The sequence below is a fragment of the Plodia interpunctella genome, chromosome Z, assembly GCF_027563975.2.
Source record: "Plodia interpunctella isolate USDA-ARS_2022_Savannah chromosome Z, ilPloInte3.2, whole genome shotgun sequence".
In the NCBI taxonomy this organism is placed as follows: Eukaryota; Metazoa; Arthropoda; class Insecta; order Lepidoptera; family Pyralidae; genus Plodia; species Plodia interpunctella.
This window is the reverse complement of record NC_071324.2, coordinates 3,800,813-4,352,296: the sequence shown is the minus strand read 5'-3', so window position 1 is coordinate 4,352,296 and position 551,484 is coordinate 3,800,813. Positions and strand designations below refer to the sequence as shown.

At 34.8% G+C, this 551,484-nt stretch overlaps 17 protein-coding genes and 5 long non-coding RNA genes across 40 annotated transcripts; 12 read left to right on the top strand and 10 right to left on the bottom strand.

Annotated features, from left to right (window-relative positions):
• Positions 1 to 2,418: 2,418 nt before the first annotated feature.
• On the top strand, positions 2,419 to 6,681 carry LOC128682841 (lysophospholipid acyltransferase 5-like). The gene is made up of 4 exons (XM_053767770.2): positions 2,419 to 2,535; positions 3,210 to 3,932; positions 4,438 to 4,572; positions 6,053 to 6,681. The coding sequence occupies exons 2-4, from the start codon at positions 3,215 to 3,217 to the stop codon at positions 6,664 to 6,666; spliced, it is 1,467 nt and encodes a 488-aa protein (XP_053623745.1). The 5' UTR covers positions 2,419 to 2,535; positions 3,210 to 3,214; the 3' UTR covers positions 6,667 to 6,681.
• Positions 6,682 to 10,764: 4,083 nt separating this feature from the next.
• LOC128682840 (uncharacterized) lies at positions 10,765 to 16,531 on the bottom strand. The gene is made up of 4 exons (XR_010370319.1): positions 15,960 to 16,531; positions 15,374 to 15,493; positions 14,595 to 14,741; positions 10,765 to 13,258 (listed from the first exon to the last, which is right to left on the bottom strand). It is a non-coding gene; the product is annotated as an uncharacterized LOC128682840 (long non-coding RNA).
• A 5,693-nt stretch (positions 16,532 to 22,224) lies between these two features.
• On the top strand, positions 22,225 to 26,488 carry LOC128683178 (lysophospholipid acyltransferase 5-like). The gene is made up of 4 exons (XM_053768488.2): positions 22,225 to 22,341; positions 23,021 to 23,743; positions 24,249 to 24,383; positions 25,860 to 26,488. The coding sequence occupies exons 2-4, from the start codon at positions 23,026 to 23,028 to the stop codon at positions 26,471 to 26,473; spliced, it is 1,467 nt and encodes a 488-aa protein (XP_053624463.1). The 5' UTR covers positions 22,225 to 22,341; positions 23,021 to 23,025; the 3' UTR covers positions 26,474 to 26,488.
• Positions 26,489 to 30,571: 4,083 nt separating this feature from the next.
• Positions 30,572 to 39,254, bottom strand: LOC128682938 (uncharacterized). Its single transcript, XR_010370330.1, has 4 exons — positions 39,240 to 39,254; positions 37,068 to 38,045; positions 36,482 to 36,601; positions 30,572 to 35,840 (listed from the first exon to the last, which is right to left on the bottom strand). It is a non-coding gene; the product is annotated as an uncharacterized LOC128682938 (long non-coding RNA).
• A 5,880-nt stretch (positions 39,255 to 45,134) lies between these two features.
• On the top strand, positions 45,135 to 51,237 carry LOC128683175 (lysophospholipid acyltransferase 5-like). Its single transcript, XM_053768487.1, has 4 exons — positions 45,135 to 45,283; positions 45,963 to 46,685; positions 47,191 to 47,325; positions 48,806 to 51,237. Exons 2-4 carry the CDS (start codon positions 45,968 to 45,970, stop codon positions 49,417 to 49,419), a joined length of 1,467 nt encoding a protein of 488 aa, XP_053624462.1. The 5' UTR covers positions 45,135 to 45,283; positions 45,963 to 45,967; the 3' UTR covers positions 49,420 to 51,237.
• A 7,140-nt stretch (positions 51,238 to 58,377) lies between these two features.
• LOC128683201 (alpha-enolase-like) lies at positions 58,378 to 67,711 on the bottom strand. Its single transcript, XM_053768547.2, has 4 exons — positions 67,122 to 67,711; positions 65,061 to 65,283; positions 63,744 to 63,833; positions 58,378 to 60,185 (listed from the first exon to the last, which is right to left on the bottom strand). Exons 1-4 carry the CDS (start codon positions 67,307 to 67,309, stop codon positions 58,902 to 58,904), a joined length of 1,785 nt encoding a protein of 594 aa, XP_053624522.1. The 5' UTR covers positions 67,310 to 67,711; the 3' UTR covers positions 58,378 to 58,901.
• A 2,353-nt stretch (positions 67,712 to 70,064) lies between these two features.
• On the top strand, positions 70,065 to 76,274 carry Dpck (Dephospho-CoA kinase). The gene is made up of 4 exons (XM_053767931.2): positions 70,065 to 70,591; positions 72,491 to 72,782; positions 73,112 to 73,315; positions 74,036 to 76,274. The coding sequence occupies exons 1-4, from the start codon at positions 70,480 to 70,482 to the stop codon at positions 74,124 to 74,126; spliced, it is 699 nt and encodes a 232-aa protein (XP_053623906.1). The 5' UTR covers positions 70,065 to 70,479; the 3' UTR covers positions 74,127 to 76,274.
• LOC128682912 (uncharacterized) lies at positions 76,264 to 77,944 on the bottom strand. Its single transcript, XR_010370327.1, has 3 exons — positions 77,797 to 77,944; positions 77,469 to 77,546; positions 76,264 to 77,014 (listed from the first exon to the last, which is right to left on the bottom strand). It is a non-coding gene; the product is annotated as an uncharacterized LOC128682912 (long non-coding RNA).
• A 1,208-nt stretch (positions 77,945 to 79,152) lies between these two features.
• On the top strand, positions 79,153 to 93,169 carry Atg9 (Autophagy-related 9). Its single transcript, XM_053767930.1, has 14 exons — positions 79,153 to 79,658; positions 81,021 to 81,291; positions 82,220 to 82,340; positions 82,774 to 82,898; positions 83,260 to 83,387; positions 83,965 to 84,149; positions 84,488 to 84,666; positions 85,043 to 85,174; positions 85,437 to 85,608; positions 86,485 to 86,631; positions 86,840 to 87,070; positions 87,619 to 87,726; positions 88,115 to 88,321; positions 88,764 to 93,169. The coding sequence occupies exons 1-14, from the start codon at positions 79,487 to 79,489 to the stop codon at positions 88,866 to 88,868; spliced, it is 2,283 nt and encodes a 760-aa protein (XP_053623905.1). The 5' UTR covers positions 79,153 to 79,486; the 3' UTR covers positions 88,869 to 93,169.
• A 9,523-nt stretch (positions 93,170 to 102,692) lies between these two features.
• On the top strand, positions 102,693 to 132,889 carry LOC128683066 (mucin-5AC-like). 2 transcript variants are annotated; one of them, XM_053768281.2, is made up of 11 exons: positions 102,693 to 102,816; positions 102,954 to 103,043; positions 125,312 to 126,274; positions 126,409 to 126,582; positions 126,702 to 127,342; positions 128,063 to 128,163; positions 129,247 to 129,356; positions 129,522 to 129,647; positions 130,880 to 131,048; positions 131,386 to 131,544; positions 131,778 to 132,889. In XM_053768281.2, exons 2-11 carry the CDS (start codon positions 103,024 to 103,026, stop codon positions 131,988 to 131,990), a joined length of 2,676 nt encoding a protein of 891 aa, XP_053624256.1. In that variant the 5' UTR covers positions 102,693 to 102,816; positions 102,954 to 103,023; the 3' UTR covers positions 131,991 to 132,889. The 2 variants fall into 2 exon arrangements, with proteins under 2 accessions (XP_053624256.1, XP_053624257.1); XM_053768282.1 differs by having other exon boundaries at positions 102,698 to 102,735.
• A 1,328-nt stretch (positions 132,890 to 134,217) lies between these two features.
• Positions 134,218 to 141,175, top strand: LOC128682979 (uncharacterized protein). The gene is made up of 8 exons (XM_053768075.1): positions 134,218 to 134,350; positions 135,486 to 135,627; positions 137,069 to 137,220; positions 138,194 to 138,413; positions 138,985 to 139,117; positions 139,767 to 139,882; positions 140,149 to 140,251; positions 140,926 to 141,175. Exons 1-8 carry the CDS (start codon positions 134,244 to 134,246, stop codon positions 141,048 to 141,050), a joined length of 1,098 nt encoding a protein of 365 aa, XP_053624050.1. The 5' UTR covers positions 134,218 to 134,243; the 3' UTR covers positions 141,051 to 141,175.
• Positions 141,176 to 142,452: 1,277 nt separating this feature from the next.
• On the bottom strand, positions 142,453 to 160,136 carry LOC128682980 (uncharacterized protein). Its single transcript, XM_053768076.2, has 6 exons — positions 159,983 to 160,136; positions 148,486 to 148,633; positions 145,363 to 145,537; positions 144,077 to 144,166; positions 143,732 to 143,830; positions 142,453 to 143,207 (listed from the first exon to the last, which is right to left on the bottom strand). Exons 1-6 carry the CDS (start codon positions 159,997 to 159,999, stop codon positions 143,101 to 143,103), a joined length of 636 nt encoding a protein of 211 aa, XP_053624051.1. The 5' UTR covers positions 160,000 to 160,136; the 3' UTR covers positions 142,453 to 143,100.
• Positions 155,636 to 157,277, top strand: LOC128682982 (uncharacterized). The gene is made up of 2 exons (XR_008406233.2): positions 155,636 to 155,822; positions 156,119 to 157,277. It is a non-coding gene; the product is annotated as an uncharacterized LOC128682982 (long non-coding RNA).
• Positions 160,137 to 164,397: 4,261 nt separating the features above from the next.
• LOC128683140 (prostatic acid phosphatase-like) lies at positions 164,398 to 171,286 on the top strand. Of its 2 annotated transcripts, none has more exons than XM_053768418.2 (8): positions 164,398 to 164,866; positions 165,209 to 165,302; positions 166,164 to 166,362; positions 167,046 to 167,201; positions 167,402 to 167,652; positions 168,137 to 168,306; positions 168,488 to 168,583; positions 169,729 to 169,833. In XM_053768418.2, exons 1-7 carry the CDS (start codon positions 164,636 to 164,638, stop codon positions 168,563 to 168,565), a joined length of 1,179 nt encoding a protein of 392 aa, XP_053624393.1. In that variant the 5' UTR covers positions 164,398 to 164,635; the 3' UTR covers positions 168,566 to 168,583; positions 169,729 to 169,833. The 2 variants fall into 2 exon arrangements, with proteins under 2 accessions (XP_053624393.1, XP_053624392.1); XM_053768417.2 differs by lacking the exon at positions 168,488 to 168,583 and adding an exon at positions 170,407 to 171,286 and having other exon boundaries at positions 164,401 to 164,866; positions 169,729 to 169,832.
• Positions 171,287 to 172,257: 971 nt separating this feature from the next.
• On the top strand, positions 172,258 to 247,157 carry LOC128682795 (uncharacterized). Of its 4 annotated transcripts, XM_053767650.2 has the most exons (16): positions 172,258 to 172,464; positions 182,201 to 183,404; positions 183,750 to 183,963; positions 187,474 to 187,587; positions 189,047 to 189,159; positions 189,884 to 190,045; positions 190,390 to 190,521; positions 207,105 to 207,138; positions 224,890 to 225,032; positions 226,073 to 226,121; positions 236,283 to 236,420; positions 240,359 to 240,511; positions 241,175 to 241,353; positions 241,865 to 242,068; positions 243,738 to 243,884; positions 244,238 to 247,157. In XM_053767650.2, the coding sequence occupies exons 2-16, from the start codon at positions 182,436 to 182,438 to the stop codon at positions 244,478 to 244,480; spliced, it is 2,994 nt and encodes a 997-aa protein (XP_053623625.1). In that variant the 5' UTR covers positions 172,258 to 172,464; positions 182,201 to 182,435; the 3' UTR covers positions 244,481 to 247,157. The 4 variants fall into 4 exon arrangements, with proteins under 4 accessions (XP_053623625.1, XP_053623627.1, XP_053623628.1 ...); XM_053767653.1 differs by lacking the exons at positions 172,258 to 172,464; positions 182,201 to 183,404; positions 183,750 to 183,963; ... (3 more) ...; positions 190,390 to 190,521; positions 207,105 to 207,138 and adding exons at positions 212,331 to 212,451; positions 212,872 to 212,955; positions 216,140 to 217,094; XM_053767652.1 differs by lacking the exons at positions 172,258 to 172,464; positions 182,201 to 183,404; positions 183,750 to 183,963; ... (3 more) ...; positions 190,390 to 190,521; positions 207,105 to 207,138 and adding exons at positions 212,322 to 212,451; positions 216,140 to 217,094.
• A 524-nt stretch (positions 247,158 to 247,681) lies between these two features.
• Positions 247,682 to 347,108, bottom strand: LOC128683127 (uncharacterized protein). 2 transcript variants are annotated; one of them, XM_053768399.1, is made up of 19 exons: positions 347,007 to 347,108; positions 315,954 to 316,010; positions 314,400 to 314,541; positions 309,301 to 309,454; positions 308,586 to 308,713; positions 303,229 to 303,331; positions 294,634 to 294,842; positions 292,580 to 292,751; positions 282,645 to 282,828; positions 282,144 to 282,268; positions 272,553 to 272,707; positions 262,851 to 262,912; positions 262,623 to 262,723; positions 259,760 to 259,900; positions 258,396 to 258,564; positions 258,036 to 258,163; positions 257,665 to 257,869; positions 256,173 to 256,289; positions 247,682 to 255,763 (listed from the first exon to the last, which is right to left on the bottom strand). In XM_053768399.1, exons 2-19 carry the CDS (start codon positions 315,959 to 315,961, stop codon positions 255,670 to 255,672), a joined length of 2,397 nt encoding a protein of 798 aa, XP_053624374.1. In that variant the 5' UTR covers positions 315,962 to 316,010; positions 347,007 to 347,108; the 3' UTR covers positions 247,682 to 255,669. The 2 variants fall into 2 exon arrangements, with proteins under 2 accessions (XP_053624374.1, XP_053624373.1); XM_053768398.2 differs by having other exon boundaries at positions 347,013 to 347,107.
• Positions 347,109 to 380,435: 33,327 nt separating this feature from the next.
• LOC128683035 (uncharacterized) lies at positions 380,436 to 390,073 on the bottom strand. Its single transcript, XM_053768208.1, has 3 exons — positions 390,045 to 390,073; positions 381,940 to 382,116; positions 380,436 to 381,603 (listed from the first exon to the last, which is right to left on the bottom strand). Exons 2-3 carry the CDS (start codon positions 382,095 to 382,097, stop codon positions 380,730 to 380,732), a joined length of 1,032 nt encoding a protein of 343 aa, XP_053624183.1. The 5' UTR covers positions 382,098 to 382,116; positions 390,045 to 390,073; the 3' UTR covers positions 380,436 to 380,729.
• A 16,748-nt stretch (positions 390,074 to 406,821) lies between these two features.
• On the bottom strand, positions 406,822 to 414,643 carry zld (zelda). The gene has a single exon (XM_053768402.2). The coding sequence runs from the start codon at positions 413,944 to 413,946 to the stop codon at positions 410,746 to 410,748; it is 3,201 nt and encodes a 1,066-aa protein (XP_053624377.1). The 5' UTR covers positions 413,947 to 414,643; the 3' UTR covers positions 406,822 to 410,745.
• Positions 414,644 to 428,375: 13,732 nt separating this feature from the next.
• On the bottom strand, positions 428,376 to 524,270 carry Nca (Neurocalcin). The gene is made up of 5 exons (XM_053768155.1): positions 524,096 to 524,270; positions 441,057 to 441,208; positions 440,467 to 440,585; positions 439,834 to 440,022; positions 428,376 to 438,790 (listed from the first exon to the last, which is right to left on the bottom strand). The coding sequence occupies exons 2-5, from the start codon at positions 441,124 to 441,126 to the stop codon at positions 438,596 to 438,598; spliced, it is 573 nt and encodes a 190-aa protein (XP_053624130.1). The 5' UTR covers positions 441,127 to 441,208; positions 524,096 to 524,270; the 3' UTR covers positions 428,376 to 438,595.
• LOC128683013 (uncharacterized protein) lies at positions 441,610 to 524,071 on the bottom strand. Of its 5 annotated transcripts, none has more exons than XM_053768150.1 (5): positions 523,682 to 524,071; positions 452,658 to 452,776; positions 451,166 to 451,309; positions 450,811 to 450,939; positions 441,610 to 448,317 (listed from the first exon to the last, which is right to left on the bottom strand). In XM_053768150.1, the coding sequence occupies exons 1-5, from the start codon at positions 523,701 to 523,703 to the stop codon at positions 448,141 to 448,143; spliced, it is 591 nt and encodes a 196-aa protein (XP_053624125.1). In that variant the 5' UTR covers positions 523,704 to 524,071; the 3' UTR covers positions 441,610 to 448,140. The 5 variants fall into 5 exon arrangements, with proteins under 5 accessions (XP_053624125.1, XP_053624128.1, XP_053624129.1 ...); XM_053768153.2 differs by lacking the exon at positions 523,682 to 524,071 and adding an exon at positions 488,719 to 488,944; XM_053768154.2 differs by lacking the exon at positions 523,682 to 524,071 and adding an exon at positions 488,805 to 488,932.
• On the top strand, positions 460,777 to 492,237 carry LOC128683016 (uncharacterized). Of its 9 annotated transcripts, none has more exons than XR_008406244.1 (8): positions 460,777 to 461,032; positions 461,219 to 462,834; positions 463,504 to 463,642; positions 463,892 to 463,980; positions 464,442 to 464,787; positions 472,981 to 473,044; positions 475,119 to 475,242; positions 490,723 to 492,237. It is a non-coding gene; the product is annotated as an uncharacterized LOC128683016 (long non-coding RNA). The 9 variants fall into 9 exon arrangements; XR_008406243.1 differs by having other exon boundaries at positions 463,892 to 464,038; XR_008406237.1 differs by lacking the exon at positions 463,504 to 463,642.
• A 2,351-nt stretch (positions 524,271 to 526,621) lies between the features above and the next one.
• Positions 526,622 to 548,115, top strand: Ack-like (Activated Cdc42 kinase-like). The gene is made up of 26 exons (XM_064437018.1): positions 526,622 to 526,864; positions 526,963 to 527,041; positions 529,437 to 529,617; positions 530,015 to 530,188; positions 530,589 to 530,738; positions 531,275 to 531,423; positions 531,773 to 531,913; positions 534,435 to 534,594; positions 535,297 to 535,428; positions 536,437 to 536,534; positions 536,801 to 536,894; positions 538,533 to 538,754; positions 539,254 to 539,422; positions 539,505 to 539,587; positions 539,990 to 540,088; positions 540,692 to 540,757; positions 540,855 to 540,938; positions 542,658 to 542,695; positions 543,028 to 543,153; positions 543,847 to 543,977; positions 544,692 to 544,747; positions 545,555 to 545,748; positions 546,047 to 546,101; positions 546,482 to 546,839; positions 547,154 to 547,272; positions 547,882 to 548,115. Exons 1-26 carry the CDS (start codon positions 526,861 to 526,863, stop codon positions 548,113 to 548,115), a joined length of 3,396 nt encoding a protein of 1,131 aa, XP_064293088.1. The 5' UTR covers positions 526,622 to 526,860.
• Positions 548,116 to 551,484: the final 3,369 nt, after the last annotated feature.

The window sequence follows — 551,484 nt, the reverse complement described above, 5'->3', positions numbered from 1 at the left end:
CATGGGACAGCCATCGCGTAGCTCAACCATAATAGAGGGAACCTCACGACCCGGCCCACGACGCCACCACCAGATTGACCATTTGAGTGAGCATGACACACTCGATTCCTATGACTTCATAATTACAATTCTTATTCGTCGAAATAGAAGTATAATTCAGACACTTGAAGATCACAAATCACGTACATGTTTTACAAATTTTTAAATGCCATACGAATTATTATAACAAAAATAAAAATTATGAATAAAAAACAGTAAAATAAAAATTAGGAGATCATGTGTGGAGTGGCAAAGTTGTCGGGAGGATCCAAGCGTTTTTATCAGTCAAATAGGCGTTAATTGTGTAATACGCTTTATCCATTAAATTTTTCTTAACATAAGTTTTAAAAATTTTCATTGGCAGATTAATAGCCTCTGCAGGGAGTTTATTGAATAATTTTACACTTTGACCCACGAAAGACCGCCGAACCTTTTTAAGCCTGAATCTGTTCATACAAAGTTTGTGCTTATTTCTAGTGTTTTACACTACACTATTTACTTCGTTTAATTTTTTATATAAATGTAAATTTGATTTGACAAAAATAAGCACATCAAAGATATACTGACATACAACAGTGAAGATGTTAATTGATTTGAAGAGTTCTTGAAGAGAATCTCGAGGTAACGAACAAACGAACAAACGAACAAACGAACAAACGAACAAACGAACAAACGAACAAACGAACAAACGAACAAACGAACAAACGAACAAACGAACAAACGAACAAACGAACAAACGAACAAACGAACAAACGAACAAACGAACAAACGAACAAACGAACAAACGAACAAACGAACAAACGAACAAACGAACAAACGAACAAACGAACAAACGAACAAACGAACAAACGAACAAACGAACAAACGAACAAACGAACAAACGAACAAACGAACAAACGAACAAACGAACAAACGAACAAACGAACAAACGAACAAACGAACAAACGAACAAACGAACAAACGAACAAACGAACAAACGAACAAACGAACAAACGAACAAACGAACAAACGAACAAACGAACAAACGAACAAACGAACAAACGAACAAACGAACAAACGAACAAACGAACAAACGAACAAACGAACAAACGAACAAACGAACAAACGAACAAACGAACAAACGAACAAACGAACAAACGAACAAACGAACAAACGAACAAACGAACAAACGAACAAACGAACAAACGAACAAACGAACAAACGAACAAACGAACAAACGAACAAACGAACAAACGAACAAACGAACAAACGAACAAACGAACAAACGAACAAACGAACAAACGAACAAACGAACAAACGAACAAACGAACAAACGAACAAACGAACAAACGAACAAACGAACAAACGAACAAACGAACAAACGAACAAACGAACAAACGAACAAACGAACAAACGAACAAACGAACAAACGAACAAACGAACAAACGAACAAACGAACAAACGAACAAACGAACAAACGAACAAACGAACAAACGAACAAACGAACAAACGAACAAACGAACAAACGAACAAACGAACAAACGAACAAACGAACAAACGAACAAACGAACAAACGAACAAACGAACAAACGAACAAACGAACAAACGAACAAACGAACAAACGAACAAACGAACAAACGAACAAACGAACAAACGAACAAACGAACAAACGAACAAACGAACAAACGAACAAACGAACAAACGAACAAACGAACAAACGAACAAACGAACAAACGAACAAACGAACAAACGAACAAACGAACAAACGAACAAACGAACAAACGAACAAACGAACAAACGAACAAACGAACAAACGAACAAACGAACAAACGAACAAACGAACAAACGAACAAACGAACAAACGAACAAACGAACAAACGAACAAACGAACAAACGAACAAACGAACAAACGAACAAACGAACAAACGAACAAACGAACAAACGAACAAACGAACAAACGAACAAACAAACAGGCTTTTTTTAAAAATTCCTATTCTATTACTGAATCTCTATCGATCTCCATTTTTTTAAATTTAAATATCTTCAATGTACAAACAGTTTTTTTTACTGTTTTATTATATGTATTGATGTTTGTAAATCTGTGGATTATGATTATTTAAGTACGTAAATCAAGCATGCAAAACATCACTACCTGTACCTAATTATAGGTACAATACATGGATTTAGTACTAATTTTAAATCCAATCCATTAAATTACTTACTTTAAATCTAGAGTACAATAAGCGCAATATAAGCGCATACTCTTGGCCATACAATCCTTCTAGAGATCTATTTTGAAATTTGATACCCTAGTCACCTCACTTTTCCTGGTCTTTGACAGATCTCTTTGCCTTTCCACGTGGTTATAAACGAAACAAAAATGACCATAGATAGAAGGGCCCCGCGCTTTGACTTGAAATTTGTCAGGCAACGGTTAAGACTTTCATTCTGTCTGATCTTATAGTGGCTGCCGGACGTGTCGAGAATCGTAAGAAACAAGTGTTGAAAATAATCCAGGTATTTATCTACTTATTTACAAAAGTAATAGAATAAGTACGTGAAAAGGCCCAGAAATCTTTATTTATATAAATATACATGCTAAATAGTGGGTTTTGGTAATAATATTAACGAGGTTTTATTTTTTAACTACCTTCATTATTTATTAAAAAAGTTTTTAAGTAAGAATAGTTTTAGTTTCCTGCTTAATTTATTTATCATTTTGGTATTGGAATTGAAAATTGGTTGTTGAATTCGACCCTCGTCATAAAAGTCGTTACATAAAAGGCCAGGAAATCATTAATTATCTATTAAATAATGGTGGGTTCAACCATAAGATTAAACCTAACAAAGGTATTTTTTACCTACCAACAAAAGTAATTGCAAATGAATATTTCAATTTTAAGGTAGCATTGAAAGTAACGATAACGAAACTGAAAGATAATTCTTAAGATGATCATTTTAATGATCCCCATAAACTATCACTGAACCAATATATACCTTACTAATTTTATAATGCGAAAGTTTGTGACGATGTGTGTGTGTGTGTATGTATGTTTGTTACTCTTTCACGCAATATCTACTGGACTGATTGTTATGAAATTTGGTACATGGGTAGAATATTATTTGGAAATTCCCGAAATTCCCACAGGAGCGAGAGGAGGATAGTAACCAATATTTTTCATTTATTACAGGGAAAATGATCGGGATACTGCTTAATGTGTTAGAGTGGATAGGACTCAGCCCTCTCTCCTATATTGCTGGACTTATTGGCAGCACTGAACCTGCACTGAAGCTTTTGTTATCAATATTACTAGCTTATCCCTACGCATGGATGTATCACAAGTATTACTGGCACTCAGACAGGAAGTCTGTCAGAAATAACCTGTACTTTATCGTCGTGGGCCTTGATTTGGCATTCTACAATTTTGGAATATCCCTATATCATAATATTATACCTGTTGTTGTGTTGTACCTAACGACACAGATATCCGAGGATGGCAAGATTAATGCGATAATAACATTTGTATTCAACTTAACCTATCTAATAGTGGGTTACATAGTAACAGAATCTGAAGATTACGATATCACTTGGACCATGCCTCATTGTGTACTAACGTTGAAACTAATCGCATTATCATTTGATTTGTGGGATGGTCAATTGCTTCTTAAAAGAGAGAAGTTGTCTGCAAATGCTCAAGAGACGGCTTTAGTGACACCCCCTACTTTCATGGAGCTCCTCGGTTTCGTTTACTTCCCGGCTTGTTTCTTGGTTGGCCCAATCTTCTCATTTCAACGTTATAAAAAATACATTGAAGGGAAGTTCCCCTTGGAATCTGAAGCCGACGAATGCCAAAAGCAAGGAATGATTAAATTGATTCAAGGAGCTCTGTATTTGGTGGCGTTCCAAATTGGAGGTGAGTGGACAAGATATTATTATTCATATGTTTACTAACAATCCTTTTCACCTTCCAGTTGGGTATTTCGTTTTCTAGAATGTTGTGGACATTCCATACCATCGCTGCATATGTATATCCAACCCCCTTATTTTTCATTATGGGCTAAAAAGTGATAGAGATTTTTTTTTTGAGAAGGTAAATTATTGTAATTACGTCGTATCCTATATTTGATGTACATATCTATATTATGCTGTACTACATAAAGGATACTTTTTTATTATTATTTACTTAAAATTTTGTTGACATTTAAATTGTATAGTTTTCTTTTGTTGGTTTCATGTCCTAACTCCCATTGATAGGTCTACCTACTCTAAGTTATTATCTACAATAAAATTATTCATGTTAAGGTAACATTGTAGCACGAATTTCCTCCACTGAGAACTTTCAAGTTCTAGATAGTGTATAAAATATACATAGCTCGTATAGACATAAGAAGCTCATTGTATTTTTGGTTTTGTTTCAGGAAGCGTGTTCAGTATGAAGTATATGCTGTCAGACGAGTTTTCGGAAAATTCCTTCTTCTACAAACATATGTACTGCGGACTTTGGGCCCATTTTGCACTGTACAAATATATTGCATGCTGGTTACTGACAGAAGGTAAGTCTTTTTATCAATAATTCATTGTACATCCGATAAAAAGTCATATCAATATTCATTCATGAGGAACGATATAATTCTAGAATTGTCATAAAAAATATGTATATAGCTGCATACAATATATATCTCTCTCATTTCGCGTTTTCACGGTTTCATTTGGGGCTGTGACGCCGCGAAGCCCGACGTAGTAAGTAGGTATCCTAGCTTAATTCGAATTTTATTTTCGAAAATTATTTTAAGTTGATGAGTTTGTTTTTCTTTATGTTTATATTTCCTCGTTACGCAGTGTAATATCCTGTAAATTAGTTTTTTTTTTCAAAAATGTCATTTTTGATACAAGCTTTTATTGTTGTCAGATCTTATTTCGTTCAATGCGTGACAAAAAATCACGTCCATGCAGTAAACCATTGAGTTCCCTTGTCGGGAACCGTTCCTCGGTGCACCATCATGACATGATTACCATAATATTTCATTATCATTGCTTCACCTTAATCTTGTAACTATGTCTCGGTCTCGGTGGAATCTTGCAACTTAATTTTTGAAGCAGATATATTCAACTGATTGAACTGAAATTTTGTACACATGCTTGGTTTGGATGACAATGCCTTATTGTGATAAGCATGACATAATGGTGCACCGACGAACGGTTCCCAACGAGGGAACTCGACGGTTGGCACCCAGATGTGCACCCAGGAACGGCTCCAGACGTTGGAACTCCTCACCGGTACGGTTTACTGCACGGTCATGATCTTTTGTCACACATTGAATGCAATAAGATCCCCCTAACAACAATGATAATAAATTTTTGTAAAAGACTTCTAGCCTTATCCCGCGGCTTCGCCGGCGGGAATTTCCCACAGGAACAGTTATTTTTCCGGGAAGAAATACTTTTCTTCATTTGTAGTAATAACAAGGACATTATGCTAAACTCCCTTCACTCATACACTGTAGAGGACGTCATTGTACGAATACATTAAAATAAAACATACAGTCATGCAGTCGTATGTTTATAATAATCACGCCACATTCGTCTATAATATATGACAACTATGAACACTTTGAAATGATAAGCTAATATGAAATCATAAGGGTATAGAATTTTAAAACTAATTATAAGCAATATACCACTACAATATTCTGCCTCACTTTCCAGCCACTAAACTGGCCATTCAAATGTGTTATTGGCAGCGCAGTATAAATACCCTGCCGAGCCACAGAATGTAATTTCGTAGCTCTAAGCCTAAAAGTTACTTAAACACAGCAACATAAAAATAAATTTAGTGGTGGATTTTTATTAATTTAATAATACATATCTACTTATTCCAATTAGATTACTGCCAAAAATTTAACCCATTGTGAATATGTCTTGTAAATTATTGATATATATTGTAAGGAGAGTAACGATTGAACAAGTAACTACTTTGTTCATTCAACTGACATATACATCTACATACTGCAATATGATTATTTTGTTTGACAGCCGCCTGCATCAGGTTCGGGCTATCGTATAATGGAATGGAGATACCTGCCGGCGGCCTGTTGCCTATATCCAAATGGGACGGATGCAACAACATCAAACTTCTACGATTCGAAGGTGTCACCAAATTTCAGCACTATATTGACACCTTCAATTGCAATACTAATCATTTCGCCGCAGAATACATTTACAAGAGACTTAAGTTCCTAGGCGACAGGAACCTAAGCCAACTTTTAACTCTTCTCTTCCTTGCAATCTGGCATGGCATAAGGTCAGGTTATTATGTAACATTTTTTAACGAATTCATAATAATTTACATGGAAAAGGAATTAGAATCTATACTTAAAAAAACGATAATATATGAAAAAATGTGGTCAAATGTATTCATTAAGTATTTGATGTACATTTTTCTCAAAATGTACACAATTATATTCATGGGCTGGAGTCTTGTACCTTTCGATGTTAAGGTGTATTCGAAGTGGTTGAATGTGTATTCTAGCCTATATTTTTCAGGATTTTTGCTGTTTTTGCCTTGGGCTTTCGTTTATAAACCTCTCCTGATAAAAGCCATTCACTATTATCGCATTAAGCGAGAAGCAGCAGAAAAAATAGATTGAGGTTAACTATGAGAAAACTAATTGGCACTTTTGAAATATATTTTATTTTTAGTTCCTAGAGATTGCTAGTGTTAGTCTACTTGTAATCATTTTCGAACCAATTTCATTGTTATTGTTTGTTAATTTAATTGGCAACGTTATACTTCCAAAACTTAAAGTAGGTACCTAGATGTTTTGTAATAATAAATTTTGGAATAAAATTCCCCTTAATGTGTGATATCTGTCTGGTAATTGGGTATTGGTTGCCTCTTTAAATTTCCAATAATATTTGCATATATTTCCAGTCTTATTCCACGTCTTGCTTCTGCTATTCCTGTTTCTAAACAAATAATGTATTTTGTTGGGACTCCATCATTGTGGAACCGATTCTTATATATATTCATGTACACCTGTCTGAAAATATACATTGGAATCTTGTACTTAAATACAAATATGAGTCTCGTAAAGTTGCAAAATAACATATTGTTGCAAAGAGTTCAAATCACATAAGAGAAGAGTCTCGATTTCCCGTTTCCTGCTATGATTTCCGCAACGGTTTATGTCTCATAATATTAAAAATATATATATTATGAGACATAGATGTTTAGAGCGTCTTGGCGCAAAATGGTCTTTTTCTCACAATGTCCATTTCTCTTAATGTCCTTTTCTCAAAATGTCCATAATAAAAAAACTTTTTTAATCAGTTGCTTATCTAAAATTATCATCAAAAACACGCAAGGACATTTTGTCAATTTTTCAAAAAATCCCCTTCGCAAGGAATCGTCTGGGTATTTTTGTAATAAGCTCCATATTTTTATGCATATATTAGATAAAACATTCAATAATAAACCTAAATTGTGACTATGAGGGGAGCTTGTAGATTTGTTTTTCCATTTGATAAACTTACGGCTTATATGCAAATATTTTGTCTTGTAAATTAATTATTTTTAAAGAGAAAATGCATAATAAATTGTGGAACGATTTCATTCTATATTTTTTATGCTGTGACTGGCTTAAGGCCTGTTTTTATTTTTATTTTATTTGGGAAACATACAATGTTGTGAGCAGGTAGGAAAACATTTTGCAAACATAATATCTATACCTTACATATTGTTAAATATAAAACAAAGTCCTCAGCCGCGTCTGTCTGTCCGCGATAAACTCAAAAACTACGGAGCGGATTTTCATGCGGTTTTCACCAATAGATTGTGTGATTCTTGAGGAAGGTTTAGGTGAATAATTTATTATGTTTTACCCGAGCGAAGTCGGGACGTGCGGCGTTTATAATAATTTACATTTGTTTCAAATTATTTATTTAAAAAATATGAGCATGAAATTTAAATTAATAAACCGTTCTCTTGTTTTTTTTTAGAAAATAGAAATACTGCTTACGTTACGATCAAACATTATCAATATACTCAAAATTAATAGAAATGAGTTATAATGAGGCGTTGTGCGTAACGCTTAACGACTTGTTAAAGTAATAATGTGTTAAAAATTAATTAATTTAAATCCTTTTGTAATGGTTATATGTGATATGTTTAACGTGTCTGTTTCAATGTACGTATTCTTTATTTACGTTTATTATTAAGTAGATCGTATTAGTGCGAGGGGATAATTTAAGTGTGCGCACATTAGATCATCTTTAATAGTATTTTCTTATGCCAAATTATTCAATTTATTTAGAGAATTAAATTTAATCATCTTTATAAAATTCTTATAATATATTTACTATAATTTAATTTTATTAAAATGACAATGTAAGATTTAATGAATTTAAATAGCAGAGGTTTTACCTAATTACTGGAATAAACTTTGCAATATATTATTATTTTTATTAAGTACATTTTTTATTTCATGCATCTTGCGTCTTGCTTGCGCATAACCAACCCGACGGCACCAGTGGTTCAATATGAACTCAAGGGTGAGAGACCAGCGAGAACTACGATTTAACCTAATACTTACCGATAAGTTTTTATCAGTAAGTGTTAAATTAAAATCAATCAAATCTCAGATGAGGAGAATAACTGACAAAGTGGCATGGCCATTAGTTTACTAGCTGATGCCTGCGACTTCCTTCGCGTGGCCGAACAATTTTTGGTAATGAGTCAAAATTATTAGAGAAATTTAATTGTACAGACAAATGTAACGATACCTATACATACAGAAGATGCTAATCAGACTGAAATAAGTATATTTTGTATAGTTTAGCTGAACTATTATGACTTTTCTTCAGGTGTTCCAGATCTTCGGTTTTTATATCTCAACAGAAAATGCTCATCAGTCTGACCAATTTTTGTTAAGGCGTCGTTTCTATATTTCCTATAGTTTAGCTGGACCCTCATGGGACTGCATCAGGTGTTCTAGATCTTCGATCTTTATACCTCAACAGAAAATGCTCATCAGACTGAACATATTTTGTTAAGTCGTCATTTCTATATTTCCTATAGTTTAGCTGGACCATAATAATAATAATTTGTCTTTATTCATGTGACTTAAATAACAGTTATACAATCTATAGATCTAAATTAAGTTTTTTTTTCAGGCTGAATAACTTTTGTTAAGCGTCATTTCAATATTTCCTATAGGTGTACCATCATTGGTCTCCATCAGGTGTTCCACTTTTCAATATATATTTTATACCCTATTATATAATTTATAACCTATATGTTGCCCAGGCTTAATAGCCATGTAACGAAAAAGTTTCATTTAAATCCGTCCAGTAGTTCCGAAGATCAGCGTGTACAAAGAGTCAGACAGGTTTTTTTTTTTTTTCAAATTCTTACTCTGTTGATGTGAGTATCGTCGACTTTATTTTTATGTAAGTTTATTCAAAGTACAGGATTTCTTTTCTACTGTTTTATTATATGTACTAGCTTTAGCTCGCGGCTTCGCCCGAGTGAATTTAATAGTAAAATCTCGGTCATTCTGATGAGTACTTTGTTTACCAATTTTCAGCCTTTTATCTTGAAAATTGTATTTACCTACGTCCCATAAAATCTTTGAAGTTTAATTTTCAAAAAAATCTGAAACACGTATTTATTAATTTGTTGTATACAACTAAAATCCATATTTTCAAGTCACTACAACGGTGTAGAACTTTCATATAAAAGTATTTCAATGGAATTTCCAAAGATCCTCTCTTAGTGCTCACCTACACTCCCCAAGGAACCTTCATGCCAAATTCCAGCTTCCTACGCCCAGTAGTTTCGGCTGTGTTTTCAGTCAGCTAACCTAACTAAGCTAACCTCTGGACTGATTTTGATGAAATTTGGTAGGTTTGCATACAGGGTGACTATACATTGGCAATATTTTGTCTATATGCTCTGTCCATGATTCTGAACAACTTTTAGTATTGGAGTAACTGCGAAATCCCGAAAAAATATCAGCTCTATACAAAGTTAAATACTTAAGTTGTGGAAAATCTATGGATCAGCTAATTTATTTTTTCGCTATTTTGAGGTTGCTGCCATACGAAAATGCCAATGTATAAGAAATCATCCTGTATAAGTAGTAAGATTATTTAACGGTTTCCCATCAGGTGTTCCAGTTTTCAATATCATTTATTTATACCCTATAAGTTGCCTAGGTTTAATAGGTATATAACAAAGTTTCAGGTATAGACAAGGCAAGTATTAGGTATATAACAAAGTTTCATTCGAATTCGTCCAAAAGTTCCGGAGAGTACAGACAAACAGACAAATTTTTTTTTCAGATTCTTACTTTATTAATATCACTCTATCGCCTAATTTTGTTTTTGTTATATAGCTTTTAATCCTGGGCAACATATACGGTTTTTACGTTTTTATGCATTTTACGTAATTTTGCTTTTATGGCATTTTTTTGTTGAGATATAAAAATCGAAGATCTAGAACACCTGATTCAGTCTCCAGGGTGACCTTCAGGCCTTTTTATATCGGTCACCGAAGGATTATAAAAGCGGGAGTGGGACACGTAGCGGGAAATGGGATGGAGCACGTTGTGGGAAAATACATGGGACAATTTGTAGGAAACGGGACAGGATAAGTTTCGGAACGAGTGTATAAATGACGGCTCGAGGTGCAGTGGACTGTAATTTATTGTATTTATTTCGGAGCCGGTTAAATAAATATGCCGAGATTACTTGGGAGAACTTTTTATTGGCAATGGAGACAAAAAGGAAGAGAGCATTATTTTTAATGTGAGCGTAAATGTTGCTATAGTAAAAAAAATAAAAATATAATTTAGTGTTGGGATTTCCAACATGCTGCCCGGCAAACGAAGTGTTTGTAGGACAAAGCGCAGCAAACATTAAATGAATAATTTGAACAACATGCATGCTCACTTTACAATATTTATTAAAGATTATGTGATACATATGCACAATTAAATTATCTAACTAAAAGTTATTGAATATCAATCTTATTTTGACACTGCAAAATACTTAACATATTGACTATCAGTATAAAAATAAAAACTACTTGTTTATAACAAAAAAAAAACAAATAAATAAACTATGAGGTTGTCATACGTATACCTAACTATGAACACTGCCTATTTATAGAGGATAAATTTATTAACAATAAGATGGGTAAAACACTAATTTTTGTTATGGAGCGCTTGTGAGTGTTCCGAGTTGGAGTCACTACTTCAACAACTCTAACCTTATTGTCTGTCCCAGGAAAGACCTGTGTGACTCTGGCCATCGGCCAAAACATAGGTGACGTGTTGTCTTCTCTTAAAATTACTAATGAACCTACTTTTACATTAACATGAGAATCTCTCCATTTTGGGCGTGACTGCAACATATTTAAATAATTTTTACTCCAGATTCTCCAAAAGGAGTTTCTAATGCAAGTGCATTGTGTCCAAAATTTTAAATTATCATTTGAAATCGTTACATTGGGTTCTGGATAGCTGTTTAAAGCATCTCCTATTATAAAATGACCCGGTGTGAGATACAAAAAATCATTTATATCTGCTGACAATGGCATGAGTGGTCTACTATTTAACATGGCTTCTATTTGACATAGTACAGTATTTAATTCTTCATATGTTAATAAGATTTTTTGAACCACTCTTTTCAGATGGAACTTCATACTTTTCACGCCGGATTCTGCCAAACCTGCGAATGTAGGCGAGTAACAAGGCAGGAAATGGAAAGATATGTTATTTTGCGATGAAAAAGTATGAATTTCCTTCTGAGAATCTTTACAATTTTTTAACTTATATAAATCATTTAACTGTCTACTTGCAGATTTAAAAGTTGACGCATTATCACTGTAAATGTCAGTGGGTAAACCTCTGCGTGCAATAAACCTTTTCAAACAGGCTAGAAATGTTTCTGTTCTTAAATCAGATGCTAATTCTAAATGTATTGCCTTAGTGGCAAAGCATACAAATACACACACGTAAGCTTTAGTTTCTAGGGCTTTTCTTAGTCTAGATTGCTTTATCATAATCGGGCCAGCAAAATCTAACCCAACTTTTTGGAATACTCTGCATACATTTACTCGATCGTGAGGCAACGAACCCATCAATTGCCTTGCAGCATTGGCCTTTAATTTAAAACATACAATACACTTATGTATAACCTTTTTAATCTGTCTGATGCCATGTACAATCCAAAATCTTTGATTTATTGTTGACAGAAGTAACCTAGGTCCTGCATGGAGACATTTTAAATGTTCACTTTGAATAATCAAATCTGTTATGCGAGAATTCTTAGGCAAAACAACCGGGTGTTTTTGAGAATATGGAATAGAAGCATTCTTTAAACGGCCACCTACTCTCAACAGACCTCTGTCATCAATAAATGGACACAATGGCTTTAAATCACCCTTAACAATTTCATTCTTACATTTTAAACTACAGATATCATTTTTTAAATGACTTTGTTGTTCATACTTAATAATTAAAAATAAAGAATCACTTAATTCCTTACTTGTTAAATAGCTTAACCTATTTTTGACCACCTTAGGCTTTGCATTCTCAACAAAACGTAGTATGTAGGCTAATACGCGTTGCATTTTATTGATATTAGAATATTTATAAAGAAAATCTAAACATAATACTTGTTCGTTTGAAACAGTACAAAACAATGCATGAGAGAACGCAGGGCTGTCCAGTGAAGTAGGATGCGGCTCAGACCAGTTTTCTGATTTATAATCGCAAGTGTTTATAGCACTTGAACCTCGCCACCACAACGGATGACTTGACAACTCACCTGGCATTAAGCCTCTGCTTAGACAGTCTGCAGGATTTTCATCAGAACTAATGTAAGACCAAGTATATGAGGAAGTGAGTTGTGAAATTACCTTTACTCTGTTTGCCACATATGTGTCTAGCTTATTTACATTAGTTTGAATCCATGCTAATACAATCTGGGAATCTGAATACAAGATAATGTCATCAATTTTTAATTTGAGTTTCAAAATATCATACACTCTAGCGGCTAGCTTTGCAAGCAATAATGCCGCGTTAAGTTCGAGTCTTGGTATAGTAAGGGCTTGCTTTAATGGATTCACACGCGACTTTGAACAGAGTAAAGAAACTTTCACATTACCTGAGTCATCGGTGACCCTCAAGTAAATGCAGCAACCATAGGCTGTAGAACTCGCAGCATCAGCAAAACCTATTATATGAACAGAATAAGCGTTGTTTAAATGAATGTAGCGTGGTGTTGCAACTGGTGTCATAGATAGCAAACTTTTGTAAAATTCACACCATGCGCTAAGTAAATCGCCGGTGGGTTCTTCATCCCAGCCGACTTGTGCATGCCATAGCCTTTGCATAATGACCTTAGCTTTTACTACCACGGGTCCAGCAAAACCCAAGGGATCGTAAAAACTTCCAATAAAACTTAATATATCACGTTTGGAAGCGGGCATGACAGAGTCCTTGTTAGGGCATGAAAGCATAAAAGAATCTGTGTTTACATTATATTTGACTCCTAGAGTTTTTAAAGAAACATTATTTTTCTCCAAATCAACATCATCAAAATGCTGAAACGGTTTTGGGATACTTTCTAGCAGTTGTGGATAATTTGAGTACCACTTGTGTAAATAAAATCCACCAATTTCTAAAAGACTGCATAGTTGCTTCTTAGACTCAACTAATAACTGTGGGCTACTTTGAGAAACAAGTGCATCATCTACATACATAGAATTTTCAATGATGAATGCGGCTAAAGGAAAATCTTTTTTATATCTATTTGCCAGTTCTTTTAAACATCGTGTAGCCAGATATGAAGAGCTTTTAAGACCATACGTTACGGTATTTAATTGTATACATTTTATATCTTCCTTGGGGGTGTCCCTCCAAAGGATATTTTGTAATGATCTATACTTTGGATCTAATGAAATTTGTCTGAACATACTTTTGATATCAGATATAAAAATGTATTTGTCAACTCTAAACAACAGCAAGACATCTACTAAATCTTTTTGGACTACAGGGCCATTTAATTGCAAATCATTCAGTGACACCTTATTACTTGTTTTCATTGAGCCATTGAAAACTACACGACATTTTGTAGATTTTTTGTCAAGCCTGAGAACAGGATGATGTGGCATGAAATACACAGGATCAGTAGAAAGGTCATATTGACTGATATTGATGATTGTGCCATGACCTTGTTGTATGTAGTCATGTATGAATTCACTATAAAGCTTGAAAAGATAGGAATCCTTTTGAAGCCTAGCTTCCAAATTATAAAACCTTTTTAAAGCTAAATTAAAAGAATGACCAAGTGTTTGATTGACAGACTCTAACGGTAACTTAAGAGGTAAGGCAACTTGAAACTTATTGGTTTTAGTGTCTAAAGTTACAGTATCACAAAATAATTTCTCACAAGCTTGATGTTCAGGTAAACTTTCAGTAAAAAACTCAGGAACACTCTCAGTTTTCCAAAATTGAGTGAGAGTTTCATTTAAGGAGTCATCACATTTGTTGCAAAATAAAGAAGTTACCGGATGTGCATGCAAAGCAGAAGGAAGTGATCCTGCTACAACATAACCAAATTGAGTGCGAAAAACTGGTAGCGAAACAGATGTGCTCGGTGTGCCTGCATCCTGCACTAAGCGGTGGACATCATGACGCTCAGGCGGTAGCAGCACCTGGAAGAACACATCAGCACCCAGTAAAATATGTATCACACTTGGTATGTTGAAATCTTTATCTGCAAGAGGGGTATTCAAAGGTAAAGTAATATTTTCTAAATTGATTTTAGTTTGCGGCAACTTTGTAGTAATTTTATCCAATTTAAAACATGTGACTGGAATGCTGAAGTCGCTAGTGAGAGAATGCAACTTAATATCAACACATTCACTTATTTGACTAGTTGTGTTGCCAATGCCTATGATTGGAGCCTGTATTTTCTTGGTGTTTAATTTTAATAAATCAGCAAGGTCACTTGTGACAAATGATACTTGTGAACCACTGTCTAAAATTGCTTTGGCATGGTAAATCGTGCCGTTGCTCGCTACAACCTTTACTCGAGCTGTAGGCAAGAGTACCTGCTCAGAACCAGATTTTAACAACAATGTCACCGGTGACTGAGCATTGTCTTGGTGTATCAAGCTATTGTGCCTTTGCTTGCAACTGTCACATTTAAAGAAAAATCTGCATTTATTGCTATGACTGTTGAGGCATATTTGGCAAAGTTTATTATCAGTAACAAACTTTAATCGGTCCGCAGCTGATTTAAGCTTGAACTGTGGACAAACAAATAATTTGTGAGCTGACTTACATAGTATGCAGACTTGAGGTGAAGACGGCTTCTTCATCATAGTTACCGTGTGTACGACCTTCGGGCTTGTAGAAGGGTGTACTTGTCGCTCTGCATTCTCTAATGCAAGTGCTCTATTATCTAAAAAGTTCAATAAGCAATTGATAGTTGGCTTATCATTAGACCTTAACAATTGAAATTCTCGGCTGCAAATAACATCTAATTTCCTTGTAAGGATGCAAAGAATAAGTGGATCCCAACTGGCAACGTTGTGGCCTAAATTGTTCAATGCAGCTAATTGCTGTTTAATAACAGACAGAAATTGACGTATATTTGTTGCAGTAGATTTACATAATGGTTGTAAATCTAGTAGAATAGAGATGTGGTCATTTGTAATTTTATAAGTGTTATTGTACTGTATCATTAAGAATATTTTTAGCTTGTATATAACTATCAGAAACCAGAGGCAAATTTTTTACAAGATCTAGAGGTTCACCTTGTAGGAAACTACGTAAATAGAATAGTTTCTGTACACCTTCTAATGAATTATCTTTATCAATTAATGCATCAAACAGGTTAATAAAAGGTTTGAAGTCAGAGTACTTGCCTGTAAATGTTGGTACACTTATTTGAGGCAATTTGTGCCTTGAAGGCGGCTGCGCTGAAGGGCGAGTGGCGCTATTGACCATAAGCTTTTTAATTAATGTAATCACTTCAAGGAATTTGCTTTCCACATCGCCAGAATCACCGGCTTTGGGGTCTGTTGCGCAAATTTCTAAATTAATTTCATCGAATTTTTCAAATGTAGCCCGTAAGCGTTCCTCCCTGATAAGTAGGGCTTCACGGTCCCGGTCAACATTTTCAATATCGTTAAAATAATTATAATGTTTTGTTAACGCAGCACGCTTTCTTTGGAGCGCTTTAACATTTGCGGCCATAGAAGACGCAGACGCCATAGTTGTCATATTGGATTCCATTGTTTCACATCTATCGGAATCGGTTTCCGACATTTTTAGACTGAAGTACTATACTATACAATGTTTTCACTTATAGTCAAATAAAAACTTGCGAACAGAAATTAACTAAAAACTAAAAAGGTATTTTTCGTCGAAGAGACGCAAACGGAAGCAAAACAAAATGTCACCACGGTCGGTACAGGGAAGTGGCGCGGCGTGATGCTGATGGCGTCGTCGTTGTCGATAAAGCAGCAAGGCGGCGGGCTAACTTGATTGGCCAATAGGAGGGCAGCCTGCGGCGCGCGAAGATTGGCAAATGAAAAGGCGGCAATTTTGTTGACTTGATTGACGATATTATCTTGAATGATTCTATAGGTTTCTATTTTGAATTGTTGAATGATCGGTAGAACTTGTGCTCAACTATTGGTCTCTTGTCCTGTTGCGGCGAATTTTCTTGGCTCCTCGGTGAAAATTGTCGGCTGGTGACTTGGCGTTTATGGCGGGATACCAATACTGCATACAAATCCTTCCTGCTCAATTTTCACTTTGATTGAAGTAGACCTCGGCTCCTTTCTAAGGACCATGTATAAATGACGGCTCGTGGTGCAGTGGACTGTAATTTATTGTATTTATTTCGGAGCCGGTTAAATAAATATGCCGAGATTACTTGGGAGAACTTTTTATTGGCAATGGAGACAAAAAGGAAGAGAGCATTATTTTTAATGTGAGCGTAAATGTTGCTATAGTAAAAAAAATAAAAATATAATTTAGTGTTGGGATTTCCAACAACGAGACACGTAGCTGGAACGGGGAATTTAACTATAGATGACAAAATGTCAAAAATACGAATTTGAATCATAGTCTTCTATACTTATAATAAAACTGTAACTGGACTATGTCTGTACATAGGAGATATTTACGAAAAAAATCGAGGGGACTATTTAGGGTCACTAGAAGCCAAAACAAGTTTTTTTAGATTTTTGGTCTGTCTTTCTGTATGTTTGAACGCGCATCACACAAAATCTACTGAACAGATTTGAATGAAATTCGGCACAGAGATAGAGTATGATCTGGATTAGAATATAGGCTTTTTGTCCCGAAATTCTATACCGAAAGGGGAGAAATAAGGAGGATTGCCTGCGGAAACAATAAAACTCCTCTGTTTTTGAACAGGTGAATTGTCAGGTTTACCTTTGGAACTCCGAGCCTCCTCTAGCGTCTCCAGAACATCGGCCCTGATTGTTAAAAAGGTTAAGAAAATATCTAAGGCTGGTGGCTCACTACGATTGTTACGATGCTCCACCCATTCTCTATTTGTGGTAATGTCTAATTTAGCAGACATCATGTGAATGATGAGTGTGTCCTAGTGCTGAGTGACTGATCAAGCATGGATAAAGCTCGTAAATTTTTATTTGTAATATCTAAAATATAACGCAAAGCCCGACTCTTTTTGCAAAGAGCTTGCATTAAATAGAGCTTGCACATGGTTGTTGACAAGCAAGCGTTTGTTATCATACCTCTTGCAAAGCAGGTCCCAAGCAGAGGCATAATTGGCCTTGAAGTCCAAGCTTTTAATGACTAAAAGTGCGCTTCTATGGAGACAAGCGCGCAGGTAGTGAAACTTATTGATACTGTCTATGCTGTCGCTAGAGTGAATGATCGATATGAATGTATCTCTAAATTCTAGCCACTCCTGATAGTCGCCATCAAAGGTAGGTAGATTAATTTTTGGAAGCCTTAGAAAATTATTGTGTTTGTGTGTGTGTGCATCATGAGAGCTTACCTCAGCACTATGCATGCAAGTGTTAGACGACAACGCCGATGACACGGAGTCACACAGCGCCTTGGCCGAGCCGACGGCGGCACAAAAGTGGCTCTAGAACGCTTATTGTTCCTTATACCGGGATTCCCGGTCAACGGAAAGCACCTCAATCTCCCTCTGAAGCACATCGAAATCGGATTATAATACCTTTATTTTTTCTAATCGATTTTTAAGTTCGTTTAAGACGATTGGGTTTTGTACAGAAGTATTATTTAATAAATTTATGTAATTACAAAATGTTGTTAATTTACTTTTAAATGTTAATATAATTTACTTTTAAATGTTAATATAATTTACTTTTAGATGTTAATATAATTTACTTTTAAATGTTAATATAACTCTTTTTTAACTAGCTGTGCGATTTTCACGTACATCATTATGTCAATAAAATTAAGTAAAGTTTAAATTTTATTGGAAGAAAAGTAGGTTGGAAAAATAATCTAAATAGGGAAATAAATATTTTAAAATTGAAACTGGAATAAAAAACCTGTGAAAAACAAATATGAACGGAACGATACGTGAATTTGCTCCGATGTTACGTCAGGCGCGCTGCTACGTAGATATTACCGTCGAAGTCGGATGACTATCGACCTATAAGGATAAAAAATATTTTTTATTATTGTTATAATTTTTAATTCACTTCGCGTTGCCGATGCGATGAATCCGCTTTGGACTCGTTGAAACCATCAAAGAATACGATGAGGATGCTGGACAGTAGGAACTTGATGACTATTGGTGACCGCCCAAATTCCTTTGTTCTTGCGAAGAAGGACCATATGTTGCGACAGGTGCCCGTATACTGTACATACAGAGGAATCCCTAACGCGATGATATAAAGGAAACTTCGGTAATGGACTGTATATGGTAATTATTAATGATAAAATACAAAGGTTCGTATTCGGACGGTTAAATCGAACGCGGTACGTATCGCTCGCTTGTATGTCACTTGAATGCGACGTGTGATGTGCGGCACGCGGGGGGGTCTGCGCTCGCGGCCTGTAGTCGATGGTTCACCGTGTTGCCATCAACAAGCTGGTCGGTTAGAGTTTCTTCATGAGGTGTTCAAATTCAAATTCAAATCATTTATTCAGAAATTAGACCTTCACAGGCACTTTTTCTCGTCAATCTTTATATTTATAGTTATTTCTCACAAGCTACAAACTACTGGTATTTCGGAACGACCACTGCTGAGAAGAAATGCCGAAAGAAACTCATTTGAACAGTGTTGGTCCCTATCATGCCAGATCGGCTTACCATTATTGTTTCTTACAATGTTTTTTTTTTTCTTTCTAATAATATATAAAAGTACATAATGTACATAGTCAAAAGGTATATCAAAACAGGTTATGATTGTGATCCGAGTGCTGATTATAATATATATACATATATATATATATATATATATATATATATCGATGTGAAACACAATTAACTTACATGGAAATATATGAGAAACGAGATGACCAGTTCCCTCTGGCAGCACCCGTTCACGAGTTGACGCATGGGACAGCCATCGCGTAGCTCAACCATAATAGAGGGAACCTCACGACCCGGCCCACGACGCCACCACCAGATTGACCATTTGAGTGAGCATGACACACTCGATTCCTATGACTTCATAATTACAATTCTTATTCGTCGAAATAGAAGTATAATTCAGACACTTGAAGATCACAAATCACGTACATGTTTTACAAATTTTTAAATGCCATACGAATTATTATAACAAAAATAAAAATTATGAATAAAAAACAGTAAAATAAAAATTAGGAGATCATGTGTGGAGTGGCAAAGTTGTCGGGAGGATCCAAGCGTTTTTATCAGTCAAATAGGCGTTAATTGTGTAATACGCTTTATCCATTAAATTTTTCTTAACATAAGTTTTAAAAATTTTCATTGGCAGATTAATAGCCTCTGCAGGGAGTTTATTGAATAATTTTACACTTTGACCCACGAAAGACCGCCGAACCTTTTTAAGCCTGAATCTGTTCATACAAAGTTTGTGCTTATTTCTAGTGTTTTACACTACACTATTTACTTCGTTTAATTTTTTATATAAATGTAAATTTGATTTGACAAAAATAAGCACATCAAAGATATACTGACATACAACAGTGAAGATGTTAATTGATTTGAAGAGTTCTTGAAGAGAATCTCGAGGTAACGAACAAACGAACAAACGAACAAACGAACAAACGAACAAACGAACAAACGAACAAACGAACAAACGAACAAACGAACAAACGAACAAACGAACAAACGAACAAACGAACAAACGAACAAACGAACAAACGAACAAACGAACAAACGAACAAACGAACAAACGAACAAACGAACAAACGAACAAACGAACAAACGAACAAACGAACAAACGAACAAACGAACAAACGAACAAACGAACAAACGAACAAACGAACAAACGAACAAACGAACAAACGAACAAACGAACAAACGAACAAACGAACAAACGAACAAACGAACAAACGAACAAACGAACAAACGAACAAACGAACAAACGAACAAACGAACAAACGAACAAACGAACAAACGAACAAACGAACAAACGAACAAACGAACAAACGAACAAACGAACAAACGAACAAACGAACAAACGAACAAACGAACAAACGAACAAACGAACAAACGAACAAACGAACAAACGAACAAACGAACAAACGAACAAACGAACAAACGAACAAACGAACAAACGAACAAACGAACAAACGAACAAACGAACAAACGAACAAACGAACAAACGAACAAACGAACAAACGAACAAACGAACAAACGAACAAACGAACAAACGAACAAACGAACAAACGAACAAACGAACAAACGAACAAACGAACAAACGAACAAACGAACAAACGAACAAACGAACAAACGAACAAACGAACAAACGAACAAACGAACAAACGAACAAACGAACAAACGAACAAACGAACAAACGAACAAACGAACAAACGAACAAACGAACAAACGAACAAACGAACAAACGAACAAACGAACAAACGAACAAACGAACAAACGAACAAACGAACAAACGAACAAACGAACAAACGAACAAACGAACAAACGAACAAACGAACAAACGAACAAACGAACAAACGAACAAACGAACAAACGAACAAACGAACAAACGAACAAACGAACAAACGAACAAACGAACAAACGAACAAACGAACAAACGAACAAACGAACAAACGAACAAACGAACAAACGAACAAACGAACAAACGAACAAACGAACAAACGAACAAACGAACAAACGAACAAACGAACAAACGAACAAACGAACAAACGAACAAACGAACAAACGAACAAACGAACAAACGAACAAACGAACAAACGAACAAACGAACAAACGAACAAACGAACAAACGAACAAACGAACAAACGAACAAACGAACAAACGAACAAACGAACAAACGAACAAACGAACAAACGAACAAACGAACAAACGAACAAACGAACAAACGAACAAACGAACAAACGAACAAACGAACAAACGAACAAACGAACAAACGAACAAACGAACAAACGAACAAACGAACAAACGAACAAACGAACAAACGAACAAACGAACAAACGAACAAACGAACAAACGAACAAACGAACAAACGAACAAACGAACAAACGAACAAACGAACAAACGAACAAACAAACAGGCTTTTTTTAAAAATTCCTATTCTATTACTGAATCTCTATCGATCTCCATTTTTTTAAATTTAAATATCTTCAATGTACAAACAGTTTTTTTTACTGTTTTATTATATGTATTGATGTTTGTAAATCTGTGGATTATGATTATTTAAGTACGTAAATCAAGCATGCAAAACATCACTACCTGTACCTAATTATAGGTACAATACATGGATTTAGTACTAATTTTAAATCCAATCCATTAAATTACTTACTTTAAATCTAGAGTACAATAAGCGCAATATAAGCGCATACTCTTGGCCATACAATCCTTCTAGAGATCTATTTTGAAATTTGATACCCTAGTCACCTCACTTTTCCTGGTCTTTGACAGATCTCTTTGCCTTTCCACGTGGTTATAAACGAAACAAAAATGACCATAGATAGAAGGGCCCCGCGCTTTGACTTGAAATTTGTCAGGCAACGGTTAAGACTTTCATTCTGTCTGATCTTATAGTGGCTGCCGGACGTGTCGAGAATCGTAAGAAACAAGTGTTGAAAATAATCCAGGTATTTATCTACTTATTTACAAAAGTAATAGAATAAGTACGTGAAAAGGCCCAGAAATCTTTATTTATATAAATATACATGCTAAATAGTGGGTTTTGGTAATAATATTAACGAGGTTTTATTTTTTAACTACCTTCATTATTTATTAAAAAAGTTTTTAAGTAAGAATAGTTTTAGTTTCCTGCTTAATTTATTTATCATTTTGGTATTGGAATTGAAAATTGGTTGTTGAATTCGACCCTCGTCATAAAAGTCGTTACATAAAAGGCCAGGAAATCATTAATTATCTATTAAATACTTAAATGGTGGGTTCAACCATAAGATTAAACCTAACAAAGGTATTTTTTACCTACCAACAAAAGTAATTGCAAATGAATATTTCAATTTTAAGGTAGCATTGAAAGTAACGATAACGAAACTGAAAGATAATTCTTAAGATGATCATTTTAATGATCCCCATAAACTATCACTGAACCAATATATACCTTACTAATTTTATAATGCGAAAGTTTGTGACGATGTGTGTGTGTGTGTATGTATGTTTGTTACTCTTTCACGCAATATCTACTGGACTGATTGTTATGAAATTTGGTACATGGGTAGAATATTATTTGGAAATTCCCGAAATTCCCACAGGAGCGAGAGGAGGATAGTAACCAATATTTTTCATTTATTACAGGGAAAATGATCGGGATACTGCTTAATGTGTTAGAGTGGATAGGACTCAGCCCTCTCTCCTATATTGCTGGACTTATTGGCAGCACTGAACCTGCACTGAAGCTTTTGTTATCAATATTACTAGCTTATCCCTACGCATGGATGTATCACAAGTATTACTGGCACTCAGACAGGAAGTCTGTCAGAAATAACCTGTACTTTATCGTCGTGGGCCTTGATTTGGCATTCTACAATTTTGGAATATCCCTATATCATAATATTATACCTGTTGTTGTGTTGTACCTAACGACACAGATATCCGAGGATGGCAAGATTAATGCGATAATAACATTTGTATTCAACTTAACCTATCTAATAGTGGGTTACATAGTAACAGAATCTGAAGATTACGATATCACTTGGACCATGCCTCATTGTGTACTAACGTTGAAACTAATCGCATTATCATTTGATTTGTGGGATGGTCAATTGCTTCTTAAAAGAGAGAAGTTGTCTGCAAATGCTCAAGAGACGGCTTTAGTGACACCCCCTACTTTCATGGAGCTCCTCGGTTTCGTTTACTTCCCGGCTTGTTTCTTGGTTGGCCCAATCTTCTCATTTCAACGTTATAAAAAATACATTGAAGGGAAGTTCCCCTTGGAATCTGAAGCCGACGAATGCCAAAAGCAAGGAATGATTAAATTGATTCAAGGAGCTCTGTATTTGGTGGCGTTCCAAATTGGAGGTGAGTGGACAAGATATTATTATTCATATGTTTACTAACAATCCTTTTCACCTTCCAGTTGGGTATTTCGTTTTCTAGAATGTTGTGGACATTCCATACCATCGCTGCATATGTATATCCAACCCCCTTATTTTTCATTATGGGCTAAAAAGTGATAGAGATTTTTTTTTTGAGAAGGTAAATTATTGTAATTACGTCGTATCCTATATTTGATGTACATATCTATATTATGCTGTACTACATAAAGGATACTTTTTTATTATTATTTACTTAAAATTTTGTTGACATTTAAATTGTATAGTTTTCTTTTGTTGGTTTCATGTCCTAACTCCCATTGATAGGTCTACCTACTCTAAGTTATTATCTACAATAAAATTATTCATGTTAAGGTAACATTGTAGCACGAATTTCCTCCACTGAGAACTTTCAAGTTCTAGATAGTGTATAAAATATACATAGCTCGTATAGACATAAGAAGCTCATTGTATTTTTGGTTTTGTTTCAGGAAGCGTGTTCAGTATGAAGTATATGCTGTCAGACGAGTTTTCGGAAAATTCCTTCTTCTACAAACATATGTACTGCGGACTTTGGGCCCATTTTGCACTGTACAAATATATTGCATGCTGGTTACTGACAGAAGGTAAGTCTTTTTATCAATAATTCATTGTACATCCGATAAAAAGTCATATCAATATTCATTCATGAGGAACGATATAATTCTAGAATTGTCATAAAAAATATGTATATAGCTGCATACAATATATATCTCTCTCATTTCGCGTTTTCACGGTTTCATTTGGGGCTGTGACGCCGCGAAGCCCGACGTAGTAAGTAGGTATCCTAGCTTAATTCGAATTTTATTTTCGAAAATTATTTTAAGTTGATGAGTTTGTTTTTCTTTATGTTTATATTTCCTCGTTACGCAGTGTAATATCCTGTAAATTAGTTTTTTTTTTCAAAAATGTCATTTTTGATACAAGCTTTTATTGTTGTCAGATCTTATTTCGTTCAATGCGTGACAAAAAATCACGTCCATGCAGTAAACCATTGAGTTCCCTTGTCGGGAACCGTTCCTCGGTGCACCATCATGACATGATTACCATAATATTTCATTATCATTGCTTCACCTTAATCTTGTAACTATGTCTCGGTCTCGGTGGAATCTTGATAATTTTTGAAGCAGATATATTCAACTGATTGAACTGAAATTTTGTACACATGCTTGGTTTGGATGACAATGCCTTATTGTGATAAGCATGACATAATGGTGCACCGACGAACGGTTCCCAACGAGGGAACTCGACGGTTGGCACCCAGATGTGCACCCAGGAACGGCTCCAGACGTTGGAACTCCTCACCGGTACGGTTTACTGCACGGTCATGATCTTTTGTCACACATTGAATGCAATAAGATCCCCCTAACAACAATGATAATAAATTTTTGTAAAAGACTTCTAGCCTTATCCCGCGGCTTCGCCGGCGGGAATTTCCCACAGGAACAGTTATTTTTCCGGGAAGAAATACTTTTCTTCATTTGTAGTAATAACAAGGACATTATGCTAAACTCCCTTCACTCATACACTGTAGAGGACGTCATTGTACGAATACATTAAAATAAAACATACAGTCATGCAGTCGTATGTTTATAATAATCACGCCACATTCGTCTATAATATATGACAACTATGAACACTTTGAAATGATAAGCTAATATGAAATCATAAGGGTATAGAATTTTAAAACTAATTATAAGCAATATACCACTACAATATTCTGCCTCACTTTCCAGCCACTAAACTGGCCATTCAAATGTGTTATTGGCAGCGCAGTATAAATACCCTGCCGAGCCACAGAATGTAATTTCGTAGCTCTAAGCCTAAAAGTTACTTAAACACAGCAACATAAAAATAAATTTAGTGGTGGATTTTTATTAATTTAATAATACATATCTACTTATTCCAATTAGATTACTGCCAAAAATTTAACCCATTGTGAATATGTCTTGTAAATTATTGATATATATTGTAAGGAGAGTAACGATTGAACAAGTAACTACTTTGTTCATTCAACTGACATATACATCTACATACTGCAATATGATTATTTTGTTTGACAGCCGCCTGCATCAGGTTCGGGCTATCGTATAATGGAATGGAGATACCTGCCGGCGGCCTGTTGCCTATATCCAAATGGGACGGATGCAACAACATCAAACTTCTACGATTCGAAGGTGTCACCAAATTTCAGCACTATATTGACACCTTCAATTGCAATACTAATCATTTCGCCGCAGAATACATTTACAAGAGACTTAAGTTCCTAGGCGACAGGAACCTAAGCCAACTTTTAACTCTTCTCTTCCTTGCAATCTGGCATGGCATAAGGTCAGGTTATTATGTAACATTTTTTAACGAATTCATAATAATTTACATGGAAAAGGAATTAGAATCTATACTTAAAAAAACGATAATATATGAAAAAATGTGGTCAAATGTATTCATTAAGTATTTGATGTACATTTTTCTCAAAATGTACACAATTATATTCATGGGCTGGAGTCTTGTACCTTTCGATGTTAAGGTGTATTCGAAGTGGTTGAATGTGTATTCTAGCCTATATTTTTCAGGATTTTTGCTGTTTTTGCCTTGGGCTTTCGTTTATAAACCTCTCCTGATAAAAGCCATTCACTATTATCGCATTAAGCGAGAAGCAGCAGAAAAAATAGATTGAGGTTAACTATGAGAAAACTAATTGGCACTTTTGAAATATATTTTATTTTTAGTTCCTAGAGATTGCTAGTGTTAGTCTACTTGTAATCATTTTCGAACCAATTTCATTGTTATTGTTTGTTAATTTAATTGGCAACGTTATACTTCCAAAACTTAAAGTAGGTACCTAGATGTTTTGTAATAATAAATTTTGGAATAAAATTCCCCTTAATGTGTGATATCTGTCTGGTAATTGGGTATTGGTTGCCTCTTTAAATTTCCAATAATATTTGCATATATTTCCAGTCTTATTCCACGTCTTGCTTCTGCTATTCCTGTTTCTAAACAAATAATGTATTTTGTTGGGACTCCATCATTGTGGAACCGATTCTTATATATATTCATGTACACCTGTCTGAAAATATACATTGGAATCTTGTACTTAAATACAAATATGAGTCTCGTAAAGTTGCAAAATAACATATTGTTGCAAAGAGTTCAAATCACATAAGAGAAGAGTCTCGATTTCCCGTTTCCTGCTATGATTTCCGCAACGGTTTATGTCTCATAATATTAAAAATATATATATTATGAGACATAGATGTTTAGAGCGTCTTGGCGCAAAATGGTCTTTTTCTCACAATGTCCATTTCTCTTAATGTCCTTTTCTCAAAATGTCCATAATAAAAAAACTTTTTTAATCAGTTGCTTATCTAAAATTATCATCAAAAACACGCAAGGACATTTTGTCAATTTTTCAAAAAATCCCCTTCGCAAGGAATCGTCTGGGTATTTTTGTAATAAGCTCCATATTTTTATGCATATATTAGATAAAACATTCAATAATAAACCTAAATTGTGACTATGAGGGGAGCTTGTAGATTTGTTTTTCCATTTGATAAACTTACGGCTTATATGCAAATATTTTGTCTTGTAAATTAATTATTTTTAAAGAGAAAATGCATAATAAATTGTGGAACGATTTCATTCTATATTTTTTATGCTGTGACTGGCTTAAGGCCTGTTTTTATTTTTATTTTATTTGGGAAACATACAATGTTGTGAGCAGGTAGGAAAACATTTTGCAAACATAATATCTATACCTTACATATTGTTAAATATAAAACAAAGTCCTCAGCCGCGTCTGTCTGTCCGCGATAAACTCAAAAACTACGGAGCGGATTTTCATGCGGTTTTCACCAATAGATTGTGTGATTCTTGAGGAAGGTTTAGGTGAATAATTTATTATGTTTTACCCGAGCGAAGTCGGGACGTGCGGCGTTTATAATAATTTACATTTGTTTCAAATTATTTATTTAAAAAATATGAGCATGAAATTTAAATTAATAAACCGTTCTCTTGTTTTTTTTTAGAAAATAGAAATACTGCTTACGTTACGATCAAACATTATCAATATACTCAAAATTAATAGAAATGAGTTATAATGAGGCGTTGTGCGTAACGCTTAACGACTTGTTAAAGTAATAATGTGTTAAAAATTAATTAATTTAAATCCTTTTGTAATGGTTATATGTGATATGTTTAACGTGTCTGTTTCAATGTACGTATTCTTTATTTACGTTTATTATTAAGTAGATCGTATTAGTGCGAGGGGATAATTTAAGTGTGCGCACATTAGATCATCTTTAATAGTATTTTCTTATGCCAAATTATTCAATTTATTTAGAGAATTAAATTTAATCATCTTTATAAAATTCTTATAATATATTTACTATAATTTAATTTTATTAAAATGACAATGTAAGATTTAATGAATTTAAATAGCAGAGGTTTTACCTAATTACTGGAATAAACTTTGCAATATATTATTATTTTTATTAAGTACATTTTTTATTTCATGCATCTTGCGTCTTGCTTGCGCATAACCAACCCGACGGCACCAGTGGTTCAATATGAACTCAAGGGTGAGAGACTAGCGAGAACTACGATTTAACCTAATACTTACCGATAAGTTTTTATCAGTAAGTGTTAAATTAAAATCAATCAAATCTCAGATGAGGAGAATAACTGACAAAGTGGCATGGCCATTAGTTTACTAGCTGATGCCTGCGACTTCCTTCGCGTGGCCGAACAATTTTTGGTAATGAGTCAAAATTATTAGAGAAATTTAATTGTACAGACAAATGTAACGATACCTATACATACAGAAGATGCTAATCAGACTGAAATAAGTATATTTTGTATAGTTTAGCTGAACTATTATGACTTTTCTTCAGGTGTTCCAGATCTTCGGTTTTTATATCTCAACAGAAAATGCTCATCAGTCTGACCAATTTTTGTTAAGGCGTCGTTTCTATATTTCTTATAGTTTAGCTGGACCCTCATGGGACTGCATCAGGTGTTCTAGATCTTCGATCTTTATACCTCAACAGAAAATGCTCATCAGACTGAACATATTTTGTTAAGTCGTCATTTCTATATTTCCTATAGTTTAGCTGGACCATAATAATAATAATTTGTCTTTATTCATGTGACTTAAATAACAGTTATACAATCTATAGATCTAAATTAAGTTTTTTTTTCAGGCTGAATAACTTTTGTTAAGCGTCATTTCAATATTTCCTATAGGTGTACCATCATTGGTCTCCATCAGGTGTTCCACTTTTCAATATATATTTTATACCCTATTATATAATTTATAACCTATATGTTGCCCAGGCTTAATAGCCATGTAACGAAAAAGTTTCATTTAAATCCGTCCAGTAGTTCCGAAGATCAGCGTGTACAAAGAGTCAGACAGGTTTTTTTTTTTTTTCAAATTCTTACTCTGTTGATGTGAGTATCGTCGACTTTATTTTTATGTAAGTTTATTCAAAGTACAGGATTTCTTTTCTACTGTTTTATTATATGTACTAGCTTTAGCTCGCGGCTTCGCCCGAGTGAATTTAATAGTAAAATCTCGGTCATTCTGATGAGTACTTTGTTTACCAATTTTCAGCCTTTTATCTTGAAAATTGTATTTACCTACGTCCCATAAAATCTTTGAAGTTTAATTTTCAAAAAAATCTGAAACACGTATTTATTAATTTGTTGTATACAACTAAAATCCATATTTTCAAGTCACTACAACGGTGTAGAACTTTCATATAAAAGTATTTCAATGGAATTTCCAAAGATCCTCTCTTAGGGCTCACCTACACTCCCCAAGGAACCTTCATGCCAAATTCCAGCTTCCTACGCCCAGTAGTTTCGGCTGTGTTTTCAGTCAGCTAACCTAACTAAGCTAACCTCTGGACTGATTTTGATGAAATTTGGTAGGTTTGCATACAGGGTGACTATACATTGGCAATATTTTGTCTATATGCTCTGTCCATGATTCTGAACAACTTTTAGTATTGGAGTAACTGCGAAATCCCGAAAAAATATCAGCTCTATACAAAGTTAAATACTTAAGTTGTGGAAAATCTATGGATCAGCTAATTTATTTTTTCGCTATTTTGAGGTTGCTGCCATACGAAAATGCCAATGTATAAGAAATCATCCTGTATAAGTAGTAAGATTATTTAACGGTTTCCCATCAGGTGTTCCAGTTTTCAATATCATTTATTTATACCCTATAAGTTGCCTAGGTTTAATAGGTATATAACAAAGTTTCAGGTATAGACAAGGCAAGTATTAGGTATATAACAAAGTTTCATTCGAATTCGTCCAAAAGTTCCGGAGAGTACAGACAAACAGACAAATTTTTTTTTCAGATTCTTACTTTATTAATATCACTCTATCGCCTAATTTTGTTTTTGTTATATAGCTTTTAATCCTGGGCAACATATACGGTTTTTACGTTTTTATGCATTTTACGTAATTTTGCTTTTATGGCATTTTTTTGTTGAGATATAAAAATCGAAGATCTAGAACACCTGATTCAGTCTCCAGGGTGACCTTCAGGCCTTTTTATATCGGTCACCGAAGGATTATAAAAGCGGGAGTGGGACACGTAGCGGGAAATGGGATGGAGCACGTTGTGGGAAAATACATGGGACAATTTGTAGGAAACGGGACAGGATAAGTTTCGGAACGAGTGTATAAATGACGGCTCGAGGTGCAGTGGACTGTAATTTATTGTATTTATTTCGGAGCCGGTTAAATAAATATGCCGAGATTACTTGGGAGAACTTTTTATTGGCAATGGAGACAAAAAGGAAGAGAGCATTATTTTTAATGTGAGCGTAAATGTTGCTATAGTAAAAAAAATAAAAATATAATTTAGTGTTGGGATTTCCAACATGCTGCCCGGCAAACGAAGTGTTTGTAGGACAAAGCGCAGCAAACATTAAATGAATAATTTGAACAACATGCATGCTCACTTTACAATATTTATTAAAGATTATGTGATACATATGCACAATTAAATTATCTAACTAAAAGTTATTGAATATCAATCTTATTTTGACACTGCAAAATACTTAACATATTGACTATCAGTATAAAAATAAAAACTACTTGTTTATAACAAAAAAAAAACAAATAAATAAACTATGAGGTTGTCATACGTATACCTAACTATGAACACTGCCTATTTATAGAGGATAAATTTATTAACAATAAGATGGGTAAAACACTAATTTTTGTTATGGAGCGCTTGTGAGTGTTCCGAGTTGGAGTCACTACTTCAACAACTCTAACCTTATTGTCTGTCCCAGGAAAGACCTGTGTGACTCTGGCCATCGGCCAAAACATAGGTGACGTGTTGTCTTCTCTTAAAATTACTAATGAACCTACTTTTACATTAACATGAGAATCTCTCCATTTTGGGCGTGACTGCAACATATTTAAATAATTTTTACTCCAGATTCTCCAAAAGGAGTTTCTAATGCAAGTGCATTGTGTCCAAAATTTTAAATTATCATTTGAAATCGTTACATTGGGTTCTGGATAGCTGTTTAAAGCATCTCCTATTATAAAATGACCCGGTGTGAGATACAAAAAATCATTTATATCTGCTGACAATGGCATGAGTGGTCTACTATTTAACATGGCTTCTATTTGACATAGTACAGTATTTAATTCTTCATATGTTAATAAGATTTTTTGAACCACTCTTTTCAGATGGAACTTCATACTTTTCACGCCGGATTCTGCCAAACCTGCGAATGTAGGCGAGTAACAAGGCAGGAAATGGAAAGATATGTTATTTTGCGATGAAAAAGTATGAATTTCCTTCTGAGAATCTTTACAATTTTTTAACTTATATAAATCATTTAACTGTCTACTTGCAGATTTAAAAGTTGACGCATTATCACTGTAAATGTCAGTGGGTAAACCTCTGCGTGCAATAAACCTTTTCAAACAGGCTAGAAATGTTTCTGTTCTTAAATCAGATGCTAATTCTAAATGTATTGCCTTAGTGGCAAAGCATACAAATACACACACGTAAGCTTTAGTTTCTAGGGCTTTTCTTAGTCTAGATTGCTTTATCATAATCGGGCCAGCAAAATCTAACCCAACTTTTTGGAATACTCTGCATACATTTACTCGATCGTGAGGCAACGAACCCATCAATTGCCTTGCAGCATTGGCCTTTAATTTAAAACATACAATACACTTATGTATAACCTTTTTAATCTGTCTGATGCCATGTACAATCCAAAATCTTTGATTTATTGTTGACAGAAGTAACCTAGGTCCTGCATAGAGACATTTTAAATGTTCACTTTGAATAATCAAATCTGTTATGCGAGAATTCTTAGGCAAAACAACCGGGTGTTTTTGAGAATATGGAATAGAAGCATTCTTTAAACGGCCACCTACTCTCAACAGACCTCTGTCATCAATAAATGGACACAATGGCTTTAAATCACCCTTAACAATTTCATTCTTACATTTTAAACTACAGATATCATTTTTTAAATGACTTTGTTGTTCATACTTAATAATTAAAAATAAAGAATCACTTAATTCCTTACTTGTTAAATAGCTTAACCTATTTTTGACCACCTTAGGCTTTGCATTCTCAACAAAACGTAGTATGTAGGCTAATACGCGTTGCATTTTATTGATATTAGAATATTTATAAAGAAAATCTAAACATAATACTTGTTCGTTTGAAACAGTACAAAACAATGCATGAGAGAACGCAGGGCTGTCCAGTGAAGTAGGATGCGGCTCAGACCAGTTTTCTGATTTATAATCGCAAGTGTTTATAGCACTTGAACCTCGCCACCACAACGGATGACTTGACAACTCACCTGGCATTAAGCCTCTGCTTAGACAGTCTGCAGGATTTTCATCAGAACTAATGTAAGACCAAGTATATGAGGAAGTGAGTTGTGAAATTACCTTTACTCTGTTTGCCACATATGTGTCTAGCTTATTTACATTAGTTTGAATCCATGCTAATACAATCTGGGAATCTGAATACAAGATAATGTCATCAATTTTTAATTTGAGTTTCAAAATATCATACACTCTAGCGGCTAGCTTTGCAAGCAATAATGCCGCGTTAAGTTCGAGTCTTGGTACATAGGCTGCTATTTATGTATCCGGAATAACAAAATTAAACAAACATATATTATTACATATGGCTTTATTGTTTCTCGAAGTATTCTCCGCGATGATCTATGCACTTCTGCATACGATGAAACCAATTTTCAAAGCACTTTTTCCATTCTGATTGAGGTATGTCCAAAACGTGTGTTTTGAACGCATCAACGGCCTCTTCGCGGCTCGAAAAACGTTGACCACGTAATTTATTTTTAATGTTTGGAAATAAATAAAAATCATTGGGTGCCAGGTCGGGGCTGTACGGCGGATGACCCGTCAATTCAATCTTTTGACCCTCCAAAAAATTATTTGTTTCAGCCGACTTGTGGCAGCTAGCATTGTCGTGATGAAGTATGATTCTGCGTTGTGGGTTGTTCTTTCGTATTTTTTCAAAGACTTCTGGCAAACAAATGGTGGTGTACCATTCAGAATTAACCGTCCTACTATTCTCTAGTGGCACTGTAGCTACATGTCCGTTGATACCAAAAAAACAAGCGACCATTTGCTTTAAAGTGCTTCTCGCACGAACAACTTTTGTTGGATTCGGTTCATCTTGAAAGACCCACACCGTTGACTGCTGTTTAGTTTCAGGGTCATAAGCATAGATCCAGGTTTCGTCACCTGTGTAGATATTATAAACAGCTTTTGACGTGCCACGGTTGTATTTTTTTATCATTTTCTTACACCAGTCGACACGAGCCTGTTTTTGATCTACGCTCAAGTTGTGCGGAATCCAACGCGAACAAATTTTTTTAACAATTAAATGTTCGTGTAATATCGCGTGTATACTCGTCATACTAATGCCCAGAGACGCCTCTATCTCGCGGTATGTAACATGACGATCTTGCATTACTAATTGTCGTACAGCATCAATATTTTGTTGTACCACTACCGATTTAGGACGACCCTCCTTAATTTCATCCGTGAGCATAGACCGTCCACGTTGAAATTCCTTAAACCAATAATACACAGTGGTTTTCGATGGTGCTTCATCTCCAAAAGTTAGAATCAGTTGTTCGATGCACTGTTTTTGAGTTAATCCACGCCGAAAATCATAATAAATCATCGCGCGAAAATGTTCACGAGTTAAATCCATGGCAATGAAGACAAGCTATTTTCAAAATTGGCGCCAATTGAAAAAAACAAATGACAGGGACATGAAAAATATTTATTATCTAGCCGAAGAGTTCTATTTTCAAATGTTGTAATTACTTTTTAAATATTCTAGAATTATTGGCCAGTTCCGGATACATAAATAGCAGCCCTCGTATAGTAAGGGCTTGCTTTAATGGATTCACACGCGACTTTGAACAGAGTAAAGAAACTTTCACATTACCTGAGTCATCGGTGACCCTCAAGTAAATGCAGCAACCATAGGCTGTAGAACTCGCAGCATCAGCAAAACCTATTATATGAACAGAATAAGCGTTGTTTAAATGAATGTAGCGTGGTGTTGCAACTGGTGTCATAGATAGCAAACTTTTGTAAAATTCACACCATGCGCTAAGTAAATCGCCGGTGGGTTCTTCATCCCAGCCGACTTGTGCATGCCATAGCCTTTGCATAATGACCTTAGCTTTTACTACCACGGGTCCAGCAAAACCCAAGGGATCGTAAAAACTTCCAATAAAACTTAATATATCACGTTTGGAAGCGGGCATGACAGAGTCCTTGTTAGGGCATGAAAGCATAAAAGAATCTGTGTTTACATTATATTTGACTCCTAGAGTTTTTAAAGAAACATTATTTTTCTCCAAATCAACATCATCAAAATGCTGAAACGGTTTTGGGATACTTTCTAGCAGTTGTGGATAATTTGAGTACCACTTGTGTAAATAAAATCCACCAATTTCTAAAAGACTGCATAGTTGCTTCTTAGACTCAACTAATAACTGTGGGCTACTTTGAGAAACAAGTGCATCATCTACATACATAGAATTTTCAATGATGAATGCGGCTAAAGGAAAATCTTTTTTATATCTATTTGCCAGTTCTTTTAAACATCGTGTAGCCAGATATGAAGAGCTTTTAAGACCATACGTTACGGTATTTAATTGTATACATTTTATATCTTCCTTGGGGGTGTCCCTCCAAAGGATATTTTGTAATGATCTATACTTTGGATCTAATGAAATTTGTCTGAACATACTTTTGATATCAGATATAAAAATGTATTTGTCAACTCTAAACAACAGCAAGACATCTACTAAATCTTTTTGGACTACAGGGCCATTTAATTGCAAATCATTCAGTGACACCTTATTACTTGTTTTCATTGAGCCATTGAAAACTACACGACATTTTGTAGATTTTTTGTCAAGCCTGAGAACAGGATGATGTGGCATGAAATACACAGGATCAGTAGAAAGGTCATATTGACTGATATTGATGATTGTGCCATGACCTTGTTGTATGTAGTCATGTATGAATTCACTATAAAGCTTGAAAAGATAGGAATCCTTTTGAAGCCTAGCTTCCAAATTATAAAACCTTTTTAAAGCTAAATTAAAAGAATGACCAAGTGTTTGATTGACAGACTCTAACGGTAACTTAAGAGGTAAGGCAACTTGAAACTTATTGGTTTTAGTGTCTAAAGTTACAGTATCACAAAATAATTTCTCACAAGCTTGATGTTCAGGTAAACTTTCAGTAAAAAACTCAGGAACACTCTCAGTTTTCCAAAATTGAGTGAGAGTTTCATTTAAGGAGTCATCACATTTGTTGCAAAATAAAGAAGTTACCGGATGTGCATGCAAAGCAGAAGGAAGTGATCCTGCTACAACATAACCAAATTGAGTGCGAAAAACTGGTAGCGAAACAGATGTGCTCGGTGTGCCTGCATCCTGCACTAAGCGGTGGACATCATGACGCTCAGGCGGTAGCAGCACCTGGAAGAACACATCAGCACCCAGTAAAATATGTATCACACTTGGTATGTTGAAATCTTTATCTGCAAGAGGGGTATTCAAAGGTAAAGTAATATTTTCTAAATTGATTTTAGCGTTTATTGTTTGCGGCAACTTTGTAGTAATTTTATCCAATTTAAAACATGTGACTGGAATGCTGAAGTCGCTAGTGAGAGAATGCAACTTAATATCAACACATTCACTTATTTGACTAGTTGTGTTGCCAATGCCTATGATTGGAGCCTGTATTTTCTTGGTGTTTAATTTTAATAAATCAGCAAGGTCACTTGTGACAAATGATACTTGTGAACCACTGTCTAAAATTGCTTTGGCATGGTAAATCGTGCCGTTGCTCGCTACAACCTTTACTCGAGCTGTAGGCAAGAGTACCTGCTCAGAACCAGATTTTAACAACAATGTCACCGGTGACTGAGCATTGTCTTGGTGTATCAAGCTATTGTGCCTTTGCTTGCAACTGTCACATTTAAAGAAAAATCTGCATTTATTGCTATGACTGTTGAGGCATATTTGGCAAAGTTTATTATCAGTAACAAACTTTAATCGGTCCGCAGCTGATTTAAGCTTGAACTGTGGACAAACAAATAATTTGTGAGCTGACTTACATAGTATGCAGACTTGAGGTGAAGACGGCTTCTTCATCATAGTTACCGTGTGTACGACCTTCGGGCTTGTAGAAGGGTGTACTTGTCGCTCTGCATTCTCTAATGCAAGTGCTCTATTATCTAAAAAGTTCAATAAGCAATTGATAGTTGGCTTATCATTAGACCTTAACAATTGAAATTCTCGGCTGCAAATAACATCTAATTTCCTTGTAAGGATGCAAAGAATAAGTGGATCCCAACTGGCAACGTTGTGGCCTAAATTGTTCAATGCAGCTAATTGCTGTTTAATAACAGACAGAAATTGACGTATATTTGTTGCAGTAGATTTACATAATGGTTGTAAATCTAGTAGAATAGAGATGTGGTCATTTGTAATTTTATAAGTGTTATTGTACTGTATCATTAAGAATATTTTTAGCTTGTATATAACTATCAGAAACCAGAGGCAAATTTTTTACAAGATCTAGAGGTTCACCTTGTAGGAAACTACGTAAATAGAATAGTTTCTGTACACCTTCTAATGAATTATCTTTATCAATTAATGCATCAAACAGGTTAATAAAAGGTTTGAAGTCAGAGTACTTGCCTGTAAATGTTGGTACACTTATTTGAGGCAATTTGTGCCTTGAAGGCGGCTGCGCTGAAGGGCGAGTGGCGCTATTGACCATAAGCTTTTTAATTAATGTAATCACTTCAAGGAATTTGCTTTCCACATCGCCAGAATCACCGGCTTTGGGGTCTGTTGCGCAAATTTCTAAATTAATTTCATCGAATTTTTCAAATGTAGCCCGTAAGCGTTCCTCCCTGATAAGTAGGGCTTCACGGTCCCGGTCAACATTTTCAATATCGTTAAAATAATTATAATGTTTTGTTAACGCAGCACGCTTTCTTTGGAGCGCTTTAACATTTGCGGCCATAGAAGACGCAGACGCCATAGTTGTCATATTGGATTCCATTGTTTCACATCTATCGGAATCGGTTTCCGACATTTTTAGACTGAAGTACTATACTATACAATGTTTTCACTTATAGTCAAATAAAAACTTGCGAACAGAAATTAACTAAAAACTAAAAAGGTATTTTTCGTCGAAGAGACGCAAACGGAAGCAAAACAAAATGTCACCACGGTCGGTACAGGGAAGTGGCGCGGCGTGATGCTGATGGCGTCGTCGTTGTCGATAAAGCAGCAAGGCGGCGGGCTAACTTGATTGGCCAATAGGAGGGCAGCCTGCGGCGCGCGAAGATTGGCTTGGCAACAACGCGGGAAATGAAAAGGCGGCAATTTTGTTGACTTGATTGACGATATTATCTTGAATGATTCTATAGGTTTCTATTTTGAATTGTTGAATGATCGGTAGAACTTGTGCTCAACTATTGGTCTCTTGTCCTGTTGCGGCGAATTTTCTTGGCTCCTCGGTGAAAATTGTCGGCTGGTGACTTGGCGTTTATGGCGGGATACCAATACTGCATACAAATCCTTCCTGCTCAATTTTCACTTTGATTGAAGTAGACCTCGGCTCCTTTCTAAGGACCATGTATAAATGACGGCTCGTGGTGCAGTGGACTGTAATTTATTGTATTTATTTCGGAGCCGGTTAAATAAATATGCCGAGATTACTTGGGAGAACTTTTTATTGGCAATGGAGACAAAAAGGAAGAGAGCATTATTTTTAATGTGAGCGTAAATGTTGCTATAGTAAAAAAAATAAAAATATAATTTAGTGTTGGGATTTCCAACAACGAGACACGTAGCTGGAACGGGGAATTTAACTATAGATGACAAAATGTCAAAAATACGAATTTGAATCATAGTCTTCTATACTTATAATAAAACTGTAACTGGACTATGTCTGTACATAGGAGATATTTACGAAAAAAATCGAGGGGACTATTTAGGGTCACTAGAAGCCAAAACAAGTTTTTTTAGATTTTTGGTCTGTCTTTCTGTATGTTTGAACGCGCATCACACAAAATCTACTGAACAGATTTGAATGAAATTCGGCACAGAGATAGAGTATGATCTGGATTAGAATATAGGCTTTTTGTCCCGAAATTCTATACCGAAAGGGGAGAAATAAGGAGGATTGCCTGCGGAGAAATAAGGAGGATTGCCTGCGGAAACAATAAAACTCCTCTGTTTTTGAACAGGTGAATTGTCAGGTTTACCTTTGGAACTCCGAGCCTCCTCTAGCGTCTCCAGAACATCGGCCCTGATTGTTAAAAAGGTTAAGAAAATATCTAAGGCTGGTGGCTCACTACGATTGTTACGATGCTCCACCCATTCTCTATTTGTGGTAATGTCTAATTTAGCAGACATCATGTGAATGATGAGTGTGTCCTAGTGCTGAGTGACTGATCAAGCATGGATAAAGCTCGTAAATTTTTATTTGTAATATCTAAAATATAACGCAAAGCCCGACTCTTTTTGCAAAGAGCTTGCATTAAATAGAGCTTGCACATGGTTGTTGACAAGCAAGCGTTTGTTATCATACCTCTTGCAAAGCAGGTCCCAAGCAGAGGCATAATTGGCCTTGAAGTCCAAGCTTTTAATGACTAAAAGTGCGCTTCTATGGAGACAAGCGCGCAGGTAGTGAAACTTATTGATACTGTCTATGCTGTCGCTAGAGTGAATGATCGATATGAATGTATCTCTAAATTCTAGCCACTCCTGATAGTCGCCATCAAAGGTAGGTAGATTAATTTTTGGAAGCCTTAGAAAATTATTGTGTTTGTGTGTGTGTGCATCATGAGAGCTTACCTCAGCACTATGCATGCAAGTGTTAGACGACAACGCCGATGACACGGAGTCACACAGCGCCTTGGCCGAGCCGACGGCGGCACAAAAGTGGCTCTAGAACGCTTATTGTTCCTTATACCGGGATTCCCGGTCAACGGAAAGCACCTCAATCTCCCTCTGAAGCACATCGAAATCGGATTATAATACCTTTATTTTTTCTAATCGATTTTTAAGTTCGTTTAAGACGATTGGGTTTTGTACAGAAGTATTATTTAATAAATTTATGTAATTACAAAATGTTGTTAATTTACTTTTAAATGTTAATATAATTTACTTTTAAATGTTAATATAATTTACTTTTAGATGTTAATATAATTTACTTTTAAATGTTAATATAACTCTTTTTTAACTAGCTGTGCGATTTTCACGTACATCATTATGTCAATAAAATTAAGTAAAGTTTAAATTTTATTGGAAGAAAACTAGGTTGGAAAAATAATCTAAATAGGGAAATAAATATTTTAAAATTGAAACTGGAATAAAAAACCTGTGAAAAACAAATATGAACGGAACGATACGTGAATTTGCTCCGATGTTACGTCAGGCGCGCTGCTACGTAGATATTACCGTCGAAGTCGGATGACTATCGACCTATAAGGATAAAAAATATTTTTTATTATTGTTATAATTTTTAATTCACTTCGCGTTGCCGATGCGATGAATCCGCTTTGGACTCGTTGAAACCATCAAAGAATACGATGAGGATGCTGGACAGTAGGAACTTGATGACTATTGGTGACCGCCCAAATTCCTTTGTTCTTGCGAAGAAGGACCATATGTTGCGACAGGTGCCCGTATACTGTACATACAGAGGAATCCCTAACGCGATGATATAAAGGAAACTTCGGTAATGGACTGTATATGGTAATTATTAATGATAAAATACAAAGGTTCGTATTCGGACGGTTAAATCGAACGCGGTACGTATCGCTCGCTTGTATGTCACTTGAATGCGACGTGTGATGTGCGGCACGCGGGGGGGTCTGCGCTCGCGGCCTGTAGTCGATGGTTCACCGTGTTGCCATCAACAAGCTGGTCGGTTAGAGTTTCTTCATGAGGTGTTCAAATTCAAATTCAAATCATTTATTCAGAAATTAGACCTTCACAGGCACTTTTTCTCGTCAATCTTTATATTTATAGTTATTTCTCACAAGCTACAAACTACTGGTATTTCGGAACGACCACTGCTGAGAAGAAATGCCGAAAGAAACTCATTTGAACAGTGTTGGTCCCTATCATGCCAGATCGGCTTACCATTATTGTTTCTTACAATGTTTTTTTTTTTCTTTCTAATAATATATAAAAGTACATAATGTACATAGTCAAAAGGTATATCAAAACAGGTTATGATTGTGATCCGAGTGCTGATTATAATATATATACATATATATATATATATATATATATATATATATATATATATCGATGTGAAACACAATTAACTTACATGGAAATATATGAGAAACGAGATGACCAGTTCCCTCTGGCAGCACCCGTTCACGAGTTGACGCATGGGACAGCCATCGCGTAGCTCAACCATAATAGAGGGAACCTCACGACCCGGCCCACGACGCCACCACCAGATTGACCATTTGAGTGAGCATGACACACTCGATTCCTATGACTTCATAATTACAATTCTTATTCGTCGAAATAGAAGTATAATTCAGACACTTGAAGATCACAAATCACGTACATGTTTTACAAATTTTTAAATGCCATACGAATTATTATAACAAAAATAAAAATTATGAATAAAAAACAGTAAAATAAAAATTAGGAGATCATGTGTGGAGTGGCAAAGTTGTCGGGAGGATCCAAGCGTTTTTATCAGTCAAATAGGCGTTAATTGTGTAATACGCTTTATCCATTAAATTTTTCTTAACATAAGTTTTAAAAATTTTCATTGGCAGATTAATAGCCTCTGCAGGGAGTTTATTGAATAATTTTACACTTTGACCCACGAAAGACCGCCGAACCTTTTTAAGCCTGAATCTGTTCATACAAAGTTTGTGCTTATTTCTAGTGTTTTACACTACACTATTTACTTCGTTTAATTTTTTATATAAATGTAAATTTGATTTGACAAAAATAAGCACATCAAAGATATACTGACATACAACAGTGAAGATGTTAATTGATTTGAAGAGTTCTTGAAGAGAATCTCGAGGTAACGAACAAACGAACAAACGAACAAACGAACAAACGAACAAACGAACAAACGAACAAACGAACAAACGAACAAACGAACAAACGAACAAACGAACAAACGAACAAACGAACAAACGAACAAACGAACAAACGAACAAACGAACAAACGAACAAACGAACAAACGAACAAACGAACAAACGAACAAACGAACAAACGAACAAACGAACAAACGAACAAACGAACAAACGAACAAACGAACAAACGAACAAACGAACAAACGAACAAACGAACAAACGAACAAACGAACAAACGAACAAACGAACAAACGAACAAACGAACAAACGAACAAACGAACAAACGAACAAACGAACAAACGAACAAACGAACAAACGAACAAACGAACAAACGAACAAACGAACAAACGAACAAACGAACAAACGAACAAACGAACAAACGAACAAACGAACAAACGAACAAACGAACAAACGAACAAACGAACAAACGAACAAACGAACAAACGAACAAACGAACAAACGAACAAACGAACAAACGAACAAACGAACAAACGAACAAACGAACAAACGAACAAACGAACAAACGAACAAACGAACAAACGAACAAACGAACAAACGAACAAACGAACAAACGAACAAACGAACAAACGAACAAACGAACAAACGAACAAACGAACAAACGAACAAACGAACAAACGAACAAACGAACAAACGAACAAACGAACAAACGAACAAACGAACAAACGAACAAACGAACAAACGAACAAACGAACAAACGAACAAACGAACAAACGAACAAACGAACAAACGAACAAACGAACAAACGAACAAACGAACAAACGAACAAACGAACAAACGAACAAACGAACAAACGAACAAACGAACAAACGAACAAACGAACAAACGAACAAACGAACAAACGAACAAACGAACAAACGAACAAACGAACAAACGAACAAACGAACAAACGAACAAACGAACAAACGAACAAACGAACAAACGAACAAACGAACAAACGAACAAACGAACAAACGAACAAACGAACAAACGAACAAACGAACAAACGAACAAACGAACAAACGAACAAACGAACAAACGAACAAACGAACAAACGAACAAACGAACAAACGAACAAACGAACAAACGAACAAACGAACAAACGAACAAACGAACAAACGAACAAACGAACAAACGAACAAACGAACAAACGAACAAACGAACAAACGAACAAACGAACAAACGAACAAACGAACAAACGAACAAACGAACAAACGAACAAACGAACAAACGAACAAACGAACAAACGAACAAACGAACAAACGAACAAACGAACAAACGAACAAACGAACAAACGAACAAACGAACAAACGAACAAACGAACAAACGAACAAACGAACAAACGAACAAACGAACAAACGAACAAACGAACAAACGAACAAACGAACAAACGAACAAACGAACAAACGAACAAACGAACAAACGAACAAACGAACAAACGAACAAACGAACAAACGAACAAACGAACAAACGAACAAACGAACAAACGAACAAACGAACAAACGAACAAACGAACAAACGAACAAACGAACAAACGAACAAACGAACAAACGAACAAACGAACAAACGAACAAACGAACAAACGAACAAACGAACAAACGAACAAACGAACAAACGAACAAACGAACAAACGAACAAACGAACAAACGAACAAACGAACAAACGAACAAACGAACAAACGAACAAACGAACAAACGAACAAACGAACAAACGAACAAACGAACAAACGAACAAACGAACAAACGAACAAACGAACAAACGAACAAACGAACAAACGAACAAACGAACAAACGAACAAACGAACAAACGAACAAACGAACAAACGAACAAACGAACAAACGAACAAACGAACAAACGAACAAACGAACAAACGAACAAACGAACAAACGAACAAACGAACAAACGAACAAACGAACAAACGAACAAACGAACAAACGAACAAACGAACAAACGAACAAACGAACAAACGAACAAACGAACAAACGAACAAACGAACAAACGAACAAACGAACAAACGAACAAACGAACAAACGAACAAACGAACAAACGAACAAACGAACAAACGAACAAACGAACAAACGAACAAACGAACAAACGAACAAACGAACAAACGAACAAACGAACAAACGAACAAACGAACAAACGAACAAACGAACAAACGAACAAACGAACAAACGAACAAACGAACAAACGAACAAACGAACAAACGAACAAACGAACAAACGAACAAACGAACAAACGAACAAACGAACAAACGAACAAACGAACAAACGAACAAACGAACAAACGAACAAACGAACAAACGAACAAACGAACAAACGAACAAACGAACAAACGAACAAACGAACAAACGAACAAACGAACAAACGAACAAACGAACAAACGAACAAACGAACAAACGAACAAACGAACAAACGAACAAACGAACAAACGAACAAACGAACAAACGAACAAACGAACAAACGAACAAACGAACAAACGAACAAACGAACAAACGAACAAACGAACAAACGAACAAACGAACAAACGAACAAACGAACAAACGAACAAACGAACAAACGAACAAACGAACAAACGAACAAACGAACAAACGAACAAACGAACAAACGAACAAACGAACAAACGAACAAACGAACAAACGAACAAACGAACAAACGAACAAACGAACAAACGAACAAACGAACAAACGAACAAACGAACAAACGAACAAACGAACAAACGAACAAACGAACAAACGAACAAACGAACAAACGAACAAACGAACAAACGAACAAACGAACAAACGAACAAACGAACAAACGAACAAACGAACAAACGAACAAACGAACAAACGAACAAACGAACAAACGAACAAACGAACAAACGAACAAACGAACAAACGAACAAACGAACAAACGAACAAACGAACAAACGAACAAACGAACAAACGAACAAACGAACAAACGAACAAACGAACAAACGAACAAACGAACAAACGAACAAACGAACAAACGAACAAACGAACAAACGAACAAACGAACAAACGAACAAACGAACAAACGAACAAACGAACAAACGAACAAACGAACAAACGAACAAACGAACAAACGAACAAACGAACAAACGAACAAACGAACAAACGAACAAACGAACAAACGAACAAACGAACAAACGAACAAACGAACAAACGAACAAACGAACAAACGAACAAACGAACAAACGAACAAACGAACAAACGAACAAACGAACAAACAAACAGGCTTTTTTTTAAAATTCCTATTCTATTACTGAATCTCTATCGATCTCCATTTTTTTAAATTTAAATATCTTCAATGTACAAACAGTTTTTTTTACTGTTTTATTATATGTATTGATGTTTGTAAATCTGTGGATTATGATTATTTAAGTACGTAAATCAAGCATGCAAAACATCACTACCTGTACCTAATTATAGGTACAATACATGGATTTAGTACTAATTTTAAATCCAATCCATTAAATTACTTACTTTAAATCTAGAGTACAATAAGCGCAATATAAGCGCATACTCTTGGCCATACAATCCTTCTAGAGATCTATTTTGAAATTTGATACCCTAGTCACCTCACTTTTCCTGGTCTTTGACAGATCTCTTTGCCTTTCCACGTGGTTATAAACGAAACAAAAATGACCATAGATAGAAGGGCCCCGCGCTTTGACTTGAAATTTGTCAGGCAACGGTTAAGACTTTCATTCTGTCTGATCTTATAGTGGCTGCCGGACGTGTCGAGAATCGTAAGAAACAAGTGTTGAAAATAATCCAGGTATTTATCTACTTATTTACAAAAGTAATAGAATAAGTACGTGAAAAGGCCCAGAAATCTTTATTTATATAAATATACATGCTAAATAGTGGGTTTTGGTAATAATATTAACGAGGTTTTATTTTTTAACTACCTTCATTATTTATTAAAAAAGTTTTTAAGTAAGAATAGTTTTAGTTTCCTGCTTAATTTATTTATCATTTTGGTATTGGAATTGAAAATTGGTTGTTGAATTCGACCCTCGTCATAAAAGTCGTTACATAAAAGGCCAGGAAATCATTAATTATCTATTAAATACTTAAATGGTGGGTTCAACCATAAGATTAAACCTAACAAAGGTATTTTTTACCTACCAACAAAAGTAATTGCAAATGAATATTTCAATTTTAAGGTAGCATTGAAAGTAACGATAACGAAACTGAAAGATAATTCTTAAGATGATCATTTTAATGATCCCCATAAACTATCACTGAACCAATATATACCTTACTAATTTTATAATGCGAAAGTTTGTGACGATGTGTGTGTGTGTGTATGTATGTTTGTTACTCTTTCACGCAATATCTACTGGACTGATTGTTATGAAATTTGGTACATGGGTAGAATATTATTTGGAAATTCCCGAAATTCCCACAGGAGCGAGAGGAGGATAGTAACCAATATTTTTCATTTATTACAGGGAAAATGATCGGGATACTGCTTAATGTGTTAGAGTGGATAGGACTCAGCCCTCTCCCCTATATTGCTGGACTTATTGGCAGCACTGAACCTGCACTGAAGCTTTTGTTATCAATATTACTAGCTTATCCCTACGCATGGATGTATCACAAGTATTACTGGCACTCAGACAGGAAGTCTGTCAGAAATAACCTGTACTTTATCGTCGTGGGCCTTGATTTGGCATTCTACAATTTTGGAATATCCCTATATCATAATATTATACCTGTTGTTGTGTTGTACCTAACGACACAGATATCCGAGGATGGCAAGATTAATGCGATAATAACATTTGTATTCAACTTAACCTATCTAATAGTGGGTTACATAGTAACAGAATCTGAAGATTACGATATCACTTGGACCATGCCTCATTGTGTACTAACGTTGAAACTAATCGCATTATCATTTGATTTGTGGGATGGTCAATTGCTTCTTAAAAGAGAGAAGTTGTCTGCAAATGCTCAAGAGACGGCTTTAGTGACACCCCCTACTTTCATGGAGCTCCTCGGTTTCGTTTACTTCCCGGCTTGTTTCTTGGTTGGCCCAATCTTCTCATTTCAACGTTATAAAAAATACATTGAAGGGAAGTTCCCCTTGGAATCTGAAGCCGACGAATGCCAAAAGCAAGGAATGATTAAATTGATTCAAGGAGCTCTGTATTTGGTGGCGTTCCAAATTGGAGGTGAGTGGACAAGATATTATTATTCATATGTTTACTAACAATCCTTTTCACCTTCCAGTTGGGTATTTCGTTTTCTAGAATGTTGTGGACATTCCATACCATCGCTGCATATGTATATCCAACCCCCTTATTTTTCATTATGGGCTAAAAAGTGATAGAGATTTTTTTTTTGAGAAGGTAAATTATTGTAATTACGTCGTATCCTATATTTGATGTACATATCTATATTATGCTGTACTACATAAAGGATACTTTTTTATTATTATTTACTTAAAATTTTGTTGACATTTAAATTGTATAGTTTTCTTTTGTTGGTTTCATGTCCTAACTCCCATTGATAGGTCTACCTACTCTAAGTTATTATCTACAATAAAATTATTCATGTTAAGGTAACATTGTAGCACGAATTTCCTCCACTGAGAACTTTCAAGTTCTAGATAGTGTATAAAATATACATAGCTCGTATAGACATAAGAAGCTCATTGTATTTTTGGTTTTGTTTCAGGAAGCGTGTTCAGTATGAAGTATATGCTGTCAGACGAGTTTTCGGAAAATTCCTTCTTCTACAAACATATGTACTGCGGACTTTGGGCCCATTTTGCACTGTACAAATATATTGCATGCTGGTTACTGACAGAAGGTAAGTCTTTTTATCAATAATTCATTGTACATCCGATAAAAAGTCATATCAATATTCATTCATGAGGAACGATATAATTCTAGAATTGTCATAAAAAATATGTATATAGCTGCATACAATATATATCTCTCTCATTTCGCGTTTTCACGGTTTCATTTGGGGCTGTGACGCCGCGAAGCCCGACGTAGTAAGTAGGTATCCTAGCTTAATTCGAATTTTATTTTCGAAAATTATTTTAAGTTGATGAGTTTGTTTTTCTTTATGTTTATATTTCCTCGTTACGCAGTGTAATATCCTGTAAATTAGTTTTTTTTTTCAAAAATGTCATTTTTGATACAAGCTTTTATTGTTGTCAGATCTTATTTCGTTCAATGCGTGACAAAAAATCACGTCCATGCAGTAAACCATTGAGTTCCCTTGTCGGGAACCGTTCCTCGGTGCACCATCATGACATGATTACCATAATATTTCATTATCATTGCTTCACCTTAATCTTGTAACTATGTCTCGGTCTCGGTGGAATCTTGCAACTTAATTTTTGAAGCAGATATATTCAACTGATTGAACTGAAATTTTGTACACATGCTTGGTTTGGATGACAATGCCTTATTGTGATAAGCATGACATAATGGTGCACCGACGAACGGTTCCCAACGAGGGAACTCGACGGTTGGCACCCAGATGTGCACCCAGGAACGGCTCCAGACGTTGGAACTCCTCACCGGTACGGTTTACTGCACGGTCATGATCTTTTGTCACACATTGAATGCAATAAGATCCCCCTAACAACAATGATAATAAATTTTTGTAAAAGACTTCTAGCCTTATCCCGCGGCTTCGCCGGCGGGAATTTCCCACAGGAACAGTTATTTTTCCGGGAAGAAATACTTTTCTTCATTTGTAGTAATAACAAGGACATTATGCTAAACTCCCTTCACTCATACACTGTAGAGGACGTCATTGTACGAATACATTAAAATAAAACATACAGTCATGCAGTCGTATGTTTATAATAATCACGCCACATTCGTCTATAATATATGACAACTATGAACACTTTGAAATGATAAGCTAATATGAAATCATAAGGGTATAGAATTTTAAAACTAATTATAAGCAATATACCACTACAATATTCTGCCTCACTTTCCAGCCACTAAACTGGCCATTCAAATGTGTTATTGGCAGCGCAGTATAAATACCCTGCCGAGCCACAGAATGTAATTTCGTAGCTCTAAGCCTAAAAGTTACTTAAACACAGCAACATAAAAATAAATTTAGTGGTGGATTTTTATTAATTTAATAATACATATCTACTTATTCCAATTAGATTACTGCCAAAAATTTAACCCATTGTGAATATGTCTTGTAAATTATTGATATATATTGTAAGGAGAGTAACGATTGAACAAGTAACTACTTTGTTCATTCAACTGACATATACATCTACATACTGCAATATGATTATTTTGTTTGACAGCCGCCTGCATCAGGTTCGGGCTATCGTATAATGGAATGGAGATACCTGCCGGCGGCCTGTTGCCTATATCCAAATGGGACGGATGCAACAACATCAAACTTCTACGATTCGAAGGTGTCACCAAATTTCAGCACTATATTGACACCTTCAATTGCAATACTAATCATTTCGCCGCAGAATACATTTACAAGAGACTTAAGTTCCTAGGCGACAGGAACCTAAGCCAACTTTTAACTCTTCTCTTCCTTGCAATCTGGCATGGCATAAGGTCAGGTTATTATGTAACATTTTTTAACGAATTCATAATAATTTACATGGAAAAGGAATTAGAATCTATACTTAAAAAAACGATAATATATGAAAAAATGTGGTCAAATGTATTCATTAAGTATTTGATGTACATTTTTCTCAAAATGTACACAATTATATTCATGGGCTGGAGTCTTGTACCTTTCGATGTTAAGGTGTATTCGAAGTGGTTGAATGTGTATTCTAGCCTATATTTTTCAGGATTTTTGCTGTTTTTGCCTTGGGCTTTCGTTTATAAACCTCTCCTGATAAAAGCCATTCACTATTATCGCATTAAGCGAGAAGCAGCAGAAAAAATAGATTGAGGTTAACTATGAGAAAACTAATTGGCACTTTTGAAATATATTTTATTTTTAGTTCCTAGAGATTGCTAGTGTTAGTCTACTTGTAATCATTTTCGAACCAATTTCATTGTTATTGTTTGTTAATTTAATTGGCAACGTTATACTTCCAAAACTTAAAGTAGGTACCTAGATGTTTTGTAATAATAAATTTTGGAATAAAATTCCCCTTAATGTGTGATATCTGTCTGGTAATTGGGTATTGGTTGCCTCTTTAAATTTCCAATAATATTTGCATATATTTCCAGTCTTATTCCACGTCTTGCTTCTGCTATTCCTGTTTCTAAACAAATAATGTATTTTGTTGGGACTCCATCATTGTGGAACCGATTCTTATATATATTCATGTACACCTGTCTGAAAATATACATTGGAATCTTGTACTTAAATACAAATATGAGTCTCGTAAAGTTGCAAAATAACATATTGTTGCAAAGAGTTCAAATCACATAAGAGAAGAGTCTCGATTTCCCGTTTCCTGCTATGATTTCCGCAACGGTTTATGTCTCATAATATTAAAAATATATATATTATGAGACATAGATGTTTAGAGCGTCTTGGCGCAAAATGGTCTTTTTCTCACAATGTCCATTTCTCTTAATGTCCTTTTCTCAAAATGTCCATAATAAAAAAACTTTTTTAATCAGTTGCTTATCTAAAATTATCATCAAAAACACGCAAGGACATTTTGTCAATTTTTCAAAAAATCCCCTTCGCAAGGAATCGTCTGGGTATTTTTGTAATAAGCTCCATATTTTTATGCATATTAGATAAAACATTCAATAATAAACCTAAATTGTGACTATGAGGGGAGCTTGTAGATTTGTTTTTCCATTTGATAAACTTACGGCTTATATGCAAATATTTTGTCTTGTAAATTAATTATTTTTAAAGAGAAAATGCATAATAAATTGTGGAACGATTTCATTCTATATTTTTTATGCTGTGACTGGCTTAAGGCCTGTTTTTATTTTTATTTTATTTGGGAAACATACAATGTTGTGAGCAGGTAGGAAAACATTTTGCAAACATAATATTTATACCTTACATATTGTTAAATATAAAACAAAGTCCTCAGCCGCGTCTGTCTGTCCGCGATAAACTCAAAAACTACGGAGCGGATTTTCATGCGGTTTTCACCAATAGATTGTGTGATTCTTGAGGAAGGTTTAGGTGAATAATTTATTATGTTTTACCCGAGCGAAGTCGGGACGTGCGGCGTTTATAATAATTTACATTTGTTTCAAATTATTTATTTAAAAAATATGAGCATGAAATTTAAATTAATAAACCGTTCTCTTGTTTTTTTTTAGAAAATAGAAATACTGCTTACGTTACGATCAAACATTATCAATATACTCAAAATTAATAGAAATGAGTTATAATGAGGCGTTGTGCGTAACGCTTAACGACTTGTTAAAGTAATAATGTGTTAAAAATTAATTAATTTAAATCCTTTTGTAATGGTTATATGTGATATGTTTAACGTGTCTGTTTCAATGTACGTATTCTTTATTTACGTTTATTATTAAGTAGATCGTATTAGTGCGAGGGGATAATTTAAGTGTGCGCACATTAGATCATCTTTAATAGTATTTTCTTATGCCAAATTATTCAATTTATTTAGAGAATTAAATTTAATCATCTTTATAAAATTCTTATAATATATTTACTATAATTTAATTTTATTAAAATGACAATGTAAGATTTAATGAATTTAAATAGCAGAGGTTTTACCTAATTACTGGAATAAACTTTGCAATATATTATTATTTTTATTAAGTACATTTTTTATTTCATGCATCTTGCGTCTTGCTTGCGCATAACCAACCCGACGGCACCAGTGGTTCAATATGAACTCAAGGGTGAGAGACCAGCGAGAACTACGATTTAACCTAATACTTACCGATAAGTTTTTATCAGTAAGTGTTAAATTAAAATCAATCAAATCTCAGATGAGGAGAATAACTGACAAAGTGGCATGGCCATTAGTTTACTAGCTGATGCCTGCGACTTCCTTCGCGTGGCCGAACAGTTTTTGGTAATGAGTCAAAATTATTAGAGAAATTTAATTGTACGAGTAACGATACCTATACATACGTATATTATGACTTTTCTTCAGGTGTTCCAGATGTTTTTATATCTCAACAGAACATGCTTTCAATATTTCCTATAGTTAGGTGTACCATCATTGGTATCTATTCAAAATAATTTATACCCTTATGTTGCCCAGGCTTAATAGCTAAATAACAAAGAAGTTTCATTTAAATCCGTCCATTAGTTCCGAAGATCAGGGTGTACAAAGAGAGACAGATTTTTTTTTTCAAATTCTTACTCTGTTGCTGTGACTATCGTCTAATTTTATTTTTTGTAAGTTTGTTCAAAGTACAGGATTTTTTTTCTACTGTTTTATTATATGTATTAGCTTTTGCCCGCGGTTTCACCCGCGTGAATTTCATAGTAAAATCTCGGTCATTCTGATGAAGAGTACTTTGTTTACCAATTTTCAGCGTTTTATCTTAAAAGAAAGAAAGAAAACATTTATTTGCCAAAAACATGAGTACAAATAGACAAATTGATGTCAAAATGAATTAGACCTACACGTTTTACCGAATATAGGTATGCAAATATAAATAAATAAAGAGGAGCATGCGATCCACTACAAATCCAGAACAAAAAAATAATTATAATGTATACTAGCCCTAAATTCTATTCGAGTCTATAATTAAAGAAATCATTTAAAGTATAATAACATTTATCAGTTAATAAAGACTTGAGGTGCTCTTTAAATAGATTTAAATTTAAGCTTTTATATTGATTTGGAATTTTGTTGTAAATTTTCGGTGCCATACATACTATGCTATTACCGAGTAAAGCAGTATTTGATGGGTGCATGCATAATCGATAGATATCTCGATGATTCCTCAATACAACGTCAGCTAGACGAGGGAATAAATGAGCATTGGTTTTCACAAATGTTGCTTCCTCAAGTATGTAAAATGACGGAAGTGTAAGAATTTTGTGTTCTTTAAAAAACGGCTGACAACTATCAGTGCTTTGGAGTCTAAACATTGCGCGAATACAGCGTTTTTGCATTTTAAAAGCTATATCCTTATCCGTCGAATTGCCCCGAAAAATTATTCCATATCTAAGTATTGATTCCACTAAACCATGATAAGCTGTAAGAAGCGCTTTTATGTTTAATTCAATTGAGAGTTTAAATAGTACAAACGCCGAACTACTAAGTCTTTTAGTAAGACCATCTATATGGGGTTTCCAGTTTAATTTAGAATCTATAGTTAGCCCTAGAAATTTTGTTGAATCAACTTCTTTCAACACATGGCCTTGATATTCTATAAATGAATCTTTATATTCTTTGAATAAATTCTTTATATCTCTGAAAATTGTATTACCTATACGTCCCATACAAACTTTTACCCCCCTTTTAATGGGATTGAGGGTTAATTTTCAAAAAAAACTGAAACACGTATTTATTAATTTGTTGTAAACAACTAAAAAAACCTACACTCCCCCAGGAACCTTCATGCCAAATTTCAGCTTCCTACGCCCAGTAGTTTCGACTGTACCTTAGTTTGAAATATATTGATTTACCTATTTTATCTGTCTGATCCGCTTTCAGGGCTAACCTAACTAAGCTAACCTCTGGACCGATTTTGATGAAATTTGGTAGGTTTGCATACAGGGTGACTTTTTATACATTGGCAATATTTTGTCTATATGCTCTGTCCATGATTCTGAACAACTTTTAGTATTGGAGTAACTGCGAAATCCCGAAAAAATATCAGCTCTATACAAAGTTAAATACTTAAGTTGTGGAAAATCTATGGATCAGCTAATTTATTTTTTCGCTATTTCGAGGTTGCTGCCATACGAAAATGTAGTGCCAATGTATAAGAAATCAGTAGTTAGATTATTTAACGGTTATCCATCAGGTGTTCCAGTTTTCAATATCATTTATTTATACCCTATAAGTTAATTTACCCTATAACTTAATAGCTATATAACAAGTTTTATTCGAATCCGTTTAACAACAAAATTAGACGATAGAGTGATAGAAATAAAGTAAGAATTGAAAAAAAAAATTGTTTGTCTGTATGTCTGTTTGTACATGCTAATCTCCGGAACTACTGGACGAATTCGAATGAAACTTTTTTGTTATATAGCTTTTAATCCTGGGCAACATATAGGGTGTAAATGATTTTGATAACTGGAACACTTGATGGAGAACTACGATGGCCCAGCTAAACTATAGGAAATATAAAAATGACGCCTTAACAAAAGTTGATGAGCCTGATGAGCATTTTCTGTTGAGGTATAAACTCGAAAATCTGGAACACCTGATGTAGACCCATAATGGTACAGCTAAACTATAGGATATATAGAAATGACGACTTAACAAAAATGTTCGCTCTGATGAGCATTTTCTGTTAAGGTATAAAGATCGAAGATCTAGAACACCTGATGCAGTCCCATGATGGTCCAGCTAAACTATAGGAAATATAGAAACGACGACTTAACAAAAAATTAAATTATAGTAATAAATAAATTTTACCAGTCTTAGAATACGTGATAAAAGAATAACTGAAATTTTATTGCGATTCCTTTTAAGAACTGAAATACACGCGTGCGAAGCAGCGGGATAAAAGCTAGTAATTTAATATTTTCTTGATTAAAAATATTATTATTATGAGGTTTCGGCCAAAATTCACGAATCATAGTTTCGGTCGGACATAAAACTGCTAGTATTTTGTGTTTGTCTCCATTTGATTCAAAAACTATAAGTTTAGACACAGTAAGTTTATAAACCCTGTCTGTATTATTACATACCCGACCCAAGGTAAAGTAGACCGCATGTCAGGTTATCCTAATGGTCTCCTAAACCGCAGTAATACTAGTGAATTTGCAATGAATCTGAAGAGGTTGATGTGCTGTCGACTGTACACGTGACGCAAATACAAGAGGCGGCGTGGGAACATACACCTGCGACCAACCGCTGCCCGCCCTGTGTATTGATCGATTGCCGCCCTAGTTATATCTCCTCAGAGTACCACTGTTGCCTGCATCCTGGCACTTCACATTGACACTGGTGGAAACTGTTTCTGGACACTTGTTAGATGACGGCTCGATAGCTTATCGATACCTACTATTCTACTTACCCTCCATTTCGGTTCGGTTTCGTAAATATAGAAAAACTGTGCGGCGGCGCATCTTCATAGCTAGCACCTTAGCTTAGAAAGTTAAATTCAAATTTAAGTTTTTATTTGGACCCTCCACTGCACAAAAAAATGTACACAAACAATGTACATTTATAGTAAGGACCAAACACTGCGGCGCGGCGCATCTTCGTAGCTCAGCAGCTTATAGTTTGTCCCGGGTCTCGCTGTCAGCACCCTGGTGTCGACAGCGGATGTCGTACGAAGCGATTACCTATGAGATAACAGCCTATCCTTTATATTTTTAGTTTTGAATTTATAGGTACTTCTTCTAGCTTATCTACTAGCTTAACAGTTTCTGAATAAAATTTGTATAATGATCTCTAATAAAAAATAATAATATCCACTAGATAGGTACATTCTATCGACTATTTTGTGACTAGGTGTTAGAAATATGTTTTTTTAAGAAAGGGACATTTTGAGGCGAATATTATAGTTTCATACATAATTTGTTGGTTTGACGCAAAATGAACATTACACAAAGCGCGCCTTGCTCAAAATTTGAACTTTTTAAAATTAGCAAATGGTGCGCTTCCCACAATGTTCACTTCGCAAAATGTTAACATTTTTATTTACCTACTTTATAATCAAAGGTACATACCTATATACAATAGTTAAATGCCAATTTAATGATGCCATGAAACGTGGTTTCGTCGCCCCTTGGGAAATAAGACATCTGGCTAATGCGGTGGAGTCGCCAAGCTTTCAATGTAGGCACCCATCCTTAAGTATATTTACATATCTGTCTACCTACCTAGGTAGGTAGGCTATCAATCGATAGTATGGTAACGGTCCGTTCAATACACAGAAGTTGGAAAATTTTGTACTACTACTATTTTTAGTATTTTGGTTAGGTAGGTAGTTAAACTTTCACCTCCAATCACATCATGCTTGGAGAATGTTTATTTAAAAAATGCCTATGCGGCATCGGGTCTTGACTATTCTATTTCCAAATTGGAGATAGCTTGAGTTGTTCCGAAGACTATCCCCACACAAAAGACACACGCACTAGTTCTGTCGGTAGGTATGTTATCGATGTATCTTGCCGGCTCCAGTATCGTGGAAAGGTTCGCAACTTTGACGGATCAGCATACATAGCTGATTTTTCATTGCGGTAAATAAAAACACTCATACAAACTAAGCATTGTTCATGAATTCAGGTCGGGGTTCGATGATAGTTTGGACTGTGGAGTTAAATGAGATAATATTTATGCTTAAGAGGTTACGATTGAACGGTTCAAGACTACATGTAGCATCATTCAAATCACTATAATAAATCCGAAAGTCTTTCTGTTTGTCATTTTTTCATAGGTACACCGCTGGATCGAATTTGATAAAATTAATTTAGAATATATATAGTAAAATACCCAAGTTTAAACATACCCTACTTTTTTCGTGTACAAATACGTTAATTAATAAGTCTGGTTATTATCACTTACTTCATAAATTACTATCCCTGGGTAAAGAAAAAGATTAAAAACGGTGTCGTTTTCTTTTATTCTTATTTTATATTAAGTATTCTTCACTAAGACTAGAATAAATATTTACCTACTTACTACAACAAAACTGGGATTACATATACATTGAGATCAATAAAAATACCTAGCTAAATGTGTGGTTTGGTCTCTTTATCTCAACTCCTCCTTTTCGATGACGTTGTCAGAATTGGCGAAAATCCTAGGGTCCTCGGGTACCCAGATCTTGGCATGCAAGGTGCTGCCCGGTGGACGCTCGCCTCGCCGGGACCATGACAGGGAGTGTGTTTGGAAGTTGCTGCCTGAAACAAATTGTTGTTGTTTATTAGTTATTTAAAATCGAAAAGGGTGGCGATGGTCATTAACAGAGGCCTATAAGCAGCGGGAAAAAGAATTCAATGATGATGATAATAAGTCATTTTACAACTTTGGTCAATTTAGCACCTTAGTCATCGCAGTAATATGTCATGACATGTACATGACCCTAAAGCTGCTGATGAGCATTTCCTATTAAATTATTAAAGCCGAGATATTAAGACGAGTTTCTCACTGGGAGTGGTGCCGGTGAAACTGTACTTGTCCCGCGTATACCGCTCATTGTGGCTGATTTTATGTGGCTTTCTACAAGTTGAGCAACTCTTCAGGTCTCTTTATATTGGCGCCCGAAGGAAAGAACTACAAGAAGAACTTTTTTTATCTCTCTAATGACTTTGACTCCTCAAAAATTGTTCGGCTACGCGAACGAAGTCGCAGACGACAGCTAGTTATCTCAACATGTTTACATTATTTTCATTTGAAAACAGAAATAAATAAATCTTTTCTAAGTACACTGAGGTACCAAACAATAATTTAATACTTCTGCCTTCGTAACCCAGTAACGTCAGAAAATCATAAAATTGACTAAGCTAAGATTTATTAAATCCATTTCCGCGATTTTAGTACACAGGACATTAAATATTTTAGGGCTACTGCACTTAATTGTCGCATGATACCCTAAGCGGCCATCAACATACTTTATTTATCAGCAATTAAAGCGTAAAGCGCCCTATAGGGCCCGGAACTATTTTGCGGTGCAGTATCGGACTATCGAAGTGTTATTCTTTTATTTAAGGGGTGCAACCCTATGCACGTGTTCGCAGTTACGGCCCTCGTCCGGGGGCCGACCTCGACCTGTGCCGCTTACTTTTTTATCATATTTTTAAATCTATTTTAATAATTAGAATCCTCGAGTTTAAAAACATTGACCCACGAGTTAAATTATAAAATAAATTCAGCTATGACTTTATCTCATTACTAGCCGCTCGCCCCGCGGCTTCGTTCGGAATAAACTATAATAAAAAGTAGCCCATGTCACACCGGAAGGTTTCGCCTATCTCTGTGCCAAATTTTTATCAAAATCGGTCCAGTAGTTTTTGACTTTATTCATTACAAACAAAAATACAAATACTTTCTCCTAATAATATTAATATTGACTAGGCCTTCCTATCACAGATGTGGTCCTAATAAGCATTACACGAGAAGGTTTATATAAGACGTATATTACGTATTCTCATTTTATTCATTGAAATGTTAGTATAATAGTTATTATACCAATAAAATTACACGAAAAGTTACTCTTATATACTTTTAGTTGTATACCTATTTATTATCTTCAGGCGTCACTGTGCTCAAACTATGGAATTTCGGAAACCATCAGTTATTAGTTTACAAGTTCCACTTGATTCTTGAGTGAAAATTAGTTTCGTTCATCTATTATTATTTTGTGTTTATTTCTTGCATCCCTTTATTTTACACCTATCTAACGCCCTGTATGACACAAAGATTGACTGTTTAGATAATGCATAGAAAATAGGATTAAGCCGCATTAAGTTCAACCATTGTGCTATTAGATACCTATCTGTATTTAGTAAGAGGAAGACAAAATAAAAATATTAAAAACCGGTAAAATAAAACATAAAATTAGTTAAGTTTTTCGATTATCAAATAAGAACTAGTGATGCATAGTACATATACGTACCAATATGTAACGTCCCAAAAGCACTACAAAAGAACGAGAAGATCGAGACAATTTATGGTCGATTTTTAAAACTTAAATTTTATTGTTACTACCCAATAACTATTCCGATGAAATAACAAATACAGGTAAATTACGGATAATTTACCTGTACCGGTGGTATGTATCATATTCTTCCGCTGCATATAATTTTTTGTAAAAATGGGGGTGTTTTTAATTGCATACATTAAAATCATATATTTTAATTACAGTTTAGCGACACCACATCGGCACAACTAGCATTTCCTGTCATTACCCCACCCGGCATACACGCCTCAATGTACCTAGGTACATAGACTTATTCTCTTTAGCAGACGCCCGATTTTATTACAAGAGGAACACTATCGAACACCTGATATTACTGCTGCATGCATTACATAGGTACTCAATATTAACTTGCAAGATGGTCTGTGCTTTGCAGCAACTTGTAAAAATGTAGATTTATTGCACGAACGTCTGGCGAACGCCATATTAAGGTCACATACATTGAATTTAAAATTGAATGTGGGTATAATTGGATATGTTTTTAAAATGGTGGCTCCGCCGCACGCCGCAAAGGACGACATGATTTTTAGCCATTCAAAAAGAGCCAGCAATAAAATATACCCATTCAATTAAATTAAAACAACAGGTTTAGTTAAAGACATCGTTATTTAAGTAGCTACTTGCAGATTTTTAAAAGTGCTATGGCAGTTGCCCTCTGTAATTTTTTCCAGCATACTTGGCCAGAGCACCTAACTCTTCTTCTATTCTCAGGATATGGTTGTACTTCCCGACTCTCTCTCCGCGGACTGGTGCACCACATTTGATCTGGCCCGCAGACAACCCCACCACGAGATCAGCTAAAAATAAATCTTCAGTATCACCCCAACGATCTATCACTATAATTCCAAAGTTATTAGCCTTTATCAATTTATACGCTTCTAAAAGTTCGGATACGGTTCCGGCTTGATTTATTCTCAAGGCAATTGTGTTGCCTGCCTTCTTTTCAATAGCCAAACCAACTCTTCTTAAATTAGTCTGAGTGGAATCATTATTTACAAGCTGATTAGGTGTCCGGACGGTCAACGTCGTCCACGCCGCCCAGTCGTCGAATTCAAAGGCGTCTTCGACAGAGCACATGGGAAATTCCTTCATATTATCCAGGTATACCTCGGCGAGCTTGTCAGAAGACATGTATTCTTGTGGATTTGAATGTGGGTTTTTAAATTCTAGATCGTAAGCACCGTCTTTATACATGTCAGTGGCTGCAGCGTTTATAGCGATTTCGGCTTTTCCGACGAATCCACATTGTTTGATGGCATCCGTGAGGAATAAGAGCGCCTCGCGATGGCTCTGCAGAGGTACTGAAAATCCGCCTGAATCGCTAACATAAGTGTACTCAAAAGAATACTTCGATCTTATTACATTTTTGACATAATTGTATATTTCAATTCCAATACGCATGGCTTCCGAAAAGGTGGCGGCTCCGGTTGGCATTATCATATATTCTTGAAAAGGTAAGCCGTTGGAAGATAGGATACCGCCTGTCAAGATTGTGAAATGTGGCACGGGCAAGATGATGCTGGTGACGCCCGCCAAGTCTGAGATGTGTCTGTACAGCGGTACGCCTTTCTTAGCAGCTCCCGCCTTCGCCACCACCAGCGACACACATAGGATCGCGTTGGCTCCTAGCCTCGACTTAGTCTCGGTACCATCCAGGGCGATCATGAACTGGTCGATCTCCTTTTGCATGGTAACTTCCAGATTCATTTTGATTAGTTCCGGGGCAATGATGGTATTAATATTTTTTACAGCGTTGTTGACGCCCATGCCGCTGAATTCGCTAGGGTTGTTGTCCCGGAGCTGCGTGGCCTCCGTCAGCTTTTTAAAGTCTGTGTTGGGAACTCCGATGCGGAACAGGCCGAGCTCCGTCACCATGTCCACTTCCACCGTCGGCCTGCCGGTGGCGTCGAATATTTGACGAGCAAGCAATATCTTGATTGGCATCGTGGTAACTAAATGTTAAAAAAATAACTATTCTTGGACTACAAATTAATAGTTACTTCAAATAATATTTCAAATTAAAGAAAAAAATTACAATAAGTATAATCGACAACTAATCTGAAAGACACGAATATGACAAGACAATGACAGACAAGAAAACACGTGGTACATTAATACTTTTTAAAGTAAAAAAATATAATCCTTCGACTAAAACAAAATTTTAAACAAACAATTATGTAAGTAAATAATTACCGGGTTACCTGGCTAATAAAATTGAATATCCGGCCAAGTGCATGTTGGAACACGCACAGTCTAAGGTTCCGTACTTTACTACAACAAAGTTTTAGTAAACTACGGAAAGTTTCGTACAGTAGTTGTTCGAAGACACAGTTGTTCGAAGTTTTATAGTAGAATACAGTTGGTCGATTATTACTCGTAAAGTATAGTTTTCCTTCTAGTAGTGATACTCGGGTCTATAATATCTTTTAACAGTGAAAAAAACAAACATACTCGTACCTATGTTCAAAAGATTTATGCTTATCAAATCTAAAATATTGTACTTCCCGTATGGTTTGTATGGTTTACACAGTAGGTGTACGAGTCCCAACTCGCGCTTGCCCGTTTTTCCAACGGTCAAGTGAAAATGTAGTGCACTACCTAAACTTGCTTAAAAATAAAAAGTAAACAAGTGCTGCGCCGCACGTGCGCGATAATCCATATGTAAATCCTACATTACATTTCGATAAAGTGTTTTTTATTAATTGAAAAAGAGATTATCTTCAAGCACTCCAATAACATAGAGGGCTTTTTATCAGAGTCGGTCGCCCGTCGCCCCATATACACATAATAATAGGGTAATATTACCTACTAGATATCCTAGATACCCACGTAAATATAAAATGGTGAACTTATTAATCGTAAAATCAACATCTATAGGTACATGTATAATTACTTCCCTATACTTACATGTAGTTAGTTGTACGAACATGTTTCTTTTTTTAAAAGGTCTAATTTTATTGTTAAATAACAAGTTAAGTTAAGGTAGTTTACAAAAAAAAATGCCATAAGTATAGTTAGTTATCTAAGTTATACAATACTTTGTATACTGCATTTGTTAATGAAACGACACCTAAATGATTTTACACACATGGTCATTTCAATGGGGTGGTGTTAATAGATTTCTAATACACTCCCCTAGACTCGAGGGGTGATCTCTCAATTTGCCACGGCACGATTTGCAAACAGCGCCAAGTGCTAGTGCCGGATTTACCGCGACAATTTTTACATCAAGACCTAACTGCTTAATTTCTAGGGCGTCCATAGCTTTCGCCCTAAAAATAAACTCATTCCCGCCAACAAGCATCTTTCTATTAAAAATTATAAGGCATCTATGTGTTGTGCCACCTAAAATACACATATTCGCACTAACTAACGCGCACCCAGTTTTCACATGTTGTGCGATGAAATATTACACAAACTTTTATAAACCCGTGGCTTCCTATTGAATTCTGCGCCCCGGGCTAATGCCCACCCCTTAGGTACGCCACTACAGCGAGGGCCCCATGTTTACACTCCATCATCGAATGCGAGACGGTTTACACTGAGCGCATTACACAGAGGGTATGAAAATTAGTGCTATTAAAAGTAACTGAATGATGAATAAAATTGTATATTTTCGATGGCATCGTAGTCTCGTTTAGAATTGATTATTATAAGCAAGAACCTACTTATATGTTTGAAAAAACTATAATTCACAATATTAGGTATCTTCCTTTGATTTTGTCCTTTGAATTGATACTTATCCTCGTTTTAACTTATAAATTGCCAAGGTTATAGCCATCGGATAGACGCGTGAATGCTTGCATCTTGATAACTTTTTTCAAATATCCCCAAATGTAATATGAGGGAGTTTTTCAGTGATTAAAATGTATTGGACAGTCTACCAGTTACACTACGTAGTGAAATAAGTTCTGAGATTTCAATTTCTGAATTCAAATACTAAACTAGACAGGTTTAGAAAGGGCCCCGCTAGAAGTGTGCGCAAATCCTATGCAAACCTCCCTATATAAACGTTTGCGACGAATTGAAAACTACCACCTTTCTTTGAAAATGGGATTCATTGTCCTCCCGGGCCACGATATGAGAGAAACAATAATTAAGGACGTAAACGAAATAAATTGGACATTGCAGTTAGATCCCACGGGATAGTGCGGGGCATCACGCGAGGTGTGGGAAAGTGGGATGGGAACCAATGTTATGATGACACCTGGACCGCATCCGATAATGGCCTGTGAATTCATTGTTTTTTTCTTTTTTGGTGGTCTATATGTGCATTGCATGCTACTTTGAAATTCATCATCGTTACTGCATCAGGGTGATGTGTTGGACCCATTGATCAATAGGTAAGAAAGGAAAATACAGTTACAGCGTAGGTAGGTACCTACTAAATGCACAGCATGTGCATGGCAGTCATAATATTTTATTTTTTACCTATATATTTATTCTATCTATGGGCCTCATACTGGCCTAATTTAATTTGTCGTGTATGTGACGTATTTACTAAAAATCTTCAATCTATCAAAAAATTTAACTGATTTCTTTGTCACTTATAATCATGAAATAATAACAATTTCCATTCAAGAAGTAGGTACCACGTGCCTTACTTTATTGTTTCACGATTTTAAGTGACATGGGAGTCGGTCCATTTATTTTGAAAATAATAATATTTTTAGTGTAGGTAGGTACTTAGGTAACGTTAAGTAAGTAATATTTTTGTTTCTACGTGATGGTTGGGTTGACCGCCCGCGAGCTAATGTTAACCATAAAATATAATTAGATATATCTATAACGTATATATTTTGCTCCCTTGAAACTAGTACAAGTATACAAAAGAAACAAAAATGCTTGTAACGCTGCCATTTCGTATTTAAATTTCACTGCCAATGTTGCAAGTCCGCCCTAAGCAAGCGGCACTTGTGTATTAAACATCAAACAATATGTCGTAATGAGTTGCATTTGATGCACTTATTGCAGTGGATCGATTGACAAAAGGTGCACAAACAAATTGGGATCGGCATGGGGGTGCCGCGACCCCGGCGGCGCCGGCGGCGCCTTGCACGGCACTGCCATATGTTCCAATTTCAAATCTATGGCGGGAAGTTTGTTACCTAAATTCCAATTTATATTCACAATAGATTTAGAAGAGTTCTAATCTCTGATATACCATACATACAGTGACATAGTTGCATGCTTACGTATAAAATTGTGGGTAAGACCAATTTGTATCTCCGTCGCGAAGTCCATGCATGCGCAACTTTACACACGATATGGAGTTGAGTTCTAAAATAATTTTAACGTGTCTGTGTATTTGTATGTCTCTCGATGTCAGAGAGAAGAGCAAAATGGAGCCAAATGTTGATGTAGTATTTTTTGTTTTAAAAGGAAAGATCGATAGTGTTATATTAAACGTACGATTTGATAATGTACTTATTTAAATTTAGCCGAGTCGATAAGCTAAGAAGAATAAATGATTGACCTACCTCTGATGATGACCTTCTTGTGCTCATCTCTGTTGTGGGAGCTGATGACTCCAGTCAACAATGTCTCCGATGCACTCCTGTCCGCTCGGACCTGGGACAATTTTGACTTTAATCACATCGCCTTAACAAGTAATTACACATTTTTTCGCCACAACACGCGTCGCTGCGGTGTGTCATTCTAATTGATGTGTGTTGCTTCAATAAGGATTAATTAGGACGACCTCGGTGGCGCAGTGGTAAAGTTCTTGCCACTGGACCGAGAGGTCCCGGGTTCGATCCCCGGTCGGGTCATAATGGAAAATGATCTTTTTCTGATTGGCCCGGGTCTTGGATGTTTATCTATATATGTATTTGTTATAAAATATATAGTATCGTTGAGTTAGTATCCCATAACACAAGTCTCGAACTTACTTTGGGGCTAGCTCAATCTGTGTGATTTGTCCTAATATATTTATTTATTTATTTATTTAATAAGTATTCGCCCCAGTGGACTGAAATATTTCGCCACAGCGTGCGACGCTGTGGCGTCATTCGACACCACCTATGGAACCCTTAGCACATTAGGTACATGCTAACCTACTTGAATTTCATAGGTTAGAAAATTTAAATATAAACAAACAAAAGCTGCTCATATTGTCTAATTCATGGAATTAGTAATTTCAGGTCTAATTACACTGTTGCGCCGGTTTGGCTTTCAAACTACATCAAGATGATTTTGCTAAAAATAATATAATCTATTCTCGGCCTTGAAAAAAAATTAAGAAATTTTTATTAAGTTTAGCTACCACGGCTTCGCCCGTGTTTAATTCGTGCGTCTGCTCGTAACTCATTATTCTCAACATCTCTGGGATGAAATTAAATCCGTACAAGATTTTAAGTTAAACCAGTGGTAATGGTAATACGTAAAATGGTATGGAAATATTGTAAAATGTGTGGTAATCTACCATAGAATTAGTATTACTCATTCCATGGGTTACCTACTAACGAACGGATTCGCTTAGAAGCTAAATGTTGTAGATGACAATCATTTCTCGTATGGAAAATTATTCGATTTAAATATAATTAAATTAAGATTATGACATATTTATAAATCTAACATGCGTGTAAGCCCACCAGTAAACATTTTATTTTCGATGAGGGTAGTTTAAAAACCTTAGACCAGTCAACTTTAAACTGCGCACGATAAAGCAAGTTCGCTATTTTACCTAATCGGCGACGGGGCGGCGCGTATAGGTTAAAATTAACATCGAAATTGAATGGTTAAACGGAGGCTTAGTTTTGATGATTTAACTTCTGGTTAATCTATGCTATTACTAACCAGTTCACCCAAAAAGCTGATATAGCCAATGGCCAACTTCAAGGTGTCGACTTTGGACAGTCGTTTCTCGTATGGCAGAGTAGGAATGTGCGCGCGCAGGCCTTCGAACGCGTCGTTGATGGACTGCATCCGGCGTCGCTCGCGCAGGTTCGCCGCTTGCCGCTGTTGGATCTGCTGTTGCGGGCAGCGCGACCGCTTCTTGTGGAATCGACGACAGTCCGACCTAAATATAATAATCATTCTACAGATACTATCAGCTTTCAGCAGTAGTTTCCTAAGAAATTCTGCTTTTACTGGGGAGCGTCCCTCTAATCTCACAAGATTAGTCGCAAAAAAATCAAATACAATCAGCAGTACATTTCTACACAACAGTTACAAGGTAGTTTCTAGGTTGAGGTCCTACTGAAGCGGTGGTGGTCAGTGGTGATGATGCCTGTGATCGAAATGTCCCTGGTTCAAATGTTGAATGTTGCAGTTGAGGTACACCAACCTAACTCGTGAGGTTATGAGGAGCAGTTTACATCGACCACTTCGTAAATAAATATAATAGGTATTATATTTCTAATATTATAATTCTACTGAACTAAATAGTGTAGAAAATAATATTAGGTATATTTGTTTCTTATTACAAAATGAACGTTTTGTAACCTGCAATTAGATAAAACGTTTTTAAGCAATAATACGTATAAAGAAAGGTAATTATTAATTTGGTACCTATGCCATTTTAAAATTTGGTTATAAAAAAAAGGCAACCTAATAATTATTTGGGTAGCAAATAACATTTTGGTAGGCAATAAAATAATTCGGGCGGCAATTCTTGTTAAATAATTATTCTAATGGCCAGCAATTTAAATATAAGCAGGTCAGCAAAATAATTATTCGGTCAACAAGTTGGTTTGGTCAGCAGAGTACATCAGTAACACCGTTGGGGTTTATTGGGTTCCTTTGGGTCCTGATTATAATGATGTCGGTTATGATGATGATGCAGGGTACCTACTATGTTCAGGACAATAATCTACATCTTATAGACCTAGATAATCACGTAAGATGTACTACTTACTTTTTAATATGTATTAAAACCCTGATTGACCAATAGTGAAGATAGTTTATCTTCTAACCTAATTATCAACAAGGTATTTCATTCTAAACCCTCTCGTACAACATCATAGATGCTAAAAAGAAAAGATCTCAGGCCTAGAAGGCCTAAAAATAAGACGAATCTATCTATTTATACCCAGTCAGCGTCGGAGACTTCAAGGTGTTCAAATATCTTAGTTTGCTCGTATTGTTTGCTAAGAAAAAAATTAAAAAGTAATGCTGACTGCTTATTGCTCAGACACTTGTATTCGAAAACCAATGTGATGATTGTAATTCTAACGTAGGTATATCAAATTCAATAAATATCATTTTGATGCTGACTGTGTGTACAAGTGCACCTGCACTTTTACACACAGTCTTCACAACACAAGTTTATTATTTTACCTGGGAATCGATTTTCATTCAACCGAACTTTATTTCATAAATTTCTTTGGAAATAATTGTTCAATTCCAGATTTGCAAATTTTAAATTAAAATAATAAAAGAAAAATTACGATCGATCGACGCATTTGACGGAACTTTTTCTATTGCTTTTTGTAAACGCAAAAACTCACAGTTTTTGCGTAAAACGCATAAACGTTTTAAAAAAATCTTACAAAATATACAGGCTTCAGCTGTCAAATAAATCATCGCTTTGTGTGCTGTTTGAATAATGTAATACATTCGCAACATGCAAATAAATTGTAGGTGTTAACTGTGTTTTTATTTTTTACACTATATAAATTATACTCATGTAAATATTTATAGTTCTATAATTAGTTTATTACAGAACTATAAATAAAGACTCGATGAAAATCATAGCGTGCCAATGAATGATGATAAAGTTATCATAAAATAAAAACTGTTGATAACCATACTTATGTATGCAAGAGGAGATCCATCGCTAGTAAATTACAAAAAAAGTCGTAGGGAAATTGTGTATTGTATGTACCAATTTTTTTCCAATTCTATATTTGCACTTACCTCTTTCTTGGCGTAGACAGATTTTCCTGGTCGCTGGCATAAAGACTCCCGTCGGACATGGAGGAATCATCGTAGAGGAACATGTCTGAGCTGTGCGCAGATGACGATGGCGAGTTGGTTATGGTCAAGGGCACCACCACGTTTTCCAAAGGCGAACACCTCACACCATTATTCTCCATGTTATACATTGCCACCACTTAAAAACGCGTCATATTACAGTCGATTTATTTTATCATATATTTTTTTAGGTGCTCCCTCTAGGGTAGTTTCGCGTGCTCTGCCGTTGAGGGTTGGTTTAGTTCGGAGGATTGATAACGAAACTCCGCCCCGTCCGGTATCCCTCCGCCCATTTAGCAGCCAGTGTTAGCTGAGCCTCCACTTGTCGAAGCAGAGCTTCGCAATTGTTTTAATAATATAAACGATATAAGGGCCAAGTGGTTCAGAGAAATGGTTTGGGAAATGTCGTATTGATGCATTTAGCCTCGACTCTTTGTGTTTTTTGGTGTTAGGAAATTGTAGGTCGACGCGATAGCGACGCATTAAAATTTATTTAAAATGTATGAGATTAGACAGAACATTTCTTCATTGAAGCTGTTACAGAGGAATCATAAACTAGATATTTAAAAAATGAGCGCAAAGGCGGATCTCAAATGCAATTTCTTGCAGTCGATCTTTAGGTAAAAAAGAAAAAGAAGTGAACTAGGTAGGTATTCATTCATATTCATTTATTTGCCAACTAAGTGTACATATTGAGTACATTTGATAAATTAAACATAAATCCTACTAATACTAGTTGTTCGCCGCGAACTTAGACCTCGCGAACACATTTTTTTTTACAAAATTAGTCGTTTTTGAATATTTCAAAACAACTGAACCGATTTTGATGCCCCACAAACTAAAAAAATATATTGGCATATCCTACATACCGTTTAAATTCCATCAAAATCGAACCAACTACCTACCTACCTGTTTAGTATTTTACTTTTGCTCAGATACCTAAATGTCGTTTAAATTAAGTTACATTGATCTACGTGTTATATTTGGCTCCATAGTTATGTACCTATGTACGTACATCAAACTTAAAATAACATTTACTAATATAACTAAGTCTGTGTAGGTTAAATGCTCTAAGGTATAAATACACACCTTTCTAGATTTCCTAATCGAGGGTAGTGTAAAGAATATCAATCAACGACAAAATAAGTAGAAGTTGTATGAGATTACGAATAACGACAAAATGGCAGACAAACGTGAACCTATTATCTATGGATATCGTAGGTAGGTATATTATCTGATACGCTATCTCTCTCTCTCTCTCTCATCTGAGCGTTTTCCCGGTTTCTTCTGCAGCCATTGAGCGTTGCATAGTCCAGGGTCCGCTTTTCTATTTTTAGGTGTCGCAAGAAGTTGTTCAAGAGGCAACCCAGGGCGGGAATGGCATAGTCAGACATTTTTCCCTACGTATCTACGTAATGTTCCGGTCTATGATGTATATTCTTTGATGTATATATGATATATATCCTATATATGATGATAGCATGCAGTTATATTTGTGGCGTTGCGCTTGTCTTGCATAGACCGGAACATTACGTAGATATATTGAATATATATGATGATAGCATGCAGTTGTATTTGTGTGTTTTTTAGTAAATTCATGGCTGAATATATTATATTCAGCCACAGCTTCCACTCACTGCTTGTCCTTCTTCTCTTCTAGCTTAGTATTGCGCTATGTGATCTAACATCTTATTACATCTTCGACATGACGTCAATAAATATCGACGTTTGGTATAACGATCAAGTATGACGCTCATAAATACGATGTACCTACCCACAGACATTTGATAAATTAAATGTCTGTGGATGTACCTAAATAACTATGAGTTACAGCTACCTATAATTTAAATTTTGCACACATTTTTTATCCCCAAATTCCTACAGGAGCGAAGCCCCGGGGCGCAGTTGGTCATTCATAATTATCCCTAAACGGTAGGAATGTGGGTAGTTTCACGATTGAATAAAGTCAGTCTATCCCACGAGTTAGTGTTGTAAATATCACAGACGATACAAACTACTTAACTCGGTGCAGTAGGTAGGATTAAAAAATTCCAAAATTTAAAAAGTGAAGATTTCCATGTCAATTTCTGACAGCTGTTGTAGTAGGGATGTCCCTTGTCCAATGCATTACAATAAGGTATGTTGAAACATCGATCATTATTTTATACAAAAATTTGATATTAAATATTATTGTGATGGACAATCTGGTCAATTTTTATATAAAATGGTTATTATATTTAGATCTTAATATTAATACATTGGCCAATGCCAATCCAAATATAGATAAACATGATATCGTATAAGTCATCAGTACTACAGTAAAATTCGTTTAGTGTTCGATATTCGGTGTATTTTCCATATTTGTATTCGGCCGAATTATTCGGTTTGGTGCCGAATATATATTCTATTTGAGTAATTATATTTTCTTGGTTACTCGTTCTTCGTTTTGTCAATTCCCATTTCGTCGCACTCGATCGTTTACGCCTATTCATATTGCAAACATCAATATTTCTGAAATAATAACCACCTTTGATTTTTTATTTGTAACGATGTGCGATGTTTGATAGCAAAATGATAGCAGTGTGTACGTGGTGGTGGGCGATGAACACGGAAGTGGTGAAGTAGGGTTCGCTCGTTACTCGTTATGTAGATAGCAACGACACCTAGCGTATTGTTAGAACCTGTTTACGCAGCAAAACAATAAAATAGTTAACCGAATAATTTCTTCTTGGGAATGCGGGCTCCAGTATTATTTTATTGTAAGCTATCGCTATACTTCTGAATATTTTGATTGTTAGCGTACTACCTATCGATAGTCGCCTATCGATTGAGCTATTGACATCGCTACATTGACAGAGTCAGATGACGACATTGACGACGATGACACTAATGACATGACAGCCAGTTTAAGCAAAGCAAACTGCTTTTCTTGAAACCATAGAAAACTTGAAACCAAAATTAAACTTATTTCCTAATTCATCTTAAGCTTCTAACAATTTGCATTCTATATAAATTTCATTTGTCACTAGATATTAGATAACACTAGGCAGTTACAAAGAAATGACATCAAAAACTGAAGAATCAGTATGAAGATAATTTGTCCTTAGGTCTCACTCAACACACCTTGACTTGGACCTTGTACCCTAATAAGCAAATGAAAATTAGAAAATCACAATCGTCGAGAAAGAAATGTGTGTAAACATCATGTACTAAACTAGCACAAACTGATTTAGTTTGCTAGAATAACATTAAATGTGAATTTCGTTTCGGTCCGGACAAAGTACGCCCTTGGTTTGCCAGAATGTTCATTGTGGGGTTGACTGGTGGACTAGCTACTGGAAAAAGTACTGTTCTTTCAATATTTCGTGAAAATGGTATTGCTGTCATAGACGCCGATGAAGTGGCAAGAAAAGGTAACTATGGTTTTATTCTTATATTAATTTGTGGTGTTATGAGTATTTGTTAAACCATGTTTAAGACAATGAATTATTGATGAGAGGATGATCTGACACCATTATTTAATGGTAATTAAGCCTCCTTGGTAATATAATGATTTGTGTTATCTTTATCATCCATAATATTTCTCATTGCCAGGTGAAAGCTTTCTTTGGATGCAAATACTTATGAACTTATGAAGTTTGAAAAGATGGCATATTAATAAAATAAGATAAACCTTACTGTAAGCTATAGTATATTTCTGTGTATCATTCTGTCAATGACACATTTTGTAAAGTGCAATAGTGAAAAAAAAACATACATTAAACTATACTTTATCTTTTTGGTGAATAACAGGGCAAGTAATTAAAGGCTGAACTATAACATTTACATTTACTATAACCATGCAACATTAGATATAGATGCATCAGCTGCAAAAACCTCACAAGCATTTCAGTAAATTCATTAATTTCATACAATACTAGCTGCGCCCCGGGGTTTCGCTCCCGTGAGAATTTTGGGATAAAAATACCTTATGTGTTATTCCAGGTTATTTTCTACCCATGTACCAAATTTCATAACAATCGGTCTGGTACATAAAGTGTGAAGTGGTAACAAACAAACTTACTTTCGTATTTATATTTTTGGTTGTGATTTATTATGCTTTGCAAATGTTTTGGATATAATGGCGGTTTCAACTGCAATGCATTTCATATTTTTGCTGAGCGAAATAGCAGATTTAAAATTTTCAAAGATTTCCAGAATGTTTTGTTTATTATGTCATGATTATGTGTAATTGTATATTGCAAAATATTTCATAAATGTTTTGAGGCAAACTGTCTAATTGCTGAATCTATGAACTTTTCTCCCAAGTCCAGTATAATAGACTTGGTTTGATTGATTATTTTATGTTCTACATGATCTATCTGTATCAATAATCCTTAGACATTATAAAGAGAATTGCAACTGTCTTGTCAGTTAATGTGGTATACTGGATTGTTTGTTTGATATTAATTAGTCTCTCTAATCCCTGTCTCACTTTCATGCTAAACATCTGGGGAGATTTTGTTGAATTTCAAATAGATAAGAGTTAATTACCTGATGTCAAACGTAGGATACCGCAGGTGGACTTGGGGGCAAGGGCTAGTTATATTAATTCTTTAGATTAGATTCTTTAGATTTAGGATTCTTTAGATTAGGTTTAAAATTAGGTTTAACTGGTCAAATAAAGAATGAATTATCTTTGCTCTTATGAGAATTTCTCAATTCTTGACAACCCTCATTGTATATCTCTCTTGTTTGTGCGATTTCTTGGTCTTTTCTCTATATATTTATATTTTATCTATATTTCACATTAATATACAAGTTTACACAGCACTACCTATAAATGCATTTATCACAACATAGTATAAAACAATGTCGCTTTCCGCTGTCTGTCCCTATGTATGCTTAGATCTTCAAAACTACGCAATGGATTTTGTTGCGGGTTTTATTAATAGATTAATTATTGATATAATAATTCCAAAGAAAGGTTTATATATATTGTAACATGCATAATATTGCACCCATGTGAAGCTAGGTCGGGTCGCTAATTAATGATACATAACTATTACACACAAGTAGTGCATAAACATACAAGAACTGCTTGTTTACAATCTATTATGGTCTTATATAATCCTTCTTTTCCTTACATATTATAAAACAAAGTCCTCTGCCGCTTCTGTCTATTTCTTTGTGATAAACTTAAAAAATACTGCACGGATTTTCATGTGCTTTTCATCAATAGATAGTGTGATACTTGAGAAAGGATTAGGTGTGTAATTTATCATGTTCGCCAGCCGGTCGCTAGTAAAACATAAAATGTTTTAATGTTTCAGTGCTAGAGCCCGGCACGAAAGGGTGGATAGAACTTAGACAGTTTTTCGGAGATGAAGTGCTATCCTCTGATGGAAAGGTAAATCGAGCTCGACTGGGGGAGATAATATTCGACGACATTGAAAAGAGAAGAAAGTTAAATGCTATCACTCACCCTAGGATACAAAGTGCTATGATGAAAATGGCAATTTCATATTTTTTTTCCGGCCACAAATACATTGTGATGGAAGTGCCACTATTGTTTGAAACGGGGAAGATGTTGACCTTTATGCACAAAATTATTACTGTTGTGTGGTATGTAATTTTTAGAAATCATCAGTTCGTTCTCATTTCAATCTCTTCAATATGCGATGTTTGATGCTATTATTTTCCTGGTAATTAGATTTCCTGATTATCCTGAAAAAATCTATATTTATAATCTGTTTTTTTTTGTCGTAATGTGTGTAATCGTATTAATGTTATTAACGATAAAATATGTCGATACCGCTTTGCAATTAAATTCAATAGTTCTCCAATATATTAGCTGTGTGTGGTCTATAATAAAGTTGGTTCTCTTGAGACTACTCACATAACATGAGATAACTCGTACCTAGCAATTAATATCTTTTTTAAAATAATTTCAGTGAAGATCACCAACAGCTGGAGAGGCTATGTAAACGCAGCGACTTCTCAGAAGTGGTGGCCAGGAAGAGGATAAATACTCAAATGCCGCTCGAACACAAAGTCGCCAAGTCCCACTTCGTCATAGACAATTCCGGTGACTTTTCTAATACGAGGCAACAGACAGAAAGTATAATTAGAACTCTTCGAAGGTCCAAGTTCACATGGTACGTAACTTAGAGATTTGTAATATTTTCATGATATATGTACTTTGCTGGCCCTAAGTTGATGTCTGTATCCGATACCAGAGAGCACTAGAGTCTTCTATTCTGCTCAATGTTTGCTGGTTCACCAGCAAAATATTATTTAGGCATTGTACTAATTTAAGTATGTCTTAAACAGATTTTTGTGTAGTTAACACAAAAATCTGTTTATTTATCCTTATTTCGCAGTGAAACAGGGCTTTGGAATGAGGTGATTTGTTAAGTAAGCATATTTGGATAACTGGAGATTATTACGAATATAATAAATTACTATCAATTTACTAATTTGACATTAAAGCTGTATCAATACATTACACATACTTAGTTTATTACATAGGATGGAACAACACAAAATAAACGATATCCTTATCGATATCCTTAGTACTTACCTAATTAGTAATAATGACAATATCGAGATTTATGTTTGTTTTACACAATCTGTGTCTGCATATACTCAAAATCAAATCAAACAAATAATTTATTCAGAAATGAGACGTTTAGAGGCATATAACATCATATAACATCTGTACAGAATATAACATTATACGTGTAAACTACTGTAGAATATAACATTATACGTGAAGTAGAATATAACATTATACGTGAAAAATCACGTATAATGTTATATTCTGTACAGATATAGTTTTATTATTTAGTTAGGTACAATGTTCACTTTTGTTGCAGGTACTTCAGAGTGATATTTTTTATCACGCTTTTGTCAGTACTCTTTGGGATAGCACATATAACGAGCAATTTTGTTTTAGACGGAAATTGATAATCAGAAATTAATAATATTAATAATAATAATTAATTACTATAAGCCGCAGTTCATCACATTTTCAAAGTTTTTGTTTTTAAAAGCAAAATGTAACCAAAAATTCTCAAAATCTTGCCTCGTGAAGTTAGTTATTGATATTGTCTATTCAATGCAGCTGAGCGATTTAATATTAAGGCGGCTTTTGCATTTATAAAAAAATTGATATGACCGTCTCCGTCTACGTGGAATAGTGATCATAACGGCCGCCCTTGCTCGCCCGCTCTCTGGAGGTCCTGGTTTCGATTCCCAACGCCATCCATCGGATCCTTGATACAACTTGGTACTTTGTGTGGATCATTGAGTGTGCCCATTTATTTATTTAATTGATATACCACGAAATAATTATTTTCAAACATCAAGTTTCAGATAGGAGTATGAAAGTTGAATTCAATCGTTTAGTTTTGACTAAATCTACATTCTGGTCACGGGAATACGTCCGTACATCAGTACATTACGTAATAACTCCTTGTGTATAATGTAGTGTCTTGTTTTTATTGTAGTTTTAATTACTACTCGTGATATTCAAAGCAATACCAAGCCTTATGCTATTGCTCAAAGGTAGTAAGATAATATATAAATATATAATTAAGGGTATAAATATGGGAATACTAAGTCGTGAACATAGGCTACAAGTTTTTAAGTACCTATATTAACTATAAAGTTATCCATGTATGTGATTTTTATGAAAATATATTGTAAAAATATTTAATTTCAGTTATAATTTTATAATATTTACTTAAATTTGTATATTTTAGAAACACGTGTAACATCTTATAATTATGATTTACATAGTTTGGCTAATCTAGCGCTATTTAAATAAATAATCGGGAGCGTCAATATCAAATTGATACATTGGTAATGTATATACCGATAAAAATGAAGTCATGTATGTTAATAATGTTATTAGAACATTTTATTGCCAGAAGTGGCTGCAGTTTGAAGTATCGATATATAATAATTACTTTAATTATAAATTAGATTTTTTATTGATATTACCAAAGGAAAGTGTATTTTAGCAGTACAGTCAGCCGCACGTCAACTTACCTTTAACGTCTATGCTGTGGTAATAACGGAGAATTTGCAATGAATTTGTATAGGTTGATGTGCTGTCGACTGTATACTTCATGTCAGTTTATTTAAAAATACCCAATAAGTATAATTCTTTTGGAAGGGAAATTTACGCGGGCGATCCGCGGGCAATATTTAATTTAAAGAATACTTATAACTTTTAAAGGTTGCATACTAAATTAATTTTCCTAGTCCTATCATCTGGCAAATAGGGTTTAGAATTGACATAAAATTTATCAATATGGTTTTTGTTTATATCATAATTTTCTTGGCCTGCAGTCATAAGTGCGTTTTCTATAGTTTTAGTGCTTATTATAAAAATATCTATTAATCAAGTACTATCCTAATTTTAACTAACGCGAAGTTTAAATTTTGAATTTTTACTACTATATAGCTATACTCTATACGGTGTTGCTGACAAATCGTTGACTAAATATTTTCAACTTATTTATGTTGTTTTGTAAGAAAAAGTTAATAATATAATAGTATATTATCCATAATCGTGGAATTAGTAGAGTACTTACTAAATCCATGTCCGTAATACACTCATATTTAAGAAATACTGCGTCACGTTTATGACATTTGATAATTTACTATAATTGTAAGTTATTACCGTCTGTCTATAAGTGTAGTAAACGGAATTTTGACGTAGTATATATAAGTATACTTTTGGTCATTGCAATACAATATTCAAGATTAGCCATTTGGATACAGCTGCCTTATTTATGTTTTCTACTTTTCTACTCCTTATAGACAGACAATTATATCGTAGCAAGCAATAAAGTAGCACAATAATAAAGATATTAATAAGCTGTAGTTATTTAAGTCCTCTAAAAAGCATTAAAAATAATAGTCACGAATAGTCTTACATATAAACGCGTCTTTTATATACTGAAGTTTTAGGTAAACACAAAAAATGTCCCAATAAAAATGGATGTGATGGACGTGTTTCTCACACGTCAACTGTAAAGAAGAACAATTTGTATAAGATTGTTAAAAACAAAAATATCGTTCAAATAAAATACTATTGAATATTCATATGGACAACTTTATTATACTGGGAAAGTTGATGTCATGGAGGGAACTTAGTATTTAAGGGCCTGTTTCACTGCTTGCTGATAAACTATCCGATAACCTAAATATAACATCACACAGATAGCGTTAAAATTGTAGCTCACAAGTGTTTGATAGGGTTTACGGCTAATCACATCAGAAGTTTATCTGTCAGGTTATAAAATTATATTTTCTAAAAGTGGTGAAACAGGCCCTTAGTGTTATAATATGTGATATTGAATTGAACGCCTACCAGATCTGAATATCACACTTAAGCTTTCGTCGTCTGTTTTAACGCCAATATATTAACAGTCTTTTTTCTATTCCTAAGACTTGGTCGCTTCAATTTAGTGGTATTTATATCAATTTTGTTTTTATACTGTTTTTCTGGTTGCTTACTGTCAACAAGCTGATTGGATTGTCTAAGAGCACCATGTGGTTTAGACGCTTGATTTCTAAAATAAGCTTTATTTTCCGTTTCCTGTTCTTGGCTTTGTACGTTTGGCGAGTGAGAAGTGGACGTATATTTGACCTCATGGACTGTGGAATCCGCACCTATTGACCCCGTCTGCCCTTCTTGCACATCTTGCGTTTCATGTGTTGATGTAGAAACTTTTGTAGATGCAGCATATACAGTTGCAGAGTTAGACTGCTCGTGTTTATGATGTTTCGGAGGATGAAAGATTTCTTTTATTGGATCATACGAGTTCGATCCAAACAAAGGTCTGAAAGGAATTTCAATTTGTATTATTACTATTTTGCATGTCTGTGATTAAAATTTGTTGGAAACGTATGGACGTGCAAATTGGGGAAGAAAAAGTAGGAAAGGGAACGCCGGGCGCCGACGCTTAAAATAGGAACCGGAAAAACGGGCATATGAGAGCGAGTTATCTAAGTGGAATGTAACTTGTACCTTATTGAGTTTAATGATGCGAAGGCGGCCTACTATTAAATTGGGAATTTTGTTCGTACTGGGGAGTCTACTGGGATCGAAGTACTCACTGGCCTCACCTACTAGTCAGACTAGTAAGTCTAACGGGAATTCTCTGTAGTTCTAGTCATACTACCCGCCAGGGTTAGGACTACTGGGGCCGTGTTTTTCGACAATATTTCAGAACGTGATAAGTACTAGACATGATGGAGTATATGATCATATAGAGTGTTCATGTTCATACTTACGGTTTGTAATCATTTTCTTTATAATACCTAGTCAAATCTTCCTCTTCTATTTCATTACCTTGGGCATGAGTGCCATAGCTGAAACGAAACACTTATAATTAGCCAATGTATGTTTCAAAGAGCGCGTCACTTTATAAAACACTAGCTTTTGCCCGCGGCTTCGCCGCGATAAGTAAAAGTACCCTATGTTCTTTTCCATACTTCAAACTACATGTAGGTACTTATGCAAAACTTCATGACGATTGGTTGAGTAGGTAAAACGTGAAGAGGTAAAAATCAAATTTACTTTCCCATTTATAATATTAGTTAGGATTAGGATTGTACTTACACTAAAATCGTAAGTAAGCTTATGACTGAACAAACGTATGAAAACATTACAAATGCTTTATGTTACACGAATTGCTATACAACTCATTTTATGCTTATAGGTGTGCAATAAACAGGAAAATAAAGTTTTCATTGCCATAGTATTTACTTATTTTATCTTGCGCAATCACATATTTCCAATTTTCGCAAAATATCATGATGATCCAATAGCGTAGTGCAGCTAAGGTAAAAGCCCAAACTGGTGCGAGAATAATATCATCTGGGTGTCCGGTTTCGGCCGTCTACCTCACGTCGACCTCTTTGAGAATGCTGTTGTTGCATATATTTTGTCACGGCTTATACAACATCTACTGGAACATGAAGTGGTCGAAATCTAGGGCAGGCGGTAAACACGCACAAAGTTGTACCTATTAGGTAGATAGTTATATAAATATCCATTCTGTAGATGGGATTCCATTATTTCAAAATTTTGGGAGTTCCTAGAATCCTTGATGCTATGTAACATTACAGGTACAATAATAACGTCGTAAGTTTTATATTGAAACTTTTTTATTACAAATTACAAAAAAAAGAATATAAACCTCATCTAGTGCTTGACGGCGGCGGTTCATCTTAGCGCAGCGAACTTTATGAGAGAGAATAATTTATTGTCCCAAAGATTTTGTATAAGGGGTTAATTTGTCCACTTGTCCACGTACTTTCTCTCTCTCTCTATCATCTGACCTTTTCCCGGTTAAGTAGGTACTTCATAGAAATCATATTTAATCATTAAAATGTATAATGCACCTTTAGATTAGTACAGTACTAAAGGTAAAGTAAGAAGGTGAAGTAAAAGAGTAAGTAACCTATTGCAATGTAAAAGAATCGAAGGTGTTTTTTGTAACCAATCAGTTACAAAAGAAAATTCATATATTGAAATCGCCAACGGTAATCATGTGGCATGAGTATGATTCGAACCTATGATCTTTCCAACATCGCCATCAAAGGCAGGCGTCTATTATTAGACTTTAGATTATCACCACTACTTCATCAAAGGGCTTATGGCCATGGAATGCGAGTACCTACTCATGACTCATGCACAAACCATTTAGGGTCATGTCTACTAGCTTGTACCTAATCTTTCTTTGCAAAAAGATAAAATAACGTAGATTATGGATATACGGGATATCTTCTTTAGAGCACAGATATTAGAACATTACACTGAAGGTTTAAATAAATTAGACTGTATTAGCGTTAGTGGCGCCCTCATGTTTCTGTTCTGAGGTCTTACATAAAGTGACGAGGGCAACTGGCAACACCGTAAAAATTCTATAATGGCAATTACGGCATGACATGAAATGGAAAAGGAAAACGAAACGCAGCTGTCATTCGTCGTTGGTGGTTTATTTTCGTCGTCGAAGTCGAAGTGTACAATCAATCTTCAATCTGTAGTCTTACAAAATTCTTTGTATCCTTGAAACTAATATTATTGTTTTTATTTAATGTTATAACATCGGATTTTATATCAAAATAATTCACAAAACAGAAAACTAGGAAACAAAAATATTCCTTTGTGTTTACCAAGAAACTTCAATTAAAAGTGTTTTGCTGCGTTTTCGAGGCAAAATCAAGAATGTACGGATACCTAATGACCTATATGGTATAATTGAGACGTAGAAATCAAAATTAGTAGTTAGGACAACATATTTAAGATGGCTCTTTACGGCAGAAGAGATGTTACGTACAGTGCTCTTAACAACGAACTAACTCCACCTCTGGCGAACTTGGCAGAGTCCTCGGCAGCAGCTCCTACACTCATCACCTTGGATCACGAACATGAAGATACCACCAACGTCATCATACACAAAGTGCCCAAAAATAAAGGTATTTATTTACTATGTTTCCTTTCCTTTGTTTCCATAGAACAAGCAAACAATAAAAAATACCACATGAGCACAGGGATACTGAAAAATTTACCATGACTATAAAAATAACACATGGCTTTTTTCTTTGTGCCATTAATTTTTAAACTATAATTAGTTTTATAATAAAAGTTTTTAACATTTTTAAAATAGTTTTAGCAACTGAAATTGATGATAGAAGTTTGGTACTCTTGTCAATTCAGTTTGTTTGGTCAAATAGTCATGCATGTATTGTTATGGTGAAACATGAAACATTATCATTTTTTCAGCTTGTGTACCATATTAAAAAAATGCATAAATTTTAATAAATAATATTTTTACTTATTCAATATTATAATAGAAGTAGAGCAGAGATTTAAATTTTATCCTTTTTTTTGTACTATTTGGCATGTGGTGTTTTTAGGCAAGCATTAGTGGTAACTAATGCATCCATGCAAGTTAAGCTTGCATGGATATTATAAGTTTGCAGTGGTTTCAATAGACCCACTAGTTGGTTCAACAGGTTTCAACTTGTTGCATAGTCCAATAGATTTAAGGGTGATGCCTTCTAATATAAATATGCATATCATTTTTACATACATATGCTGATAGGTTGTATTTTACATACATATGTGATTGTAGAAGAGTAACCTTCTATTGATGGTTTCTTTGTTTCTATTGATTAGTAATCTCTTGTTTCTATTACTATGAATATCAGGGTAAAAAGGGATGGATAGTCCTTTACATACTGTGCCATCAGTACATAAGCAGGAAAAGTCAAAAAGAAGAATATCCAAGCCTTCTACCCAAAATGTCTCATGGCCTCCAGCATAATAGCCAGTGTCCCAGACCAGGCACCAGTTGCTGCACATCATCAACAATTTGCAGCACTCTCTGGTCCATTTCCACCATTGTTCCAGTGGCATCTGTCATCTGTCATGTTTTTATCTCTACTCGTCTCGTCTTCGCATGTACCTACTGTGAAACCTGGAGTGCAAAGTAAAAAATAAACCTTAAATTGTGAAGATTTGACTGTGATTTTTCATCTGGTGTTTCCTATGAGGTGCCAGGGCTGTGTCCCTAAGTTGTTTAATGCAATATCCACAATAGTATGTGAAGGGGTCCTATTCTACAGCACCTCATTATTTTATCTCTATTGAAACATTGTAATTGTGGCTCTTTTGTTGTTTATATGTGTACTCAATAGTTGAGAGGCATTAATTTGGCTATGTGTTAAATATTGCAATTACTAGTGGATCCTATTATCTATGGAAAGGTTAGAAATGAAATGCTCAACAGCTTTTTAAAAAGGTTAAAGTTAACCTTATTTATTTTATTGTTACAGGAGGATGGACACACATCGACGATCTAGACTCATTTTTTACAAGGATGTACAGATATTATATCCGTGGAGGCTTTTATCCAATGATAATGTCAGATTTATTCTCATTGTTACAGTTTATATTTATTGTATGGTTTTCTACATTTTTAGTACACTGTGTGAACTATCCATTGCTGTTTAGAAATGTACCACTGGAAGATCCTACGGCAAAATTAACTTTTCATGATGTGATATATCCGAGTTCTCAATGTGTGAGAAGTATATCATGGCAGTGGTAAGTATAAGTATAAACATGTTATTGCAAAATATTTAAGGCCTGATATACTAGCTGCTAGAAAAACTTGCCAGATGTGATTGGCCCCTAAGACCTAAACAACTATTGTGAAACAATTTTTAACACTATCTGAATGATATGTTATTTCTATATTATATTAGGCTATCAGCTTTATTAGCTAATGGTAAAACAGGTCCATAGTCTATAAATATTCGTAGGCCTGTGGATTAACTTAGAAAATGAATCTTTTCAAATTAATGTGGGTGGGTCAGGGTAAATTTAATGTTTCCTGTTATTATAAAATTAGATTTCTATTTCTGTTTGTAAAGAATAAACTCGCCAAACATTTTGATGAAATTTGGCACAGACATTAACCCCCACTTCAGGTGCAAAATAGACTAGAGAAGTAGAGATATATAATAAAAAACTGAATAAAATAAATACTAGAAGTAATAATAAAAGATTTGCTCTTAATAAGAATCATTTTAATAATTGTATTTTGCTAATGTTAAAAAGTTATTTCAAAAATGTAAGTATTCTTCATTAAAAATGTAAAAACTGTTTTGAAGAAGAAACCCCTTTGCAAAGCCAAGCTTAATGTAGGCCTAAATCATAACTTGTAAAATTAAAAACTTGTTTTATATTTGTGGACATGACAGCTGACACTGTTATTAGACACAATATATAAAGCTCCCATTCAATAGTTTGTAATTTAAATAATAACTTAGAAATATGAATCACATTGTATATAAAAAAAAACTGTAATGCATTTCTCATGTTATAATGCAACTAATAGGTCCTTTTTTTCTATAAGACCAATATTTTCGTGGGGACTTTTTGAGGGTTTTGCGGAGCACTTTTTGGGGACCGCTTTTTTACTCTTAAGTTATTTTTTTCTAATAATATTCATCGATATTTTTTCTTTTAGGTGGTGTCTTATAGTATTATGTGGAGTTATTTGGTTGATGAGATTAGCTGTTTCATTATACAATTTAATACACGCATATGACACAAAATTATTTTATAATAATGCACTTAAGATAAAAGAGGTAAATATATTTTCTGGTTATTTGTTTTTCCTAGGCGTCGATAGATGACATATGGTAGGTTATAAAATGAGCTTCTTGTTACTTGACTTTTTTCTCAACTTTTTGAAATGGTTTATGTCTGTCCACTTCGATTTAATAAGTAAATAAAATTGGGTGTTAAATATGTAAATCTAATTCATAAATTGCAAGTTATTCCATACTATTCCTTACTTATTAAGATTCTAAATGTGAATGTGTGTTTGTTTTTGCTTACTTTAGTTTAATGTGATTTTGTATGTGGAGATAAATGGAAAGAGTATAGAGGATGGACTGCTTTACGCCGCGTGCGGGGCCACTGGTAATAGCTAGTTTTATAATTCTAACTAGTCTTACATAAGGTGCATAGATGTGAAATGAATTAATTCAGCCAATAATTGAACATTGTTTATTTCAGAGTGATTTAGCTTGGGTCAATTGGTCAACGATACAAGATAAAGTGAGAGAAGCGCAGCCCGAACATCACATGTGCGTCCATAAACAAGAAATCAACGAATTAGATATATATCATAGAATACTCAGGTTGTTGCTGCTTACTTACTACATTAAACAAACATAAATATTACTAATATTGTTCATCAAAACAAAAATGTCATCAACAGTTTACTTACACGAAAATAATTGTCATGCGTTTCAATGCGTCAATTTCCGTTTTATTAGGTACCAAGACTGGCACTACCGGTAAATTCAAGAGAAATTTTCACTACCATTCTTGTTTCGCCAGAGAAATCTTGATTCATGGACAATGCTAGCTTGTAAAACGAGTCTTTCAGGCTTTCATTCAATGTTTTTCAAATATCTCACGATGTATAGATTTTTGTCTATACGTTTGATGAACTATTTTCTCCCAATTAAAAACTGATGTGTAATTTTTTATTTGCAGGTTTGATAATTATATGGTAGCTATGGTGAACAAGAATTTACTACCACTACAAATAGGTGTGCCTTGTGTTGGTGATTTTCACTATTTATCCAGAGGATTAAAATGGAATTTAGAATTTTTATTATTTAGTGAGTATTTTTGCAGTATTGTTTTCTATTAATGTCACGTTTTCCTTTCCGATTTGTGGCAAATCATGTTGAATATAGACTAATGAAAATTTGGTTTGATCACACTCCATTTATTTTGTTTGCCTCTCCCCGGGATAATGTAGTCAATTATTAGTGCAGCATTTTAATATAAATTAAGCAGAATTAGATAGATTGAAACTAAAATAAATAATCTTAAATCAGAAATATGGAAAAGTAGTGTATTGTACTTTTGCAAAGCTTTAAGTACATTGTACATACAGAAAGTAACATATTCTAGTTGAATTAGTAGATTCTAGTTAATTGATTAATTCAACCAAATATTTATAGACTATTCAAAAGTAAAACATTTATTAAACTCAAAAGCAAAAAATCTAATGAAAATTATATTGCTGAAAAAAAAAGTCATGTGAGACTGTGTATTGTCAAAATCAAAGCATTATAGGCAATTTCAATCTTTCAGAATTTCAAGCAATCTCTTCATAGACAATTTCAATTTAAAAAAAATGTAATTTTATATTATTACTAATTTGTCAACAATTTTTCCATCTTCTTGCAGCTAGTCCGTGGAGTCCGTGGGAGAACTGTTGGCAGTTGCGCGAGTGCTACAAGGAGCACTCGAAGCGGATGGCGCTGGCGAGGCAGCTGGAGAAGCAGATTCTGATGATGGCCGTCATCAACCTGCTGCTGGCGCCGCTCATACAGGCCTGGCAGATTTTGTACTTCTTCTTCAACTACGCCGAGGTAACGCGACAATTTGTGCCTAAAATTTACCAAAATGAGGCAATTATGTATTTACGATAATGTTTTCTTTTCATTAGATATTTCGTTTGGTTTTAATAAATCCATTCTTTTGTTTATTTGTGGTAAAATAAATGTAAATGAAAAACATACATTTCAATAGCTTAACAAAGTTTTAGTATTGTTATCTCTGTCTGATATCTGTTATATCTTCCTAATTCCACACTGCAATACTAATATTATAAATGAAAAAAAAATCGGTCAATTTGTTTGTGCTGTTTATTAATCAATAAGATTTGTAATCTCGTGCAATAAAATTAAAAAATAATAATATTATGCAGTTAATAAAACGTTCGCCCGGTTCGCTGGGGCTCCGCACTTGGTCCGTGTACGCGCGCGTGACGCTGCGGCACTTCAACGAGCTGGAGCACGAGCTGCGCGACCGCCTCAACCGCGCGCACAAGCCCGCCACCAAATACCTCGCCAGCTTCACCTCGCCCAGCACCACCGTCATCGCCAAGTGAGTCCCCTCTCACACTAGCTGCATGTAGGCATCTCGCCAACTTCACCTCGCTCTACACCATAGACATCGCCAATTGTGTCTTCTCTCACACTAGCTGCATGTCTTCACCGCATCGTCCTCGCTACCAAACAAGTTTACAGGCTTGCAGCCCACCACGTGGTAAGTGGTCAGTGCAGTCTATTGACGCCTGCAACACTAGTCGATGATCATCAACGAAACGCAAACATTGTATTCTAACATTGACATTGATGAAAAAAATATATATATACCACTCTTTTTATTTGTAATCGCATTTTTTATCAATAATCAATTCTCGCAATAATATAATTGGAAAGAGAACGCAACAGTGGTATAAAATTAAAATTGTACGCAGGAACGTGCTATTCGTGTCGGCGAGCGTGCTGGGTGTGCTTGTGATGCTGTCGGTGTACGATGAAGACGTGCTAACGGTGGAGCACGCGCTCACAGTCATCACGCTGTTGGGTTGCGTGGCAGCTGGCGCCAGGTATGTCCTTACTTATTATAAAACAAAGTCATCTGCCGCGTCTGTCTCTCTGTTCGCAATTAGCACAAAAACTACTGCACGGATTTCTCTATATCAATAAATTAATAATAGTATCTAAAAAATCTTTGTATCTAGTTCAGCACAATTTCCCGTGATATCTTTTTCAGTACGCTATTGATCAAAAGAAAATAATAAATGAGATTTCAGAAAACCAAATTTAAGCTGGTTATATCGCCCTTCCAGTACCTGTTGTTATGTCCAGGGCATTGATAGGCGAAGAAGAGCGCCTAGCGGGGAGCGCGGGGCCGGCGCGGGGCGAGGAACTGTTCGTGCAAGTGCTGGGTCACGTCCACTACCTGCCCGCGGCGTGGCGCGGCCGGGCCCACACCAAGAATGTGGCCGCTTTGTTCCAGCAGCTGTTCCAGTTTAGAGCGGTAACTATCATCTTCCACTAGCCCTGTGGTTAGCTTATGACAGGCTATTCACACACCTGCCGCAGGGGCAATATAGGGTCTAAAGAAGGAAATGCACGTATTTACTAGAAGAGGAAGATCGTCCTACATCTCTTTCTTTTAAATACCTGCATCCCTATCTGTAGTCCCTTAATCAAAGCGTGTGTAGCCGGTCTAAGCAGGAAAACAGACCTTGGACTTCGATGCTCAATGGTGGCGGAAGAAATCGGAATATCCCTAGGCTGAGAGTGAGGCACTATTCGTATTAACACGGCTGGCGTATTAGCTTTCCTGGAAGTCGTTAACAACTTTAACCGTCGTTAATAAATTAATGAATAGTCGTTTTCATGAAACAATATATACATGTATTCAATATGCACTAGTTCGTGCAAGTGTTGGGTACGTCCACTACCTGCCAGCGACGTGGCCGGGCCCATACTGAATGATAGCTAATGATATGAATGATAAACCCATAAAATGTGCGGCTTTATACCAGCAGCTGTTTCAGTTTAAAACGGTAAGTGTTATCTTAAGCGGGCCCTGTTGTTAACTCTATCTCCTTCACTCTCTTCACTATCTTCTCAACTGTTAAGCATCAGAGCCCAGAATCCGCTTTCCTACATTTTCTTTTCCACTTATCATGGTTTTCGGCGTCCGTTACGCGTGTCAATAGTCTGACAACTAGCAGACTATTGACACGCGTTCATCGTTGACGACATTAAACTAGCGGTTCTTGGGTTAGCCCTTACTATCGGGGCCAGGGAAACGGCAAACGTTTGTTTAATTTAGTTAACACCAAGTGTTGCCAACTTATTTATTATCCACGTTTTTAATCTGTTTATATTGTTGCTTCGCTAGGCATACATCCTGTTCGAGTTGCTGAGCCCGATTCTCTGCCCGTACGTGTTGCTGCGCTTGCGCTCGCGCGCGCTGGACATCGTCGACTTCTACCGCAACTTCACCGTCAGCGTGGTCGGCATCGGCGACGTCTGCTCCTTCGCGCAGGTCTGTTGTTTGTCACTTATTTATATATACTTTCATAATAAAGATTAGCCATGGTGCCAAATATTCGTATTTGGATAAAGATTAATTACTGATTAAGAGAAATTTACTTTGCAAAAAGATAATATTTGTAAATTCATTTCATCATATTATAAGTCAAAACTATACATCCATCACAAGTACAGCACACGTAAAAAATGTATTGTGACAGTTGGACATCCGTCGTCACGGGCACCCCGACTGGCAAGCGCCGGGCAAGTTCGGCAAGCCCAAAGCTGCCAACACGCAGTACAATCAGGGCGAGGGAGGCAAGACAGAGTTGTCTCTGGTGGCGTTCTCCTGCAGACACCCCGGTTGGCAGCCTTCTGAGCCCGCGCAGAGGCAATTCCTTAGGTCTCTCAGACAGAGCATGCATCACGCTATACCCACCAATACTGCGCTGGTAAGTCTTCCTACTCTCTCTCTCTCTTTTTTACATCTCCAGTTTCTGTGATGCGGTGAAGTAAAATTTGAAGACTCGACTGCAATACCGGCTCCTTTGCATTGCATTGCCGAATGCATGAACATTGTAGTTTGTATGAGTTCTTTCATATAGCCGGCATAATATTACTACTGACCGCCGACTGTGATATACAATTTGTCGGTTTAGTTAACGCTAGACGTGGCCGCCAAACAAAACGACAGGGTTAATCCTATCCTATTATTCAGGGTTGTTTAGGGTGTTGTTTTCTACATAGGCTACAAAAGATGTTAAAAGCCATTACTGGCCACATAGTTCAGCAACAAAGCAGCTACAAACACACTGTCGAAAAAATATCATTAAAAAATAATGCTGTTCTAAAATGTCCAATATATACTAAAGTCGCCGATCCTCCGACATTTTATCGACATAATTTTGATTTCATATAAGTCAAAGTCGCCTAGTCGTATCGGCGAGCGATGTCGACAGTGGTATGTATTGAGCTTAAATAACATAAAATGTCTTCCCAGAACAAAACGATGCTGGGCTCGTACATCCAACAAAGTATCTTCGGCGCCAACACGCCGCTGCCGGCCGTGCTGTCCTACTACCAACAGAGACCCACTTACAAACTACCCGTAAGTATTACTTTTTCTTGTATTATAATTTAGTTGTTCTTAAAAATTGTTCGATGCACCAAGTAAAAGTTTGTAGAAGAGTGTCCACGACATGCTTCGTCAACAACAGTATAGAAATGTATCCTCTACAAGATTTTCCGAAATATACAACAAAGGATGCGGTTTCTATTACATATGCTTTATTATTGTTTAATTTATGCTTGTATTTAATTGAGAAAATGAAAAAAGTATAATTCGACGTTGAAGCACCAATATCTTTTAACATTCACCCCAGAAATTCGCTTGATACAATATCGAATTTCTATTACTTTGAATTTAATGGCATTGTTAAATTTTGTTGAATCCATCATAAAAAAATTAATCCCGTTATAAAAAATGTACAAAACAGGATATGGACGAGACGAGCGATGAGGAAGAAGCTCCCGAAGCGGGTCCGGCGCAGTCAGGCAGCCGTTCTCAGACCGGGTCCGGTTTGGCCGGCGTTGGCTCGGAACTCGGCGCCAGTGTGTTCGGTCTCGAGACACGCGCGGACACGGAGGACACTAGGGACATGTCTGTCAGCACTCTGCATCTTTACGACTTGCATCTCTCACAGGTAAAGCCACAGAATTTGACAGTAGGAACCCAGTAAATAGGTCGGTCGGGTGTGGGTGAGGCCATTTTACGAGTCATATCTTCTTATGTATATTTTTTTTTAGATAGGCATATTTTCTCAGGAGTACCGAAATGCAAGTAGTTTGTAAAATAGGACAAAGTCATTTTATTAAATGTTTTATTTGATCAACACGTTTACTGCTAATTTTACAAAACGTCCCCAGTAACGGCGAAACATATAAATAAAAGCCATTAATGGTAATACTTTATTTCTGGCATGACATGATATAAATAGCCGATTGACTGATTTCTTCTCAGCAGAGGTCTCAGCACTAGTTTTTTACGTAAACCATGACGGCAAAACACCGTCGACTGGAACTCAATTCGTCGTCCAAACTTTATAACTCATTCGTCGTCCATAATTTGAATAAAATATATTACAGGCGAGTCAAAACGTGTCGGCATGTTGCACGAACAACTGCAGCGAACGTCGGCAGGAGAGCCGCTGGGGCAGCGGCGAGCAGACGCCCCTCCTTCACCGCCCATAACACTGGGGTTGCGCCACCAATCGCGCCCCCCATCACACGAAACCTAACCCCATTTGGGTATAGCACTGTATTACTCCAATGAGAGCTATCATCTCTTCGCTTCTCTAGTTGGCGCCTTTGGTGAGTGAGTTCCAGTTGGACATTTAACCCCTCACGTGTCTTAGGTATTAAAGCAGTACTGGAACGCGTCAAGAGTTAATAGTTCAATTTTGCTTGGACTTAGAACCTACTCTACACCAGCGCCCCTACCGGCGAGTCCAATCGCGATAACTCATTGACTCAGACATTTTTGGCCGATGTTTTTAATTTCTGTTTTGATGTTTTCTGTTTTTTTATTTCATGTCGTCGTTACGGTTGCAGTATGTAAATTCGTATAGTTCTCATAAACAAATCAAAACTGAGTTCCTCAGATCGGAAGTACTGATGCAATAGGGTGTACTATTTCGCTCATTAGATGGCACTACTGGTCTAGGTGGTAGGTCTTATTAAATCGCTGAAATTAAAGGAAAAACACTAATGCACGTGTTCATATTAACACAAACGATTTAATTTGCTTTTGACGTGACCTTTTACTAAATCAGTGTAGTGCAGTGAAGTTTGTGACAGTTTAAAAAAGTCTTTTTGTTATAATGAAACAAAAAACATCGGTTGAGAACATCTACCTAGGAAAATTAGTTAATTAGTAAATGTATAAAAGGACTACATAAATGATATACGAAACTTATGTACAATTTTTATAACGTTAGAATGTTTTATTCATACCAATAATATATATGATATAAAATTAAACAATAGTGCTTTATATTAACTGATGTCACACATGGCTCGGTATTTCTATGGGCAAAGTGTGCACTCCAGTTGGGTCTATCACGGTCATTTTAGACGATAACGTATATTGATGTCGAGTCTTATATATAAAGTTATACTGTATGATAAACAATTTCAAATATTTTTATTGATTTAATAAACAGTTTTGGTACGGTTCAGAAATTAAATTTGAATTAATATTTTGTTGACTTTTTGCACAATCGTGTAACAAAAGTTTTTACATGTGTTTTTATTGACTAAGAATTAAATCTCACTGTACTCATGATTACCACCATCGTAGCGCTAAGTCCGGGAGTCATAACGTCGGTTACTGACAATGTCTTAATGTACCGACCGGGCGAGGACCTAGTAACTTGCAACATAGATTTTTCTGATACCTAGTGCAGGCACCAGATCTCCACAATGACTTAGTCCAGTTTGTAATTCTTTTTTATTAACATGAGTGTAATGTTTTGATGAACCAACTTATTATCTCGACCTCTAGTACCAGCGCTTAAAAACACGCTCGCTAAGCTCGCTTCTTAGCATCGCTCGTTAGCAAAATGTGGCTGCTAAAATGATAGACCCAATTGAGTACCTATACCAATGTGTAGTTTCTGCTAACTTTAATATCACACCACTACAGCAGTTCTTATTTACACGTAATAAGAACAACAATTGAAACGAGACATTGATTTAACTTCAGCAGAATCGGCACCTTGGATAGGGCGCCTTTTAACAAAATTTGTTCAATATTACTGCTATTTCTTTATATTATAAAAGATATAGTAGATATAAGACAAATAATTAGGACAAGTGGCAGCACTTAGCCATTATGGAAGAGAAACGTTTTGTGGTCGCTTCAAAACTGATGATATTAAACTAAACCGAATTGACAATACTGTTTTCACAAAATAAGTCTTTGGCCATAAACAATATGCGAGTCTTGACAGTTTTTTATTCAGATGCAGCGTATATTATGCGAGGAAAATGTCTACACACAGAATAGATTATCATTTTAACCTTCAAGCGTTCCTACGACAAATTGCTTATAGCGCGGGCTGCATATTAAATTAAAAAAATAAATGGGATTCGAAATAAACAATAGATAGAGAAAACTATAGACTTTCGTTTCACTCATACATGAAAGAGAAATGCGTATTAGAAATAAACGAGAAGGAACGGGAGAGAACGCCTATATCTTTTGTCCCTCACCATGTGCACAGTTTCACAACGCGTACCATGCTTCTCTGTATGAGGTAAGCGGAGAAGTTATATAGTAATATTCTACCTCATTTGGCTTTGCCAGCACGTTGCGTCTTAGCCTAGTTTAGTCGTTTTCTTTGTCTTCGACGTCGACGCAAGGGTAATTTATGTATTTTGTCGTATACGCAAATTAGGCGGTTAATAGGTTAATCTTATTAGTCATCATTACTCTTTTTAATAACCCATTTCTGATGGAGCAGCCGCAAATTTTGGTTTCCTATAATAGCGTTGTGATCTTCCATAATAGACTTACTTACTGGGAAAACATACAGTGTAAAAGGGGTAAGCAAACATCATAATTTAACGTCATTTTAATTGATTCAATGTCTTCATAACGTAGTTTACAATGTTTTACTTCTCATTATATATATATATATATATATATACATAGGGAATGATTTTTAACTAAGAGTTCCAATTAATATATTGTTTGTGAAAGAAAAAGATATATGATTTCACTTTTTGTAAAATAGTCTATTGCCGTTGGTTTCTGTGATCACTGATCACTGTTATAGCTTGTATATGTTGATATGGCGCGCTCCACTATCGCAACTCAAAAGCCAAATTATATTGCTATAGGCTTTTCAAATTAGGTGCATTATCTGTGCCGACTTTTTATATGTAGTCGAAAAATGTTATTAAAATGACGTCATGTTTCAATAGCCTATATTACTATAGCGATTTTGACACAGTTGCGTGGTATCTATCATTGGTTGTAGAGGAAACCAAAGTTTGCAGGCCTTTTTTATATTTACATAAAGTTCTATTGCTGCAATAATATTTTATATATTTTATTAACTAGAATAAGCCCTAGGGAATGTCTAGCGCCTGAATATTCAAATGTAATTTTAAACAAAGTTTTTGAGTGATGTACGGGCACGGAAAACGAAAATATATAGAAGATGTTATATATATAGAAGGGTTAAATGTAATAATACGTGTTATTCTTATGGCCATTCACTCTCGAAATAATCCCTTTCTTGTCGTATATTATTCGACTTTCTGTGGAACAGGACGGTCGTTTGTATGAAATTACTTTTGAACAATCAGGCGTTGGACTCTATCTCGAAACAGTTCATTAAACAATGTGATTTAAATATAACATTAAGGCGGCAATTTTACATAAAATCCACATGTAAAAATGTTTTTGATGTTTAGAATAAGGCACGGGTTTTTTTTTCTGGAAACTGCCCCGTATTTGTAAGGTGCTAGTTCATTTACTAGAAGCTCACTGCATTCTAAGGCAATAATAATATAACATTAGATATTTGTTTACGGGAATACGTTATGTATTGTATTGTGTAGCCATCGCTAGTGACTGTCGACTTACTGAAAGTGGTTTGTTGAAGTGGATTTGTTCTACTTACGACTTAATATTACTGCTAAGGTCTTTACACACTGCCCGTATTTTACGCAGCGACGATTAGTTACATTTTACACAATTACACCCATACAGTTTTTTCGTCTAGATCTGGAAAAAAAAATATCAAATCAAATCTGACATAATTTCTATTGTTGGGATTTTTCAACCACGGCAACCTTTTTTGTTTAGGTACTTATCTTGTTAGGTCTTATTAATGAAACTACATTTTAAAAACAATGTGTTTGCATGTTTCAAATTAATTGTGTAATTTATGGTTTACTATAGTACTATAGTATGCTTTACTATAGTAATGTGCAACGAAGTGTATATTTCAATAAAAAATATTAAGTTACGATTGTGTAGATTTACATAAATACCTAAACAAATTTGGTATAAAGTTACCGGCCATATCAAATTTCAGCACCAACACATACGGTTGATCGCTGTGTTCGCCGTTGGCTAACGATTTGGGACATCCATTCAGATGTCAAATTGTGACAGTTGTCTGTTCCTAGCGTCTTATTAGCGCATCTGGTGGGAGAAATCCAGAAAACCAATATTGTGATTCTTTAGGCTTTGATCATTAATCGGAATACTATTTGTTCAAACTGGCACACGTTGTTATATAACTCGTATATATAAAAGTATACATAACAAAAATGGGCTGCCTTAGATATAGAAGCGTATTATCAATCACGGTTAGATATAATTAGGTAATTTAGGTTAATACAAAAAAGAAGAAAAATTAAAAAAAAAAGACTCCGGCTGGTACTGGAGAAAAGAAATAGCCTCCGAGTGGCCGAAGAGATTTCTTTGAAATATTATCATTGCAAGCGCCTTAATACAATCGGTTCCTTGTATATGACCCATATATTGTACATATACTATATATATATATATATATATATATATATATATATATATATATATATATATATATATATATTATATATATATATATATATATATATATATATATATATATATATAGTATATGTAAAAAATTCTTCAACCCGCGAATAAATATATGCGATATATTTATTCGCGGGTTGAAGAATATTTTAACAAGTGTTAATATATTTTTTCAAAATAGTTTTTATTGCTTCATACAAATGTCTTATGAAAAACAGAAATAGTTGTAGTATTCTAAACAGAGATGGGTTACGCAGTATTTTCTCCCGGCGTACATCCACCTGAGATTACAAAGGAACTCGAGTACAAGATAAGAAAAACGCTATTATGTAATATTTCATATTTATTACATCAATGTGTACAATGTGTTAAATCATAATCGGCAGCAGAAAATGCGGGTTCATTTTATAACAACACTATAACAACTATGTTAATATGTGGTTGAGTGAATTCGAACCAATTTTATATAAACGAGATGTCGTAATCAATAATAACAATCACATTTGTAAGTAAAATAAATTAGATTTAAATTATACAATATGTCCCAATTAAACATATTGTCTGTGTTACGGCTAAACAATTTAGGTTCACTCGGCTAAACCTGGGTGTTGCCGCATTTCGGCGTAACATATTCAAAACCGAGATAAATATTAAATATGATAACTGAACAGATTACATTTTTTCCTATAGCGCTAGATGTATTTCAGTTAATACGTACAGAAGCAATTCTGGAGTAGAAAATAAAAGTTATAAATCATGGAGTGAAAGCGAAGAAGTTAAAAAATGAATGCTTTAAATAAACCAATGGATAACGTTCGCAGTAACCTTAAGTAACTTGGTATTTTTTTATAGAGCAAATAAAATAAAATGTATCTTTGCAAATATATATGATATCGTTCGTGTATAAGCTTTGAAATTCACTTTGTTTTAATGTAAAAAGACCGTCCATTAATAAGTTCAGTGAGACTTTGTAAATAAAGGACGGTTTTCTAAACACGCCTTTCACTCATCAAAAATGGCGCATGGCAAAGATGACGATTTTCCTCCTGCCAAATGTTAATTCTCCGATTGGAAATATGATTATATTATATATATAATTAAGTTCTAAATTAATATGATATTTACATTTACCGATTAAGAATGTGGATAATAATTACACGTAAATGAAGACGAATGTTACTTCTAGGGCCGCCGACATTGTGAAAGGTCTAATTTAAAACAAAATGTTGATGTTCCGCATAATACGAACGTCTAAATTTGATTGTAAAATGCACCTTTCACAAATGCATAATCAGAGAAATATTATAAATATTTGGCGTTAGCTCCCATTGCTATATATAATCTATATAGATCGCTTTATTTATTTTGCATCACAAGTATTTATTATTACTACCGCGTATTTGTAGACAAATCTTTGCAGGAGTCATTGTAAAGATGGCTTCAAGATTGGGGACATTATCTTATCATTGTAACATTATTTCTTTTTATTCAATCACAAGCTCTCGTTCTATATCTGTCGCGAATTCGCGCCATAAGTCTGTTTGAAGCATAATTTAATGTATCCAATCAAATTAAATAGCTTTAAGAGCATTATAATCAATTTTTATATTTTTATAAATAAATATCGTATAGGTCACATAAATATATTACCAGTAATGTACTAAATATCTAATAGTTAGCTAGCATGCACTATTTACAATAGACGTTATATATTACAGCTATAGTTACAGTTGTTCCTTGTTCCCAAATGTACAGTTAAAACTAAATCATAATCGGCCTGTTTTACACTGTTAAAAGTTATAGTAAAAGAAATTTGAATGTTATAGTGAAAAAATATATAAAACTAAACATGTATAAACCAAACATGTATAAACCAAACAAAGATATATATATATATATTTGGCTTTATATTTACTTTGTTGTTGGAAGTTACTCAAATCCAGATATCTTTTGGACCAAATTTTCGCTCTTTTCCGAGTGTATTATAACTAACGCCTTTGGGTTAAATGTCGATAATTATCAATTAACCGCAAAACTTTAATTCTCGATACATTTATATGTATAATGAATAAAGGCGCAAGGGTTTGCTCACTTTGTGAAATCATACGACTAATTAAACATGTGGTAATTGATATATTACTCGTATTTCTACGTATCGTTCAAAAAGTTTTTGTAACTTGAACCGTTAGTAAGTCGTTTAAAAAAATTTAATACGATTTAAATTTTTGGTTTGTTTCATTTTCCAACTGCATTTGTTATTTAGTGTATTTTGTATTTAAACATTTTAATATTAACATAAGGGATTACCAAGAATAAGAACTATTAGTACTAACATCATTACGAAATGTGTCTATTTGGTTTATAACTGATAATGGCGCCAAACATTACAATTTAATGTGATATTCGCATAAAGGTTAAAATTAATTGTTTTTGCATCTATATTCGATAAATAACATAGAAATATAGAAATCTGCCTGTTAAAAGTTGACTAATGATAGTTTTCCAAGCCACATTTCAGCTCATTTAACAAAAAGTGCAAAAATATTAACGTTGGAAAATTAAATGTAACCAAAAATTATTGATTTGGTGAAATTGACAGTATTGACAGATATAAAATCAATCTATCTTTAATACTGTTCAATGATTCTTTGCTGTGTTAAAGATTGTGGTATAAATTGGTTATTTAAATATATTGACAATTTCTGCAATGTGTTATGATAAAATAATAACCGAAATACATTATGAATCGTTTAAGTATTATTAACTCGTCCATACTAACTTAGTCCATACTTACAATATTTTCACATTAACCATCGGATAAAGGCCGATCTCAGTATACAAGAAAAACAAAAAAGTAAACTATATATTTTTGTACATGCTGTTATGACGCAGAAAAATAATATGTTCTAGTTATTACACATTTAGAAATATATTTAGCTACTTATTATACATTCAAAACGTGTACTAAAATATGGCCGTATAAATTATATAATATAAAATTGTTATTCTGCTTTTATGGCTGTAAACGATAAGCTGCTTGGTACGTAGAATATCATGTAACTTTTATCTGAATATTCCTAAATATCATGTAGTTTAGAATCTAATCAGAATCATTATGAGTTACGGAGTAGAAAGAGACGAGAGTCGCGAGACTTGATAGTTGGACTGGTTAAATTCTATCGTAGTCGTTAAACTATATTCACATTTATTATATTCTTATGTACATTTATTATATCATATTTCATACTACTTATCAAAATAATAGTACATATTCAATATTTAATTCCTCTATATGTGTATCAATGATTAAAACAGTTAAAAATAAAACTGAAAAAAGGTATATATTATTCTGGCTTATTAAGAAGCTGTAGAAATTGTCATTGTGTGGTTTTATTTACTACTAGCTTTTCCCCGCGTGAATTTCAGACATGATTTTCATATAGTGTTTCAGTCTGGGGTTGATTTTTGAAAAAGTAATGTAGCCTATGTTTATTCGGGGTTCATTAACTGGTTTAGTCTCGTAAAGTTTAAGTTGTAATGTTATATTACAACTTAAACTTTACGAGACTAAATATGGTTGCAAAAAGTTCAAATCTCATATGACCCAAGTATCTAAACTTCCACCTTTATAATGTCAAGAAGAAGGTCTTCAACGTAATTTAATCAAAAAACCAAATCAAAAGGTTTTTATCCTAAATTGGATGTATGTTACTTTTTTTTTGAAAGTATCTTTGTGTAATTTTTTATGAAAAACGACAAAGTGCAGCCATATTTTGCAACTTGAATTTTTCGAGACTAAAGAGCCTGAAGATATGACGAAATAGGAAATATATTTAGTGGTCCAGTTTTCCTTTTGAGATACAAAATCTTAGAAACATATCATTTACGTAAAAATATATACATTTACGTAGATATTTATTTACATTGAACGTAAAATATAAATAATTTTGTTATTGCGCGATAAACATGTTATTTATGTAACAAATGCTTTTCAACAATTAATCGATACTATGTACAAAATATATAACTGTAAAGGGCTGTAACTTAGAAGTGCATTTTAATTGGTGGGATAGATATCATATTGTTTTTATATATGTATATAAATATAAAATACGTTTTTATATAAAACCTATAGAGGCTACAGTTTTTAATACATTAAATTTAAATTTGACTTCAAAATTTTATTCCATTATATAATCGTCCTCCAATTCGGAAATTATAGTGCGTATTGGCTGTAAAATGTATGTCTATTGTAAAAGTAATTTTAACTGTAAAATGTGTGTGTGTTTATTTGTGTGTGTGTGTATGTATGTAAGGAAATTAAGCGTAAACATACAACATTGACATTTGAATATACACCAAGATGCTTCCTGAAGATTACCATTTCAAATATTTATAAAAGATAGCTGCATAGCCAATATCTTAGCATTATAAATATATATGCACAAATATGATACTCGTTGAGGATTCATCGTTGATATATGCATATAACGCTAATAGTACTATCAAATTCATTTATATATTTTTATAGCGTAACAGAGAGAAGAAAACTATTACTGTACATAGTCATGTAGTTGTGCCTACATTGATTAAAATATCATTTTACAAAAGATCTGCCAAACGGGTTTTTAAAATATCTTTGTCTTTTATTGTACTCTATTAGTCTAGTTCTCAAGTTTCAATATGTATTGTGATAGTCAAGTCTGGACATCTATATCTAGTCTTTTAAGGAGCTAAAGACACGCTGTACTTTGTATTAAATTCACGTATGAAACTAATATATATTTATTGCTTTTGGTTTGTAATAACTAACAAACTTAATTATGTGATAGCAATAACTGTAAAAACTACTTGTAAACAATATTATTACTGAAATTGTATTATTGATTCTCGGGATTACGATGCTTATCCGTTTTGATCTTAGGTCGTTTTTCGCGTTTCGGGACAAAGCGAAGCATTAAAGCCAATGATACGGCATTCTTAGTTATGATGTATCTATATGTTGTCTTGTCGTGTGTTCAAATATCTAAAGTGCCATGTACTTGAGTAGAGGCACTCTTGCTTTCGTGTTATTTTGATTAGACTGTAAACATTGTGGAATAAGGTTAAAAAAAATATAACGAAAAATTGATTTACATTTTCGCGCGCACTTTCTAAGTCGTAAGCATCAATCAAACTTCTAATGTGTTTTGTATGGTGCGCTCGAAGATGTAAAAGTAAAATATTTTCGCCTTAAATGGACCAGTCAACCATTGCTGATATAGGACAGATCTGGAAGTTGAAAGCGGTTGATACATACCAATGTAACACGCTGATTTTTATACAATATTTAATTTTTTTACAACATCGTCAAAGTTAACAGAGTTTTATTTATTTCAGTTAATTTAATTCGAAATGAAGTTAAAAATCTGTAATATTTTCCTGATCAGAGTATAATTTTTCTTATATTTTGATCTGAACAAATATTTAAAAAATTTAAATAAAAACTAAATGTCAAATAAATAACTCATCTGAATATTGTTTAATATTTAGACATAAATTTGTATTGAATTGTAAAAATAATTTTCTACAAATAAATATAAAATTAAAATGTTTTTTAAAAGTCTGCATTATATGCGCACACATTATAAGCAAGGGACTTCAAAAATAGCTTTTACCGGTTTCGGTAGGTAGATAGATACCGAGTGGTTTGTGTACACGGAAATGAACAATATTTTTGTATTCTACTGGAGACGACTTGTAATACTTTTCTGTGTATGTTTTTCATTGTCTTAGTTTCACCATTAATCAAAATTGTAAATATTAGTTCAATTTATTAATAAGAATTCGGAAGTAAGAGTTTTGTGATATCATTATATTTTTGTCTGCACATGTTACACGTAAGTTTAGAATATTTTCGAGTTAGTTTGAAATCGGGCGGAATAAAAATTGATTCTATGTTGTGATTGTGTTTCGGAGTGAGGGGTCCCAACCCCCTCATTATCAAATATACGCCTCATTTTATGCATTGTAAATAAAAGTATCAAAAATACCTTTGAGTTTTCTTTGTCGCCCATTCGTAACCACGCCACTTTGGCTATTTAAATGTAATTTACTAATTACAAGATATTTAATGGTGCAATGGTCCATTGCAATAGTTTGGTTAATTTTAATTATAATCTAATTAATTATGATAGAAGCTGAAATAGAAGCGAATTGAGATATATTATTTTAAATGAAGAAATAAAGTCAAATTCAATAAATAATGTCTTGGATAAATCGGTAACATAAAAAAGATAATCTACGAGTATTAGTTGAAATTCAAGTTATTCGACAACATGCAAAAAATTTGCGGTTTCATCTTATTTTTGAGCATTACAAAATAATTACTGAAACGATGTAAATGCTTATTTTCTTATAAAAAATAAAACAAAACTGATATGCTCATTGGACCGTCTTGATGGTAGAAGAAGTCCTTTGGGATACATTTGAGGTAAACGCTTAAGCCAGAGACTCCTTCTCTAATATGTATTACTATTTGTTTGAAATAATTTTATTGCACATAACAAAATACAAGAAATTAGAATATCAATATATTTTTTTTTATCTTTTTGTAGCTTTCAAAAAGCCTTCCCTAATTTTCCACGCGTTCATGGCTTTGGATTTCTCCTGACATTTCTTGTCGAACCTGATGGGACGTGGTCACACAGATGTGGGTGTCGTGTCGCCGAACCTGAATGAATATTTATTTTCATTAGCCATTTCCACGAATCCAATGTCTTAAACTTTAACTATGAAATGATTTTGCAAACAGTATGGAGAGCGTCATGCAAATACTGATCATCATTATCATTTTTGATGATTTCACAAAGAGGACACGGACGCGCATTGCGTCGTCCTTGACTTTGTGTGGAATTTGGTAAAACCTGAGATTTTAGAGCAGACAATAACAGCTAGATCTACAATTTTTATTTTATTAGTTGTGTGGTTTACGAGATTCGATCCTGATCAGGTTAGAAAATGATCATTAGGTCTTGAATATTTATTTATGTCTCTATTTTGTCTTTATTTATTTGTGAATCATACTTATATCTTATCATGTTATCTTCCTGCTTAATAGAGTAATTCAATGAGATTCAACCATAGGGTTCAACTGACTAGGCATAGTTTAACGCTATTTCACCTCTCAATGAAGAATAAGATATCCACTCACTCATCCATGCTGCGGTGATAGGGGCGAATTTAGTTTGCAACTAATTTTAACTGCACTAGTACGAGTAGCTTTAAATGTCTGTATCGCGTAACCACACGTACAACGTCTGAACGCATAGTGTAGCTTTAAATCGCACCTCTAGGACGGGTGGTACCTATATGTCGTCCTCCATCTGCAGCGGAAACGCGCGATCAAATCTCTTTCCGGTGATTGAGCTAGTGTACCTGTCTACTAAATGAGCCTCATTGTCTCAATTGTAGCCCTACATGACCTACGGAGTGACTGAAATCTCTTGATCGTTTAGAAAATAATTTCACAGGAGATGCTCATTCACAGTTTACTTACAGCCGGTTGAGCCACTAATATAAGTCTGTAAGTTGAACACTTCTCTCGCCCAGCCAAAAAATACTTACTGAACGTGATGCCTTTTTCATATAAACTTGCGCTCTTTATCTATCTTTTAATATGTTTATGACGAAGAAGACCTTTGTCCCATGGATCATTCTCGTGAGACTTTTTCTCAGTAGTTCCATTGACTTTGAAGCGTCAATGGAACTACTGAGAAAAAAAATCTCACTTGTTCCATGGAACTATTTGCCAGAGGAACTACTGAGAAAGATCCTGTCCCATACCAACATAGTATACATAGTTCAGTCACGCTCTTTCACGTTGACATCCGTCAACGGATCAACACAGAAGAACATAGAAATTTTAAGTTTCGACTTATGTACACCAACGTACGTCAATGCCAAACCATGGAATTAGTAGTAATGGTCAAAAGCAACGGAACACGTCGGAGCTGCAGCTTACTGGACCACGACTCAGCAACGAACCACTACTTAGCAATGGGCCGAGGCTCTAATTCAACTGTGCCTAGTGCGCTAGGGATATCAGGCCCACAGGCGAAGAGTGAGTTTTGCATAAAACAAAATATAAATAATTAAGTTTATTCTTGAAAATGATAATGATTTTACTCTCAATGCTGGTTCTATCTCATACTACGTCCACGGAAGGATTTGGAGCGTCCCTTTCTAGGTCGGGAGCCACACGCCAAAGTTCTTCGGTATAGGAACACTGAATCATTAGCTTTCGTTATGAAAATAATCTAAGTAGTTGCCTATGTATAATAATTACTTCAGCTTTCTGTTTAGAAAGCATCAGCGATGATGATGTTACAAGTGTTAGATGATCTTGATGAATGAAATACCATTTTAAATTAGGTACTTCTTTAAAAACTATATCATTAACAGTTTCATAATTTTAACACTCATAACCACAGACTTATATATTAACCTCCTCATATTTTGTTATTAAAATTGATGTTTGTCAATCACACATTTTTAACGTTTCAAGTTTAATTATGAGCCGTTTGTTTGACGTATTCAGCGAGGATAGGCACTTACATAAGTTATTTAGTAAAAATATTATTATAAGTAGTCATAAAGTTACGTGAAAATATTAGTTAACTGAAGTTTAGAATTTCACTACAAGTCTTGTTTGTTTGTTGGTAATAACTTTATCCTTACATATTACAAAAGGAAGTCCCCATGTTGAGTCTATATGAACGCGATAAACTCTAAAACTTTTTTACGGATTACACCAATAGATAGCGTTATTCCTGAAAAGGGCTTAGGTGTATCATTTATTATGATTTTTCCCGAGTGAAACCGGGATGGGCTGCTAGTTGTATATGAATTAAAATAAACTCAATATATTTTCAAAAAACATTATAGAAATGGTATCAGCGATATCTAAGTGAGGTGCCTAAATATTTCAAAATCAAAAATCATTGCTAATACTTTAATGACAATTAAAAATGGTACATCACATATGTAGTTAACAAGGCTAATCAATTAAGTAACACAAAATTATCATGTTTTGTCATTAAATTACTTTTATATTTTATGGTGTAAAAATGGTTTCCTATTGTTCTACCCACTTCTACCTAATGATTGAGCGCGTTGAGGTCTTTCATACGGTGCCTGGCCTGCCTGCTGAATATTTGTTTTTCTAACTCTCATACATTGTCTGTGAGGATTTAGGTATGACATAATTATAATGACAAAAGGTTAAGTTTATATTATGTAATATCAACGAACATTTTATATGAATAAATGATGAATCTATCGTATTAGATATTGGTGATACTTTGAGCATGAAGGGCTTGTGTTTTGCGAACGAAACAGGATGTTTTGGACGTGGTTCACGAGGGTGTGCTGGTGGTGAGCGCTGGCGGCGGGTGGGCACGCGGCTATAAGTAAGAGGTGCGCGCGCGCCGGCGAGGTTAGTCGCCGAACCGCCGCGCGACGCCTGCGGTGCAGCACTTGGTGCGTCCCCCCACGCGTACGAGCCTTTCTCACACCATCGCTGGCGATCCGCGCTTGCGCAACACAGTTCAAAACCAAAAGGTCGTCGCTATTGGCATTTAAGCGCTCTCTGACATTAGCGTTGCATTTAAATGTGCGATGCAGCTTCCTCGTTGAGCTTCACTGTCGCAACTCGAGTTTGGGAAAGGCGCGTGTGCTGACGTGAGTCTCTGTTGCAGCGACCGCCCGAGCTCCGGGCAGGCTTCTCTCCGCACCGCGCCGCATCGCACTGCTTCCAGCGCCGCCAACATGACCGCCAGGATTGCGATGTAAGTCCTCAATTTTATTTTATTTACAGATATATCTCTTAATGTAGGTATATCACTATGGATATATTGTATAAATTTTGTCACTGTTATCGAGTAACTTTCTAATAACGAGTAATAGTTATGTGCGTATATCACAAGAGAACCTGTCGGACATTGTAGCTTTCATCAACGGTTTGCATAAGTGAACGAGCAGGTAATTTACGTCACAATTCGCTTCGGGATGTTAGAGACATTTTATTAATGAGACATCGAAAATTTGATCTGAATTGTCGTGTGGAAATCAAGTTTTCATTGCTCAACGACAGGCCGCCATCACGAATGAGGGCGCGTATTTCTCAATGAAGGCTGCGAAACATTGCTTTTAAAATATGCACGACTTAGTGCGCGGGCGCATTGTCCCGTGCCGCCCGCCCTTTGGCCTCCGCCCTAACCTTCATCGCATATTACTCGAAAAAAATCATATTTTTATTATCATTATAACATTGTTCTTGTTGGTGGAGTAACTAAAGTCACTCGATGTTATCGATTTGAGTCACACGACAGACACATATTAATTTATTTTAGTATCATTTATTTATTCAGCATTGTAGTTTTGTTAGTGAAAACAGTTGACATACAAAGTCTTCATAGAAAACAGAACTTTGCACAACCGCACTGCAATTTCGCGGTGTCAAAGGCTCACTTAGGAGCTTTTCTCTTTGTGACGGCAACCTCGGCGCACCGCATGATATCCACCAAACCATTGTACGCAAACACATCGCAAGTTGTTTTCAATTATACCTATCTCTATTTTTGTATATCTTTGATGTACCCGTAACCTTTTCTATTTTATATATCTTTTTTAAGCTCTAACTCCCAAAGAAAACTCCCTTTCGTTCAAGTTGTCTGCTGATGTACTATTTGACATTACTCATTGCATTTGAGTATATAATTGGTCTACTCATTTACTAACTAGTTAGTTAGCCCTTATTCGGAATTACAAGAATTAATTAAATTGTATTTCTTACTTTATTTAAGAATACACTACAAATCCCTATCTTACGGCAAAAGAGTGGAAACCTTATTTATTTCCCGTGAAAACGTCACACGCGGATGATTTAAAATTCAAAGTACATTTAAATGAAGTCATAAAGAAAAGCTGTGTCAAAGCTCTCTCTCTTATTACGCCACTTGTTGAGTGTGTACGGATGTGCATAACAACGTACACAATCACAGATCCACGATAATGTGGGGTAACTGAAAAAGTGTATAAAATCCAATAAAATTCTTAGTAACGAAAAATGTGTGCCAAGATCAAAAAATTGCATAAATACATACAAATATAGATCACTGTCGTAACGTAATATAATGTATGCATCTCATAATAAGTTTAATGGCGCTTAGTATTTCTTGAAATGAGAATTTAATTAATTAGATTTTTGTTCCAAATTAAAAAACTGCTATTTACCGTAAGGTTTTGTTATAAATATTACGTGATTGAATAGATACTTCTTCAACAAATATTTATTGAAGGATTTTGCAAGGAAGTTTTTCAATTCTTCGAAAATATAAAAAAGGTCGACGAACAGAAGATCAATTTGGGTTTTTACAACTTATATAGAAATGTGGACTGACCTTGTAATATAAAAGCAATTTTATCCTATGTACTATTCAACTTTTTCACACTTTATAAAAGACCAAATTTTAAGTCAGGAATAGACTCGACCTTGCTCTCTAAATGTCACATATTTATTTATTGTCTAATAAATAGTACAAAATACGTAATAAAATACAAATATGCCTAAGCACCTACTTCCAATAACCCTTGCTTTATATTTAAATCGCTGTCCAAGTTACATTGTGTATATTTATTCCCAAAATAATTTTGACATGAAGGTTGGCTGGTCGTACGTTGCCCTCGCCATACCACAAGATTCGGACATTTTTTTTAATCAGAATTGATTAGGGGTGGTTAGGCCGTCAGATTTTTAAATACCTTTTTTGTTTTCTGAGTTTATATCTGGAACTTTATTTTCAACACTGCGGTCGTTACTTTTTGTGACTGCATATTTTGTGTTCCCACAACAGCATCCTGTAAGTGTTTTAATACTAAATAAGGGATCTGGTAATTGGTAATAAAACACCATACTCATGAATATTAAGTTAAATTACTTTATAATAAATTGTAGAATGTAGCTTTATAAATCTGTTGCAATAAATAATTTTGTTTCGTATAAAATAGCGCAATACCTGCTCTCACATAAATATGCATTGCTTTAGTTAGTTAGTACTTACTACAATGAGTGTCAAATCAAAGCATATTCAGAATTAGAGATTCATAGTCACTTACGTCAAAGTTTAAAGTCTTTATTAATGTATGTTTTATCGAGCGTCGTAGAAGAAAAAGAGGCCTTTGCCCAACACTGGGACATACATAGATATTTAAATAAATACAAACTATTTTTTTCACAAGAAGATACAAACTAACAACGTTTCGAAATGACCACTGCTGTGAAGAAATGCCGATTTAATCATCTGTCAGTTTGTCGAATGATTTATATAGTTATACGACTTTAGGCCGCATGCATTAGCTTCTAGACAATCCTTAGGTTATATTTAAATATTAGTATTGCAAAAAATTTTTTGCATAGATACTCTATTATATAATGTTCTGCAATGGCTTGAGACACGTATTACCGTTAACATACGCTTTCGCTTTATTTAAATACATTATTTTATATTATCTATAATATATATATATATATATAAATAATAGTAAAATTGCGACCTCCTTATATAGTCATGTTCTTCATAGTCGTATTCTATTACGTGGAATATACTCATACAAGAAAAATTATGTTTTATTTTAAGTTACAAATTCGGAGGTTGGTCCATCGGAAATTTTCCCCACACATCTTTTTATACTTTTTTTTTTCAAATCCATTTTAGGTATATAAATTAAGGAAGTGTAATGTGTGACGTATACCAGGGGTCACTCGCTCAAAAATGTTGATTTACAACATTTTATACTTACTTGCGAAAGTCATTATACATTGTTACAATTCATGTAAGCCTAAATGCTATTTAATGACAGCTGAAATTACCTAGTTAATGATTTATAATTAGATGTGTATTGTTTGAAACTTGTTGTTCACTCGTATAACAGACTCGAAACAAACTATTTTCTTTTCCTAAAAAGATAAAACGACTCTGGAATAGTTTATAGTGCTATTGTTTCACTTTTCCGTACGATAAATAACGTTTGGTCGACGGTTACGAAATCTGTTTCGATTAAGAATACTAATCGCGCGTAGTCAGACATTTCTCCATGATACAGATTTTCGATACGTAAAGGAATGTGTGAAAAGAAAGTCGATTATGGACGGACTGTCATGCATAATTCCGTTGCGTCTATGCGTAAACACACCTAGTCCACAGAATATAAATTATAATACTGTTTAATAAACAATAACCATAAACATAATTTATTTTTATTGTGGTATACATATGTTTCTTTGTTACCTCTTTACGCTTTATCTGTTCGACTTTTCTTCTCGAAGGACATATAGGGTACTTTCATCCCGGAAAAAATTAAGGTTCTCGTAGAAAATTAACGCAAATACGGGCAAAGCCGCGGGAAATGGCTAGTATGACATAAATATTATATTAAGTTATTACCTTCCGTATGATTTTCAGTAGGCACTTCCATGTTTTATCATCGCCTTACAACGACATCGCCAAGTAACCTCTTAACCTGCGTTTTGTTGAAATATATAAATTTTGTACTGGAGAAGTTGCATACTTACGTACGTAATGTGTATATAGTAAATACTCTTAAAAAGAAAACAATTTTAGAGATTAGTAGAATCATTCCGATTTCTGCTACAACCATCGTTATTTAATTTTATATTTATAATATTTTATTCATACACGTTAAGTTTGAATGATAATGCATTATAATATTATAAGTATATGACCGGATGATACATCCAGGATTGGCTTCCAACTAAGAAATTAGTAACATGGTAAAAACCGAATTGGACTTTTAAATCTCTTTCACGTATGTCCATTATCTTTCTGAGGACAATAAAAGCTTGTATCAAAAATGAAATATTTGTAAAATACATAAAATTTATGCTTATTATTTTGTGTATATACTAGCGGGCCGTCCCGGCGTCACTCGGGTAAAAACATAATAAATTATACACCTAAACCTTTCTCAGAAATCACACTATCTATTGGTGAAAACCGCATGAAAATCCGTACAGTAGTTTTTGAGTTTATCGCGAACAGACAGACAGACAATCAGACGAGGCAGAGGGCTTTATTTTATAATATGTAAGGATGAATGTGGATGTTTCTGCGTGTGTCTAGATGACGTGAATGTCGTCAGTCGACCTCAGGCCAGTTGGATAACTATACACAAATATTACAAGCTAGAAAACCATATTGACAACGATTTCATTATGGCAAATGTCTAGGCGTAGGCTGTTTGTTTGTTAGTGGTTTTCACTCAGTCAGTTCTAGCGATTATCGAATATTTTTCTTTGTAATATTGTTCAAGACACTATACTTTTTTATACACAGAGTGATGTTGAGTGGTCACCACAGCCTATCAACGCGTGCAACACTAGAAGTGTCACACGGGCGTTACCCAGTTTGTGACTTAGGATTTTTTGCCACAGTACTCTGTAATAAGGCTGTTGGCAATTGTATTCGTGGCATTCAAACAAGATCGTTTTGAAAAGCTAATCTAAATTTAATATTTTTAGTTGATTTATAACTTCCAGTGTTAATGTTATTTGCTTTAGCAGCGTCAATCAATTACATGCTGAATACATTGATCAAAGTCTGTTATCCCACTAACGTTATAAATGCGAAATGTTGGATGTATGTGAGGATGTGTTATACAATCAACAGTGAAATTTGTTAGTTTGTTACACGAATAGAACACTTATATACTAGCAATCAGGTTACGTTTTGACGCAGTCCCGAGAGCAACTAGTCGATAATAAAAAAAATGGCTTTCTCTCTCAGAGTCCTGTGCCGCTTATGTCTGTCTATTCGCGATAAACTAGCCGATTTAATGCAGTTTAGCTAAAAGATAGTATTCCTATTTTTACCTGAGCGAAGTCGGGACGGCCTGCTAGTGAAACATACACGTATTGGTTGCTTCCTGGCAAGCCCAGATTGTCAGTGGCAGCGGACGTCCCGACCAGGGTCAGTTTTTCCGGATCCCAGTGTTGTAACACAATTGTAACTGCCAGACATTTACATGATAATAACACAAAAGTTATATGAATAAAAATTAATTTCGCATGAACAAATGACGACGCCTCCATTGCCAGTAGTCCTACTGAGTACTCTTACTAGTTCAACTACCGGGAATTTTCTTTCCTATCATCTTTAGATTACTGAGACAATTGGGTTCGATTATTTTCTTAGTCTGTTTTTGGTCGTGTCTATTTTTTACATTTTGAAAATTTAAAATATTTGTGAAGTTACATTTCGATTTTTTTAAGATTGCACTTAGTCTTTCTATCAGAGTATAGATAGAAACAAACAGACAAATTGAGCTTTCTCTAATATTAATGCTAATAAACATCCGCAGCTTACAGCTTTAGCTCTATCCGGTGCGGCATTGGACAGTGGTCCCCCGTAAGCTCGCTCGTCTTCATTCGACCTTCACTTTCGCTTTTAAGCTCGCACAGCGCCCGCTCGTGCAATGTGCTCGTACAAGCTTACGTCACACAATGCAGACGAAAGCTTCATATAAACCTTTTATTTAAAGTTATGCATAATATAGTACTTCACTGAGCATTATTTTACAGCTATATACCCATTATTGCATTTAATTGAGTAATTAAATCTGCATTTTAGATAAAGTAAGGTAAAATACAATACGATGTTACTTTGTATCTTAGTTTAAACTATAACAACTATATTAAACTAAAATACAAAAAACATTGTACATTGTACTCAAACGATTTATGAAGTTTAAAAAAGGAAAATATGCATATCGATAAAGGATATTGAGTATCGGAAACGAATTGATCGAGAATCGAGACGGATGCCGACAACAGAAATATTGCATTGGCAAAGTCTGTATTGAATATACTGAAATTCAAATTCAAATTCAAATTAATATGTCAATTAATGGTTAATAATAGATTTAAATATTTTATGATGTTTATTCTTACCTTTATACCTTTAGAGATTAGAGCTGAAAAAAATGCTCCAGGGTACGACTATGTCGGTTATTCGAAAATTCAGTGTCAAACTTCGGTCTTAAGACCCAGAATATTTCTAGACAAGTACTTACATGAAGAAGACACCTTTGTATCAGCTATTGACTTATTACAATAATCGACCCGTGAATGTGGTTTAGCGGACATGTGGCCAGCAGTTTTGTATTGACTGGTATCAGATTCCTGACATGTTGCATCCGGTGACTTTCGCCAGCCTCTTGTGATGATAATGAACTTTACGTAACTGCCGGCGCATGATCGAATTCTAGCCGAAAACTCGCATTGTTACGAACCCAAAAATTTTAAGAGAAAAAATATTATATTATTCGATGAGTTCTGCGATACTTTATTAAAAAACATAAGTACATCAATACCCTATCGTATCTATCTCATCAACCTTTGTAAATTTATCTATAACCTTTTGGTCTAATTCAGATTGAGTAGGTACCTAAGGAAGTAAAAGTAAAATATAAATTTATGGTCTTTTTACTAATTCAAATGATTTATTAATTCAAATTAAAACTGAATTAATAAATCTTAAAAACCATAGATTAAAACTCAAATGTGTTTTCGAGTTACCACTAGATAGCTATTTCTACTCCACTTGCGACATTTTCTACGCACAAGCGTGTCAATTACCATAAAACTATTGAAGCAAAGAGTAGCAATAAATAATAATAATAATAATTGACCATTGATAAAAATTGCGTATCAAGTTTGCAATTGGCTCGGAGTGTCCAGTCGGAGGTAGGACAGCTTTCTAACTGGAGGCGCTGCGTGTCAAGGTTGCCGGCAGGTCACGACCTACCCGCAGTGCCACTAATCCTTCCACTCTTACGCAACTCTCCTCATTGTCTCGCCAACATTCCACCACTGGCTCCGAGAAGGCGCGCACACTCAATAAAACTTTTACTTTCTGTCCAAGGGTCGTTATTGTGCCAATATGAGGAGATAGTGAACTTGCGAGTTGCAGAGACAAGCTCCAAACTTTGCGTCCTCTTTGGATAAGACTGTTGCGTGCATCGTGGGCTGGACTGAGTTGTGTTGAAAGTCTAGATATAGATAACTTAGATTAGGAAACCGGAACATTGACTTTTAAGTAGGTATTTAATACAAATTCCATCGACAGCCGTTAGTAGGTTCCCTTTTTAAAGAAAAATGGCCACAATTAGTTGTTGCCTAAAGTAATGCATAAAGCATTTGGGTCCTGTGGAAATTTTGACGCAACATCCAGCAACAATTACGGGTAGTTTCAGTCCATTTGGGCTCGTAGCGGAAAATTGGCGGAGCACTTTTCTCGGGCGCGGCCGGGTTGCAGCGACCTAGCGATAGCATCGCCGTGTTGCAAGCCGCTGCAACCTCACCGCGCCAACAATGTCGTCGACCCACCGATTGTTCATTTGCCAGTATTCCAAATATATTGCTGGTGGAATACAAGGGACAATATCACATGAATGTTTTAGTTATTGTCATGCTGTGTCTATACTCTGCAAAGTAAATCCTATGAAGTAAATTCTAGGTGTGGTCGACGCATTGAACATGTTTTATTGTTTATTAATGGTCATAGATTTATAGCAAATGATTATGGTCGTGATTAATATTATAAAGTCGTGATTTTATGAGCCATTTATGACAATGATAGGCATGTGAAGAGACCGGTTGAATGGTCGCAGCGAAAGGGAAGTCATGCCATATTGACGGAGAAAATAATAAATTGTCTGTTCGTGAGCCACCGCAGTTTTTGTAGGATAATGAGAAATGTTACCTCATGTGTATTGCACGTAGAAAGTGGACTAGTGTGCACAAACACACGCCCATGCAACTTCAGGCGCCAATCAGGTGACAAAATTGGAACAACAACCGTTGTAATTATAGGTAGTAACTGGTTTTGAATATTCTATTCTCTGGAAACCAGACTCATATTTTATTAATTCCTATTAAGTTATTCAAATTACATATATTTGGATCAAATTTCTACACAACCAAAAAAGTAATGAATATTTCTGTGTGATATGTTGTTGAATAAAAATACGGACGTACTGTCAGATAGCTCGTTATGTTAAAGAATTAATTAAACTTTTCCACAACAAATGCTAAGCGCCAAACCTGGAGGTCGTGACCAGTCGTCTCTGCTCGCCGCCCATCTCGGCACAATCTTGTATCTCACACACGTGACATTTTAATTCGGTGTCCTTTACAGCTCGTTTGACTGGTTATTTAAAATTTTATAGTCGCTCATCAACTTCTCTAATGTTGTTAAAAATGTTAAGCAAATGCGGTTTGATGCGCCCAGCATTTAAATACACCGCATTTTTCTGAATACCTAATGCAAATTATTATTGCGAGTAAAAAGCTAGTTAGATTAGGATTTACCATGACATAGATCCCCTCATCTATGATGAATAGTTATATTTTCATCGTTACCTTCACAGTACACTCCACATTAGTGGACAGTGGATTCCAATACTTTTGAAAACGCAACTAACTTATTAGTTTTTAATTTTGCAAAGTGCACGAAGTGAGCAATCCCAGTTTCATCAGTGTCCGGAGCCTGCTGCGAGAAGGCGGATCATAATAAATTGACATTGGACGAAAGTTGCATCAGTCGGGCTGGGCCCTCCAACATAATCGGATATTTATGTGCGTTTTGTAAGAATCACTCTCGACCAGTTTCACTTTCCTGCTGGCGACCTTTCGAAGAATGTAGTGAGATAATCGATGAATAAAACATACTTAGTTGTTTTGTTACGCTGTTATAGATTACAGAATAACCTTTATTGCGTTGTTGTGACACGCGGAGTGATGCATGTCGCAGCGGTAGGGTATTTCGGTGTGAGGAATATACAATATCTTGTGTTTTCTAGCAGATGTGATGTTACCAGAAACTTTGGATTTCATAAATTAATTTAGTTTTTTTTCTCTTCAAATATGATGGAGTCGTGTAGAATTTTGAATGTATTAACATTATGTGGAGAGGTTTCTGGAACTGGATTTTAGAACTTGTAAAGAAGAATGAATAGGTACCTAATTTTAACTAAAATGTAAGTGTTAAAATGTGACATGTGTATACTTCCCGTTTACGAAACACGTTTCGCGCAGCATTGTGGTAAAAGTTGTTTTTCTGCTCGGGGAAGCGTAGCTTCGCCACCGCGATGGGAACCTTGGCAGTTTAAGCACTAAAAGTTTTTTTGGCAATTTATTATTTAGACTATTATTATAGATTATTAAGATCTTTACTAATCGTCCAAGACCTTTGATTGCAAACTAAACCCGGTGCACTATCTATCGACCTTTCACACTCATTTTGAAATTGGAATGGTATCATCATCGTCAATTCGGCTATCTCTCACATAGAATAACAATATATATATATATATATATATATATATATATATATATATATATATATATATATATACATACAGGGGTCTCTCCTTACGATTTCCTCGCTTAAAGGCATGGACCACATTAGAGGTGTACTTAGTTGTTCGATAAATAACTCTCTGAACCATGTACCAAGTACAGTCTGTTGACTGTACTTGGTACACGGTTGTTGGTCTGTTGACTGTACTGTTGTACATCAAGTTGCCATGTGTTTATAATAGCAACATTTGCATTTAATATGTATGAGCAGATGTTGCATTCTATTGTACTAGTTGGTTACAGAGAATAGATGTTTTTTTTAAATTTAAATATTATCAAATAGCCTAATATCTTACAATGCAAGATTGTTTTACTCATTAGATATATTATAACTAATTCATCTAATTATATTACTAAAAGAGGTGGTTAAGTGAAAGGAAATGCAAAAAAAAATGCTGCATTCCTTTATAAATAGAATTAAGTTAACATTTGCGATCTACATAATCGAAGGTCGCGTGCGCAGGTTTCTAATAGCTGCTGTAAAGTCAGGTTTCTAATAGTTTGTTTCCTATCAATTTTTCTGAACAAGAACATATTTTTTGACGATGATAATTTATTGGATTACTATCGGCCCGTCCTGGCTTCGCTTGGGTAAAACCATAATATATTATACACCGAGATTTTCATCGGGAATCACACTATCTATTGGTGAAAACCGTGCAAAAATCCGTCTGGTAGTTTTTAGGTTTATCGCGTTCATATAGACAGATAGACGCAACGCGGGGGGCTTTTGTCATAGCACCTAATTTATGTTCAACTAAGAATGTTCACAGATTCCAATTTCCTCTTACGCAGCCCCTGTTAAATAAGATCACCTCGTTCACATAATTAAGTACGACGTTTTATGATCGAGTCTACGGAATACCGGATCTCATATTATATCAATTATGAGATTTTCTGATTGTTTACTTAGATACAGTCACTTACTATACGATACGTAACTGCGGTGAAAATTTTTGTCTCATAATTAGGTAATTTTCGAAGTTCCTTCTACCTATTCTATCGAACATAATCATGTGATTTTTAATAACAACATTAAACAAGAGTTACACGTCTTTTCTCTTACGGGGTGAACAGACCCAAAAGGGCTAGCACAACTAACGGAAATATTGTGGTAAAATAACGAGCTGCAGTTATATAAGATTTTTTTTAAAAACAAACACAAAGAGCAAATTGTTCATTTAAAAAAAATCGTTCCTTGGTATGCAATTTTGGGAAATGTCTTCCTCTCTCAAGTACCTAACGGACATAAATTGGAAATTTTTGGGGCAATGACTCTTCAACATTGTCGAACATTGAACGGGTACCCAGGTCACATCAGTGAAGGACAGCCAAATGATAACAAAGAAAGCTAAATACATAATTTTGTGCAAGAAAGAAAAGAAAATAGCTTAAATGTTATTTTCGAGTTCTTCGATATTTCCTGTAACTGAAACAGGAGTAAAAAATACAAAGTGTACATTATTTTTCACACACATTAACAATAATTAATTTACAAAATATAACAAAAATCAGTCTAAAGTGTCACCCCGAATCGTATGCAGCTCAAAGGCCATAGTACAAATCGTATAAGAAAATGAAGTTTCGGTAGATACTTTCCTTATTTATATACCTACGTCATGTTCTCAAAATATACAGATTTTGTTAGAAAACCAATCTTTTTATATTTATTGGTGACCCTTATTCAGTCACGATTCACGAGTCACTCGCAACAAGTTTGTATAGTTAGTATTCAGAAGGAGTGGCCAATATTTCTGTGTCGTCGACGCGGCGACTCATCCGCGACCGTGCGCGTGCGTTGAATGCTCTGCACATTCCAAGCTCATAACCATCATTACATTAATTTTGTAACAACTTCTTGTTTTTTTATATATTTTATTTAATTACTCTACACGATTACTTACTGTGCTTAGTGTCCCAATTTATCCAAACCTAGTTGCTTTTCTTTTCTACAAAAATTTATTCATTTTAAACACTTTTACGTCAATAATATGATCTATGAGCTTCTCTCATTAATCTGCGAGTGTTCTCGGTTATTTTTCCACTTCTCGGTCAATTCAATGATCTATGGTTTTACAGCCGGCGGCTTGTCTGGCGTCATTCCTCTTTGGGAATGTTGTTGTCTTTGCTGTCGTGGCCTTGGACTGTCCACGTGATTTATGAAGTACAAACGACAATACGACACAGAGGTTGTCCTTTTATATGGTCAATATTTATGTGAAATAAATTGCAATGAGTTATTGCAAATATTTATAGAATTACTATCACGACCAGCCGTGGCCTTCTCATACACGTATGCCTCGAAAGCAAGGGCCAAGAATGTTTCCTGCATTACATATAAGTATGTATTTTGCAATAAGTGGTTTTAGGAAGTTGCCTTTTTTTCTTATTTACATTTTTATTTGTTCGCCAAATACCGATGGTTATCTACCAAATCGAGCATCAATGTCATAATATATTTCTCACATGTTGAATCTGTTAGTGTTCTGCCGCGTATGTATATACGAGATAAATTGGAAAACTACTGGACGAATTTTCATGCAAGGACGAATGTTCCTGAGGAAGTTTTAAGTGTATAATTCATTATGGTTTATGCAGGCTAAGCCGAGACGGGCCGCTAATATAGTAACAAGAGTAATTAGGAGAAAATGTGAAGAAAAAAATCAATATAGTGTATAGCATTTTTCATAGTTCCCACGAGAAAACAGTTTTCACGTTGACAAAGCCGCAAATAAATATAAATATTTATTCTATGAACATGCGATTGAAAAACAATAGATGGATTTATTATCGATGATAATGCCATTACGGTACCAGAGTTCGACAACCGAAGTCCCAAGCATATTGCGTTCACGTACCAATTAACAAGCACCGTGACTGAAATATCGAGTGGAGCCAGGGACGCAGGTAAGTGACCGTAGGCCTGGGTGCAAAAACGATTTGGGGCCACATAATAACTTAATTTTATTATATGGAATAATGAGTAGGTAACCGAGGATAGGTGATGGTGCAAAAAGATCTACCCACCTGAAATTAACTGTTTTAAGTTTTAGTGGGCGACGAATAGAATGTTAGGTGGTTAGGGTCAGAGCAGAGGGCCCCTGATTTTGGAACTCGGGCCCCCGGCACTGCCTAACCTTCCGGTAGCTACGCCTCTGCAGCGTTTTCGGAATGTGTTATCGTTTGATCGGAGTTATCGTGATGGAACGTGCCTCGTAATTCTGCAGTACGGTGGTATCGCGTGCGACCTGCTTGTCTCAGGATTTTTATGACAGAAGAAAGTTTGGTCGGATCGGCGATGGACTTTAGATGAACAATCGTATTTAAGTTATGTCAAAAATACGCTTTTTATTTAAGAAACTATAATAATAATAATAAATAAACCATTTATTTATTATTAACTATGAGCGATATGTGAGCGCATACAAAAAGTCTTTTAAACTTATATTCTGGCTGAATGTATAAATGTTTTATATACAAAAAATTATTTGCCAATAAATTCTTTATTTATTTTTTTATATTTGCATGATCAGAGGAGGCTCTCACCCATTGACTGTTTCTACTTTAGGAGCCCAGGGTCAGCTTCCTTGTCACTGGCACTTCTTTGCCTTTTGGCCAGGACCTGACGTGCGTGATCGGCAAAATCAGACATTTGTTTTTAATGTAATTTTCCGGATATATATGACGCTTTTTAATAGATAGTTATATATTCGAGTAGTCAGGTACTTTATAATATAACCTGTTTAATGAAGTCAATTTGTGTAGTGAAATAATAGTGTAGTGAAATAGCTTAAAACTTATTTCATTAGAACAGTTTATGCATTATAAACCCCTCTTTAAGTATATTTTTAATACGGATAATTATTACTTTGTTGTTGCAAGTTAGTAGATTAAATAAATATGTCCCTATTATTTGCTTGTACAACGCCTCGTGAAATTATGAAACTTATGAAACTTTTCGCTTTTATTTATTATTATGTCTTACGCTTGATCAAGAGTTTCGAGAATCAGTTCAATGGAAAATTCTCACGTATAAAAATGCGTTAGTTATGCTCTACTATTGTCTATTATCTAATGTAAACAGCGGCTGATTTTGAAACGTTTTAAATGTTAATAATTTATCTATATTGTTCCGTGCTCAAGGTAAATATTTTTGTTTTGTAAACCACAAAAAGTTACACAAGCTTAAAGTCGATTGTTCGCGTGTTCTCACAATAGCCTAACGAGGTGCTCGTTCGTTGATTACACTGTTATACTGTATAGTACTCCTTAATATACTGTACTACAGTTGTCAGTTGGGGTAGTGTAAGCTCGTAAACTCCTATATTTTCTCTTGCCGATGTTATTCATTAGTTCGTTGCGTTGCACAGTGCTCAACGCCCACCCATAATTTCTAATGATTGATAACTGCTTAAATGACAAGTTTAGACTTTGACGTGCGCGGTAAACTGTGAATGAAATATTAAATAAGCAATAGAGAATGTGACACAATTTGGAATAAAAATATGGCACTAGATTCATGGTAAAAATATTTATACCATAATAATATTAATACAAAATACAATTTTCTTTTCAGAATATTGCACGGGTTCGATTTTTTAAATTTTCATGTTAATCATTCACATGGACACTACACAATTCTACACTAATACTATAGAATACGTGCTTGTGTGTAGGAGATAATTTAGGAACTGTTCAATCAAATATCTAAACACCTGTAGGAAACTGCATTATTCTATGTTTAATGACATGGGGGTATGTTTTATTTAGGAGTCAGGATGCAGCTATATTTAATCATAAAAAGTTTAATTGATATAAAAGTGAAGCAGGTCGCGAGCCCTTATAGGACAGTTTACCGGAATGCTCCAAAATGGCTGTTGCATGACTGTTATAATATTCGTTTACGACTCGAATCGAAAGTAGTGCTAAAAACGCTAAACGTATCCCTTTCGATTTCGTTCACTCTCGCTTTCGGAGTCATCTCATCACTGATCTCGTGACGGCGTGAGATAACGTACCTACCATACCAGCCACTTTTGGTTTCGTTTGTATAAATATAAAAATCTAATCTAAAAATCTAATCTAATTTATGGTGTTCACACAAACCAGATAGGAACTGACAGATTTTTTTATTAGCGACAATGGTTAGGTACCTCTAGACTTGACAAAAATTATATGAATCACCCAATCTTTCGGGAATTATAGGCATTTTAGAATTGGCAGGCAACTATAGATTGTAAAATAGAACAAAGAACTTAATCACAAAATGTTCTGTTTGTATGTTGTTGTCTTGTATCTACACTATATGGATGATTTTTGACCCGTCAATTAGGTACTTTTAGAATATATCCGGTATCTAGCGAGAATAAAACGTCATTTTCTGAGATACTAGTACAAACAGAAATAGGAATAGGTAATTGATTACGCGCACATATTTGTCCCGTACATTCACCAGTGACCCTGGGCTGCTGGCGGCCAGACCTTGCATCAGGACGGCGATCGTCAGCTCGCCTCTATGATAAAATGGTCAGTGCAGTTGACACTTCGCTTGCAATGCACTTTCAACTCCATTTTTTTGTATTTTATCTATCCTTTTGCCATTTTTTTTACGCGCCTACATTAGTTTTATGCGTTTATTAGTTTTGCCCATAATCTTGCCCATCTGCTGAAATTGAGTTTCAGGAAATATCTTAGTGGCCCCTAATAGTCCTCAAATCGTTTCGACTGCGCGTTGTCTGTCAGTCACACACCGAAAGTGATTTATCAAGACATTTTGTGACGTATTTCATCTCAATTACGAACCGGTATCCAACCTATTCTAATAGAAATAGTACGTGCACATTTAGTTGGCAACACTACTCAATGAAACTTAATTAATAAACAAGATTCGAGGAAATGTTACTCATAGTATCACGGCATTGAACCTTGACGAAACTTTTCAAAATGAAGGTCCGTAGGTTTAATGCCCAACAGCAGGTTTTCCCTCGTGTGTCATTTACGGTACAGTTTTCAAGGATCAATTAGTCATGGTTCTGTAATGTAATTATTTTTTCAAGGCACTTTCCTTATTTCTATTTTAATTTAACATATATTTGGCTGGGGTATAGTTACAGCAGAATATGGTTCTAAAAAGGTTTTGATTTTACGACGAGGAATCCTAGAAACCTCGCAATTTCGGTCACTATTGATTTCGTGACTTCGTTTACATTTTTCGTTTGAAATACTCCAAATACTTGCCTCAAATCGCCGACGTTTAATGTGTAATTGTACCTATTTGTTCCTATACGCAAAATACGCTTGCGCCACTCAAATTTTAGTTAACCGTTTCTCAACAATATTTTGTATTTAGTAACCTTGAACGTTGCTTATCAAATTAAAATTGCTCTTTCTAATAAAGAACTCAATGTCTTTGATTCGTGACTGTTTGCAATATATCCGAATTAATTTACACAGAAAATCAGCATAAAACTAAGTAACTTAATTAACACATATTTTCTTGAGAAAGGCAAAAATAAATATAATAAGTATTTATTATATTTTGATTTTAAAATGTAATATTACTATATATTATTTTCGTAAAACATTTCATTGTTACAAAAACTTATTTCCTATAAAGTACTTCTTCATTTTCATAAAATTTTCGCTCTTGTCGTACCTGGTTGGAGCAGTGTCATTCTCGGCTTTAACACGACATGCCTGACTATTCTCTTACTTATTTTTCCTAGATCTCCTGTCGTATCAACTGACCAGTCATTTTTACCATCCTATTTTAAGCTTCGCTTAGGAATCTCCTTTTTTACCCACTCAACATGTAAATATAGTTAGCAAGAGACAATAGTTAGACGAGCGTTTAGCACACGTGTGTTAATGAAGTAGATAGGTATAACTGAGCAATGTATAATGAGAGCCAGCTAGTTACGTAACAGCAGCGTCCGAATAGAGAAATTATGGATCCGGTTTTCTCTGTCGTTGTTTGTTTAAGAGTTAGAGGTTACATTGATTGAACTTGTTGGGTGCGCGTGCGTCAAGTGTCAAAGTGATCGGCGTGCTTTTTAAAAGATTTATTAGGTATTTAGCTGTATAATGCGGAACTTTTTAGATTCCATTATTATTGCCCAAATAGGCGATGCTTTTGGGAGAATGTCTATTTATTGCTTAGGGCTCTTCTTCTTATTTGAAGGTTTTACAGGTTGGTTCCTCAGCCAGCGTCCTAGCTCCTCCGCTTTCCTTCGCACAATATTTGATATCCTTAATTATCACATACTAGGCACGCATTTACACGCGTATCTATATACATTTTAAGACTTTTTATCCCTTCTTATTTCAATTAGGTACCGATAGGTATATACATCTAAGCTATTTGTTACATCTGTTATTTGGCATTCATAGAAAATGTCTCCGGTCATGAAGACAGAGAGGTTTTCTTACGCAACCAGTATTGCCACAATGCATTTCTGCATATAACATGATGTTCGATAATTTCTGCATTCTGCAACTCCTAGTTATGATTGCTAATGTGTTAGGTGTGAAGATTTAGGCGTGAAGATTCTCAAAGTCTTAGTTTATTTTTACCATGTCAACTTTCCACTAAGACTTTAGACAAAAACAATATTGACTATTGCAAAACTGACCCTATTTCACTAATAAATGTGATCGTGTTGAGAAGTTAAACATGATATAACAAGTAAAAACAAACATTTTATTAAAAGCTTATAATACCTATAGCTATTTATATATATATACCGAGAGCTATTTAGTTAATTAACAATTTTGATAACATTTTATGATGTAATTGCATACAGACAAGACAATGCTCACAGGTCGCCGATTCGCGTGTACATAAAGAAAGAGGCACAGTCAGTCTGTACGTGTGGGAATTGTGAGTGGTCCTTGACCTACAACAGTGGTCCCACGAGACAATCGCTGGACCATAAAGAGGCGACCTCGCGGCGCAGCTTTTCCAATATAACCAGTTTTCTTAGGCATTCCGGACATCCGGCGTTTTAATTAAAGTTCCAATATAATATAAACTTATATAACTATATACTTGCCAATGGGCTGTCGCAGACAGTGCGAAGTGGATAAGAAAATGTAGGAAAGAGGAAAGCTAATGAAGAAGCCGGAAAAATGCTGTGATAAAAGTAAGATGAATTTGAAGCGCGTTAAAACTTAAATTAAATTTTAAATTTTAAAATAATATACGAGGTGTATACAGAGAATGACAATATGTTGAGATAAATTTTCTTAATACCGACTTAAAGTTTCGTCTTTCTACATAGAAAGAGAAATAATCTTAGAAAAGAGAAGACACAAGATAATATTGAGAGTTGTAGAAGCAGAGTCAAATGCTTTGAACTTACATAAAAAATCATTTTGGACGGAGGGAGGCCTATGCCCAGAAGAGGGTCACAGAGGGCTGCAGATGATGATGATGTTGATGATAAAATTGACTTTATTTCACAGTCACAAATTGTTTGATAGTTCTATATGAGAGATTGGGACATTGGTATTTGTAGCTATTAGAAAGACCATACTAATAATAATTCTTCACTTCTGAATAGAATATTTAAGAACTTAATAAAATCGTTCCTAAACATTACGCACAATCGAGCTCAAAAAAAAAATAAAGCGTGAAGTTGCCGCGAATCGTTTATCTTTTATTCTTTCATAATAATAAAATCGTAAGTAAAAGTGACAATGGCCAACATTGTTCAATGTTATCTCTCTGTCTATCTAAGATCTCGTTTTCATGGTCGGTCGTTCCTATCCTTAACTGTGACATAACAATGCAATGCTCGGAAAAAGCGTCTCAGAGTTAAGAGGTTTCGGATTTATCTTTTGCCCAACTGGACACATGGAAATATTTTTCCGGGATTAACATACCTTGTAAAATTATTGTTCGTTGTATTTTATATGATTATAAAAATATCACTTGCCAGTTATTGCCGTACCTATCCAAATTGAAAACAAAAAGGGGGGGTTGTTGCTCAGCAGTGGAAAATAGAACCATAATGAACAGAACAAGCGGCCTTACCATAATAAATTATAAGTACACCAAAACCTTCCTCGGGAGTCACACTATCTTTTTAAAAAACCCGCATCAAAATCCGTTATGCGTAGTTTTGAAGTTCTAAGCATACACAGGGACAGCAGCGGGAAGCAACTTTCATTACAATACTATATACGCGTTATTTCACCTTCAACAGTAGATACAGCTGAAATCACACTGTGTCAAGAGTCTAAAGCTACTAGTATAATTAGTGCTACCGCAGTAGGCCAACGTTGGTGTAACATTCCGAGTATTTAGACCTCCACAATAAATGTTTATATCTACGTAATCTGCAATAATATTTCATTTACTACTTACCTTGCAACAATAAATTAATTAGGCAGGCATTACGATGTTGACTCGGCCAATTATGCGGTATGATTTAATAATGAGAAATGGGATGTGTATGTTTTTGTAGTTATATTATGGAACCTATCGAAGTATCAATATAAGGATCAATATACTTACTATTTATGATAAAATTAAATGCCGAATAATTGTGCGACTTTTGTAGTGTGTATTATCCTTTTCCATACATATTATAAAGCAAAGTCCTTAGCGCGTCTGTCTATTCATAATTAATTTACAGCACAGATTTTCATACGGTTTTCATCAATGAAGATTTAGATGTATAATTTATTATATTTTTACCCGAACGAAGCCGAGACGGGCCGCTAGTTAACACTATTTAAAACAGTCTTATTAAAAATTTGTCCATAACTTTAGTCTCCGTGAAGAAAACGCAATGACAGAGGTACCTAATTGATGCAACACAGCGAAAGCTAGAGGCACGTACTGGGCCCAAGTCTTAAAGACAAATGTCTGGGCGTTTTCCTGGGCCCCGAGTACGTGATGCGGAGGAAGCGCCGGTTGTCGAACCCAGATGCAATCTACCTTTAGTCAGTTCACATTTGGCGAGCCGATTAGCGAACAAGTTACTAACTAAAACGTCATTATTGCCACAAGCATTTATTGTCGGCAGAGAGATATTGTTTCATTCAACGCGGGAAAAAATGTTGAAGAGCTCTCTCTTTTGGAGCAGATCCTGGTTGCACCATCAGATTATGATTATCATAATAATGCAATGTCAACTTGCGGGATTTGATTACAGACAAACATCAGCAGGCCTGCCATCAACTTTTACAGAACGATTCCAAAGCAATCGCATTTATACTAAAAATTAAGTCGATAGTACGAATTTGCGATGCAGTTCAGTTTAGGTCGTAAAGTGGATCGCGTTAAGAGATGATGGTAAGCCCGCAGTACTTCTTTCGCGACATCGTACCTAGCTTTGTTGGTAACTACTGCTTCGTAATTTATGCTTTACTTATATTTTTAAATTATTTTTATGACGAAGGTAACATAAAATGTTATAATGAAACGAAAATATTTACTATAATTAATCATTACGAACATTTTGAATCAGCGCAATGCCTCGAAAGTAGTAAAATCCTGCACTGGACCATTGTAAACTGGGCTTTAAGTTGCAAGCACGCACTGTGCTTTATTACGCGTTTGGAGCTGTACGACGTGATTCTGATGAATGTTGCAATATCTTGCATCTTCATCGCACATTCATTAATTTTTTGTTTATTCCACATTCAAAATTTGAAAGATAAAATTTATTTTTTTAATACGATCATTAGGTGTATGACTAGTAACATTACTTTTAGCCATACCCTGTTATTAATTATACTAAGTAACTACCTACATACTTACGTATTAAAAATTAAAACTAGGTATGTGATACCCGTGTGAATATGCCAAAAAAGTAATTGATTTTCTTCGTTGAAACACGAAAAAAGCAATTTCACGCACAAAAAGTTGAAAGTATCTGGGTAATAAAATACTTATATATGCAACCGTTGGTCATTGAGCCTAACAAAATATTTTTTAATGATCGATACGTCGTCGACAGTATAAAAATAGGAACCTTATAGAGAGTTATAGTGAGTGAATTTATATATATTAAATATATAAATTCACTCACTAACCGAAATGAATAGAGCACGATCTTGATAAGAGTATGCTTTTTCTATTATCTTTTTTAAAGGTATTTTTGATCAAAATATTACATTTTTATTACAAAATATTTTAATGTTTTTCATAATTTTGATTTCTTTATACCTTTATAAATAGTTTTATATAAAACGTGTATAAATTTTTATTAATTACATGGCAAAAAAGAACTTCTAAAATACTTGGATAATTCGATGTTCATCCTCTTAACTATATTCTTATATTCAAAAATACACAACGATTTGCAAAAATATTTAATAATGACAGGAATGGCTTCTAGGGTCGTTAAGTAAATTGAACAGAGACAATAACTTATTTCGCCTACTTTACAGAGCTTGGCGTCCTTTAGCCTATTTGCATCAATAGGTCATATCACTAAAGACCAGTGTACAATGATCTTCTTTAGTTCCCGTATTGTTGCAATCGACGTATCTGACTAAGTTGGTCAGTCGTCCACTACCCCGCTCATATAGCCTTGTTGGCCACACGACCTTACGACTAGTGAAATTAGATCAGTATAAGTAAGAACACTGAACAGTGTTACTTTTCTGTGCAATATTATAACTTGGAATATTGATGATTGAAAGTAATGAAGTCTTCATCAGTTTCAGGCCTTTCGGCCGTGAATTATTGATGCTTTCTTCTGAGCAGCTATATCTTTTTATGATTTTTATAAAACCTATAAAATGCATTTTATTATCCGAACTTGATAGGCAAGTCAGTCGAAGTTATTCTCCAACAATGTGTCTTAGTATTGCGCATTCTAGTGGTCGTGCGAGAAATTGTACGGAAGCTTCTGTTGCGAGTGACAAATGGTTTATACTCAACAGCGATATGAATCATACTGAGTGTTTATACTAATCGTTGTAAAACTGCTAGTAGGTATAAAACTGCTAGTTTTGGAAACAGCACAAGTCGACAGGAGTAATATAGTTATCACAGAGTGACTATGCTCATTAAATTGAGGTGAAGATGATTCTAAACAAAATTGACAGTAAGAGTAGGTTTACAGGCGAAAGTGATCGTCATGTGTTGCTTCATCGAAGTGCATTTGTGGAATTAGAACGCTAAGACACCCACGCTCTGATTTTCGTCGCCAATTTCTCACGACCACATCATATTAACTGTTGCAATAAACATTACTTGTTTTGCAGTCATCTAGTTGGATTTCACACGACTTCTTTGAACCGGTGCAATTCTGTCGAACGTATCGATAGGTCTATGCAAATTTTATTCAGGTTACAAAGCCAATGGCAAAAACAGAGTACTTGCATAAATTAAAACTTATAGCGACGGTACTGTCACTATCTTGCATTACATTTATGCTAATCTTGATACCTACATTTAGTAACGTAAGAATGCAGTGATGAAATTTACACAATAGATGAGTCAGAGTTCCTTACTCTGCTTGGAGATCGCAGGATTGTAGGCGCAGCAGGCAGCTGTTGTCTTGCTGACTCACGGAGCACTGACTCTTGGCACAGCTATGAAACCAACTTTCATAACGCAATATCTACATAGTGATCAACATCTCGTTTTCTTTGTTACAGATGTATATTTGCCTGCTTCTATCTGGCGCATGCCGAAGTCGATATCATCACAGAGCCGCAGGCCGGGCAAGAATATGTTCTAGTTAGTTCAGGTCAGCAAACTCCGATTAGAAATTTCGAATCATCACATAAGATTCCCGATAAACATCCTCATCACAGATATTTCAAGCCCGAAGATGGAAATGATAAAATTACCAAGAAAATACATAGCGGCAAAGTTAAAAATCCATCAGAAGGAATTGTTTCTATCGAAGAAGATAAAAAGACGTTGTTTAAAAAGGGCTTAAGAGGAAAGACTCCTGAATCTGTAGAAATTGACCTTCCAGTATCTAAATTAGAGGGAATTAAAATAAACGATGCCGCTAAAAATGCTGATACCAACCCTAATCTAGACGTTGATTTAGAAGCTATGTCTGAATCAGGCAAGCTTACTAGTGTTTCTGGTACAACTACACAGAAACCCGTTTTGACTACTACTAGAACTGATACGACAAAAACCTATGATTATATTCCGATCAACTTTGACTCAATCGATGATATAAACACTGGCCTTTTATCATCTAATGTACAATTAGAGGCAGCTGGCTCTGAGCAACAAAACTCAAGAATTCAAATCAAAAAAGGCCCAAATGGTCAAGATTATGAATATGAATACATTTACTACTATTACGATGAAGAAGAAGGCGGAAAGAAAGATAAGGATTCAAAAGTTAAAAGCACTACCACATTAGCCCCAGCAAACCACAACTCACATGATGGTCCACAAAAAGTTGAAACAGATAACCAAATAGGTAAAGACAGTAAGAGCAAGAGCAAGTACAGTACTATTGATAGATCAGGAACAACAACAACGACTCCTGCTACATCCGAACAGAACGAGGTACTTCCAACAGGAGGTAGAAGTCGTCAAAGAAGCCGCAATGTGGCGCCTGCTCCAGTTGAAGAACAAGTCGAAGAAGACAGGTAATATATATAACTAATAAATAAAGTAGTTTTTACTTATATACCTATTACCTGTTTGCATAAATGTAAGAATTGTCTTGGGTTAGATTATAATTGTATTACTTGAAGAAAGTCTCCTTATATTTTCAATATAGGTTACCATCGAGCACTCGTTTCCCACCCCGTGGTCGCAATCTCGCATCCGCCACAACCACTGCTGCCACAGAGCCCACGACTGAAGTGGTGAGACAACGAGGACGTCCGCAAATTGACAACATTGCTGATGAATCTATTGGTCAAACTAGGAGCAGGACACGTGCCCATATCAGGTAAAATTCCACATAGTTATCTTTGATATGACAATCGACATACGACGATAAAAATAGTAATTTTAACCGTTCAATATAATCAATCAATTAATTTAACTAATGTATTTGGATGATTTCAGACGTCCGAGTTCCGAATTGGTCGACTTAGATAGTTTTAAAACAGGAGAATTACCCTCTCAGTACAAAGAGCCTCCATCGAGATATTCCTCAGAAAGTAAAACTACTACTGAAATCCCTGAACCATTGCCTACAGCCAAAGAACCAACTCATGCCAAAGATTCTCTGAGAGAAGGTCATAGTTTGTCTGGAGGTATAAGGTTCCAAGAGATTACTGATGATTCTAAACTTCCGTCTGATTACAAGCAGACGACAACTTACGAGCAAGACACAACAGAATATACAACGATGACTGCTATGGAAAAGGTGGCGTTGGATCTCTACGCTTACTTAGCGGGTGAAAACCTGAATAATGAGATTAATCCTACGAGTGACGGTTTGGTTGATGGGACGACGACCGACGAAGATTCGTGGACGACGGAGGCGATGAGCACAACAGAGGAATATACCACGCCAACTACAACTACTACGACAACCACAACGACCACAACCACTCCAGCGCCCACTACGACAACTACCACGACCACTCCTGCGCCCGTCACTCGTCCCTCTCGGTTCAAGGGAAGACCGGGAGCACGCGCCAAGGTGTCTTCTACTTCAGCAGCTACTGAAGCGCCACAGGAGACTTCTACCAGAGCACGAGGTAAATCTATCACACTACACTCATATCATTTCTAACATTCGAGGATATCCTTTTAAAATAAACGATTTCCTAGTTTAACTGCGTGACAGACTGGGTGTGCTGGCGAAAGCGAATGTTTTTATTGTTTTGTGGCTTGGCGATTGTTGTTGCGAAATTCTTTCTTTATGATTGTCTTAGCTGCGAGTGTTTGCTTGTCAGCATGTGTATCTAAATTTATTTATACATACCTAATACGAAATATTTTGTGTGTAAGGAATTGTTTACATGACAGTAAAGTGAAGAAATACGGAATACATTTGTGTAACGTATAATAGAGACGACACTATTAGTTATCGTTCGATCTTTGCTACATTTCTGACCGAATATAATTTTAATTAAAATTGATCTTAGCTTTGATAAAAGTAAAATTCATACATATATGAAAATTGACAATAATCTGTATAAGATTATAGCTATTTAATTACTTAAAAGATTTCTATAAGTAAGAAAATAAACAACAAAAATGTATTATTTTATCAAGGTTGCTAAATTAATACAAACTTACGTGTTGTTTCCTTAACATTTAAAAGTATTTTCATTATGTTAATCCATAAATTTAATCCAGATTCTCACCAAGATATTTCATAATTTGCTGAAAAATATGTGATATTGCCTTTACCTATGTGCTGTACAACTTTATCGTAAGTATGGGCAATAACATAACATACCGTTTGTTCGTAGGTCGGTTCAGCAAGCCTGGCGGAGTGCGAAGGACCACAGCCGCCGCCGACGTGTCCACCGCTTCTTCAGCACCTCTGGAGAAGGCAGTCACTCAACCAAAGGTATGTAGTATGTACTGTATACACATCTTTAAATACACGGTGATTTTTATACGTTGGTATTCTTTGTAGACAACATCATGTACGTAATAGTATTATGGACTGTATGCGTAGACATACGTGCTCAGTCCATGATACTGATGGTATGGGAGCAATCACAAAATCGCGAAAACAAAGTGAGCTTTTTCATACAAAATTAAATACCTAACTTGATAAAATTTATCAGCTTGGTTTTTTTTGCGATTTCGGAAGTATATGTTTAAAATTTATTGACCACTCTGAAGCGACTTGTTGAATGCATTGCGATTGTGTGTTTATATACCTACATGTTCCTTTTTTCTCCCCACTATTTCCAATGAGCCAGGTTCTTAATATGCCACTTATGTTGAATTTGAAATCTATACTTGAAATACCTATGTACGGAATATCTATGTATTCCTGTTTCAGTTTCAGCCATTTAAAGTCATCTGTTTCAAAAATGATGAATGAATTAAAAATATAGTGCCTACATTTATTGGAAAAGACACGCCCTTGCCTAACAACTTATTAATCTTCAAAAAGCGCCTACATATTTTATTTATTTCCTTTCTTCTTCCCTCGGCGAAATGTTAGTCTTGCTTTCTCTCTTAATACGACGTAGATTTATCATATTTTTCTTGTAATTTTTTTCCCATGTGGAATCCCATTTCATTCTTATGGAATATTAATACGTTTCATTTATTTCATTTTGATATACATGTCACATGCATAGATTTTAAGACAAATTTAAATATTGAAAATAAACCAGATTTTCTATTTTGAGTTTCCCATCATCATTTAATTTTATTTTTCTTTGCAAATTGACATCATCTCCGTTCTTCGCCCGTTCGGCGCATTTTAAATAGGAGCGTGGTAAATAGGAATATGAATAGTAATAACCGTATTTTTGCCATTTTGAGCGCAACTTATTGGTTGAATCTCGAATGATATCAAAAGTCATTCAAAGCGCCAACATCATTAAACGTTCATTCACTCGTGCGCACGAGGAGTGTTGGCATTATCCCAGTGAATTACAGTTATTTCAACGTACTTCCTGTATTGTTTCAGGCATTCGGTCGTCGCGGGCTGTTCGGAGGCCGCACTCGACCGAGTTCGACAACAGCTGCGCCTGCGCAGGAAGAAGCCAGTGGAGCCAGTGAAGCTGCTCCCGCGCCAAGGTTCGCACACTTCTGTACTCATTTGAAAATTTTATCTTAATTATTTAATTAATTTCTTATTAAATTAATTAATAATGGTAATATCCGAAATGACCAAAACATTAGGCACTGTTCTGATACTGATAGGCTTTTGATTTACTTAAAATGTTTGCTGTGCAATTTCAGGGTCCGTCCCCGTCCAGGCCTGAGACGGCCGTTCACCTCCACCACGGCCGCGCCGGCCGCCAGCGAGGACGATACGGCTGTCGGAGACACAGCTGAGACTACGCCTGTACCGGCTAGGACTATTGGGTATTAATCCATGTAAACTTATACACGAACTATGTTGAGGATATGAGAATTTTATATTTGTGGTCCCACCAATTTTGTTCTACCGGCCTCATAGTTTGTGTTCAACTACGACGGTCCTCAGATTTTATTCTGCTCTACACTTCCCCTCATCGATATACAAAAAATCTAATTGGCAATAATTAATTGCATATCACAACACAACCATATCGAAAGCTTTATTCGAAAGCTCCAAGTTGCATTTAATTCGAAAATTGGGAGAAATTGAAAAGCAATTACTCTTACGTACATCGCGTTTTCTAACTTTCTGTTTACTATTCCATCGGTTTTCATACCACAATTTACCATGTCTATATCAAGTATTTACACGACATTTTTTTCATGTCTGTATTATATAATAAATATTCAAATTAGGACAAAAATAGGGTTTGTAGCATGACGACAACAACTGTAACATCTGTAACATGAGACAGCATGGATGAAACCCATGCTGACACTCCGAGCCATCACTCTCCTGCCGGATTCGGGAGTCTAGTACTCGTATACGCTCAAAGAGCTTAAATTATGTAGGTACCTAATCTGTCTATGTGCCAAAGTAGCTTGGTTATTAACCATAATGACTATATAAATGCACATCTACATATCATTGTTGAAATGAATTAATTTTCCGCATACTAAAGTAAAAAATGTGGGTGAATTATCACAAAAAGTATTTACAAGTTTAATCTTTACGGTTGATGTAATTTATATACAAAAACAGTTCGTTTCATAAACTGCGCTAGTGTGATTTATAAATATATATATTGTGTGTCATATCGCATGACCGAATGATAGTTAAACAAATTAACCAACTTTTTTATATTCAAGGAACCTAAAGTACTTGTTACATTTCCTGAACTTTTAACTGGAAATGCAAAAAATAAAGCGAATATTATAATCTTTGAAGCATTGGTGGTCCAATGGCTGGTTACCGAAAGGTCCCAAGTTCGAATCCTACTCGTGAGTTTGTATACCAATCTGAGTCACCACGTCAATCGTTACCATCAACCATCACTTGCTTCCGGTCAAAGAAAACATCACGAGGAAACCATTACTCTAGATAATTTATCATCCACACACCATCAATGGCAGTCCACTCCATTAATATTGCCAAGAAAGTCGTTGTGTGTATTTCTTGCCACGTAATAACGACGACCCTTAGCCGTGAGGACTACAACTGTAAGGATTTTTTACAGGCGTCCAAGACCGAATCTGAGACCAGCTTCGTTGCGTCCCGGCGCCCGACTGAACCTCCGCGCCAATCCACGCCTGCGCCCTGGAGCGCCGGTCACCGAGGCTGCCTCCGAAGCACCCGCCGAGACCTCCGCCCCCGAAGCTGTGGCCGCCACTGATGCTGAAGCTGAGGTTATCAGATTCTCTCTCTATTTAATCCTTGCGTGTTCCATGTTGCATTCAGGGCTGTAACGCCCTGTGATGAAGCCAATAGTCATAGTAATTAAACCTACAATTTTGAAGATCGTTTGTGATTTTACAATCGGCCGTCTGCCCTCTCCTTGGGAATACTATTGTTAACTGCCAAGACTATTGTATGTCTTAGTCGCCTTATACGACATGCATCAGTGCAGCATGCAGTGATAATATTCTACCTATTCTAGTCCTTTTGTTCCACGTTGACTTACTTGATATATTTAATATCGTGTGAGATCTCATCACCACGTTAACCGATGATGTTGACCGGCAGGGATCATCTCCGACGCCTGCGCCTGAGCAGCCAGTACGCGGCGGCGTACGTTTGCGGAACCGTCTGCAAGTGGCGCCCTCTCCCAAACCTCGCATCACGCAGCCGCCCCCCTCCCGCCGTCCCAACCCACTCATCAAGAGGAAGCTAGCTACCACTGAGGTAAGTAATTTAATTGGTATGAAGGGTTTTCCAGTAATTACAAAATTTGGAATCCTTGTTCTTCTTATAAAATCTTATAAAGTAAAATACGATCGAAAGATTTTAAATCCACGTTGTCTTTTTACAGCATTTTAAGTACACCGATTCCTGATTAGAACGCAATACAAATTGATCAATATTTAGTGCCAAAGACGAACTAGAATCAACACCATTTATTTATATCTTGTCCTTAGGCGACAACAGAAGCTGTCAAGAAGTCATCAACGGAGACGACGGAAGACAGCACGAGCGCAGAGAAGACCGAGACAGAAGAGACGGAGGCCCAACCAGCGGAGACGACGCCAGCACCACCTCTGCGAGGCCTTGACGCCCTCATTGCCCGGAGACGCGCCGCCGGCGGCATCGGATCCCGCCCCGTGCGGCCCGCAAGAGGCGCTCCCAAATAAACTTTAGCCTAACTCGTACTGCTTAAAAGTCAGTGACATCTCACTGAACACACCACAGTTATAATAATTCGCTATTCCTCGCACTCCAACTTTGAAACAGAACCAATTAGGGTTAGACCGCACTGATCATTGATCAACATAAGCGAAAATAATAAATATGGCACCTGATCCAATTATTATTATACATAACGAGAGTGCCAGAAAGCGGAGGTAGCAAAGAAACTTGTCTCGCAACGTTCGGTGCAGATGCTCATTATTTTTTAGTCAATTTACTCTCCAAACTGCCTAGATATAGTGCCTATTGTATAATTTTATACCTTTTCGAGATTTATCAGTAGTTTCGTAGCTGTCAAATTTTTTAATATCTACGATTTACCTACTTACATTTCCTAATTTTTCTTAAACGTTTTTTAATGTAAACTTGGACTTCTGATTGATGATTTGTATGTAAATATTAGCATGTTAATGAAATATTTCCTTGACATACGTATTTCATGGATTCTGGATTGGGTTCCAAAGATGACAGCACACCCCATGTCGTTTTCTCTCAAAGTTTCACTACAAACTTTGTCCAAAAGTCTTATTGTGACTAGATACAATATTAGGTCCCGATTTTCCTCAAACTATTGGACCACTTTCTCTCTTCTTAATTTAAAATTATTATAAAACGTTTGGTATATTTAATTTTAGTGTAAAACTTATTCAAATCTCAACAAAATTATACTCATTCTCATAATTTATTATGTTAAGTGAAACCTGTTAGGGATAAGCGAAGTCGTAACGTAAATAGTTCCATCACCAACAAATGACTTGGTCTGCTGAAGCACTGATCGCTAGTGCCATCGTGATATGTTTATATCTTTCTTAAGTGTGATAATAAAGTTAATATTAAGATATAATTAGTTGTTTATTTCTAAAACCCTAGTAGTATCTAAAGAAGTCGAACACCGCAAAGTTTTCCTTATCATCGTCACACAACCGCACTGCTGAGTACCACATTAGTAAGGTAGGTACTTTGATCTCATTTCAATATACCTAATATTGAAATGTGATCAAAGTACCTTCGGCCACAAAATAGAGAGCAAATGTCCTACTATTACTAACATCAATCGTATCGAGTTTGGACATTTTTCTTATGATAAAAATGAGAAAACGAATCACATAATACGTAAAGCTATACTAAAATTATAAATATGAAAGTCTGTTTGTCCATCTGTTTTTCTGTTTGTTCCGCTTTCACGGCTAAACCGTTTGACCTATTCTGATGATATTCGGTATGCATATAATTAGATTATAGGCTCCCGTTCAAACAGGATACTTCAAAAATCAACCCCAAACGACTATAATGGTGGGTGAAATTTTGTGTTCCACTTTGGCAGAGAAATACCCTTTCACCGAGATATAATGTAGGTACAACTTAACGTACTATAAATTCAGTGCAGCTTTAGATTAAAAAATCGCGCAGCTTGTTAGCAGCGTTATGTAGTTGACATGTTATTGTTACGTATTTACATAATTACATTGACCCTCTAACCGATAAAATGATGCAAACACCCGAGTCTCACAAATATAGTTCATTTGAATTTAAAATTACTTAATTAAATGATGAAACAGAAAGTGTTAAAATAAAGTAATGTGTAGCCTAGAATGTAAAAAAATAACTTGATGTTAATAAAAATAAGTACGGCTTTTAATCCTTATTGTAATCTATACCTATCTAGTGATGCAAATACATATTCATTTTTAATAAATCAATAAACATTCAACAAGATTGTAATAGCTGACGAAATGTAGTCAACGCACATCACGTCTCATTGCGAGCTCATGTAGGGGAAACGACTATTTGTATAAAACAAAACCTGGATTAAACATAGTCACGATTAAAAAGTTTCAATAAAATAATCTTTCACCAATACCTACAGATAGAATAGTGATAGATGTATTATGTCGATAAACTATTTTGTATAAATATATAGGTACTTATATATGTGCTATTATTCATTGTTATCCGCGCAGGTCATTCAACACAACCTGTTAAATTAATTAAGATTTTTTTTATATCAGTGAGAGAACCTTGTTAATTAGTTAGATAATAATATCTAAAATATCAATCCCATGAAAGTACATTATAAAATGATTTTTCATTTATATTTCACAATCACCTAGATTAGAAATAAATAAATTATGCAAACATCAAGTTGTATCTAGCGATATTTCATATTAGTGATCATTGGTGTGCAATGATAAGCGTACATGTACCGGTTCAATTGGGCATCACGATATTATACCAGTCTCACTCAAGTCATTGAGGCGCTCAGACGCACAGACACATCTTTTTTCGTACACAGACTGTACAGACTGTAAGTAATTCTTTTTTATTTTATACCAAACTATTCGTTTGTGCTATTTTGTCTATAGTCTGTACTGACATTGGATTAGGTTCAGGGTCACAAGATTGTTAACACGTATTTTTTAAACAGTTTTTTTTAAATTAAATACTTAATGAATGCATAGGTACTTATACAATAACATGTTTTGGAAAGCTAGCGAAAATCGAAATATTGTTATAGCTAGTTATTGCAATTTGTCGGTTTTAAAATAACAAACACAATGTTGAAATGCAAACATACATCAGTGCCATAATATAGATATAACACAGCGTACCAGTTACCAGGCAAACCGGTATCATGATCCAGAATCTTTGAAGGAACCTGTACTTGTCACAGACTATACAAAAATTAACTATGTGCCAGTTAGTCAGCGATTGTATATATTTTGTATAGGTAACATAAATTTACCTACTTTTATATACTTACGTAAAAATATTTAACGAGTAACGTAAAGTTAGAAGTGTATATAACTGTTCCTTTTTTAGAGAGGAAAACTTTTTAATAATCATAAAGTATATATATAATCATAATGTATATAAATTAAAATAATCATAAAGTACTTAGGTAGGTAGTATAATTATGTATAGTAAGTAGTAACACAGGTAGAAGGCTCCATGTTGATGATAATGATATAAAAAAATCTAAACCTATACCTTACTATACAATTTCTTAAAATGACTTGTAGTTATGGCTTTAGCTATTTTTATCATTTATCATTATTATAGACAGACAAATTTATCTGATCATTCAACTCTCTGTAAAAGTGTAATTGTTTCAAATGTATGAGCTAACGGTTCTGTACCTCAAATTCATACAGAAATATGATGTCAAGTACACCGGTCGAATATAGTTTCTTTCAACAGTGAAAAATTAGCTATACTATACCGATTTTATATTGATTTTTATTGTTATTTGAAAATTAATTACATTCTGGGTATTTTAATAATATTTTACTATCTTGTAGTAACTATCTTGTAGTAATCTACAAGATAGTAAAATATTATTAAAATACCCTAAAATACTAATGTATTTTTAGAAGAATAATAGCTGTCATCACATCACGGCCCTCAAACCATACCTAATAATTTTCATACCACCTTCACAGTGTAACCATGGGTTTGGATATCAAATCAGTGTTGGTGGCTGACGGCGTGGGGGCCAACTGCACTGAGATCCTGCAGTCACATGGCATCGCAGTCACCAACAGGCCAAAAATCTCCAGAGAGGAACTCCTCAGGGAAATACCAGTAAGTAGCAGATAAACCCAAAAAGTGCTAGCTGGAAGTCAACAAAGAGGGCAGGCGTAAAAATGATCTGATGACTAAGGATGAAAAAATCATGCTAAGTAGAAAATTAAACGTAAGAAAGAGCTATGAATTTGTGTCAGAAAGAAATTGGGAAACAGGTAGATTCTACATTAATACAATACTATAATATAATTAGCGGCCCTTCCCGACTTTGCTCTATAGTATATCATAATAAATTACATGCTTAAACCTTGCAGAAATCACACATCTATGGGTGTAACGTATAAAAATCCTTCCGGTAGTTTTTGAGTTAATCTCGTTCATACTGACAGACGCGACAGGGGGACTTCCATTTATAACATGTAAGGAAGAAGGTTCTTTAATAAGGTCTATTTAATTTAGACGTAAGACCGTAACAAATATATTAAAAAGATCGAACACATGATCCTAAAAATAAATACAGATGCACATATTTCCCTAAAGTAAATAAATTATGAACCTAATCTTATCAGCTGTAAGCTGCGGTGATGTAATTTTTATCTGTTACTATGTCGATGCCAGATGTTTTCTATCGTAAATTACTACAAAAATAATAATAATAAAATTCTTAGGATATACCATGAAGTTGTAGATGAGGATGGAGCCAGTACTCTCAAGAACTTTTTTATTTAAAGTACATTTATTGCTATCCTTTTTATCTGTAGTCCAACCTCTCCTTCTCGCGTGAAAAGTATAACGGTAATTACAAATTTATACCCTATGTATAAGAAGAGGTCAGGCTACCGATAAAAGGGATATCAATATAGTACCTTACATCAAAAAGTACTTGCGGTAACTGGCTCTAGTATTATCTATAGCTTCAAAGGATATGCCTAAATATGACTTCTTTGAGTACGAGAATATAGCAACCAGTATCGACATGTCAAGTTACATCGATAGAATTTTGGAGGATAGCATACAATGAATTTGTGTAAAAATTTTGCCATTATTAACGCAGCTCCAAAATATTCACAATGTTTATTCAGTACAATAATGAGACGAGTGGCACTTTGTATGCTTGTGTGTATGTTGCTTGCGTATGTAGATACTTACAATAACACCCAGTTAAGACAGCTGTTTGTTGTCATATTCTTTCGTAACCTGCATAAGATTATATGAGAAGATTGCTGCAAGCAGACCTATAAAATTAAATATTATTTATATATATTATATATTTAATAATAAGTTATAATATATTTATAATATTATAACTTATTATATTTAATATGTTACGTGCTGCTGTAACCACGGTCTATCTATATGTATATCCTTCCAGACTATTTGTCCAACGTCATATCCAACTATATCATCTGAAAAAGTTTATACTTTGGTACAATATTTAATACTATTCTATGTCCAGTGTTATCTAAAACGTTTTTTCTTTTTTTTCTTGATGCTTCAGAACTACGAAGCTCTGGTTGTGCGATCAGCCTCACAGGTGACCAAGGAAGTGCTGGACGCCGGCGTTAAGTTGAAGGTGGTGGGCCGCGCCGGCGCTGGAGTCGACAACATTGACGTAGGGGTCGCGGGGAAAAAGGGCATCGGTGTTATCAAGTGAGTGGTTTTCATTCTCTTTATATAGTAGGTGCGATATGTGCCTTAGATCCAAAATTTACGAATTCTGGAACAAATAGTATATTACTCAAGCGCGCGCGAATATTCTAGATCTTTAGAGAACCCTTTTGTTGTTGAGCATTTGACAAAGCCTTAAATTGAATCTTGCGAAATTATACTTGCATTTAACCTCGACTATAGAAGGACCTTTTGCTTTGAAAACTAGCAGTCGTTTTAAATTGAGGACGTTTTGCTCTCAGAGCATTATATATTGCAGTCGATGTGCACCCAAGGACGTTTAGCTTCCAAAACCTCCTGATCCGTAAAGAATAAGTATTTTGTATTGATTTGGTTTTGCAGCAGATGCATATCAAGGTTAGTAGGTTGTAAGACAACTAGGGGACACATCCCATATAGCCTAGTAATATGAAATAAAAGGAAACCGGTTCCTTTGAGCTCATACAAAAGTTGGAACGCCTTATTATTACTTTAATGTTCATGTTTATTATTACTTAAGTCCGTAATAAAATAACTACAGATATAAGTTCATTGCATCCTTATCACTGTGTTGTTTATTACTTATTTGTTGACACAAATCTTATTTACTTTTTGATAAGAAATGAAGTCGTTTACAGATTACACTAAGTATTCATATACCTATCACGTACATTTTAAAAAATGCCAAACCCTTTACATCCCCATGCAATACCTAGTACCTAGTTTCTTCTATAATATTGAACTCGCTAAAATATTTATTGCCGACTATGCTGCCTAAGTGAATATAAAACAAATGTAAAAATAAGTTAAATTCAAATCTACGACGAGCAGTGTCCTATAATAGATTCAGAGTTTTGTCAAAAAAAAAAAACTTTATTACATATAATAAGTTGTACCATGATTTAAAAATATTATGTGAAAGGTGCTTATGAAGGTCTAATAATAAGCTGGTTTTGAAAGGAACGTTTCATTGCAGTGCACCGGGAGCAAACGCGATGAGTGCGTGCGAGCTTACGTGCGGTCTGGCCATGGCGCTGGCGAGGTACGTGGCGCCAGCCGCCGCCAGCATGAAAGACGGTCGCTGGGACCGTTCCAAGTTCACTGGCACAGAGCTCTACGGCAAGACCCTGGCTATCATAGGCCTGGGCAGGGTCGGCAGGGAGGTCGCCGTTAGAATGAACGCTTTTGGAATGAAGGTACGTGATACGTCATGTTTTTACGCTTGCAACCGATATCGTCTGGCGATTGACAGTGTTCTGATCTGTCTCCAAGATGTTATGCCTGAAATCGTCAAAAGGATTTATTTTAAAATACTTACTTTGTTTTGTAATAATTAGCAAATGTTTTTAATAGCAAAGCGAACGGATTATTTAAAGTGGGTATGTTGTGTAGTGTAGCGATGATAAGGAGCTATATATCTTTGGCATTTGTTACAAAACTTGCGAATAATAAATTATTATGGGAAAGAATAGATAAATCTATTATGCGAAACAGAAGGAAAACAATCTTTCTCCGTTATTTTTTTCTATTCCATGGTACAAAGTGTTTTATAATTTATTGCCTTGTGATGGCATAGGAAAATACCAAAGCTAATTAATTGTTGATAATAATTGATCATCATCATCTTAACCCTGCAGCTGAGCGTAACCTCCCATCTTATTCGCCATCTTTCTCAGTGTCATGTCTCAATCATTTATTTTCATCGGCTGTATGAATTATTTTATTTCTGATATTCGATTAAAATATTACATAGATTCTTTCTTTCAGATCCTGGGTTTCGATCCGTTCGTTTCAGCAGAACAGTGTAAGGAATTCTTTGCCACGAAGTTGGAGCTCGATGAAATCTGGCCCTTAGCGGACTACATTACCCTTCATACTCCATTGATCGAATCTACGAGAAGTAAGTTCGGCTTACTAAAAAAATATTTGATTTTTAAAAGGCAAACATGTGCACGTAAATAGTGCCTGTGCAGGGCATATTTCTGAATAAATGTTTTCACTTTGGAGACTTTGGCATGAACTTTATTTTTAAGTTTCATGCAATTTTGACCCAAAACAAAATTTAAATTAAGTTAGAATGGAGCAGAAACGGTTCTTCTGTTCATAGAAATGAATACAACTGTAGTTAAAATAAATAAATTTAATCTTTAGTATTTTTCACGGAATAATAAACCCATATTTTTCCTGTTTATACTACCTCACAACATGTTTTGAATGAGTTTATCAATTTAAATCTTTATCAAACCGACTATCAATTTAATGTTGTTTAGATATGCTTGTTGATTTATATTCTGTACTAAGGAAAATTAGTACTATTTGAACTCCAACTAATATTATAAATATGAAAGTAAGTTTGTCTGGTACCTCTTCGCGCTTTGTCTACTCAACCAATCTTCTTGAAATTTTGCGTACATGTAGTGTTAAGTACCTAACGGAGAAGGACATAGGGATTTAACAAAAAAAATGCTCCTACGGGAAATAAACGCGGGCGGAGCTTTGGGCGAAATCTAGTCATTAATTAGAATATATAGGTATTTTTTGTTCTACAGATCTTATAAATGCCGATGTCCTAAAGCGCTGTAGGAAAGGCGTGAAGATCATCAATGTAGGTCGAGGAGGCCTCATCAACGAGAAGGACTTGCTTGAAGCTCTCAATTCAGGACATGTAAGTGAAAAATGATTTTACAGACATATACATTTCAATTTTATTTATTTGTACGGATTCTATGGTGAATGAGTTCCCGTGTCTTCTTCATAGTCGTATTTCCTCACGGCTCAGGATCGTGGTCATTACGTGGAATGAAATACACACAATAACTTTCTTGGCACTATTCATGAAGTGGTTTGCCATTGCATTCATTTGCATTATTATTGAATTTGTTGATTTCGTGAGAATAATTATATTGTAACATTGTTTGTATTCGTTATCAGGTCGGCGGTGCAGCGCTGGACGTCTTCGAGCAGGAGCCCCCCACAGACCCCCTGACCTTGGAGGTCATCAAACACCCGGGTGTGCTGGCCACACCTCACTTGGGTAAGTAGAATGCTGGCCCGCTTTCTCTTTTAAAAATCGAATATTTTTTTAATTTTGTCGTAGATTCTATCAATGGAGTATGGAGGGTATAATGAAGTCAGCTAAGGGGCAGATTTCATTGAATTCCTACTTCGTGGATACTTAACTTTCAGAACGTTTTATTTACAAGTTTGGTAATGAAAAGTTCCGCTATCCTCAAAATTCATTATCAAGTATTTTCCCCACAATTACGAATTTTAACTTCTTCTCTATATTTAAACGTAGGTGCGTTTCGAAGAATGAAATTTTAAAATTTTTAGTATTCCTCGGAGCGCAATTTTTTGGTGCGGTTCGAAGAACAATTTTGGTGCGCATCGACGGGTGTGCTCAAACAAAGTACGCTTCGAGGAATACCTTTTACCATCATTTCTTAACGTGATCCACTCTGCGACCAAAATTTATCTGCATCGCAAATTGGTCCATCGAGTTTATTTTTAGTATGAAGACGATTAATTTTAGGATAAATGGAATCATTCCATAAAAGTTCATGGTAGGCCTGCTGTTAATTAAACAGACATGTATTATTATTTGCGAGCTACGCTATACGCTACTATTTATATATGTATGTGCACTTCTAATATTAACGTTGGCATGCGTTGCAGAAAAAATATATAATCCATGTAATTATTGCTCAGGTGCATCCACCAAAGAGGCTCAAGTCAGAGTGGGACAGGAGATAGCCGAACAGCTGGTGAACCTGGTCAAACCAGGCACCTACATAACCCCCCTTGCCGAGGTCACCAGGGTCCTTAAGAAGTAATCGTGATAACGTTCCTTTCAACACAAACATTTTTCTTCTCACATCACGTAGTCAAGGTTCCACCTTGTCAAAAGTCATTTTAATTGTTAAGTCATATTTAAGTGTTTATAAAGTAAAGAACTTTATCGTGTGGTTTTATTTATTTTACGATTTAGAGAGAGAAACTGATGGTGCCCAGAGTTGGTGTTTGACAGATACAAAATCTCATCCCTAGGGGGGTGAATTGATAGTCAATAATAACGCACCTTTACAAGGGTGCATCTACAAAAATTAACGAATGTTTGAATGTATTAAATTAAAGTAGACGACGACGATCCTTTTGATGAATGCCAACGACAAAGCATAGCGCGTTTTAAAATTTAACAACGCCATCTATTGAGGGCAGGACGAAGTTCAACCCTACTGCAGAGACTATGGCAGAGACGAGTATTATGAATATTTATTATGATACTTATCTATATAGTTGTTTTTTGCAATGTCATTTGTGGCACCCTATGGAGGCTGATTTGCAATAAATTTGGTAGAAACAGAAATCATTACATTGTTGTTGATCCACTTAGTATAATGGAAAACCTGGTTTAAACTACGGGTAAGAATAAAATCGTGCAGATAGATTTGAAGAATGATTACCTTCTGATTTGCAGTTTATTTACAAAGCTACATAAAGTGTAAGTGTAAGTGTGTGTGTGTAAGTGTCGTTATAGTTTAAAATATACGACCTCTTGATAAATGTATGTATCTACTTATTATGAGTGGTATTTACCGGTCTAGCTAGTTATTTAAATTATTCAAGGCTATTATTATACACGTGTTTTATATGTATAACTGTTCACCAATTGTATTTTTTTAATATTATTAAATCAATCTAATTAGAGTATTGATTGAATTTTCTGTTAGACAGATTGAATTTTCCAGGAAACAATTCTTCCCGGCAGCGGCAGCGGCGCGGCAGTTTATTCCTAAAAACCTCTGAAGAATATTTAAAATTTGGATTTTGGGCTTTTTGTTCAGAAAATTCAAATATAACTATTTTATTCTCTTTCTCGTCGCAGTGCGTAGCAATTACTCTATTTTACATGTCATAGCCAAAAGGTTCGGTTTCCAACTTTTATTTCTCCATATCATACGGTATTCTGTAATTATTATTGAAGGCGTTTCATGTTATTGAACAAAAATATACCATTGATGCCGGCTATACATTACGGTGAAAAAGCACTATCGCCGAACTGCTTAAATTCAAAAAGATGCGCGAATGCATGAACATTGCATAGTTTGTCTGAGAGCTTTAATTTACCGCAATGAAAAACCAGAAATGTATGGCGAATCCATAAAAGTTAAGCAAATTGTATCGCGTTAATGTATAGCCGCCATGTCGGCCGGTTTTTTTCAATAAAACTCGTGATAGTATAAAATTATTTATTAAAAATACTTATAAGTATAATTTACACATAGTACAAAAGTTATCTAATTTATCAGGAGATGATTCTGAATGAGACCAGGATCGATGGCAGTGTACAGATGTACTCGAAGGATAGGCAAGTTGGGATTTAGATCCAGTTGTGGGTCCACATATATTTATAGGGTTTTGAAAAAGTACGTAGAAATAATTTTATATGTAAACTGATGGTTGGTAAACTTATTAGCCCGGTCGCTGTTGTTTAATCAATTTAAATTAAAAATAAACAATTTAAAAAAAAAAAAGATTTTTCCTAATCGTCTATCTATAAAAGCCCAGCCTCGTTTCAAAAGGCTCAAAAGGATGTTATGTAAGCTGTACTGGCTTACCAAAATACCTTTGGCAGTTAATTTACTGTCAGAACTTCTCTTTATATGCACATTTTTACGAGAGATGAAAATATTGTACAATTTAATCATTTTTTACGGATCCAAAGATTTATAAAGGTAATCAATTAAAAACAATTTACAAACAGCGAATCGCGTTCTGTCGCGTTGAAATTTCTTAAAATACTTAAGTATAAGTTAAAAGTCAAAACCCTTTCGGAACAGCGGGACCACTGACTGGAACAGTCTCAGGGAGAAATTAAGTGAGCTAGTTGCCACCTCGCCTGACAAATGTCCTTCCGGTCCTGGATGGGGCAGGGGCGGCGGCCTCGTTCTGCTCCTCGGGCTCCGCTTCAGGGACTGATCTGGCCGCGGCTGGTAGGACATATTTATAAGTACACTAGCGACACATTCATAAGGATGAAAATTTATGTAAATTTAAATATTTTTCGAGATATTTTCCTTCCAGTGAACACTAGCGTTATAAGGTATGCTATGCGTAGACACGCGGAATGATAAGAGGTGGAGGCGAACTTATTTAGATGTCTTATATTTAAAGATGCATTCACACCAAGCCACCGAGTGCACATTTTAAACTACCTGACTATCCAACTAATGGTTGGGCAAGGCCCGATTGATAGACCATCGGAGTGAGGATAAAGTGAGCATTCGCTCGTTTGGTTTAACGTGAGAAAATGCCCTCATCTCATCCATCCAACCACGTGATGCCAGACAAGTATGTGGAAATCAAACCCACCAAAACCACTCGGTATAGACGTCTACCACTTATGCGGCACCGTGTCAATTGGCAGAGGAAGAAAGGGTTTCGTTGGCCATGTATTCGATATAAATAATCGGTAAAATATTAATGTAAACTTGAAAGCCTTTATTTTACTCACGTCTTCCGAACCGTGACCTGCTGGGCTTGGAGCTAGAGGCGGCTGGTGACTCCTCATTGTTGCTATCACGCGCAGGCGCTCTGTTGAACTGTTTCTTACCTAGACACAAAATATAGCTCAATTAATATCGAGTTGATTTTCAACTGTATACCTAACTACTCGTAAGTAATTAACGCTGAATCGGGAAATGTTTGTTGCTCAATAATTATTGTGTAATAAACTCTGAATCAGTAAAATAATTCGGTGTCCATGTTCCGGCTTATATTTGCATGTAGGTATAATGAAATAAATTATCAAGATTTTATCAGTCACATGAAAAGTGAAACTATTTGTAGAAGTACTCACTATAGCTGGACTTGGAAGGTGCCTCCGACACGATGTCCTGAGAGGAGGCGGCGGCCGAGGAAGCGTGGTTGCTTTGACCGTGGAGTTTAGCTGAAACATTAATTAGCAAATTTGTTTTAAAATGGCGACGATAAAGAATCCATTAGTACACACAGTTTCACATCTATTAATAAAACCTCTTAAGAATCCGCTCCAGAACGAGATAGTGGGATAATCTAGGCATGAAAGATAGTTCGGAGGAATCGTGAGTTGGCCTGAAAGAAATGACGAAACTGAAGAGAGGATATTGTCCAAAATAAAAGAAAGATCGTAGAAAAATGCTCCCATAGTAGGTATCTACGAAGTATATTCGAGAGAACTTCAGGGAAGTCGTGAATACAGAGAGGCCGTGGCCAATAGACAGTAGTGAAACATAAAGGGCTGCCGATGCTGTAGATGTGGAAAATAGAGATCGCCTAGTCCCTGTAGGAACGGAGTAGGAAAGGGAATATAAAAGGAACGGATTTTTACTCACATATAAAGTTGTAGGCAAAAACTAGTATAGATATAAAATGAGAGAGAGGGTATGTGATATAGTCATAGCAACTAGATACCGAGTTAGTAACTGGTCACTGTCAATTAAAATTCCTGCAAGAATTTATTTAGCCAATTTGCGCGATGTTTCGACAAGTTCATTAATCAAGACAACATTCCATTCCGCGTTAACTAATTTGACGTAATAAATATTACGATTATATCGCAATGTCATATAATTTGTATATTTTGGCTTAGTAGCTCAATTATGAAGAAATTATCCTACTTTTAGTCGTATAACAACTATAATATAGTAAAAAATTTAAGCAATATAAATATATTGCTTAAATTTTTTACTACCCCTCTCGGTAAAATATTATGAAAACTGGCGTGGATTTAATGATTTTATCACTACTTAAAAAATATTTATCCATTAAAGTATTATGATTATATAAACTAGCGGAATGTCCCGGCTTCGCTCGTGTAAAAAACATAAAACATAATAAATACACCTAAACTTTCCCCAGGAATCACACTGTCTATTGGTGAAAACCCCATATATATCCGTGTAGTAGTTTTGAGTTTTTGAGTTTGTCGCGAACAGACAAACAGGCGCGGCAGTGATGGTTTTATGCTATTGTTAGTCAACCTATCGTAAAAGCTCAGCTGAATCTTCATTTGATGCAATAACCTGGTCCGCCGGGCTCCAGCTCCAGGACCTCTATAGTAGATGGACATCGCGTCTGTAGTAGTGTCTTAATATTTTAATTTACCTTCAGCAGCCTGTGCCCTCCTCCTCTTGAGAGTCTCGAGCAGGTCGGTGTTGCTTCGGAAGGGCCTGACTCCTCCGGCCACTAGCTTCTTGCCCTCCGTGGAAGATGGCGGCGTCTCCGTCGACGGCTCCTGGTTCTCGCCTTCTGCAGGGTAGTCCTCGTCGTATTCCGCTTCCTGGACCAAAAATTACAATGGTTAAAAATAAAAATCTGTATTTTTTTAGTTTTATTCCAAAATTGCTACAGAAAATCCCCGGGTATTATCTGGTAAATCAGGTAAATCTGGTATACAGGGTGGCTTTTTGAATACCTTCCAATTTTTCTCATTTTGTTAGATGATGGAAGAGATGAGTGATCCAAAGATATTTTTAGGAAGAAAGACTATTTTTTTGGCTCGGCCATATGATTAGACTGACTATAGAAAGTAGAATTTGTATCCTATTTCACGACATATTTTTTGAAGCTGCTGTAGATGAATATCTACAGCTGCTACATTAGCTATTATTCTGAGCATACATACGAATACAGCTGCTCAATTAACAAATTTTCACTGTTTAATATTTTACTATATGGGATAACCTTATGGTGATCTTATATTTTTTCTATAGCAATGTATATTGTATGGCTATGGAATAAGGCACAAAACTTTTCAATGCAACAATAACGCTTTGAGAAATTTGAAAAAACTTGAACCCTTTATATTTTCCTTGATCGAGCATTAACCTGAAAGTCGATGACTCCTGTACAAAGGCACCATACATTAGTATTTATTTTACATAGTGGGTAGAAATTGAGGAAAGGAAGGTCTCAGAAAGGCCACCCGCGAAGGTGACCCGATGAGCCGGCCTGCCTTGAGCCAAATGTTACATGTCATTAGCGAAACCCAACATTGAATACGATTAACATCTTATTCATCGACATTGATTTGGCGTTTGTCATCACATTATTTCATAATTTACCTATCACCAACTTTGACCGCTATATGGACGCGTGAATTGTGATTTCGTACAATGTATAGAACTCTTCCTGCTTGTAGATTACAAGCAATGAATTATATTGTGCTTCTTTTCAAAATTTTGGGCTAAGTACTTGTAGAGATAGAGGGGTGAGTTTTCAATGTATGTAAAGACTTACAAGTACTTAGCCCATGAATAACATCAAAACTGCTTACTTTTAATAATAAAACTGCATTTATGATCCTCATTACACACTAAGGTTGCAAAACTTTTTTACATTTCCTGATTCACCCCCCGAAGATAATCTTTACATTTGTACTTTAGTGTAAAGTTGGTGCATTTTGATACCTATGCCACCGCTTCACAATAGTTAATTCGGCGCAGAAGAAGTCTCGGGTAAAAGCTACTCCAGATAAAAGTGTGAAATGTGTCTGTTTGTATACAATATTCTGTATAATGTATACAAACAATAGTTACAATGTGTTTGGGCTAGTGTTGCCTATTATATTACAATCGGTATGCGCCGTAACCGCCCCGTGTCGACGACTTTCACAATACGCACCATTATGAAATGTAGAAAATTGTTTAGCACATTACAGATTTGCATATCAAAAGTGGTATTAACATATTTTTTTGTTTCGGTGATACTATCGAGTACTTACGTAATATAATCAATTAAGTCAATAAGTTTTTCTGGAAGCTGGGGAGCTACTATGAAGCAAAAATCAGTCATTCACATTGAGTCCACACAGCGACATTCCATGAGACAGCATGTGGACGTTGTGACGTGCTACGTGTTTAAATATGTTTCGTGAAGCCCTACGGCTTCAGGGTTTTCCACAAAGCTATCCCCAATGATCCATGTTATATACTACTTAGGATTAAAATCCTGGGTCCTACAGAGTTGATGCGTTAAGAAGAAATACATTACCTTAAACAAATTAAATATAATCCTATTGTATTTTGACAAATATAATGTGCAATGGCTTTATATAACGAAATTTCCACGGAAGCGGAGCCACAGGCACATCTTTACGTATTATAAAACAAAGCTCCTCTGCCGCATCTGTCTATCTGTTGACGATAGGTAAACTTGAAAACGACTATACTTTACGCAAATAGATACTGTGAATCCTCAGGAAAGTTTAGGTGTCATGTTTTTACCCGAGCGAAGCCGTAACGGGCCACTAGTTTAGTATAAAATACAGTTTTAGAAAATGTATGAACTTACTTTGCTAAATATTTAATACTCACAGATACAGAGAACCACGTGGTCTAAATGTTACGATTACGATACTAGGTGCAGTTCCCGGTTTCTTACAACTGGTTAGTTAAAATGTTGTACCATGCGAAAGTAGGATAAGCAAGTTTTGGAAATTCTAGCTAGATTACTAGGCATATGCCATTAGATTACACAACGACTTCTAGGGACTTATTTTAGTGATCTGTAAAAAGATTAATAACGGTCGGACATTTTTTTTTTGTTTTATTATAAATGCCAGACATTGATTTTTTATTAGACTATATATATATATATATATTTCCTTAGACTGTTCAAATAATTATATTTAATTTTTTGTAAGTATATAATAAGTAGGTATAGTTCAATGCATTTATCTACGGCATTCATTTTTCATACGGCTTTCGCCAATACTCCGAATGATTAATTGAAGACGATTTAGAAGTAATAGTTATATAACTATAACAATAATTGGTTAGTTCAATCAATGTCATCTCATTATATAAAACTCTGTAAATACAAAGGATATATTCAAGAAAATTCGCTTATGTTTGAAATATATTATGTTCGATATATAATATAGTCTTTTTTCCACCTCATTTCCGCATGTTCTTGGTTCACCGCTATAAACGCGAAGCCCGGGCAATGTAAAAAATAACCTTAATATTTTAAATCTTTACTCTTATCGTCTACTTAAAACAAATAAACTTCTTATATGTCTGGTTCAGTAACTGTGAAAGAGCCAAAGACTCGGTTGTGATTTTAAAACCGGCTTGCTTGGCAACACCTCTCCGTGAGAATGCTATTGTTGCCTAGACTATATGTCCCTTAGTCGAGTCGCACAACACCAACGGAAGGATATGTAGTGGTCCTTATATAGGGCGTAACCTCGTAACCTCATTTCATTAAATTATAATATCTCTTCACCTGTGGTGGTTCCGTAGTAGTGGTGGTGGTCTGCTTGCCCTTAGGCAGCCCCCGTTTGAGCAGGCCCCTGGGGGGAACCGCCCTGCCCTCGCCGTCCTCCTGGGGCCGCGCGCTCACTTGCATCACGACACATGCTGCTAGAACAATCCTGGAATAAACACAACCGCTTATTAGCAGTTCGACGGTTAAATATTTTAAGAGGCATCGATCGCGGGAATCTCATCATTTTGACTAATTCTCTCTTGCTCTTTCTCTCATATAAACGTCGGAGAAGAACATCGGGCCCAGGGTCGGTTTTCCTACCTTGTCTCCCCCACTTCACACGGTCTCTAACGAATCTTGCAACTTTTCTACCGATTGAGCTGTAATTTTGTACACACGTTTAGTTTGGATGACGATCTGATGGTGCACCCAGTACAAATACAGTACCCAGTAAAACATTTATCTATGCTGACCATGGAATTAGTAGGTACTCCGTACAACGTACTTGCTAAATCTATGATGCTGACGGATGATCTGTCTTTATATTGAACTAGCGTTCTGTCCCGGTTTCGCTCTTAAAACCATAATAAAATATACACCTATAATTATAAAATCTAAGCCTTCCTCTGGATCCCACTATATCTTTTGGTGAAAACCGTATAAAATCCGTCCAGTATGTAGTACTTATTTTGAGTTTTTAATGTTCATACACATATTATAACTTTTATATTATGAAAGAACAAGTAAATAGTCTTAAAATAATTATTATGTAAATAGTTAAAAACGCTATATCGCCACCTAGTATTAGCTAAGTAAATAAATTATGGGCATAGCATAATATTAGTGGACCAGATTACAAATGTCAGACATAAGTACGGTAGTTGCTACGCGACAATCACTTGTTAAGACTTTGCCCGCGGCATCACTCACGTAGGTAATAATACTGTTTGTTGTATATGTGTGTCTTTGATGGATGAGAAAAAGTATTAAAATCTTGGGCTCAATAGTTCTATCGCTGAGGAAGAACACAGGAAATCATTAAAATGAAAGAGTCAGTCAAGATGAAAAGGAATAAACGTTTACGATTGTAATACGAGTACTTATAAGATTATATAGGTACTTATTTCTTTTCATAAATGTAAGGTTTCTTATGACGATCGATAAAAGTTGATACTTGAGTCATGAAAGGGTATGAACAAGTTAATAAACAGTAAATAAACTCACTTTCGCATTCCATAACTTGTAAATGATGTAAACATATGACGACTTTGAATCAGTCATGTTTTTCGAAGAACTGGATTACTTATTCGGTAAAAGCCCAAGGGGTGACAAATAAACAACTATTACAATGTACTTGATACGTATGTGTATCAAGAAGTAAATATATGTATCTGTTTTATTATTAAATAGATGTTGCCCGGAGCTTCACTTCCGTGGGAATTTTGAGATAAAATATAGCCTATAGCAAACTTGGATAATTTACCTTTCTAATGGTGAAAGACATTTTGAAATCGGTTCGGTAGTTTCGGAGATTACCCGCTTCAAACATACAAACACACAAACGCTTACCTCTTTATATGTATACTTAGTATAGATTAAAAAACATAATTCGAGCAATGCAGCCAGTAATATACCATTTTAAAATAGTTTTATGACCTACGATTGTTACTTGCTGCTTACTGGAGAAAAGGCTGTGGTGAAGTAATTGTGCCGCTTCTTCGTCACCTGCGCTTTGGAAGTCGGCAGTCGACTTAATTTATAATTAGGTATAATTTTTGTCATGTCCATATAACATGTATGTCATCCGAACGGGTAAAATCATTTGGAGTCGAATAATTAGAAATATTTAAATAATTCGATACGTGCTGAGGAAATTTAGTTGATGTTTATAAAAATATTCTGTATAGCTGTTACAGAGGTAAGCAGTCTCATAATAACAATGTAGGTCAAAATTCAATGGCATCAAAATGCCAATCGATATGTCGAGGTCAATAGTGGCCGCTGACATTCGTTACATATTATTAAACAAAATCCTCTGCCCTGTCTGTTTACGATAAACTCAAAAAGTACAGTATGGATTTTCATGCGATTTTCGCAGAATATGATTATGACCTGAGGAATGCATGTTTTTACGCGAGCAAAGCCGAGACGGGCCTAGCGGCATTTTTTAAAATATTATAACATTTATTTATTTATATATCAAACTTACATCAATCATTACAAGATAATCCTGATACAGAATCACATCCAATGGACATAATTTGCTATGTAGATGAATAAATCGACGAAAACCTTTTTGTACCTTTAGATGATAAACTAATCTATTGCGATGAAACTCTAATAGGATAGGTATAAGGTTACGAAACATTGTCCTGTACGTAATTATATAGTTGAGATGCCCCAAAACAATAAAACGTATAGAATAAAAGGTACTTATGACTGGACTTTTGCAGGCGACCGTACTGGTTTCCAAAGACTTTGTTTTTAACTTTTTGGGTAGTTTTTTTATTTTTGTAAACATACACCGTGAAAGGAATTTGGACCGTCTAACCCAGCTTTGTAAAGGTCACCTTGTCAGGCTAGCCTGTCGATAGTTGAATAACAAGACTGGCAGGGTCACGTGGTCGGGTCAAATGGAAAACCAGCTCTTCCGTATCCGCTTCCGATTCGACGCAACTGCCTTGCTTCGCTTTCTCACACATACTTATACATATACTATAAGGTTATAAAAGAAACTAAATAATTGTTAAACTTTCAACTTCTAATAACTTTAATTAAACCGAAAAAAAAAACAAAAGCTGCACGTGCTGAATGACGCCATATTTATTTTGGTGACTCTTATTAGAGTCGTAGTGGGAAAAGAAATTAAATTAAATTTAAATTACCTGTCTGATTTTACGTCAGCCTCCTTCAAAGAGCTAGCTTACAATAAGCCAACTATTGATGCTAGTTCAATAAATGATCAATCAATTAATGGCTTAGGCGTTCAATGGAATACCGGCATTTAATGACCGGGCTAACTAAATGGCTAATGGCCGATTAAACAGATGACTTCGCTGCGACAGATATACTAAGTAGTATGAAGCGATACCTTGGGTAAATCCTTTATGCGAAGCTCCAAGTTAATATTAACACTTCTAAAAAGTAATCGACAATCGCGAGCCCCCTTTTTAAATCCAAGGTGTACCGTATCTTACCACTTCGTATGTAACTATATTTTGATACACCTGTATGCTTACTATATGTAATGATATTCCTGTGGTCATGTCCATTTAATAAAATACTGTCTACTTATTTAGTTAGCTGTTGTATGCGGCATCCCCCGCTGCAAAATGTACCTTACTTATGTCACTCTCCCATCTGTCATTTACATCACACAATTACATCAAATGAGTAGGTAGTTAGGTAGCAATTTTAATTATTTGGAGATAATTGCAACATTAACAGAAACACAGTAGCTGCAGCGGAGAGTACCTGTCTTTAAACTGATTTTAATTGCCTAATACATAATGTAAATTAGTATATGACGAATAGTACCGTTTAGCTGAGTTACAATCATCCTGTCGATTTCAAATATCAATATGGGTTAAACAGGAGCAATTGAGGAAATCTTGTGCATTAGAAATCATAGTATGTATTGTCTATCATATCACGTCGTTGGTAAAAGCACAACTTTCTATATAAACTACTCCGCGTGGCTGCTCTGAATGTGTAATTGTAACCTCAAATCACGTCAAGGTCAGTCAGTCGTGGTAAAACCAGAAGTGGTAAAATGGGAGCCGACCTTGCCGTGCAATGCGGCAGTGCTCCGATCGAATCAGAAATATCGCATTTTCAATATATTTTCGCCTAAAATAATAAGTGAAAAGAGGAATGGGTAATTAAATGTGTTTGTAGAAACAAAAGTTTGAAAACAAAATTCTAGTTAAGTATTATTAAAAAGTTGAAAAATAAAACAGCAACCTGTGTAAGAAGATCTAGGTAGAAAATAATGCATAGAAACGACCGAAAAATAAAAATTATCAAATCTGTGATCTAACCAAACATCGATTGCGAATAAAGCAATTTTTACTTTTTTGTTGACCTATGACTTCCAACACTCATTATTTTACTTCAGCCACAGCTAAAAGATTACATAATTAAATTCTCACAACCTATATAATTTGTAGACAACAAAGACCATAGACAAGGCACTGATTCTATCGCGATAAGAAGTAAAAGCATCGGATGTTCCCACAAGACAGCGTTAAGTAACAGATGCGAATATTATACCTAAATAAAAAAAAATGCGTTTTTTTAAATTCTGTGTCGATACTTATAATTTTGACATTACGCAAGATGACTGTGGTAAAGCAAACAAAATATTGTTGAAGTATTACTGTCTGCGTGCTGTTCATGAATCCATCCGTGTTATAGACAAATGTCAATCGCCTGATTGTGCAACGGTGTTTTATTACCAAACATCTAAATGGTCGCTGCGTTATGAGAAAGTTTTGTATTTTTATATACGTACAGTCAAGTCAACAGCACATCAATCTAACTCAATTTATTACAAACTCATGGTATTTATGCCCTTGTTATAATCAGGGCATAAAGATCTAGGCAGGGTAACTTGTCATGCGGTCGACTGTACTCTAGTCCTGCGAGTTTTGCCGTTGTTTTTCGACCGTTTTACATTGCCATATTTGCTATTAGACCCAAGGCTGTACGAAATGGAAAAGAAAAGGAAAGCGGCTCTGAATAGAACATTTCCATTCGCAAGGGCAGCGATATGGTATCGCGAGGGGCCCTTCTAAATCTATGGTTTTTCTAATAAACTGAGAAAATAAATACCTACTAGGTTAGGTATCTATTGTATAACATCTGAAAGTAAAGGTACTGAGTTTCACATCCATTACAAAAATTTATTATGTTGTTATGCATTGTAAGAATGCAATAACATCGATAGGTATACGTGTCAGGAAGTCTTAGTTACTACCTAAAGAACATCTGTATAGTTGACATCAACTATTGAAAATTTAAATAGAAGTATCGTTTAAAAATTGGAACATTTTCTTAGCATCAATAAGCTTAGCAGCAATAAATAGAATTTAAAATTAACCTTGACCGTTACTATTCACTGCGCTTATATAACTTGACCTTTAACCTATCTCTGCGCGTATTCAGGATACGTAGTACCTAGTAGACAAACAAGTTAGATGTATAATGTTAATCGATGTTTTATATGTATTTATAAGTAGATACACGTAGTATGTATTTACGGGTACATTTACGGCGCGGGTTCCTAGGTTATTGATTGGTAGAGGATAATCCTTTTGCAATCTTTTCTACAATATTCCATAAACTTGTGTTTCGTTTTTAATGATATTTTGAACTTCAAGTTTGAAGCTGTACTTTGTAGTAATTAAACAAAAAATGATGTAACTACCGAATTCTCAGTGTTATTCTATTGGAATCAGAGAAGCAATGCAATGAACGAATTAAAATAATATTTCAATTATTTCATTCAGTGAAATATAAATTTTTCAAGTTAAAAAAAGACTTGTCCGCCGACATGCAGGCGGGTTTTTCCTTGTAGTGTAACGACTGTCGATACTTTCAAAATCCAGAAATTACCACTAAACCTGCAGATAAGTAAGTACATATTGGTCACATTAAAATTTCCGACCTTTTTTCCGGTTATAAACATGTCCGCTTGCCAAAAATGGCGACAATTATAACTAGGTATTTTCAATAATCGAGGGTACTTGTGTTATGATTAAACAAAAATTAAACAATCCAATGGTGTGTACCCCAGATCCAGTTTATTCGTAACTACATTTTCATATCAATAATAGATAGCAATAATAACCGAAACAAATTTCTAAATAAGTTACACAACTACTAAAAACTTCTTGATGTAATCAAAATTTGTAAATCGATGATTATTTTTAAACAAAATTATAGAATAGATTATGAAGATGAGACCAGCCCTTGTATATGCCACTGAAAAGGGGCCGGTGGTCGAGTGGCACAAAAGGCAGTTGCAAGTTACGGAGATGACAAGGCTCCGTTGGATGTGTAGTGTCTTCTGGAGAATCGCGCATTCGCGGCATCTTTATGTCCATGATATGTCACGGACTAACTCCAGGAGTACCGCCTGCACCGGTCGCAATGTCTTACGTAGACCGGCAAATTACGCAAGGAACAAAGGTGTTGTCGCTCCAGCCTGACTCTGCCAGAAGGAACTCAAGAAACAAACCTAAGAAATGCTGGCTTGATGTCGTCAAGGATGATATGCGTGACAATGGTCTGATAATTAGGGATGACAGCGAAGAGGGAAAACAGTCTCTGGGCTCCGACGCCGCTCAGCGGCTCGGAAGCAACCGGAAATATGCTTCAGTGACGGAGATTTTCAAGAATATATATATTTGTAATAAAAAATGAAATATAATTTTAAACTAAAAAGAACTCAATATACTCGTATATAATTTTCTGAATTCAACTTTTTTTTTTTCATAGACTTTTAGCATTTTGTGCTTCACAATGGTTGATTGTTAGATATTGCTTTTAGAATTAAATCCACCTTTTTTACTTTTACTAATAGTATTTTGCGTAATAAAGTTTATTTAAACAATTCACTATAAAATATGACTATGAAAGACGAATGAAACGAGCCCAAACTCAATGGGGTTGCGTCGTTTAATTACGGAGTTCCTATGGCCACCTTCCAGATCCATGATCAGATCAGCTCTATGTCATAATAATATTGTATTGTCATCCGATTTATACATGCATGCAAAATTCCAACTCAATCGGAAACCGGGATGTGTATCAAATTTAACTTGCAAGATTTGATTAGCGACAGACAACCGCACAGGTGATAAGCTTTGTAATATTTTGTCTACTAACAAAATCAGTTACAACAAAAACTACCTGCACTAGAAGACATATTTTCCAAATTAAACTAAAGCTGCCTCTCAGCAGTAGGGGGAAATTGAAATGTGTTCACCCTTCACTAGATGGCACTGTACAAAATTAAAACGCGCTATGGACTGACGACGGAATTCTCCTAAATACTCCGAATAGCGTTGAATGCGTTGCGTTATACTACTGGCAATTTAATTTTGTCAGCTACTATTATATTTAAATTTTTGAAGGTGCACCTTCAGTGATGCACCAATATAGGGGAGACCGGGGATGGTTGACTATAGGGGTAGGTAGACTAATCGTCGAAAACACTCCGGCATCACGTGTTTCGTGACCTTCAATCAGGCGCAAGGAACGAGCCCTGTGCCCCGCTCATTCGTACGAAGTGCCGTGTAGCCGACGCGCGTCGTTTTTGTTTGGTGCGGAGATAACGAATTTTGACCTACGTAAGTATTATTTTCCTACTATACACTTTTTGTTGTCACGTGTATAAATACGTTGTGAAGTTTATTGTTCCTATTTCACAGATAGTTTTAAGGATATCTCTTTTCGATACATAGATTTATTTTCTGTTAAGCATGTTTGTTTAGAATATATATGCGATCAAAATCTAAAATGGCGTCTGGGGCTGATTGACTAGTTTTCTTTGGGGCTGGTAGACTAATAAGTCAACCAACCCCTATATACCTAACAGATAACAAATTCATTATGTGTTGATTTTGTATGTTTTATTTTGTTACAGAAAATGAGAACATATAAGAGAAAATCAACGAGATCCGATGTACCCCAAAATATAGTGGAAAGAGCTTGCCATAATGTGTGTCCAAAGTAAAACAAAACCAAGAAAGCTCTGCCTGCTACCATTGAAAATATACAGTTTGGTTTTATAATATCCGGTATATCACCACTCAATGAAAACATATTTCCCGAATCGGAGTTTAGTGGAGCTTATGTGATGGATAGGCCAGTGCCAGTATCACAAGATGTTGCTGGTTCTTCGACGGCTAGGATGAACATAAATCCGAACGTAAATGCTATACCATCAGTGCCAGAATAGAATATCGACAGTGCAGGGTCTTCCAGAGCTGAACATTTGATCACCCTTCCAAATTCTGCTGTATATATATTCAATAATATGGTTATCATTGTCAACACTTCTGATCATCATAATGAAATTACTGCAGAAGAACCAATTGTTTCAAGCGAATCGACTACTGCTTTGCCATTACGCTCAAGATCTGCTAGTACTAATTGCGAATCACCTTCAATTCTTGAACAGCATGAGTCAGGAGAAGAGCTCAGTATACAAACAGCCGAAAGTGAATATCAATTGGAAAAACACCAAAGAGTGACTCCACCGCCTTCAACTTCTGATACCCCTTTTACTTCTTTTATTCATCCAACAGACATAATGCCCTTTCCGAAAGCTCTAACTTGTTTAGAAAATCGAAGAAATATACGCAAACGTAAAAGAAAAACTTATGGAATTAAAACAGAAACAATCGTGTACAGAATATTTGAAGAAGAAAAAAACTGAAAAACTTACATCTAAAAGTCAGGAAAAGGGGAAAGGAAAATGTAAAGGGAAGGTTAAGGTTAAGGGAAAAGGTAAGAACGGCATCAGAGGAGCTAAAAATAAAGATAATGATGCAGCAGCTTATTCAGATGAAAGTGATGATGATGACACGATTTGTATAGAATGCACTGATTCTGTTAGTCTGCCTGGTGAAGAATGGATTCAGTCAAAACACTGAATCTATTCTTTTCCCATTCAATATGTGCAAAAGGCAATTTAATGTTTTATGAGTGCAAAAATAGATGATAAGTTAATTTATGTTCTTAATTGTTGTAAAAAATAAGAAGTATTCGTCTTTATTAAAGAGGGATAATATGATTATTAATTTTGTTATTTTATTTTCTAAATTAGATTTCTCTAATTTGTTTTGATAAATCTTCATCGTCAGCACCATAGGTCAACTTACCCCCTTAATGTGGTCAACATACCCCGTGTTTGGGGTAGATAGACTAACGGTAAGGGCTCTTAAAAAATCTATAAATTTACAATTAAATAATAATATATGTTAATGAAATAAACTTTTTTAGTTAGAAGAATATATAATTAATCATGTGAGTCAATATTTTGGTATGTTTATCTTAAAACTCCAAAATTATTAAGGTTCAAACATAAAACTAGTCAACCATCCCCGGTCTCCCCTAACTCATGAATAGAATAATGTATATTTGCAAAAACACAAGCATATATACAAGTGTATAGTAAGAATATAACAATGTACTTAATGCTTGCTTATGTTAAACAAGAATAAAATACAGAGAAAATATGCGTCCCAAATGTATGACGAATAAATGTCAGTATAATGTTTCGCGACGTTTTTGGCATCACGGACATAATCAACAATGACCATTATCTACAGTTATACATGTATCTGTATCGGATATAATTTAATGCTCATGTATTGTGATTAGTACTCATGATTTTGAACTATCGACAGTGGTGCACGTTGACGTCAATAAATATATTTTTAATAACTATTAAAAGTATATATATTGACGTCACCGTGGTGCACTGTCGATAATTCAAAATCCAGAAATATTAAGTTTACAGTCATTTGTCATATCAAAATTTCCGACCTCAGCACAACTTTCTTCCGGTTGTAAACATGTGTCCACTTGCCAAAAATGGCGAAATAATTATATGTAGTTCCAATAATCAAGGTGATTTATAATATATAATTAAAATAAAACGAAGTAATTCTTACAATATGACTCAAATACGTAATTATTGGTTACATGCATAAATCGAATTATGGAAAATAAGGTTCCTTTTTATTTGTCTGTGACAAATTATTCTTCAAAAACTGGTGGGGAGGTAGGCAGGTATGTCTTTTCCAGACATGTAATCATGAAGAGCCTTTAATGTTAGAATACGGAAACTCTCATGTCTATACGCATACGTACCAACATGAATGATGATAAAGACGTAACACTCCATTTTTAAGGCAATCGTATTAAAACCTGACTAGCGTACCTGAGTAGCTTGTAAAGGTCATAAAACAGAACTACAAAAAAAGTAACCATATAAGTACTTTGGAGCATTTTTTTTTCATAAAATGCAATACGTGCAGCAGGTAACTTTAGATAATTGTTACTAAACTATAATAAAATATATTAATATTGAATTGTATGAATGTATCCCCATTTAAATAAGAAAATTTTGATATATTTTTCAAGTTAAGAAATTCCGCCGTGTGATTGCGAAAAAATTAACTTGCAAACACTTGCAAAATGCTTGTCTTCTGTCTGATCGTCCGATAAACTTTGACTTCTCTAAATGTCGGATTCAAATATGCCTATTGTTATTTGCAAATTTCATAAATGTTTACGTGGTGCAATGGCTGAGCAGAAAGGGCAGGCTTCGTCGGATAGACGATGAGCTTACGACTTACGAGTTTGCATAACGATTTTAATTGTACCTACACTTTTCGAACAAACGTGTCACTTGAAATCTACTTGAAATTCTTATCGTGTTAGATAGATCCAGGTATTTAGAACAAAAAGGAGAACAGAAAGGAAATCGAAGTCAGCAAGTCATTGGGCTAATTTTTGCTCCATGACGATTAAAAATGTTGTATTCAGCTAAATAAGTATAATTAAGTAAGTGACATTTCGCAAGGCCGTAAATTTTACGACGTGTAATCCGCGATGGCGAATTCACTATTTTAACTTTTTAGCAGTTTTTGTACCTAAAAACAAAAGTGAAAAAACTTCATTAATTCTTGTTTGAAACGAACATTATAACATGTTCATTGTAACAAGACAGCAAATGTTAGCCATGAAAGTTCATGAAACTAGTTAATAAGTTTTTAATTCGAGTAGACACTCCCTTGGCAGTTCGTGCGAAGCTGTACCTATTCATTCATCCTACATAACTTACATTGCCTAATCGTAGGTCGCGGGCTAACTTTCAACATGGGACCGATGTTTGCCGACCGGTTCTTTTGAAAATTAATTGGTGTATTACACTGGGTCAAACCATTCTATAATGAGGTTTATAAGTCAACAAATTATGAAATCCGTATTAGAGAAAATATGAACGTTTCTGTTATAGTAACTTAATTAGCCTGTTATATTTCTAAATGTAGTGTAGGCGGGGCGGGAAAACGAAACATGCTTGACCCAGTCATAGACTGCAATATCTGCATCTAGGAAAGTTATACTATTCTCAGTCTTGACGATAATGTACTATGCAGTACCTATAATATTAAAAACGGACGTTTATAAAGTTCAGTTTCTCTTAAGTTCACTTGAAACCACAAAGTATCAATTTCATAAGTTAGATTGTAAGGTACAAATTCATCTAAATTACCTATAAAACTAAATCGCTATGCGAAAATAATTAAAATTGACACTTATCGAGTCATAAAGACTTAACTTCGAAAGGTTATTGTTTAGTACCTAAGTGATTAATATGCCTGAATGAAATATTTCTCGTTTTAAAATATTAATTTTGTTAAGAAAAAGAAAAACGAAGATTAATTAAAGAATCGCAAATGCAATCGCAGAGCAGAACTTGAAAAAATAAACTTACAGTGGAAGGATCTTCATGTTTGTATGTTGTGTCGGTGTGACAGAAGCTCTGTCCTTTCTCCTCGATGCGGGTGCGCACAGGTGTTAAGTGAACGAGGGCCACGCCAGGTCTGACTGGGCTCGCGGCTTGGCTGAAGTGACGGCAGCGACCTGGGCCCGCCTCGACCGCCACTAGCCTAATTTATATTCGGCACCGACCGCGCTGCGCCCGCGCCGGATCCTGTTGCGGTGACGTAGCATCCGTGACGAGGTTCCAAATTTGGTGGAAATCTGCCTCGTTTATCGTCGTTGCCTTGATAGAAAGTCGCGATAGATTTAAATCGATTTGCTGGTGAAATAACCTAATTAAGCACCAAACTGATTTTAATACCTCTAGGTACTTACACTAAGGGCTGTAAATCTTCTCAATGATACTATAAATAGCACCGCCGTATTTTTATAGATAGGTCAGTACTGCAGTTCTTAGATAAATATGGATTAATATTCACTAGTCAAAATATAATCCAGGTTCAAAAATAATAAGCTTCCCTAGGTATAGATTTAGGGCTATTGGGATCAGTAGCCAAATAACCAATAACGAATGTTATGTTCATCATATATCTGTCTGCTCCGTCCGTCCGAATATCACAAGCCACTTTATTCCTGTAAGAAAAAAACTTTATACTGTTACCACCTAGGTACCTAACAGTATAAAGTTTTATTCTTTCTTTCTAATCATCCTAATTCTAGGCTCTGATTTAACCTGAAAGACAAACATACTTTCACATTTACTTATATTACTAAGTATAAATTAGAGATAATTCAATAGCACAAATAGTAAATGATACCTATGTATATAGGCATGTAAGCATCTTATAAGTGACAGGACACATTATCTTGAGGTCATAGGTGAGGCGAGGAATCATCGGCATGTTATGTAATTCAAATTAGAATGTTACATTGGCGACGAATTCGATTTTATAATGTGTTAGATCACACACCTGATTTTTTGTTATATCTTAAAAAATACAATGGTATTTTTAACAAATACCTACCCTGGTTTTAACTGCCCACCGTAAGGTTATAAGTATTACGTGTTTGTATATCTGTATGTCTGCTGTGAACGTATTTATCTAGTGCTTCTATATTGTAGATACTGCTGACCTATCCCAGTAGGGTTAATCGCGTATTAGCTATGATTTAATGTTTCTATATTTTTGACCTAACTTGTATCGAAATGCGTGGTAGGTATAATATTTTTCTGCAAATAAAAATTGCAAATGTACGCCTTTACAAAAAAAAATACAAATGAATAACCAATTTCGGGGCGGTGAGAAAACTCGAATCTGATTGGCGTCATTTCTAAATAAATCCAACCAAAATGAAAAAGTGCTCCAAATGTAAACGTGTAGGTAATAGGTATATGTTTATGCCTAAACGGAAAAAACGAGCAACAGGACAACATAATATGAATATTATTGCACGTGGTCCCAAACATTGCTATGGAAATTTCCAATATTGTTATGTTGGTACCTATTCACTTATATTTAACCAGTCATGTGTTTATATTTTTTAATGTTTTATTTAATGTACCATATACCTACCTGCTAAGTTGTGTCGAAATAATAGAAGCAACAAAGTTATATGATTGGTATATAGATACTTACTAGCTTTTTGTAAATCATGGAATCATGACGTCACTAAATGATTTACCATAGCTATAGATGTATGTTTATATATGTCGTAAGTTTATACAAACTTTTAATCAACTTGGTGTGGATGACAATACATTATAGTACAATGCATTGTAGTAACGGCTCCCAATAAGGGAACTCCTCAACGGTTTACTGCACGGACAAGATTTTGTGTCACGCTTTCAAAAAAATCTCTAATAAAAGCTTGTGCCAAAAATATATTTTTTGTAAAAATCTATTTTTTGTCTAGAGCCCTATTTACCGTCTCACTGCTGGACAGACTGAGCTTCTTCGTCATTTAACTCTTTCAACAGCCTCCTCCAACGTACTATTTTCCAAATAGTCAAATCAAATTATTTTTTTCTTGTGACTTCACAATGTTGGAAATCGAAAAACATTCCTAATATAAATATATTTTAGTATTATCTACTTATTAGGTAACTAGTTGTATTTGCATTTGTGCTTAGTAAAACTAATAAAATGAAATGGACTAAGTACTTAATTGGGTTTTGAAAATTGCATCCGTATGAGGGTGAAATTCTATTTCAATTCACCGTTTGGTCATTTGAGAAAATATTTATTATAAGCTTCTAGAAATGCCAAATATTCTGAGCATATCCTAGATACCTTAGATATCGCTAAGTTTGATTCAAATCTAGAGAGGTGGCGGCGACCTTGATCAGGTATACTATACCTGCCATGATTGAGCAGACATGTGTATACAATATCTTGTGCTTATAATTACCTAAGTATCTATACAAACTCGTCATTTTACAAGCTTTTGTACGTATCATGTATGAGGAGGGTAAATATATATCCGTTCAGGTAGAATCTCCCAATTTTTAAGGTTTGGATGACAACTACATTAACTACTATGATATGCCCCATTTGATAGTGCACCTAGGATTGGCTCCCTACCAGGGAATTACTCAACGGTACGTGGCTTTAGTTTAGATGGCAATGCATTATTATGATAAGCAAGACGTGGACCAGGATTGGCTTCCCAATAGGAAAGTATTCAACGGTTTCAACACCACGGACATTACTTTTTGTTACGCGTTGATTGCTCAGTGCAGGCGCAGAGTAAGAGGCGGGTGGTTAGCTCTTGTGCTTGCTGCTCGCCCAGGTCGGGGCCGAAAGGCCAGCCAGGGGGGCGTCGCGGTGAAATGCCTAGCGACCCCGTGACGTCCCCCATAACGACAGCGTGGAAACGCCCCGGGGGTTTAGTAGGTAGGCTGGGCCGACTAGCGGCCCAGGAGTCCCACACTCAGTGCGTAACAAACATTCCCCTGGGTAAACAAAAAAAAAAAGGTTGATAATTCAGTACTCTGAGGTTGAATTTGAATGGGACAAGATCTCTCTGTTTTTTAAAAACTTATTGCCCGTTATTACCTATATTCCAAGTATTTACTATGAAAATTATTCTTACTTATAAAAATATATCTCAACTTTACATTCAATTTAAGAAATATTTTGACATTAAACCAGATTATGAATACAAACCAAGTCAGAATGCTAGGAATTCAGCTAATTAAATGTAGAATTTTATGACGAAATAATCACCTCAGCGATTACGCTTGTGCTTACATTTTAGCAATTAATTATAAATTATGTCAAATACTTACAATAACGCCACCCCGCGCACGGTTTCGTCTGCCTATAACACATTTATGCCGCAAAGATCAGATACCTTGGCAGGTACCTGATCTTTGCCATGACTCCAATGTATGCATCATACGACATACAGAAACCACCAAACTCCACCTACTTGGTTTCTTAAGATATACCTACTTATCTGACGTCTCCTTTCTCGTCCCCCTAACCTCGACCAGCTGCAAAAGCGTCTGTCAATCTCCAGCCTAACTTCTAAGAAACCATGTGTGAAATTGTGTCTGCCTGCCTGTCAGTCTCTTACGCTTTTGTATGTAATTTGATATGTTACTCCTAAACCTCGAAGTGCCGCTAGACCTAAGTCTAGGTCTATCCAGATTAATGTGTGGATGAAAGATGATCAGAATTGATTAAAGACAGAGCTACTACAATGTTAGGAAGGAAAGAGGGATTAAAATTGACCGAATGTCATTAAGTATACGAGTAGAATCAAGAATGTTATAAAGGGCGGTGTGCTATGCTGAAGGAAATAAATGTAGGTACCATACAAATACTTAATACCGCCCCTGTATTAAATACCTACTACCATCCAACTACCTCATCTCACAGCGAATTTCAATGTTTCCTACATTCATCAGTTCAGTCGTACCGTAGGCATAGTGCTTATTTACGTGACCGCAGAGGATGGATTGTGAGACAAAAGGAAGAATTTGCTAGTTTTTTTTTCAGCAAGAGAAACAAGGCAACTAAGATTTTACAGGACAACATTTAAGTGCTATCCACACATTTCCGGGTTGAACAACAGTTGAATTTAACTTCCAACTTTTAAAAATTCGGTTTCGCAGCTTGATTGTTCTTTAGATTCATGTCATAACTGCTAACGACATCTGTGTTTTGACCGTGTAGAGTTTATTATTCCGTGGTTTTGGCCATAGAATTCGTTTGCCCTATAGTTTGCGTAACCACCTTACCCTTGTGACTTTAAAAATTTGTTATATTTCTATTCTCAAACCCTTGGTACTTATTTAACTATATAATAAAGAGCTGTACAAAACTGTAAGGATATCGGAGCCCTACCTGGCAACAATTTGGCTTCGCTGTCAATGCCATAACCGTCATGCTGTCTAATCGGTATTCCATTCCGAACGAAATTTCAAATTAAATCAAACAAACCCACCAACATACTCGGCACGGCACTCATCTCTCTCTTTCAAGAAATCGACCTGAAATTGTAAAGTTCTTTGTGTGTCTACAGTATGGAGAGAAAACTTTATTGTGAGGGAAATAATGGCATTGAACTGTAATAATTCCTAAACGTTGTTTATTCAGTGTATCTTGCCGGCTGATTATTAGATAACCAAAATTAGAAAATGATACTATTATTAGTTTTCACGGCATTATTTTTTTCTACGTGTAATGGAGATAGTAACGTGCAATATGCCGCTGTTATTTATCGACACGGAGACCGGACCCCGGTGTCTTTTTATCCTACAGATCCCTATCAAAACGAGTCTTTGTGGCCCGTAAAACTCGGCGAACTGACGAATATTGGCAAAAGACAACACTTTGCTTTGGGTCAATGGCTTCGCAAACGTTATTCGGTAAGATAATGTTTCAATATTCAGATTTTTTAAGGCGCTTTGCGTGGCGTGTTGCGAGTCATCTTAGAAATTCATATAGATGCTGTGATTTAGAGCCCATTCTCATTTTATTAATATACTGATGTAAAATATATATCTCAACAATTTTTCTAACTGCATGATCAGTATAATACTTTACCTGGTGAGTGAGATTTCTAGATTTTATTTCCTTTTAGAAACCAACCTAATTGCAAAATATCAAGTCAATGCTTAAATTACTTAGTTGTAATAGGGCTGTGCCAGTGCAAAACATGGAAAAGTAAAAAAATGTGTGATGAAATCATAAGCCTGAATTTTTTGCAGCATTTGTTGTCAAGTGAATTTGAACCTTCAGAAATATATGTCAGATCCACTGATGTTGACCGAACCCTCATGTCAGCACAATCCAATTTGGCAGGTAATAAAAATAAACTATAAGCATCTATAATAATAATTAATTTTTTAATATGGAATTTGCCTTTTGATATTGTTTATATGTTTATAGTAGATTGTAAATGCTGAGTGGTTTTAATATTTCTACATGTAGCTTTGTTACTGAACATATTTTTTTAACAGGAATTGTTGAGTTTCATCAATATTCAAATAAAGTAGAATGGTATCCCAAAGTGTTGCCCTATTTTTGGAGGCATTTTAAGATTATTTCCAAACAAATTGTATTTATTTTCACAAGCAAATTTTCTGATATCGATACAACTGTGTTATAGTATAAAAATGTACTGCAAGTATATTTGTTGTACTTTTGTCCTTGGATATCTAAATTGAGTATTTACTTGACTTGTTGTTGATATAGTTGATATGAGAAAATATCATGCATCCTAATATGTTTGTTTTAAATCAAACTGTCTGTATCTTGATCATGCTGACTCATTTGTTAGTTCGTATTACATATTCTGAGTAAAATTAATTAAGATTCTGAAATCATAACATATCCATAAAAAGCGCATAGTAGGAACAGTTAATTTGAAGCTCTTATTGCCTTCACTTATCATAAGCAATGCTGTTGTTATTTTAGACAAATATATGTATCAGGACCGAAAAGTTTGCCTTATGATAACTCTACTCTCTTTCATCCTCATGTCGCCCGATTTCATTCGCAGCTGTGAAGCCTCGGGTTTAGCAGAAAATAAGCCTTATGAAAATGTGGTTGAAAAATGGAGGTTATGGAATGGTCCAATTCTAGGGCTGAAACCACTGGCCTACCTATATAGTATAGCTTTAATGAATTGTGTCCATTGATTATAACATTTTATTTTTCTAGGTATGTACCCACCATCAGGGAATTCTGTATGGAACCAGAATTTAATGTGGCAACCATTGCCTGTGCACACAGAGCCAGAGAAGGAGGACAAACTATTGGCAATGAAGAAGCATTGTCCCAAGTACAACATAGCTCTGGACCAGTATGTGCATTCCAGAGAATATAAAACTAGGCTCAACAAATATCAAAACCTTATGAAGTAAGTCTGTTTGGTTCAAAATTTCTACAGCTTTCTATAAAACTAACATAAAAATACCATTATCTGATTCATGCTAAATCCAATTAAGGATATTTATAAGTAAATCTTTAATCAAAAAACAATCCTGAAAGGTTTACATTTATTCAAACTTTATTTACCAAGATGGGTTGGATGGTTATCATTATAGGTATTCTATATCAGTTCGCCTTTGGTAAAACCTTTGGTTATTATGAATGTATGAAGAAAGAAATAGTACTGATATTTATAGGTATGTATATAAATAGGTTAAAATAACACACATAGGTGGATTAAGAATAAACATTCTTAATTCACCTATGTGTCTGTTTAAGTAAGTTTAAATATACTCAATTGTATTTGTTTCTTCATACGTTCATTGCTATAATCATACATAATAATAATAAATAGATAAATACTGTCATAAATAGCGATGAACTAATGAAAAAACAAATAGAACTGAGTATATTTAAACCTACTTAAACAGACACATAGGTGAATTAAGAATGTTTTTTCTTAATCCAGCTGTGTCTGTTAAACCTATTTATACATATATACCTAAATATACTCAGTGCTATTTGTCTCTTCATACGTTCATCGCTAGATAAATTCATAAATAGATAAATTCTGTAATGTTACATTGTTCATAAGTGTATCTTTCATTTCAGTTATTTAACTGCTTACACTGGATCGAAAGTGACTGATTATAATGACATAAATAATATTTACGACCTACTGTATATTGAGAGTTTGTACAATTTCACATTGCCGAACTGGACGCGAGAGGTATATCCTGATAAGCTAGTGGAACCATCTGGTTACAGGTAAAGACACATACATAAATTTAGTTACAATACCTCTAATTAAATGTTGAAACTGATGTGTTGAAACTAGTCCAATCATGGTTATTATTGGACTAGTTTCAAAACCTTATATTTTTATCTTTGTTCTGCGCCATTTCTTGCCATTCCACTTTTTGGTGCACATGGCATAACAAGCAACAATTACAAGTTCTTGTTTGTAGCTTCACCACTGACACCGGTACTCCGACCCTCGCCCGTCTGAAGGTTGGCCCTCTCCTCCAGCACATTACCACACAAATGGCCAATAAGGTGGCTTTCGGCAAGGGCAAGAGAAACAAGACAGATATCAATGTGGCTATATTCAGTGGCCACGACATCACTGTGGCCAATGTACTGCATTCCTTGGGTCTCTACAATGGAATCTCACCGGTTTATACATCCACAGTCTTTTTAGAGCTATTGTATGCCAATGGTAATTCATTTTTTGGTTATAGATTACATATTGATTGTGTAACGGCTAAAGCCCGAAATGCGGCTAGATCTAGGTGCATCCAGTCCCTGATGGTTATTATATTCTTAGATGTAGCCTGCTTATAATCGGATAGAGGTTTTATAATTTATAATACTGGCAGCAGGCCAAACCTAGATGTAGACGTACTTGGGGATTTAGCCGTAACATATGACATAATTCATAATAATGACATAATATGACAGGATTCAATCCGGGAAATGTGTACCTAAAATTTGATTTTAAAGTCTGAATAAAGAACATTTTATATTTATTATTTTTTAAAGTACTAAAATGCGAAATACTCATAAAGAAAAGCCTTAAGACTGGTTAATGAGAGGACATAATATTAATACCAAATTCTGGATTGGTTCAAAATGCTATAAAATTTAGGTTAAGAAAATTTACATATGTATTTGTCCTGACCGCAACCATCTTTATGTTACAGATACAGCTGCTACACCCCTAATAAGGATCTCATACAGGAATTCTACAGATATTGTGGAGCCCAACATATTGACCATACCAAAGTGTGGTCAGTTATGCCCTCTGGAACGCTTCATAGCGTTGTATGAGAACCTCATCACAGTTGACTGGAACTATGAATGCCAAAAACAGGTATACCCATTTGTTTAGTTAGAAAAAAAAGTAAATAATCTTGACATATCTACCTACCTACTACCTAAAGAAACGCCACTAGCCTATATCTTCTACCAATTTTCTTCGAGGTTCTCGATTTTGTTAAATCATAATCGTTACTCGATTGTTGTTGCACGATATCTTCTCCAACTAATTTCAGGGTCAGGATTTCGGCACTGAGCCGCACAAAACATACTCCGCCCAAAATATGTTACTGTTAAGACCCGAAGACTGCTAAATCCTGAGATATAGTAAAGTGAGTCGAGAAATATAGGGATTTAAAAATCGACAACAATTTTTCCAATAGTCAGCGGCTGGATTTTACCAGTGATTTTGTAAATATTAATTTTGAAATAGTAAAATTGACACATAGTAACCACTTAGGACTGGTTCGTTTTGCGACATTTACCTTTAGATAAATGTATCATGTAACTGGTAGTAATAAAATACGATCTTAGATTATTTCGGATTTTTACAATCTTTTGTTGGTAAACCTTAGGTCGTAGTAGAAGTTCGAGTTCAATATTGTAGTACGGGTTTCTCGGCTCTTTTTATTTCTAGCTTTTGTCCGTCCTGTCTGTTATCCAGTCGTTCAATTGTTTCACATTATTATGATTCAGATGGTGCCCTCAGGATCGGCTCTCAACAAAGGAACTCCTTAATGGTTAACTGCATAAGTTTCAATAAATTTTATTTGTTTTGTAATAGTTGTATAATTCTTATGTACAGAAATATTTTTGTGTATTGTATTTATATTTGTATAAAAAGTACTCCTCTGTTTTTTTCAGTTTAAACTAACATTGGGTACTTTTCAGAAAGTTACACAATATTTTGGTTTCATTTTTGTATTCTGCATTTATTAAGTTGTTTCGTATCAATTGATATAGTTTTTTTTCTCTCATTAACATTATACAGTAGTTCAGCATTAATGTAATAATTCCTATCGTAGTTACATAATCGTTTTATTTCATTATTATCGACCGATTCAGCTGTGCAAATGAACAATGCAAGCACTACTGTTTGTCAAAAAATTGATTTGACGACCTATTTGCCTACTTGATAGTATAAAAAAAGACCTTTGTACCAAAGTCTCCCTAACTCTTTTTGGCCATATTTTTCTTTGAAATGTATCCACTAGAGTGTATAAAGAGTAAGAATATATTATATTGCGGGACGACTACACACAAGGGCCTTATAAATCCATATCCATACTAATATTATGAAGAGGAAAGATTTGTATTTTTCTATATAAAAAATTACTGGGCAAATTTTGATGGAATTTGGCACAGATATAGGCGAAACCTTCAGAGGTGACAAAAGCTACTTTTTATGGTTTTACCCGAGCAAAGCCGTGGCGAAACGCTAGTGTCAATATAATTTTATTTACTATTCTATTTCCAGTACCCCGCTCTGCTTACAACGTCCGTGTTCTTCTGTTTCGGAGTGTTTGTCATGATCTACGTCGTGTACCAGCTGCATTTCTACAGGTTTTACCGCCAATACAGGTTTGGATCGATGTTTAACTTATTTTCCTTCAAAATTATGATAACTAAGGTTATAGAATTTCATGATTTCATATTTTATCTTTCGTTTCGCTCATACAAGAGAAATGCGTATTAGATTTTTAAACACGAGATGAAACAGGACAGAGCGCTTTATCTTTTGTCCCTCATCGTGTGGCCGGTTTCACAACGCCCAATCTGTCGCTTTGTTTGAAATGGGCCTAGAAGTATTGAAATGTTCTATTACATCTAGCTACACTACGTCGTTAATTTTCCTTATGTAAGTGCCGGATAAAGGTGTAGCTTAGCGATGTACCGCCGAGAAATTATCTTTTCTAAGAAATTTCCTCCTTTAAGAATTCCTGCAGATTTCCAAGTTTAACTCTCATCGGAATTTTCGCACGAACGATCTGTATAAAATTCTCGGGTATTTCCGAGAATGTTTCCGTGCTTTCACGAAAATTTCGAGCACGGTGATATGCATACAAGCTCCCATAGCGATCCCCACCGTGTAAACCATGGCTTTTAGCACGTGTAAAAGCTTCCTAATAACACTTAAAATATGTTTACTTTTCAGGCCAGATGTAGATATACGATACACAAGTGTGGACACAGCGACCACATCAAAATTATCGCCTTCATAATTATATAAATACCGGAGACTTCGTGTTCTTACTTCAACGAAAATAGAATTACTCTTATTATCATTTGTAGTAATTAATATCTACCGTCACTCTTGGCTGCGTTGTATATTGTAGTTAAACAACGTAAAATACGTAAAAGCACAAGTATTAATACTTTAAAAATAAACATTTATAAAAATGTATTGTGCATTTTGGAGGTACATTTAGTGTAATGAATAGGTCTGTTTATCTAGTTCATAGCTTTATCTACTACTCGCGTAATATTGATGAGTAGGCACTTGAACTTGATCTATTGATAGGTGTTCAATTGTTATGGATATTTTATTTGTATATTATTAAATGAATAACCAACGAGGTTGACCTCGTTGCAGCATTTTTCTGAATGTTTATAAAAAATACATTTAAGATTTTCAATAACTTTTAAGATAAGGTAATTACAGGAAATATTTAGATCGATTAAATTGGGACCAACATGGTGGCATCCGCTATCAAAGAAATTAAATCGTCCAAATCGGTCCCAAGGAGGTACGTGTCACGTATTTTATATATTATGTGATGTATATACGAATAAAGTCGAATTTATCCATTCATACCTCATCTTTTTAGTCCCTTGTATGTGTACTGATTTTAATAACGTTTTTCTCAACTTAGTCTACACTATTCTATGAAAATAGGAATTAAAATAATTGTTGTATTTAGATCACTTTGAGACTTTCGAGGCTAGAAATGTTTATAGGTACATTTTTAAATAATTATCTCCATTTTTTGGTAAATTGATTTACACAAATAAATGACTACTTTAACATTGTTTAATTTTGTTTTACTTAAAATGTCCTTACCTACGGATAGAATACAAAAAACGAACGAACGTTCATTGTTGGTTAATACTTTGTTTTCCCTCTGTTATTTGTGTTTCTGGCCCAAGAATATCTTATATGTTCGTGAGAATTTCGGGATAAAAAGTACCCATGTGTTATTCCAGGTTATTTTCTACCCGTGCACCAAATTTCATAACAATCGGTCTAGTAGATATGCGTGAAGAGGTAACAAACTTATTTTCGCATTTATAAGTTGGGATTTAGTGGTATGAGATATTGAGTCACAAATATGTTATAGCTGCTTTTGCTGATGAATATTTTAAGATACCAAAATTCTCATAGGCATATTATACGAGTGGCAGGTCAACAGAAATACAACGCCATCTGTCGGAACTATCGTTCTAAAATTAGGCAATCAGAATGTCATCTACAGATGGCGCTACCTACGCTACGATTTGTTTTGATTGGCCATGGCATGGACCATAGATATATTATTATTTATTTATGGCAACTCTACGTAAGCTAGGGATGCTGAAGATTAATTATTCTAAGTAATATCGATTTAGTTTAATTGACCCAAAATTTGTGTAAAATTTAATTATTATTTACTTCAAAGTAACGTACTGCGGGTACTGGCATTTCTGTAAATATATGATATACATATTTTTTGTAAGTACTTATTTAGTTATATTCTAATTTTGATTGTGTTTCTTTAGGTCCATGTGGTGTTACATAAGTACCTACATAAATTTGTTTTTATAATAATATGACAGTTATTGTATATTAATTTCCCATGGGACTCTAATGGACGTAAAGTTTATTCAGAAGTGATTATAAAAAAGGTTAAACTACTATTACGGTAAATTTAAATTAATATATATGTCAATATTTTATGTATTTGTTCGATTGAAATAATTATTGATAGATATTATTATCGATACATAACACACACTACAACACTAATTGTCAACAATTGTCAATTGAATTGCATTGAAGTGTAATATTATTTGGACAATTTTATATCAGAATTGTTAAAAAATTGTGTTACATAAATTTTTGTGATGATTTGTGAGTTATTACGTGAAATAATTGTTTTGAAAATGAGTGTTAAAGTGGATTCTGATTAAAACTGTGTCAAGATCATCGAATATTATTGATGTGTTTACGGTTACGGTTTGTTCAATAATTTATTTGGTCACGTCTCCTTCGCACAATCTTATAATAGTAATACCTAAATGCGTCCCGCTGTATCTAGTAATGTGGTGAAAATAGTCTTTTTCACGTTCCATTAAATCACGAATTGCAAATACAACTGTTGAGAGTGTAGAAGGTACCAAGTCTAAAATAATATGGTGTCATATAAACCTAATTTTAATGAACCATATTTGTAGATACACCTACCTGTTCACATAGATTTCGTGGATTTAATATTTGGCACAAGTCATATCAACCCACTAGCATTGATTCAACAGCTGTTTTTCTTTGTTATATTTTTCATGACTACCCACATTTACCTGTTGTCTTAAATGTACATAATTACAACATAAATAATTGTTGTTGTTAAGCTTTTTCGATTTTGAATTGTATCATAAATTAAAGTTACTTTTTTGCAGTCATCAGTATTGCTGCATGACTATTATAATTCTCCTGGACTATATTGTTTTTTCCTTATTGAAGTCCCCGTTACTAATAGTTTATTGGATGTTAACCAGAACTTACAACCCAGTGATCCATATAAGAAAGCTAGTATGTTACTTCTTCATGATTTATTTACACAACATGTCTTTTTGAAATTACCAGATTTAGTTAGATGTGTGGAGTAGGACATAGGGCATTTATTATATATAGGTACATATAATAGATAGGTATATTTTAGAGGTACAATTCCTATGAAAAAATAGTGAATGTCAATAGTTAACTATTATAATAGTGTAAATGCACTAGTTGCCAATCAAATTTTGAAGGGATAAATGTAAATGCTTTAAAACCCCACTATTTGATCTCAAAACTTCTCTTTACTCACAACGTAAAGATTTGTACATTATATATGCTACATAGCAATAGCAGTTTTTGTGTTCTTCTTTTTAGTTATTTATTATTTTACATTACCCATTTGCCAGATAATATTTTGTCAGTAATTCCCGAAGACATTACTAGTAGAGCTACACAGTCATGCCTGTGAAGAAAATAATGTTTGTTGTCTTTTAGAGTTGTAACTATGGAGTGCCAGACAACATTATATTGTACTGGAGACGAAAATATGTAAAGTCATCTGGATCTTAAACTCTTAAGTCATGTGACTGCAACATCTATGACTAACTCTTGAGGCATTGTTGTGTAATACTAATAGCTAATAGCTAGCTAGCAACAGGTAGGGGACCTGTTGCTAGCTTTGTGTCATTAGATTATGGGTGGTTCCACAGGTTTCTTTGTCAGCTCTTAGTTCTTAATTTAATTTTCTACACAGTATGAGCTATTAAATACACTTTGTGTTTTTTAGTTAATATAAATAGTTTGGCTCAAACATTATTATTACATTTAATTTTACCTATATGGATTCTATATATAGAATGTCAAATTATGGTAAAAATGTGAATAGCTTTCCTCTTTGATCTTGTGGCTTTATGAATCTTAGAATGAATGATTTCTCTCACTCATATTTTTGTGTTCCCCATTCAAGCATAGGGTCACTGTGAACAATAAATGTTGAAATTTTACAGATTCAGTTTTATGACTGGCCATTAACCATCTGATATTTTTGAAAATTAGTTCTTTGGGAATACAGAGTATTCTCTGTATTTGGGAATAAGGAAATATCCTTAAAGTAAAAGAAAACGTTAGAAGTAAACCCATCTCAGGAATAAGCAATAAGGAAATATCCTTATTGCTTATTCGTGAGATGGGTTTATCTAATATTTTTCTAATTTCTTCTCAAAATGTACAGAACAAAGCCACCAAATGTTTTTATTAGTTAACTAAGATGAGATTTTTAAAATCGTACGATTTAGTTATATTCATCTATCAGCTCTATCAAAAGATCAATGTTCGAAAAATGATAAAAAATACTACATTGTCTCATTTTCTATGTCATTATTGCATATCAGAGAGCTCTAATTGCAACTTGCAACCCAAATTAACTTGAGTGAGGTCATGGATGTATTCATATGATTAGTTTCATATATGTATCTTATAACTCTAAAGAAAATATACCCGGAGGCCAATTGTAAAGTCACAGCTAAATCTTGAAAATTTTAAGGTCAATTTTTACTGCTCACACAGTCTCTACACGACCGGGAACATAACATGCAGAGCTAGATTAAAATAAAATTAAAATAATATAGAAAATATTCTGATCTATCTGAAAATAATGAATTTTGTAATATTTCTTTGAGCTTGTTGTGCGCGAGTATTGTAACGTAGCTAGCACATCTAATAGATAAAGTCAATTGCGTGCCGCGTTGGTCGCGTGAGCGATATGGGACTGCGTTTAGGAGCGGATCCGCGTCATTTAGACTAACCAGCTAGTTATTAGGGTCTATTCACATTGACGCTGAGCGCATTGTTGTTTACTACACCATATTCAATGCATCCCAAACCATATCTTTATTTATCACAGGAATTGTGCGGTTTTGTCTTATTTATTGTTCAATAATAACATTTCATTAATATAATAGTAGGCCATACTGATATTTTTGTTACTTTAAATAATATTTATTGTAAATGCGCTATGTCTGATAGTATTTTTGTAAATTCTGTTAAATGTAATCTAAGTCCAGGACTCCGTATTATGAATAACCGGTAAAAATATGTAAATCAATACATGCACTAGTTTTTGAGTTTAGGCGAACAGACAGACGCGGCATTTTATAATTTGTAAGGATAAAGATGTATTGTTACAAAATTTCTCTTCAGCTTTTGCCAATGTAAAGAGTGCCTTACTAACAGTGAATAGTGTCTATCTATGAGGTGGCGCGGGAACACGCGCGTGACATCATCGCTTGAACTATCTATCGAACCCTGCTTGTAATGCTATGTCCAGTCCACATCGAGCTAATGAACAAGTGGTTGTATACCTTTAATTGTAGGATTTCACTAAAAAAAAGAAATCATGAACTATGATTGCCACGTAAACTCCGCTAGGTATGACTATTCAATGCGCCTACCCATAAGGTCGCGGTCACACAATGAGGGATATAATATATTAAGGCTTCACTGTCAGTCTTTTCATGTGACCACGTCTGTTTCTATTCTTGTATGAGTGAAATGGAAGAATATAAGTTGTTATTTCTATCTACGGATTTTTAATGAGAATGAAACACATCAAATCAAGTACTTATATTTATTTATTAAGTAATACACAGGTATAAACGGTATATTAAACATGGTGTGTGTCACTGTGACTTTTCTGTAATAAGTATTATTGATAAATAAATGGAATCAATTTTAAAATCCGAATACGATAATATACTATTAAACACAAAACAGAAAGGTAACCACCTAGTTATCCCAAATAATTTGTCGTCAAAGTCACAGTGTTAAGAAATTGGCTACTTCACTGTGCCACCTGCTGATCCACCAGTGTGGATATGCGTTAGGTGAACCTTTATGACTGTGCTTGTTTAGTCTCTAATACATTTACGTATTTAATATATTACGTTATGTACGTCGTTACCTATATCACAGTCGTTCGATTTATCGCCCTTCATGTAGGCACAAATAGCAACATTATGGCTGGATTAATTTAATATTAAATTGTATTTTATTTGCCATCTCAGTATTTCTCGGATTTTGGTATCCTACAAAGTCCTCTGCCGCGTCTGTCTGTCTGTTCGCGATAAACTCAAAAACGATTGCAAGGATTTTCATGCGGTTTTCACTAATAGATAGTGATTCCTGAGGAAGGTTTAGATGTATAATTCATTATGTTTTTAGCCGAGTGAAGCCGGGACGGGCTGCTAATTCGTAATAATTTATCAATTCTTTAGGACATCGAGAGTAGGGTTTAACATTATCATAATTTGGTACTTACAAATGTAATGTTAATTAATATGTATTACTACGTGTTATTATTAAGTACTTTAATAATTTATTCTATCTATCATTATTACTATAAAACCATCACCGCCCTCCGCGTCTGTATGTTTCTAAGCTTTCTTCTTTAAACGTGGTTTAAAAAAAGAAAGCGGATTTTGTCAATTTTCCTCAAAGCTTTATTTACCCTACATACATAAATGACTCTGCGCGAAGCCGGCCCAGATCGCTAGTATAGAATAATTGTAGCATTATTTTATACCTTTACTTTTTTCTTTGAATTGTATTGGCTTGTATTGGTACTTGTATTGGCTACGCTAGTAATTTTGTAGATAGTGAATCTTATCTACGAAAATAGGTACGCACAATCGCTTAAAATTACTCCGCTTATTTGAATAGATCTATAAATCTATCTATTTAATCATGTATGGAAAACTTCGATGTCATATATACTACGATTGGTGTTACCAAGAGGCAGAACCACGTAGGAACAGTGCTTGGATCACACATTGTCCTGTTTCTGACTAATTATGGTAAGCCCTTCTGGCATGAAAGGGGCAAATACTTGAGGGGTCGACTGGTTGTAACCAAATGTAAGTTATTCAATATAAATATTTTCATTTTCAATACAGTCTCTTTCGGTATTCTCAAGGTCTGTTCAACAGTGATCGTTCCTCCACGCACATCCAAATTATTTTCAAAATAACATTCGCGAAAATAATTTGGTGCGAATACTAGTACCTATTTGTGTTCAGAGTTCGATTTTTTTCACTAGATTTATGACTATGGCTAAAGGAACGGTTTATTTGGCTATGTTTTTTTTCTTATGGTACCGGACAATTGGCCACGTTGCCTCCTATGGTAGGTGGTACCGCGGTGGCCATAGCAACAATTACATAACAAACAAGCGCTAAATGACCTTGATTGTTTTAGACCTCGGAGCCACTACACGTGAATATTTGATGGGAATTGATCGGCTCCACACTATCGGCAAACTTTGACAGATTCGGTATACAATGCTGATGTTCATGCATTCGCGTCGGCATATAGGTATCAGAGTTGGATAGTGTGGAGCCAACATAGGATTTGTATGCTTTAGCTACTATTCTGATGAAAGCCACTGAACCTCTTCAGTGGCTTTCATCAGAATTTACTTCACTTGTACAACTAAAATTCTTTATCATCATGGCTGAGGGTCGTGACCACCATTAGCTGTCTCTCTGTCCACATACTTTGATATTTCAATTAGATTTGTTTGAATAGATATAGTGTGAAAAAGTAACAATTTATAGTATTATAGTTAGATAATTATATTATCATTTTAGGATATCAATTGACTAACGATACATGTCTTTCGAATCAAAAACTACTAGCTATTCTTACTCTCCGTAATCTAAAAATAACTATTTCACTATTCTTATTGTCCCTAATTACAGCCAAGTAATTTATTCTGCACACATTCGGCCTTTTCATACCATACGAATAGTAAAGTTGAAAGATAATTAGGCACTTCCTTATCAATTTTAGATTTAGCAATGTGATAACATAGTATCGTTTAAACACACATTAGTCTGTGAATCACTTGGGTAAGCCAGTTTATGTAAGATGTTGTAGTCAGATTTTTAGTCTTTCCTTGTAACATTAATGAAAAAAAAGCCGCATCCCAGGTATTTTGTTGAGATAAAAAGGTGCTATTTCAGATTCTATCCGTATACTAAATTACATCGAATTTATTCCATTAGATTTGAGATTAACAAGCTTCCTAACCGACTCAATCACACACTTTAAATATTTCGCATTTATAATATTAGTACGATTGATACCATGTGACATACGACAAGCTGACTGCCTCACTCCGCGACTTCAATGTCAGGACACTTATTAGATTGATTGACTGAACAACCATAAATACCCCGTGGCATTTTAATGACCGAACAATCAAAACATTGTAAATGAAGACGCTAGCAAACAGCAACTTACAACAAAAATAACTTTGCTCGACACTAATCACGGCTTAAGAATTTAAAGTTTAATTATGTTATAATTGCTTTCTACTTAAGCGTTTAAAATTACTTGAAATGTCGTTTTTGAGCTAAGCGCGAAGCAACACTTTTTTAAATCTTTATTCATATCTATGTATGCGCCATGGGCGTCTCCTTTTCATTGTACAATGAATCCATTCCACTCATAAGGATTTCATTAATTAATTCTATAATTTAATGCTAATTAGGTGTGTATGTATTAATCTAGTTACCACGCTATCGATAAATTGCTGTGATATAATGATGATAACACTAAAAGTCGGTCAGCCAGAAGATCACTGCGTACAAAAGCTATTTATATCCTGTTGTAGCTTCACATCTTGAAGGAGAGAACTTGTTCAATATTTTGAATATATCACGATCAATTTTTGTCGCGCGTTGTCTCTCTGACGAGAATTGAAGATTGTCAAAAATTATTTATTATTTGTAAAAAACAAGTTTATTCTACGAGTCCTAGCGAGGCACGCGATTTTTCGCCATTATATCTTGATAACTATTATGAAGATGAGACATTTTGATTAACAATATTCCTACATTACATTTCTTAGTGGTTAAGAAGTTATTGTTCTATGCGTTGCGGTCCACATTTAACGATATCACCACTATTTTTAGATTTGTTTTGGCAATAACAAAGCTCGTTTATGATGTCGGAATTTAAGAATTTTGTTTGCGAACTTTTAAAATAAGATAAATATGGAAATGTACAGTAAACAAAACACGACTTAGCGCAATTTATTGCTAATTCGCTGCTATTATCGCCTCAGAGAAGTCGTGCAGTGTAGCTTGATTTGACATTGACTGAACGAAACTTGGACGAAAGGTAAAGATATAAATATATGTTCCACGTGTAAATAGACCTTATTGTCGATATTGAAATCAGAAACTATTAAGAAAAATACATACAAAATACTTACTCTTAAAAGTCGGGCTAGCTCCTCAGTATAACAATCTAAAGGAAAATCTTGAGCAGTTACAGTACAGACAGAATAAATGGAAATACAATTATTTAATATTTTCCTTTATACTACATATATTAAAACTGTAAGTAGGCTATGTCTGTATAGGAGATAATAATGAAAAATAATTATGGGGGATTACGCGCGATACTTTCCTTATAGAACCAGAGTTATTGACAATAATAAGTTATGGGCGGACGTATGAAGTATGCGCGGGCGAAGACGCGGGCAAAACATTGCTTATTATAAAGTCAGCATTAGATTATTTTAATGCACTGAATACGTAATCTAGGTACTTGTAGTATGCACAATAGATTATTTATTAGTTTTAAATTAATTATTGTTTGGTTGCATCGCATTGCGTTCTTGAATAAATTAGATGATATAACGATTTATTTGTTGTTGTGGTCGTGTAGTGTTGTGTTATCCTAGACCTTGATGCTACTTAACTGTTGCCTCGAATACACCTAATATTAGAATGCGAAAGTGATTATGTTTGTTTATTATACGTTTGTGATCACGCCATATATACTCGTTTTGTTGAAATTTTGAATATATATTTATGTGTATGGAGGAAGATATACGGAGTACCATTCTTTCCGAAATAAAACCCTTTATAGGGTTATGGGAAGCAGTGAGAATCAAGTATTAACTTTATGGGATATATATAGTAAACAATTTACATGATGGCTTTACTTATTACTATCTTATAACTGTCTTTATTTATAACTCAGATGACCAGCTGTGCGCACATACTTTTTTAAAAATTATTTTGATGTGATGAGCCAATAGAACGATTTTAATTTACCTGCCCGGTTGGAGCCGAGATGTGATGAGTGCACAACAGTTTTAAAAACAATGAAATCGACCAGGCATTATTATAATGTTCGTTACATATGAGGTAAGCTGGTCCTTTTGCACAGTGCGTTTGATCGTAATGGGCAGAAAAATTAAAACCAGTTTTTAATTGACCTTGCATTTTGATGGCATTGGTTAGATTAGGGTGCGAGACGCGATTGCCGAACCATAATGTTACCAAAACAAGAACAGAATTTGCCTCAATTTTTTAGTAGATTTAGATTTTTAGTAGTAGGCAAATTTGGTGTAGGTATCTGCTAAGAGAGGATTTTTGGAAATTTTATCCCTAAAGGGCTGAACTAGTGGCTGCTAGCCCAGGGCTGCTCACAACAACTGAAATACATCATCACTGAAAATGTTGACTGTCTGTCTATACGGTTACGGTTTATTGTATACAGCCTGGTCCATCTGTCAGATGGGCAGACGAACGGACAGCGCTTCAATGATGGGACATATTGTTAGAAGCGCGACGAAACACATACAATGGAACGACAACATGCGATAAAATAACTGATATTATACTTTGATTAGAAAGAAAATTAACGCAGGCAAGCAACGGGAAATAGGTAGTTAAGAATTAAGCCCTATTTATTACTTAGTCTATAATATATTGTACCATATATGTGTACATAGAGATCTACGTATGCGCGGATAATAAGCTATATTAACTTCAAAAATTATTAGTTCAAGTAGTTTAAAGAAAAAGTTTCTTTTTTTTCTTATTCATTTATTTAAAACTTAGCACCTTGTAAACCAGTTTTAATGGCCTAAGGAGTCTGACCTGTATATTTAAATCACTTAATATAATTCACAGCATATAATTTAATGTAATTTATATTGCAGTGACAGTGTATGCAGCTGTTTAACTGTGCCGGTGCCCTAGATATTAGTATTCATGAGATTTTATCTAGTTTTGCAGTTTTACTAAATTGAAGCAAAATTTTCTTTTTTTATTATTACAATTGCTATTTGGTCTGTTTTTGCCATTTTTATTCCAAAGTTTGCCTGGTTTGTGACTCTAGTCGATTTTGTTTCCGAATTCTTTGATTGAGTTTCAGTTTCATTGAAACTGGCAATAAATGTGGTGTTAATATGCCACATTTATATTTTTAATTTTCATTGGATTGGATTAGTATGCAGAGACTATTAGTTTCCTAAGAGATACAGGCCTGTTTCTACTACTACTAATAAATATCAGAGGGTTGTCAATAATGATGTTGATGAATAGAAAAGAATTTTCATTTGCTATAATCCTGATAAATTTCAGTTACCTACACCCTATAACATCATCACTATCTTTGTACATGCTCGCCGGATATTAGTGCGCAGTACAATGTACATGAAAGGTTCATTGAATGAGATTAAAAATCTTATACTAAAACGAACCCTCGCGTGTAGAGATGGGCATCTACCCGGTAAAACTTGGGTAAATACCCATTTATCTATAGTCGCGTGCTTTTGGTCTAAAGACTATAACGCAAGGTATGCCGCATTCGTTCCCGCTTTGATCTCGCGAGGCAATTTTGCGATTCCGCAAATTGCATTGACGCAAAAAGTGCTATGTGTAAGCGTCATTTATAACTGGCCTTGAGCTGTTGTATTTGCATTCATTAATATCATCTGAACTAGTTGCAACAACATAACTGTACTGTAACCTATGATGATTGATCTGTTCTTCGCTCGTTTGTTATTGAACAGATCATAACTCAATGTTTAGAGATATTATTATCATTCTACTGATATAGATACATATTTGTCCATATATACTCAATACAGTCGCAGGATAGTATAAATTTTCCTGAAGTAATATAATATTATTGTTATACTATAGTAAGGTTTTAACTTTTAAGGTTTGTTCATGTCATTGTTGCTGGATCAATGCAGTGTTATTATTAATTGTTCATTCGACAACATGAATAAAGTGCGAAAATCTAAATGTTTTCCCATTATGTAATTTAAGTAGGTTTAAACGATTCTATATGTGTTGGAGAACGTAACCACAAATTTCGATATGATTTTCAGATTCGTAAAATGCTCGCTGGAAATAGTTTACGATCAAAAAGCATTGCCATGGCATGTGTTCGGTGACGAGAGCCAAGAAACTTGCTACGATATTACTTAATCTATAACTTAAACAAAAAAAAATATATCATGTGACTTTATGTGATAATAACTGTATAGTAACTTAGTGCCTTAATTTTGCCGCTGTAAAAGTGAAATTAGTTTTGGCTAAAATAATAAGAGCACATGCTGTTCAATGGATACCGATACGAAAACAGAAACGAATGTTAAAGTTAAGAAGAGCGGACGCAAAAATGAAAAGAAGAAAAAAACTGTAATCTTGAGTACCAACATCACAAGCACTGACGTTACCAACACCGATACCACAACTACTGATATCACATTAGAAGAAGTTTGCCAAAAGATGAATAAGCTTACCGATGAAGAAGGGCCTGGTTCTGCGAGTTCTACGGATAGTGAGGATTTGGTAAATGCAATCAATTACAATACAATTACATCACTAGCTGCCCTCAAAGATATTATTCAGGGTGACAATGACGACACACCCGAGACTGATAGTTTTTTCCAACACTATTTTATGAATCACTGTAACAATCTTTCTAGTAGGAATGCAGTTACTCTTAATCCCCCATTCCCTTTTGCGGAACGACGACGGCTGTCTCAGTGCCGAGAAGAAGACGAGGATGATGAGAAAAAAGAGATCGATCCTCCAACTTCGCTAGTGTCCTTGGAAGCTTGCGTCGAAATCGACTCTAATCATAGCACCTTAACAAAGAATCGCAACTTAAGTGACAATACGACTGAGCAAGCAGAGTCGACTGAAGATGAACTTGACGAGTCTACGGTACATGGGTCGGGAATAGTCGAAGGCCAAAATGCGCCCAAAAGAACGGTCATGGGTGCTAAACATAAGTTTCTTGTCACGACGGCAGAGCCTTCTCCGCCTGTCCCCAGCACGGCGCCCGGTGCGCCGGTGGAAAAAGTTTTACGTACCCAAGCTCATAATGCTCATACTGTACATTTTGGGACCAAGGGTGCAGAAGAACAAAGACCGAGTGTACGGTCAATTTTTCTAGCACAGAATCTCCACCGAGATAAAAACTATTTTGATAGTAGTTTAATAGAAATTAGGTCTAAGGTAGATGGAGATTGCAGATCTGCTAATTCAGAAGACATTTGGGTTAAACGAACAGACGAAAAAAATGTAAGTATTTTTTTAGTAAGTCTAATCCCTTTGCAAGGTAATTTACAATATATTAAATGTTAATAAAAGTAAAGCATCTAAATCGTTACATTAATGAATCAACCAATTCATTCGTTGTCATGTTCCTATTCATAATACATTTTTAAAAGTTATATTTAATATTTCGAGATGTTTTTATTAGTTTAATGGATATCTTTAAAACGTTTCCTTACATTCCTTATTATTTATTAAAATGCCTAAATTTTAATTAAATAATTAATAATAATTGTAAAAAAATGTCTAAATTTTAATTATTTAATTAAAATTTAGGCATTTGAATAAATAATTTTCTTTTGTATTTTCCAGTTGCCAACGAAAGCGACTCCAACTCCAGCAGAAAGGACCGTCGCGAAGGAAGATAATGCTTCTACAAAGGACACTGGACAAGAGCGAACCCGTTCAGGCACATGGGGATCACAAACGAATCGAAAAGAAATCGAAGCGGTGAAGAAAACTACGCCTCGAAGTAAACAAAAGCAGGTGCGCCAGAGCAGTGAACCTGATCGCAGGCAAAAGAGAGGTATGTATCCTTTGTTTTTTATTACGACCTTCATATCACTCCCACTTGTTTCTATAGAGTTGACATTTTTCACGTGGCTTTAGTTTCAATGTCAACGCATTATTTATGATAAGCATGACCTGTGCCAATGAGGGAACTCCTCATAAATTAATGCACCGACGTTAAACTTTAGTCATGCATTTAATACTTTTATGATTTTTCCAAGCGGCGATATAATTTATGCCAAAAACTTGAATTTATTCTTGTGGTGTGTTAAATTATGTCATAGTAATCTCCCAAGCCGAAATGGTTCCACTCCATCTTATCCCACCGAGTCGAAATTTGATATGATATCGTTTCAGTACCATTGTAATGACAATGCAGTTTTATGGTTAGAATGATTTTTGTATGGACTTTAGTGCCATTATGTGACTCGAGTTGCTTTGTTCCGTAGTACACCAGTTTCTTAATTTAGTCAATTATTTTTTATTAACATGGTATTATTAAAATCACAATTAATTTTAAAAGTGTGTTGAAAGTTTTCTATCACAATTAGTGTTTTTGAGTTGAATAGTAAATAATTCTCAAATCATCCAAGATACAGCAATGTAGGGTACGTAGAAAAGTAAGGTTTGTTAGGGTATCTCATTGTTCTGACAGGATTTTTTATGGGAAGATTTCTACTTTCAACCTCGCAAATTTTTACACATAGTATATAAATATAGTTTTACTATCGGCGAAGAGTGCAGAGCCCTCAATGTTTGCCAGATAGTTTGTTAGCAGGTATTTGAGTGTTGTTCGGTCTACTGGCGCGGTGCCAGCAATTCTCAGGTCTATGGGTCAACTCGGGCGCAGAAGCGCGTAAACACTTCTTCGCCTATACTTTAAAATATTTTTTACATTTGTTTGGCCCCTCCCTCCTCTGCGGGATCTTTTGTATATATTGCTACATATGTATATGATAAAATTATACATATTATATTTACTGTGATAATTTCGAAGCATTATTTAATAGGTTCTCTAGAAAGAAAATGAACCGTAGGTGCCTCTTTAAAATATGAATGTAGATTAGCCACGAAAACGTAATATCTTTACACTTATTGTATTGTAGTTGTAGGGCTAATTGTAGTGTGTAACTAATTATGTACGGTTTCGAGGTGTAGTGCAAAGTATTCGTTTATTAGCGAAGCGGCTCAGTACATGGGCATGATTCATCTTACGATTTATGTGGCTCGTCCGAAGTAGTTGAATGTTTAAAATAATAATCTATTAGCAATATATTTATAACTAGCCCGTTCCGACTCCGCACGGGTAAAACACAATAAATTATACACCTAAACATTCATCAGCAATAACACTATCTATTGGTGAAAACCATATGAAAATACGTGCAGTAGTTTTGTATTTATCACGAATAGACAAACAGACGCGACAGAGGACTTTGTTTTATAATATATAAGGATTGGCAATATATTTATAATGGTAATTTGGCATATGTTTATTTTGTAAATGTAAGTAATATGAAAATATTAGGTTTTTAAGTTCAATTAGGTGCAATGTATTGCAGATTAAATACCCTAGATTCCATCTAGAGTTTATCCGTTAGTTAGATTTTTTTAAGTATTTTTATAAACAATTTCTCACACTGTTCCGCGGATATCACTGGATAAAATTTGTTAAAAATATTCAGTACATGCTTGAAAAAGTACAAGCGTCTATCCTAGGATTTATTGATTCTTAGAAATTCTTAAACATCACAAAATATATTCGCACATTCTAATCAAGATTATGATAAATTAGCTATCAACCGCGGCTCCACCGACGTGTGAATCTCTGTACGCTTTAGTAATCTTGAAACATACATACATGTATGTACTGTGCCATATCGAAATTTCAAGAACGGTTGAGTAGACACAGCTTGGAAAGGTAACAAACAAATACACACGAAAGTTGCTAATGTAACTAACATTTTGCTCACAAATTATTTAGCAAATTATACGAATTGTGACAGTTGCGAGTGTCATAGACCATATTGCACATTTCAATTGAGGCTTTGTCCTCTCGTTTTCATCAAATTTGTTTATTTTACTTTGAGAAAAAATCTATTTGTTCGGTATCATAATTTTTGCTTTTTACGTTTCATGCTAAGATAAATTTTTATTTGACATTAAAATTCGACCACATACTTATCTAGTCTTATATATACATATAACAATTTTTGTTATCTACATAGATTGGTCTAACCAACAATAACCTAAAAAAGCTGAAAACGATGTTTTAGCAACCCCAAAACGAACAAAATTCCATAGCGAAAAGTGACGATATTAGCCGACCCCTATTTCACGAGTCTGCGCACTAGGACTAAACGGGAACATCTAGCACTAGATGGCACTGAAGCTTTGTGAAACTCGCTATGGTTTGGTTTTCGTTTCTGTATAAGTACTCTGAGAGATATCGACGATGTTAGGAAATGAGAGCACTGCGTGTTTGATCCTACGCTCCCCGTACCCACCTTGGGGAAGACACTTGACGCTTGTGTACCCACTGCAAGCTCGTGTCTCATCTTTTCTGTGTCCATGGCTAAAACCATGGGCCAAAAATATAGAAAAATCTGCACAGAAAATATCTGTGAAGATATCATAGATATTTTCTGTCGCATCATCTCATCATAATGTTCAGACGATATTGCGTTGTTGGGTTAATATCCGTCTTCATGTCTCGATATGGCTAGTTCACTTGTATGAGTAAATCGCAGTTCTTCATTGGATCGACTTCGAATAAAGGTGTAGAGTGAAATTAACATTTTCTTTCTTAAAATTATATTTATTACCGATGCCACGACCTCCTTTCGGACAGCCATTACCTGTTTACGTCAAATACTATATAAAGCACAGTTTAATAAGACATAACAGTTGACCAACGGCTTGATTTGCCGAGACAGCCGCCAGCCTCTACGCTGACACTGCAATAGCATTCTATGGCAATAATACATATAAATAAATAAATATATTAGGACAAATCACAAACATTTAGCTCGCCTCAAAGTAAGTTCGAGACTTGTGTTATGGGATACTAACTCAACGATACTATATTTTATAACAAATATTTAAATAGGTAAACGTCCAAGACCTGGGCCAATCAGAAAAATATAATTTTCCATCATGACCCAACCGGGATCTAACCCGGGACCTCTCGGTTCAGAGGCAAGCGCTTTACCAGTGCGCCACCGAGGTCGTAATATTAATAGGTAGGCCCATTCCCACATCTGATAGTAGTTCCATATATTTACTTAACTTTTAAGATGTGGGAATGGGCACATATCTTAGTCAGTAATGGCACATCCATGACAATAATTGCTTTTTATTTTCGAAATTAGTATGGAACGTCGGGAGCGACCTGTTTGCACCTCTCAGGCTCACTTCACTCATTCACTGTTATCTCCTATAGAGGTGTTTGGCAAATGACTATACCGTAATTTACCGTAGGCTGTGATTAAAGTGTGTATTCTGTCATATTGGTCGTACGTTTCAGAACAACGCTTGGATGCAGCTATCACGCGCAGCACGCAGTCGGTCGGGGAGCGCAAGCGGCGAGGCTCGGCGGACGATGGCCAACCGCACCCCATGTACCAACAAACTATTCACGGTGAGCATTGTCTCAGTAAACTTAGTTCTTTTAAACGAACCTTAGTACTACTATGTTGACTTGATATTGCAGAACGCAAACCGTGAAGCTCGGCGGACGATGACAAACCGCACCCCATGTAGCAAAGAGTTTATTTGCGGGCAGAAACTTCAAAAGCATATATTATGGCAAACATCGCGCCCCCTGATCAGACTATTTCCGCCCACTTAGGGCACAGTCGAGAGGGCCACAGATGATTATGACCAAGCGTAGCTCTTCTCACAAATCTACCCTCTCGTCCATGACTGTATCGTATAGGAAAGGCCCATATATTTTAAGATAATTAACAGTAATATTTCAACGATGCCACTTAATTATATTGTATTAATTGGTCACTTATTTATTCACGACGTAAGTCTAGGTACGACCGCGATAACGTTCGAGTGGTGTGCAGTTTAAAGCTATCGTAATATTTTCTTATGAAAACAGGCACGATAATATATCAATAAGTACTAATATTATAAAGAGAGAAGATTTGTGTTTTTTTTTATTTAATGGATGAACTCAAAAACTACTGGGCCGTTTTTGATGAAATTTGGCACAGAGATAGATGAAACCTTCTGGAGTGACATAGGCAACTTTATTATTATGGTTTTACCCAAGCGGAGCCGGGACAGACCTCTAGTATGTCATAAACTGATATCAGTTCTTTTTATTCATTATATAATTTAGTAAACATGTGTAGGTACATAACAGGCATATGTTGCATAGATATAGAAGTCCGTTCACTACATCTGCTGATCATTCAACAGCTTACCTACTTTAGTGCCTTAACTGTTCCACTTGTGCCATGGCTAACGACACAGCATCAAAATTGGCCACATACTGGTCTCAAATTATATAAATCACCATGACGACTCGAAAAGAAAAAGTCCATATCAACATTTAGCACACCGCTAGATCCAGAAAGTTCCTTAGAAACTAAACGCTTAGAGTCGCAAATATCAAAAAAGTAGGTAATGTATATCGAGAGACAAGCCGAGGAATAGTCTGACGAACTGTCGGCCTTCGATATGGCAACAACTGGGGAGGGATAGTGGTAGAAAACAGAAAAGGGAGTTTTCGCCCAGCAGTGGATCCTGATAGTTGGTATTTAAAAAATGAACAGAGCCAACAACAATTACTCCTTTGTCACTGCGTAAGGTATGAAATATATAAGGGAATATTTCGAACCCTTTCATGTTTCAATATATGTTTATGATTACAATGTCTTACATTTTTATACTTTAAATGTTTATAGTAAAAATCGCGAGGTTTTGGAACATAGTTACTTAATGATTTGTATGAAAACTCCTGCGTTGTTATTTAAAAAGTTGATAATAGTAATATAGTACCATAATGTCTAAGGTTGTAATTCCGTTATAAACTCCATTAATAATATTGTTTTTTGGTTGTTCCATAAAAAACGTTTTCCGTTCAGGTACAAGCGGGGTAAGCAGAAGGCCTGCGCTCTTCGATATATTCAAGTCCCGACCGCGTGGAGATGTTAAGAAGCAACCGTCCATCATGAAGCAAGTGAAAGCTGCAGTCCAGGTAAATATCTTTATCTCATCTTCGTGTCTTTTCTTATCCTTTCTCGGCAGTGATGGTGCGAATCAATCTTAAATTTTTAATGATTGCGCTGCGATTTTACGACAAGCTGCCTGCCTGACGCTAACTCTCTATAGGACTGCTGTAGTTGTCTATTACCTGTCTATACAGGTGATAGACAACTACAGCAGTCTTATATAGCCGTATAGCCTATGGTTTACAAGCTATAAACTAATTATGAAATATTAAAATCAGTGGTCGAAAGGTCTTAGCAGCCACTAGTTTATATACCTTGATATTTTTCTTCACGGCGCTGTTTTTTGCGGATGCCATGATAGAAAGTAAATGGTGATCGTAGGACAATCGGTAGAAGCCGTGGAGATATTCCGCCGGTGCTCAACTCTGATCTAAAATGTAGTTTCAAATAGATCCAGCGCGGTCCGCCTATCTTATCCGTAACTAAGTTTGATAGACTCGAAGTTAACGTGTTTTCCTGTTCACGTGCGAGTTTAGGTTATTAGTTCTCCACTGCTCATAGGAACCAAATTTCGGTTTCCTACGTTGAATCGTTAAGGAGCCGTGTTGTATGTCTGTCACTTAGCCAGTGACGTAAATTTATTTATATATTGATGATATTAAATAAATCAAACAACAAAAAATATAATCAGCTCTTTAAACTTGTAAACATGTAATACTGACCAACTAGCTCATGTAATTTTTCTTTCAGAGCATGACGAAATCGAATTCAATGGGTCGAGAGGCGGCGAAGCCCGAGCCAGTGAAGGCCGAAGCTTCGAAGACTGAAGCCGGCAGTTCGGGTAGTACCGGGGCAGCTGCCCCTAAGACTAAGGACGGATCTGCGCATCCGCATCCGGGGAGTGATACTAGAGTAAGTACTAACACCCGACCGATGTTACGGACACTCCGTTAGCCCTTATGACACGTAAACAATCCTCACAGTTTGTTTTGTTAAATTTTGTTGAAAATAAATCAAATATTAGATCAAAACTGATCTCTAACTCTTTTGAACCACATGTTCTTTTTTCTAAACTAAAACATTTATTAACTTATAATCTTAATTTTGCTCTTTACCAATCATTTTCAACCCAACCAGAGTGCAGTTTTACCCACAATGTTTTCATTATGGGTCAAAGAGTGTAAATAAAGGTTACAAGAAAAAAAGTTCATAACGAATTTATGGTCATTTTTTAATATTCACATTGTCTCCGGCAGTACTACCACACTGTGACGGCATCAGCGTCTCGCAGACCAAGTGCCATGGCTAAAGTGATGGAGATGTTCCGTGGTCGAGCTTCTATTCCTGGCCAGAGCGTGCCGCTTGAGGACGCTGAGAAGAGACGAGCGGTAAGTCATTCTTTCTCTTATTTTTTCATATTCGCGAACGTTTATAATAATATATGTAAGTAACTCTATTTTTTTTTGAAGTGGTGGTTTAATGTTAAGGCGCCTCCTTGTGAACCACGGTCTCAGGTTTGAATCTTACTCGGGTCACATGAGTTTGCATACCAATCTGACTCATATATAGTTGTTTTTATCGACCACCATCGACTTGCTTACGATGTAGGAAAACATCGTGAGGAAACCTGCAATTTGGTTGATTGTCAACTTGTGTGTGCAATAGAGAAGGCCCTCTATTAATAGTGCCAAGAAAGTCGTGTGTGTTTCATTCTACGTAATGACCACGAAACTCAGCCCTAAGGAATGTGACTATGAAGAGATGTAATTCTTTACGGTGTTTATTTATTTAGGTATTTTACTTGATGTTTCTCTTTGTATTCACATTGCACGTTTACCTTATAATGGCGATGGCAACCCTGACATAAAATCTCGTTAGGTTTTTAACTAGAGTTAGAAAAATTAATTGCTAAAAATCGCTACAGTTTCTTTACTAGTACAAATTGATATCAGTAACCCCGTATGGGTTACTGGTATCAAACGCAAAACATCCTAAAGACTACTTGGATACATCAAAACAAGCAACTTTTATTATACGACTTTTCGTCATTCGCATTTTTCTTTTCATATAAAAAAAATCTAATTTGCGATTCTACATATCTTAACTCTAGGCAGTACAGTAGCGATACACACTTGTTTTTTTTTTATTGTCGGATTTGAAGGTATTACGTGCGTTATGATAGATGTCTGGCCTGTCTAATTGACTTGATGACAATGTGTATACATAATATGTATATTATGCGTGCCGTATTGGTGTTTGTCTGTATACGATTTCCTTGTGTTGACTAATTCGAGTGTTTTGAAAACTATAACTGATGGCTATATAATCCATTTTCGGAAGTCATTATGCTCTTTTTGTAATTTCCTAGGTTCTGATCTAAATTGTTGTCTCATACATTCATATACACCATTTTATTTATATTAATGAGTTTATATAAGTGAGTATTAAATTCCGAGATTATTGGGAAACACAAGAAATTAAAATAATAAGGAAATTATTTATGTATTATTAATTTAACAGTAAAATTATTTTGTTTGAAAAATGGATGCTAGTTCCAATTTCAAATTTTGGGTGTGATCACCTAAAATTGCTTTATTAGTTTAGTAGCAAATCCTTTCTTTGTGTTATATTGTAAGTGATATTAATTTGTTTTACATTTCTCATATTCGGTAAGTAGGTCCTTATTACCCCCAATTGGGGCTTGTAGGAGACCAATAAGCGCTCTAGGGTGATGATGTAGCTAGAAAAGCCCTAGGACGGTAAGTAATTAAAAAAACACACACTCTTCCAAAAAGTTCGCGTACATCCTCTAACCATCATACTGGCAATAGACATCATCTATTCAGCCCAATGACCAAAAAGGTCGCTTCGCTATTCAGCCTTGTCTTCGTATGAATATAATAGTTATCAATTTTAAATAGGTTAGGTATCGAAACTTTCACTTGAAATATTGCTTGTTTTTTGGGATTGTTTTTATAATTACGTGCTAATTAGGAAAAAACAGTTCTTGTAATGCCGGTTTATTTTCTACTTACCTCACAATCGAAATGTAAAGCAGAGTAGTTAGCTCGGGTGTAAGCATTAATATTTTTTAATTAGTGGTAACATAAGAACATCGCGTATGATAGTAAAACACTGCCAGACGTCGCCAATTTTACATCGGGATTTGGAATTGAAAGCTGTCCATGCCAAAGCGCAAATTGAAATAGAAGCTGCACAATCGGAGGCGGAGGCCAAAGCAGATGCAGCTCAAGCCAAAGCAGTGGTGAAAATGGAAGCGACTCAGGCAAGGGCAAAAATACAGTCCGATCTTTTAGAAAAAACAAAATAACTTGATCTAATCAAATTAGAGAAGTGCTCATTCGGGATCTGCAATATCTATCTATTCTGAACAAAGTAAAAAATTGGCTGGATGCGAACGCAGGCCATAAGAGCGCAGGTCATCAAAGCATAGGCCAAGCGAGCAAAAGACATAGTAGCGTTGGTCATGCCCTACCGCCGGCATCTGTTGTTAGCATAGAGCAGACACCATTTGTTTATAATAGTGTTATTAAGTGCAAAGGGAGCGATATACAACATCCAGTCCAGGCGCTTCGAGGTGCCATTGCCACTTCTTCACAAAAGGTTAATAACAAAGAAATGCTAACCAGATTAGCAACCTCGAAAGATCTCACATTATTTTTTGGCGACCCATTAGAGTGGCTAAGTTTTAAGAAAGCTTTCGAAGAGTCGATTCAACAGATGAGAACTTGTGGCACTTACGTAAGTCTCTTCGAGGGGAAGCCAAGGAAGCGGTTGCATCTATGCTGATATGGGGTACTTTTTACCTGCTCAGCAGGCGTGCGGGCTGTCCACATCGAGGTTGTTCCTTCGTTGACAGCAGACTCGCTTATAATGGTCTTGAAGAGGATGGCTGCCTGTAAAGGTTGGCCTCAGATTTTAATGTCGGTCAATGGGACCAGATACAGAGCTGAAGGCATCAATCAAGTCTGCACTGGCCCTTAATACAAATGTTACGTGAAAGTTCATTTGTCCAGCTAGCCCGCACATGGGAGAGGCTGATACGTAGTGTCAAGACTTCGTTCGTTGAAGTTTATACTCAAAGAAAGAGTAGAGTAAAGAGTACTTACAGAAGTCGAAAATATCATTAATAGCCGTGACTTCTTTGACACACGTGTCAGTCGATCCAAGCAGTGAGGAGGCTCTGACCACAAACCATTTTCTATTAGGTTGTTCATCTAATTTGCCCATACCCTTATTACGACGGGGATCTGTACCTCAGGCGTCAGTGGCGAATTTCTCAACGCTTAACTGATCTGTTCAGGCAGCGTTGAGTCAGAAGAGGTATTGCCAGTCCTTATTCCCCGTAGCAAGTGGTCACAGGAAGGATTGCATCATAAGGTAGGCGAAAGTGTTCTGACGGTCGAATCAGAGTGGTCGATGTCAAAACTAGTGTGGGTGTGACGAAGCGACCTGTCATTAGGGTGGCTTCGCTTGCCAACCTTGAGTGTCGCACTGGCAACACTTGGGGGAAAGTGTTGACGATGGCCACACTAATATAAAAAGTCTTAAAGGTTTTTAACTAGAGTTTTTAAAAATACGATTATTGAAAAATAAATTACTAAAAATTGGTGCCGTTTCTTTACTCGCGTAAATACTGGATCTATATATATATATATATATATATATATATATATATATATATATATATATATATATATATATATATATACCGTTCCGCCATCTAGTGGCAAGTAGTCGCATACTCATATAGTGATTTCGATCCGCTCAATAAATGACACTGAGCCTGACACTGGCCTAATGAAAGTCGTATTTGACGGTTTTTGTTTCAATATTATCACATGAATTATCATCGTTTTATATACTCGTATTCTTTCAAACAATTTGGTTATCTAACCAAACTGTTTGATAGCTAATGTGTTTCTTCGTAGTAAACACCATATTTGATGGTGCTATGCTAATGACTCCATTTAAGACAGCTGTCATCCTTCACACGTCGCACATGTTTATGTGGTAAACAACTTGGTTTATTTTGAGAATGTCGCGACTATGTTTTATCAATAAACGGCGACTGATCAACAGTTCTGACCTAGGTTCATTACGATATGCCCATATCAGTGACCCTCAGATGCTCGCACTCTGTACCTAAACTGTTTTACCTAAAGGATAATCTGGCACTGTCAATAAAAGTCCCTGCGATATGTTGGTCTTAGGTATGCTATGACTCACTTTCGGGGATATTTTAAATGAAAAACAAAACCTTATCGAATTCAAAACAAAAATCCATCCATCATGTTTCGGAATCACGGTCGTCCTTCTTTTGTTATCACTGATTAACGCGTTCCGATTTTTATTTCAGCCGATGTGTCGTGCACACACATGTTTGTCGTCATGTCATGTTAATGTGTATGTAGTTCTATTGTACGTATTGCATGAAGGATAATGAGGTGCGACCACCCACGACAGCCGGCGGTCTGTCTGCCATCGAGGCTAAACGAATAGACACTACAAGTAGGTTTAACAATGTTATGGTCAGCAAAATCACGCTGTGATTTGTGATATCGGAATCCACTTAGTCGGTAATTCCAATAATCCATCCTACATTTTTATACATATTTAAACTTGTCAAAGATTAACGCTTTCTGAAAACATCCTTCTATTTATAGATTTTTACGTGCTTAATTACATTTTTTCGTTGTCAGTTACATTTGATTTTGGGCGGATAATGTATTAAGCAAGTGATTTTTGTAGTATTACCGACTGATTATATTACCGATAGTATTACCGATCTCTACGTACTGATAAGTTAAATAGTAACCAGAACCCTACGTATCTAACAAGCATTTCGTTGGTTTTGTCCTTCATAAAATAATTTTAACTGAACAGTGTTCTTGGTAAATAAACAGCCTAAATTAGCCTTAATCGAAATATGTTATATATATCGATTAAATTGTAATTTCTTTGAATCTGTAATCATCATGGGAAAATGTTAAAAACTTAAGATTTTTGCAAGATTTATCCATTTGATTGGCAACACCGATTCCATATTTTCTATTGCGTTGCAGAGTTGTATTTACAGCCGCGCATTATGGGTATACAGAAACTGCGCATATGTATTTATGATTAAAAGCTTGACAGAGCTAGATTGCGTTCTTTGTTCCATTGTCCAATGTCGTAATATCAGAGAATCGGGCGGCACTGTCGGCGCCGGCGCATCTCCCGCTTCCCAGTTCCGCAGCGGAACACAAGAGTTGCCGATATCGACACCCACAAACACTGCGTTGCATAACAAAACGTCTCGTGACAGATACGTTATCGCTCAGTACTTTCAGAGATGCCTCCGAGGTACAACATCGCCGTTCTAACTGAAATGTGTGACCACAGCTGACACTTGCTTTAAAAAATGTGTAGTTCCATGTGACAGTGTCGCCAGAAATGGCAAATTATTTCCGGTGGAAAAAGGGCAAAAGGGACGAGGACGTGCTTTATTCAGATAAACCTCGCAGTAGGTCTCTAGACCCTCGCTCGTTAGAGTTAAGTGGCATACGATTGGTGGCGCAGTACCACCAACATCAACAAAACCAGTCGAATCAGGTAAATGAGAGAAATTGATATTTTTAACCTTGAATAGGCTTATTTAATAAGGTGCTTATGTCGATTACGTCAGTTAATGCGTAGGAGTCTTGTATTGTAACACATAAATAGGTAATATTTTAATTTATAACGATGTATAAATTGTATTTTTTCGTTTAGACTTAACGTAAACAATGGGTTTTAATATTAATATTGTTTGTAACTATGGAATAAATTATTAGAATGAGAATTAAAGTATTTTTTTATAATTTTCTTTTGGATTAATATATTTTAAATAGTAATTTATTCTTATGACGTACATTAAAAACATGTACATTATAAAATCTTTTAAATTTCACTAGCGGCTATTGGTGAAAACTTATTGCGAACAAATGGACAGACTAATGACTAAATCCTTTGCCGCGTATAACATATAATACTTACGAATTATAAAGGTTTTATAATTCGTAAGTATTTATATGTTAGATTGTATTCTGTTAATTTACAATACGTACAAGTTCTGCAAACCTGACCATTAAATACCACCATACCCTTAATTATACAAAGTATATTTTGAATTTTAATGTGCAACGAAGTGAAAACATATTCTAAATTTACGTAATGAGTGTAACATGTAGTGTCTCAAAAACAGGTTAGTATGCCACATGGCAGTGGCTGGTCCAAAGCGCGCCACGGCCTGTGCCCACATATTGTGCTATTGGGTTACACCAACTTGTATGAGGCTAGAGTTCTTTCGTGCAATTTTCAAGTCTGGACGGCTTAAGTCTTCTCTATGGCTTTATTCTGCTAAAAATTCTGAACGGCTCATGTCTACTCTATGGCTTAAAACATTAATAATCTATATTATTTTATTAAACACAATCTTGCGTTTCCAAATCGGTATTTTCCACATACAATATTAACATCATAAATAGTATCTGTACCTTTTTGTTCCGATCCACATTTCCAGTAACAGAACTGTTTTAAATTTGAAGTCCTTAATGTAGGGATTATTTAGGATTTATTTATTCTAAGAGTATTATCTTAATATTATAATGGTCTAATACAGAGTTGACATTTAAAAGATGAAGTCAAAGATTTTTTTTGTGAATGATTGTTTATTTAAATAGACATACTGCGAAACTTTGGAAGGGTTTTAGAAAACATTACATTTACTTCCCTGGGGGCTACGAACAGAGAATCGAGAATGGTACTCCCGTTTGTCACAGTCATTTACGGGATAATGTATTTCATTTCGATTATTCCCCAACAGAGGGCCGTGAGTTCGGATTTGACGTGGCCATTTTTTTCTGTCAACGTAGTTCCAACCAATTTTGATCCAAATTTTATTTGTCTCAAACAATTTACCTAAATGCATAGCAAAGTAATTTAAAACGTGACTTAATTAAGAGTTTTCTTACCAATTCTATGTCAGAAGATAATATTTATTCAATTTATAATTATTTGTAATCCGGACCCGCAAAGATAAGTACACAAAGTAGCCATACGATGTATCATGACCGTGATGACTGATTGTCACTGCATACATTCGTAATCGTAGCGTCATATAAATCACTACATGGTATAAAACAAAATCTAATCAAATCTAAATATGGTTCGACCCGAGCGAAGCCGGGGCGAGCCAATAGTACATCAAATATTGTTCCTAGTTTTACGACTTTACTTTAAAACTACCAGCCCGTCCCGGCTTTGCTCGGGTAAAACCACGGGTAAACATATATTTATGACAAGGGCTGTAAGGCAACAATTACAGCCCGAGATATTTAGTCCGAGGGTGCAATTGAAGCTTACACCCGAGCTAACTACTCTGCTTTACATCTCGATTGTGAGGTAAGTAGAAAAAAAACCGGCATTACAAGAATTGTTTTTTCCTAATTAGCACGTAATTATACAAAACAAACAATATTTAAAGTAAAAGTTGTTTATTCCTGCCTTTTTTCATTAAAAAGAACCAAGTAAAGAACTTTAATTATTTTTTTTCAATAACGAAATTGAGCTTCGTCATTCGATATTTAAAAATGATGACTATTATACTCATACGAAGAAATAGCGAAGCAACCTCGTTGGTCATTGGGCTGAATCAAAGATTTTGGATAAGGGGCTGAATGCATTGTCTATTGCCAGTATGATGGTTAGATGTACGCGAACTTTTTGAAAGATCACTCTTTCAAAAAGTTCGCGTACATCTATTTTTTAGTATATTTTTAGTATTTTTTAAATTACTTACCGCCCTAGGGGTTTTCTAGCTACATATTATTACCATAGAGCGCTTATTGGTCACCTACAAGCCCCATTTTAGGGGTAATAAGGACCTATTTATCCAATATGAGAGATATAGACCGGCTTTACATGTACTGTTTACCACCTATATTGCTTTTCCCAAATGTGACATTCACGGGTCAAACAATGTTACCAGACAAAGAATATGTAAGATTATTTCCATGTATCTGTCTGTGTTCAGGGATGTTTTAAATTAGTTGCACCGGCCGCGAAGTTCGATTGCGTAGGTCGATCATTTGAACCACTTGGAGTCCAGCGGATTTTGATGTGGCTTTTATTGTCATTGTGGCCTTTTTTCAGTAGTCTAATGTGTCAGAAGCGGTGGCGGTGTAACGGTCAAGATGCCCGACTTTGGATTAAAAGGTCCCAGGTTCGAATCCTACTCGTGCAACATGTATTTTTTTTAGTTTGTATACCAACCTGACCCATGTATAGTAGTTTTCATCGACGACCACTTGCTTCCGGTGAAGGAAAACATCGTGAGAAAACCTGCACACTGGTTGATTATTAACTTGTGTGTGAAATGGAGAAGGCAATGGCAAACCACTCCATTAATAATTCCGAGAAAGTTGTTGTATGTGTTTAATACCAGGCAAAGACCACGACCCCTCAGACTTAAGGAATACGACTATGAAGAAGAATTATGTGTCAAACTAGCAGACTGCTAGAATGAAGCCAGCTCTCAATAGGTTACTAATATTTTGATAGTTTTCGTCACATTGTTTTCCGATGTCACTTTTTATACACAGCGACACCGTTGCATGTCATGTGTGTAAAATTTTCCTACAACCGACACCTTGTATGACCTATGTATTTTGGAGTTTAACATGTGGATTTAAGAAATACTCGTGTCTAGCAAGACTTCTCCCTTTTTCTGTTCTTTTTTTTTGCCTAAATAGATTTCGAATGAAACTTAATTTTTATAGAACAAAGAACAAAAGACTGTCGGTAGTGAAAGATTATCTATTATGAATATCTTTTTGTATAGTTTATGGTAATACTTATCTATTTTGTAATTCTACGTAGAGAAACGATTAAGGACTTTGTAAGTTTTATGGGATGTAACATTATTGATTCCAATTTTGGTAGTCTGTTCAAGTATCTCTGTTATTATGTTTTAATGTGCTAATATAAAGAAGCCGTGTAATAACAACAAAGAGTCATTGCTACTGAGTCGAGATTTAGATTGATAGCTCGACCTTCAAGCTCCTTATCACTGTATGGTCGGCAAAATAATTGTAGACTTCATACACTGAACAAGATGTTTTTAAAATTTAAAACATACATAATTTCATTCAACGTACTCAACGTAGTCTTCACTGAAGTCAAACTACGAGTTATTAAATTTAAATTCATCTATTTTTTGTAGTTTTGAACACACCTGAAGACTATGTATTCTTAACTACTTAAGAAGTTCTTGAATTTTGTTATGTAACAGAATAGGGTAGATGACGATTTTGTATTTTGATGACTATTCAGTTCGAAGGCCCTTATAATATTAGAAACACCTGTATAAATATTACTGTGATAATCACAATACTTTCAAAGATATGACAAAAATAAAATCACACATTTTTGATCTCGACCAAACTTTCCATACTAAATGATACACTATCGTAACGTCACAATTGAGTAATATCTTAGCGAAAAGAGCTATGTTTGTTCGACAGCTACCTTTAATATTACGTTTATGCTGAAGACTTAATAAAATTTGTTTTAGATTTTTTTGTCTTTTATGATGTTTATTTTTATAATGTTATTATTTTTTTAATCGGACTTTCCAAAAACTTCAAATATTCGTAGCCATAGATTGAGCCAGATTAGGCGTACTGTATTATGTGAAAACACTTTGACACTGTTTTTACGAATGCATGACTAAACTGTTACGTGGTTAAGTCAATATTGTCCTAGGCTATATACATCTACACATGCATTCCTACTGAAGCTAATATAAATACGTGTTTTATCTCAAGTTCATTAATATAATTTGCTAATAATAAATAAATAGGTAAATAGATTTTTAATCATCTTAATGGTTACCTAGTTCCTGTTAGAATTACTATATTGAAACAAAACCTTGCTAACAAAAAAATATTTTCATACAGCATAGGTTCTCCTGTCCTCCAAACTAATGTACGCAACATTTTAAGTCATAAAACGTAATGACAGACGAACTCACTTTCGCTATTATTAGTTTGTGTTGGAATAAGAATGCAGTGGACGGTGTTAAATATTATATAAACCGCATTCAATTTCTCACGATAAGTAATTCGTACATAGTCAATAATATTTACATAACAATTGTTAAGTCGAGACACACTTTATATGAACAAACATACAGATCAGAAATAAATTTGTACATACATTATAGAATATACATTTCATTTTACGTTTCAAGTTTCCCTCGGCAAACTTTGGAAACTTTGAATACAAGTAACTTGTTCTTGACTGAAATAACTGAAGTTATCGTGCCTCAAACGTACGAGGGGAGGTCAATAAGTTCGCGGAATGGAGGGGTTGGTGGGGGTAGGTTCACTCGTCCAGGTAGTTACTAGTTGAGCACCTCATTAAGAGTATATATATCAAGTTTGAACGTAATCGGGTCATTAACTTTTGTTTTATCGACCTGTAAACAACTGAATCGGGAAGAAATCAGCCAGTATGGAGAAACACCGCGCCGTTATTAAGTTCCTTACCAAGCAAGGAAAATCCGCTCAGATTATTTTTCAAGAGCTGTTGGCTGTTTACGGGGACTCTGCCCCTGGAAAAACGATGGTTTACAAGTGGCATGGTCTTTTCAAACAAGGAAGAGAGTCCATTGAAGATGACCCACGCTCCGGACTGCCAATTGAGGCCACCACTTCGGAAATCGTCGAAAAAGTAGAAAAACTTGTATTGGAAGATGCCCGGTTGAAGAAGAAGCAGCTTGCAGCAATAATTGGAGTATCCGAAACCAGTATTTTGAATATTCTACATGATCATCTTGGCATGACTAAGGTCAGTGCAAGATGGGTTCCGAGAATGCTCACGCCACTTCAAAAACGTGAACGTGTCGAGTGTTCTCGTCAGTTTTTGGAGCTCTGTGGAGAGAGAAAGGAAGAAATTATGGCCCGGATTGTTACTGGTGATGAAACCTGGGTTCACTATGAACCTGAGTCGAAGCAAGAGTCGATGCAGTGGCATAAAAAAGGCACACCTCCTCCAAAGAAGTACAAAGTGACACAATCGGCTGGCGACTGTCTTTTGGGATACAGAAGGCATTTTATTGATCGATTACAAAGAACGTGGTGTGACTATAACGGGACAGTACTACGCTTCTTTACTGGAAAGATTAAAAGAAGCTATTAAGGAAAAAAGAAGAGGAAAGTTGTCAAAAGGTGTGCTCCTTCTGCACGACAACGCACCCGTTCACACGTGCCATGTTGTGACGGCTGCCATTCACCGATGCGACTTCGAACAATTGAACCACCCACCCTACAGTCCAGACCTGGCACCCAGTGACTATTATCTATTTCCAAAAATGAAAAAAGAGCTGCGTGGAAAGAAATTTGGCGACGATGAAGAAGTGAAGTCGGCAATTTCGTCCTATTTTGACACCAAAGATAAATCATTTTTTTTCGATGGTATAAATAAGTTATTTGAGAGATCTGAAAAATGTATTAGAGTTAAGGGAGAATATATTGAAAAGGAAAAATAGTTTGGTGTTTAATTTCAACCCGCTTCCCCCTTATTCCGCGAACTTTTTGACCTCCCCTCGTATGTTTGAAGTTGGACCTTACCATATTTAGAAATTAATATAAACACATTTCTCTAACTCCACTCACACGACTCCTCCGCATGTTCCCAGCTTCTTTCGGGGCAGTGAAGCCGTGAAGCCGTAAGAGATAACTTTATAATATTGAAGATTCGGCTGTGATTTTACAAAAATCCTTGAGAATGCTATTGTTGCCAAATTACCTAGGCTATGTGTTTTTTAGTCGCCTCGTGCGACACCCACGGGAGTATATGGAGTGGTTCTTTTCTATGACTAGTAAGGAACGACACGCTACTACATGCTTTTTTGTAGCGGAATCTGGGGTCCGATTCACACGCAATTTCATGTCATCAATTTTCATGTTTTATCCAAATTAACAATCGAAAAAGTTCGATGGATTTCGATCCATAACCAAGAAAAAAATACAATCGATAAAACGCCGATGCGTGTGATAGAACTTTATCGATTGTGATTTTTTGTGAATGCAGAAACTTTGTAAAGCCTTTAAAAATATTGGGTGCGCTGTAATGCTTCCTTGTAAAAAAAACAAATATCAAATGTCGCTTCATCCTAAACTGCTTGTTCAATAATCAGGTTATACAATATGTAATAGATATTCAAATTTATAACCTGTACGTGACAATATTGTATTGGCAATGGTAGCCACCTTCATAGCTAGATAATAATGTACTAAAGAATACATTATCTTATCTCTCTGCATACTCTCAGTAATTTGGTAGAAAGAATTTCCTTGTATTCCCATGGGGAAAAAACTCATACGTATCGGATCGTAGCAGACTTTAGATATAGTATACTATAGCTAAAGTAGCTGCAGTATAATCACTGATATGCTAGCAGCTATGTCAAAATATAGTAAAGCTATATACAAATGGTTCGTGAATGACTATTTCGATATTTAAAATTTAACGTGAAATTTTTGGAATCGAAAACTTATTTTTTGTATTTATCAGTTAACTTTCGATTGAGCTGAAGATAGGGTAGGGACACTTCAGATCCTTTTGTGTCAAAAAAAGGCTTGTAGTATGTATTAAATTAATTACGAGAAATGGCATTGATTAGGCGTGTGGTTTTTATTCTCCATATCCTCCCGTGTATGTCCTGTGAGGCGATTAAGTGATGCACTGCATAGCCATGACAGCTAATTGTAAAGCTGAATATTAATTACAGCCGAATCTTCAAAATTCAGTTTTTTTTTTAATTACTGAAATGCAACCGGGAATACGTGAAGATGAGCGAGAATATAATACAGTCCAATATACGTAATAAGACATTATATTATACATGGGTTCTGTTTATACTGGCCTGTTGTTTAAAGTTAAAAAAATTTATGCGGTTAGTACGTCTATTGAAAAGTAAGTCTACCTACTGAGTGTGTGCTAGAGTGAGACTGGGTATATGTCAAAATTCTGCCGTACAATTGACAATTCACAGCTGTATAGGAATGCAGCGGTGCACTAACAGGCTAGACAGAGAAAACTAGAGTACGTCTTATTTTTTGTATAGCTCATACAAGAAAGAGATATACATATTTGAAATACAAACACGAGAACAAACGGGACAGAGCGCTATTCGATATACCCTGTGAACTATTTCATAGCATATTATTGTTTTGTCAGTGTTGCCATTCAGAAAATAAAATACAAATATCCAGATCTCGGCGTTCGATAATAAGCTTATTTTCCAACTACCGACATTAAAAAATGGATTATGTCAGTTGTGTCATTAGTTACACAATCATTACAGTGTTCATGAGTTTTTGAAATTGTTTATATAAGTACCTATGGGTAACGTTCAAAACGGCTTTACCGAAAGTAATACTCAAAACGGTTTTATATATTTCAAAGATAAGCCTTTGGTGAGTTAAATATATTCATAACATTCATAAACGTCATAATTAATTATGACGTTTATATATTGATATCGACGGTTGCAAATTGGACTATTTTTAATAAACACAAATAAATAATAATACACTATTTAAATAAATATACGTAATTTCGGGTAATTAAAATAAATATTGGGACTAATCGCACGGGTTTTATTATATCCAAATTAATTTTAATTAAGTTTGAATCTTGTGGGATAATTTGGTTAATTAACTCAACAATACCTATTATATTTTAAAGGCCCTTAACTAATTTTGTTATAGGGCGCCTTTATTATTACACAAAACATATCGTGTTTTTAAAGCACATTTAACACATATTTACATACAAATATGAAGTACACGTTCAAGTTAGGCATTGACAAGTCTTCAAAATATCCCAAACGCTGACTCCCTCACCTTGTTTTGCATATCTGAAATCATATAAGTCAAGGACGCTCTTCGGTATAATATTTGACAATCGATACATATGTGCATAATTTTAACTGTTTCTGTCGATAAGGTCTAGTTTACACGAGTTTAGTTTGTTTCTAAATAGTCATATATGGAAATATCAATAAATAGAAGTTCAAGATTTAAAAAGTTAAAGCCTACTTTGATTTACTCTTTAAATATGGTCTGTGATCTATAGGATATATGAATAGGACCACATCCTATCCACATCATTTTGTTTCATTGTGTTTCAGATTGATAGGTTGTATATAGGTACTGTATTGTTTGTATACATACCAGCTTTATACCATTTTGCAAAGTACACCGAATGGGAAAGTAGACACCCGACTAAAACAGACCGAAGGTGCGGGAAGAATTGAGCATGATAACACATGAGAGGATAACACATTTGAGCTTATTTTCCTGATTTCTTCCTTAGCTGTTGAGCGTCGAAGCCCAGGATCCGCTTTCCTTCTTTATCGTCTTCATTTTGAAATTAAAACTGAACGAAGGCAATGACCGTTATGAAATGATGACATAGGTGTGTGAAATCCACCTGAAACGCAAATGCTGATAGCATCTCTTAAATCGCTCAGGTAGCTTAAGGTTGTCACCTTTTATTAGAGTAAAATTGTATTTTAGGATTCCGTACCCATACAAATAATTTACGTTAAAAATCTATATTTTTATTATTTGTAAAAATAATATGGTACGGAACAATAAATATGGGTACGGAACAATCAATTAGGACATACATGCAGTTACCTATTTTACCTGTAACTGTATGCGTGTCCTAATTGAATATTCTTTTCAATTTTTATAAATATGTTTGTAATTTTAAGCACCGCCTACTTATCTGATTATATATTATAATTTTTTTAACTGTTCCGTCCCACTGCTGGGCATAGTCTACCCCTAGTCTTTCCAAGTTGTTCTATTCGATGCCAAATCCAACCGTTCCTTCTTAAAGCATTGCAGGTCATCACTGCGACGCTTCCTTGGTCTGCCACGTTTTCCCTTTCCGTATCTAGGTCTCCAGTATGTAGCTAAAATGGCTCAACGTTCTACCTGCATGCGGCAAACATGACCCGCTCAGTTCCACTTTAACGTCGCGGACTTGAATCGCACGCCAACGATTCCAGTTTTGGATAGGATAATGATTCGGATTTTGTCCAGTCTTGTAACACACGTGGCACACTGCGCTCCATTGCTCTTTGGCAAATCTTGAGCTTGGACTTTTGCTTCTCAGTGAGTGACCAAGTCTGAGCGGCTTAAGTTAGGATAGGCAAGATGCACATGTCAAATACTATACAATAAGTAATTCAAATAAAATCATAAGAAATAACAAAAAATAGAATAAATAAATTAGTAAAATACTAGAAGTATATATAGATGGGTTGGCAACCCTAACTAGCAATGACCTGAAAGTGTCTTATTACATTCAGATGACTCAGCATATATTAATACCATTAAAATTAACCATATCATATGTACAAGGTAGGAATTTCATTGCCTTTTCGGTTCACTGTGGTAACAGACCTAAAGGATCGGATATTAAATATGTGGCATAAATAGTTTTTACAACCTTTTATTTAGTTTCATCTGTCCCGTCTGTAAATCCAATATTGCAAGTTAAATATAACTGAAACTTGTCCTACAGAGTTGAAATTTTTAACATCACTTAAATTTTTTTAATAATTTTAAATTATAATTGACGATGATGTACTCAGGCAGAATCGGCTCCCAAATAGGGATCTCAACGGTTTACTGCGCGTACACGATCTCTATGACGACAATAAAAGTTTGTCAAAAATGTAATTATGCTCGTCTAGATAGATTCGTGCCATTTTAAGCCGATACTAAAAATAAAGTAGGTACGTTCCTAATAGCGGAAGATGCCCGGATTATCATTTTAAATGGATCTTTGCAAAGATTCATTTAAAATGGTAACCCGTAAAATAATACATTGCAATGTATACGGCACGGATGTTTCTCTGTGTGGCGATTTTACATAATAAAATAAAATGTTATATCGATGGAAATTAGTGAGTATTTAACTACTGAACTGTGCACTAAGACTTCCGAGATTATTTATAACAAGTTTATTTGTTAGACAAATTAAAAAATCCCGACTTTCATTTCGCTATAACTTTTTAACGGCTGAACCGATTTTGATCAAACATATCTAAGAACCACCGCATAAAAATTTGCTATCAAATAAAAAAACCGAATCCAAATCGGTTCACTCGTTGATGAGCTACGGTGCCACGTACACAGACAGACACTTGTCTGTCTGTCTGTGTACGTGGCACCGTAGCTCATCAAACGTAACACCCTCTTTTTGCGTCGAGGGTTAAAAACGGCAAAAATTACGCTTGTATGGGAGACCCCATAAATATTTATTTTATTTTATTTTTTTAATTTATGGAAACGATGTCGTTGACCGATCTTTGCCTTTCAAAAAGACAAAAGGCCTTTTGTTTTGTTTTCATTTATGCATAATTTGTTGTGTTAGATTAGAATTCACTCATTCAGTTAAATTAGGGTCAAATTTTAGTATCTACCACATAACACAATTTTACATATCTACACTACACTAGTTGTTAAACCAAAAATATGGCTTATATAAGCTGTATATTATCAAGTTTGGAAAAACCTGTGACAGGCATCACAAGCAAATATAAATTAGGCGAATGCCACTGTATGTATTTATAAGAATCTCTTAAAAGTAAAATAATTAATACTACATGCCAACACTAGGCCGCGCGATAAGCCAGTCATATTTCCTCTATCATTAAATTTTAACTCTACTTCCCAATGGAATAAGCATAAACTATTTAACTTTAAATCTTGATAGTCAACAAATAAGCTTTGTTTTCGTGTGTATAGATAGGCAAAGAATGTATTAAAACTGGCATTATGATCAGATACTCTTTTCCGAATATTGTCACAATTTTAAATTGGTTTATTTTTTATTTTTACAGAGAACCCAGCAGCAACACTTCGGCAAGAACTTAGGTAAGAAATATTTTATACATAATTATTTCTAAAGTTCGCTAACTACATTCTTGAACCTGCAACCTAAGTCTAATAAGTGGTTTAAGTAATTATTCTAAATAGTACAAATATTATAAACGCCGAACTACTAAGTCTTTTACTAAGACCATCTATATGGGGTTTCCAGTTTAATTTAGAATCTATAGTTAGCCCTAGAAATTTTGTTGAATCAACTTCTTTCAACACATGGCCTTGATATTGTATTTTATAATTTTCCGTATCAAGCGGTCTCTAAATATGTTAATAACAGTAATAAATGGGATACAACGAGGTAAGGTATGGACGAGAAGTTATTGTAATGGTTGAGGAGTTCTTGAAGTGAGTTGAGTCGTTGGGAATCGATCAAGGGCCATGCATAATAAAATATTGTATTGGAGTCACGAGAAACATTTCAGCTCAATTGAACAACGTAAAGTAGGTCAAATCTAGCCCGCAAGCTGAAATTAAAAAAAAAATTGAAGAAAATGGAATAGCTGTGTAGCTCTCGCACGCCTGGAATTTCAAGAAATCAGAGGGCGGAGAGGAGAGGGAGGGATTGCATTTTCACTTCTATCGAATCGATTCGAAGTTTGACCCAGCGAACCAATAACATTGCAGTGTGGTTGTCGCTGCGTTACAATGACGCAATGTGATTGGTTCGCTGTGTCTATTTCGAAACGATTCGATGGTCAGAAGTAAAAATGCAAACCCGCACTTCGCCCACTGTACACTTATTTTTTCGGAGTAAGTAAGTCCCTATTTCCCAATGGGATAAGCATAAACTATTTAACTTTTTGTCTACGGGAATGATAAAAGGAACCACAAAACAAACAGTCAATGTTGTCTGTATGTAGAATTGTAGACGATACTGGCTTTTCATTAAAAAAAAACTGCAGCTTCAGCATAAAAAAAAGTATAATTTACTTTGTCATATGTAACAAGCAAGTATAATTAAAAAAATAACTTAACACGTGTTCAACACGAGAAGATTCACAGTCATGTGACCCACCAGGCCACCACCTATTCCTAGGTGCTTGTTCACGTAGCTACGCGCGGGCGCGGGGTCTGGTCTGTATGGAATACGAACTTGTCGGCTAAAGTTAAATAAGGCCACTCGTAGTATATATATGTTGGCGTATACATATAACTTTTTTATTTCTTGCTACAAATTGAGTATATTAAGTTTAACATAACATTGTGTCCAGCTGCGGTGTAGTGTACCATGTAAAGGCCAGAACTCAGTGGTGATGATACTGGATAAGCAAATCAAGGACCTATGGATCTACAGTAGGAGCAAAAATTGCGGAGACGTAGTCTGATAAAGAGAAAACAATGAACGACTGTCCGATGGACACAAAAACCAAAACGAGCTCACACCGCAGACAAATTGTGAAAAGACTTCGTCTGCTTGCCTGACGTCAACTCTTCTTAGGAATGCTAGGTTGTTTCCTATCAGCTGTGTGTCCCTTAATCGTAGTAAGTCGTACGATATTCAAGGGAAGATATGGACTGGCCCTTATTCCAAAGCATTGCAGAATCACTGTATTTATCATAGAGAAATTGATATGACGCCGGAGAGGAGTTTTATATCTTAATATTTTCCTTATTTTCAAGAGAAATATATCTTTCTATTAAGAATTTAGGTATATTTGGGATGGGATTATAGTGTTTTTTCCTTAAACCCGAGGATAAATTGAATTACGTTATGTCACTTAAAGAATTACGTTATGTCACTTAAAGAAATTGAATGTATATTTTATAATCACTAGCTACGCCCCGGGGCTTCACTCCCGTCGGAATTTCGTGATAAAAGTACTCTATGTGTTATTGCAGGTTATATTCTACCCATACAGCAAATTTCATGATAATGCGTTCGCAAGAGTGTGACTTTCGCATTTATATTATTAGTAGGATAAGCGAATGTGCAGCGCCTAGACAATTTAGTTTTCGGTGCCATAGTGTTTGTAACTATATTTTTGTTAAATAAATAAAATAAATAATCATTATTTATTTCCAAAATATTATAGTAATTCACATAGAAGGTCATACAGTCATAGGTTGGTTTTGAGGTTTTGTTATTGGGCATGATTAAGTATAAAAAACTGGCCTTTTGCGTGTTACATCATGCGGATATACGTTACATAAACATTAAATACAATTTGTGTTTGTATGTTTGTAATTAAATTAGTTTCTGTCAAATGCTCAAAAGTTTTGTCAAAAGGTTTATGGCTTGTAGATATGTGATGAATAAAACACATACACATACTTACCAGGAAATTTTAAATGCTTACTTAGAAAATATTAGGTCATTACATATGAAATTAGCGTTTGGTATAGGAGGAACAAAAAGTCGAATAATTTTTAATATAATATATTTATTTAATCAAACTAAGAATGAAGCCATTGCGTTGAGCGTTTCCGATTATCGTAGAGAATCCTTTTTTCATCACAGGTAATGATTTGATTTTAAAACCCTTCATTATTGTGCCGGTTAAGTAATGTAACGCAGCAGTCGGCACGCGTTTGCCGGTTTGCTTCACTCAATTCGTGAGGTTTCAAGTTTCTTAATCTTCCCAATTTGCTTCAAGTGGATTAAAATAGTTTTATCACTAAGACCGAAGCCTGAAGCTAACTCGAACGTGATTTGCGATGGATTCGCTTCCACAATAGCCTTCAATTCTTCATTATCAACTAGGGTCACCGGCCGTCCACGGGACTTGTTCTGCAGGTCGAAATTTCTAGAACGAAAACGTTGGAACCAAAAACGCACTGTGTTTTCTTTTGCGACACGACCGCCATACACATAATTAAACCTTCGAGCCGTTTTCGCAGCATTGGCGCCACGGTGGAACTCGTACTCGTAAATAATGCGATATTTCAAGTTTACCATTTTGTAAACTGAGTGACGCAAACAGAAAAATCAGTAGAAAAAAAACAAATAGAATGACGGTTAACGAAACACAAATACATGTGTAAATAGCTGTATAAATTTGAATTTGGAATTTCTAATTAAAGAGGAGAAATTTGTGATTAAAGTGGCTAGTACAACAAAACGCAAATTTCATATGTAAGGACCTAATATTATATACTCTTACCGGAATGGGTAAGAGTATACATGGAAACATTCCTCTAATCCAAATTCTTGGTATTTTTAGACTTTGAGACAAAAATTGATTCCGCAGCTGCATAATCTACAAATCAACTAGGGACAAAAATACATTTTTTGAATGTATGTTTGTACGCAATAACTTTCGAACCGTCGGTCTGATTTTGATAAAATTTAAAAGGTGTCTAAAATAGAATTTTTAAGTTCGTAGGGCATCAAAATCGGTTACTTACCGACTGACTTAACCGATTTTGTTTTTGTTTGTGTTCGCGAGGTCTTAAGTTCTCGGCGAACTATATACTGTTGAATCAATATGTGAATCTATTTTTACTTATTTCTATATTCAAAACGTATTGCTGTTTGAAATCCAACCAATGTCTGGCTGACACAACGTCTTTACCCTTCCCCAGGGCCCTAACCTACTTACCATACGTGGCTCTTTCTATTTTTTTAAAACTAGTTGTTCGCCGCGAACTTAGACCTCGAGAAGAATACCGTCTTTCCTTTTGAGGAATGGAATTTTAAAAACAAATCCTTTTTTTCCTAATCTTTTTATACACTTCTTCCTTTTTTGTGTTATTGTTTTGATTAAATCTGAATGAGGATTAATTTAGTTTAATCATGTCAGTGTTTTCACATGAACATTTGATAAATTAGTCTTTGTGTAAACAAACTCACTTTTGCAATATTCTTTGTGATCATATTCTCCTTGAATTATTTTTAGATTGTGTGCGTTTTCTACTGATATGTAATGTGACTGAATAAACCAAAGGAAACAATAATATTATTCAACAAAAACATTTTAATCGGTTAATATTTCTAATAATTTGAAAGTGAACACGTTTTACTGCTAAACTTCTGAGAATGTTTTAATTGAATTTATAACTAGTTGTTTTCCGCGAACTTAGACCTCGCGAACACAATAAATTTTTACAAAATTGTGAATATTTCAAAAACGACAGAACTGGTTTTGTCCCACGAACTTAAAAAATCTATTTGCATACCCTACATACTTTTTAAATTCTCTGAAAATCGGACCAACGATTCGAAAGTTATCGCGTTACAAGCATACATACACAAAAAATGTATTTTTGCTCCAAGTACAATGTTAGAACTCGCTCGCTCCGCTCTCTCGGTCATTTATAATTGTTCATTTATCACATTCGATTTTGGTTATAAAGATGTTGTTAGCTTTAACTGAAAAAGATCGGTGTTGTGTATCGTAAATTAGTGTAGGGCCCTGCGGTACAGCTGCAACTCGGGTCCGGGTCGCTATTGTGTGTCCATATTCCCAAATAATAGGGACAGTATGTTGTTTGGTTCACAGGGCCGCAAGATACAGTCTCGTCTGAATTTACATGATTGGTCGCTTCACGGTTCTCTTGTTATTTCATTATAGTATACCTCAGACCTAACAGATTACCTAATTGTATCAATCAGACGAGCGCGACGCGTACCGTTTCCTCTGAATACTCCCTGCTCAATGTGCTCATAGAATAATGACGTCACACAAACGTCACATTAAAGTAAAGTGCATTCAAGTGCATTACAGTGACAAAGAGCTCGAAAATATATATTTTTTTAATTTGATTTATTACAATATGCACATTTTTATTTACCTATGCCTTATAGCCAACTAAGGGGCTTGTTCCGGCTTTGCTCCGCTAAAACCATAATAAGTTATACTCATAATACTTCCTAAGGGAGCATAGTCTATTTAAAAAATCAGCTTCAAAATCCGTTGCGTATTTTTAAAGATCTAAGCATACACAGAACAGACAGACATTTGTTTTATACTATGTAATGATAACGATGATTACTACAATTTCTGATTTCATATTTATTTCTGCATTCTCGACGTATTTTTAACTTACGAATACGACTGTTTGTCTGAGGAGGATCTCCCTTTGAAAGCGTACTCTATAATGCTAGTCATCCGTGGCGGGCCGCCACGCGGTCCCAACAGCGTCGTCGGGCCGACATCGGCGCGTTCCGAATCGCACCTCTCTTGATAGGCACTACTGCCCTCTCATTCCCACTCTTTTTGCTTATTTCACTAAGTTAGTATTCCTACGACAGCCGCGCGTGAGTGACGCGTCGCGCGTTGCGTGCACAAAATATTAATACGATGGACTGTGAATTACATACAATGCACACGAGTGATATCATGCGTTAAGAGACTGATTGAGGTGGTCTAGTCTAATTTAAGATGCTTTCTTAGCGAATCTCGGTCGCGGCATCGCGGATAAGTGTTTTTGTTTTGGTGTCAGAGGCACATGGCGCGGTGCACGTAACTCTACGTGTATTCGGTACTAAGCGCAGTGCGACACATAGTAAACAAATCTGACAATAGAAAACCACGTGGTTCTAATATTACCCTTATTGCCAAAATGACACAGAAACATTAAAATTTACTAATTGATCCGCCAAACAAACTGTTGGTGCATAGGTATAATAATTGTCACTCTGTCATTCCTAACTTGTTTACGTCTCTAGCGAAACAGGTTTTCATCTAAGAATATGACTGATCAAGTTAACTTTATAATAATGTTAACAGATGTAAATAATGAATATTAACATTAAATAGTATACTTATTTTATATTTCTAGCATTCTCTGTCAAAGTGACATAATAAATAGATGAAAATATATCTATATTGTATTCGACAATTATGATTCTACTTGTTTGAGAAGGTAAGGATGTCGCATTTTCAACAAAACGTACAAATTAGTATATTTTATAAAAATATTTCGATTGAATCCTTGGTAGATTCCATGCCATTTGTATTCACGACTTTTATAGACCTTAATTATTCAATTCATTAGATGATAAGATTAATGGATGTGACAAGAATCAGAAGATCTATTTCACTATTAAGCAATTGTATTTATTTGTATAACTCCGTTGAAAGTTGTTTTTCTAAAAATTATCAAAAATTACATCGTTATCTTATCGATATAGCAAAATTGTATGATATAAATACAAATGAGAAAATAATTACTGTGCGTAAATCAAGCAAAAATTTTGGATTTGAGAAAAATTCGGCTAATCGCCTCCTACTTGCACTTATTATTTAGTAAAAACTATGTATTTTTATCGAAAAAAGATAAATTATATGCGCACTTAATCATTTGACTGATCACTTTATCAATAAAATGGTACATATATCTTACTTAATCCCAATATTTTATTAAGTAAGTTTGTTTATTTGTTACCTTCTCGCTTTATCTGCCTTACCAAATCTTCATATTTTGCTTAAGTAGTTTGAAGTTTCTTTTCACCCGGGAATAATAACTTGAAGCGGTTTAAAACTAGTTCTTAACTAAGTTTAAGTTTTAACATTTTGATAATAAAGTTATAGAAATAAATCTTCATTGGCCGAAACATAGTACGATGTGACATGAGGAGATGTAGGTAGCACACTGATTTGAATAATAGTACCGTAATTGGATTAGGTTTTATATAAATATGAATAACAGTAAAAGTATAACAAACAGTTTATAACTTTGAACCCTATTTTTTTGTAATACCTAGCAAAATTACGATGGTAATTTTGCTAGGTATATATACGATAGAAGATATATATATACGACAGCATAGGTTTTGTAAATTGAATCTTTACTTTATATATTTACAAACAAAAATCAATTTCTTATTTATTAACTACCTATTGATTTTACTAGCTAGACCGTAAATCAATCATGGATACTTTAAGTGTGCTTCACCGTTTATTTTCTTCATAGAATCAGTAGTATTGGTAAAAACTAAAATTAGCAAGTTTCTGGTTTGCAAATTATGGTATTAGTACATCGATTCGTATTATATAACGAATCGATTTGTACCTATATACCTACTAATTTGCATAATTAATTAGAATTGTAGAACGGATGTAACTACGATTTATTTAGCTTACAATAGAATGTGACCGGCGAGTGACATTGCTTTTACTGGTTAATGTGTGACTAAATCGAAAATAAATGAATTTGTTCTAAAGACAAAATGGAAAGGGGCAACTTTTTGCGACCTTCTTGAAGTCTACCAGAATAATAATTTTTGCGTAGTTACGAATGCGTTGGAAAATAACAATAACCCATTACCATTGATGTCATTTCGATTGAAATAAAATAAAGAAATTCTTTTATTTACTTTAGTTCATGTTTCGGATATATTTCAAACATATTCCCATTTCGTTTAGCAAATACTAAAGGAAAGAGAATATTTATTTTATTCGATGCACTCGCTGACTAAAGTAATGGCTTAGTTTGACGTCAGGCAGGCGGCTGGATGTAGAATTACAGCCGAATTTTTATATACTAAGTTTGATTGTTTATGCTGACCTCGGGGTCGGGGCTTGGCAGGTTCACAGGCCAGAATGTGGACGTGAGAAGGGAACACGTGGGGTTGAAATGAAAAGAGATGATTTTATCATAATAACAAATCTATATAAAATTTCGAGCTAACTGACGCGAAAAAGTGAAATTCGTGATATTCGTTCCCTAATGTGTTGAAATAATTTTAAAGACAAGTAAAACATACAAGAAACTTTTCCCGAGGATGATGAAGTCGCGGGTTACTTACTTGCAGGTCAATTTTTAAAATAAATTTTAAATAAAACAAGCTTTACTAAAATATACGTAGTATCGATAGTATCGATAAGATGGTGTGCCGAAATACTTAGATGTAAGATAACAGTGAGTGGGGATTTTGTAAGAGTCGAGTGGATAATTTTTTATGACATGTCTTTATTATCTCTAATGATAGAGATATCCTTGTGGTTCCCTGGCGTAACTGCATTTAAGTCAAGACGGAATATTTCATTGTTCTATGCCCAAGTTGACTATTTATTTTGTTGTTTTATTTTTTATCATTAATTTTGTTCATAAAATTAACGTATTATTTTCATATATAATTTTATTCATTAATGCATTCATAAAATAAACTTATTACCTTTAAATACCCGTCGGTGTATATTCGACCTTAGAAAACTGTAAATAGACTGTTATGATTTCACGGTTTCTTCGGTATTATAAATAAATGTTTCTTGGTACGAATCGCGTCTTTGATGCCAATAATCTCATCACATCAAAAATAAATCGAAATTCTTAACAAATTGTTGAGTATTAGTAAGTACTATAATTAGACAGTGTTAAATTTGTACCTCTTTAACATCATATGGTGTAAGCTTTTGAGTAAATATGTACTCCCAAATTAAATGCATTGCAGCCAATGCATGCGTTAACAAGCCATAAGCATATGTAGCACACATGCCCACACACCATCAAGGTGACCCCATGTGCGCATGCGTCCAGCTCCCCATCATTTTTTGTGTCTCACTCCCAAGGCCAGATGCGGGTCCCGAGTCCCAAACCCCGACGCTTCCCTAAATAGGGCAGTGTCCTTGAACGATTCGAGTTCGAATCAGTTTAGCCGCCGCCGCCAATGTAATCATTATATTATGTAGGTATAGTATAAAACAAAGTCCTGCTGTCCGTATATATGTTTAGATCTTTCAAACTACATAACGAATTTTGATGCAATTTTTTTAATAGATAGTGTAATTCCTTAGGAAGGTTTAAGTGTATAAATTTATTATGGTTTTACACGAGCGAACCCGGGCAGGGCCGCAATTTTTAAATAAAGGAACTCGTCATTATAATTTCAACTTTATTGACTATGCTGATTGAATATTTATTCGAAATGACGTTATTGTTTTGGTGTTGCTAGGTCAATATCCTCAGTTATCGGTGTAAATGTGCTTAAGAACTAAACAACGACATTATAATACGTCGTCATAAAGATACGCCACTCGACATTATGCACTTTCTGTTATGTCAGACCGAGATTCGAACAGTGTAAATAAAACTAGTTTTCGTTTAGGTGGAAAATGTAGTTATTAATTAATTTATAAAAAGACTGACTGCACAAATTATCAAAATGCACGGGCTATCACAGTTTCTGCACAAACATCATTCGCGGGAATCCACACCGCCGCTAGAAAAAGAGGATAGCACAGAGAGCTGGTATACTTCGCTAAGTTCCAATGATTCCCGGAACACTATTCATAATGAGGAGAGACTCGCCAGACCCATTCCTATTACACAAAGAGGGTCCTACGGACAGCGAAGTCTGCGAGGGCCGTCTTCTGGAAGCCCCTTCGAGTGTGCATCCAGCCCTCGCGATCGCTACCCCAACTTCGCGAGCTACTTCCGTGAAGTAATGGAAGGGAAAGGGTCACCAACTCAACAAAACTACTACACCCATCATCCTGATACCAGGAGACGAAGTGATTGTGACCGATATCAGACCGGCGTCAATTCCTACCAAACACCAAGGCAAGATTATCGTCATTTCATGTCACCTCTTTATAATGACGCGATGGATGATATACAAGAGAACGAATACAGCAAATGCGAGCGCTACGGCGAAATCACAAGTGCCAAAACGAATCATCCTTACAAAAGCAGATTTGATAATAAGAGTTTTGCTCAAAAACTGACAGATAATGCCACTGCTAATACCAAAGAACATTTACATGAAAGGAGAGGGTCGGGGTCAAGTTCGAGTGGCCATAGACACAAGCACTCGATACAAGAGTTAATTAGGACATTTGGGAAGAAAGTGGGTCACTGGCGGCATGACTCGAACGAAGGCAGACGAGGCTCCGTGGCTGCGCCCCCTGTGGCTGCTAATGATTCTAAAACGACTGACAGTGACGAGTTCCGATCTAGGTCCAAGTCTTTAGATGGTGATCATTTACACAAAGTATTAAGAAGACCGCTTTTGGAGGATTGCGGCGCCACCTACCAAATTTTCGAAGCCATACTTAAAGAAGGTAAATTCTTCACCAATCAATTAGTTTATTCCAATTAATAATAATCATCGTCACCATCATGCGATCATCGGCCATGTTTTCTGGTACAAATGGCTTTTTAGATCCTTTGCAATCCTGCATGTTGCATCATTATAATTAATAATGATACAATTAGAACGACATGATAAAGTCCAAGAATATCCATTGAATTAGGCTACCATTCGCCACTTGGAAATAATAAAGTAAAAATATAGAAAATAACTCTATCAATTCCATCTTTTGAAAAGTAAAATAAAGTGATCAAGAACGTATCTCTATTTATTTATTTATTTATTTTTATTTGATAGTGTTAAGTATGTTCGAAGATTTGGGAAAAGTCCTGATGTCGTTGTTCTTGTTTATAAAAACATCGACATGATCGAGATCGAGATTCTGTATATCAATCACAAAACATCCAAAATAGATGAATCCTTACTACACTTGCCTTGGTAACAATATTTTCTAGTTGATACATCGTTTGCACGACGATATCCTCAGTAAACAGTTTAGTTTATATAATCTCGGACTGTGTGCCTCTCGACGCGAGGACGATCATAAGTTACATAGAGACATCTCCACTTTAATTTCCGATATGCTTGGAGGTCGCACGTTGGCGATGTTGGCGCATGCATGACTTCCGTCTTGACTCGTTTTTCCAGTTTACGAGTATAATTTTTTTAGATTCTTGTATATGTTATATATATTATTAAACGTTATCCTGTAGCTAGATTATATTACGCACGCAATATGTACATTCTCTTCGATTGTTACATGTTTTTGACGCATATACGAACCAACTGATATGACAACGGAAATAAATTTTAATTGTTATATATTGAAAGTAAATAAAGTAGAGGGATTAAAATATACGAATAAAAAAAGACGTAATAATTGAATATTGAATCCTGATATTATCATTCGACGAGTAGTTAAATAATCTTATTTAATCCCTACTAATGCGCTTATGGCCGGCATTTAATTAAACTTTTAAATTAACCTGCGATCGGTACTCAACATTTTAGTAATACTCTTAGTACTATATGCATTTTAGTTGTGTCATTAGGAATACATATCTGGGATGGCATAAGTAGTTGTGCTTACCTGTTTGGTCCATTAGGAAAACACGTATGCTGGTAAATATTATGTCTGCGGAGCTGATAGACATCATTCACAAGTAGGGTTGACGTTAGGCGGTCGTTTCTAAAATCACTGCCGAATTTTCAAAATTTTAAGGTTATTTTTACGCTGATCGCGGGCTTCGCAGCGTCACAGCTCCGAACGCAACTGGGAACAGGCGGAGATGAGGGAGAGTACATATTATATCGATGTCCCATAGACCTCAACTCAGTTACTTATATCATAGTAAAAATATTTCATCTAAGAAAATCCCAGGCCAAATTTAATACATCCAATTTTCTTCTTGAGTTAACTTTGTTAACCGAATCTTACCTATCGTCAAAAAATAATTCAATAACTGACAGCAACACGTGGAGCGTAAAGATTGAAGACCCAATATAGTTCCTATTTTGGATTCGTTTAGTTCTTGGCATTGCGTCTGAGTTTATTTTGAATTCACCGCGCGCGCAACCCATTTGTTGTTGTCTGTTGCAGATGACTATGTCACACGGACATTTCATTATTGTAGATTCATCATATACATATTTTAATGCGAGTATTCGTTTATTACATTCATTTATACCGTGGTATGTACTTGGTCCCGTTAGCTAGGAAAATCATAGCCGAATTATCTAAATTAAAAGTTTATTTTTTGTGCATCAGTCATAGCTTCAAAGGAAACTGAGTGAGAGGTAAATATAGTTTTGTTTCTATATCGCTTTTATTTTTATTTATTGGTCGAAAGTAAAAATACGAACGAGTAAATAAATCTCTTTGATATCATTTTCAAACATTATTGTTTGAAAATGATATTATTATTGTTTTAGTTAGGATTATTTCTTGAATTTCTATGATTTGTGTCGGAAGATGAAACGATGATATTTAGCTTTTAACACGTCAAGTAAATAAATATGTTATAAATAAACACTTGGTGATGTTCGTCCACGAAATATAAGTACAAGAAATACTCAGTAGGTTTTGATAATTTGTTTTCCTTTCAAAATAGACAAAATTCGATAGTGTTGCTGAATGATGGCTCGTTAGTCAACTCATTCCAACGTGATTCCATGAACGACGATTCCATGAAACTAAACGTCTTGTTATATATGCCACTGGATCATGTATGCATGTTCGTTGATTTGAACATAGTGACTTAACCCGTTATGACTTAGTAATGTCAACGTCATCACATTCCAAGTGTTCACTTTTCATTCCAAGTGTTCACTTTTAATTCATATTCCAGTTTATCTTCAAGTCATCTTAGATTTTTTTACTAGGGCAGCCATTGAGCATCGAAGCCCTGGATCAGCTTTCGTACTTTTTAGTCTCCACTTCGCACGGGGGTCGCAGTATGTTCTAGTTTATGTCATTTTTTAATTCTTCAGTTCATAATGGGTTAATTTTATCAACGGAGTCTAGTCGGAGCTACGTACCAAACCTACTGACACTGAGGATTAGGACTGGCTGTAAACTGTATAGATCCAAATGTTTGGTAATTTAATCTATTTATTTATCGCTCATAAATCAATATAAAATCTAAATTATGTATTATGTTAATTAAATCGTTAGCGGCGCAGAAAAGAATGACATTACGCTGACTACGCCTGAGCAACTTGCAAACTTTGATTAAGTATATCTATGTTTAATAATCTAAATAAAACATTCTACAATAACAACAGCAATGCGTTCACATTGGCGATAACCTTGCTGTCGCTATCACGCCGCGCGATTCTATCTGGAATTCGTCTGCTATTTAGCGAACCGCACTTGTTTTCATCTCCGGTAGTTAAATTGGTTCTTTTTTACAAAACATAATTTCACACTATATTTAATTGTCGCCAGAGATTTCATGAAACGCGTAACAAAAAAAAATATTTTTCGTCCGTATATCGGTTTGTACGTGCAGTAAAACGTTGAGGAATTCCCTAGTTGAGAGCCGTTTCTGGTCTGTCAGGTTTTGTTAAGTACAATAATGCATTGGCGTTGGAACTAAAATTAGATCCGTCTAATGACAAGTTTGTATCAGAAGTGACTTTCGTATATATTCCGTGGTATGTTATAATAATATAAGCATAGGCGATGAGATGCTTGCTATGTAGTATCGATCGCAAATATCGACAGAACTGTGTGAGCTTATCAATTTGCATATATTCGCAGCACACACGTATAGTTAACTTTTATTTGTTATTGATAGAAGTCAAATAGATATATTTTATAAATATAAGATTTTGTATATATTTTCCCTTGTCCCTCTGATCACTATACTAATATATTTTATCGGGAGCCAATTGGAGATGCAAACCAGATACGCTTGCCATAACAATGCAATATTCTTCGCAAATTAGTGAACTCGTATTTCGTATGTGAAATTCATCTGCATAACCATTGAAAGATGAAAATTGAAATGCCATTAAAACATGCTGTAAAAAAGCACAAGTCTCGCAGCTCAGTTTTTCTTCTGTAAAATCCGCCCGTGAGAGGTCCGGTCTTGTGAGATCCTTGTAATACCAAGTCGGTTAATTTATTTAGTCCCTAATTAAGGGACCTTCTGTCTTACATAAGTTATTATCATATCAATATTAAAAATCTTTTACGTTTTAAATAAATAGATCGACTTGGCCATCACATGAAAACACAATGTATCTTACAAGTAATACATATTATATTAGATTGTTTAGTCTATGGTGCCCCATGCGATTGAAACTCTCGTCTCCAAAACGGCTCATCGCATGACATTATGAATTCCAACCTATATTTATATGGGATAAGTTATTCATGCAGTTGGTGTATCTAGAAAACTGGACCGAAATTACAAAATATTTAGGTTTTCCCTTGATGTAGACACTAAACACTAGTCGTATCTAAATTTTAAGTTTCTAGAAGTGTCTTGGACTTTTGATGATGGTCAGTCAGTCAGTGAATGAAAAACAACACAGTTATTGAAAATTCAGGCTTCCTGTTTTATTCACAACGAAATTGGCCTGAATTGCTTCGAGAAAAGGATGGTATGGCCGCGGCCATACCGGTTTTTTGGCTCGACTTGGCGGAGGCACTGCCATGCGCCCAGATCATAATTATACTTGCAGATGTATATGATTAGCAATGCACCACTAGTCTAGCTACCGAGGATAATTAAGAGCGAAGCGGGGAAGAAAAAGTAGGCAAGCGAATCTTGGGCTCCGACGGTTAAAGGACGAGGAGGAAATCGGGGAAACGCTTACATAAGATAAGTCTGACGCCGTATAGGTTGTCTTGTAAGTAGAAGGGCGCACTCACATGAATTAGTGCATTTACTATGCATTTCCTCTTCCATTTCCTTTTCCTGTGGGACGAGATCTTTATTGTTCCTTTGATATAGTTATTTCCGAATGCACAGCATCTAGACTACTTAAGCCTAACGTAAAATTAGAATTATAAATGTGTAACTGTTGCAATGTTTGGATTTTTTGATGGCGTTTGTTACTTTTGCAGATTGGAAAAATTAGCTTTATTCATCTAATACTTTTTTCGTATATATAACTACAATTGTAAACTTGGCGATGTTCACTATATAAATTCGGATATTTTAATGGAAGTCAATACGTTTCCGCTGTTTTTCATAAGTTAACTTTCAGTTGATAAAAGGCATCAAGTATTGAAAAAACTTAAAGATACTAGCTTGATACAAATGTTATGGAGGATGATGCGTGTCAATGGTTTGACTACTAACGATGCAAAGATTGAGCTAAGTGGAAAAGAAAGAATATTAAAGCGGAAACCGATGAGTAACTGATAAAGCGCGTTGAAATTATTGCATTCGCACGTAGAGTGAACCTACCCAAAGTAATTTCAAATTATCGCCGTAAAGATCCATGCAGGGAAACTTGATGAAGGTGAAATATTTAGCCAGAGTGCGTCGCCGCTGTTGATTAAAGACATATTTAAAAATCGGCAATATCAATTTGGAATCTGGACTTGGAAACGTATTGACGAATTCCTAATATTCCTATCTCGTAGACTGATTTATTATTAAGTATCTAACAAATGTTGGCCATATTGCGTTTTATTTACATTAGTCGATTTATTGCCCACTTATTCTCTATGTTATCTAATTGAATCATGAGTTTATTTACTGACCGGCGATAGATAACACCCACATCGATTTATTATCAATAGGATTATTTTATTTTCGGGGGTCTTACAGTGAATTATAGAATGAAGTATACATTTCAGTTTCAATATATAAATCTATGTTAATGGCAAGACTCCGCATTATATAGGAGGTTGCTTTCCAAAGATGGTTGATGTCAGGAGGCGATCAAATATATATAATCACATCCGAATCTTCAAAAAAAAATTATTCGATTTATTATCGGTTTATTATCAATTATGTACTACTTATTTCTCAAAAAGCTACGAACTGCAATAATACGCGGCCACCAATTTGCCGATAAACTTCATTTAAATAATGTTATCCCAATCGTGCTAAAAAGGCTTACCATTATTGTTTTTCATATATATATTTCTAGTAATATAACAAAGACATGGCCAATTAGAAAACAAAAACAAATTATGATAGTGATTGAGTGCTGATATGATAAAGAAAAATGGACGTGAAACAAGATTAACCAGCAGCACCCGTTCACAAGTTGACATCGGTGTCAGCCATCGCGAAGCTCAACCATATTAGAGAGAACTAGGCGACCCGGTTCACAAGACCACCATCAATTTGACCATTTGAGTGAGCATGATATACCTACTCGATCCCCGTGTCCGTATGAAATACTGACAGTAATCCGTAATAATAACTGACAGTAACAGACTGGGATTAATAAAATAATACGAACGAATAGCTCAAATATATTGTATTTTTAAAATTGCGATTCAAAATCTGGAATAACGAATAAAATTTTCATCACGAAATTGCAATTGCCTTCATCGGAATTCCGTAATTATGGCTCGAATAAAATTTCATTTATGATTGTTTACTATAACATGTAGCATATTTTAAAAACTAATTTCAAATATAATTAGCTGAAAACTCAATTAGACAAGCAGATAGAGATACAGACTGACCGACAACAAAGTGGTCCTATTAGGGTTCCGTTTTTACCTTTTGAGACACGGAATCTAAAAGTAAATGAGATCCTAAAAAGTCTTGAGATACTATCGAGTAGATGGAAATTTAATTATGGCGCTATGACTTAACTAGATCAGTATGTTCGCTCGCCGTTAACTCGATAGGCGGAAGTTAAGAAAATATTGAATTTTTATATTACTTCACTATAAAGCTTTTGCACGCTGCTCCGCTCGCGGGATTTTCCCTCGCGAGCTAATATTTTTCCGGGATGAAATGATGTTATAATAATATGAAAAAGTTCTGGAATTGGGCGGGAATTGAACCCACACCCTTCTCTATCCGGATAGCAGAAATTTTCATTTTATTATTATTTTTAAGATTAAGTTATAAGTATATGTGACATGTGTAACAAATCCATTTAAATGAAATGTGCCACACAGCGCCATCATTTTTTTTTTCTACTATTCAAACACTTATTGAAATATATACCTAAAAATGTGTTTTCTTTAATAATGCATAGATTAGGAGTAACCTTTAGGCGATTTTGAATAGTGCAAAAATTCATCGAAAGGATGGTTAGTCTAATTAGAGCAATTAATTGCATACGGTTCATGCCCCACTGCTCCGGGCCAATTAAGTAGTGTTTGGCTAACGAAGTTTTAAGTTTTCGTTTTGACGGCGTCAACCGCAGTTTACAGAGCGATTTATATATAATCTACTAGCGTTTTATCCGCTATTTCGTCGAGCGTATAATAGTTACTTCTGACAGCATAATTAATTTCTGTGATTTATGTGTTTAGAAGAACAAATATTTTCGTTTCACAGATAGACAAAAATTCTAAAAGAAATTGTTCTCCCATAATAAATTTTCTTTAATATCTCTTATGTTCAGACATATAGATAGCCTACTTACAGTTTTTTATATGTATGTATAGATAACCATATGTATGTGCGTTATTTCGACATCAAATAATTTTATCTTCTAATCGGAAAAATTCTAGCTACAAATCTGGATCAGCGTCATTCAATTGAATCCTTTCGAGAAAGCTTTATTTCTGAGAAACTATAACAGCTTTAAATATAGATCTATATGTAGTTCTTTAAATTTGTCATATAAATATTTGTCTATTAAACACAAGAACACAACTGTAGCTGTTTATATATCTTGTTATGTCAGTGACTGGTAGTCGTATTTATTATTTTTAACCCTTGAGTTCAGGCGAATGAATTAACACTAATAACGAACACAAAAGACGTTTTCTGATTATGTTTCTATAAGGATCTCATGGATATTGGACTAGAACTCAAATTTTATTTGATTTTTCGATTTTTGTAAATGCCATTGGTTCTCGGAGCGTTTCGAACGCTGCGGCCGCGCTGTCATTACAATTTTTTAAATGTTAACAAAGACATGAATTATGTATAGAAGGAAGAAATCATTGCCAAAATCAAACATTCATTGATTTTGGAAGTAAAGTACCTGTACTTCCAAAATCAATGAAACTAGTATCTCTTATTAAATATGAGAAAGGAATCGCTTCAGACTACGACCCGCCACAGGTAACACGTATGTATTTTAATGTGTGATTTTTTTATGCGCAGGAGCAAGTCTACGTCGGACAGCATCACAGGAGGCCGAGCGCCGGCGTTCATCTCTCGACCATATTCCCACGATCCGGCACCGCGCCTCCGACGCCTTCCTCGACCCCCACCATGCTGCGATACTCTTTAGAGACTCTAGAGGGGTATGCTTTTTTACTTAAATTATTTATCCTTACATATTATAAAACAAACTGTCTCGTCTCAACCTCAAAATACTGCACGGGTTTTTATGCGTTTTGTCCATAAGGTGTTACCAATAGGTGTATATATTATATTACCCGATCGAAACCGAGACGGGCCACTTGTAAATAAATACTTTATAAGATTTTCCTTCAGCACATCTTTTGCACAATTATCTGTGAAATAGTAAACCTTAGTTATGCAATTTCTACCCGGAATTTCCGTTCGGATTCCGGTTACGTGATCTCAGAAGATCGATACTCGTATGAGCGCGTCTGCTGATATGTACACTGTACACGGCTTTATTAATTGCTTTGCTTTGACACACAAAGACCTTTGTTGTGGCTATAAGGCATTAATTTGTCCATATTAATCACTGCCCAGTCTAACACCACAATGCATAGCTGCGTACTAAAGCCGTATATAGTAATACATACTATGGCCGTACATTATTCTTGGCAGAATTCATTGTAATTGTGGAAAGGTTGTAACGCATGTTTTCTGCCCTATATTATTCTAGGGCGGAAACCACACGGTCATATATCATCCGGTGGATGTCGTACGCGGTGACTAATGAGGACAAGAAAAGCGTTGAGAGATGATAGGCGATCAGTGCGTTCCCAAAGATGGTCGAACTCAAGCAGGCGGCCTGTCTTAAAATTACATCTGTATCGCGCATCATTTCGTGTTATTTCAATCAATAACACGAGATGATGAAAGAGAGATTTTGTGAATAGTTTAGGAATGAATTGCGCAGAAAATGTAGGTACACTTTTAACCACCAGTCCAATTAGAAATTTCTTAATCAAAGTGCAATGAATAAAATTATAATTTGTAATTTTATTCACTTTCATTACTCCGTGGAGTGTCGTTTATGTATGTCACAATAATAAAAATACGAAATTGACTGTATACAAATAAAGTTTCATGTAGTTGTACGTATTAGTCTTATTAACATTTAGATATTTTTTAAATCTATTAATTATATAATTGTTTGTTTCAGCTACCTGTAGCAGACCCGTTCTTAGAAAAAGTTAATTTGTCCGATTTAGGTAAGTAATTTTTTTTACCATTTAGTTATAGCATATAATTTTTTATACTATTATCCGCCTTATACCAGTTTATGTGGGGTAGGTACAACATATCAGTCTCCTCCACTTTTCCCTATGTGATGTTAACGGATCAGTTAAAATACTTCCCTTTTAGCTATATCCCTAGTACCGATTTCGCAAGATTGTGTTTGTTCCCGACCAATCATAATATTTTCGAGTGTGTTATTACTGGAAAACGGAAACTGGAAAATCGTAGGACATCCGGCAGTTAGATGGGTCGACGATGTAAAGGAAATTGCTGGCAACAACTGGATGGCGATGGGCCAGGACAGAGAGGGTTGGCGGAGATGGAAGGAGGCCTATGCCCTGCAGTGGGTCACGGAGGGCTGCAGGTGAAGTGTTATTACTAAAAACTGATGATCTGATTTATTCAATTTGCCTAAAGGCATCTGAGATGACTTTTACCTACCTACCACCTACTTACCTAAACGTGGGAAATAGTCGCATATACACTAGTGAACTTGAGTGTGTCTTACTTCACCATGAAGCAAGTGGTCTATGAAAACTACGAGTATTATACATGAGTCAGATTGGTATGCAAACTCATGTGGCACCAGTAGGATTCGAACCTGGGACGTTTGAAATACTGGCGGACTGTTTTAACCACCGCTTCTTGTTCTTGAAAATTGTTCTTGTTAATGAAAGTAGTATTCCGTTTATCGTCCGATTGGTATGTAAACGATTCAATAAAACTCAATGTGTCGCCAAAATAGATTAAATAAATAAATAAGCGATATATGTAGTGTTCAATATTCAATATTTTCATTACATTCTTACATTCCTTCGGACTCCCTACAACATTATTTTAAACTGCTGCTGCTGTTACTGGGTAATATAAAAAGATATTATAGATATTTAGCGTTTAAAAGATATGCGATCCTTGCCTTATTTTTTCCCTTGCGCCTCAGTGGAACTTTGTTGTAAAATTTTACGAAACTAAAATTTTACAACAAAGTACAAAGTAACTTCAGGTCTTCGAAGGGGCAGCCGCCCGGAGGCAAGACATCACCTAATCAAATTTTTGCTAACCTTTATAAAGTAAAAACATATCATAAATTGCTTTCTTCATTTCGCCGTAGTCGCATAAAAAATAATTGAACTCCAACATCCGATATTTTCCTCTTTGAGACGGCTTCACGGAAATCGATTCATCTTATCAAACTGATAACAAAGTTAGCCCATGAAGATCATCTTCTCGCTTCTCTTGTTTTGCGTCGAATCTATTCCGTTCTTGTAAGGCAAATACCTCTACGGGAAACGGCAGCTATATACAGAGTGTTGCGATTAAGTAAAAAACGTATGTAATTTACTAAGTTAGCATACTAGTTACTGCCCGCAGCTATGTGTGCAGGTTTTATTCACCATTGTACGATTAAACTACTTACCAAACGTAATTTGCTACAGTTAGTGCGCTTTAACGACCTATTCTATATTAATACTATACTATTATTCAAGTGAGATTGTATTTTTTAAGGCAAAAATTGAACAATTAGATATTTAACAACGATTAGAAAAGAAAATGTCGACACTGAACCTATAAAATATACCATAATAATTTAGCATTTTATCTCGAAGTTATAAAATATCGTGTTGACTTTACGAATGCCTACTCTATGGTCGCGATAAACGCATTTTATCGGTTCTCTATGCGTTTAATTTTTATTGTGATAATAGTCGTGGTTACCGAGTCAGCGTGCTTTGGCGTGACATCTTTGTTTCCTTTTTTTAGTTTTTTTGGTATATTTGAGTTTATGATGAGAGATAATAACCGTAGACAAAACTTGTTAGTTTTTGAAGGTAAGCCAATTAGAGTATGACATTGTGAACACTATCATGGTTTTCTGATATGCGAAATTGCTGTTTATGCTATAACGGGAACACGATAATCTATTCGACACAGTCTTCGCTTGTTTTCTGCCTTATACGGGCATATAGATTTTTAAGTGTTCAGTCGGAACTACTGTAGTAGTCTCCAACGTTTGATATGATATTCATATGAATATTTAATTAGTACCAATTGGAAAAGTGCTATTATATGAAAAATAAAGAATATGTTTTTACTAACAAATAAATTTATCATGTCATTATCATCAATTTTTAGTCAGACTCCACCTTCATAAGATTATTTGTACTAAAAAATTATCACTTAGCTGGCTATATTTACCGTGTTTACCATTAAAATTTACATACACTTTTATGTATATCGCCTTTGTTTGAATCAGCGTTCCGTTATTTTTCCTATAGGTAAACGAACTTAATAGGCCTTCTCAACGCAAACTGCGTCTCCAGACAAACGATATGCGCCATTAATTCTTTTATATACAAGAAAAATAAATGTTTTATTGAAAATGATACATAGTATACGGCGAAGTATAGGAAATAACCGATACGTTCCATATGCTTTGTTCTCACTTTTCGCTATACGAGTACATTATTCTTCCAAGTGGTTTCAGGAGATTTATTGGATTGATTGTGATGTAAATTATCGATACTAACTACAGTATTGCGGTTAGGTGTGTTTTCGACCTGTCAAAGGGTAGTCAGAGAATATCCGCCGGGTATTGTACCTACCCCGTGGACATTTTCTGTTTACATTCCGGGGCTAGCGTTGTTATAAAATAAGCATAATCTTAAATTTATCACACTAAAATAAATCTCTGAAATAAAATAATCTCTTAAAATACTTATTTACAACATATTTTGAAAAAAAAAAAACGTTTTTTTTCAGTTTCTGCAACCGCTTTTTTTGTTTATTAGGAGGAACCTGATTCAAAAATGTTACGATATAATAAATATGTATCTATGCCATTTTTATACTTGTCCAGCTACTTATTGGGCCTTTTTCGGGAACTTATTAATAACTTTCGTCCGACGCCCGCCGCTAGCCTTTGACCCAAATTAGGACTACCCCCTCTCACCCCCTTTTGTTGTATATTTAACATATACCTACTGTGTTCATTAAGCAATTTTTCAATGGATTTTGTAACAGTTTTTTTACGTTTTACATACTGTGATATGTATGCGTCACACTTTATATTTATTTCTCACAAGCTACAAACTACTAGCATTTCGGAACGACCACTGCTGAGAAGAAATGCCGAAAGAAACTCATTTGAACAGTGTTGGTCCCTATCATGCCAGATCTGCTTACCATTATTACCATATTGCCATACTATTAAGTCACACGCACAAACAATCCTTTTTGATTTTCATCTTATAAAGTTCATCCATATCTTCGTGAAAGAAGATATTGATATACAACACAATTATAACACTGGTATCAGATTTTATTCAAATCGCTAAAAGGCATCTAATATGACTTTTACGACTACCTAACCTACATCTATTGAGTAAAAAAAAAATAGTAGTCGCATACACGTTACTACGATACGTAAATCCAATTAACCTCCAATAACTACAAACATAACGTTTCAAATCTACAATGTAAGTAATCCACGAACCAGCTTGAAAACTTTTTAATAACAACCTGCGTTCTCTCGTAGCATTTTTCAATTGTTTTGGTCGGCGCTCTATTTTACCCTGTTATTTTTTTATGATGAAATACCAGCGCCGTGCTGCTTGCATGTCACGTCCAATCCCATAAAAGTTAATACATTCTATAAGCTGAAGTATGTTTTGTCTCTTTCTATCAATGGCAAATATTATAAAGTGCAATGGTGACAAAACCTATTTTAGCATAAAGTAAAGTAAAGGTTTCGTTTATTGGATAGCTCGTGTTGAGATGTTTCAACATCCCAATATTGTCCCAATTGTACTAACATTTTTGGGATTAAATTAAGGTGCAAACCCATGTCTACTTACGTGTACCTACGTACTATGCTTTATTTGTTTAGTTATGTCTGATGAATTTGTTATCTTACGAAAAATGAAACCGATATATCACTCTTCAAGTAAATAAATAACCTTTATACTATTACTTCACACATTCACTGTATTTGAAATGATAGCAACTTTGACGTCATTCGTGCAAACGGTGTCGTTGAAATGTTAAAAGAGTCGGAACCGATTTTAAAATTTTCTTCGCTAATAATTTAGCGTGAACGTTTCTGACATGTAGTTTCATTTATTTAATTAACAAACAGTGTAAAGAGATCAACGCACGGACTGCTTTTCCGCACAATAAGACGCGAGACCGCTATAGTTATCTAAAATTAGGTTATGGGAGAATAGGGAGAAGGGAGCTGCGCTAATTTTATATTATACCTTCACAATTTCTTTGATGAAGCTGAACTTTTAATACATTGTTTATTCTTATTTATGATCAAAGGTTGTTGTTTTTTTTTCTTAGATATAATTACGACGTATACATTCGATGCAATTATTTACAGAGTCTGAATTTCCACCATTCACTCGTTAATATCATATCAGTATAAATATCTTTTTGAATTGAGGACATCATAAGGTTGTATAATTTTATTTTACATATCGGATTTATTGGAAATAAATTTTAAAGTTTGTTTTCATAAAAATAAAGCTATTTACTCTAGATATTTTCTGCGAAATCCATTACACCGTCTTTATCGATAAAAACATTTGTGCCGTCTATAACTTTTAGTGAAGTGAAAAAATACTTATTGGGATTATGTCAGGTTTCGGGGTTCTGTTGATATATATAAGCAATGTTCTTGTTAATTGTATTATCTTGTGTATAAGAGGACTACATATTGAAGATGTTTAGAAATTTTGTAAGGATATTGTCATAAATCATGACATTATAATAATGAACGAATGAATATTAATGAAGTTAGCCCAAGTTAAAATCTCTTTACTTGTAGAAATCACTAGATTCAATCAGCTGAGAACACATGTGGTCGTCCAAATCAAAAGGGACTTTATGGCGGCTAGCACTTAGGTCTTTATTGCCGTTGTTCCAATACAAAACAACGGCAATATTTTCACACACATATTTTCTTGTGACTATCATCGAGTATCTTGATGATTTTCATTGATTGTACTACAAAGATTCTGTTACCATACCATACTGGTATGATGGTGATAGAGAAGGAAGGATTTAAACGATTATGACGATTTTCCTATATTTGAGAAGATGATAGTCCATTCTGGTATGACATCCTCCTATGCTGTATCGTGGGCGTGGGCTGTCCGCGGCAGACGGCCAAGCGATGGCGCTGGCGTTACGGCAGCGGTGTCAAGTTCGGCGCAGCTCGCGAGCGGTGCGGCGGTGGTCTTATAATTAGCAGTGAGCCGTAGGTGGCGGGCCGCACTGACCGCGGCGGGCGATGCGCCGCCCCGTGCATGCTGCGTCTACACTACTTCTCGGACAACCCAGCTCTCGCCACCGGCGACGACGAAGAGTCCGTCTACTCTATCGACCTCATCAAGGAGTTCGAAGACGTCGGCCGCGCCTGGAAAGCGTTCCTTGCTGACTGGCTGCTCAAAGGTGTTGAAGCCGTTTGTTTATGTCACCCACGCTTGTTATTGTTTTTCTAATGACGCTCGCATGCGGAAAGTGAGGTTGTTCACAATCGCAATCAGTTTATGTGAAACCAATGAGGTGTAATGGGTGCATAAAGTGGAACCTATCACTCGGAACGTAATCGATAATCTTATAATTCACATGATAATGACAACGGTTTTTACACTGAATTATGCTTTACGCGAAGGACCGTTATTTGTGAAGTGTATGCGATAAATCATTTGTTGGAGAATAGTCTGCACGTACGTAGAAGATATTTGAAGAGAAAATATACTTTACAGACCGGAAGATTGGATGTAATCAACAGAGGGTTGTCGATTGTCAAAACTTTCAAAGACTAAAAGTTTGTCAGACCCCAATTATTGCACTGTGGAATAACTGAAGATGTGTTGATACAGTAAGAAGTCTTTGGCTGATAGTAGTGCATATTTTAACGTAGTTCCTGACGTGGTCGAGGTTTGTCGTGACGTCATCGATTGGCCTCCACGCGTGTGTATGTGCTGGTAGTCTTCTAAATACACGGTGTACTCACACACTGCAAACACGGTATATGTTTCATATTGCATTGTTGCGACTCCGTTAGATCTTGTCGCGTATTTTATTGTTCCTTTGCGGCTATGATCGGCAGTTTTATATTTTACTGGAAGATTTCAAATCCAAGGAATAGTTCTTTGTTGCAAATTGAATTTCGAACAACAGTATTCGGCATCAGCCCGTATTTTGAAAAATTCACATTCTTTTAAAGTTCCAAGTAGGTACTTTTTTCTGGGACGCAAGGTCCTTCTCCATACTCGTAAATATGCATGCTAAATTTCAAGTATATTAGTTTGGTGAGGAGATGAAAAACAAAGATAAATGTTTTGAATTTGGTCCTTTTCTTAATTTATTTATTTCTTGTTTGTATTTATTACAAAACATGTATAAAATTGTTGATATAATTTTCATGTTATTATCTTCCTTCCATAACACGATCCATGTATCTCTTTATTACGTTTATCTACGTTCCCTGTATAAACTTTCGCTCTCTGTCAGTAGACGAGCCAATTAGAAACAATCATGTATTAACACAGGTTAGTCATTGCGTTTTATCTGGGATGCTTATTCCAGCAAGTGATCCGACTGGATAATAACGTTTTTGTTCGTAAACAAACACGTTTACAAGAATTTTTCGTGCTCGGGACCCAGGATGGAATTCGGAATGTATTCATAAACTAGGTACCTTACCATGCTGGTTGCGCTCGTGGTGAAAAAATAAACTTTTAAATTTTGATTATTTGGTTGTTATTTTAACGTTTGCCTGACTTCAATCCTATCTACAAATGTTGTTGTCGCCTATCAACTTTCAAGGCTTTTTATTCCCTAGTCGTACGACATCCACTAGAGGCTTTGGAGTGGTCTTATCCCACGGCGGGATCAGACGCCGCAAATTACTGTGCTTATCTTTAAGTGAATGTTGGCCTTCTCTTAAAATCTCATTAAAGTTTTTAAGAATGTTAGGATGCGAGGCTAATGAACGTAATTAACCAACGGTCATTTGGACCTCAAGGTTGCAGTGCACGTTATAACGTTTATTATACACTCACATGGTCATTCATAACGTATGCATTTCCATGGCCTTATTAGTGAATGTTAAGATTTTAATTGCACATTACCTACATCGGCTTCCGCTAAAGGTGTATTTACAACAACTGAGCGAATCCTCACTATTTTCCCACTTTGGTGTCCAGCCAATGGAGCCTGTGGCCTTAAGTAAATCGGTCTTAAGAAAATCGAGATTAGTATTGTTAAATTGCCCTTTCTGCTATGTAAATTATAAAAGTGGAAGTAGGTGAAGTCCATGCTAATGCTTCATGTCTCGTGCAGAAAAAGAGAAATGAAAGAGAGAGAGGGTACAATTTTGTTTTTATTGCTATAGGAATTGTCAATAGCTTTTCATAGTTTGAAAACTCGATAATATGCAACCGCACGGGATTTTAGGACTGTACAGAAATGATCCTGGGGTATATTATCCCTTACATTGTATTTATTCGAGTTGTAATGAGTTGATAAAATTGAATAGGTTAATAACACAGTTGGACTACCACACGACATAAATGTCACTGTTGAGTTTATACTGACAGGAACTGACAGGTTCATTACCGTGATTGACATCGCACGCCGGAATGCCACTGGGACGAAGTATCTATTTTCTTTGGACAAAAACATTAAAAATGATCCTTGGTCTTAATTTGGTCTCGATATTTTACTTGGTACAATTTCCATTGACAAATTCAAAATATTTGCTAGTTTTAATTTAATTATAATTAGTTACTATATATTGTCTATGATTTATGTTATTATCTGAAACAAACTGAATGGTAAATAGAAACAATTGAAATATGCGCTTTGAAATATGCTAAGTAATTGAGTGTATAAGTGAATTGAGCCCACAGTTCCATTAAATTAACCAAATTGTGTTTGTACAGTACGTTTACCTATAAAGTCAGCATGACAAGATACTTAAATTTAAAGAATCAATTTATAGAAAGAACCTCAATCAAACTATCTTCAACAAATTGTGTAAGCTAAGCAGAATGAAGCGAAAATCCAACCAGGGTCAACATTAAATAGATTGCAAACGACTTAGCTGTATATATTCGCTTTGAATTTTTTATATTATGATCAAATACTGCAAATAGCTCTAAGTGTTTGTTTGCTTGCTTTATTTTTGAAAACATATCTAGTGGTAGGTACAAAATTTAAAATCTACTATAGTGACACATATGTGGAACGAACTAGAACTCCGTGTTACGTGATACCAGCAGGCAGTCAACCGGTAACGCGCCACGGCCAAGGTTCCATTTCGTACGTTGCATGCAACTCGCATTTTGCAGAGAATAGCCATGGGCTGGATGTATTATATAGATCTGTGAATACCCAAAATTTGCATAATATCACTTAAACGAAAGGCTTACTTCTTTTTAATTTGGATTAAAAAAATCGAATGCCTTGCGTTTAAGACAGAAATCAGCATTATAATCGGTTGCTATTATTTCATTTAATTAACACGGGACCTTGTATGGCACACACAAATAGAGACTTTAATTTTCAATTAATAACAACAACGTTGCAGCGTGCCCACGAAATTCCAAACAAACAAAAAGCAATTCAATGTTAATTCGGCTGCGTCTTTTCATATAAATTATAGTCTGATAGGATATTGGAAATCGATATTTTCAGGAAAACTTAATTAGTATCGTGGACGGAACGTGCTTAAACATTTATGAGCTAACCTGTATAAGCTAATTGCACGGGAAGGGAACACAGCTCCAGATATTAATGATATTTAAATGAACTTTTAAAAAAACACTGTTATAAGACGCAATTGCCCGCTTACAGGCATTCAGGCAGTCAGTCCCATTGCAAAAATCTTGTTTTTAATTGTCTAACAGTAGATATTTATTTTCACTTTCTTTATTTAGAAATATATAAAACAGTCAACTAATGAAAAAAGCTCATTCGTAAATACAGTATACAGACTGATTGATTTGAATATCAAAGAAAAGACGTACCGCCGTTACTTAATATTTGCATAGAAGTTCTTTATGTGGATATCTCCCGCTATAACTATATAACTCACAAAACAACATATTTGTTTAACAAAGTGTGTGCAACGAAAGATATATAGGTACTATCCATTCTCATGTTTGACTTGTTTAATTGTAAATTGAGATCCTGTGTCAAGTTCCAGCGAACTGCTGCAATAATCCCTCAAATCGAGACTGTAATATAAACCGATTTATTAATTGAATCTCGTTATAAGAGGAATTTGTGTTTTCATAGCAATGGTATAATTACCGGTTACTTAGTATGTGTACGATAACAACAACTTAAAAACTATCGCGAGTTAAAGCCAGTGGCGATTCGCGCAACTACTTTCCGTATAGACGTTCTTTTACGCCAACCTTCTCTGTCTCTGGTCATTCCATCCCCAGTGTTGCCTGCTACATGATTTGGCTGCCGTTATTGCTGCCATAAGTTATATGCCCTCTGAAGCCGGCAATAGACTATTGGTAAACAGTTTGCCGTATTTGATTACTTTCATTCGATTTGGCATCTGCTTAAGTTTGGCGATAGTGTGTAGGAGCCATGAAACCAGTATTCAGTAACCAGTAAACAGGAATTCAAACCCAGACTTCCGATTCGATAAGACCACCATATGAGACCGCTCATACCACCTCTAACTGAATGTTGATATCAATGACACCCAGCGTCATAATATATTCAATATCAACAAAGAATCTGAGAAAATATTTACATTTTAATGTTTTATTTAATACTTATGAATGAGGAATTTATATTACAAAATTTAGAACTTGATTATTATGTAGCCATTGTATCAGCTAGCATTGAACCTTGAACGAATATTGTAATCGTTTTTGTATATTTAGTTAACAAAAGAACTACAGTCTATGTAAAGTTCTCGCTCTTAATTCAGAGCAGTACTGTTTAAAATCGATTAGCTTAGCGATAGGTTCACTTTATTTACCTACTTGCAAGTCCGGCCATTTTGGTTTTTTGGTCAGTGAGTCAAACAAGACTCATGCTCAATATTGTATAGGTTATATTTTAGTAATTAATGTTTTAAACAATGCCTGTTTCAGAAGAGGATGAGTCGCAGATCTTCGTGAAGTTCTTCAAGTTCCACAAGTGTTACGATTTGATTCCCACGTCTGCTAAACTCGTGGTCTTCGACACGCAACTACTCGTGAAGAAGGCGTTCTTTGCACTCGTTTACAATGGTTAGTATTTTTTTTTAAATTAACTATTTATTACACTATTACTAAAGGCTCGACGTTTTGCTTTTTTGAAGTGCGCGAATGTTTTATTGTTTTTTTTTTTTTTTTTATTTGTATTGTGCGTGGAACATATTTAAAGGCTGTATAATGTAGTATCAATCTTTACATAACGGTGATGCTAAATGCACTCGGTTTGAAAAGAATCAATTTGTGTCATTATCGGCTTATTGTTAAGATGATGATTTTATTGTGAAATTATGTATTTTATTTTCAAGTGCTAAGATTATTTGTACTTATCGAGGTTTAATTATATTATTTGTATTGCCTTGCTTACAATGTGCAAAAAATTACCAATGTTTCTTTATAAATTCGTTTATATGTTCATTGAAAAATGGCATAAGGTATGATATGCTGAGAAGGATGATTGAAGATGATTTCTATTATGTAAAGTGATATTAATTTAATCGTTATGTTTAATTTATATCGTTTTGTTTTTATCAAGCTAAGGATAAATAGGATCTGATCTGCATCAACATTTGTTGCAAACCAAAAATTGAACTCCTTCATATTTGTGTTTGAAAAGATAATATTATGTCGATAAAATTTTATTATATTCTATAATTAATAATCAAATTCAAGCGTTGATTTTGCAAAGCGAATTGTTGACATGGCGAATGTACTATTATAAAAGTGTAACTGAATAAACTCAAGACTGTGAAGATTGGTCTAAACCAATGTTAAGGTGGGGAAATTAATTTCCCGACCTTCACACTAGCGTGAAAATCGGGAAAATTCCCAGCCTTAATACTGGTGTATGTTTGTACTGTGCTGCGGCGTCGCGAAGTTTTAGTAAGAATTTATCACATAACACTCATATAATTATATGATTTTTTAATACAGCCGTGGTCGGAACAACGGAACCTTCCTAAGAAACAATACGGCCCATGGATATTAAGGTGTATATCGTTCTGAGTTTATATACAAACTAATATTACAGTCATTTTAAAGAGAACTTCAGCTGCTGAAACTGCCTGTCTATTACTAAATAAATAATGTTATCGGAAATTCCCATACACGGAGAAGCTCATACATAAAATAAATAAATTTTTTTTTTCGTAGAAAATTAACACCGTGGCACAGCCGTGGGCTTATAAGCTAGTGAGTTGTACATATATTATTGAAACAAAAATAAATATAATTTTAGATAGGTATAAAATATAACTGTTTAAGTTCGTTCTAAGTTAACAATGAATCGTTTATGTTTTAGACAAAATTATTCTTATACGTTGAAAATGTATGCGTCAGTTGCTGACTGATGAAAAGGCATATTTTTAGAAACAACTCATTATAATCTGTATTTCATAATATACAGTCTCTTGCGAGTGTGGAACGTATTGTTTCTTGCGAAGGGGTGTCTTTTATACGACACACTCGTAATTTCATTTATTTTAAGTTGGTACATGACCAGTTATTTGATAGCGGAGACTGTAAAAATCGAGTTAGACGGTTTAAAAGGAGGGCGAGAGACAAAAGAGTGGAAATGTTACTGGAATTCATATTGACGAGAGTTCAGCCCGTGCAAAAGGTCTGACACAACTAGGAATGGCGAAGAGGCGTAGAGAAAAATAAAAACTAGGAAAGAGGACCCTGGGCTCCGACGCTCAATTTTAAATTCTATTTTAATTTCAATATTATTAGGTATATCGTGGCAATATTACGTGATTGTAAAATTGATCGCGTAACTACATTCATGAGAATGACTTTAGCCTGTCCGGAGACCCGAAAGCGAACTCCCCGTGAGCAAATCGGCGTGGCATATCTGTCATTTGGTAAAGGAAAATAAACTTCCGAAATTTCACTAGAATTAGAACAAATTTTCAATATTTCAATGAATTGAATTTTCAATTTAAATATGAATTGAAACACAAAACGAGATTATCAGGGATAAATTAAAATATATTTTGTTTCACTTATCTCCACTTTCAAATAACTTGTTTTATCTGAAAATATTTTATTTCATCATTGTCATGTCCTACAGTTTTAGTTTAGTTTATTTTTTTTTTATTTTTATTAGATAAATAGACGAGTTTATACCTTCACTAAATGTTACAAGGGTTAATAGAAGATCAACCTTTGCCATGATGAAATAAGGGAATATCATTTGCCGCGCTTTGGTAGACTGTCATCGTCATAATCTCGTAATACGCTGTTTACATTTTATTTTATTAGATAATTCCATAATTCCCATATCGGAAATTCCCTATTTTCATATTAAAATCAAACTGGCCAGTAATAAAATAAAAACTAAATTATTTACTTATCGCTATGGGGTTTTCCGAGTTTCTTCCCAAAAAGTCTGACACAAACCCAACGAATGAAAAGATAGGTTTGCGGCTGACTTTTTGAAAAAAAAAATTGGAGCAAATCCATTCTTGTTTACTTCTTGTTATTGAACTGTGCTATACTTATAAATAGCAGGATCAACAAACCATTATACGCGGTTAGAGAAGGCACAGTTACCGTATTACTTGTACTATTCACAAAATGTTAATGTGAAACTGTGAGCCAACAACAGTGAGCCACCTGTCCAAAGTGCGCAGATGTGTACATTTTCATGTAAATGGCGTGATGATGATGATTTATTGTGTTGTTTTTTTCATCTGTTAACTCGTAGTCATCTCTTGTCTTAAGTTTAACAGATTGCTGAAACTATATAGTTACAGCAATCAAATAGGTATATACCTATCTGATTCCTTAAGGGAGCCTTAATTTCAGTGACGACCCATTTCCAGCTTTCCTAAAAGTAAAAGTTAAAAATTATACGTAAACATTCCACAAGCTATGTAATAATATGTGAAAGTTTAGATGTGTGTGACTATGTTTGTTGCCGCAAAATCTTCTGTTCGGATTTCGATTAAATTTGATATTTTCATCTAAACTGGCGTAGCACATATGGTACTTATTATTCCGAAACTTACACGGGAGTGAAACGCAGTTAGTCTATATTATGTAGTGATTTTTATTCTGGCATGTAAGATTTGCTTACTCATTAAGTTCAGAGAAATATAAACTTGACACTAGTGTCAAGCAGCCATGGTAAGGCATATTATAATATGCCTTATCATGGCATAGTTATATGGTGACATATGATGAGGTTCCCTGTTCAACATTAATTCCTATAGATGTGACCCTAATATGGCTCACTATAAATATGTTCTTAGTCTTTTATTTTCTCCATACTTATAGGTACAAAACCTTGTTTTACCTAGTTTTTATTAGATACTTACTTGCGGCTGCTTGCGGCTCCGTCGGCTGCAAAAGTGTGTGTTCTTCATACATACTTGCAACTGGTTTTCTTGGAAGAAATATTCTAAATATTTTTTTGTGCTCACGCCATATCAACAACCACACTGCAAAATGTACTTCTATTTAACGGTTTTTCTATGATATATCAGTCAGTTAGTAGACGTACAATGTCTGACAGAAACAGTGAGCCAAGGAGCGAAGAAAATTTAGAGATTTACTTTCATTGTGAAGTACGCACGCGCGTTGGTTTCCGCGTCATTCCGTAGCTGTGGTGCAATATAAAAGATAGCAACGAATAACAACCTGTTCCTTTTCTTTGCAGTCGGTTAAAAATTCCTTGTCAACTGAATAGTAAAAACATTAATCCCAAAGTAGATACCTATCTAGTAGACGACCGGTCGTAAACCACGGACCAATCTTTAAATGTTTAGCCTTTCTTTTCATACTGGTTCTCTGGTCTTCGAGGTGTCACAGTAGAGAATGTAACCGGTAATACCCTCAGATAAAAGAGATAGGTACAATACAATTTATTGCACGAAAGAAAAGTACAGAAAAGGCACCAACAAAATTAAAAAAAGACACAGAATTGTACGTTTCGCTAAAGTATAGTATAAGCTGTATAAATTTGTTTGCAGGCGTCCGCGCGGCACCCCTATGGGACTCGCAGCGGCAGAAGTTCGTTGGCATGCTCACGATCACAGACTTCATCAAGATCCTTCAGATGTACTACACGAGCCCTGACGTCGCCATGGAGGAGTTGGAGGAGCACCGCCTTGAGACATGGCGACGTAAGTTCACGACATCTGTTTGGCCATTAGACCAGAGGCGTTAGGCGGATTTGCATTCATCGATTCAAAGTGAGACGCAACGAACCAATCACATTGCGCCATTATGACGCAACGATAACCACACTGCAATGTGATTGGTTCGTTGCGTCTCACTTCGAATCAGTTCGATGGTGAGAAGTGAAATACAAACCCGCACTTCGCACACAGCTCACCGTAGCGTGATAACGTAACAGCCCTTCACTCTTTTTGCTCTGCATAAGAAACTAATAATATCGGAAATATGTAATGCGACATTTGTTTTTAGTTTAATACTCATGTAATTTCTTATTATTGAAGCTTTATTGCACGTTAATAACATTTATAAAATTACAAATATTTAATGGTAAAAGCAACGGTGAACGATGGAGGAGGCCATTGCGCCGTGACCTTCGAGCCTTGCCCCATTGTTCAGTTGTGCTCCGTTACGAAGACGCAGCACATTGTAGTTCCGTTGTTTTCTATAGGTTTTTTTATGTCGACACTTCATACAATTTCTGCACTGTTCTGTTTTGTCTGCCGACGACGAGGCGCGACTGAGCAATGGTGCATGGATTTCCTGTAATGATAGCTGTAAGTTTGACACATACATTTTTATTTATTATTATTAATTTATTCAAATTACAGAGGTCCTGAAGGGCTCAGTGATGCCGCTGGTGTGCATCGGGCCGGACTCGTCGTTGTTCGACGCGATCCGGATGCTCATCACCAACCGCATCCACAGGCTGCCGGTCATCGACCCCGACACCGGCAACGTGCTATACATACTAACACACAAGAGGATACTGCGCTTCCTGTTCCTATATGTAAGTACTACCTGCGCCCTTGGACTTTGCTCCCGTGGGAATTTCGGGATAAAAAGTACCCTGTGTTATTCCAGGTTATATTCTACCCGTGTATCAAATTTCATAACAATCCGTCCAGTAGATTTTGCGTGAAAGAGTGAAACACATGCATCCTCACAAACTTTCACATTTATAATATTAGTACGATTAACTAATTTTGAAATTCAAAATGATTTCGTCATCAAATATCTCTAATATTATAATAAAGGATGATGACTCTTTGAATATATTAAAAGCTTGTATCAATAATTGGTCTAGTGCGTGTCGGGCCAATGTTTGAGTTCCGAAGGTCCTACACATGTGTTTATACTAAAAGAAACATTTATATTTACTTCCAAATGTACATAAATATATATTTTAAATGTTTGTTCCTAAACTTTAAATTATCTATCTAATACTCATTAACGTGTAAAGCCTTTATAGCAAGTGATAATTGAAATAAAAGTGACGTGATGTTCAATGATTTTTACAGATAAACGAGCTGCCAAAGCCGTCGTACCTGCAATGCAAGTTACGAGAGGTCCGCATTGGGACCCTCAGTGACATCGAGACCGCCACAGAAGAGACCTCAATCATAGAGGCGCTCCGCAAGTTCGTCAACCGCAGGGTCTCCGCGCTCCCGCTTGTGGACTCCGAGGGACGCCTCAAGGACATATACGCCAAGTTTGATGTCATTGTGAGTATAATCCTAGCTTGTTGTGTACGTAGTGTATACGTTTACTCTAGTGACCAAAAGACCCGTATAAGTGCACGGCGAAAAATGACGATAACAGCCGACCCAAAACTTTTCACGCGCCTGAGCCCTAGGGCGCATTCCTCGCTACCTTTTTGTGGGTTTAGCGTGAGAAGCTATGCCGTAGTAGTAATCTACAAGAAAGGCGCTTGAATGATTTTTGTGCCAAATAAATAAATTATATAGAGAAATGTGGCTTGTGGTTCCACCCTAAAATAAGACTCATTCCATATCCTCCCGGGAATGTCGGTCGGCCCACTAAGCCCTTGTGATCTTGGGAACTGATGGGTAACATAACAATTACAACATAAGTATTCCCAAGGAGAGTTTATGTCAAGCAGGCGGCTGCTTGTAAAATCTCTGCCGAATCTTCAAATTTTTTAGGTTATTTTTGACGCTGACTATAATTGGGGTATAAAAAATACGAGATTATTCAATTCATTCTTAAAACTTTCATAAGTAAACATTGTTATAAATAAAACGGTGTGTGACTAAGAAACTTTTGACATTACAGCCGTTTTTTAAATTACACAAAAAACAAATTTTTCTTTTGTAATTACGTTTTTCGAGTGATTGCTTAGTTTTAATTTTTTGCATAAATACGGAAAAATTCTGATTCGGTCATTAGGTCACTAGAGTAAACGAGATACTCTAGTGACCTAAAGACCCGAATTCGAAGTGCGCGGCGAAATGTGACGATAATTGGCGACACCAAACACGCGCCTGCGCCCTAGGGCTGCAGTGGCCGTTATAATTCACTTCGCCAGATGGCGTTGATGCAAATTTAAAACGCGCTATGGTTTGACTCATGATTCGAAGAAGTCGTACAAAATCGAGAAATCAAAATCGAAAAAGAATCGGACATGAGATCTCTTTGTGAGCTGTAACATCCTATTCTTCTATAATCAAACACAAATGGGCGTTTCTCAGAGCGTTTCCACCGCTGCGGGCGCGCTGCCCTTACTTTTTTTTAACAAAGACAAGAATTAGTTTTACTATCTTAAAATTATTATTTTTATTCTGTACTGCGGTAATATTAATTTTATGAACGATTGACAGCGCGGCCGCAGTGGTCGAAACTCAGTTTCAGTTCCTGCTCGAAAATTCTCAAAATTCTAAAACATTGGTAGGTTGTAAACTACCACCTACCTACCAAAAAACCTCCACAAATGTATACCAGTGGACCTAGTACCATCGTGCCCTTTTCTGACGTGCAGCTGGGTCTCTGAGTGGATTTTTTGGTTCGTAAGGAATGTTAGTGATGAATATGCATTTGAAGAAACTGAACAAAGAAGTACATTATAAAATATTATATGCCTTTTAATTTTGAAAAAAAAAAGTGTTGAGACGAAAATAAATTATACTTAACTAGAGTTTATGTATTAAGTGTTCTTATTTTACACGCCACAATTGTTACTAACATATTGAAATCTTTGGTCATCTGAATATTTTTATTTATATTATAATTACCCGTCTGAAAATGAGTTAGATATTATCTATCTCCTATGATTTAATAGTTATTTAACATATATTCAGGCGATTAGGTATGTTGAACTGCATTCTCAGCTTTTCGTATCTATAAGTCAAATTATAATAATACGTCTATTTTCAGAATTTGGCGGCGGAGAAGACGTACAACAATCTGGATGTTTCGCTGAAGACTGCCAACGAGCACCGCAACGATTGGTTCGAGGGCGTTCAGAAATGTACCTTGGACGAGACCCTGTTCGATGTCATGGAGAGAATCGTCAGAGCTGAGGTAAATTTCTTATTTATTCCTTATCTCACACACTCCATTCGCTTTCGTATATTTCGCAGTGAGACCAACGAATTATAACGCGCTGTGGTTGGCAGGGTTGAATATTTGGCTAGTGTTGTATATAGACGCGCGTCCGCCACCTTTATTGTTGTAGGCAACCATATGTCGCGGTGACCACTTATCATTTCGTGGGCCGAATGCCTGTTTGCGTGCTTAGTGTCATATTCTTTTATGTTTGTATTAGTTCTCAGGTCCCACTGCTGGGCAAATACCTCCCCTCTTTGTTTCCAACCACTTCTATTTCTCGCCAGTTGTACTAGAAATATTATTATTTATTTTGATGTGCATTCCAGGTCCATCGTCTAGTGGTCGTCGATGAAGAGGACAAAGTCATAGGCATAATATCATTGTCGGATCTGCTCATGTACCTCGTACTGCGGCCGACGGGGGAGTGCGGGGGCGCTAGTCTCCGCAACGAGCACTGCTCTATTGAGGAGAAGGACGAGAGTCCACCCGATGCGGAGGCAGAGGCCGAGGCCGAGGCCGCAGCCGCAGCCCCGGTGGACGACCACCCGGAAATAACTGTGACACCCTGAAGTGACGTTGAAAGTGGAGTTGTTAGGCTCATGTCGATACTTGAGGAATAAGTCGAACAAATTAATGTTTGCGATTCAGTTATTTTTAGGGAATATCGTGCAATTTGCAGATGGCGACACCAGCGCATGTGGTATACAAACCATCCTGGTGTAAAAATATGGTCATTGGTCTTGCTTTGGAAGACCTGTCAGTTTGAATTTCCAAATACGCTATGTACATTTTAGTTCTAGTGCCGCACTCTAGCGTGATAATATCGCAGTAATATTCCACATATTTACGACCTATTGTTTTTAGGATTTCGTATTTTCATGTATGTTTGTTGATACGGGTATTCAGACGGGCTACTATAGCTTGGATAGTTTGAAATGACTCTCGCCACTACAACACTTTACGCATACCAAATATTTTCTTTAATACCTACAGTGCGACTGTAGCACGCGTCATTTTAAAATAGACAAGCAATCGATAACAGTAGACTTGTAACATGAAGTTCGTTTGAAGTAAATGATTCTATGTCTAATTCAATAAATAATCTTAATTTGTGTGAGTAGTAGCTTTTAGCTGTTATATATAGCGACATATTGATGTATAAAATAAGTACTTAATTTAAAATATAAATCCAACATTATCATCGAATAATACACAAATAATATAAGTTACCACCATTTTTTATCTGCAATAAATTTTATAAAATTCCACGGATTATGCCCTAGAAGGAAAGCTTATACACATCAAGCAGTTGTGACCTTATGACCAACGTTAGCTACAAATGCGGTAGTTTTTTTTCTGCTGGCAGATATTTTTTTATACACAGGAAATATCGTGATAGTATATGGGGATGTTTCCATCTTGGGGACATAATTTACTATTTTGCATTTTCTTCTGAACTGTTGCATTTTTGCTACACAAAAAAAATGTGCATCTACAGTGAAGAGGTACAATATTTTCAGAACACAAATTTCGGTGTATGACTCTCATTGTTAAAAACTCCAAATATGTCGTGAATATAAGTATTAAATACCACGTGGTATTCCGGGATTTTTATTCTGTAAAAATAATATCTATATGTTACCGCTAAACCGTTAAACCCTAAAGTGCGGCTACATACAGATTAGATTTTGTCATTTTCATGTTTTACTATTTTATAATGTTTAATGCGATATTATTGTCATAATAACAGTTTTTGATATTTCGAATAAATCTGATTTAATTTGCTGTCAAATAGCATTGCGATTGTCAATACATTTGATGATATAATTTTCTAATGAATCTGTGGTCCTCAGGTGTCACACCATAGCCTAACTTCGCTCCACATTAGGTTAGTTAGATTTAGCTGGCGTTCTGAGCGTTACTATTTTCTGGAGACGGTTGTGATGTAAGGTCAAAATTGTGAATGATTTTGATAATGTTTTTCGATTCCACTTTTTATATATTTATATGCATATTCCAATTTGATTGTATAGTAACTGTAGTTCAGTTAAACTTGTTGTATAATATTTCTTCCGACGCTACCTCGGTAGGTGACGGCGAAATAAAATTATGTGGGCTGCGCTCAAAATAGGCCGTACATATGTATACGTACTGAGATTGAATATAATAAAATTTATTATTCGTTTTTTTTTTGTGATAAAAAATTCGCTTTAATATGGGTTTGAAAAATTTTGTTCAAAATCGTTAATTATTAATATACTTTTGCCGGCACCTACAAAATCTTCTTGCAAGGGGGAGGTTTCGGAATCTTTATACTAGTAGGTACCTAAGTAGAGACATTGTCTTCATTAACATTAGAATTACGAATGCGAATACTTTTATTGTGTAATTCGAAAGGTATACGTGAACACTTATCATTATTTTTTTTTACTAATTCGTGTACAATCGAAGCATTGAATCGTCTGTTGATACAAATCGCCAAATTGATTAGATTAGTATTGAATAACGGTTTATCCAAAATAAAATGGTTCATTATCTAATAAATGCTCATAAAAACAAATGCTCTCGTGACAATGTCACGTGCAAATAACTAAAATATCAAGATTTAATGTAACACGTTGTAAATAACTCGTCGCCAAATGTGAACTGAACAGGATGATGTTTTTGATATTTGACAAACTTTGTGGATTAAGTAAAACAAAATATCATCAGCCAAAATTTATGGATATAAATAACCTGACTAATGTATAAACTCGCATAAAAAGCATTATGCGAGTGTGTCCTCATCAAAAGCAAAAAAAAACTATATACACGTATAATGTCAATTTTATAATTATTACGTCAATTATTATGGGTACTCTTTTTTGTGTGTAATAATTTAGTTTCACAGCTCTAGAGCAACATTGAAGTACCTACCTAACCTATACTATTATCTAAAACAAGTTTGTTGAATAATTTAAACTTCATCCTTGAATTTTAGGCCAAGGCTCACGTATTCCACAAGTATTATTATACATTGTGTTATTAATTTATAAATAGAATAACTAATAACTATTCATTAGTTATAAATGTTGTATTAATAATACCCAATAAAATTTATAATGTACTCTGTATAACGAAGATTATTGAATCGGGAATGTAATTGTAAACCCAGAAGAAATAGTTCTAATGACAGATAACCTGTCTTGTAGTAAAAATTAATAGACGCACATACAACGTAAACTTGAATAAAACTTGGTTCCGTTATTTGAGTCTTTTATTTTACACTAGCGGCCCGATTCGGCTTCGTGCCGTTGAAATCACAATAAATTATACACCTAATCATTCCTCGGGAATCGCACTATCTACTAAAAAACCCGCATCAAAATCAGTTGCGTAGTTTTAAAGATTTAAGCATTCATAGAGAGAAACAGCGCGAAGCGACTGTTAAATAGTCTATGGGTCAGAGGCTATGGGCTGCGGTGGCTGCTAACCGTCTGGCAAACCACATGGTTTGCCAGACGGTTAGCATAGTCAGAAAACGAGCATGTGCTCGTTTTCCGACTATGCTTAAAATACAAAGTTTTAATGTTACAATTGTTTCGTTAACATTTTAGTAAGCACAGGCCATGTTTATTATTTAACGGGGACGAAGCCCCTGAACTCCTTATAGATTTAAACTCTCCTTATAAATTTATTCATTATTCGTATATGTACTTACTTCCTTCAACTGTACAAAATTACTCACGTGAAAGGAACAATTTAGGGTTTTACAAATAAAACTGCACATCAATTTGTTAAACATTCTATTACAGTTTGGTTAAACTTACGCTAAAATCGTTTACATATCACAAAAAATGTGTTCCGAATCGCAGAGGCTACGTCGAATAGCAAATTCCTTTGGTCCAAAAGTGAGACACCATAAGGCCTCGCTACATACAAGCCTCAACATTATATTATTGTAACAAAATTATTGCTTAGTATATACTATTATAAAAAATTCAAAGAAATATCCTTGGAATATCGATCGAAATTTTTAGGGTAGGCTTTTATAAAAAAGTGATTTCAAACTTTTGCTATACTTAGAAAAAAAAAACTTAGTAGGTATTAAATTTAGTAATGTCAAATCACTTTAATTAGGCAGTTAGATTAATTTAGTGATATTTTATCATTAATCAATAAATTAATCTGTTTTAATTTTCGTTATTGCATTGTCTGTAGCTATGCACCAAAAAGCGCGCTTGGATTCTTGTGTTTTTTGTATTGCGAAATCAATTTTTGCTTTGTTCTATTAAAAAGTCTGTAATCAGATCACGAGTCATCAAAAGCATACACCTACATTAACCTTTCCCGTAGTGAGGTGAGCCCATCTCGCCCTTGTCTCCTGTCCCACACCTAGACAACGTACTCACACAGGTACATTGCCTCCACATCTCGCCGCACTACTCTCTATCTCATTTTAACAATGGCGACACTAATGCTATTTCAACTTCGAATACATACAGCACACATATACACTTACATCCCAGCAAAAGCACAAAATTAGGTTTATCACAATCACATTGCTTTTTCGATCTCTTCATTACTTCTCGTCAATACACTCGGTCCCAGCTTTGAAGACTGGGACTACTCAATGAACATACAACATCACACAATGCGCACCGCCTCTACAATTCGGAACTTACAATAGAGATAGCCAATAAATAACACAGATATTCCTAATAATAGGTATCTATAGAAGATACATGCATATACTATGAAATCTAAATAACAGGACGCACTTCATTGTTTTGCTTTCAGTATGATTTTAATTGTCCAAATATTGCACTCGTTTAAGTATTATGTCACATAGGTATTATGTCACAGCCCACTCGTTAAAATCGTCTAGTGGCACTAGTTCGGTTAACCAATCTATTTCGACGCACTAGACATACAAATACCATTCAATACCAATAAGCATTAGACTAGCAATAGTTCGATCGAAACAAATGAAACTTTTTGGCTTTTTTACTTATTGATATTATTTTTCTTTGCGTAAATAACATGAAAACGTCGTTGAAATTTTGTTGTTTTAACTATCACGTTGATGCACCTTTAGAAAGCATGAAGTTTGGTGTTATGAAATGGTTAGTAGCTGCGTAGATCAGCTTCAACTTTTAGAATTTGTTGGCTGCGACTGCGACAGAAGTCCAAAAGTACATTGTTTCTGCAAAACATGAAAGGGCGCCCTATGTCCGTTTTGACAGCTCTTTACGATTTTTTATGGCAATCAAGTACTATCTCTTATGATACCTTTCGTGAACTAGTGGTAATATGTATGGTAATGTCTATGGTATACTATATTTTCGACGATATAAGGCAGATTTTTTATATTTATACCAGTGTTTTTTTAAATAAAAAAATCACTGGTATTCACTGGAAAATTGACACTGCTGTTCGGAAATTGACGGGATCCGCCGTTGCTAGTATTTTTATTATTATTTGTGAATCTGTATATTTTCTTATGCATTAAAGTAATTTCAAAATCAATCCTTTACGCCAAGGTTCAGGTGGAATAACTAAAAAATCACAACAGTCTTTATGTACTTCGAAATTGATTGTTTTAGATCCGGCTTGAAGGCCCAATTTGTTGATGATACATCTTACTCCTACTTGGGAAACTCCACTAATTAACGAAGGCTATCATCGTTCCCTCTACACATAGACTATGGAACTTTAGGTATATGGTAGACATGGTGAGGACGATAGGTAGTAATTACCACAGTAATCGCTATTATTTTTACTATTAAGATTTATGAATAGGGAGCATTGTCGCCTTACTTTGGTTCTAGATCTAAAAAAGATCACTAACTTTAGCGCAGAAACGCAAATACAAAATTATTCATGTCAAAAGCAATGCCATCTGAAACTTGGTTGTTTTATATACTTTTTAAATTTAGGTATGTGTATTTTAAACAGGCGACAAGATTCCCAATATATGACAGACAATTAATGGTAAGCCGATCTGGCATGATAGGGACCAACACTGTTCAAATGAGTTTCTTTCGGCATTTCTTCTCAGCAGTGGTCGTTCCGAAATGCCAGTAGTTTGTAGCTTGTGAGAAATAACTATAAATATAAAAATTGACGAGAAAAAGTGCCTGTGAAGGTCTAATTTCTGAATAAATTATTTGAATTTGAACATGCACAAATTTTCTTTCTATCGTTAAGGTTAACGTATTTGTTCATAAATAAAAACGTTATAACGGATTACTGGAAATAGCACTTCTCTTTTTACTCGTCTCTCTTTCTTTCTCTTTATTAGAAGAGGAGACGGACATCTGTTCCCAGGCTTTCTATCTTTAGCCCACTTCACTATCACTTAAAAATTAATCTTATGACTGTAAACTTAAGGCTGGTTTCAGTGTGCGATTTTTTGTAGTGTTCCATAAGGATAAAAGGGTTACAAATCTGTTTTACAAATACGGTTACTATAACGATATTATAGAATTTTCGTACTCGGTCTAATAAAGACTACCTTTTTAGATTTCATTTCTGTTAATCTTCAATATATTCTACGGTTTTTCCAATGGGGTATTTCCTGTCTTTGAATTATAACTGTCAAAAGGGACAAGATCTCGAAGGATACATAAAACAATTATATAGATAAGTCTTGATTAATACATCTTTATTACGTCTTATCTCAAAACCCACAGATTATTTATTATTTAGTTACTAACACTTAAGCATTAAACATGTTCTTCTTACGTTCATTAATATTGGAATTGAATAAACTAATATTTTTTTCGAACTTAAACATTGGCATATATATATATATATGTATATAAATATGTAAACGAGTAGATGTCATATATTCAACAAAGGATAAACAGAGCCTCGTTGGTATAACACTAAGTATAATCCCATAGGTAATCCCACATTTCAATAAAATATTATGCAAAAACTATTCTCATAAAATAACACACTTTCTCCTAGAAATAAGTCTGCTATTGCGCATTATTTTTACTTTTATATATGTATAATGTGTATAAATTTATGTATAAAAAACATTACAAATAAACAAACGCTGTGAAATTTTCCAGAATCATCTTGTCTAATGTTTCTAAGTAAACATAACAATTTCCTAAAATAAGTATGATTTGATTTAACTGTCATAAATTACTTATAGTATTTTATTTCCCATTTCAGATACGGTTATTTTTCTGTAAATCCCGATTTGTTTTTTCATTTTCTATCTATCGAATTTCTATATATTGATAATAGATCTAAAATTTGTTTCAAATTTTTGTAAATATATTTAAATAAGTATGAAAATTAATTTATGTATGATTCTTTTTTATATTGTTTTTATTGATATAATTTGCAGTAAATATAGTTTTAAAACTTGAATAATGTCCATCCTTAAAATATCGTCATAGTTCATTATTTATTTGTTTTTTAATTTATTTATTTATTGTTAACACAAGCTCGTTCAAAAAAATAATAAGATACGTGTCTTTTAATAATTACTTAGATAATGATGTATATATAGGTATAAATCGTATATAAATATGTATTCATGTAGGCTTAGTAATGTTAAATCAACACAAGTATTGTAGGGTAAAAAGTTGTTTAAATTATAACAAATTTATTATAAATGAAAAATATGTAAAGTACACATACTATACAGGTATCAAAGTTGTCACTACTTTCAGTAAGAAAATTTAGGTCAAACGTCAGCATTTTTCTTACATATTAAGATTCCATATACGCTAAGATAGAACAACATTTTAAATAGGCTTAATAATAGTTCATAACAATAAAACATTAACTTTCTACATTGAGAAATCAGCTCAGCTATAGGATGAACTAAAATGCTGCATCGGACTGTTAAACAGACTTAATTTTTAGATAAAACTCGACAATATTGTCTTTATAAAATTGTTTATATTTATGTAATTAATTCATTTCTCCTAACGCAGAGCGTTTTTGAAATGTTTTAATTTTTTATATAGTTTCAGATATTTTATTCATCTTAATTTTTTTAGTTTCTCTTTAAAAATGATTGTATACATTTCAATACCATGATTTAGGTTTCGATTGGTTTATCCAAACGAAGTTCGATTAAATACTCTTTAGTAAAATTAAGTAATATTGGAAATTTTGCTTTAAAAATTTTTGATGACTTCAATTGAGGCAAGTTTTTTCGTAATCCGATAAGATTTCTTCTGAAAGGCCTACAACGATTTCTTAGTAATTTAAACAACAATAACATTTTACCAATAAGGCCTATTCATTATTAATATATTTATTAACCTTACATATTCATTTCATAAAATGTGGTGTATCAGTTTAGGTCACTCAAAAAGGACTGTAAGATACATAATCCTTTTTGTTGTTTTTTAATCATTATTTAGGGCCAACTTTAAAAGCCGAAACAATATTATACAGAGATGGCCCTGTAATGTATAGCAAGCAATATACAGTACACTGATTGCTTGTACATTTTAAATAATGTTATATTTTTTTATTATTTATAACTTGTTCTTACAAACTTACTTAATTTCCGCTTTTTTAATAATTCATTTTGGTTACATTTCATAGAGAAGCGTTTTCATATTATCCGATACACAAGACTGAAAAAAAAATGTATGCGGGATGTATGTAATTGTAATGTAATTTAACTACTAATATTTCCTAAATTACGAAAGTAATCCCGTAAAGGTACAATATCTGTGCGAAGGGAATGGCGCGTTTTTAGTCGGGTAAGCTGACGGCTGTACTGGAGTCGTGTATGTTTTAAACTTTGAACTCAAATTGGAGCATCTATCAAGAACACCGGATAATGTGATAATGCTGCGGGTTTATAATATATCGTCCAACGTCTTACTATCTAAACTAAAAAATAATATTTTCATTGTAACTTCTTGTTTAGATATAACTAATCGAAATTAGTGTCTATATGTAGAAAATACTTAACCAAATGAAGAGTCTTAAAAAAATGTATATTAGAGAAGAAATATGAAGTAAGTATAGTTCAGTATTACATAAAATATCACATCAATTAGAATATCTTATGAGAATAATATCATAAACATTAACAAAACGCAAATTAAACAAAACAGTTCCAAGCACAATTAGTTTTAAGATTAGAGAATCATCGCTAAAATGTATAACACATATTTCTTGTAAATCACTATTATTATTAGTTTATTTTATGGTGAATATAACATGTTGGAAATATTCATGGCCCAATAAAATTATGTCCAACGGGGTCAGTACCGTAGCTCTGTATCTCTGACAAGCTTTCAATTAACGATTCAGGGGCCAATGAAATTAACAAGTTCATACTTAGGAAGACTAGACTCGGTGATAGTGTTGTTTGAGTTTACAATAAATAGGTATCTTTTGAAATCTTGGAGATAAAAAATATTGATAATATTATTGTATTGGTGACTGTACACTTTTATTTTTGTTTAAAATAGGTACCCCATTAATACACGATATGCATTGTTTTTATATGCGTTTGTCTTAAAATAAATATTAAAATTCTAAATCTAATTATTGTTCAACAGATTTATTCTATAAAGATGACAAAAGAAAGGTTTTAAAAAAATATACTTAATGAATTTCTAGCTAGGTATTCCTTTTATAATATGCTTTAGGCCTTAAAGAGAATAAGTAGATGAAACATGAAAATAATATTTGACCGTCGTACGAATTATCTATTTAAAAAAATCAGTAAAGAAAAATTTTGAAAATATTTCCATTAGTTCCAATAATGAAAAGGGCCAGAAACATGACCAAGGTTTGTCTTACAGCTATGTTATATGTTGTAGAACATCAATATTTTCCTGAAACGTTAAACTACTAAATCTTAATCATTAAATCTACGTATCGAATGTATAACGTGAGAGATGTTCTCAAACGGTGTTGGAAATACTAAACTCATTAGTTAGTTGGATCGCGAGCCTGCGAGGCAGGCCCGGCTAACCTAGATTAATATTTTTTTAGTTATAGAATACATATTTTTATATTATTCATGTGTACTTCATGGCGCTCAAAAGTCAATATTATAATTTTGACGTTTTAATGGAATAATGTTATGTATTCTAATAAATATTACAACAGATTACACAATACTTATTCTTATTAGATATTAAATTATCTACCGAACAATTCAATATATTGACGTAAATTCAACTATTTCGTAACTGAAACAAAAGTAAACTTTTAACGGGAAACAACAAACATTACATGAAATATAGATATAGATATTATAAGCACGTTTAGCTTACAATTGCAAAGTCAATAGAATTTTAAAACAGAGGCACAGAAATGAAGAAAATTTAGTCTTTATTTAATTTATTGTAAGTAGTCAGTTTAGAGAATTCTCTTGATATGTTTTTTAGATAAAAGTCGAATTTTGAGCCTTTGATATAAAAAAATAAACAACAAATAATTTTGTGCTGAATGGTTGGTATAAAAGTTAGGTAGGTGTATATATATATAAAGCACCAACCATTTAGATTTTAATTGGTTAAATATCTAATTTTTGTCAAAATTTTCGCCCTCGTGAAGCGTCCATGGACGCTGCTCTCGTCGAATTGTTTCCTAGCTACGAATCTTATCACGTATCATCCAAAAATAAATCGTCATTCACATTCTTTCAACAAATCCAAGCCAACCTAGACACTACTCATTTAAATGATTTTTTTTTATAATTTGTGCCAATTGTCTTCATCGCGCTTAGTAAGTTATTCATAGTCATTTTGAAATGTTTAAGAGGAGTAAGGTTTGAGATATTTTTTTTTTTAGTTTTTTACTATTTTGTGGTCTGAGAAATTAATCGTACTTTTTTTTGTTTTTTTTTTAACATTTTGTATTTCATTTATAACGTCTACTACGCTTCATTTTTTCTTACGAGTCCCATTAACTTGTAAATAACTTCACAATACTCATTGTTGAATTTGTAATAAAATAAATATAATAATAGTTCAAACTTGGATATTGAGAAAACATTATTTTACAACGAAAAAAAATTCCTTAAAAGCCAACTTTTTGTAGCTCTAAAATTATAAAAAGACGTGATACGATTGTTTACATTCATTTGTTGTAGACTTGTAAGAACAAACGGAGTTTACATCTAATTGTAAATATGTTTATTGATCAAAATGTAAACGGCAAATTTCATGAATCACCTACTGTCACTACACATTTAAACATTAAATATTGATTATAAGATATAGGTACGGTTTTCAGAAATCTACACGCACAAATGATGAGTACTGAAATAAGATTTCATAAGTACTTTAATTGTACTACTCACTAGTATGTAATGAAATTATACTTTGAGATGATGCTGTTCACAAACAGGAAATACTTATGCACGAAATTGAAATCTCACATGTTTAAATATACCTGTAAAATAGTGAATTAAAATGATATTGATATAAACAGTTGAAATTTAAGGGACCATCGTAATGTATAAGGAAACTGACTAAAGACTGATATGAACTCACAAAATACTCCTTTTTTGGGCAATCGTGTAAAAATATGTGCATGGTATTCCCTTTCGTTATTATAATTTTATAAAAGTACGATGTTATACCTACCTAAAAAATGTTGGGCATTCCATTAAAAATTAAAAACTAAGATCAGAAGTTTACGATTATAAATAACTAAAAATACCTAAATATATAATAAGAAGTAGATTTCTGAATAATACCGGTCACAAGTGGACTCGTGTGTTATGGATCTTTGGATCTTCATTGATCTCAGTATGGTTTGACTCAGGTGTTTAGTTCCTCCAGGAGTCAAAAGTGGAGTCAGGGTAGGCCCATGGGGGTCGGCGGCTGGTGTGGGAGGTGGTGCGGTTGGTCCTTTCGTTGTAGCTGTAAAATAATGTATTTTTAAAACAATATACAGGGCTACTGGTAACGGATAACCTTCCAAAGGCACATAAGATACATAGAGACTAACTAATCTTTTGTTATATGACTTTTGTCTAAACATACATTCGATTCCGTTACTAAATGCTACTGTACTGACTCGTGTTGCTTGGCTATAACATAGAGTTAAGATGTGTAGAATCAGAATCGCAAATTAGATTGTTATATATATATATATAAAACTTCGAATCACGAAATGTCGTAGAATAAAAGTTGCTTGTTTTGATGTACCCAAGTAGTCTTTAGGAGGTTTTGCGTTTGATAAGTACCAGTAACCCTGTATAAGGAGCGGGATGTCTGAGGGTAAACAAATCAGCTGCCAGACGGCACCGAGTCGGTGTGAATGACATACCGGGTCTCCACCTGGGAGTAGTAGGGGGTAGCGATGGTGCCGCTGATGACGCGGCTGCCGGAAGGCACCGGGTGCAGTTCAGTCTCGTGCCAGGCCAGGAGCGGGTCAGTTCCGTAACTATTCATAATACACATGCAGTAAATACCAATAAAAGTCTATACAAGATTACAGGTAAAGTTATAACATATAACATTAAAAAACGACATGCACCTTTTCCAATATTTATATATTATATAAATTATCTTTCTTTTCTTGAACTTTATTTATTTTCAAGTTGCCAATCTGGTTGCTCTTCGGCCATTTCTTTTTTATTTCTATGCTCACAAATAACTGTGACTAAGTAGTTTTACTTCCGAAAAACGGAATTCAAAATTAGTAGCGATCGACCTCTTCAGCTCACGTTTTGTTCAACCGTTGAACTAGTGAGATAATATCTGTTTGAGAGATACGATGCCACAAAAAGAGATAACGACCAGACACATTGTTCTATTACATTCTCTGTTTACGGCACTCAATCAAAATTCACAGCAAATTCAATTCAATTCGGCAAAATCAACAGTGTAATTGAATTTCAGGAAATCACACCTCTTCCAAATTATTTCGTGGAGTCAGCTCCGTACGAATATTGTCAGTAATTGAATTATACATTTAGACGCTTTATATTAATTATGCGATTGGAAAGTGTCTTCTGAATGTAACTCTAATGTGTCCTATTACCATATAATATTATCAATTAAATAATCCTTGGGCACGGCAGTGCCCCTGTCAAGTCGAGCAAAAATAATCAATTTTACAAAATAATAAAACATGACTGGCGCATGCCGTCTCCTATCTTATCTCCTATCAGTTTGATTTCATTTTCACAATTTTTTATAAAAATACATGGTACAACATAAAAATTGTATACATGCTCAGAAGATGGTACGGAATAACTTTTCGTATGAAAGCAACCTTGAAATCGCGAATAAAAATCAGCTGATCGATATATTTTAACAACTTAGCTATTTATTTTTGTGATCACACAGCATTCCTTTTTATGAGCAGTCATGTAAAATTAATATAGAACAAATTTGATGTCAGATCAACGGCCCAAAGGGACCAGAATAAAATTAAATAATTATCGATATATTAGAAATTTAATTAGACATTAGACAGGTACATGTCCTTTCAAAATTGGTCTTACGTAAAGGTCACTGAGCACTACATCCTATACTATCTACATCCTCAAAAGGTAAAATCTTTAAAAGGTCATTTACCTGTAGTGTCACGTTAAAAAAAAGTCTTAGGGCCTGTTTCACTGGTAGGTGATAAAATATCTGATTGTCTTTAAATAACATATCGAAAAGATAGCATAGAAAATTATGTGTCACAAGCGTTGCATAGGCTGAGTGGAAAATTACATCGAGCAGATTTATATATTCATATCAGATGACAACATGATATTTTAACAGAATGTGGTGGTGAAACAGTCCCTTGTAAGAAACAAACTCACTCAAAGTTGCCATACAGTCCACCGTTGTTGCCATCTCCCTCGAAAATGTTGCGGTCGCCAGTGGGTCGTGACGGCTGTGGGTCCGGAGGGGGGAGCGTGGTGCGTTCGAGAACGTTAGGCCTGGGGGGTGTCGGCGGCGGGGGCAATGGCGGGTGGGTCTCCAAGGTCGAGTTCCTAATGCCGTATTTGAAGTACATCACCAGGCCTGAAAAAAAATTTACATTTACCTCTGCTACCAAACCGCTGATGAGATGAACAGCTGGTTAAGTGACTTCTCAAATAAAAAAAATATTAAATTATAATCGGTTCATTCGTTTCGGTGTTTCGATGACTCAATTACGTCAAACTTATAACGGGCAAGCAAGCCTTACCAAAAGTCATCCAAATGGTGAAGCGGACCAGAGTCAACACGGAGAGGTTCAAGATCAGGTAGATATTGACCAGAATAGCGGTGGAGGGCACAAAGGGCACGCCGGGTGTTGCATATATCAGATTTTGGCTGAAAGTGTGGAACAATTTATAATTCAACAACGAAAAGTACAAGAGTATGAACACGAACACTTTACTATCATCCAAAGCAAACTCGTATTCATGTTATTTATTCGCCAACCAATAATATAATCTCAAAGAGGGTTCAATCACAGAATCTTCGAAATTAGCATGATACAAACTCATGGGGTACAATTTGAATTCGCACGACCTCCTCTTCTGAGCCATAGTAAAAGACTCACCGATTTTGTGGTTTCCTAGAGATGAGGAGCAGAATGAAGATCACAATGATGAAGAGCAACGTCATCATAACCCTGTTGAAGATCGAGCCTGGGGTACCGTAAGCCGCGATCAGGTCGAAGGTAACCACAATCACGTACATCACGCCGACTGCCTTGATCACGAAATAACCTGAGTGGTAAACAAATTAACTGTTGTATCTGTCACGTGGATTGTATCTTATCCTGTGGTACTAGCACATACATGAAGTATGACTGGCATAGGATGGTCATTGTGTAGTAGGTACTTCAATTAATATATAAAAAATATGTTGAAATCTGAAAATATCGTTTTCCATTTTGATATAGCCGGGTTTCGAACCCAGAACCTTGTAATCTAATATTTTGCGATTAAAGGAGCCTGATAACTACTCCACAAGAGCGTGATAGATGTTGGTAAACAAAACATACCTATTTCAATCAGGGTGAGTAAATAGAAATGAATGACTATAGCCATGGTTTATTGATATAGGTACATTTACAATTAATTTGTAACAACCTTCTACCGATACATATTTAATCAGTAGGTATATAGGATATACTATGATAGGTACATTTATGTTCACAGGAAATGGCATTGCTAGATATACGATAACTGTGTTAAAGTTTCGCCACAAAAGAAGACAATTTTCATAAAAACTCTTCTCCGAAGTGAAAGACACATTCTAAATTACTGGGTGTAGAAATCTTCGGTGTGTAGGTTCCTAGGATAGTATAGTGGACCAATAAATAGGGGATTTTCAAAATTTTGACAAAGAAGGGAATTGTTACGCGCGTAAGTACTCGCGAGCAAAAGCCTATAGCATACAATAAATCATAATATAAATATATATTTAGGTACATAGAAAAAAATACATGAAGTTTACTTTCGCCAGGCGTGGTAACAACATTCTATTCATAAATCTGTAGAACATAGTAGACATGACAATTGTATAAACAAGTTTGGAAAATTAATAAACGGGAGCACCTTAAATTGATCGAACACAATCACAAGCCTGACATCAGTATTGAGTTCAGAAGCTCAATACACAACGCTTAGATTTGATTAAATGCGTACTTAATCAATCCCTTTTGAAATTTCCTTAGCACTTTCGCGGACAACCGACTGCTATAGCAGTTAAGTACAACAATTTATTTTGTGTCTCGTCGAGTGTCCGCGTAAGTGTTAACCCGTCGATCGCGCAGAATAGTGACACAATAGATAAAAATAGACGCCGCTGTAAGGTAGACGAATACGTTTGAAAACGTCTGATGAACTGAAGCAAATGGATAATTCAGCGAATAGTAGTTTAACTTTGAATAGGGAAGCAAACCCTGGTTTAACTCACCAGTTTGTTCAGTGGGGGGTCCGGGGTCGACCCAGGGGAAGAGGCCGGGGCACATATAAGACCTGGCCTGGACCTGCCTGTAGACGGCGTCACAGAAGCGGGTACACATGGTGTTACTCCCGGACCCGCCGGGAACAGCGCCTGCACACACGCACACATAACGTGTGTTTAGTCAAAAAGGTAATAAAAAAGTACGTAACGTGTCAATTTGTCACATTAGTTTTAATTAAATAAATCATGATACAAGTCATGCCACGAGAAATTTGTAATAGGTACTTGTAAAAGGTTTTAAGCGTCATTGTAATTACTTTAAGACAATTGTAACGCACTTGGCTAGGTTAGGTTATAAAAAATATTAGAAATAATTATGAGTAACTTTACATTAAATTTCCATGTCTTCATATTCATAAAAAAGTCTATAAGTACTGAGTAAGTATTATTTTAACTTTCATTTCATCTCGCTTTTAATTTTACATTGAAAGAATTGATTTTTTTGTAAATAGCAAAAACAGAACGCTCGTATTAAATGTTGGGGTGTCGAGTTTAGCATCGCGTCTTGCGTAGCGTCCGGCGTCTGGCGTCCGGTTCCAAACTGACTGACGATGGGTCTTCAAGGACTTGGTGCTGGCGGGCGAATAGTGTCACCACAGATTATGTCATCAACACATTTTCTAAAATGGTAATAAGAAAGTGTGTGGGTGACAATATTCTTTGATTGACACATTGTTATCTTCGCTCTTCGTCTTCTTCTACGTCTTGAAAAGTCTTGTTTTCAGCTGAACTAATGTGTATTGAATATTCATTTTATGCGAAATAAAAAACAAAAACCTTTAAAGAGTAGATAAATTATTTCACTCCCTATAGAATTATGAGAGCAATGCCTATTGCACCGTGTTCCGTCGTTTTCTGTACGTTTGGACGATGACGTACATCGGAAATTTATACAATTCCTACGTTGTTCTGCGTTAATCTGTCGGCGGGCTTCAACTTGTAGGAGCGCAAGGAGCAATGGGGCTCTTACACAAGACACAGTATTCTTCTTTACATACAGCTATTAACAAATCCCATTCAAGGGCAACTTCTCGCTTCTTTCTTGGCTATATTTTGTCTTAATCTCCCAGTTGATTGCAGTCTTCTCTAACGGGCGAAGTTTAGTCACCAAAGATTATGTTATCAATTCACCGGCTGTGATATGTACAGAGCCAAGTAAAAGATGACAATAATCTCTCATAACTATTCTTATTTTCTTATTAAAAAGGTTTTGTTTCGATCAGTTCAAGTTACTGTATATTGAGTAAAAAATATCAAAAACGACTTCTAAAGAGGAGAGAAATACAATCATTTCACTCCTTATAGAAGTAATACTCAAGATACAGTATTTTCATTTTATTACATAGCAATAATACTGAAACAAATCCTTTTTACAGTGTACCCACATAGATTTTCAATATTATGTTTGTACAGACAATCGCATATCATAACCCGTGCATAGAACAACGGGGTAACAGAGGCGAGTTCGAACATAATTTCGTTAGCTTGATGTGTAATTGGCTGTACATTTGGACATGTATATGTTATGGCTAAATTCCGAAGTGCGGCTACACCTAGTATTAGCTGGACAGACCTAGGGGTGTGCTTATGTTCGACTAGACCTAGATTCAGCTTCGTTGGCTAAACCTGTAATGACTGTAACATTGAAGACCGCTGCACCAAGGTCTAGCCGGCTAAACTTATAGGTGTAGCCGCGCTTCAGGGTTATAGCATATAAAAACTTTGATGGCTAGGCTAAATGACGGTAGAAAGAAGCCCAAGCAAGAGTGGGGAAATCTGTAGTATCCAGTAACTTAACCAATATAACGATACATCAGAATCCTAAGTAGGATTGTATAATAAAGATGTGTAATGTCTATATACAAATATTTCGTTTGAAATCTGTCTGGGTGTGAAGCCTTTGTTATTTTTAATGAGGGTGGTGTGTCTAATTGTAAACTTAAACCTACACGGAGTATCTGAATACAATTTAACAAATATTTTGTAGCTAAATTAATTCCATATATATTATAGAGTTCATTTTGTAAAGGTGTAAGAAAAATTTTTTTTTTCTTTATGTAAGTCAAGGAAACCTCTCAAAAGAAAACATAATGAAATTCTCAAGAAAGTAATTTTTAGTAGTCCTCACTTAACGAATAAAGGGCACTTTGAGCTTGTACTTTTATGTGGTGTTTGAACCTTGACAGCAGTTAAGTTGGTCACAGTATAATGTACTTATAAAAATAATACAAAAAATTGCTTATTGGAATTAAAAAATAGAAATAATGGTTTTAACAAGTAATTTTTTTCTGTAGTTTTAAATTAACTACTATGCAACGTAATAGTTGATGCGAATTTAAACAAAGGTTCGGTTGCATCAGACAATTTTTATGTTGTCTTTGCCTGCGCAGAAAAGCGCACAATACGCCATTTTATCTAAACGACAGGTTAAATTTAAAGTCAAAATTGACGTCAATACGTGGAATGAACACATACAAAAAACTATCTTGGCACTATTAATGGAGTGCTTTCCCATTACCTTCTCCATTTCAAGTTCTATATATATGTGAAATATAAATATATAATATATAAATATATAATATATAAATATATTAGGACAAATTACACGTATACATATGTAGATAAACATCCAAGACCCGAGTCAATCAGAAAAAGATCATTTTCCATCATGACCCGACCGGGGATCGAACCCGGGACCTCTCGGTTCAGAGGCACTTTACCACTGCGCCACCGAGGTCGTCACTCGTCTATTGGGTGTAACTATTTCGTCGTCGAAATAGTTACACCTATTGGATATTTAAGAGAAACTTACCATAGAACTTGTTTTCAGCGTTATTGTCGATCAGGAAAGCGTCATCACGTCCATATTCCTCGCTCTCATCACCAGCAACACTTTCGTCAGAGTCGGGAGAGCTGCAACAGACTAGCGCTTAACATGGGTTGCGAAGGGAAAGAGGGCGGCCGGCCTTTCGCACAATATGGCACAAATACAAACAGACAAACACTAGATATTCGCAATGCAATCGCTTGCTTCCCTTACCTTCTAGTGACGCGACGGACCATCACGTGTTGGCTTGTGGACGGCAAGACCGCTGCAGTACGCTGCAATGTTAAATCACAATTTTAGTTTTATCTATAGCATAGTGGGTAAACGAGCTTGTTTGATACTGAGAAATCACCATAGCGTACCGATGTGTTGCTATTTAGTTTTATTTAGGTTTACTGAGTTTGTTTGTTTGTAAACTCTTTATTGCAATAGTCGTACAAAAGTGGACTTATCCCAATTCCCAGATAGGTATTTCTTCCAGTCAACCAAGTTTTGAAAGGAAATAATTTAATTCACAAAGTAAGGTAGCGGAAACGTGCATTTCAAGAAAATAGAAGTACACGAAACATCAAGCAATATAAAAACAAGGAATTACTTTATTATTTTATTTTGTTTTAGTTATAAGTACTTAATGTTCTACTTTTGTTCCTAAATACAAATAACTGTTAAAATTACTCACAATAACTGCACTTATCATCAATTACCGCGAAATGAGTATTCCGTGTTGATGTTTCATTTTGAATAGCATTAATGTTCTTCGCGAAAAAAAATTCTCTCCGAAGGAATGTCAATTTCAGCCAAATAATAGTTAAGACTTGAAAACACCGAATAAAGAAAAAGGTTTAAGATTTTCTTAAAATGTTAAAAATGTGAGGGGTTCTGGTGAACCCAAGACACAGGTTTTAGCCTAGTTTTGGGCTCCCACAAATTATTATTGGTTATTTATATACATCGTTGTGTACTTGTGGAGCTAACTAAATATTACTTGTATTGTGTTGTAAATAATAAAGTTTGCATGTAATAAATATTTAGTTCATATGTAATCTGCAGTTTTTTTTCTTTTTCTATAGTCTATTATGTAGTTCCAATATACCTAGAAAGGGCGCTAAACTATAAACTGCATTGAAGAAAAAAACATTTTTTGGTAAGTATTTTAACCTATAGTTTTCCCAGGTATATATATGTTTTAATGTTTACACAAAATATATGAAACTGTGGAATTAAATTACATATATACATATAATAAAATTGCAAGTGGGCTATGTTAATTTGTACATAGGATATATTAAAGAAAAATAAGTATCTCTATGTTGTATAAACATGATGCGGTTATTCAGCTGTACAGGGAATAGTGTAAATTAAAATCTGGTTAAGGTTTCATCGCGATACGTTGCTTAGAACTTTTTATTTATTTTGATAATAATAAGTTATGAAGTCAACGCGGGCGAAGCCGCGGGCAAGAACTAGTGTATAATATTCACTTATAGGTGGCATCGGGATACAAAGATCTGAAAGATCTAGAAGCTACAATAATCTAGACTAGCGAGTGCTGGCTCAGAATGAAACACAATGGAGAACTTTGGTAACAATCAGTGGTTATTACTTATCTGCTTTAGGTCGCTGAGTCACCAATTTTAATAAAATACGCACATAAAAAATAATAAAATACTACAAATTTAATAAAATCTGACCGTTTTCCCTGTTTCTTACTCAACTGTTGAGTGTTAGAGCTCAGAGACAGCTTTGAATCAATCCATAATATGTTTGTCAGAAATAGGCACAATATACAGATAACTGTACAATATACTGATGAATTCACTTCGCACGGTCGCCGGCATCCCTAATTGTCAGATCTTCAGTACGCATATCAAGCAAATACAATACAGAAGCGTAAGCCAACGTATGCAAACACGATATTACGTACCTACCTAAGTATCTTTCAACAATAATGTTATACAAACATAGAGCCCAACAAATGGTACCTGTAAGACAGAAGGTCAATCAGCAAGAAAGAAAATCAGTAAGAATTAATATCATAGGTAGGTGAGACCCAGGCATCCAAAATGTAGCATTTTTATTCGCCTTTTCAGTTGTTTCTGGACTTCGTTAATCTTGAGCTGACGCGAAGAATGTCACCAAAGATTATGTTATCAATCCGCTTTCTCAAATGGTGATGAGAAACGCGAGTGATGACAATAATCTCTGATAACACATCTTTGGCTACAATGAAAAGTTTTATTACTAAGTTAATTAATAAATGAGAAAAGCAGGTATCGATCATTGTCTTCAAGAAGCCGTCGAAAACCATTCTTTCTTCTTGTTTGGCGTGCGAGAAGTGTGCCAAAGGTGTATGTCATTCACTCACAGTCCCATTGGAAATGGGACTGTGTAGTGACGACAATAACCTCTGATCATACTTTGAGGCAGGGGTCTTCATGTCTTCCGTCCTTTCTTTGCTTTTTCGTTCATTCCAGTCTTCTTGCTTCATGTTGGCGTGCGAGGAGTGTACCAAAGGGTTATGTCATACACACACAGTCCCACTGGAAATGGGACTATGCTGTGATGACAATAACCTCTGAGCACACTTTGAGGCAGAGGTTTTAATATCTTCAAACCTTTCTTTGCTTTTTCGTTCATTCCAGTCTTCTTACTTCATGTTGGCGTACGAGGAGTGTGCCAAAGGGTTATGTCATACACGCACAGTCCCATTGGAAATGGGAGTGTGTTGTGATGACAATAACCTCTGAGCACACTTAGAGGCAGAGGTCTTAATGTCTTCAAACCTTACTTCGCTTTTTCGTTCATTCCAGTCTTCTTACTTCATGTTGGCGTGCGAGGAGTGTGCCAAAGGGTTATGTCATACACGCACAATCCCAATGGAAATGGGAGTGTGTTGTGATGACAATAACCACTGAGCACACTTTTAGGTAGAGGTCTTCATTTCTTCAGTCCTTTCTTGACTTTTTCATACAATTCGGACATCTTTCTTCTGGCTGGAGCGAGAAGAGTGTCACAAAAGATTATATCATAAGTCCGCTTTTTCAATGGAAATGAAAAAGCGTGAACATGATAATAATCTCTGATAACACATTTTAGGCTGGAATTTTTAATTCATAAAAAGGTTTTATTAACATTATTATTATAATCAACCATTTACCGCAAGTAACGAGGGTTCTGTGTTTTTTAGATACCCGAAATAGGTATACATATATTTATTTATTTATATATATATTGTATACATTTATTTATCTCCTTTTATAGTTTTATCAACAACTCAATATTCTCAGTACTAAATTTTCTATTTACATATGTGTAAGTATAAATACTAATAAAAATTATTTTACAGTTAATATAAATTAATTTCGTTTTGGCTTCAGCGTACAAAAAAGAATCTCATAATAATAAAAATTCTTTAAATCTAAATTATGAGAGTAACATTATAAATATCAAGGACAATTTCAGATTTGAATAAAATGAATGCAATTCAAGTTAGCTAGTAAACATAAATACATGTAAACATAAATATAAACATGATTCAAAGTAAAGGAGCCTGGGAGACGAGTAAAATAGCGGGCGAATTCTTATTAAATTTTGACGAACCTTATTGCATATTTTTCTGATGATATGTTCAATATTATCGAAGCGAAGAACAAAGAAACGAAGCCGATATATATATGTAAATCTGCTTTTGCTTCATCAACGTAGTAATTCATTCTGAAATATACCTATTTATATTTGTTTTAAATGTACTTTATTGATATGATTTATAATTTCATTACGAGAATTTAATTGATGAATACAAAAATGTGGTTTTTGGTAGACTCCATTTTGAGTATGAGGTACTTAATTAATAGATCATGTAATAGATAACAAAATAGGTTTCAGTCAATGCTGCGGTTGAAAAGCCACACAGCCATCAAATTACTGATTGCAATCAATTCGAACATGTGAATGAATTTGGTTTAATCAAAGTAGATTTCTACATTCACAAGCTACACAAAATAATTCAAATTCACCCCTATTACCTCGCATAAAGTTACACGATACCTATGTTAAAATAAATTCAGCCAAAAAGTTACGTTATTTCGTAGTTGAAAGCGGTTAGCCATTGGCAATTGGCACAAATGTTGAATATTTAGTGAACGAATTCTTAAGTGTCTTTGATAACAATGCAACAGGTTGCCTTGCGACTGGACTTACAGATATATCCAACCCTACTCACTAAAGTAAGTTTTATCCGCCCTTGGCAGTACTTAACAGAACTTCAGATAAAATGCTATTAAGTGAACCGAATTTAATTAATATATAATTCCTACAATTTATAGTTTTAGATTAATTTTATTTTTTTATTTGGTCAAGGGCACTGTCCCGGATAGGCAGGGGCGTGGGTTCAATTCCCGCTCGATTCTAGATTTTTTTTCATCTCATTATTATTTTAAAAAATAAGTTAAAAAGCATGTGTGACATGAATAACAAATCCATTTAAATTTATTTTGTTCTTAGTACGAGTTTAATTATAATAAATTTTTAATTTTGTATAAATTAATATGCAGTTTACTCAATGCCTATACTTTTGATATGCCATAGTCCAGTGTGAGAATTATAATTGAACCAGTAGTTCATTTATAATATTTAACAGTAACCACTAGATACCAATAATCCTGATAAAGGGTGTCAATATGAAATTGGAAAACATCAGATGGTTAATAATGTTAATTTCAATAAGCAAATAATGTTTTATTTAAAAACTGTATTAATATTTAATTAATAATAATATTAATGAGGATAAATTGCTTACTTGGTCTAACAACTAAAAAGAAGAACGGTCTTCTTCTTCCACCACTTCGCACGGGCGAAGTGGTGAAAAAAATAGAAGCATAGTGGACCCTGGGCTCCAACGCTCCATGGCCGCGGGAGAAACAGGGAAACGCAGAGATTACTGAGAATTCAGAAAAACTAACTGGTCTGGGCATTATCACTGACAAGTTAGAGAAAGACAACAATATTCCTAAGCGCAATAAGAAAATAATCTATCCATTTCAGCTTTTTATGAAAATGTTCCGCTTTTATACTACTTTTCCAGATTTAATGAAATATAGTAAATTAATTCCATTATTCAAAAAAGGTGAAAAATCTGAGCCTAGCAATTACAGACCAATTTCCATATTACCCGTATTAAGCAAGGTATTTGAAAAGATAATGCTCAATCAAATGCTACATCATTTTAAGACCCATAATCTTTTCCACGGCCATCAATATGGCTTCACTGCCGGAAAAAGTACAACTGACGCGGGAGTGGCTCTTGTCAGTCATATTTACAACGCGTGGGAGAATTCACAGGATGCCATCGGAGTATTTTGTGATCTTTCCAAAGCATTTGATTGTGTAGATCATGAAACACTTTTGCGAAAGCTTAGTCAGTACGGTTTTGATTCTAAATCAATTGAGCTAATAGCTTCTTACTTAAAAGATAGGTTACAAACTGTTGATATTAATAACGTTAAATCAAATGGTTGTAATGTAAAAATTGGCGTCCCACAAGGCTCAATTCTAGGACCATTTCTCTTCTTAGTTTACGTCAATGATCTGCCATACATGGTAGAAAAGCGGGCTGACATCGTGCTGTTTGCTGATGATACGTCATTAATCTTTAAAGTAGACCGCCATAGCGAAGACGTTGATGATGTAAATCGTATTTTGTCTACCATTTCAAATTGGTTTTCTGCTAATAACTTATTGCTGAATGCAAATAAAACCCAATGCATTAAATTTACACTTCCCAATGTTAGGCAGGCTCACGTCGACGTGACTCTGAATGGAGAAAGCTTAGATTTTGTACTAAACACCAAATTCTTAGGAATTACCCTTGATTCCAAATTGCAATGGGATGCTCATATTAATGGCCTATCTAAAAAGCTTAGTTCCGCGGCATTCGCAGTTTGGAGAATCAGACAACTGACGGACGTGGCGACTGCTAGATTAGTTTACTTTAGTTATTTTCATAGCTTAATGTCCTATGGGATACTACTTTAGGGGAGTGCTAGCACCATTAACACTATTTTCATTTTACAAAAAGAGCAATACGTGCTATATACGTGGTTTGAAGAGAAGGGATTCCCTTAGAGATTTTTTTAAAGATATTAATATTTTAACTTTATCTTCTCAATACATATTTGACAACATTATGCATGTCCGGAAAAATTTAAACTTATTTAAAAAAGTTGGTGATTACACTGATAGAGCCTTACGTAATAAAGATAAATTGTCTGTCCCCGGGCATCGGTTGGCCAAAGTTAGAACGTCTTTTGTTGGGAACTGTATCCGTTTTTATAACAAATTGCCTAAATGGATTCTTGATTTGCCGGACAAAAAATTTAGAAATTATATAAAAGAAGTACTTTGTAAAAAGGCATATTACAAGTCTGACGATTATGTGGATGACAATAATGTTTGGCCCAAGCATGGTGCAGTATCCTCATAACATATGTAATTGGTTTATGATATTATTACGTACGTGTTGTACATTTAGCTTTTTATTTTATAAATATATGTATATTTTGTGAGACAATTTTCAATAATTTTATTGGAAATTCAACTTTTATTTTATTTATTCATTCAAATTTTGACATTTTTAATAATGATGTAAATTCGTCCTCCTAATTTTTAATATATGTATAAGACCTATATTTGTTAATTGACGTCCTTGGAGAAAAGGCTGCGGTGAAGCTTGTTGCGCCGCTTCTTCTTCACCTGCGCTTTGGAAGCCGGCAGTAGACTTAGTTTAAGTAATTGTTGACGTCAATAAGTGATGTATATCATCCTAAATTGAATAAAGAATTTTGAATTTGAATTTATAGAAAAAAATACGTAGGCAAAGTTGCGGGCAAAAGCTAGTGTAAATTATATTGGTGAGAATTTCAAGATACAATACAGTGCACATGATAATATTTTATCCATATTATATCACGATAACATACGCGTCTCCGTTCATATCGCTCAAACGACGTATCGAATTTAGTAACTAATCGGCATGTCGAGTGACATGCATGACACTAATTTTAGGCCACGGAATCCGAAATTACAAAGCAAAAAGAAATACATTACACTGATATAGATTTACCATATAGCATTACCTATTTTAAAATACAACGTATTTTTTTATTTCACTAAATAAAATTCACATTTAAGAAAGACAGGAATGTTTTGATGAGTCCTTGTACTTGGTATTTTAATTGAAGCTCATGTTTTCGGAACACCCTTAACGTCGTTAACCTAGGACGTCAGGTGCGACAAATATTGACACATTGCACCCTGTTTATATTAGGTTATATTAGGTCAAATAGCCAATTTAATTTTGATTTGTTGCCTGCAGCGGTTTGTGTAAAGCCATTGATTTGAGCTGACCTAGCGCCGCCGGCCGTGTGATGTAGTCGAATGAACTTCTGCTCTCAATTGATATTCTCACCTAATCGTAATAAATTTTGATGACAAATGTAACTAATTTAGTTAATATTTTTATATTAATTAAATATTTTTTGTTCTTACTCATAAAACTAATCATAGCCAAAAATATTTTTTTTGGCTATAATTAGTGTAGATGTTATAATAGTGTAGATGTGGCGGGACTTGTGCCTTATAGAGCTGTGCATCAAGTGTTGTGGACTGTACTACCGCTTTGTACTCCCGACTATACCAAACTTTTAGAAGCCAAGTTGGCTTTACTGTGATATATTTAGTTGGTTTATAAATTAAATTAGTGCTCTTAATGCCCAAGTTATTGAAGAAAAGTCAATTTTTAACAATTTTCAAAACTAAAATTTAAAGAACACAATTTATTTAGTCCGTTCGATAAATTTGATTGGTTTTTGTAATATTTAAGTTACATTTTATTGTTTCTCTGTATTATATTTAAAGTTTGTTTCCCAAATAATAAAAAATATATTTATTTATAAGTAAGTTCAAATAACATCAAACGGACAATAAAAAAATAAAACATTTTTTTTCTGTAAGTTAACTTACAGAAAAAAACATAGATAAAATAAATTATGTATTTCTTACCTAACAGATCGAAATAGATTTTATTATGTCAGTTAGAAAAGCAATTAAAGATGATACAAAGCGGAAAACGCCTGTGTAACATCTATTTAAATATTTAGGCACGATTCAACGCCAATGCCGAGTTTTCCGAGCGACTGAAGCCCCACTGGGCTGTGTATGGCTTGTTTATGTGTGATTCTACCTTTATTGAACATTCTGCCGTCAGTTGTATGTGAGATAGTACCCTTATTGTACATTCTGCCGTCACTTATGTGTGTGACTACGAACTTCTCTCAGGTATTCATGGGACGTAACAAATATGCTGCAGTCGTATTGAATGTAACAATTTATTTTAGTTGTAACAATATAGAAACCCCTTTTGGGGTTTTCGCTTATTGTTATTTATATCCATGACATGGTTTACATGATCATTTATAATAATACATTACTAGTGCATTGAAAACGTCGTTTCTATTTTCAATTTTATGTCATGTAATTTTCAGTTATATGACATTGTATGTAATGTTAATTATTGTATGAAAAACAACGTCACGTCCACAATGAATAAAATATATATGTATAGGCCTATATGAAACAAAAATATTGTGTAATACAATAAATATGGGAATGTTTCTGACTGTCAGAATATTCTAACATTTGGAGTGCATGGTCTGAAAGTTAAAATTACTTGCCTTCCTCGTATGTTAGATACCTAATATGTCAAAACTACAGCTCACAATTAATTAGTTAATAGTCATTAATTAATTAATTTTGAGCTGTAGTTTTGATATATTAGGTATCTAACAGCTACAGCTCAAAATTAATTAGTTAATGACTAAATTGCAAAGTGATTTACTTGGAACGTGCACTGGCTGCTGCACAGACCGAAAAGACCGCATGTGAGCGAAATTAGTTGTTGGTCCTTTCAGGCAAAATACAAAACGTCCTTTCTGGCAAAATAGAAAATTAAATATGGTATATGAAAAATAATAATTCTAGAAACACTGTCAAATACGTAGTATTTACTGTATGCATGTACTGTATTTATAGAACAAAATACTTAGATATTTACTGGGGCAAAATTCGACTTAGCTTGTTTAATGTGTCTACCTCTGGGTAAATTCTTGATGGAAAAAATTCTATTAGATAATACCAATATGATGTATACGGCGTTATTAGTTAAAAGTACGTGAATTTCAATTCACGTAAAAAAAATTCATTTTTTTCTCGCGATAGATTAACTTTCACATATAACCTACGTCGTATAGGTTGATTTGCGGCCGCATCCGCTGACTGAGTTCACCGTTAGTGTATTTTGTTTTTATTTTATTCTACCATAATACAATATAGAACAAATTTAACATATTTGGCTGAAATAGCAAATCCACATTTAAAAATTACGAACGAAACAATATTAATTGTGAACGAAGCCGCGTAACTTCTAGTATTACAGTAAAACCTTTTTTATAGGATTACGTGTAACGGTCGTCTTGTCTTTTTAATAGGTGTTAACTCGTCTGACACCTAAGTAATTATGCAATTAGAATAACTATGTTACTTAAAGGGGGATAAAAAGAAATCTCGTAGGTACATACTTACAACAAAAATATATAAAACGCATATACCATTAACTAGGTAGGTTTAGATCCTTTCCGATATCAAGTATTGTCGCGTTTCTGGATCTGTAGGTCCGTTCTAAGAAGTACCTACTCATGTTTTTGTAACACCCTCAATGCATCATATCAAGGGAGACTTGATGATATGCTTTTCAGGTACTTTGTCACCAGACGTCTCCGGAACTATGTCACTATAGTAATAAAATAAATGTATCCTTAAAGTTATAAGATACTACTGTGTATATAAATAAAGTTGACTTACGGTAAAGGAGGTCTCACGGTTGGCAGAGGCCGTTCCCTCAGGGTCGACGGGCGTCCTCAGACTCTGCGGAAGCAGCTCGATCAGGTTGGTGGAATGAGGCTGGTAGCGTAGCACCAGCACGCAGGTGGACACTAGGGTGTACGCCAGCAGGGTACCTGCCCGAAACCCAATTTTTAGAACACGTTCCCACTAGAGTTAAAGAACAGCAGATGTTGGCATTTTTGAAATGTTTTCGATTCATGTGACAATCCAATCCAGTATTTTGTGTGGTTCAGTATACTTTCACGTAATCAAAACCATTTTTAATATATTATATTCGTTGGATAGTAGGATGCAACAAAATAAAATACTACCTATTTGTTCTTATAATATTATTGCTGTTTTCCTAAAAATCTAGAAATATGATCGTCAGTAACTGTGTTTGCAAAGGAGGTGATTTATAGTATTAAAAATAGTGATAAATATTTTACGACGAAATTGCCAAACGTAAGGAAGGTAAATCTACATCTTTCCAAATTTATTATTATATCATAACATCAAAAGTAAGTTAAATACCTAATTATTGACCTGAGATTTCAATAATCCGAATTTTGCATTGCATTTTTCACAAACAATACAATGTATGAATTTCCACCACAGAATTTGCTTTCGCAACATATTTGCGAAATACCATGGTAAATTTCCACATCTTAAATGTCAATTTATTGGAAAGAATTTCATGGCAAAATAATAAACATTATTCCAGAAATTGTTGTAGAAAAGGTAGTCATATCACGAGTAGAGCCAATCTGATGAAAAGGTTAATAATTTTCACTAAAAACGCCTTCCATTAATTGACTTTTCAGAACACGTTCATGCACTACAACTTAACGCTGGAGCGGCTATTTCACTTTACTAATTGAACAAAGTATAATTACTTGTAGTACCACCATATTTGAGGGTTCAACGCTCATGGTATAAGTGACAAAAGTTTACCTACCCCTTCTGTACCCGTATCTACTGAACATTTCAAATAAATGCAATGTAGTTTTTTTTAAATATCTACATCATGTCCCACAATTGGGCAGAAGCTTCCCCACTCTCTTACCATGTATTCCTGTTTTTAGTCTTTTGCATCCATTGCGACATCCAGCAGGCCATCAACTTTTACAGAGCGATTTCAATGCAACTCAATTCAATTTAGGAACGTAATATGAATCGCATTCATACAAAAAATTAAGTCGATGGTACGATTTTGCGATGCAGGTCAGTTTAGGTCGTAAAGTGCATCGCGTTAAGAGATGATGGTAAGCCCACAGGGCTGCCTCATTTTATGCGTCTGTCAGTAGGTATTTAGGTGGTAAGAATTTGAGCAGAATGCATACGACAAAATTGACCCGCCCAGTTCCATTTTAGCCAAACCACCGCACCGGTTCTCCGACATTTATAAGTTTCGTAGATACTGAATCTCAATGATCGACTTAAGATTTACGATGGACTGATGTTGCCCTATATTCTCAGACAATCTGGGACACAATATGTATCGGGTTAGCATTGTTTTCGATTGTATCTATGAAATTTCATTCTTATCAAATAATCCCGCCCGCCCCGGGTTCGCTCGTTTAAAAACATAATAAATTATACACCTAAACCTTCCTCAGGAACCACATTATCTATTGGTGAAAACCGCATGGAAATCCGTGCAGATTAAATCCAGATATATGAGATTATGTATTAGGAGCATTTGTAGAAGTCATACGCTGAAATAATGCTGCTATATCAATTCACGATGATTCAATGTTGGTTGGAAAGTCTGTTCATTGTCGACTAAACATAGCTTTCTTTACGAATAGATGGCTTGAATGTGACGTAACATTTGATATCATTTGGAAATTATATCATGATTTGATATAATTTAAGATATTTCATAGAAACGTTATTATTATTACAGTGTCTGATTCACTAATGTTTCTATGAATGTAAGGTTCTTCAAATAGTCTTCAAAATAAAAATTGTTATTAGATGATGCGATGGGAATATAACATTCCGTTTATATAAATATTTTTTTCTGTAACTCAAACACTTCATTAAAAGTGTATACCATAAAATTTCCGAATGTCTTGTGAAAAACTGGGACTTTTATATAATTATTATTATTTAATTTTTTTGATTTATATATACTTACTTAGTTAATTAAAAGTTTTATAAACTTAGTATAAGTAATAAATTACTTATCTAGTTAAAAGTTTAGGTTCCTTTATATAATATAATACCTATATATACCAGTATTTCTTTTATAATTAGTATATTTTATACCTATTGTGTCCACGAGAACAACTGCCGATAAACTCTTTCACGGTTGGGCAGGTTATGTCAATCTGTAATGTACTGTTTTGTTCATTAAAATAATAATAAAAAAAGAACATCAGAAGTGGCACGTCTTAATTATTTACGAGTTTTTAAATAAAACACCGTTAAACAAAGCAGGCAACAAGTGAAAGATCAAATAACTTTTGAAATATTCAAATTTCTATTTTCGATTTAGCATTAACAATACTTTCGCGTACTTGTTGCACAAAGAATTCAATTTAAGAGCAGAGATTCGTGTCGAGGTGGTATCAATCGAAACAGGATCCGTCTCAGATCGCCTTCGACATTTGCCTCCGTCCGGAAATTTACTGCCAGCCCGAGACTTCCAATATGTCGTCTCTGTGTAGTCTGAGCAATATCTTGTTGTTTTAAGATTATGTCAGCTCCACACTGTCGCCGGCTCAGTCACATGCCGATGCGAATGAACTTTTAACCGCAATGAGAAAAAAGCAATGTATACCGAATTCGCCTAGTTTGGCAAACTGTTCGACGTCAGTGTGGAGCTGGCATTAGGTAAATCTAAACACATTGTTGAGGTTAATACCTATCTAGGTATTGTCAATAAAAATGACACGTCATTAACCCACATGTGAACACATAATTCATAAATCATGTAATGTTTTTAAACTTTTGAGCTTTGAACACATAATTACATATGAACAGAACTATCATCAATCAGGAAAATATAGAAATAGTTCATTGCATATAGGTCTCTTAGTATCTTAAGTCGGAAAACCAAACAACATCGAGCTGGTATTGTTATAAGTTTCTCAGTGCAGACTGGGGCAGCTTCACCTCATTACCGAGCGTCCTAGGTGAACGTGGAACGCGACAAGGCTGCGTCATGAGGTGGACTGTGTGTATTACACGTTGTCGACGAGATCGCACATGCAGCGTTGTGTCACTCATTTAGGACGTCGGATTAGTCAAACATTTCGTCAATATGAACTTATCTTCAACTTTGTTGGTTCCTGAGTTCGACAGATACAAGATCGGTAACTGTTCCAACTATAATATCTAAACTAGAATGTAATATCTAGACTTACTGGCAAGTTAAACTATTAATATTTGCTTGGATGGAAATTATTTGTTGCAAATTCAATGTTGATTGAGCTTGCAGCAAATCAGCAGCTTAATCAATACGTTAGGGTTGTATGGACAGAATAAACATACACGTAAAGAGTTTCCCAAAGAAGATAGTGTCGAGTGAAATAGCAGCAAATATATATAATAGAACAGAGAAAGAGAAAATATAAGTTACGAGAAGCAGAAAATACAAGTTACTAGCGGTTCGCCCCGTCTTCGCTCGGATAAAACCATAATGAAAAGTAGCCTATGTCACTCCTGAATGTTTCGCTTATCTCTGTACCAAATTTCATTAAAATCGGCCCAGTAGTTTTTGAGTTTATTCATTCCAAAAAAATATACAAATCTTTCCTCTTTATATTATCAGTATGGATAAGCTGCACGGCGATCACTCAGAGCTTGGTTCATTAAAATATGAGTGGTTGGGTAAACTGTAGTGTTTATAACTTTTTTTCATTTACTTACTTTTTCATTTCTCTAACTTACTCATTCCATTCAACTCTGTCTCTGATGCAATCCATCCACGTCTACTTACTTCGATTTTCTTCTATTCTTGATAGGTTTGACTTTCGGGCTAACACTATCCGTGTATATTAATCACTATAATATACTCATTTATCTGTGAGATATTATAACTATTAATTTTGGCGTATATATTAAAATATAAAATAGGGAAAAAGAAGTCAATAGATAAAGTTTTAATTAATCAAATTTTACATTTTATATTACTTGTGTACAGTCTCGGACATAAAAACCTACTAACAAACTATCTGACTGGCAGTACCTGCAAACAAATCGCTCATCGATTTAGAAAGTTATGAAAATCCCACCTCAACCCAATATGTTTTTATTCAGTGAGATTTTATTGAAATTCAACTCAATTTTTATTGAAAAGCGATGATAAAAAATAGGAATATTTTTTAGTGCTCTTCCGAGGGATATTAAAAACGGACGCTTTTCAATTCTAAGAATTTCTTACGGGACACTTTATTATCGAACTTGTTGACCTGTGTACAAGCTCGATTCGTAGCGTTGATCGATCATAATTATATTAAGTTTGTAGTCTTGTTATTCGTTTCATCGCAGAACCGCTGAAGTGGAAAATCTGCGTCGCTGAACATAAGATGAATCGCGTTATTATTAAACGCGAAGAGGGAAGGTAATTCATGTTCTATTAGCATTAGTACTGCAAGGAAAAATTATCTTATTCTGTTATATAACTAAAAACGAAAAATACTTATTCATTCATTAATCACGAAATCTCATAAACTTCAAAGCCAATCAAGATGAAATTTAGAAGGAAGGTAGATTATGACTAGGAAATGTCCGCTAAATAAGGATGTTGGAAATTGGAAATTTAGGAGTTGCAATTTTGTACGAACTTAACGATGACATTTAAGATTAGGCAATATGAAATTTGTTATTAGTAATTATTAATTATAAATATCTTATTCGGAATAGGAATCGGAGTCAACGTGTGTGTTCAACCGGGTGTTTATTTTTGCAATCACCATGACACTACACCACGTTGATAAAGTTGCGCTTACAACTTTCTTCTTCTTGTTCCTCTGTGGCAGAACTTATTTAATTCGCCTAAAGGTATTTGATATGACTTATTTTGGCTTTATCGATAGCAAGTGGCATAAACTACTGTACTTAGTCAAATTGTTATTCAAGCTCATTTGACACGAGCAGGATTCTAAACCGGGCTTAAAATCAAATTACTGATGTAGTGATTAATAATGGCGTCCATTCGGAGAAAATTACATGACGTATTTTACATAATAATAATAGGACCATGCGCGCCAATTAGCATTGATAGTATATCAAAAAGCTGACGTTAATCAGAAATCGCACGAGCACAATGCAAATTAAATTTTATTTCAAACATACATTACTATATTTTGCTTGGTTTATATCATATATATTGAATCAGAAATAGTATGATATAATTTAAGCATAGTTTCTGTTAGGATACATACATAATTATTTATTCAAACTGTACTTACTAAGATGATACAATGAGTCTGTCCATGTTGACTTACGAGATCGTATCATCTTCAAGAAATTTAAAATTATCTAAGTATATTATGTGTGCAAATCCCCTGCATATAATAATGACAATGACCTGTCCAGGTCATTGTCATTCATGAAAATTACTAAGGACTAATAATAAGGACAATAATCATTAGTTCCATTTACTATACAAGTTGGTACTTTTGTTTTGCTTCCGTCCCCCTTTTAACTCATACGAAGAAGTTAAATCGTATATCAATCTATATGTATTAATTACTCTGGGGACTTACTATCATCTCTTAACGCGATCTACTTTACAAACTATAAATCGTACCATCGATTTAATTTTTACTACGAATGCGATTCATTTTAGGTTTCTAAATAGAACGGAGTTGCATTGGAATCGTTCCGTAAAAGCTGATGGTAAGCCCCCTGATTATGGCGCTGGAATCTGGGTAGTGTACTACAATAATTGATATTAAATCTGGAGTTTAGGTACATTTAATTTGTTTTGACGCGTCCGATATAACAGTGACAAGGGTCTGATGGTGTCGGCTGGCGAGTCCATTTGTTATTGCTATAAACCTGTCGGACTTCGACTAATTTGATTTGCTTCCAAGAACCATACGTAGGGGTGCGCTGATGAGACCTTACACGTCTGTCTGTCTCATCGTTAATGATGTATTTTGATCTAGTCTATTAATTAATAGCCTGTGTACACATCATGTACTTACAAACACTTGGAGAGACAAAGCCATAGCCATGGATTGCGTTACTCAAAGGCTACGTTAGCTGTATGGCGGGATCATTAATGAAATTCGGATTAAATAGTGACTAGTCAGTCGCCTATCATATAATATTCATTGTTGCAGAAATGTAGTATGTGAAAGTATGTATTTTTTAAAGTTAACTTTGGACCCAGTTTGTTCCTTTTGAGCTACATTTGCAGTGTCTTCTTTCCATTTTAGTGTTTGATAAATTTGCAGTCCTTTATCTTTAGTTACCTATTTCGTGTCCATATTTAATATTTAATTGTTAAATCTTATTGCTTTTGATTTTGCATAACGGCTCACTATTTAGTAGTATATAAACAATGGGTCCAACAGAATTTATTTCAAAGGGAATTTATGCCTCGAATTAATTTCACCGTTCTCGCAATATTAAAATATAAAAGTTTAAATAATAAGAAAAATATTCCGCTGAGAGTTTCAACTGCCAGCATCATATTGGTTGATTTTTTTCTAGTACTTTCTTTTCCAATATCAATATCATTTTAGCAAAATCAAACTCTGCCGAATGAAAAGCATGCAATCCTTGATAGAGCCGAAGGTTTATTTGGTACATATTTGTTAAAAACCAAAACGTTAGATTTTTATTACGCGGAAATAAAAAATAACTGGATACAAAGCTTTTCAATCACAAAGGTAACTTGTTGCAGCTTTTAACATACGAAAAACTTTCGTGATTGGATGGCGATCGAAGTTTTTATAAATCGGATCCTTTGAGGGTGGTCAAATATGACCTAAATTAATCTTTATCTTTCATTCGCTCGACTACGTTTCTACAAATTGGTTTTCTGTTTGTGTTTATGCGAAGTAGATTAGTTATCAGGCGATTCTATCTTGTCTACATGTCGGTATTGATTGCGGATATTGGAAACATATTATTATATTTTCAATACAAAATATACGACTGAATCATGAAACCAAACGAGAGCCAGAAAAAACTAGCAGGTAAAATTAGAGAAGGTAACGTCGGTTTCGTACTCGAGAGAACTACTGATTGAAGAACTTATAGGGGACGGCTTTTGGTGTTTATGAAACTTGTGATTAAAATCTCCAATAGACACAGCAGCAAGTTTTTAGCGCTTTCGTCCTTTATTTGTGCACTCCAGATGAGAAATTACTTGATAGAACTTTATAGCGCATCTCCATATTGGGTGTGTTGAAATGAAGTACTTAATATTAGTTTCAAAGTGTAAATAAATAAATATATTAGGACAAATCACACAGATTAAGCTAGCCCCCAAAGTAAGTTTGAGACTTGTGTTATGGGATACTAACTCAACGATACTATATTTTATAACAAATACATATATAGATAAACATCTAAGACCCGGGCCAGTCAGAAAAAGATCATTTTCCATCATGACTCGACTGGGGATCGAATCCTCGATTCAGAGGCAAGCAGTTTACCACTGCGCCACCGAGGTCGTCAAATATGAGAGAGAAAAATAGAAAATGGCTTCTTGTTTGCCCGAAACATGGAAATAAACTATAAGACTCTGGTACTGTATACTTATTCAAGATCCATCACACGACAGCAGAGGGAATTCCCAAAATAATCCCATATGTAGTATTAGAAGCTAAAACTTTGAATTCTATTTAGGTTTTCAGCTACGATGGATGGTGATGAATAGGGTCTTCGCGTCTTTTGTACATAGATAAACTTTTAACGCTTGATATTTATAATTATAATTTTCTATAAAGAGTTCGAATATACATTATTCGATAGATACAATACATTGTACTTCGAAACAAACAGAAAACACGGCTTTGTAAAGTTCGTAAACTATAATCAGTGTATCAAGCTTAACATTTACCTGAAAATATTTCTACTTATTTACATATAGGTATATGATGGTGAGGATATGTAAACCAAAAACAATAACAACATGGCCGACTCAATGAGCTTCTAACTGTCTGTTTAGCTAACTGTCAGCATGAGGGTATTTGACTTCCAATGAACAGGCAATAGAATTCTTATCTTAAGTTAAAGCTCAAAATACCAAGGGATTACTGATATAGTTGCGAATTATCATCATTCATTACTAAATGTCAAATTCTACTTAGGTGGTGGTCCTCACGACCATAAAATCAAGGACCATTGCCCGTACATCTGGGCAAAATCCTACCTACCAAAGCAAGAATCCGTGCCCCGCCCCGCACGGGTCTATTCGTGACAGCCAGTTACGTCTACACCTACCGTGCTAACTAAAGAATTCTTATCACACAGATAATAATCACAATGGAATACCAAAGAACACCATAAGCGTGTTCGCTCACTGACCTTAAAGCCACCTCGTGTATCATCACTGAGAATCCATAACAAAGTAACACCACTGTATTCTCTCACTGGCCTCAGAACCACTTCACCTCATCTCATCTCAAAGCATTAACTATCGTATACGCACACCAATTATACAATTTACTTCCCTAATAAATTAATATCTCAAAGAATACACGACCTATCCGCGCGACAGTGCTAAAGAAAAGTGAATCTCAAGAAGGCAACGCCCACCGAACAAGATTTGAATCCCACTCTTGTCCAACGAATGAAACGATTCAATCATTAATTTCATCCCTTCGCTAACCGAACTGACAACTGAATATTTTCCATGAATTTAGTAAGTGCTTCGTACAAAGGAGTACCTACTAATTCCATGATATTTTCATTCTACCAAAGTACAACGTACAATTATTAAATCCATGGTGTGACCATATCGTATTTCGAATTAAATCAGTTAACAAATTACAAACTACAAACCATCGCGTTAGTAGTTACTTTTAATCCAACACTCCGACATATAGAAATAACTATCGTGTACACTTTTCCCTAATTCAGTATATTTATTATAATCTAGTCTCATGCAGGTGTATAGAGACGTAATGTCTGTGTAGTCATAATTCTTCTTTTTTATCCATCACTGAATGTTGATCGACATCGTCAGCTTCTTAGGTATCTTTATCTAGGGCTATTCTGAATAACAGTTTTGACTCCCGTACACTCTCGGATGTTTTTGAGGCAAGACATCTTGCGTTCTCCCATACTTTCCGGCAATTTCTCCCATCATTATAGAGGTAATGGTATTGGGAGTTCGTCGATATTCAGTATCCTTAGTCACTTTGTCAAACTGCGGCCAACCAAAAGTACATCTCTTATAACATTATAGCCAACGAAATCTCACTGCGAAATGTTGCGACTATCAAGTTTTAATTTAAGGTTAATGCATGGTGAGCGAGTGCGGAAATATGGGATTTTGTATTATCGTGCTCTTGTGATGGATGCTATGTCTATCATTTTGGGTCGCTGAGCCCGGATGCTGTAGTGCACCGAATACTAAAAGTGACAAAGACTTACCGATGCTCATCATTTCGACCAGGACCTCAAGTTGGACCATCAACGCCACGAAGGCGGCCGCGATTCCTCCGCAGATGGTCGCAAGAGCAGGGGTGCCGGTGATCTCCGAGACAATCGCCAATTGCCTGTTAGAGTGAAAGATTTTAGATAATTATATTCATATAAGCTTTGTACCATCCCGCCCTATTTCTATCTCATCCCTCCCTAAAATAGGACCACTGTTTAAACCCTAGTGGATGTCATACGATTATTCACAGAATCGAATCTTCAAATTTTTAAGGGTATTGTTTTGAGCAGACACCGGCTTTCCGAGTTTCATAACCATGAATGAAACTAGAAACATACGAGCATCGTGAAACTGCTACAGTTTTTTGTAAATTTCATTTTGGTAGGACAAAGACTTCAATATATTCATTTAAAGAATTTACAGCATGAATAACAAATTAAATAGCACCTACATTTGGTTTTTCAACTATACAATTCAATTATAATAAGACTAACTTGAAAATAAGTCCATCCAGGGCCATGGCGTAGACAACTCGAGGCATGGGGAACATGGACCCGAACATGGAGACAGTCAGGCCGGCCAGGGCTCCGATGGCGACGATGTACTTGCATGTCGGCGCGTGGACGTACGAAAACATTTGCACCAGGGCCGAATCAGTATCCACTTCGTTGGACGGCACTATTGGACAAGGAATTGTGTTGTGTAAAACTGTCAATAGGGTGAATCCAGGTACTCGTTCCACTAGAGCCCTATTTCAATCCCCAGGTGCATCGAAAAGTAAATGAAACTATTCCATTATAGACCCGCAAGTATCCTTACGCACTCGTTTCCACTAGGATCACGGGGACGTTTTTATGGCCCTAATTATCATACAGTTTTAACAAAAAATTTTATTGCCAGATTTTATGTAATAAATAATTATATGTCCATCTTTCGAGAAAAATGTTTTTGTTATTATCATGTACCTATTGTTAAAAAAATATAGTGATAATGCTTCAACACTATTATGCTTCAAAAATTATGCGTATATATGCGTGTGCGTATGTATATTTTTATAATAAGTTAATTATACTTATTATTGATATTTCTAAATAGTATCATATTCAAATTCCTTTAATATTGCCTAAGTATCTATATATCCTACAGCTGCGGCCTAACAATCACTTACAAATCTTTACACCGTCACAATTCAAATGTTTATAGCCCATTAGGCTACAGAGGCTATCTATTCTACAAAGTATTCTACATATACATCTATTGTACAAAGTTTCAACGACGATTGTATATTCAACCGGCTAAATACAGGACAGTATCTAGTAGACTTGCCGCGGGTCTATAAGGTTAAAAATTTAAGCCTTAATGTAATAATTATAGCATACTGTATTATGGCATAATGATTTTTAAGCATAATTTTCTTACGATTATAGGTTTACGCATAACTAACCTGACTTAAAAGTTAATTATTTCAAATTTACCTATATGCCAAAAAAAAATTATGTCAAAATATTTTATGGCAAAACCGGTATGTCAAAGAACAATAAGACAAAATAAATTATGCAACAAAAATAAATCCTGGTTGCCACATGTCCTATATCGGATTCCTTCTCTTTGCATAATTATGTTTATTGTAATATACTTCGGCATAATGATGTTGGCATAACTTTCTATGGCATAACAGTGCTTCGAAAATATTTATTTAGCATAGTGTATTTCTATATATAATACACTATGCTAATAGTGTATTTCTCGCCTAACTCGGTTTCGATTAATTTTTTTTGTTAGTTTACTTGTAACCAATACATTAAGCGAGTTCCAAAATATTACACATCTAGTGAAATAAAATAAAGTGGAAATACTTCAACACTATTATGCTTAAACAATTATGCGTAAACTGTTATATGAAAATTATGCGTAAATATTGTTATGATAAACAAAAGTATGTCATGTTATATTCTATTTTAAGATTTTATCCAAATCGCAGTCTTCCTTTATACATTTAAGTCTATGGGACTGGCGGGATGCGTGGCTTATTGTCCCGTGCACAACACTTACATATTAACATAAAGGTCCCATGTTTTCGTAATTGCGACGTAAAAAATAAATGTTAATTTGCATCGGTGCTGTGGTGTTGTGTGACTAGTGTGAACCAAATAAAAGTTAAACAATTACCGCAAATTTATCAAAATGTTCCGTTTGAGTCACTACAAGTTATGGTTTGGTTACCCTAGATTAGCGGTTCTCAAAGTGTGCTCTGCAGAGCCTTGGGACTCCACAAAACATCGGAGTGACTCCACGGAAATATTAGCAATGTAAAACAATCTCTTTTAATGTCACATTAGGGCCACGGCAAATGGTTAGCGTTTTTAAAAATAGTAAGAGCCTCTGCCCTAGATAGATCATAACGTCCGGGTTGACAAGCTTTCTAAGGCTTAGCGTGGAAATGGGAGTTGAGTGAATGGAAACTAGAGACCATACTCCAGACATGGTCATGAATATTCATATTATTCTTTGTGGAAATGGATATCTTTATACACTATAAAATGCCGCTCGGTATTTTACTAAATGGAGAGAATTGTCTGACATTTTTATAAAATAGCTCGAACGTTGTAAACAACATTGTAGACTTTTATAATATCAACTACTATGCATGGAATTTTCTATTTCATGATACGAATCACTTTTTATAACACTTATACCTAAGTACGTTATTCCGCCCTGAACGAATTTTGGTGATAAGACAGCGGTATGCGCTAAACCAGGACGTACACTATCTTGTGTGCCTACAAGGTTTTAAACAAATAAATAATTTTTTATTTCGGCTAAAATCCATAGTAAATAAAATCCTGTAGTCCACATATAGAAAATAGAATGGAGTGTCATTTAGTCGCGCGCTATTATGGAAACGCACATCAAACTCGATTCAATTAATCAACTATTTTTAACGTTGAGTGCGCTCCGAGTGCGGACCGATGTCCGCAGATACCTTTAATTATTGTTTTTTTATTTATTTATCTAGTTTTTTATATAAAATATTTACAATTATAAACACTATATCACCTAAAATCATGTATTCATTTTATATTTGTTTAATTAACTTCATCTCTTTCATGATGTGTACTAAATTAACGTCAGTGTCAATAATTATGGTATTTCATAGAAGCGTAGTGGCGAGTAGATCCACCCCAGAGGAGAGCCACTCTATATCCATTGTCGTAAAAGGCCATTAAAGGACATACGAGTAGTAATCAGGCAGGCGGCCGGTATTCAATAGAGATAAGTATTTCAAAGTATTAAGACTTGAAGAAAAGTCCCGAAATTTTAAAGTGAGGAAACCAAGAACAAGACGTCACCGTTGTTGTACTATCGCCAAATCATAAAAGATTCTGTTTTAAGATTTACAAAGTGAAACAAAGTATGAAACACTTAAATTTGAAAGAATCACTATGATGGGCCTGCAAACAATAGGCTTTATTTTAAAAAAAATATTAATAAGCAACTCCTCTACAAATACTCTTTATTTTCATCGGTACAGATATTGAAATTTAACCACAGTTATTTATGTAAAAACATTTATTTTAAGAGTTTAGTAGTCAATTTATTTATTTAGATTGTTTAACGAATCACTATAAAAGTTGATATTTAATGATGTAAACTTTTTTACATTATACGGCTGTAATGAGACGAAGTTTAAATAATTAGCATCAGTTAATTTTCTGTTCGCCGCTGCAAGTGGAAACTTATTTTAAGTTAAAGTTTCGAGGTCTGTGAAAAGTGAGACAAAACTAAAACCGCAGATTTTAATAATATTTTTTTTTACCATTTTCGCAGTATTTATATTACGATTAGCTTATGCCCGTGGCATCGCCCGCGTGAATCTCTGAATTTCACCCCCATTATATAGTAATTTGAAGTTGATTTTCGGAAAAAAAATCATCAAATTTCATCAAATGGTCCAACGATTTAGCCGTGAAAGGAACAGGCAGACAGATAGATAATTTACACCACCAAAAGGGTCACTTTTAATTACATATGAACAGTGAGAAACATAATAAAACGCTCAAATAAGAGAGAGAGAACAAATATGCATGTAATATTGGAACTCTAATAGTAGGTACTCCGTGCTCGGAGTACCAGTAATTCCATTGTTCGAACTAAAATCTTCGTCCAGTGCACGTCACGTTAAATCTATCACCTGTTATTGGGAATTCTCTATATATACCAATCGAAAGATAAAACTCGAATTTGAATTGAATCAAGGGATCTAAAATTAAGTATCTATTAAAGATAAAATACATTTATTTCCTTCTTTTATCAGGTATTGATATAGGGATCTAAAATTAAGTATGGAATAAATAAATAAATAAATAAATAAATATATTAGGACAAATTACACAGATTGACCTAGCCCCAAAGTAAGTTCTACACTTGTGTTATGGGATACTACTAACTCAACGATACTATATTTTATAATATATACATATATAGATAAACATCCAAGACCCGGGCCAATCAGAAAAAGATCATTTTCCATCATGACCCGACCGGGGATCGAACCCGGGACCTCTCGGTTCAGAGGCAAGCACTTTACCACTGCGCCACCGAGGTCGTCAAACAAAATAAAATACATTTATTTCCTTCTCCTATCAGATATAGATATACATTTAAGTATTTCTTTTTTATCATGTCATGAGTTTATGGAAATAAATGATAAACAAGTGAATACTTAGCACCGCCTCGGAACTTGATATCAATTTGAAACAAATTAAGTTAAGAGTAACCGGGACCACGGATTTCCTTTTATTAATCTAGCCTATAATGTTCTACTTTGCTGTGTCTTTGTTAAAAAAGCTAAGATTTGTTTTTTAATTTAAAGTATGTGTCATGTGATTTTTAATATCACAAGCTAAAATTTATTTAGAATAGGTAATTTTAAAATCAAATGTACCATGTTATTAAGTTTAATTTTGAAGAACCAAATGTTTGTCATGCAGTAGTTTTTGAGTTTATCGCGAACAGACAGACAGACGTGGCAGAGGACTTTGTTTTATAATATGTAAGGATTCAGGTGTAATGTTTATCAATAGTTACAAAATTAGAAACGGGAAAATGTATTATTTTCCCAATTCCAAATTTTCAAAAAATTTTAATTGCTCAATGATATCGTTACTCCATTCTTTGACTTCACAATTTATTAAAAATAGCTTAATTTTCAGAAAGCAATTTGCCAAACCTAATACCTAGTAATTATGTCGGTTTCTGTGCCATTGTTCTGAGAAATTCTCCCAAGCGAAGTTTATGTACTTACAAGTGTTAAAAATGGACTGAGGAAAGTGCCGAGTTTTCCGACTGAGAATAAACTAATTGTTTTTACTATTCTATTAAAGACACGCTCGGCATGCGACAGTGGAGGAAAAGCCACTTTTTAATGGTCGCTTGCACGATGGGTGACCAAAATAGTATTATCTTGAACTCTCGTATTTCTATGCTAATTTGGGATAGCGTTGATCGTATTAATTTCCAAGTACCGAGTATATTTTTTTCTGTCAAGTTTTCGTAATTATCACCCCCATTATAATGATAACTATGAATATTAATTTAAAATAATTATTTTAAAATAACTTAAGAGCAATATATTTTTATATTTGATATTAATTGTATAGCAGTTTGCGGTTTAACAAATAAAATAAAAAAGGGAATCCAAGGTCCCAGCATTAAGGCAATGAAAATAGTTTATCATAATGAAAAGTGCTTTAGGTGTTTCTCAGAACGTTCCGACCGCTGGGCCGGGCTTATTACAACTTTTCAAATGTTAACAAAGACTAGAATTAGTTTTGCTATCTGACTTTAAAATAATTAATCTGTACTGTGGGAGTGTAAATTTTATGAATGATTGATTTTGGAAACGATTCCTTCCTCAAGAAAATTGACGGATCGTAATGAAAGCGCGGCCGCAGCGGCCGAATCTCTCTGAGAACCTTTAATACGTTTCAATATTCACGCAAAACGTTTTAATATTCCAGAATGCAGAATCGATTTCGTATAATGAAAACGACATTCTCACTTCGATATTTGCCGATCGTGCAATAGAAGCTGTAAATTGAAAGCCGGATTTGGTTGATGGGTACTCAGGTCGATATCGGATATTATTACTAAGAGCACTACGTTCTGGGCAGGGTTTGATAATTGCAATTATTCGTTTGTCGATGCAATCAATTTCACGAGCCTTTGATGTCGATTTGCAATGTGTATATACATATGTGTACCTTTGAGTTTTACATATCTGTATATGTAAAACTCAAAGGTATTAAAATGTAATTTCAATATAAGTTTGAAGTGACACGTGAAGTTTTAGAATAAAATCGTTGGTTAGTTTAGCTTAGTTTAAAAAAAAAATAATGCATTAATTGGATTTTGAAAATTAGATTTCTATGGGAGTTAATTGTGGTTGCCAGTTTATAAGTGAACTCGTAATTTTATGTGAAATTGTAAATATGAAATTTTATAGAGTGAAAATGATTAATCCATTGATAGAATTTCGAAAGTTCATTCTTTTTGTTATTTTTTCCAGTCTTGGAGATTATTCGATAAAATGACTAATATTTTACTTTGATTCTTTGTTTAGAAGGTAAAAATCACGCGGTCAAAGCAGCCGCCAAATTTTGGTTATCATATAAATTTAAAATTTGTTATATGTAAATGTGCCTGTCCATGATCTTGAAGCCAAATTGAACTGAACTCTCCCTTAATGTCAAAGTCTAAGGTAAATGTAAAGTTAAATCAAGAGCAAGTGCAGCAAAATGCACTGCAAGCTGCCCCCACCTAGTGATTGTTGCCATCCACCGCCCCAATTGTTAAAATGGAACTGGGTTGAAAAGCAGGTCGAAAGACAAACGTAGTCATGATTCTAGGCTAGCTAACTGGAGCACCACTCTCTATTGATACAGCTTCATCTTTAAGAACTGATTATTTTGTGATTGGAATCTCAAGGTGTATAATCAAGTTTGAAATTTCAATTAGTATTGATCTACTGATCAACCCTATATATTTTTATTCAATTTTCTAACTTCTTCTCAAAGGGTGAATTACAATAAAATGGAGATTATAAGTGTTTCTTTGGTTTTGCACGTCTATTGTGGTAAATATTTTAGATATTAGCATTGGAAATAAATATCCTATGTTTTGCTGTATAACTCCAAATATAGAACTTAGCACCGACTTACACCCGGGTAGTATTATAGCACATGTTATAGTTCTTTTGTCACTTAAATAAACTAAAAAAAATATATTTTTTAAATTTATGTAAGTAACAAAAGAACATACATAGAAATTTCACATTCGATACTAAAGTCTAAAAGCGAATCTAACTATCGAAATAACTAACCAAAATTTACTACTGAAATTAGCACTCAATTATTTAACTCAATGTATCTAAAATTATCTATGGATGGATCCGGTAATGTAGAATGAACAAGTGAGTAAATAATAATTTTGATACGACCTAAAATTAATATATACATTCAATTCATTTTTCTGACTAAAAATATGTCACGTATCAAATTTTCCGTGCTGGCGAAGATCTAACCAGTGTAAGTCTGGAGGAAATCATGTTACCCCAGAACACGGTCACAGCGCCTTTGCGAAATTTTCTCTAAGGAAAGTTGCGGAAAAACTATAAATATGGACAAATTGCATTACACACTGCGTTACAAAAATATGGAAGAAGTATATTTTTACTTTTAAGACAATACAAAATAATAACAAGAAAAAAATATCATTACGAATTTTTAAAGGAATGAGGTACAATTTCAGAATTCCGCTCGAGATAAAATAATGTTGATTTTTTATTCTTCTTCAACCACAAATTATCGAAGCCCTGGATCCGCTTTCCTACTATTTTCTTCTACGGTTCACGCGGTTTCGATCATCCTTAAATGTCAGACCCAACACGCATTTATTATTGATGGCATCAAGCTAAACACCTGCGTTTACTCCTTCTGCCAACATAGAAGCGGAATCGGGTAGTTTGGAAGATGTAATTTCTAGTTGTTTATTTTGATATCTTGTCCTGTATTTAATTTAATTAATACACTTAATTAAGTAATCATGTAGTGGTTTACACAAAATATTTTTTATTAAAGATAGAGACCGGTTACGATGTGGGTTTTTATTAACGCTCAAAAAATATAGAATAAAATTTATCAAAAGCGACGAATATAAATCCACGTATTCAGCTACGGTAAATTTTGTTTCTTTTAAGCTATCCGAATCGAGATAACATCAGTGGAGGATTTTTCATTTTGATTTTTGAAATAAGACTTTTTGCATGAACGAAAAATTGGAAATAGCTCTGCTCTGTGGTAGCTGGCAATTTTTCCGTTCATCGATCAACGATCAGCTTGTATATATTGGTATGCGCTACTCTTAAACACTGCAGAAAATTTTAAAAGTACAGTTTATACCTGGGCACTACTAATTATTTGGTGGGTGAATATTATCTCACCCTAGAGGTTGGCAGAGTATCATCACATTTAACACAGATCGCTTTTGCTGCTTCAAATATACTACTGCATTGCTTTTCTAAAATATTTCAATGCGAACAAAAAAATGCGTTCAAAAATATTTAACAAAATTTACCAATTAGAGCGACACAACATTTTAGTGTTTGATGTTAACTTTTGTACATTTTAAATATTATCAGCTCTAAACTACTAGAGCGAAATTTAATAATATTTTAAAATAGAATGTAATCTGTATACTTTTAATCTGTAACTATCTTGTTAACGATACTCGACACTGATGGAATATACAAAATGAAATGCTGAAGAAGAAGAAAAAAGCTTTTAGCACTTCTTTAAAATATAAACTTCAAGCATTCCAAACTCCAAAGCGCGCGCGTTTTTTTTGAAACGACTCCGAAGTTTTCACTTACCGAATTCAACTGAATTCGGTAAGTTAAAACTTAAGCAAAGCTTTTATAAAAATCCAATTTAAAATTAAAAAATACATTTTAAATTAAGCGTATTTACTGTAATTTGGAATCAGTCTACTCTTTACGAATATAAGATTTAGAAGATTTTGGCACTGCATTGATTTCGTGACAAAACTAGGTGTTTATATATGTAGATTTTTTACGAATTTAATGTATATTTATAAGTATACGAAAAAAACTATTACATTTTGTTGATATTTCGGCAGAGGTTACGAATTTATGAGTACTGGTTAATATAAATAAGACGCGAGACTATGCCGAAGAGATGACAGAGAAGGTGACCCAACAATGATAAAATCCTGGATCAATATTTACTATAATACAAATAGAACTTATTGTTTTCGTTTAAGGCACGTTCCACAAAATAATCAAATTTGAATACATTTAAGAAAACGTCGTAGCTATCAAAAACAATGTAGGTACCTACCGTATCTAATTGAATCAATAAGTTTATAAATAACGTCAACAAGTCTGCTTCGTAAAATTGGAAGCCAGATTGATAAAAATAACAATAAAATATTCAGCCCACCTTACATAAGAGTGGTGAATAGGCGGATTTCTGTAAAATTTTGTAGATACATGAATCTGGAATTCATTAATATTTTCTGTATGGGCTCATAGGCGACTGTCAGTTTAAGGCCATGAGCCACTCCAGCTAGTAACTTAAAAAAGAGACACATGTGTCTAGTTTGCTTCTGCTTTTACGAGCGTGCTATTTGCTAACACTGGTGTTCGATTTTATTCAAGTCGCCTAAAGACATCTGACACGACTTTTACGACTGACTAGCGCATCTGGTGACAAATAATGTCATACACATTAGTTAACCGTAACTGTTAATCAGTGTGCAGGTTTCCACGATGTTTTCCTCCAACGGAAGCTAATGGTGATCCACGAAATCTACAATACACGAGTCAGATTAATATACAAGCTTATACATGTCTAATAGTAGACAGCTATTATGCAATATCAGTTCAAAATAGCTGAAAAAAGCATCTATCACATAACAATGTCAAAATGGTGAAAATCAAGAAACGATTCAGCCACATAAATATAACGATCAACGTAAAACTTTTACAAGAAAGATGCTCGTCAGCAGACAGCTAATGTGTAGGCAGGATCAGACCAAAATAACTGAAAAAATATCTATAAATTACCTATGATGATCATGAATATGAAGAAAGAAACGATCCCGATAATTTGTAATAGAGTCGCGTGTCCAGCATTAGATAGATATAATTCAGAAACTGTTACAACATTATAGCTAATAGTGTTGCAACAGTTTCAGAATCTGAATTATACTAAAATTACTGAAAAAGTGGAAATAAGTCGTGTCGAAAAAAATTTTAGTATGGAGAGTGAACAATGTAAGGAACTCCACCGTCAAGAAACTCGCTCTTAAATTATATGATGATGCTGAAAAAGTATCATCTAACACTTACCAATCAATGTCAACATCATTGAGCTGCTGACGTAGGCCAGGAGGATGATGCCCAGGCTCAGCACGATGGCCAGAGGGATGGACCTCTTGGGGTTGTTGGCCTCCATCCCCGTTGTCGCGATAATGTCGAATCCGATAAATGCGTAGAAGCAAGTCGCAGCCCCACTGAACACCTGTGAATAATGGACATTATTGTATTTTCTAACCCACTTGCGTCAAAATAGACTATATATAACAAATATATAGTGTCAAACAGACGTGTCTTAAGTGATCGTCAACGATTATGCCGATTATAATCGTATCAGCAATAAATATGATTCTTCGCCTGCGCATCGGAAATCGGCAGTAGACCTGAACAATTTTAAAGCAAATCGTCGACATCAATAATGTAATTCTATTAATAATACATTAACTCGATAATTTGAATTAATCTATGTACTGTATGCCAATACTGTATGTCATAAGTTACCCAAGAAGGACTTCTATACCGAATACTTAGAAGCGACTTTGCAATGTGCATAATAATGACGTTTCGAGAAAAGGTAGTGCTCTTGCGCTTCGCTTGGCCCATCTTGGCAGGGGCACTACTGTGCCCCCAGATTACGGTTCTACTTTGAGAGCACTTTACGTGTTCTATTATCGGTACAGTCAGCACATTAACCTGTTGAATTTGGACAAAAGAATCTGCATGTGCGTGCATATTTAAATAAGATATCGAAATACTGATTACGGATTCTTAAGAGCAGTTTACGTGTTCTATATATCCTTACTTACATTACCTTGCCACCCGCACAGGGTAACTAGACATGTGATGAGAAATTTATCGTGGCTATCAATATTTTACCGTAAATTGAAAATAAGTTGTAAAAAGTAGGTCAACTTCGGTCACAGTATACTTAGAATAAAATTTAATTGAAAATTCGATAGGCATAAAATGTATCATGTATGTAGTAGTCACGCAAGTCAGTAGTAGGAGCTACTACGGGCAGAAATTGAAGGTAATTTTTGCGTCGTAATGTGATACTTAAAATAATACCTATAGCTGAAGAGATATTTTTGTGTCTTGAAAAAGTATTTTCGTTTATGTCTCAATCTGTGGCGGCGCAAAACAAGATAAAAAATTTATGGATTTATTTATTCGTAGTTTGAGGGCAAGATACATTTTGCGAGGCCCTCGGTTCGCGCAGCGGAATTTCCTCGCTAGCGATTGCATGTTCTTGGGGTATACCCAATTTTAGGCCGCGGCAATTCCTTGCGAGTGATAGCGACGCAAGCATTTTTTTCAGATTTGAAGTAGGTAAATACTAATCCGTAGCACGAGGAGCCTTGTACTGTGAGGCCGTGGGCTGTGACCTATGTCGCCCACGACGTCTGATAGCAATACAATCAAAGCTAATAATATTGCTGAAGTAATGCAAAGGCGGGACTTTAATAAGCTAGGTAACTTATATAAATTTTCTTTCAGAGTTGTTATAAATAAAAATCTCCAATAAGATTAGCAATCTTTGTAATAATATATAATATCTTGACGATAATGATTTGATTTTTACACTAGTTCTGAATTGTAATAATCAATTATTCAAATGTTGACTAATTAATTTATTAGCAAAATACGTTGAATGTCAATATTCAATGTTTCTTTATTTATCAATAAATTCTTCAAAGGGATGTCAAAAAATGTTCAGACCGTAATCTTTTCTGTTTTTCCAAAGTATTTTATTGTCAGTAAAAATAATTATAACTGCCGGCTTCCACGACCTACATAAACACTCAAAATAATATCCTTAATTTAGCTCCAAAAATTATTTGTATTTGTACAATAATTTTATGAAAATAATAATCTACATTAACATGAAAAGACTAGCTATTTGCGTCAGCTTTTCTTTTTAAGGCCAACTCTCCCGGTTTCTTCTATAGTCGTAGAAGCCCAAGATCTGTTTGGATAAGAAAAGCGGACAATGTACTGCGACGCTTAACGTCTGAGGAAGAAACTGGGAAAACACTCAGGTGAAAGTAGGGAGAGAAAAATATGAGAGGGTGAGATGATGTGCTCACCCCAGTCCATCCAAATGGCAGGAACCCTGGTTGCTCAGTCCAGTTTGACAGGTCTACGTAGAACAGACCGGCAGTCATGATGAACACCCACACGCTCAGGTTGATAGCGTTCAAGACATTGTTGAAAAACAGCGACTTCTTCACTCCAGCCACGAGGACCAAAGTCATGCCGATACTGATGCCAAAAGCCACAAAATCCGGGGGTTTTCCTGAAACAAAACTCATCGTTAGACGGCATTAATTTATAAACTTTGCCCTTGGCAACGTATTATTTAGGCAAAGTTATTTTTTAGTTAAGTATAGTTTAATTTTTTATTTTTATTTAAGCCAGTCAATTGTTTAATGTAGGTATAGATATATACTTTTGTAACGTGTGTGTTAGCTTTGTTTTGTGAGTTACAATTGCTCTGGAAGATTATGTAAGTTAATCTGCTGTAAAATTATTTTTTGTCCTAACTAAATAACATTAATAAAAGAAATATTGCTTTTCATATGGCGTCAGAGATAATAACAATTCACGATTTTAAATTCACTTCCAAATAATAATTTATAGACGGTAAGTAAGTAACTAAGTAAGTCTACAAAATATATCATTGAAATATCTATAGTTTCACAAGTATTTTTATAACGTGTCTTACTTCAGAGCTCAAACAATTAAATCGAAATGGTTTGCTTAAATTTAAAATTCTGTATTTTACATTAAATCGAATCATATAGTTAAGTCGTAGTGTTGTAATATGTACAGCACTAACGTAAACATCGCAATTTCTGCTACGACTCATCTAGTCTCAGTGAAGGTGGGCGAACATTTCCAGAGTTCGATGTTTAAGTTTAATTTAACAAGAAGTTTACTCCGATCCACTCGGAACCCTGCGAGCAATGTCATAGACTACTCAGAATTATAGGAACCACAATAAAATAAGTATTACACCGCATATTGAAATCTCTTGACTTCACTTGAGACACAACTTCTAAGAACTAAAAGTGAACCGATGCATTTAATATAATAATAAGACCTCTTGAGTACCTATTGAAGAGAGGATTTTATTAAAAATATATATCTTAGTTACCTATAAACGTATATTAGGCATGCTTTTCACGATATCATACAAATTCCATCAATTAAGAATGTTTTAATGTATATATTGCGTAATTAAATATTAAATAATATACTTGGGTGTACGCACAAGCAAAGGGTGGGATCTAACAAGGGATATTGAATTATTTTTTACGACATAACGAGTCGTAATTTATGTGTCGTTTAGTTTTATTCGGGTGCAAAAGGCGAGTGAATGTTCAACAGACACTCAATATTTTTCACTACGCCATTTACGAGTTATTCGTGAATGCGTATCGTGTAACTTTCTGGACGAGATTGTTCCGTACGGTTCGCCTCTCCCACTTTTTACCTTTTACAGAGACACTTTGTAGCAGATATACAAAAGAACGTTGTACACCTGTGAACCTTTTCACTTTGTCATGGAAAATTCCGTTTTCAATAATTGCGTTCGCCCGTTTGAGAAATAGTTTGGTCGTTTTGTAACAAAAATAAATTCATCATATTGTCTATATTATGATATAACATCAATAATATTTATATTATAATAGAATTTAGTAAAAGAAGTAGAAATATTTACGGTTCAGGTTTTACGTCAATTACTGTATGTGCTATGATAAAAATGTGTATAAAGAGTGACCTCGGCAGAGGAGTGGTCACGCCCTATACCTATATATAGATAGGTCTGTCTCACTCACGTCGCGTCGGTATCACGTTAAACTACCACAACAAATACACTAAAGGGGTTTTAAACTTTTATTGACTCCTTGGAAAACTAGAAGGAAATTCTATAAATATATACGTCTCAACTCGGCTTTACTTTATTTCCTCACGAATTGTAATTTAAATTGGATACGCCTCGCTGTCGTTTTACTAATATTCTATTGCATGCCAAACAGGTCCGCCTCTTACTATCAAATTGAGCGGGAGGTAATGCAACAGGCAAATTCCGTTTTTTGTTTAATAAAATTAGATTTTTCTTATTATCTTTTATCTTATCTGTTATTATTTTATATAATAAAATATATCTCTGTGTTTGTTTCCAGGCAAAAAATTAAAATATAAAATTTAAATATCAAACGTCGGCAATTAATGTCACTTTGATTGCGTAATTTAGTATTCTTTTAGGTCTCAATGAAGTTATTCTGACTTTAATCTTGCAATGCAAATTAAATAAAGCTTAATATTGAACCATGTTTAATACGATACATAAATTCATTATTGTAAAAAGTACTTCAATATTACCTATTACTATTACTATAGAAAATATAAAGCAAACGTGCACTTGTAAAGCAAAAGTGCATATTTCTCTGATAGTTTCCCAATAGCGACGTCAGCCATGTGAAAGAAGATTTATTGTCAGTAGGAACAGGCACTGTGTGGCGTGACATTTTCTGCAGTGAGGGATTTAGCTTGCAACTTGTGTACTGTCTCCACTGTTTGCTGAACTTACTCGTAAGTTTGTAAAGTTACCTAACCTATATAGGTATATATATAGCATATCATGTCTAAAAAATATGTAACACACCAATCAATATACTACATTAAATATTCTGTGGCGTAATGGTCGCCACCCTGTTCAACATATGTTCAGGTACCCCGGATTCGATTCCCGACATGCAATCAATATACAGCAAATAGTTTCCGTAGCCCACCTACCACCCACGTCTGCCACAGGGGCGTCACGGATTCGATTCCTGGTGTGGATAAATATTTGTGCAAGTTCACAGGACTTCGTTCTTGGTATTTCTACTCGTAACTACCCACTAGAAATACGATACAGAATAAAGGTATATAGAAATTTTGGCGTTAATTTGTGTTGAGGGATGCAGATGTATTTTGGATTTTAATGGATGTTTATGGCTTAACTTTGTAAAGTAAAGGCTTTTCACTACATGTTTTTAGTGTGTTAGTAGTGTTTGTTAATGCATATATTTTTGAACACACCTAGTTTTCTCTGTATGAGCCAAAGATTGACTGTTAAAAAATGCCAAAAAACCGTTTATAAAAATAAACTCATTTATTTAAAATATACTCCTTTATTGTTATAAACGGTTTTTTGGCAGTAAAGATTAAACAAATAGATAAAACGTCATTGAAACCAAAACGAATTCCAGTTTGTATACTAATCTGACTCATGTAACAGACCACCACTTGTTTCAGGAAAATACAGGATACTTGCACACTGTTTGACAGTTCACTAGTGTGTATGCGATTAATTGCACTAAGTTTTCTGATAATTTAAATAATATTGCACCTGTGGTTGATTTGACGACCTCGGTGGACAGTGGTAAAATTCTTGCCACTGAATCGAGAAGTCCCGGTTTCGATCCTCGGTCGGGTCATGATGGAAAATGATATTTTTCTGATTGGCCCTGGTCTTGGATGTTTATCTATTATATATGTGTATTTGTTATAAAATATAGTATCGTTGAGTTAGTATCCCATAACACAAGTCTCGAACTTACTTTGGGGCTAGCTCATCTGTGTGATTTGTCCAGGTGCCGTCGCGCCGCGCCGTCGCGCTTCTAAGCTTCCGGAGTCGTTTGAATACAAATATTTTACTAACTCAGAATAGCTATCAAGTTATGTTGGAAGCCAATATAGGGATGTGGTCTTATTTTATTTATAACAAAAGAAAAATATCCGAGAATTTCAGGTCCTATTTAATTTTTAAATTTATTAAAAATATGGACGAGACGGTTTTTTATTAAAATCTTTCGGTCAATAGTGTTGACTCTTTATTCATTCAATATTTCATTCCATTATATCTGATGTTATGGTCTGATATGGCCTGATCAAACCATGGAATTAGTAGGTACTGTTGTACGAAGTACTTACTAAATCCATGGATGAAACACCATCAAACCACACAGAACTTAAACGTTTTTTCAGTTGGCGACATTGATATATAATCTGACGATAAGAAAATTTAAAAACTGAGCGAGCGCATGTAACAAATTTTAAAATTATATTTTATTAAATTTGGTAACCTCGTCGTTAATATTTAAATGTTAATCCGATGTAGATTAAATAATACTTAAGTACGCTAAGAAAAGAAGAAAAATGATCCGATGTAGATAAAATCGGAGCGGACCCTGGGCTCCGACGCTCAACGAACAGAGAAAACTGAACAGAGAAAATTTTCAGAATTTCTATATCTGACACGAAATTTGCTACTTCGTACGTATACCAACCAGTATGTTACTTAATTATAAAACTCTTAGTACTGATGTACAATACACAGGAGAACGTACTTGGCGTAAAAGCTATTTTTTTGTTTATGTTGGTTTATAAAGGGGAAAAGCAGAACTTTAATTGACGTACAAAGTCGCAAGCTTAAACTAGTATGTACATTGTGCAGGTATTTTCCTTTTCTAGGAGGAAAATCATTGCTTTTGTAAACTTCAGTTTTTGCGACTTGAGAGAAAATATTTTCTTTCACAAAGTCAATCTAAAGAGATTTTAAAATTTTTACGTTTCATCATTTTACAAATGATTACTGTGTAGGTAGGTATCTTTTTTACTCGTCGTCTTCAAAATGCCAACTAATCCCACTGTTTATTGTATAAGTAAATGCAAAAGTTTTAGAGCATAGGTATTTGTTAATTCTTCACGCTTAAATGGCTGGAACAATTTTTATCAAATCGGGTAATAAAGTAGTTGATATTTTGGATTATATGATATTTGGATAGATATGATACTTTATATCCCGAAATTACGCAAATTTCGTAGGATTTGGTAAACAAATCTAACAGTCAAGAGCGTTGTATAAGGTACACGGCACTAGGTGGGTACTATATGCATAAGTATTTTTAACAGGTATGGCCAATTATAAATAATCCAATGCATAAAAGTTTCTATTTTATGCTTCATTGCATAAATATCCAATATGTTATAGTACAATAGGCGGACAATGCTAAAAGCACTTATCTAACAGTCATACAGAATAATAGGAATTTCAATCTATAAAATAATTGCGATCTCGCTTACTAATCGACAGATCCGAGCTTCCTGTGCAGTGCACTAAGCTGCAACCTATTACAATGCAGTGAAACTATGAAATTGGACTATCAATGTAAAGTTTTTCTCTCATTTCTTAATAAAATTGAACTGACAAAAGTTTCGCGACGCTTTAAGCTGTGCTTTTGAAGATCGCGCTGTCGACTTCGTCAAGCATTCACAAGGACCCTCTTACCTATCAAATAATGAAAGAGAGCGTTCAATAGTTTCGAACTTTCAAAAATATTAAATTTAAATCTACTGCAAGTTGAATGGTATGGAGTCAAGTTTGTCAGTTATTAAGTATCTAGTATTAAAAGGCGAAGCACTTTGTGTTGAGGTAGGACTGGGCTTAAGGCACCGTGGCTCCGACTCCGCTCTCTTATTCGGCAAGGAAATGGAATTATTATTTTTGATATTTTTTGTAAATTAATTACTTTCATCTATTTATTGTAGTATTATTTTTAGGATTATTAAATAATTAATTAGTATCTTGTTACATTTTCATGTAATATATTAAAGTAGTAGTATTAATATAGTTGAAATAATATTTTAAATTACACCGAATAATTTTTTTGTATATGTAATTTTAGAATATAATGGATTTGGTTTTTCGGTAGTTTCATATTATCAAAATACGAAATGGGTTTTTGTAACTATGTGAATGAAATAAATAGAAGCTAGACAAATTCGGAATATATTTATCGTAAATATCTATTGTATCTAAAATGAAATCAGTGATCATTGTTTGATAACTTTTGGTTCTAAAATTTTTCGTAACTTGAAACGTTTTATTTTTACTTAGATGAATATTTTACGAAGTAATCGAAGATATTTGGGTAGGTTCCGAAATATCCGCAATTCGTCTCGGATTGTCGAAGGCCGGAATACTCATAGGAATTTCCCAGCTAGTACGTGTAACATGTACCTACCGCGTGGTGCGGTTATGTCCAGAACATGTTTGTTGGTTTTGCATTTGAATCTACTGCTGTATTAACGAAGATATTGTGAAACTCGTTTACTTCTGGTTTATATATCAAGACTCAAATCTAAAATCACTTTTATACTATACCTACTTTGAAAATTTAATGTTAAAAAATCAACAAAAAAAATATATAATCAGGTAATGTTGTATATTATATATAATATACAACATTACCTGATTATATATTAGTATAGTATATATAACCAAAAATAACCCATGTAATAATTTATTAAATGACTTATTTTTGCTTATTTTAATCTTCTATAAATGATTTGGTATTATTGAAATGATTTTAATTGAGATTTTTGATTCTTTTATTATGACTTTGGGGATAGCATATAAACGAAAGATTTGAAGGAAAGAAAAAATCAGTTTATTTTTGGCTATTCTAGCCCAAGGTCATAATATAGGAAAATTTTTCTAAAGAGTACTATGGCAACTGTAGGAACATCATACTTTCGAAACTCTTTGTGCGAATGACTGTGTTTGACAAGCTTAATCAAAACTTTTAATTTTTACTTTAACGCAAGAATTCCGAAAGAATATCTTAATTTTTTTGCTTCTATTTACGTACTAATTACGAGGCTTTGTCGAATAAGAATTTACTGATTTTATTATAGTTTGTCTGTACTACTTTTTTATGTAAATTCTATATTATATCCATTAGCATGACAGTTATACCCATACCAAATCTACTCCAATCAATATTTTGACAAACATCTTTTATGATACGAAAATTATGTATTTAATGATGCAAGTGTCGAACATAATAGTTCTTATCCCTATATATATTTTTTAAAAAATATATACACGTAAAAAGAATACATGTCTGAAGCTACCTGATTTCACCACAATGTTCTTTATTTGCGACATGTTCGGAATTAAATTTCCTGGGGAAAGGGAGCAAGCGGTTAGTACAAACCTCTGAGATCAAAGTGCGGCGGAAAAGCTCGTGAGTTGAGCTTTTGTTCAGGTATACAAGTGCTTCAACACTCACATTAATAGCTGTGCTACAGATCAACTAAAGCGTTTTGTAAATATTAGTTTTCGTAATTTTTTAATATTTTTTAATTGGGTTTCGAAAAATTATTCAATTTAGCAATAAACCCAGTAACATGACTCTTAAAGACGTAATAATAATAATAACGATTTACTTTCCATTATTTACAGTCTTTGCCGACCTCAGTGGCGCAGTGGTTTTTACCACTGCGCCTCTCCACTGCGCTGCTTGCCTCTGAACCGAGAGGTCCCGGGTTCGATCCTCGGGATCCCCGGTCGGGTCATGATGGAAAATGATCTTTTTTTGATTGGCCCGGGTCTTGGATGTTTATCTATATATGTATTAGTTATAAAATATAGTATCGTTGAGTTAGTATCCCATAACACAAGTCTAGAACTTACTTTGAGGCGAGCTAAATGTTTGTGATTTGTCCTAATATATTTATTATTATTTATTTGTTATTTATGTTTGCTCTTAAATTTAGATCTAAACTTTTATATAGAACAAGCCAAACACATGAGCATTAAAATCACTAAGTAAATATGTATTTGGGTGTCGATAAACTATTGTTGCCAGCATAACATTTACTTCGAGAGTAGTTTTGAGTGAAGCGTGGGTTTGTGCTTTGCTAATTCTAAAGAGGCAAAGTTTGTAACTAAAATATGTACGAGCACGCTTGGAATATTTAACTCTAAATAAACTAACTAGTGTATTAGGGATTTCGTTACATAGCATCAACGTTCATTATACCAGAGCAAATGGAAAAAAAAATAATTGCATTTTTTTATGAACATGTTTTGTATGTTTTCATTTGAATTGAAAAATTTAATAAAAACACAAACACACAATTAATTACTTAATACGACTTAAAAACTTTATTTCAGAAATATTGAAACTTTATTTTTCGCAAATGCAGTACATATTCCCGTTTCTTTGAAATAATATTTTGCAAATTTCTTGGGTTTCTCCACGAAAATCATAAAAGTACTTATTACAAATGAAATAATAAAATCCTTTACCAGTGAAAGGAAAAACACGCTCGAAAAGAAAAAGATAAATAATCTCAATATAAATATATCAACAAATATTTTAGAATACGAGTATTTACTTTTCTCAAATTCAAAATGAAAAGTAGACTGCTTGACTATGTTGAAAATCATCCATTACAACTTGTTATAGCCTTGTCTAACTACCACACGCACAAAAAAACTATATAATAAATACTTTATCATAACAACAGTGACATAGTTTATATGTGAGGTTTTTTATCGCAAGGAAAAACCAGCAATGTACGTTGTAATCGCAAAAGTTTAGCAAACAGTTTGCCGATATTAAACAAACCAGCATTTCGTTCAGTTGGAACTTTTTCATGATCTATGCTTGGAAATACTCTGAATCGAATGAAATAATATCGTAACGGTTGTGCCGGTGGTTGACCGATGCGTCAACTCGAGAACGGGAGCTTATTTCACAGATCCTGTCAAAGTATAGTATTTTTAATAGAACTTTAAAACAAATAAAAATAATGTATGTAGTAATATAAATACTTACCAAAGACAGTGCCGACGTTCTTAGCCAGATAGCGGGAGATGGCTCCGTCGCATAGAGAGTCGAAGCAGGCGCTGAGTGCGCGAGCGCAAGCGCTTGTACCGATCTGTGTTGATAAAAAAAAGGTTAGAGCATTATTAAAATATAATCTTTTTAGAATGTTGTACCTCAAAAGGTAAAAAAACGGTATAATTTTTTTAACATACGTAATTTTTTTTTCAGGAAAGCTTTTAATGTATCAAGTTGAAATTTATAAGTACTTAATTATATGGGTAAAAATGTATTTCAAAATTTTGTACACAAATTTTTATCAACGCTGACAAAACACTGATAAAATAAATTTGTCTAATACGTATTCATGAACAAATCTACAAAATCATTTTAATAGAATTAGCTTATGCAGTTAGAAGCAGTTTGAACCGGAATGCACAGTGCGTTTGGCGCATGTTCTGGAATATGTGAAATTCAACGCTTCCACCTGTCGAGCTCACGTCTCAACAGGCGGCTTGCGGTTGTTTCGCCCAAACGTATTCCGGTTATTTTAGACAGAATGCATTAGTTTGGCAATTTTAGTTAAATAATTTTAACAAATTTATGTAATTTTATATAATGTATTACCTAATTTATGTGAAATATAAATAAAAAAGACTATGTTATTTTTTCTTATGTTTTTAAACAGATACAGTGAAATAAAAAAGGACTGCAATACGAAATGTTAGTAGTTTGTAGCGTTGATTAATAATATAGGTTGCTAACGAGCAGAATCTCGAGTTTATAGTGGTGGGACTCTATGTCACACTAGGGTAGCACAGAACATTTTTTTCTTCACTATCACAATATTTAGTATGATAATAAGTAATGACTTCATAGGACTAGCCTTTTTTCTTATAGAGACTGTAGTAAATTTGTCTTATGACAATTCCATAGTTTTTATCTTCCTTGTGGCATTGCCAATTTTCATTCAGTCTCGTGTCTTGATATTAATCATTGAACATAATATTTAATTAAACACTGATAATAAAATGTCAATCACATTACGTATCTCCTGAGGGTTGATGCAGTCCAGATTAAAGTAGATCAAACTCTAGTTGTTAACGGTAATTTAAATGCATCGATATGTAAAAGTTATATTGCTAACTTCTGATAAGCTAAAGTTTTATTACGATTGCGATTGACAATAAAATGTGAATTTAAAACATAAAATCTGGTCATAGAGTAGCTGCTTTTTGATGTAAATATGTTTTTAATAAATTCATAAACAAACAATTTTTATTCCCACAGATATAAAATGCAGTATCCGTGGTCCAAAGGGCGAAGTGCGGGTTTGCGTTTTCACTTCTCACCAACGAATCGATTGGAAGTGTGACGCAGCGAACCAATGACATTGCAGTGTGGTTGTCGTTGCGTCACAATGGCACTAATCTAATTGGTTCACTGTGTCTCATTTCGAATCGATTCGATAGTGAGAAGTGAAATGCTTGCCCGCACTTCGCCCACATGCCGAAAAAGATTCGAACCTGAGATTTCGGATAGAAATCTCAAATGTTGATAGCTTATTTCTTTAATTAAATTAACATGAGTTTTTTTGACTAATTTTATATTACTATTTATGTATAATCTTTAAGATTTCAATATTATTAATCAATTAACACATATTCTAGGCACCTGACAGGTTCACATCAGCCAGCCAAAATCACAGACGAACCTTCAGAAGGTATTTACCCGTAGTTATTATATACGCTTTGGCATACACGCTGGCCCCTTGATTCACGGCTTCGTCATGGCCCCGAACGCAACCAAGAACATGCGAAGGTAAGAGAGAGAGAGACCCCATCGAAAACTGTGCAAAAAAATCGATTTCTGTCACCCTAGTGAATTATATAAACTATAACTACCAATTATAATGTTTGCAAGGAACTATTTAACAACTCAAATCGGAGTTCATCACTTCCAGTGCCAACAAACTAATTTTCATTAGTTTAGGGAGATTCCAAGCTGGTTCGGAAGCGATAAAACCTGCCAGCTTAACAAATAGTGTGTCTCTTCGGCGCAAATTGTTAAAGTCCAGTAAGTAAGTTTTTTTATCTGTATTTTCTTCTTATACACTATCAAAATTTCAAAGTTATACGACTGATTTGATGAAATTTGATAACATGAATAGAAAATGTCCGCTGTAAAATATTAATTAAATCGCAAATATTTTTACCACGAAATTCATACGGGACCATTAAGTTAATGATATGAAAAATCATTTATTTCCAAAGACGTAAAATTTAATGAAAACATTCTAAATATATACATATATATGTATATTTTGTATATGACAGCAGAAATAGATATCAACATTTAGTTGAATTAGTTGCAGTTGCTTGGTCGCTTTCAATGAATTTAATTAAGCAATGCCCGTCTTTCCGCGTAATCGGTTTACGCAAAGCTACGGATAATACGTGCATCCGGACAATAGTCACGGCACACAGCTAGTTTACATAGGCTTAATACATTATCAGTACGCCGTATATGTCGCTTTCAAACTTTCTAATATATCCACAAAAGAAAAAAATACTAGATATATTTCATTGCTCCATTTTTTTGTGAAAGAGGAAGGAAAACCAATTTTTTATATAACTATTAATGTAGATTTTCCACACTTCATTAGTTCTTATTTCGTACTCGTATTGATAATAATATTTTAAACAGATATAAATCTATATTGACCCGTAAGTAATTTAAAATATTCTTGAACGTGTAACTGTGACGTATTGGTAACAACGACTCTGTCATTAAAAGCCATGTAACAGCGATGTGCTTTTGTATGTCTATCAATATTAATGTTGGCTGTGGAGCGTTTAATCACGGATGCACATGTGAGCCGAGAGCCAAGCGCACACTGATCACTAAGCTCTAAGCTTATTCAGGTTATCCTCGTGTGGAATAATTAACTGGAGGGTAGAGGAATGCATTTAAGTACTGAGGCATTTCAAATCATGCCGGTGACTAGTGGCTCTAGAGTCGAGGTTGATGGTGGTATGTGATTACAATTTTATAACTCTATTCCGTTAAAAATATTTTGTTAATTTTTTACAAAATTATTTTGTAAATGTAATACCTGTTTATATTAATGGTGGAGAAAGTAAAACTTTGAGAAATTTAAATTAAAAATAAATACATAAAAATCTCAATGTAATATGCATTAAAAACCACAAATTTAAAAAATCAAATCGATATACATTATTTGCATTTCTTAATTCTTCGTAATCCTTAAAGCTGTTTAAATGCCTTCATAATTAATTTGAGCAATTACGAAAACAGGGAAAAGGCGCGATAAGCAAAATGTAAACAAACGAAAATTAAAACAAAGTTAATAAAGAAGCCGAGCTAAACTTCATTACTTAGTCGCGATCCGACTGTCTCATACCTTTAGCATTAAACCAACCGGAGTATTGATGATGTTTTATATAAGACTGATGTAAAGCATGTAAGATTTTGATGTTTCAAAATCTTACTTATTATTTTTCTTATAATTTTTTTCCTCTATGTACTATGTACAATGATGTCTCTCTAGGAATATCTATCGATTTTTTTAATTGAAATTATGTATCTCAATTTAAAAAATTGATAGATATTCCTAGATATACTTAAGTATGTCTAATTATATATAATTAGAAAAGTATAATGGAGTATATAAGTATGTATAATTATAATTAATTAGTAAGTAGGTATAATTGAGGCACATAATTGTAATATTTTGACGTGTCAAAATCTTACTTGTTATTCCATCAGTCTTATACAAAATATCATCGCCTGAGTAGATATACATACTTCTACATTCTATTTATAATAAGAAAATAAAACAAATAGTCAACGTTATTTCAGGTCCGTTATAAATGTATTATTCGTATTTTATTAAAGCAATATCGCAACCACTCAACTGAATGAAGAATATCAGTAAGAGCAGTTTTTATCACCCTTGTTAAGCGCTTCTGAACCCAGCCTGAGCTGGGCACCAGTTAACACTGGCGTTGACATTAACCTGCGCGCCACCGACGTTTAGACAAAATGGCGTACTTTGAGATTTTCTGCGCAAGTAAACTTAATGTCAAAGTTGACTATTGCAAGCCACTCTTAGTTTTTATCATAAGCTCCTTAGCGCATCAGAAGGCACGCGGACCTACTTTTGATCGGATTCCTGTCTTGACGGTTTAAAAGACAGACACGTGAACACCACGTGGTAATGTTTCACTGTTATCTAGAAATACTGTAAGACTTAGCGGAAATTTGTTGTCGTAGCTAATTTATGATATTGTTTTTCGCCGCTTGTTTATAAAACAGCAGATGGCCTAAAATAAAAAGTGTTAAAAAATGTGTTTCACGAATATGTGTCGGACAGGGCTAATTGGACAATTATACCGTACAGATTTATCTAGCTTTATAGTTTATCTATCAGATTGCAATACGATATTTCATCACAAAGCGATGAAACAACCCATCGGTTCATTAAAACCATTTCACGGTGGTTTAATCTATCTGATAGGCATATGTCAGATAGAATATTTGTCACAATTCAATTATTACTGAAATACATATTATTTTACTTCGACACATTTATATTAAAAACTAAAAATAAACGAGTCTTAATTCGATCCTGAAGAATTTAAAAACAGTTGAACAACAATAGGCTCGCAGTCAGATCGGTTACGGAAAGTTTTGGATTATAACATTTTTGTTTAAGGAATTAATGAGTTAATAAATTACAAGTTTACCAGTGTTTTAATTCTTCAATCGAAATAAATTTCCACTATAATTCCTGGTTTTAGATAGATATCACCCATTATTACGAAATTAAACTATGCAAATGTTCGTATTGTTTTGCAGTCGTAGCTTTTTGAAAATATAATCGTAAGTAGTAAAATAACCACAAGTTGGATAATATGTTACTATAATATTTATTGAATTTTTTTTCACTACTTTACTGTCACAGAATATTAAAGTATTTTTTAATGTTAGCGGTAATAATTATGTTTAATTAAAGTACATATTTGTAATGATAAATATTTAAAATATTTTTGATTTTAAAAAATTGTATGGATGTATACTCGGTATATATTTACTATGATGGGGCATGCGAAGAACTCAAGGAACTATTATTGATAATATAATTACGAATTTACCTGCGAGTAAGATTATTAAAAATCGTGTGACATATCTCTGCCAAAGCCCATAGAAAACAGGCGTGAAAACATTATGTTTGAATATAAAATGTTATTTGATAATAATATTCGTTTTATGATATCTATGTAAAAGACTGTTTGTATTTATTGAAATATGATGAATTATCTGTTTGTCTATGAATGTTTACTTACCAGATATTCTAAGACCATGTTCCAACCGATGACAAAGGCGACAAATTCCCCGACAGTGACATAGGAGTACATATAAGCGGATCCAGTGGTGTTGGGAACTCGAACTCCAAATTCGGCGTAACACGCACCTGTTGACAATATCTTTCTACTATAAACTGTCTGATCTCATAAAAGTGACATATAATAAAGTTCCTTTAAGATCTAATTATATTCGTATGACTATCTTGTACTACTGTGTAGCTATATAAAAGTTTTTTTTATTTTTATTCAGCATGCTAACATTTTCATAGGGCGTGCAGTGAGTCCTTCCGACTTCACATCAGTCTATACGATGATTAAATTTATACAAGCGTATTATAAAAGTCTTAAAATTATTATTAAAAATATTCATATAAGGAAGAAGAAAAATCAAGACATCATGTAAAATTACATAATTTATGTAATTTAAATATAGTCGTCTTAAGATATTACTTAAGATACATTATGAAAAATCACATTTATGGAAGCTTAATTTTATATGATGAGCTGTGTACACATTTTAGTACTACGACATAGTATAAAATGATTGTCCGGTTTTGACAGAAGCTGTGTACTGCTAAATAAAGTTTCGAACATAATAATTTAGTTTGACAAGCGAAATTGTATGGCTTGTTCGAAGATTAGATTCAGTTAGCACAGCACAACTTCTGTGGAGTCCGACCCGGATCATACGTACCTGAGAAGATGCTGGCGACTGCTGCGATTATGAAGCTGAAAATCACACCAGGGCCAGCAAACTTCCGCGCTACCATCCCGGACACCAGGTACATGCCTGTGCCCACACAAGAACCCACGCCTAGGGACGTCAGATCAGTCGTCGTCAGGCATCGCTGCATAAAAATATAGCATTATATTTCAATAAGCAATTCTCGTACATTGCGCTTCGATGGAAAACTAGATCGCTAATTACGACGAAATCTCTATTCTGGGAAGTGACGATTTATTTATAACTAGTGACCCTACACGGCTTCGTACTTGTGCAATAATATGCAAGCTTAGATATAAACTTTTCTCTATCTATCTAAAAAGCCATTAAAATATATTATAATTAGTTTTGAAGATCTAAGCATACATAGGGACAGACAGATAGTGGGAAGCGACTTAATTTTATACTACATGTGGGTAGTGATTCAATAAAGCAGATAAACAAAACACTTAGTTCAAAAGGTTTTGTTTTAGTCTATTTAAAGCCTGTGGAAAGAGAAAATAAACTAAACACTTAAACGTTTCTCTCCATGAAATCTCCACGAAATAATAGAATGAGCAACATAAATTAACTTCCATAATACCTACGAAACATTGTTAAAACTTTCATAAATTGAATCTTCGTAAACTCCACCTGAACGTTTGTGTGAAACGCAATGCAACAAAGTTGCAACGTTCACTTTATTCGCACCTTGTCGTAAATTAGATGTTGTTCAAACCCTGTGAATGCATGCCGAGTATTGGCGAGTGCAATGGGTTTCACGAGCGCCGTTTCAAATGCGCCCTTTTAAATATACGGCTTCTAGAATGTTTACAAGTCGGGCTATAGAACCAGTTTACATCTCTTGTACGAGGCTATTGAGGGAGACATAGCCTTAATAGCTGATGGACATGTAATAGCATTCCTAAAGATGGTTGACCACAAGCAGGCGGCCGGGTTTTAAGCGAACTTTGGGCTTAGGGGCGTCACATTCACGAATATAATCGGGAACACGCGAAGATGGCAGAGACACACTCAATAACGCAGTGCATTAGACTCGGTTGGGCCGATATCAAGACACAACATATAAACACCAAGGACATTGCTGTAGTTTACAAGAAGGCTTAACAAATATGAATCCTAAAACTTCGTAGTGTAAACGAAAATGTAGGTAACGCGAAAAATTCTAACACGAGAGAAATAAAAAAAGATTATTTACAAAGCCATACATAGGTATAATTAATTATGTACAGGAAAGAAGAAAAAAATATTTGACTACTATCATGAGTACATACAAATTGGTGTTAACTATGAAATTAAAATTGGTGTTTTGCAAAACATGGGTGTGCAAAAATAAGTAAACAAACGTTGTTATTTATATATGTGTCATTTTCTGTTTAGAAGTATTTATTAACTATTAATTATAAATGTAAAAATGTGTTTGTTTATTCTACAATAATGCGGTAGTTGAGTTATTGAAAAGTAGCATAGGCAGTAGCCTATGCCCGCGACAATAAGTATATGTCGTGGACAACAACATGAAAATTACATTCATTGCGTAATAAAGTTAGATTTTTAATTGATTCAATAAAAAATAACAAAGTTTGTAACTAGCGCCATTAGAAAATAATTTTAAAAAATCTTCTCGGTTGAACGGGTTCCTCGCAGCTTACAAACCAATTTACTGGGTCAATTTAATTTAAATTTTTCAACGAAATGAAACTTTTGTTACCGCGGCCGATAGTCTATTTTGCTTCGTCTAAACGAAATATATTTCCACGTTTATTAAAAAAGCTGATAGTTTTTTTAAACGTGAATAACAAAAATCGTTTTCCATTTATATTGAAATTTCCAACCATTTCCCAAATAAAATGTTGAGTATTTATATTTCAATGCATATTCAATTATTTGCTTCTTGTAATAGAATAGTCTGGCGGACACTACAAAAGCCATATTTCATTGATTTTCAATGGTTTGAATTGAGCTGTGTTTATTTATTTTTATTGTTTACTTGCCGTTGAATACGTGTCGATATCAAACAAAAGTATGAAAACTAGCGTAATTAATGAAATGGATTGCTAATTTGTTAAAATTGCTAAGTTTGACCTCAGGTACAACAATAACTAACTCTATTCCAAATTTCTTAAAAATTGGCCCAGCGCAGCGGTTTAGCTATGAAAGCAAAATAGACAGAAAGACAAAGTTTAGCATTAAATTAGTAGGTAATTTTATTGTGTAGGTTTATAGTATTTATTTTAATGTTTTGATTTTTTGATTAACGAAGACGCTTTTTTAAATTATTTCTGATGTGTGATATAGTTGTGCCCAGTACCTAATCACTTGTAGTGAACATTTCCATTTTGAATTTGTCATTCTGTTTCTTATTTTTGTACGTAATTAGTATGCCAGATACAACGTAAACTAATTTTTGACGTTCATTTAAATTGGTCCGTCCTCCATCAAAAAAAAAATTAACTGAACGAGTAACTTTCAATGTTTCAATATATTTTCTGGCGTTAACTAAATCCCCTGTTTCTATGTAAAAATATTTTAAGTCCATTAAAATTTCCACTACAAAACAATTAACCGAACCGTGAAGCTTTCAATGCATGTACAGGAAGCTCGGTTAATCCTACGTAGAGCTTACAAAGCTATTTACAGTACTCTTGTAATCCGATTTCACGGCGGAAATTTTTGAGAGAAAACAGCGTTTTCCAATTACTTTTAAATGTTCCCAATGTGTGGGGATGGACGTGCGAATGATTGTGATTAAATAATTTTCATATTATAGCTAATTGTAGCTAAATTAACGACATTGGTCGTTAATTATAGATTTTAATTGCTGAGTGCAGGTTCTGAATTAATACCTAACCGCTCATAATATTTCAGGTTGGTTTTCACTTTGATGATTTTACATTTGTTTATTTTTATTCTGATCTATATTTATCGAATTGTTATCGAACGTTTAATCTAGGATATGATCAAAATGTTTTTTCATAACAATGTAAGAAAATAAATATTTTTCTTTAACAGAACGAGTCTATGCAAGCACTTATAGGACTCCATTGCAAGCTCTCACGCAAAATGCGAGGGAAACGTGGGATAAATAATGATGTAATAGATCAAACCTATTTTTCCTCTTGCGCGCATGCTTGCGCGCTATCTATAATGAATAGTAGAGCATCTCTGAACCTTCTTAGCTAGAAAATCAAGTATTACAATAAAACTAGAAAGTATACTAGTGTACACTAAATTAGTTACTTATTTATTCACAATATTTTCTTAATAATTAAATAAATAGTTGCGGTCCACCAAAAACCATAGATTATGAAACTTAGTATATTTTTCATAATGGTATATTTTTGAAATTACTAAATTATAGAAATTACTTCATCAAATTAACTCCTAAATAACTCCCTATAAAGTGAGTGAACTGCACCAGTCAACTTAGGCGTTGACTTTGAACTGCACGCCGCCGCTGACGTTTAGACAAAATGACGTACGTTGCGCTTTCTTTCGTACGTTAAAGTGAACGTAAAAGTTGACGGTGCAACCTACCCTTATGTGGACGGCTAATAAAAAAATTACAATATACAACCAAGTAGTTAATTAATACGAAATAAAAATAATAAGGAAACAATGATTGTGAGAACAAAAGCTTGTAAATAGATGTTTGAGAACAAACGATACAACATTGCAAACAGTTAAAAATTTTCTCGCACAAAAAACTCAATGAATTGTTCTCTTGTTCTCTTTACTAGAAAAGTCTCTTTTGGTTATTTATTTTTAAGTAGATAATATTGTAAAACAAATTAAAACGTACTTTGTCCTTTATTAATTTCCTCGTTGGGAGACTGTTTGTTTGTATGAGCCCATTCATCGCGAGCGCCGTCGCCTGTTTGAAGTCTCTCTTTATTGTATTTTATCAATGTAAACGATGTTTTTTTTTGTGTAACGAGACTTAATTACTTACTGACTGCATAAATAAAATAGCGGTCATTTGCTCTTTAAACATAAAATTATATATTTTTATTTTAAAATAATAAATTCGAATGATATTAATTCATATAATAAACATATTCAAAGTGCTGTTAAATGAGTTTTCCGCATTTCTTTTCAGTAAAGGTAGTTTAGAATTTCTAGTTTGTATTTAATAGCTGCGCCCCGGGGATACGCTCCCTTTTTAATTTCGGGATAATCGGAGTAATTTTTTACTTACATGAAAATAATTTGTTTCTTATAAAATGAAATATTAAAGTTTTATGATTCATCTTTTCAATAGCTAAAATAGTTTAAAATTAGAATTTTATAATTTGACTCTATGGTTATTGAGTATTTGATAAGTAAACAAGTTTATAAGTAATAAAATATAATTAATCCAAGGGCTTAAGTCTGACGAAGACCGTGCGAAACGGAGAATATTAAATAGGAAAATAGGGTATATGACTGACGAAGCAACCTGGAATGCGTTTTGTTGAGAGATAGCAGGAACGTAAATCACTATTTGCCATGTTTAATGCCCATAACATAACGACCTATGGCAGTTGGTACCCAAAATCGTAACACAAATTTCTGTCTATACCAAAATCTCAAGCCGCGTGACGGAATTTCTATTTGAAATTTCTATTCGGTCAACAGCACATCAACCACATACATTTCAAAGAGAAATACTTTACATTTTCTTATTTCCCGAGGAAGTCAGCCGTGGAGGACTTCCTTTAACTATGCCTAATTGAAGAAGTCCACATGTTGTACTTTCTCCTCTAACAATGTACCGTTTCCACACAAAAAATATTAAACATACTCGTAATGTGATGAAATATGGAATGATGCTACGGCGACTACGATAAAAAGGATAGGAAATAACATACTCGTCCAATCAGCTGTAAGCACAGTCCTAGCCATAGGGACAAATTCTAAAATTGTTGATGTCATTAAGGAAAGCGCGTGCTAATGGTCTGACCTTTCACGCAGAGGAAGGAACCGCACCGGAGAAAGTAAGGCAACAATAGCATAATCAAATTTTGTAGTTGATCGCCAACAGCCGAGAATTCCAGTAAAAAGGACGTTGACTGAAAGGGAATACTTACTTCAAGTCGTTGCCTTCCGGGAACGGCTAACTCTTGGTTATCCGAATCCCTGGGATCTCGGGTGCGTATGAGTTTAGTAAAGAGGTTGTGGCCGTCTCGTCGGACGCGCACCCAGTCCACTTGCCGGACGCGTCGCACGACGCTGTACAGAAAAAAAAAACGTAATAGCTTTATGTTATTTCACACACAATTTAGTATAATTGTCATTTGGTTTACTTCTGAATTATGACTTGAATGTGACGTCAAAGCTAAAATCAATGTAAATTTGTAGAGATTTCGAGTTATTAAAAAAACAATATTATTCCTTTACAATCCAGAGTAAACAATATTACCCACATTATTGTTACTTATTACTACTTATACAGGATTATGTGAAATTGATGGTTGAACTAAGTAAAGCCTGTAATCCATGTTCAATCACATCCGTTGACCTTATAATATGATTGTGTAGCGAAGTACATTGTAGCGTAAAAATTGATATAAAATACTATTTTTAATATATATAATATATTAAATACAATTTATCATTTTAAATCTGATTAAGTTTGTAAAATTATGGAAGCGTTGCAGGTAAGAGATTTCCTTTTTCGCTCGAAATTTTGTTGCATTAAATACGAATTTAATTTTTTATTTAAAATATTTTTAAAACACGTTCGTAAAATTACAAGATTAGGTATAATAGTTAATAGACATTCTGCAAAACAATGATCGAATTCGTGTGTGTGGATAATCATTATTTTTCGAACGTTTGTGTTGATAATTGCGCTGGGCTTTGTAATAGCGCTCAAGTGCGGATTCAAATTCAATTCAAATTCAAAATTCACCTATTTTTCTTTTGTAGTATATTAGTATAGATAATATGGATAATGTTATATATAAAAAATACTTAAATAAATAGCAGGACTAATAAATATATTTAATAGAACTTATAAATGTGCGAAGATTTAGACCAGAGGGATAATTAGTTTTTCACGGATCGCGCAAATGTTCCGCCTCGTGATAATGATCAACATTAGCGTGATTTTTTTTTAATTTATGAAATTGTGAGCTCTGGTAGCTCGATAAACGAAAAAAGAGCCAAATTTTAATGACGGCCCTTGTCTGTAGCGTCACGACAGACATGTCGCCCGAAAATGTGGACATGAAAGGGAGTTTTACCTATATGTTAATTTTGCAGGTTTCAATAAAGACCTATTGGAAATTTATACAATGATAATTATTGAAAGAAAAGGTAGACTTGTGAATATTAACGTAAATATTGTTTCCGTTTTATTTTTGTTAGGACAAAATTATTTTTGCAGCTCTTTTAATGCCTTCGTCATATATATTTATTATCAGAAAAGAAATTGTTTTTGTTAAAAAAAAATTGTTTTTAATAAAAAATAAAATAGTTTTTTTTTTTTGTCGGGGATTACGACATATGGAGGGAAGTTATAATCGAATGTGTATTGTACTTTAACTTTCGATGTAACTTGTTAATATGTATTGGCTCAAAAATAATATAATATGAAGTACCATGTGATGTATATGAACTTTTAAAAATATATTACTAACCCCTGCATTTTGCAGTTTAGAATGCGCTTCTTGTGGTCTACATGGACGTTGAAGAACCTGCAAAAAAAAATTACTATTTAGTTCGAGTGACGAGAATTTTACGTCTATTCAAATCAAAAAGCATTTGTGACATACATATCAAACTATACAATAAAAAAAAATTGTTATTTATCTGTAATTTCAAAATGTGCCTATGAAAATAATGTGATGCCGGTACTGATAATATTGATGTTGACATAAAATTGCAATTAAAATATTATGTCTACATATTTTGAGCTGAAATTATTTCCATATGCACAGCATGTGAGATTTATTATTAATAATATAAAATATTTTGTAACGGAAATATGCATTTTGTTTATTTATTTGTAATAACTTTGTTGCACGAAAATAAGTAGACAAATGAATCAAAATTACGTTCCCATTTTATTTCGTACACTAACTATTGTTATTGCTCATATCTCATGTACCAAGTTGTATTGCAGATGTATCGGCTTAAAGAATAACGTTATAATTTTGAAGATTCAGCTGTGGCCTGTGATTATACAACTGGCCACCTGCCTGCCATCAACACTCTTTAGGAATGCTATTTTGGCCTATCAGCTGCTTATATCCGTTACCTCGTACTAATTCTAAGGCGGAACCACAAGCCACACCTATATGTACTTTAATTGCCGTCGCCATGAATAAATCCACGGGGACTCCGGGACCTTAATCTTAAACAGCGCTGTCGAGTTCTATTGCACTTGTTTAGATTACCCCGCAATGCTTTCCTTCACAGGAAACAAGAAGACAATAAAACTATATCAGTTTAAAATTTAACAAACTCATGTGCCGCAGGGTATATATATAGAACCTGGAATCTATTGATAACTGGACTAGTTACTAATATTATTTATTTACAAAAATAGTAATCTATTTCTAAATAGAAATAAGTAGGTAGTTCATAAATAAAACTGTCAATATCGGAAGTATAGTATTAATTTCAGAACCGCTTGGAACGACGACGACCTAATTTTTATCGACATTTTGAGTAGCCTCGCATTTCCGAGCTCCCATCGTGAGATTGGATCTGAGATACGACACTTTTAGTAGTTTCACAGCATCTTTTAACTCCTAATTGTACGATCCAGTAAGTACTCGAGCTGTGGTCTAGATTTTCCTTGCCCTCCAATTGCAACTGGATAAATAGTGCAGATAAATTGGATTTTCAAAGGACAACAGTGTAATGAAATTTATCGGGCTTCACACCGCTGAAATGTCTGAAAATGTTTATTCTATTGATTGCTGTTAGTCCTTGATGGACACGTCCATCCTTCCCGTATATGTTGTACAAGTCAATTAAGGGATAGAAAGCCTGCTTAGTTGAAAGGAATTAACTAAAGAGTTCAAAATTAAAATCAAGTCATTTATTTAGAAATTAGAGTTTTTAATTTACATTAAAGCCTTCACAGGCATTTTTTTACGTCTTATTCTAAATTTAATAATATTTATCTAACTACAAACTACTAGCATTTAGGACCACTGCTGAAAACAAACTCATTTAAACAGTGTTGGTCCCTATTATGCCAGAAAGAGCTAACCATTTTTAAAATATAAATTTATATACAATTTTTTCTCCGTAATATAACAATGTAAGTACATGATAAAAGGTAATACTGAAACTTATTATGATTGAGATGGAGTGCTGATGAAAAAAAAAGAAGATATCAAGCAAATTTAAGGGTTCATTAAGTGGACGCTAGGCATCGACGCGGCACATCCTCGAATGAAAACAGCTCGCTAAATTGTGAGATGATATATACAATTTTCCAATGAGTTTGGTATTGCTCTATTGACTAAAAGTCAGAGATTTTTTAATTTATTGGAGCATATTCGCATGGGAGTTCCGCAATATCGTACGCCGACACCCGCTTGGTCAATATTGCAATATGTAGTGTGTTTCGAACGCTTTTGTACATATTAGTACCTGGATGACCGAGCTCAGCTCGCTGCTTTTATTGAAGTTTCAGTGAGAATACGGAAAAAACCCAATTTCATTTCACATTGGACAAGCTTAGCCTAGATCGACTATTTGTCAACAAAAATCGAAATCCGTCAAAATCGTTCGAATCATTTACGGAAAGACGACAAAATCCTCTTCATCTTCTGCTATACCTTTTCCTATTTTACTTGGGGTAGGCCCAGATATTGCCCCCCCCGACGGGTTCCCATCTTGTCGCGATGGTGGGGCTTAGTAACCGGGGGGGCTGGTCTGACACAACCAGCCACCCCGGTGAACCAAGAGGAACCCAAGGCCCAGAGACTTTGGTGGGTGCTCTGGGCCTGGTGGACGGTCCCCTCAGTAGTACTGCCATTGGCTGGTGACCCGCCACCAGCCTTTGGATGTGGAAACTAGAGGGGACCAGAGGTGGGGTCGCGGGGGTTTGTCCTCCGCGACCACAGCGCGGCCGTGGCGCTGAACACGGTGCGGTGGGGCCGCAGGGGAAGAGGAGAGTCGGTTGCTTACTTGGTCAAACAACTAAAAAGAAGACCGTGCGAAGTGGTGAAAAAAATAGAAGCATAGTGGACCCTGGGCTCCAACGCTCCATGGCCGCGGGAGAAACAGGGAAACGCAGAGATTACTGAGAATTCAGAAAAACTAACTGGTCTGGGCATTATCACTGACAAGTTAGAGAAAGACAACAATATTCCTAAGCGCAATAAGAAAATAATCTATCCATTTCAGCTTTTTATGAAAATATTCCGCTTTTATACTACTTTTCCAGATTTAATGAAATATAGTAAATTAATTCCATTATTCAAAAAAGGTGAAAAATCTGAGCCTGGCAATTACAGACTAATTTCCATATTACCCGTATTAAGCAAGGTATTTGAAAAGATAATGCTCAATCAAATGCTACATCATTTTAAGACCCATAATCTTTTCCACGGCCATCAATATGGCTTCACTGCCGGAAAAAGTACAACTGACGCGGGAGTGGCTCTTGTCAGTCATATTTACAACGCGTGGGAGAATTCACAGGATGCCATCGGAGTATTTTGTGATCTTTCCAAAGCATTTGATTGTGTAGATCATGAAACACTTTTGCGAAAGCTTAGTCAGTACGGTTTTGATTCTAAATCAATTGAGCTAATAGCTTCTTACTTAAAAGATAGGTTACAAACTGTTGATATTAATAACGTTAAATCAAATGGTTGTAATGTAAAAATTGGCGTACCACAAGGCTCAATTCTAGGACCATTTCTCTTCCTGGTTTACGTCAATGATCTGCCATACATGGTAGAAAAGCGGGCTGACATCGTGCTGTTTGCTGATGATACGTCATTAATCTTTAAAGTAGACCGCCATAGCGAAGACGTTGATGATGTAAATCGTATTTTGTCTACCATTTCAAATTGGTTTTCTGCTAATAACTTATTGCTGAATGCAAATAAAACCCAATGCATTAAATTTACACTTCCCAATGTTAGGCAGGCTCACGTCGACGTGACTCTGAATGGAGAAAGCTTAGATTTTGTACTAAACACCAAATTCTTAGGAATTACCCTTGATTCCAAATTGCAATGGGACGCTCATATTAATGGCCTATCTAAAAAGCTTAGTTCCGCGGCATTCGCAGTTTGGAGAATCAGACAACTGACGGACGTGGCGACTGCTAGATTAGTTTACTTTAGTTATTTTCATAGCTTAATGTCCTATGGGATACTACTTTAGGGGAGTGCTAGCACCATTAACACTAATTTCATTTTACAAAAAGAGCAATACGTGCTATATGTGGTTTGAAGAGAAGGGATTCCCTTAGAGATTTTTTTAAAGATATTAATATTTTAACTTTACCTCCTCAATACATATTTGACAACATTATGCATGTCCGGAAAAATTTAAACTTATTTAAAAAAGTTGGTGATTACACTGATAGAGCCTTACGTAATAAAGATAAATTGTCTGTCCCCGGGCATCGGTTGGCCAAAGTTAGAACGTCTTTTGTTGGGAACTGTATCCGTTTTTATAACAAATTGCCTAAATGGATTCTTGATTTGCCGGACAAAAAATGTCTCTCGACGATCCCCCTGTCCTCTGCGGCCGAAGGGTGGCTGCCTCTGTATCGGGTGCAATGTGTGGGTGTGGGTGTCACCTGCCTATCACCTCTTGCGCCCGTACAGAGGCAGACTTGGGTGCCCTGTGGCACCCAAGATTTTGTGTGTATCGCTGGTCCCTTCAGGACCAGCGGTCGGTGATGCCCGCTCCCCCCGTCAGCTTTCTGACTGGTGTGCGGAGTGGGCTTGATGGTCCGCGCCACGCTCGCGTGGCGTAAGGGGCGGGTGGTTAGCACTTGTGCTTGCTGCCCGCCCAGGTCGGGGCCGAAAGGCCGGCCGGGGGGGCGTCGCGGTCGAATGCCTAGCGACCCCGTGACGTCCCCCATAACGGCAGCGTGAAAACGCCCCAGGGGTTTAGTGGGTAGGCTGGGCCGACTAGCGGCCCAGGAGTCCCACACTCAGTGCGTAACAAGCATTCCCCTGGGTAAACAAAAAAAAAAAGGCCCAGATATTGCCCATTTAATATAGGATTTACCAATTCCCTTCATCTAACAAAATTTCATAAATGTGGATAAATACCTACAACAATCTTACGTTAGAATTTTTAATATTGTTAAAGATACTAGTATAAAATTAATCCGAATGTTTTCTGGCTGCGCCACAGAGGCCGGTTGCATATTTGCTTTTTCCGTCCATCATTCGATATTTTATGTTGCATGTAAATACCTACCTACTGAAATATTTCATAAAATATGTTGATCATAAAATTTTACAATTATTATTTACAACGTACACTCGTGTCGCCGTATGTCTCATTATACATACATACACGTGGAAAGTACTTTATTAATATTCATCAGAATTATAGCGTTAATTAGTATTAATATTTCATATGGATTTAAATCCAAACTCGTAGCATTACCTCGGATTTACGTTCCGTCGAAGATTTGTACAAATTCAACTTTTAATCATGAAGTTGAATTATTGAAATTTAATATAGTTCTGTTCGATTTATACATTGAAATTTTCATATACATTTTTAATCTCAGACTTTTTGACGACAATAAGTGATGTATATCATCCTAATTGAGTAAAAAATTTTGAATATTAATTTGAATATTGAAAAATCTAACTTTTCTTTTTATTTTTTTAAGTATATGCAAGTATGTGTCAAATTTTTATGTAAAAATATTTATTGAAATGTCTTGTTTTCAGTTATATATTTTTTAATATACCGATTTGGTATAACAATTCGTAATTCAAGATCAAGAAGTTTACGGAGTGAATATCTAAGCTTGGGAATGTCACATGTAATTTTCGATATTTTTAAAGAATATATCTATTATTTAAAAATATCTAAAATTACATGTGACTTGAAATTACATGATATAAAATCTTTTTATTATGTTTATTAAAAAAATATCTAGTTGATACAAAAACACGACGAACACCTAATAGTTTACTCAATCAATAAATAAATAATCCAAAAACAAAAGATTCCTTCAAATCACGTACGTGGTTCAAATTCAAAATTCAAATCTCCTGTCCGAAAATTGCTAATGACGACAACCGAGATCCACTCGTTGCACCTCCAATTTGTCTCAAATATTGGCAAGTGTAATAGAGTTAATTTATATCCAGACTTTCATGGAGTGCCGCAAGAAAATTAAGAGAGCCTCGGAGCGTGGGACGACGACAGCCCGCCGAATCGAATTAAGATGCTGAAGCCCATGAATTCTTCACCCCAGAATTCTAATAAGCTGAGCCCGAGTCGATTTTTAGGGTTCCGAAGTAAAATAGTAACGGATAGATAGACGAAACCGTTTAGAGATTGTCATGTCTGTCCATTCATTTCAGGTGCTACGCGTCTGAGCCAGAACTAAGGCGACTGGTGATATGTATAGAAACATTACCAGAAAATAAATAAATGGAAGAAACAAATATCAATAAATATGTTTAAAAACGTTTATTGTATACCCACTGGTAATACTGACGTACCATAATTAACCAAAAGACCAAAATTATAGTTCTAAAAACTCGATCCTAAAAATACTAAGCTTATAATTAACAAGTCAAATATATATTTTATTAATAATGTAGGTGATATTAAAATTGTTGAATAGTCGTCCACTCGCGAGTAATGTGAGGTGTGAAACTCACGTCGAGCGCGTTGCAGTTATAACAAAAGTTATTTGAAATTAACAACTTTGATCAAAGGCCGAAAGCTGCATACGGAATTTGCAGTTCGTAATAATGCATTTTTACCCGTCCTAGGTGTGCGACAAATGCAGGGCGACAAGTCTTTATGAAAATGTAAAAGTGCCCATGTAACGAAGTTGTTCATGTACGCAGAGCATGACATCACGTCGTTTGGCTTTCAGTCGCTAATACAGGACGCCGGGTAAAACATACCACATTCTGAGATAGTTCGAGCGCTAGACGAGAGACTAAATAAAATCCAAATTGTTCAACATTCAACATTGTTCCCTGAAAACTACTCACCTGTCCATATTTCATTTAAAATTAAACTGTGTGTGCTATACGAAATAATTCTAATATTATGAAAAATTGGATTAAAAGAAAGAATTAGTGATGTAGAACGAAACGTTTTAATCTTGCTCAAATAGTAGACATTGTAACCTCCTTGGCTTCAATGTTTATTATTTGAACAAGACTTCAAGAAAATCTTACGTAAGTTATGAAAATACTTAATGATTATTGGTAAAAATCTTACCACACGATCATTAATAGCACAAGTTTATGTTACTTCATGTCTAGATTTGACCTTTAAATAGTAATAATATATATTAAATATCATTAAAAAATCAATACAACAATATTGTATTTTTGGTGTAGGAAAAATATGAATGTGCTGTTCAATAATTTTGAGTAAATCACTTTTAAAAACCGCAAATTAGGAGCAAAATTATGCTTCAAAATATTTATTTTTTTCTATTACACTACAAACAATCAAACGAATATTTTAACAATAATGAAATATAAAATTTAATTTACACAACTTTACTATTTTTGAAAAGCGGTCCAGGTCCATGACATGTTCGGCACGCGTTACGGGAAGCGAGAGTGGGACACGTAGCGGGAAATGGATTGGACACGTTACGGGAAACGACATGGGATAATTTGCAGGAAACGGGACAGGACAAGTTTCGGAACAATACACGTAGCGGAAATCGTAGCGGGTAACGGGGAATTCAACTAGAGATGACAAAAAATACGAATTAGGATCATAGTCATAAATAAATTTTATCAGTCTTAGAATACGCGATAAAAGAATAACTGTAATTTTACTTCCATTCCTTTTAAGAACTGAAATTCACGCGTGCGAAGCCGCGGGCAAAAGCTAGTGAAATATAAAATTTAATTTACACAATCGAACAAATTCAGTCTAATTGAAGTGTATCATTATAATTTTAAAGACTTTTTGAAATGATCTTTAATTGTAAAAGCGCAACAATATTGCCTGGCGTCCCACACAACGTGAGGAAACGAAAACCCTAGAGTACCTCATCTAAACCCAACCTTATAATCCTCTTGTTGCAGCGTCGTTGTTACAAGAAGCTTACAATCTATTAAAAGCTTGTATACAGAATGTGCACTTCGAAGATTGAATTAGCTCTGTGCAAATTAAATTAATTAGCTCATATGCATCAAGTGAAGCACTATGAAAATTCCATTTATAATTTTTTACCTTTTTTATCGGCACTAGATCATAGTCACGTTTTAATATACCATGTGTTTAGTATCAATGGAAAAATATAAAAAGCAATATGATCTTTTGTTGTACGATTAGGACCAATACTGTTTAAATGAGTTTCTTCCTTTCCTTATATTTTTCATTAAAGTACTTATGTTAATTTTAACATTTATTTTGTTTTTAGAGTTCCGTACCTCAAAAGATAAAAAGGGAACACTTATAGGATCATTACGTTGTCCGTCTGTAAGTCTATCTGTCCGTCTGTTAAGACCCTTTTTCTCAGGAGCGCGTAAAGGTATCAAGTTTAAATTTATACCAAATACCCAGGAGTATAAATCTTTGGTAAACTTGGTAAAATTGGCGATTTCCCAAGGGTATCAATACCATGAAATTTGGCAAAAAGTTGGGGTATAACGTACTGATAAAGAAAATATAGTAATTTATAGTTGCATCACAGAAAAAAGTTATATTTGTAATTTCCATACAAAATGAGTGCATTTTGAGATTTCACAAAGGAATCAAAACCTACAGGGATATACCCGATGACCTAGAATCATGAAATTTGGCATAAAGTAAGGGCATACTATGCTGATATAGGAAAAAATCCAAAAATTGGTAATAATGGTCCATAGTAATTCACTTTTAATTAAATAAATTATCTTCTTTCTGCTTATTCAAATTTACAAACTTTTTTTAACTACTACAGAAAAATGTCTTTCTCGTCCGTTATCACCGTTTTTGCTAAAGAAACAAAATTTTGTATACATGAGACACACGACCGCTATAAACGGTGTGTGTTAAGAAACATGTTCCATAAACAATGTCTTGTGTATGTGTTTTCTTGAATGTCTTCAAAATATTTTTGCTGGCTTTACGAGACGACTAAGTGACTAATAGGCCAACCATAGCATTCCCGAAAGAGGGTTGACGTTAGGCGGTTATAAAATCACAGCCGAATCTTCAAAATTTTATACGAAACCTTCGGTGCGCGAGTCTGACTTGCACTTGACCGGTTTTCATTTCTCTACCAGCCAGAAATATATCATTCGTTACATAAACATAAGTGATTTCTAGTTGTATTATTGCGTTATTGCTATTTAAAATTTATTAAGAATTAAAAGAAAAGTTAAGTTAAATCTTTCCCAGTTGGTGCAGCGGTATCTTCCTTAAGGAATTTGACTACAATCCGAGTGCGAAAGTGAATCTCAGAACTTAATAAAAAGAATAAATAAAATTAATAAACCTCTAAAATCTATGTGCATAATTTACACCCGTGCACCCCGCGTAGCACTTTTCATTACGACATAAACAAATTCCGTGACGTGATATTATCCCTTAAGCAAAAAGGTAGAAGCAACACCGTTGTGTCGATAAGAATATTATGCCCACATTAACACGCCGATCTCAACCATATACTAAGGGAACGATGGATCAAAATTGCTAGAAATCAAAGTGCTCTTTATTCGCGGCTGCCATGGAGCACTAAACCCGTCATTTCGTCATGTTTTTTATAGCTACAGGGAATCTAAGAGAAAGTTCCATTTTTATTATGATTTGAAACATTATCCTACTTTGAGTTAATCTTTAAAATAAATGTACTGTTTTAATAAAACTAATCTTGAGAAAGAAACTTAAACTATGAGAGTGACATTCATTTAGCAGACGACTTAAACGGATTTCTCATAGACGTTGAAAGCTTCTTCCCGCCTTTGCAAAAGGTAATTTTGTAAGAACTAGTTTCGACGTCAATATAAAATGGCTCAATGGGTGAAGGTTTGTGAAGAGTTCAATTTCTTTAGCAGGAATTTTAAAATGCTTAAAGTTGGCGGTTTGTTTCAATTTCATTATAGAAGAACTATTTAAGACTGAAAAACGACGGATGCAGGGCATTTTACGAATATTTGATAAATTTTTATAAAGTAATACTGAACGAATAGAAGGACAGTTATTTGGACTGTGTTATATAAAATCTTTGTGTACTATATTATAACTAAGCTGGATTTTTGTTCTTTACTAAATCTCCTTGACATTTTTTTTCCATTTTGGTAATTATTTAACTTAAATTATTAGAAACATCAGTGAAAATATACTGTGATAAATACAATGCTTTCGAAGATATGACACAAATAATATCATACGTTTTTTGACTCCTTAAAATGCTTCATACTAAATGACAATGAAATGTAACGTCACGATTAAGTAATATGTCATGTAGGACAAATCACACAGATCGAGCTAACCCCAAATAGGATACTAACTCAACGATACTATATTTTATGACAAATACATATTAGATAAACATCCAAGACCCGGGCCAATCAGAAAAAGATCATTTTCTATCATGACCCGACCTGGGATCGAACCCGGGACCTCTCGGTTCAGAGGCTAGCACTTTACCACTGCGCCACCGAGGGGTTGTCAGTTACATAATAGCTTTACAAAAAATGCTGTCTGCTCGCTACACAGCTACCTTAAATATTGCATTATGATATTTTAATAATATAATGTTATAATAATATTATTATTTTAATGGTAATTCCAACCAAATTATATCTATGAATTATAACAATAATCTTAAATATCTATTGTATCTAGATTACACATATTCATTACAATAATCTGACCTTGCCATCTACCCTTTGTTATATTATTTTTGGATTGTGATTCGATTCTTCTCTATAACAAATCAGTCGGTCAGTGTAAACACTCTGTTTGACAGATTAATATGAGCAATCACTCGCATCAACATCAATTAATGCCTATTAATGGTCTGTTTGGGAGATTAACCAAATTGAATTAACGATATAATACAGGATTTATACATTAATTATTACATACCTACACGGCTTTTGTAATGTTTATAAATATATTGATGTTTTAGTTCAGGTCCAATTAAATTATTTATAACATTAAAATGTTTTACATTAAAATCTTTGAATTATTTTTAGATGAATATAAACATTTTGGGCTCAATTTGTAAATGGATTGACCCTCAATCTGTCTGCAAGTTAGTATTCATTTTCAAATAAATATGTCAATGGATTGCACCACTTAACGTTTAAAATTTGGAGTAAATTTTGAACTGCAGTAAATCTTATGAAATCCTATGAATTCCGCATTCGTCGATATCAAACAAAGATAGACTCATGTTTTTCATGTTTGATAATCAAGCTCCAATGGGATCATTGTGAAAACGCAACTCCGTCCGCGTTATAAAATGTGTTTGAATATATTTTATAACGCGGACGGAGTTGCGGTCACGAATGGTTTATACTATAAATACAAATAAGTAAGAAAACAAAGCAGTTCCACCGCAGTAAACTCTTAGCAAAATAAAAAAGACAGTTTTAAAAGCTGACATTTAATTTCGCAAAAGCCAAACATACGACTAATAACAGCCTACGAAACTCGTAGCTGTATAGTCGTGTTATATGTAACTTTTACCGTACTCCGCAATGAAGTTAATGCCAGGCTTTATCAGTGCTTGTGATGAAACAACAACAGTGACATTGACCAATCCCAAAATATATCGATATATTATTTGACGACCTCTGTAGCCTAACTGTAGACTGCTACACTGGAGGTCCCTAGTTCGATCCCCAGTCAGGTCAAGATGGAAAATGACATTTTTTCAGATTGATCTTTGACTTGTAGTTGTATCTATATACCTATGTATATGTCGAAATGTCGTCACCTTAATATATCTGAATATAATTGTTTTTTTAGATAAGTACGAGATGTGTTATCAAATTAAAGCTCTTATGATAAGAATTTCGATAATACATATCATATACATATTTATTTCAAACTTTTACTTTTGAAAATTACGATAAACATTTTTCAGGCGGGACATGCAGGCGGGTTTTGTTTTTTAAATTAACTCCCTATATATCTATAAATCTTCATCGCAGATAGTAATAAAAAAAGTGTACAGTTGTTTTCCCGCAGCTGCACTATGACGCTAAATCACGAAGACGAATATCCTCGTCTCACTCGCTCACAATCCAGTCTTAATTTCCGTTCGGATTTGAATTTTCAATCACCAATGCCCTCGCCCATATTCTTTGACATGAGAAGAATTAATATATTAATGCCTTAAAGCAACTTAAAAGATGGAGCAAACTTTGATACCCTATTAAACGACTTGCATGACTTAACTACTAAACTGCAAAAGATTTGGAGTACGCTCAAGAGAGGGGATTTATACAAAATAAAGCTTCTAGAAGTATGCAGAGCGTCTATGGTTTGAATATTATTGGAACTGAGGATAAATCAGGGCATTTAGTTGTAAATAATTAATAGGTATATTTGTATAAGACTAGTGTTATATAACAGCTGTTATTCGAAATAAATAATTGTAACATCGTTGTTTCGTTACTTATAATTTTATTTCGATGTTAGTTTTAGTTTGCAGAATATTTAAAACAATCAGGGCATTAAAGATGTGTTTCGTGTGGTTCCCGCTCACTAAGACCACTTCAATTAAGGATTGATTTGACAGCTGATAAGCAACAGTGGTATATATAAAGAAGGTCCAGATTCAACTGCTGATTCTCCGAAATTCAGATTCTATATTAGATATTACGTAGGCCCTGCTCAAAAGGTGATTGTAACAAAGAACTTGCAAGGATGAAATAAAAATGAGATAGAGTGATAGGATAGATAAGGATGAATGTACGACGAATTCTGATAGGCAACCGAGTGTGGCACTTTCCACTGCTTTTTTTGCTCCAGATGCAACAAACAAACGTGAGTTGTAACGCTTGACAGTTACATCAAACTAATAAATAACAAGTAGAGTGCGCTCGTAGCTCGCTGCTATAGCTACGAAATGCTACGAAGTACTACGAGGGGCTACGAATGCCTACGACACGATATTAACGTTTCATTTACTAGTTGCCTTAAATTTTGCAACGTGAATGCCGAAAATTCGACCGCAACTTAGATAAAACGCAAAGATTTTAGAAAAATTACAGGGTATTTTGTGATGACAACTTAGTTAATTTTAGTTGAAGTTCGTAAGTGTTGCGTCATGTATTGAGTATTGGGAATTATTGTAACTTGTAATGCCTATGACAAAATAGATTTTGTTTTATTTCTTGACCATCAGAACTAATCTATATACAAAAAGAAACTCAGTTACCCTAAACTAAGTCTTAAATTACTCTCAACCAAAAACTGATGAAATAAGTTTCCTTAAAAATATATATCGATTTACTTTTTATAGAATTCACGCGGGCGAATCCGCGGTCAATAGCTACAAGTACATAAACATGAAGAAGAAGTGAGATACGTAAATGTGATAAAGTCATCTAACCAATTGATCGATCTCTCGTCGCACGTTATGAGACTTAACATTTTCGATTTAGATTAGAGATCGAGCGAGGTTGAAGTATCCATGTTTCTAGACATTTTATAGTATTATTCAATTATATTTTATGGCACAACATTAAATACAAACGTACAAAAAATGAATGCTATAAGCATTCTTCATTTTTCCTATTTATCAGGTTGTATGGGAGATGAAAGTCAATTGCACCATTCAGCTATCTATAAAATATCCACAGAGTAGGTACTTCATAAACTGTAATTTACCTCGGACACAATGCCCAAACCGACCGTCAAACAAATCGCTCGATTCAACGTTCAAAGAGCGATTGCGGTTTAATTAAAACGAAATCTGTTTCAACAAAACTCATAAACAGCTTTAAAATGTACATCAAATGGAATTTTATATGATCATCCGATAATTATTTGTAATGTAAATAAATATCCGACTACTATATTGCACTTTGCGCAAACAACTGTATGTATTCAGTGTTGCAACTTTTAATGAATATGCTTTTAATAAACTGAAAAACTCCTGTGATGAAAATTTTAGTCTGTCATCCGTAAATTATATTTGACGTTGTCAACTACATTATTGCATTCGTGTAAATACAAAAGTTCATGAAATACGGAGCCCTGAGAGAAAATTGAAAATATCATTGCGCTTTAAATATAAAAGTTAAGCCGTTTATGAGGTTTATCATATCGTTTTGTGTAAATTTTACCCTTGGTATATGTCACATTTGTGACATACACCAAGGGCGAAATTTACATTTTACAAGTATAATATTTGCAAAACTGAGCATTCTGACTGTAAAGAGATTTAAAATGAAATTTTACAATAAAATTCGTAATATCGTAGGCTATGTTACCTTATTAAAAATCAATATAAAATCACGCATCTATTGGTGTAATCTATACAAAAATCCGTCTGGTTCTTGAGTTTTTCGCAACAAAAATAGACAAACAGATGCGATTGTATTATAGACATATAACACAATATTGACAAATATAATCGATCACCAATAAAACAAAATGAAGGGTTTAAAAAAATTATGACAGGTCATAAAATATCTGCTTGAATATTATATGAAAAAACCTTCAACGAAACAAATTGAACAGAGGACGGTAATGTAATTTTTTTATTACACTGTATATCGAATAAATTAACTGCAAGTTGAAGCTCATTCAGGTCCACTTAACGGTGGTATTGTTTAAAAGCCTGTGTTACTTATATTCTGTTAGTTATGGTTCGGTTAAATTGATGTTGTGAAATAATGGCAATTTTAAAATGCATTTTTATTTAAGTGCAGTTTAAACGTTGTTAAAATAAACAACCAATCAATAGGACGTAATAGTTCAAGATTGATCGTAGTCGAGTTGGTTCCATTTTTGGGTGTGACGTCCGTGTGTGATTTAGACCTGCCTCGCGATCGACGTCAATCCTCTTTGGGAATGCATTTATTACCTTTCCGGTCAAGTCTTTTTATTCAATATTCTTATATGATATCCACAGAAGGATACGAAGAAGTTTTATTTTTAGCGGGAACCACACGAAAGTACATTTTTACAGGTTTACACTTAATGCGATAGTGCTACACTCATTACTAACGTACATAAAATATTTATTCACCATTGTGAATTCACGCAATGAATACGAGAATACAATATTTAAATAAGTAAATAACAATATGTACAAAAACATATATAAATATCGCGCTTTTATGGCTTACCTAGGACGCCTGACATCTAGTTTACAATTGAATATCCAACTTTGAACAAATGTTCAAATATAACTGGAAATGCAACACACATTTCAACATTAGCTACATCAAATGGGATACTTTTTCAGTATCTGACAAAATGGCTTTGTGTAAAATGGTATTGATGGATCCCAATTAACACTGAGTATAATTGATGTTTTCCAATGGGAATTTTATAATGTAATGGATATTGGTAAATTCAATTTGTACTGAAATACTACTAATATAAAGTTTCGCGTTATTTTAATAGGATTTCAATACAAATTGAATTTGTCCTGAAATCCTACTAATGTGTGTATTATTGTTACTCTTTCACGCAAAATCTACGGAACGCATTGTTGTGACCTGGAAGCTCCGGGGCGGAGCTAGTACTTATATAGTGTACATATATTATGTAAATGTAATATTGCTTTATGACGATTGGTCCAGAATAAAACCACTCCTATCCATATCCTCCTGTGAATGTCATATGAAGCAATAGTAGCATTCCTTAAGAGGGTTGACGTAATGCAGGCGGCTGTTGTAAAAATTAAAGACGAATATCGAAATTGTTAGGTTTATTTTTTACATGAAACCGCTTCGCGCTTCCCGACGTTACTGCCCCGAGCGCAACCTAGAGTAAACCTATGAAAGATGTAATATTTCTGTGAGACAATTTCCAATACAAAAACTGAAATCTGCAAGTCCATTCCAGGCACAATATTGTGTGCAGTATTTATTTAGAACAGTTTTCCTTCACGCTCCTGTTGGCCTCGTCTAACAGCTTATGATGGCTCCAGGTCCGAGATGATATTTATGAACCATTCTCTTATTCAAACTTTGGAGTGAAATGAAGACTTGTATCTTGAATATTATGCGGGTCTTGATGTTAACTTTAGCACATTTTATCTAAACGTCAGCGGCCCACCAGTTAAAAACCACGTCAAATTTCAACCTAAACTAACCCTAAATAAAAAAATCACACGCTAACACTATTTCTAATAAACAATGAGAACGGTGAAAATATTTTTTCATAAAATTATGTACTTTATACAAAAAATATTTTTACATAGTATTATTTTGTATTTATAACGGCTTTGTATGGTCCTAATTTTATTTCTATAAACTTGGCATAATTTGCCAAAGAAAATACAATTTAAGTACAATAAAATTGATGCAAAAGTTTGTCCCAGGACAGGTTTGGACAGGTTTCCTTTTACGAACACGAGTAGTTTGGAGAGTCCCACTCGTGAAGTGGATTGGACGCTGATAGTCCGAGAAAAGTTCAAGTGAATATGACAGTCGAACTCAAAGGAAGTCGAATTTAAGTGGCCAAAGTTACAATCATACATTGTTCACCGAGAAATAAATGAGTGTCATAGCGTCTTGGATCGCAAATACACGAGTTGTGAATTATACTTTATTTCGAGTGATAAAAAATATATACAATAACGATAATAAGTAAAAACGGGTTGCACTCCGGGAGTGACAGAAGTGAAAACTTGAATGTTAACGTTGTGCATTTTTGACGTCTTACGAAATTTCAATCAGGTCACGTGTCCCTGACGCGAGTTTTAACATTTTTTACCCATCACAAAAAGTCCACAACGCCGCTCAAGAAGTTTTCACTTCAAAAATAGAATAACATTTAATTTATAATACATAAATGCGTGTAAAAAAATTTACTTTCTGCCAGTTTGCATTATTGCTGTCATTAAATATTGGATCTGTCTAAATGACGTTTATGTGCAGGTCCACATTTATTTCGACCGGGTTATAATTTAAGTATATAACTCTCAAGAGAACAATGGATTTTCATCATGGAATGCGGAGTACCTACTAATTCCATGATTTTCATACAATTTTTCAGGCCGGTTTTTGTTTGACTACAATTACTCTCTCACATAAAAGTTGAAACTTGGAATTTCATTCTTTCAGAGTTAGATGTCGCATAAAAAATCGTTTACATTTAGAGTCAGTTGCACCAGTCGATATTAACAATGACTTTTACCTGTGCGCAACTGACGTTTAGATATAATGGCTAATGGGATGTTTTTCTATACACAAATAAAGTGTGAAGGTAGTGAATTTTTTTCAACACCTTAAAAATTTGTGTAAGGGCTCAGTGAAGGTGGGTAAGTCGTGAAACTGCCACTGATATGTAATTCTATGGAACAGCTTTTGCGGCTGGCAACAGGCTACATTTTACTAGCGCAAAATTGGTTTCATAGAAATTAATTGAAAACAGCGAATCTGCGGCTGTCGTCGACTGCGTCCTCTGCATGTCGCCTGCTTCCGCTCTTAGATAAAATTGCTGACTTGTGTTAAGATAAGTAGGTGTTATTCAACTTTTATAATTAAATCATAAAATAATAAAATTTATTTTAAAATCCCAAACCGAATCGCACCCGTCGTTGAGGTTAATCTCAGGTTAATATAAGTCCGTGCTACAGATATTCTTCAAAACAGGTACCAAAATTGATTTGTTTTTATGTAAATATTATAGTTGATGCGTATTTATTGTAATAAAATAAAACAGTTATTCACTACAGAATTTATTAAACAGAATTCAAGTCAAACAGAAATTATTAATTTGGTTGCTCTATCAGATTCTATGAAAAACTTTCAACTAAAATAAATTGAATAACTCAACTAAAATAAACTATCAACTAAAATATTTTGCAGCAAACAAATTTGGACAAATAGAAATATTTAGTAATTATTTCGGAAAAAAAATTAAATCACAACCACATTTATAAAAAATCATTTGAACGCTAAATCTAAGTTTATTACAAAATCATTGAAGATGATAATGATATTTATTTTTTATTTGTTTTAGTGAAAACAACATTTTGCTAATAACAAAATTTCTAAGCATACAAAAGGTTTTAATCAATGTACTTAATTATAATATATAATAATAAGAGTATGTATGTGCGATTATGAATTTAAATTAGTGGTAAGTATATGATCAGCACTCAGGCACCCAACACGCAAAATGTAGTCTAATATAACTTCATTTAGTTTAACACAAATAAATAATAAATATTTTTTTAATAATAAATAATTTTTAATGAGCCAATAATAAGATTAAGATTTACAGATATTAAAGGTAGCAATAGTGTGAACTCCTTATCCCGATCCAATCCTTGAATATCTCCGAACTATTCCGAACACAAGTTTCTTGTGCAAATAACAAACAAATTTATTAAATTGGAAAGAGAACAATGAAGAACTTTTAATTATCCGTACGAATACCATAAAACAAATTCATTATAAATATGCAACACATTGCCGTGTAAACTTCAGTCACGCAACAAGATTCCTTACTATTAATGACTTTAAAAACTTAACTCATTCTTTTATAAACTTGGTTAGGTAAAGACTTTTTTCTGGAAATATAATACAATACAATACAATGCTTTGAACTCAAATTCATTCGGTTGTCAAATTATTTCCAAAACATCGAAACAAAAATATTTATCTTTGATGACTGAAGAAAATGCTAACAGCGATAATGACGCCTTTTGCACATAAATTTGCAATTTACCAAAATTTTTACTGTGTAGGTACAATAAAGGGTTATAGCATAATATTGTATGCGGGCCCTACGCGGACATAGCCACAAATGCCACACATGAAGTATAAAGAGATAATTTGGGCTCAATGAGCTGAACAAAAGGAAAAGACAGATGGAATTAACAAAACAGGTATCTTTGAGGTTATAATCAAGCTCGTTAGCCGACATAGTGAAAGATTTCATGAAATTCTGGCATTAAAGAACTTATTGGGAGTTTCATGCTGGTCGGGGAGCGCATACAAAATATAAAATTGTCGAGAAGATAATATTTTTCAACCGTTGACTCTGTCTACCTCGTACAGGGACAAGACGTACTGTATCTATATCATTAGGATCCCATATTATGATAAGACAGTTCTAATTTATTTATCAGTAAACAAATGCTTTATAAAGTACCTACTCATACCAGCTGGGTTATGTATTGTATACGGCGAATGTCACTTTCAGATGTTTCACATGTTTAACTGAAGTAGGGCGCCGTGATATCACTAATACGCAATGCAGAACTTGTTATTTAATAGGTATAGCAAAAATATATATTTGTCTTTAGGTGGACTAAATACCTATTTACCTAAATTTTTACCTAAATTAGAACCAAGGACTGAAAATTGATCTTAAGTTTGTGGTAGATATTTTATGGATCTCTTAAAGCATACAAAATGCCTTAAAGTAATATACTATACTGTACAGTATGCTAGTTATGGCATAATCATTTTTAAATGTGACATATATTACGAATCCACTGAAATATATAGATTAATGCATAAAGATTAACTTTTTGGTTTGTGATTTTGTGTGAAAGCAGAAAATGTGTTAAACTTTTTTTTTTTTTAAGTTGAAAATCGAGCCCCTAGACCAAATTATAGCAATTTATTCCTTAGATGGGAAGCTAATTAAGAAACCAAGTATTGCAAACAATGTTTCAGTAATGGCAAGTTCATATCGCAGTGTCTAAATACATGTTATTTTTTTATCGTATGCTTTGTTATTAGCTTTTGAATTCAATACAGATTATTGTTTTTAAGTGTTATATACTTAGAATGTTTATTCATATTTCACAGTACTGAATTTATATGTAAATCAAAGAAGGCGACCATTCAAAGAAGGCGCTCAATATACCTATTGAAGAATATTTCAGTTCAATGTCTCAAAAATTGTTAATAATATCGATATGTCGCATATTGAATATTGTATCAAATTCTTGTGTTCGCGTCATCGCATCGTTATGTTCGTTGATATTTGCTACGCGGTGTCTACGAGCGCCGTAGCAGGTCTACGATCAAAGCTACGACATATCATTGGCTACGAGACGCTACGTCTGTACACATTTTCTCAGCATATTGCTTGCAAAGATATGAAATAAATTTTATAGAGAATATGCAGGTCCTATATGACTTCATCTAATACGACTCCATCTACCGGTAACCGACGCTTGTTTATTCTTGTCATAAACATGATGAAAATATTCCCTGTTAAAGTGTGAACTTGTAAAACTAATAACACAAGCACGTAGTGCACATGGTATCGTGTGGTTCTGCTCTAGAATATGACCAGTACATATACTCACTTGGATATTGTAAGAGGCCTTGGCAGAATGGCAAATAGCATTCTCTAGGAGGTTTGACGTCCAAAACTCCGTGAAACTTTGAGTTAAGTTTGGTAAATAGAATTAAAAATTTATGGAATTTTGGACGTGAATACAACTGTTTTGTTCGAAGCCCTTTTAGCTGCCATGTTTCCATATTGTTCACACGTAATATTCACATTTAGTGAACTCGAAACGACACAAAGGCGATATTCTATCAAGCGAGATGGCATTGTGTCAGACCGCATCTGTTCAGACAATACTAGTATCAAGTCCTGTTTGTGACGCGGCGCATCGCACGACACCGATCACACACATAATATGGCAACTTACAGAGCAATTATTAACTATCTTGGCGAGAATGTTCGGCACATGCATGTTGCAGAATTCTCATATCAACTATAATTTTAATTTAGTATATCTTTTAATAAGCAAATTTTTTGACAATTATGAAATTCCGGCTTTGCATGGGTGCAAACATGTTATATACATTTAAATATTCCTTTTGAATCACTCGTTTTATTTAAAATAAAACAACATATCGGGGGTTGCGTAGTTTAAAATCTAAGCATGCATAGGGAATAAAAGAGAGGGCGGCGAGCGACTTGATTTTATACTATGTAATGTTAATGATGATAAATAATAATGATATGTTTGTGCATTTTGTTAAAAGACACACATTTGTTAGTTGACTTTATCAAGAAAAGGCTGCAGTGAAGATTTTTGTTTGTTCTTCACCTGCACTTTGAAAGTGCCGACTTTAAAATTTACTCAAAACTAACTGCGGAGTAGACTTAAAAGTTTTAAGTAAATTGTAACGTTAGTTAGTTAGTTACGGATATCAGCATTAATAAAAAAAATACTATCAATTCACGGTTCAACCGCGGTGGTGGTCAAGTGGTTAGAGACCGTCTGTCTGTGATCGAATTGTCCTGGTTCGAATCCTATTCGTGCCATAAAAGTTTCAATACCAATCTGATTCATGTATGTAGTTCGTTGAAGGGTTGAAACCTGCATACTGGTTGACAGTTTAACTGGTTGACATCACTCACACACTACACTAGACACGGTAAGTAGTCGAAAAATGTCATGTCAAATGCCCTCAGGCGACTAGAATAAACCCTGACATCGGTGTTAGCAATTAACACACTAGAAAAGAAAAGAAGAGAATGATTCAACCTGACTTGTGATGAGCAATCCGCGCTGAACCTAGGTTTCCATTGTTCCCTCCTATATTTTTCATTATAAAAGAGACTTGCAAGTTAATTTCGTTGGGAAATGTTCCGGGGACGGGAATCGATAAGGAAAGCAATATAGACTTGTTGCAAACGACTGAAGTTATTCCGGAATACCCGATCTAACGGTGGAGGCGTTCAAATAACATTGTTTTAATAGATTTTTCGCTTACTTTTGCAATAATGTTACTCAAATATTATCGTTCCTGTAAAATTAATATCGCCATCGAATTTTTTTTTTCATTTAGTAGCTTTGAGTGATAATTTACACTAACTTATATGAAACCTGTAAGTGGGTTATGACTGTACATAGGAGATATTAGAGAAAATCAATTATGGTGTCTTTATTTGACTAATAGAAGCCAAAACATTTTATTTTTTATTTTTTTTTGTCTAAATTATTTATTTACCTATGTTTTTAAAGCACTGAGACTTCATGGGATTTTCAGTTTCACCGGTGGTTTATAAGTTAATATTTACTTAAGTAAAACACAAGTAGCTTAAATTTAACATACGCTGTGTGAATGTAAATAGTGTCAGAATAATTATGTAGGCACACGTTTTGCGGTGGGATCTCGCTTGTAGCTTTATTGGAGAATTTGTTAACGTTACAAAAAAGGTTTTTGATTTTAAAATTTTAGATGTCCTCGAAAATTTGTATGGTGTTAACAGCGGCTCGGATTCTACGTACTCTATAACAGTAATTAAGTTATATATGAGCCTTTATATGTTTAATAGTAAATGAGCTTTGCTTCCGTGATCGAGTACGGGTTTTCGGGATAAAAAGTACCCTATGTGTTATTCCAGGTTATATTCTACCCGTGCGTGTATCTCTCAAAATAATAAGTTCATGAGTTCTATTAGGACGCAACGAACTCCATCTTTTCACATTCTCATATTTTCTTATTATTCTAGCGACTGCCAGCAATTTCACGTGAAAATATTTTAATTTTAATTTATTTCTAATAAAACAAAAATAAAAAATGTAATAAAAAACTTAGTACATAAAAAAAAAAGTGAACGAATTTTGCGACGTACAAAATATGCACAAAGATTAAATCCAATCATTCGTTCCCAATTAATTGCCATGTTACATTTTTTTATTGGATAACAGTAAATGGAAATATAAATGACATTTTTGTGAATTCCAAATTGGAGGTGTTCTTTTTTCTTTTTTACTTTTGTCTTTTATTATCATGTCATCAAGCCAGCTTTATTCAAAGTATATAAACCATTCATCAACAAATTCAATCGACGTGTAGACGAATGATCGAAATACATTTATGCATGAACAGAAACCATTTACATGACGTCAATTTGGCCGCAGTTACCAGTTAAATACCTCTAGGTGTAGTTAAAGCCAAATCGGACTAACCACACTCTGTGGAGCACTATATATCGTTCTATTTAGCATACGCTCGTTTACTACAAGCGTAGAAATTACAACTTATATTTTATATGTAGACATATGGCAATCTATCGTATGAGGTGATTAAGGATTTTTAAAACCCTTGATAGGCAACAACAGCATTCTTCAATGGGGTTATAGTTAAGCAGATGGATGGTCGTAAAATTACAATCAGATTATAAATTATTTTTAAAATGTATCAACACTCGTCTATTATAAAATAAACTACTATGAAACTCGTCTACCTACTATAATAATTTTATTCAGTTTATTGCGAGTCATTCATTTTTCCACAGAGGACAAATCCGACATCTTAAGAGTGTACAAAAAAGCAATTGATTCTGTGCATAAAACATTGCCTCTGGACTCGGTCGGCACTAAAGTAATTCTGTAAAAGGTGAGAAAATCGCCCCATTCAGTCAATTAAGCTCCGTTTATCCTTATACCTACTCATACATTTTGTACCGAAACAAGAGGAAAATCTTGCTAAAAAAATCATTTGTATAACCCAATAAAATTTGTCGGCGAACCAATATTAATGAAATACATTAAGAGAATATTAGTTTGATGGATTTTTTTTAGATTTAGTTGTGATAGAAGGGTTCATAAAAGTGATAGAAGGGAAGTTTTATTTCGGATTATAGTTCTATTTAATTGCACCGTCATTTTCTTATAAGAGATCGCATTAGTTATATGTTCATCTTTGAGCCATTTTATTCCCCAACCTTGTATATTAATGTAACAAATTTATTATTGCGGAATATTAATATAGACAATGGATACTAATTAATAAGTACTAATTAATTCCTACTCTACGAAATGTTCACTTAGGTTTGCACTCAAGAAAATAAAATAGAATAGAATAGAACATAAGATCGTGAAATACTAACGTGATGTGTTAAACAGAATCGGATGAGCTTCGCTCGGAGACATAAATACGCGCTCGTGGTCTTTCGTTGATTATCTAACGGTGTTGCAATTAACACTACTTTAGACTGAGATTTACTATCACAGTCTAAAGAGGTGTTAATGGCAAAAGGTACCTAGGTGCCTGCACTAAGCGCTTTGGTTTTTGTGGAGTAAGTGGTTTGGTTATAGCAGGTCTCTGTAATGATATTAGCGTTATAGACGAAAGATGCAATTTGCTGTGCAGCGCAAGTCGCCTATTACTTGCTGCCCATTTGTCAGCTTGCTGGTCAGCTGAGCTGAGAGTGAGTATTACACAGAATATCGGTCGTCACACTGGTTAACAGCGGTCGATGTGAGCAATGTCAAGGAGACTGTACAATATAGTGCCATATAGTGCCTTGCCTGTGGAACAAACGGTAATACAATCACGGTAATTTCGAAATTCGCCACAATCCCCTTTTATTCAAACATGGTATATTATGCTTTTTATAACAATATACATGAATTTATTTTTCGACATTACCGGCTTAATTTTTACACCTCTGTTGTTTTACATAACAAGAGGTCAAACATTGACGACCTCTGTCGCCTAATAGTCAACATGCCAGTCACGTCGATATGGAAAGTTATCTTTTTAAATATTTATATACATGTTATAACATTTTGTATCGCACTCAAGTTAATCATATAAGTAGCATAAGTCTCGAACTTACTTTGGGGTAACTCAATGTGCGTGATTTGTCCATAATATATAATTAAATAAAAAAATATTGGAAATTCCATTTTCTGTTGTTGTTGACTTTTTGTCATAATTATGTGCGTTTTTATACCTAATATCGCACAAAAAATATGAATTGTTTTTTTGTTAAATCTTGAGAAATACTTTGGAAAACATGATTCTTCCCCAAATGATTTTATAATTGCTAGATTACAATTGATTTTATAATCAAAAAGGTGTAAAATCAAAATTTTTCCATAGATAAAAAAAAAATGTTTTTTTCGAAATGAGAGAAAAAATAATTCAAAGAAAATTTTAATCAAATACTTCCTAATAGTCGGTAGATAGCACATTTAATCATAATGTGAGTTGTTTGATAAATTAGTTTTTCAGTGATCGTGACACACGCAAATATGCATTTACGTTGGCATGAAGATTTACGCCCGGTTTACGCCTGGACGGCAACTTATCTGTCAACACACGTATTCGAGGGGTTTGTAATGAGGGTTTAATGGTAAAGGATTAGTAAGGTTAAGGTACTGATCGATGAAACCTGATGAAGTGTTTAAACACAATAGTAGCAAGTTTAACCTCAGGCTGCGGTGCATCACAGCCGCGAATACAAGCACCAATCTATAATGTAAAACATGAAGTAAAAATAAAAAAGGGACGCCATATTGCATTTCCTCTAACAAAAGTTGTATGATACAACGCGGGGTTAAGACAGACGAGTGGGGACAACCTGGCTCTACCCCTTTCCGATCGGAAATTGAAATAAAACTATTGATGTGAAAAAAAACTTCAAAAATTGCTTGATAATACACAGATTTACATCAAAACTGTCATCATAAATTATATTCGTTTCTGATACCTATTATATATTCGGCGAGTCCCGGAGAAAAGACTCGCCATGCTCGACTCTGGATAATAATAGGGGTTCTATTGTACAAGTACCTACTGGTTTGTTATTTACTCAAGACGACTGGTGACTGACAGATAAAAATATTATTATCCTGAGAGCTGACCCGACGAACTAACTTAGCGAAGTAGCACTGTGCGACGCTATGCCTATATACTAGGTGAACCCCGGGGCTTCCTTCCCGTGGGCATTTCGAGATAAAAAGTATTCGAGTAAAAGTATTGTTCTAGGTTACATTCTACTCGTATACCAAATTTCTTAATAATCCTTCCGGTCGAAATTGCGTGAGAGAGTAACAATAAAGTAGGATAGGATTTCGTCGACAGCACAGGTCATACGAGCTCAAAAGGCACGTATGTTGTCCCATCACGCAGCCTTATTGCATTTGTAGCTCAGTTAGGACTTCGAGCGAGCATCACTGGACCGTATTATTCAAAGCCTATTATTAGAAACATGTGATGTCATTGAAAATAAAGATACTTTTATGTCAACTCAAATGAGAAATTACTGGATATGGACAGTATAGGATTTATCACAATTATATAATTAAGTGGGGGTGGGGGTATTTATGGAAAATGAGAGGAGAGGCCTTTGCCCAACAGCGGGACTCATCAACAGGCTAATAAAAAAAAAAGATTTATATACCCATAGAAATATTTTTTCGACCATTGTATACAGACTTCAGTAGCGGCCGGTCGCCTTGCACAGCGGCCATGATGCCGGGTTGCTACACCGATACACTATAAGTTAACTATAGGAGTATAACGTTAGAAAAACGCAAAAGTACGCCATTTTGATTATACGTCAGTGACCTGCTAAAGTTAACGTAATATTTTACGGTGCAACTAAGAGTAACATAAGCAGAAGCAGCGCTTTGCGAGCAAAACCGCAGGCAACAGCTAATAATTTTAGGAAGGTGATTACACAGGTCACAACTATATTTTACAACGAGGAAAATCTACTGAGCTGCAAGATTATCATAAGTTATGACTTAACTCTGAAAAAAGGCAAGGTAAGGTAGAGAGTACCTACTGATGTCACAGAGATAGGCGAAGTTCACTTTGTCATTCTTAATACCGGTACAGTAATTCAGATGGTAAAAAGTAAAAAAAAAACTCGCAAAGAATCATTTTCAATTGATTTTTTTAAGTGAAATAGTATCATGTACAGTCGGCTGCAAAAGTCCACTAATATTTTTGAACTTTTTTCCTTCAAAAGTATGACAGGACTGTTGCAGGCGACCGTACTTATTTTATGTTGTTCTATTGATATCAATAAAGAGTGCAATATAAAAGTTTTTTAGCAAAAGTCACTAAGAGTGGGTTGTTACTACAAATTAATATTGACATGGGTTAGGTAAATATGGATATGGATTTATATTATACGGAGGTTAAAGTCAATGTCAAAGTTGACTGGTGCACCCCAATTTAGTAAAATATACTTATTCTGAAGAATTTGTGGAAATTAGTTTAAAAACGAAGGCTGGAAGTCGTTTGAATGGCGGGCGAAACGTTTGGTCAATGTCGTTCGGGCTTTGGTGTGTAAATATAGTACACTGCGAAAATATGGATGCTTGGACCGAGTAAGAGTTTCAATAATGGATTGACATTTATTTATTTAGTCATACGAATATGGCATTATATTGAGTCGCCGTTACACTTATAACTATCATAATGATAATAGGATTGATATTAGAAATAAAATACAGATCCTTAATTATCTTTCAATTAATAAAATCATTACACGTTAAATATATTTCCTGGATGTCATTGTCCTCGCCATTAATTTCGAAATGAATTAATTCTCCGTCCTTAGTGATAAAGCTCGGTTCGTTTGTAAATTATTTTTAGATTTTATCGCATTATGTCAAACGCTGCGGGTGGATTTTATAATTAAACTAGCTTTAGCCCACAACTTCGTATGTGAGTAAAATCCGTTTCAGGAAATCCCTTCTTTGTGCTTCCATACACTGTCCTAGGAACCTCCAAACCACCACCAAATTTCAGCTTTCTACTCCCAGTAGTTTCGGCTGTACGTTGTCTGTCTATCAGTCAGTCACTCAGTAACGGAAGAGTTTTATATATATTGATGATTTTGATTTAATGATATGACTATGCTGCTTCTGCTTAGTAATGACACAAGTAGTGTATGATGTTATCAACGATTGTCATATAACTAAGAAATGAAGAAAAAAAGAAAATGTAGAAAATCCTGGGCTCCGACACTTCATGGCCGAGAAACTAGGAAAATGCTCAAATGAAAGCGAGAAGTAGTACCTAGTAAGCAACTAAACATATTCGATTTTTATTATAAAAAAATAATGAACCTAACCACTTCATTCTCTGTCATTCCATTCTTCAATCACGATAATCAAGACCTTTTTTATACTGGCCGGAGTTATATAATTTCGTATATATGAATATAAATTCAAGTTGATGTTATTCTCGAACAATATTTTAATAAACTTTCTGGGAATCGTTTTTCTGGCTGGGAATGGCCTTGTCGAGTCATAAGTTTCTTTACCGGAGTTATTAATAAAATAGTCTAGGGAAATGAAATATTTTTAAGGTACAGAAAAATATATATAGGTTTATATATAAAACAAATAACAATGTCTCAGTTCGCCACACTTGGTTTTCCTGTGTCGTAGTGAAAATTGATCAAAGTCGATTTTGTACTCTGTCATCCTCATCAGTGAGTATCACGTTATAATTACGTTAATTCAAATTTAAGCGCAATTAATGATTTTCATTTTGGGAATATAAAAATAAAAAATTAACCCAAAAATCATTAGACATAGTGTCACAATACAGTTTTAATTTGATTTATCTTTTTAAATTAAATTGATTGTTTTTTTTTTTAATAATTGAAGAACAAAAAATTTATCAGGCAGTTTCTATTTTAAGTATTTTTTAAATTAACTTATTTATTTATTTTAGAAAAATGTAGCATGAGAAAAAGAAATAGGTACAGTAATGAAAAATTTTTGGTCTGCGGAAACACATCATAACACGACGCGAACGTTCGAATTGCATTGAATCTATTTGCATAGGAACCGATAATAAATTCATCTACATAGGTCCCGACGGAAGAGTTTTCACTATTTCAAGTAAAAATATAACTAAATATACTCGCGAGGATTCAACCACTTGACACAAATATCTCCAATTCAGTCAATTCATATACGAGCAGCGACGAAATATGCTTCTATTTTTATTTACAACTCTGTCTCGAGCGTCCAGTATAAATTTTATCTTTATGTATTTCATGAAAAATAATTTTCTTGTTTCATGGACAATTGGACATTGTTCATGGACAACGTCATGTGGCTCCTACCACGGTATTCGGGGCAACCCGCGTAAATCCTTAAACGAGGTTGGATGTGTGAGCAATCAATCAGCTGCGATTTGCGACATCGTCCGTTATCATCTACAATGTTTGGGTGCACGAGTGAAACATGTATTCCCAATTTTTAGGTACCTCCCTCTTAAAGTAACCAATATTGACTGGCTTTTTATTGAAATACACACTTTTAGTCTGTCTGTTTTTCTGTCCGTTTGTCTATCTATTTATCTCTGAATATAAAATGGGGTTCCCATGAAACTTTAGATTTTGTGAATGGCTTTAAAGATTGTATACTTGATGACATAAAACGCGGGACGTAAGGGAAGTAAACTAAAAAATCTTAATTTATTAGTAGCGGGAAATGGAATGGATAAAGTCTTGCGACGCGGGATAATAATGCCTGGATTTTATGTGCATGTCATACGGAGTACATTTTTTTTCTAATTAATGTATGCATGCTAAGCCGCAAAAAAGTAACAAAAATATAAATATAAAAGCAAAAAAAAAAGATAATTTATTTCAATAAATGTTTTTAAATCGCATTATGCGACCTAGGCGAAGAATTCATACATCATATAATAATTAATTAAAATTTTTCTGTTCGTCGCCTGACTGACAGTCAACGCACAGCTGAAATTCACTGAATGTAGAGGTTGAAAATATGATATGTACTTAGTTAAATATGATAAGTACTTCAGTAATTTTAGCTATTCTTGGGGAGTTTGGACTTGGTGATCTTTATCACCAAGTAAAGATTTCCCTAAATTATGTATGCGCATACGATGTCGCGAGCAAAAATTAGAACAATCACAAAGAGAAGTTCGCGCAGCGTCGCAATTTTCATAATACAAAACGAAAAATTCCAAATCTGTTTGTACAAAAAGCTATCAAAGTTGAAATAACTAGTGTTATGCAAAAAAAAATTAAAAGTCGGTATAGGTACAGATGATATAAGAATTCGATTTTCAAATTTGCAGAAATATTCTTTGAACTTTCGAAAAATTTAATATGCCTTCCTTTTTTCGATTTTTTAGTTTAAAATCATTTAAACCCGGAATATTATTAATTCAATAGTCTTTTTCTCTTGAATTTCCAATAAAACATTATATTTAAATGGTTTCGATTATTATAATTTTTTAAATTGCTTTAAAATGTATTCAAAACAACGTGCCAAATAGATTCTGAGCGAAGGATGCCACCTGTTGGGTTGCAACTTGTAGAAGTCAGCCTCAGCCGAAAAAGCAATGAAACGGATTCATGGGAAAAACGTCTTTATACTAAATTATATTGGACAACATTAAAATTGGTTTAATCATTCCAAGAACAAGGCTGAAATGACCATTTTATGGTATTTGACAAGAAATGGAAAGAAAAATAAAGTAGAAAAAATTACGGAAGGCTTTACGAAAACTAGTAAAAAATAAATTTTCAATAATTGATCATGTAATTACTTCATATACAGAAAATAGTAATTAGGTAGCATATTGAATTAAATGGAAAATACAATATTTTATTAATATCGGATTTTAATTGAATAGTTATGGGAAATGACGTGGATAACATAATTTCTCATAACTATCATTTTATGGTACAATGTGATGAAGTCAAAATTTAATTTCCGTAACGAATGTATAAGAAAATAAGTTATAGCCGTTTAAACACCGTACAAATTTCTGTCATTAACCTAAATGTTAATTTTTATTAATTAATATATATTTCAAATATAAGAATAATTACCTACGTCTAAATTCTTTAATAAAATATAAAAAGTATATTTTAATACAGAATATTTTTTGTTCATATTTAAGTCGTCATATGTAATAAAATTGTTGATTTTTGAGTCAAGCCTTCATATATTTTCAATTTAAAGACGTACGTATATCTACATTTAAATTATGTCGCGCATAAAAATACAAAGGTACAATACACAAAATCCGTTGAAAAATCTGCTTAAGTAATAAAATATCGTCGCCACAGCGCTGAAATAACAGACATCTTCAGAGTACGTAACATTTTATAACCTCAAAAGTAATATCGATAAATAAATCCAAATTTATATTCGCACCAAATTTATTCATTTGCTAATAAAAATGAGACACTTTTCACAAAAGTTTTTTACCAAAATAAGTTTGTATTGTATATTTTCCATAGTAAAACCTCGACAAAAGAACCTCGCGTTTACCCTAAATCTTCAAAAGACTAAAAATAGAATTACGTAAATATAGCAAATCGTTCTATCAACAAACCATTCAAATTAATTTAGCTGTATTCATAAAACCACTTTAGAATTTATTTTATCAGCAAAGAAATAAAATTGGTGTCACAAAAAATACAATTCCGTAATATTTTTCACGTAAAAAATTCGTAGCACCTGAAAAAATATTTCCGCCAGCCAGCCAACGAGCAAATTATTAAAGAATTTAAAGCGTTAAATAAAAATAAATAAATGACAGCAATATATAATAACAAAATAAATGAAAAAAATAAAAATAAAATTTCCTGACAAAAGCTGAAAAAGTGATACTCACGCTGACCTTGTGTATTCGTAGTAACAGCGAGTCGAGAGTGGCGCGTCGAAAGCGTGGAAGAGAGCGGGCTCTTTGCGAACGACACGACTGTTCGCCACGGGAGCTCGAAACACACTGCTATCGACCTCCTCTTACCCCCCGGTCTAATACGCCGCCGCGCCCGCCCACACCGCACTGCCAAAACGCTAGGAACCTTTAACAATTCATCTCTCATTATCCTTGCCTATGCGATCGATGACACGTGACTCAGATTCACTTAGATCCTTAGATCCTTTTCATTTGTCTTGCGTCTGGACCACCTTTTACCAGATCCGCAATAAAGGTAAAACAATACTAATTTAAATAACAATCGCCGCCAAGTGATTCAGTTCATCAGAACTTGAAACCGTTGACAGTTCTCTTGAAAAACAAGTGAATGATACTTGATGGGTAATAATTCATGTTTCTTAATCAGCCATTTTAATATTCCCACTGCTGCTGGGGCACTGGCCTTCCATATGGAAAAGGCACGACATGACCCACCACGACGGCCCATTGCTGAAAGGTGGTTTTAACAACTGCAAATATAGCCGCTTTTGGATAACATGTCTTTTCAAGAAAGAATAAACTCGAGAAAATACATTTTTGGCCACCAATGATAGACCAATGATAGACCATCGCAAAAGTGTCATAACAACTACTATCATAAGTCAAGCGCGCGAACTAACAACTCATCGAGCTCTTCCCTAATTTTGACAATTAATTTATCGCGATAATATGTCATCACTTAAAAAGTTATTAATTACTCGTGTCTACACTCACCCGAGCAAAGCTTGATCTTCTAATTCTAAAAGTTACAGAAGTTATTACTTGTAAAAAACTTTCTGTTTTAATGTTGATCAACGATAAAGTTTTTTGTTATACTACCAAGGAGGCAATCAGGCATGCGGCCCACCTGATGGTAAGTGGTCACCACATCGATTTAGTAACTAACTCGTGAAGTATCTATAACGATGGTACCAATTGGTTAAGCGTGATTTAATCGCCAAATTTATTTACGATTTGTCAAGCAATGTAAAAGTAATCTCAAATTTGTATTCATTTGACAAAGCATTTCTTTTTCAACTGATCCATAACAACCATATTTTTTTTATAAAATTAATCAGCAGTTTATTGAAACCTGTAGTTCCAAATTTACTGATAAAATCAAAAGTATATGTGATCTAAATACTTTCGATCGTCGACTTTCGTTTAGTGGAATTCAAGCGAGCGAAGAATAAGCTGCTTAACGTCCGTTTGAACTTCCCATCTAAAAGAAGAATTTAAGTAAAATCTCAGTTATTTTAGCGCATATTCTGTAGCACTGGTAAAATGTATAAATTTGATTCGTATCTTCTCCCGTCTTTACTTAAATTTGCGGTGACCAACTACGATTTCCGTTTCGTCGTCTTCTATGTGTCTCGTCCTGTAATAAGTGCCGTAACGTTTCCGGCTACGTATATCAGTCCCGGTTCCCTGCTACAAGTTCCACTTCCGTTTCCCATAACGTAACCCGTTTTATTTTCCACGAGATTCATGCCCCGTTTTTAATAACCACACAGGAAAATCTCAGGCATTTACCTCTGAAAAAAAATGTTTACTCAATAACCTGAACTTCTATTATTACGTACCTAGAAATCCACGGATGGATGACCTGGAGGCCTGAAATACAGGTCTAACCTAGTTAAGGCTCCAGTCCACCTCCTAATATAACTTATAGTGTGTATATTGATGTTCTGTGGAAAATAAATGACTTCTTCATCTCTCTTCAAAAAAAGAAGTTGAAAAAATTTCATTATTAAACTTTCATCCCCTATTTCACCCCAGGAATGCGATTTTCAAAATTTATTACATGGATTATTGTTTTACACTGTCTAGATTTTTGGCCTAAATGCTACTTACTTCGTATCTACTTTAATGAAGATACATTAAATTATAATATTTTTAAATAATTAGATACATTACACTTCACTCTCCTAGGGATAAAATTTGCAAAAATCCTTTCTTAGCGGATACCTACATCATAGTAGCTAAATTTCAGCCCCATCGGTCTAGTAGTTTACCTACTGTACCTCAGTAGTCACAGTACTAGCATGGAGTTCCATACCTTGATTGGTACCTAGTCTGAAGGTCAAACATATAGATAGACGCACGAAAATAAATAAAACCGAATATGACGATAATCAAGCTACGGAATACTCTCGACGCGAATTCATTTCACGGTTTATTTAGTAAAAATATGACAAACATAATTATGATCTCTAAAGGTACTTTATATTTTCTTAATGATTCGTAATTATTTCTTTACATGGACCACAAACAAGTGCACAGTAGAAAAACAATAAAAAAATCATAAATAAATACACAATAAACTGCCGATTACTCTATAAAAATATACTTGACGAAACAAAACTTCTTCTTGGCTTGACCACTTGAAACTTAAATATGGTTTGTCAAATCTTCTGTCATGTACGGTGAAATCGATGGAAAATTGAGAAATCAGAATAAAAATTCATGGAATTAGTAGGTAGGAGTCCCTACTGATTCTATGCAAAAATTAGCTGTCAAAACACGCTTAACCAATAGGAAAGATCTTTTTACATGACAAATAGCTGAAAGTGAGATACACATGCAGACACAATGTACCTTGTTTTATGTCAAAAGATCTAACTAAAGAACTAATATCCCAGACAACTTCTAATCGAAAATTAATAACTTATAACTTATCTCCTTGGCCAGATCTGAAATCAAACTCATAACCCCCAAAGTAAATACTATCATATTAACTTGTTGTTATTGTCTTCTTAAAATTATAATAATCAGCTTAATTAAGCCTGAAAACACTTAAGGTTAACTCAATAACTAAGTCTATCGCACCATCTTTCATTTTTCGAGCAAGGTGGTAGACTGGTATATATATATCTCTACCAGTCTACTATCTTGCTCGAAATATATATATATATATATATATATATATATATATATATATATATATATATATATATATATATATATATATATATATATAATATATACATATTCACGTCTGTCTATCTATTTGCGATATAAACCAAAAAAAATAGTGCACGGATTTTCATTTTTATATTAATTTTCACCAATAGATAGTGTGATTCCTTAGGAAGGTTTGGGTGAATAATTTATTATGGTTTTACCCAAACAAAACCTTTGAATAACATAATTAACAACACATTCGATAGTAAAGTATTGTTAATAACTCCCAGAACCTCAAGTTCCATATAATATAAACTTGGAGTGCAACTGGTAGATACTTAACAAAATATATACAATGGTAAGTTTTGTCATTACCCCGACGTCGGCTACAACTCGTAGCTTCATAACTGCCCAGCCTTTACCTAACATTTCAGGTATTCCTTTCAGAGCAGCCATTCAAATAGCCCCAAACGGTTCCATTTAAAGCAGCATCGGTCAATATCTTCCGGTACAATTTGAGAAATGATTAAATGTATTCCTCTTGGAGCCTCTCGATATAACAATATCTACACTATCTACACTAAAGATTAGCTGGTGATATAGTGTATATAATGTTAAGAACTTAATTGTAACTTCTTACTGTACCAGTAAAAAGATATTATGTTTTTGAATCTCATAAGATATGTTTTCCCGCGGAAGCGAACTTGTAGTAAATAAATTATATTTTCCTTTTTATATTTTCACAATTCATTTTGCATGTGTCCAGTATGTACTTTAATTAAAATGTGTTTTTTGTACATTAAACATTGGTATTACAAACAATGAAGTAAAATAAATGGTGATTTGCTTCATAACTGATTTCGCAAAGTAAAATTCCATCGCTGATGACTAATTTAGCTCTAGAAGGAAGACATTTTTCATAGTGGCTAGAAAAGCACCTGTTAAATAATAGCAGTGACTAAAAAACACTGAACAACCTGGAGCTGTTCCAATCAATACAGTGTACCTTACTAATATTACCCCGAGCTTACCACAAACTAATAATAACTAAATAAATATACATAATTGTACTTCCACGCCGTCTGTCCGTTATGTTATCACATTTAAATCTTAAAAATAGATTTATATTGATGTTCGATCGAATAGGTTACGGTTTCTATTAATATGAAAATAGTTAAGTAGTATGAAAACTTGTGATTATTATATTTCTATTTTATTTATTTATTTGTATACTTATTGGATGAGTATTTGTATCATCATATTTTTTAGGAATCTTAACTTAACCTTTTTTTCAACATCGCGTAATCTTGATTTCATTCGTGTAGCGCGGTGTTAGCGAAAAAATATTTAAAAATTTTCAAGTCTCGATTTGTCTAGTCGGCTGCTTAGCATCAACCGTCTTTGGGAATGCTCTTGTTTCCTAAAACCGTCAAGGCTTTATATCTCTTTATATGTAAAAATAATCGAAAGGCATTTAGCGATAATAACATTTTACGAAAATTACGATTTTTTTTGCAAAGGTAACTTTATGCCAAACCTAATTATTAACTATGTCACTTTGCAAAAGTGACCTACTGCGTCAAGTCGAAAGCGATCGGAGGGGGCGATGACCTAAGCAACAGTTAGTGGCATGTTCAATTGCTAGTGGTTGCCTCAACTGGTGGTCTTGAATAGATTTATTTCTTTCCAAGCTTTTTTATTTAAGCTTGCTGTGTAGGTATGTATAGGGTAACTATGTTTGTTAGAAGTTAGTAGTTGAAACAGGGTCGGTGTAATGGTAAAGACGCCCGCCTGAGAACCGAAAGGATTCCAGGTTTGAATTAAAATATTTTGAGAAAAGGTAATAATGTCAAAAATATGAAGATCTACCGCGCTATTAGCCGTCTGGTACTTGCGCTAAAAAAAATCAAAAAGAAAAAATCAATTATAATGATTACACAGAACATTCTGGAAACTCATACACGATTTTACCTACATTTTAACTACGATATATGTACTTTCTGTAAATAAATGAAAACATATTAAGAAATCACTCCAAGGCGGGGGTGGTAGTTTTCTGCAAACTTTTTAATCATAACTTAAGGTTATCCTGGCAGAAAATTAGATTTCATATTAAACTTTGTAAATATTAGGTCCTATATCCACGTGAAGTAAGCTCAAGTTATGAGTTTACCAGGAAGCCGGTTTAATCTGGCTGGGACTATTATCATCAATATATAAAAATCATAAACTCCTAGGGCTTTCAGAAAATGAAGTCCTATAGAAACTGCATTCTATATATAAAATTTAATAACGCGGCATATTCTGAACTGAGAAATATGTGTTCTAACCTGACGCCCTGTGGAACGCTGTAGTACGCGTCGCTATTTGTATGTAAACAACGTCGAGATACAAGTAAGTATATCGATATCCCAACTAACATTAGGCGCTAAAACAAATGGTTCAGAATATGTGTAAAACCGTTAATCAGATCGTAGCGAGTTAAAACAAGAAGTGAAATAAGAGTAATTGTATAACTATACTATGCCTTTGAAATGGGAACATTTTAAATAGAGTTCTACGGTAGTTACGTGAAAGAAATGCAAAATATATTAAGAACTATAACTTTTAAGAGTAGTAGGTGCAGTTGAGCCAAATTGTCTGACAACTAGGTATATCGACGACCGCGCGAAGTGAACACGAAAATGTAGGAAAGAGGACCCTGGGCTCCGACGCTCAATGTCTAAGCAAGAAACTGGGACAATGTTCAAAGAGAGAGGTGCAATGGCTATGCCGGAGTGTTGTTTATCTTTACCTAGCTCATTACTTATTATTATCGATATCTCGGGACCTAAGCAATATATCGCTAAGAAACCTATAATAGATTTTAAGTTAGACCTTCCGCTATACATAATATATAATTGTAAAAACCGCATAATTTTAGTTTTTTCGTGATTTTCGAAGAATCATAGAGACAGAGAAAATCCTAAAAAAAATGTTTGTTGCCCACTTACAGTTTTATTATATGTATATAGATATATATAATAGATAGATTACTAACTCACTGAGTGCTTATTAGAGGTTGCATATTAGTGCGACACGTGTCCTAGGTGAGTAACAACTGTCACTTACCTAAAACACCGAGTCGGCGTGGAAACCGATAGAGCGTAGACCGAAAAGCGTCGTAGCTTTGTTCGTAGACCCGCTACGGTGTTCGTAGACGCTGCGTAGCAAATGTAGCAGTTAATATAACGCGTCGACAACGGAGACGGACACAAGACTGATAAAATGCAATATGGCAATATTATTGATAATAATGTTAAGCGTTGAACGGAACACAAGGAGTGGAGTTTTTTACACAGATATGATATTCAAAATAAGAATATTTAAATGGTATTGTAAAATGGAAAAATGCCTTGAAAATATTTATTTTACTATATTTTGCTCAAACAATTTAAATCACAAATTAGTATCAAGCAATTTCTCTCAATGCGAATAAATTAATTGTCGGTTACAGTGTTGGTTTTGAGGCCCAGAAGTCAGTCAGCTCGGCCAGTTTTCAGACATTGCTGCTTTATATGTTGTTGACGCCTTTCAGATGGTATCTAGGTTAATTTATTTATATGTAATGTTTTTAGCAATTTTTTTTCATAAATATGTATATGCCTATCCCTAACTCTAACCGTACGACAACTTGGCACAAGCTTTTCTTGTCTTCAGTTGTCATTGAAAAAGATGGTTCTTCTGCCGCGCCTTTCTAAATCTATGCTTGTTACAATCAACCTGTACAATCAACATATGACAAAAATGTCTTCTCCGTGTGGTAATCGTTGAGAAGTTTCTCCGTTGTGAGCAAATCACGTGTACACCATCGTGCCTGTTATAATTGCGCATTATCATTAAAGCTGTACCGAAGGTTCCAATTATTTGCGACTTCCAATTATCTGCGACTTATTGGGAAAAAAAATATTTTCTCAATTGTTATTTGCTTCGTCCCACAATTTTTCTATATTTGACATCTAAAGGTCGGGACAAATAACATTTTATAAGTAGGTGTATTGGATAACAAGGGCAATTAGGTGTTTAGCTGGAACGACTTGTTTACAGACGTAAAGACGGGAAGACGGAGAAACTAAATAAAAGCAGGTAAAATATTAATCTTTTTATTTTCGATTTTGTCAATTACTAACACTGGTATCAATTTTATTCAAGGCGTCTAAAGGCGTCTCACATGACTTTTACGACTACCTACCGTGTCAAGTGGCAAGTAATCGCATACATACTAGTGAACTTAAACTATCAAGTAGTATGCAAGTTTACTCGCGATGTATTCCTTCACCAGAAACAAGTGTATATGAAAAATACATCAGTCAGATTGGTAGCAAACGAGTAGAATTCGAACCTAAGACCTTTCGATCACACGCGGATGATCCTAACCACTTAACTTAACTATATCATCATCTGCAAACATCCGTGACCGACTGCTGGGTACAGGTCTCCTTCCGGCTACATCAACTATCTCTGTCCTGGGCCATTTTTATCCAGTTATTGCCTACAATTTCCTTCACAACGTCGACCTATTATCACATCAACTCATTAACCACATAAACCTAACTAAGCGCGGTCTCGTTTCATAGGCGTTAGAAGAGAAAAGTAGTGTATACTTCAGTAGCGTTTAATACCCCCTTGAGAGTAACACACAGTGTGTGTGTAACTTGTTAAACATGCTGCACGAACGACAAGTGCGGTACTTCGAAAATTATGTGCAATACACAGAGCTCGGATTTTTTCAAACATAAAAAAGTACTCGTTTTGTCTATGTTAAATATTGTAATGTAGAGTGAGTTGCACCGTCAACTTTGACATTAACTTTAACGTGCACAGAAAAACGCAAAGTACGCCATATTATTTAAACGTCAGCGGCTCGCAACGCTTTGAATCAACATGGCCGGTTAAATCAAGTGCAACTCACCCTAAGTGCGATAGTGACAAAACATACCTTAGCTTGAAGTATACTTTTTATTCACACCCACTTATCCATAGAATTTGTATACTAAATGGACAAAACGCAACGGCACGTACACCCAGAATCGATAAATATCTCTGATTACAAACATAAATATATACTGGATTTAGCGTAGCTTACACCAATCAAGTTTGATGTTACCTGTAACCTGTTCAGAAAATCGCCAATTACGCCAAAAAACATTACCATTTTAACTAAACGATTACAGCGCGGAAATGAAATTTAACGTCAAAGTTGTCTGATGCCACTGAAGTAATCAGAAATGTCACATGCAAAATAAAGGGCTATTTAATGATTGTGATCTGTATGTGGGTAAGCCAACGATTCCACATTTATTTTATCATGACGTGAAAAAGTGCCTGTGAAGGCCTAATTTCTGAATAAATTATTTGATTTGATTTTACGTTTCAAGAGGCTTTATCAACTTTCTTTTGAAAAGTGAGGCTTTTCAGTCCCGAAAAGCCGCTTTTACATGATATGAAAATTGTAAATTGAACGGAAATTTGATACGAAGTGTGAAGACCTAATGTCCGAAGCTTTTCCGCTTAATATGTCAGCCAGCTACAAAATAAAGTTTATGATATTGTGTTTGCATTTATAAAAAAGCTCGCTGCCAGTCCCGGCTTCTCTCGGGTAAAAACATAATAAATTATACCCTTCCTATTACTCTATCTATTGGTGAAAACCGCATGAAAATACGTATAGTCGTTTTTGAGTTTATCCCGAACATACAGACAGACGCTGTAGAGGACTTTGTTTTATAATATATAAAGATAAAGATTGAATAAAGATACCAGAACAAAGTATCTATTAAGAAAAGTGTCAATGGACATATTGTTATTCAATTTATTTAAAAATATAGAACTCATTAATTGGATAACTCTTAATTTGTTTTCGCAATACCTGACAAGGGTATTATTGGGTTTATGTACCTGCCTGACTAATAATATTGGAAACACCTACGTTTATACTGTACAGGTTCATGTAAAAGATGAATAAATGAAATATTTTAAACCAGGTAACATATTTTATTTGCTTAGCATGCCTAAATGAAAAAAGAACATTATGAAATATTTTAAATTTTAAAAAAAGAACGTTAGCACTTTTTTATTCGTTGTTCAGCCTAGTCCATAAAGTGGATTACTAAGATTGTAGTTCTATCACCAGGGACCCGGCCTCACTGAGGCTTCGTTCCCAGAGGTTGGATGGATTTCAATGCAATTTATTTGTTACATAGTAGGTTGGAATGAAGTTTGCAGGTCAGATTTCAATTCTTATGATCTGTTAGAGATTAAATAGAAACGACATGTTCGCGGTTTCAAACTCGGAATGAACTCGAAAACAAACAAAACACAATCTGCAACCCTTACTGTTTTTTATTTCATTACAGCAAGTATTTATTATTAGGTATACAAGCTGTAAAAAAAATATGGTCTGACGCAACATTCCTTATTCTCTACAGAGCAGCCAGCGCTGTCGACATCGGGCAGGAAATTGACCATTTTCAATTTGATTTCGTATCGGATACAACATCAATCAGCTGTTATATTTACTTACCGTTATGGTGTATTTTTATTTGTCAATTTTCCAATTCTCTGTGGTTTATTTCCTCAGCCAGAGAGCGTCTGTGTCCAGGATCCGTTTTCTAGCAGTTCCGGTTTTTGACAGCCTTAGTCGAAGTCAAATAACGTTAGTTACTTATTCTGAAATTAGAACCCCCCCCTCCCACAGGCACTTTTTCCCGTGAAATTTTAAATGAGCTCATGCTACTCCTGAGCACAGTCGTCTTATTTAATTATAAATATTTTTGCGAAAATGTTTAAGCGTTAAGTAAAGCTATAGAAATAGGTATAACGGTTGCAATCTTGTCTTTGTAATACATGAAATGGATCAAATTCTCTTAATACTAAAAACATACTGCATTAAAATGCTTCATAATCTCAGTTAGGTAATCCGCTCAAAGTAGATCATTTTAGATTTCATATTGAAGCAGTTACTAGTTGATTCAATGAGAGATCGGAATTAAGCTCCCCAGTTTCCATAGGTTACTAGCATTCTTGTTTACGAAAAGCTCTTAGCGAGCTCAGTAGAGTATAAGCTCCTCTTGCAGCCTAACTAAGCATGGGTGCAGCTGGCCATCGCCCACGGCATTAAGCTTAAAGGGGCTTCTAGGGCTTCTTCATACGATGTTACCTCGTCCTTCCATCAATTTAGAGGGCTAAACCCAGAATCCGTTTTTCAGGTCATGATCTCGAGGAAGCGACATATGTTCATGGGGTACAGGTGCGCAAAATATTTATTTATCTTTGTATGTATCTTTCTCAAAATATCTCTTTCGCGAAATTTGAATACCCTTAAATTTGTCGTCGATTTTAACCTACTTTGCGTTTATTCTGCGCACGTTAAAGTCAACGTCAAAATTGACATTGCAAAACCCACCCTTAATTGAAAATCATTTTGTGCAATATTCATCACATCATTCACATCTATACTAACACAATTAAATATGATTCTTTCTTCGTTCGTACCACTGAGTTTTGTCCCAAATAATAAATTTCTCCGTTCACACCAAACAATATGTTTGTTATCTGAAAATATACGACTTAATTTTTAATGAGGCCAAATAAAAAAGACGTAAGCGCTTCATTATTTGAGATTTATCTTCATTAAAGAAAGAGGCGTTAATAACGCGACTTCGCCCACGTCTATGCGAGTTCGCGCTCCGTCACTAAACTCCACTCGGAACAAATTCAAACGTTATTAGCGAGTAGTTTCTGCTAAAACCGATAGTGCTATGAGTCTCAACATTCCCACGGTTATCACAAAATTTTGCTCCTCGCTTCTAATGAATGAGAAAATGTTCTTCATGTACTCTGATTTTGAAGTGGTAGATTAGAACTTGGTTGATATAAATGTGAGTTTCAAATAAGTACATTCCTACTTAAATAAGGATTTCATGTAGGTATTACGCTTTCAACAAAATCAGTAAGAATATTTGCGAAATAATTTCACTCCTGCAATATAATCGGCATTTCCTCTCAGCAGTGGTCGTTCCGAAATCCAGTAATTTATTAGTAGTTTATCTTTAGAGAAATACTAACTATATGATTAAAAATTTGATGTGAAAAATTGCCTGTAAAGGTCTAATTTCTGATTTGACTTTGATTAAGGCTGTCAAAAACCGGACCTGTCAATCCTGGGGCTTACCATCATTTCTTTCATCAATCAAAATTCATCAACTTGTGTGAAGTGGATGGTGCACTTCACACAAATTCGTAACATCGAGTTACATTTTAGTATGAATGCGATTCATTTTAGTTTCCTAAATTGAACTGAGTTGAACATTGGAATCGTTCCGTAAAAGTTGATGGTCGACCAGCTAGGCTGGCTTTCTGTCTGAAGAAAGACTGCCATTTTATTAGGTATATACTAAATCTATTGAAGGCCATACAGTGGGCTTAAAAAAATAACTTCCCACATACGTCGTACACGTGCGAGACGCCCATGGTGCTGAAGACTTCAAAGATGTTACGTGGGCCGCAAGCTTGTCTGTTAACAGTTGTATATAAAAACGGCAAATTTTTCCATGACCTTATTCGACTTTGGCCATTAAGTCTTTTGCTGTTAACGTTTTTATTTTTTTAGAGTATAATAAAAATATATTTTTACAGATTATGCCACATTTAGATAAATAATTTTAGTACTTATGAAGTATTATGTACCTATAGTAGACTGAATAGAAAACGGTGGGCTCTCAACTCCTTTTAGTCCTACGAGCAGATTATGTCTATTAATGAAATCACAATACGTTAAATTTTTTTTTTATTTTCACTGAAGATGTATAGGAAATAAAAGTGTAGGTTGGCGCTAGTGTGCGAAGAGTAATCGCCTACTAGATCAACGAAAAGAGAAAAAACAGCAATACTTGATGTTGTTTTTCTTTTCTCTTTGTTGATCTATGCATTATGCCTTCAGTCCAATAGATTCCACAATATCTGTACAAGTCTATTACCTAAATCTAAATATGAAAAAACATTAAGTATTAAATTGACCATTTTTAACCGACTTCGATTTTCAAAGACCATGTGATACAAAACCCTTTAACCAACGTTGTCGCAACGAAAGACGACGAAGCGCAACTTAGCAATGCGACCGGACACTAACATCCTAAATATACTCAATTCTCCGGCCGCATTGCCAAATTGCGGTCCGTCGTCCTCCGTTGCGACAATGCTGTGCGTTTACATTGATATGTGTCGACGTATGCAACTTCTCCATGCAACTTCAATATTGACGTTGATCATTCGACGGACACATGCCCCCTTATTTGTTGTGACGACGCAGCAGGTTGCAGCTCCGTCGTACCTGGTTACGAACACAACGGGTTTTTTTCTATAGGTTTTGATATTGTCGTACGTCGAATGTCAATTTCTGCATTGTCTGTCGACAAACTGATTTTGATACATTCTTTATTGCCGCAAGCGAAGTCGCCGACATTACCTTGTGACGACATCTTGCAGTTTTGATAAAAATATACGCTTGCTTGAACGGTTCATGCCAGCTCCACACTGTCGCCGAAAACTGTTCAACGACAGTGTGGAGCCGGCATCATAAATAATGCTTTGTAAGATAATAAAGTTTGTAAGGTCATCACTAGATGTCAGCAAGATCGAAATGCTATGCCAGCCATGGAATTAGTATGCCAAACATTTTGCCAAACTTGGCGGATTCGGTATACCTTGCTGGTTTTTCATTGTGGTAAATAAAAGCACTCATACTAACTATGCAAAGTTCACGCATTCGCGTCGGCATGTGTCTGAGTTCGACGACTATGTGGAGCCGGCACTACGATCACGGCCGAACATCGAAAGCAACACAAAAGCAAAAAGCGTTCAGCCCGCACCTGCTGGCAATAGCAGGTGCGGGCTGAACGCAGACGTGTTGCTCCATTTCATTGTTTAGCGCCATGTAAACTGCCTAGATGGCGCTAGTATTTGCCATTTGACTACTTTTACAAGAATAAAGTTTGAACTAAACAAAAATAGCCGCCTTTTTTTCCTATTGATATAACAAACAAGAATGAATTTAAAATTGTTTACTTTTAATACATGTATGTGTTGTGTATGTAGGTATATTACACAAATTCATTTAACTTGCAAATGTAGCGGATATCTGCAAACGAACTTGAGTTGAAATTTTGTTTAGTTTGGATGTAATTATTATGCCGGCTGTACGTTGCAGAATAATTCGCCATACATTGCTGGATTTTAATTGTGGTAAATAAAAGCTCTCATACAAACTATGCAGTGTTCGTGCATTTGCGTCGATATCTATCTAGATCGGCGATGTAGGCAGTATATGATACGGTCACGTGTTGAATGTTGAAGTTCTGTCTGACGTCAATAAAAGCTTGGGTAAAAATTACTTTTTTGTAAAAATACTTTTTCCCTTTGGTTTTAGTTTTGTATTCGTACTGGTACTAAAGACAAATGTTATTTAAAGAAATTGTGGTTGATTGAAGGGGTCATACACAGTAATTGGATGTTGTAATTACACAAAAAACCCGTTTTTATTGTTGTTAAAAAATAATAAAACCTGGATTTCTGACTGATTTTCTCTGGAGTCAATGCGAATTTCATTCCGTCTCGACTAAGGGAAAATTTGTCGATAATTCCCTAGGCAATAAATCGCGAGTTAAAACGAACATAATACTAGTGAAATTCTAGAATTTTGAGATATATTAATACATGCCACTAGCTAACCTTTGTGAACGAACTATCTATATATAACTGACGAGAATCAAATCTAAAATTTGGTACATAAGTACCTACCATCATGTTTGTAACAATCAGTTCACAAAGGCTAGGATTCAAGTCGCGAAAAGAAGAATAGAAGACTACAAAAAAATTATATTACAGCCACTGTTAAACTTTGTGTAATATAGGACTGGTAGCTGTACGCAAAACTCGGGCTCGGACGTCCAATATTGATAAAAAATCCGTGGAGTCGCCAACATAATTATTAATTATTACTTAAAGCCCGGTTCGCCTTTTTATTATGTGGAGGTTGTGTATCTGCGTGTATTTATGTGCACCTGCACACAATAACACCTGTTATGGTGGCACTGCGATTCGATATATATTGGTGATTTTTCATTGCGGTAAATAAAAGCGTTCATACAAACTACGCAATCATATATAATTCTCGATAGAAGTGTCGATGTCGTCATCTATGTCGATATTGATATAGATGCCGATATAAGACGGCGAATCTCACATGGAGCTGGGCTGGATACGTACACAGAATGACGCCGGATAGGAGGCTAAAAGTAGCCACGTTGTGGGAAAAAATAATGAACTAGAAATAATTTCGTACACATTTAATTCTAATTATTTATAAATAATCCAATCTAATGTATGTGAGCACACTTTGCCAGTTAAAATACGCTATTGTCATTTTCAATTATCACGAAACCAATCATCTACTCCACCCCACTTGTGTTCCAAATAATAAAATATAAATGATAGAAGATGCGCCAAACATCTATATTGAAAAATTCCGGCTCGTCCGATCATTGGAAAAGTTCGATATAAGCTTCGATCCCGTTTAAAACAAGACTTTGCTTTTCTTGTACAATACCTCTTTTGGAATACTTAATGCTGATACCCCTTTTCGTAGAACTTTTCAAGCTCTTTTAAGAACCGTCCAGTGGAAACAATTCTCAGTTGGGATTTCTCTAAATTCAGGATCATTTACAGATAGGTATTCGAGGATACTGTCAATGATAACTGTGCGATTATATGCCCTGATTTGGACCTTACATCTGTGGTGTTAAGGATCCTAATTGATCGTACACGCCGTTTATTCTGGTAGTCTTTGTAGTTTATTGCAAGTATTTAACTTTAGGTTCACATTAATGCTCTCATATATTACATATATATTTTATAATGAACTTTGATATATCTATTAATTTCATACGGTGAAAAATGTATTTAGTCTTGTACCATTGTTAAATCGCGCTCCATAGTTTTTGGCGTCCGTAGACAGCGCAGAAATCGTATGGAAATGTGACGTAGGTACGTCAACGCAACAAAAATAAAGGAACTTATAACGTGCTGCATCGTCGCAACGGAGTACGACTGAGCAATGGGCCATGGCTCTTACTAGATTTTTCATGTACGGCTTGATGTGCATCGATGTTAACAACAATATGCTTCTACAGACCACCTATGTCTGAGGAATTGTCCCCCCTTAGGAATTGTCCATAAATACCATCGCCATTTACACAATACAGGAAAATAATGCATCAGTGTTTATCCACCTACGATAGGTAAACACAGGGAAAAATATGCATCACTGTCTGTCGTCCTTTAAAAGGTAAACACAGAGAAAAATTATGCCTCAGTGTCTGTCCGCCTATAAAAGGTATCTTTTCAACCGTAATAAGTTGACATTGGAAATTTTGTCACATCGCGTGTTTTTGAGGCTATCGCGACATAAATAAAAGCAATTAGGTATTAAGGGAACACTTTTTATACTCATCCTTGCATATAATAAAACGTCCTCTATCACTTATGTCTGTTTAAATGTGTTTGTATGCTATGCTGTTCGCGCTAAAAGTACCTACTGCACGGTGTTTAGTAGTTAATAGATAGTGTACTGTATAATTCAGTATGTTTTTACCCGACCGCAGCCGGCACGAGAATGTTGATACATAATCATTAATAGGGTCGATACAAAACACCTAAACCTATTTAGTTTCAGTGTACCAACTATACAATATCGCGGAACAGTTTGCCGAACTATGGGGGATTCGGCGTACATTGCAGGGTTTTTGTTGCGGTACATAAAAGCTCTCATACAAACTACGCATTGTTCGTGAATTCGTGTCGGCATATGTCCGAGTTCAGCGATAGTGTGTAACCGACATTAGACGATAAATAAATATATTAGGACAAATCACACAGATTGAGCTAGCCCCAAAGTAAGCTCGAGACTTGTGTTATGGGACACCAATTCAACGATACTATATTTTATAACAAATGCATATATAGATAAACATCCAAGACCCGGGCCAATCAGAAAATAATCATTTTCCATCATGACCCGACCGGGGATCAAACCCGGGAAATCTCGGTTTAATGGCAAGAACTTTACCACTGCGCCACCAAAGTCGTCATGACGATGACATAGGACAGTCGATGATCTATTCTGTAAATTATGTGTGTAAATACATTACTGGTAAATATAGTCCATTATCGCTGTTGTTTAAAATTTTCTCATGAAATTTGTTATGCGGCTTAAAACGACTATGAATAGATTCAGCTGGGTGATTTAATGACCAATCGACTGCCTGTCTTCTTTGGAAATGCCGCTAGGCTATCACCCGCCCGCTAAGATTTTCAATTCCATAGTAATTCAAACCTCGTAAGCCATGAATGATATGAAGCTATCATCCTATCTAAGCCTACATATTAAAACATTATAAATTAAAACGTGTTTACGTAGTACGCGTACGTAACTACCAAAATATATAAAAATTTCTTTCTAATCGAATAAATGGCAAGGTCAATCACTCGTGCACAAGGAGTTTGTAGACCGCTTAATGGTCTCTGAGGTAGATCACTCCACAACACTACATATAAGGCGACCAATGATCTTTTCTGAAGCACATAAATCATTTTAGGGCCAGAAGAATTGTTACCGTGGTTTCTAGCTTGGTTATATACCAATAAAATTTTTAAGTAGGTACCTAGAATTTCTAGTAGGGACTAAACGGATACCGCGTCCACAAGATTAATACCTAGTCCACTGTACCATAGCAGTCGAACCCTAATCCACGATTATAGTGATTATAACCATCGGAGCTTAAGTCCGAGCGTTCTTAATCGCACAGGACACTCTCAAATTAAGTTTAATCGCTGCGACTAAGGGGGTCAGTTAAAAAAGAGGGCTCAGTAATCAGGTCCGTGCTAGCACGCGTTACGCACTTACATAATGAAAGGGGGGCTGGGGGGGAAGGGGTGCGGGGCCGTCATCTGCGTACCCTTGTCCAGCCGCCCACGATCGATACCTATACGAGCGGACTTTATGTAAAAAGCCTGCACACCAGTGCGACGACCATAAGTGTCGAGAAACGAGTAGCCCGGAGGGAGAAGCACAAAATATCTTCAATTTTCGAGAGAAAATTTCCAATGCGCCCCGCCGGAAGGGGTGTCGCTTCGCCCGCTCCGTTCTGTCCAAAAAATACGCGCCCTTTAATTGAATTTGCAGATTCTCGTTTACGGACACGTTGTTTTGGGTTGTTTAAACTTTTTTTTATTTGAATCTTAAATACTTATTGCAGGTTACTTAACATTACACAAAGTACTTGGAGAAACGTGGAATTAAGTCATAAATAATATATCTAAATAAAATCATCTCTGAATATTCTTAGAATATGTTGGTAAACAGGTTGAATTTGTACGATGTAAAAATTGATGTAAAAACCTACCTGGTTCTTAACACCTGTTCAATAAAGTCCAAAATGTACAACTAAGTTTGCGCGATATAATCTTGTGATAGAAAAAGTCACTTAACCCTAAAGATGTTTTAAATTCAATGACTCCTAGGCATTCCGATGGAAAAATTCGAATACATCCCACTAGTTGACGCTTTTTAATTTTTTTAAATAAAAAAAAAACTTTTTTTGTAATCTAAGCTGTAGCTTAAAAATACTTTAAAATTTAATAACTAAAACACAACAAAACAATATTTTGACAATTTGTTTCCAGGATAGTGATAAAATGAAATCATTACCAATAGAACATACAAAATAAAATATTATTCTACAAATAATACTCGTATATCGTACCGTACTCGTTATATTCAAATCATTTCCGAAGATAAAATATTCAAATAAAACAAATAAAGCTAAAACAACAAAACGTAGGTGAAAATTTTTATGACAAATTGTCAGGGGATACGGCGTGAAAGGGGCCAGTAGTTAGACTTGCCGTCCCTTATTAAAGGCCCCAAGGGTCTTCGGGCTCCAGATCCGCTCGTCGTCATTACATTCAATTCGTAGAACCAGCGTGCTCTGAGCTCTCTCTCAAATGATTTGTTCGACAAAAATGTGATTTTTATTTTAACATTTGCCATTATTGAATAATGTAAGTGAATCAGTTTTTGTTTTTTATTTGCATTGGGAATAAGACAGTCCCCTTTACGAGCATTCTGATATGTTTATCTAATAATTAGTTAAGAAATTACCCGAACATAATTCAACGTGTGTTCTACGACGTTCAAGAGCCATGCCTCGTTGCGGCGACGCAGCACATTGCAGCGCCGTCGTGCTCCATTGTTTTCTATAGGTTTTGACATTGACGTGCGTTGACGTATATCGAATCTCCATACAAATTCTGCTTCGTCAGTCGACGGATGTCAACGTGACGGAGGACGACAGAGCGCAACGGAGTTATGGGGCATGGCACGTATTATTAAGACTCACCGTTGGACAAAGGTCTTCTGTAAGAATATAAAAAACTATCTTAAGTATGATATTATAAATAATTAGTAAATATAATCTAAATAAAAAAGGGATTCTAAAATTGTACACAAAAAGTTAAAAAAATATTTAATTGTAAGTTATTAGTACAGTCAACCGCACTTCAAGTGACTCTACATAGAACTCCATGGAATGGAAACAGCTACTTTGCAATTACTTTTTTACTTTATGTGCTGTTGACTGTACGCCCAAAGTTATGAAAAGCTTACGAGAAAAGTCATGCTACCGTCTCTCGGGAAAACCAATGGCAGTGACCTCTTTCTAATAGGACATTAACTTGGATAGTCATCGTAATGTTGGCACGGTTGAATGAGTTTCTTTCGGCATTTTTTTGTAAAATTGCCTGTCAAGGTCTAATTTCTGAATAATTGACTTGATTACGATTATAGGCGTTTGGATTTCTTTATATAGTAAGATATTTAGATGTGTTAGAAAATTATCGTAGAAGTCATTTCCTTGAATTTAGGACAAAAACTAATGCCGAAATAAATGTCGTAATTCAGATAGAGTCAATGTATGTTGTAATATAAAATGTATTTTTAACCAGTGATCAATTTTTTTCTTTTTCTGAAATAACTTCTCAGCTCCTTAACTTCTTTTTCTTTAAAAAGTTAAATAACATCTTAAAGCAACTTCAAAATAAAATTCATCATTTCTTTCGTAGAAATAGTTAAAAATGAAATTATCCTAAAATACCCGCGTTTGACAACATGGCGCACGGAAAAGTCGGTTGCTTTTAAAAATCGAACGTGATTTGGAGAAAGAAATTGAGAGCGTTCGTATTTGGAGGCACACGAGCCTCGGTAAATGTATTCAGCGTGGCTGAAAACCTATTTCGACTGCCCTACCTACCGATACGTAGGGCGGGCAGCCATAGTCCACGCACATGTAAAATAGCTACGATCTACTTGAACGATGCTCTACTTGTATTTATTTAAAAAAATTACAATTCAATATATTATGCAAACTTTTAGTTTATGCATTATCATCAAATTTAGTGTATTTCCAACCAAATTGAAGATATTTGCTTCAAAAATCAGTTGTTTGATTCCACCTGAACAAAAATAGTTACGTAAAAAGCTTGAATTACCTTCTGTCATATAGAAAAGGGTGTATATTTTCAGATACTAAATTGAATAACTAAGAATAAAATTCGTAATAGCGCAGTGTAGGATAGGCCAAAACATTAAGTACTAAATTAACAATTGAGTGTTACAGACAAGAAAAATAACTAAAAATTACCAATTTGTCGTGATAATTTGTACAGTCACTACATCTGTATGTGCCAGTAAAAACGGGAATGTTGGTTTTTTGATGGGCGCTTTACTTGAGATCTGTATACTGTCACATGTCATGTAAAGATGATTACCTATTTATATTTCAAGAAATCTTAAATTCCTATTTTAATTCTTTTCCACAATAGATCTTTGACACCACAAAGTGGTGTGATCCATGGACAACTTTTCTTGTATTATTAGATAAGACATATCTTGTAATGTAGGGATAACGATATACATCTATGATATCCATGATTTAGAACCTATATGATAAGCAAAAAATACATATAAACAAACATATCAAAATTTAAATTAAAGTGGAGCATCTAGCAAGTCGCGCCGCCTACAGCCCGGTACGGGGGGCTACTTCTCTGTTATATCTGCCCGTCCAAGATACATGCCTCGCATAGGCGCACTCGTGTTACCGGCCGCGTCCTGCCGAGGGGCGAGCGGGGCGCCCGTCCCGCACGTCCCGACACCCCCGCTCGACCCCCTCGCCTCAACTCGCCACCACCCACCCCCTTGGCCACCCTGCGTCATCTAGTAAGGCGACCGGCTCGCTAGGGTTAATTCGAACTATTCAATACTATTTGAATATTTTAAATTAATTTTTAATTTTGCAATTTTCTTAGGATTTTTGCTCTAAAATCAAATGGGCAATAAGGATTTTAGGAAGAAAGCAGTTTTCAGTAAGATTTACTCGGGTTTGTAATGTAAAGAATTATTTTTTTCTCACTACTCTGTTTTAAATAAAAATGAATGCTATTTGAATATTAAACTTAAAATATTTCAGTGATATCGTATATAATGTATAGCTATATATTGAGTATCTACAATCAAATTACTTATAGATGTAATTGTCGAAAACCGAAAACACTAATTGCAAGTAAAAATATATATATTAGTATTGTCGTTTGAAATGTTGAATTCATAAAGTAGAGTTTAGGCAACTTCATTCACACTTTAGAACTAATGGAAAACACTTACGAGTATATCATTTACAATTTAACTGGAGACCATGATGGTGATGGAGAACTATAAAAGTGACGATGGATTATGATTCAGCAAGTGATAAAAGCGATTAGAAAATACTGGCTGTTAAGAATAGGTAACTTTATTAAAACTTTAAAAAAAATTAATAATAAAATGAAAATGGACAGCCCTGCGTGTCCGGCTCGCAGCCCTGATTCTGTAGAACAGAGAAGTGCGTGCGTGCCGCTGTAAACAACATCCCGCGTATGTAGGGCGGACGGACCCTGCCACCCACTGAAAGGGGTTCGCCCTCTTCTTCCTTGTTTCGCCTTGTGCAAATTCCCCTGGCAATGTGCTCAGCCACATTTTATACAATTCCTAGTCTTTTACTTGTCCGTATGAGTTTATTAAATCTCTTAATTCCCTCCGCGAAAATACAAGTCAATGGCGGCGAGTTGGAAGGCTGTTGACTCCGTTCCATTCACGCTCGGTCTCAGATGTATATCTACGGTAGTTTGTACATACCCTCATAATTGTGATAAGTTTGACTTAGTTTTTCTTTGTGCCCTTGGTCGGGATAAAGTTGGCGGGAGATTCTGTTGATTTATTTCAATGTTACCTAAAGTTAAGCTTGACACTTAGGGCGTCGTGTGAACATGTTCTGAATTCTAAAAAAGTATATTTAATACATATGTTATAGATTTTTAATTCATATTAAGGTCAGATTTAATTGAAAGTAAAGCCGATGAATCCCTTCAGGTATAACTCCCCTCAATGACCCCTGACCTGAATTTTTTTAAATCTTATAAATCCAAGTAAGCGGTACATTATGCATTGTTATTTTTAAGTATAGATATAGAAAATAATCAAGCTCGAAACATTATATAATTATTTTCTCATTAAATAAATTATTAATGACTCGAACTAGTACTTTTTCTTCTTAAGCTAGGTACAATATCGGTTAAAAGTTCGCCAACCGTGGTAAACTAAACGTATATTACTGTTTTATCCTTGGGGTTTGAAACTTGCTAACAAACCACGCATAGAACATTGATTCGCGTTCGAACGCGGACGCGAATCAATGTTCTATGCGTGGTTTGTTAGCAACTTGCTCGCAAGTTCGGTTAAATGAGAGTATTCTAGCTTTAGGTACATTTAGTCACTCTTTAAATTATCCTTATACCAACCATCGAAAACTAATTTTATAAAAAATCTAATATTGTATTAACTTACATAAAACGTATCTTATGACTTAACTTAAAATTTAACGATATACAAGTTCATTTGGAAATACTCCTATTATGTAGCTGTTAAATAAACGATTAACGAATGATGTGGCTATTACAGTGGAGACAGACCTTAGATTAATTTTTCTTTTATTTATTTTCTTATTATGAGATTTATGCGATAAGTAATATCATTATCACTGGGGCTTGGTCGTCATTATTTAAGATGGGCTATAATAAAGCAGAATCACAATGCTAATTGGTAGAATATTTAAACTGCTTTGGCAACTTTTTGATCACCCATATAGAAACTGACCATCGCAAAAGTTGCTTAACCACTATCGCAGCACGCGCGAACCGCTGCACGCCAATCGCCAAGCCTTTCATTGTTCTGTCATCTGAGCGTGTACTCGGTTTCGTTCAGGACTATGACGCCTAAAAGTCTGGGGTCACAGTAAAATATAACCTTAAAATTGATGATTTTACAACCAGCCTGCTTGATATCATCTTTCCTTGGCACTTGGCCGCGGTTTAACATATCTAATCGACAAAAAAAAACAATCTGGAATAGTAACCATCAACTAAACGGACCACCATATAACTGAATGGATTAAAAAAAATAATTTAAAAATCAATTAAGTATGTTGTACTGCTCAAAAAACTTTTCAAACCCTAAAGAAGTATTCGTAGCGAGTCTAAATCCAATTTAACTAGACACAGGCCACTAAACTATACCATACATCCTGGGCTACAAATTTCAGTACATCGGCAGCATACTTGTCATGTACAAAATAGCTGGCTTTTAATTAAGGCTCAAGTAATTTAACCGTTAGGGTCGCTACGTCTCGGCCGCGCTACACACGCCGTGTATTCTGCTGGCTTGTTTTGTAATGTTTAAACAGTGGGTGGATGGGATGGTTAGTTCGGTACAGATAAATTAATAACGCACTGTAGCTATACGTAGGTATGGTACGCATGTCCGTGCCGCATACAGGGTGGTTTAGTTTTGATTTTATTTTGTCAGTTAGTACATTATTTTTAGTTGATACTATGAAATAACTAAATACCAACTAACATTAACTATATATAACTTTTATAAACCTTTTAGAGTGTACACGCCGAGACAATGGTGTAATATTACTAGCAACTTTATAAAATTAATTCACTATTATGGATACCGAAGCTGGACAGAGAGATTGAGGAATTTAGATGTCATGGAAATTGTAAGTGAAATAAGAAAACCGCTGACGGAAATTGAAAATAGGAGGGAAATAAGGGCTGGCCACTTGATTTGATACGACACGACGCCTTATTTAACACAACTCTTGAAGGAAGTGAAAGGTAAAAACGTTAAAAGCCGAGAAAGTGTCATGCGAGCCAACTGGAAGAGAAGGCAGGCGTCTTGTCGTACCTATCGAGACCTTAAAAGTAAGCTTGTAAGAAGTATGGCCAATACTCCACCGACAGGAACATAGATCTTAAATAAGAAGAAAGAGAAGAACTTCGTATAGATTATGTAACACTTTTTTTAAATTAGCTGTTTGAGTCCCACTGCTCTGCAAAAGCCTCCCTACGTTATTAGAATTTAGGCCTTGAATACACGTTTTCACATCAAATTATGCAGGTTTATTTTTGAAACACACTTTTTCATAGTTTATTTTTATAGCAAACTTCGCAGCATATAGATATATATCATGAACTCAATTCATTAAATAGTAATGTGTTTTTTTTAGGTTATTATTGTCCTCAATAGTTCAGAGTTTTTACCCTCTCTCCATACATTTGTACCTCCATGTTTGCGCCTTTGTGCTAGAGCTTCGGCCTTTCGATATATATAACAACATATTGTATAATATTCAGTGTATAGTATACATTATATGTCGATACAATCAAATAAGTAATATCACATTTTATTTCATGACTTATATTATCAAGGCAAAAGTGAAAAGACTTTCCAGTCCTACTATCTTTCATCATACCTACTATATTCTAGTTTTATTACTATTGCTCGCTGTAAATAGTAGTCTGACACAGCCTTAATAGCTGATAAGCAACATTTCCAAAGAGGGTTGACATCAATAGGTAGCCGGTTGCAAAATCATAGTCAAAACGGACACGCCACATCCGTGAATACGACAAGGAGAGTTAGATAAAGTATGTCTCTCACAAATTCTCCTTGAGAATACTATAGTTTCCTATCACCTAGTGCGACATCCATAGGCAGATGATATGGAGTGTTGCTATTCTAGGGTGGAACCACACGTCACATAATAGTCGCTTTAAAAATAACATAAAGATTAAATCTAAATTGACATCACGCTGTATGTTCGTGAGATGTAAAATTTGAGTGGAGAACGTACACCTATTATGAAATTTGTGTACACACGTAAGCCGGACACGCACACAGAGACGCGTAAGGCACTGGACTGGCTATTGGGGGGTTGGGGATGGAATCCTTGTGACTCCCCCCGCTTAAATTCTCGTATTAATATGTATCTCACCGACATCCTGCCTGCTTTTTGAAATCCACCAAAGGATATTGCCGTAATCATTTCGGCGGGAAGTGTAATATTAAAATATATATAACTATTAGCTGCGCCCCGGGGCTTCGCTATCGTGGGAATTTCGGGATAATAAGCACCCTGTGTGTTACCAGGTATATTCTACCTGTGTATATTCTACCAGTTTACCAAATTTCATAACAATCCGTCTAGTACAATTTGCGTGAAAGTGCAACATACATATACACAAACATTTATAATATTTTTACATTTGAAGTTCTCATTCGTCGAATTTTTATCGATATTGTCATTAGAGCCATGCACCATTGCTTCGTCGTTTTGACGTCCATGGAAAGAATTGATCGTACGTCAATGCGTATAAGTATCAAAACCTATAGAAAGCAAAGGAGCACGACGGAGCTTCAAAGTTTTGCATCTGAGCAATGGGAACACGCCCTTCTAACAACACAAACTTGAAATCTGGTATAGATTTCATCACGTTATGTTAGAACCCAAAATATTGACAATAATAAGTTACTCGGGCGAAGTCGAGGGCGAAAGCTGATAGGTATGTAAAAAAAGTTCAATATTCCAACGATATTACTTTTCAAGTCAAGCTAACTGGTCAGCCAACCGATACATTACTCAACTGATACTGTAGAAGATATAATAAAACTGTATGTGGGCTATATCTGTACGTCCATAGGAGATGATATTAAAGAAAAATAATTATGGGGTTTTGATTGACCAAAACATTTCTTGAAGTGAAAATTTCTTTAGCGGCGGCGTTGTGTACTTTTTGTGACGGGTAAAAAATGTTAAACTCACGTCGGGACACGTGACATGATCGAAAATTCGCAAGACGTCAAAAATGCACAACGTTAATATTCAAATTTTCACACTACCGGAGTACAACCCGTTTTATTTTTTAGAATTAATGTCTGTACGTTTGTTCTCGCATCACGCAAAAATTACTAAATGAAATTTAATTAGATTTTTACAGTTATATAACGGACGGTCTAACTTTAAATCTGGTATAGTTTTCATCGCGATACATTGCTTGGAAGCCTTGATATCCACAATAATAAATTACCAGTGGACTCATGAAATAAACGCGGGCAAATTTAGTTATTTTATAACATTACTAGCTGCGCCCGGGGGCTTCGCTCCCATGGTAATTTCGGGATAAAAAGTACCCTATGTGTTATTCCAAGTTTTTTTCTACCCGTGTACCAAATTTCATACCAATTCGTCCAGTAGATACATACATATATACTTACATACATACATACATCCTTACAAACTTTTACATTGGTAATATTAGTAGGATAATTAGCGTATACAACAATGGTAACCATAGTAATGACCCATTGTATTTCGTAGCACCTAACCTAGCGCGTTCACTACGGCTACGATCGCCTACGAGTATGATCAACGCGATTTTTCTCGCGTCTAAATTAAGAAATTTCCTTTAATAATTAAGCAATGCAAAAAGGATTGTCAGTCGAGGTCGGACATTGAAGCTACCCCATTTTCAATGGATAATTGAAAAGGGTAGCTTGGTCGTTAAAAATTCAGCAGGTTCTCGACATGACGCGTCGCTCCTTGCGGTGACAACTCTCAGTATTGGACTTTGATGTGGTATACGTGGTTGCGGATGAGCCACTAATGGCCTCAGTGAAATATAGCCTCAATGAATATAGCCGTTTCATGAATATACATAACATCCTACTAACAATATTATAAATGCGGAAGTTTGTGATGATTTATAAGTGTATGTTTGTTACTCTTTCACGCAATATCTACTAGACGAATTGTTATGAAATTTGGTACACGGGTAGAATACAACCTGGATAAACACATAGGATACTTTTTATTCAAAAATGCCAAGGGAGCGATGCCCCGAGGCGAAGCTAGTTGTATATATATTTTTATATTCCTAGTTATACATGTGACACGTGCAGGCAACCAAATTTGAAATTTTAAAAAATTTAAACAGGTTATAGGTATAGTTAGTATAAAAAATTGAATTTTCATGATCTACTTGTTTGAATTATGGAGGAAAACATAGGGTACCTTTCAGTCCGGTAAAACAATTGTAACCTAGCTTTTGCCTTCGGCTTCGCCCGCGTAATTTCCCACGGGAGCACTTATTTTTTCGGGGTAAAAGGTACCCTATGTCCTTCTACATATTTCAATCTAAATGTATGCAAAATTTCAAGAAGATTGGTCGAGTAAATAAAGCATAAAGAGGCAACAAATAAACAAACTTACTTTCGCATTTATTAGTTAGGATTACCAAAATAATTTGAAGTTGTGGTGGTATAATGATTAAGACGCCTGTGTACCGAAAGGTCCCAGGTTCGAATCCTACTCTTGCCACGTGTGACATTCCGGAAAAAACTACTATTCCCGTGGGATTTTCGAAAAACCTATATTCTATTATAAGTGGCGCTAAATTCACGTTTTATAACTTTGCAAATTAGATGACGTTGTCTATTTTATGGCGTTGTGCGCTATGGATATTTTATTTCATCTATCCCCAACCCATTTTAATACGAACATAAAACTGTTCCCGAGGGAATTAAGCGGGTGAAACCGCGGTTAAATAGCTAGTTCTTACTAGTAAATCAATTATCTTAAATGAAATGAAACAAGTTTATTTGTTAAACACAAACTGCGACAAAATAGGTATGTTGTAGCTGAGGTGGGTAAACGATTAAACCTATAAATTTTAAATGATTCCTATACATCAATGAATGTCGCAGTGGTTGCCAATACCTTGCTCAGCAGAAAGCCACAAAGTACCTCTTTTGCGTGACAGCTTGAACAACACATGGATAAAGTACGTACAGATATATAAAACTAGCTGCGCACCCGGGTCTTCGCTCCCGTGGGAATTTCGGGATTTAAAGTATCCTATGTGTTATTCCAGATTATATATTATATTCTAACCAATATCAACCCGTACTACCCCTACTACCCGATTTTGCGTGAAAGAGTAACAAACATACATCATCACAAAACTTTCGCATTTATAACATTATATTTAGTAATAGTAGAATTTGACACAATCTTTTACATGATCTCGTAAAATATCACAGGGATACAAAAAGGTTGACTGCAAGATCCATTATACACCCAACTTTTTCATATATTCTTTTTTTTATTTGACGACCTCGGTGGCGAAGTGGTAAAGTGCTTGCCTCTGAACCGAGAGGTCCCGGGTTCGATCCCCGGTCGGGTCATGATGGAAAATGATCTTTTTCTGATTGGCCCGGGTCTTGGATGTTTATCTATATATGTATTTGTTATAAAATATAGTATCGTTGAGTTAGTATCCCGTAACACAAGTCTCGAACTTACTTTGGGGCTAGCTCAATCGGTGTGATTTGTCCTAATAGATAGAATAGATTTATATTATTAAAATCTGCTCAATGGCTGTAGGTACTTCTATGACTGACCGAGAAATGAAGTTGGATTAGTTAAGAATGCTGCATATTATTACAAAGAGCAATACGTACAAAAATACTGGCCACTATACATGATTTACATTGCAATGTGTCAAATAATACACGTATTAGTATTTTTTTTTAAATGCTAAGCCATTATGCAGTTCAAACTTTGGAAATATAAAATAGAACTGTGTGCCCTCCGTTACAAAATGACTTCCTGAATTTTTAAGGAGTGTCAATTTGACCTCAATTTGGCTAACGTTCTGGGTACTTTGTTTAGGTATGAAGATTTCTCATTTTTATTATAAGGTACCTGGGTTAAATATAACCGGATAATTAATAGCCAGTTATTTAATTTCCGAGTAATAGTAGGCCCATTAAAATTAATTAAATGGTCCATTGCATGTAGTAAGTCACATATATAGTATACTATGTGAATACTCTATGTGACTTTTTACAGGCAATGGACCAGTCCGCTGAATTTGGTGGATTCAGCATACATTGCTGGTTTTTCATTGTGGTAAATAAAAGCACTCATACAAAGTATGCAATGTACATGCATTCGCGTCGACTTTTGTATTGTGGACAGATTATGGTATGCGAATAGAAACATTACAGAAATATGCGTAACTAAATATCGACCACTCTCACTCACAAGTCTCATTTACTATTTACATTTACAAACTTTGTACAGTGAAAAGCTACTCTGCATGGACGTCAATGCCGTGTTAATTACGGCGAATTTGCAACAATGTTAGACCGGTTTTTATGCTGTCGACTGTACCTTCTTTTGGTTAGTCGGTAAATATATTTACCTGAACATTTAGAAGTAAACGATAATATGAGATATAAAAAGTTTTATTATTTTTACATTAAAACCTACCACTTTTTACATACTGTGTCAAGAAAGTTGGGGATCTAACCCTATATCAGTGTAACACACCTTTGAGACTGAGAAGGAAAAAATGTTCCGTGTTTCATTTTCTCATCTGAGCGTTTTCCGGTTTCTTTTGGTGCTAAGTGCCGCGTTCGATAAAATGTATAGGTATTTATTTACACACAAAGATCTTAAGAACGTCATAGTTTAAGAGTATTGTCATGGACACAGATTGATTGCTTGCGTTTCCTACCTATTCTAGAATAGGACCACTATAGATCCTTTCGTGGATGTACGATACGAGCAAGGGACACATTGCCTAGTCAGCTGACAGACAACAATGGCATTCTCAAAGAAGCTAAACCTTGTAAAATCACAGTAATATCATAATAATTTTTAATTTTATCTGTAAATTTTTTGCTGACCCCGAGCTTTGCTTCATCGCAGCCTCGAATGCAACCAGGAATATATAGAGATAAGCGAGAGCTGATACACATATAGCCACTCATATGTTCCATTGTACAACCCTTTATCAACGCGCCTTGATAATAAAGGCTTAAGTTTTTAATTTCAAGATTTATCATAACACTGCGCGTCCGGTTTACCATAGTTATAGCTGATCAAAGATAATTTTGCCGGAACCCCATCTTTATCTCGCACTCACCCTTGCCACGTGTCCAGCTAAAGCCTATATTTTCGCAGTGCACTTGCTCTTAAAAAGGGGTAAATTTGGCCGGTCACTTTTACCACTGCTATCTTTCTTCAATCGACTTTCAACTCTCCATAGATAACAATAGAGTTTTTATTACCTTTTTGATATGTTTTTATGATAATTTTAGCTTTTTTTGATGTAACCCTACATAAATTCTTCAAGTGACCGCAAATTACATTTATATCTTTGGTTGTTGATATCGAAGTATCTTCGAGCAGTAAAACAAGTGCGTAAAATAAAATTATATGTGACCAAATTCTTTGGTCAGCAAATAAATAAAACTATTATGTGGTGGTTTCCAAATTTTACAATAAAAATTACTCTACTACATTACTAGCCGTTGGCGGTAAATTTCGTAGCTGCTGTCACTGTGAAAAATAATTTAAAATAGGAGTAAAACATTACTTTTTTTTTGTTGGTTGTCGGTGCAACATCAATACTGTATAATATGTTTGCGGCATGTTGCATCAGTAGTTCAATGATAGGACTTATGAGAATTTTTCGTAAGTAGTTGGATGATTCAGGAAACCGGGCTACTGAGTGCGTTTTTAGTCGGCCTTGCTTGTGATGTCGAAAACACAGTTCAATGGCTTAAATAATGTTAAATATTACAAAACTGATTATTTATTCCATGTGTAAAGTTTCGTTTTCTTATCTATAATTTAAACAGACATTAAATTAATATTTGTTCTCGTTTCAAGTTTAAAAAAGAGGTTCTCAATTACATAGTGTCTCCAGATTTAATAACAAAGTTCTCGTTGAAAAGAATTTCCATATAAAGAGTAATCGTGTACATTATCACGAGCGCGGGTCTGGGTTACGGAATAAACCTCGTCGTGTTCTCTGGAAATCAGCACGTAATGCCTACAAGGTAGGTGCTGTGTGGAGACTGTTCGAATCCATTTACGTCTCTAAATTATGCGTAAAACGTCCATTTGACGCTCACCCCTCTTCCCTCTTATCGTTTGGACAGGAACGGGGAGCCTCGGGCGGGGTGCCGGACTAGGGCAAATTGGGGGTTTACAACCCCCCAAGTGAGGGGGTCCGAAGTCCACCTCACCCTTTAGCTACCCTCAAGTTCCATCTCTCACACCTATAAATTCGGCACACACATTTCGCCCGAAGGGCGGGGAGGCTATGGTTCCAATCCTTTCACCGTGTCACACTTGCCTACCAATGGTGACCTCCACTATACAAATTAATATTCGGCAAAGCTTCCGTTCGGCTCGTTAATCATTGCCACTGATCTTGCGTCGCCGTGTAATGTACTGTACCAGTCTGCGGAAATCTCTGGGAAAATTAAAATGGCTCACTGAAAACAGTAATCTTGCCAACCCACAACGAAATATTTCTAGAATAAAGTTCTTTCCTTGTCAATCTTTAAAAAAATGACAAGGAAAGAACTTTTTCTATTTATGTTTCAAAATCATATCATAGAAAAGAGAAAATACAACTAGAAGCGACTCAATTAAAAATAAAAACTTTATAATCTAAAGAAATTCTGGAAATATTCACACTAATCCATACTGTCAACTATATTATTACTACTGTTTAAAGTATTTTAGTAGAAGTCGGTGGAAAAGGTTCCTTATTTTTTATAAAATTCCCCCGTGCATTCAATTTTCATTCCAAAACAATTGGAGTTAAAGTTCATATTTGCTTTCCGGGCCGCGCAGGATGTGTCCTATATAGTAACTTACCTTAGGTCTCAAGAGAGACGTGTATCACAGAGGGACACCGTGTGTCACAATGCGTAATCTGAAAGTAGATATCTTTTACGAGAACTAAAACTAAATTACGATACTTAGTTCATTTTAACCAAACAGATTTTTGCCATTTTATTTTTAATCCTTCTAATAAATCATTAGTAAAAGTTTAGATGTGAGCGAGTGATGTTTGTAACTATAAACCGCGCAAAAACGACTTACGAATTAAAATAAAATTTAGTATACTTGTAGAATAATCTACGAATAAGTGTCCTATGTGATATTTACGATTATAAAATCGTAAATATCACATAGGACACTTATAATTAAATTCTTATGGAAGTGGAGCCCAGGAGCACACTTTGTAAATATTATAAAGTACAAAATGATCAGACAGTATTTTGAATACACCAATATAAATATTGACATAATAAATGGGCGAAAACTCAAAAGTTCGCAACGTTTTAACTTAGGTTCATCGTGGCCAAGCTAAGTGCAATGCACTTTAAATACATACATTTTCTACATTATATGCATTCAGACTGCGGCTATTGAACTCGTGAAAATAAGTATAAGCAAGCTCCTACCTACATGTTGTGATTTATTTTTTCTATGGTTGCACCAGTCAATTTTGACGTTAACTTCAACCTTCAAGTTACGCGAAGTAAGCCCTTTTTGTCTAAACGTCGGCGGCGTCCATGTTAACATCACCATCAAAGTTGACCGGTGCAAGTCACCCTAAGACTTTGTTTATGGACACGAAGCGCTTCAAGCTGTTCGCATTGCTTCAGTTGCCATCTCCATTACACAACTGACAAATCATTAAATAGAACTTAGGCTTTCTCACAATACTTTCCTTCGCCGGAAGTAAGTAGTCTATTAAACCTACTATACATTCATAAGTGAGACTGACATTTCGATTCACAGATTGAACCATTACCGATTCATCGGCCCACGAATCAAACCAGTAACGAGCCTCAAATAGATTCAACATTTCCCATTTATTTGTCGTGAGCTTCTTCTGTTGAATGCTAAAATAATAATGAAAATAAATAAAAGAAAAACCTTACCTAAACAAATATTATCCTCGATTGACAATAACCTCTAAAAGTGACTAACAAAATTTGAATACCACAGTCTAAAACATTCAAGTGCAATAGGTATATAATTTATACAGTGTAATTAAAATTACTAAGTACAATTATTATGATTTAAAAAATACTGTGATTCACAAAACAAAACAACGTTTGTGGTCTAAAGTGAATGGTTTTTAATTACAAATTGTTTTTACTAACGATCTACTCGTAGCTTTGGAGATTAAATGTTTTTTTACTAAGAAACCAAATTGGCTATGCGCTCCGTCGCTCTAAATCACAGGGTATGTGAATCTACGTTCAGCATTTTTTTTTCAATTGACAACTCTTCCCAAAGTGTAATTTAAGTTTTAATTGGTTTATGATATAAATATGAGAGAGACAAACTCATTTCTAAGGTGAGAGAAAGTTCGCCTTTTATTTTTTTTTTATGTTGATCTTTGTTTTCAATACCTTTTATTTTCGGTGGTAATGTAAATTATTACAATATAGTATTGTAATTTTAAACTACCATAAACCAACCAAACCTAGGTATATTATTTAAAAATAATTTACGTGGTTGGATGATGATACCTAACATGGGATAAGACAATGGTTTTTTTTGAGACAATAATAATTTAGTCTACAGATTGAATCATTTAACAATAATAATTTAGTCTACAGATTGAATCATTTAAATTTACAAAAAAGAAATATAAATAATAAATATATAAAAAAAATATATTAGGACAAACAGATTGAGCTAGCCCCAAAGTAAGTTCGAGACTTGTGTTATGGGATAATAACTCAACGATACTATATTTTATAACAAATACATATATAGATAAACATCCAAGACCTGGACCAATCAGAAAAAAAAACATTTTCCATCATGACCCGACCGGGGATCGAACCTGTGACCTCTCGTATCAGTGGCAAGAACTTTACCACTGCGCCACCGCGGTCGTCATCAATATACGTATATTATAACTATATATATTAAAAGAACAACATAAGTACTATAAGTTAAAATTATAAATTAAAACTAATATAATAAATGTATCATAACTTAAAATTATTTATTTCAAAATTTATCAATCACGTGTCAGACCAAATAATGTTTAAGGTTGCAAACTCTATCCATGCGAAACATTTTGAGAGCCACTGACTTCAAACAAGGGTGGCGCCATAGCGTCGCCAAGTTTTTCTCACAGGTATTTTTGAGTCAATCTGTTGAATAGTCGCACTAACTCACAATTTTTTTATGCACTTGTATACCAATCATCCATTGCACATTGTTAGGTTAATTTTGTATCTTTAAGTTTAATTATAATTAGTTTTAATGTATTTATTTATGAAATCCATATGAATACAGTTAATTAGTTGCATATAATTTTAGTATTTCACTTCCGTAGTTTCGATACATCTTTCGCCATCTTAGTTTTTTTTCTATCTGAAAAAAGTTTGAGTCTATCGGACAATTTGAAAGTTTTGCAGAGTAAGGTTACTTTAGCGCCTCCTGACACGTTCTCGTCTAAAGTTTTCACAGTATTCGTGAGAAGGTATTTATTCGAAAAGTGAGGGCCCTTCAGTTTTATATCCTCGATTTTATCAGGCTTCCTGGTGTTATCGAATTTTTTGTCGTCATAATCAGATAGAATAGAGCTCGTGCTGTAGTTACACACTACATCTACTCTTATCACTTGAACAGTTTCAGGGCTAGGCACTCTGGATATAGTGAGACTTTTCCGTTTGCCAGATTTGTGATATGACACCTTTGCATCATGTATACTATCTCCTTTAGCGGTATCGATATCATTATCGGTTATTTCTTCATTTGTTTCTGTTGTATTTTTAACAACCTTTTTGTTCTTCATTTTTGCAAATTCTCTGTGTGGCTTACCTTCGACTTGCACAGCTTTACTTTCCTTACCATTTACTATAGTGTCAAGAAAAATGCTGGATTTGCTTGATGATGGTCTTGATCTGTCGTTACTCAGTATATACTTGACATAATCGTCGAAATAATAGGAGGTCAACTGGGAGGATAAATCGTCCTCAGCTTCAATATCCTCTACGACTTGTTTGATAAACATTCTGTGTCTGTTACTGTCAGGTGGTAACCTGTACTTGAAGCTAGTGCGTGGTCTCTTGTTGTCTTGTACTTCGCCTTGGAACTTTAAGTTTTGCACAGTAAGATATATGTCATCTTGGTCATCAATTGGTACGTTTCCATCATTTGTATTTTCTTGTTCAAAGCTCTTTTTGCAGTGATATCTGAAAGAGAAGATAGATTTCATTGCTACTACTTGTATTAAATGTGATCTTACCTTTTATAGTTCAAACGTGTCGGGTCTAAATTAGGGTAAGGTAAGGTAAGAAATAAAATTATAAAATAGCTAAATTTCTCGTTATTGTAAAACCAAATAGAGTAGTCAAGATAGTATATAGTCATCAACTATTATATAACAGTCTGGCGCCTCAACGAGTTCGGTTTGTGTCTGGCTATTTGGGAAGAATCTGGTCGTAAACCAATCTCTGTCACCATCCAAGAGGACACAACGCTTTCATTTATTTTCTTACTCTGTCGAAAACTATAAAATATATTTGTACCTCTGAAATACATTCGTCCATCTAGGGTCTTCCTCGTGAGCTGGGTCAACCATTCGCTTCTGGCAATACCGTCTCGGCTTCATCTCCTTTCCTACATTTGGCTGATAGTCAGGTTTTGTTCGGCAACGTTCTTGCAAACGCAATCTTGCACATTTCATGGCAAACGTAGAATATATTCTGCAAAGCATAGGAATAGTATATATTTTTGTCAAATGGGTTACATCATTAGTTCTCTGGTCTATTGGATATATAATAATAAACAACAAGTAAACAAGTTTCCTCGCGATGTTTTCCTCCACATGAAATAAATATAGGCCAATTAATATAATCATTATCATTACATGGCATAAAATCACTTCCTGCTATCTGTCTATCCCTATGTATGTTTATATCTATAAAACCAACGGATTTTGATCCGTGTTACCTTCCTCTGTTTTTTTAATAAGGAAGGTAATGTTTCGGGTAAAACCATAATAAATTATGGTTTTACCCGAACAAAGCCGTGGAGGGCCGCTAGTACACCATAAAAGACTATTATTTAACTAGTCAAATCAGATACTTTCTAATAATATTAGTAAGTATATTAGAATTGATATTTCTGATTAAAGACTCAAGAAGAACCAATAACAAATAATAAATCATGAAATGAATGTTCGCTTCTGTCATCACAAAATTTTGTAGCTAGCTAACCTTCTGCCGACTTCCAAAACGCAGGTGAAGATGAAGTGAAATTAGAAATTTATCAATTCTAAAGGTCAATTTATGCGAAATAGTTAATAGTAATGGCGTAACTGAAATCAGTTTGTTTATAGATCGCGATCACGGTAAGCCAGTTTTAATACATTAACCTTGAAATAGTTAATTATATTCAAATTTCCTAAATACAGACAACGTTATCATAGACAGTAGCCTATGATAACGTTGAAGTATTTATTTGCATACTCCTCATTTCCGGTATTATTATGAACTTTTACACGGCTTATACATCACTACATAGTATAAAATAAAGTTGTTTCTCGCTGTCTGTACCTATGTATACTAGATATTTAAAACTACGCATTGGATTGTGATACGAGGTTCTATAATAGAGAGTGTTACTTGAGGAAGATTTTGGTCTATAAACCTACTATATACAATTTAATAAAAAGTGTTAAAAAAACATGGTGATTTTTAAAATTATTTTTCTGCATGCCTTTCGTTTGAGAAATCCCGGAGTGGTAAAATGTGTGTTAGGAGGTACTTACTTTATAGGTGAATTATCATACCTATACATTTCAATTTCAGACTTTATACATAGCTGAATAAGTAGATATATCTATTTGAACCTAAATTGCTTAGTACCTAACCTTTATATAATTATTATTATATTTAATATAAATAACAACTATATGCAGTGTAGTAGTTGTCTACCCTGTAGCTAATCTATAATAGATACTCATAAAAGAGAATTTTAAACTTCAACTAATTTTTCATCCCTCTATTGTTTTATACAAAACCACGAACTTTTGTCACTCAATACTACAAATCTTTTGTTATCCGTTTTAAAAACAATTATGCTGGAGATTTTCTCTGCAGCTTTCTCTTTTCCACCTTAGAGTGCACAATGCTATTAGAGAGAGAAGGGTGCTTTACAAGATTTTTTCATCTATTGAAGAACTACAATGTTGGATGCATGGCGTGTTTGATCTAGCGTCCATATGTTCTTGGGAATGGCATCGCAAATGCAAAAAATGTTCCTATTTGTGTGAGTGCAAGTAATTTTGATCATCGTAGGATGACTGAATTTCTTGGGCATTCATTTTTTACTTTGAAATGTATTTTAAGCAACAAAATGATTCAAGTAATGCTGAATGAATAATATTTACGTTACTCCGTATTCTAATTTGTGTATTCTCGGAAAAACATTCGAATTGTGATCGAAAAACATCCATTTAGGTATTATCAAGCTTGAAACTAGTACAAAAGTTAATTATGTAATTATTTTTCCAAACAAAAGTCGACACTGATTTTGTCAAGAAAGAATTCCAAGTAAATTACAGTGCCAAAGGCACTGATAACGACTTAATCGTGACTAAAGAAAATCGATGCCATTTGCATAATTACCGAAACTGAATAAACAAATAATTTCCAACGCAAACTGTACTTTTTGCTTAGTCACAAACAAATGTCAACGCGTCACGCAACTCTGTACATTATAATCAGGCTTTTGGTATTTTTAACACTAGTGATTTTCTTTGATGGCAGGCATGTTCCTGGATTTGTTAATCTCATATTTTCGTGTAAACTCGTGTTGTTTATGGAACTAATTTCCAAAATCCACGCAAGTATTTTTAGTAAATTTATACTGATTTCTATTTTTTATGATAGCGATGGTTCCGATTTTGATGTTCTAAAAAGCAATTTAAAAATTAAATCCAACAAAAAAACAAAAATTCACTAACAACTAATGACATATTTTTACAGTATAATCAAATATTTTAGTAAGCAAGTATGTACCTATTTTTTATTAATTTCGAATGTACCAAGTTTGTTTAATCCTAGTACAAACTTCAACGCACACAGAAGAAGTATAATAGACACAGCTGCTAGATATTGTGGCACACAAATACAGCTTGGTGCATCGCACACGGACATCTTGAATATAACAAAAAATGTATTATTATTATCCTGGAACAAGGACGAATTCCTTGCTTTACCAAACTGGATCTAAAACCCTTGTGCTAGAATCGAAAATTCCTTACAATGTTGATCCGAAACGATTAACTTAGATTTCATCCTTGAATTTTTGATTTGAAATGATTTTAAACTGTGGTCGGTTGTAGGAACGTCGATTTTTGTTTATGAGGAAATGTTTAAGGAATTTAAGTTTAATAATTGTTTAAGAAAAAACTATCTCTGTAGGCGCCAAATGCACGCTGCATTGCTTCGGAGAGTCGCTCGAAAACGTTTCATTATATTTTCGATTTAGTTAGAATCTTTTCTAACAGCAAATATGTTTTTATGGCCTGATTTTCCGTCTTCATTTTAGATATAAATTCCTGTAAATATTTCCCACAGCATAGAATTAAGTTAACTCTGGATCGATGTGCCTAATATTCGCTGCATGCATTAATTTTATCAAAAATACCACATGTCTTAATAGTGTGTTTCAGCGTCTTGAACTGGAATGAAATTATTGATGATGAAATTATCCTTTGGAAACCTTTACCGACGCTAGTCGGTATCCCTATACCGATGACCGTGATAAGTGGTTCAGATGAGAGAGAGAGTTTCATCTTTTATGGTCGCACAAGATATACATATAAGAAGTTTAATTGTTACAACTGCTATAACAATCAAAATCATTGAAACTTTGATGCTAGAGGGAGACATTTCATGCCGTCTGCTCTAGTATTTTCATTTTGCTATTTTATCTCCTTCTTATTTCTGCATGTTCCCGGTTTCGTTCCGGGCTGAGCGTAAAAAAATCTTAAAATTTTGAAGATTCGGCTGTGATTTTACAACCGGCTACCTGCCTGAAGTCAACCTCCTTGGGAATGCTACTGATGCCCATCAGCTGCCTAGGCTGTGTGCCCCTTAGTAGCCTCGTACGATATCCACGGAATGATATGGAGTGATCCTATTCTAGGGCGCAATCATACGCCGTTTTATATTGCTGTTGTAGGTATAAACTAAATTTTTGTTATCAAGTCCAACTTTACATAATCTCATTATACCGGACACTGACTTCAGGAGCTCGGGAGTTAAGCGAAGGCTCAAAAAGTTTGACAAAGCAGCGGGCATCCTATAAGGTGTATTGTTCCAACCGATTCTGCAGAAGTGTTTGAATGAAAAATACGAAACAAAAGGAGCTTAGAGAGCGCACAAATCAATTGTCAGTCTTTTGCAGAATTAACTGTGCTATATAATCTTCTTCTGTTATTAAAGTTTTGTAAGAAATTACAACGAAGTTGCAGGCTGAAATTGTGGTCATTGCGTGGGTTAAAACACACGTATTTCTGGACAATATTAATGGAGCACAGCTGATAAATTATCAAATAGAGTGCAAAGTATTCTCGCGTTTTACTTTACTGAAATCAAATGGTCCATGAATTCTTTTAAATATAGGTATATAAACTCATGCGACACGACTAGGATTCGAATCCCACCTTTCGATTCACAGACCATACCTGCCCAGAGCTTAAGACACCCGTCTTAACCTTTTGATTTAAGGCTTATCACAAGATAAGTCCTAAATTAGAATAATTTATTAATAATAATCAATAATTAATATTCAGTTAGCCGGTTTGTCTCTTGCAAAAACTTTAATAATATTTCGTATGTAAAAGAATACAGTTTGAAAAACCTCTAGAAATTTGCCTTTTTTAATAAAAATTACTCGAAAGCATTTTAATAGATTTTAGTAAATTATGGTCGTGCCTAAAATGTATCCGCCGAAATCTGACCAGAGACACTGATAGCGATTGTGCCAACTTTAAAAAACAGGTATCACCTTCTAAGGGTCAATACGGAAGTAGGTGCACTATATATCCCAAAAACAGGTCCAGGTGACCATGACAATGCTACCTGTCCGTGGGTCAGATGCAACAATAAGGGTCATTCTGCTACACCACTACCGCGTGCAAGCCCGGGCTAATTTTCATCACAATAGACTGACCCCCTGGGCTCGAAAAGGTCCAAAATGTATTCTCAACCACGCCTCCTCGACATCATATATAATGGCAATTTCAATCTTGACTGATTTATCATTGCCTTAACTTTTGTCTTTTAATTATCGAACGAATTATTGTCAAAAAAGTTAGTTCCCATAAAAATAATAATGACCTAGTGGATATCTATTGTGACGCTCCACATATTGATTTCAAAAGGACCCCATACACCGGCTGTGACTGTAACCCCCTCGCTACAGAATCTATGGCACAACAAGCTAGGTGCGCGAATTTGCAGCGATGCATTGAGTAAATAAAGGGATGATATATTGTGAAGTCTGATGTGACTAAAAAAAACCATTTCCCTTAGAGCTGTCAAGGTGCGTTCTTGTTGTTAGAGATGTGACACACGATATCAAAAAGGTTTATCGATAATAACTATTACACATATCGATGTGAATATTTTTTTAGTTTTTACTAGTAGAGAATGCTGCAGTCCGCCCTTTGTACTATACCTATTGGCAAATGAAGTTTGAACAAACAAATAAACAAACAAGTCATCTACTGGATGTTGCTTTCTATAGCTTATTAGTTACTTAGTTAAACTGCACGTTTATTTAACTAAACTCTATTGATATATAAAAAGTCGATACAAACATTACATTGAAAGTAATTTAGTTGGGAAATCACATGTGATACATGTTTAAAAACTAAATATACCTACATGTCTCCTTTCTTTTAATAAATTGGTATAATAAGATTCCATCGATTCGACAAAATTAAATCAATTACATCACTATAAACTCAGGTGAAGGTAATCATGGTGGGAACTATTACGTCTGTCTCACATAAAAGTATACTGTTCTCTTTCTAAGATTGTTCACTAGACGATTTCGTCTATGTTATTGTATGCAATAGATGATTCTATAGAACTTTGGATGGTCTCGCGAATCGTTGCATGTTGTTTGAAATAATAATAGAAATATACAACTTGCAATAAAAATTTCTTGCAAAATTGTGTTGTTCCTAGAAATGTTGTTGAAGTAATTACTAGATTGAGGAATATAATATTTTTTGGATGAGTCGAAAATCCATTTTCTGTTTAGCACAGCGTTTTGTTTAGCGAGCACAATATAATAATATTATCGGGGACTTGCATCTTTTATATTTGTATCAGTTGCTGATTTACTGACATCAAATGTTTTATCTTGTTTTTATTTTTAAAATACACCTTTGATATGCAATGTGTTTGTGACGGATGTCGAGTTAATTCCTCATAAAACAATGCATGGTCTAATGCTTAAGCCTTTCTTTCCTATCAAGTTGTGTTGTTACGATTATATTTAAGTCGCCTGAAGGCAATTGACATGACTATTTTAATACCGACATTTAACCAGTAGACACATACATAACTGTGAATTTAACAGTTTATTATGTGTGTGTGTGGTTTTCTAACGATGTCATTTTAATTGTCCAATCCCGTCGGCTATCTGCAGGTCCTGGGTTCGTTTTCCAGGTTGTGGATGTGTTGTGCCCGTTTCTGTATTTGTGTCTATATGAGTTCCACAGGTACGTAAGTGTGTGGTACGCCATAGTAAGTGAATGTAATCTGTACTTAACAAATAAAATAAACTCATATGGCATAAGTAGGATTCGAACCTGGGACCTTTCGATCACAAGGCCACCGCCGCTTGTTACGGTTACGATTTATATTTCATTGTAAAACTTAATAGGAAAATGTATCGGAGTAAACAAACTACGTATATTTTATGGTACCGTAGCTAGTCGTAGCGGCGTATTTCGTAGCACTGCAGCGGTAACCTAACTGTAACTTATAAAAATGGATATATAAAATATCAAACATAAAAAAATCACCACTATTTAGCTAGATCAAGTACTACCTATTTCTAATATTAGTGAGAGTCAAGCATGTGAATCATTCAGGAGTATATATATACTTAATAGATGTATGTTATGAATAAAATATGTATGATATAAAATATGCTTTATATGCATATTATGTTTTCTTGTACAAATACTTAGTTTTTCATAAAAGAAATTACTTAAGAAATAAAATATTATTTTCTAGAACTAAATCGTGTAGCATTATTAGCTTTTCTTAATTAATAGATTTCTCGTTAGACCAGTTTCCTTAGTCGCCGAAAAATCACAAATTCTCTTACAATTTACTTTACAAAAGAGCAATCAGGTTTTTAACTAACACTTTCAATGTAAATTACTGCAATAGAGTGTAGCGAGATTAACAATAGATGCACAGAATAGGCCAAGTTCCGACTATTTGTCGGCATTCTTTGTCGACATCAAAGAAGCCGACTCGCTATGCGTATTTGCCTTGGGGGCATTAAAAATCGATTCCTATGTGAAAATTATTGCTTGCAAATTGAAGTTAATGGCGCTTTTTTACAGTCCGCTAGACGATAAATATTTTACGAGGTCATTTTTAGACAGTTTATCTTTAAAAAGTATTTTTAATTGTTTTTGTATTATGTAATTGTAGTTCAGTAATTAGTGTTGTGAAACCATGATCAGAATGAATGAACCAGATCGAATTAATAGAAATATATAAAATTTTTCAATAGTTGAGGTTAAATTTGGTTTCTATGTAGGTTTCACTTTTTCTTTGGGTATAAATGACAAATTCGAAAACAAGGGAGTTTTCACTGAGAGATACTTCCTGATCGGGAAGAACGGTATATTATGAAGGCGCGATCTAACTGACCGGTAGTCGGCTATATTTTATATTTTTGTTCCCATATACCTATTTGGGAACAAACATGTATACAATTCCTGTAGCCTTGCAGTATTATACCTATAATGTATGATAAAATGGGGATGTGATTTACGAATTCCTGATCCTAGATTTCATTTGCACCGAGAGGCAGTCAGAGTGTCATATATTGTTTTTTTCATTCAAATATTTAAAACTTAGGACATATGGACTATTAATATCAGAAAATCATAAAACTATACTACTTAGGTAAGCTTGGATTAATATATATTTTAAAAATAAATAGTCGCTCATTCAATATAAAATATTATATGTAAATTAATATTATAATCGAAATACATTGTAAAACAATTAGTATATTTGCAGATGACATTTTATTGAATAATAGTGATTCAATAAAATATATAAAAAAAAACAAATCTCTTATTGAATTCATCTCGAACACCAAAATGAACTCTAATATTTATAATGGTTTATAAGAAATTAAACTATTACGTTACAACATGATCACAGGAAATCATTGTAAAAATAAATGAAATATAAATATAAAAGAAAAAAAAACAAATCTAAAAAAATGCAATTAAAACAGATACTAAATCGAAGATAGGTAGCTATATAAAATTGACTAAACTTTGTTTAGAAGTTATTTTCGGTGACACAAGTGAGTACCAAAGCATCGTAAAAGTGCTATAAAGAGTAGGTATTACCGGTGTGGGGACCGCCGCCGCCCTGGGCCTGCCGCAGACTACTATCGAAGCCCTACTACAGGCTACGTTAAGCCGCATTCATTATGACACGATAAACGATAGTCTTTTCCATACGGGGTGTTTCCACTTCATAATAAAAATCCATAACTTGTTGATTGGAGACGAAAACAAATAATGGTTGGTTTTGGAGAATCCAATTCAAAAGTGACTGACTATTGTATACTTTGAAAAATTAGATCTATTATAATTTACAGTTAATGTTCATAACTTAACTAAGTATATAAGGATACTTTAATCCACAAAATTATGGACTGGACAAACTGTAAAATTATAATAAAAAGTGAGAAGCATATCCACCATCATAACCATCCACCAATCTATGCGTGATTCCTAATTTATGCGAAATTCAACAACGTATATTCGAAGTAATATTCGATTTGGCATAGTAAACTCATCTACTTCCTGATTTAGGTTTCAGTGCAGTCACAAAAATGAGAATGTAAAAGTAATGTAAAATGTTACATTTCTAACAGACGTCTAAAGTAGACTGACCCGAAACACTAATATTAGTTACAAATCAAGGTTCGGGATTCGTGGTTATCGGTTTACAATTTTCAATTAAAAGTTGTCATTAATTAGATTATACTGAATCTACTCATATTTATTAATCGCTTGTTTCCAGAATTAAATATTTTTAATAGGATTTAGGATTAAGGTTATCGTTAGTACATTTTGAGAATTGCTTGACTCGAATGTTGGTGATTATTTAATTTAGTACAATTGTATGAATATATTGTATGGCTGATACGTCATAAAGTTTTTAGTATATGCCACCATTTTAACATGGTGAGTTCGTGCATGGACGCGGCTTAACATTGCTCGAATGTCATAACTCATAGAGGAGGTGTCTCGCTTCTGTTTTTAGGCTACATTTATGAGCTAGACTCATGCTAGACTGGAATTCAAACTTGAATGACATATCACTCTTTACAAAAAGTAATATTAAATTATATCCTTTAAAAATTATAAATATTTAGTATTTTTAGAGAAAGAGAGGGAAAGAAAGAATTTATTATGAACGTACTTCTGTAGGAATTTCGGGATGAAAAGTTCCCTGTGTGTTATTCCAGGTTATATTCACCCGTGTATCCAATTTCATAACAATCCGTCCAGTAAATTTTGCGTGACAGAGTAACAAAGATACACATACATCCTCACAAACTTTCGGATTGTGTAGTTTGATGTACACCAATTTAATATTTATAATCAAATTTACATAAGTTTAAACAAAAACATTCCTTTTAAAGAGCTCGTTAAGTAAATTATTAGTTAATTAGGAAAACATATGTCATTTAATTTTTGTTAGCCGCAATTTTTAATGACTGATTTAATTATGAAAGGTCATGATTTTAATTAAAGACACTTAATTTTTTTTTTTATATAAGTAGTATGAAAATGTACCTATCTGTTTGTCCTGCTCGTTGGAGTTGGAGAGCTATAGAGAGACATAGGCTACTTTTGGCGCAGGCGGAGATGCGGACAACTGCTAGTTGCAAAATAAAAACACAAAGTATTAGACCACCCATAACGTCGCAGTAATTTATCCGTCTCTTTCTTACCCAATGCGTTGGGATATGTCTGTCTCTATTGTAGAAATAATACATAAAAAAACATTGTTTGTCTATTAGCTATTTATTGCCGTTTTTGGGGTGGTCGTTTTCGCTTTGAGGTTGTGGATATTATTTCTTTCGTATATTTTGCTTTGTTAATACAAGCATGTAAGCACTACATGCTTGTATTAACAAAGAAGTAAAAGAAGGAACATTAAGGAAAGTATAGTTTTCAATTTTAATACGCATATTTACATAAAACGAATTATATGGCGGCAGATCGTAAAACGTCAACCGATTTTTTTAAAGTCAGGTTTATTTTCAAACGTCTTGTGGGTTTCGAGGCATCACAGCCGTTTACATACACGGGAACGCTCAGAGGATAGGGACTGTACTCTAAGATAAAAAAATTGTTTATCATATTTTTTTTATAATTTACAGCGATTGTTAAAAATAATTTTATGATTTTCAAAATATATATAAGTAGTGAAATAGTGTATTACAACATTTTCAAAATAGATAGTTCAGTTCAACGATCTTTATTTCTCAATAAGGCAAAAAAGTCTATTAGCTTAGGATCTACAAAATATATACTATGTAGTAAGTATCATTTTTAATCGTTAGCACTGCCATTTAATATAAAGAAAAGATAAGATTTTTAATTACTGATTCGGTATGTAGGTATTGTGTTACTGGTCAGAATGTACGAGATTTTATCTAGAGTGAGAATTTATCTCATCTTCATTTTGAAATCAATTAATAAATTTCAATAAACAGTACAGGTACGTTATCTTCAGTGTGTTCCAACCTTAATCCTCCTGCAAATGTCACGTTTAATACTCTGAGTAACAGATAAAGATAACACAAAACGAAACCAGTCGAACAAAACAGCAAATATTATTTTTCATTCTGATTCGATTGTACGATAATTAAAAAAAAATCACCTAATCTCAAAATATTAGACTTGTCCCGTTATTCATAAACATAGTTACAGTATGTATTGTCTTTTCCTATCAATTTCAAATAAGTATTAATAAAATGCGATAATAAAAAATATACTTTAGTAGTAGTAGTTATGAATAAATGGGGATAAAATACTATATCTACTATTCAAAAATCAATAACAATGGTCATATTTTATTTATTTCTATTACCAAAAAATTGTGTACAATTAAAACAATGTCCTGCGACTATCAAGTCTTGATATTTGATGGTGGTCTGTAGCGCACACTGAAGTATAGAACAATTGTTATCTTGATCTAGAAGCATGCTTTTCGCTCATCAGTAATCTGTACCTACCGTTCGTGTGCGCCAAAGGGCCCGCGGTTTTATAATAATCCGAGCAACACGAACGTACTATCTACTTACTTGCCCATTAGGATCGTGACGCAACCGGCGCATATAGGCAACCAATTTTCAAAAAGTTTTTTACAAAACTTACTTATCGAATTTTACGTCACCTAGATGCAAGTAAAATGAAGTACTTTTCGAGCAAGATAAGTGAAAATATGTCACTTTCAAGTTAAATTCGATTTTATAGTCTAGAGCATAAAATAAAAACATCGTCTACCAACCGCTAAGACACCAAACACAAACCGTGAATGTTGGAATTTAAATAATTTTTACATACAAGATACTAAAATTGGTGAAAAATTTAAACAACGAGATTTTTCGGCCATTGCAAAAAGCAAGTATATAAAGGCATTTTTCTTTTGAAAACATATTGACAGCAAAGTGACATTTCACCCTCGACATAACTATCCACCCTTGCCTTCATCTAGCACATTAATCTAATATACATAATACTGTATATACTCATTAATTTGTAAATTAAATTATTTTTCAATGCGGTGGTGAAGACCGTCCGCTTGTGATCGAGATGTCCCAGGTTCGAATCTTATTCGTGCCACATGAGTTTGTATACCAATCGGACTCATTTAACTAGGTAGTAGTTCCCATAGACCATTACTGCGGTGAAGGAAAACATCGTGAGGAAACCTGCACACAGGCTGTGAACCAATGTGCTAGTATGTACTTCGAACTAGATCTCTGTAGATAGTCGTAAAAGTCATGTCAGATGCATAATATTGGCGGCTTGAATAAAATCTGATGTCAGTGTTAGCCAAAAGTAGAACTTTTTTTTAAAATAAACATAAACAAAAACCACTCACAACAAATTGTTATTTTAGTTATAAAACCAATTGGTGTGTCGCCAGCCGTAACCAGCGCCGGTTGGTACGGGATAGCACTACTCGACACAATGCTTGCTGAGGCGAGAACTTCGCGATCGAATTATTGTAGCCACACTCCTCATTAAAACATATTTTTATTGACGATTTCCCGACCCGGCCTACTTTCACTCAGGGAGTAGCTACTAGTCCTAGAATGTACTATGTTTATAGCACAGTGGGTAAATTTGTATGTTATCTAATGGTAAGTAAACATACATTGAAGCGTTGCAGACTTTATGACCTTCGTCTTTTGCCACGTTGTAGTGTAATTACACTGCGTCTCTCACCCTTCAAATCGAAGCATCAACACACGGCTGTTTGTTAACAGAAATAGAGAGTTAGCCATCTTTATACAATTGCCCTTCATGAAACTCTATGGCACGGTAATAACGTCGAGTTTGCTTGAATTGGGGTAGATTGGTGTGCTGTTGACTGTACTACCTACATTTTTGCGACGTGTCGCTACATATCTTTCAGCCTTATCTTTGAAATTCTTTCGTTTAATAAAGTTATAATAATAAACTTAGGTTGAGTTGCACCATTAAATTTTGACGTTGACTTTGACCCGCGCGCCGCTATCGTTTAGACCAAATGGCTAACTTCGCGTTTATATGCGCAGATTAAAGTTTATGTTACAGTTGACTGGTGCAACCCACGCTTAGTTATTTTTTAACAGTTCAATTGAATATAACAAATTTTTTACTCACTCGCCATGGTTTACAATACTTCAGGAGAACAATTCCTATGAAGTCCCGGAAAGGGCTGTAATATATATATATATATTTTTAATTTTAATCATCCGAGAGTAAATACAAAAATCTTAAGGCCACCATTTAAAAAAGGAAAAGGTTATTTGCGCTCAGGAAAACTTAACATAATTTTTCCACAAAAACGAGCGCGTGGTATTTTCTACTAAAATTACCACGAGCGCATAGTGTTGATTCTTCCTTTCTTATCGGTTGTGTTATTGCGAAAGCTGATGTGATGATTCAAGTCGCCTAAAGGTATCTGACATAACTTTTGCGACTATTACAATTTAGTGGCAGTAGTCGCATACTAGTGAACTTAACGTTGATGGACTTTTGTGGTACGCGTACTAGCTTCCTGACCTGGCTTCGCGCGAGGGCGTTATGCATGTATAAATCTTCGAAAATAAATTGTCTAAATAACGGTGAAAACAGCATCAAATTGCCTTGCGTGATTAAGAAGAAAGCTTAGATACCGACAGCGGAGGGCGATTTTGTTTTTTTTACTATAAATATGAGTAAGTTTAAGGTTGCACCATGCAAGACGAGCGTGCGTCAAACGAAATGCAATTTTGTGAGGTAATTAATAAAAGTGCATGTGAGCCGTCCATCTCTGGGCCAATTACTGCGGCTGGACCACGCAACATCGCGTTTGTCCGTATTGGGTGACCATGCTGCATCTACACAGTCGCTTATATTGCACCATTTATGCTACTACGATTTAAATTCACTTCAATTAAACCATAGCATTGCTGCAGCATCTAAAATGTCCTCTTTTCGTTATTTGAAAAATGCAGAATTACAAAATTTATTCAGAAATAAAATATATGCGCGTTATTTAATCGAAAAAAAATGAAAGTGTAAAACTTTAATAGCAAAAAAATTGTTCCTATTAACTTAAAACACAATCTTTGACAATTCCACACGGGGAATTATGCTTCAAATTACGAACACGCTTTAGGTTTTATACTTTAGGGTAAATGTTACTAGATTTTTATATATTTTGATTGCGTGTCATGTGTTTGTCTTCTATTTAGCAACACTAGCTCTGCCAGTTTATATCGAACGCTGTTAAAAAATAAACACTAACGGCAAATAAATTCAACTATTACAATTTTGAGTACATGTAAATCGTTTTAGTCAGGATCATATGTCCGAAATTCCGTATCCCGAAATTTGTCAAAAATCTGGTGACCCCAGCTCTATCCAAGTGTCTGCACTAAAATTGCTGCTATAAAATGCAGATTAATAATAAACTGAATTTATTCAAATCATGTTAGTCTGCGTAAAAATGGCATTATTTCAAATATATTATTTTGTGCAACAAACTACTTTTGTAAACAAATTTCTAAGTGCCTCAATACCTAATGACGTTTTTAGAGAAAATGTTGCAGTTTGAGGCGCTGCTCCTACTTCACTACACATTGAAAGCTGTCATTATAAATTACTAACTTTTGTCTTTCAGAAATGAAGAATATTTTAATTTCTATCGTCGAACTGGGACCGAGCGATTTTAATTCAAGCTACTTATTTACTTGTTTCTGCATGCATCTCTGTCAGCGGCAGCCTTTGCCCTCGGACCCTTAACTATATCTGTTCCAAATATCATCAGAATCTAGACTAGCGGTTTTGAAGAGCCGTTATATCGTTTCGCATTTATTATTTAATTGAAAGAAATGGATTCGGTTGGGATCTTCGGAAGAAAATACTATAAATTAGGTATGTTTGTATCTAGGTCATACGCTACCTAATCATTAAACATATTATAATTTTAAATTAAAAATTCAATAAGTAGAAGAGGTGATTTAGTAATATTATTTTTTACTTTTATATATATAATTTAAATGTAATTTATTTAATGTTTGTGCGTGCTAAAGTAAATATTTAAGCACTTTATATATATGTAATACACAAACATTACATTTAAACATTATATTGAATAAATTATCATTGAGGTGGCCACGGAGCTATTTATATTTTTTTGTAATTCTTAAATTAGATTTGTTATGGATTCCTGGTAAAGCATAACTGTTGATCTCATGTGATCAAATTATATATTACCTACAGCAATTTAATTGTGCAAAACAACTCTAACAAAGTAGACTGGAAATGTTGTTTGAAGGTGATATATCAAACAGGCCGCCTCCGACTGTGTGGTCTGTCCGAGAAGCACTATAATAAAATTCTAATCCATTATTACTATGTGATCGACAAATCCTTTATGTGAATTTTAATCTCGAAGTAAAAGTCAGACTATGATAATAAATATGTTAAATTATTTTAAAATAGTTATTTTTAAGAATGATCTTTACTGAACCATATAAATAGTTTTACAAGCATATAATTATATAGATTAATGCAAAACGATGAAAATATATAGCTAGTAAACGAAGATCAATATACGTAATTAAGTAGGTACCTACCGCTAAAAGGATTCATCGACCTTAATTTTTGTCACATGCAAGTTTATTTTGGTAGCGCTATCCGAAGAGAAGTCGCGTGAACACATGTGTTAATAAAGACGCCTCGCATCAATGACCTATGAGTAATACAGGTTTTTATGACAAAATAAAATTCTTGTGAAACTAAGAGGAGTGTCGTTGTCCATGAGTTTAAAAAAAACAGGATTCAATTATACTTTTTTAACGTGTCTGTGTATCTGTATGTCTGTCCGTGGCATCGTAGCAGCGGCTAAACCGATTATGATCTAATTTATTTTATTTTAAAGACAATTTAATAGAGAGTGTTCTTAGCTTTGTTAGCAAAATGTATGTTTAGCCGTTTGGAAAACGTCAGCTGTTTTCTAGCCAGTAACTTCGAAGTTCGGTTTTTTTAAATTTTTTATTTAATTTTTATTTACCCAAAAAATTGGAGATATTGAAGACAGAAACCCATTAGAAATATGTACCTTTACATAGTTTCACTTTCATCTTGTTTTAACGAAATTGTTTGGTTCATTTGGGTACTTTTTCTATACCATGTCTGATTTGATGATTCTTATAGATAGGTATAGACAGGACTTTGTTCTGGATAACTACTTAATTTTAATTATAACACACAATATGCTTTTTACCCAACACAATAAAATAGCTGTTGTGTTCGTATAAAAAAAAATATTTCTTTTTAATCTGTACTCATCACACATGTTATTTGGAATCTGCTTGATCAGCGTTTCTTATCTTGTGATTTACGGGACCCTGAAAGCTTTATTGTGTAAAAACGCAGCATAAGATTCCCAATAATACAGAATGTACTTAGATATTTTTACGTAAAGTTCTTAGTACAGTCACATCATCCTACCCAAATTCATTGCAAACTCGCCCCTATTACCGCTCTATAGAGGTTAATGCAGGGTAACTTGATGTGCTGTTGACTGTATGTACATATTAATTAAGGGGCCCGTGAAATTTTGTTCCATTTCTCAAGGGTCCAAGAACTGAAAAAGTAAAAAGAGAGGCTGTGCTAGGTAATGGTCACCCTACAAACGAATACCGCGAAACAGAACATCGTGTGCCAAGGTTATCGATCGCCGGAAACTATCGGATGCCCATCTTATCAGTAATTGGATTTAAGGCCTTAATTCACCACAGCAATGATCTGAATCTGATTTGAATATGAAAATTCAAGAACAAGTCACTCTTCATAGTCGTATTACTTATAGGTCGTGGTCATTACTTGTAATGAAATACACACAACGACTTTCTTGGCCCTTATGGGAGTGATTTGCCATTACCTTCTCCATTTCACACACAAGTTGATAATCAACCAAGGTACAGGTTACCTCATGATGTTTTCCTTCATCGGACACAAGTGGTGGACAATGAAAACTATTAATCCATGAGCAGAGTGCAATGAGCCAGATTGGTATACAAACTCACGTGGCAAAAATGGATTCGAACTAGGGATTTTTCGGTATAAGCCGTCTAAACCATTACACCACAACCGCTTCAACTAAACAAGTATTTAGATCCTATTTGTAAATGTGGTCATATCTATTGAAGCCATTTTCTCATAATTAATTTCGAACACAGCATATACCTTTCTTTTCGATGATAAAGAACGAAGAAACAAAGTCCCTCTGGGATACGGAGACCACCGCTTCATCCATCTTTTCGTGTCTCATGTTCTGGGTTTTAAATCACTTTGATCTCAAAATTGCAAGCCACAGGCAAAAATTAAAGTACTTGTCAGAAACGTGAATTTTTATGCCTAATCCTTCTATTTTTTTCTTTAAATAACATCTTATGTAGCCTCCACACTATCGCAGAATTCGGACAGATGTCGACGAGAATGCATGAACATAGTTGCATAGTTTTTATTAGCGCTTTCAGTTAGCGCGATGAAAAATCTGCATTAAATAACGAAGGCGCGAAACTTTAAACTGTTCGTGAATAGTGTAGTGCCGTCATAACGATGATCGTAAGGAATCGATGGTGGTCCAGAAATATTTGCGATCTAGCTCCCAGTTTCAAATTTCACTCTTGCTAGATGTCATAGATCTCGATTACACAGTTACGGATGGACCACTGTCCTGGTTTTGGGAAAAAATCACGAAACCAAATTCAGTCTAGCAAAAGTAAACAAAAAAAACATTCATTCATAGTCTCAACCTTGGTAACTACCGAAACCCAGTTTTTGAACAGTTAGGTGTTTTCGTTTTCTATCAATAGTCCTAGCAACAACATATTTTAGACAATATTTTAAATATAGCTATCTCTTATATTTTCTTTTTAAGAAATTTCTATATGTACTGGCTGGTAATAACCAACATTATAATATGTACTTGATAATAAAATATGACTATATTTTATTAGCTGGCTCGTTTTACAAAAGACCATATGTCACTTTGTAGCATAATAACGTAGCATGTAACGCAGACATTGTCTTGTCAATCCTGTGCTCCTGTGTTTCTGTTTCTGAGAAATCGTTACATAAATGCAATCTAATATTACGTATAATCAACTGCACACAAAAATTAGTAAATTATATATTACAAGCAGTTGCATGCGGTTCCCCTACGACAAAATGTAGACTTTGACACAATCCAACTATCCAACTATCTCCGAAACATTTTATAAATTACTAGTGTGCTCTGAGGCGTAGCACATAAACTCTCACGTTTATGTAATAAAGCACCCCATAGGCTATTACAGGTCCTAGGTGTACAATTCTTTTATTGAAATCAGTGTAGTATATTTTTCGTAATCGAGTAACGAATATCACCAGACTTCAACTTTCCACGTCATCTAGACACATTCAAACTTTCACATTTACAATATTAGTACTATTTTTATATATTTTTTAGTACACAAACTTTAGTTCAACCATTCAAAATTATTCATAAATTGTGTAAAAATAGTCGCATGTCTCTTGGACTACAATAGCTTCTTTGAGAACGAGTTTCCACGCGATGACGTCACCGCTGGACCCGTCGGACCAGTCTCCGCAGACCCAATTTAGATTTGATTCTTTATGCATAACTCCGAACTAAGGTCGTCTGCGCCGATTCAAGGATAGTTCTGTTATAACTAATTAAAAATTAGTCCTAATTATGTAGACGCTTAATAATCTATATTTAAAACATACAATGGCTAAACAATTTTCAACAAACGTTACAAGGCTTTGGCACCATCGTGGTTTTTCTAAAATCCTGAAATCTTATACAAAACTAAAATGATGTTATGATCTATATATATATATACATTTTATGTGTATAATCCTATTTAATTGATATTCTATATATTATTACATTATAGCAATATACTTACAAAAATCCTTAATATTTAAAAATTAATTCAATGTTTGATATAGTTACATTTTTAATCGCGTAAGTTTCGGTATAATTATACCTATTGGAGTTTATACATTTTGGAATTACTCCTTCGGAAGCTGAGTATACTTTTCTAATTCACGCAATAAAAAATTTAAAGCGAACCTGAAATACTTGTTCACTTACAAACAGACCGACATCGGGACAGGGGAAACTAATAAAGGCTTTAAAAAAAGTATGTTTGTACTTTATTGTGTTGTGAACCAGCGGAATTCCTCCACATCCGATTCCAAGCGAGATTTGTGGTTTATAAATTAGCTTTATTAACATTTTATGTAGCTGGCTCGTAAAAAGAAATAAAACAATATGAAAAGTGAGGGTGATAAATATAACAAGTAGAAGTAAAAAACTCGGACGCAATTTAGTATATATAAAAATTCATTTACTGGTGTCTCGAGACAGAGTCAAGAAACTGATAAATCTAGAAATGGAATTTGAAATATAAAGGTCAATTTAATGAGATCATCGACATGTTCCCTCTTACTATCTTTCATTAGGGCATTCACGTACCTCTTCAGTTATAAAGTGTCGGAGTCCTGGACCATTTCTAACTTCTTTTTCTTCACTTCGCACGTTCTTCGACGACATGGTCAAACCATTGGTACGCAAATCTTCCTTTACATCATCGGTTTATACCAACTTATAGTACTTATAGAATGTCCAGTTACCGTGCATGGTTTTCAATTTGAAGGTATATTTGCAAGAAATTTGTATATATTGATGTGTGGTCGACCGTAATCCGTATCCTATACATTTGATAAGGTGGCCAAAGCAATATTTTCTTAACATTACCCAATAAATTATATCTAAATTACACATACAAAAACAACAATCTGAGTTATTCAAAGCACTGTTCTAAATCTAGTTCCTGTCAAGGAAGGCGTAAATATCCGTCGCGAATATGCGCATGCGCAAATTAATGCAGCCGGCACTATATGGGTCAAAAAACGAGTCCCCTTGTAACCTCCTTGAGATGCAAGGCCAATCACCATTGCACTCTTTTTTTTATTTCAAATCAAATCATTTTTATTTGCGTATTACTTGACCATCGCTCGAGGTTATATTACAGTCAAGGACACCTTTGATATAGCTCCTTTAAGGACTATCCCCACACATCAAAGCCGTGCCAGGGCCGTGTCAGGGTGATGGGGCAGGAAAGCTCTGGCATAGGCACAGAGGTGTGTGATCTCTAGTTGTACTACAAAGTTATGCTATATATATGTCCGTCCCGGCTTCGCTCAGGCAAAACTATAATAAATTGTACACATAAACCTTCGTCAAAAATCATACTATCTTTTGGTGAAAGCCATACAAAAGTAATTTATCGCGTTCATACAGACAGACACCACAGGGGGACTTCTTTTTATGACTCCTGATTCTTCAGGAGCTGGTCACGAGGTTCCCCACCTCCTCGGCACGGCCCTTATGTGTGTGAGAACATTAAGGCCCGCGCGCATATGTCAATTTCTGGAAAACATTTTTCAGACTTACTTTTCCTTGAAAATCGGTATCAAATCCTACTAATATTATAAATTCGAAAGTTTCTGAGGATGTATGTGTGTATGTTTGTTTCTCTCTCACGCAAAATATACTGGACCGATTTTTAACAATTTTGTTATACGCGCGTAATATAACCAGGAATTTCGTCTCAAAAATAACCCTATGTTAACACATAGGGTACTTTTTATCACGAAATTCCCACGGGAGCGAAGTTTCGGCGCGCAGCTAGTCGTATATACGTACAATAATATGACTAGAGATTTTGGTAGTAATGTCTGTCATCCTGCTCCGGAAGGAATTTATAACATTTTAATGATTTTTTGAATTATATGCATTTATTTGCGAGTTATGTTCAATAAACAAGTTCGCGTTGAGGAAATTTCAAAGTTTATTCACACATAACTTGAAGTGTTTTGCGTCGTTTGAAAATGAGTAATTGAAGAAACCTGTCAAACAGTCATTCAACCAAACCATAGCAAATAACATAATTTAAATAAAAAAATGTGACCTAACACTTGTAGAATACTAGGTGTTTGGCAGTGCCTGGCTATCAAGGTTTTTCCCTTGTTCACCTCATTTGACATATATAAGAGGATATAGATAAATCCGTTTCTAAGGTGGGAACTTCACGTCATACATAAAAAACAATAGATAACTGTAGGCTATCTAAATTGTACCAAAGAGCCTTGATTTCTATCACAAGAGCACATCAGCGTGTAATACCCACGCGAGTCGAGCCGCATTACCGTGTCATTAAAAGATATAAGGTGTAATATTTCATAAACATCATAAAAGTAATAAATTAAATATTCGAGCCGGGAAACACAAATTAAATGCATCTGGGAGCTGCGCGCGCGCCGGTGTCATCTAAGTTATAATTGCAAAACATAATGGCGTCAATGACAGTGACCTCTACGGGCGGCGGCGTCAAGTGCGAGCGGTCATTCACCGCATGCGCAGATTGCACCATACAATCTCATGAGCACTAGTAATCTAAATTACAATACTATTTATAGTCCACAGCTTCGGTTGTGTGGGAAATTTGGATGAAATATTAGTCTCATTTGAGCTCATTCCCGATTCTTCCTTAACCGAAACGCATCGGATCTTAATGCGCTAGGTTGCGGCACACAAGCGCCGTCTTCACATTTTTATTAATTTCTTATATATATATATATATATATATATATATATATATATATATATATATATTACTAATAAAATTATTTATTTAACTATGCCATATTAAATAAATAATTTTATTAGAAAATATTATTATTAATTTTCCTTTATACAATATAATCAGTTGATTAAATCGAAAACGGTGGATCCCAAAATCTAAGCTATTGGTAATACATACTTGCTACCAAAATTATTTATGTAGTGTGGCATAGTCTGTTAAGATTTTTTTTACTTTTCAAAAATAAATATAAGAAATTGATAAAAATGTGACGGCAATGCTAAATGTAATGCGCGGCTAATAGTGCCTTAAACCGCTTTCCTAGATTTTCTTTCCACTCCGCACGCTTCTATAATTGTGATCCCAGCTCGCCGAACTCAGTCACATGCCGACGCGAATGCGTTGACATTGCATAGTTACTGTGAGTACTTTTATCTACCGCAATGGAAAACCAGCAATGAAGATGAATCTGCCAAAGTTTGGCAAACTGTTCGACGACATTGTGGAGCCGGCATTAGACTAATATATATGAATCAATTTCGGCTAACTTGTATGTTCGGGTCTATGAATGTAAAGTCTAGGTTACGCTAGTGGGTGTATTGGGTAAATTAAATATTTTATTGTTTGTAAAATAAACATTTCGATTTTGCATCGTAGTTATTGACGAATTCTGGCTAGGAACAGCCTTCTGAGTGAGGTGAACCTACAATTTATCAGGAATCCAATCATTTCCGGTCTCACATGATATAGAACATAATTTATTTGACGCGTAAGCTTTGATGTGGTCTAATCTCAAGGCATCCATTTTTATTTTTATGCCCGATTTTATATAAAGTTTGAGCGAATTTCATTTAAGAAGTAATTCGCGCATGTTCTTGGTAATTTATAATTTCGAAAGTATCAGTTGAGCATTCGAAGGAATGAACAAATGATATTAGTCGGTTTCAATATTTTTTAAATCATTCAAAAAGCCTGAAATACCTATAAATTATTTAAGATAACTATCGTGGATATATTAGATTTAGGTATTAAGTAGCAAACTAATAAAATAAATAATATATAAATGTTTTCTATTATATTATTTGTCTAATATACTTTTAGGGCTACTTCGTGATACGATTTAATTATTTTTTAAATCGTATATTCGCCTTAGTATTTTGTGCCAGCCAGTTTTTTACTGGCCAGTGCTGTTAGTGCTGAATATGGCCTAGTGTTGTTCAATATATATTGATATCGAGCTCGTCCGGCGTCCGGCAGTGAATCCGCGACCTTCGGCCGAAAGGGAAACTGGTGGGGGTCATTGTGCCGCGCGTCGCCAGCGCTTGCTTTCGTTCAGAACTCTGGTTGCGATTGATCACCATTGTTCCTAGAAAATCTATAAGGACACACTAACATTTCTAGAACCTATTGATAAGTAAGCCTTGTCATATTTTTTAAAATAAATACTTTCGGTAGGACTAGCTTTGAATATTCGAAAAATCACAGTTTATTTTCTCACCGAAGATGACTGAAAGGAACCAGTCTGTATATATATTATTACTAGCTGCGCCCCGGGGCTGTCTAGATAAAAGTACCCTATGTGTTATTTCAGCTTATATTCTGCACGTGTACTAAATTTCATAACAACCCGTCCTATAGATTTTGCGTGAAAGAGTAACAAACATACGCACATGCATCTTTATTATTAGTAGGATTATATATAAGTACAAAACTGAGCCACCGGGCAATCAGTCTTGAACTCAAATTGTTTTCTATAAAATAAATTCGATACCTATCTATCCTTTCTATCAGTCCATATATCCGCCCTTATACTTTACATTTGTGTGTTAGTTTGCCCTTCATTGTTCTCATAACGGAGCAATTAATGTGATTTTGTGTTGAAATACTTAGAGGGAAGTAGAGTAACTTATGGTAATTTTTATATATTTACCTATACTATTGTATTTAATATTCATTAGTGTTTTGACGACATAATAAATTCAATTCTAGTGAAATTCAATTCAAGTCTATGTTTTCAAAGTTGATTTAAACTAATTACACTATCGCTATCAGTACATATAATAAAATTGAAGAAAGGCCTAGTTTGCACATTGGATATTTTTTAAATTCTTCATGGAATATACTTAGTTACTGATATAGATGACGAAAATATAGTTTTTGAAATAAAAAAATTAATACAAACATCTTGTTCGTGTATCCAAAATGGACGCGGCAAGCACGCACGCGTTGATATCTTTTGTATAGCGTCTATTATGCCACGGCGCGTAAGGCTTTATTGAACTTTTAAGACGCTTTATCACGCACACTAGCACCGCCATCACATTTTTTTTTATATATCTTTTATGTATGTAATATGTAGCGAAAATGAAAAAAATATCTTACCAAATGATGCTTTACTAAATAAAAGATTTTATATAAATATTAATAGTTTTCTATTGGACACAGCTGCGGTCACAATTTACGAAATCGAAAAAGGTGGCCACCAAAAACCATTTTGCAAATTGTGACTACATTTTGTATAACGGAAAACTACAGTTTTGTCTTATAAAATCCTTTATCTAGTGTGGCATAAATTGGTAAGATATTTTTTTCGTTTTCGATGTACTTATATGAAAGATATAAAAAAAATGTGATGTTTCGTTTTGGCTGGTGGTTAAAATATCATTTCTTAAATAATTTTTGTTGCACCACTGGGAATCGAACCCACACATTACGAGGATTTTAAAATAATTTTATTCTGAATTGTATATTTTGTAAGTTTAATATGTTACTTACCAAAATACTTACGCTCCACTTTTAATTATGTGTCGGCCATCTCTGGCAAGTTGCTGGCCGCTGCTTCCTCCATGTATTGAAGAATAAACTCGTATTTCTATATTTGTTTTTCTTTTATTTTTTTGTTACCGGCCAGCAGGCAATCCTTATTTGCTCTTTTCTAGGATGTCAATGATATATTTTTAATTAAAAGTATTTTAAATATTCAAACACTCAAATATTTAAAATACTCATAGTTTTGTATGTATCCTGGTCGCGAACATATAAGAATGAATACTTAATATCCGGATCCGGAGAAACTCTGGTTAAATATCCACCTCAATGTATAGAAACAGTGTTGAATATTCAACTGTAATTTGAAAATGTTCGTATCGAATTTTATTACACTTGAACTGTATTTAGTGAACTGTCATTATATTATTGACATTGGCGACATTTTTTTTACCGTAATTTATTTTATTTACATTGATATTATTGTGTATAGTATGAAATATATTATTGAGGTTGCTGTTCAGAATGCCGTCAATAAGTGATGATCATCCTGTATTGAATAAAGAATTTTGAATTGGAATTTGAATGCCGACATTGTCAATATTTAAAACGACCAGTTCAAAGATTTAGTTATTTTCAATTCTTGGAAATGTTTTTAAAAATTAATGAATAAAGAAGAATTAACTCCTATTCGGATGTATTATTACAAACACTATTTGTTTTAAACACATTGAGGTACCTAACATGACAGAATTTAATGATATTGATACAAATTGGGTTGACACTATATAAATAAGGGACACTCTGATCGCTTGAGAATCTCAAGGAATCGGAGAATAACGAAATTTTTAATTAATAAAATATGAAAAATCTCGCATTAGCATTGAGGGGGTAAGGAAATGAAACAACAATTATTCACATTAAACTTTATATTAACACAGACCTGAAACAATCACTACTGCGACAGCATAAAAAAAGAAACCAAACCAGAAATGGGTTTACACCGGGCAAAAATGTTTACGCCCGATTTCTGCCCGGGCGGAAACCCATCTCTGTATCGTCAGGATAGAATTAAATACATTTTACGCTAAGTCTGTTAGACTTAGGTTTATTCGGAAAGTAATTATTCAAAATTCCCGACCTTGTCAATCGTGAGATACGGGAGAGAAATTTTGACGTTATATCATATAGATACATACACATATTTTCAATCGCTTTGCAAGTACACAAATAAATTCGCATCGCATGTAATTGCGATCTGTTCACACACGAAATATATGAAATATTTATGTAAATTAATTCACTGGTAATTGCGAATGCAATAAAAGTGTGAACAAATCACAATGCACAGCAATATACCCAGTTTTCGCTGTAGCGGTGTAACAGATCTATCTTATTCTAATATAATCTATAATAAGGACTTAATTAATTTTATCGTTCAAAGTTCGGAGTTCAGCGGATCTAGAGGCGTGGAGCCGCCGCCCCTGCACTGAAGCGAGGCGGCGTCCGCGACGCCCCGAACCCCACACGACTCATGGTAATTTTTGCTACCCTTATGGTAAACAAACTGGAATTTATTACAAATTAATATAACGCATGCAATCTCAGCTACATAATAATCAAAGTATCAACACGATTGGACGAAGGAACAATTAAAAAAAAAACAACATCTTATCGTATTTAACTCTTCCAGTTTTACTCAACTCAATGTAACAGAAATCATCTGGTAACTGATATAATTAAATTAATACATTATACACAAATATGTCATCACAAACATCTTACAAGTACTTACTGGCTATGTTATAAACTTGAAATCACTACGTTAAACTTATTTCAAAATAAGTCTATCGATGAGTACGATAATAGAATATGATAAATAACAAATTTACTGTTACTTTTATATGTACATTAGTTTATGTCTAATTGATACTACTACTGAATGCTTTAAACAGTATGAGGAGACAAAGTTTGTCCGCTAATATATATTATGTTTGTATATAAAGATATTGGGTGAGCTCCGCGGGCTGGCACAGTGACATACAATCTGTAAATATTATTGTATACGATATACTCTGAAAAGGCAAGCTGAGGTAATCCGGTAGCGGGACTGCCCGCGACGCCCACCCTCACAACACTATATAAATACTATTAATCGTTATTTGAGGTAGTTAAGTTTCAAATATTGTGATCGTACTTACATTATTGCTATGAAGAAACACTTCTGTCATACAAAAATCTTCTCAACAATAACAGTGTATGGTATATAAACTCGGTTGTATGATGCAGTGCCGGCGCGCCCATGCTACCATACAATGTATGTTTTATCATATGTAAAAGAGCAGAGGCACGTCTCGTCACCTTCAAAGACAGTTTATATAAGTACCCAAGAGACGCGGGCCACTGGCGACTTGATCGCGACTAAACATATTTATTAGCGATATATTATAAAGTCGAGCAAATCGACAGAACCCCGCGTCTCCGGTAAATATGACAATATCGGACAAATACTCAAAAGCATTTTAAACAAAAATATGAGTAAGTACTTAAGTTCCATCCTGTTACTATCTAAGCAAGTCAGCGAAACAGAGACGACTCCAAAAAAGTTTTTGTTTCAAATACTTTTGAATATCAGACCATCAGTCTCTCACTTTTAGGAGGTAGGCCATATCGATACAGTGTACAAAGATATCAACATATTGCTTTTAGTTCACTAATTATTTGAACAACATTCATTTAATGTATATACTTCATATGTGTTGGTAGAATATAGTCGCTGATGAGGTAGATCAACATTGTGTCATTATATTTGTATAAAAATATTTCTGCAATATAATTAACATTCAAATACAAACATTATCAAAATTAAGTCGATATAATGTTCATATTGCACATTTTAATAAACGGCTCTAATCTGGGTCTTCTAATGATATGGATGCGCGGGAGTCTCAAAATATTCCCTGCGTTGCAATTTTCTTCCTATCATTGTTAAGTATAACTTTTCAGTAAGTGCTCATAATCGCAAGTATGCGCCGACGCACTGAAATATATGAAGGAAAATATACCGACGCGTCTGGCGTATGACAGCAATCCGACCAGACAATCGCAATCGGATGCGAATAATAATCGAGAGGAATATTTTGAAACGTCGCATGTGGCCATGATATGTCCAATGGAACTGAGAATTCCTCGACTCTCGAGTAATATATACAAATAATCCAACCACTATAATTTTAATTTATAAACCAATAATTGTGGCCATTTTAATACTATACAAAAAACATTTACATTATTATTATAAATTATTGCTAGAGAATTTCATTATTATTAGGCTAAAAAACCTTAAACTTAAATCGTTTCGCAACAGACAGTTGGCGGAATAAATTTGGCAACGTTCAGGAAGACTACTTTCCTACCACTAACGAAACAGGAATGTATAAACTAAATTCGCTCAAATAACACGTTGGTAACTAAAATTGGACATAAATTACTTTTATTTTTTCAATTTAAAAAAGAAAATTCTGAATTTCATACAAACACAACTAGCTTACTTTAAAACAAATGTCAACAGACAAAATAATAATAGGAAGCACCGGGAAAACATCTACAAGAATTAATCAATAGTACGTTACAAAATACAAAGAACAAAATATTGTGTGTACATACTTGTAGCACACGGAGTCTAGGAGATATTCCAAGAAAGTCGAATGAAAGTGTATGCAGTAGGTGTGACAACCCTAGTGATCGAAAGTTCGAGTTCATTTTATCTAACAGCGCGCCCTCTCGCGACACTCGACACACGACTACCTACTCTAAGGGCCGAGAAAACCAGCTCACTATACACCAAAATATTGTGACGAACAAAACTATATTATAGTAAATTGATCATCATTTAAAATATATTGTACTTTTGGCATTTCTCTCATTTGTAAATCGTTAATTTGGCATCTAATTATTTTTTATATCAATATAGAATGTTCATTTGTCATCATAAATAATGTTATTAACCAAATAATTCATCTTTCCGCAGTACCTACTTAACATACTAAATGTCTGGCAATCGTGTCCCTTTCATAAATATTTACAAAATTACTCTACTTATGTATTTTCCAAAATACAGATACGTATTAATTTTAACATTAACAATCATAGGCAGAACGGAGAAATTTAACTAAAATAAAATCTATGGTCCATAGATTACAATGAAAATAAGATATGTAGATCAAGTCGCAAACTATTGACCGGAAAAAATTTAAGTACCTATTTTTTAACACGACAATAATTTCAATTGATAAATACGTGATATTGATATGATATGGTATGTTATTATGATATCGCAGTATCGCCGGCAGCGTCATGTAATTACACGTCTGCGGGCAGACAAGCCGGCATGTAAAGTCACCTTGTATCGACGCAAGGTTAAGTTGAATGAACAATAAAAAGGAACTCACGCTCCGAAGACCCATTGGTTCGCGCGCTCAAAACGTGGCCCCACACTCGCCACCACCGCTGCAACCAACATTCCATTTCGTCAGCTTTTTTATGACGTTCTACTAAACTTATTTCTAATTCTGACCTAAATATATTTACTGAAATTAATCATTGATGTTACGATGTTTTATATTATATTGAAATCTCAGTTAATTATGAACTACTGGGTCTACGAAACGTACGTTAACCGTTGCTACCAAGGTAAATTTATTATAATGTAACAAAATTACAAATTTTATTCGTTATAGAAACTATCAACCTAAGTAAAAATCAAATGTTATTGCAATTTTAGGTATCTATATATTTGTAAAATTTAAAATGATATGTGAACGCGATCTACAGTGATTTTAATTGAGAACGTACGGTAACGAAGAGGGGGGCGATGTCGTCGACGTCACGGACGACGCCGACGACATCGACGACGACGAAGAACGCATATTTTTCTTCATGTGCGTATCAAAATGTTTGACCATGTGGTCTTTTCTAATAAACCCTTTCCCGCAGTGGTCACAAGCGAACGGTTTGCAACCCGAGTGAAGACACATGTGCCTGCGCAGATCTGTCTTGTGATTGAAAGACTTGGGACACTCGTTGCATTTGAACGGCTTATTGTCGGTATGTTTAAGATAATGTCCTTCGTACGAGACATCATCCGAGAAACGCTTGCCACAACGGTCACATTTGAAGGGCTTAGCGCCCGAATGGAAGGTCTTGTTATGCTGCGTGAGATAACAAGCCTTATTGAAGATTTTGTCGCACTCGTAGCACTTGTGCACGGTGACGGGTGCGGGCTTCTTGAGTTGGTTGCGCTCGGCCAGCGGCGTGCTGACAGTGGACGACACGGCCGGCGAGCCACGGCTCTCGTTCTCCGCTTTTGCGCTCTCCGGACTAGCGGGAGACTTCATCTGACTACCATAGTTCTCTTTATTCGCGTAATCCATTATATCCTCGATTTTCAAAATTTGAAGTTGGCTAGAGTCAGTTCTCAAAATATCGTCTTCTCGTTTGATCGTCTTTCCCCCGACCGCGTAACCGTAAGGGAAAACTTTGACGTGCTCGGGGCTGTAAGTTACGACATTTTCCTGTTTGACAGGTCTAGGCGAAAAGCTGTAATCGTAATCCACTGATTGCCCGCCAAATTCTAGATTATTATATGGTAAAGGAGAGTGAACTGGGTCGACGATAATGTATCCGGCGGTGGACTCGTCACCGACAATTTGACCCCCCACGTTAGGCTGTGTTATATAGTTTGAAACATAAACGCTGAAACTCTGCGTTTGGAGCTGCGCGAAACTAGGCAAGCGTCCGCCGGCAGGTTGATTCGACGTTTCCTGTTCCATAACTTCGACTTCTTCAGGTGCGGATTCACCAAAAGTAGCCGGACTGGCTATAGGCAGATTGTTGATAGCCATATCCATAACGTGGGGGGCCATCCCGTTTGGGTAATTCGGTGCTATAGTCTGCTGAAAATTCTGACCCAAATATAATGGGGTGTGCGTGGGGTCCGGAACCGAAGGCCCCAAAGGATCCGTAGACCTCGGGCTGTACGGGTTGACACCCAAATGACTGAACGGGGGCAGGGTGTGAGCCGTAAGCGCCGGCGTACTCTGAGTTAGAGCTGGAGTTGAAATATTGCTGGTTGAGACTGATAGCAGGCCCCTCATATGGTGATTTTGAGAAACAGAGGGACCTGCTTCCCCGTTTGGGGGATTCCCAGTAGAGGATACTGCAGCGCCCTTTGACCCTTGATGATTATTATCATTAGGATTTCCTATGCCTGGCGGCTGACTACTACCTATGTTGAGCGGATGCGATCCGACTTGGTGCTGTAAAGGGTGATTAGCTAAAGGATTATTACTGAAATTATTATCTAAATTACCCTGTTGAAGATGTGTGTACGGTGACTTGGACTGCATGGCGGCAACACGATGCGATCGGTCGAAGTTCTGCGACACGTAGGGCGACTGGAGAGACACGTCGTCTACGCTGCGGCCGTCCTCAGAGGGCACGGGGCTCTGCGTATTGGAGTCAGCCGCTTGTTGTTGTGCGCGATTCTGGATTGCATCTCGACTCGGGTGGTGATGACTGGAGATCGGCATGGTGGCTGGGTCCGGCTGTCCCGAAGACCTCACGGCATTTTTATGCAACGTCGTATTGTAGTGCCGCTTTAGATGCCCGGAACTCGTAAACCATTTGTTGCATGCTGTGCAATTATACGTTTTTGGCCGCCGCGCTTCATTAGACTTCCAGTTTGCTCCCTTACCGCCAATAGAGGGCATTGTCGAGGATGTTGGATTCGCCGGTTGTGTGCTAGTTATCTGTGGTGCCGACGGAGAATCGTACGGACGGTAAGGAGGTTTCATATCCGGATTCGAAGGGGTTAGCCCTGAATAGTCTGTTAAAGGAGGCATTTGTACACCAGGGTATATTTTTTGATCAATATGCATAAATGGTTTTTGGTCTTGATGACCAGTCAGGAACTTCTCTTGGCTATAAGCAAACTTTTGATCTGGATGAAACATCTTTGTGTCTGTTTGATATACCCCTTTTTGTTCAGTAAACATTTTTTGATCTTTGAAAAGAGATACATCGCCATTAAGTTGAGGATTACTATATAACTTTTGTGTTTCCCAGGGCATTATGGGTACAGTTCGTGTGTTGACTTCTCGATTTTGGGGTGGTGCGTCTTCATAGGGCGTTGTTTGACCTTCGCCTTCATTTCCTTGGTAAACTACTTTTTGGGAATCTAGGTCTAATATGTCCGATGACTCTTCATGCTCTTCTTTAATTTTGGCATTTTCATTCTGGTAACCTGAGTTGTTATACTGCTTCGGTGGGAATTGTTGAAATGGCATGGAGCCAGTAGTGGGCGTCGTGCTAGACCCGGCATGGGCAGAGTTACAGTGCTCATTGAGTTGGACGGCGGAATCGCACACAAAGCCACACTTGTCGCATTGGTTGGGAGACGGCGACGGTGTCGGCTGGTTTAGAGGTTGGCCATACAAAGGGCTCGAAGAAGTTACGCGTGGAACGCGTTCTTGCATATTATAAGGATGGAAGCGAGCAGTTTTATGATATTCTTGGTTGTATTGAGATTGCTCCCAGTTTATTTGTTCAGAGTGCTGATTTTGTGGAAAGCCAGAATGAGAATAATTGTTACCGAATTGTGCACCCGGCGAGAAGTTAGTTTGGTCGGGATTCTGGTACGGCGAAGGAGCGCTGTGGTAGCTCTGCGGCGTGGCGGGGTGCTGGAACTGCGTGGAGGTCTCCGGGGTGGCGCGCTGCTGGAACTCCGGACTGGGCTTGGTGATCATGTTGTCGCTAGAGTCGGCCGGCGCCGACAGTGTCGTCTCGTTCTTCACTTTAGTTCCGTTATTATTTTCAGTATCATTCTGCGAGTTTTGCGTGCCCCACTTAACGTATAAATTTTCTTTATGATATTGTAAATGTACCTCTAATGAGTCCACAGAGTCCAAGTAGAGGCCGCAAATCTTACAATGATAATCCCTTGACGGCAAGGTCGACGATACGGCGTTGCTGTTAGCCATTTAAATCATCAATCCAACGGAGAGCACCGTCTCCTCCAACGAAAAAAAAATAATAAAAAAACAGCACTCCTCGTGTCGACGAACATGTAGTCCACGCTCGATCAGGCGCTACAGGTTACAGTCATGGTCGCGGGCGGCGCGTCTCCCCTCGCGAATCAACTTATACTACGGCGATGTTTTCGAAGAAAGTTTTTCGCGGCATTTCCGCGGGCGGGCGGGCGGCGCGCCACGTGCGCGTTGTAAACACTGGCTCGCGACAGACTCCTGCCTCTCGAGCAGGCTTGTAGTCCACTCCGCACGAGATCACAACAAAGCGTCACTAATCACCTCGTACTTGTTTTCAAAGTTTCATCTTCCGATTTCACGATAACTTATTGTCACGGTCAAAGTCTAAATTAATGTCCGAAAAACTAAAATCACAGAAACGGTTATGTGTTAAAAAGTTGGCACGAGTTTGTGTTGGCCGGTGGCGCGATGTGTAGTAGTTAGAGGATGCGCGGCGCGGCACCGGTCAGCGGACGCTGCGAACGTTTACAAGCAACTGACAGCCTTCCCGAAGTCGCCTTCGGGGGCATGACTTCAATAACAATTCGCAACGTCGTCCCCCACCGAGGCGTGTGTGCGAGCGAGAGCACCACGCGGTGATGAAGTTATCGCTCCTTCGTCCTTTTACGCGTCCTTGGTGCGAGCGGGACAGACTGCGGGGGAAGCCGCGGGGTGCGGGACGGGGTTGGTCCTACTCTTTCTCAAAATTGAAATGCCCGGTCGAAATGTCCGGTGATGCTGCGTCCGAGTAGGACAGCGATAGCACCCACCCTTACCATGCGGGCGGACAGAGCACTGCGACGACATTTTAGAAATTTTAAACCATTATTTTATACCTTTTAGTTAGTTGTTTCTATTACAATTACTTTTTATTTAAGAATCCATTTAAATACGAAATACATATAAAAATACTTGAAATGTAGCAAAATGAACAACAACAGAATATCGTAAAAATAAAATCACAAATGTTTTATTAATTAAAGTCAATAACCGCGTTAATACAAAAGGACATAATTTACATATTCACTTGTTTATCGATATAACATCGATCGATGCTGATGGGATACGTAAAACCACAGACTTATATATATTAACTATGTATAAAACATTAGATTTAATCGATTATATTTTGATAAGTACTATAATAGGTATCTGTGAGAAATGACTCATTCGTGGCCAACGCATATACAACCAAGTGCAGCGTAGGTCATTTTTTATTTAAATTTAAATAGATGCTTGTTTTTATCATAACATAGTATCAATTGTATGTGAAAATTGCATTTAAATATTACACTATTTAAAATACATGTGTATACCTATATTCGATATCAAGTCTCTAGATCAAAATTCCCCATATAATATCAATAATGTGGTTAATATAATAATCATGTTTATTACAAGACAAATGCTTCTAGGCAAGTAAGTACAGGTGCTATTATATGTATAGACGGGATGATGGCCAAGCGCTGCGCAGTGCTCTCAAAATTTTGCATTGGGCTAGAGGGGTGCGGGGGGGCGCCGGCGTTCCTTCAATTTTTTCTAAGCACATCGAACGTCGCTGTAAAGTCGTCGAACATCCCAGTGTTCGCCCGCAGCGAACGTTCGCCCGAACCGGACATAGCCCATGCAAACTATGAGGGGAGAGGAATCGATTTTCTCTGACCATTCCCGATCGTTTCCTATTTCCGTGTCGAGTCACCCTCCCTCACGATTTTACACTGGACTACCTGTTTTGCGTTGCATTTCATCATATGAAACGTGATTTCATTCGTTTAAATTTCTATAATTGGGCCACTTTCCATTTGCATGAAAAATATCAGTCGCTATTGGTACCTAGATTTTCCTACAGAATTTTATTTTTCAACATATTTTGCCTTCACATATGACATATAAATACTTCTTATACGTCTTTTCAACAATTCATTTACAGAAGTTGCAAAATATAAAATTTATTTATAACGTAAATAAAGTAGGCGTAGTTATTTAAATGTTCTAAGACATTTTTAGAACTTATCTATATTATTCCCCAATGAACCTTATTTCGCAAGTCATAAGAACTACAATGGCTTGATGAATTCAACTAAGTTGTTGACCAAGATCAGACAACTGTACAATACGAACGTTTTATAAAGCCTTAAAACAAATTATGTTTTACTTTTTGAACTTTATTCCAAATACTGTAGGTTCAAAATTGTTTGACGTAATCCAGCGGGATACTGCTTCGAAGGGCTTCAGTGACATACGTGACATATCTATTATTTTTTGTTTATGAAATAAATAATTTATTGTAATATTCAGTCTAGAATATGCTGCACATAAATTGTAAAAAAAAATACATTAGAATTTACCTCCTTATAAGGTAAATTATAATCGAGTCACGACAGTTTTTCAATATTATTGTACCTTCGCACAGCCTACCATGCAGTCTCCTTGTAGTGTCAACTAGTAGTAGTACTATTGTTAATCCACTGCGACACGATTATAATTCTGTGTATCATAAGTAGGCATTTTATGGAATATGTTATTGCTGATACTGGTGTCGGGTTTTATTCAAGTCGCATAAAGACATGACTTTTACGACTATAACTATTATACGACTGTAACTAGTTGCGTACACACTAGTGAGCTAAACTGTCAACTAGTGTGCAATTTCCTCACGATGGTGTTCTTCCACCGCAAGCAATTGGTTGTCCATGAAACAACTAAACATGAGTCAGATCGGTACACAAATTCACGTGGCACGGGTAGACTTAAACCTGGGGACTTTCGATCACTTGCGGACGGTCTTAACCACTGGGCTACCACCGTATCATAGTTGTTCAGTCAACCGGATATCGGCGAATTTGCAATAGTTTCGCCCTAGGTGCGAAGTGTGTGGCTCCGCCCTAGAATAGCACCACTCCATATCCTCCCGTGGGATACATACAAAGGCAACAATAGCATGCCTAAAGGGGATTGAGGGTGGCGTTAGGCAAGCGGCCGGTAATAAATTTATTAGGGACTTTGGGGCGTCACAGTTCTGAATGTAATGAGGGATTTCACTCAAAGTAGGAATGTCGGCCTAGTGACTTTAATGGGTGCGCTTGCACATGGCTTCATCGTCATGTAGTACACAACATCCTCGGGTGGGACCACGAATCAAAAATCTTAGGTACTTCAGGGGGAAATCTTAAAGATACGTTTCTCTATTGGAATAGATACCTAATTTGGAAAATATCAATGCAAAAAACCATATAACTAAATCTATTCAAGTATTTTAAGAAAAATAACTTTATCAGTTGTAGTTACTTTAGACAATCCTATCACATACATAAAACACCACGTTCTCTTTACAAATAGAAGTTCATTTTAACCCTAATCGCGCAAACAATAGAACACAATTCATAGAACGCACGTGCAAAATCATGGATATCTAGGTGTTAACAAAAATACTGATAACAAAAGTAATAAATATGTGCTTACAACAATAGTACATACTTTTAAATAATAGTTAAATTGTTTTTTAAGATATCATAAAGTTATTTGTGTGAAAGTAGGATCACGACCAATACAAAGGTTTATACTTTGCGTTGTCTGTAAGATTTTAGAAAATAAATATTTTTTTATATAATTCTATATCTATACATCTATCTTATCTATATCTATACATATAATAAAATTGTAAGATAACTATGTTTGTTCGCGCAAAAGCTAAAAATTATCTGGATGGAATTTAATGTGCTTTTCTCAGTTGTGTAGCGGATGGTCAAATTTAAAATATTGACAAATTTAAATTATGCGCGGACGTACGAATTAAACGCGAGCGAAGTCGAGGGCATAATCTAAGTAATACTATTCCAATAATGGACATCGAAGGTAATATGAAGAAAAATTGTGGATAGTAGAAAAAGTAGGCTGACGGAGTAAAAGAGAATGTTGTCCTCAAGGATGATATGTGTGCCAAATGTACTGACAATGCCAACCGTACGAATTGTAGACGAAAACGTGGGAAAGCAGATCCTGGAAAAATAACCAACAAAACGCTCTGGGGTGAATATCACGACTCTTTGAACGCGGCGTGTTTCATTAGTGTCGCACATTTTTTTTAAATTTTTTTTTTAATTAAACAAATATAAAATTTACATTGTACCATTACTTTACTTAAGAAGACAAATGCTAGCATCTATGCATGGGTGAATTTCATGAGCGTTTTGAACGCCGCCGTGGGCTGTCATTAGTGTTTATTAAATTGTACCATACACAGTAATCAATTTAATTATCCTATTTTATAAATAAGTAATGTACTGGTACAATGTTAATTTTATAAATGCTTAATTTTAAAAATATGATGCTTTATTCAAAAAAATGTCGGACACTAATGAAACGTTACACGCCGCGTTCAAATGCTCGTGAAATTCACCCCCATCAGCTAGGTACCATTTCTAGGTTATCCATTCAAGGTCCATCATACATAGCAACAGACACAACAAAGCGTGATTATCAATATGGCATTATAATAACATGTCTGCGACTAGATATAGACTAAAAACAGGAGCATATTCATAGAATCGGCAAAGTGACCTCCAATGCTACTTCTCAACCTGCAAAACCTTGTCTGTTGGCTTGCCCAATGCGATTTTATGTCTAGACTAAGGCCGTGAAACTATACGGTGTTTTTTTAGTGTTTAGTTAACTTTTTTTATAATATAATACTAAGCAACATTGTTGATGTGGCAACTAAGGCTGCTACACTAAGCAGGACTGGGCGGGTCACGTCTGCCGCATGCATCCAGAGAGATGGACATACAGATTGACCTCATGGATTCCGACTGACGGATACAGGAAACGAGGAAGGCCTAGGACGACATAGTCGGATGACATAAAACAATTCGACAAAGAATGGCAAGAGAAAACAAAGGATACGAATGCGTGGAGTGCTTTTGCCCAACAGTGGGACTCTAACAGCTAATAAAAAAATATATACTAAGCAAGCGTTTGCTTGCTTGTTTAGGCACGCGTCCCATCTGATAGGAAGTGGTCACCGCAGCCTGCAACATCAAAGCAACTTTGTTAATCTTTTATTTTATGCCTTGATGTCTGATCGGATTTTTTAAAACGCCTGTTCATGTAGCCAGCTGATGAGCAAAGATCTCCCATTTTATTTTCCATAATTTTCTTATCTAAGTTTATTGCCGAATACACTGAAACTTTTCTAAATCGTCCCGCCATCTTGTTCGTAGTCTACCTTGACACCTGCGCCGTTCGGGAACTTAAGTTGTGGTGATCCATTCCCATTTAGCAGCATGCAACAAACATGGCCAGCCCAGTTCTACTTGTGCCTTGCTGTCTTGGCGTCTGATCTGGGTTTTCTATAAATTCTATTAACTAATTCTATTAACACTTAATATGCTGCGCTCCATTGCCATTGCCTGTCAAAAGACCTTGAGCCCGAACTTTTGATACCCAGTCAGCGATTTTATCGGCTTATAAAGCTTATCAATATATAAAACTCTTCCGTTACTGAATGACTGACTGACTTACTGACTGACAGACAACATACAGCCGAAACTACTGGGCGTATGTGCGCGTAATTTGACATGTTCCCTGGGGAGTGTAAGAGAGGATTTTTGGAAATTCCACCCCATGAGAGAGTGAAAGGGGTGAAAATCTTTTATATGAAAGTTCCACACCGTTGAAGTTAACCCTCAACCACTTCAAAAGGGGAGTGAAAGATTGTATGGGACTTAATACAACTTTCAAGTTAAAAAGCTGAATAAGTAAACATACTTTATCCGACATTTTACTATGAAACTCACGCGGGCGAAGCCGCGAGCAAGAGCTAGTTTTTATAAAAAAAATCTTAGTCATATTTCAAACGTAGCCGATACCTATCTCCATGTTCATAAAAATATTTCGACTATACCTACCAAAATTAAAACAGTATTTCCAAGACGTATGTTTTGTATTTAGTCATGCAACTAGAAATAACTTTTAAGTGTAAAAAATTAGAGAAACGCCAATATCACGTTTCTAATGATTCAAAAGTTTCTCAATCCTCTGAGGCGTTCAAATCGCGCGAGTTTGTCAAATTGACATCGGACACACCAAAAAAATGCGTGCTGGTGCTGCACCATCCCCCCGCCCCCTACCCCCGGGAACGCACACAGATGCAACTGCAACAGGTGTAAAATGCAAGTTAAGCTACACACAAACGCATCACAACCCTCACAAACTGTTTCTTGGAAACGCACAACTTAGATGCAACAATGCAGTGACATAAAAAAAAAACACGATGCCTAGTTTGTGCGATGGCGAAGTTTAACCTTTTTTGTGCTTATATTTATTTTCAATATTTATTGAAATATAGAAAATGGTGTTAATGAAACTTGACAAATTGACATAATATGATTCCAAAGTGCCTCTAACAACTGTAGCTATTGGATGAATATATTTTTGATATTCATACATAGTCAAATTGTTATTTTAAACCTATTTTATTTTCTAAACTCTGAATAGAATTCTCAGGATAATAAAAAATCCGAAAACAAATCTTAAATCAGCGGCTTCAATTCACGCGCTACAAGGGATGATATGATAGGGGTGCATAGGAATGCAGCGGGAAGTGAAAAAAGCGAAGTACAGTTATTTTGGGGGTGGTGCGGGGAGTAACCGGTCCTCTGAGCTTCCTCGTGGCCACAGATTCTGCTGTCTACAAACACATTTGTGATTTTTAGAAAACATTATAGGTACGCGTAGTATAATTTTAGGACACCAGACTTTTTAAATAATTACTTACCTGTTTTTATTAATGATAGTTATATTTATTGTGTACTTACTTAATTTATTAGAATAACAAAGATATTCATAAATAAAATAAAAAAACAACTTAATAAAATGTGATAATATTAGGTTTTTAATACTTACTTGAAAAAACCTTTTGAATTTGATGAAAATTGTTGCTACCTATATTATTTAATATTTCACCAGTGACGTGGCCCGGCTTCGCGCGGGGTAATTCATATACGTATAAACCTTCAGGAATAAATTGTCTAATTGTCAGTGAAAACAGCATCAAAACCGCTCGGTTTAAATGAAGAAAACTAAGAAACAGACAACCTCGCAGGGCGATTTTGTTTTAATACGTAGTGATAATTATTTTAATCGATTTATGTCATGTTTGAATAATATTTGACCTTTATTATAACATTTTGAAAACATGGAATGTGCCATCTGTTTCTCTTTCCGTATCAAAGGCAATCAAGGGAAATGAACAATAAATTAGAGAATTTTCTCATAAGATAGCAAATTATCTTAACTTCATATCAAACAGTATAGCATTCGTATTTCGTAACGCTTGGCTGTCTCTTGGGTAAATAAAATATGCCAAACTATATCTGTATATATTTTCTAGACAATTAAATTAAATTAAAATCCAACATATTAAAATAATCAAAACAAATTATTAACTCAAACTTATAATAATATAAGTTTATTATATATATTTGAGGTATAATATATAATTTTAATCTTGACCTGACCGAGAATGGAACCATGTGACCATGAGGTTACAGAGGTTGTCAAATATTCCCTAAAACTAAATTTTAAGTAACAATGAACACCAATTTAAAATTAGTCAAATCAAAACTACATAAACGAAATAAACTCGATGTCCAGTCGACAGCAGATTAACTGCCAAGGCAGTGGGCATTCATCTATATTACTTACTGCGACAAAAGTTTCATGCAGAATAACTTCGCTAAGGGTAGAGTCGACTTTATATCGATACGTAATATAAGACTTCCGCTGTTATCGATATAGGTAGGTATATTAATTAATTTCTTATTGAAACTACCCATATGCATACGTAATATAGGTATATATTATCTTTGAGCTAAATGTCCTAAAAATTTGCAAGGGAATATTAATGAGTAGGGGTAAGGTTCCGAAACGTTTTACTTTTAAATACGATATGTGTTAAATTTGAACAGATCTCCCCAAGGGTGGCTGGTCATCAATTTGGCGAGCGCGGGGAGCGCGGAGGGGAGGGGTGGACGGAACCTCGTCTAACCCCTTATTTTACATTTCACACTCCGGGAAAATCGTTAGAGAAATCTGCGTAACGTGCACGTCCGAGTCGGCCGCACACACGCACGTGTGGGCCGCGTCCAGCGCCCCCCTGCCTCCACGTATCGACGAAACTTCAAGAAATCCTCTCACATGTGCACATAGTTACATATGAAAAGCGAAATTACAAATTCAATATCTTTCAAATTTCCGGAACGGTTTCGGCTGTTAATTATCACGGTACTTTGCAAGCTTTCGTATTTTGTAATTCCAGATGCATCCCTCGTAGATTCCATTTCATAGACAACCTCGAATGCCGACCAGACCGACTTGCAATGCCTACAGCGTAGCCCAACTAATATAAGAAAAAACACGTAGTCTGCTTATTAAAACGGCAATAGAGATGTATTTTAATTAGAAACCGTGGAGCGTCGTCGGGCGGCGGCGGGCGAGGGCGGCCGATCTATTGAAAGATGTTGCCGCAGGCCGAAGCGAGTGGTCACATACATTATTACCGTACAATGTCACTATGCAAATGTATGTGGGAAGGCTTTGTGTGTACGCACTTACGCATACGGGGCGGCGGGAGCCTCCACATAATCCGAGGCTTTCCCCCGACGGCCTCGCGCCCGCCGGCTCTCGCCAAAGATGGTTCTACGCATGTGAGTGTACACACGCGGCACTTTCTCTTGAAGCTCGCCACTGGCTTTTAAAGAGGGTGGCGGGCGGGGTGTAGGGCGGCGGGCGCGTTCCGACCGGGTGACCACGGGAGGCGGCCCAGCGTGCGGATGGCCAGCGGACTTACGTGCGTCGCCTGGCTCAAGCAGCTCCTCAGCCGCTCGCCGCACAGCACGCCCGCAGCATCCGCCGCCGGCACCGCCGCAGGCCGCTGCCTCGACACACCGCCCGAGCAACAGGTCTCCGCCACTCTCGCAACTTCTCTCCAACTTCGTTAATCTTTAATCAAAGTACTCTCAGTCGGATACAGAAAGACCTTCGGAAAATAATATTATCATTTAAAAATGAGAAGTAAGTCTTTAGATAGGCATTGGCGAGCGCAGCGAAGGCTCGAGGCTTGCGGGCGCGGGAGGGGGCGGCCTCGTTTAATTGAGTGTACTCAGCGCCCTCGCCAAATGATACTCCTCTGTTCCCAAAATACCTGTAATAGATGTTAATTAGAGCGCCGCTCCGCACGCTGCAAAGAAAAAATAATAATTTGAACAGGTCGTAATTAGAGATGTTTACATAACTGTAAAACAAATATTTTCTTAATTTTTAATATTTTTTCCTCTTTTTCCGGCACCGGGTCGGGTTTAAGCATATTTATTTTCTGCGGGAGTTACTCGAGGCTCCGGGGAAAATCTGAAATTACATCTGATAGACGTGTTCAGCAGTGGTCACCGCGGTGAGGAGGGGTTCGTTAGGTTTGTGACCTTATGAAGAATTAGTGGAAGTATTAGTAGAATAAGTAGAAGTGATATTAGGATGTAGTGAAAGTGTGCAAACGCGAGGTCATCGGCTTGCATCGACTGAAGCAGGAACGGATGATAAAATTGAGCGAGGCGAGCGGGGGCGGCTATGGCTCGTTTGAATCGAACGCACGTCCGGGCCCGCCACCCCAGGGGTGTGTAGTGGACTTTTCGCTTGGCTTGATATATATTTTCCATTCCTCCCGATGTAGGCTACTGCGGCTGTAGCCGGGCCTTCACATTTACATGCGCCACTCTGCCTCCGCCCCACGACGGACGTCGCAGGATCACCATCTCGATGAGACTTAATTAAATTTGTTATCATTTCACATTCGTTCTGGACGAGCAACCCGCACCTGTCGAATAAAATAAAAAAAAATTGCCGTTATATCTTATAACTATTTGGAACAAAAAATATTAGATTATGTCTAAAACAAAAGTATGTATTTACTGATATTCTCTAAGATATTAGTCATTATCCGGATCATACCCGAATTTAATTTTTGTATCGAAACTTTTTGAAAGTCGCGAAGATTGTAAAATTCTAAAAATTCAATCTAAAGAAATCATCTTGATAATTCCATATATCCATACTAATATTATAAATGTATTTGTATGTTTATTTATCCGTTTTACACCGAAAAATGGAGCAACGGATTAAGTTGATTTTTGGTGTGAAAATAATTCTAGAGCTGGTGTGTCATAGGCTACTTTTTGCCGTGACCGAATTAAAGGAAGGTACACTGAACAAATTTCAATTAAGGATGTAATGCCGAAACAAATTCCTAGGTACAGGCTTTGGGGCAGGTCACTGAGTGTCATAGTTATGTAGGTTTATTACTAAGACGACTAATGACGACCGCCGTGGCCTAATGGTCATCACGCCGGACTGCTACACTGGTGGTCCCGGGTTCGAATCCCGGTCAGGTCAACATGAAAAATGATCTTTTCCGATTGACCTGGGTCTTGGATGTTAATTATATACGTATATGTTATAGAATATAGTATCGTTGAGTTAGTATCCCATAACACAAGTTTCGAACTTACTTTGGGGCTAACTCATAATCTGTGTCATTTGTACCCTTATACATTTTTTTTTAAATACAGTAAGCTGCTCATACAACGGACCGTACCCTAAACTTGTCACAAGTTTGCAATTAACTACATGACTTCGAACCCAATAATACTCTTCTAATAATAGTAATTAAGTATTACTACTTAGTACAAAATTGTGTAACAGTCACAATAAAACCGATAGATCAATCAATGTTTAAAAAATTAGATCTCGTAGCAAGTGCTACGAGTCAGGTGCGAGACGCTACGAAGATATTCTTTACAATTTCTACGATATGTGCATGTTCAGTCAACCATATTATTTCACAATACCCTATCTATCAAACATAACTAACAGGCTTGCGGCCAACCTTATGGTAAGTAGTCACCGCAGCCTATAGATGACTCCAACACTAGGGGTGCCACACGCGCAATGCCGTCGTTGTTACCTAAGGTCTTAAATTTACGAACTTGGTTTATTCAGGCACAAGCATTAGTAGCTTAAACAGGCAGTCCTCACAATCTTGCTTGTAAACACAATGCTTGATAATGATATGCATACTTGTTATATAATTTATGTCCCGACTGCCTAGTCCGACTGGTAGAGCGACGATAACATTTTTCCTATTGGGTCGATTACTGAGTCGGGGTCGATTACTGAGTCGGAATACAAGATCTACCGTTTTGAAATATAATCAGATCGATGGCTAAAACATTTGTGTTCCTTATTTTATTATTTTATATATATATCGCTTATGTTTAAAATATACAAGTAGAAATGTTAGTAATTTTTAAAATAGAAGTACATTTACATATTTGTATAATTTATTTTTATTTTATCTATGTTACAAATACACATTTAATAATATATGTATATCTATTTCTGACGCCAAACAGTAGCGCTTACATCACTTGTGTTCTGGTTAGAAGGGTAGAGAGGCAGTATAACAAGATACTGCGGCAAACACCAACAAAAGACCGTGTCGCAGGAATCCATAGACTGCGATGACCACTTACCATCAGATGGGCCACATGCCTATATACCTGCTTGATAGTAGGTATAGGTAAATAAATAAAATAACACAAACACCACTTTTTCCTATGCCTAACTATAACTAAAAAATGCGAAATTTCAAGAAGATTGGTTGAATAGATAAAGTGAGAACGGGTAACAGACGAGACTCACCATTAAATTTACCAATATTAGGGTGCGTTGCATCAGTCAACTTAGACGTTAACTTTTCCTACGCAGAAAATCGCAATGTACGCCATTTTATCTCTACAACTCAGCGGCGTGTAGGTCAAAGTTAACGTCAAAGTTAACGTCAAAGTTGTTGGTTCCCCTCACCTTTAGATCTTCTTTAGGTACCTAGGTATTTATTGTACAGTTAGATTTAATTCTAATGTTTTCGTACCGATAAAAAAAACATAAACGAGCACCTTAGTTCAATGTCGCTGGTAAAATATCATGCCGGCTACACACTATCGCTGAACTCTGGCAGATGTCGACGCGAATTAATGAACATGCGTATAATATAATATAACGTTTTTTTAATCACGCAATGTATTTCGAATCCGCTAGATTTTGGCCAACTGTTTGGAGGTTGCGTATAGCCGGCATTAAGAGAAAAACTCCGGCCACTAGTATTTCTGTCGTGCGTAAGTGACCAAATAAAGTTATTACAAACGACCGCGACCTACCGCGACTTTTTGCAAGTTATTTTGACCCGCGTCACAAATAAGAACGGTAATCTTTGCAACTTGTGTTTAAGGTAACTTAACGTTAAAAAAGTTATAATGTGATATACATAGGTATAATACTCGTATTGATGCTTTATTTAGATAAAGCATCAATACGAGTATGTATAGTAGGCAATAGACGAATAGCGTGATGATAAAGTTGATTTTGCACGATAAAAATATTTTTTAACTAGGTGTTGTCGCAATTTGCATGTTGTCGTTAATTTTATACGCTTTTAGGTGCTTGACTAATTTTGAGATACATCTTAGAAAACATACAATATTTTACAACAAAACGATTGTCAATCAATACCAAACCACGAGTTCGTCTTCAATGTATGCAAACTCACAAGAGTGTCCCTCTCCTGTGCCATTTCCTATTCTGCATAATAGATAAACTTATATACATATGTAAATAAGTGCCTCGCCATAGTATAGGGTCCGATATATAGTTTAAAGCTATAGTTATACATTCGCTTGACAATACTAGCCTCCCCCATAGCGGGATACTTTACTTTCTCTGGTCGAGACCAGGGCCCTGAGGCCGTTGTGAACGGCCCGGGAGGCGACACCCCACCCCCTCTTGGCCCCCTTGGACCCACCTCACGCATAGTATACACCATACAGAACTAACTCAGCTCTATAGACTCATATGTGTATAGGTAGGTACTTATTTAAATACGCAATTTAGAGGTGGGCATCCACCTATAGTGCGTGCGTGGATTAAATCAATTTGGCGTATAATTTTATTTGGAGTAAGGTATGTAGCTGATTAGACGCCGGCGGCCGTGGGGAAAGTTTGCTTTGTCTGTCTTGGGACAATTATCGCCTCGTTAACAATGGAATGTGTGCTTTAGCTAAGTTATTGGCTTTAATTGTAGAAGGTATTTTCACTAGTGTGATTGATATTATCATAAGATTTGTGCCGCAGCCTAGGCAACTGAGAGGCAACAATAGCAACCCAAGGAGGGTTGATATAACAGCGAAATGTTCAACATTTTAGGGATTTTTTTTACGCTGACGCCGAACGCAATCGGGAACATGCAGAGATGAGATAGAGGTCAGTGGAAGAATCACATCAATAACCAAATTATTCACAAGTAGGTAAGTAACCCAGTCAAAATAATTTCATCCCGACCCCTCGACCCACTGAACTTTCCTACTGGTGGGTGGACGGGTAATTCCTTCGCATTTTTGGGGTCGATATCGATAGATATATGATGCTCTTTTCACAGTGGAATGAAACACACACAACAACTTTCTTGGCATTATTAATGGAGTGGTTTGCCATTACCTTGTCCATTTCACAAGTTAATAATCAACCAGTGTGCAGGTTTCCTCACGATGTTTTCCTTCACCAGAACAAATACCGGAACGGAAAGATTTACATGATGAAGTCGTCCTTAAATTCCGTTAAGTCCTTACATGCTTATGACGTCATCCACGACTTCATCCATAAAGTTTAACATCTATACCTGCCCAAGTAGGTAGTTCATGTTAAGCACAAGCTGAAAAATGCAAGGTCTGTTCATTTATTATTTACGTACCTACTCTTTTAATCATATTCTGTAATATAGCAGTTATTTACAATACCTACCGTGTTCGATCCCAAGTATGAGTCTTAGGAATTTGGGAAACTTGCGTTTGAGATCCAGGTCCATATAAAAGTATAATTTTGAAATTTATCTAAGATTCATTTCCGTTGTTACACCCGACAGATATGAGATCTTATACACAAGTCAAATTAGGTTCGAAAAACGGTAAAAAAGAAAATATTTAGGTCAGATATAGGTCTGCACTATTAACGATGTTTTGAGTCTAAAGAATCTTAAGAAAAATGTCTAGTCTAGAGAATAACGGTCAGAAGTCTTTAGTAGACCACTGATCCACTTATATTAAAAACTTATATAAAATAGCTCTTAAGTGCAGTCATCGATTTACATGTTTGAGTTAGTGTTAAGTTACTAAAATTTAAGCAATTTAAGTATTATGCATTATATGTTTGCTTTTTGGACTAATACGGCAGTAAATAAAACTGAGTATCTGAGTAACTAAAAGGGCAGTAAATAAAACCACTTATGAGAGAAGAAAGATTTAATAAATAGATATAATAATTTTAATCTAAAACAGAGTATCAGAACTAGAAGGTCAATTTTAAAGAAAATTATGTTAGGATTTACAAATTGACTACACAGAAATTTGAATCGTCAAGACAAATGCATCGTCATAATGTACAAAAGGTATATAATATCAACCCATCATAATCATCATCTATGCCATACAACGGACTAGTTTATGTCACTGTAATGACTTATAATTCATGACCTTACATTTTAATATATAGTTAAGAACTATGTCAGGTAAAGTTTAAGATTTACTAAGTGAGTATAAGTCAGATATCGAGATCAAAAGTTTCTGACTTGACCTGTATGCGATAGTAAAATATAAAAATAGTAGGTCTCACTTGGCAAATCTCGAGGTTTACCTTCGTATAGGCTTTTACAGTAACATACACATATTTAACAATCCGTTAAATTTTCAAAAATGACGACTATCATTGATACCTTATGACGTCAGATCCGAAAGTTTCTGTTGAAGCATTGAAGTTTATATTTCATTTTGGAGTAGATATTACAACATTTATCATTGTACGATATTTAGGGGAGAGGGTGCTATCAAAGATCAAATTTGAACCGTGTCGAATTAAGTTGGCAACACGCGTAGTGCTTGCAATATAACACCGAGATTGTCAATAAGCGAATTGATATGTGACCCACAACAATTAGTCAATAAATAAAATCGATTATAGGCAGCTTCAGACCGAAATCGTATGCACAACTTATGTGTATTGTACGTAGTCCATGCATGCACTCGTACGCTACGCAGCCAGTTTGATTCGTCTCATATAGTTTCATGTAATACAAGTCACGCCGGTAAGGCGCTATGCATAAGTCTATTGGGAAAATACAGGAAGTAAACCCATCTATACCCATCTAAACGAATTCGGTCTGACCCTGCCTTATAGCCGGAGCAGGCCGGCGGTATAAGTACCGATTGATTACTTAGTGCTACAGTTCTTGTACATTTGGTCCTTCAAAGAGGGCCGATCTCATGGCCCCCGCTAACTAATTTACTTCCACTTCACAAATTGTTAATGAAAAGCATTACAAATTTTGGATTTACGGTCATGATATTAGAAAACATGACCATCAGCTGATTTAAGACCAAATGATAGATGAGCCTATCGTCATTCAGAGTTATCTGAGAGGGGAGGATGCAGGTACCCGGAGGAACCAACAAATTTCCCGAACCAATAGCACCCTGGTTTTCATTGTCAACGTACTCTTAAGAGAGCGTAAGTTTTTACGTATCAAATCATTATACTCTAAACACTGCGATACTTACAAAAAGTATTCATAGATATATTTTATCTAACAATCCTTTAATCTCATAGGACATTTTATGCACCATAGATTATATCAGTGACGATATTAAATAGTGAAAATTATATATTAAGGAAGAAGACTTCTTAGCATATAGTGGGAAAAAGCAAACCGTGCCTAACTAGGTGTAGGGAGAAACGTGTTGAAACGCAGAAATTTACATCGTAAATACAATATATATAACCGCCAGATATACCGACACGTTATGTATTACCAGAAGCGATCTAATTCATTATGTATGTAAAAATTAGCACCCATATAATGCTAGCAATAAACTAGTCGGTGCACTAAATCTTCTAGACATACTCTCAATTTTTTAAAATGTATTTACTTCGTAAAGGCCAAATTACATTTCGTAGTTTAGTCGTCTACTACAATACTGGAAGACCATAAAAAAAATATTCAGCATTGAATATTAAATTTAGTAAAATTAGTTGATCTGGTTTATTTCATTTGGAACACAATGCTATCTAAGTATAATTAATTAGGTAAAGTTCTATCTAGGCAGAGCGTGGTGAGTGATTCGTACGCATGGCGTTAGAAGCATGTTCAACAATAGTGGAGGATTTGTATTTGAACTTCGCAAAACACTTCCTCCATGTTGGATCTCGAACTGAGACAGGCGCCGGCGCAGGCGACGTTGCCGCGCCGTGCGACTCCGCTACCCGACTCTATCTTACGTTTATGTCGTCGCCACTCAACGCTAAGGGATGAAGCAAACCGAGCAGACTAAACTACCAATTTCCAACGTGGCCAATAACGCAAGCGAAATGTTGCGCTTACACTTATCATTTTGCATGCGAATCACCTTCCCTCGATGCAAAAATTATTATAAAATCAACTGCGTAGACGAAAAATCTAATGAAATATGTCAAATAATTGAAACGTTCATGACCTTTGACGTGTCTGAGATTCTGTTTAGATCTATTCTGAATGTTTTAAAGATCATATTATTCAGGAAACACTTATACGGCTCAATGTAGGCACCTAAACATACTGGAATTACATTTATAAACACTGGGACAGTTCGCAAATACTACATGAGGAAGCTTGTCATAAGAGAAGTTTAGAATATCCTCTGTAAAACGACAAACACCCTTAAACATGAATGAACATCTAACAACCTGTACATAAATTTAAAATGATATATTAAAAATATTGATCTTTCTTACAATTCAACATCGAGATTTTTAGAAATGATTTATTGCAGAGGTTACCAGCTGAGGTACGACAATATCATCGTCTGGAGCCGCGGCTCGCCGATATGTTTGCTACACGAACACAGACACAAGCAAACGGCGCGCATCCCGGGTGTGGGAAGGACCGGGGTGACTTGTATGACTAGCTCAAAGTATTACATAGACCGTGAAACACGCGGGTAAACCCGACAAACATTTTATTAGTTTTCTTAACACCAATAAAAAAGTACAGTTTACTTCTACATACATACATACATATGAGTTAATATGATTGCAGGTAATCTGCGTATTGTACTTAGAAAAAAGATATCAATATTCAATCAATTCCACAATAATCATAAAATGTTAGTTAAAACACCGAAGCATACGTTAAACACGTCAATAAAATAGTTGTGCGAAAACTAAGAATTGTGCATTCGATTCAATATTATTCCAATGTTCTAGCTAGCTAACAGGACAAAAATAATAAAAAAGATAAATAAATAATAAAAACATTTGTAAGTACAGTAGATGAGAATTCATTCAAAATACAAAAAGTATCAATCAAACCTAAAAAAATTGTAATAAACAAAATTATAAAAGTGTAGAATGTGTTACAAAAAAAGTCAACTGAATGTCAAAAATATTGTGTTAGTAAAATTATCAAAAATCTATTCGTAAGATTATATAATAACGTTAGTGGATAAGTTGTAACATGAAATAAATATTTTAATCACGTATTAAGATTTAAATAATAATTATACTATGGAGGAAACAATTTTAATAGCAAACCGCTGACGCCCGAAATTACAAAGCAAAGCAAATATTGAATGTCCCCTACATTCATGTTCTAAGCATTTATCAGCATTTTTACACCAAATTGGCCTTCGATCGTTGATAGCTATCATGTGTATGTATAGACATCAGTCGAATTACTGACACACATCGCCATCTACCTGTTAGCAACATCAACTGCATCGTCACTTGAAGGTAAAGACCACGTGTTCGATTTTATAATGAACACAGTATGGGATTTACAACATTACCTATATAAGCGTACATGAATATTTTAATAAATAAAATTCACGTAATTATATTTAATACTAATTATATTTGATTTGATTTTGATAATACTTTTAAAATATTTAAGTGCGTAATTATGTAAGCCACATTGTATAAATTAGCCTTGTTGCCAGAACACAAAAGATGGCATGGCGATGGAACACGGTAAGTGTTATAATTGCTGACAACCGAAATAATTCGAATGCTATCTAAACATAAATATTATCAAAGCAACTTAAGTGTTGTCCGTTTAAGTTACTTACCTCCAATATAAAATAGGTATTATTCTTAATTCTTAAATATTGATGTCAAAATTTTTAGAGCTAACAAAATTGCTTATAAATGTGACAATGTTTAGTTAATATAAAAAAATATCCTTCGCTTTCATGCAAGTTTTAGATAAAATTGGCTTGGTATATTTATACTATCTTCGTGATTTAAAATATATCGAATTATCAAAATAAAATTACACACAAGCCTAAGACATACCTGTCTTATAGAGGCTTGAAGGCTACATAATCTACATATAGATATTGCTTACTCATAAGAAGATAAATTATCGGCGAAATATTATTCTGCCGAAACGACTTGCTACAATGACTTTCAACCCCAGCTTTGATACTAGTTAGAAAATGATAAAAACCGTAAATATTAATTCGTGGTCTCTTATAAAATGTTATTATTTTTATTAGTGATGATGAATTTTCATTAACGCTTCAATATATTTATTTACTAACAAATCTGTATTCGTTTCGATATTTAAACCTTATTTATATTTTGGATACGAGGAATTAAAAGCCTAGTTTTCCGAAAGTATAGCATACTAACAATAGCTCATAACAGAAGGTCATTCAATCAAAAACTTGGTAGACCTAAAATCCCTGGGGCCTTTTTTCGAATTTGTATTGGATTTGGTACATTGATTTCGTTTCTAACTACTAGCACTGTCTATAACTTACGATAAACTTGCTTATATATACGTATACGCAAAGATATTGTTGAAGAACGTTCGTAATCTTAATGCAAATGGCGTTAATGTGATTGGAAGTCATCCAATATTTGCCTTATTCTGAGATCAATCTTATTCTGATATCTCATTTCAACAAGATCGTGTCATCATTTCTGAAAATAGCAATGCGTACACAACTTACTGCGCAGTTGTCAAATAGCCATGTCTTCCAACTACACGAGCGCCACCAAGCGGATGCAAATGCGAGATATCTACCAACCTCAAAGGGCAGTTAAATTATACGTTTACGTGTCAAATTTGCTCAATATTTTCAATATTTTTCCAAATTTTGCGATGCAAACCAACAAACCAAACTCGAAATGGGTTGCCGCTGAAGTTTTTGGATAGAAACTGAAAATGTACTGGGCGTAAATTCATGTATAATTGCAGGCGGTTCAGTTAAGTTTGGCGTTAAATAGTTAGTTAATGTACTAATGATACACAATTGCAATCGCATACAATTTGGAATGAAGGCCAGCCCAGATCACGATACAACCTAGTCATAATAAAGCTGTCATGATTTTCTAGATCAACTTTACATTATAAATGTGTACATTTTGCACTAACCACATGAAAAATCTTACAAATCATTATCATAACAAAATAATCGAATAATACTTAGGGTGACTTGAGGATTACATATTTTTATATTTTCATATTTACTAAAAACTAAACCTTAATAATATCAACTACGCGAATAGATCAGCATAAACATAATTATAAATTAATATTAATTTGTATATCGTCTGTATCGTTTGTTGCGTGTTTGTCTTCATATTGTGCAAATATTTTGCTGTCTTTTCAATGCTAGCGCCGGTACGAGTGAAAGAAAATACCAGTTTATTATTACCAGCTATAAGAACGCCCGCTGCGTGACGTGTCTCCTGATCCTGTCTCAGGCACAAACCATAAGTGCGACAGAAATGGAAGGGATTCAGCGATCACCTCTTGCGCATATAAAGAGTGTGTTTGAGACAGAATAAGTACGAGCTATGACTACGCGTAACGCAAAGGACGACTTCAAATAACAAGCTAGAGCCATGCGTTCTCGTCTCCAGCAATGCAAGACATAACAATTATTAGAAAAACTGTCGACGCTTAGCTAGGCCTAAAAACGATCGTTTGCTTCTAAAATACAATGCGTATGACTGTCTAGCGTTTCACTCAAAAACCATGAAAAACGATGAGCTATCCATATACAAAATGGACGTATACAAGCAGTCAAATGTTAGCAGTAAAATTGTGGTGGTAAAATTTATATTGTGATATTTACGAAGGACGCCGGTGAATGCTAGCAGTGAGAAGAAAGCTGGCATCACGGATGCTAGTTACCGCTATTGATATGATGCTTTCAAATAGACACAGACAAAATTGCCGTGATTTAGATTAGTCAGCTGAATTTAGTAGATTTGTATCAGCGTTCATACTTTTATATGCCTTCTTTGTAGATAGCCCTTTACTCTCCACTAAAACCAGCGACTAACATTCTGTATCAGACAAAACATAGCAGTTACTAGCTTAGGCCCCCTTGAATTCGGGCTATAGTAATAAACTTATCAGGTCCGGCGGGGTTGTCGCTACTGTTGAACAAATGATTTTTCTTGTTGACTTTTGAAAGTTTCAAGTTTAACACGTTCAATCGTGCATGCGTCGCACATTGTTGGACATTTATACAAAACATAGTCTTATTTATTCAAGTTCAATCCCGTAAACATACAAGCGGGCCTTAAACGTGTAACCGAGATAGCAAATCATGTCATGTCTTTTTGGTCTAGCAATTCGTATCAACAGCGATCTCTAATTTCAAGATAAAGGCTCAACAGTGCTTGCTATACCAAAAGGGTTTTAAATATTAGGTATTTAACTATTTATATAATATCTGACTTGCCACCCGTCCTGGAACATATAAACTTCCTTTGTAAACAAAGGAAATTCTTTAAATGGTGGTCAGTAAAGTGCTTTTAGCAGTTAAGGTACAAATTACGACTTTCACACTTTATAAAAATGGCACTATATGCACTGCTCACATCTTATTCTTATGTATAATAAATTTTTGTATAGAAGCAAATATATCGATGGGATCTTCCATACTGTGAACAATATATCTACAGCATTAGCAACTCTATTGTATAAGGCTATTTATTAGAATTACGTTATTTAATGTAGGTAGGAAGGACACAAATATATTTTAATACTAAAACATTACGGTTGCCTTATGAGACGTGAGTCATAGAGGATATCCTTACATGAGCGGCGTCAGTATTGCTTAAGTTGAACAAATATCTCTACACTAGGCTTAAATAAGAATTCTAGGTAAACATGCAATAAATTGATAATTATATCAAGCCTTAAATTTATATTATACTAACATCTAATAAATTTTCTGAAAGCCGATTAAATTTGCGTTCAATGAAAACGTTATTCATAAAAATTTACGAAGTTTTAGTTCTCTTATTTTATCTCGTTCTTTTCAATATCAAATATCGAAACGAGAGATATAGGAGTATGTGTTAGAAACTGTTTATTACATTAAATGTATGTTTTAATATTTTTATGATTAACGATATTATGTTAATCGCTTCGGGGGACTAAACGTGTAATTTCGATACTTTTAACGACTAATTATGACTGATTTTTAATAAGCATGATAACTATCATAGTAAATACATAAAACAATATTTCGAATAAAACATATTTTCGTTAGATTATCTGAAAAGAAAACCCACGCAGAGAAATTTGAATCTGAGATGAAAAAAACACCTATTATACCATCAAGCTAACGCAATCGTCACGCTTATGAAACTTGTATATATGCATTTAATTTTTATTCCAATGCTGGTGTTATTATTCAAATGCGTCAAACCTATAACCTAACATCAAATATATCGATATAACATTATTTTATATTTAACGTCAAAAATCCTAAAGCGAAGATCCATAACATGGAATATTCACAGGCACTTTAAGCAAACTAAATCGTTTGTAATGATGCCGTGCGGAATGATATATGACATGATGACGACTAAAAATGCCGAAATCCGTGCGAAGTGGAGGAGACAATGCGGACCTCAATACGACGGCTCAACACTTAATTGCTGAGGAAGACACCAGGAATACGCTCTGATGAGATAAGATTAACAAGACTGTTTCAAATATCACTTAATGCCAATTATTCAACACTTCTCTTACTATCAAATAACACATTTTATAGTAGTAATTTGCTATTATTGATTAGCAATAATAGCAGAATAGCGCAAATCGAGGTAGTTTTATTGATATAATAACTGTTTGTGATATGCTATCGCTTAACTGTTCCCCAACAAAAGTTAGCATAAAAGACGTAACTTAACGACGAATGAATGACTTATTTATTGAACGAATAAATGATTGAACTATTGCCAATTACCTAATTTTGTTTTATTTGATTTTAATGACCAATTTATTTAAATTATGAATGTTTAAAAAGTGTTTTTATGATATAATGATGTTTGTTTTGCTCATATCGAATGTTACACACAAATTTATTTTAAAAGTATATAAATAGATGAAAATGTTTGCGTTGAAATAAAAGTGTATATTTGTAGGCACTTTTACAAAAGACACAAAAAATTTGGCAATCCAATTGCTTCCGATAGCAAAACTAGTGACACCAAACTCTAAAACCAATTGATGAATTAGCAAATTCACAGCCACTAATCGTGGTAGCCGGCAGCTACCAGGCACTATAAAAGCGGTTATTATTACGACTTTTAGAATTCGACAACGACTCGTGTAAGGATGCCTTTATTTGAAGCAAATCGTCTGGAATTGTTAATGTACAACTCTGGTCATGTAGGTAATGCAGACTGCTTTCTGTTTACGATCGAAATAGCCTCATAATAAATGCCGCCAAGATGACTGAATAGCGGCTTTTAGAGCTGACTGTCCAGGGAATTTCTATATAAACATATCAGTGACTCAGTCTCATAAAACACCCAATTTCATAGTACACAGTAACAATTTTTAAATTTATAATAAATTATAAAATATAGATAAATATTTGGACATCAACCAACAGCGTATGGAGTGCGTAGATGTTCCCTTCACAGCGTAACCAACCACAGGACAGGTGTTAAAACTAACTAGAATCTTGGGGAAAAGTGTAAATAAACTATACATAGTAGTCATACTTCAGTTGTCCTGATGTTTGGCTATTCATTTTATATTCTAGTTCCTAGTTTACGAAGAGAGCTTCGAAATCTTGTTGTCCAGTTCACACAGCCCCGATCATAAGTCAATCAATATAATTGTTGCAACTATTCTAAAAATCAATGAAAAAGAAAATAGTATGTATACAAAACAAATAATCTTGCACTCATCGATTTCATTATCACGTGACATATTTTGTTCTTAAATTGTACTTACGATAACGGCGTCCGAACACTTACCGACGCGGAATCGATTTTAACCGGTCATAATAACCTTTATGTCTCTCCAATAAGGGTGAAGCCATTCACCTAGAATCGGCAGAAGAGCCGGAGAGCGGTTTTTCTAGCAGATTTCGAGTCGATAAATGGGTCGTTGTCCACCCATTTAACGCTGCAGTGTATATGATCTAATATATGACAATTAGTTCACACGATCTTAGTGTAGTATTAGGTGTACTTGCACATGTCAAATAAGATTCTAGTAGCTATAAAGAACATTCGTGTAAGTATTTTATTCAGTACTTGAAAAGGAAATAGAACATGCGTGTGTTTATTGAGTCATTCTCACGAGATTAAGGCCCACTTTTCACGTCTTTCTGATAAAATATTATACTGTACTCTGACAGATAAACTGCTTGGTGAATCTGCTTGAGGAGATTGGCCAGTTAGCCATATTCAACACTTGTGAAACACAAGTTTAACGCTATCTATTGGATATATTACAGATAGACTGTAAGATATTTTAACAGCTAGGGGTGAGGGCCCAGGTAATTTTTAATTTGCACATTCAGCTTTAATTTCATTAATAATTAATCGTGTGAAATCAGAACATTTAAATATTAATATATCGATAAATTAATATATTTTTGATTCAACTGTGTATATAAAATAGTGAACACGGTCAACTAGACAAATGTGTATATATTTTCCCATCCTAATTTCCATATTATTCTCTGTTAGTTTAAAGAAATTCATCACAAACTATTTCTATTTTAATATAAAAAAAACTTAGTTAATAGACTTGTGATACTACGTTAAAAGGTAAATCTTAGCACGTTTAGCTACAAACTTAGCTTATTATACTGCAAGCCAATAAGAAATCCACCTAAATACATTGTGGAAATCGATGAGATATCATTTTAATATAGTCATTTTAGTTATACATCTCTCATAATATAATTTCCTCTATCTATATTGTCTTTTTGTACTCTTACATATATTGCTGTTTATTCTGTACTCTATTTCCATAGTAATAAGTTGATTACTGAGTCAAACACCAGGACAACAACCCATAAAGAAATCTCAAGACTTTACGCCGCGCACTAGCTCTTACAAGCATGGTAAATTATGTGATACTTTACAATAGGTTTATATAAGTGTGGATAAAGGTACCCGATTGGTAGAATTAATATTTATGATATCACTGTGATTGGGGATCACATTGCAGCAACCGCACGATGGACGGGTCGCTTTTGGCGCCCTCTATGAACTCTTCGAGGGAAAGCTTCCCGTCTTTGTTTCTGTCCATCTGTCGGAATATTTTGTCTGTCCGCTTTTCTGGCGTGGATTCGTCCTCTGGCATCTTCATTACTGAGCCGACCATTTTGTATATAGCCTGGAATTGTAAATGTTGAAATTTAAACAGGGCTTTTAAGTCAATAAGGTATAATGTGATTAAAAAATATTTTATGTACGAAAATGCAAAACCTGTATATTAAAACAGATTCTTGGTGATATTTTTTGACTAAACGACACCATTAAACTCAAAGATGGGCAAAATTTATCTTAATAACGAATGATTTATTCATGGCGAAATTTAGTTACGAATAAATTGTTCATAAATAGTTTCTTCCTCATAGTCGTGGACTGAGGAACGTGGTCATTACATGGAATGAAAAACAAGTAATAACTTTCTTGGCATTATTAATAGAGTGGTAATAGGTTAATAACCAACAAGTGTGCAGGTTTCCTTACGATGTTTTTTTCTTCACCAGAAGCAAGTGGTAATCGATGAAAACTACTATATACAAACTCATGTCACACGAGTAGGATTCGAACCTGGGACCTTTCGATCCACAGGCGGGGTTCTTAACAATTACACCACCACCGCTTCAATTGTTTATTAATACTAATTTATTCGCGAATAAATTGGCCACGAACAAAAAATCATCACATTTTTTATCATTCAAATTAGGTAAGGTCATTATTTTCATACGTGTGGTAGGACGACACATTTGTTGTGTGAACAAAAACGTTCAGAAATCATTAAAAATGTGACGGTGGCGCTGGGTTGACCTAGTCTTTAAGTCCGATTATTTCATTAGTTAATTTCACCAGAAAAAACGGACCAGCATATATATCTCTCACGCTCTCACTCCCTCCGTCTACGCCACCCTTCTCTAATCTGGGCCAACCTTATCTAGTTCTTACCAGCAATATCCTTTACAACCTCGACCCAACTAAAAGCCTACGCTCCGTTTTCCATTTCCAGTGTCTGTCTCTCTCTTTCTCATCTGAGCGTTTTCCCAGTTTCTACAATCAGTCTGTCCCAGAGTCCACTTTAATACTTCGTCTACACTTCGGCAACCCTAGTTGACAGAACATTGGAATCCTTGTCGACGTCTATATAACCAATAAAAACAATGAAACGGGACGTACAGTGACAATCTCGAGCATCTCCTGCCGCGAGATATACCCGTTCCCGTCGAGGTCGTACATGGAGAAGGCCCACTTGAGCTTCTGCTCAAGCTTGCCCCGTGACGTCACGCTCAGCGCGCATAGGAACTCCCGGAAGTCGATGGTGCCATCGCCGTTCGCGTCGAACGTTCGAAACACGTGCTCTGCAAACTGTACCGCAGATTTTTTGTAATTTTTATTTATTACTTACACGATTAATTTAGTAAATGTGATACATATTTATTTATGTTTAATTAAATAAAGAACCTGGAAAATCTTACTAAGTTCTTACTTAACTCTCTCTCTCATGCTCGTCTGTTTCCGGTTTCATTTACGCCGCGAAGCCCGGGGTCTGCTTAAAAATAAACCAATTTGAATTCGGTTGTAATTTTAAAACCACGTGACTTCAACCTTAAGAATGCTATTGTTTCCTATCAGCTATTATATTTCTTTATGCCCCTCATACGATATCCATTGGAGGTTATGGAGTGTAAAACAGTTAAATGACCCGAAATTGGAAATTTACACGGGTTAGAGCCCACTGAGAGGAATGAACATTTTCCGAACACCTAATGTTTTCTATTTAGTACTAAGAATAACAAAATAATATCATACCTTACTAGCGTCGCCATACGGAAAAAAATTCCCATATATTTTTTTGAACTCTTCTACCGACAAATGTCCACTAGGACAATCTTTTAGAAATCCTTTGTACCATTCTTGGATTTCGGCATCTATAAAAATAAGGATAAAATATACAAATGAGAGACATCCGTTAAGCCACACAAAAATAGTTATTAATATTAATGGAAACTAGTGCAGTGTGAAAATGCGTAGTTTCAAGCAAGTGAGAGAAAAGAAGTTGAAGTAATTTCAATTTCATAAATGTGAAAGTGTGTTTATTTATCACTTTGGCCTTTTCTCGCGTCAAAACAGAACATCACTTCAATCAATGAAGTGATTTTTAATGTGGTAATCGTTTGAGAGCAGAAAGACCGGGTTAAAACTCAATTCTAGGTTAAAACCCTGTTATGACACATGTAAGGTGATAACTGGATTTTAACCCAGGGTAAAAACCTTCGCTGCTAGAGAGGGACATGGATTACGTCTTGCCGCGAGTGGAACCGCCAGTACACTGCTAATGTGAAATACTATAGGCACATCAATAACATAAACATAAAAAATTAAATGTACATTTATTTTACCTGAGAATTCGGTGTTCTGCTTCAGATCCTCTAGAACCTCGGGTTTTAGTTTGCTATTTTGTTTACCCATTTTGTGTTTGTTTATAATGTGGAATAGGACGCTACGATACGTTACACAACCAGCTCTCTTTTAGTTAGACAAATCTTGTGCCCTAAAATATAACACAAACTGGCAGATTATAAATGTCAATATTAAATATAATATAAAAAGCAATTATAATAGTCAATATGAGAAAAATGAATTTTCTATACTAGAACCAAAGCAATCCTCTTCTTTGATTTATTCTTGAATTTAGTTTCGTTTAGTTTTTGGCGTGTGGTTTAAATCACACAAAATACAATTTTAGAAATTAAATTTGGAAATCATCGAGTTAGTCAAAACCCGTGCCCTTTGGCTTGACGTGAATTAATTAAATATTAATAAATTAAATAGCAATATATAAGCAGAAGTCATGCTAATTTAATCACGCCTTCATAAAAACTGCGATTTTAACAACAAAAAAAAAACCATGATTGAAATGCCAAAATGGATTAATGGACAAAATACCAACTATTTTGTTTTTGTAATTTGTATATTATACATGAATAGGCAAAATGTGAATCATTAAAAATATGTATTCTTAGAGATACAACAGAGACTTTTATGGGGACATGTGTTTACTTCCATCTATTACAAGTGCCTAAGTATCATAACCTAAAATGGCGCCAGAGGGCGCTTTTACACTAAAATACACCGCATTCTCGATAATAATGAGTATACTATGCACTGTAAATATTTTAAAAAACTTTACTCAGACTTGGAGATTCTTCAGAAAATATGCAGATAATGTTTACCAAAACAGTTTTGTCAAGACACAAATTATTATTGAATACAAGGTTGCTGTGAGCAAAAATAAACTCTTGATCTAACTAACATTTTTGACAGTAACTAACGGAAATATAGCGTTCCATGTGTAAACGACATTCGTCTATGTTAAGGAATTGACAAATTTCATTGTTCGAATGATGATTACAATAATAATACAATTTTATCTTAAACAATACTTTAAATCGGATACATAGATATACACTTAATTAAATTTAAGGATTCCAATAATATATTTTTTTTAGCTAGAATGTCACATATGCATGGAACGCGGAATTACATTTAATACATGGCTTATCACACGTCACGTTCTAGAAAGATTACACATTAAGAATCTAAGACAGCATTTTATCTGATACATGAAGGTTATAGGCCCATGACTGAATTCGGGAGTAACACATCCTGTTTCGTCACGAGGGACTCACTACTTGTTCAAAGTTTTTTGACCGGTTGTGCATCTAATTACATCTTACAATCTATCTATTCTATTACACATGAAGACTATTGAAATAAATAAACACTGAAGTATAAAGTGCTTGTTAGCTGTTACTATAAAATTGTAAAATTACCGGATAAGAAAATATATTGAATAAATTTTATTACGTTTTATCAAATGATGGGATTTGAAAATAGCAAAAACTCTTAAGATGATTTTTAGTACTCATTAAAATGTGTAACGTAAGTACATAATATTTTTAAGTATTGCATTGTATATATAACTGCTTCCAAATACAGAGCTATAATAATTTAGAACGCGATCAAACATGTCGTGTCTGCTAGTGAGAATTTATTCTTGCATAAGAAAGAGTAAAAAACGAAATACACTGCACCATTAACTAAACAATAATATAAAAAACAAATCTCATAAAACTAACTAACAAAAATGCCTATATGAGTTTTATAAGAAATAATCAAATCATGGCAAAAATTGTCCCACTATTTAATAGTTCCATCTGATAAAACGTAATATTACAATAAATACAGAATACGTTTACAGTTTATACCATAAAATAATTATACACAGTATATATCATAAACTTAACATCACATATATGGCGTATATGGCTTACAATTTATTTCTCAGGCGCATTCACGCTCTCGGAACCTGAGAAAATATACTGGGTATCAGAATGAGGTGACGCCGTCTCCCGATCGAGACAAAAAATCTGGCTTTACAGCTCTTTTCGTACACCACATTGTAACACCCTGTATTGAGAAAATAACATGAGTTGATTAAAAATAATATACAATAAATTTATTACAATAATAGACAATAAATTGGCTTTAGAATTAAATTTTGAAATAGAACAAATGATTAGAAAACGTTACACGAACATAATTTCTAGATCTTAATTCGACACATCCAGAATGTAACACAAATTGAATTCACATTTAACGAGACATCTTACGCGTACTACATACGGCATAAATTTACACAAAATCACTACAGAGAATATATGAAATCTGCTTAATTTTGTGCTGCCTTGTGCGCAGTTTCAAGACCAAATTACTATTCGTGGTAGAAGTTATAGAGACGACAAACAGTAAGCTAACATTAAATCTAGTTTCTCCAATTCTAGTCGAAGAAAGTATTGGAATCAGAATAGTTCCAGTTTTAGATACGAAAGCAAACTATTGAATTAGACCGTTTATAGGACAATGACTGTAAACAAATTTGGAAATGTCAAGTGACTATGGTATTCTATCGACTACCAAGTAACCCCGTTTGCCAGCAACTGACACATAGGCCTGGGTCGCGCATAACAATACAAATTATAATTGACGCAACAGAGTAAAATATTATTTCTCGTTCAATGAGATATGTATGCTTAACTGCGAAATGTTGTTTGACATTCATTTCTTCAGTATATTTTAATGATTTTTATACATGGAATGCGTGGCTTTTGTTTCACAACAGTTTGAGCTATAATTGCCACGCGACTGACCAAGGATAAAATGTTTTATTGTTGCTACGTTTCACGCAATAATTTCATAAAATGGCATGATGACGTTGGTGTTTTTTTAAACAAGTCATTTTTAATACTCCAATTTTGAGTCAAATTATGTGATATGTTACGCAACACCCTGTCTACAAGAGCAACCTTCAGGTCCAAATGAGTATTATTGATCCCTCTTTCCTACTTGTATAAAATTCAGTCATTTTTTCTTCAGTTTTATATGTTTATTGTAATCTTTGATTCATTTCAGTGATTTTAATTATTATCCTCTAAATATTCATACTGAGTTCTCACATGACTTTTGACGATAAAACTATACAACATTCGTAAAAAACAAATTATAAAAATAAATAATAAAATATTAAAATTCATTCAATAACTAAATTACAACTTTACATAACAGTTTTTGACATTGTATTAGTGTCTAATCGAAAGTCGAATTTTAGCCGAAATCGCAGCCAAAGATTACTTTAAAGAGTGAGCTTTATCCTTGCTGTGACCGTGCTTTTGGGTGAAGCCGAAGGTTTGCGACCCAATTGCAGAGGCTTAACAAATTTGGCCCAAGCTTGGGACAGTATCCTAATAACAACTTTTAATTTACTTCATGATATTATTATCAAATGTAGCCGTCCAAATCAAAAGGGACCTTATGAAGGCTGGCACTTAAGTCTTTATTGCCTTTGTTCGAATACAATACAACGGTAATTATGGCGTAAGTGTCGGGCGCCAAAGGTCCCTTTTGATTTGGACGGCCGCAAATTATAATTTATATCGAACGTTTAAGTTTTGTCAATTTGCAATAATTTATTGATTAATATAAATTTAAATGACATTATGAATAATGTACCTTCGTCCTTCATCCATTTAGTTATGTTAATTAACGTCTTTGAAGAATAGGATGCAGCGGAGTTTATTGCGCCGCTTCTTAACGGCGCTTTGGAAGACGGCAGTAGATTAAGTTTTAAGTAAATTTTAAGTTGAATAGAGAATTTTGAATTTGGATATAACTGCAGACATTGCTGAAAGCAAGCAATTTTGGATCGGAGGCGATAGATGGCTGGTTATGGCCGTAACCAAAGTCGAACTTCGGGCAGACACTACAATGTATGCACTAATATAATGCAGCAGAATGATTATAAAAATTAAAAGTCGATTGGTATTACTTAGAAACTATACAATAAATAAATCAAATACATTGTGGAATGTTCAAATTAGTTAAAATACAATTCTGGGCACGAAAAAATATAGGAGAAATTATCAGTACAGCTTAATAAATACGTATAAAATTTTAAACCTACCAAATGATTAAATGAGTGAAAACTAGTGTTTCCATACTAAAACAAAGTAGCAAAATTGTTTAAATTTGTGCTACCGAAACGATTTGTGCGTATCATCATATGGTGGCAAATGCATCATGAATATGACCACAATGCCTCGACTGTGACCACAAATCAACTTTAGATCCGCGACCCCTTTAAGTGCTTATGTAGCCGACGGGTTACATTAAATAAATATGTTACTAAATAATGACTACAGTATGAACTAATATATAACCTAAATTTGTGACTAGGGCATACTAAAATGATTTGGTTGCTTACAATATAGTCACCTTTGGCGACATGGAAATAAAAAATGAGAAATAAATAAGGTCAAACAATCATAGCGAGGTTGGGACAGCGTGAGGAAAGTAGAGAAATTATGAGTAAACTATTTACAGAGAACTAGAAGGCACAGTGGGGAAAGATGTGAGATGCTAAATTACCACAGCATAGAATAGAAATTTATGATATAATTTTATTACTAGAGTGGAGATTTAAAATACCTATGTCATAGCCTTAATTGTATACAGAGATGTACAATAGGGCAAAACAATTTGTATAGCTTAAATGATGAAAGGGGTAACAAGCTCATTGGGCATCGGTTCGAAGCCGACCGAGTGAAGTGAAGATCCTGAAGAAGTACATCGAATATAAATGAATAGTACAAACAGAGTAAATACAACATCGATATCCTTTAAAATGTTCACTTCAGGTTAAACATTACTGTTACTTATTATATAGTTCGAGTTAAATACACAGAAAGGATCAGATTGCGTAGGTGGTGCCAACACAGAAAAAACTCCACGCATAGTGATATTTGCTATGAGCAAACTACGCGATTCATCCAAATATCAATCTGACCGATTCTGTTCGTACACAGCTACACTAATTGTTACCTTAAGAGTAAAATATTAAGATTGACATTGTTTATACCGTGCAATATGCATCCGTCGGATAGGACAGTAAGATTCAGAGAGTTCAGGATACATGTCTAAATCGTGAGTGGTTCGGATACAGTACTTATACGGCTAGCGAAGTGGACAATCCGACAGCGACATAATATTGACATACAATTACCGTTCACGTACATTTACCAATAGGAATGGACATTTAATTTTTTTTTACTAATACTCGAGAATTCAATGACGACAAATTTCGTCATTACATTTTTTTTTTGTTTATATTACAATTTTTATACAAGTCGCAGATAATTAGAGAGAAATGGCGAAGCGCAGCTTACAAGGTAGCGTGCCCAATAGTGTCCATGTGTTTGCAGTTAATCTGTTTATCAGGACGAGGTTAGAAATTAAATGCAAACTTTTAAAAAAAATCTATACGTGTTCAGAGCGCGCGAGTGATTTTTTGACAGCGCTTCAATAGGAATAGCAACTCTTAGTCTCGTGCAACTATGGAATGGTGCTCTATAGGAATAGCAACTGTTAGTGCATTCTTCATTTAAACGTTCACGAAATGACATTCAGGGACGTTTCGTGTTCATGTAGGTACACAATTACTAACACGAAATATCTACTATTTTTAATCCTTAACGCAAACGGTCATAAGTTTGACGCATCCGTGGCATGGCATCCTATCTATCAAAATTGATGTAATTTATTTTTCTTTGAAAGGTGTTTTAATCGAAAGTTTTCTTAACCATGAATGGGTATATTATTAAATTTTGAATTTTTAAATTGTAATGTAAATTGGATTGATTTTCCATTTCCAGCACTTCTTGGCTAAATGGCGAGAAACCGTATAGAATCGAGAGTTGTAAAAGCAGAAAGCCTTTGCCCAGCAGTGGGACACAAAATAGGCCTTAAAAGTATTGATTAACTAAACAGCTACGAGCCACGAGCACTTTAGGAGTTGCATAAAACAATACCCGGCTGTAGCTCCGAACATCCGAAATTTGCGGCCTTCGTGCCGAAGATAAAATATGCAAATGCAATCAGCGGGTTCGGTATTTAGTCTGTGGCATAAACCTATACACGCTTCGCAAATCGGTCGGCTAGATAGCCGATTTGGTTCCAATTCATATTATTTATTCATGCGTACCTGCGTGGTGATAATATATAAGGCTTTAAACGTTATGTTATGAAAGCAAATTCATATTCATGACCTCTGAAATCGATTTAGTTCGCGTATAGCTAAGAACTGTTTACTGTTCGCGAGACAAAATTTTCCATATTGAGGATAGATTTAGATTAGTTATTTCTTGAGTTTAATGCAAAACATTTATTAACCTACTACTTTTTATAGAACGATACTATTGTACACGCTCGAAAACCGGTAATTTTTTATAAAGATTATGACGACATAATTATCGAAAAAAGTTTATTCAGTTAAGATGGACGCAAATGGTGGACTTTTGTTTTGTAAACATGCAGGCTGCACTTGACGCCGGCGCATTATGTAAACAACGAATCAAATCAAAACTTGCGATACGTTTTCTCGGCATACAGCCGGCCATCGTTCCACAAAATAGGTACGACCACGAAATGTATGGTCGAACAAAATGCCAAAATGGACATAGACAAGACCAGCTGTACGCATGCCAAGCCGACACGACAACACGACACATTCTTAACTCGAAGACTCGCATGTCAAAATTGGATTCTGAAAATTACTTAATGTCTAAACGATTTATTTAAAAAACTCTCCGAAGTATAAAAATGATGATCATTTGTTTTCGTCAATTAAAATTAATTGTAAGTGTTTTTATATAGACTCGCAATGAGTAACCGCAAGAGAAAGCTGGTATTCTCCGACTAAATCTCGGCAGGCCGCAGGTAGCCTAATACCATCCGAGGTGAAAGGATGTAAATTGTTTCGCCAAGCGCGTGGTGTCGTGTAGACGAGACAACGCCGTCGGGTTATCGTGAGGTTAACAAGGGAGGGTGGGGTTGTGAGGCTGGGCCGTGCTAATGAGGACCTAGGCTCGCTTAGGGCGCTAGCATTTTTGACAGCTCTTCATCTTGGAGGCAGCCCTTGAGGAATTCATCCTGAGTGAGTTGTCCATCGTTGTTCTCATCCATCTTGGCGAATATGTTCTTGGCACGCTCCTCGGCCGAATCAGCTGGTCGGTTACTCGAGCAAGCTCCCAGCATGTCGTAGATGGCCTGAAATATTCAGCATTGTAACCGTAAATCATAGTCGAAATAGTAGAAAAGTTTTAGCTATAGTAATGACTTCTTACTATGCCTGAAACTGAGCAACACAAAATAAACTAAGCCTCAAGTCTCGAGAGACAAAGACGTAAACGAAGCTCTTCATCTAGGGGTGAAAGATCAACTTGGAGGAGAAACTCTAGAATGGTGACAAAACAAACATTGCTATAGAAGATCTTAATCAGATTAACAGTTAAAATCTCACGCTTCAGGGAGTCTAGTTAATCTCTTAAGCTTGAATATAAATTTTATCCGTTTAGCTAGTAAAGCTCAGGCGAGAGCATAGTTAAATTGTTTGTCTCCATTGGCGGGAACTCCGCGTAAACTTCATAACGCGGGGGAGATAACAAGATTAGCACTATCCAACGTCAAACTATGGTAATCGCTGATATTTTCTGAGAAAGGTTTATTCTACTCTTATCACGTGGGAAATGAAACTAATCCTTTCAGATACCTTTGATCTTTTACCCATATATTTCAAACAAGGCATATTTTTATGTAGTTATTGAGACGAAAGGTTTTTAAATGATAATATTTTTGAATAATTTTTATATTCTATATGCTTTTAGGGTTCCGTACCTCAAAAGGTAAAAGCGGAACCTGTGTTTAACTCGCACTTGACCATTTTAGAAATATTATTTAATAGACACGTTTTAATTTTGTGTGCCTTACTAGAATACATAATTTCTTAATTTCAAATATAACTTAAGTTTACACTGTCGTATTATTGCAAATAAATGTTGAACGATATATGGGATGAACATCTGACGAACATCTTCTATGGGGCGGAAAATGAGGAAAATTCACTTCGTCAGCTGAATATCACAGCACGGGTACGAGTAATAATACGAGAGCAAAGTCATCGAGCAGTTTTCTTGGCAACCGGCGAAATCGGATAAATCCGATTTAACAACGTGGCTCTAATTGCGTGCTAAACAACAGGCTTTCTGTATAATGCGAGTAACCTCGGGTTAATTGCGTTTGGGGCGGCGCTGGCCCTAAAGCGGTGCCAGATCGATCCCCACTTACAATTATGATCGTCGCAGACTGCAGTAAAACCAAATATGGCCACTTAATTAAATAGGCAATTCCGACTGGACGAGTTCTTGCCACCGGTGCTAGTTAAAAGCCTTGATTTATATGTAAGTGCATACCGTTAACGAATATTGGTTCTCCATTATATGGGGAATGCAATTATCTATTACATTCATGCATATAATAAAACGGTAAGTATATATCTGTATATAGGAAATATTAAATAAAAATAATTATGGGGCCTAATAGAAGCTAAAACAATATTTTATTTAATTTTCGTCTGTCAGTTATGTTTGGTCTACTAGACCTTAACCAGGTGAAATTTGTTAAGATGGCTATGACCCAAACACAGACATGCAGAGTAAAAAAAATAAATTAATCAGGAAAAAAATTTGGCAAACCTTATTGTGTCATATATCAAATGAAAGGGCTCGTTATGAGGATCTCAAATATATTTGTTATTATTGTAAAATAACAGTTTCGATGTAATTCATGAAAAAAGACGAAAGTTGACTGCTTTTATGCAAAAAATATTCATTGATTCGAGAAAAATTGGATAGATGGCACTAGTGGTTTTACGAAATTACGCTATGTTCACGGATTCGCGTTGGGATGTGCCTGAGTTCGGCGAGAGTGTGGAGTTAACCCCATGATATCCGAAACTACTGAGTCTAAAATTACGAAAAAAAAGCGGCCAAGTGCGAGTCGGGTTCGCCCATGAATGGTTCCGTATTGCGGTTTACGATTTACGACATATAAAAAAAACTACTTGATCTCATTCAAACCAATTTTCGGTGGAAGTTCACATGTGATGTACATCATATATTTTTTTAAGTTTTATCATAGTTTTATCATTTTGTCTCTCGCGCAAATTATCAGTTTAGAAAAAAAAAATATTAGAAACCTCAATATCAATTTTGAAGACCTATCCATAGAATGGGTTTGATAAAAATATTTTTGAGTTTTAGTTCTAATTATGGGGCCAAAATATATAGTTTTTTTTTTCGTGCAAAATAAAATCTTAATACGGTTCACAGAATACATCTACTTACATACGGATGGACAGACATACAGACATGACGAATCTATAAGGGTTCCGTTTTTGCCATTTGTCTACGGAACCTTAAAAATACAAAATATAGTTCATTGCTTAAATATAGATTGCCGGAATACCTATAAGAATTGTATACGTAACCCTCTTCACGCGAGAACTCGCACTTGACCGGTTTTTTATTTAAATAATACGCACGTAGTTAGGGGAAAAAACAATTGACGTTTATTTCGTTTCAATAATGGTGAAAATGTGTCAAACGCGGCACATACTACCTGTCGCCGCTCGGCCAGCGCCAGTGCCGCCCATTACGAGTCCACTACACCAAGTATGCACGACACTTAACCGAACCTACTAACCTGAACTATTTTCGTCATTTCTTGGATATCTATAACGCCATTTCCATCCACATCGTACATGCGGAAAGCCCATTTAAGTTTCTCCTCAGGAGTCCCGCTAGATGTCACGTGAATCGCCTGAAGGAATTCCTATAACAAACATAGTCACCTCGATACACAAAACAAGTTAACAATTTGTTCATCAAAGTTTTCACGGACCGTACAAAAGCCCCGAAATACAGAAAATTTATAAAATCGCATTGCGAAAATTTAAAATTTCAAAACAGTCGCTAGAGCAAAGTTGTTAATTAACTTTCGCAATTGAAGCAATGAATAAAACAAGACACGTTTTAATTTTAAATTCTTCTTAAGGTACCTTAAAATCTATGTATCCGTTCTTGTCCATGTCGAAAGTGCGAAACACATGATCGCAAAATTCGACAGCATTGCCAGAGGGGAAAAACATCTTGTACATATCGACGAACTTAGCCGGCGTTAGCCGTCCGTTCGGGCAGTCTTGCTGTAATGGAAAAATAAAACTAGTTAAAATCATTAAATACGTCCAGTTAAAAGTACATGTAGACGGATGAAGCTTTAAGCTGAAATACTAACAAATTAGAACCAATTGAGGTACCTTTTTATTTTTACGGGATTTTTAAGGTCATTTACGATTACTATAAAATTATACATATTATTGCTAAATGTGTTGAAATAAAAACAGCAACAAAAGATAAGCAGCTGTTTTCATTCGTTTTTTATCAAAATAATATGTTTACAATTCTATGAAACGTGTTTTGTGCTTCCGGAACAACGAATCACACTCTTTGCAATATGAATTTACGGATCACCCTGATTTTTCACTAAAACTTCGTTTAAGACAAATACGTCTCAACAGGTTCTAAATCGTCTGCACCAAGCGGCAACCTCCCAAATAATAAGTCGTACATCAATTCGTATCATTGCCTCTGCCATTGCAAAATATGTGTACATATTTTACAAAACCCATATCATACTCTTACAATATTCATAAAAGATGAATGAAGTTTAGGAAGGGATAAGGTTTTGTGAACATCCTACTAATATTATAACTGCGGAAGTCTGTCTGTCACGCTTTCATGACTAAATCGCTGGGCCGATTGAATTTGATATGTTTGACCTCGGGCGGAGATGCGGGCAACAGCTCGTATACTATACATATTTTACAGTTCACTCACTATCGAATCGATTCGAAGTGAGACGCAGCGAACCAAACACATTACGCCATTGTGACGCAACGACAACCACACTCTAAACCCTGTTTTTCATAACTGCCAGTATATCCCGTGAATAGAGAAAATAGATGTCAAGTGTTATCTGATGTCAAATGTACATTGATGATCGGGATATTGGATTTTCCACGTCCGTCCTCAGAGGTGAAAAGTGGGAACGCGATTGTATTCCATAGATGCAACGATCTCGATAAAATAAAAAAGGGAATCGCTTTCCATCGCCCAAGGGATATGAAACTGAAAAGATATTGTGTTGAAACTGAATCCCTGAAAATGATAGAGGTGACATTTGAAATACGCGCCTTTCCGACTCATGAAATTGAAACTTTAGAAAAAACATGCAAATTTTCAGTATTTTTTGTGAAAATTTGCAATAAAATTACAAATTAATACAAAATATTAATCTTCTATTTAGAAAGCACCTCAAGTCTTTCTCCCTAAGTTTCCTGCATCAATGAAAATTACCTTGCTCGTTTCTAGTTTAAACAAAGCCTATCGTTTCCAATACCAACAAATAAAATATACTTATTAGTCTACATAACTTCTATACTTACGCAAAGGTCGTTTTCAAATTTATAGCGATTCCAGAATACGTCTTACCTTGAACCCTTTGTACCACTCTTTAATAGTGGTCTCATCGTAAGAGGTGTGGGTTTTGAGGAAATCCATGTCCTCCTTGGTGAGTTTGTCTTTACTCACAAAGCAACCCATTGTGATTTCTGTAACAATAGAGAAAAACGTTAAGCTAACTCTGTCATCTCCACATATGGCGGTGGGTGTTCGGGGCTGTGACGCCGTGAAGCCCGGGGTCAGCGTATAAAATAAACTTAAAATTTTGAAGATTTCATAGTTATACAATTACAATCGGCCTGACGTCAACCCGCATTGGGAAAGCAAGTGTTGCCAATCAGAAATAAGACTAGACTACATATGCCTTAGTCACCTCGTACGACATTCACAGGAGGATATGGATTGGTTCTATTCTATTCTATTGGAACCACACGACACAAAAACGAAAACCGTTGCGCTGACTACCTATAAATAAAGCCAAACGTTACGAACTTCGGAGTACCTATATATATATTATCAGGATGTTTTTTCGTATTTTATTCCCAAAGATTATTTCTTTCACATAAACTTTATAATGAACCTGTATTTACAGCAATTGTTGGGAATGGTTTATTTACGCTTCTTTATTATGCCGAGCCACCCACGTGAAAAGATGGCCGTTTTCAGACGAGATCTGTCTCTTCTCGGAAATAGAATTTTTTCAATCGATCTAATACAACTCTATTCTCTCATCTTATATTTTAAGTACCTACTATATTAAAATCGATGGCGGAATAACCTTAATAAAACATTTTTTTTAATGAATACATTCGACTCACATACAAACACGCCATGTATTTTTTATTTATACACAAGCAGCCAAAACACAAGTGTCCAAAAAATTAGGGAATTACATATTTAATAGAAAACAACAACATACATCGTAGTATCGAACCGAATCACCTCAAAGCGATGTTATGGGGTTATAAATAGTTACGAATAAACTCATCGAAGTTGGCTCATGTTCATAAAAAAAATAGAACAGTACACAGAGTTTTAGTTCATTTTACCTGTGAAAAAGTAAAGTCACACGAAAGCTCAAAACTACATGGAATGAACTATAAATATTTGAGTAGTTACACTTTGCGCACAGCGACCTGGCGGGTATCTATCTGCGAGTGGCAGTGACCTCAAAACATCGACTTTTTCATCGACTATAAGACATTATGCATACAGAACAGACGCTCCGAATAGCTATTTTAAGAAATAGGTAAGCACTGAATAAAGACATTATGTATTCCTGAAGAAAATTTGACTTTGTTTTGCATCGGAATAGCTTTATTACATGGAGGGATAAGGAAATAAAGCTTCTTTTATCTGAAGAAAAATGTTCCTAAATACACTACTCAAGTGGCTCAAACCACTATATTGTTGATAATTTCGATGAAAACATGAGAATCGTGCGGATTTTTCGATATTCCTATTTCTTAATATGCTACAAATAAAAGTAAACAATACAACCCATATTTGCTGGTACGCGTTCTAAGCAATAAATACAGTTGCGTGACGACCAATAGAAAAATTGTATAGATTAAATATTTCCTAAATTGTACGACATTTTAAATGTGAGTAATTTTATGTCCGTCTAACATTTGAGGCCGAAGAACAATTTACTTTTATTTCAGCGGCAATTTCAAGCACACAATTTCGAATAATTATGTTTTACTAAAATCATATTTCTATTTAATATCGACATCGTCAGATCTAGACGTTTGTAGTGAAAAAATCACAGCCACAGACGATAGTATACGATGCTAGGGTATCATTTATTTTCGTTCGCCATATTGTTGCAGAGGCGAGAAGTGAGAACAAATTACTGCAGACGAGTTAACTCCGCAATTCGGTGGTGGCGAGGCAAGACCGCTCGACTCACTCTAAGCCCCGGTGAAATTAACCTCATTAGCCTCATTAAAAAAATATCGGATATACAACATTGTACTGTTCTGTGCATCTTTTTGCCTGCAAAATCTTGTCATCTAAAACGAAGATGTATTTACAGTATTTCGTATTGTATCATATCAGTAAATGATAGTAGGTAATAAATTGTTTTCTGATTATATATTTCTTAGAAGATAATATAAATTCAAGTTTTAAAAAATTGAAAAAACCTTATGAAACAAAGTTGCAGATATACAATTTGTGTTCAAAATTCAAAGACGATAAATAATGTAAGACCAATGATTGTTATCATTGGTCTTACGAGATAGAGGTTATTGTCCAATAGTTGAATACCTATGTTTATTGTCATTGGGCACGGTTGGTATTTGATGCGACAAGGCAGGGCGTGGAAATGTCACGGACGCGTAGCCGATAAAGATAAAGCAACCGTGAATAACCCCGCCACCCGGAGACCCTTCCCGATATTTAATTCGATTAAAATCTGAGAAAATCTGAACAACGTCAATATTTTTTTTGGGTCATAATAGAGACCGAGCAAGGACCGTCGCCTACAACAGCTTTACATACCAGAGATATGTTTTAAAGGCAAATACATATAATTAAAGCAATGAAATACGAAATAGTTGAGTTATCAATTTCGTATCCGACTCTAGGCAGAAGCCACCTTCCGCTAAAAAAGCCGAGACAAAAATTAATCAGTGGAATATCTACAGGATTCGAGCCTAGAATCTTTCAATCAAAGGCGCTTTAACCACTAAACCCCGCTTCTAATCTAGCTAGAAGGTGACAATAGGTCACACTGACAGGACTGGTGCGGAGATGGATCGATAGCACACCTCTTTTATCTTAACTGCGATACGGGCGCAAGGGTGCTCTTTCCAGCAGACTTTTCAATTTGTTCAGTGACTTATGGCCTTAGTAGTGTTAGTTTAGATATCTACAAAGCCTGTACTCTCGGTGATAGTGTAGCTTCCACAAGAAAATCAATTTAAAGTTTGCTCTAAAAAGAAATTGCCAAATAACTTATCTCTAAAAAAGAAAATCGGGCTAAGCTTTTAGAGGCGTGTTTCTTGCGGTTTTTTCTCGCGAATGCACTGTGCTTTGTAACCCGAGCTACACTTACCGTTAATTCAGTTGTATGTTTCATTTTATTTTCTCTTTCTTCATTAGACCACGGAGCTAGACGTAAATTATATTTATCTATTCATGAGCTATGCTACTACGAGTAGAATTTGATTCACCTGCCAAAACAAGCAAGAAGAAATATGAGCATATAATTTCGTAATAGCGCCAATCGTCAAAGTTGTAATACTAGTTATTACAACTGCAAAGAAACCCAGTAAGCCATAGTAAGTACTAGTTAGGTATAATTTGAATGAAAGGCAAAACCTGTGGGGATTTTCTTTGAATCACGCATCCACGTATGGCGCTAACGAGAAATTTAAATAATCCGCTTTATTAGTATCGCCAACGAGGCTTACGGCAATAAATTCTGCGGGCCAGAAAATTATTGTGAAATCTGCGTGGCTTTGTGAAAAAATACAACGTTAAATCTATTCAATTCTGATGAACGTGACCAATACAAATTTAATGAAGCTCGCTTTCGGATCGAAGGGAAATTAGATAAATTAAGTCGACACCACCGATGGGCTCGCGATAAAAACGCCAAATCATCCAACAAATCCATCAAGGGCCTATTTAGACGTTGGCTGAGCTAGTCATGGTTCTGTTTTGGTAAAATTTAAAGTTTCGACATTGTAAGTACCTCATCAGTCTTTTGTTTTAGTTTTACTAATCGGTTTTCTATTATATATACGAAATTTCTGACGTTTATTCCAAAATTCCCATGCGGCAGAAGCCAGGTGATTTTGGATTACAACGATGTCTTTTTCATTCTTTAAAAAATATAAATTGACAAAATATATATAAGAAATCTAAAAACTACAGGAAAACAAGGTTGGTACCTTGTCTAAATTCGCCTAAAGGCCTCCAACCAACTGAATTACAAGACCGAGTCACAATCTCCAAGCACTCTTTGTTCTATAAGCATTTGTTACTACGTCATAAAATCTGATATGTAATGGTTATTTTGAGAAGTTACTAAACGCTATGGAAAAAATAGTTTAAGTGATTTATCTGTATTCAATGCGATATACCGAAATAGTTTTACGATAATACGCGGAGAGCTAAGGTGAGAATTTCGATGTTGAGGGCCAACTGAACGGAGAACGTGCCGGAGCATACTAGTACCAGTATTTGCATCAAATATCAGACAGCCGACGGTAAACACAATGGAGCGCATGCAATACATCACTGAATGTTCGCCTTTAACCTCAAACAGACGAAACATTAATCCAGGCGTGCTATCTCATACAGGCGTTTGTGGTATCACGGATTATGTCTGCGGAATTGTAAAAATACTTCATAGGGTGTTTTGGGAATACATTCAGTATAGACAGTGGATGCAGCAGCTGAAACCAAGGATTAACGTGAAACAATAATTGGGGCCAACTAGCGGACACACGAGTCTTCTCATTAGGTCCCTTTCCGTTTTATCTTTCCCAAGCAGAAGAAATGTGAAACTTCGACTCTAATGGCAGGGATTTCTTGTGATTGGGTTTTTCTATTCCTAAAGGCGACATCATGTGTCCAAGAAAACAATAAAGAAGGCGGAGGAGACTGTGGAATAATTAAGAGTCGGCGCACGATTCAAAAAAGGTTAAACCAGCCTCATTAAGTAGTTAGAACGGGGCCGTTGATGCAAGCTGACATCCCATGCTGAGCACGTCGCACGCTCCCAGCGCTTTTGCAGCACAATTCCACGTCACCCCTAGACTGTTATTACTATGCTGCATTTGATGTCACTTCACCGGTCAATCTCAATAGCGCTGAAAAGTTCCCCCACTATTTGAAATAAACCGTATATTTATTCGTGTAACACGTATAGAGAAATAATGAAGGCTATATAAAGTAGCCGATTACTGTGTTAAGGTGGCCATAAACTAAGAAATGCCGTGTAAAATAGTAATAGTAGGTACCTACCAAGTCGACTGGTGGTGGAAACGAAAGAGCTGAAGTTTTGAATTATGCAAGCATTTAGGTCGCGAAGCCTTGAGTGGGACTCACTAAACAAGACTCCAGAATTAGAGTCACTAGATTTTGACAAGACAAGCCAGAAATATAGTTGCCTAGCCTGGTCAATGCACGATGCAACGACAATCTAGACAAGTCAACATGACAGCCTGACATGTAAATATCAAACTGTGGCAATTTACAAAATTACATAGTGCATTTCTAAACGCTGAAAACACCAATCAAATTGATGGCTCACGGGCTCTGAATACTTCATGACATAAGTGCCGAGCGCAGTGTTGTATCCTGCGGTAATCAACTTACACGACAGTACTAAAATAGAATACTTCTTTAAAAATCAAAGAGTTGTCGTTGTTACGAAACCCAGGAAAGAGTTGATAAATAAGGACTAATATTTTATAAACACACAGATTTAAAGCTGTTGCTGGAGATTTCGTTATAGTATATAATGAATCGAGCTTCGCTCGGATAATAATACTTGATGATGATTGATTGAATTTTTTTCATGTGAAAACGGAATATCACATATGAGATCGCACATCTAAATAAATTTTAATAGAAAATATATATAATATTTATATTTTATACTCATTGAATTTAATCTATGAATATTATCTGTCAAACTTAGATGCCTATCTGCTATTGCTATTCTCTATGTAATTGATACCCTATACACTCGTTACACATGCTGGGTTTTTGTGTCATAACTAATTCTAATGTATATAATTGCTATACAATACCATTCCTGAAATCTATTTTATATCGATATATTACACACAATACCAAAATTGAACAAAGTCAACTTATTCTAAAAGAAAGCGTGTACTTAATTATTATTTATTATTTAGAGCGAACGTTGGTTAAGAAAGTAGTTGTCAGTCAAGTACAATGGCCATCAAAGATACTCGCTACTCGGAAATGTAGGGGTTTCCACAATGGCATAATAGCAAGCGTTTGTGTGAAAACAGGTAAAAACGGAAAGAAAGAAAGAAAAGGTAATTTTCTGTGTTGGCAGTTAACACTTATTTAAATTTTGGGTGCTTAATTAGTTAGTAAATGAGATATTCCCTTTTTATACATTTTTAAGACTTCACACTTATTTCGAAAACATCTAAATTTTCATTAATTTCCCAACATTATGAAGCAAAAATCAGTCTTAACATTAGGAAAATAAACTCCGAACGAAAGTATTGATCCTCCTTTTATTTTGAAAAATGTTATCTCGCTACAAATAGTTCGCCATTGAATTTTGATCAAGCAAAAAGTTATATCGAGTCTGGAGCTTGTGCCAGTCACGGCGTGACGCTTTTGTTTCCTATTGGACCCCTGAATTCTAAACAAGAAAATATTTTAACTATTCAGCTTGCTCTCTTATTTATAAACTTAAAATTTTTCGAAGCAAAGTAACGAACGTAATTGAAGGTTAAAAAATAAGTTAAAACATAAGCCTAGTCAACGTATCGCTGTTTCACAAGATACACAGCTGTGCTACCATAAAAGTTTAACTTACCTAATCATACAAAAAATAAACGTAGATTCGTAAATAATAGCGTAAGTAGATAAAGTTTGCAGCAGCGCGGTAAGGAAACGCGCACCGTAAGCCTTCAGATAGACGGATAAAATATTTTTCACCCAGTTTTAACGTGAAAAACTTCATAAACTTTTTCATAGTCAAGAAACAACTTTATCGACATAAGATGAGAGTTTATTAAACGCTTATATATAACTTTAGCCGAAGATTTACAAGAAACGTCAACTAATTGCGCCTAGGATTGTAGCTGAGATCGGGACGGAAGATGGACGGCGAAAATATTTCAAGACAACATTTGCTCTCAGACTGAACAGTCTGAGCTTTTCACGAGATTTTACGAAATTGTTCGCTATGGATGGATGCGAGGTACGCCTTAAAAATATTTCATTCCACAGACGACGTCGGATAATTACGATATTGTGATAGTTGTCATATCTAGTTTAGGTTTTTTGTGATTGGATGCTTTAAAATAGGGAAGCTTTGAAATAAATTTAAAACTTTTCTGCAATGAGAACTTGAGAAAATGAATCACAAAGGAATCACAATGTCGTGTACATTATAATTCCTTTGTGATTCATTTTCTCAATCAAAGCTAATCGTAAAAATATTGTTAAGAAAGATGACAGAGAGACAGAATACTGTTTACCATTCAACAATTTACTTATTGCAATTGTCACACTTTGTCCTATTCATAACAATGAACAAATACATCATGATACGTCAACATAGCCTAACCCACTGCTGGAAAAGGGCATATTTCCTAATCTAGGCCTACTCCTACTCTACCTACTCTATTCTAGGCCATCACAATCTAGTTTTTGTTAGCAAAATTTAAAAAATCGACCCATTCTGACGACAGATACCCACCGCTTAGCTCTTCAATCCTGAAATAACACTCGATTCTTTAACATTATATTACTAAAGATGTTTAAGGAAAACATTAAAACTGTGTGACGAAAGTTTTGTAATAGTTAAAACGCTATCTCATGTTGCGGCACGGCAATGTAGAAACGTCAATTACGGTAAGCAAACAAGAGAACTTTACTCATTTATAAGTCAGGGGCCGGATTCAACAGAGAGGATGTGAACTACAAACACTAAATCTCTAATCTTTTATAATGGAAATCCGCTCGAGAAAATAAAATGACTAGGCTGTTAAAATCTATTCAAATGCTAATCAACTGCTATAACTTGCTGTAGAGATCGATTAGCATATAGATATGGTCTATGCTACGCGAATTGAATTGAAATTCTAGCGCCACAATAGATATAGATAGTAAGAAATGATGCAACCGACCATGCGATTGAAATTAAGTAATTAACCAAGCACATGTTACATTCACATTTATTACATTTTTTAAATGCAAGGTAATCATTACTGGTAAACGTAAAATATTTACCCAAAAGCACTTTCCGCATCTAATTTTTAACATGTCTTAAGAATAAAGAAAATAAAGTACTTCCTGAATATATTATAAAAATATTTATACAGTAAATAAAATTATCTTCCAAGATTGACTAAATCAATTATGCCATCGAGTGGAAGCATTGAAAAGGCGTGGCCGAACAGAGTGGCGTCAACAATCATCGACTTTCCTTGACATCTACACATTAGATATTTACTGCTTTGATCGATTGATCTATTTTTGTTTGATTTGTATTGTTTCTTGAACTTGATCATGCTATTGTGTATCTAGATTTTCATTAATTAATATAATATTGTGATCGTAGCCTTCGTACAATTCATAATTTCTAAGTAACAATTCTAAATCTATAACTTAGACATCTGGTATAAACAACAAAAGAAACTAATTGGTAGCGGCTGCACAAAGTCCATTATGTCGTACGTATGCCTCTTTGTCCTTCTATCCTATATACTATCCTACTTAGTAAAATAACAATATCCCCTTACCTATGATTACTCGAGCGGAAAATAAAGATCTAACAAGTTACTGACAAGACTCAGATCACGCATGATCTTGAAGAATAACGTAAAAATAAATAAACTAATCTTTCTTGACTGTTTCAGGAATTTTAGAAAAATACAATGAAATAATCACATTTTTATAAATGTAACTGGACATTGAATCAACTGACCAGCAAGGCAATGAGACAACATGTAATGGCAAATTCAGCTCCGAATAGGACATTTTATTCCCTAAGAGAATCGGAAAAAGACATAAAGCTGTCCGAATTGAAATGTCGATATTATTCCCGTCCTAACATACAACCCATTTGCGAACGAGCAATATGAAATGGTAAAAATAAAAGTCGAAAAGTGAACGTAGCATAAATGAACGACTAGACTGCCACTACTACACTTTTAATACTTACCATCTTTCCACTGCGCCCAATACTGACTAAAAGAGAAGAAAAATGCTTGCCGCTTAAATTAACTTTGCACTTAGTCTACCGTTGACGTTTAACCTTTGCCGTCTACTTCAAGAATATTGTCAATATCGTGGGGGAAGTAATGTAGCAATTAATGTGAACTTCTTTTAATCCCTAGGGTGCGGTGGGAATGCATCTGAACACTGCTCTCGACTACAGAGTATTTTAGATTTTAATAGAGTGCTTAATAAATATTGGCATCGGGTTTAACTCTTGTTAACTGAAATATACATCTGTATTTTAAATTGTGTAAAAAAGATGTATTTTGTGCTATCTATAAACAAGAGCCTTAGCTCTGATGGCTTTCACTGAGAAATCAAGTCAAACTTAATGAAGAAATTAAAAACCCTATGGAAATAGATCATAATAGAAACTAACGGACGACGACAGGACAAAGAAAACTTCTGTCGGACCGGATATTCGAAAACTTTCCGTATCACCCGATGTGTTGGAGACAAAAGACTGTTACGTCATTCAGAAGCCCTGAGAGACTACACAGATTTATATAGTGCAACATGTACTATACAGCTGCAGCCCGAGGCTGTCCTCACGTGGGAATTTCTTGATAGGTATCAATTTTCAAGTAAAATATTACAGATTTTACTCTGTGTACAAAATTCATAGAATCTATTATTTTACATTGGACGTAAATCAAAACATCCTCAAAACCACCCACGTTTATAATATTAATGGCAAGTTCGCGGTAACAGCATAGATAAAGTAATCAATAGAAAGAACTTGGCTAGGATAACGCCAATCTACACTACTGACCATGATCGTGGCGAAACGAATTACTTTGCTGAATTTTTGATACAAAGCAATCCCATTAAATCAAAGCAATGAACGACGATTGGCCTCAATCATGGCGGATAGTTCAGGTATTAAATGTAAACACCTGTTACACTAGATCAGATTACACTGACTGACGTTGAAAGCAATCTGGACAACCGTTAGCAATTCTGTAACTCGCTGATTTGGGTATACTATCCTACAGTACTTCTAAAAGAGAGTAATAATACTAAGGATACATTACAGACTTTCAAGTCGAAAACATTAATGCGATTATAAATTCAATGAGACGAGCTTACACTTTGCGTTAACTGCTTCCGACTTGTGAGCAGAATACTAAGTCAATGATTATTCATGATAAAATTATTTCATTATGCCAAAATCTCAGATATGCAAGTCTTCGAGAGAGTGGATAATTGAATAAGACGTTACACGAGGCGTCAACATAGAATCAACATTATTATGGTAAGTATATTAATTTTAGGTTCATTTTCCAAAGTATACATATATGCGATCAGTGAAGTGTTATTCCAAAGTCAAATGATAGGATCGATGAATTTATGTGGTGTACAAACAATAACTACGACTTAAATCAAGAAGGCATGCAACAAATTTGCTTGTTTATATTAGATTTATCCATTTCACGAAATTAGCATTCTGATTTTTAATTTCATTCATTACTCTTTAATTTACGACCTTAAAGATAAGATATATTGTAAGATTATATAAGGTAATTATTTTTCACAATTCTCCATTTTGGCCGTGTGACTATGTAGTTAAAAGCAATGCAGCAATGAAATAGCCTCAAAATATATGTATTTTAGAATAAAACACAAATAAGTACTTTTATTGTTGTCAGAAAGATCTCATTGCTTTCAATGTGTGATAAATAAATCATGGCCGTGCAATAAACCCTCAACGGTTTATGAGTTGCCACGTCTGGACCCATTCCTGGGTGCACCATCTGGGTCATGCTTATCACAACAATGCAATGTCATCCAAGCTAAACGCGTGAACAAAATTTCAGCTCAATTGGTTGATGATATCTGCTTCAAGTAAAATTCCACCCGAGACATAGCGACATACATAGTTACATTGCCAGTTAAATAATAGCTTCTTCTAAAATCGCAATAGGAGCCGGGAACCGCCAGCGGCAACGCTATTCCAATTTCGCTTCGCCATCTTGCGTACAGGCCGTTTCCTGCCCGGCAGGGACTGCCATGTAGAGCCTGTCAGCCGTCTGCCTCCACCGATTGTTCCTACAATGCTGGCCGTGAGCAGAAATAAACTTACTCGCTCTTTCTATTCTATTTGCTGCAAATGTCGAGGCCAACTTGGCCTTGGTCGTGTCCTTAAATAAACACTCTAAGTGTTAAGGTATACTTTTGAAGGCAAGCTCTAAATTATTATGCAAAATTTATTTCTACCGATGCAAGTATATACTTGCATATGATCATATGATCATGTAATAATATTGGTATATCCTATGAAATGACAGTATTAATGGCTTTATCCGTTTCAGAATAACTAATTCTCCACATCATATCACGGATGATTGCCAAGGGGATTGGGACAGATTATGAATCCACACGTCATAGGATCCTTATTAATGTAATTAACTTTATCTAAATAGCATTTTGGATTGCCGAGAATTTTGATGTGACTTACGGTAAAAGTTATTTTTCTGCATTTCTAAATTTAAGCCCAACAAAGTTCATTGAAATTGATCACTCTTTTGTTATGTTAGTTGGTCATGATCAAGACAGATGTGTTTGAAAAATGTCTTCCATTTCGCTTGAGGATACCTGACACAATTACACCCATATGGATGGTTTGTGTCATCGGTCAAACTTTGAGTAAAGTTTATGTCGTCAATAAAAATTAGAGAAATAACGCTTTGTCATTGTTGGTGGAAAAAAGTATTGTTTTTACAAAAAATGCTATTGCAATGGTAGTGATGCGGCGCATGTTAATTTCGGGATAAATTCGGAATCCGTTGACAGGCCTAATTCGAATCAAGTACGCTGTCGACGTCACAGGTTCATTTGTCATTTGTACTTTATATTCCGCAGGTTCCCGCATTGATATCCCTTGAAGCAGAAAGGGTTCTATCTCGGCCTCGAACGCGTTATTCCATATACATTCCGACCCCCGGACAAACCGTGTGAATACACCTCTGGATCGGAGGAGGGGCATAAAATAACGATTGATAAATACATAACAGGGCCTATTAAATCGAAATAGTTTATTTAAAATCCAGAGAATATGCATTTTGACATCACCGCGCGAAGTAGAGAAAAAAGTAGGACAGCGAACCCTAGATTCCGACGCTTTGTGGCTAAGGAAATAACTGGGAAAGCGCTGAAATGAGAGCGAGCGACGCTAAATAAAATTCCAGTCATTGGATAGATAAATCAGGTAATAGTGTAGTTACAAACAACATGTTCTGTTCAGTAATAAGATGTATCCAACGAACATCCAGACACAAACACGTTGCACTTCGAAACACAACATGAACATACACACGCTTTATAGTTATACTAAACGCAACGCAACCACTCTCTTATTTCCGAGTAACAACATGATGCCGCTGCCAAGAAAGGGAAATGGCAATTTTCTACATTTCCCAGGACTTTGACATCGCTTTTTACAAACCGTTTCAGGTTTCATACTACGTTGAATTATAACAATTTAATGAATAGGTTAATATTATGTTTGTTATATATTTTTTATTACTAAATACTGGAATAGGATACGTATAATAAATTTTAAGATAATACGGGTGAAATCGCGAGCAAAAGCTGGTTAAGAAACAAAATGTATTTGGCTTTAGAGTATAATTTCTGTTATATTGATAATCTGCTATTTTGAGAACACAATATTTTCAGAATCTATATTCTGCGAACAAAGGTATAAATAAGTAACGGTGTAAAGTTTTCTTACGAGTTAACGAACGTTTGATTATTATAATAATGACAGCATGACAGCTACCGTCGAACAAAATGTCAGTAATTAAAGCAAATTACTAATTAACCAAAAAGTTTGCAAGCACCGTTTCCTGCCTCGTGTAATACGAATTTATATATAAAGTCCAGGCGTCAATGGAGTGTCCATGGGAATTTCAAAAAATATATATATATAAGACTAGCTGCGTCATTGAAAAAATACAAAAATTCATACAGTTATCTCCAATTTTATTTCTTATTTTATTTAAAAGCTTCGTTTCCATTTATTAATATGATATCAATCCGTCTAGTAAATTTTGTGTGATAGAGAACAAACACACACATAAATCCTCACAACTTTCGCATTTGGATAAAACGGCTTGGAAGGGGTTGGGGAGACCTTTGCCTAGCAGTGGGACGGAATAGCTTCTTCTTCTTCTTTGTATCGAGTGACTAATTGGAATAGAATAGTTTCGACTAAATGCGACGGAATAGGTTAAAAAAACGATAAGATTAACTGAAAGCGGGTCTTGGCCGAAAATGCCTTTATGACATTTCAGTCTATTGTTAACTTTTCAAGTTACGCAATAAAGTTCAAGATTTCGGTTCCGAATGCATCAGTCTGATCTGAACTTTAACCCGCGCAAAAAAAACCTAAAATATATAATTTTAACTAAACGATGGCGGCGGCAGCGCGCAGGTTCAATTGAACGTAAAAGTTAACTTGACCCTAAATATTGAAATTTAAAAATCAAACTATCGAGGAAATTCGATTTAATGACGGTAAAATTACATATATTTAAGTAAATGATACAGTAAGAATGTTACCTATTATTTCGAACGACACTTTCTACGGCCGCCTTAGGATTCGTTAATAATTCATCTGAAAATGAACTCGGCCGACGAAGAATTACCGGTGCACAATTTGCATTTTATATCTAAAATACGATAATAAGGTCTGTAATTATTTTAAATACTTTATTTAAACCTGCCGACGAATGAAATAATAAAAACTTATCCAAGTTCGAAGAATATCAAATGTTTGAATGAAAAGGTGAAATCGTAAGAGGTTGCCTGCATTTTTAATTAATTTCCACTACAACTTCACGACATTTATTAAATGATTTCTATATTGCAATAAATTCTTGTTCCAAGAATATTACAAGTCGGAAACCCAGCTATTGTCACTCAATTGCGGGTACATTTTTTGTAATAAAAACAAGACTGAGAGTCTACTTTAAATGCGGATCTAAAGGAACGAATCTGTCAAAGTAAAAATGGTGCTTCCTTTAAAAGTACTGAATTGAATAGCGCCGATATAAAAAGCACTAGGTTTTCTACTAATGACACGATTTTTAGGTGTTATTCATAGAACAAATCAAATCATACTAATGTTATAAATGCGAAAGTTTGTGAGGGTATGCGGTGTACATGTTCGTTACTCTTTCACGCAAAATCTACTGGATGAATTGCTTTGAAATTTGGGAAACGGGTGGAATAGAATAGAATAGAATAGAATAGAATAGAATATTTATTTATTTGCTTTTGTACAGGGTAAGTATACAGAAGGTGGTAGACAATATTTTTCCTCCCATACAGCCATTGAATTATAGCATGCAAATTTTCAAACCAGTACAATTGTCAAAGTTAGCTATTAAACAAAGTATAAAGTCTTAAACTGTTTTAATTATTAATCAACTCTTCAATGTCAAAATAAGATTAGGTAAAATGTTAAGTAAAATTGTATTTATTTGAAATTGAGAAACTCTTGTATTGTGTAAAAACCACGCTCATTCAGCCAATTAAATAAGGTTTTCTTGAATAAATTAAATGTGAGTTTTTTAATATGTTCAGGTATTTTATTGTATATAGCTATACACATACAGTAGGAGTTCTTTTTAAATTTCGCACTTTTTGGAACTATATCTAATACCAGTCTATCGCCACGTCTGGTATTTCTAGGATACAAGTCTTTAGCCGTCTTAAACAATTTATGATTTAATTTAACAAATTTTGCCATTTCAAAGATATACAGACTAGGGAGAGGAAGAATTTTTAACAGTTTAAATAAAGGCCTACATGACGTATCAGGTTTGACTCCACATATGGCTCTAATACACCTTTTTTGCGCAACAAATGCTTGCTGTACGTCAGTACTATTTCCCCAGATGATAAGTCCATAGCGTAATACAGATTCAACATAGGCATAGTATGCCGTTAGGGCTGTATTTTTAGATGTTGTCTTGGCTAATTTATAAAGAGCAAATGAAAATCTATTAATTGCATTGCAAACCTTTGCGATCTGTAGTTTCCAGTCCAGTCTATTATCAATGATTAAACCCAAGAACTTGCCATTACTTAAATTATTTATTTTCTGATCATTATGCCGTATATTAAATGTATGAGTAAAATTATTAAAATTCATAAAAAATGTCTTATTTATATTAATTTTTAGATTATTGTTTACCATCCAATCAATTATAGTAATTAATGTAATATTAATGTCAAATTCATGTTCTTCGATTGTTTTATTGTTATCGGTAGTTACAATAACTGATATATCATCAGCAAATAGGATGCTTTTATGCTTTATTGTGTTGGGCAAGTCATTTATATAGACAAGGAAGAGTAGTGGACCGAGTACGCTTCCCTGTGGGACACCAAATTTATTTTCCTTGTAATCTGATCTGAATTTATTTGTAAATCTACTCTTTTCTAGCTGCGTTATTTCAACACTTTGCACTCTATTTTTTAAATAAGATGCAATCCAGTTCAAAGCTTTACCCCTGATACCGTGACATTCAAGTTTATTTAACAGCAACGGATGGCAAACTAAGTCAAACGCTGTTGACATGTCAAAAAAGAGAACCGTTGTGTATTTTTTCTCATTTACCCCTTGTAAAACAGTTTGTATTAAATCAAAAGCTGCCAGGGTAGTGGATTTATTTTTCTGAAAACCGTACTGGTTACTATTTAGTACATTATATTTATTGAAAAATGCCATTATCTTATCGTGCATAACTTTCTCGTATATTTTTGAAAAAATAGGGATTAGTGTTATAGGCCTATAATTACTGAATTTCGTTTTTTCACCTTTTTTATGCAATGGTTTTACAACAGATAATTTTAGTTTGTCTGGAAAAACACCTGTTTCCATTGACGAATTTATTAAATAAGCTAAAACAGCACTTATTTCGTTTTTGCATGCTTTGACTACATTAGTACACACATCGTCATAACCTTCTGAACTTGTATTATTCAATGATGTAATTATTTTTCTTACATCATATTCGTCAATTGCGGAAAGATATATAGAATTATTTATTGTATTAGTCACGTGATTATTAGAATTTAAATTATAATTGTTATTACTAATGTCTTTTGAAGTATTAATAAAATATTCATTAAATGTATTGGCAATATTTTTTGGGTTACTAATTATATTATTATCCACTTCCATTTTTTCTATTACATTACAACCATCCTTTCCTGTATTAGCTTCATTTTGTATTACGGTCCAAGTGGCCTTACATATATTTTTACTTTTATGTATAAATTTCTGATTTGCTTTCCTTTTTGCCTGGAAAATGCATTTTTTCAATAATTTAGAATAGTTTTTGTATTTTTTCTTATCAATACTTTTCTTACTTTTATAATAGTTACGTCTTAAAGTTCTATTTGTAATACAACTTTTTTTTATGCCACTTGACACCCAGTTTAAGTTTTGTTGTTTGTGTACACGAATTCTAGTAACAGGAAAGCATAGTTTGTATAGCAAACAGAACCAATCATGAAACTTATCGAAGGCAATATTTGGGTCTGTTTCTTTATATACTTCCTGAAATGACAGGCTAGATATGTATTTTTTGAATTTATTAATATTTTCCTTAGAATAACACCTTTTATACACATAAGTAAATTTTGGGGGTAGATATTTTGACTTTACATCGAAATTCAAAATCTGTGCCGTATTGTGATCTGACAAGCATAGCGGGATAGTCGATCCTGTCGCATTTTTTACGTTACTAATTATGTGGTCTAAACAAGATTTATTCCTAGTCGGTTCAGAAATGTACTGATTGAGGCTGTAATTTTTTAGTATGTTTAAATATTGTTTACAATAGTTATTATCCTTGAGAGTGTTTATATTAATGTCACCTGCAATCACTATTTTTTGCTTAACGTACTTGCGCAAATATGTGTCTAGTAATAGGTCAAGGCTATTGAAAAAGTATTCATAATGTCTTTTTTTAGTGGCAGTGGAGGTTCTATAAACGCAGACAATTATGAGTTTATGCATTGGAATGGAAATTGCACATATTTCGAAATGAAAATTTAATGCCGATTTAGAGAAGGTGTCTAGTTTATTGTACCGTATTCCTTTTTTAATCATAATACAAGTACCTCCTCTACCCTTATTCCTTGAATAGTGTGCAGCAAGTTCATATTGACACAGGTTTATATTTCGCTCATCACCACATTTGATAAATGTTTCCGAAAAACAAAGTACGTCAGGATATGAGTCCAGTTCTGATAGGGTAATTTCGATGATTTCCTTCTTTGATACTAAGCCTTGTATGTTTTGGTGTAAAATAACAAAGTTATTCGGCAAATTAGGGACGAAAAAATGTGGTTTTTAAGTTTTCCTCTGATTGTGAATTATTTTTTGCATGTTTATTTATTATTGGAAAATAGTGGAGTATTGAATGTTTGTTTTCTTTTAGCGATTTTTGTTGTTTGAATAAATCACATGTTTTTACCGTTTTAATATCTGTGTGAAAAGTGTTTCTTATTTTTAAATGGTTTTTTATGAATTCTTGTTCATATTGAAAGTAATTTATTTCTATGTTTAATTTAAAACATATAATAGAACTAAGAGAAATGTCGTTTTTAAATATATACTGATTAAAGAGTTGATTAATGTCAATATAAAAACAATTTTCATAATTTTGTAATGTCAATTTAAGTTTGTAATTTAGCTTATTTACATTAAAATTGTTATTATGTTCAACACCAATTACAAATACTTTACATTCATTAAAGTTATACAGTATATTAGACAAATTCGCTAAAACAGTATAAGGATTCTTGTCATTAGATCCTAAAGATAATATCAAAATATCATTCCTAGTGATACAGTTTTTAATAGAGTCACAACTATTACGGATATGTACGCTTGATGCAAATGGTTTAACTAGACCTCTGACTTCGTAGTTGTCGTTCCATTTCTCATAGCGGGATTTTATTAACTTTTCCGTTAATCCTTTTAGCTGTTGGTCTCCAACTACATAAATTGTTGGTTTTGATCCTTTTTCAGGTTGTTTTTTTGTACTGCTCGATGTCTCTAATGATGGAGTTTGTTTAGGGCTATCAATCTCTTGTTGTCCTTTTAGTTGGCTGGATGGCAGGTCATTTAGGTTTGAGTTCGTTATTTGGCTGTTTTTTATTTCTTCATTGGAAAAGTCAAGAGCTATAGAAAAGTTTTTGGTGGGCTTTTTCCTTATAGTAATGTTTTTCTTTTTGGAGCTACTACAAATATCAGTCAAAATTTTAGCCTTGGTTTCATATTTCAGTAGTTGTTTTTTTAACTCCGAATTTTCTTTCAACAGGTTGTCGATTTCGTTTTCGCTTATTTGCAATTTTTCTTCAATTAATTTTAATTTTTTTTCTAATTCCTCTACTCTTTCTTCTATATCTATTTTTAAGTTTGGGCAGCTATTGTTTAATCTATCATTACCTAGCGGCGACGTGAATGTAGACTCTGATATTTCTTCGTCTGATAGTGAATCAAATGAATTCTTAGTGGAAATGTTTATCTCATGTGCAATATTTTTTACAGATGCCGAACACTGTACACATTTCCAATTTGTTTTATTCAGTTTTGTCATAAGGTGGAATCTCTTTAATGTTACATTTGTACAATCCAAATGATAACTACTCTTGCATTCCTTGCATGTAAGTTGGTCTTTTTTGGTAGTAGATATTTGGCATTTTTTGCAGCGTGTCTCCATCTTTCGGGTGTCTGTTGATTTACTTCCTATGTGTTTATTCATGGTTGCTGGCGTTGTCGTATGATTTAAGTAATTCACCAAATTTTAACAGATGGCGTAGTGCGTTGTATTATTTGAAGAAATGTGTTGTACTAATCGAAGTCTAATATCATATTATTTTAGATAAATAAAATCCTGTATTCAAAAATTTATTGTCAGATTGGGATTTGAACCATGACACTTTTGCTTATGAGTCGGCCCTCTTATCCGTTACACCATCTTGTATGTAGTAGTTCTCGGTGAAATTTCTTATAGGTTTATACGCATGCAGTGTAAGTGATCGTTATCGATGAGTCACAAATGTTTAAACTGATTGGTTGTTAGTAAACAAAGACGTCTTGGAGCGAATATATAGGAATGTTTATGTTGTTTTTAATCACTGTTTTATGGATTTTTACACTTTTGATTCCACTTCACTGTACAGTTTGATAGGTATAAAGTTGTTTTCACTAGTTTCTTCTTGTAAATTGGCTCAATTTAACTAGGATTTATCAATTATTGAGAATAACTTTAGTCAGTATTTTTGATGTTATCACTTCGCACTTTTTGTTGATAACACTATCACTTGAGAGTCACAACTTATTCTTTATGTTTCAACCACTTGCAACTTAAATAATTAACTTTATGATTTTTAAGTAAATATAATCTACGGAGTCGATGTTTACGTTGCCGTCGGAGGCCGTAAACTTAATTAACACGTAGGGTACTTTTTACCCCGAATTGTTAAAGCGAAGCAGGCGCAGCTATAGTTATCTATAAAATACCTCTTTGAGAGTTAGATTAAATGAAGATTAATATAAAAACCCATTAAGAGAAGCTAAAGCTTTCGCTAAATCACCGTACTCATTATAACAAAGATTTTAAAATGACAATCAATATTTTTAACCCATCCAACACTTGCAACCGAGATTCAATACATCCAAGCGTCTGCAGAATGCAATTTGTATTTTACAATACATAAGCCGCATAACAGACACCACACTTCCTTTGGATGGCATTTAAATCGCAACTACGCCTTCTTATTGGCTTTGACACGAGTCAGTGAGCTAGGGAAACCCAAACGTTTTCACATTTATATTATTTGAATGGTACACTCAGATACAACCTGGCTTTCAGGCTTTTGTAAATTGGTATCTTTGGAGAAAATGCTATCCCACTAAAAATATTTTCATGTAAAAATGTTGCCAAGACGAATCTAGTTTGCTTCACAAACTCTCTACACTTTAGTCAAAATGTATGAAAAAGAGGTCAGATCTCATGAAAAACCAAAATTCTTGATATATGCGCCCTAACTTTACCAGACCTTACTGCACATACTCTACATTCTAGTTAAAACGTGTAGCTTGGCCGTTTCGTTACTCTAGAAGTAAGATAACGAATACCTATGAAATCTACGTGACAGTAGCAAAACGGCCCTTGCGCTTCGTTTGGCTCGTCTTGGCAGGGCGCTACCGTGCCCCCAAATAGTGAAGTTTCTAGTGCAATCTCTGTATCAGCTATGATTTGACACGACTAACACACAAAGGAGGCTTAAAGCAAACTGATTTCCAATGTCGAACAATAAAGGCTCTGCATCTGACTTTGACTAACAGGAAGCCCTTTGTCCTATGTCCTAGGCTTGCCGCAATCAGGAACGTGCAGCCAGTGTGAAGGGGCGTGACAGCAAACGTGTTACCCGAAGTTAGTCTTTACTCTGCTAATTGAAATGTCTACGTGTAACGGTCCGAATTGTGCACGTACAAAATTGATTGTATATTGTTCTCAACGTATCGACTTGTTTAGACAATCTACCTAAGAATTACATAGAATCAAAATATCGGCATCTGGTTACCCTATTTGTCATAAGCGTTTAGATAGCTTGTAAAATCCGTCTCTAATACTTACTAAATCATAATATAATATTTACTGTTACAAGAGATTATATAATACTTCCAGTAATGTTACTAACATTATATGTTGGTATATCGTAAATAATTTTTTTTACTTAAAACCTCCACTCATCCTTACATACTACAAAACAAAATCATCAGCCGCGTCTGTCTGTTCACTATAATCTCGAAAACTAATGTACGTATTTTAAGCAGTATACAGTAATAGATATGATTCCTGAGAAAGTTTTAGTGTATAATTTATTATGGTTTTAGTCGAGCGAAGCCGGTACGGGTCGCCAGTTAAACTATAAACAACAAGAATATTTACAGTGGGTATATCTACAGTGGGTGATAGAGAATGCCAATTATTTATTAAGCATAATTATAACACACGCTAATAAACTTCATACATGATACTGAGCACAAATCAAAGTTTCCTCAAAGGAACCTGTTCGGCATGGACAAATTCGCGCAGCCGTTATTTAAAGGCCCATTAAAAGTTATGGGACACTAACAGGAAGGTTTCTGAAAGTTAGGAAACCTCTTCAACACTCCCAAAAATTACCTTATTGTTACCATGGACATTATAAATTTGACGAAAATAAGCAAACAGAAGGTTCGCTTATAGAATATGTATTTGTATGTTGCAAGTATTTTATTTCTGTAAGGATATCCTCACAGAAATATAATATTGCACTTTGATATAATGATTTAATTTCTTAAAGTTAAGTTAAGCTACAAGGGAAAGATCATGTTACCGTTTGGTAATTATCTTTCCCTTGTAAATAACAACAATCGAAATATCTATTTTGTTTGTCGATTTATTTTACTTCGCCATTTTGCTGTAATTTATGTGGAGAATAAAAATGCGTTAATTTATTCAAAGTTTTCAGTGTGGAAATTTCTTTACTTTCATTGGTTTTTCATTTCAAAACCACGTTATTCGTTTCAACCTTGCTTTCGGGTGGATATAAATTTCACGCCCAATCGATCTCTATTATACCACGCGCCGCCACAGTTTCATTATCTTTGCTATATTCAGCAAACGCCATTGTAGGCTGTACATGAATAAAAATTGCTAATATTGATCACTACTTTGTCCAACAAAAAATATAACCAAATTTTTAACTAATTTGATATATTATATATAGATATGTAACACGTGATTTTCTTTCTATATTTTCTATATATATCATATATTATCAAATATGTTTCGGCCAACACTAATTTATTTTTTGTTGTTTATATACATGGTTTATTCAAGAAACTCATCAAAAAAGGTTTCAATATTTTAAATAAACTCAAACACGCAGTAAATTTCCAATTATTTTAGTCAACACATCAAAGGAATACTGTAAAATATTTATATATGAATTGATCTAGAACTTTTTTACATCATCAGTGATCATAAATAAAACATTTTTATTGTTGACACAGACATTATATATTACAGAAAATATTAATATTACTTTTGATTATTAGTAACATTTATTTTGTCGAAGAATTAGAATAAATTTTGTTATGTGCCCCGACACCAAGCAGTATATGTAACACATCTTGGTAACATCTAAAACTAGCGTTGAAAGTATTGTCGAAAATAAATGAAAATGAGTTTAGTTTCATTTCATGACTTTATTACGAGCCGACATTTGTACTCTAAATCGGCCCCGGAGGTCCGAGTCGCATTATTTCATTAAAATTCCTACATTTCTACGTGGATTTCGTGTATCACAAACTATTAAATTTGTGATGTGTAGCATATACTGACCCTAAGTCAGTACAGCCCCCAGGTGACCGCAAACTATTAACAGTCATTAACCTAAGCGTTTTAATTTTAAAAGAACCACCAGCACCAGATTTCATTTTAGCTTCATTTTGTCAAGGAAAATAAGCGACCCAATGATTTTACTACTATGGATGCCGAAGATCGTGCGAAGTGGATAAGAAAAAGAAGTAAAGCGGTCACTGGGCTCCAACGTTTACCGGTAGAGGATGGCAAACTCATAGGTCAGTAAATAAAATACAATTTATAGCGTAACAAAAACTAATCCCATCAAGTGGTATTAAAAAAACATCATGTCATCTAATTTAAGAGTTTCCTCCACTGTTCTATCATCATAGCTTAATTGCCAAACTTTGAATTTAAAAAAAAACATAAATACTCTTGATTCTTTGGACAATGAATATGTATTATTACGACCCCACAATTGTCCCACTCCAGGGCAAAGGCCTCCCTCCATTCTTTCCATTTAGCCGGACCAAATGGAAAGAATGAGGCCTTTGTTGATACTCGATTGCCAACTCGTAAGATACTTATCCAAATCATCTCGAGATCTTTGGATATCTAAATTACATTTCCTCCTTCTAACAATAACCACACTACTCGATAAGAAAGGGAAGTCCCTCTTTGCGAAAGGGCTCCTACACAATTAAAAAAATCATATTTTAAAGGGGGTGCATTAAAATCCTTCCCCTTTACCTCAACCTAGTGCAGGTAAGATTTACCTGCAGCAACCTTGAAAGTTATGCTTGGCAATTCGAAGGGCAAATGTATTAAGTACTTTATTATTTACAACTTCTGACCATTGTTTAGACGGTAAGAAGTAGATGGAAGTACTAACGTAATATTGCACGTAGTTTTAATTTTTTTTACACTTTTATACTTTTTTTTAAAATAAATTCAAAACTCACGGTTCGGGATCCGTTTACAAAAATAAATCTTTTATTAAACCTTTCACGAATGCTGCTGCTGATTGCAGCAGCGGCTGCTGATGACGAGCAGCCGCCTGTCTGCCATCAACCCTCTTTGGGAATGCTGTTAATGACTATCAAGGCTTACAATCACATATAGTATCTCTGTGTTTATAGAAAAACATGCCACATAATTTTATTATTGTTTTTAAACATTTTAAAGTTTTCAAGCATATGTCAAAAAGTGATTCCACGTGCTTATATATAATAGCTTTCTTTTTGCGAAATCTTTCTATATCGCGAAATCATAATCATATTTGGTTTATGACAGCTACTTTAAAGTTTTAAGGTTATGCATGTTATACATTTTTAACATTTTTAATATTCATCCAAAAAATATACTGCGCGTTAGATTTAAAATTAACTCAAGTCTAGTCTAAATAGCTAGAAACGATAAATAGCTAGAAATAATAATTCTTTTATCTGGGGGGCACGGGAGAGCCCCCGCCAAGACGAGCCAAGCGAAGCGCAAGGGCACTACCTAACTTTTGGCGGTATGTCGTTTGTCCACCGCCGCCGTCACCGGACGGTCACCGAACCATCACCGAGAACGATATTATTTCGGGCCGAGTTTAATATGACGACGGCGATGGTTTGTCCATCGCGACCGATTTCTCTGGTTTAAAAAAAGGCACAAACATCGCGCCATGCATTTCTACACCAAATTTTATCTTTGGACACTTCCTTGGTTTTATTCCACAAACATTCTTTACTTTCTATAACTTCTATTAATGAATAAATATCGTATTTAAATTTTTTGGCCATTTTTATTACAATGATATATTATGATAATTAATGACAGACAAAATAATAACTGAGCTCGTGTACGGTGCCACGGCGACGGGACGGCGACGGCAGTGTTTGGACAAGTTCATACGTATTTTGTATTGCCGGCACATCGGCCCGTCAAAATCTCGGGCCACGTTCTAACCATCTCGCTGATCTACTCGCAATTTCGGCGGCCGGGATGACGGCGCTCGGGTGACGGATGTGCGGTGGACACGCGGCTAAGAAAATGTATGTGCCGCTACTTCGGCGCCGTCATCTCGTTCACGGTGACGTGACGGTGACGGCGGCGATGGACAAACGCCCTAACGAAACGGCCAAACTACACGTTTTAACAATAATGCAGAGTATGTGAAGTTAGGTCTGGTAAAGCGCGCGCCCGCGGTAGGGCGCATATATCAAGAATCTTGGCTCTACATGAAATCTGACTACATTTTGACTAAAGTGTAGAGTTTGTGAAGCAAACTAGACTCGTCTTGGCAACATTTTTACATGAAAATGTTTTTGATGGGATTATTTATTTATTTTAACTTCTATTTATAGCTTCCTAATTAATTACGAAGTAAATATAGTACATATTTACTTCGTAATTAATTAAGAAGCTAAAAGCTTTTCTTGGTTAGAAACAAGCGGAAGTACATTATAATAAGGAAGCATAATTATATCTATAATACATAATTTCCTAATAGATGCATGTTTTTCGCATTTTGATTATAAAATGTAAGAAATGAAATCGCAAGGAATATTTAAATTTAATATCTTGCTGATGTTTATATTTCACATAATAATGTAATTGCTGGCATCTTTATTTTGTCTTTATTTACATATTGAAATATACACATCAAAATCAATTTTTATCACGATATATAGTCATTTTATATGTCATTTTTTATTATTTTATTTAATAACGTATACAAAACAAGACAGCTAATTTGATAGCCAATAATATTCTCTATTTTCTCGCTAGCTTTAATTCAAAATACGGCGTAGCTTTGTCCTTGTTCAGATTTTAACGTATTTACCGATTTATGGTATAATCGGTATCGATCGACGGCTACCACAGCTTATCGGAAAACGATGTGCGAAAACGAGCGAACTGTGTTTATTTTGGCCACCAGAACAATAATTAACATTATCTGTGAATAGAATCAACAGATTTTGTTAAAAAGAAGAATCCCACGGTTTTGTGCTATACGACAGGCATGCGCAATAAGCTGAAAAGAATGAGACGTCACGTGCGAAAATCCTTTGACTACTTATTTTTCTTCATCTCTTCCGACTTATAATTCAAACTTAACAGATTAATAAACTCGAAGATCTAGTATATAACTATAATGTTTTCTAAGTTTTTACGGTATCATTATCTTGAATTCTGAGTGGATCACGTTTTGCCGGCTGCTGTGTTAATACCTATGCCGATGATTCCTTGTGGTTTACGATTTTACATTCTAACTTTAGAAATATAAACCAGATGGCTAGCTAGCACTCAATAGAAATATTTGAATACTTTAGACACATAAATATACCAGTAAAATGATGGGCGCCGAAACTTAAATAAACAGGTAAAACATTGATCAAAGTAGAACTTTAAAAATTAGAAAGTCTTAAATAATCGCACCGCAAATACAGCACACCTGTTAAAATTAAATAAATAAATATTTTCAAAAAGCAACGGGAGTAAATAATCAGAGAAGAAGATATATTACTCACCGAATTAGCAGCAGGAGATCGAACAAGTAACAGCGATGAGCCCGCTAGAGTCACAGGTGCGATTGAAGACGCGCGAGACCCGTTATCAATTAGCTTCGGCAAGCATGATCGCGCGAATGAAATAGGATTACTCGGCACGTAAACAGGACAACAAGCCGGCGCCGTCGGCGACCGATGGACGAATATCTCGATCCCGAGAGAACGCCGTGCACGAACGGGCACACGAAACGCTCAGATCGATACCGCCGCTACCGCGCGTTCCCTTTCGAGTGCTCGACTAACTGGGTCTGACAAAGTCACGAGCGGTGCTGAGGCGCTCCGACGTTATAATGACGGTTGCATCAGAGGTGCTCCGTCTGCGAAATCGCACAGAGTGTCCGCTGTTTCGCACGACGTATCATTTTAAATCGTGACGTAGGGGGACGCATGGAATGGAGATCGTCCGGGGCATGCGCGTCGGGTTGTAGGCGCGGCGTCGAGGCGGAGGTAGCGAGGGACAAAGCGGAGCCACGTCGCGCCGCCCTTAGCTGATCGAGGAGCGAGGGCCGCAAGAGCCGCCGAGTGCTGTACTTGCGACCTTACCAAGCGCCTTAGACGCACGCAATACCATCGATCATCGGCACGCACGACCCGCGGCCTCCACACCACTACGTTACATTCCTAACCAACCTACTTTACATATTGATTATTTTCTTTCTTATGATTTATTCCAACATTAACGGAATTAAACCGCAAACTTTCATGTTACTAGTCAAAATCCGATACAAAAGCGGTAAATAGGATTTATTGCAAGATCATTTACAGAAAATCGTCATTAAAAATAACTTTTTCCACAAAGACAAAAATGAAGATGGCCGAAAGTTTCTTTTTTACTATTTATTAAAAACTCATTACCGAAATCCCACGGAAAAGAATATAAAAAGAACTAACGTTTCAATGATTAGAAAATCATAGATAAAATAAGGACATTATAAAAGTATAAAATTGTCACAGGTGGATATTGCAAACAAGACAGAGAAGAATGCCATCATACACGAAGAAAGGGCTTCAATAAAAGAAGGAAATGATGATGAATTCTAGGCAATAAATTTATCCAGTAAAATATACGTGGTGCTTCTCTCTACCGCTGCCACACAAGAAGTTTAAAAAATTATTTTATGCAATGAAATCTCTCTGAATATATCTTCTCTATAAAGAATAAGATATATACACTTCAAATGGCATGTAAGAAATCGTGGATCGAATGGTCAATCCGCAGGTGCAAATGGTAATAGGTTTTGTCATCAAACAATAAACGTAAGCAGGAAACAAGCACATTAAGTAAATGAGTGATACAGATTATCCGATAAATCGAATGCACCAATGGATAATGGATAGAATCGATGTCGCTGTGATTACGGTCCGACGTTGATTGGCATGATCGAGCCCCTAAATCCATCAAAATTTAATTGATAGTGCGCAGAGCAAATATTAATTTAGTTTATGTTGACATATGAAATTTTTCCTTTAGGTGTTTGGGTTTTTATATAAAATGTATATTTATTGATATTGCAGACCAGAACGCATCATCTAATTGAACAGATTAAAAAAAATTAAAAACTTTAATGAGATGAAAAAAGGTAACAGTAGTAACATAGTAAATTCTCTAAAAGTTTGGGTAAGTCGACGTATTTTTTTATAATATTTCACTAAATACTTAAAATCCACAACATTGGCCGCCAACAATGAGGGCCAATTTCAGAACATTTTGATATATTCATCAACCAATGCAGAACAAAACAGCTTCATAACTAACACAACTTGATATATTTGATTAGCACTGCTTACTTCGAACCACAGGCTACATACAACAAGAACACAAGAACAATCGAACCAAACCACACACGCACGACTAAACTCCTACCGCTACTAGTATATAGTTTGTCTTCATTTAATGCTAACACTGAAATCAATGATGTATCGATATATTGCATAGACAACAACGACAATTTGCCACCGTTTTGCCAGTTAAACTCGATATCGAATATTAATTAAACTGCAAGTGCACGTTGTTAACTCTAGTTTTTATAGCTAATTTATAGCCGGTTTTTTACTAATATCAGTTTTTATTCCATTTACGACAACCACTAGTGAACTAAACAATAGGCTACTTTACAGGTTTGCTCGCGATGTTTTGCTTCACCGAAAGCAAGTGTTGGTCGATAAAAATAACCACAAAAATAGTTATGTTGTTCCGTGAGAAATTGTAGTCACCTATTTTCTCTATTCCATTATCTGTTTGCATTTAATTTCGATCCAACTGTTTTGCTTCTTTCGTGTTTGACAGTCCTAACAAAGTCAGTCTATTAAGTACTCCCCTTAGTTTATCGTTTACGGATGCTTTTAAACTAAGTTCGCCCAGCATTCAGAGTCGCTCAACTTCGCTAGTCTTTAACGTTGCTTCTTAGCTTTAAAGGCAATGAGAAGTTTGCAACAACCAATTAAGAACTGTTAAAATTGAGGATGAAGTTGATTGCAAAAGTAATAAAATATGGTGCAAATATAATTTATTAGTTAGGTACACAGTATCTGAGGAAAATTAAAGTTCAAAACATCCTTCATTCTAAATTTTCGTTGCAAATTTCCTGACACTTTTTAATTTGATCATTCTCGTTTACTCGTATCTTCGCTTAGTTTCCGTGTGAACACCGTTTCGCAGCATAAGCCAAAATGCATGCTCTGCTAATTAGGAACTTTAATTAGACGCGAACGTCGCTAAGTAATGCTATTGTATGCGCAAATATGGCGAGATTTGTATGTGACCTACGATTATGATATTACGTTAAATTACCCACAACGACACTTGCACAATAATATCTATAAATGAGTCTAATGAAAACTACATGTGTTCATGGATTTGTGAGACCAGGAGGTGTATTTATGTAACGACCAGCCCTGACGATATTTCTTTTTTGCTATTTTATCGACCTTTTTTACGTTTTGTCGATCTGGTTAAATATTTTTATGAATACGGCACGATGATGACAGATGACACATGTTATCTTTGACAACTTTTGACACTGCCATATGCCTCTCAGCATTGCAGCACCAGCCATCAACTCAATTACCTCTGTGATATATGATAATATACAATACAGAATACTTGTAAAACACCGAATTAGATAATAGATAACACAACTAGATAGCTTACGTCATAAATGTTTGCATAATAAAGCTCGTAATTAGAGTGAGATAAAAATAAATATTATTCATGAAAAATACGGGACTGACCGCAATGTTTATGATTTGAAGGAAAAATGGACTATAGTTTTTCATTAATAATCTTCATTAATATTTCTCATGTAAGTTTATATATACAGATACGATATTGGTAGAGGTATGAGTATTGCATGTTATGCTATGGACTTGTTGATGCTCGATATTAACAGATAAATAAACACTAACATTAATAACACTATCCTATTGGTGAAAACCGTATGAAAATCCGAAGAATGTTTGGGTTAATCGTGACACAGACACAGACGCGGTCGGACTTTGTTTTATAATATGCAAGGATATGTACGTTGGAAACTTAATGCAATGACTGCGATAAATGGGATATAATATACTTTCGCATTGAGCACGGATGCATTACTATATAATACTTATAATTCGTTACCATGTAGCTCCATCACTGAGACAGTATGTAACCATACAGGCATAATGTTCTTACGGGCGCATAAGAGCCTTATATGCTAAGGACCTCATCGCTTTGTGGTATTATTATCAATTAAATTTCGCCCAAGGTGCAGGTAGGAAATTCTATTAATTAGGAAGGTAAATTTTCAGCTTATAGCTTATAGACATTATCAGAGGGTTCACTTCGGGCAGGCGACCAGCCGTAAAGTACAGGTAAATCTTCAAAATTTAAGTTAAAATTTTTACGCTGACCATCTCGTCCTTACAGTCGAATTTAACAGGTACACGCGAGATGAGAGAGAAGTCTAGTTAATATAGGATATAAAAATTAAATTCCTTCTGACCACGAGGTCACAAACTGGCCAGTGGAAATTGCTTACATCCTTTCATCTGCTAGAAAAGATGCAGAAGCTGATGGTTTCCAAACGAGCGAACACACATTTACAAAACTTTTCTATTACATTCTCTTTAAAAAAAATAGATCAAAATCGCTTCAGCCGCTTGGCTGCCACGACATCGTGTATCTGTACATACAGATACACGTAAACATATAATTACCCCCTCCACCTGATGTCGGGGGTTAAAAACACTATTGTTCGAAGAGAATATCTACTACTACTTTATAGAAAATGCCACGTCAGTTGCGCGAACGATAGCTCAGACCGTGGGAGGTTTCGGATAAAAATCATATTCAGCAAAATACGCTGAAAAATTCAAAAAATATTTTCGAAGCTGCCTACTCCGACTTTAAGCAGCTTATAATATTTTTATACACGCAGTATTTTTTTCAACTTTGTATACCTAGGTTGTCAAAACTGAAACTAGGTATCATAACTAATTACGTGTACCAACTCAATATTTAATTGAACAAGCCAAGATACTAGTTCATTCACTTATATTAAACTCGATTTCGGTTCGGTTGGAGTTTCGGATGGAGTCATGTTGAAATAGTTATATTGGAAATGTTTAGAACAAATGTTTGTATCAGTACAAGAAACAGAGGGTGGTTTATGAAATCCTCTTTGATGAGTTACAACATACAGGGAATTCCCTATTGATAAGGCAGCTATGTAAAGGCATTTGTCTATAAAATTAAGAGAATATTGGATTTCCCTTAAACAATAGCGATCCGATGTTTGCACAAATGCGCCAACGCAGCAATTAATTTACTCCTACTTCGTCAGTCTAAAACTTACTCTACACTATATTCTGATGTGTATGTATGCACGGAATTCTGATATTTCATAAATGTTGCCAACATTGCCAACGGTCTCGCCGAATATAAAAAAGATTTGAGCTAAATAAAAAATTAAAAACGTTTCAATTAGAAACACCTAGACTTAAAAATATATTGATACTTTTGAAATATTTACGTACGTGTTTATTATTATATTATTAAAGTAATTATGACTTTTCTTTAACCTTTGGGAAATATTTTTTTAATAGGAATCCCCATATATTCATTCACACGTTATAAACCTTATTTAGGAAAATCATTTCGTTAAATCTACAAAAACTAAAGTTGTTTTGTTTATTGAATTTTTCACCATGAATCCACAACGGGAATTGGTTTCGTCACATGACTTACGATAGGAACCTGATTTTTATAGACTGAAGAAATATGTTCTTTACTGTTTTTCCATTTATTTTACAGTTTTTCCATATACAAATAATCTTTCACGTGTACTTGTCAATGGTGCTATAATGGAGTCAGATCAAAAAAACTCTTGTTTATTTGATGTAATTCAGTCATACTTTCTTTTTTATTTCGTAATACCCCAAGTTTATTTTTCTGAAGTGACGAAAAATGACACCTGTCAGAATTCCGTGCAAATAAAAATATCCTAATTTAATAAACTTGACAGTTTCGTTTGAAATTTCAATAAAATATTACAAATACAATCAGTTGTGCTTACAAAAGTTATAAGTACAACAGATTGCTTTTGGAATGTTTTCATGAAACTTCAAACAAAACACTGCGTACACATAATTCCCGTATTTTAATTGCGTTTTGTAAATGATGTGTGCACGTGAGGCACTTTTACGCTTCTGGTTACCTAATGAACAGTCAAAGGTAGAAAACGTTGTGGTGTTATTTAACAAAATGATAGACAATGTCAGCGAAGATATTGCTGCTTTGAAAACAGGAAGGAGAATTTTGCCAAGCAGTGGGACGCAACACCCCAAAGCTAGCCAAAAGCAAAATATCTCTGCTAACCTGCGAAACGTTGCGAAATTGCAATGTACTAACATTGTGGCCAAGACTTGGTACTACGACGAATCATTGCTTTCACAGTAAACTAAGCAAATCCTATCGTGACCAGTTTCGTGGACGCAGAAAAGTGTAAATCTGTCAACCATTTAGCCGTGTTACGGAGGTAATATTTTTAGGTCATATCAAACATTTCAATTCATGCGCTATAAAAAAAAATTGGAGTTTGAAATCTTTTTAATTTGGATATAGCTTTTTCCTTTTCGTGGAAGGTGATGCAAACCGCTGCGATGCAACACATTTCGCGGATTCAATAAGAACTTTAGAAGGAATAGATGTGTTACCAGTCGTCGCCAAACTGAAATTACGTTTGCATCGTGCGGGCGGATATTGAGTTGAGAATGTGACAAACTATGTTTCAATCGCAATGCCATCTAGACTGAGTTTCACAATCGCGAATTGAGATTCTACAACTTTAGCTACCTAGTATTTCACATACAATTTACAAATATCTGTTTGTCAAACAACAATGTTATTTTGTTACAATGCAATTGAAAGGAGGTAATATATTTGACTATAGCTGTTAAATGCGACTCCCGCTTGCGGCAGTATCTCTCGTGTGATTAAAAAAAAAAATCACAACAATTTCTAGAATGGCGTCCATAGCGTAAAGTAGAGATTTTAACGTCTGTTTTTGAGCCCTGTTCTTATTGAAACATGTTCCCGGTTAAATTCTAGGCTGAGACGAGCGTGATTTAGAACAACAAAACAATTATTATTTCATCAAGAACGGAAAAACAATCTGTTTGTGTACCTATAGTGTCATGAGCCGGTAGTTGGCATGAAGTGTTTAAGCTACTGACATGTGTGTTCTCGCCATAAATATATAAAATAACGTATAATTATAAATATTCATTTCAGTCCTGTATATTCATCCAAACTTTGGTATGGTATTACAGTAACGATTAATTTGTAGATAACGAGAAACCGACCATGGAACATGTGGAAAGTTCTCACAGTCAAGTAGATGTTAGAAACAGCTGAAGCTTTTGTTGCAGAACCTAATAACTTTTTTAGAACAACCAGCTCAAGTATAAAACATTAGTAAATCTATAATTAAGCAATGATTGAATAAAACAATCAAGGAATTTCGGTAGTATACTTAATTTGTTTAAACATTTTTTTCGGTCTATATAGTGCATTGGATACTTGTTGTAACGCATTTTTCTGGAACCGCATTGTCAGGCCGAAAATGGAACTAACTATTAAACCAATGGATAAGGCCGCGAGCGCAATTTGAAAACGTGTGTCAGTTTCATGCGTGGTAAACCACACAAGCAATGTGGTCAATCAAAGATAAATCCAATATTAAAATCATGTTCTTGAAAACTATTGCATAATTAGAATAAAGGTTTGGGGTGAATAGATGAGACTATCAAAAGATAATGCGTTCAAATGTAACTGGTTTATACAGTGCATATAGATAGATATATAGATGCGTGCCGGCGCTCATGTCATAGGTTATTTTAGTATAAAAATAAATTACCAAGTTATGCCCAATGTAATATGCAGATTATATCCCGTCCGCGTACTTCATCAAAATTCACATCTAATTTGAGTTTAAAAACATCCACACATTTATATTTTCATATATTAGTATATCCAAAACTTCCAAGTATAAGTAAGTACTTCCAAGTATACTAGGTATAAGTAGGGAAACTATCATTTGACTTACCATAAATTACTTGCTTTCACGTTACTTTTATCTTTGGATGTTAGATAAGATAATCATATACTGTACCTATTATGGTTTGGGATAAATGTCGATGGTGCCAGAGAGATCCACCATAGTTACCATTCCGATACATAAATTAGTATAATTCTATAGTGTACATCCTTTCATGATAATTGACGTTTACCACAAAGCAAATTGGACTACAAAGTGCTAATTAGTCGGATTGTTCTATTGTAAATGCTGCAGTATTATGTGAATGGAGATGTGGCTAAGGCGCATCTGTACATTGCATACATTGTATATGAGCTTTTAGCTTAGACCAATAGCTTTTTAGAGTTTAGCCAACCTATATGACGTATGGTCGACTGAACGTCTAGTCCATTCAGCCAGTCCTCACAATAACTCTATTTATCTATTTGAGCATAAAACCAAATATGGACTGACATTTTGGTATCACAGAAATCGGCTTACAGTCGAAATTGGACTAAAGATTTGTATTTAATAACCAGTTCCATTATAACTAAAACTATGCCAGTAATAACACACTTGTACAGTTTTTTTTTCAGCTAAAATTCAAAGGCCCAGCTGCTAGGCAGTTTTGTATCCAATCCACCACCGTTACGTACTACTTGTGTAAGGTCGTCTACCTCTATTTTGAGTTTTTATTTACAACGAAGCACCCAGTGTCTTCGTTGTTTGTTATGCATGCATTAATGCTATTATTAATTCAGTCACAGTGTGGTTGTTCCCACGAATATTGCGTCTCAAATTCTACTTATTTGAATTATTTCTCTCTTTATACCTTACATTTATATTTACGTATCACATTGTATTTTTGAAAATTTATAATTCCTTCTTCTGAGCATTATTATATAAAAACACAGTAGAAAAAAGGTAAAACGCTATAACGGAAATTATAAAACTTGAAAACGTCCCAAGTCTAAGGTCAAAAGAGAAACTTCTGATTTAGCATTGAATTACCGGCATGAAAACAAGGTGGCAATTTTCGTTAGCGCGGCACCCAGATCATTTCCAGGTGCATATTTTCCAACGTACCTATTACACAAGCGGTGCAACGCTGCATGTAAATCATAATTTCTTCGTCACGCAATCGTGAAATGAATTTGCAAAAGCCCGGTGTGAAATTTGTGCATTTGAGATGTACAATTTGACTAACTTATATATAAGCTATAACAAACAAAACTTGTATATAAAAACTTATAACTTATCTATTACAATTGTAGAAGTTTGCACACAATATATATTAGTGTGGAAGATTGTCTGTAACATTTGCTCAGTATGTTTGTTAATTCTTGACGCTCAATCGTGTGGGCTGATTTTTATAAAATTTGGTGTTGTAATAGTTGATACCGTGGATTAAGACATATGGTATTTATCCTGAAAGTATGCGAGTCTCGTAGAATTTCGTCAAAAGCCTACCAGCCGGTATAACTAATTATAATCTTCAGTAAATCTCATTTAGAAACACAATGGCGCCCGACAGAGATCTATCTATATCCTAGTTCATTAAAATCAAGTGAGCCTAATTATGTCAAGGGTTTCCAGATGCGAACGTAACTCCTGAATTTAAATCCCTTAAGCGCATTGTAGTTCGACCGAGGTTCCGTGGAGAGGACTTTGTGACGGCATGGTACAGTCACCGAGATCGGTAGCTGATCAATTGGCTTAGTCCTCGTTAGCCCGACCGCTTTTACAATACGCGTTAATAATAGAGTGAAATATAATATTTTGAATTCCAATCTTCAATATGATGTATATCCATGTATATTATGTTCAAACGTCGGCGCTTTCATAAAGCAAATATATAGTTTCTTCGTCTTCGTATTTTTAGGGTCACGTTTTTCAAAAGTAAATATGAAAACCTTATAAGATAAGAGTCTATTTTTGTCTGGAATACAAGAGGTATCAAGTTGAAAACGCGATCAAAATATAAGACTACACATATTATGCGATTACACAAAAGGATCAAGACGTTTATAGGGTACTTTCTATTGACTTTGAACCATGAAATTTGGCAAGTAAGGGAAGGGTAAAATAAAAATACACGGAAAAAATCGAAATCTGTAAATATGTGACATGAAAAGTTCAAATTTAAATCATTTATTCAGAAATTAGACCTTCACAGGCACTTTTTCTCGTCAATTTTTATATTTATAGTTATTTCTCACAAGCTACAAATTAACTATCATTTTACGGAAGCCTCAGTGCGAAATCTAACCTTACTGGTACTTGTACTTGACTTGACCAGCATTTTCATTGTGAATTAGCTGGACTATTCAAAATCTGTACAGTCAACAAGAAACAATGTTTGGTTATCTCAGTAGGGGGCAATTACACACACTATTTTGACAAAACACTTTCTAGTCAAGCAAGTGTTCAGAAAAAGGTGCTGAAAGATCTTAAAAGTATTATTCATGAGTTGTGCTTAGGTAATGATTATAGATAGATGGGAGAAGTCACAGAGGTTGCTCGGGTTGGCTCGTGAATTTTATAACGCCATAAAGTCGGTCGGTTAATCTAAAGGTCAATGTTCTGTTCTACGAGTACATCCATTTTAAGGCTCAATTATTCGCTTCACTGTCATACTTACGTATTAGCACAGTACCAGCTTGACACGAAAGCTGATGAATATTCACATAGACAAAAAATAATATATATTGTAAATGAATTACTAACACTAATTGCAACACTCCATTATCACAAACTTAAAAAGCCAAAGGTAGCACCAAGATCGCTTTACATTTTCGTTACAAAAGTCCAACACGCTGCGACAATTTTTTAAGAAGCTAACGAGTCTGGTCGACTGCTATTCGATCACTATGTGTATTACTTACATAAATGTTGAAAATGTGTGTTACAGCACAATATTGTCTGTGAGATAACGATATGGCACGGTAATAATAAGTTATCACATCGTATTATTTATGAAGCAGTAAAATATTATTACGCTCTTTTAACTCACCCAATGTTTAAATATAAATGAACATGTAGAATACAAAATTTACTGTCGTTTCGCAATATTTTTAGATAAAAATACTAATCGCGTCTTCCACTTGTGGTCAATGGAAAAATTGAGTTGTTTACTGGGTAAGAAAACTTCTAATGACACTTTAATTGATCAATTTTATTAATTACGAGATTTGCGATTTTTTAGTTCTTATTAAAGTACATTAGGATACTTTGGTTTAAGTCCTGAAAATGTGACACAAATATCAATATACTAATTCGACTTCTAGTCAAATACAAATACCCTATTCTAGCAGCCACAGCATTGTACCCCAGTGGGGGATAAAGGGTGGGAATTGACGTCTGCCAATTAACAACGCTGCAAAATAAATTTATAGCTCATGCAACAGTAATAAACTTTACAAGTGTGTTCAGGTATGTTTTATATTTTTCCTTCAATACCGTTGAATATCCTTTTTTGTTTGAAATAACTCTTAAGAAACATTTAGCAAACTCTAATTCATTGGCAAGTTTGTAATGCTTGCACCTTATTTGTGAATTTCCGACATAAAATATACATTTTAAGAATTTATAAATATTTAACAAAATAAATAACAATTAGTGAATTCTATGGCTGCATATTACTGTACGTGAAATGATATAGGAAATAAATTATACATTCTGTAAATAAGAACTAAAAAAAAATATGTTCAAGACTTTCCAAGCATAGTAATAAGTGACTACGGGGACGGACATGTACAACCTCGTGGTATAACCCAGTACAACCATGTGAAAACGACGGTATTTCTTAAACAATTTTGATAACACATTTTGATCTTTAAGTAAAGATTTCTTTTTACTAGAGTAATCACATTTCCTAAATTCACCGTACAATTTTTCAACGTATTTCGATGAACTTAAAAATTTATACACTTCATTTATTATTATAATAATATGCAATCATATTATAGTCTGCATAAGTGGCCGGTAAATGTTTGCCACTTACCCACACAATTTCAAGTTTATAATTAACCCTCGAGGCCACTGCTAGTCGATAAGACGTCGTGAAGTCCGACTCCTTCCAAGGGTGAAGTTGAGTGTCTCATAATTTTATTTACTTGAATATATGATGATGTTGCCCCTGGGTTCGCTTTCGGCGGAATTTTGAGATAAAATATAGCCTATAGCAATCTCAAATAAAACAAACATCTCAAACATACAAACTCCCAAACGCTTACCTTTTTATAATAATAGTATAGAGTATGGATTTTATAATGCGGCCAGGGCAGAGTTATGTTGTGCACTACTTCGGATATTTTAATTTAACAATACTTTATAAGACTATTCTCAAAGTTCCATCCAAATCTGTTCATCAAGTTTCTAATCAAAGAGCTAACAAAATATAATAACACAGCGATATTGTATGTTGCCAAATTATTTTTTCTTTCATTCTTATATAGACCAGGTGGGTTATAAGTTAGACATGTCTGTTTATCAGCGACTCCGTCTGTGGATATTAGCTTTCAAACGGATAAAGCTATTTTAATCTATTCTTTCTTTCACGAAAGGCGCCTTATCACACTTCTTAAGTTAGACTCAACGACGGAAGCGTTTATTTATAACTATTATCATGATTCTTTAATCACAGATACTCAAGACGCCGGGTTCGAAGAGTTCTCCGTTGCCACTAAGAAGTTCTTGTAGTTGACCTCCACTCGTTACCAGCGCTACTTTTCTTCCGATGTCCCTGAGCTAGGCTTAGGCATTGGGAATATACTAAATAGTGTGTAAAATAATTTAACCGGAGTTTTCAGTTCAATCAAAGCATAATTTTAATTATATTGATTTAATTTTAATCAGGAACATGTTTGTAATTAAAATCAAATCGTTTTGTAAGATTCATAATTACAGTTTATAAGTATATAGTCTACGAAGTTATAGGTACGCATCGAGATGAAGTGTACTTCATCATTCCAAATTAATCAGAGTTAATGATACTCCACAATTTCCCCGTGGTGTTTATTGAACTGAAAATTATACGAAACGAATTTTTGGTATATCGCTGTAAGTTAATTGGGGATGTTCGGTGCTATTGATTTAATTAGCCGGTAACCTGATGTAGAGTGCATTCGAGCGTTAAAATACAGATTGGATTTAACACAATGATTGTGATATGTATGTAGTACACAATATTACATATTTATAAAATAGTCGATTTGATATTAACAAAACTATAGCATGGTTTTGCTATTCGATGTGTACATGCGCTCAGAATGTTGTTCGGGGACGGGATGAAATACCCATTTTGGCGCGAACAAAGCTTTCACAAACACGATATCGTCAGCATATCAATCAATTGAAAACAACATTGTACTGAGCTCTAAATCCAAGTTACATCTAACTACAAACTATCGCCAGATGTACCTTTTTATAATAAACAACCTTTATTTCTAAGGAGATGGGATTTCCAGAGTTCCCTTCGTAGTGCATACTTCCGTAATATTACTTTTATTATATACTAGCTTTTGCCCACTCTTATTGTTGTCGATATCTCAAGTCCTAAGGAACGTATCGCAATGAAACCTGTACCAGATTTTAAGTAACATCATCCGATATACAACTGTGAAAACCACAACCAATTCCATCAAATATGAAATCAAAAATAATGGCCCATAATTATTGTTCTTTATCTCCTACAATTTTATTAAATGTGTAGAAGATTTGAAGAACTTTGAAAATGTTCTACATACAGCTCCAGCGCTTCCCTATCAATAAGCCAATCAAGCGTAATTTCACTCAAATTAATATTGAAAAAAATAACTTAGGTTAAATCAAATCAAACCATATTCATCCACTTGGCTGCTTCGATGTGAACACGGGCTCTCAATTAAACACATAAAATTACTTCGTTGTGGTTGATAAGTACATACCTAACATATCCACCGCCAAAATGTAAATATTTTCCGCTCTATTTTTTTTTTATGAGAATCTGATTGAATATTCTATCACAATATTGCCATGCAGTCTACATTTCTGCTGAAATTTTTTTTTTTAGATTTTCAGACGAATAAATCAAGAATTTTCTGATTTTAATTTTGGTTACTTTAAGAACACATATCGATTCAACTTCGCCAGGTTCATTCTAGATGATGTTATATCGAGGACAGGATTCTTGAAGTTTTAAATATCTATAATACTGTATAGTATAGCTTTCTCAATACATAATTACTAATATCAACGTTACAATTAATTATCTTTGCGGATTAAAAACTAAAATTTCTGCCACTGTCAGCTAATACTACATAACGGATACGGAAGATAAATGACAATGACACATCGCAATACTTTGAGCAAGGAATTCCCAACAGATGGTTAAAATTAATTCCTTGATCCGACCAAATAACTGCCGACGGCCTGAGATAACTGTACTCGGATTCAGCTGTAGACTGGTGATAGTAATGGAAACTTGTGTTTCAATTTACATTGCTGTTTTTGTCGACGCTGATAAATTATTTTTACATATATTGGTATATTCAAAATGATGAACATTGTAATTTATTTTAATACTAGCTGATGCCCGCGACTTCGTTCGCGTGGCCGAACCTATTATGGTAGGTAAGGAGTCAAAATTATTAGAGATAAAAAATTACTTTATATACTATATTCCTCAGGGGGTCTTTTCATCGAGCGCCAAAGTTTTATGATAAATTATGAATAAAAATAAAACTTTATGCTGAACAATTTTTATTTTAATATAACCATTGTTTGGCTGTTTCTTATCGATTTAATGTATATCATTCCATGGTTATTGTCACTGCTGGAGCACTAGGCCTTATTAATTTCATAAACAACACAAAACAACAGAAAACAGATCCCCAAAAATCAAATAACAAGATTTACATACAACAATGCTTTGAGCACGTAACAAAAGCCCTATCAACTAGGGCGCAGTAAAAATCAATTAGCGTAAAAATATTTTTTATTTCAATTTTCAATATTACTCGAATACTATTGTTCCAAATTCTGTGTACGAGGATGATGTTTTCAATTTGGAAACGCACCCGTAGAATTAATGAAAATGTTTTCTCAACCGGCTTTATTTTCAGCTCAATAACAGACATTTCCATTATTCTGAACGAGTTTTGAGTCGAAAACTATATTCGAGCCCACCCCACATTTTCTATATTTATTTATAGGTAGATAAATTTCTCTGAATTACACAATCACTACAAAATGATTTTGTAACTTCACAACATGTTATGTTTTATCGATTTAATCAATACTTAAGTAAAATTATTTTTTCATTCGCCGGAAATTTTAAAGTTAGTCTTCATTTAAAGAAACCTTTAATCTTATGGCTAAACTGTAACTTGTAAAATGTATGTCGGAACCGATGCTGTAGCTTTAAAATCCGTAAAAATGCATAACATTTTCCCAGTACAGATTTTAGAATTTTGTGCAGCAATATTTACAAATTTCAGGATGGAGCGAGTACATTTTTTGTTTTTTCATGTTGCTCGAACCGTTTTTCTGCAAAGCTTCGTTTATTTTTCCGATGCAGAAGAACATCGGACGAATAAATGAGTCATATATAAATACAGGGTTGCTTTTTTCCTTAGTAAACCAGACAACAAATGTTTTTTTATTTGCATTAATTGCGTGCTATAAATGAATTTTATTTAATAAATCTGAATTAATTTGCCAAAACTCACATGACCTTCCTCCGGAACGATTGGTATTTATAATGAGATGTAATTTGGCACAATCTGAAATGTTTATTCCAGTTTATAGCTGATGTGGAAATTTCAAAAACTGAATTTTGCCATGAACGTCCCGAAATTCGGTATGTTTATTATACGGAAAAGAATTTGCTGCACACAAAATCTGGGTCAGCTATAATTTTATCTGATATAAGAAAACATCTGATAACTTACAGCTGTTTCCATCTCTAAAGGTATTTAATTAATTTTAGTTAAAGGTTATTTTATGAGGAAAATATTGTAAAACTACTTTAATAAAGCTCGGATGCTGAATTAGCAAATTGAAAGCACTAACATTTTAAAAATTATTTCCTCATCATAGCATTTTACTTAAAATTAATTCATTCATTCCATTACATTGTAAATAAATGACCAAGTTCACATGACCCTCAAAGTTAATTGAAATAATTTTTTTAATCATATACAATACGGTTCGCCAAAAAGTGTATTTCATCTCCATCCGATGGAAAATACCTAGTCGACTCTCCATTTACATAAAGGGAAACAATGTTGTATATGCTGCAGACATATAAACACAACGATTCGATTCCATTACACGGGAATAAGCAATGGCAGTAATTCCGCTAAATCATTCAGCATTAACGATATCTCAGGTGTACAACTGAATTAGACACCTTAATGAAATGCAATGCTGACAGCAAATGCTTGTAACATCAAATTTGAATCCTGCTTGCATGAGATTTTGATCATAAATAAATATATTGGCAAATTTAGACATTATGTTGGATTCGAAATATCAACCCCTACATTTTGTGATCAGGGTCATGACAGACCGAGGCCGAGGCAGACATAGACGTATCATTGAATACGAGACTCCAGACAAAGGCAAACTTCTGACATGTGAAACAAGATGACCGCCTATTTACGCGCAGGTTTCGTAACTTAATCCATTATCTATCCAGTAGCTGTCCATGTAATGTATGGCTGGATATTGACGTCATATTATGTTAGTATGGCATTGTTAAATTTGTTTAGCTCAAAATAGAGGCCGAATACGATATACCTTTTTCAGAAATTGATATTTACAATACTTACATTTCCACGGTACTTTTAAGAATTAAGTTCAGAAAGACGTTGCGATCTTCATAAAATTTACATGAAGTAAGCCTACTTATTTATTTCTAATCGATTGTGTTAAAACACAAACACGCTGATGACTCTATTGACAACCGATAACCGACTATCCTTCTGTCTTGTTATGAGTAGTGCATTAGCATCACCATCAATCAATCGCTTGCGTGGATACAATCTAATCGGGTTGTCCCTCACCATAATAGGCAAATTTGTAGCACTTATTACCACTAGTGAAGAACAAGGCCTTTACTACTAATAAGACTACTCAGTAGTATTATCGACTGTGGAGCCACGGTTTCGCCCAGTCCGACCTCTTAAAAAATGACTTTTTTAACATTTCGGTGAAAATGGTCTGACAACCAAAAATACCGAAGACCATGTAAAGTGAAGAAGAAAAAGTTAGAAAATTGATGAAACCATGACAAGAACTCTCTTGAATAAAAATATAATAAACCTTCAACTGTGAACCCTCTTTGGGCAAAATGTTTTTTTAACAGAATCGCGGCTAACGAGCATGAAGGTTGCCTGATGGTATACGTAAATACCGCAACCCATAGACACCGGCAAGCCGATACGATACGCTGTTGCCTATTAGTTGTTGAGGTTTTTATCCAACCACGAGAGGATGCGGAGTGATCCTATTCTAGTGCGGTAATCACACGCCATGAATCATATTGTGGACATTACTACGCTACAATTTCCCCGATACCCTCCAATTAGAGGCGGACTGTAGGTGGCAATTGGGACATACAGATATCTGTGTATCTACTTGTCACACAACAGGTTAGCTGCACTCCACAGATAAGCAATTATAGTACGCAATTTGACATTTATCGCTTGCAATGTACTTAATATGTTTGCATTGTGATTGTGAATGGTGTTTGTCGCTATCTACATATCGATTTTTGCCTCCTGAATAGAGTATTCGAGAATTTATATATGTGTCGTAAAAATTACACTATGAAGCCGTGTTATACTAGGTTATCGTTCCTTGTTATACATTATTACATCTTTATCCTTTAAGGGCAGACAGACTAAAAAAAGTTACACAACTCAAACACTGTATGTCCCTTAGGGACATAGTTTACTAGCCCATAGTCTATGCTATGAAGAAGAAACTCGTCTAAAACCTTTCCATTAATTGACTTAAGGAGGAGAAGAACCTGGCACATTATTTCTTTCAGAAGTTACTTTTTTTGCTAGTGGATAAAAGGACGTATTAATCATTGAATTGCATAAGGTAAAAAGGAAAAGTCAGTACTTAATGGAATACAATCCTGAAAGATTCTTACGTGTGTTCATTTTTAAATTAAAAATTCCTTTTCCGTTTTAATAAACTCGGTGGTTGGGAAATTCAATTTACTTAATACGAATAACACACGGAATTACAAATTAGGAAAATATTAAACTGTAAGTACTTGCATGAAATGCTAACCGCGGACAGCCAGCTAGTCGTCATATAATATTCACCCAAAACAAATATGGGCATGAAATAAGCAAACAAACCATTCCCTTAAGGTATAAATCCACTGCTTCTAACGGAGATATAAATAGTACAATCAGCAGCATACCGAAATGGCGCAAATTGGCTGCTATTGCCGGCTGCAAAGATGTCCGACCATGTAATCCTGCAGCTGCAGCTGTTCATCCAATAACGTATAGTACGTTAGGTATGCTGTACATATTTTATTAACGCAAATCATTATTAGTTATACGATTTGCGTGTATCTAGACTAATTGCATAATTGTGTAACACGATCCTAATAAACGTGGAACTGCAGCTTTATTCCGGAAATATGTATCAAATATTCATGAATTGTAGCGAATACGGACACTGTTATTTGTTAATTTCCTATTATGTGCGGTAAGTAAATAACTTAAACTTTATCATACAATCAAAGTTGAGTGCTAAGATACATAGTCAAACACTGTAATACTGGATAGAATTTCATTTGAACAAATTCTAATCATTTATTCAGAAATCAGAACCTCAACCGGACAAGTTAGTGGGTGACTTATATCCAATATATATAAATCACCTACTAACACTTTATGAATTTTGGTCCGAAATAAAGATTATTATTTTTATTAAACAAATATAATAAGCGATACAATAGGTTATATTTAATTAATTAGATATAATAGGATATTTTATAATAAATAATTTTATAATAACTACTTACTATCCTAAACGAATAAGCAAGCAAATAGTTTCCCAAAAAAAAAAACACTTTTTCCGGTTATTCCAGTTAACCGTATTCCAGGTAATCCGGTTAATATAAACCGGAATACCATGAAACGAGAGAAATGACTGAAATGAAATTTCACAGCCACCGTCAACTTTCTTCTAGATATTCAACAAATTTTTCAAAAAGGATTGTCAGGAGCCTCTGCTCTTTTATCTATACATATAATAAAACTGTAAATATGCTTTGTGTATAGAAGTTGTTAAATAACAAGAATATTATGTGTTATAGTATAACTTGATGCTAAACTACCCTTTAGTCTATACTATAAAAGAAAATATTTTCCAGTAGAAAATCGGCGACATTATTGGAGAAGGCATGCAACGGAGCAGACGAAAGAATCTTACTATGCGGAGATGCAGCGCATTCAATTTAATATTAATCAACATTATAAACAAAAGATACTTCGCTCAAGAATCCAATTTAAGAGTACAATTTACTTTGTATTTGAATAACACTTAAAGAATACTGAGAAAATTGAAAATATTAAAACCTTAAGCATTATTATAAAACATCGTTTCCGTAAATCTACATTCCGAAGGTAGATTATTATAATTATAATAATAAAACTATAACACGGGATTTGGCATGACCATACTACAATCAAAAAGCCAAACTTTAAAAATGTGGATATGCGACGAGAAAACATTCAATTTGGCAGATAAGAGTGAGATAACGAATCGTGAGAGTAATAAAAATTTAAAATTCCGAGTTAGCACAACTAAATTTGTAAAAATTGAGCAAGGATTTTCTTTGAACAAATTGATGGGATGAAGCGCTTGAGGCAGGTTATTACAGCGGCTTGTGTTGTGAACGGAAGAGGGTCTATATCTCGTCAAAAACACTAATCCTTACAGCTACCATCCGCATACGAAAAATATATTATTCTTTTAAAAGATTGAACCCGCAATTCCGATATGATTCATATCCGAATTGCGGTAATCTTCATATGAAGCTTTTTATTCCTATTAAAATAGCCACAATCAATGCCTTTAGTGCACAACATAGACACAATGTGAAAAGCAAATGTTTGTAACGTACAGTAGACAATATCAACCTTAATTACAAATATTCACTATTCCCGCCGGTTAGACATTCACGCTGGGAAACTTGACAAGCTGCTGACTGTCACACACAAGAACACTGAATAGAGAAAATTGAATAATTTTTGAAGAGGTTCCGTCAGTGAAAAGGTAGTCTCATTTCTGTGGTTCCGCATTCATCCAATATCCTCTCATCCGATTCAAAGTTTTCTTACTCCTACGATATTTGATCCTTGGTTCACGACAATAATTTCACTTTATATTCTTAACATAATGCATAACAGAATTGTATGTTCAACCCAGTGTTATTGTATACCCAGACTTTTTTTTAAATACAGACTTCGGGTACAAGAACATGTACATAATGCAATCGGATGAGTACGGAATACTGGTTCCGCTTCGGAGAGGTGAAGAAATCGGATGAGATGACATCGGATGAATAAGGAACACCCCTCTCATTTACAAAACAATGGCAACAGCACACCTTTGTTCCGTTGGAATTCAACAATTTTGTTCCAATTATTTGAAATAGAGTTATTGCATTGTTTGTATTGTGTACGAGAGTGGAATAAAGAAAGAAAGCAGTCTGCGTATTTATTAAAATTAAATATTTCTGTTTGTTTTGTTACTGTAGTAACACAAAGAGAAATGAGCACTTACAATATATATTTTATATATAGATCTCTGAATGAAAAATGTTTTCCACAAAATCTTTATACTTTTCACTCGGCCGAGTCTACACCGGCTTTCAGACTATATATTTCGTAATCTGTAGTGGGCAGTGAAGCAAAGTCGACGTTCACAAAAGAAGTAAACTAGTCCAACGTTTGATGTCTTCGTACGATCTCGAGATACGTGCAAGGCATCAGTTGCAAACACCAGTACAATAACTCGTAACTCTCCTATCTGTTAGAGCAAACAGAACATAGAACACAAGACGTCCTCTCTTCGGCCATTCCGTTTAAATCAAAATGGAATATAAATAAAGTCTCGCAAATATTGAACGACAAACATTTAATGGAAAAAGATGTTTTGAATAGTTCTCCTGAAGGCGAAATAACAAAACCTACTTCAACGGACTGTTTATTCACAGCTACTTTTAAGTTGGAATTAGAACATCAAGTCGTGTATAAATATTACTTTTTATTTTTAAGACTGGGCTGACTGCGGGTTTCCGCACACTTTTATCAATTTGCAGCCATCATATTTTTATCAATTTCTTTTATTGAAAAGCGAAAATTCAATAAATACCACGGGGTTATAGGCGTCTACTAATTAAATAGACGAGGGGTAAATACATAATGAATAATTAAGAAAATAGGTTATGATTGATGTCTGAGTTTCATTTCAATCAATAAACGACGATATAGATATCTTGAACTCGGGAATAGAGATATAAATCTTGCAAACTTAGACAAACACAAACTATCAGACTTGGCTGTCATCTAACAAACTTGATTTGATAAATTAATAATTTTCAGCTAGTTATTGTAGTTACAATTAAAGTTAAGGAGAAGAGAGCCACATGAGCAACAGTGGGTAAAAAGTCTTAGATGATTATGGATTACTTAACATAACTGTGGCGCCAACCCTAGGATAGGACCGCTCGAAATCCTCGCGTGGATGTCGTACGAAGCGACTAAGGGATATATGTCTTAAGAGCTGATAGGCATTAATAGCATCCCCAAAGTGGGAGTTGAAGTCAAGCGCCTGCCTGAAAAAAATCCGGTTGCAAAAGCATCGCCAAATCTTCAAAATTTCATGTTATTTTTTGGGAACACGCGAGTATGAGAGAGAGATTAAGATACTTTATTAAGTATTATAATAGACAGTTAGCTCTTTAGTCATAAATTTTAGGTATTTTGCAAAATAACAAAGTAACTAGGAATGTAACTTACTTTGTATTTTTGATAACTTGATCAGGAAGGGGCAAATCCATCACGAAAAGTATTTTGGAAAATTTAGAAATATCAGTGCACTATTAATTAGACACAGATTAATAAAGTAATTAATTAATGAATTTTCATTTGGTACTCGGATAATTGGAAATTCATCGAAACGTTATCTTTTAATTTGAATTACATCGGGGTTGCATGAAACACTTGGGGCTTATCCGGATTAAAACTGTGGGTTGAAAACTGAGCATAATTGCAAATAGAATGGCAAATATAGTGATATTAATTAAAAAGCAAGGTTGTAAAACATGGCTCATATAGCTGCACTAAAATTGTTCAACTTCAATAAAGATTGCTTCCAATTTTAGAAGCTTGAGTATAGCTCGTTCCAATGGAAGGGAATTCGTTATCATGTCGCTTCACAGAATGTAAACGTTCGACATATCGATGTGCAAAAGAATTTGGGCATGGCCGATGCGGGCGAATATTTTCGAAATTTCATCGACGAGCGAACGATGTAACAAGGCAATATAGCGGAGAATATTTTAATTGGAATTTATTCCCCACGTTAAATTATGCAATGTGCTCCTGGAAATAACGTGATCCTGGAATTCAGATTCTTTTACCTCATTTTTTATAATGCTGGGGTTACATGAAAAAATACATAGGATATATTTCACGATTGTATCACAAAATTCACAGAAACTTGGGGAAAAAAGCAAGCAATTCTATATGGCCGTAACGAATGAACGACTCGTTAAAAGTACCCAATATTTTCAAACCCGGCTTCAAAAACATTTTTAAAACTATACGGATGTCCGATGCAACAGCAACATGAAAGCAAAACAATGACAATACCTCACAAAAGTCCATTACAAATTCGGCGCTATCGCTTAGCATCTGTACAGGTTAACATGATGTCCAGTTAACTGTACATTGAAACATATTTCTGGTTACTATTCAAAAGCGATGATTCTAGTCATGTCCAGTTTCCTGTACATCTTCTGTTCTCTTTCAATATGCGATAAATAATGCCCGTAGACTTTAATTTATGGTCTTGAAATGTTAAGGATTGATTTATCAACTAATTAATTATTGTCTAGCCTCATGCAAGGTGTAAATCGAATCAAATGTCGATCAATAAAAACATTACATTACAGTTACAGTTAGGTGTGTTTATTTAGACACCTAACAGTATTGTAAGTTCTATACATATCCTAGATATTTGCAAAAAATTATTGCTTTTTTTTTCATTCGCTATTTTTGCCACAAGTTTGTGTTGTAGTCAGAAAAAGCTTATTGCATTTATTTCAACACATGATAAAACATCATATCCGTGCAGAGACAGCGAGATCTTATCCTGGGTGCATTTACAATAATTAAACGACATGGAAAATGTGAACTCTGTAGCACAAGTGGGAGCAAATAGATAAATTTAACTTGTAGGATTTGATTGCAGTCACATTTACATAGGGACAGACAAAACTAAATAAAAACTTGTAAAAAAGTTTTCATATACATATCAGAAGCACAGTAAGTCATTGCCATACCAACCAAGCAATCAAGAATAATCTTTTTCCTTTTTATAATCTCTAGAGCTATTTTACATACGACGTGATCGGAATTTTTTCAACTGATTTATGAGGAATGGTGTACGATGTCTAGCTAGCCGAAATTCGAATAGTAACAGACTCCCCGTGCTCAACTATTTCAATAAAAATTTCTAGTTCAAAATGCGGCTATAGTGTTACGAAAATATGTTATAAATTCAATGGCAATAAGATTACAAGAATGCAATTTTAAGAGAAGCTTATATTGTCGTCAAAGATCTTGCCGCAAACCTGAAGACTTTCCTTGTCGGGAGCTGATCTTGGGAGCAAATAAGGTCGTGCATGCCATAATAATACATTATTATCAAATACTTTTGATGAACATGTATACAAAATTTTAACTCAATCGGTACAGTCCAAATTGAGTTACAAGTTTCCACTCGAACAAACATATTTACATTCGTATATGTTTGTTCGGGCGGAAATATGTAGGTACATAGCAAGTTAAATAAAAGCTTGCCAAAATCAAATATAATTTTAAATTTACATATCGTACAATCAAACATCAAACTTATTTTTTACCTACATTAATTGTAGACAAACATTTGCGAAATTTCATATTTTCAGAAATTTTCTTTTCAATGCCCTGTCGTTGTAGAAAAATATGACACATCTGGCGGATGTCCTTCGTATGAAGGCTTACAATAGTTCTGTCCGTATAGAATTGGGGGACTCAAAGCATGAAAAATGACTGCAAATTACATATATCACTAAAAAGTGTTCATCCACAAGCAACGTGTAAAGCATATAATTTTAGCGACTTAATATAACGAGTTGTACAGGTTGTACCTATGCTATGTCATATATTCAGACAAATATTATTACAAAAGAAGGGTGTACCTAGTAGTAAAGTGGGCGGCGCCAATAGTCTGTTGGTAACATAATAATATTACCAGACAAACAGAGGACAGAGTATTGTGACCTATATCATTACCTAATATAACCTAACGCTCGTCGCTTCAACAAATAGTGTTGTCTTAGAACAATATCCGACATACATATTCGTACAAACGTTTTGTTACCAGTTTCAATTCCGTATTGTCAGCAATTGATGATTCGAAGATAAGATAAATACATTTATGTGTATGGAAATTTAATAACACTAAATAAATATAACCTACACGTTATGTATCGCACCTAGTTAGATAAATTTTAGTATGTTGGAATTACGACTAGCTTTATTTGCATTTTAATCATGAAAAGCATTTTCAGGGAACATAAAAAGCGTAATTATTATTCGCAGTATAAAGCAAGAGCTGCATTTATCGCTAGTCACTATTTTCATTCAAAGCGCTGCATGCAAATGCATGAAAAAGGTGCATTTATTAGTTTCTCCATAGACCTTGACCTGGAGTGGAATTGATTCACGCCATGGCGAGCGACGACGTCGTTACTTCAATTTGATACAAACAGATATGGGGTTTCGCCCGGGCGAAAACATTTTGGCCAGGCGGAAACGAACTCACGCTGCAATCCATACATCCATACAAATAAATACAATTGAAGTTTCTGTCCGTAATTTCGAAATAACAACAGCTTCATCGAGACTCTAGTGAGAGCTAGTTTTTTTTTACAGAATGTGTTTGACTAATGTGACCATTCTTTTTAAAAAGGCGGGATACTCACATAAAAGAAGTTTTAAGAAAATTACCTCTTTATTTTTAGTTACAACTTCAGTATCTTTGATTCATTCAATTTGAATAGTAATTGAAATTGTTAGTATTAAAATTGTGCAACGCAATATAATAAGTATAAAATACACATACATATATACACTTACATTTTAGCGGACGCTGGGCTCCGACGCTCAATGGCTGTGGAAGAAACCGGGAATACGCTCATATGAGAGAGAGAGACACTGACATATACAAGAAGAATTTGATGAAGCGTATATATACAAAACACAATATAATTAAATATGTACCTGATACATGAAACATACACACAACTAATATCGAAGTTGACTGGTGAGGAAAAGTGCAAAAAGTATAAGAAAAGTGTCCAAAAACTAGTATGAAAAATCTACCTCAGCGGGCGAAACGCTCCGGAGATGTGATAATTGAAAGGTTAAAGAGTTAGCCATGAAACTGACCTGGAAGATGTGGATGTAAAGCAGACGCAAATTAGAAGAACGAATCTGTCGTTCATGGGCACCTGAATACTTTAATTGTAATTTTAAGAATTACGTTAAGGTTTTCAGGCGCTTGAGGATGATGAAAACTGAGAATATAGTGTAGTCTCTACACTCTAAAGAAGCCGAAGCCGATGACTAATTGAAAGGCATTTAAGCCATGAATGATACGCAGAAATAATATACTAAGAAAAAAGGTGGACATTTTGCCCTCACAAGGAAAAGCGGATAGGGAATGGCAGCCTGAAAGCGGTACAATCTCACCAAAGCCGATACGTGTGGTCACCTTGTAAAATGTTACAGGAATATTGTCAGTAATTTCTTTACGCTCGCTCTACACCATTGGAGATCAGTTTGCTAAACATTGGCGGTTTCGATATACATTGCTGGTTTTTGTTTTTCGTACGTTAATTCGCGTGCGGCATCTGTTTGAGTCAATAGTGTGTAGGATCCATTATAATTGACGACGTACGTGATTTTCCTCTGAGTGAACACACGCCAGGTAAAGGTAGTGCGACTTTCATTGGTTTCCACTACGTTTGTTACAGCGCCATGTTCGTGCTTCAGCTACCTTTTCAATAAAAACCTGTTTATAAGTTAAAAAGTTCAAAATACACATTTCACACATACACATTTTCTTATTGCACATAATTTTGTTATTAAATTTTGTTTGTTTATCTGTAATAACTTTATTATTGCTCGAAAAACAATATGGCATGGCTCTTACTGTTTGAATCCACATTTTTATAACTAGCCTTTAGTCAGCTCGAAAAATCTGACGCCGTGCCGGTGGTAGGCCCAAGACGTCAAAATATTGAAGAACGATGATTGATTACGACAAGATGCGAATAGTCTGCTGCTGGCATTCCTTTTCTTTTTGTGTAACCGAGGACAAGCTAAAATTAATAGTATCATTATCTTTATTCGTCACACTATCGCCGAAGTCAAACTTTTATATTTACCGCAATGAAAACCAGCAATGTATACCGAAACCACCAAATTCGCCGTATTACAATAATGTATAGCCGGCATGAAATAAATTTTATATCAATAAAATACAAAAGTTTGAATGAAAACCTACGCTGATAATATCACATTTATTCAGATATTTTTTTATCATGTTGGGTACATGTTGAGTTGAGACTTGAGATCATATCAAGTATGTAATTAAAATATATCAACTTTTTCCGCCTTAATTTTCTACTGAAACTGAAGTTTCGCATTCACACCAGTAGCGACATCTACGAGAACAACGCCACATTAAGAAACGTGAACTTGTTCCATGGAAATCGGGTAGATGGCGCTAAGTTAAAGAGAGGAAAAGCATTCAAGAACCTTTACGATTTTAGTTCCAATTTTCACCACTAGAGTGACACTTTCAGGGTTTGGATAAATAATTTCAGAAGCGGGTGCAAATAAGAACGCTTTCCCATCGCCATGGAATTAGTAGGTACTCTGTACAACGTACAACTCATTACTCAGTCGCGCTGTGTCGTCTGCCGTCATAGTAACATCCGTCGACGGATCAACGCAGAAAAACATAAAAAATTTTGAACTTGCGCGCGGGCCTTTCAAATCTATGAAAAATTTAATGAAGTTTCGACGTACGTCACGGAACGCGACTGAGCAATGGGGACGCGGTTTAAGGCCGGGTTCCCATGATAAGTCGCGCTGCATTGATCCGTCGACGACGGACGAGGCAGCGCGACTGAGCAATGGGAACGCGCTCTAAGCAGGAAACCCCCAATATAAGTAGGTAACCGATCTTAGAGCCATACCCCATTTCTCAGTTGTGCTCCTTTACGACTACGCAGCACGTCACGGTCAATTCTTTTATATAGGTTTTAATAACGTACGTTGACGTACGTCGAATCTCCATACAATTTCTGCATAGTCAGTCGACGGACCTCAAAATGACGAAGCACGATTATGGGGCATGGCTCTTAAATTTTTATGGATCCTTACCTAATTCGAATATCTTCTAGTCAACCTTTGTGTGAATATAGGAGAAATAATAGAAGAAAAGGCGTTGGCGCAATAAAACACATATACTATATATACAAATTATATAACTATATATACATACATAAAATAAATAAAATGTAATGTAATTTAGGAAATCCCAGAAAGAGTGAGACTTAACGAGCCCTATTAATTTGGACGAGGAACATACACAAATGCGACGTAGAAAATTCAAAATTTTTCTATTTGTCGAAAAATATTAAATTATAAGAATATATAAGGTAATGATTTATGGAGAGCATTATTGCAATTAGGTAGATAAATTAAAAGGTAGAAATTAGGTCAATAATTTCGACGACTCCTTTTATTAGGTAATTATTTCATTACTTTGTTAGGATACTGCAGCGGGTTTTGTTTAGTGTGTATTAGGTAATTACAACCATGTATTGCTAAGTTGGTTGCAATTTCTGTTTAATTTCAGTATTTTACTCATGGAATCACTTTATTACACGTATTTTACTCATGGAATTTAGAAGAATAAAGATATTATGAATATTATAATAAAAGGTTAACAAGCTGACCTCCATATAAATAACAATACATAGATCTAATCATAGAAGAACCTTTACCAGTAGATTTAAGCCTGAAGGCAAAGCTTTAGTTGGATAACAAGTTTACAGCGAACGGAGATTAAAATAACAACAGTGTTGTTTTTGCACTTACATTTTTAATATAAACCTTTCAGAACATAATTTAGTTATTTTATTGTAAAATTTTCTGCAATATCTCCTTGCTCAGTTAGTAGTTTCATCAAATCTTCTGAAGAGATACTCCAAAAGAAAAACAGAGCACAAGTGAAGTCTCACTGTTTTGGTTATCTTTGATTCTGTAAACATATTAACGACATGCTTACTCTTCGCTGTGGAATGTTAACATCATGACAGAAAATACTAAAGCACTTGTTTATTGACACTTGTCTTTCTTCTTGAGATTTAAGAAAACAATTATGACATAACAAAGCATATTAGCCCACATATATATATATATATATATATATATATATATATATATATATATATATATTACTGAAGAGTTTGTAGGTATGTGTTTTTCCAGATCGAGATATTAACGTGTTTAACTTCCACTGCGTGTATAAATTGAGAAATTATTTATGCGCATAAAAGGAGGGTGAAACGGTTCACCAACTATTTGCTAACCACTTTGGCCATCAGACTCTTACCTATTAATTTTTTATCCAAATGGCTTTACCCATGAACAGTTCGCCAACACAACGTTACGACTAAGAATGATATTTCCCGAGACTTTCACACTAGTGTGAAGGCCAATAATTATATTTCCCAAACTTAATACTGTTGTGATCACACAGTATGAAGGACAGTAAATGTCGTATCGTGTGCTTCAATAACATATTTTTTCAGAGTTAAATAATTCCAACGTTTGTAAAATTTACGTATTTCTAAATAAAATATATTACAATTTCGTGCTCATATATATTCAGAATTTGTGTGAACTTGTGACCGTGAAAACTTTCTGAAACGTTGCTAGCTAGTTTGAAAGATCATAACTTTTAACAAGCACAGATTTTCAGAACTTCATAAATTCTACCTCTAGTTCATTTATTTCTATAACAATGAAATATATTACATCCCATTTAACGTTTTTAATCTAAAAACGGGTAAATTGACCTTCGAACAAAACGATATTATACCAGAAATCAATACATTTAATAAATCAGTACAAAAAAAAATCCTGTACATTGAATATACTTACATAAAAACAAATATCAACATAGAATCAATAGAGTCATAGTAACTGAGGAATAATTTGAAAAAGAAAACTCTGTCTGTATGTCTGTCTGTTTGTACACGCTAAACTTCGGAACTACTGGACGGATTTGAATGAAACTTTTTTGTTATATAGCTATTAAGCCTGGGCAACATATAGGGTATAAATGATTTTGAAAACTGGAACACCTGATGGAGAACAGTGATGATGGTATAGCTAAACTAGGAATATAGAAATGACTAGGAATATAAAAAAATAGGAAATATAGAAATTACGCCTTAACAAAAGTTGTTCAGCCTGATGAGCATTTTCTGTTGAGGTAAAAAAATCGAAGATCTGGAACACCTGATGTAAACCCATGATGGTACGGCTAAACTATAGGAAATACAGAAATGACGCTCTAACAAAAGTTGATCAGTCTGATGAGCATTTTCTGTTGAGGTAAAAAAATCGAAAATCTGGAATACCTTATGCAGACCCAAGATGGCACAGTTAAACTACAGGAAATATAGAAATGACGCCCTAATAAGAGTTGTTCAGTCTGATGAGCATTTTCTTTTGAGATATAAAAATTGAAGATGTAGAACACCTGATGTAGACCCATGATGGTCCAGCGAAACTATACGAAATATAGAAATGATGCCTTAACAAAATTAGTTCAACCTGATGAGCATTTCCTGATGATGTATAAAAATCGAAGATCTGAAGAAGAGTCATAATGGTCCAGCTATGAGCATTTTCTGTATAGGTATCGTTACGCTTTGTCTGACAGTGAAATTTCTGTAATAATTTTGACTCCTTACCAAAAAATTGTTCGGACACGCGAACGAAGTCGCGGGCATAATCTAGTAAGTAATACAGCGTTGTAAGATTATTTGCATTATTGCACCTAAGAAAATTCAAACCCGATAAAAACAAAAACCCGTTCTTGAAATCTAGCTAGACATTTTCAAAGGTTTGAAATATTTATCATGAAGTTTCATTCAAAATAAGAAAGTTTTCAGAACGAACACTGCTCTGTGGATTCAGGAAATCCAGGCTCTTGTCAGGTCTTGTCAGGGTCTCCAGGAAAACAGTATTAATATGCGGACATAGATGAGAGGGACGTGTCGAAAAAGAAATGTCAACACTGTTTAAAAGAATAGGATGTGTAATTTGTTCACGACAAGTATATTTCGGTGATCTGCCAGCGAAGAGTAGATGCCAATAGGTAGACTTCCGACTCTACTACTAAAATTCACTTTGACAAAGCTCTAAGCTACCTTAAACAGCAAAATGTCTCAAATTTATTATTTTGTGAGGACCCTGATGAAATAACTAGAATTCTTACAGATACTCTTATGAATTCACTGGAGCAAAATACTTCTATCATAAATATTCCTAAGAGTCAACGCTCTATTAAACCCTGGATGACTAAGGGTATTCTTAAATGTATTCAGAATCGCAATAATCTACAAAAACTGTCACGTAATGACCCTGATAGCATTATAAAAAAAACAACTTATACCAGGTATAGAAACTTCTGCAATAAACTTATTAGAAAAGTCAAGAGAAATTATGAAAGGAACTTAATTAATAGCGCAATCAAAAACAATAAACTCTTATGGAAAAATATTAAAACAATAACATATACTAATAATAATAAAAACCTAAAACCAGAATTATTTGACTTAAAGCCTACACCTATTGAATCTGCTAACTATATCAATAACTTTTTTGCAAATATCGGTAATCAAATCGCAAACCATATACAATTAGCTACATCCACCGATAATATAAATAAGTATTTAAAAGAGCTACCTAGTCAGCCCCAATCATTTGTTTTATTAAGCACTGATAATGAGGAGGTTGACAGCGTCGTAAAAGGCCTGAAATCTGGCAGTGCACCGGGTTGGGATGGCATACCCACTCGCTATATACAATACGTGAAGGATGAAATTATACCCATTATAACTCATTTAACTAACTTATGTTTCGCTAAAGGTGTATTTCCTTCCTTACTAAAACAGTCTATCATTACTCCAATACACAAGGGTGGGATTGGAGATGATATTAATAATTATCGACCCATATCAGTTATCTCAGTTTTGGCAAAAATTATAGAGAAATTACTAAATACCAGACTTCTAAATTACCTTGAAGTGCATAACATACTCTCGGAGTCTCAATTTGGTTTCAGAAAGGGAATATCCACTGAAGATGCAGTGACTTCGCTTACTGAGACAATAACTGAAAATTTAGACAAAGGTGTTAAATGCCTCTCCTTATTCATTGATCTTAGAAAGGCGTTCGACACAGTCTCTATACCCATTTTATTAGCTAAATTAGAAAAAATAGGAATAAGAAGTAAACAATTAGATATATTTAAAGATTATTTATCGAACCGGATTCAAAAGGTAAAGCTTAAGAACTGTGTTAGTGAAGGATGTAACGTAAGCTACGGAGTACCTCAGGGCAGCGTGCTGGGCCCAACCCTATTTCTAATTTACATCAATGATTTATGTAGCATGAAACTTAAGAATGCAAAAATATTATCTTATGCAGACGACACTGCTATAATCTTTACCGGTCGAAATTGGGAGGGCACTCGTAAAAATGCTGAAAGAGGAATAGCCACAATAAATGCGTGGCTCAAACATAATCTTCTCGATTTAAATACCTCGAAAACCAACTTCATCTGTTATAGTATTTATAACAGAACCCAACCCCCCAATAACTTCGTTATAAAAATACATTCTTGTGATGAAACTTCGAAACATAACTGTAACTGTCCTTCTATTGCCAAGGTGAAATATACAAAATACTTAGGTGTAATCATAGATCAGAACCTATCGTGGTATCATCAAATTGAGAAGCTCTCTGGTAGGATACGTAAATTCATCTGGTTGTTCAAGACACTAAGACATATAGTTCCAGGCACCCTTCTCAACAATATATATATATCTTTGGTTCGATCTGTAATTGCATACTGTATTCCAGTCTGGGGTGGAGCTCGGAAAACTAGGTTTTTGGAGCTCGAGAGATCGCAGCGTTCACTATTAAAGGTTATGTACTTTAAAAAAAGGACCTTCTCAACTGAAACACTATACCAAATCTGTGATCTATTGTCAGTTAGGAAGTTATATGTCCTACACCTCCTATTAAAAAAACACAAGACCCTACCTAAAACTCCCCCAGCCACAGGAAGAAGGAGAAAAGTTGCTGTACGCACACACATGGTTAGAACTGAATTTGCAAGATTACAATACAGTAAACGCTCTGCTTACTTATATAATAAAGTAGACAAAAAAATTGAAATTCGTAATACACCACTTTACAAATGTAAAAAGCTCTTGAAGATCTGGCTGAAAGAATTAAACTATGACGAACTAGAGACGTTCATAGATTACCCACACCTATAGATCTAGATGCTTGGAATCATTTTGTATACAAATTCTTTAATATATATATTGTTTCACCGGAATTTATGCTTATCTCTATATATTTATGTGTGTATGTATATGTATGAGTAGATGTGCACCTATATGTATATGCCCATGTCTTATGTATATGTAAGGTATATGTAGTATATGTATGTGTAATGTGTATGTATGTGTAATGTATGTGTATAATAACTAATTATAGATTTATAGATGCTATGTTTAAATAGTTCGTAATAATAATATGTAATTCATATAGTTTGCCAATCTGTTATGATAAGAAATTATACTTACCTGCTGCATATAAAAAAAAAAAAAAATATTGAAATGTACATTCTATATTGTTAGTGATATGGAAGAGCGGGGTCTGCTGGCACAAGCATTTTTATGCTTAAAAGTAGATCCCAACAATGTAATTGTGTAAAGAATTGTACTTACTGAATAAAATATTTTGTATTTTGTATTTGTATTTGTATTTGACTCGCTATTGTTGGACTTTGATGAGTGCGATAAAATGTAATTATACACAATACAATTTATTTACTGGCTGCTATTAATATATATTTTTTTCTATGTATGTCACTATAAGCGAAAACTTAACTGGAAAGATGAAAAAAGAAAACATTCCCACTTGACGTGTGTTGTGTGCGTTGAGCGTCCCACACAAAAAGAAATTCTAGATATTATTTGACCAATTTGTATCAGAGAAAAGAAAAATAGTGGTGTATAACCATACCAAAGAACATCATTTTAGTACAAATAGATTTTGTACTTAGACCGCGGACGGGTGGACAAACGGACATTGCGGAGGGTTCCTTGTTTTAGGAGTACATCATTCCAGTACTAATAGTTTTTGAGCTAGTCCGCGGACGGACGGTCAGACAGACAGATAGACGGAACATTGTCTGTAGGGCTACGGAACGCCTTAAAAGCAGGCTACGAGTATGACATTTTAAATGTTGTTAACGAACAATGGTATCCGTTAAAGTAGGTACCCAAATAGGTAAAAAAATGGAATTGATTAAATCTAAAATTATCATATTATTACACTACATATTGGAAGTTTTGTCTTCTTGTGCGTGCACACACACGTTAGATGCATTTATACAACCAAGATTACGACTTAGTCTAATAATACCCATGCATTGGTATTGGTAATCACTGGATTGTATGAGTACTCTTTTATTTAGTACCAATACATTTTACGAAAGTAATATAAATTGCCATTACATAAATTCCTATTGATTTAAGGATTAAGTCGTACTCCCACAGAGGATCTCCCGGTTCAGACCAGAAGATTTTAATAATGATAGTAATATATTTTTACTGTTTAAATAAAAGTCCAGACTTTTATATAAATGGCGAAGTGGGCAATTGAAATTGGACAAGAAAAGTTAAATGCATTTAGTTTCTGACCAAATTTGAATAATAAATTCATAACAAAACAAAGACTAATGAGCAATGCAATAAAAAAACCAGTAAAGTTTATCGACTGAGGAAAAATTAAAAAGCATTTGATATAGAGATAAGAATAACCATCTAAATTTTAAATAACAAAGTTAAAAAACTTAAAAGCCAGGAATGTCTTCTGATAATTAATTTGTATAAAACAACGCATTTTAAAGAAATGAAAAATAGTCGTGTTGATGAAAACACGACGTTCAAACGTAAAGTATTCATCCACTATACACAAAAATGATTACAACGAAGTAATTAGCATCCTCTTGGACGCGTAAAAGTCCTTCGTACTTAAAAGTGTTTCTTGAAAAGAACGTCTTATTTTATCGAGTTAATTATTAATCTCCATCCCAGTTTTTGTGGATAAGAAGTAAGAACACAAAAGGACATTTATAATTCCGCATTCCAAGTTGGTTTTCCCAAGAGCCCTACAGAATGAGGTACATTACATTGTTATACATATTCATTCCTTGAATGATGTTTGTTTCACACGAAACGTACAGATGGTCTTGAGACGGAAAATCGATACTTCATGTGAAAGACGTATCCGGTTCTAGATGATAGTGCCATTATAAGTGAGAACTAAACATTTCCGTAACACCCTTCATGACGGATCTCCAAGAACACTTTCTTACATATGTACACGGGCACATTAAACAATACCTACTTTATCAAAATACAGATCACGTACATGTACAAAACTTAAATTGAAAAGACCGATGAACAAATAAAACCACACAGTATCAAGAGAACAATGAAGTATCGTCGATCGACCAACAAGCTTTGCTCATTACGCTCCGCTCTACATACATTATGTTTTCTTCAGTTAGATCATTTTTATATCCTTGCGTTGTTTATACAGATCGCAGTTTCTGAAGTTTTCGATTTTTACACACAATATTTCCAATCTTTCACGTGTATACCAATTCATACAACCAGCATTACGTGTACCATGATTATTCTCGCCATAGACACATCGCGTAAATAGACTCTGATGCCAAATCTATGTTAGTGAACTTTACATTTGGCACTCGAAAGTGTCTGTGCTGTTTGTTACGTTAAAAATATGCGGCGTCATGAACGAGTCACAGCGACTCTCAGCGTCTGAGGCTGGCTTGGCTCCAGGAGTGGCCATAACGCATTACCGATTACCTATGTCCTAAGCTACTACAATAAAATTCTTACGTGGCATTTGTGACATTATCAATTGAAATCAAAATAACCCATCGGTTATATAATTCGATTGTGGGAAATATTACATATGCTGCAGCAGAAAAAACTTTCGTTGGAAAGGATTTTTCCCCTATTATAAGAAATAATAACACAATACTCAATTGAAATCGTATAGAAGAAATGACGAAACTTGAAACTCGAACAACTACAATAGAGTAGCTTGACGGCAATTTGAATATACCATATGCCCCAGATTTAAAGGGTCCCTAGATCTACAATGCGCAGACTATTGTACCTTTTTTTGGTCATTTGATCCCTACTTGGAGGAAGGGTGGTTACATCACTACATAACAATTTTCGAAGACTGACGCGAAATAACTTGTAGACTACTGCCGATTTGATAGGATTCCTAGAAAGGCTTCGTAATAAAAATATAAAAAATATATGATTATAAATAACACTACACAAATGCGAGGTAAGCTATCAAGTTATATATTATGGTGAGAAATTACACAATATGCGTAACCATGCGTATGATATTGATAACAGAACCATATTGAGAATCGCAACACGCGCGCGATACATCAACGTAGGCGTACCGCGAGTGCTTTGTAGATTCACTTAAACATTCAACTATTTTATATTTATAGGAACAATGACGCAACTTTATGTAAAATAAAGGACGCCATTAGCGCGGACATGAAAGTTAATGAACACACCTCTTAGCGTGCCTGGTAATGTGACGTGATATGATAGTTCTAATGAAAGTAGGTATGTCCAAAATAAACTGTGGCTGAGAAAAATAATGATTCATTAAACGTGGGAACCGCTGTGGCAGTGGCAATAATTCAGTGAGAGAACAGATGATCGCACGGGCCGCTGGGGAACTGATGTCATAGTCCGCCGCGTATGAATCGTACGTAACGCCTGTTTAATGACATCACACAAGCGTTTATTTTAGTGCTCGCTCTAGCCTTAAAATAATTATTTCCTCGTCAATCTCGAAACGGCGCACAATTATCGTTTAAGTGCACAATTCCGGGTACGAAAAAAACTTTTACGTTCGGCGCTATTGATACAGGCCTCTGAATGATGGCAAAGTCTAACGACTGTGGGTATACAGTCATTAATGTCATAACATTTAAAAGTAATTTTAACTAAAAACTAACTTTGTGAATAACTTTTAAATACATGGATCCGTAATAAAATAGTTAGGCCCAATACTCGTGCACAAATTTGCCATTTACTCGGTTCCTACACCCCTTAATTGCGGTACGTACTGCTGCTACATCAATATCTCTAAGTAAAAGCGCCGCCGGTCCGACGTCCATCGGACGGCTTGTTTAGTAAACTCTCAATTTATTTCCATTGCCTGCACCAGTTTCGATTAAGAACTTCAATCATTGCAGGAATAAAGTTTGGTTCGAGTCGTCAAGAGATTTCGAGGACTGTTGAAAACATTTCCCATTACAAAGTAGACCAAACTTACAGTCCCAGTGCTTCCAATTACATTTCAAAGGCAACGCTAATTGAATGAAAGTCGCCTCCACTCGAAGTCTGTAAAAGGGCAGCATGAGATTTAAAGTTATACCAACTATGTTTGATTTATAACAAAGCAAGCGACGTTATGAATTCGTCCATGTAATTTATTTCCTTTATAGAAAATGCTTAGTGGAGTGTCTAGCGGTACTTCTCCTAAAGCTTTTCTAAACTTAAGTTTACTAGCAGCACTTTGAGACACGTATATTCCACCTATTAATAAATAGAATTAATACTTTTATTCACTTTTGAAATAAATACATACTTAAACTGATATGATAATTACATCGTTCGAAAAAAGGGGAGAACATCATGCAATAAGCACAGTGTTTTATAATTGAAGAACTGTCAGAAAAAGACTTGCAAAAATAAGTTTTTTTTGATCGACCTTTCAATCAACCTGCTTGAAAATAGTCTGGCTGGACAGAAAAAATAGTAAAGTCACTAAAAACTTCCTCATTTCAGAATACTTATGAATATGGACGATTGATTTGTCTTTACGTCTGCTTTCCCATATGTTTGTCGTGGATTTCTGTAAGTACCATCATTTTGTACCGTTAGGGTACAGACGGCAAGTTTATCACGGAAATTACAACAAGGATTAAATGCCGCATAGGCACGCGATCGAGCTGTCCCAGAGCAATTATGTATTGATGAAAAAACTACTACCTGCGCTAACATTTGAAGTTTCAGGATTGTAAACATAAAGAATCATAAATATATAGGTGCCGTATACATGACCGCTGACCGAAATGGAAAACTCTGAAAAGTTATTTAGAAAGGTCATTCTTGTCAAATTTATTCATAAGCAGCGACGCCTTCGCCGTGCCATGGAAGTTTCGTCTATGAGTGACAATTGCTGTATTGAAAATATATTTTTAAACAGTTTATATTAGTGAAAAATACTAGAGAAGATATTTTGCAAAGATGTTTACATCACTATATATCAGCAACAGAGTATTGAGGATTTCTGTGCTTACCCCAAAGTGATGCCTCCTTGTTCGCTATGCTAATAATATATATGTAATATTCGCATTATGGTAGTAGAATATACTCAACTCAACTATGACGTAGAGCTTTTGAATTAAAAAAAGGCATAATGTTGTATGTGGGTGTCAATATGAAAGGTTAGATGGAGGTTTGATGACTACTAACAAAGGGACTAATCTTTTGCAGTTTTTTTATTCTCTCATATATCATATATCATAACATGATACATACGAATCATATCAATATATTATTCGTAGGTATCATGTCATGATATATAGGATTCAATAATCATATTACATGTTATAAAAAGAAGTCTCCCTGTCACGTCTCCCTGTAACGTTAAAAAACAGCTTTCAGAAGAAGGAGAAAGAAGGTTTATGTCTATAATTTTACCCGAACAAATTATTATTTGCATTTAAATTATTATCTCTAAATTTCACTATTTGCTGGGCAAACGTCTCCATAACGTAATAGAAATAAATGTATTTGCACAATGTATTTTTTGCCCTTCATCTTTTTTTGCAACTTAGTTCGCAATCAGTTGTAACTGTTGTGAAAATGTAAGAAATCTGCTAGTACGTAACTTCCGATAAGTATTCGAGATGCAAAAAATATCTGAAGTTTTCGGCTCGCCCGGATTGTTTTTGGCACGTGTTCAGGCACCACCTTGTATTTTTTGTTCAATCACTAATGTCTTCCGACGAAAGTAGGTCGAATAAATGTTTTAATTCATCGCAAGTAAAACGAGTACCTACATTTTATCAATTAACAATGTATAACGTCTGAATAATATTAAAGATTGTGCCATACACGCATTTAGTTTTTTTTACACGCTTCCGTAAGTATGACTCTCAAATACTCTGCTATCTACCCTTGAAAAAGAAAAGTTTATCTTCAGTTATAAATATATATTGTAACATATATCCATACTAATATTATAAACACAGAAGATGTATAGTAGTAATCATAAATCTTTTAAACATAGGCTAAAAAATACTTTATTTTGAAATGTACTTATTAGTGACTCACCGAACACAGATAAACTCTGCAAGGTTTCCGCAGTTCGGTAATTTGTTGTAAATGTGTGTCTGTATTTTTGTACTAAATAAATAATTTTTAAAACATCCGAAAGCCGAACTATCACGGCTAAGCTAAAAAAAGCTTATAAAAGTGGACCTCGACATGACATGAAAGACATGCGTAAAATGGGTTTGTGTACGGAAAATACCTAATAATAGTTAGTACAATTTATAGAATGTCTGATAACATTGAAGGGTGACAGGCAGTTCACTGTAATTAATAAACACATGATTGTCACTTACCAAGTTGGAAACAATTTGGAATGTCCCAGATGAAAATAAAATATTGATTGCGCCAACACTTTTGGCAGAAGTGTATTAAATCTATATGTATGAAAATCACATTTTCAAAAACAATTCCGACACGAACTGAGTTACGACGGCCATTTCTAAACGTGGGCTTTTTAATGCAGACCTATTCAATTGTCTTGTCTTGGAGTTACAATACAAAGAGATGATATCACTGCCAGGTCTTTGCGCGCAATCATTGTTTATAAGAATGAAATTATGTTCGCTAGTAAGTGTAACACGTCCGCACTTATACAAATACTAAATATACTCAAAAGGATTTAGATCGTAAGTAAAAAAAAATATATAACAAGTATATGCACGTATATGCACGCACGTATTACAACAAGACAAACTATATATACTATTTTCAAAATATAACAAACACAATATATATTTTAAAATAATAATTAGCATTGTGCCTCATCCCAGTCACGGGGTCGGTCTTAACAATAAACCCATATCAGCCCTGAAAAATTTGAATAAACGAGATGTCGGTATCAAAAATCATTCATAATAAATTTCCTAATATACTTTAATGAGGACTAAAGTTGAAGAAAAGTTAAGACCCATCGGCCTTTTTCGACAACTTCTGGTCTGGTGGTCTTTACTTCGAATTATCGTAAACACAGATTTATTACTTATATTGTAAATCATAATATTTAATGAATAATTTAAAAAATATATCAATCCACGAAATATTAAGTTATCGTTTTTTTAATAGATGTTGTGCGCCAATCCAACATCCCTTTTGTAAAATGCTAAAATGTTCGCTCTTTGATCTCAGTCAGTCCACCCGTTCCAACTAATGGCATTTGAAAGTCAAACCGCTGAGATTCCTCGAAACGCACTTGTTTTGAGCGCACCCGTCGATGCGCACCAAAGTTGTTCTTCGAACCGCCCCAAAAAAAGTGCGCGATTATCTATATCATTATTATGTTAACTTAATGCTCTTCCCTATATATAAACGTAGATGTGTTTCGAAAAATGAAATTTTAATATTTTTAGTGTTCCTCGAAGCGCACTTTTTTGGTGCGGTTCGAACAATAATTTTGGTGCGCTTCGATGGGTGCGCTCAAAACAAGTGCCTTTCGAGGAATACCTCAAAACGCTAGCTACTGCCTGCTATATCCACCACCGGGACTTCCGCCCCCCACCCTCCGGTAATTACAAGCCTAAGCTTGAGACTTCCGAGTTCGTATTCGTAGATACCAAGATTGCGCTAGTCTGGGTAAAGTAGCTCGGTCGTTGCCAGATGTTCCTTCAAAAGCAAAGTTTGACAAAGGCTTTGCCAAAGAAACTATATTAAAGTTCACCTACATACGTGTAGTATTTAGATTTTGCTTGATAGCGTTTGTTTTAAAATCCTCAATAAGTATTTTCAAGCCTTTCTCGAAAACAAGTTAAAACTTATGTGTCAAACTGTCAGCTAGTCGAGCTGGACGGGAATATAAATTGCATTTTTTATATTTAACGTAGACTGTTTAAGGCTTTAATATTTAAAAAAGCCGTATAATCTTAGTTTTTTTCATAAAATATTTCATTGTTATAAAGTTATCATGATTGAAAATTTTACATAATCATTTATTATTTTGTAAAAACTTATGAAACATTATTATGAAAATAAAACACGTAACAAAAAATAATAAATATTTTTAAGTTATTACTACGTTTTAATGCATAATGTCAAAAAGTGCCAAATTCCACCAGTAACATCTACATTTGGGTCCAATTTATTATTGTTCGATTCATATCACATATCTTAAAACATGCATATCAAACAGTAATAATATTGTAAAAAATTTTTTGATACGTGTTTTATTTCTATAATTTTATAAGTATTTACAAAAACGTCATTTTTGACACAAGGTTTTATTATTATCAGAGAGATCAATCTATTGCATTCAATATGTGACAGAAAATCATTACCGTGCAGTAAACCGTTGAGGAGTTCCAACGTCTGGAGCCGTTCCTGGGTACACCATCTGGTCATGCTTAACATAATAATGCATTGTCAACTAAGCTAAATGTGTGTACAAAATTTCAGATTAATCGGTTGAAGATATCAGCTTCAAAATTGAGTTCCAAGATTCTGATTGCAATTTTAGACAAAATTGCACTGCAAGTTAACTAAAAGCTTGTAAAAATTGATCAAGTGCGCGTCGGACACTACTTGACCAACTTTTAATAATATTTGCCCAATCGCCTATCAATATGTGCTATATCAATAACTAATCTGCTTGTTTGCGATTCCCTGGATTTTGCTTGGTATCATGGTCGCCTAGGTTACCCGACCTAAACTAATTTGCGATGCAAGATACTCTCGCACATGATAGCTAGATTACAGCGTACTCATGGATATTAACACTGCACACTGAACGCAAATTACAGTGGCACGTGATACCTACATACTTATGCTTATCGTCCCTTACATTAAATGTGTTTAATTTGGCAAGTTTATATGTACAAACGCTTAAATTTGCCCCCATAATAGTTTTTACTAATCCATATTTTGACCGGGGTTTTCACTACCGCTCCTTGGCACCGGTCCTACCGTGGCATTCTAGAATATTTTTTTAGGTTAGTAGTTTTTGTCAATTGTATATTTTTCATGAATAAATCTATATCTCCTTGTGATAATATTAGTCTGTTTAACATTCTGTCTGGTAAGGTTTTTCAGAAACCCATTGAGGGGTGTGATATGAGGGGTACGGCGGTTCCGACGGGGCTAAACTGGTGCGATGGTAAGACCGAATTTTTTAATTTAGGCGGTATAATTAAGTTTTATAAATCTTTGATATTTTCAAATACGGGCATTTGTAAGTTGCAATCAAGTTGAATTGGGGCCGAAATATGTTGGACCATAGATATGACGGAAAACCCGGAAAAGACATAGTAAAATACCGCTCGTTAAAGTGACAATATCGCCAAAATTGGAGAACAATCGGTTCACCCAGTTGAACTACAGAAAAATATATTAAGCCAATCGTCCACGGCCACCTACTAAACTAAGTTTAGCTTTTAGCTCGCATAGTTGAGTCGGGTTTTCATAAATGTACGTTCACTGCAAGTTACGTAAAATAGCCCCACCAATTCCAGCTACAAAAAAGCTACAAAAAATACTATATTATCGAAATAAACAAGAGCGGATGGGCAATAAATACTGCAGTATACGGAGATAGCCGCAAAAGACAAAATATACATATTCTATTATAAAATATCAAAATAAATGTACGGCTAGAAAACTTAACTCTTTTTCTATTGAACATTAGCATGTGTTAATAATGTCGGACACATAGTAGTTTCTAGTCTATAGCCAAAAATCAGACGGCTATAAAACAAACTATTTTTGGTACGTGGCGTCAATCTTTTAAATCACGTCCTATAAGTATTCATTTCTATATTATGGGCATAAATTACATGCATGTATTGCTTCCTTATTGCCAAGTAATGAGTATGTGTAATAAATAAAAAAGGCCAAGTGCGAGTCGGACTCGCCTAGAAATTATATTTCGGGTTTTCGTTCTCATAAAGCTTCATGGTTCAAACAAATTTTCGTTGTATTTTTCATATTATTCATTCCTTTATTTAAAATTAAAATTAGTGCATGATAAGCGATTCATACAATACAAAGGAATATTAGCGCATTTGTTTACACAGCACAATGAAAAATTAATTAACCTCTACCCGTTCTCGCCGTCTCTGTAAGAAATATCGCCGCCTTTTTTTACTGGGCCAATATCTATAACCTTATGCAAAAATCTTCAAATAGAACTATTGCATATGCTACTACTGGTTTACTTTTATAGGTATCCGATCCGATACACACGATACAGACTTTAAAGTGTCAAAAATAACATTGGGTGCACTCATCATCATTCCTCTATATTTGTACGGAATCATTAGAGATTTCTATGGAAATTTCTTGAAACAACTAAAAGTAAAATAAAAAAACTTCATGCCGCAATCATAATTATTCTCAAGTGAAATACAAAGTACAGTGCATAGAAAAACTTTAGAGACTATGAGTTTAAAACAGATAGCGGTCGCGTCGTGAAGTCTACGTTGGCTTTCTGAATTCTCTTAAGAGAAACCGTGTTTCAACTTTTTAATTTATAGTTCCACTCCGAACTTACCCTTTAGTTAGAAACACTTGAGAAATTTCGGAAGCAAGACATCACAGCATCGCGAATAACTAAATTTCGACAACACTGAAGCCCGACTGTAGCAAATTTACCCTACGAAGTTATGCTCTTGAAGAGATTATCTATCATAAGAGATGAAGTATGTAAACGTATATTTCTGTGACATAGTCAAACTACGTTTATGTATCAATGATGATATGAATTGACCAATAATGGAAAGACTACAAAAGGGAATTTGGAAGAAATTAGGGGAAGCTTGTCCAGCAGTGGAACATATTACGTCTGTTAATTATTGAAACTAAAGGGCATACAAGTGACAACATCACCCAGCATTGCCTGAATTTTATTTTATAAATATGTAAATAAATGTGTCTTGTAACTTGAAAGGTTATGAGTACCGTCATAAATAACCTTCACGATGGTGGAGTATTGTAATGTTTAAATGTTACAGATACCTACCTACCTTACAAAATATTATAAATGTTAATATAATACAGCTATAGTATAATCATCATTATCCATAGTAATTTCTCTGATGTGAACAGCCAGCTGTTACAATACAATGCATATTCAGGATTCGACTTTAAAAATACTATCTACCTACAAATATACCTTGCACTTTTACCACTTTCCAGCAGGCGCTATCAATGGGGATTCAAAAACTGGAATAACATTAAAAGTATTTAATGGGAGTGCTTTTTGACACAAAAATGCTGAGTCCCATCAAATGCAAAATGTATAATCGGCAGTAAAACACGCCTTGGTATGTATGGAGCACAATGCTGGCCTCTTTTAAAATAAATTACTGTGATGCTGAACAACTCAATTCACAAATAAAAATTATAAACATCTTCGTCCCTAAACAAGTTATCTCCAGGAAAATGTAACATAATGAGTGATAATGACCATAAGTACCTTTGTTCTGAAGCTGCATTAATGTGCTATTGTAATGTGTTCATGTTACATTCAACAGAAACCTTGCTATCACAACAATGACATAATAATTTATGAGATGAATAAAATGCATTACAATGACCTGATAAATCATCACATATTATGCAATGAAAAGCCTATTAGAATAAAATGTAAATAGGTCAAAAACAACTTAAAACAATATGGCATCAGGAGAATTTCTACTCCAGCCAACTAAACCGACCGACTGGTTGTCCAGAATCAGATAAAAACCAACTAAAATTAGATTAAATACAACCTCTCAGTTGTCTCATAAAGACATTAAATTTTGATTGCTTTCAATTGAATTTATTTTTAACATTTTCTGTATTTACAATACCAAGTAAACATTTTTGATCTTTGTATAACACTCTAAATGTATCTTTGCTTTTTATCACGATAGATTGAAGTAAAATGCCCTCAAATGTTTAATTTAAAAAATTAATAATACTCCATTTAATTTACTACCTACACAAATAATTCCAGATGATGTGGAACCTAGCTATTACGTAGTGGTGAAGCGCGCTGAAATTACATGAAACATTTTAATTTGCTTAATGCAAATTCATTATATTACCAGCTATATTAAAATTATATTTACCAGCACTCAAAAACCAATTAATTTTTCACATTGGATATTTTGTGAGATTTCTGTTATTTTTAAAGCTAAGAAAGATCAAGACCATTACTTAAAACAAATTATAACATTAAAAGTTTAGTATACAAATAGAGAACAGTATAAAGAGAGCAATAAAATTGATTGCATTTCAATGTAAAATAGAAAATAACTTAAAAAATTATTTATTTTGTTTGTTATAAATCATATTATCTTTTGGACATGGTTAGCAAATGAATATACTTAGAGTGTGAAAATGTAAAAGAATTTAATTGTAACAGTTGCCATATAAAGTCTAAAGGTTTTCTAATAGAGTATCATCAATTTATTTGACCTGAAAAGAATTGTAGAAACACATGTAAAACTTTGAAATATTAGCAATTAATCATCTAGGTACTTACCCTGTTGGATCAATGACTGCATCTTGATATATGAACTGGTGGTTTCTTCTTTCTCAAAACTTAGTGTCCATAATCACATAATTACATTGAAAATAGAACATACAAATATAAATACTCACATAATAAACTTGTTAAAGATAATATAAACTATATAAACCTATATTTATATTAAAAAAAACCTAATGTCTAAATAAAATTTATCAAAACATAGCTATTGGTACCTTATTACAAAAAAATCGGTCTTGACATAACTGCATCAGCAGTAAATTATTTGAAACCAATAAATCGAGATGCGGTCATACGTAAACAAATGTTAAAATTACCTAAAAAAACAAATGACTAAAATGACAAAGCAATCAGCAAGAAAATAATTTTGATATAAATTAAGTACATATCCTATATTGAAATACCTACATTGCGCTAAATTCACATTTCACTTTCAAACCTGTTATCTCACTTTAACTGATGCCAAAAATATTATTCTAAGTGCATTTCTTTTTATTAAAATTCTGAATTGACAAGTTTAACAAATAATCTCTCACTGCATTTTGTACAGTCCTACGCCATTTTTGCAAAATGAGTGTCGGTGTTGCCAGCTATAAAGAGGAAAAGTCAAATTGTATTAATCATGTGTCAAACAAAAGTCAAATTTGTCAGAATAGGGAGGAGTATTACTGCGCATTTATCCCGCCAGAGTGCAGCACTGTATGGTTGGTAAACAAAAGCATTGCCGCCTTTTGCTGAGTTGATTAAAACGTTTATTGTAGAGTACTTTATTAATATTTTCCTTATGTAAGCATTCATTTGTGAAAATATACAATAATGTTGCATATCCGGGTGCCGAAATATTGGGAAACATCGTTTCCAAAAGATAAAAAACTTCGTAAACTTTGGGAAACCGCCACACGCTGCAAAAGTTTGCAAAAGTTGTCATGGTCTAAAACTGAAGTCCTAAAAGTGTACACAAAGGCAACAAAGAGCTGCTAAACGTGAAGTTAAAAATCAAATATGTGTCGTCGTCGTCGTATATTAAGTTAACCTTGTGACGGTTTTTTGTGTTTATATTTTTGATTTGAATAGTTTTTGGGTAGAAGTGGTTAATTGACTATGTTGAAGAAGTGGTAGTCGAATATCCCAATCCCACAAATAGAACAATGTGATATCAATTGTGTTCAATAATTATAATAAAGGTATTGTCTTACAATGGACTTGGACTTGAATCATTTAACAAATACGTCTTCATTCTGAACACATTCACTTTATGTTCTGAATCCTATTCAATAATCCAGTAAATCCTTAATTTTTTCTTTTAAACTAGCACCTCGATTGCGAAAAAGTTATTTTAGTCATAATTTTCTATAATATTGAAAATTGGCGCTTTTTGCCTCCATTGGCAATGTCGTTAACTCTAGTCTTACCCTAGTTGTACCAGTAGCGCCATCTGCTTTGCGTAGTAAGCCCTATTCATGGAATTATTACTTACTAAATCCATGGCCCTATTATAACAACTTAAAACATAGGTTTATAACATAAACTTCGTTATAATATAAACTCCGTTGTACTTATTACCTACTGATTCCATTTCTCAGTTGCGCTGCGTCATGATCCGTCATGTTGACATCAGTCGACGGATCAATACAAAAGAACCATGGAATGAGTAGTTAATTACGCATTAGGTACCTACTAATTTCGTGTACTCCGTAAGTACCTACTAATTTCATGGTACCTACTAATTCCATGAGAAGAACGTAGAAATTGTATGATGTTTCGACGTACGTCAACTTGTATCAGTGTCAAACGTTAAAGAAATAGCACAACGGAGCTACAACGTGATGCGTCGTCGTCACAACGGACTGAGCAATGGGGACGTGACCTTAGGCAAACGATAGAGCCATAACATTAGAAAAAAAGATAAATTACTTAAAACAAGAAATACCTATGTAAAATCTATAGTTATCCTACCACCAGATTTGCACTGGATCTGTAAAATATCACACATTCACAATCCAGCGTTGGATCTGTGTTCACGAAATAAATACTTATTTCATTTGATATTTTTCGACCCGGTGATCCAGTGATCAAACTGGACGCCACGTACATAACCCATAAGTTGATACCTACTGGAAGTATGTAAAGGTGTAAAGAGTGATACACCAGCCGCAATCCAGTCACTGGCACGTAATCATATGGTGACAAGGTGACCATGGCGGAACATGGTCGAACATGGCGATCTTTATCTTTCTTAATTATCTACTATCTTTAAATGAAATAGAAGATTTCAATTTAAGTTCCTAGCCCATCATACAAAGTGGCAGATGGGATCATATATAGGCAAAGACACTCTTTCCCTTTTCTTCTTGTGTATTTCTAAGATATATTTATCTTTCTTGTGTAAGGGCTAACGGAAAGATACGCACAACTTTTAATGTGGCAACTCTGGCTGTCAAAGAAAGAAAGTCAAACGCTAACGTCAACGTCAGTCGTCAGCAGAAAGCTAGGCAGAAAGGTTAGATTAGTAGAATTGTAAATTAGACTACTACCAGATGGCGCATATTGATGAAAAACCCAGTCTTTTTTGCCAGGCATCTTATTGATGCAGCAATGTAAACTTATTTTATAGTCAATCATATTCTTAATTTTGTAAATAATAAGGTAGAATATATCCGAGAGAGGGACAGAGCAGTTGGTAAAGCGGTGATATTCTAATTTCGATTGCGTTATATAGAGCATCATCAAAAGTTGAATTTATACAACTCTATACGAGCAAAGCTGTTTTGACAAGTCACATGAAATCACGTCACATAAATGCTTACACTCCACATGAGCCTTCTATGTAGTGAAGGGATCAATTTTGAAATTCGATGTCTAAAGCGTGCGTAGGGTAGATAACGTCACACACATCGTCAGTCAGCTGTCAAAAAAAAACAAAAAAAATGAAGTTGAAGGCATCTCATCTGGCTGGCTCGTCTCGTCTCGCTCGCCTCGACTTTCAAGCCAAAGCGTACAGCTACATACCTAGCGTATCTACATATACGTACAATACACACATCCATACTGGGTCTCCGTGTATGGCCCGCTTGTAGAAATTGAGAATGCGCTTTTGCATTTTTCTAATTATTTATACTTTTATTTGATTATTTAATAGCTTTCTCCCTTCTGTCTTCTCTTGTGTTGTCATTATGGGTAAGATAATGTTGTTTATTCATTGAAAAAATGCAGATTTACTGAACATTTGGTGTACCTATACGTACGTATTTTCATTATTTGTTTTGCTTTTCCAGAAAGCCTTGGTGAAGATCGTGGAAATTTAAAAGAATTTCTTCAAGAAGCTGAGCTTGAGCAGTATTATGAGCTATTCAGGTTAGTATATATCTTTAAAAAAAGTATAGCCCGTTGTAATTAACCAAATCGTGTTATATCTCTTGAATGCCATGTTGTTATAGTATCTGTAGCTATAGGTAGTTACTTATATCAAGAGCGACGCGACGCTTGCATCTTTGTTCGATCGATGTCCGACGATTCAATATAGCATTTGCAAATTGAAATTGGGTTGAATTGAGTCTTGTTAGTGCCCATGTATTTTCTGTTGATTGAAGCTTCCTGTAAGTAACTACATATTGCAATACTACATTGTCTCTAAATTGTGTTTTTGATGATGTTTTAATGCAATTGTTTTTTTGTTGTTTTTAGATACATACCCATTTTTTTTTGGTTTGGCCATCTTGTATCTGTACTTTGTTTGCTTGCTCTGCCTATTTAATTTGTTATTCAAAATTCTCATGTGAGTAACCAAATCAGATTGCCCCTGTGCAAATTCTGTGTCTTTGAAAGAATTTTCAAATTTTGTTCATAAAATATTAATATCGACATTGGACTTAGGTCACTTCTTATATTATACTTGTGAGGGTCACTTCTTATATTATACTTGTGAGATCATTTAATAATAAATTGATAAATCTTTAGTCCTACCAATATATGTATTTAGGTAAATGTAGGTGCAAAAATTTGAATGTGTGTGTGTACCTATGCATACATGTCAATTATCTCAACTCCTTGTAAATCAATAATTTAATAGACTGATTGGAAGACTGGTACATGGGTGGTATATAACCTAGAATAATACTTAAATCAATTTTGTTTCTACAAGACAGGAGCCCTGGGGCACATCTAGTTACAGGGTATATTCTTTTTGTCACATTTGTATATTTCTCAAATGTAGTTTTATTTGCTTTGCGAATGTTAGTTAATTATTGTGCTAGCAAATTCAATATTAAGCCTATGCAAAATTTTATTATTTTTGTGTGTATGACATATGTAACTTATACCAAATTATGCAAATAATATTAAGTCAGATTTAATTTGATTTCATTCTACATATACACAAGGGAAATATATAACCCGCGAATAACCATATATCAACACAAATTAATGTTTTATTATATCGACGAAAATGTGGCCCAACTGTTATATTACAACATAATGGATTTAAATGTTATCACTATCACATTATATTAAAATAACACCCATAAATAAGTAGCCATTTCTAACTGCAGCTATCATTACAGCATTCATCCATCATATTGTCCGTTAATAATAAAATATATGGGTGGATGCCCTTGCACAAGTCAGGGTCCATCGACAAGCTATTAATCAGTCCAGCAAACATTAATGAATGATAATTGACCTTCATTTCACGTCTGTTGGTGTGTGGGGTGGGGACGAATACACCCATGATCCTTGTATTATTTTTTGTACTTATTGTGTTGCCCTTGCGATTTCTGTTCTTTTATTTATATTTTATAAAGTTCTATATTGTACTACTCATTCAATGGAATGAATGGGAGTTAGGTTCTGTATAGGGCTAAAGAGTAAACTCGTTTTGAACATCATAAGCTGCTAAAATAAAAAATATTACAAACTTTTGCAAAGTTTTTTAATGTTAAATGGTTATTATATCTCCAAAATGGCTCCATGGAAGCCGTCAAGTAATATGTTCAAAACCAGTTTTGTCCCTATTCATTCTCTGATTCCTATTCACCCCATTTAATTTAACGAACATGTACACACACAAAATGTAATTGTGTGCGTGAAAGAAATACTATATAAAGGTCCCGCGCACGTCCCATTACTTCAGTACAGTTAGTAGTTCCGTTGTCGACACATGTCCTGATAATGACGCTGCTTCTCTGACACCATAAAGTGTAAGAATTTTGAAATCTTTTATGTTTTCTCAAAATTGGGTCTTTGCCGGATCTGGCTCGATTTAATTGAATATTTTACTTACTCTGTTTTTCTGTTGAAATATATTTTTTTTAATTATTAAATTACTTTATTTATTTTTTTACGTCAGATAATTAATTTGCGCTATAACTCGGTACATTTGTGAAGCCACAATGTTACAAATAAAGCACTAGCTTTGATCCTGTTTAGAAAAATGAATTGGTCACCTTTTTAGTTTTAGAGGTGAATTAAATTTCAACACATTTTATGAAAAATATAGAATAAATTACATAAATGGGTTACCTACAGAACTTCGAGACTATTGATAATGGTATACGCTACGATAGTCATAGTGCAATGTATTTGACTTATATGTGTTAATTGTCAGAGAGACAGCGATTTATTTTTTCTTTCCTTTTCTCCTAAGATTTAAAATTCTCACACTGTGCACATTACCAAAACGTAGGCGTAACCTTATGAATGTACCACAACTTACTGTTATTTTACTTTTGTAAAAATGCAACATTTGTTACAGAGATATACTGAAAGTCAGCAAAGTTTCACAGTTGAAATTTGTGGTAACAGAAGATCTAGGCCAAATAGGATTGTCTAAACCTGAACAACGGCGTTACAAAAAAATATATTCAAAATATTTTCCGAATCCTTATATATCTAAGATTAGAAAATTATTAAGTTCAAACAAAAAACATGATCCAGTAAGTACTCTTGAATTTTAACATTAATTTTATTTTTTGATATATAGTATGTAATTACAAAATCTCACAGATAATGAAGATACTTTGTATTGAACAAGTTCATAAAAGATTTAATTTAGCCATATGGTTTACAATATGGGATCCTTAAAAAGGAGTAATAAAAATATGAGTATTCTTATTAATTTTATTATGCTAAGAGAATCAGAACAGAGGAAGACCACAAACAAGATGGAGTGACGATATGAGGGCATTCAGAAAGAACTGTTCAGAGATTGCGCAAGATAGATAGAGAAATGGAAGTGGATGGGCTTTTCCCAGCAGTGGGACAATAAGCGATAGCAAAAAAATAGATATCTAAAATGGTTAGATAGTTTATCAGCTTAAAATTATTTTTCAGTTTTCACAAGGACATAGCTCATTACCATTGGACTTCCAGCCATTTTCTGACAGCAATGTCAAGGTACCGACAAAACACATCATATCTATCGAAGACATCACCATCAACAAGGAGTTGGGGATGGGCCAATTTGGAGTCGTTCAACAGGGAACCTGGAACACCGGCAGTCAAAGGGTAATTGGTTCTTAGCTCAATCTAGCGACTCGGCCCGGCTTCGCCCGAGGTCTGTAAACCGACGGGAATAAATTTTCTAAATGACGGTGAAAACTGCATCAAAATCCGTAGCCTGATTTAAAAGAAAAAGGCTTAGAAAGAAACAATACGCGGAGGGTTGTTTTAAACTATGTAGTGATAACTTAGATATTTGAAGTTATTACTACATCTACATCACTAAGAATCCATTGTTATTGCTGTGGCACACAGTTTCTTTTTTTATTGCTTGTTTTGTTTTTATTCCCTTGCGTCTATGTAATGTTTAGTTAAATGTGTGTCTTTTTGATATCAATAAATAAATAATCTATTTTGTGAAATAAAAGAAGAAATAATTAAGTAGTTTTTGTTATTCTTGTTTCAGTTACAAGTGGCTATCAAATGCTTGGGCCATGAGCGTATGACATCAAACTCCACAGAATTCCTAAAAGAAGCAGCGGTTATGCATAGTATAGAACACCCGAATATTGTCAGGCTTTATGGTGTTGTGTTACACTTGGACTCATTGATGTTGGTGAGTCATTGTTCAACAAAAACACACATCTTTATCCCTTGCTGGGTACAGAACTTGAAGGCCACGTCTAGATGTATGGTGAAATTATTGGTGGAATTGAGATTAAATAGTGCCAGGTTGCTAGCACTCGCCTATGGGAAGAATATTCGCACATATAAAAAAACGTTGGGCTAAAACAAATCATTCATCCATTTTTTTGTTACTTCAAAATGGCCGCTACATCAAGATTGCGGATCACTTGTCAAATAAGGTATACCATGACAGATAGAAATCCAAAACAATTGTAATCATCACAAAATGGCGGATTACATATTTTTGTACAATCCACATGTCATGGATATTGCTGGATGGGCTTTACTATTACAATAGGAAGAGACAAAACTAAAAAGTTAAAAATAAATTATCAATGAAATTATTTTTTTAAATAAGCTTATGATTTTGCGTGAAAGTGTAACATGCATACACACATAAACTTTAGCATTTATAATATTAGGAGGACTAGTATTAAGTAGGATTAAGGATTTTTTTCTTTTTAGGTGACAGAGTTGGCCCCTCTGAGATCCCTCTTAGAATGCCTCCGCGAGGTATCTTTGAGACCAAACTTTCCGGTGCCAAATCTTTGCGAATTCGCCGAACAAATCTGTGATGGCATGACTTATCTTGAAAACAAAAGACTGATTCATAGGTATGACTCTATTTTGTAATATTTTTTGGTTTTGCTGATTAATCGTGAGTTATGAAATTATGATATGGTTCGCGTTAATGTGTTAGAGAAATGCTCCATGAGATATCATTACGTGGCGTGGCTTGTGGTTCCGCTATCTACTCCTTGTATATTTCGCACGACATGAATAAGGGACACTTGAGTAGTAAGGTGGTAGCGACTTGGTAGATAGGCAAGAACCACGAGAACAAAACAAGAGAATAGTAGAGTTATAAAGTTACAAATTATAAAAAGACTAAGGTGTTTTTTGCCCTGAATGCAATTTTTTATAATTGTTTTTTTTTATAAAACATTGAAATACTCTTTTCAGGGACTTAGCAGCAAGGAATATTTTAGTATTTAGCAAAGATAGAGTAAAAATATCGGATTTCGGATTATCTAGAGCACTAGGCGTTGGGAAGGACTACTACCAAACGAATTACAATGTAAATCTCAAATTGCCTGTTGCTTGGTAAGTGTATATGTTGCTCATTGTCACGTTTTATGTTTTGCATTTCATTGTCCTCTATAATTCGTGTTTTTGGGGATATTTTTTTCGTGACGTCGAATTCAAATTTCAAAATAACTATATCTAAGTCAGATTTGTCAATGAATTGTACAAAAGAACAATTGTTTCTTCCAGTTAAATCGGAAATTTTATTATATTGTCAAAAACAAAATTTATATAATAGTGATGTGATGTAACAATTGTTCTTAAATGATTTTAAGTTGTTAATGATATTGATTTTAAGTTGTTAAGCTATGATTCATTTGCATTGATTTCTATTGAAGAGGAATGCATTTATGCAATGTTCTTTCATCTCAGATTCTAGAATCGTGATCATTAAATGATACACGAAGCTAGAAGCTTTGATGAGAGAACAGATACCACCAATGAAGATTGTCATGATTTATATGCATTGATTTATATTGAAGAAAAATGAAGATGCCTGTACTCAGCGGTCTTTCATTTCAGCTTCTGGAATCGTGATCATTAAATGAGACACGAAGCTAGAAGCTTTGATGCGAGAACATATACCATCAGTGAAGATTGTTATTTATTATATGTATTGAATTATATTGAAGAAGAAGGAAGATACATTAACCCAATGTTCTTTCATCTCAGCTTCTAGAATCGTGATCATTAAATGATACACGAAGCTAGAAGCTTTGATGCGAGAACAGATACCATCAGTGAAGATTGTCATGATTTATATACAAAGATTTATATTGAAGAAGAATGAAGATGTCTGTACCAAGTTTTTTTCATCTCAGCTTCTAGAATCGTGATCATTAAATGATACACGAAGCTAGAAGCTTTGATGCGAGAACATATACCATCAGTGAAGATTGTTATTATTTATATGTATTGAATTATATTGAAGAAGAAGGAAGATACATTAACCCAATGTTCTTTCATCTCAGCTTCTAGAATCGTGATCATAAAATGATACACGAAGCTAGAAGCTTTGATGCAAGAACAGATACCATCAGTGAAGATTCGTCATGATTTATATACAAAGATTTATATTGAAGAAGAATGAAGATGTCTGTACCAAGTTTTCTTTCATCTCAGCTTCTAGAATCGTGATCATTAAATGATACACGAAGCTAGAAGCTTTGATGCGAGAACAGATACCATCAGTGAAGATTGTATGATTTATATGTATTGATTTATATTAAAGAAGAATGAAGATGCATTTACCCAACGTTCTTTCATCTCAGCTTCTAGAATCGTGATCATTAAATGATACACAAAGCTAGAAGCTTTGATGCGAGAACAGATACCATCAGAGAAGATTGTTATGATTTATATGTATTGATTTATATTGAAGAAGAATGAAGATGCATTTACCCAACTTTCTTTCATCTCAGCTTCTAGAATCGTGATCACTAAATGATACACGAAGCTAGAAGCTTTGATGCGAGAACAGATACCATCACTGAAGATTGTCATGATTTATATACACTGATTTATATTGAAGAAGAATGAAGATGTCTGTACCAAGTTTTCTTTCATCTCAGCTTCTAGAATCGTGATCATTAAATGATACACGAAGCTAGAAGCTTTGATGCGAGAACAGCTACCACCACTGAAGATTGTTATGATTTATATGTATTGATTTATATTGAAGAAGAGTGAAGACGCATTTACCCAACGTTCTTTCATCTCAGCTTCTAGAATCGTGATCATTAAATGATACACGAAGCTAGAAGCTTTGACGCGAGAACAGATACCATCAGTGAAGATTGTTATGATTTATATGTATTGATTTACATTGAAGAAGAATGAAGATGCATTTACCCAACGTTCTTTCATCTCAGCTTCTAGAATCGTGATCATTAAATGATACACGAAGCTAGAAGCTTTGATGCGAGAACAGATACCATCAGTGAAGGTTGTCATGATTTATATACACTGATTTATATTGAAGAAGAATGAAGATGCATTTACCCAACGTTCTTTCATCTCAGCTTCTAGAATCGTGATCATTAAATGATACACGAAGCTAGAAGCTTTGATGCGAGAACAGATACCATCAGTAAAGATTGTATGATTGATATGTATTGATTTATATTAAAGAAGAATGAAGATGCATTTACCCAACGTTCTTTCATCTCAGCTTCTAGAATCGTGATCATTTAATGATACACGAAGCTAGAAGCTTTGATGCGAGAATAGATACCATCAGTGAAGATTGTTTTTAAACTTGTATGGAAGAAGAAATAAAATGCCAGTGTTGTATTTTTTAAGTTTCTATAATCGTGGTTAGGTACATTCCCAATATTTTCTTCATGTTATTGTGTGTTTTTATTTGTTACATATTAAGAATTGTGCATGAATATGTATATTTTTATAAACATAATAATGGTACAATGATTATGAATACCATACAAATTGCCAAAAACTGTCTCAAAATTTCCCTTGTAAATAAAATTTAAAATAGCAATGATTCTTCGAAATACATGGAGTATTATTATGTATGTTACAGGTGCGCCCCGGAGTGCATCCTATACTTAAAATTTACGTCGTCTAGTGACGTATGGGCATTTGGAGTGTGTCTTTGGGAAATGTTCACATACGGTTTCCAGCCATGGGCAGCTTTCTCCGGACAGCAAATATTGGAGGCCATTGATGCTCCAAACTTCCAGGTATGGTAAAATTAAATTAAATGGACAACACCCAACGGCCCAAACTACGCAATGAACTTGTATTACAAGATCTTTAGACATAAATACAGAAGCGAATACAACACACCCAGAACCACTGATAAACATTTGTGATCACAAATATTAGCCAGCTCTAAGAATCGAACCCAGGACCTGCAGATAGCGGATGGGCGTGGGACCGCCACGAAGGTCGTCACAGAGGTTAATCGGGTTTCAGTTTTACTTTGTGAATTTTCTTTTAGTTTTGTTGAGCACTGTGTGCTAACTGACCATATTTAATGTTCAAATAGTAGTGAAATAATCTGGTTACATAAAATGGTTACTTTTGAGTACCATTGCCTAATAAGTGTATGCATGTTTTGCCACAAAGTAGCAGCTGGAAATGGCCCTTACTCTGTCCTTGACAGACGGACAACAAGGTGTTTTGTTTTTACCTTTATGACCTGACATTATGTACTATACTTTTAATGATATGTAATGATGAAATGAAATTAACATTAGACTATAATACCAGTTTTAGTACATGATATCTTGATGGAAATTAATTAATAATTATATATGATTATATAGGCTGATTTTGAGGAAGTTTTATTATGGTTTTACCCGAGCGAAGCCGGGACTAATTTAATAAAATGTTTATCTGTCTATGGTGATTCTTTTTAATTATTTTGTGTTTTTTTACAGAGACTAGAGCGACCAGAGTGTTGCCCAGATGAATATTACACAACCATGTTGGAATGCTGGTCGCAGGATCCTAACGACAGGCCAAAATTCAAAGACTTAGGGCCCAAACTGAGGGATATACGACCAGAACAGGTATCCCTAGACCGCAACTTTGCTTTCTATCAGGGGCCTGATTCTCGCGCATATGAAGTTCACCTCATCAGTTTTCTTAATATTCTTCTGTGTCACTGTTTCTGCAGTTCAAAAAGTTCGAGCGAACGCATCGATCGAACTTTTTCGTTTGTAAATTTGCTTGAAATCATCAATAATAAAAAAAAATTGAAAATTGATGTAGTGGACTTTGATTGTGTGTTGAGATCTAGGTCAAAAACACTCAAATTATGAATGAAAAATCATTCAATAAATTGAGTCGTTCACAAATCTATTAAGACAATTTATGCCAATATAATTCATCAAAATCATTAACAGTAACAGAGATAACATTCTGACGTTCAATCAATATCACCTTGAGTTAAATTTATTGCGAATTGGAGGTTTGTATGCTATTTAGAATAACATGTACAGATTAAAAATAAACTTAAGATATATATATATATATATATATATATATATATATATATATATATATATATATATATATATATATATATATATATATATATATAGTTTTATTTTATTTTTAACTTTATTACAAGAAAGACGGACCTCAAGTCTGAGGCTTTTTCTAATAGTCAACCATATTAAGCATAACCATAACAGTCAATCAGTAGATAATATAGAGAAAATAGTATTTTTGGGTTGAGTGCAAATAAAATAAACACAGAAAACAGACGATGCAATAATTTTTCAATATAATACATACCAACTAAAATATGTTTAGATTTAGATTGATAGTGGGATGAATCACATAAATTAAATTATCCTCAAAGTCACTTCGAGACTTTTGTTATGAGATATTAATTCGGCTATACCGTATTTATAACGTAAATATAAATGTATTTATATAAACATCCAAGACACTAGGTTAAAATCAATCTAAAAAGATAATTTATCATCTTTGAATCGAACCCGTGACCTCCGATGTAGCATATAATGATAATTAAGCCACATACAGCCTGATACGAATTTTACTATTTTCAGGTTCAAACTACAGTTAATTTTCAAAAATCGGAAGAAGGAAGGCGAAGCAATTTCCTCGAATATAAATCTGGTCAAATAATCACTGTATTGGGCAAAGAGTAAGTAATGTTTTGTCTTGGTTCACTAGATTTCACTTCCTCTTATGATATTTTACATCTCATATTATCCTAGTTTATATATGATAATCTATTTATAAAGAGAAATCGGTTTTCTAATGAACTACATTTATTTGCCATTGCAATTCCAAACAGAATTGTCAAGCTTAGTTGTTAGATAAACACCCGGTGTTGCCAGACAAGGGGTCACAACGCCCTTTTTTTATTCTTCGCTTTATAGGCAGGCTGTATATGTTTTTCTTTTTCAGAAATATGACAAAAAGCTCGATGTGGTATGGAGTACTACCAGGCGGGGCATGTGGTATGTTCGATCCGATGCAAACCAAGCCTTACGTAAAAGAGGTAATTTTCATCTTATTAAAACTTAAAGATCTGCTGAGGGGCCGATGGGAGATTTGCCCGTAACCCGTTCACTAGGCAGTGGCGTAGCTAGGCAAGCACGTGTGATGGTTTTACCCCCAATTCAGTAACGAAACACGGATTGTGCACACATTTTTATTTTTATTACTTCAATTAAATCTTTATTATGGATAAAATATGGTTGGATTTTGGAATAATTTTAAAGATAAATCGAGATGTACACGATGAAAACAGACCAAATATTAAAAATAGACGAGAAACGGGTAAGCAGACGTGTTACGAAGGGCCGATTAGATGTAAAGATCCGACATGTCATCTGACTCTAGTGCCATTCATAATTAAAACATTAAGCAATACAGTTATTTCAAACAAATGAGCTAAAACATTTTGTCAAAAAGCGGTAGATAAATCTTTGTATTCGAACGGATTTCGCTTTCACATTTATCTTTCAATATTTTTAAACTTTGTTAAAAAGAAATAAGACTTAAGTTTCATGCATATAGGTTACTAAAATATGACTTCGGTTTGCGCAGGCGCATGATGTAATGAAATTGTGCTAGTTCTATCAATATAAATTTTTTAAATTTAAAAACAAATTTATAAATATATTTTTGGACATGGATACATTGTATGTATGGTGTATTTTTAGTGGCGTACCATTATTTCTAGCGTACCAAAAACATTTTAATCTAGCTACGCAACTGGCTGGTGGTTTGATATTGTCGCAAAAAGGACACTGCTGCCATCTATTGGTAATATTATATATCCTTTTAGTCATCCAAAAAATTGCAATGACTCGGCATAACTAAGGTAATAAAGTTTGAGTTTACGTTTTTTCTTTTCTTTTGTGCTTTTCATACGTGTACACCAGTGTTCATTTTGGGACTTCGGTTGCTGTTGGTCTCATTTGGGAACAGCCATTATTCTTTTATGTTTCGTGTTCTTTTCTTTTTTTTCCTTTCTGATAATATTTTTTTCTGTGTGATGAACGAATAAATAATTACTTACATGCAAATATTTATTTTATTTATAAGTGATTTTTTGTTCATAATTATATAATATATTTCGTAACCAGGGCTTGGTTTAAAAAATGCACATCGGGCTTGTTGACGCCGAATAATTTAACGTATATAGTATGACAAATTCCTACGTACTTGTGTTATTCATAAGAAGTTGTCGCTACAAGGTCTTGTTGTGTGTTTTCTACCATGAACTGTTCCACCAAATCTGCCTAAATTCTATGATAATTTTCATTACTAAAATTTAACACTTTCGCTGTCAGCCAACCATATAAGATTTTTAGTTAAATATGTTCTGTCGTTATCTCTTTTATGCCGGCTATATCTACGATATCCACTATCGCAAATCAGTGTACCAAACTTTGGTGGTTTCAACGTACATTGATGGCTTTTTCTAGCGCTGAAAAAACGTCACATACTAAAGCCGGCATTAAAAAACTATAAAACGTCATAAATTCTGAATGTTTTTCTCCATATGGAGGAAAATAAATATTTTGATTAAATTAGTTTCACCAGTTATATTTTTTACGAATAAGCCTAAATCTAAGCAATTGCCAGCAAAAGTGTTATCATTCGCATCATCCAATCCATCATTCATCAGAAACCTCTGTCGCTGGCGTCTCTGTCACCCCATCCGCCCCGCGCGCGCTCCCTACGCTCCTCTCTCCTCCGTTCGGACGTGAAACGACACACGTATACGGGGAAGAGAACCATCCAACGCAACATGATCTCCAGCCCACAGGGAGACGTGAAGCACACGGGACACGTCGGCTTGGACGGCGCCTACTTCGGCGATATCTCCTTCTTGGACCCGGCTGGATGCGTGAGTATTGCTTGATGACAATTTTCAATCTTGGTGTTATCAGTTTGACGTGTCTGTATGTCTGTCTATGGCGTTGTGTGACTTTTCTCAATGGGTGAACCGATTTTGATTCAGTATTTTGTTGGTCACTAAATCGAGAGTGTTCTCAGCCATGATTCAAATTTTATTTTAGTTAAGCCTTTTCTTTCGTTTCCTAGCCTAGTCTTTCTAAAAAGCCATATAAGCTTTGGTAGGTTCGATTTTATTGTTACTTTCTTTTCTGATTCTTCAATGGGACTTTTGGGATCCGGGATTGCCTGTTACTCAGCAATTTTCTCAGAAATCAAATACTAAAATAATATGGTATGTCATTAAGAATATTTTTTCAAATTTGGCCTTATAGTTCATTCAATTATTGCTGTATACTTAAATATATTTTTTTTGTGTATTCAGTTGACAAGTAATTATAGTATTCAGATTGTTGTGATAATAAGTGCCTAAATCTTAATTTCCTACGCAGCCGCCTCGTCAGATCGTGACGCCGTACAAGCCTTCCGAAGATCTGGAACAGGTGCCGCTGATCAACCCCAATTCGCCCTCCCATCTCACGGGCGCCTCGTGCACTCCGCCTTACCCTCTATTGAGTCCTAGAATAGACACCAGTAACTGTGATGAGGTTGATCTGCCATGTAAGTTTACAACCGCTTGATAAGCAATTGGAAAAATAACGATTTCGATTTGAAATTAATTTATCACTGTAATCATTTTTAGATCCCGAAACTAAAAATAAGAGCCTCAAGAAAAGTCACAAGTCCATTTTAGAGCCAACGACTAGTAAAAGTATATTGAACAAGGTAAGACATTTTGGATAAGTAACATGTCATCAAGACTTCTCGGTGATAAAAGGAAGGCCTTTGTCCAGAGTGAGACACCATGTGAATTGTAGAATAATCGGCTTCAGCTTCAATTACGATTAAAAACTCGGTGGGAAAAAACTCTGCAGAACATCCACCGAACATTTTAATTCCATGCTGCTTCGGTTTCACTCCCGCAGGTTTATCTGATACTTGTGAATCTCTTTTCATGAAAGTAGCTATCATAATATTATAAAGATTAACGTAGAAAACAGATATTTAACGAACTGCATATTCTTGCCATTGCCATACCACTTAGAACAGTGAAGGTTGGCTGAAAAACACCCTGTGTTGCCAGTCAAGACGACATAAGGCCTTGATGTGTTTTCTACTTTTGTACAGGTGAAATCTGCGACGCTGGGGCGATCAAATAAGACTGATGATTCGTCACACAAAACCGACGAGGTACACGAGTACCACGAAATATCCGACACTGATACCGTAAGTCACTGAAATTAGCGCAAGTTATTCAGAATCACTTATTGATTGAATCCTAATGTCGATTACGGTGAAGTTTGTTGCGCCGCTTCTTCACCTGCGCTTTGGAAGTTTTGACGTCAATAAGTGATGTATATAATCCTAAATTGAATAAAGAATTTTGAATTTGAATCTATGTAATAGACAGCAGTGAATGTTTACCATCTAGTGACCCGCTTACGCGTTTGCGGTCCATAAAGACCATTTCAATACATGACAAATTAAATGCTCTATTCGAAATGATAGGAACTTGTATGACATCGTGATGATATCGGAGTAATGTTACTATTTCAAACACAATGAGGCTAACGCCAGCGAATTCGCCGCTAGGGGCGCTCATGTTGTGAAAGGTTCGTTTTCAAACTATATTTTGACGTTTACGTTGTGCGCATGACCCGCGCACACATTCAATAAACACAAGCGCCCCGAATTCGAATTCTCTGGCGTTATCGTATTAGGTTAGCGATATTTCAATTTCCCTGCGAATGATCTGACGCTATAAAATTATATTTTTAAACGGATTGCACAGAGGTGAAGATTTCAATTTCTTCTATTTTTTGTTGACAGGAGAGTACAGCCACGGATAATCCTAGGCCAGAAAACTTAGTATTGCCCGAAAGTCCTGGTATTCCAGTAAGGAAAACAATTATTTCTTATATTAATTATGAAAGTATAATTACTATATGTAATATTAAATAGAAGGAAATGACATTAAATGTTTTCATTACAGAAGGGCTATGCAGATTTTAGTCAAAGCTTATTGGACGAAATGGAATCCATGTTTCGGAGTCTCGATGGTCGGCGAAAAGACGAAGTAAGTATTGCAATACAAGTGTTGTAAATCTCGTGGGAATATCGCGATAAAAAATAGTCTAGATTAGATTACAGTAGGATGTTTTTGTTATAATACTACCAAGCAGGGATATAGACATGCGGCCCACCTGATGGTAAGTGGTGACCGAAGCTTAGGGACGCTGCAACACTAGGGGTGTCATTCGCGTTTTGTCTTTGCCGACTTTGTGGTCTAGGGTTATCTGCCACAAAGGCCTATTACACATTATTCTCAAATTGGCTTACCTCCTCGCGGGGTTTTGGTGTTTTCAGTGTAAAGTATGACAACATAGCATGCTATAAGGCTCACTTTTCGGTGAATGTTATTTCGTCAGGGGGCAGCGGTGCGATATAGTCTAGTCTTTTAATGTTTCAGTATTCAGATGATGAGCTGGATTCGTATGGGCGCACGGTGTCTAAGTATTTCATTGCCAGACGGGATTTATTTTACATATAAGACAACATCTTGTAATTGGCCAAATAAGAACAATAGTTTTGTTTCTTTTCAAATTCTCTTAGTATTTCGGACGTGGTAAGAAAAAATTGCAACCGTTATATAGTAGTTTTACATGTAGTTTACGTAGTGTTCATTTGGACAGTGAGTTTCTTGGATATCATTTAATATTTTCGTAGTGTAAATAGATACATCGTATTCAATGCTAGTCACTCCAGTTGATTTAGATTAGGTATCATGAAATCTGCAACGGGAAAAAGACGCATCTGAAAATTTCCTTACGAAAATAAAAGAGTTGTGTAAACATTCAAAAAATAACTGATAATGTAGTTTATACATTTCGAAAAACATGCCAGTTGCTTCTTTTTTTCGTAAATTGGCAGTAATGTAGCCAAACTATTTGCCTGTACCAAGTCTTCTAGAAACTCTTGTCACTTTTTTGTGTTCATTGTAATATTAGAAAACAAAGATAATGTCTGATAGCAATAAGTCTATTAACTATTATGTAAGCACTAATGTTGCCCTGCGGCTTCGCTGCAGTGGGAAGTTCGATATTTTAGGCCTGTAGCATATATTTTGAATGACTGGTAGTGTGTATACCTAATAATTTAATTAAACAGAAGAATTTGTTCCCTAAAGGATGGCCGCCCTTCTCCGTGTAACTTAAAAATAAGTTCAAATAATATTGAGTAGGTAAAGCGTGAAGAGGTAACAACAAACTAACTTTTGCATTCAAATTATATCAATCAATCAATTGCTAGAATACAGTATAAAGGTGTTACAATTTAGTATAAGGTACATATATTCCAACCTTATGGCAAGGCACGCAAATTTTAAATTATAAATAGAATTTATATGTATGATATGATGTTATCCTCTTCTTGCAATTCATAATGTCTCAATTTTTGAATTAGCATCAAAAAGGGAAGTTAATTTAATCAATAGGTATTAACCTTTCTGTTCGAAAGCAATGGCGTTATCGCTAGAATAATGATGTTTTGATAGTTATCTTGTCTATACAAAAGTCTAGACTTCAGACGGTCTTTTGTCATAGTCTAGACATATTCACATAGAAATAGCACAATAGGCCAACACAACTTTACTTAGGACAAATTCTCGATGCATTTTCCTATAGAGCCATAAGTATAAAAATGTAGATATTTTTCATCATAGCTAGTCGTCTGTCCTTCCTAGTGTGGTGTATTTTGTTTCCGCTTATATTGAATAACATTTTAATTACCTTTTCAGGGTTCTAATAGGACTTTCGATATTGACAGTGCTTTAAGGCAAGTATACTTTATTTATGTTTCATTTTAGAGTTAAAAAATATTTAAAAATACACTTACAAATAATAAATCTGAGTTAAACTTTATATATAGTATAGGGCTATAAACATATCAAGTGTGGCTTTCATACAAATTTTCAAACGCAAGAAGCGTCGTTAGTTTGCAAATGCTTATGTTTGTGTTCGGGGTTATCATTGTATCCAAACATAATTACATCAAAATCGGGAGATCTGTTCAAAAAACAACTCGCCTGCATGTGAGATTTTAAGGCGGCGCGTCTTCTGAGAATCCTTGGCTCTTATCAGATGTTGTCACTTCAGTTTACATTTTAGGTCACATACGTTAAACAAGTTGGAAAAGAAGAAGGGCTTCCACACGGGCACCATGAAGCCGATGTCTGCCCACGACGAGAAGACGCTCGACACTGCAGTTGCCTTGGCGAACGAAATCACTACAAAGTAAGTTCTTCGGATATAGTCTAGAAGACCAAGTTTAACATTTTTTATAAATTTACTAGAGGCCCGGTCCGGCTTCGCTTGTACATAAAACATAGTAAATTATACACCTAAAATCTCCTCTGGAATCACACTATTTATTTGTGAAAATCGCATGAAAATCCATGCATCAGTTTTTTAGTTTATCGCGAATAGATAGACATACGCGGCAGTGGACTTAGTTTTTTAATATGTAAGGATGTACAGTCTATCTATGAAGAGCGTAAAATAAGTGAAGGCGCTGTGTCCTCCTGGCTGGTCGCACTGTGTGTTTTTCAACTAATCTTGGTAACATAACATAATTAACATATTCTGTATTTAGCAAAAATAAATAAATAAATTAAATCCATTATCTATCTACTTCTTTTGAATAGACTGTACTCATAAATAAATCCTACTGGTCCATCGTGCACTGATAATGTTTGTATGGGAGCGCGAAATTGTCTATTTTCGGTAATATCCAGTGAATTGTTACTATTGCAGTTGTCAATATTTCTATAATAGCTGATGCCCGTGGCTCTACCCGGGGGTATATATATATATATTATTTACATAAGTATAAAATGATAGAGTGATGAACTAAAATCAATTTTAAGCCACTAGAAAACGTAGCGAAAATGCGTGTGAAGATTCTGAAGGACCAATTTGATTGGACAGGTCAATGAACGACCTAGATGGGGACAGCAAGCTGCCGAACTCCCCGAGCGACCGCTCCAAGTTCCATTTCAAGTTTCCGCTGGTCCCCTTCCACCACAACACTCCCCATGAGTCCGATAAAGATGCTGTTGGTGAGTATATACCCTATACGTCTTAGAATGTCGAAGTGGCGTGTGGTTCCACCCTACAATAGGACCACTCCATATCCTCCCGTACATGTCATACAAGTCTAGGCAGCTGATATGCAACTATCGCATTCCCGAGGAGGGTTGGCATAAGGCGTTTTTTTTAAGCCGGGCTTCGCGGCTTCACAGCCCCGAACGAAACCAGGATTCCGTCTATGCAGAGGTGAGAACTAAAAATGCCAAAGACCTGGCCGAGTGGAGAAGAAAAAGTAAAATATTGGAACTACGCAACAACTAATACTGGAGAATGACCTACCCATCTGTCTACATATGAATAGTCTATCTTCCAACTAGTCAGATCAGATACTTTTTTCTAATGTCAAAAACAAAAAATTACACGAAGCTTGTGTGATAGCAATATCTTGTGACGTCACAATCAGAACAAAAATAAATCGCGTAATTTAAAAACTGTAGGATGAAAGTGACATTTAATTATGGTGTGTGATTATATAAATACCTTCATGCATTTTATTTTTTACCTAGTAAATTAATTATTATTACAAATATTGCGTCATACATTGCCGGCTACTTGATAACAGGGTTTTTCTCTTCAACAACGGCTGTTGGTCTTCCTAATAAATAAAAAATAAAATATCTGAATTTGTACAAATCGTCATCAAAAACAACACTTCCTTTTCCATTCCATTTTTTTTATTTCAGCTAAACAAGAAAGGCGCAATTTTAGCGAGGAAGCTAACAGCGTGCCGGATATTCAGGTGAATATACTTTTATCACTTGATATAATGCCGACTGTACCCTATCGCCAAAATCTGTATAATCCCGACGCGAATGAACGAACTTCGCGTAGTTTGTATGACAGCTTTTATTTATCACAATGAAAAACCAGCAATGTATGCCGAATCCGCCAAAGCTTGGAGAACTATTTGCCGATAGTGTACAGCCAGCATAAAGTTTGCATGAAATTAAATATATGTGACCTAATTTATTAAAATATTAAACCGATAACCGACGCAATTCTAGCAAAACGTAACACATGGCTTTATTTTTATCTTTGCTGATTATGTTGTCTCTCATTTGTATGAAACAAAGGGAAAAATACACATGAACACTAAACAATATTGCGACTATACCGTACATTGCGTAAATATTTCTTGGCTTTGTATCAAGACAAGAAATATCTAAGCTATGTACGACGAATGCTTTACGTAAACGATTTGCAGTGGAGGAACTAACCAGATGTCGATGCGATTGACGACCTCGGTGGCGCAGTGGTAAAGTGCTTGCCTCTGAACCGAGAGCTCCCGGGTTCGATCCCCGGTCGGGTCATGATGGAAAATGATCTTTTTCTGATTGGCCCGGGTCTTGGATGTTTGTCTATATATGTATTTGTTATAAAATATAGTATCGTTGAGTGAGTATCCCATAACACAAGTCTCGAACTTACTTTGGGGCCAGCTCAATCTGTGTGATTTGTCCTAATATATTTATTTATTTATTATGTTCTCAATCGCATCTACCGCACAAAAAGCGTTGTCCACATTGACGAATGATTGATATTCCAGTCCACTATAACTGAAGAAAGCAAGCTAGCTTACACGAGCCTCATCGAGCAGCCGACGCCCTCGTGTTCTCTCATATCGACCATGCAGGATGCAACGCTGGCCAAAACGTCGACCGTTCCCAAACCAGCGCCGAGGACTATAGAACCGAGGCCACAGTTTCATTCGTTGCAGAAACAAATGCCTATTCGCAACAGGTAATTAGATTATACAGGTTATATAAATACATTCAATTTGCTGTTACACAATAAAATGTATATTTAAAAAAATGGTACTTCTGGAGATATTGCCCTTTCGGAGTTAATATGGGTATTGGGTTAGTCACGGGTAGCATTACCCGTGTATAACCCAAATTTTATTGAAATTCGTTTAGTAAATATTGCGAGTTACATCCTCACACACATCCAAACAGGAGGAAATTGAAACGATATATTTCTAAGCAGTGTTTTTAAAAGTATAAAGAGAGTTGTGACATCAAATTCTCATATGTTTCAGACAACATTCGGCAAGCGAAGCGGAGCGTGATGCGAAACTGGCCCGTGATAGTAATGTAAGTTTCTTTCTAAATTTATCGAATTAAAAAGTTATGTTCATTACTAAGTCTAGTTGCAGACGTAATTACTTAATTATTTTATTTTTTATAAATTATTTCCTTTTCAACTCGTCCACGACAAAGCCTGGCTTTCTTTAAATTTGTTGTGGTCTTAAAGTAAGTAAAGAAAATATGCAAGAGGACCTAAGAACTTGATTTGCTCAGCCACTCTGGACATGTCACCTACACATAAAAAAATGATGACAACAAACTTTCATATAAATATTGATTATTTTTCAAAAGAGATAAAACATTATAACTTGAGTAGGATAAAATAGGAATCGTAATTTTTTACAAATAATTTTGTCAATAACCATCTTCCATATTATTTTTGGCAGTCACAAAACGCGCTACCTCTTCCACCGCGCACCAACCAAACGAAACTCATTGACAAACCGAGACATATCAGGAGATATCCTCTGAAACTACCCACCAAAACAGACCCGCCCACCGGCACAGCTCAGCCAATCATATACCAGAATACCGTCATTTTAAAATCCAATGAATCTAAAAAGGAAATAGCAGAAAACCAAAATGGCGTCGATGTGTTTGACGGAGTGGAGAAATCCAAGGTTGATACGAACCCTTTCACTAACGCGTCGGCCAATCCTTTCAATTGTTATTTGAAGAAATCTTTGTCTGAAGAAGAGAAGGCTGAGGGTGAGCAGTATTTTGAAGAGGGATCGTTGGTTAAAGGTAAATTGTATATATTTATTTCAATTAATAGTAACATATTCTAACGACCTCGTTAGAATCTGTTATTTTGGGTTATGTCAGAGGACCGTAAACACTGAATTATACTACACAAGCCTGAGAATAATAAATAATATGAATAAAGTATAATCAAATATATACATTCTCATATTTCATTTTAAATCCTTCTGTATCAATCATCGATTCCATACAATTTTTATAACTCGACGGAAATGTTTTTGGTTCGGACAGATTCAAACATAATTCCGTCAATCAAATATATGGACGAATATGTGTGACACAATACTGTATTTCAGACTGTGACCATGTGTCCGTGGAAGATCTGCTAGAGTTCGCAGACCAGAAGCCTTGCGGCCGCCAACGCGGCGTCGAGTCTGATGAGGTCCGCATCATGTGCAAGGTGCTCAAACAACAGGTTGGTATCTAAATAAATAAATAACTCTTTATTTTTCAAAAAATCCAAATATATATACTATGTTAGTAACTCATATTGTTAAATAATGAATGTAAGTCCAGTGTTGACAGAGAAGCCATAACAGAGAAGCAATTCTGTCACAGAGAATTCTGTCCTACCCTTTTCGTCTTTTTCTTTTTTATTGAATGTCTTAGGAACAGCGGTGTTACATTTTGTTAGAGTCAACTAAAGCCATATAACATAATTCACTAATACCGCCATCTGGTGGCAGTAAATATATACAACACAAATGACTACTAATAGGTAGTGATGCGAGTTATACACAATACACAGTTTATATAACCATTAAAATAAACCGATGCTGTGTACATAACAATAAAATTATGCGCTATAGATGTAAATGGGTATTTGAGTGCATAATCAAACAATGTGCACGGCACGGCACTGGTTTTCAGATACCACCTGAAGGCTAAATACCCTAGACCACAAAGACGGGAACGCGTGACACCTCTGGTATGGCAGGTGTTCACAGGCTACGGTGACCATTTACATGTCTCTTTGCCTACTTGGTAATATAAATAAGGATAACAAAAACCCTCCTCTTTACAGGTGACCCCTGAACAGTGTCTGGAAGCATTAGAGTTGAGCGACTGGAACGTTCACAATGCCATTAAGCTGATGCGCGTGAAGTTAGCAGTAGGAGAGTGCGAGCTGTCTGCGTGCGTCGCTGAACTGGGCACCGCGGGAGGGGATATCGGCAAGGCGTGCGCGAGACTAGTGCAAAAAACTAACGCAATAAATCATAAAAATTATTTCGTCTTTATTTTGTCGCTGTCCTCATGAATCATGAGGTGAAACAGGCCCCTTAAGGAATGAGGAATCATGAGTCATGATTCCTCATGAGTCATGTTTCACCGAACGGCTTTCAAAAGCAAACCCATTCCAAAAACCCCTTCAAAACCCGTGAAAGGGATAGCGGTCCGGTCCCTAGTCTCACAACATTCTGATAAAATATTATATCGAAGTCTGACAGATAAAGTAACTGCAAGATAAGTCTGCCTGATTTGATTGGTCGGTTAGCTCTATATACACCACAAACTAAATATGTAGGTATATTTACACAACAAATTAAAAACAGGCCACGTGCAACAAAACAACCATATAAATTCGAGTCTTGATTTACTGACCGAGAGTTACGTACCATGCCACCACAGTTGTTCGAAGTTTTGTAGTAAAACTAGCTTTTGCCCGTGGCTTCGCCCATGTTAATTTTCTGGGATGAAAGTTACCTTATATCCTTCAAACTACATGTATAAAAATTTCAAGAAGATTGGTTGAGTAGATATATTAGGGATAATATTAGGGTACAGTTGGTCGAGTATTATCGTAAACTTATAAAGTTGTGATAATTTCCTTCTAATTTCGATAAATGAGTAAAACTAATGCCGTAAAGTTTGAATTTGTAAGACTACAGAACGTAAAACTGAAAAAAAAACTCGTAATAGTGTTAGCCGCATTGGAAATTAAACATTGCAGTCTGTAGAAGTAGGCATTTTACACAGAAACATGTGATTCCTATGAAATAGACGCTTAAGGTTGACTTGCTATCTGAATATAGCCGCATAAGACTGAAGTTCATTCCCGTTTCTGTTCAAATTTAAAACTAGTGCGACTTTTGTTAGAAATATTTACTAATGTCCTTTCCAGGTGGTATTAGTCTTAAGACTTCCGTTACGTCATCATACATCTGAAGGTACTGAATACTTAGGTATAAGATTATCATAACACCGATCGTAAACAATTTATTCCCAATTCATAGTTGGTATTGCAACAGCCCTATTTGTTATGCTGACCCGAATCCTCCGATCTCCGCAATAGACCGGCTGCATAAATTGGAGCTTAGAGAGGCCGGCCCTGGTGCATACTGATAGCTAACATCGGGAATATAATCCAGATCGGAACTACTTGTATAATCTACAATACTCCAATCGGAGTCATGTTCCACTAACTGCTTCCCAGGGAGCCATTTAGAGTATTGGAAATGCTCTCATTGACAAATGATTGAGGAATCTTGTTCAACGCATCAATTCGAACGTTCTAGTATTATCCTGGGAATATCTTTTGTTCTTGTACCTACTTAATGTCGAAGTAGTAGTAGAATTAGAATTTTAAAGTAAAATATGTATGTATATCTGTTGTACACGCTAATCTCCTGGACGGATTTTAATGCATCTTTGTTTATTGAATAGATATGAAACCTAGACAGCATGTAGGCTATAAATCATTTTGAAAAATGTAACCCCTGAGGCAGAATCATAATAGATCCACTTTAAAAAATACGAAAATTCACAGCTCTGGAACATTTGATGTGAAAGTACACGACATCAGCTGCGCTATAGCATATATGGACATGGCACCTTAGGTAAAGCCGTTCAGCCTGATAAGCATTTTCTGTTGATTAATTCTTGGATAAAGAGTCCACGCGAATGTAGTCGCGGACGAGCTAGTTTTTTTTTTCAAATGTTACAGCCCTTTATTTAGCTCCCAACGCCCCATAGATGGATATTCGATATAACGCTTCTCTCTGTGCGCACGAATGCCCAAATTGGAGGCGTTTAGATCGAAATTCGACTGTAGGAAACTCTTACCTAAATAGTTCAGAGTTGGCTGTGGAATAGTCGGGAATAGCTAATAGCATAGACTTCACTACGGACTATCACAGTGTTCGATATGTTCAATATAACGGCATTTATTCTTTCATGTTTCTTTTCTACAAACAACAACAAAAACATAAAAGAAAACAACTATTATTTTATGTTTTCATTTCAACGACATCGTTGTGCACTGGTGTTAAAAGTACATATTGTTAAAATAGCATAAATACAGTGGAATAGCACTTTAACAATTCTAGGTCAACGATGAAAATCCTCCGACCCGATTCAGTTAAGAGGGTTCGTTAGGGTTGGCAACTATTATACTATATTAATTAATATGTTTATTGTGTATGTTACTATTATTATTATTTTTTAGTTTACATAGGTACTAAGGTATGTACTTGTACAACACCAGCAACGTCGCAGTGCAAAGGTACAAAGGCAAAAATTAGAAAGCTAATATCATAAACAGCGTTTGTTCTAAGAGTTTTGACATAGTACAATCAGATAGAATTATAGTTACCATATGAAAAATAAAAGGAGAAAGGCCTGAATTTAAACGGAAAATTCAGAGGTTTTTTTTCAGTTTGAAAATTTTCTCCCAAACGTACCTACTTACCTGGTTAATTAATTAGATATTTAAAAATATTTTGTTGTTCGAGGAAATTCTGCAATTATTATCAAAGTTAAGTGTGATCGTTTTATTAGAGAGATCTGAATATGTACTATAATTTGAACGCAGCTTCGCCCGCGTGAATTTGCCACGGGAACAGTTAGGGGTTTTTTCCGGCATAAAACGTCCCCTTGTCCTTTTCCGTACTTGAAATTACATAATATATGAAAATTTTCAAGAAGATTGGTTAAGTAGATAAAGTGTGAAGAGGTAACAAACAAACTTATTTATAATATTAGTATTCTAAAAATCCAGACATTCTGAGAAGAGTTAAAAACCAGCGATGATAGGTTAAATGGAATATAAAAAAAAATAGATTAATAAATGTCATGTTTAAAATATTAAATACGCGAATGCACGACTGAATATTGGCAACCCTGTGTTCGCTACCGTACGGTTTCCCATCCCCTTCCAATCGCACCTGAATAAAATACTGATGCTTCTATAACTTTACAGAATTGGACAATGCCGTGTTCTATTTTATACTGTAAGTTATGGTACCTAGGGTTAAAATGAATTAGGTTTCAAAGTACTTAAGTAGAATCAGCTGTTACTCGCCTGAGTAACTCTATAGCTGAGTTGGCTATTTGTTACTCTGTGGCATGTTATTGTTAGTTTAAAGTAGGTATTTTCTTTTCTTAATTCTTATGATAAATCAAGTATTTTTTTTTATCTCTAACTGCAAATTATGTAGGTACCTACTTGAAAGTAGATTTATCATGATATTGTCAATACCTACTTTAGCTGTATAATCTTATTTGTAAGCTGCTGGCAAGTCGTGTTACGACTTGGCGAGACTGCCAGATGGCCAGTCGTGAAGAGCAGGCGAATGTAGATATGGCCGACATTATCTCGTTTTGGACAATTCTAAAATTCAATTAAATT

Bases quoted from the DNA above. Each gene is read 5' to 3' on its own strand.
- LOC128683127 (XM_053768399.1), bottom strand. The intron at 303,332-308,585 runs GTAAGTAAACAT...TTATCAACACAG, and splicing joins ACATGGTCTTAGAATATCTG to ATCGGTACAAGCGCTTGCGC. The intron at 282,829-292,579 runs GTAAGTGTTAGA...CTTGTCCAATAG, and splicing joins AATGATGTTGACATTGATTG to TGCCGTCCAACGAAGTGGAT.
- Dpck (XM_053767931.2), top strand. From the start codon at position 70,480: ATGTTCATTGTGGGGTTGACTGGTGGACTAGCTACTGGAAAAAGTACT. The intron at 70,592-72,490 runs GTAACTATGGTT...TTAATGTTTCAG, and splicing joins CGATGAAGTGGCAAGAAAAG to TGCTAGAGCCCGGCACGAAA. The intron at 72,783-73,111 runs GTATGTAATTTT...AAATAATTTCAG, and splicing joins AAAATTATTACTGTTGTGTG to TGAAGATCACCAACAGCTGG.
- Nca (XM_053768155.1), bottom strand. From the start codon at position 441,126: ATGGGTAAACAAAATAGCAAACTAAAACCCGAGGTTCTAGAGGATCTG. The intron at 440,586-441,056 runs GTAAAATAAATG...TTATTTTTATAG, and splicing joins GCAGAACACCGAATTCTCAG to ATGCCGAAATCCAAGAATGG. The intron at 438,791-439,833 runs GTACGTCCCGTT...TTACAATTCCAG, and splicing joins AGATGCTCGAGATTGTCACT to GCTATATACAAAATGGTCGG.
- Atg9 (XM_053767930.1), top strand. From the start codon at position 79,487: ATGGCTCTTTACGGCAGAAGAGATGTTACGTACAGTGCTCTTAACAAC. The intron at 82,899-83,259 runs GTTGTTGCTGCT...TTTTATTTGCAG, and splicing joins ATATATCATAGAATACTCAG to GTTTGATAATTATATGGTAG. The intron at 85,175-85,436 runs GTATGTCCTTAC...TGTTATGTCCAG, and splicing joins TGCGTGGCAGCTGGCGCCAG to GGCATTGATAGGCGAAGAAG.
- Ack-like (XM_064437018.1), top strand. The intron at 536,895-538,532 runs GTAATTTTCATC...ATCATTCATCAG, and splicing joins CCAAGCCTTACGTAAAAGAG to AAACCTCTGTCGCTGGCGTC. The intron at 546,102-546,481 runs GTAAGTTTCTTT...TATTTTTGGCAG, and splicing joins AACTGGCCCGTGATAGTAAT to TCACAAAACGCGCTACCTCT.
- LOC128683013 (XM_053768150.1), bottom strand. From the start codon at position 523,703: ATGCAGTCATTGATCCAACAGG. The intron at 452,777-523,681 runs GTAAGTACCTAG...CTATTGTTACAG, and splicing joins GCAGTCATTGATCCAACAGG to AAATCACAATGGGTTGCTTT. The intron at 451,310-452,657 runs GTAAGACGTATT...TTTCCATTACAG, and splicing joins AGTGGTACAAAGGGTTCAAG to CAAGACTGCCCGAACGGACG.
- LOC128683175 (XM_053768487.1), top strand. From the start codon at position 45,968: ATGATCGGGATACTGCTTAATGTGTTAGAGTGGATAGGACTCAGCCCT. The intron at 46,686-47,190 runs GTGAGTGGACAA...GTTTTGTTTCAG, and splicing joins GGTGGCGTTCCAAATTGGAG to GAAGCGTGTTCAGTATGAAG. The intron at 47,326-48,805 runs GTAAGTCTTTTT...TTTGTTTGACAG, and splicing joins ATGCTGGTTACTGACAGAAG to CCGCCTGCATCAGGTTCGGG.
- LOC128683178 (XM_053768488.2), top strand. From the start codon at position 23,026: ATGATCGGGATACTGCTTAATGTGTTAGAGTGGATAGGACTCAGCCCT. The intron at 23,744-24,248 runs GTGAGTGGACAA...GTTTTGTTTCAG, and splicing joins GGTGGCGTTCCAAATTGGAG to GAAGCGTGTTCAGTATGAAG. The intron at 24,384-25,859 runs GTAAGTCTTTTT...TTTGTTTGACAG, and splicing joins ATGCTGGTTACTGACAGAAG to CCGCCTGCATCAGGTTCGGG.
- LOC128682841 (XM_053767770.2), top strand. From the start codon at position 3,215: ATGATCGGGATACTGCTTAATGTGTTAGAGTGGATAGGACTCAGCCCT. The intron at 3,933-4,437 runs GTGAGTGGACAA...GTTTTGTTTCAG, and splicing joins GGTGGCGTTCCAAATTGGAG to GAAGCGTGTTCAGTATGAAG. The intron at 4,573-6,052 runs GTAAGTCTTTTT...TTTGTTTGACAG, and splicing joins ATGCTGGTTACTGACAGAAG to CCGCCTGCATCAGGTTCGGG.
- LOC128683140 (XM_053768417.2), top strand. From the start codon at position 164,636: ATGATACTATTATTAGTTTTCACGGCATTATTTTTTTCTACGTGTAAT. The intron at 165,303-166,163 runs GTAATAAAAATA...TTATTTTTCTAG, and splicing joins AGCACAATCCAATTTGGCAG to GTATGTACCCACCATCAGGG. The intron at 167,202-167,401 runs GTAAAGACACAT...TCTTGTTTGTAG, and splicing joins GTGGAACCATCTGGTTACAG to CTTCACCACTGACACCGGTA.
- LOC128683066 (XM_053768281.2), top strand. From the start codon at position 103,024: ATGACCGCCAGGATTGCGAT. The intron at 129,648-130,879 runs GTATTAATCCAT...GATTTTTTACAG, and splicing joins GTACCGGCTAGGACTATTGG to GCGTCCAAGACCGAATCTGA. The intron at 131,049-131,385 runs GTTATCAGATTC...GTTGACCGGCAG, and splicing joins CCACTGATGCTGAAGCTGAG to GGATCATCTCCGACGCCTGC.
- zld (XM_053768402.2), bottom strand. From the start codon at position 413,946: ATGGCTAACAGCAACGCCGTATCGTCGACCTTGCCGTCAAGGGATTAT.
- LOC128683201 (XM_053768547.2), bottom strand. From the start codon at position 67,309: ATGTATAACATGGAGAATAATGGTGTGAGGTGTTCGCCTTTGGAAAAC. The intron at 65,284-67,121 runs GTAAGTGCAAAT...TATTATATTTAG, and splicing joins CTGTCTACGCCAAGAAAGAG to GTCGGACTGTCGTCGATTCC. The intron at 60,186-63,743 runs GGTAGGTCAATC...AAGATATTGCTT, and splicing joins ACAAGAAGGTCATCATCAGA to GCTCGTCAAATATTCGACGC.
- LOC128682979 (XM_053768075.1), top strand. From the start codon at position 134,244: ATGTACCGGTTCAATTGGGCATCACGATATTATACCAGTCTCACTCAA. The intron at 137,221-138,193 runs GTGAGTGGTTTT...GTTTCATTGCAG, and splicing joins AAGGGCATCGGTGTTATCAA to TGCACCGGGAGCAAACGCGA. The intron at 138,414-138,984 runs GTACGTGATACG...TCTTTCTTTCAG, and splicing joins TGAACGCTTTTGGAATGAAG to ATCCTGGGTTTCGATCCGTT.
- LOC128683035 (XM_053768208.1), bottom strand. From the start codon at position 382,097: ATGAAATGTGCAAGATTGCGTTTGCAAGAACGTTGCCGAACAAAACCT. The intron at 381,604-381,939 runs GTACAAATATAT...CTTCTCTTTCAG, and splicing joins TGGACGAATGTATTTCAGAG to ATATCACTGCAAAAAGAGCT.
- LOC128682795 (XM_053767650.2), top strand. From the start codon at position 182,436: ATGGATACCGATACGAAAACAGAAACGAATGTTAAAGTTAAGAAGAGC. The intron at 189,160-189,883 runs GTAAATATCTTT...TTTTTCTTTCAG, and splicing joins AAGTGAAAGCTGCAGTCCAG to AGCATGACGAAATCGAATTC. The intron at 242,069-243,737 runs GTGAGTATAATC...GTCTATTTTCAG, and splicing joins ACGCCAAGTTTGATGTCATT to AATTTGGCGGCGGAGAAGAC.
- LOC128682980 (XM_053768076.2), bottom strand. The intron at 144,167-145,362 runs GTAAATTAAAAT...TTAATGTTTCAG, and splicing joins GAGGGCACAGGCTGCTGAAG to CTAAACTCCACGGTCAAAGC. The intron at 143,208-143,731 runs GTGAGTAAAATA...ATGTCCTACCAG, and splicing joins CAGGTCACGGTTCGGAAGAC to CCGCGGCCAGATCAGTCCCT.